General features: G+C 37.1%; 5 protein-coding genes and 3 long non-coding RNA genes across 15 annotated transcripts; 4 read left to right on the plus strand and 4 right to left on the minus strand.

Annotated features, from left to right (window-relative positions):
- On the plus strand, window positions 17061-32717 carry LOC106504972. The gene is made up of 3 exons (XR_001298981.2): window positions 17061-25976; window positions 29046-29442; window positions 32035-32717. It is a non-coding gene; the product is annotated as an uncharacterized LOC106504972 (long non-coding RNA).
- ISPD (isoprenoid synthase domain containing) lies at window positions 41119-332864 on the minus strand. 3 transcript variants are annotated; one of them, XM_021063407.1, is made up of 10 exons: window positions 332713-332864; window positions 319640-319916; window positions 299457-299606; window positions 252959-253063; window positions 247775-247820; window positions 198544-198641; window positions 168527-168604; window positions 167999-168091; window positions 149636-149767; window positions 41119-45773 (listed from the first exon to the last, which is right to left on the minus strand). In XM_021063407.1, exons 1-10 carry the CDS (start codon window positions 332721-332723, stop codon window positions 45669-45671), a joined length of 1095 nt encoding a protein of 364 aa, XP_020919066.1. In that variant the 5' UTR covers window positions 332724-332864; the 3' UTR covers window positions 41119-45668. The 3 variants fall into 3 exon arrangements, with proteins under 3 accessions (XP_020919066.1, XP_020919063.1, XP_020919064.1); XM_021063404.1 differs by lacking the exon at window positions 332713-332864 and adding an exon at window positions 332009-332563; XM_021063405.1 differs by lacking the exons at window positions 167999-168091; window positions 168527-168604; window positions 332713-332864 and adding an exon at window positions 332009-332567.
- On the plus strand, window positions 331608-405635 carry LOC106508298. 3 transcript variants are annotated; one of them, XR_002335841.1, is made up of 6 exons: window positions 331608-331868; window positions 346229-346333; window positions 347060-347112; window positions 354703-354850; window positions 404070-404349; window positions 405046-405635. It is a non-coding gene; the product is annotated as an uncharacterized LOC106508298 (long non-coding RNA). The 3 variants fall into 3 exon arrangements; XR_002335843.1 differs by lacking the exons at window positions 404070-404349; window positions 405046-405635 and adding an exon at window positions 360119-360178; XR_002335842.1 differs by lacking the exons at window positions 404070-404349; window positions 405046-405635 and having other exon boundaries at window positions 354703-357059.
- On the minus strand, window positions 365050-369611 carry SOSTDC1 (sclerostin domain containing 1). Its single transcript, XM_003482678.4, has 2 exons — window positions 368975-369611; window positions 365050-366426 (listed from the first exon to the last, which is right to left on the minus strand). The coding sequence occupies exons 1-2, from the start codon at window positions 369177-369179 to the stop codon at window positions 366011-366013; spliced, it is 621 nt and encodes a 206-aa protein (XP_003482726.1). The 5' UTR covers window positions 369180-369611; the 3' UTR covers window positions 365050-366010.
- On the minus strand, window positions 393334-411277 carry LOC102160245. The gene is made up of 3 exons (XR_001305060.2): window positions 409487-411277; window positions 396837-396993; window positions 393334-396322 (listed from the first exon to the last, which is right to left on the minus strand). It is a non-coding gene; the product is annotated as an uncharacterized LOC102160245 (long non-coding RNA).
- Window positions 433100-466444, plus strand: LRRC72 (leucine rich repeat containing 72). Its single transcript, XM_021063959.1, has 8 exons — window positions 433100-433179; window positions 435755-435824; window positions 450492-450573; window positions 452161-452271; window positions 459075-459164; window positions 460426-460578; window positions 465213-465240; window positions 466213-466444. Exons 1-8 carry the CDS (start codon window positions 433100-433102, stop codon window positions 466376-466378), a joined length of 780 nt encoding a protein of 259 aa, XP_020919618.1. The 3' UTR covers window positions 466379-466444.
- On the minus strand, window positions 472364-509168 carry ANKMY2 (ankyrin repeat and MYND domain containing 2). Of its 2 annotated transcripts, none has more exons than NM_001243401.1 (10): window positions 508897-509168; window positions 501552-501616; window positions 496111-496249; window positions 493290-493388; window positions 487405-487565; window positions 482539-482753; window positions 481628-481763; window positions 476711-476839; window positions 474928-475057; window positions 472364-473505 (listed from the first exon to the last, which is right to left on the minus strand). In NM_001243401.1, exons 1-10 carry the CDS (start codon window positions 508961-508963, stop codon window positions 473321-473323), a joined length of 1326 nt encoding a protein of 441 aa, NP_001230330.1. In that variant the 5' UTR covers window positions 508964-509168; the 3' UTR covers window positions 472364-473320. The 2 variants fall into 2 exon arrangements, with proteins under 2 accessions (NP_001230330.1, XP_013846638.1); XM_013991184.2 differs by lacking the exon at window positions 508897-509168 and adding an exon at window positions 508576-508711 and having other exon boundaries at window positions 472372-473505.
- BZW2 (basic leucine zipper and W2 domains 2) lies at window positions 509519-569132 on the plus strand. Of its 3 annotated transcripts, none has more exon segments than NM_001245007.1 (12): window positions 509551-509674; window positions 527514-527578; window positions 536975-537151; window positions 542830-542933; window positions 545213-545278; window positions 549415-549550; window positions 552716-552825; window positions 557218-557388; window positions 559094-559240; window positions 560531-560669; window positions 567857-567979; window positions 568667-569128. In NM_001245007.1, coding segments are annotated over 11 exon segments (1260 nt in total). In that variant the 5' UTR covers window positions 509551-509674; window positions 527514-527520; the 3' UTR covers window positions 568696-569128.

The following is a 576716-nucleotide window of genomic DNA, read 5'->3' on the forward strand; positions in this document are numbered from 1 at the left end:
AAAGACTATGACCAAATAAAGGCTAAATCTGAGAGTGATGGAACATGTGGAAACAGGGATAAAAGAGACTAAAAGTTCAGAAGATGCTACATCTCCCTACCTGGCATACAAACACAGGGCAAAAATGCTTTGTTTCATCTAAGCATGATGCTTAATTTGAATTTGTTCAAATTAATACTTATTAGATATTATTGTGTTAAGTGTCAATTGTGTCTTTTCTTGGAAATACATTGATTTAGTATATGGTTTTCAGTACATTTAGGGTAAAGTTGTTATTCCTAAAAAATATTATTTTGAGAAAAGTGAGCTGTTATGTTGAAAACTGGTCAACTGAACAGCCATAACGTGAAGTAAATCTGTATCTTCAGGTTCAAAAACCACCTAACTGTAATCTAGATTCCTCACATATTTTCATAATAGTATACTAAAACCAGTATTTCCAATGTATGCCACCAGTAGGCCCTTAAAATTCTCGATATCCCTGTGGTGTATAATTTCCCCATAAAAATTCAAGGGAAAAGAAAAAAGGATGTTGCAATGTGGATACTGCAGGTTCATTTTCTGATCAAGTAATCTGCATAACAATTGTTACGGGTTGAATTATGTTCCTTCAAAGTACATGTTGAAGTCCTAACTCCTAGTAGCTCAGGATGTTGGCTTATTTGGAAATAGGGTCTTTGCAGATATAGTCAAGTTAAGATCAAGTCAGTAGGATCCTCATAAAAAGAGAAATTTGCATACAGTCAGACACCAGGTGAAGATAAAGGCATAACACCATGTACAGATAAAGGCTGAGGCCAAGATGAGGTATCTATAAGCCAAGAAACACCAAAGATTGCCAGAAAACCACCAGAATCTAGGAGAGAGGCATGGAACAGACTGTATTGTATAGCCAATTCTTTCAATAACTTGAACTTGGATTTATAGCCTCCAGATCTGAGACAAAAAATTTCTGTTGTTCAAGCCACCTAGTATTTAGTATTTTGCTATGGCCCTAGAAAATGACTACAACTCTTGGTGTAAGAAAACTATTTGCTTCTTGGTGTGTGGGGAGCTAAAATTGATATGACATAAAAAGTTATTTTAAAAGTTACTTCTTTTATGTCATGGAATTTCAAGGTTGTTCTTGAACAACAGTAACCTCAAATATTGAATTCCTTGGAGTTTCCATCACGGCACAGCAGAAACAAATCCAACTAGGAACCATGAAGTTGCAGGTTCGATCCCTGGCCTCGCTCAGTGGATTGAGGATCTGGCATTGCCATGAGCTGTGGTGTAGGTTGCAGGCGTGGCTCAGATCTGGCATTGCTGAGGCTATGGTATAGGCCAGCAGTTGTAGCCCTGATTAGACCCCTAGCCTGGGAACCTCCATATGCTGAGGGTGCAGCCCTAAAAATACAAAATATATATGTATATATTGAATTCCAGGTGTCTGTCCTATACTGGAGCTTCCCAGTTTAACCATGCCCATGCCTCTCCAGGAGAATATGGTTTAATTATCTCCCCATCAACGAGAGATCAAGCTCAGGTTCCTATAGCAAGTGTGATCAGTGGTTGAAGTTGTATCTCTTCTTTCACTTTCAGTGACTAACTCCAAAGGGGAGTCTGAGATGGCACTGAAATATAACAGATATGTAGCAGTAACTCTTCACTATCAACACAGTATCCATGTTTTTACTCTTTCCTTTATCAGAGACAATAGGGGGAGGCAGTGTACCCAGCTAAAATATATTTCTCAGCATCACTTGCTGAAAGGATGGGCAATAAGATAAGCATATTTCATAAACAAGATGTAATTAGTTGGATGAGATCTCTGGAAAAGTTTATTGAACTGACAAATGTCTTTTCTTTTCTTCTTTCTCAAAACCTAGTTGTAAGGTTTTAAAGTCCAGTGGCCATTTGGGGACCATAAATGGAAGGCTAAGAAATTCATCCAGAATCCTTGACTCTCTTATGCTATTGAATGGCTATCAGTAAATGCCTATCTTTATACATTTTATTGATTGACAAAAATACAGCCATATGTGTTTAAATCACTCTAGTCAGCAGTCTGATACTGGTCCCCAAAGGTAATTCTAAATCTATATATAGTAGACATTTCCTTGGTTTCTACACTTCCAGGTAGCTTCATTTGAACTTTTCACACTTTACAATGGAGATTAGTACACTAACATTCTTCATTTTTGTCAATGAAATAAATGTTTCACCATGAGAACATACTACACATTTCAAGGAATATACGTCTAATGAAACCACAATTAATTATTACACATTATTAATGTTTTAAAAATTGATTAAATATTTTAAATTTGAGGTTTATTCTTATTTTATCTGGCAGCTACTTCAGAAACAAAGAAAATACCCCGCCCCCACCAAAACCCTGTGAATTACTTTAACCTTTTTAAATTAATAAGAATGAGAAATCATTTTTCAACTGCCACAGAACTGGTAAGACCTAATTGTTTGATGTGAGTTTAATAAATTTTGTGGGTGGCTAAAATATATGAAGGTAGCAATAGTTATTCACTGAGATCTCTCCAAATAGCTTCAGTAGCAGAGGAGTGGAAAAAGTAGAAATTTAAAAAAGGAAAAACTTGAAGAACTCTTTATTCTTTTGGTAACTCTTTTTTATAACCCAAAGAATGTCTACAGCATAATTCTAAGAAGAGTGTAGACAGTTGTAACATGGAAAACACTTTTAAAAATATACTACAGAAACACTTATCTGGTGACCTACTGGGTAGGTCTGTTTTATTCATGTCCTATGGTTAAGAGAATGAATTGAAATCAATCTTTGAATTAAAGAAATTAGAGGAAAAAGGATGCTGTCATCTGAATTCCTTCTAAATTGAGGCCACAGCACTGCCTAAGATTAAGCTTATATACTCTATCATATTATGAAGTTAAAATGTGAGGAAAGAAAGAAAGAGAGGAAGGAAGAAAAGAGGGAGGGAGGAAGGGAGGAAGGAAGGCTGAAGGAAGGAAGGAGGGAAGTTTTTAGGAGAATTTTCTATGTTTGCCTACTTAAAAGAGCTTACTAAAGAATTTTCATCATCAGTTTCCCCCTTAAAATTGTACTATTTCACTTAAGAAGTCTTAGCTCTGTTCAAGTACTTGGCATTGTTTCTTTAAGGGTGTCACCTTCCATGTGAAAAACAAAACAAAACTAACACACAAAAAAAACCAAGTTGCCCATGATGACCAGTACCTGAGATGCTTCAGACAGTTTAGTTTTTCTTCTTGTCTACAACTAGGCTCAGCAAAACTTTTAGTGAAGGGCACAATTTAAAATATTTTAAATTGATTACCATTCCAGAAAAGTCAGCCACCGAAACCTTCTAGGATAGGTCTTCCCAGGCTTGTAAGTCACTCATTGACAATCTTAAGCAGCAACAGACTTCACTGAGGAAACAGACTACAGTTCTTAGCCAAAGGAACGAAGTCACAAGTGGCTCTAGCATTCTCATCTTTCTTTCCTCCCAGGTGTCGACTTTCACTTTAGGACTTCTGATTCTGTTACTATTGTAAGTGTTTCTTCTTCCCTTTCAGTCAACATTCTCTTATCTTTTTTATTTTAAAGGCTATTATCCTTCCAAGTCCTACCTCTGAATGATGACATTTTTTAGCTCTTTGACACCGTGATACTTCAGTGTAATATCTCAAATGCATATGGCCTCTTAGAATATAATAAGACTTCATTATTTCTGATGAGGTAGGTCAGGTAGGGAGAATCATAAATATAATTTTGGACACTGAGGATTAGAACAGCTATTTGTAACTCAACCAGGATCATATATATATTAGATGACTGAGCCAAGACTAGCAGCCTGCCTTCAGCTTCCTTGTCCAGTTCTTCATTCACTCTGCTGTGCTTCTACACCCTCTTTGGAAATGGGTGCTTTACCCCTTCAAAGAGGAAGGTGATTAAAGTGACTCGTGAGAGAGAGAGAATTCTCTTACAGTCAGACCTGCCTCCGTATTGAATTATTAACACTGGTGAAATTTTGAGAGGTTACTAAGGTACAGGAAAATGTCAGTTTGAAATAAGCAATTTACATTACGTTACTCTTGACAATTAGGTCATTTACCAAAACCATGATATTCAATGCCATTCATTGCAAATCTAACACAAAGCCATTCTTAAAGGCTGAACAACTGATAAATGTTTCCACAGGTATCCTTTGCCTGAATTATGTGGGTAGCTTAGGGATTTTTATGGATCTAGGTACAGAATGTCATAACAATGTCTGCTTGGATCAGAGGGCTTTTGCTTCCAGATTTATAGGACATTTGGCTTGTATTCTTTATTCCTCTATCTCATCAGTTATTTCTAAGGAGACCTATACTGCCACAGTCTTGGAAAATGGTCTTCGGGGTTAGCGAAGCATGAAGATTGGTGGCAAAAATCCAGTTTTTCTCTTCTATTCTTCCAATTCCTACTTAATTTTAGCTCCATCTGCAGCCATGAGAATCAGCCTAGCACACTACAAAAATAAGGTTAAGTAAGCACATCCAGAGCCTAAAGAAATTAAAACAAACTTTGTAGATAAGGGTATAAGTAGCTGCAAACTTAAAAACCATGTATATCTGTATTTTCTCTTGATTATTTTTCTGTTTTTCTTAGCCATCTAATAAAGATGAGACATTCTGAGTTTATTCATTGGAGAAAAAATGATAAAACTTCTCTCACATTAATAAGTAATGTGCTAAATCAATTATCCATTCAAGAAGTACTTATTGAGAGCTTATTCTGAGAGACTATGGTAAGTACTGGGGATGTAATATGAACCAGGCAAGTATGGTCTTGCCTTCATGAAGCTTACGGTCTGATGGAAATGTACAAAAGTAAAATTAAAAATTAAACATAAAAGCTACAACAGTGAAAATATAGAATTCTATGAGAAAATTTAGACTAAATATTCCCATGGGCATATCTAAGATTAAATGCAATCCACTGTATAACTGATTTAACTCAATTCAAATAGTTTGAGTTATATGGAAATCAAAATAAATAAGGGTGATATAAGAATAGCCCTGAGCTTGTTATAACAGAGAAAATGTAGATCATTCTTAAACTTGAACCCATTAATAATTTCTATATTATATTAATTGAAATGCAGTGTCTTATAATACTATGTGATGTCATCTAAGTATAAAGAGATTATTTTGAACATTAGAATAAAATAAAAAGACATGCTCTCTTATGCTAATAATTTTTTGTAACAGTAGGACTATCCTCCATGGTTTATGTCTTAAATTGGGTGCACTTACAGGTTTAATTCCCTGAGAAAATAAAACCACCAAAATCCATGAATATGTTAGGGGATGGGCAATTACCGCTAATGTTTTTCTATATTAAAAGTATTAAAATTACATTATACTATAAAGTAGTCAGTGCTTTAGTATGGTCACAAATATATATAACATTTTAAAATTGCTTACCTAAATTCATTGCTAAGAAGATATGAATAATAGCCTGATCCTGATTTTGTTTTATTTTGTTTTTTAGACCCTCTCCCATTATATATAAGTCTCTGGGCCAGGGATCGAATCTGCATCTCCCCAGCAACCCGAGCTGGTGCAGTCGGATCCTTAACCCCCAGCACGAATTCCTGATCCTGTTTTTAATAATCAAAAAATAATAATGAACTTGAGCACATTTCAAATTACTTTTCATAACTCACCACATTTACATAGTGTTTCTATGAGGAATAGCCAAGAAACCTTGGTAAGATTCTATACTGATTTTATAATGTCATTCCATGGAAGGAAATTTTGTGGTAGAACACTTAAACTTCCACTCCAAAAATCTTAGCTCTGAGTTGATGTCTTGAAAAACACTATCACCACCAACCAAACTGAATGGACAGGAACATTTGTTTCTATTTATGGGTATGTACTGCTCTCATATTGTTTAGAAACTACTTTCCACAAGAACTCTATTCCTTACATCAAGACAGCCCAACTGGGACAGGTGATAATAGATGCCAAAGATTAGCCAGCTGGATTTTGAAGGTTTATCATAATTTGAAGTACCTTTAAATTTTAGGGAGTTCCCACTGTGGCTGGGCAGAAACGAATCTGGTCAGTATCCATGAGGACATAGGTTTGACCCCTGGCCTGGCTCAGTGGGCTAAGGATCTAGCATTACCATGAATTGTGGTATAGGTCACAAACTTGGTTTGGATTTGGCGTTGCTGTGGCTATGGCGTACGCCAGCAGACGTAGCTCGGATTTGACCCCTAGCCTAGGAACCACCATATACTGTGGGGGCAGCCCTAAAAAAACAAACAAACAAAAATCCTTTAACTTTTAGTAGTAGGTATAAGACTGTTGAATTTTAGTCTTGAGTTAGGTCAGACATATTGAGGTCAATTTAATAAAGAAATACCTTATTGAAGACTTATTCTTCCTTGTCTTTCTAACACAATGCATATCCACTTGATCAATGATGCAAATTTAACTACAAGGTATCCATGGAACTGACAGGGATCACAGTCTTCCAAGCCACAGACTCTGAGTAAATATTTGCCAACACAGAATGATATCAGTCCAAAATAAATATTTTCTAATTTCTCCATCTAGACATGTCTCCTAAAAGGCTACCAATTCCAACAGTTTCCGTATCTACAGCTATAGCCAAACCTATTTTAAAGCAGATAATACAAAACACACACACAATTTTTTTAATGTTCATAATTCCTAAGAGAGTAGTTGTCAACTGTCCAGAGAATATGTCTTTGTGGGCCAAACCACAGAGAAATATTCTTATCTAGTGTATATTTATTTTACTATTTGCCATATCAGAAATATAATCCAAATTTCCCTTTCTTCATAAAATGTTAATATATGTGTTGTAATCTGAAGCTGGAAATATCTGTCATAACCAGTGTTTTAAAAGAATAGCAAAATAAAAAATTTCATATTATATCCAGATATTTTGACTTAATACATTTTTAAAACTTCTACATTTATATAACAAGCCTCAAATAACATTTAAATTATGTATAATATTCAAAAATAGAAATATATTCTTATTCTTTATGTTTCAAGAGAAAATAATTCTTGAATTAATACACTTTCTGTTAGTATTTTAATTTTGTATATGTATATAGTACATACTTGAAAAAGATTTTGAATTTATTGAAAGAACAAATTAAGTATATAATTGTATACATATATCTAGCCACATTAGCATAATGTTCTAATATTCTAAACATTCATATATATGGTCGAATTTAAAACCCCTTTTCACTAATATTCTAAACATTCATATAGCCAGTCCAATATAAAACCCTTTTTCACTAATCCACTTAAAAATGCCACTTTCAAAATAATAAAATAGAAGTTTCCATTGTGGCTCAGCAGAAATGAGCCCAACTAGTATTTGTGAAGATGTAGATACAATCCCTGGCCTCACTCAGTGAGTTAAGGATCCTGTGTTGCCGTGCACTCTGGTGTAGGTTACAGATGAGGCTAGGATCCCCTGATGCTGTGACTGGTGTAGGCTGGAAGCTGCAGCTCCAATTGGACCCCTGTCCTGGGAACTTCCATATGCCACAGGTACAGCCCTAAAAAGCAAAAACAAACAAACAAACCCCTAAAAAAAAAGAAAAGACTCAATAAAATATATTCATGATTATTTTTAAAAAATCTTGCTTTCTATTTATTTTTTCTTTTTATGGCCACATCTGTGGTATATGAAAGTTCCCAGGCTAGGGGTCAAATCAGAGCTACAGCTGCCAGCCTACCCACAGCCACAGCAACAGCAACACTGGATCCCAGCTGCATCTATGCCAAAGCTTGCAGCAATGCATGGTCCTCAACCCACTGAGCAAGACCAGAGATTGAACCTACATCCCACTGAGCCACAATGGGAACTCCAGTCTTCTAATTTTTAAAATAACAATTTCTAATTAAAGTTTGATTTTTAAAAAAATTTGTAGCTTAAGGAATTTGAATGAACACACACATCTGCCTTCCCTTCCTGTGACACCCCATTAAAATGACAGTAAAACAATAACAAAAACAAACAACAACAATAAAGAGTACATTCCTAACAGTGAAAGGAATGGAAGGAGAATTTAACAAGAAGTAGATGAGGAGAATTGATTTTCTGGCAGTTGGACAGCCTATATATCCTAACATAACTTGCCCTCGTAGAAATTAAAAACACTGGATACAATGTATACAGTTAAATTTGGGGGTATGCTATAACGATGTAAGGATTATGTGAGGCAAAACTTTGTTTTTACCTGGAAGATATTGTTAAACCTAGGTAATCCTGAGCTACAGTTTCCAAGGTTTTGCAGATGATGGGAAACATGAAATAAACCCTTAGAGCCAAGAAAATATGGAACTCTTACAGATGGCTTTTCTACATTAACTGGAGCAGACATGGTGCCATAGTCTTGGTTCGTATATAGGCAAATGCTGTCTCTACAATCCCCTACTTACACACTCTTACCCCCTCCCCAACTTCCACCACAGCCTACATCTTTCTGGCCAATGGTGTGAAGAAAAACTGCCTTAATTGAAATGTGGTGCTGGCAGAGGAAAAAAAAAATTAACTCTCTTAAGAATTCATAAATACAAATAGTTTTGAATGAATTTTACAAATAAATGCTATATAACCTGGAATGCCTAAAGAATTTTGAGTCATGAGTTTATTTTGAAGTGGTCCAGGATTAACAGTAAGTATAGGCACTTATAGAAACAACCTCGCATCTTTTCTGAGGGACACCAGTCTTAAACTAAGGCCTTAAGGAAATACCAGATAAATTTCCAAGAATATGAACTCATACAAAAATCATCACATATATAGGAAATCAGGCACCATGAAGGAAAACTAGCAGAGTTAACAAAAGCAGAATCAGACAAAAAAGAAACAAACAAGGACAACAATTAAAAATTATTAATGAGGAGTTCCCGTCGTGGCACAGTGGTTAATGAATCCAACGAGGAACCATGAGGTTGCAGGTTCGATCCCTGGCCTTGCTCAGTGGGTTAAGGATCCAGTGTTGCCGTGAGCTGTGGTGTAGGTCGCAGACGAGGCTCGGATCCCACATTGCTGTGGCTGTGGCATAGGCTGGCAGCTACAGTTCTGATTAGACCCCTAGCCTGGGAACCTCCATATGCCACAGGAGCAGCCCTAGAAAAAGGCAAAAAGACAAAAAAAAAAAAAAAAATTAGTAATGAACATGGTACATAATAATCCAATTACATCAATAATCACTTTGAATTTTTAAATGCACCAATCAAAAAACAGAGATTTTCAGAATGGTTCTAAAAACAAGATCCAAAGTTTTAGAATCTAAATATCTAGGAATTCCATTAGTGGTTCAGTGTTAATGAAGCCAACTAGTATCCATGAGGACAAGGGTTCGATCCCTGGCCTCACTCAATGGGTTAAGGATCTGCTGTTGCCGTGAGCTGTGGTGTAGGCTGCAGATGTGGCTCGGATCCTGCATTGCTGTGGCTGTGGTGTAGGCTAGCAGCTACAGCTCCAATTCGACCCCTAGCCTGGGAATCTCCATATGCCATAGGTGCGGGCCTAAAAAGACGAAAAAAAAAAAAAAAAAAAAAGAAAGAAAAAGATCTAAAAACCATATGCTGTCTACAAATAAACCACTTTTAAGATAAAGACAGATATAGATGAAAACTAAGTTGAGAAAAGTATACCAGACTAACGCTAATCAAAAGAAAGCAAGAGTAACCATATTAATTTCAAGCAGAGCAGAACTCAATACCACCATCAATCAAAGGGATATGACTGACATCTCTAGACTTATTCATCCAACAACAAAGTACATATTCTTCTCAAGCTTATACAGAACATTCCCCAAGACAGACGACATTTGCGGCCATAAAATATACCTTAACAAATTTAAAAAGACAAAAATCATACAATGTGTGCTATTAGATCACAATGGGATTAAACTAGAAATCAATAACAGAAAAACATTTGGGAAAAATACTGTATCTGAGAAAAGCTAAAAATACATTGAGATTACACAAAACACTTCAAAGGAACACATACATGGGTCAAAGAAGAAATCTCAAGGGAAATTTTAAAACATTTTAAACAAAATGAAAATCCAACTTATCAAATTGTGTGGGGATGCAGAAAAGTAGTGGCTGGAGCAAAATTTATAGTATCAAATGTATACATTAAAAACGAAGAAATATCTAAAAATCAATCATCTAAGTTTCCAACTCAGGAGACTAGGGAGAAAAAAAGAATTAATCCAAAGCAAGCAGGAAAAAAAATAAGAAGAATTAGAGCAGAAGTCAAAAAAATTGAAAACAAGTCAATAGTTAGTAACAAAATAGTTGTTTCTTTAAAAAGATTAATAAATTTGATTAGCCTCTTTCCAGACTATAATAAAAAAAAGAGAGAACACATATTACTACTATCAGAAATGAAGGAGGAAGCATCACTACACATTCTACGGACATTAAAAGGATAATAGAGGAATACCAAGGACAGCCCTATGCCCACAAATTTGAAAATCTACATGAAATGGACCAATTCCTCGAAAGATACAATTTGCCAGGAAGATGTGGACTATCTCAATAGATTAATATCTATTAAAGATATTGAGTCAATAATTACTCATACTCAAAAACAGAAAGCAAGCACCTGGTCCAGATGAGTTCACTGGTAAATTCTACCACATATTTACGGAAGAAATTATAACAATTCTGTATTATCGCTCTCAGAAGATAAAACCAAAGGCAATACTTCCTAACTCATTTTATGAAGCTAGCACTACCTTAATTAAAAAAAAAAAAAGACATCATAAGAAAACCAGAGACAACTATTTCTCATGAACAAAACTGTAAAAAGCCTCAACAAAATATGAGCAATTTGGATCTAACAATGTATTAAAAGAATTATTCACCACAACCAAGTGGGATTTATCCCGGGTATGCAAGGCTGATTCACCATTTGAAAATCAGTTAATATAATCCATCGCATCCACAGACAAAAAAGAAAGATCATATCAGTAGATGTATACAAAGCATTTCACAAAATTTAACACCCATTTATGATTTAAAAAAAAAACCCTCAGTAAGCTAAGAATAAAGGGGGTGAACGTCTTCAACTTAATATCTATCAAAAAAAAATCCGTAGCTAATATCATACTTAATGGTGAGAAATTCAAAGCATTCCTACTAAGATCAGATGAGGATGTCCCCTTTTCAACACTGTACTTGAATTGCTAACTAAGACAAGGGAAAAAAAGATATAGATATTGAAAAAGAAGACATAAAACTGTCTTTGCATATGACATGTAAATAATCTGAAAGAAATGACAAAAAACTCCTGGGACTAATAAGCAATTATAGAAAAGTTGCAGGATACAAGGTTAGTATACAAGTCAGTCATTTTCACATACCAGCAATGAACAAGTGAAATCTAGAATTAAAAACACAATACCATTTACATTAGTACTGAAAAAATGTAATATTTGGGTACAAATCTACAAGAGATATACGGGATCTATGTGAGGAAAACTATAAAACTCCAGGAGTTCCTGTCATGGCTCAGGGGCAATGAACCGTACTAGTATCCACAAAGACGCGGGTTTGACTCCTGGCCTCGCTCAGTTGGTTAAGGATCTGGTATTGCTGGGGCTGTGGTGTAGGATGGCAGCTACAGCTCTGATTTGACCCCTAGCCTGGGAACCTCCATATGCTGCAGGTGCGGCCCTAAAAAGCAAAACAAAACAAAAAAACAGAAAACAAAACAACCAACCTATAAAACTCTGATGAATAACATCAAAGAATAATTAAAGGGAGAGATATTCCACCTCTGACTCAATATTATCAACACATCAGTTCTTTCCTACTTGATCTATAGATTCAATACATTCTTAATCAAAATACCAGCAAGTTATCTTGTAGATATCAACAGACTGATTCTAAAGTTTCTACGGAGAGACAGAAGACCCAGAACAGCCAACACAATGTTGAAGGAGAAGAACAAACTGGAGGACATCACTCAATTTTAAGACTTACTATGCAACTGTGGTATTCAAGACAGTGTGATATTGGTGAAAAAATACACAGATCAGTGGAGCAGACTGGAGAACCCATAAACAGAACCATACAAATCTCATCTTTGACAAGGAGCAGAGGTCATACAAAAAGGAAAGATAATCTCTTCAACAAATGCTGTAATGACTGGACACCTACATGCAAAAAAATAATCTCAACCCAGACTTTACGTCTTTAACAACAATTAAGTGAAAATGGATCCCATACTTAGATGTAAAATATACAACTATAAAATCCTAGATGATCACACAGGAGAACACTTATACGACCTTGGGTTAGCAATGACTTAAGATATAACATCAAAGGCACAATCTATGAAAGAAAGAATTGATAAAGTGGGCTTCATTAAAACTAAAAACTTCTGCTATATAAAAGACAATGTCAAGAGAAAAAGAAGGCGAATTACATAACGAGAGGAAATATTTGCAAAAGACATAGGTAGTAAAGGATTGTTATCCAAAAATATACAATAACTCTTTAAAACTTGACAATAAGGAAATAAATGACCTAAAAAAATGGACCAAAAATCTGAATAGACACCTCACTAAAGAAGGGATACAGATGTCAAATAAGCATATAGAAAGATGATCCATCTGTGCCATCAGGGAAATGAAAGTTAGCACAATAACGAAATTCCACTGCATATCTATTAAGTGCCCAGAATGGTCCGTATTCAAATCTGGAACACTGACAATACCAAATGCTGGCAAGGATGTGGAGCAATGGGAACTCTCACACCTTGATGGTGGGAATGAAAAATGGTACAGCCACTTTGCAAGACAGTTTGGCAGTTTCTTGCAAAACTAAACATATTCTTACTATGTGATCCACCAGTCACTCTGGATAGTTACTCCCAAAAGTTGAAAACTGATATCCACACAAATACCTGCACACATATATACCTAGCAGTTTATTCATAATTTCTAAAACTTGGAAGCAATCAAGATGATTTCAGTAGGTAAATGGATATATATACTTTGGTACATTGAGACAATGGATTATTACTCAGTAGTAAATAGAAATGAGTTATCAAACCATGAAAAGACTTGAAGGTATTTTCTCAGGTCAGTCTCCCAAAGCAATAGAAATTAGAGCAAAAATAAACCCATGGGACCTAATCAAACTGGTTTTCCTTTGCATAGCAAAGGAAACCAAGAAGAAAACAAAAAGACAACTTTCAAAATGGGAGAAAATAGTTCCAAATGATGCAACTGACAAGGGCTTAATCTCTAGAATATATAAACAACTTATACAACTTAACAGCAAAAAAAACAATCAATCAATGGAAAAATGGGCAAAAGACCTGAATAGACATTTCTTCAAGGAAGATATACAGATGGCCAGCAAACACATGAAAAAATGCTCAACATCGCTGATTATAAGAGAAATGCAAATCAAAACTACCATGAGATACCACCTCACACCAGTCAGAATAGCCATCATTAATAAATCCACAAATAACAAGTGCTGGAGGGGCTGTGGAGAAAAGGGAACCCTCCTGCACTGCTGGTGGGAATGTAAACTGGTACAGCCACTATGGAAAACAGTTTGGAGATACCTTAGAAATCTATACATAGAACTTCCATATGACCCCACAATCCCACTCTTGGGCATATATCCGGACAAAACTCTACTTAAAAGAGACACATGCACCCGCATGTTCATTACAGCCCTATTCACAATAGCCAGGACATGGAAACAACCCAAATGTCCATCGACAGATGATTGGATTCGGAAGAGGTGGTATATATACACAATGGAATACTACTCAGCCATAAAAAAGAATGACATAATGCCATTTGCAGCAACAGGGATGGAACTAGAGACTCTCATCCTGAGTGAAATGAGCCAGAAAGACAAAGACAAATACCATATGATATCACTTATAACTGGAATCTAATATCCAGCACAAATGAACATCTCCTCAGAAAAGAAAATCATGGACTTGGAGAAGAGACTTGTGGCTGCCTGATGGGAGGGGGAGGGAGTGGGAGGGATCGGGAGCTTGGGGTTATCAGACACAATTTAGAATAGATTTACAAGGAGATCCTGCTGAGTAGCATTGAGAACTTTGTCTAGATCCTCATGTTGCAACAGGACAAAGGGTGGGGGAAAAAATGTAATTGTAATGTATACATGTAAGGATAACTTGATCCCCTTGCTGTACAGTGGGAAAATAAAATAAAATAAAATATTAAAAAAAAGACTTGAAGGAACCTTAAATGCATATTACTAAGTAAAATAAATCCATCTGAAATTATGTACAATATAAGTTCAATTCTATTGCATTCTGGAAAAATGAAATTATGGAAACATAAAAACATCAGTGGTTGCCATAGGCTGGGGCAGGGGGAAGGATGAATAAATATAGCACAGAGGATTTTTAGAGGACTGAAAATATTCTGTATGGTAGCATAATGGCACATATCACTATACATTCCTCCAAACCCATAGAATGTACAAAACCAAGAGTGAACCAGAATGTAAACTATAGACTTGGGGTCATTATGATTATAATATGTTAATGTAGATTCATCAGCTATAACAACTATACAAGTCTGATGAGGGATGATGTTGATAATGGGGAGGCGATGCGTGTATGTGGCCAGAGATATAGGAGAAATCTCCAAAACTTCCCCTCAATTTTGCTGTGAACCTAAACTTTTCTTTTAAAAAAGTTTTTTTCTTTCAAGATCAGGCTTAAGAAAATAAATGTTTTATATTAAAAATAAAAACAAGTAGTAGAACACAAAATTAAAACAGAAGTATCTGCCTCTTTGGAGCAGAACCGTGGGTAAAAACACACGTGGGTTAGAGAACTGCTATTTTTCATTATAAGCCCTCCTGTACTAGGTGATCTTCTTCCTAATAAAATGAACCACTCTCATCTAATTGATAAATGGATAAACAACACAACACCAATATAAAATGACTATTGCACAGAACTTTCATCATTCATTTAACTAGTGGCGATCCAGCCTTATTTTACATCCTCCCTGTGACACTATTTTTACTTCTGTGGCAATATGTGCTATCCCATATCATGAGGTATAATTATATCTATTCTCTTTTGCATAAAGAGAGACTTAAAAAATCCCAGAGCTGAGCTTTAGGAAGTTTCTTCAACAGCTTATAAAGTATTTTCTAATCATCACTCTAAGTGAGCTGAGTGGCATGTCAATCACAGAAAAACAGAAAGAGGCAACTGAGAGTCTCTGGGATCATTCAAGCTAATTTATAGCCAGAGTACATCTGGAATTTAAAGATCCCTCAGAACTGCCCAGATGGCAGCTCAGCTCTCTGATAAGTGGTGCCCCTTAACTGGAACACACCCAAAGACAGACAGCAATGCTCCAGGTCTGAGATTCACTCAATGAACCTGCCAGTGACCCAGGACCAGGGAGCAGGACTCACCTCTGAGTTAGTCCCATTCTGCCCCTCATTAACCTTGTACCAAGCTCCCCTGATTTTTGTTGTTGCTGTTATTGTTGTTGGTTTAACAGAATTTACAAATGAAGAAAATCTTGGAGGACAAATATTTCCCCCTTTCTTCATGTAGGATCAGGGATGACAAACCATAAACTTGTCCCCTGCTGAGGTGGCTGATGCCTCAATAGGTGGTTTCCCATCTATGCTATTAAAAGGACATGGTTCTAGATGCGTCAAAGAGAATGTATCAACTCATTACGGACCAAGTGTATTCTCTTCCTCCTACAGTTAAAAGAAGAAAAAGCAAAGTTCCAATCTTGTCTTCCTACTGCTAGTTGTAATTCAGTATTCCCTCCAATTTTCTTTCCAAGAGATTCCTCCCAATACATAGCAACCCAGGAACATGGAAACCCCAAACCACACCTTTCTAAAACTATCTCATCTTGGCAACAACTGTACAATACAGTAGGATATTGTACCAAAGAGATAACTGATATCCCAGTTTTTATTTTTTTATGTCTTGTTTACTAACTCACACATGTTCGCATGTCCTGTCTTTACTATACAGTCTCTAAAGCTTTATCAGGACTGAATGAATCTTGCATTTCATATAATCCTCAAAGCTATGCAAAAAAGAGAAGATAAAATAATTTCACAGACTAGGTTCCCAAAAAGAATGGGTCAGTAAGAAATCATTGCCAATCTCATCATGAAATTGGTGTACTAGTTCGTAGTACTTAATATACATTAGCACAATATAATCACTGTGATGATATAATAACCACAAACACATCAGAATCATGTTTCACCTCATTGGACTTGCAGATGCTTCCCATTCTCATGCAGAAAGCACATTTTCAAAGAGCAGTTTACCTAAACCTGAATCATGAATAGTACACCTTCACCTTCATATTCAAAGACATGATTAGGTTCAAGAAATGTGTATTTCCTCCAAATCTCTAAGACATTTTAAAGAGCCTGCATGTATGGAGGGCAGGGGTTCAACTGCACACATGCACAGATGAAGTCAATATGCCCACAAACACACGTCATGAACACTGGCCTTTGTGCTATTCCTCCAACGCACCACATGTCCCATTGGCTTAGAGTTCTTCACTCTGACTCTTCTGCCTGCCATGCTCTCCTGGAGGCTGCAACATGGTTTGCTCCTGCCTCAACTCTATGCTTTGTTCAAATAACGCTCTTCTTAATAGTATGTCCCCAGATCACCAAATTCCAAATTATAGCTCCTCCATCTCCGCACACTATACCCTTCATCCCTGTTTTATTTTTTCCAAAGCACTAATACCTTACATTGTATCAATAACTAATTTATTTTGTTCTCTAACACCAGTATGCCTGGCACATCAAGATATTCAAAAAGGAGTTCATGTTGTGGTTCAGCAGTTTAAGAACCCAACTAGTATCCATGAGGATTTGGGTTAGATCCCTGGGCTCGCTCAGTGAGTTAAGGATCTGGTGTTGCTTCAAGCCGCAGTGAAGACCACAGATGTGGCTCATATCTGGCCTTGCTGTGGCTGTGGGGTAGGCTGGCAGCTGCAGCTCTGATTTGACCTCTAGCCCAGGAACTTCCATATGCACCAAGTGTTATTCCTTTAAAAAGAAAAAAAAAAAAAAAGAGAGAGAGAGAGACTCGAAAAAGCATTTTTTGAATGCTTGAATGAATCTGAAGACGATGCAAATGATATCAACCTGATAAACTTTTATGTCAGTTTTCTACTATAAACATGCATTTGTTTACACTTCAATAAAAATATGTTCTTTCCAATATCCAAATTTTTTCCCCCTCAGAAGGTTTACTGGCTTCCCCCATTTTCAACTGCTAATGATACTTCTAGTCTGTTTTCATCCAGTGTTTATTTGACATTTCCTAGTTCATGGAGGACGACGTCAACAAAGAGGGGTTTTCCAAGCAAAAAAAAAAGTCTCACAAAGAAAAAAAAAATCTTGGTACAGCGAAGAAGAGATATGCTGCAGGAAATCATGTAAACAAAGTGAAAAATATCTAGGAATTTTAGGCAAGTGGTCCCCCCCGGAAGGAGAGAGAAATCAGAATGCCCAAAGGAATCCCTTGCTCCCCTTGCTCAGATGACATGTCTCTGTAAGGAGTCCATCCCATCTGCCTCCACTCAGAGGACAGTCATTTGGCCACATGGCTACTTTCCTGAGCAATTGTCCAGAAAATGTGTCCTGCGATGTCTACAGGGTAGGTATGATTTCAGAAGATGGATCTGCCCCATGATTTCTTGCCTGGACTTGGCTGGGACTTCTTACCATCTATTTTAATTTTTTTCAGTCTAGCATCTTATGAGTCTTGAATAATAAGAGCATTTCAGATGTCTCTAGTAGCTGAGATCAAGACTTAGACAAAAGACTTCTAAGACTGAGATATAAATAGCGATGAGTTCAGGATGACATCATGTTATATGCACACCAGAAGTGACCACAAATAACCTACAATAACCTTTAAAATTAGTTTTTTCCTGACTTCATAAAACAATATTTTATTTGGCAGGCATATATTGGCAAGCTCTTTCAAAAGCTCTATTTGTTTTCTGTATCCAGGAAGACACAACCAGTGTTTTCACATAGGTTTCCTTCTCTGCTGTGGTTTTGCCATTTTCTGCTTCTTTATGAGTGGCTGCTGCAGAATATTTTTCTTTGAGACATTTATTAAGAGTAGCAAGGATATGAATGAAAAACCATCCTTATAACAATACAGGGTGGGTTTCTGCTTCTATATGTAATGGTGACCAAATCCAAAGGACAGAAGTCAAATGTATCAACAGTGATACAGTTGCTTTGTTCTGAGGTTCTATAATAACATGCAGCTGGATAAAAAATATATTGAAGTACATTGAAGGGAATCAGTCCATGTGTCCTTCAATGTGTTAATTAAAGCCAAGATTAGAAAGAGAATATTACAACATAACATAGCTTTTAAAAAGGTATGACATTATCCAAGCCCAACTGAGATATAACAGAGAACAGGAAAACAGTTTCAAAGTTACCTCATAGGTATGCCAACTGTTCTAGTTTCTAAAAACATTCCTATTTTGAGATATTTTTCCTAAATATTTTTAATATATAAAATCCCTCTGAATCTAATTTTGCATCACTCGAGTTTTGAAATTAATTCACATCACACAGGTTTTTAAACTACTATTTCCTAGAAGACAAAGATGGGTATGTGCAAATCCTTTCAGATATAATAAAAGCAAAATTTACATTTCCCAAATAAACAGCATTTGTAGAATAAGTCACTAGATTTCATTTTCTTCTTTTGGTTCCTATTAATCTTTTCTCTCACACAGGCCAAAGAGGAAGGTTCCAATAATTAACCTTGTGCTGTTGACCTAACCAAAATTAACTGGCTATGCAACAATTTAGTTGTCCATATGAAAACAGGAAGACAGATTTCCCCAAGCAACCCTTATTCACCATGAGAAAAACAGCTGGTGCTCTGTCTTTCCGTATAAGCCTGTGGGGCATGGATAAAAGGATGTATATTTCTGATATCCTCTCTTGTAAATGGGTGGTTTTTTTCAGTGGAAGTATGCCAACATTCAGTTCCTGAGAAGCAGGGGCCCAAAAAAGTCTGGTCAAAATATTTAGAATTATATCTTCATGAGAGGAGGTCTGTGAAAATGAACAAAGTTTCCCCACTAGTGTTACATGAATAATCACTACAAAATAATAGTGGAAACCTACACCTTTTCCTCCTACGAAAGGAGGGAAAGATTAATAAGAAACATTGCCCTCCAACAACAAAAATCAAAGTTTTAGAACCAGACTTCTTTGTGTCCTGTTTTCCAGTAGTTCTGCTACATTTCCCACAGTACACTGCTGGGATTTTTTATTTTTTATTTTCGCTACGCATGCTCACACATCTGTTGCACATGTGTGATCAACCGACTAGATTTTGGAGCCAAATGTCCTGTTAAATGGACAGAGTGGGCAGAGCATTCCTTTGAGAGTTAGATTCTGCCTCTGGTGGATTGCCTCCAAATGCAATGGTGTAATAAAGAAAAGAAATCTGCTCATTTGAATTGCATTGAAATGAACTGTGTCCTCTCCTAAAATACCATATGGTAATGATCCCTGGAGGTATGGCACATAACACCTAGGTCTGGCAGACTCCATTGGAAGGCTGTAAACGTCCCTGTACAGCCAGACGGTGAAAGGCAAGATAGTTGACAAGAAGCATGTGGGGTGAAAAAAGAATCCTATCTGATATTCCTCAATCAGTTCGAAATGAAAGAAAAGAGATTGAACAAAGAAATCCTAGCAAGTTGTCTTGGAGAAATCCTCCTTCTCCCATTAAAAAGCAGTTCTTGGATCTCACCTCCAGTAAAGTGAAACCGTATGGAAAGAAAGCTGTTTCACCTGAGCAGTAGCCAGAGTTTCTTTGCAGCAAATTATCTCAATAAGGCTCAAGTGTATGTCTGCAAAGCAAAATGCAGTCTTCACAATCAAACCTCCAGCAGAGCTGAGAGCAGATGGACCACGTAACTGGAGACACTCAGGGTCGTGCCTCTGCTTTGGCTCCGTCTCTCAGTGAACCTGATCCTACCTCAGGTAGCAGCTAGTGACCTGCACGCCACTCTGTGAAGCCTCTCAAGGGACACACACATAGATGCACACACACCACACACCAGTCCTTTTTAGTGGGGAGAAATTCAGGAAACTCTAGTGGTGAGGTACTGATATGCTATATGCCAAACAATAGAAAACAATAGCATATTTTATCCTCTGCAGCAGTTAAGGTACGGCTATAGAAATTCGAGTACAGTATTTAACTACAATAAAACCCCAACAGCCATTGGTAGTTGTAAAATTTTTCCCATATCATCAGTTCAATTCTGGTCATTCATCTTTCTTGAAAACAAAATTTCCATCAAATATATTTCTAGAAATAATACAGGAAGTTACCTCAAGCCAGCAAGTTATTCCTACCTGAATCTTTCGCTTTTCTAATAATTTCATCATAATGGTGTATGTCTGCTAATGGGTAAAAGAATTCCTAAAACTTTCATTTCTTTTCAATTTTCACTTTTCTTTTCCTAGAGGCTTTGACATCTAAAGAAAAGTCCATCCATATACCCAAATTTAAACAATGGATTCATATACTTATTCTTAACTTTCCTGAACATTTAAGTTTTATTTTTCATGTAAAATATGACTTAGTGTTTTGTTTTCCACAATTCCACTGTAATAATTTTGAGAAAGCTCACTGGTGATTAGTTATAAAACATAGACATTGTGTAATGAGATAGCAGCTCACACATATGGGGTGGTTTTATTTCCTACTACTAAATAAGTTAGCAGCAGGAAATTAGTTAATAGTCACTCATTTAATCTTGAAGATAATCTAGTAAACTAGGTATTATATTCTTCCTATATTTTACAGGTGAGGAAACTGAAATTTATCAGGATTTCATAACCTCTAAGGTCAAAAGTAGGCAATTTACCAAGATGTAGCCCCATCTTGTGTTTCTACAGCAGTGTTCTTAAATGGCCATTTCACTATAATGTTAGAAGGGCTTTTGGTTTGGTTTGGTTTTTGAAATCCAGACTGTGGAACTGTAATCTCAAACATGTCTTCTCTCCATTCTAAGACCATCAAAGGGAAAATTTATTTAACTCAATAATCTCATAGTATTTTTTTTTAAGAAACCATCATGTAACCAAATATTTTTCTTCTCCAAATCTGAATTTTTCCCATGACTAAAGTATTAATCCACTGTCTCTAAATTCTGCCTCTGATAAACATTATCTAAAAAGTTTTAACTTTTTTCCTTAATCTTTTCTTTCATAAGAAAAAACAATGTTCTTTAATTGTACCACAGAAGTCATTTTCCCCTACTTTCTAAACCAAAATACTTTGCCGAAAGTAGAGACCTCTGAGTAAAAATACACAGATTTGATTTTTAAACTATTTTGAAAAAAACTAAGTGTTTAATTGAAGTCTTCCTATCTATAAGGTCTTTTCCTTTCCTTGATTCATTTTTACTTGAGGACAAACATGAATATTGGCATCACAAACAATGGCTCTCGGAAATCATGTAGCAGACAGCTGACATTTCCAACGATATCCGTATTTCAGAATAATCCTCATAATATCAACACAGATGTTTCTTTTTTTCATTAACTGTAATATCTTCAAATTTGATACTGAAACACCAAATAAATGTCAGACCTTCTTTGTTGTTGATAAAGACATTGGATTCTGAAGCAGTACTCACATTCATATCTTACAACCCTGTTTATTGTTTCAACAGAGGAGTTCTGAGCACAAAGTGTGTGGGAAGAATATTTATCTTATTTTTACAGATCAGAAAGCTGATGCATAGAGATTAAGTTATATTTATAAGGTCAATGAAAATATCAACATAACTGTGATGAGCCAAATATGCATTCCACAAAAGTCTAAAAATAAAGTGGATTTTCAAGTGATATGCAACTAGCATTTTCAGACACTCTGTAAAATTAAAGAATTCATATACTCATGCCTTTCATTTCAGCTTTAATTTAGTTTCTCAACATTATGTTTCACAGGAAATTCCCAGCACAGTTTTACATTTGACCTAAAAGCATAAAGTCCAAAGGAGTTTGGACACATCCACATATATGTGGGGTTTTATTTACAGAATGTATTTCTATAAAAGTCTCAGTATCATTTGTGTTAAGTAATGTAAAAGTACTACATTGGGTTTTAAATGGGGAAAGACCGAAGAAATACAAATTCTCACACTTTTCATCTCAGTTCTAACAGCAACTCTCTGGCCATTTGAATAATGCTACTAATTGTCCTGTATGTAAATTTGGGTGTAGCTGTATTTCATCTTGGATGTTTGATGTCTTTCTTATAATCATTTAGATTCATAATGATTCCCATAGGGAATTGATTTGTTCTTGTGAGGACTCATCAATAATCTCTCTCTTGCTGCATTTAATTAAAATCACTAAGCTATGTTTTAGTAAAGACAAATGGCAGTCTCTACCTATTAGCATCTCCAAGAATTTAAGTAAACTCCTGATCAGACGTGAAATCTGATATGACTCTTAAAAATACTTTCTGAAATTTCACATCTGAATTAAGAAATTAATGAAAGAGAGGGAGAGGAGGAGTGAAAGGGAAAGAGAGGGAGGGGAGAAGGGGAGATAGAAAGAGAGAGAGAGAAGCAAATAAACCCAAAATAAGGATTTTGCAGACTAGCCTCAGACGGCTGCCTCAGATACGTTTTAGTCCAACTGCTATTTCTCCAGTTAGCGTACAATGTGCTGTGTGTGAAAACACTCATATATAAACAGGAATTTGAGCTCTGCAACACTTCTGCTTACTTTCTCTTCTTCTCCTCTCCCCTCCCTTCCCTATGTCCTTTTACTTCCTAATCTCCCAAATCAAATGCTAAATCAGGAGCAATAGCCTACAATTAGCCTTTTCAATTAAAATGTAGAGTTCAAAGTTGACTCCAAAGTGAGTAATTGCTTTTGAAAACCACAACCGGCAGGCAGCTGCCAGATTATTACAACAGTTTATTTAACCTCAAAACATCTGATCAATTTTATTATCTCAGCAGAAGAGAGATATCCTGGAGAGTAGGGTTTAAAATATACTACTCATCTTAGATGTCTGAGAGAAGATAAAAATTCCTCAGTGCTATAAATATCCCTTTGCCATCACCTTGCTGAGAAAACAAACTCCTATCACACTTGCTTCATTTGAAAGTTAACAGAAACTAAGAAACTAAAGGCAAAAGCATCATCATGATATGAGCTAGGGCAGAAATGTGGGGAAGGGAGCCAGGAACAGACAATTTACAAAATTACAAGGTTTAAAAACATTCAAACATCCGGCTCATGATGTTTGGGATTTTTAATCATCCAGAAAGGAGACTCAGAGAAGGCTGCCAACCTCACCAAAACAAAGACTATCACGTTTCCAGAGTCCTGATTTGGCTGCCTCCACACTGCTGCTCTTATTTATTTATTTTTTTATTTTTTATTTTTTTAAATCTGCTCTGTGGCTCAAGGGATAAAAAGGATGGAAATCTTCATGTTATACAAATGGCCTGGGGAGCCTTCAGAGCTCCTGGCTCCACCCAGCAAGGCCAGGGCACAGAACACACAGAACCCTCCAGCCTCCACTTCTGGGGATCCCTCCCACCCCCTCTTCCTGACCTTCCTGTTCCCCATCTTGCCAGGCTGTCCCTACACCCTTGGATTTCATCTTGCCACTGCTTCTGCAAGCTTCCTGAAACCTACCACACTGAACAGGCTGTGCCCATCATTTTACCTTCTCTTCCAGATTCGTTGTGAAGATTCAGTGGCTATTATATGTACAGTGCTTAGAGACAACTCCCCACCCCTCGCCCCCTGTGGTGCACAGGAAGTGCTATATAAGTGTTAGCCTTTTGTTTTTATAATTCACTCAGGATGTAGTCTTTACTTCTCTTTGGCTCTGGACTTGGCCTCTGGGACAGTTCTACCTGCTCCCAGGCCCACCTTCCAGCACTTAGAACATCTCTTCAGAGGCAGAGTTCAAACACCTAGTTTATACCGAGGCTGTTTTGGTGTCCTTACTTAAGGGTCATGTTATAAGAAGGCTTTGGTACAATCATATATCTCTCACTGAATTTCCAGCAATTTAACCACCTTAAAAAATGACTCCGAATTATAGTTACTTCCAAAATATACCACCATTCCCAGCCACAGGGATCCTAATTCCCATTCGAGGAATATTACTATTGCACCTTTTCTGCCCATTCTAGCAACTGTCCACTTGAAAGAAAAACAACATTCAAAGAACAAGTCAATTTAGGAAATGTTCATGGGAAAGAAACCACTCATTTCTACAAAACGAGCCTTCAGTATCCGAAAAATCATGAATCTAAATACTTATTGTGTTTTATAGTCTGATGATTGTTTTTTATATCTATTTCCCAATCCCATTTCACTTTTCCTTCTAGAACCATGCAATATTATTTGATAGCCTTACATTCCTAGGAATTCTTGTATAAGAATGTTTTGTGTATATTTTAATGTAAAGTGCATTGATTTATAACCTAATAATTCATAAAGGTTATTGATTTATAAAAATGTGACTCATTCTATTTATTAGTTTTAATCATTCAATCCAGTGTTTTCATAAAATATTCATGTGATTTTTTTGTACATCTAGTTTGTTACTAGTCATTACTGCAGAGAACCAAAGTGCGTACCCATAATATTTTTACCTAACCACTAAATGCATGCCATTAATTAACAACAAAAATATTAACATTCAATCTCATATTTGATCAAACTGATTTAAAGTCACAGTGATTCTGCTAACTCACTGAAGGAATTTTTTCTCCCTCCAATCTTAAGAGTTTTCCACCTGAATTATCTGAACAAATGATCTCTCTTTCGCTTTCTGGTAAAGATACATTCAGAGAAATTAGTATTTTTTGTTTGTTTGTTTTGAAATCTGATTGTCAGCAATCAACACATGAGACACAGAGCAATATCAAACAAAATATCTTAAAAGCCTTGTGGAAATAGGCCATAAGTAAAAAGTAAATAATTAGCCAGCCATGTTTTCATCATCTATACAACGTTTTAACCACAAAAATGTAGGAAATGCACAAGATCCCAAAGATGTTATTCAAATTCCTGCACTGCAGCACTATTTGATATAATATAAAACCAGAAACAACTTAAATGCCTATCACTAAGGAAACTAGAGTCTAAATAAAATATGAGATTTTAAGCAACTATAAAAAACGAAGTAATTCTATAAGTACTGACACAGGAACATCTTAAAAATCCATTGTCAGTGAAAAAAGCAGCCCACAGAAGAGTATTTCATGAATCCATTTTGTTTAAAAAAAGCAAAAAAAAATTACACATATATAATAATGAGTATATAAAAGACTGCATGTGCTATCAAATATGTGTGAAGGTTCAAATTGCATGGAGGGACAGCAAAATCTCTTGAAGGAAAAAAATTTTCCTTTGAATTTTTGTCCTTCAGTATCAGTATTTACCTATTTTGGGTGGTTTGCACATATGTATTAATTTTATACTAAGCTTTTCTAAATATAAATAAAATAAAAACATAAAAAATAAGCCTTGCTTTTGAGGGAGACTGGAGCTTGGTTTTATTCACAAATGGAGGAACGGAGGAGCTGATCCAGTGACAGCACCATTCAGGCAAGCTGAAGCAGATGGAAGAAACCAAAGAGCGGATCAGGAAGCCACCCCACCCCAAATCACTTATTCGAAGGCAATGCAAAATCAAAATACCTTAGCCATTTCCACATTGACACATCGCTTGCAAAGACGCCGGTTTTTTTCCTTTTTCTTTTTTAATTGCAACGGAGAAAAAAAAATTCTCAATTTAAATAGAAGTAAAAATTTTCAGTGAACTAGAGAAGTTAGGGAAAATTTATTTTGTAGCCAGAGATGCTAACAGTAAGGTAAGTAAAAATAAAATCTACTAGAAATGCTTTTCAAATAGTTAAGATGCTAAGAAATTAAAATATATTTGAAATAATATACATGTGACTCTTTCTCCTTGATGAAGATTACATAAATTCCAGTTTAAAATATATTTTTATCAATAAAAGCTAATATCCTCTCAGTTTTTTCATAAATATTTTACCTCTGAACTTGTACTTTTGAACTTTTGATGTTTTAATGGTCAGTGCTTCAAAATAGACTGTAATATTTTTAAACTTTTTTCTCCAAGTAGTCAAACATAAGAAGTCCAATCCAAACAGAACTTAGAGATTTATGCCAAAATTTGATATTTCAAATTATTTACAGAAAATGGGAAAACATAAAAAATAATTTTAATGGAAAGATGAAAAAAGTAAATGCAGAACCATCTGTACTAGAGTGAGTGTGCTTTTATCTCTGAAAAATATTCATGTTTAATTTTCCTAAGGCAGACAGCCAGTTTTTTTTTTAATTTAAGAATGAAACATTTGATTTTGATACTAGGTAATCAAACCAGTTATCCAGTGAAATAGTTTATCATAAGTATCTGGGAAAGCTATAACAGAAAGTGGCAGAATACCAGGTAAATACGGAATTATATCCAAGGCAAATGAAATAATAACAACAGACCTAACAAAATTTGGTGAAATATATTCCACGTAAAACCAAGATGTTTTACATTGATAGCCACAAATAATTGATCTGGATTCTATTTCCACCAATAGTTTTAAATTCTGAATTCTTAACATATACAAATAAAAGTATTAATGTTACATACTATATGACACTAATTTTTTTTAAAAAAATCTTTGCTTATCAAAATATTCTAAAAGATCTTAAGGAGAAAAACATTTAAAAGAGTATGAAATAAATTCTAGGTATTTGTACTTGAATCTTGCATTCCTAATAGTTTAGCAGAAGCAAGGCAGCAACTAAAAGGAAATATTTATGATGTTATACTCCCTCTAGTGGGCATTTTTAAAATGGAACGTTCAGCAACCTCCCTATACAGTTCACTGCATTCTGAGCTTCAGTATTCTCTGGATCACAATGGGAAGGGCCTGTGTACACTGCTTGCTCAATTGTTCCTGTGATACAGGAATATCTCTCAGAGGCAGCCAGATCATGTTTGCTAGAAGTTTCACTCCCTCAAGAAAGCTACAATTTCTATCTTGGGATAACTGTTGTTATCAAGTTCTGCTTTTATCAATGCAAATTCTATTCTTTGTATCATGCCTTTTTGGACTTCTTGAAGAAATTGCTGAGAGTTCACTCCCTTTTCCATTTGGCCCCTCCTTAAATATATTTAGAAAGTATCCTAAGAGTAGCCACATGAACAGGTGAAAAACAACAGCATTAAGAAGCCATGTTAAAAAAAAAAAAATACATTGTTCCAGGCAGGGGTACCAAAATAAAAATGCACTATTAAAAATCGATGAAATTGCAAATACAAAATCATTGCTTTATTTGCTATTATATAATACTATTGCTCATTATAGTCAAAACTGAGTGTTGTACCTAACAGCAAGGACTTTAAGGAAACAAACATGCCCAATAAATGCTTGTTAATTTGAATTTTTAAAAATGTTTCTTTCACTTTATAGGGAACTACAAAATTAATTTCTATGGGGTGGAAGATCTAGTGCAACTGATTATTTCTGCCAGCCCACAGTAGTAGAGGAACCCTGTGTGAAGCCTAAAAGACCTCGAGGGTCTTAATGCCCTGAGAGAGAAGCAAAAATATCTTAACAAAGTAGCAAAACTTAGACTCAGTCAAGGGACAAGGAGTACCTATCTTACATAGACTCAAATTCACTCTTTCTGATTTAAAAGACTTCATATTGTAAATCAGCTAAAATGGAAAAAATAAAAATCATTTAAAATAAAAAGAAACAAAAGACTTAGTACTGAAATCCTCACTGTTTTGTGATATGCCCCTTGAGCAGGAAAGTCCTTCCTGCCCCCTTTGCGCTGGCACAGAACCTACAACTGAGTGGATGCTTAAGCCATGCTCACTGTTGGTGAAGATGAAGTCCAAGGCTTAATGCTTGGGCTCATCAACATTTACTAATTTACATTTACACCCTATGATGGATTAACTTTCGTTTCATATTATCTGCTGCTGATAGACATGTTTTGGTGGTAAGAGGACTTTAGGAAAGGTGTGAAGATGAGGGCAGGTCTTGGGGTGTGAGGAGAACCTTGGTAGACAGCACTACCACCAGTGTAAGGATGGAAGAGACATATAAAGGAAGAGGCAGGAATACTGAGGATACATACTTATCTAGCCTGGATGCACTATCCCATGGAAAAGAAAGTTTGGCCTTTTTCAGAAGCAAAGTGCCTCCTACCCTAGAGAATTACAGGACTTTTTCGTATGATAGTAATTTTGATTGTATGTACCCCAAGTCTTGAAGGAAAGCATGACTTTATAAGATCATTATCCAGTGGGCTGAGGGGGCAGGTGTGAGGCAAAGGAGAGGTATGGGCATAGGGAGAACTTGGTAGGAGTGGACTCCTTCGAAGATGAGATTGTTGGGCACACACTGATGTCTGCACAGGTGAACAACAGTAGAAGCACACCATGCAATCCGAGGCAACAGTTCTCACAGCCTGGACTTGGATGTCACCTACTTCATGTGCCTACAATCTTCACATAACAGTTTCCGTGGTGGAACCAAAGGCCTCCCTGATTTGAATTACTAGCGATGCTGCCTGATAAGCAACATATTTAACAAGATGCCCAGATAATTTTCTGTATAGATACGAAAGTGTAAGAATCTTAGCATCAGGGACTAAAATAGCTTCTTCACGGGTTCTTGTAAGGGGAAGCTAGGTTCTAAAATATGAACTACCTTGGGGGAAATTATGCATAAACCTTTAGGTATTCCTTAGAAATTGCCTTTTGAAGACTAACATGCCATCTCCTGATTCAGTTTCCCTTCTGTGTGGGAAAGAAATTTGTTTTTTTTGAATAAGAACTAGATGACATAGTTGTCTACCATTTAGAGGCCATATTGAAATAGATATTTACCTTTAAATTCTAGGACCATCTTGAGCTTGGAGAAAATACACTCTGAGAAGCCCAGGATAAAACGGAGAACCAGCCAAAGAAACAACAAAATATCCTTCTGTTGGTTAAGCCAGAAAAAAATGCCAATAAATTGAAAAGCTGGATTTACTCATTTGCCCATATATTGAGCAGCTACTATATATGTGTTATATTTAACGATGTGAATGCCAAGATGATGAGTGAAATTAGTCTGATTCTAACTAATGAGAGTTTGTTAAAGTTCCAGAAATTAGCATCATGAACACAATGTGAGAAAGTCTTCAGTATTTTCAGGCTGATACTTTACAACCTAGTAAGAATTCTAATCAAGCGAAAGAAAACCACGACGAACATGACGTGCAACTAAAGAGAGGAGTCTTTTTTATCCAGAGGTGATAATAGAAAGTAAACATGACATTTTCCTTCAGGAATTGTTTATTTAACTATTCATTTAAAGTTCATGGCTCCTTCACCTACATAGCTGATGTTATTAATTTTAAAATGTACTAAGGTTGATATCCCCAACCTTCTCCTTGTAAATCTGGCATATGATTCTGCAGAGTAGTCTACTCCGAGATCTCCTTAATGAATATGTGGTTATGAGGGTGAGGATATCTTTGGAGGGGGGCATTATTCTGCCAATCACATCTGGAGAGAATAGTCAAAACATGATAACTATTAACCATATAAAAGGCACCTCATTAATTCGAGATGCAAAATGCAAATCAAAAAAGTACTGGAGCATGAAATACCTATGTTCATTAGATGGAAACTAGGTTAGGAAGGTTGGGCAACACTGGCTTAGTAATAGTATTCACTGTTTAGGAGGTAGGTGGATGGGGTGGAGAAGGCAAATATATTTATATGGGAGCCTGAATTTTAGCCTAACAACTAAAATGAACATGAAAATAAATAACTTTATTTCCTGATCCAAGAATTGGTGTTTTAAGGAAAATGAAACCTTTAAAATTTGTCAGTCCATATTTAGGAAAGATATTCCTTTACCTTAAACATGACACCATTTGAAGTACACTTATTACACCAGTGAGACCTTGTGCCAAATCACAGAGAAAGCAATTTTATACCTTTTGTCTGGGTTGTTTCTTTCATTCTTTTGATGGTTATTGATCCATCTTTCTTCATTTTCTCCTTCTACTAGACTACGAATTTCTCAGACAGGCATCGCAAATGAATGCCAGTGGTCATAAAGGCCAATGCCTACAGAAGCCAGGCAATAAAGAGAAGGAGGCAGAGTAAGATACATTAAGGAAGAGTGGGGTTTATGGAAAATTAGAGCATGCACCCCATCTAAAAAAAGTACTCACTCCTCAGGTTAAGATCATTTGATTTGCAAGAAAAAGAACCCCAGTTGCTACAGAGCTGCATTTTTTTATAATGAAATTTCCCAACTTTCAAACATAGGCAATGATTTCATATTTTAATACAAATATGAAAAAATTTATCTGTGAGTTAAAAGCTTCCTGTGTGTAGACTCTGGCCTATTTTCGAGTCCTTATAAAGCTGAGTGCTGAAAGAATGGTACTCAACATAAAAGGAAAACCTAAGACTGTTCTCACTTGCTTGTGAAAGAAAATACTTGTGTATCGAGTAGAGGACTGGATGACCTTGTGTTAAATTAGGACACTATTTTCAAACATTTCTCCATTTCATTTTTATGATTTTTATAGGAATCATAAAGGCCTTTAAATAAACTCCCTTTACTACCAGTCAAGCCTTTCAAAAAAAAAATTGATGTGAGACGGGTGGGAGGAAATATCTGGTTTGTGATTGTCATCATAAGATCATTCAGGTCATTGCTGAGAGCCTGACCATCATGAAATCTTTGTGATAATCAGATGCTGAAAGCCCTGTTTGAAAAGTCAATACCGGTAAAATAAATAAGCCTATTTCACAACTTCTGTGACAAACGAAAGCCTGCAAAACACACACACACACACACACACACACACACACGAAACACGAGATACATATGTATGTATGCAGGTAGAGAGATGGATACAGATTTGTTATCCTGCTGACCTCATCTCACTGCCTATGCGAGGTCCAAACAAGAAAGCAACTTTGACCACCAGGTGGAGCTTGGCTTCCATTAAAGCAGCAGATATGTAAGAAAGGTTTCAAGAGCTTGTGTCAACTCTTGGCACACCTTAGGAAAAGCTTGAAGTAAAAGGTAAATTAGAGTAGAACCAGACTACAAATAGGTGGACTAAGATAATGGGCCGGAATCACAGATCGGATTCTGTGGATTTAGGTAGAGAGTAACTGAAGAGTGTGGGTCAGAAATGCAGAATGACAAGGACTTTATGTAGCTTATGAAGGGAAAGGAAATCTGGGAGGCCTGTTCAGTGTTCAGCCTGCCTAAATTCTTTTATCCTTGTTATCAATATCTAATAGTCTAGATTTAAAGAAAATCGAGGTGGATAAAGCATGCTCTCTACTCTTAAGTTGTCTAATGGTAAGATTCATTAAGTTCTATAATAGTGGGACTGGAGGTCCCATCGTGGCTCAGTGGAAATGAGTCTTACTAGCATCCATGAGGATGCAACTTTGATCCTTGGCCTTGCTCAGTGGGTTAAGGATCTGGCATTGCCATGAGCTGTGGTGTAGGTCACAGACACGGCTTGGATCCAGAGTTACTGTGGCTCTGGTGTAGGCTGGCGGTTGTAGCTCCCATTTGACCCCTAGCCTGGGAACTTCCATATGCCACAGATGCGGCCCTAAAAAATAGTGGGACGGTATGACACGAGCATAGATGTAGAAGAAATAAATGTGCGTAAAAAGTTATATTAATAGAGCACATCACGCAGCAACAGTATGCCATAATGCAAAAGAATACAGTGTGATCAAGAAATGGTACACAGGGGGTTGGGGGGGGTGCTTTTCTCCCCTCTCCCAGTAACCCTGGGAGCTATCTGCTTTCCTTTAATAAAAATTTTGCTTGCTTTCTGCCTGTGTGTTCACAGAGTTCATTCTTCGACTGCCGTGAACAAGAACCCCAGATTCTGGTACCATCTTTCTGGCATCATCTTTTTGGAGGCTCGTCTGGGATCTGATCCAATATATCTGCGCTCACAAGGTTTAACAGAAGTCAAATGAAACACTGAGACATCAGTTACTAGATAGAAACTAAAGAATGTGTGTGATTCTCTGCTACATCTCCAGCAGCAGATTCATGAGATGTTGTATCCAGCTCCAGCTTTTGGAACTGCCCTCTGGGACTGGTTGACCTCCTCTTCCTGGTGAAAATATTTCCTTACCATAGCCATCATTGTGATCGTGATCCTTTTATTTGGACCCTGCATAGTTAATTGTATTTCTTGTTTCATTACATCCCAATTGGAAGCTATCAACCTTCAAATGGTGATGGAACGGGTACCCAATGTAATGTATCATAGCCCACTTGACTGTCCCTGGAGTGGAGGCCTAACTGCTTTTTCCCAGCAGGAAGCAGTCAGAGCGGTCATCGCCCCTTCTCCCCTGCAGTTAGTCTCCAAGTCTAGAGGGGGGATTGAGACAGAATATTAATTCAGGTAGTCAGTGTAGGAGCATGGGCTTATGCATTCTTCGATATGGCCATTGATTAACATTCGTGGCTTAAGGGCTCCAGGGAGTAACATCCCCACAGGCCTTGTTTATAATAGGGAGTGTACCTATGCCCACATGGACATTAATCCCTAATCCCCTCTGGTCAAAGAAACATGAGACTTACAGGACATTTCCACCCCTAGGGCCCTACTGGACAAGGACTGATATGGGTAATTGAACAAGGCCAATAGGAGAAGACCACATCTCTCTAGACCCCACGTTGGTACACCCCCCCCCAACTTTAAGGAATAAAATCCCTGATAGGACAATAGAGAAGGGGGGGGTGCTCTTCTCCCCTCTCCCAGTAACCCTGGGAGCTATCTCTGCTTTCCTATAATAAAAACTTTGCTTGCTTGCTTAAAAAAAAAAAAAAGAAAGAAAGAAAGAAAAAAGAAATGGTAAGTGGTTTGCTGGCATGTGTGGCATAAAAGGTGTGAGTGGCTTATAACGATGAGGGCATAAACCATAGTGATGGCAGGAGAATTAAAGAGCAAAGCCTGGATTTAATGGATAGTTCAGAGACAGGCAGTTGCATAGGGAACAAGTTCAAGTCAAACAATCCAAAGCTCCAAAAGAAGAGCAGCATGGACACGATATCAACTTGGGGAACAGGTCAAACTTTGGGGAAAAAGTATAATTTCAATTTTAGGTCTAACTAAATATTTAAGATATCCGGAGTTCCCATGTGGCTCAGCAGGTTATGAACCAGACATACTGTTTGCAAGGATTCAGTTTCCATCTCTGGCCTCACTCAGTGGATTAAGGATTCAGCCTTGCTGCAGCTGTGGTATAGGCTGGCAGTTACAGCTCCGATTCAACCCCTAGCTCAGGAACTTCCATATGCCACAGGTGCAGGCCTAAAAAGAAAAAAAAGATATCCATGTGTACAAATGTTCAGTAGGCAATTGAAGCTCATGTCATAGTCATTGGGTAGGGTCAGGATTTAGGAGAGACCAGAAAACTGTTCTGAAATGAGTGATATGTGTCATCAGCATTCAATATTTAATCTACAGAAGCCTGGGCTACTTGTATAATTTGTTTTTGTTTTGCTCTTTGGGCTTTTTTCTCCTCCTTGTATTTGATGCTAAGCTTTACAGTTCTTTGCCACAGGGGTTTTGGAAGAGAGAAAAGCAGGAAGAGCCTAGAATTGTAGGTGCTGCTGGTTCTGGTGCAAAACCAAACTCCCTTAGATCTGCTAGTGATCCCTGAGTAAGGGAAGGGCCTCTGAGGCGAGGAGAGAAAAAGAGTGTGACCTGGAGATCTGCATAAGGGGACGATGAGACTCAAGAATACAGGGACCTGGGGCATGTTGCTGGCCTTGTAGGGACAGTGGGGATGGACTGGCAAGGACTAAAAGAACAGTTCTGATGCTTCCTGAGACCAAGAGTCTGTACATGTCCCTGATGCAAGAGGAACCTGAAGAATTCACCAGAGATTGACTTTTATTCCAGCCCCATGGGATTGGGGCTTGAATTCAGGGAAGAGTTTTTTTTTTTTTTTTTTTTTTTTTTTTAACAAAAAAGGTATTTTTGAACATATGAATTTATAAATTGAGATTCTAATCCATTACATATGCTTCATTGGAGTCTTAGTTATCATTTGACTTATATAGTCCCTCTTGCTAAGCATGGCTGGAAATTTGTCAACAATTCATATCCCAACAGATGAAAACTTAACTAAAGGATTGTTGATACTGCTACTAGACAGAAATTAAATTTTATACCTGAAAGGCAATTTAGCAAATTAAAGTTCCATTAAATGAAAGCTGGAGTTAACCAGAGAGCTAAAAATGAATGCTTGGTCTTTTTTTTTTTTTTTTTTTTTTTTTTTTTTTTTTTTTTTTTTGTCTTTGTCTTTTTGCTATTTCTTGGGCTGCTCCCATGGCATATGGAGAGGTTCCCAGGCTAGGGGTTGAATAGGAGCTGCAGCCACCAGCCTACGCCAGAGCCACAGCAACGCGGGATCCGAGCTGCGTCTGCAACCCACACCACAGCTCACGGCAACGCCGGATCGTTAACCCACTGAGCAAGGCCAAGGATCAAAGTTGCATCCTCATGGTTCCTAGTCGGATTCGTTAACCACTGCACCATGACAGGAACTCCTGAATGCTTGCTCTTAAGGAGGTTACATCTTAAGAGTGGTCAGAGATGTGTAAAGGAAACATTTCAACACACAATGTAATCAGAAAGTGAACATGTGATGTGACTATCAAGCAGGAGGATACTTTGGGGAAAGAATTTACTAGAAGCCTCAGTGAAATCCTGAGCCCGTAACAAGATAGAGGATTCACTACCTCAAATGCCCAAAGGTTCTCTCCTCTGAACAACATCATTATCTCAATGATACCATTTACTTCACTTTTACCATATCACCTTCCACTGTCATAATTTTCTTTCTTTCTTTCTTTCTTTTTTTTTTTTTTTTTTTTTTTTTGGTCTTTTTAGGGCTGCATTCATGGCATATGGAAGTTCCTACATTAGGGGCTGAATTAGCGCTACAGGTGTAGGCCTACACAACAGCCACAGCAACATGGGATCCAAGCTGCATCTGTGACCTACAATGCAGCTTGTGGCAATGCCAGATCCTTAACCCACTGAGCAAAGCCAGGGATCAACCCGTATCCTCATGGATACTAGTCAGGTCCTTAATCCACTAAGCCATGACGGGAACTCCCTCTATTGTCATAATTTTCATTTACTTTTCTCAACTTTTACAAAGTTTCAAGGAATCCCACCTTATTGCTTTGTAGAATCTGCTTTTATCTCTTTGTAAGATTTCCACAGGGCCCAGAAGTCTTGAACATAAGAAATGCTCAATAATTAGTGGTCAAGATTTGGTTGGCTATGCAGTTCACATCTGCTGTTAATGAATAACTCTGCCATTTGGCCAGAGGCCATAGAAGAATGAGAATCAAAACAAAAGCTGGAACACAACTGATTAAGTAGATTCTAAATATTTATCACCGTATCTATTATTGATCATTTTTTATTGTTATTTAGGATAACTTTTAGATCCTATTGATGAGAAGCTGTGTAGGGGGAATTAAGAAATACAGGATTGTGGTACTGACGGTGCCACTTTCAAGCTATGTGATCTCTGAGTCTTCACTGGGCCTCTGTGAGCCTCAGGCTCTTCTATAAAATATGGAAAACTGAGTTCTCAAGAGAGTTACATCAGATATGAAAAATTTATTTGGCAAAGAGTAAAACACAACTTAATGGCAATTATTATTGAATTACTTGTTACTCTCCAAGATACTTTTACCACAATAGAGATCGCAAAAGATTTAATAAAGGAAAAAGGCAGTCTTTCTTTTACATACTTTGCCCATACTTGTGTTACCTTGTAAAACTGTCATCTTTAATTTATTCAAATCTCATAAAATATTCCTCCCAGGTAAATATATTTTTGAAAAAAGCAATCTTTTTTAGAGTGTTATAAGTTGACCATAGCTAAGACTAAAAAATCCAGGTTTGGGGGAATGTATCATGTTCATACTGTTTTGTGTTTAACAGCAAGTTCAATATGCACATTCCTCTTGTCTAGTTTTAATAGGAGAACTAAGCCAAGTCCCTTGGATGGGGAAAGAGTAGAGGGTAAGCACTGCTTTCTCTCTGGACCAGGAGTAGTTGGCCCCAAACATCCAGGAATCTCAGTGCTTCTGACAGCAAGCCCAGTGGAGAGAGGCCTACTTACTTCTGCTTCTCTTGGTGGTAGCATATATCCCTGTGGCAACAAAAATAAGATCTCAGTTTCCAGGAAAGTCAAACCTCTACCTCCTGGAGCTGCATGCATCTGAGATCAAGCTGAGTGAGCTGGAAGAGCATTTAAGACTGATAACCTGGGAGTTCCAACTGTGGCTCAGCAGAAATGAACCTGACTAGCATCCATGAGGATGCAGGTCCAATCCCTAGCCTTGCTCAGTGGGTTAAGGATCCTGCGCTGCTGTGAACTGTGGTGTAGGTCACAGACGTGGCACAGACCTTGTGTTGTTGCAGCTGTGGTATAGGCTGTAGCTCCGATTTGACCCCTGGCCTGAGAACCTCCATATGCTACAGGTGCAGCCCTAAAAAGATCCCCCCACTTCAAAAAAAAGAATGATACCGTGAATGCAAGGATAGTTCCTGTTATGGGTCTGCTGTGGGACACACAGGAAGTTACCCCATAGAGTAGCTTTCTCATGAAGGTAATAACTGCATGGTGGCAAGAGGAAAAATAAAGGGTAAAAGAAAATAAGGTGTTTATTCTATAACATGCATGAAATTTCTGGGGAAGACACTTCAGGTAGGTGAGTTTCTGACAGAAGCCATGGATGCGAACTATTGCATTTGGAATGGATAAGCAATGAGATCCTGCTGTATAGCACAGGGAATTATATCTAATCACCTGTGATGGAACATGATGGAGGGTAATGTGAAAAATATATATATATAAATGTATAACTGAGTCACTTTGCTGTATAGCAGAAATTTATGGAACATTGCAAATCAACTACAATAAAAAAAATTTTAAAAAAAGGAACCATGTGGGTTCCTGTTTTAATTTAGATTAAGTTTGGATTTAGAAAAAACAAGAGTATAAAATCATTTTTACATCTCAGGCTAGTGAGGCCACAAATATTAAAGTTAAACAATCATTAAAAAATTGTGTTGAATCTGCATTGTTGAGTATTTTTAATTATGTATAATTATGAATAAATACGTATTAACTCTGCATAAATATTTACAACACACTTTATCTACTTTCCCAATTTAAGATAAACTTTGCTAAATCTGTAATACCTAATCCCTAAAGTTCTTCTTGTACATGCTGACATAACATAAGCCTACCACAGCAATTGTTTTAGAAAACTCTTTCAAGAAAATGTTGACATGAAAATATGTATATTTGTGTAGATGTTTCTCTTTATCTACAATCGCATTCCCTCTTTCTCTCTCTACACACAAAAAAAATAAATGAGAAGAAATTAATAAACATATAATAATGGAAGAATTAATTTTTTTTTCCTTAAAAGCAAGATTTACATTAAGTTTTAACTCTGGTTCAAAAAAACTAAAAAGACTACAATTTTCAGTTCAGAGAGAGTTGCAAGAATCCGAGTGAGTATCAAAAAACTAGTGAAAAATTCTCCAAACTATAAAACTGTCCTTTACTGTATTCACATATTTATACAGATGTGTAAAGAATCACCAACCCTTTCTTAATTATAAGGGTAAATAACTGACATTATTTATATATATGTGTATGTATATATATGTGTGCTAAGAGGATATAAAACAGTGGCTTCAGAGTTGAAAGTTTATTTGATATTAAGCAAGAGTTAAAAGTTATTACAACAAAAACAAAGTTCCATTTAGGCAACATATAGGTTTGGGAAGGAGTAATGTTATGCATAACTCCATGATTAGCCCAAATCTTTTAATATCCTTTAAGGTTCCCAAACCAGAGCCAAGAATATTTGGTCTATAGTTGCTTCTTGATGCTATCTTATTATAGCATATTGCACTTAATCTTAAATTCCTGGTTTATGGTAGAATTTACAGATATTCCCACTGGGATCCTAAAACTCTTAATTTGTTTACATATTTTGGCTTTTTTCCAGATTTATGAGAACAGTAACTGATCCAAGAAACAGGCGGAAATGTCTTTGAATAGCATTCTTTTACTATCAGGTCATACACATCTCCATTCAGTAAAGCAGGCCACTGAATTCCTGAACTGGGTAGTTCAATAATACATTTTTAAAACTCAGGTGGGATTAAAGAGAATGATTTTCTATTCAAACAAGAAAAGAAAAAGGAACTATGAACTTAACAGGGTCTTAAAAACACACACACAGGATGGAAAAGAAATTCCTCTAAACTATTGAAAAAAATTAGTAACACACAGATTTTATCATCTACTTCCTCCTCCTCAAAGGGATGTTTTGTTATCCACTTAGACTGAAGAGCTTGCTTTCATTTAAATTAAGGGCTCAGATTTAAAGAATAGGAAAGAAAAAAAAAAAAGAAAGAAAAAGCTGACATACCAACAAACCAACTGATTTCAATAGCCCATTTTTAATGAGGTAGAACAAAGAACAAAATGGATGGCTCCAAAATGGCAAAGCTCCAGAAACCTCATTCAGTTAATCTACTAGATGCTTTGCCAAGCCTTATCCAAATAACCCAATTATTACAGTCTACAGACTAGTGGAAATTCTTACAAAATTGGCCTCAATGTGGAATCTCATGTCTCCACTCAGGTCAAAAAGATCACTAGGATTGCCTTGTGGAAGCTTTTGCCTCTGGCTTAACTGCAATTTCACGAAAAGGAAAATGAGGGAATGCATCCAGGTAAAATTCTGGATGGAGATTTAAATCAGATTTTTTAAAACCTCAGGTAAGGAACCGTAATCAAATTCCCTGAAAAAGTTCCCAAAGTAGAACCAGAAGTTCTGGATTTCCAAACTCAGTTTGGTGTGTAGTGTGCTGGGTGATCATGAACACATAAACTCTGCATCTGTCTTTTTGCAACAGTCATTTAAAAAGGTTGATACAGACCAACGTCACAGAGACCCTACAAGGATTAATTGAGGTTAAACTGGAAAAAGAATGTGCATTAGACAAGCCAGGCTTCCTCCATACTGCTAAATAGGCCCAGATGATTTAACAATTGTTCAGATTATGTAGTAGTGTCCTCACTAAGTACAGAGTAATTTGCATAATGCATTTCATCTGTAAAGACTATTAAAAAACACCCAATTACTTTTTTTGGGGGGGCCACACCCATGGCATATGAAATTTCCCAGGCCAGGGATCTGCTCAGGTCAAGCTCACCATACTGGCACCATTCACCTCCAAATTTTCCCATCAAGCAAACACCTTGAACCTATGTGCTGAGGAGAGTCTCGTGAAAAGAAAAGTCTTCCTAATTCCTCATGCTTGGGCATTTCTGTGTATCTTCCTTTATCTTGTAAAGATGGTAAATAGATTTCAACTTCTCTTTCCAGGTCCTGTTGTGTTCCTGAGGCACAAATGTCTGCCTGCAACTCCAGTTCATCAACAAATATTTTCTTCCACTTTTCAACTTACACTTTTGCCTATCCAAGTATGTTTGATCATTCATTGCCTGAGGAAATCCCAACAAGTTTAGCGCTCACAAAGATGGTAGTGATAATAACTGTATGTGATTATCAGCCTTTGCAGGTTTTACCGGCACATGCAGATCTAAAATATGTTTGTTGGGAGTGGCAACAGGCAATGGAAAGGAGGAGTACAGAAACACTGAAAGGTCTTGGGCTTTACCCATTTTCTTTTTCTTGCTATTAAAGGCAAAAATAGAAAGATTCTTTTCTTGCTATTAAAGGAAAAAAGTTGAGAGGAAAAGAGACCTTAAAATAGTATGTTTTACAATATTATATAGAAATTATGCTTAGGAATATAATCTCCAAAGTGAAATAACCAAATTTGAATCTCGTTTCTCCCCTCACTGCTCGGGTGAGCACATTACTTAAAGATATTCAAAAGGTATGTGCCTTGGTTTCTTCATCTTTTAAATGGATATTGGTTCACTACTTAGCACATAAAGTTATCATGAAGGAAAAAAGTTAGGTACATGCAAAAGCACTGAGAACAGTTTCTGGAACACAGTAATTATTCAATAAATGTTGGCCATTATCTATTATTTTAACTGCCCATATTTTAATTCAGCATCATTTCAGGTCCAAGAAATTTAACTTTGAAATCTTTTCAAAAACATTCAAGTCTATTTTTCTCCTTTAGTAACTCCTGAATAGGGAAGGAGGCATCCATAATACTTGGGGATCATTGTTCTAACCAACATTTCTCCTTATGAACAGTCTGCTTTAGCAAAATGTGTGTCTCCAGGTAGATCCTAGACTTGTGAGAGGAAATGTACCACACACTACCACAGATCCTCGCTTTCCAACATATGTTCATTAAAAAGATTCAAAACTCAGTGCTGGGGGGGGGATAAAAGCCAATGAGTATTTATTGAGCTCACCTGTCTGCTTGAGGCCTTGCTGATTCTCAGTTCGGCTTCTTCTTCTGTACATTGACTTGCTAGAGATCAGCCGTCCAGAAGCAGCAGGCCAGGCTGAGGGTGTGCATCTTATGGTGGTGGCAGAAGTGTGAGACAGCAAGCAGCAACATGCAGGGTCTCTTAAATCTAGTCTCAGTGGTGCAGTGGCACTTCTGACACAATCCATTGGTCAAAGCAGGTTACATGATGAATCCTAAAGTCAAGAAGCAGACATATTCCTCCTGTGGAAGCTAAGTTAAAGGGAAGAGTGTTTGTAAAGAGTAATTCAGCCCACCACAGCCATGAAGATGCTATTAACTGGTTACAATATTCTTTTTCATTGTGCCTAAGTATAGCTTTTATATCCTTAGCAGCCAAAGTAATTGCTGGGAAACATGCTACATGTGAGGGAAAGAAAAAAAAAATCCAGTTGAGATATCTGGTTTTGCAATTTTTTAATATATTTTACAGAATAATATATCTGAATCTCAAATTCTACTTTTCTATAATGTAAAACATTGTTGTTTTGACTTTCATTTATTCAATTGAGGCTGAGTCAGTTTGAAAAATATGTATGTATACACTACACATCAATGAAAATTATCATTTGATTTTTAAACTATCAAAAATTTAGTTATCAATTACTTTTGTAAAGAACATTCAACAGTAGTTCATTACTTTCTATTTAAGATCCATACATTTTTACAGTTTTGAAACTAAAAATATATAAGAACATATATAAATGTTACAATGTCAAACACCAACTACACAGCCACTTCTAGTCCACTTATTTTAAACTACATTATTAAATCCTAAAACCATATGCATTTTTTATTTATACTACTTTTGAATTAAAATTTTAAAATAACTTCAATCTTTCTTTTCCCAAAGGGCTTTCTTAACACTTTGATTAAACTGTTATGATTTATGCTTCCTTGATGTAATTAATTTCAACATTATGTTGAAATGTGAAACAGATTTTTTTATAGAAGTAAAACTTAGAGATTCAATATAAGAAGATGTAATATTGAAACCTGATTTTTATAAAATACATTTTTTATATAAATAAAGTAAAATCTGATAGTTACAATTACAGGTGACCCTTGACATTGCAGGAGTTAGGAGTGTTGACTCTCCAAGCAATCAAAGATCTGTGCATAATTTACAGCTGGCCCTTCATTATCCATGATTCCTCCCTATCTGCAGATTCAACTAATAGAGGATCATGTAGTACTGTAATATTTACTACTGAAAAAAACCCTGCATGTAAGTGAACCAGTGCAATTCACACCTGTGTTGTTCAAGGGTCAACTGTGCAATAAACTAGCACAGGAACTACCCCGTTTTCCTGGGAAACCAATGCAACATGCTTGAACTGACTACAGTAAGAATGGCTCTGGGTAGAATATAGGGGTCTGACTTTTATCTGTAGATGAGTATACTTGCAACAAGTCATCTCTCAACTTGAACATTTTTATGGAAAAAAAAAAAAAAACAACAAACCTACCTCTTACTAATAGAAGGCATTGATCAAACCCAAGGATCACACTGTGTGAACTTCCTAAAAAGGCTAACTTTAAATTGCATTTAATTAGGTAGCATATTTTAGAAAGAAAACATTCTTCCCACAAAATTTTCTCAAGTAAAATCCAACTTCAGCAACCCTGAGGTATAATTACTATTATTTTTAAAGGAATTTTGAAAAATAGAGTGAAAATGGATAGTTCTCATGAAACTAATTAAATTTCCAGAAATGGAGACACAAGTGTAAGTGTGAAGTTGCCTTTTGATCTCTTCACAAATAACAAAAACTAATTTATCTTTCTCTCTTGACCAATAATTTTCATTCGCTTCATCCTTAGGTGCAATTTCTGTATAATGGAAATCTGGCTGGAAAGCTGAAAGCTTTCCTCTGGTCACTGGACTGGCCTGTCCCTCTTTGTTCATTTAAAGTCTCTGGCTCATTTCCCATGACCTCTCTGCCAGATGTTCTTTGCCCACAACCACTACTATATAGGAAAATGAGCTTAAAACGTATACACCCAGTACCCTAAGGTTAAGCCCTGCGTTTTGCTACTAGGCAGACACATGTCTTTGGAGAAAGTAGTGAAGATCCCTGAGCCTCAATTTGCATTTAAACACTAAAGCATATGAGATTTCTTTGAATTATTTGCAATGCTGTGAATACCTTTGTAAATGATAAAAAAAAAATCAAATGCTATGATAAGGATAATGATTTCAGACACAACTTAATAAACCTTAAGTTAAATCTCATAACATTAAACTTTTACAACTGCTTAGAGTAAAGGCATATTAACTTCTCTAAGACGTACTTTTGTTTGGTTTAATGTTCCATTATATATATATACATATATATATATATATATATATATATTTTTTTTTTTTTGCCTTTTTAGGGCAGCACACACTGCATATGGAGGTTCCCAGGCTAGGGGTCTAATCAGAGCTGTTGCTGCTGGCCTATGCCCAGAGCCACAGCAATGCCAGATCTGAGCCGCATCTGTGACCTACACCATAGCTCACAGAAATGCTGGATCCTTAACCCACTGAGTGAGACCAGGGATCGAACCTGCACCTCATGGTTCCTAGTTGGATTCGTTTCCACTGCATCACAATGGGAACTCCAACGTTCCATTATTGAGTTGAAATCTAAGGTAACTCAGCAAGCACTCAGTACAGTGATTTTGCTTCTGCCATAGGTATGTCCAGTTTTCCACCACATACCTAGAGACACTCACTTTCTCTTTAAAACCTTGGTAACTTTTCCCCTTTTGGCTTTATGAGCTCTTTCAAATCCTTAAAACATTTTCACCTTATTAGGTCAACAGGTGCACCTTTCACAAGGCAGCCAACAAGCCTTAACAAGGACAGAGACATTCCAACACAAATCCACACATTGCCTATGTATTTTCATCCTGAAGATTTTTTTTTTTTCTTTTTGCCTTTTCTAGGGCCGCTCCCGTGGCATATGGAAGTTCCCAGACCAGGGGTCTAATCAGAGCTGTAGCCACCGGCCTACGCCAGAGCCACAGCAATGCGGGATCTGAGCTGTATCTGCAAACTACTCCACAGCTCACGGCAATGCTGAATCCTTAACCCACTGAGCAAGGCCAGGGATCGAACCCTCAACCTCATGCTTCCTAGTCGGATTCGTTAACCACTGCGCCACGACGGGAACTCCCTGATGATTTTTAATTAAATGATTTATTTTATATTTAACATCCCCAGAGAGAGGAAAAAAGGAGCAAGCACAGGAATTTAGAATTAATGCTATGCTATATTCGAACATTTCATTTATGGTTTTCTGGTTTTTTTTTTTTTTTTTTTTTTTTTTGCTTTTAAGGCTGTACCTGCAGCATACGAAAGTTTCCAGGCTAGGGGTCAAATTGGAGCTACGGCTGCTGGCCTATGACATAGCCACAACAATGTGGGTTGAGTGTCTGTGACTTCCACCACAGCTCACAGCAATGCTGGATCCTTAATCCACTGAACAAGGCCGGAGATCGAACCCACATCTTAATGGATACTAATTTGGTTCTTTACCATTGAGCCACAACAGGAACTCCCATTCAAACATTTCATTTATGAGAACAATTTGCAATAATTATTCCATTATTATATTCTACTATTATTTAAATGTAAAATATAAACTCTACTACTTCTATAGATATTTAAGAAATACAGGGAAAATCATATAACATGTTAAGAAAAGAGTGAACAGGGTAGATATTTCATAGTCTATCTTTAACTCAAAACATTTCATGTAAATTTTATGAAATGTGGAGGCTAAGCCCTGGCATAATCTAAGCTAATGTGTTTTTATAAAATAAATGTATAGAGAGAATGAAAGGCATCTCTAATGACTGGATTCACAGAATTGTAAAAGATACGGTACAGGAAAAATCATCAATATTTACAGTGTATATACCAGCAGAAATTTGAAAGAACTTGACTTTAAAAGGTGGCAGTTATCAGAATCAAAAGAACAGTTTAATTATTTGATGTGTGATGGACTCTCTGCTTTTTAGAAGACTAGCTTGAGACTGACCAAGATAACTTCATTTTTAAGCAGCTTTCCAGTCTTCTGTGAAGTTATTCAGAAAAATCAGAAGCCTCTTAAAATAATAAGTCAATATTATAGTTCATAACCCAAGAAAATCATACAATTTTTAAAATCTTTTTTAGGGCTGCACCTGAGGCATATGGAGGTTCCTAGGCTAGGGGCTGAATCGGAGCTACAGCTGCTGGCCTACACCACAGCCACAGCAACTCAGGAACCGAGCTGTGTCTGTGACCTACACCACAGCTCATGGAAACACCGGATCCCCAACTCACTGAGCAAGGCAAGGGATAGAACCTGAGTCTTCATGGATACTAGTCAAATTTGTTTCCACTGAGCCACAATGGGAACTCTGAAAATCATACAATTTTAAAGCATTAGGAAAGCAGAAGGGGATTCCATCTTGTTAGGAATCTAAAGTAATGTGAGGCTAATGGTGAAGATACTAAAATCAAAGTTCACTGCTAATCTCCACTTTTTTTTAAGGTGTGAAAAATTAGAATGTAATTCAAAATAACCCACGGAGAGAGGAAAATATTAGAATTAAGAATAACCATTAATCTTATATATTGATCTCATTATATCATGATTTACTAATTATCAGAGACATAATAGTTGATATTTTCTAAATCCTCATTCTTTGAAGAACTTTTTTTTTTTTTATCTTTCATGCTGTATGAAAAGCTTCCTTATTTGAAGCTACTATTTTCCATTTATCTGTTCTTTTCTGGTTCAGGAAATTTGTATTTGACATGCATAAAAAATTTTTTTATTTCACCTAAGCATCACATCCTACAAATTATAAAAGACAATGTAAACATTCCACCACATACAATACACAGAGAAGCACAAAGGAGATACTTAGGCAAATGTTTCTAAGAACCCAGTAGGTAATTTTCTCCATATTCTTTATGCTATCAGTAGCTGACCAGTTAGTCCAGAATTTCTTTCTTTGATTAAGGCAGCAATAATGGTGGCACCTTGCCTTAAACTTTCCTTTAGCTTCTGCTCATCCTGAAAGAAAAGACAAAACAATAATTATAGTAGAAGCAAAGATATCAACACATTAATAAAGAGCTACTTTTCTTTGAAAAATATTTCTTGAAAAAAACTTTCTCCTCAGCTTTATAGAAATATAATTGACTCATAACATTGTATAAATTTAAGGTGTTCAATGTGATGATGTGCTATACATATAAACAGAAAAATTATTACTCAAATAAGGTTAGTTATCACATCCATCACCTCATGTAGTTACATTTTTTGGAAGGTGAGAACATTTAAGATCTACTCTCTCAGCAACTTTCAAGTATACAATACAGTATTGTTAACTATACTCACCCTTCATTGCATCCCCACAACTTATTTATCTGATAACTAGAAGTTTGTGTCCTTTGACAAACATCACCCCATTAGCTCCACTTCTTACCCTCTGGCAATCAGCAATCATAGACTCTCTGTTTCTGGGAGTTCGAAAAGCCTCTTTTTAAGGTCTGTAGTTCTCTGGACTCAGCATTGTAGAGAACTCAGACCATAGTCACTGACAAGGACTTGGTGTTCCATATAAAGGAGAAATGCTTTTGCAAGCTCTTTTATTATAGGAAAAAAAATATCTGCTGAAGGTACCAAGAAAAACACTGATGCAATTTCAAATGCTAAAAATATGAAACAAAACGTTATTTCCCTTAATCCAATATTTGACCAACTTTGGCTCGTCAGTGAAGTGTGACTATTTCTTTGATGATGCAAGCCCTTCCTTCATCTTCTTCTGAGTGTTCAACAACAGACTCTGTTATAAACTGTGAATATGGGTGTGAAGGGAAAAAACACCTGCTTGTTGTTTCTGAAGCAAAAAATCAGGCAGATTTATGAAACGAGTTATCTCACAAGTTGCCAAAACGTGGTTTTTGCCTTTGAAACCATATTGCCTATGAAATTGTTTCTAATTATTTAAGTTTCTTGAAGGTAAGAGGGGATGGTAATATGAAGGGAAAATGAAAGTGGAAACAGAGCTAATATCTTAAGGTTCTTGGGTTATATTTGTTTTTGCTGTTGTTGGCCACACCCATGGCATGTGGAAGTTCCCAGGTCAGGGATGGAACCTGTGCCACAGCAGTAATCAGAGTCAAAGCAGTGACAATGCCTGATCCTTAACCCACTGAGCCACCAGGGAACTTCAGTCCTTGGGTTATGAATTGTGCTATGTTCAAAAAGGAAACCGGTAACCAATTTCTTTACTTTGGCATCATCCTTAATGCCAAGGATGCAAAATATCCCAGCATGCAATGTATCACTAGGACCTAGTGTTTCTACTTCTCAAACCCACACACTCCACTCAAACTGCCACCGCCAGCAGAGTACCTCTGGCCTTGAATTACTGCAACAATCTCATAGTCTCTCCAAGGTCTGCCCTCTTCTACTATTTCTCACACAGCAGTGAAAATACTTATTTTAAATAATAAAATTCTGATTACATCATTATCCTGCCTAAAATTTTTCAAGACTTTTAAACTTCAGGATCAAGTCTGAACCCCCTCCCTGGTAGTGAAGAGTCATCTATCCTTCCAGCCTCTTCTTGTCATTCCCTTAAAATCACTCAGTTCTCCAAGTTGTGTAGACCTGTTTGAGATTGCCTAAACAAGCCATTTTTCAAGTTTTCATCCCTCCACACCAGCCAATCTCTTTACCAGAAAAGCTGTCCCACTCCCTTCCCAGCCTAGCTGGCCCTAGTTACTCTTTGAGGTTCAAACCAGCTATCAGGGACTTGAAATCTTTGAGAGTAACTGCCAATCTCCAGCCCAATGTAAGTGAGGTGACTTTCATAGCTGTGAATTCCCCAGCACACAAAATGCTAATAGTCTTTTTAGCTGATCATCTATTCCACCAGATGATGAGTTTCTTAATGTAAAGAATATCTTATCTTTGAACATTTAGCTCAATGCTTAATAAAAGGTGGCATTCCATAAATTATACCAAATTCAAAACAAAGGAGGCTCTATGACAGATTTATATTCATCCTTTTAGTTTGATTCATTTGTCAACAATGACCACTATTTGGTTACTATGTTTAATCCTATTTACATATTTAGCCAGAAGTCTGACAACAATATAAAGAAGATTATTACCTTATTGATGCCTTACCACTACCAATACAGCTCCATGAGCCTGGACTTGGGTTTCTCATCTATGAAGATGGTACTAAGAGATCACCTCTGCTTAAGCTACACTTTCCCATCAGTTTTCCTGACTGTGTCCTATGGGGGTAGAGCTGGAGAAGATGCACAGGGGCTAAATGAGGGCTACTTTGCTTCTTGCAAGTGAGTTTTAATGGCATTTCAATAATGGATTTCAAATGCTATACTGGTTTCCAGATGATCAAATCACATTAACAAATCATTTTAAAGCCAAATATGTTTGAGCTTAAAATGTGATTCACTTATATGGGAGTAGATATCATTCATGACATGCCATTCATAAATACAGAAATAAATATTTAAAAACAGAACAAAATACAAACCAACTATATGTATTGGTCACTTTTACTGATTAATTAATCATAATGTTGCAGGGCATGCTACACATCCACTCCCAAGTCTCGTTAAGCTGAGATATACAACAGATGATAATAATTAAGGTTTCCCATTCCAAAATAAACAGGAAAAGGCTATCTGTGCAGCCTCTTCGAAACCAGTTTACACTTATAATGAAAGCAGCATAGTAACAAAGAAATAAAGAGGAAAATCTGTTTTTAAGATCCTAGGGCTAGGAAAATCACATTTCTCTATCTTGGAATAAATGTTCCATGTTTATTTTGATAGTTCCATAACATACACATTTTTAGTTAATGAAGAATTTAAGAATGTTCTTTTAAAGATTACTTTAGAAATTTTTTATATGCAACATTTGCAAAGATTAGAATTCAGTGAGAAAAACCTACGTCATTCCACTAAATATGTTTTCCCTCTCTGCCTAAGCTCATTTTATCTTTGAAAAATATGGAATTTTAAGAACTGATTTAACCAAGACAGTGAGACATACATATACTAACTCATCTCAAAATTCCCTATCTCTATAAAAGTATTGATAACAAATAAAACAAAAGTAAACAAGCAAGCATTTCCTGCTGACAGGAGATATGCAAAGTGTTTTTAACCCCTGAAGAAGGTAGGCAGTGGAGGGGCATTATAGGTGGCTATCTTATTATCACTCATGAATATTTATTTATGTATATGCATGCATTCCTTTGTGTGCTCCAATTATTACATTAAAAATAATTAATTTTCAAACTAAGTGAGCAAGTTCAAGATGAACACTGAAAAATCACATTGCACTCTTGATATGTTACGATGAAATGGTATTTAGCCCTGAGGCCAAAGGCAGTATTAGAGACTGTAAAGTGAGGTCAAAAACATTCTAACTGAAGCAAGAGAGAAAAATAGTGAATTATTTCCATAATCATCTTATAGCTTGTAATACATTACTATTCCATTTCCCTTTTCCTTGTCTACTGACATACCCTACCACCATCACCAAGAAACCTTTTAGAAACATTTATAAAACTGTATATGGGTTCTAGCAACAGCCATGTCATCTGGGAATATTTACTCTATTAAACAGACAAAAAAATTTTTAAATGTCAACCCCATTCTAGAAAAACCAATGTGATGGAATACATAGAAATATGTACAAGACTAGACTGTAGGTAATATTAGTATAGTAGGGCATAAGAATGAGGGAATTCAGAGTGGGGTACAATCATATTAAAGGAGCAATGATTCCTCAGGAAGATTGGACCAAATAATGAAAGAAGAGGAAAATACTGGAGGGTCCAGGATGGCTAAGAACTATCTTGGGACAAGAAATGACTGGTTCTTAGAGTGTCATAATATTGTGCTATGTTAGACCTTATAAAAGTATTATAAGAAAAGTGGGTACCCAAATTTTCACAATAAGACATAAAGAAAAAAGTATTCAAATTAAATTTGTCAGCGGTTTATTTGCTATCTGTAATTGTTGCAACATTCATCTCTAGGCTTTAGGTTTAACTGGATTTATACTCACCAGTCATAAAGAACATACACTGTAAAAACAGCACAACGATGTTTACATACCCACACATAAAAATTGAAAACATTCATTCATTTAAAAGAAAAACAGGATATTTAATCAGATATGTTAAAGTCTGCATTCTGGTTTAAATATAAATTATTGTCATTAGCAGTAATTACTTATTGTTCTGCTCAATAACAATGTAAAACTTTTGAAAAAAATACAGATTGCAAACTCTATCCCCATATACCTTCTAGCTGGAAAATACAACATTCACTCTTTTTCTTGGTTACTTACTGTATTAAAAACTAAGAATTAGTCATAAAGAAAAAAGGATATAGGATAGTCAGGTTTCTTAAATCACTGGGAGGGAAAATATCAAAATGTTAACAAGAGTTATTTTTGGATGATGGATTTATGGATATTTTAATTTCATCTTTGTTGTCTAATAATTTCATAATTTTCATAATAAACACTACAAATCTTATAAAAATAATTTATCTTAAAATTTAGTTTCGAGACTATTTAAATTAAGGGAACTAAGTTTGATTTGTTATCAAATAAAATCAATAATTCAGAATATTGTCTAAATTTCCAGAAAACATTCCATCAAAATCTTCAAAATCTGGAGTTCTCATCATGGCGCAGTGAAAAGGAATCCGACTAGGAACCATGAGGTTGCAGGTGCGATCCCTGGCCTCGCTCAGTGGGTTAAGGATCCGGCGTTGCCGTGAGCTGTGGTGTAGGTCACAGACGTGGCTCGGATCTGGCATTGTTGTGGCTATGGCATAGGCCAGCAGTTGTAGCTCCGATTGGAGCCCTAGCCTGGGAACCTCCATATGCTGTGGGTGTGGCCCTAAAAGGATAAAAAAGAGACAAAAAAAAAAAAAATCTTCAAAATCTGTATAAAGAAAATACTTTTGTTGGAATATTACCATTTTCAATAAAAGGTTTCCAAAAGAATATGAATAATTCACAAAGTTTTAGCTTTCTGCTGATTTAGAGATTAAGAACAATATTGGAGAATTCAAGCTAAAAAGTAACAAAAAATGTTTATTTATTTATTTCCATGGCCACAACTTCAGTACATGTAAATTCCAAGGCCAGGGATTAAATCTGAGCTGCAGTTGTGACCTTAGTCCACTGTGCCACAGTGGGAACTCCTTAATTTTATTTAGCATGTTTGTTTGTTGTTTGTTTGGCTATGTCCATGGCATACAAAGTTCCTGAGGCAGGGCACAAACTCATGCCACAGCAGTGACCTGAACCACGGCAACAACAATACTAGATCCTTAACTGTTAGGCCACCAGAGAAGTCCCTTCAGCATGTTAACAACTGCTCACAAAGATCCTAAACAATTTCTTATAGTCAGATTTTTCAAATTATTAGGAGTAATAAACAAAATACCAATATAAAACTGCTATTTTTAATTTTTTATATCCTCAAACTGAACTATTTAGGATTAGAAATCACAGTGGGTTTTAACCAGAAACTTGTCATATTTAGTGATTTCTCTATCACCTTGTAATTTCAAGATCAGGATGAAACAGGCTCTGGTTAGATGAAAGATGCACAAAAATTCTAATTATCATTATCTTTTAAAAATAGAAGGTAATTGTAAATTTACTCTAGAGTAATTAAATCTCATCTATCTTTCTCTCTCAAGGGACTTTTAAGGCTTTGACAAGCCCTTTGAAAACAGGAGAAAATGGACTTATTTTCACGGAAGACAGGGAATGAAGGTAGCACCTCCATAATTCATAATGGCTCTTTTTTTCCTCACTCCCTACCATTCACATCACAATTTGGCTAAGTAAAGCCTGCAATTCCAAAAGTAAATGACAAAGTAGTAGCAGCTTGCACATGTACAAGTGGTCAATTTTCTGTAATACCATATCTTCAAAAATCCTTACTTACCAACTGACCTCTTCAACTTTCTCAAAGGACAGCTTTTGGCAAAACTATACCCAGTGTACATAAACTTAAGCTTTTCAAAGGTATGTTTTAAAACATTACAGGAGTTCCCGTCGTGGCGAAGTGGTTAACGAATCCGACTAGGAACCAAGAGATTGCGGGTTCGGTCCCTGCCCTTGCTCAGTGGGTTAAGGATCCGGCGTTGCCGTGAGCTGTGGTGTAGATTGCAGACGCGACTCGGATCCCGCGTTGCTGTGGCTCTGGTGTAGGCCAGTGGCTACAGCTCCGATTCAACCCCTAGCCTGGGAACCTCCATATGCCGTGGGAGCAGCCCAAAGAAATAGCAAAAAGACAAAAATAAATAAATAAATAAATAAAATAAAACATTACACCCAGTACCACACTGTCTTGATGACTGTGGCTTTGTAATATTGCCTGAAGTCTGAGAGAGTGATGCCTCCTGCTTGGTTTTTATTCCTCAGAATTGCTTTGGTGATTCTGGGTCTTTTTGTGGTTCCATGTAAATTTTTGGATTGTTTGTTCTAGTTCTGTGAAAAGTGTCATGGGTAATTTGATAGGGATTGCATTGAATCTGTAGATTGCTTTGGGTAGGATGGCCATTTTTATAATATTAATTTTTCCAACCCAGGAACATGGAATATCTTTCCATTTCTTTACATCTTCTTTGATTTCTTTGATTAAAGTTTTATAGTTCTTGGCATATAAGTCCTTTACCTCCTTGGTCAGGTATATTCCCAGGTATTTGATTTTTTGGGGTGCAATTTTAAAAGCTATTGTATATTTGTATTCCTTTTCTAATATTTCATTGTTAGTATACAGAAATGTGACTGATTTCTGCATGCTAATCTTATAGCCTGCTACTGTGCTGAATTTGTTGATCAGTTCAAGTAGTTTTTGGGTTGAGTCCTTAGGGTTTTCTATAAATAGTATCATGTCATCTGCATACAGTGACAGTTTTTCCTCTTTTCTTCCTATTTGGATGCCTCTGGGTCACTACGCTGTACAGCAGGAAAAAAATTGTATTGGTGAAATAACTATTAAAAAAATAAAACAAAATTAGTTTACTGAAAAAAAAAATTACACCCTATCGTTGTACTACAGAGATATCAGTACTTGAATTAAAGAGGTATAAACAAATTTATGGTATGCTGTTAGAATCAGTTTATATGGATTTTGTAGAATACTGTTTCAAAGAATAGCAGGAAAAGTTATGACATCCTTGTTCTCCAAATCTTTAAAGACAAACTAAAAGGAAACCTTTTATTTTTTTTTTTTTTTTTTTTTTTTTTTTTTTTTTTTTTTGTCTTTTGTCTTTTGTTGTTGTTGTTGCTATTTCTTGGGCCGCTCCCGCGGCATATGGAGGTTCCCAGGCTAGGGGTCTAATCGGAGCTGTAGCCACCAGCCTACGCCAGAGCCACAGCAACGCGGGATCCGAGCCGCGTCTGCAACCTACACCACAGCTCACGGCAACGCTGGATCGTTAACCCACTGAGCAAGGGCAGGGACCGAACCTGCAACCTCATGGTTCCTAGTCGGATTCGTTAACCACTGCGCCACGACGGGAACTCCGGAAACCTTTTAGAGTTTAATCTTCCATGCACATCATTTCTAAAGAACATAATGTACTCTGTTAAAGGAAAAGCTATAAATTTTAAAAATATGTACATATGTATATTTAGACTCTTGATATCTCAAGAGATTAGACAGATCTTTTTGAAGGGTAAACTTAACTGTCTCAGCAAATTCCATACCTAAAGCCTAATTCCATTTCCAAGAATTAAAAACTATCCTAAAATCTAAATTGCTTATATTTTGATATTCATATCTTTCTGCCATTTATCCTTGCTCTGGTGAACTCATGCAAAAACTATCTAAATGACACAAAATCTCACTCTAAAGAAATAAAGTCTATATATGTATATGTATATATCTATATATGTATATCTACATATCTATCCATACATACCACATATAATATATGAACATCATAAGTTGTAGACTTTATAAATCTTTTATGTTTGGTTACATTTATAAAATAATTAATATGTCAAAAAAAATGAGAGGCTAAAATTTCCTTTCTGTATACTGTTTGCTGATAGGGAAAAAAATAAATCTGATGGTAATGCACTGTCCCCTAGTGGAGATAAAAATAAATGTTTAGCGTGTTCAAATTTCTAGAACTGCAGGAAAAAAGCAGTCACCTGCTAATAGTTTGAGAAAAACAAAACAGTCCTCCTCTCCAAATGAAACGTGTTTGCTCTTACTCCTTTGAGTGAAACAAATGTCTCCAAAAAAACTTAGTAACAAAATACTTAGAAAAAGCCCTTGGGTTTACTTATGATCATCACATGGCACTTTTCGTCTCCTTTATTTTCCAAGGCTGTCTGCTATACTGCTATCTCTTCTCCAGTAAAAATCATTTCCCAATATTTGTCTTTCTAATTTACAACAATTTTCAAAGACCTGGCTGTGATGACTTCCTCTTATGAAATAATGTAAATTACTAGTGTGCAGTAAAATAGATGATCATAATTCACCTCACGATCTCGTATTTTTATTAGGTGTGCATATGTTTAGATCGTATTTTCTTAGCTAAATTGTAGACAGTATAAGACAACTCTCCCAAATTAAATACTAAAATCAAATAAAGTACAATTCTTACAGTAGGTATTCAATGAGCTAACCAGATTAATTTGCTAATTAATTCTATAAAGGTCTGGCTTCGTATATGACTATTAAGACATCTCTGAAACATCAAAGTTTTTAGATAAAGAATACATCATTATGGAAATAACACTAACAATAAAAATAAGAAAAAACTTATATCTGTACTTGGAAACTAGAAAGGTGTCAAAAATTAAAAATTTATGCTACATGATTTCCCTCCTATGAAAGAAAGCCTGGGGAGTTCCCTTTGAGGCTCAGTGGTTAATGAATCTGACTAGGATCCATGAAGATGCAGGTTCAATCTCTGGCCTTGCTCAGTGTGTTAAGACTGTGTTGCTGTGAGCTGTGATGTAGGTCGCAGATGCAGTTTGGATCCTGCATTGGTATGGCTGTGGCTGTAGCTCTGATTCAAACCCTAGACTGAGAACTTCCATATGCCATGGGTGGGGCTCTAAAAAGACAAAAAAAAAAGCAAAGAAAGAAAGCCTGGTCTCAGAGGTAAGTGACAGTGATAAATTTACATTAGTTACACAAGTTAGGGGATAAAGGCAGACATTGAGGCAGGCATTCTTTTATTGGAGGTGACTGCATAAGTAGAAAATCTACATACTTTGTGTTGGTAAGCAACAGGTACCGTTTCCACAATGGGTGAGAACTATAAAAGTGAACAGAAAGATTATTCAGAAGAGTATCTTCTTGATTGAATTCCCATCATGGCTCAGAGGGTAATGAACCTGACTGGCATCCCTGGGGACTTAGGTTTGATCCTTGGCCTCACTCAGTGTGTTAAGGATCCGATGTTACCACGAACTGTAACATAGGTTGCAGACCTCGAATCCCATGTTGCTGGCTGTGGTGTAGGCTCCAACTGGACCCCTAGCCTGGGAACCTTAACATGCCACAGGTGCAGCCCTAAAAAGACAAAAAAAAAAAAAAGAGTATCTTCTTGAGTGAATGGCCTGTCTATTAGTAGAAAAATGTATTGATACTTTCTCTTACAACATAAAGACTGGTTAAATTTTTTGCATGAAATTTTGATTTAAAATTTTAATGACAAACTTAAATCAAAGAGAGAGAACTAAAGTGGGCCAATTCAAACCTAAGGTAGCAATGTGTGTATGTATGTTGGGGGTGGGAGGGAAACTGTTGTTGAAATAGTTTTGAGCAGTTAAAGAAGAAAAAGATGCCTGGCCAATGACTATTACACTCTTGAATATTGGTTAAATGGATGAGTAGTTGGTATTCAAAGTTTTAATCTCAAAGTTCCACAGAAAAATATTTGCCACTGTACCTCGATTTCCTTCCAAGAAGGTTCTGAACTGCAACCTACAAAAAAGAGTTATATCCTGACCAGAAAGATGTCAGTTTTTATCAGTCTTAACAGAATACTAGCCTGCAAACCTCCTTCCTACAATGGAGAACAGAGTTCTTTTGCATGGAGAGGGTCACATGGCAGGAGATGGCCTATAGAGCTTTTTCCCAATAAGAAGGTAGATTAAAAACTGACAGGTATGAGTAACAATTTTCTAGGTGGAAAGAACTTTCTAAAATCATTAAAATTAGCTACATTTCTCTGAAATGATGCTGCTAAGTGAAAACAATATTCAAGAAGATACCTCAACCACAGAAGTGGGAACAAAGTAGGAATAATTTTACATCACTAGAGATTTCATGTAAGATATTAAATTAGTGCATTTCAATTAAATATCTCATTGGAAGTTGTTATACAACCTACTTTTTCTATATAAAATTAACAGATAACTGGAAGACAGACTTGAAAATGTCTAGAACTCAGAAAAAAATAAAGGAATAAAATAATGAGAAGAGAGTCTAGTATTAGACGACTAGATTATATAAGGGAAATCTGGGGAGAAAACATAGTAGATAATACAGAAGTTATTATAAATATGCAGAAGAAAATTCCCTGACTTGAAGAAAGATTAGGGTTTGCAGATAAACAAGCATAATGTGGTGCCTTGCAAAAGTAGTGAAAGACTCCTCAAAAGAAACCATTTTAACCATATGCAGATGATACCTTCAGATTTAAAGATAAAAACTCAACAGGCTCCATCAGGAAATATAGATTCATTTCAATAGATAAGAATGGCTGATGTGTAACTTCTCTGCAACACGAAACACCTCAAGAAAATGGAATCTAAAGAAAGTTTTGTTACCTCAGAATCCTAACTGCAGGAAGAACAAAAAAGGAGACATTGTGGGATATGCGAGCGCTCTTAAAGCATATTCATTAGTGGAGCCTTTCTTCAAAAAAAAAAAAAAAAAAAAAAAGAAAAAAACAAAACAAAACAGGAGTATTTAAAAACTTAACCTATCTAATAATGAAATAAATGAAGGGAAGAAAAAGGACTACATCCCTTTCAATGGCTATATTTCAGAATTACCTGACACCAAGCTGTAAGTTAAACACTAAGATATGAGTACACCAATTTTTTTTTTTCCTTTCATGGAATACATAGTTAGGCAAGTCAGACAAACACATAAACACATCAGTTCATTCACATAACAAGTTATGAAGAAAACAACAAAGCAGGTTAATATCAAAATGAATCCAGCATTAGAATTTCCAGGCACAAAATATTTTAAAACTGTGTAAAAAAGAATCCAAGTAAACAAATATGGAATCACAAAAATGAGAAAAGCCTCTAAAATAAGAACAGATTTGAAGAAATAGAACTTTTATAAATAAATAAACATTACAAATTTAACTAAAAAATCCCAAAGGATGGATCAAACAATAACTTAAACACAGCTGACAAGAGAATTATTAAAAATAAAGACAGAGTTGAAGAAATTACTCAGAATTCCTATTAGAGAAGAAATGAACAATATAATGGGAAATTAGGAGTTCCTGTCTTGGTGCAGTGGAAACGAATCCGACTAAGAACCATGAGGTTGTGGGTTCGATCCCTGGCCTTGCTCAGTGGGTTAAGAATCCAGCGTTGCTGTGAGCTGTGGTGTAGGTTGTAGACATGGCTCGGATTTGGCATTGCTGTGGCTCTGGCATAGGCCAGCAGCAACAGCTCTGTTTCGACCACTAGCCTGGGAACCTCCATATGCCGTGGGTGTGGCCCTAAAAAGACAAAAAGACAAAAAAAAAATGGGAAATTAAGGTATATGGCAGACATGATAAGAATATCTAATATATAGTTAATCAGAATCCCAGAAAAGGAGGATAGAGACAATGGGGAAAAATAATAAGGAAGTTATTGCTTTAAAAATATCCAGAATTAATGGAATATAGCAATTCATTCACACTGTAAACCCAATAAATTCCAAAGTGGACAAAAAGAAAACTCAACAAGTAGATAAATTTTAGGGAAACCATGGAACACTAAATATAAAAAGATGACTAAAGCAACTAGAGAGAACAGACCAACAGAGGAGTGACAGTTAGGTTGACAACAGTTTTTCTCATAGTAACAATGGTAGCAGTAACACAATGACACTTGCAAAGTGCTAAAAAAAAAAACTTCGTCCAAAAAAACCTATCAACCTATCATGCTTATACATCCCACCCCACAAACACTATCAAAAATGAAACAGAATATGGGTTCCCTCAGATTTAAAAAAAAAAAAAGCATAAAATTTTACTCTTAAAAATACTGTGGCACTAAATAATGTACCTCAGATAGAAGAGTAATTTCAGAAGGAAGATCTACAGGATCTACTAATCAGAAAGCTATAAGATATGGAAAATAAAGACGTAGCTTTAAGTAAGTAAATAAATCTAAAGAAAAAAAGTGTCTCAAGAAAAAATAAAGGTACATTTAATTATAGATAGTCACTATTAACTTCCTTCTAAGCACTGCTTTTGAAGCATCCCATAGATTTTGAATGGTTGTGTTTTCACCATCATTTATCTCAAGGTATTTTTCAATTTTGCTTTTGATTTCCTAGTTGACTTAAAAGAACAAAATAATAGAGCTCCCCTTGTGGCTCAGCAGAAATGAATCTGACAAGTATCCATAAGGATGCAGGTTCCATCCCTCACTCAGTGGGTTAACAATCTGGCATTGCTGTGAGCTGTAGTGTAGGTTACAGACACAGCTCAGATCTGACACTGCCGTGGCTGTGGTGTAGGCCAGCAGATGCAGCTCCAATTCAATCCCTAGCCCAGGAACTTTCATATGCTGCAGGTATGGTGCTTAAAAAAGCAAAAAAAAAAAAAAAAAAAAAAAAAAAAATCAAAATTTTTTAAAAATTAAAGAACAAAATAAAAATACTGGATAAGAACAGTAGCATAAATAGTGGAAGGCAAGGTGCTAGGTCTCTTTGTGTTATTTCTCTTGATTTTGGCCCACATACAAGGATTTGGAGGTGTGGTGGTGTTCCATCTGGGAAGTCTGCAGCAGTGCCAATCCAGTGGCCATGTAGGGATGGAGGTAGGTGGTCTGGTGTTTTACAAATTTATTAAAGCAAAAGTACATTTAGAGAGAGAGAGAATGAGCATGAGCTCAAGTGCACACATGGGTAAAGAAAGGGCCCGATTTACTTTACAATTGTTTTTATATCCCCACCCTTATGTGCATGGGGAACAGATTACACAGAGGCTGGGTGAGGAATGGCCAACACTCCTTCCCAAGTAGGAAGTGAGCAGCCCAGGCTGCTCAAGGTGGGGGAAGCGGCATTACAATGAGACATGGCCAGAAGCTTTTGGGTTTAATCTCCTTGAAGGGGTATTGAAGCCTGTAACACTAGTACGACTATAAAGGCAACTTAAAACCATCAACAGAGAGAACAAGCCTTCTTTAATTATAAAAACACTAAGAAGTGTGTAAAAATAGTGAAAAGTGTTCACATGTAACTAGCATGACTATGGAGAAATAAAATTATGCTTGAAGTGACAATATTCTGGAAGAGAAAAACACAAAAAGGAAGAGAATCAATCTTCAGCACTTGGGCAGTAAAGGGAAAAGAAGGAAGAGGGGAGAAATCTAGGATCATTAAGTACAAAAGAGAATTAAAATGTTACCCCAATATAACTCCTTCCTCCATCATTAAATTAAAGAAATTAACAAAAGAACCTGGATTTCACTACATTAATAGGAGCAGGCAGCAGTGAATTAGGTTATCTTGTAAAGGAGTCATAGCCCACCAATGAAGAGGAGGGAACTTAAAGATATCTATACAAAGTTATCACACAAAAGAAGGATAGATTCGACCTCCTCAATTAATGAACAACCCACCATGAAAGAAAGAAAGAAAAAAAAAAGATGAAGCAGAAGACTATAACACTCATAACTGAATAGAATGTTTGCAGAGTATCAACCAGGATGGGAGAAGGGGTAATTTATAAATAAGTAACAACAAAATTGAAGAGGATGGCAATGAAAATAATCTAATTAACATTGGAGAATACTATTTTGATTCTACACTTTAAGACAAAGTACTGTTTACAACTGTTGTTCTCTAATTAGTAAATTTGTTTTACCAGAAGTATGAGTTAGTAATTCTAACATTGCTTATGTGTATTCCAGGAATGAAAAAAAGAAGTAAATATACTGCTGATAATAAAAGCCAGATGCCTCACTGGTGGAGAAAGTGGTTATATATAAGGAAAGGGAGAGGGAGAAATATCCCATGCAACTCCATTGCAGTTGGACTGGAAATGGAGGTGTCCGGGTGAACTCACGGTTTATTTTAGATAAACTACACATTACATACAAACATACACATATAAATATAGAAATAAGTATACAAAAAATATACATTTCCCAGCAATGCCTGCTGAAAGGGTTTACAAATAATGACGCTCCAGGAGCAATGAGCACCATCAATGCCCAGACCATGGTTTCTAAATACTATTATGTAATAGAAGAAATATGGGTTCCTTAAAGAAATTGCTGGTTCCAAAGCTGGGAGAGGAAACACGAGAAGCCTAAAACATCTTTTGGTACCAAAGAGTAAGGAGATGCTCAAAATCTGCTAAGGACATTTTGAAATGCAATAGAGGGTAACATGAAGGCCTACTAATGACCAAATTTGGCACAACTGGAGCAACAAAATAAAAAATTATTCAGCAAAATCCATAAAATAAAACTAATATTCACGAGTCTGTGAGAAGAAGGGAGTGAGAGAGGGAAGGATGAAGGAAAGAAGGGAGGAAGGGACAGATTAGATAGATGATACAGTACCAAAAAACTCTTCATAATTTTAGACTTCTAATTATGAATTTGGAAAAAATGATGAAATTTTTTTAAAAAGTCATTTGACAATACCAACACAAAATTTTTTTGAGAAAGAATCAATAATGCATACTAAAATTAGCATGAAAAACTACTATAAAAATGAGGATATTTACAAAGTCTCATGGTATCACACCATAATATGCGTATAAAGTACAGAGGAAAAAACAACAAATTTTCAGTGGAGAAACCTGGCAAATCCTACCTTAACTAATTGACCATAATTAATATCAACTGTAGTGAGAGATGTAGACATCATTTGACCCTGATACAATGCACTGAAAAGAAGAAAACATTACTTCTATTATGTTCTCACAAAAACTGAATAGCCTGAATTTATTCATGAGAAAACATCACATAAACATAAATTAAGAGGCATTAAACTATGTAAGAGGCCAATATTTATCAGAAGTGCAAGGTCATGAAAGACAAAAATTAACGTTTCAGATTAAAAAGAGATTAACAATGAAATGTAATGTGTTCCAGGACTGAAACCTGAACTAGAAAAAAAGAATAAAAATGGGAAAATGGACAAAATGTATTATTAAGATTAATTTTCTCATTTTGCCATTGTGGTGATGTAAGATATTTATGTTAGGTATTCTGGGTCAAGGATACACAGGAATTCTTTGTACTATTTTTGAAACTTTTGGTAAGCCTGAAATTATTTCAGACAAAAAGTTAAAGAAAAGGCTAATGAAAAACAAAAGTCTTAAACAGTTAAGAAAAATACATAAGAAAAGTAGGATAGACATAAAGCAAAAAATAAGGTAAAAGTAACTGTTCTAAATATTTTTTTCTTTTTTTTTTTTCTTTTTGTCTTTTGAGGGCTGTACCCACAGCATATGGAGGGTCCCAGACTAGGGGTCTAAAAGGAGCCACAGCTGCCAGCCTACGTCAGATCCACAGCAACACCAGATCCAAGCCGTAGCTCATGGCAACGCCAGATCCTTAACCCACTGAGCGAAACCAGGGATTGAACCTGCAACCTCATGGTTCCTAGTCGGATTCGTTTCCTCTGCACCACAACAGGAACTCCATTTTTCTAATTTGAATAAATATAAATGACTAAGCTCATGGGTGAAACATAAAGACTGTCAGCTTGGATTAAAAACTAAACATAGCTATATACTCTTTATCACAGCCACACATAAAAGACAAGAACATAAAAGGCCGATAGTCAAGTGACTGAAAAAGATACACCAGAGAGGCACTAACCAGAAGAATACACCAGTGGTTCACTGTATTCAACATATTCATAGAAAAATGAAGACTCTAAGACAAAAAGCAGTCTTACAAGTAGAGTGTCACTACAAAAGTTATAAAAAAGTTTCCTTCAACAGAAGAAGGTTTTGGTTATTGGGGGAAATTACAAACTCCATTTTAGATAAATCTGAGATAGGAGGGAAACATCCAAGACAAAATATCAAATAGGCAGTTTTAGGTGTCAGCACAGGACACAGAAATCAGTGTGTTTTAAATGACAGATATTTAAAACCATATGAGTGGCTGAGAATTCTTAGGGATCATACAGGATAGCGCTCTAAGAATCTGCAGCATTTAGGGAGCTAAGAGCAATAAAGAAGCCAGCAAGGAGTTTGAGAGGGAGCAGACATACTCTGTAGGAAGAAATCAGGAGTGCGCTCTTACGGAACCTGAGACTAAAGGGTCAAAAAGAGGAAAATAGCACCTAGTCGTCCACCAATATTTACAAATTGCTACAAAAAAAAAAATCAGTTATACAGAGATAAGGACAGATAATGGTTTTAGTAAATTAGGAAACAGAGCAATGCTTTAATAATTATTCTGCAAAGGTAAAGCTTTTAAAAAATATGTAAAGTATATCATAAAACTCTGGAATGTGAAGAGGGTTGAAAGTCATACTGAATTGCTTATTTCACACAAAGCCAAGCCAATATATATTAAATCACTGATTTTAAGTTAACAAGAAACTTAAAAAGTTAATATGCATATAAAAACTCAAAAAACAATCAATAGTAATTTGAAATAGGATATCACCTTATAAAATCACAAGGTGAAAAAAAGTAAAACAAAACCAAAAACCCTGTGAGGTAAATTCCATTACTTAGAAACTTAAAACCAAGAGAGGTTGAACACTATATCCAAAGTCACATAGATAATGACTGAAAAAAAAGGAAGACTTGAGATGACAATCAGAATCCACAGAGTCCAACCACTTAACAAAAACTTTAGGGATAATCTTATCCAAGAAAACAAGCTTCTAAGTGACTAAAGTTTAGACCCATTAATTTTTTGCTCAGTTTGATAACATATTCAAAACAGAATCTCTCTTGAAATTGTTAAATGACAGCAGCAGTTAATTGACTGAGTGGTCTAATACACAGTATAGTACACATATCTTTTCCCCGAAACAGCAAAAATAAATAGACCAAAAAAACCAAATTAATTTGTTTTACGATGTGAATCCAAACTGATGAGAGAGTTAAATCTCTTAGGTCAATAATAATATAAATTCTAACTTGTACATTGGGACACTCATTCCTGAATTTGTAGTATTCAGACAAAAGGTAGAAGCAGCATTTTTCAGTGAATTTTGATGGAAGAATGAAAAAAGGAGTTCTGTAAAACAGATGTAGGGGACCTAACACCAATATTTATTGAGTCAAATGTCACTTTCTCTTATAGTTTATGTTGTCACACGTATACATTGCAAAGGTAAGGAGGAAGCCTTGTCAATTTCAGGAAGTGTCATGCCATAAGATGGTAAGTCATAGGGAACAACATACACCAGAGTCGAGTTGCTAAAGCAAAGGCAAAAATAAAAATTTAAACCAAAACATACATTGATTCGACTGTCATGGTTGGTTGGGTTTGGCATGATCCCTGGCAGGATCTGTTTTATATTGAGACATGATGAACATTTGCTTTCTCTGCCGACATGTTTTCACTGAGGTGTAGAACATAGAAAAGACTAAGCAACATTTTAATTATTTCTCCAGCATTGTAATAAACTGAAAAAGGTCTGGGGAGAACACAAATAAGCAGCGCATTAGAAATCTCCTGTGGTACCCTGGAAATCTTACAAAGGAAGCACTAACGTGTTTTCCATTCACCCAGCCTAAGGCATAATTCTCCAGTTTCCTGCATATACTAATTTCATAAAGAATAATTTAAGTGTTATATAGAACACACACAATCAAAAGGAAGAGAAAATCTACAAAATCTTTCTTCCTTTTAATTGTTTATTCATTCTGATTGGGATTGGAAGGCCTTTAAAAGACAAATAAGTGCCTGATGGCTATAAATAATTAAAATACTAGCAGAAAGGAGTAATAATTACAAGAAAGAAAATGTCTGTCTGGATTACACACATGCCCAATGAAAAGAGCAAGAGGCACTGCTGAATAATGAACACTAAATCATGAAAGCAAAAATGATTAATAATCTTTATAGGAATATATTAAAAGACTTTTGAATATAAATGTGAGTACAATGACAGGAAGTTCTTTTGAGAAATTGTATACATCATTCTTAGGAGAAATATAGTCCTCTCATAGAAGGAGATGTTTATTTCTATGACTTGATAAATGAAAGGAAAACTTGTACTAAAAAATCTAGCCTGCTCAGCTTTGTTTGGTTTGGATTCAAGCATTCTACTTGGAAATAAGCTCCCATCACGGCCGGACAAAAACAAAACAAAAATAAAAACATGTAAAGATTACCTAAGACTGTAGCTTACAATGGCATTCTTCTGGGTACTATATTTCTCCTTTTTAAAAATAAGTCTTAGGAATATCAAGAAATGAAAGCTTCAGAAGGTTTTTCTGTTGTGGAAAAAGCCTTGGTCTTTGTTCTTCATAATCTCAATAATCAATTCTGAAAGGACATCCTGATTTACAATCATTATTTTCATTCTGAGGTAACAATTTCTTGTACCTTTACAATTTCCTGTGTAGCATATTACCCTTTTGCTTTTGACTAGTTATACACTGTTTAGAAGGAATAAAGTGGATATTTTATGAGGGAAATAAAACATATTTGTCTAATCAAAGATTAAAAAATGTCATTTTTGATAGACATTTATTTTCAAGCATTTTTAAAAATCTGAAGTATAGTGATTTACAATGTTGTGTTTATTTCAGGTATACAGCAAAGTGGTTCAGTTACACAGACAAACATTCACACAGTGTGTGTGTGTGTGTGTGTGTATATATATGTATGTATGTTCTTTGTCAGATTCTTTTCCATTGTTACCATAAAATATTGAATATAGTTCTACATAGTTGGAATAATGGAATATAGTTGCATTATTATTGAAAAATATTGAAGATAGTTCTATATGTATGTGGTAGGTCCTTGTTGTTTAACTGTTTTATATATAGTAGTGTGTATATGTTAATCCCAAACTCCAAATTTATCTCTCCCCCCAATGAGCTACAGTTTAGACCTATGATTTTCAGAGAACAAATAGTGCAGAGCTTTCAATATCTCGTAACACTAATCTGGTTGCTTATAATAGGATTATGACTCCAAAAAAGAGATTTATGGGAAAATTATAAATATAATTGATTAATGCTACATTTTAATATGTTCCATTTTTCTTTTTAGGGCCATACCAATGGCATATGGAAGTTCCCAGGCTAGGGGTCAAATCAGAGCTGCAGCTGCCAGCCTACACCACAGCCACAGCAATGTCAGATCCGAGCCATTTCTGCAAACTACACCACAGTTCATGGCGATGCGGGATACTTAACCCACTGAGTAGAGCCAGGGATTGAACCCCCATCCTCATGGATACTAGTTGGATTCATTACTGCTAAGCCACAAGAACTCCCACTATGCTTCATTTAAACAGTTTAAGAAATGACACTAAGCTTTTCAGTATTCTTCTGCCCTTCTGAACAAAATGATTGTTATTTCCTGAAATTTGTTATGCTGAAAATTCCTAGGGTGTATAAAACAAGCAAAAAATTAGCTTAAGTTATATTAGAGAAATATTGAATATAAATGACTATAAGGGACCCAAATTTCAGAGAAGTCCAAGGCAAACTAATATTAGACACATGAAGACCTATCTTGTTTGTCAAGAAAGAAGATTCAGAATCCTCAGTAAATCAGAACTCTGTCCATTAACATCCACCTCACCCACAAGAGGCCAAGAATATTTTTTTAAATAACTCTTTAACCCCAAGCTCCCAATCCATAAGAGATGCAAACTATTGCTTTTGGAATGGATTAGCAATGAGATCCTGCTATGTAGCACGGAGAACTATGTCTAGTCACTTATGATGGAGCATGATAATGGGAGAAAAAAGAATGTATACATGTATGCGTAATTGAGTCACCATGCTGTAGAAAAAAAAATTGTATTGGGGAAATAACAATAAAAAATTTTTAAAAATAAGTCTTTAATAGGTCTTAGCAGAGCATCACCTAACATGCTAGGCTTACCAGTGGGTATCATGTGAGGATAATGACGAACTCTAAAATATGGACTGTATGCCAAGCTGTACGGTGCTTAAGAGGCACAGGAAGAAGTCATCATGCCATGTTCAACTGTGAAAATCCACAGATTGGGGATTTAAAGGGAACTTTGAACTTGTAGGGTTTATGCTGCTTTACTTACAATCTCACTACATTTTAGAAATGCAGCTTGACAAATTGAAGGGCAAATATGTAGAGGCTTACCCCAATACCAAAAAAATGACAAAATAGCATTTTCATTAAATTAAAAAAAAAATTTTGTGAGGAAATGTGACCCAGTCAAGAAACGCTCATCCTGATTTTAAACTGCCTCATCACCTCTTTTTAAGAGCCACTGAGAAACTGAATATGTGAGAGGGTATTTCAAATATAATCTCTTGGGAGTTCCCATTGTAGCTCAGCAGGTTAAGGACCCAACATAGTTTCCATTAGGATGTGGGTTCATCCCTGGCCTTGCACAGTGGGTTAAGGATCTGGGGTTGCCACAAGCTGCAGCGTAGGATCCAGTGTTGCTGTGGCTGTGGCACAAGCCTGCAGCCGCAGGTCTGATTCCACCCCTGGCCCAGGAACTTCCATATGCCACAGGTGTGGCCAGGGGAAAAAAAAAAAATATATATATATATATATATATATATATTTTAAATATATATATATACACATACATACATACATACAATCTCTTATTTTCATTGCGGGAGAGGGAGAAGAAGCCATAAAAGAAAAAGTAGTTTCCTTTTTAAAAACTGAAACAAAAACATGATCTTTTAAAATTGTGAATAAACATAAAACAGAATTTTTTGATACTTTAAATGTAGTAACTATTAAACTTCTTTTTTTTTCTAGTAGTAAGACAATACCAAGCATAGCCTCTGCCATTTACTTTGAGGCAATTTATGTAATGTACAATACATCTGAAAATAGCTCATTTCTTTAATGTAATCCAACAGAATAATTTAGAACCTCATAAAAAACAAACTCAATGAATCAACTAGAGAGGAATCACCACAGATTTGAAGATCAGTTGGAAAGATAATGGCCAGGACAGGATGAACTTTCAAGAAAAGGATTCCAAGTACTGAGAATCATTATTGTGGACTCTTCAGACCATCATTCCCAGTACCACCACCACGCCAAAATACTGTTATAAATTCTAAGTACATGTTTAATGAAGAATCAATCATTTTGTAATTTTATGAAGTAGGTTTTCTAATGGATGATGACTTAAGAACACAGCAGAAGAACAAAACTTCAGTTTTCAAAAGAATTTAAGAAATCACTGAGAAGCTAGGTCAAGATGGTAACCTGAGGGCACATGTCCCTGCCTCCCTTTAAATCCCTGCAAACGTGTATTGGTAGTGATTAAATGCACTCTGGAAGGACACATGAGCACACACAAATACGTATATGATGATGCTGGAAAACTGAGAAGAATGCTGTGATGGGACTAGAAATTTTAGAGCATTCTGAGAAATATGAAAACTTATACAAAGTTAACCAATAAAAATCAACACAATTCATGAATACAGTGCATGAATTTTTAATTAAATTACTTTTAAATAAATCTGAGACAGGACCTTGAAGTTATGCCCAGAAATCAACTGATAAAGCTCAATTCAGTCCCATCTCTTTAACAACTAAGTAAATTAGAATATAAAGTGGATTTTTTTTTTATTTACAGGATGGTTAAGGTTTACCAGTTACTCAGCTGAGAACACTAAGTATCATCTCAATATAAAATATTAAATTATCATGTGATAAAACTATGTAAAAATGAATTCAGACACCATTCTATTTCTTCTGACACTATTTTCTTTGATTTTACAAAATAATGATGAATGAGTGAATAAAACTGGTAGCTTAGAGATATTAGTCTATAACAGATGAGGATAACACCTTTTGAACAAACACTGAATGAAATCATAGCTGAAAAGCTAAAATTATTTGCTTCTAATGGCATCTAATTTTTATTCTTCAAACTGATCAGTATAACAAGTTGTTATGGTGAGGAAAAAGATGAATAAAAGAGAAGAAAGGAAAAGAGTTACAAGGGTAACACTGAGTAATCCATTGACATTGAGAAATAATTATTTTTACTTCATGACTAAACTCCTAATACACAAACTATTTTTAGTCTTAGAGTATACTTACAAACAAGAACCACTAGTATATACTGCTTTAATTATTGTAGCTAAGCCTTAAGAATGAAAGCATAAAAATAAAAGATTCAAACTTTTAGCAACCCATCTAATTTTAATTAGCACTACCAAATCCATCGATTTTTAGGGGAAAAAAAGATGTCAATCCTTCTGGCCACATCACACATTATCCTTCCCTGTAATTATGCTCCTCCTTTAATCTAACACCATTAGCCTATTTTCAGCCCTCTGGATGCATTCTCTTCTGTCACGAGTCCTTCTGACACATTGTTTCCTCTCTCTAGAATACTGTCCCCTCCATCTTTACTTTCCCTCAGATCTCTGCTCAGGAAGTCAAGTTGCTTTTCCTTTTCATTCCTCTTCCTCAATAGTCTTTGTTAGCATCCCTGCCTAGGTCAAATCCATCCATCTTCAGCTTTCATTCTGTCTCTTCTTTTCAGCTCTTGTCTCTGTTCCAAGTTTATATGTTTTTGTGTAATTCTCTCTTGGGCTGAAGTTCCAATGTATGACACCAGACAAGACATAACCTTGTCTGTCTGTGCTCAGCATCTCATCCACAGAAGATGCCAATACATACTTGTATGGAGAAGTATATATTTTTAACATAAAATGTGTAAAAGATGAAATTGAGTTTTTTGGCACTATGTGTTGATGAATTTCTGCAATTCTTTCAGAATGCAGCTTTTTTTTTTTCTTGTTTTAAATCTACCTTTCATCTACGTACCACCCCCCCTTTTTTAAGGGTTGCACCTGTGGCATAAGGAGGTTCCCAGGCTAGGGGTTGAATCAGAGCTGTAGCTGCTGCCCTGTGCCACAGCCACAGCAACGCAGGATCTGAGCCACATCTGCCATCTACACCACAGCTCATGGCAATGCCAGATGCTTAATCCACTAAACAAGGCCAGGTATTGAACCTGCATCCTTATGGATGCTGGGCAGATTCATTTCCACTGAGCCACTCTGGGAACTCCCCCCTTTTTTCCTTAATATCTAATTCTAATGACCAGGAAGGATGTTCCTGACTGAGGGATCCAACCATTCTGGTATTCGGACATATCACTATTTCAACTCTCAGAATCCATTCTTTCCTGGCTAACTACCAAGCTTCATATAAGACATGCGTGAAAAATAAAAATACATGCAAGTAACTATTGAACTTTAAAAAAATATTTTTCCACATTCTATCTCAGATCATTTCAGATTCTACCCTTAGCACACCTGCTATACCCCTCAGGAAATCAGTTGTCCTGATCAAATTCTTGATAGGAGTTAAGTGCAATAAAAATGTAATAGTAAAGTCACCACAATGTTGAAAATAATAGATATATTTTTGTCCACTGGAAACAGATAATAAGTTGTTTTGAAAACAAAATAGTTCATTATTTATGTTTCTTTAATGGTGTATATTGGATATTTTCCAATCGAAAGAGGAAGAAGAGAGAAAAGGGTCCCTTTTAAATAAAGTCTCCAAGAGTTCCCATTGTGGCTCAGCAGGTTAAGAACTTGACTAGTATCCATAAAGATACGGTTCAATCACTCAGTGGGTTAAGGATCCCGCCTCGCTGAAAGCTGCGGTGTAGGTCGCAGGTGCAGCTCAGATCCTGATCAGATCTGGCGTTGCTGTGGCTGTGGTATAGGCCTGAAGGAGGAGCTCTGATTCGGCTCCTGGCCTGGGACCTTCCATATGCTACAGCTGAGGGGAAGGGAAGGGAAAAGAGAAAAGAAAGGAGAAAGGGAAGGGAGAAAAGAAAGGAGGAGGGGAGGGAAGGGAAGGGAAGAAAGCCTCCAGAGTATCTTCAGTTACATCTCAAAAGGTCATCGCAAGCTGTATGACTTGCTGGGAATGCTATCCCAAATAAAACTGGGTTTCTGAAGTGAGGAAGGAGGACATCGGCACCAAGCAAACTCTGTCTTTCATGTTTTATTTAATCCTCGCAACAGAAATGTCAATAAAAAGAAAAACTCCATGAGTATAAATCCATCCACAGCCCATTCCTAAATTGAGGAATGGATTTCCAAAGGGCGAGCACCACTTCCTAACACTGAGCCCAGCCCTAGTCCATCAAGTTGCAAGAACTGGGAAGTTCTCTGGAAACTTCTTTCTCCCTTTTGTACACTGCTGAGGAGGACATTAATGTAGAGCAGATAAGTAACACACCTCTATGTCCTATTTTTTTGTTTTAATTAGGTGCAAACTGAATAACAACAGGAAGCTGTTCCTAGGAGCTTGGGACTTAAGGTGAAGAGGTTTTCTATTTTCAGAATGGAGTATATTTCTGTTCTCTTTTTAGTTCATCTTAGTGGATTTTCAGTAAAAAGCCATATGTATTTACCTATTTAGCCCTTATACTCTATAAATCTTTTTCCCAGGATACGATTCTGCCTTCTATTTGTTCCCAGGACTACTTTTTATAACATGACACAGTCATCACCATCTTACCTCCATTTACACAATTTCTAAATATTTATTGCGTATAAATACAGTGCTACATAGAAAACCATGAGGTACGTAGAAATGCATTAACAGGTAGTTCCTGTCATGAAAAGGTTTATGATCTCTAAAGATTTTTATGGTGAAACATTTACCAATAAGTTAAAGAACAATACAAAAGTTAAAATCTTAATATTCTCTGATAATGCTTCAAAGGTGGCTTAGAAACAGCAGAAAATCAAGGAGACTGAAGTGTCCCATTTTGTTCCTAAGAAAAGATTTCCTCTGGTTTCATTTGTTTAATATAAAAAGGAATCCACTCCATATTTAACTAGTTTTGCAAAATATATTTTAGTGATAGAGATAATCTTTTAAAAACAAAGATAATAATAGAGATGAGGATATATATGGTTGCAAGTAAGATACAGGTAATGACATAAACTCATTGGAAAAATTGTCCCTTACAACAGTCACCTAAACCTTCCAGGACCTGAGCTAGAGAATTCCCCAGAACCTCAGAAAGGAGAATGCTGTGAAGACACTGGGGGCCTAAAATACCTGCCATATTCTGTGAAGACACCATCTAGACCAACAAAGGCAACAGAAGACCCCAGGTAACATGACTTGACTATATTAGTCATACAAGTTTGAAACCAAGGTCAAAAATTTAGATCATATAGTCAGGATTCACCCATGAAGATGCCTCATGAAGACATTTGTACAACAAAAATACTATTTTAAAAAGAGTCATCTGGAGGGAGAATGATCAATGAAGGATTGGAGCAGCATTTCTCAAACTAGCCATTACTGTCACATTGGGCTGAATAATTGTGGGGGGCGGGGGCTGTCTTGTGCTTTGTACAATGTGTATCATCATCCATGGCCTCTGCTCACTGCCCATAGGATCAAACCCATAGGATGTAACAACTCAAAATGACTTCAGATATTGTCAAATGTCCCATAGAGGCGGGGACAAAACTGCTTCTGCTTGACATAGAGTAATTATTTTCATATATAAAGTGAGAGCCCTTGGCTAAAGTGATGAAGAGATGATGTATACAGGTCTTATATACATAATGAAGAAAGCATATACAGAATTCCCTTACTGAACCAGGTTTCTAGTCAAAAATAGGAAATTAGAGAAAGAGGCTTGTATTTTAAAGAGGTGACAGACGTGTGGAAAAAGGGAAGCTGGGTGGATGATCTCTTCATATGAAACCCAAGTCTACAGGGAATAATAATTATAAAAATACTTCCTGAAGTTTTAACAGAGAGATAAAAATAAATGATACAGAAATGGTCAGAAAATACAGACCATCCAGTTATTCCTAAACTTGTTTTAGAAAATTATGATTGAATTGCAACTAGATCACATACAAATTTATCCCTTGTCAAAATAATAGAAAGGTTCTTAAGAGGATGCACAAAATTAAATCTAGCCATAAAGCCAAGGTATATGAGAAGTCCCATATTTGACTACTGTATCAAACTTTTCTGAAAAGGAAAGAATGATTTTATAGTACCATCCTTACTCCTCTGTTTTGAAGTCTATATTTTTATATTTCATTTCCTTAAAAGTGGAACACGCTATTTAAAAAAAGTCAATAAATACCACTAGTTGTCCTTGACCTAGATCTCAAAATCCTTTTGTTTCAATTTACCTAAGTAAAGATGAAGAATTTTATGCCTTTTGTTGATCAAGTTTTTATCATTATTGTAAGGTGCTCTTGGAAATATTCATGACAAAACAGCAAATTGGTAAATGGATGGGTTAAGCAGGCATAGTCTCAAATGCACAGCCAGGAGGTTTTAACAAATCTAAACCAGTTCAGTGTTGAGCAGAAAGTTAACATATACCTCTGTGAAGACCCCTGTTTAACTGGTCCTTGAATATTTTGTCGTTAAGTAAGACTTTATTATATCAACTATATATTGAGCTTCATGCCTTGTAATTATGTTATTTGTGAAAGTTCTTTCCACTTATTTGGAATTTTGCTTCCTCAGCTGGCAGCAATTATGGATTCAAAGACCACCAGAAATAATTCTTCAGCCCCTTTTGGGATCCATAAGCTTGTTATGAACTCTTGAGCAATCGTATAGGAACATTATACTTTGATAATAAACAAGGCCAGAGGGAAGGTTATTCTTTTCCATTAAAAAAAAAAATTCTTGTTCACAAGTGATTCAAAAACCAAAAGAGAAATTATAACTCTACCAACATATGCAACTTTACCTGAAATTGGAGCCACCCTCCACAGGATTTTGAACTTTGAAAGTAACAACTTCTTGCTCAGTCAGTACATTCATCTAACAAAGCAATTTCCATATAAGCAACCACAAACATTTCTGGCTTCAGTTGTTAATCTCCCATGAAAAACTATTTCCATACTATTTTTAACTCGTATATGGTAATGATTATCTGTTTATCTCTGAAGCATGAAAACTCTTACAGTGCCCTTTATAATGTATTTATGCACCATTTTCCTTTCCATGTCTTTGACAGATGGAAGTATTCACATCTTCTTCCCAGAACAAAGTTGAGAAGCACATTGCTTTCTTTTTGATTGACTCCTTTTTCATCCCCCAAATTCTCACACTACTGAACCTACTTCTCAATAGTTTTTCAATTTTACCTTATCTAAAAATGCCATTGTGTGATACTTGTAGCCAATTAGTATGGAAGGGTATATGGCAAATGAAATTCATAATTCACTTTGACCACATATGTATAAAATTAAGTATTAAATATTTTACCTTAAGTTAGAAATTAATATTTTTAAAGTTTAGGAAATCCTTTCAAGATAAATATAGATCTGAACTAAGATTTCTTGCACGCCTTTTACCAAGTGTTTTGAATTAACATAATCACTTAATAACAGTATGATATGAATTTTATCTTCACAGATGAGAAAAATTAAGTATCTCATGCAAGTTTATAGATCAAATAAGCAATCATTCTGAATATTAAATCCAGTTTGAGAAGAATTTCAAAAATAATTTTGTTTCTATGATTCTATGCTCTATCCTTTTTGAAGCTCAAGAAGGACTCAATTACCAGTATGACTGACTTCAAACACATAGATTCTTAAAGAGTTACAATACTAGCAATTGCTAATCAACACATGGTCTTTACTCTTAAGGAACTCAGAGTTGCAGACACTTATTTATATGACATCTTTGAGAGCTGTCTTTATTATATCAAATACATGGCACATCAGTTCTGCACATAAAAGATTTCATAGAAGAATATAGCTAGCCAATGTTTATTAAAGTAGAGTGAGAGGAGGGTAGTGGAGTATATGTACGATAACTTATACATAAAATATAATGATAGTAAAATATTATTAATGTATGTAAAATATATATAATGGCAATTGTCATTTATAAATATTATGTGACAATATATGATATAAACATATCATATGTACATATTTATACACAATATATCTTCTCATTATCCTCCCCTCACTCCACCTCAGTAAACAGTGGGTACTTTCTTTTTTTTTTTTTTTTTGTCTTTTTGCTATGTCTTTGGGCCGCTCCCGCGGCATATGGAGGTTTCCAGGCTAGGGCTCCAATCGGAGCTGTAGCCACCGGCCTACGCCAAAGCCACAGCAACGTGGGATCCGAGCCGCGTCTGCAACCTACACCACAGGTCACGGCAACGCCGGATCGTTAACCCACTGAGCAAGACGCAGGGACCGAACCCGCAACCTCATGGTTCCTAGTTGGATTCGTTAACCACTGCGCCATGACGGGAACTCCAGTGGGTACTTTCTTTCATGAAACCTTCTCTGTAAATTGCTTACGTTCCATATACTTGATACATACACACATACATTACACATAAATATATGTATCATATACATTATATAGCGTATGTGTGTGTATATATATATATACACCTTATTTTAAATTTTGAATATAGATAACAATATATAAAAGTATTTCCTATGTATGAGAGCTCTGTGCTCTATAGTTTGGACCAAGTTTGAATTCACTAAGATAATTTCACAAAACACTGTATTATAGAAAACAAGATTAAGATACTATTCTAGAAAGGAGAACTAAGATTCAACTCTAGTGATCTGTACTGTACCTTTTTCATGCGGTTACCCACAGGAAAAGAGTAGAAAGGTTGGATGAAAAGGCACTTTTGCTCTTTATTAAATATACTTCCATATTTTAAAAATTGTTTTACAAATAGTTTGGGCTCATGTATTAACTAATTTTTTAATGATAACAATATCAAACTTATGTAACATTTAAAATTAAATACCCAAAGGAGAGATGAAATTTAGAAATAGCTATTAAACCATCTCCTTTTATTAATTACGATTAAGACTACATAATATTTAAAATTTTAATCTCCTATTCCAACAGGAGATTTAATTTTCTCTTTAACTGATACTGTATCTGAGTTCTTTACTAGAATATCAATTGTTTTTATGTTTCTGCTTTTTTTCTAGAAGCATTTCATACATTAAAACAACTTGGAATAGACCTAATGAATAATCCTAAACCAAATTTAAAGATAACTATGACCTTTGCTTTTTCATTACCATTTTATATGCAGTATACAAACAATGCATGATAAACTGCACACTGCGTGCTTGCAATTATAATCTTGCACAAAATATGAGCACTGAGTGCTAATTAAACTAGTAATGATTTATTAAAACTTTAGGAAAATATCCTGTAGAAAAAAATATTTCACAACATAAGCTTTATTTATTTTTGAAGTGACAAAAAAAGATAGCAAATTTCAACCAACAATAAAACAAACATACTATAAAAATGAGCAAAGTTAATAGAACATACACTAAGTCAATTATTCATTTATATCTGACATATTTCTATAAGTGAACTGCTTATGGATGAAAATATGTGCAAACAAGATCCTCATTCTGAGAGAGTATTTGCTATTCACTTACTTTCAACAATAATCTTTCAGATAAAGCAAACTATATTTGTTTGCTAAAATATCTAAAATTTCTCAAGAAAAGGATTGGCTATGCCAGGGTAGAAGTGGCAAAGGTACCTTGGGGGGAGTGGAAAAGTTAAAACTATCCTTGAGTACAGCCTCAGAAATACAACAACAACAACAAAAAATTTGAGGTACCTTCAAAAACTGTTAATCAAGAATGATTTAGAATCATTCAAGGGAGTTTAAGAGCTCAACAGAAGGTATCCAAATAATACTGCAAGTCTGCATTTATCTGTATTAACCTGTGTTTCATGTTTTATCTTACATTAATGAGGTGTATAAGCTCATTATAACTGCAATCTTACACAAGCTCCAAATCATAAACACAAGGAAAAAATGTAATTGGATGACCCTAATATATTTTTATAGTTACAAAAGGGTCTATATGTTATGAAATCATTTATAAAAAACAGTTTTCCTTAAAATTATGTTGTACATGAACAGTAGAGAGTATGAATCATTAGTTAAAGTATCTATTAAATATTTCCTCTCCTTATGAGTATCTCGCTTCATATGAGAAAGCCATAAGGCAATTAATTAAGCAAGAATCAGTGTGCAGTATTGGAAAGAATATGAAGAAAGAAGAACTGACATTTTAGTTGAAGATCTGTGATGTAAAAATACTCTGACCATCAGTATCTCAATTAGCTTCCCCAGTTCTCATTTTCTCTTCATCTGCAAAAGAGAGATAGCAAAACCCAACATGTCCACTTCTAAACCTTCCCTATCCACATCAGAATTTTTCTAAAGTTTAAACAGAAGTTTTAAGAAAGTCCTGCTCAAATACACTTTATGAAGTTAACTCTCATATATATTTTACCACTGATTTTCTTTCTACTGCAGAAAAAAGTTAAATCAAAATGCTACTTTAATCCTGAAGTTTTTTCTGAGCAAATATTAATACTAAAGTAATTTAACATATAAATGTAATACCAAAATCGGGTGCTTTTCCTTTCTCTCTGCACCTAGACTAAACATGCCTTCAGATCCATAGTGTCTAGCATATGGTAGGCACTTAACAAAATTGATCCATAAAGGAAGTCAGGAATGCAAATTGTATTTCTGATGTTACCCAGAATGAAATTTGCTATATTGCTTAAGAGTTACTATAACTTAAATATTCCCAATTTAGATATTGGCATAATTTTCTATTTTGGAATTCCAGGACTAGTTGCTTTGTTTTTCCAAAGAAAAATTGCTACAAAATACAGAGAAGTGCCATGGCCAACAGATTCATAGTCTGGTCAGACATACTTCCCACAGACATAATTAACTTTAAGATTACTTTAAGACATTTATCCATCATTAAAATTATTTGATAAAAAAGTAGGAGTTCCCATTAGGGTTCAGTGGGTTAAGAACCCGACTAGTTCCCGTCATGGCTCAGCAGTAATGAACCCAACTCATATTCATTACAACGTGGGTTCAATCCTTGGCCTCGTTCAGTGGGTTAAAGATCAGGCAGCTGTGTGTAGATCGCAGACACAGCTGGGATCTGGAGTTGCCATGGCTGTGGCATAGGCCAGCAGCTACCCCTAGCCTGGGAACTTCCATATGTCACACTGTGGCCCTAAAAAGATAAAAAAATAAAATAAATAAAATGTCTGAGATATACATTAAAAAAAAAAAAGGACCTGATTAGTGATGAGAATGTGGGTGTGGCTTTGATCCCTGGCCTCACTGAGTAGGTTAAGGATTCAGCGTTGCCATGCTCTGCCATATAGGCTCATAGATGAAGCTCGGAACAGGCATTGCTGGGGCTGTGCCCGGCAGCTGCAGTGGATTTAAGCCCTATCCTGGGAACTTCCATATGCTTCAGGTGTGGCCCTAAAAAGAAAAAAAAAAGTCATGTAGAATTATTGCTCTCAATAAATTATACCCAAAGGAATACTACACAGGCTAGAAAGAATGAAAATGTATATACCCTATTTACATTACTATTTTACTATTATGTGATTGGTTTTTAAGAAGTATTATTTTGTTTCCTTTATTCATATAAACTAACATGCAGAAACAAAAAAAAACTATCAAGTTGATTGCCTCAGTTGAAGAAATAGGGTGGAAGAAGTCCTTCTCTGGCCCACCTTCAATTCACAAAAGCCCCAGGGGAGATCTGTCAAATATCCCTGCAGAGTATAGTTTAAAAACCACAACCTTATATAAGACTTTTTATCTCTGTCTTGTAGGAACACCCTTTTCTTCTTCTTTTTTTTTACATGGCCACACCTGGGACATATGGAAAGTTTCCAGGCCTGGAACTGAATCTGAGCCACAGCTGCGACCTATGCCACAGCTGCAGCAATGCTGGATCCTTAATCCACTGCACTACAGCAGGAATTCCAGGAACCACTTTTCTATTTCATAGGGAAACATTCATGAGATGCAAATATCTACCAGAATTTCCTATGTATAGGTTTCAATAATTTAGGACACATTTATTATAATTTTTTTTTAATTTGGAGGTCACTAGCTGCTAAGAGATGTTCATTTATTTTTTTCTTTTTTTAAGGAAAACTTTTATTATAGTTGATTTATAATGTTCTGTCATTTTCTGCTGTACAGCAAAGTGGCCCAGTTATACATATATATGTACATTATTTTCCTCATAATACTTTCCAGCATGTTCCATCACAAGTGATTGGATATAGTTCCCTGTGCTATACAGCAGGATCTCATGCTTACCCATTCCACATGCAACAATTTGCATCTAATAACTCCAAACTCCCAATCCATCGCACTCACTTCCCCTCCCTCTTGGCAACCACAAGTCTGTTCTCTATGTCCAGGAGTTTGTTTCTGTTCTATAGATAGGTTCAGTTATTCCATATGTTAGATTCCACATATAAGTGATATCATATGGTATTTGTCTTTCTCTTTTAGACTCTTAGTATGAGAATATCCAGTTCCATCCATCTTGCCACAAATGGCATTATTTTGTTCTTTTTTATGGCTTAATTTCCAAAATATATGAACAATTTATACAAATCAACAGCAAAAAAACAAACCCAATTGAAAAATGTGCATAAGACCAAAATAGACATTTCTCCAGAGAAAAATATAGATGGCCAATAGGCATATGAAAAAATGCTCAACATCACTAATTATCAGAGAAATACAAATCAAAATTAAAGTGAGGTATCACCTCACACCTGTCAAAATGGCTATCATTAATAAGTCAAATAACACAGGGATGCCCACTCTCACCACTGCTCTTCAACATAGTTTTAGAAGTCTTAGCCACAGCAATTAGACAAACAAAAGAAATAAAAGGCATCCATATAGGAAGAGAAGAGATCAAACTGTCACTGTATGCAGATGACATGATACTATACCTAGAAAACCCTAAGGACTCAACCCCAAAACTCCTTGAACTGATTAATAAATTCAGCAAAGTAGCAGGATATAAGATTAACATTCAGAAGTCAGTTGCATTTCTGTATACCAGCAATGAAACATTAGAAAAGGAATACAAAAATACAATACCTTTTAAAATTGTACCTCACAAAATCAAATACCTCGGAATACACCTGACCAAGGAGGTGAAGGACCTATATGCCGAGAACTATAAAACTTTAATCAAAGAAATCAAAGAAGATGTAAAGAAATGGAAAGATATTCCATGTTCCTGGATTGGGAAAATCAATATTGTAAAAATGGCCATACTACCCAAAGCAATCTACAGATTCAATGCAATCCCTATCAAATTACCCATGACATTTTTCACAGAACTAGAACAAACAATCCAAACATTTATATGGAACAACAAAAGACCCAGAATCGCCAAAGCAATCCTGAGAAACAAAAACCAAGCAGGAGGCATCACTCTCCCAGACTTCAAGAAATACTACAAAGCCACAGTCATCAAAACAGTGTGGTACTGGTACCAAAACAGACAGACAGACCAATGGAACAGAATAGAGAATCTGGAAATAAACCCTGACACCTATGGTCAATTAATCTTTGACAAGGGAAGCAAGAACATAAAATGGGAAAAAGAAAGTCTATTCAGCAAGCATTGCTGGGAAACCTGGACAGCAGCATGCAAAGCAATGAAACTAGAACACACCCTCACACCATGCACAAAAATAAACTCCAAATGGCTGAAAGACTTAAATATAAGACAGGACACCATCAAACTCCTAGAAAAGAACATAGGCAGAACACTCTCTGACATCAACATCATGAATATTTTCTCAGGTCAGTCTCCCAAAGCAATAGAAATTAGAGCAAAAATAAACCCATGGGACCTCATCAAACTGAAAAACTTTTGCACAGCAAAGGAAACCAAAAAGAAAACAAAAAGACAACTTACAGAATGGGAGAAAATAGTTTCAAATGATGCAACTGACAAGGGCTTAATCTCTAGAATATATAAACAACTTATACAACTTAACAGCAAAAAAAACAATCAATCAATGGAAAAATGGGCAAAAGACCTGAATAGACATTTCTCCAAAGAAGATATACAGATGGCCAACAAACACATGAGAAAATGCTCAACATCGCTGATGATAAGAGAAATGCAAATCAAAACTACCATGAGTTATCACCTCACACCAGTCAGAATGGCCATCATTAATAAGTCCACAAATAACAAGTGCTGGTGGGGCTGTGGAGAAAAGGGAACCCTCCTGCACTGCTGGTGGGAATGTAAACTGGTACAGCCACTATGGAGAACAGTTTGGCGATACCTTAGAAATCTATACATAGAACTTCCGTATGACCCCGCAATCCCACTCTTGGGCATCTATCCGGACAAAACTCTACTGAAAAGAGACACGTGCACCCGCATGTTCATTGCAGCACTATTCACAATAGCCAGGACATGGAAACAACCCAAATGTCCATCGACAGATGATTGGATTCGGAAGATGTGGTATATGTACACAATGGAATACTACTCAGCCATAAAAAAGAATGACATAATGCCATTTGCAGCAACATGGATGGAACTAGAGAATCTCATCCTGAGTGAAATGAGCCAGAAAGACAAAGACAAATACCATATGATATCACTTATAACTGGAATCTAATATCCAGCACAAATGAACATCTCCTCAGAAAAGAAAATCATGGACTTGGAGAAGAGACTTGTGGCTGCCTGATGGGAGGGGGAGGGAGTGGGAGGGATCGGGAGCTTGGGCTTATCAGACACAACTTAGAATAGATTTACAAGGAGATCCTGCTGAATAGCATTGAGAACTATGTCTAGATACTCATGTTGCAACAGAAGAAAGGGTGGGGGAAAAACTGTAATTGTAATGTATACATGTAAGGATAACCTGACCCCCTTGCTGTACAGTGGGAAAATAAAAAAAAAAAAAGAAAGCGATTAACATATGTTTGTTAAATGAATAAATGAAAGCTCTACCTAGCACAAAAAAAAAAATAATAAGTCAAATAACAAATGCTGGAGAGGATGAGGAGAAAAGGGAACTCTCCTCCATTGCTGGAAATGTAAATTGGTATAACCACTATGGAAAACAGTATGGAGGTACCTCATAAAACTAAACAGAGAACTACAATATGATCCAGCAATCCCACTCCTGGTCATATATCCAGACAAAATTTGCATTGGAAAAGATACATGCACCTGTATGCTCACTGAAGCACTATTCCCAATAGCCAAGACATGGAAATAACCTAAATGTCCATCAACAGATGAATAGATTAAGAAGATGTGGTACATATACACAATGGAATACTACTTAGCCATCCATTTTTTAAAAAAACAATTTTTGAGTACCTAGTATGACTTATGCACTAAAGACAGGTCTGAGATACCTCACAAGAAAATGGAGCCAAAGCACAACATTTTGGACATTAATGCCTAAAGTTGGCTGATGGATCTAAGGCTCGTAAACTTTGTTTAGCTGATCCTCCCCACTTGGTCAACATGCTGTTTCCTGCATCTTCCTACTTCCATGTCAGTTGAGATCTTAAACCAGGGGTCAGCAAACTATGGCCCTCAAGTCAAGGCTACCTCCTGTTTTGCAATTGATGTACCACTGGAACATGGCCATTTATCCATTTGCTGTTTGTTTACGGCTGTTTTTGAGCTACAGCAGCATTAAGTACCCACAAAACCCCGTTATCTTCCTTCATCTTTTGTAAGAAAAATAAAACTATTTTATAACAATTTATAAAGAGTAAAATATTTTGATAGTAGGCTTTAATCTTAAAATTTCTTAAATATTTAATCAGGACTTGACATCTGAATTTTATGCAAAATAGTAAGGAGCAACTTTCCTATATTTTGTTCTCTAACTTATGTAAATGAGATAAGAAAATAAACCCTAAAGGAGCTAACAGCTGTACAGAACTTTTGATTTAGTTTTCCACAAAGACTAACAAGTCTAAAATATTAAACACAAGAGATTTCAGTGAGCTATATAAATATGAATATTAAAACATTTCATTTTAAAGGGCAAACCAGAAAAGCATTATATATATTCTACCTTTCACTATAATTCTTATCCTTCACAGGATAGTAATTATTAGTGTTGGGAAGATTATTTATTTTCTACATTTGAAAATACCTCATAAGAAAAGCTCCCATGAAGCATTTGTACAAGTGAAATAGACAAGCCTGAATCTTCCACTGAGGACAAAGTATGCATGTACTCATCTCCCAAGTTCAATATAAATTAAATACAGGACCACACTTAAAATGGAAAAGTTTTTAATGTCAAGAATAATGTCCTATAGACTGTATGGGCAGAGAAAGACTTAATACATTGAAATATGAAAAGTTCAGATATACATGCTGATAAAACTGTTGAATTTTGAGTTAGTCTTTGATAAAAAACAGTTCCAGGCATTCCCGTCATGGTTCAGTGGTTAACGAATATGACTAGGAACCATGAGGTTGTGGGTTCAGTCCCTGGTCTAGCTCAGTGGGTTAAGGATCCAGCATTGCCATGAGCTGTGGTTAGGTTGCAGATGCGGCTCAGATCCCGCATTGCTGTGGCTCTGGTGTAGGCTGGCAGCTACGGCTCCAATTAGACTGGGAACTTCCATATGCCACGGGAGCAGCCCCAGAAAAGGCAAAAAGACAAAAAAAAAAAAAAAAGTTTCAAAATATTCTAATTTAAGAAAAGCAAAATCTGTGAGAAGAGTTTTCCTAGTTTTGTATTCACACACTAATATTTTACATTTCTTTGGTTACCTTCCTAGCTTACTCAAAATGCAACATCTATGTTATAAATACATAATAAATCTCCTCTTGAGAACAATGTATAATTCAAAATCCTATCCTGTTAAATTCTAATGAGATTTTAAGCACTTTTGATTTTAGCACATTAATGCACTCTAAAATAACCAGAGAAAAAATAATGAATCTCAACCCTAGCTCACCTATAACTTAGTTTCTTCATGTTCAAACAAGGATCATAATAAGATTTCACCAAGACTTAAAGATGAATAATAAATGCCTGAAATACACCAAGAAAAAAATGGTAGTCAATATTTGTAACTAGGTAGGCTTGGCAGTTTTATAAAATATTCCTTATTTTATAAGTGGCTGAGTTAATGAGTACGAAGTACTCAAACTAGTGTGTGGTACAGAGCAGGCAGTATGCAAAGTTTGAATCTGATCATTACCATCACTATCACCCCATTTTAGAAATTTAACAACACAAATACAACCAACCCATCTATAGACAATTTTCTTCTCTGGGAATGAAGCACTTGAAAGTAAAAGTGATTGAAATGTTGGGCATTTAGAAGGTGAAAATTACCACAATTCAGGAAAGATTTTTTTCTTAAGACACCCAGGGAATTAAAAACCCTTAAGCAACAATTTTGAGACTGAAATCTGTAAAAATACAAGGCCAAGAAATTGTAGCAGAGAAACTTATGTACATGTATGAGGTGCATTTAAGACAGGGGTAAGTAAGATGGTAAGTATTTGTCTACAGAAACAAGTTCATGGCTACCTGAAGTACACATAAGCTTACTGGATATGCAACATAGAACACTGAACACAATTCCGGTTGAAGTAATATGAATGAAATCTATCTCCCTCTGATGGAGAATGACTAGACATGGTTTCTATAGGCACATGCAAAGTGCTAACATCCCTATCACTGCTCTCTTTTAATAGCAGCACAACACAGTGCCGATGGTATGGGTAATGGAATCAGGAGATGTGGTGAGGTATTTTAGCTGTGGGATGCAAAGAGATTTTAGAAAGGACAAAGTAGAGGGATGACCTAGGGAACTATTCCAGCTCCTGACAAGAGGCATACGGCACTTGCATTACAGTGGTCACAGTAAGAATGAGTCAACAAAATGGGAAATGCCACAGCTATAGAAGAATTAGAAGTACTACGGCATAGAGAGTAATCAGAAGTGGCTCTTGGATTCAGGTAACAAGAAGAACAGCATCTTGCTTAATTTAACAAATAGGAGTGTCAGGAGAATACAATGGTTCAGATTCCTTATCTATAAAAGTGGAACACAAATTAATACTACTTTATGGAAATATCATGACAATTAAGAGATAAAGCATGAACACTAAGCACTACAGCATACAAAATCAGGCTTTCAACCCACAGATCAATATTGTCTAAATGGGACTGATGGCTCTTGGAAACATGACTATGGTTACATGTTACTATGGTAATAGTTGCAATCAAGGGGAAACAAACTCATGTAGCTGATTTATAGTCTCATGTAGCATATGAAATTTACACACAATTTTTTCAATAAATGTCCCAGGATTAAATTACCATACAATTGTACACATTGAGGAGAGCTTTTGAACCTTATCTAAATTTTCTACAAAACTAGGCTTGTCTGATTTTGGTCTCAAATACGGTTCTGTCAAATTATTACTATGTATTCAAAATAAATGACAGCATGCACAATTTTTACTAGAATTATCACTTTGAAAATCAGCTAATTAGAATCAAATGGGGCAAAGTAATAATAGGACATAAAAGCAATAATAATAAAAAAAATAAAGTTATGAAATTAAAGATACTAAGAATTCTCAGGACTTCCTTTAGTGGCACAGCAGAAACGAATCTGACTAGTGTCCATGAGGATGTGGGTTTGATCTCTGGCCTCGCTGACTGACTTGGGGATCTGGTGTTGCCATAAGCTGTGGTGTAGTTTGCAGATGCAGCTTGGATCTGGTGTTGCTGTGGCTGTGATGTAGGCCAGCGGTCACAGCTCCAATTCTACCCTTAGCTGAGAACTTCTATATGCTGCGGGTGAGGCCCTAAAAAGCCAAACAAACAAACAAATAAATAAAGGTACCAAGAATTCTCTCTAAAAACCCTCAGAAACATCATAAACCTCTGTGGTTATCTACCTGTCAAATGAAAAAAGAAAATAAAGGAATTAGTTGGGAATTTTACTGAGTATGAAGGTATGGGATCTCCTTCCCTATGCCTAAGCCATAAGTTCCTGAGGTCTCTGTTTCCACATGTGTACGTTTCTGTGCAAAGACATTTTTTTTTCCAAATAATGCTACTTGATATATATAGTATGTTCTGTGATCAAAGGGTGTCATGGTCAACTAAGAGTTAGAAATAATGAAACTTCTTTACTCCCTGACTACTGCCTGTGACTACAAATTGTGAATATCTGTGAGTGGAATACAGTAACATCATTTTGCAAATAAATTTGATCATGCAGTAATCCATTTCTTGGGGGAGGAGGGTGGAGAAAATAATACCTGGAAATCTATGCCTCATGTTATTTCACATTAGTTTCCAATATAGTATGTCATTTGAGCTTCACAATAGCCAGAGAAGAAGGCAGAGCAGATAAGGATCCAATTAATAATAAAGAAATTTAAATCCAAAGGTAATGTAAGCAGCTAAGAGTTGGGTTTAACTTTAGATGTTTTCAATCTCAATCTATCAATGTAGTTTTATTAAATGAGAAAATTTCTGATTTTAAGGAGACTATCACTCACAAGTCTGAGAAACAAATGGCTCTTCCAAATCTGATATTCTGTTTTACTCTATAAAACAGCCACAGTACAGATGATTTGTTGTCTAACTTTGAAACACTTAAGCTACTTGGAAATATGCTTTGTAAGTTAAGCTTAAATGTGGAGGCACTCAAAGTTATTAAATCATGTGCCAGTTATTAAATCATGTTTCACATCCCAGAAACTTTCTGTGATACCTAGATTCAAAATTCTCCAGGTAGAGTCTAGAAGTTCACTTGTTAGGTGGATAGAAGACAGAGGAAGGCAAAATGAAGTCTTTCAAAGTAACATGTCTGAAAGGACAACTGGCTTCTACTTCCTCAATGACAACCTTCATGAGAGTTTCATCAAAATTCATGAGAAACTATTAACTGCACATTTTCCTTAAGAATCAAAATGGGGAGTTCCCGTGGTGACTCAGAGGTAATGAACCCGACTAGTATCCATGAATATGCAGGTTCAATCCCTGGCCTCGCTCAGTGGGTTAAGGATCCCATGTTGCTGTCAGCTGTGGTGTACGTCACAGACACTGCTTGTATCCCATGTCGCTATGGCTGTGGCTTAGGCCAGCAGCTATAGAACCCCCAGCCTGGGAACGTCCATAAGCCATGGGTGTGGCCCTAAACAAACAAACAAACAGAAAGTCAAAATGTATTTTGCATCATGCCTCACTTTAAATTTTAAAAATGTATACAGTCATTCATTCAATACCAGTCCCAACACCAAAAAAAAAAAAAGTCCTCCTGGGAAATCTCATTAATGCTTTCTCGGCAACCCCCCCCCCAACAATTCATATTTTGTTTAAGCACATATCCTACACACACAGACACACACACTTACTTTGAATTTCAGAAACTTCAAGAATTTACAAAGGGTAGGGTATATATCTCCACAAAGATCATAACCTATAGAACATAATTCCCTGGATTTGAGATACTTTATTATACTCTTTGAGATCTAATTAATCTGAGGCTGGCATATTTATAATCTTGTTTTCATATTTAAAAACATATATTCCCCTTTTAGACTCCTTAAATTATATTAATTACTTCATTTTGGTTTGATTAAAATTGTTGCTTCATCTGTAAGGATTAAAAAATATTTAGAGTACGCTATACTTTTATTTAAAATTATACATTCTACACAAGATTGTGATTTAAAGTGAGATTAAATTCTAATAATTTTGACATTCCATTCTGTAATTCCTTGTGTCACTGATATATTTTGTTTCAAACCTCTTTTAACAGTAATCTATCAATTATCCTTACTATTAAATGTTTACGTATTAGTTGTCTCTTTGCTGCCATAACAAATTAGCACAAATACAGTGGCTTAAAACTATACAAATTTACCATCTTATAGGTCTCTTAGAAGACTGACAAAGGTGTCACTGTGCTAAAGGCTTTAGCATAGAATCCACTTCCTTTGCCTTTTACAGCTCTCGAGTTTTGTTCACATTCTTGGGCTTGTGGCCCCTTCCATCTTCAAAGCCAGACATGGCTGGTCAAGTCTTTTTCTCACTTCCTATCACTCTGATACTTCTGCCTCCTTCTTCCACTTTTAAGGACACTTGTGATTACAGTGGCCCTGCTCATATTATCCAGGATAATCTCCCTATTTTAAGATCAGCTGTTTAGTAACCGTACTTACATTTGTTACCTTAATTCACCTTTCCCACGTCAGGTGACATAGTTACAAGTTCCAGGAATTAGGACCAGGACATTTTGGGAAGGAGTAACTACTCTGCTTACTGGAGTTGGCCACAAACTCATACTTTATATGCTGTCCATCAGTATCTGTTTATCATTACAGGCATTTCTATTTAAAGACATCTTCAAATAACAACAAAATAGTAAATGATTTATAGAAAACTGAAGATAAAAGCCATAAGCAACCAAATGAAATCTTGAGCATAACTTAGCTTTTACAGATGTTCATGGAACTCAATGAACAAATTTGAAATTATGAAATTAGGGTGATCTCACAAGTGTCACACCCATCTTCTCTCAGAGAAGGAGCTCCCTGGCTCCTGGAAAAGCATTTGCCCGACTTACACTACATGCTTCTTGTCTGTTTCCTTTATAAACTCCCAAGGATTCATCTTTTAAATTAAAACTTCTATCACTAGCCTGATATAAATGCATGTGGTTACAACAGCCACTTTACCTCCCTAATCACACACACTCACATTCTTCTGTGCATGACCCTACCAAGGACAGTTTCTTTTTAATGAATTTTATTACATTTATAGGTGTATAACAATCACCACAACCAAATTTTACAGCATTTCCATCCCAAACTCTCAGTGCATCCCCCCAAACCCCTCAACCTGTCTCTTGGAAACCACACGTTTTTCAAACTCTGTGAGTCAGTATCTGTTCCGCAAAGAAGTTCATTGTGTCCTTTTTTTAGATTCCACATATAAGTTATAGCATGTGATGCTGGTGTCTCATTTTCTGACTGACTTTACTTAGAATGATAATTCTTAGGTCCATCCATGTTGCTGCAAAGGCTGTCATTTCTTTCCTTTTAATGGCTGAGTGATATCCCATGTGTATATGTACTATGCCTTCTTTATCACTCCTCTGTTGATGGACATTTAGGTTGTTTCCATGTCTTGGCTACTGCATGTAGTGCTGCAATGAATATTGTGGTACATGTGTCTTTTCGAGTCATGGTTTTCTCTGGATAGACGCCCAGGAGTGGGATTGCTGGATCAAATGGTAGTTCTATTTTTAGTTTTCTGAGGAATCTCCATACTGCTTTCCACACTGGTTGCACCAATTTACATTCCCACCAACAGTGTAATAGGGTTCCTTTTTCTCCACACCCTCTCCAGCACTTATTGTTTGTAGACTTTTGGATGATAGCCATTCTGGCTGGTGTAAAGTGGTACCTCATAGAGGTTTTGATTTGCATTTCTCTAATAATCAGTGATGTTTAATATCTTTTCATGTGTGTTTTTTTTGTTGTTTTGTTTTTTACCAAGGACAGTTTTTATATCACTGATGTCATTTACACAGTAGTGTCTTAATTATCTGTGTTCAAAAATTGATCAAGTAAAGGTACCTCACTCTGAAGAAAAATAAATATGAATTTTTCCTACCTAAATTAAGTTATACTCTAAGCTCTTTGATGGTTGTAACATGTTTTTCTTATTTTAGTGTATTTCACAATTCTAGTACATAGTACAGATCCAAAAAATAATTTTGATCAAAGAATAAATGAAGGCATTTGAACATGTATCTTAATGCTTCCACCATTTTTGTCCTTACTTGCCTAAGAAAATCTCCTATTACTTTCATTATACCAATTTTTCTGTGGTTAAAATCCAACATTCAGTCATAATTTATAAATATTTATTGAGTGCCAACTATGTGTCAGGCCTGTCACACTCTATTATTATAGTGGCAATTGAGTTCCTATCCTCATTCCCAAAATTTGTGGTCCTTCCAATTTTTAAATCTTAGTACATCTAATGTTGATATCTCTTCTATGAAGCATTTCTCAGTCACCTCAAGCAGAAATTATGTCTCTTCTAGTTCTCAATATTGTCTATTCCACTTTACATTTATACAGTCTCATACAGAAATTAATTATGTGGCACATCTCATCTCCCCCAGTGCAACTTCTTTTATAGCCCCTTGTAAGTTTTTTTACACAACAGTTGGATGTAACATATTTTTTCTTTCTTTTTTTTTTTTTTTTTTTTTTTTTTGTCTTTTGTCTTTTGCTATTGTTGTTGCTATTTCTTGGGCCGCTCCCGCGGCATATGGAGGTTCCCAGGCTAGGGGTTGAAACAGAGCTGTAGCCACCAGCCTACGCCAGAGCCACAGCAACGCGGGATCCGAGCCGCGTCTGCAACCTACACCACAGCTCACGGCAACGCCGGATCGTTAACCCACTGAGCAAGGGCAGGGACCGAACCCGCAACCTCATGGTTCCTAGTCGGATTCGTTAACCACTGCGCCATGACGGGAACTCCATTTTTTTTTTTTTCTTTTTTTTTTGTCTTTTGTCTTTTGCTATTGTTGTTGCTATTTCTTGGGCCGAGATGTAACATATTTTTTCTTTTAAAAACATAACCTCCACAAAAACTTAGGATGTTTTCTACTCTGAAACTGTAATTCTCATTTTCATTTAATGTGATTCTTTTTCTCAACAGTGAAATAGTTATCAATCTTCGCCAAAAGAAAATATTTAGAGTGTGATTATGAAGAAAAACTATGCATTGTGGGTAAATACAGAGTACTTATTAATCTCCAGACAGATAATATTCATTTTAGTCATCCTTGTATCCTAACGAAGTTATGATACACAAAGTTCTCCTCTAAGGACTGGCCATCACAAGCTGTCCTTCTTAATGATGCCTTTGCAATGAATGACATTTGGAGTCATGGTTCTACTACTAAAAGATTCATCCCATTACAACTTACATTACAAGGGAAGTGAAACAGGCGGTATAAGATATACAGCTGTATATAGAATTCACAATAAACTACAAGTTGAGTTCCCTTGTTGTGCAGCAGGTTAAGAATCTGGAATTGTCACTGCAATGGTTTGTGTCGCTGCTGTGGCTTGGGTTGGATCTCTGGTCTGGGAACTTCCACAAGGTGAAGTATGGCCTAAGTAAGTAAATAAATAAACTGCAAGATATATACTTCATATCCAAATTTGTATGTTTTGCTGTAAAGCATATAGGGATCTTTTCTGTAATATTTTATGGTGTGAATACAACAACACAAAAATTCTGCATGTGCATGAAAAGAAGGAGTGGCCCTTTGTAGAATATGTTTGAGTCTAAGAACTTAAACTAGATGACAATAGATGTGCAGCCCAGATTAACCAGACAGCGCCCAAGAGAACCGGGCTAGTTGGCAAGAGAACTAAGACTTATCTGGAAATAACTGTCAGCTCTGGCTTGTAACCCTTTCTAGTAAGTAACACCTCAGGAAAGGGTCCTGAGGCAGACCTTTGGAGTAGGGTCAGATTTTTTTTTTTAAATTTTCTTGCCAAATGATATTTTGTAAATGCTCTTCAAAATCTTCTTAAATAAACAAGCCTGCCAAACACAATAAAAACTAATTGATATGCTACAGTAAAATAAGTGGATAAGCAATAAACTATAGGCAAAACATTCTACTTCGTGCATTGGAGGAAACAATTTCAATGGTAACAAAAATAAAATGCTGTCTCAAAAGTTTTTGAAACATTTAATGTACCTTTTAGGCTTGGTATCCAGAAAAATGAATACTGTGTGTTAAGGATCAGTAAAGCCTCAAATTTACTTTTAAAATTAGCTATTTCCAAGTTAGAAAATTTCTTCCATTTTATACTTAATCTGCAGAAACAAAACTTTAACCTCTGAGCAGCCTCTCTAGTCCACAAGCAGCATTTTGTGAGTCACTATAACTGTGGTATCAGTATGTAGTAAGCAAAGGCAAATCGATAGCAGACTCAAGTCACAATTTCATACATTTGTAATGAAACCAGGATTTAGAAGAACAAAGATGGAATTAAAAATCATTAGGTCCACACATGGCTTGTTTTACCAAGTCACCAAGAACCAAGTCATCAGTGATGTGGATGGAACTGAGTTGAGTCACATTCACCTGAAATGAATCCCAGGAATCTCTCTTTTTAAATGCTTTCCAGATAAGCCCTGAGTAGCCGGGTTTGGCTCCTCCTGGTCGAGGACACAGAGAATGTCAAGGATTTAAATGCCAAAGAGGTGGAGACATTTGCACTCTATTCTGCCACAGCAGAATAGACTCTCATAGACTGGCTCTCCATGCTGTGGCAGAATAGAGTGCAAATGAGAGCCAGTCTATGAGAGTCTTGCAGGATGCAAGATGTACAACAGCACGCTGCAGGAAAGGCACTGCAAACATACACATGTCCTCTTCATGGCACTGCAGTGATCTCTCATTAGTAAGCAATACTGCATCGATGTACAGGTGGGCATGTCAGTAGTGAGAAAATCAAGGCCCTAATCTTACATCCTCCATTTCTTCAAAATTTAGCCCACAAACATAACAATATTATTTTCAAACATAATGTGTGCTATCCCTATACACTAAAATAGTTCCTTAGGTTACTGGCAAATTCAGGCATAAAAATTGCAGTTAAGTTCTACTTTTTTTTTTTTTTTTTTTTGCCTTTTTAGGGCCAGACCCACGGCATACGGCAGTTCCCAGGCTAGAGGTCAAATCAGAGCTACAACTGCCAGCCTTCACCACAGCCATAGCAATGCAGGATCTGAGCCTCATCTGCGACCTACACTATACTTCACAGCAACACCAATCCCCAACCCACTAAGCAAGGCCAGGGATCGAACCCTCAGCCTCATGGATACCAGTCAGACTCGTTAACCACTGAGCCACGACGGGAACTCCCTAAGCACACCTATGTAATCATTTAGCCTTCTAAACCAAAAAATCAAGTATTAATAGCAGCTAATTTTATCTCATTGGATAATTCTACCTACAATAATGCTGGTACTCTCTATTTGACAGAGTCAGAGCATGGTGCACCCTAATTATGTAAAATCTTTTATACTTGAATATTTTAACAAAATGATTTAACAAAATCAAAATGATTTGTTAATGACAGAAATATCAAAAACCCTGTACTACATAATTTCAATGGAGTATTTAGAGGATTATTTAATACTTTTATTTCCCTTCAATTTACGGATAATCAACTTCCTTTTTACTTTAAAATTTTTTTAATTTATTTTAACTATTAAAACAAAAACCCCTCTGTTTTATTAAGGAGAATATTGTTAAGATTAATAGAATGGCTATTCAGTGGAGGATGTTGAAGTAATTCTGGTGACAAATCACCATTGTTGAGGATGCTAAGTGTCAGGATTAAACCTGCACAAATCCCTTGGCACATTTTGAAAGCACAAACCATGGCTTTTTAATGACTTTTCATCTCGTATTAGAAATCTGGTATTAAAAAGGAAGTGCATTCGATTTTGCCATCTTTGAATTAAGAGAACAATGACACTACAAAAGAAAAAAAAAAAACTGAGTGAGTTAAGACCGTCAGTCAGCAACATTTCTTGAGTATCACATGCTGGAAGAAAATACCTAGAGACCTATCTTCCAAACACTAATAAAAAATAATCAACAAATAATTGCTTTTTCAAAATTCTGCTAAAGACACCTTGCAAGATTCACAGGATGGTACAATAAAGAAATGTAAATGAGGTGGATGTTGTGTCTCCTAACACCTGGATGAGTCAAATAAGTAAATCATATATTTATTTTGATTCCTAACAAATACAAAACAAAAGAGCTTCAAAAACAGAAATCACTGCGTGAAATCATCAACTTGCCAAAACTCAGCTTGGGAGCACTCAATTTTCGTTTTCTTTGCTTGATAGTCTAGACACAATTCTTATAGATTTTGAAATACTATGTAAAAATTCATAAACTATATAAATTTTACACATTTTAATGTATACACACACATACAATACACATGATAGTGGACACGGGAAAAATAACCACTATCTTGACCTTTAAATGTTTGATTTTTATTTGTATAAAACTAGTATTACTAACTCAATAAAGATCTTATTATACATAATATATATATTATAAGCTTTCTTCAAAATATATGCATAAATATTGATGGGGTTTATTTTTTAAGTTAAATTTTTTTTAAATTTCTAACTAATGTATGCTTCCTAGAAAGTTCAACGTATTTTTCAGAAAGAAATAAAACCAATGTTGTATGTTCTCCAGTATAAATTTGACTCTGCACATTATGGTGTGCTTTTGATTGCCTAAATTATCAAAATAATTGACATTTTTTATTTTATGTATTTAGAAATTCAGCTTTTAGGGCAAGCTACTGCTGGTAGCTTGTCTTTTATTTATGCTCAGCTTTAAGTAAAACTTACAATACAAATGTAGGTTAATCATAGGATAAAAATTGAAGATGTATTAGCCTATCAGAAAGATTTGTTGCCAATTTCTTTTCATAATCTCTTTATACATAAATCACCTATGAAGCATTTAAACTACTATTCATAACATCAGTATAAGTCAATGGTCAGCAGAGTATAATTAATGAATCAAATCTGGCTTCATGGCGTATTTTTGGTCAATCCTTAAGCTGACAATGACTTTTATATTTTTAAAGGGTTAAAAATAAGGGGGAAAAAAGAATATATGGCAGAGACTCTATATGACCTGTGAAATCTAAATTGTTTGCAGTCTGCTCCTTTACAGTAAAAGTTTGCTGAATACTAGTTTAAATAATTTCCTATCATTTTTAGTCAACTTTTAGGATTTATTTACTGTATAAAGGAAAGCACGCTGCAGGTAAATAGAGGCATAGATATAAATATCAAGTAAGTCAAGTAAGTCGTATTTTTTAAACATTTTTCACACAAGGAACCTAATCCATTCAATTTATCACAGATAGCAGGGAGGATTCATACAAACTGCCTCCTATTAACTTAGTTGTCTCCAGAATGGCCTCATATCATTGAAATTATGATGAACATTTTACAGAGGAGGGACTTGAACCTCTGGAAGACTGTGATTTTGCTTTATTGTGTTTAACATGTAGTAATTAACATTTTTACTTTAAGTAACATCACCGCCCTCTAATTCTGAACTTTCCAACTTCCTCCACTTGATAAACACAAGACAGAGGTGAGAAGCAACTTCTGGAATTAAATATCAAGCATAAGGAATTTCTCCTAGTGTTGCATTTTAATTCATTTATTAAAATAATGCCAATTTTATGGGTGTTTTATGTAGCAGAGTGCAGACATTTAACCACTCAACTCATAATTATAAACTAGCACTGAGACAATTGCATCTGGAAAGGCTTTCATTGAGTAAATAGTTTGAAATTTAATGTTATGTGCATTGCAAGTGATTTATTACATTCAAGTAGGCCAACAACAAGCGGCAGTAAATAACTTCATGGGGGTAGTGGCCTGCCTCCCTCTGCTTGTAAAGGGGTGTGCCCAAACCAAATAAAAACAGAGCTCAAGGTTTTTCTTTCCAGGAGTTTAATATAAACAAATTTACTGTGTACTGGTTAAATACTATAGCCTTGATTCCCCGCATGAATTATATAGCGAATGCGAAGGAATGCTTATAAAGAGTATATCATGTCTAAATAACTTAGAGTAACAAGATTAAACCTTTGTCATATGATCATAAGTGTCAAAACACATGCCTGAGCATTAAATATATAAATAATCACTGATAAATTAATTTCTTAGACGAATCACATTAGAACTAAAGATTACATATAAAATTCTTTTGTTCTTGAGACTTTATAACTTATGAAAGTGTTTTCAATGTAGTTTTTTAATATTCTTATTAATATTAATATTTTACCAGTGAGTCTTATGTTTAATTTTTCAAAATAATGTTATTGTACTTGAATACTAATGCACTACTGCTCTGTGTCCCTTGTTCTATTTATCTCTTTTACCAAACCATGGGCCCGCTATTGCTATCACACATAGTCCACATATAGAAATTGATCTCTCATTTCAATGGTACAAAAATTCCTGCAAGTTATACATTCCTTCATCATCCAACCAGGGGATGAGTGGACTTACCTCAATGAACAAACTACAGACCAGTTCAGATATTGCTGAATTTAATGTAGTGAGTCACAAGACAAGCTGCTTAGTAAGTATGTACAGGAGAAACATAATGATACACTGAGGGAAATTACAATTTAATAAAACAAAACAAAGCAGAAATGGGTTTTGTTAACCTCAAACAAACCCCTTTGTTTAACCTCAGTTCGTTTGAAAGCCAATACTCTCTAGAATATGGTAGGGATATAAGGGGAAGTCAAGGGGCAGGGCTTTAATAAATAAGTATGATTATGTTCCATATAGATAGTGTATAAATTTTTTTTTTTTTTTTTTTTTGGCTGCACCCTTGGCATATGGAAGTTTCTGGGCTAGGGATTGAACCCCATGCCACAGCAGCGACCAAAGCTACTGCTGTAACAATGCCAGATCCTTAACCAGCTGTACCACAGGAGAACTCCCCTATATAAGTTTCTTTTTCATCTCTTTTTTTTATTTAAGGGCCACACCCGCAGCTTATAGAGATTCCCAGGCTAGGGGATGAATCAGAGCTAAGGCTGCTGGCCTACGCCACAGCAATGCAGGATCCAAGCTACATCTGCGACCTTCACCACAGCTTATGGCAATGCTGGATCCTTAACCCACTCAGTGAGGCCAGGGATTGAACCCGAAACCTCATGGCTATTAGTTGGATTCATTTCTGCTGTGCCACAACGGGAAGTCTCCCCGCATAAATTTCGTAAAGAGTAAACTGTTGTTTGTTAATTAACTAAGCAAACACAAGTGAAGCTAAACCCAGTAGTAAATTCTGAGTTACTGAGAAGCAAAAAAGTAATCACTACATAATTATGCTTTCTGTAAGAGTGTTTCAGTTAGTTTATTGGAACTGTAGCCAAGGTTCAGAATTAAAAATAGTTCTAGGGTCAACACTCATTCTCATTTTATCTCACTTTATCTCCGTAACTGTCACTACTCCAAGTTAGACAAGCTTTTGGCCAGTTTTGTGCACACTTGTACTCTGCAGCCAATTTCTCTGTCTGGACAGACATTAGCAGCTTTTTCAAAGAACTGTGCCAAAAGTTTAACATCCTTTCTTCTGGCTTGCATGGGGAAAGGGAAGAAAACCTAGATATGCTCCTAGTCTTGAATCAAGTGGCAGAATCTTGACCACACACAGAATCCTCCCTCTGGAGATCTCTGTAACTTCACTTGATTCTTCCATCCCCAACCCCTCCTTCCAGATGCTGGGATTTTACTGATGGCATCTTAGAAGATCACAGAAGAACTAAAAGACACAGCATGACTTAGGAATGAATGTGTAAAATGGAAAGTCTATATCTAAGAAAATTCCATACCATGTCACATGAAATATTTTCATTGACAACAAAAGATGGAAACTTTATGGGCAAAAAAATCCAGTCTTCATTTCAAATAGTTCTAACAGTGTGTTTTTTTAAAACTTTTTTTTTTTTTTTTTGGATCCCAGAACCATAAGAATCTAATGAGAGCTATGGATCTTATTGTAGGAAAATGCTTGCATCGACAGACACAGAATTTTCTATATAATTTTAAAGAGCTCATGGATCACCTGAAATAAGGTCAACAATCCCAATTTAAGAAACTCTGATCTAATTCAATCCTTTATTTTATAAATAGCACAATAAAGCTCCAAAGAACTAATGCTTTTTGCCTAACACAACCCAGCAAGTTAGCAGAAAAGACATACAAGTTTTTCTACTCCAAATCTAATGCCCTGAAGAGACTCTTAAGTCTTTTGATAACAAAGACTTCAAAGCAAATCAGAGGAAGCTTCTGAAAAAAGAAAAAACACTTCTAGGGTTTTTTTGAAGCATGGGGAAATCTTTGGGAGCACAAATCCTCCTCTCTTTTCCCTAAGGAGCCAATAAGTAAATTTCTAAGTTTATGTTTTTCACTTGGAATGAAGAGACAGAAGCAAGCAGCTAGATTTAAAGTATCTGGAAGGACATCTAAGAGTTGGGAAAAGGTTCTCATATGGAAAAAATATGATTCTGCAACAAGTCTGTATTCATTAAGACAAATCCAAGTCATCCTGAACATTACTGTAATCATGTTAATAAATGGATATTGATTAAATTTATAAAACAAAACATGTTTCAGCACCTGCTTCTAGCTGCTCCCTCTTGCCCAATGTGTTCTCTAGTTATCACAACCTCCACCTTTACTGACTGCAGCCTGAAACCTGAGCCACCCTAGGCTTCTCCCTCTCCCTTGGCATCTCATTCTTTAAGACCCATCATCAGTTCCACCCCTCAGTGGGTGTCCCGTGAATCCACCTTCTGCTTTCCTCTCCATCATTTCTAGAAATCTCAAGCTCTAGTCACCTCTTGCCATGCTTTGCTCTCTTTCTATACCCATTTCTTTCAAATTCACCCACCAAATTGCTTTGAAAGGGATCTTTCTATAAAGCAAATCTAACCACATTACTCTCTCTGGCTTGACCTTCTTAACTAGCTACCTGTTACCTATAACCTTTCTCTAAAAATTTTTATTGGGTTTCTAAGTATTTTCAAAATGTTTTATGATAATCACTTTTTCATTTGGCATAGTTTGTGATAAAGAAGAATGCTTATTTTAGGTTATCAAAGACTATATATAAGATTGTGTGTTACATATAAAAATTATATTTATAAAGATATAAAGTTACCTATGCAGTCTTTCAACTCATTTATATGTAAAAAAGAAAAAGCTCTTGTTCTTTCACTGAAAAAGGATGGATGCTATTTGTATTGCTGTATATAATAGGAAAAAATGTTTAGAACATATTGAATATTAAAACATAGACTGGACTTTCTTGTATTACATAATGAAAACAGATAATAGCTTATACCCTAAAATTCAGTTTTCATAATATGAGCTTAATAAATCTGCTGGCTTATTTTTTTATGATGTGTCTTATGATTAAAAGAAAAAACATTCTACAATATCACTTGTAAAGACTTCTCCACAGTGACATAAATCCCAGGAATACACTCACCTACTCCATGGGTTTTAGAATCACCAGATGGGTTATGCTGACTTAACAGTACGGCATCCAAGAAGACTCTGCCACATCTTTGCACCTTCACTCTATTTACATCAAACCAGTGTGGAGTTCCTCAGGCCCCATGCCCTTGAATGTCATTTTATCTTCCTAGAGCGTTCCTCTGATTCCACTTCCACTTTTTTTTTTTTTTTTTTTGTCCTTTGTCGTTGTTGTTGTTGCTATTTCTTGGGCCGCTCCCGCGGCATATGGAGGTTCCCAGGCAAGGGGTCCAATCGGAGCTGTAGCCACCGGCCTACGCCAGAGCCACAGCAACGCGGGATCCGAGCCGCATCTGCAATCTACACCACAGCTCACGGCAACGCCGGATCGTTAACCCACTGAGCAAGGGCAGGGACCGAACCCGCAACCTCATGGTTCCTAGTCGGATTCGTTAACCACTGCGCCACGACGGGAACTCCTGATTCCACTTTTTGAAATGTAAACATTTCTATTCATTCTTTACACCATAGAGTAGGAATCATCTCTTCTTGGAAACCTTCTCAAACTTTTTCCTTCTGCCATCCCTCTGTTTCATGTATTAGACACTATTGTCACCGTCTACACTTCCCTTCTGAACAATTAATCTCTACAGAATAGGAAATGCAGTACCAAGCGTAGTGTGGGACAATACACATTTATGAACAAACTTATAAATTAAATGTAGTTAATTTAGAAAAATAACTAAACCAATTAGAAAACAGAACAGCTACAAGTGAAAACTTCCTAAGGATAACAAGGCTTTTTTTTTTTTTTCAATCTTACGCTATACTGTTACTTTCTCCTTTAAGTATTTTTTCGGAAGGGGAGAGGAGATCTAAAACCTATGAACTTCAAGTATTGTGACTGAATCTACAATGGTAGAGAGTAATCTGGCACAAGATTAATGTGACAGTTCACAAATTTTATTTTTCAAAAATGTCTTAATGACTAGAATGATGCTCTGAAAACTACATTTCTCCCTATACATTAACTGAACTGTGTCAGTTATTGCTGGCTGTCCACTGAAGACTGTCTCTCCCCTCCTCAAAGTAAAGTGTGCCTGAGAGATGGCTGCAGGCAGAGAACTACTTCCTAGCTCACTTTGCTACATTTATGGCTAAGTGACTAATCCCTCATTGCCAATGGAGGGCAAGCAAGAATGATGCGAGCAATGTCTTTGACGTGTGTAAGAGGAAATATCTAGCCTGAGGTTATGTTCTCATCACTTCTATGGCAGCCAATGGCTTTGGAAGCTGGGCATCAACAGAGGTGTTAACAGACCTGGACAATCTATCTGGACTGTTACTCAAGAGAGAAATAAGCTGCTATCCTGTTTGAGCCACTGAATTTTGGGATCTGTTAGAGCAGTCTACAAAACTGCAAGTCTTTGTCTATTTCTACATCCACTATATGTATTTATCCAGTTTAAATGAATCCTCAAAGCAGACCTAGCAAACTTTAATATTTACAATGAGAAACTCATCTTCTAAAGTAAAGCGCTTTTGGATAGTAGATTTTATAAAATCTGACGTGAAAAAGTTAACTTTGTATCTACATTCAGGAGTTATTCGCTGACAAAAATAAACCGACCTTTATGCATAACAATAAAGTTTCCTGTTATAGGGTCCTATAAAAAAGGAAATGCAAAAATACTAAAAGAGAACCATCTGGGGCAAATTCCAAAAGGCTGATGTTTTCCAAAAATGGTTAACATTACACATTTCTAAAGTTTGACTATAGCTCTTGAATCATTATATAAAACTAAGAAGACTCCCAGTTTCTCTTGTTACATGTAGCATATTTAATTAGTGATGGAATCCTAGCTCCATGGAATACAGGATTGTGAACTTAAATGCAAGGTAGAATTATAATTTAAAATCTAGTTTCTGCTAATTTTCAAGTTGACTTCATTCTGGCTTGTCTCAATCATACATATTTCATTATTTATTACAGAAATGAACCCTGTGGCAACGTTTCTCTTCAATTTTTATTGCCAAAAGGCATTCATGAAAAAAAATAGATCTATTAATAAAAATTAATTTCCTGTGGGAAAGTATTCAAAGTGGGAGTTTTGTGGTATTACAAAAAAAATGGATAAGAGATAAATACTTTTTGAATACTTTTTTTCTAGCATTCAAATTCAATACAAAGTTACAACTGACAGGTGTATAACATCACTTCTGGTATTATTTTCATGACTTAAAATAACCTGGCCTCCTTTCGTAAAGCAGACTTTTGCCTTCTCAGGTATGCTATCAATACCACCAACCTGAGGCTTCAACACTAGTTGTCCTGGCATTGGCAGGATTCCACGAAAGTGCAAACACATGAAATCTTATAATTTCTTACAAGAAATAAGCAGCCCCTGGCCAGAGTCACCAGGAAGAAAAGACAGAATCCAAATTAACAAAATAAGAAATAAAAAAGGAGAAATCTCAGTGCATACTGACGAAATACAAAAGACTGTAAGAGAATACTAGGAACCACTATTAGCCAACAAACTTGACAACCTAGAGGAAATGGACAACTTTTTAAAGACAAACAGCCCATCAAAAGTGAATCAAGAAGAAAGAGATCATTTGAACAGACCAATAACTAGAAAAGAAATTCAATATGTAATAATAAAAATAATAACTCCCTACAAACAAAAGTCCTGGACCAGATGGCTTCACAGGTGAATTCTGCCCAACATACAAAAAACTTACACCCATCCTTTTTAAACTTTTCCGAAAGACTGAAGAAGGAACATTTCCAGAGACATTCTATGAAGCCACTATCATCCCAATACCAAAACCAGGCAAAAGTACCACCAAAAAAGAAAATTATAGGCCAGTATCAGGATGATAGGCCAATATTTTTGATGAATATAGACGCAAAAATTCTTGACAAAATTTTAGCTAACCAAATCCAACAACACATAAAAAAGATCATACACCACAACCAAGTGGGATTCATCCCAAGTTCAAAGGATGATTCAACATACACAAATCAGTCAAAGTCATATACCACATTAACAAAAGAAAAGCCAAAAACCACATGATCATCTCCACAGATGTAGAAAAAAACATTGGCAAAATCCAACATCCATTCATGATAAAAACTCTTTACTAAAGTGGGTATAGAGCAAACATAACATAATAAAAGCCATTTATGACAAACCCACAGCCAGTATAATACTCATCAGAGAAAAGCTGAATGCCTTCCCCACTAAAACCTGGAACAGGACAAGGAGGCCCACTCTCACCCCTTTTATTCAACATAGTATTGGAAGTACTAGCCACATCAATCAGAGAAATAAAGGGTATCCAAATTGGAAGATAAGAGGTAAAACTGCCACTCTATGCAGATGACGATACCACATATAGAAAACCCTACTAGCATACAAAAACTGCTCAATCTGATCAATTCAGCAAAGTAGCAGGATACAAGCTTAACATTCAGATATTGGTTGCATTTCTATGAACTAACAATGAAATATTAGAAAAGGAATATAATAAAGTAATACCTTTTAAAATTGCACCCAATTGCATAGGTGGAATATTCACTGGGAAGGAAGGGTTTGGGGGTCCATATTCCCTAATTTTCATTCCAGATCCAACTTCCCAAAGGGAGAAGGGCTTTTTGTCCCTATTTAGCTTTGGTTGGGAGTGTCATGGCATTGGTGCATGATGGATACTTCTTATCTGTATGGCTCATTTTATTGTCCTTTTATTGGCATGTTTTGACGAAAGCAATCCCATGATGCTATATTTTCCTCATGTTATAAATGAAGACATTTATATTCAAAGAGGGTGATTTTCCAAAAGGCACAAAAGTTTAGAGTTACGTTGTTTATTTTGTGGTGCCTCACTTAATACATTTATGCACATTATCTCATTCAACCATTAGAACAGTCCTGTGATTGAATTTTTTTATTCTCAAATAAGGTAACGGATTATACAGAGAAATTAAGTCAGTCATCAGAGGATGTTAGCCAGGATTTGAATTCAAATCTGTCAGGCTTAAAAGCTACTCTTAATCCCTCCTATCCTCAGGAAATTACAGAGTAGGCATCAAAATTTATCTTCCGTATTTTCCTAGTAGGAAATCATTCAACTGACCAGCTATTCCTAGTGATGGGACGTTTGCCTTAATTTGGGGTTAAAAGTGTTATCAGAACCACTATTACACTTTAGACCTCCTTCTTCAAAATTACTTTAAAAAACTGTATACTTCTTTACTTTTGCAGAGATTATTAAATCTTGATGTTTTAGTGACTACCAAATGTACAGTACATTTCAAAGTTAGCCTTATTAAAAGTAATTTTCTATAACAGTGCTGGAATTTTATTTATAAGACACATAGCAGAATCCAAAAAAAACCTAACATACCACAGACTCTGGAAGTTACCTTTCTTTAGAGTATTTTAAATAGAGTATATTTAAATTTGTCTTAGGATCTGAACCCAGCTACTTGATTTTTGACATCTGTGAAAAGCGCCACATTTCTAAAATATGGTCAGCCTTCATCAGTTCCAGAAACTAGTTCAATGCCATAAACATCTTCCTGCCATTGAAGAGCAACATAACACTATGCTATAGCATCAATCTACATATGGGACTACCACACACGAGAAGAAATTATCAATTAACAAACTTCCTCTGCCTACTTCTCAGATGGAAGCCACATGTAAAAGTAAAAATAAAAAATAGCATTTTTCCGGAGTTCCTGTCGTGGCGCAGTGGTTAACAAATCCGACTAGGAACCATGAGGCTGTGGGTTCAATCCCTGGCCTTGCTCAGTGGGTTAAGGATCCGGCATTGCTGTGAGCTGTGGTGTAGGTTGCAGACATGGCTCAGATCCCCAGATCCTGCGTTGCTGTGGCTCTGGCATAGGCCGGTGGCTACAGCTCCGATTGGACCCCTAGCCTGGGAACCTCCATATGCTGCAGGAGCAGCCAAAGAAATGGCAAAGAGACCAAAAAAAAAAGCATTTCCTTAGAAAATACTTAGAATGAAGTTTTGAAAATGCCTTAATTGCTTTCTCCACCCCTTATGGTTAGACTGCTATAGGAATCATCAGTGCCCAAAGATGCACAGCTCGTGTTGGGAAGCCTGGTCAGGTACAGCTGCTGTAAAGGTGCTGCCACGTGTCTCACAAGAGTCTCCTAGACACTGAGGGTTTAGACTCAGTCTCTCTTCATCCTATAAAATCTTCAGGTTGAACAAAGCCAAGAGGTTCTAGCTATTTTAGCCTTACTCAGTTCCTTTATTTTAAAATTGCCAAAATTCCACATTAAGTTTTCCTTAAAGTACGGAATTCCCCTAATTACATTCTTTCTAAACATGAACATTTTATGGCTCCCCTTCATTCACCACCTCTTAAATCTTCTATCATCCTGTTTGTACACAAAGTTAAACTGTGTTTCTATCCTACAAGCTTTGTTAATTACACCAGTTTTGCCTGTTTTCATTGGTACACTCTTAGAAGATGTAACTGATAAGTATTTCTCTACTTAAATGGTTCTTATTAATAGCACTGGAGTAGACAGATGGATGAATGTCCTGACCACATTGTTACAGACTAAACGATTTTTAACAAACCATAAAGAAAGGAGACCTATAACTTCCATTAGTTATCAGTTGGTTAAAAACACACTAGCTTCTCAAGAGCCTCCAGCATTTCCTTACTATCTACTATGCCAAGTTTGAACTCTTTGGACTACTTTCCAGGACTTTCACCGCATAGCCTTGCTGGGTATCTACCGTCCTTTGATGGGAACCCAAAACCCCTCTGCTATAGGTATCAGGCTTTTTTCCATCTCTTCATCTTTGCCAAAACCCTTCTATTTCCTTATTTCAATAAAAATACAATCCTAAAATGGTTTGTCATCTCTTCAAAGAAAGCTCTCCAAACTATTTTCATCACCAACTTCTCTACATCTGTAGAAAATTTGTTAGGCCATAACACAAACTGGCATTTATTTAGGTGCTGCTTCCTAGCTGATTGTTTTGAGTCAATGCAGAGTGTCACCTAATTTATAAATTTTAAAGCACAAGAAATATGTCTCAAACTTTTTTGGACTTTTCCTAATAGGTGCTGCTTATACAGAAGGTGATCAATATGTACAGATAAACTAAGAGATTAAAATACTCTTGCCCAGGTTGTCTAAGATGGGCTATCCAGCTTGGAATAAAGGCCCAAGGTCCAAGTTGTTTACACACCTCAATATAAAGTCAAGGACAAGAATACTTACATGTCACTGACTTCTTTGATTTCCTTGACTACCCAGTGCATACCTTGCCTCAAGAATCTTCCTTCTGCTTAAATATTTCTCCACCATCTATTTATCCAGTTAAAGTCTATATCTCCTTAAACACCACATTCTTAGAGAAGCTCTCCTGGTTTCTCATCTCATTTTATTTATTCAACAACCACTTTCCTTGGAAAACTGTACCCTGACAGAAGCATAGGTTGCATTGCATGATTCCCAATATACATCCAATGCACTGTATAAATAAGCAAAATATTACTCAACATGTGTTTCCTTTCCTCTTGTTATGTATGATTTATCTGTAGTTAAGATTCCATTAAGTGGAGCTCCCATCATGGCTCAGCGGAAGCGAATCTGACTAGTATCCCTGAGGACATGGGTTCAATCCCTGGCCTCTCGCGGTGGGGTAAGGATCCAGTGTTGCTGTGAGCTGTTGGGTAAGTTGCAGATGCAGCTTGGATCTGGCATTGCGTGGCATAGGCCAGTGGCTACAGCTCCGATGCAACCCCTAGTCTGGAAACTTCCTTCCATATGCCATGGGTGTGGACCTAAAAAGACCAGGAAAAAAAAAAAAAAAAGATCCCATAATGTTTTCTTATTTCTTGCTGTGCTCTGAGCACCATACAAAAATTTGAGGTGCAGAAACATATAAATTACATTATTTACATAAAGAAAGAGACAAGGTCAGGCAAAACAACACACACATGGGTTCACAGCCGCTTTGTGTGAACTGGCTAAGCAGAGGACTGGTGGTAATTTCCAACTTAGTTACCAATACTTGGTTACCAATAAATATTTATTACAAATTGATTCATTTTAAACAATATTTCTAACCAATTGTAAAATTGTTTAAAATTAAGTGTACAGAGAGAAAATACCTCATGATGGAATTGAAAAGGTTAATCTGGAAATCCTTCTTTGGACACAAACTATCACTAATAGTAGTATACTAATAGGCACTAAACACTGGAATAGATTTCCATGACTGAGAATATAGTCAATTAATAGGCATTAATATTTTCATACCTGACATCAGTCTCATTAAACCTGCATAAGGACATTGTGGTTCGGTGGAAACAAATCTGACTAGCATCCATGAGGATGCATGTTTAATCCCTGGCCTCACTCAGTGGGTTAAGGACCCAGTATTGACATAAGCTGTGGTGTAGGTCACAGAAGCAGCTCGAATCTGGTATTGCTGTGGCTGTGGGTAGGCCAGCAGCTGTAGCTCAGATTCAACCCCTAGCCTGGGAACCCCATGTGCTGTGGGTGCGGCCCTAAAAAGACAAAAAAAAAATTTAAATAAATCAAAAAAATGCATAAGTTCGAATCCAAACCAATACAAGTAATTAAGAATGAAGTAAAACACACACACACAAATCACTTTTGTAGCACTGAAATGAGACTGACAATGACAATCTCCCTGAAGTGACAAGACACTTGCTATTAAAACAAGAGTTCTAACTCCATTTAGTAAGAAAAAGTAGGGTGTTTATCTAAAAAATTCCTAAAAAAACTCCCTTGAAGTCTGTACAAATAAATTCTCTTGTTCAAGTTAGACTGAAGTCTAATGTTAATGAGTACACGCTAAAGGAAAAACAAACAAACAAAAAAAAAAAACGTATACTATGTGGCTTTATTTATACAACTGTTAATGAGAGTAAAGTTCCTCAGCAAACAGGTAATGATAACTATTCAAGCAGTTATAATTAGATTTGGCTGACAGGACCTGGCAGAGCAATGGTCCCTAAGGGGGCTTCTCAAATAAAATTACAACCCCACAAAATTAAGAACTTACACTCAATGCCAATATATACGGGATGCAGGACTTAAGAAACTGAAACCCAAATCCCAGAAACATGACTTTCTGTATCCCTTAGCTGACAGAATTAAACCATCGCAACTGTCTTACACAAATTAAAAAAAAAAAAAGACCATGAAAATTATATATTATTTCCACTTTAATACTTGGTTTATATCTTCCCTAATGTATACAAGGCCAGACATCATTTAAATGGATAAGAATACTACTGAAACATATTAAAAGTTATACATACTACATTAACAAAAATATATATAAAGGACAGACTAGTGGTTGCCAAGGGGGAGGGGGAGGGAGTGGGATGGACTGGGAATCTGAGGTTAACAGATGCAAACTATCGCACTTGGAATGGAAAAGCAATGAGATCTTGCTGTATAGCACTAGGAACTATATCTAGTCACTTGTGATGGAGCATGATGGAGGATAATGTGAGAAAAATAATGTATATATATATACATGTATGTGTGTATGGGACTGGGTCAATTTGCCATACAGCAGAAAATTGGCAAAACACTGTAAACCAAATATACTGGAAAAAATAAAAATCATTTAAATATATATAAATATATATATATATTTATATATATAGGACAGGAAATCACAAGGTAAAAAAATTCAACTCATTCTTATTTGAAAACATAAAAATTTTTGAAAGCTAAAACAATCTTCAGCTGTACATCTGTCTAACTTCACATTTTGTCTAATAGTTTCATAATTAAACACTGCTAGCCATACTCTAAAATTGAGAGTCAGAAAGGTGAATTACACCTAAATGGGCGATTTCTTATAAACTCGTAATGGACTGCTTGCTTCATCATTTTACAACATGTTAAATATTTGTAGGGGACCCATCTTACTTAGACAACAAGAATGTAGGCAGTTTAAGGACAAAATACAAAGGCTTTAAAATTCAAGAAAGAAAAACAAACTAAATGACATTTAATGTCCAGCTAACTCACAATGTGTGAACCAATTGCCTAAGAATAAGTAGTCTTGAGCTAGAGATCTTTCTGCCTCATGTAGCATCACCACCTCACCAGTGCCTCTTAAAGATTACATCAGGAAAGGAAACCACCAAGTTCATGTGCTTCTCCTGCACAACTGGCCAAAATGAGGTCATTTTCAACAACAGTCCTTTTGTCTACTTAGAAAAAGGAAAACAACTCTCCTTAGATTCATTAAAATGAGAAGGATAGTCCTGGGGGAAAACAAAGGCAAACACAAATGCTAATATTAAATTATAAGCAAGTAATTTAGAGTTTCACAGTAGACAGGATGATATACTGATTTTAACAAGCTCTACATTTCTGTGACCAATGGCTAGCATTTCGAATTAGTTCGTATATTAAAGGGAATTTTCAGGTCTTAAATAAATTAAAATATGCTATTACAACCAAATAAAATATTGAAGTGTAAATAATAAGCCTCCCACAAGGTAGGATGTGATTACCTCTGTTAATTTATGGAACTGATTCTTTGTCTTACCTCTTTGACAGTGCTATCTGCCTGTATTCCCCCATTGCCTTTGAAGGGCAGAGCACTGACAATTAAAGCTATACATAATTAAATAGCAAGTAATAAGAAATGGACATTCAGAGAAGAGACATTAGAAAATTTTTACTTAAAAATGTTTTTCTTTAATAATAGATCTTTAGCTGAAAGGCTTTATTTTATTTTATTCTTTTTATTGTCTTTTTAGGGCTGCATCCATGGCATATGGAAGTTCCCAGGCTAGAAGTCAAATTGGACCTGTAGCTGCTGGCCTACATCACAGCCACAGCAACATGGGCTCAGAGCCACATCTGTGATCTACACCACAGCTCATGGTAACACCGTATCCTTAACCTACTGAGTGAGGCCAGGCTTCAATCCTTCGTCCTCATGAATATTCATCAGGTTTGTTACTGCTGAGCCAGGATAGGAACTCCAAAAGGCATTATTTTAAGATGTTACTCTACCATGTATCAGGAGGCACCTGTACAGCATCAGCAATGTTTAAAATGTTACTACACCTTCCATGTAACTCAGCACTGACCACCTAGACCATTATGATTAAAAATCGAATTCATATTAAAGTTTAAACAATGAGGTATAAATTTTGTGTATTTTCATGTTACTAGTCCCTTTTGTATAATTTTGCTTAAAGTGTATCATTGATTTTTAACTTCAAACTCCCCCCCACACTCACTAATTGAGGCTAATCAAAAAGCACTTTCGAAGAAAAGTTGCACCAAAGAAAGGAGAATTTTCCACTAGGAATGGTGCTTTCTATCAGTTGTTCTGCATATTTTTCCTTGCCAAGGTATTTAAGGCCAGAGACACATTCTTAACAGGTCCACCTGCTCATTGTCATCCTTCTGGCACCAACTGTCTTAATAAACATGGTATAAACATTTTCAAATAGTTTAATAATTAAGGTGAACTGTGTTAAAAATAGGACTAGGGTTTTCTTCCTTTCCTACTGAAAATGCCAATAGAGAAGATACTATCCTCACTTCCCTCCCCACACTGGCAGAAGATGCCTGTTCTCCCACCTCTCACACCCTCTTAATGTGTAACTAGAAGACTCTTTCCCAATTCTTCTCCCACCATAAAGAAGCCAGTAGAGAATCTGGGGAGTTTCCTCTCTGTAATCATGCAAGGAGGAGTGGTCAGAGGAGACACTAAGAGGCTTGCTGCACACACTTCTGGAACTAGGGCTGTAGCGAGAGAGGAAAGTGTGTTTACCAGACAGCTGCAGAGGTAGGCACCATCCTCAGAGTGGGAACAGTGAGAAGTAGTGTGGTATAAGGATTGGATGGTCAGGGACAAAAAGGGCAAGAGGACAGGTATGTCCCAGAATCTAAAAGGATAATTGTTCTTGTAGTGACAGCTCTGTTGCCCAAGAGCATTAAAAAGATGGCATCTGGATATATGGATCATTTCCATGTCAGGTGGAAATGGGAGTGTGCTAATATGTGAGTGGGGAGTAAACACATTCTGATAATGTAGACAAATGAAGACCCTTTAACAGCTTTTCTTTTAGGAGTTACATATGAGCAGTTGTACGTGTTTTGAACTGTGGTGCTCATACTTATCCTGTGTGGCCTTCACCTAGATTGAGAACAGGTGTGCAGGTTGTGGATAAAGGATGTTTAATCTACCAGTCTCAAGCCCAGGAATACCGAAGTAGAACATAAGGGCTCCTGCAATAAGTAAAGACCTTTTAACAAACAGCAATTTAATTATCAAGCAGTCATCAGTATACCTATCATACAATAGGAATGCTTTTCTCCCTAAGAAACTATCTCCTAACATAAAACTCATGATACCAGTGAATACAACATGGATGTACTTTTTTTTTGTTTGTTTGTTTGTTTTTTTTGTCTTTTTAGGGTCACACCCATGACATATGGAGATTCCCAAGCTAGGGGTCTAATTGGAGCTACAGCTGCTGGCCTACGCCACAGCCAGAGCAATGCCAAATCTGCACTGTGTCTATAACGTACACCACAGCTCACAGCAATGCCAGATCCTTAACCCACTGAGAGAGGCAAGGGATCGAACCTGCAACCTCATAGTTCCTAGTTCTATTTGTTTCTGCTGTGCCATGAAGGGAATTATGGATGTACTTTTTTTAAGCTGGAGAAATCTATAATCCTCTCTATTTCTGTCAATATAGTCTTAATTATGGAATCAATATGTTAAATTTTAAACTAATTTAGATACATATTCTTTAGAGGTTAATTTGGTAAATGTACTTCTCCAATGATTCTCAACCTAATGCATAAAAGAATCCCCTGGGAAGTTTACTGAGCCCTGAGTCCTATCCCAGGTCAATTCAATTAAAAACTCAAGGGCTAGAGCCCAAACACAGATATAGCTAAGTTGTCCCAGGTGATTTTTATGCAGGCTAGTAGTAAAGTCACTGGTCTAGTCCCATTTCTAGCCCTTTGGAGAAAAATATTAACTGGTGTTCTAAGAAAAAGTTTCTCATCATCGTATGTTTGAGACTTAAACCTAGATCATTACAGTTAACTGAGGTCTGAAGCATTCTTTTAATGATAGAGAACAAAATAAGTATGTCTACTCTTACCACTCCATTGAATATAGTTGAGCAAGTCCTGGTCAACATTATCAGAAAAAAGATGAAAAAAGATATGAAACAGCACGAGGGAAGATTTAGACTATTACTATCTGAAGATACATGATCTCATTACGAAACTCAACAAATAAACTCCTAAAACTAATCAGAAAGTTCAGCACAATGACCAAATAAAAGATTAATTTATAAGAATCAATGGCACCCCTCTAATTTAGCAATAAACATGTAGCGAATATGATAAACTGAGACCCTAAGAAAAACTGCTCAGTATACAGTATTCAAAGGCATCAAGAAGAACAGAATAAATGAAGAGATAGTCCATGTTACTGGATGAGATCCCTTAATACTGTTTGTTTGTTTTTGTCTTTTTGCCATTTCTTGGGCCGAACCCGTGGCATATGGAGGTTCCCAGGCTAGGAGTTGAATCAGAGCTGTAGCCACCGGCCTACGCCACAGCCACAGCAACGCAGGATTCGAGCTGCATCTGCAACCTACACCACAGCTCACGGCAACGCCGGATCCTTAACCCACTGAGCAAGGCCAGGGATCGAACCTGCAACCTCATGGTTCCCAGTCAGATTCGTTAACCACTGAGCCACAGCGGGAACTCCAAGATCCCTTAATACTGTTAACATTGCCATACTCACCAAGTTAAACTATGTAGTTAAGGAAATCTCAATAAAAATTCCAGCTACATTTCTTTAATACTCATTATTAGCTAGCATTGAAACAAATAGCTCACTCCATTCAAAAACTGGAAAAAAGTCAACTCCTAAAAAGAAACAATGTAAAAATTGGACTCCTGTTACACTAAAGTTTCTAAATGTGGAAAGTCAATCAATGAGTTAATAGAAGATAAAGGTAATGCAATCTCGTATGTTATTTATATACGAAGAAAGATGTTCAAAAAAAATTTTTAAACAGAAAAGAAAAAAAGGCTATGTATATATTTTATGTTTCACAAAACCACAGGGGCAGAGAATAGTAGATGAGGAATTGCCAGGGACTGGGGGGCGAGGGAGGAGAATAATTGCAAAGGGGTATGAGAACACTTGTTGTGGTGATGGAAATGTTTGATACCTTAATTTTTTTTTTTTTTTTAGCTTTTTAGGGCCATACCGAAGCATATGGAAGTTCCCAGGCTAGAGGTCTAATTGGAGTTACAGCTGCCAACCTACACCATAAGCACAGCAATGCTGGACCTGAGCTGCATCTGCAACCTACGCCATAGCTCATGGCAATGCCAAATCCTTAATCCACTGAGCGAGGCCAGGGATCAAACCCAGGTTTTCATGGATACTAGTCAGGTTCATTAACCACTGAGCCATGACAGAAACTCCTTGATATCTTGATTTTGATAGTAATTACAGAACTATATACACTTAGCAAAACTCAATAAACTACACTTTAAAACAAAGAATTTTATTTTGTGTCAATTGAACCTCAATAAATTAACCAACTTACCCTCTAAACCACAATTTACAAGGCTGAAAATTGACTAACATCATATAAATATTAAAAATTGATATTCAAAGGATAGCATGAAAAACATTAGCATTTAGAAAATGCAAATCAAAACTACCATGAGATACCACCTCACAGCAGTCAGAATGGCCATCATTCATGAGTCCACAAATAACAAATGCTGGAGGGGGTGTGCAGAAAAGGGAACCCTTGTGAACTCTTGGTGGGAATGTAAGCTGATACAACCACTACGGAGAACAGTATGGAGGTATCTTAGAAAACTATACATAGAACTAACTTAAGACCTGGCAACCCCACTCTTGGGCATATATCCAGACAAAACTTTCCTTAAAAAAGACATATGCATCCACATGTTCATTGCAGCTCTATTCACAATAGCCAAGACACGGAATCAACCCAAATGTCCATCAACAGATGATTGGATTAGGAAAAAGTGGTATACATACACAATGGAATACTACTCAGCCATAGAAAAGAACAAAGTAATGCCATTTGCAGCAACATGGATGGAACTAGAGACTCTCATACAGAGTGAAGTCAAAAAGAGAAAGACAAATACCACATTATACCACTTATATCTGGAATCTAATACAGGGCACAAATGAACCTTTCCACAGAAAAGAAAATCATGGACTTGGAGAAGAGACTTGTGGTTGCCGAGGGGGAGGGAGTGGGATGGATCGGGAGCATGGGGTTTAAAAAAAAATAATAAAGACAATGGGTAGGCTGAATATACAACTATCTCCCTAATGGTGAAATTTTAATCTGCTTTGGATTTTTTATGTGAATTACAGTCTAAATAAAGGAGTCAAAAATACAGCTTTGAAAAAAAAAACTTTTCTAATGTAAGACACTCCATAAAGGAAAAAAAATGATAAATTTGGATTTCACAAAAATCAGTATTTATTCTGTGAAAGTCATCATTATGAGATAAAAAGACACATTATAAAAGAGGATAAAAATTGTTAATTATTTATCAGATAAAAGACTCTTCTAAAGTACATATTAAAAACTCTGAAGACACATTAATAGGCCATTAAAAAATAGGCAGGATTTGAACAGATGATTCACAGCAAAAAGCTAGATGGATAGCAAATAAGGACACAAAAAGATGTTCATTGGTAATTAGAGAAATTAAAGCCAGATGAGATACCATTACACATCTATTAGAATAGATAAAATTTTAAAAATTCATAATACCAGGTACTAATGTTGATGTGAAGTAAGTGAAAATTAGACATTTCTGGTGATAATGCAAAATGATAGCAGCTACTCTGAAAAAGAATTTAGGAATCTCCTTATAAAGTTAAATGTATACTTTCCATATGACCCAGCAATCACAGTTCCAAGTATTTACTCTTTAAAAATGAAAACTTTTGGTCACATAAAAACCTGTACAGGAAAATTTATACCAGCATTATAATCACCTAAATCTTGAAACAAACTAAATATACCCTTCAGGCTCAAATATAGGTACATCCACCACAAAAGACCTCTACTCAACAATAAGAAGTTTCTGTGATATATGCAGAAACACAGGGTAATCTCAACAGCATTATTTCAAGTGAAAAAAAGTGAGACTCCAAGGACACATATTGTTGGATCCCATTCATACTACTATTGTTGAGAAGCCAAACCAAAGAAGAAATCAGTTATTGCTAGGCATTAGAGGTCAAAGAGAAAATGACTAAAAAATGAAGAGTGAGGTAATTTTTTCAAGGTAAGGGAACTGTTTTGTACCGTTTGTACTGGTTGTTACTGGACATCCTCTTTAAAACTAATAAAACTGTACAAGATAGACAGATTTAGATGACAGATATTGAAAATTTCAAAACAAAAAGTGCTAAACATAAGTATCCAAAAAGGGATCAAGTATATAATATGTTTTATTTGGGTCAGATTCATTAATTCACTTTTTTTTTAATTTTATAATGATTTTTATCTTTTCCATTATAGCTGGTCTACAGTGTTCCATCAATTTTCTACTGTACAGCAAGGTGAAGACCTGAATAGACATTTCTCCAAAGATATACAGATGGCCAACAAGCACATGAAAAAATGCTGAAGATCACTGATTATTAGAGAAATGCAAATCAAAACTACTATGAGGTACCAACCTCACACCAGTCCAGAATGGCTATCATTAATAAGTCCACAAATAACAAATGCTAGAGAGAGTGTGGAGAAAAGCGAACCCTCCTGCACTGCTGGTGGGAATGTAAACTGGTCCAACTACTATGGAAAATAGTATGGAGCTACATTAATTACTTTAAAAATAAAGTGGTGATAGAATACTTTCCATTCACGAAGCCTCTGTGTAACACACCAAATCATAATTCTATGAAGCAGTTACAATTAAGGTTGTGGAGGTCCAATGATTAGTTAGGTCTAGAAATAATCCCTTGAAGAGTAGTTCTCTATAAATGAGAGAAATGGATATAATAACTCAAAATAACGCATATATTTCTATCAAAGATTATTCAACACTAAAAAGTTCAAAAGCAAATTATTTAAAAACCAGTGAAAACATACACTCCTTGAACACAAAACATCATCCTGCTGTATAGCACTGGGAAGTATATATCAGGTCACTTATGATGGAGCATGATGGAGGATAATGTGAGAAAAAGAACGTACATATGAATGTGTGACTGGGTCTCTTTTCTGTACTGTAGAAAATCGACACTATAAACCAGCTAAAATGGAAAAAAATCATTTAAAAATAAAAAATAAAGCAAATAAATTTCTTTTTCACAGAATCATCTATCTTTCTTTTTAAAACAAAACTAGAGTAGGAGCTAAGTAGCAACAGCAAATACATGATAATTTTATAAAACTGGACCTCTTCTTATATGGGCCAACATAATAAGGGCTATTTTTCTTTGAATTGTTGTGGACCTACTAAAACAACTGTCGTTTTCCAAGCACTGCAAGTACTAAGTAAATTTTGTTTTATCTTTCTGTACACCTAATGCACCAACTTCTTTCATCAATTCAGGAAAGAGAAGTTCAACGAAGTGTAAATAGCAGAGGAACGATTAACAGAGGTTTCTTAAGCTGTTGCTCAGGGTAAGAAATAAAAAGAGACAAATGGCAAGTTTTACTGGAACTTCCTCAAGACATTTGAGTGTTTTTAAAGGCAATTCTGAGATCTTCACCTTGGCTGCTGATGAATCAGTCTGGCTGCTGAATTTAGCCACAGAGTACTCACTTTGGAAGGTTTTGACACCTATCAAAGTAGGACGTATTGCAGGAGAGTAACAGATGGAAGCGACATACACAAAGAGTAATATGGCATTTGCAATGATTTCTGGCAGCTGGCATCTGAGGATGGGTAAGGATATTTAGGAAGGAGCCCAAGATGGGTTATTAGTGATTCCAAAACCATGTGAAGTACAGCTTTTGAGCATGACATCTAAAGGTTCATACTTAGGTCTGTAATGCTTTAGAATTTAAAATAAAGAATTCATAGAACACGAAGATTAACAAAACCATTCATGCATATGCACACAATCTTACATGAATTACTGGGAACTCGTGGGACAAACCATTTTGCTTTCGTTTTAAGGAAAATTGCAGCATATTTATAATTATCAAAAACCTTTTCTTCTCTGAACTAAAAATACATTGTTGTACCTCTCAAAATACTTTTTTTTCTTTTTATGGCTGCACCTGTGGCATATGGAAGTTTCCAAGCTATGGGTGGAATCGGAGCTACAGCTGCCAGCCTAGCCCACAGCAATAGTAATGCCAGATTTGAGCCTCATCTGTGACCTATGCTGCAGCTGGTGGCAATACGGGATCCTTAACCCACTGAACAAGGCCAGGAAATCAAACCGACGTCCTCACAGAGACTATGTCGGGTTCTTAACCCTCTGAGACACAAAAGAAAATACTCTCAAAGTACTTTTAAATTTCCTTCCTAAATACAGTATTATATATTCATTTGAAGGGGGAATATCAGTGACTGATTTTTACATAATTACATCGACCTCAGGATATCACTAACACTATATGACATAATAAAATCATTCAGTGAACATATATAACCTGAATAGATACATAAATCTATCGAGAGATAATTTGCTACTGCTAAAATGTCTACATAAGCATTTTTAATGATAAAGTTACTATACTACTACTACTAATATCTAATGTTTATTTTGCATTTACTGTGTTACTATAGCTGTGTATAGACCATCAGTTGCATTGCATGACTTAGGTATCAAACCCTCCATAAATATGGTTCAGTCTCCATTTATGACAATGGTTACAAAGATATGGAATAGGAATTATAACCATAGTGTGTTTACTTCCCTAAAGGATATATAACCTTGAAAAGGAATGTAACTTTGCTGACACCTTGATTTTAGGACTTCTCACTTTAGGACCTGTAAGATAATAAACCGTGTTGTTTTACATCGCTAGGTTTTGTGTGTGTATGTGTGTGTGTGTGTGTGTGCATTTTTAATTACTCAAATAAATTTATCACATCTGTAGTTGTATAATGATCATAACAATCCAATTTCACAGGATTTCCATCCCACAGCCCAAGCACTTCCCCCCACCCTCCAAACTGTCTCCTCCAGAGACCATAAGTTTTTCAATGTCTGTGAGTCAGCATCTGATTTGCAAAGAAGTTCAGTCTGTCCTTTTTTCAGATTCAGTGAAAGCATTTGATGTTGGTGTCTCATTGTATGGCTGACTTCACTTAGCATGATAATTTCTAGGTCCATCCATGTTGCTAAAAATGCTGGTATTTCGTTCTTTTTAATGGCTGAGTAATATTCCACTGTGTATATGTACCACATCCTCTGGATCCACTCCTCTGTCGATGGACATCTAGGTTGTTTCCATGTCTTGGCTATTGAAGATAGTGCTGCAGTGAACATTGGAGTACATGTGTCTTTGCGACTCGTGGTTTTCTCTGGATAGATGCCCAGGAGTAGGATTGCTAGATCAAATGGTAGTTCTATCTTTAGTGTTCTGAGGAATCTCCATACTGCTTTCCACAGTGGCTGCACCAATTTACAATCCCACCAACAATGTACTAGGGTTCCTTTTTCTCCACACCCTCTCCAGCACTTATTGTTCATAGATTTTTGGATGATAGCCATTCTGCCTGGTGTAAAGTGGTACCTCATAGAGGTTTTGATTTGCATTTCCCTAATGATGAGCGATGTTGAACATATTTTCATGTGTTTTTTGGCCATCTGTATGTCTTCTTTGGAGAACTGTTTAGATCTTCTGCCCATTTTTTGATGGGGTTGTTTGTGTTTTTGGTATGGAGCTGCAGAAGGTGTTTATAAATTTTGGAGATTAATCCCTTGTCAGTCGATTCACTTGCAAATATTTTCTCCCATTCTGTGGGTTGTCTTTTCGTTTTTTTTTGTTGTTGTTGTTTTTTTTTTTTTTTTTTAGGGTTTGCTTTGCTGTGCAGAAACTTTGAAGTTTAATTAAGTCCCATTTGTTTATTTTTGTTTTTATTGTCATTACTCTAATAAGAGGTGGATCTGAGAAGATGTTGCTGTCATTTATGTCAGAGAGGGTTTGGCCTACGTTTTCCTCTAAGAGTTTTATAGTGTCTGGTCTTATATCTAGGTCTTTAATCCATTTGGAGTTGATTTTTGTGTATGGTGTTAGGGAGTATTCTAATTTCATTCTTTTCCATGTGGCTGTCCAGTTTTCCCAGCGCCACTTATTGAACAAGCTGTCCTTTCTCCATTGTATATTCTTGCTTCCTTTGTCATAGATTAGTTGGCTGTAGGTGTGTGGGTTTAATTCTGGGCTTTCTATCCTGTTCCACTGATCTATATTTCTGTCTTTGTACCAGTACCATATGGTTTTGATGATTGTTGCTTTGTAGTATAGTCTGAAGTCCGGGATCCTGATTCCTCCAGCTCCATTTTTCTTTTTCAGGATGTCTTCGGCTATTTTAGGTCTTTTGTGCTTCCAAACAAACTTTAAAATATTTTGTTTGAGTTCTGTGAAAAATGTCCTTGGTAATTTGATAGGGATTGCATTGAATCTATAGATTGCCTTAGGTGGTATAGTCATTTTGATAATATTAACTCTTCCAATCCACGAGCATGGTATATCTTTCCATCTATTTGTGTCATCTTTGATTTCTTTCATCACTGTCTTACAATTTTCAGAGTACAGACCTTTTGTCTCTTTAGGTAGGTTTACTCCTAGGTATTTTATTCTTTTGGATGCGATGGTAAATGGGATTGCTTCCCTAATTTCTCTTTCTTATCTTTCAGTGTTAGTGTACAGAAATGCCGCCGATTTCTGTGTATTAATTTTGTATCCTGCAACTTTGCCAAATTCATGGATGAGCGCTAATAGTTTTCTGCTAGAGTCTTTAGGATTCTTTATGTATAGTATAATGTCATCTGCAAATAGCGACAGTTTTCCTTCTTCCTTTCCAAGTTAGATTCCTTTTATTTCTTTTACTTCTCTGATTGCCATAGCTAGGACTTCCAAAACTATGTTGAAGAGTAGTGGTGAGAGCAGGCATCCTTGTCTTGTTCCTGATCTCAGCAGGAATTCTTTCAGCTTTTCACCATTGAGCATCACGTTAGCTGTGGGTTTGTCATATACAGCCTTTATGTTGATGTAGGTTCCCTCTATGCAAGTCACTAGGTTTTAAGCCACTAGTAATTACATTAGCAATAGGAAACTAATAGATTATGCCTTACATTTGTGTGGTAACATCCATAGCTGTTTGAACAAGTCTTTTTGTCACTAGGTTTTAAGCCACTAGTAATTACATTAGCAATAAGAAACTAATAGATTATGCCTTACATTTGTGTGGTAACATCCATAGCTGTTTGAACAAGTCTTTTTTTTTAAAAAAGAATTTATGTTAATTTACATCAGAATTTTCCATAGAATGACCACCAACAGTAGCCTACCCATTACATTTTGATAGATTACATTCATTGAATATATTTATATGAAGAAAGCTATACTTTCTGAACATCAGCAATAAAATCACAAGATCATAAATCAAATGAAAGATTTTTTGTTTTTTAAGCAAATATGTAAGCCAGAGAAGTATATAAATTTTGTCAAAATGAAATATTATAATAATAATTTGATAAGTATGTTACACCATATAGACTATAGGTCTTCAATCCATGCTGCACATTAGAATCACCTGAGATTTCCAGAAGTAAACTCCATTTCCTGACCCTGAGAGATTCTGATTTAACTGATTTGGGGTGGGACCCAGACACTAGTATTTCTTAAAAGGCCTGCAAGGGATTTTAATATTCAGTTGGCAGGGCTGGGAATTAGCAATATAATTTTTTATACACTTAATAACAAAATTTTGTTGAGAGAGGCAAAATGTCCATAGCTTTAAGAAGGCAACAAATATATCATATAGGATTGTATCTGTTGTGTGCTCTCTACTATACTGGAGGATGATATATTTCGTATATGACGATAATGGCAAATTTATTAATCTAGCCATAGGTGGTTGCCTAAATTCTCTAATCCTATTAGGTGCTTATGTGAATAACCATTATGTTATTCACTGGTTGAGGTATATGAGAGTTATTTTAAAGAAAAAAGAATATTTAAATGTAAGACATTCTTAAAAAAAATGAATACTGTAGACCTTAAAATACTTAAAATAATTTAAAATATATTAATATACATATATACATAATCAACGTCCATTAAAATGTTTTAATAAAAAATTAGATCTTATACTTTTATACTAAGAAACATTTAGAAATGCTATATAGACTAAATATTAGCAAATCAAAGAGCACTATCCTTCAACATATATAATTTCTTAAATCAGATCATTCTGTTTATAGTAAATAACTTAAGAGTTTTTTAATCTATTCCATATACAATCCATACAGAGACATGAAAACTATATAATTAATCTCTAATGAGCAATAGAACTAGTGTAATATTGATTATCATCAGTATTTATTTCTCAATCTGTAAAGCTAATGTTCAAATGCCAGAAAGGATGGTAAACATAATTTACCACTGAACAATAAATAAAAACTACATATGTAATCCATACATGGCATTGGTTTCATAAAATATCTCTTGACATCTAGCTGAAATACATTATTTCAGATTCTTCTTTAACTGGTCAACTAATTGCTATTAGGCAACCTTAATACGGATAACAGGAGAAATACTTTCTCCTGGAAAAATTACAATAATGATTGTATGCCTGAAATAATTTTAATTAGTATTAAAAAGTTTAAGATTTTTAAAGTTTATGTAATATGAAAAGGTTTACTAGGAATTTAAGGGGAGATGGGGAGCTGAGATAAACAAGCCACAGCAAAATTCGTTTAAACAGAAAATGATTTATGAATTACAAAATTATAGATTATTGCTGTGGTTTATAAACATGATTTCAATAACATCCTAATAAATCAGCCCACTGGGAACAAAACCCCTCTGTTACAGTGTTAAACAGATAAAGTATCTCATAAATTAACCAACAAAAACCCCAGTGTTAATCAAAATAAACTGAAGATAGTTAGGACTATAGAGCATCTCTGGCATTTGGCTCTTTTTTTTTTTTTTTTTTTTTTTTTTTTTTTTTTAGGACTACACCTGCAGCATATGAAAGTTCCCAGGCTAGGGGGTTGAATCGGAGCAGTAGCTGCCTGCCTATGCCATGGCCATAGCAATGCAGGGTCCAAGCCGCATCCGTGACCTACACCACAGCTCACAGCAATGCCAGATCCTTAACCTACTGAGCAAAGACAGGGATCGAACCCACATCCTCATGGATACTACTTGGGTTCGTAACCCACTGAGCATTCTGGTCATTTTAACAAGAGGAAATTGATGGTCAAATAATTCTATTTATTATTTTTCTAGCAAAGTTCATTATTAGTGAAGCATCAGTGTGGCTAAACTCTATCTGAATGATAAGGTATCTACCCCATATGTAGCCACCAACAAATGGTGGAGTAAGATCAGAAAGCAACTATAAAATGCCAGAAACAGGATCAATAAAAAGCAATCCCAAGTCACCATGGGGTCCAAAGCACATTGATATCATTTTCCTAGACAGAAAGAGGAGATTTCCAGGTTTGGGAAGGGAACAAGTTCTTGCTAGCCCCCATTTCTTCCTTCTGAAATACTCCCCCTCATCCTGATTCCCCAATGGGCACAGTGCTGAATATATCTATCAGACAAGATAAAAGCAACATTTTTAATATTATCATTTTAAGCTAATTTTTAAATAATTTTTCTCATGTACAAAAAATTGGAAATGAAGAATTTAAGTAAAAGAAAGCTCTTCTTTCATAATTTTCACTTTTCAGAAAAGATTTTAGAGTAACACCTGAGAGGGTATGTTATAGTCAATAAAAAGAAAACCTCTCTTTTTTCAATTTCTTGATAGCCAAGTTAACAAAATATCAAATAACTTTAATTTGTATCATCAAATATTATTCAGCAATGTAGAGATTAAGGGACAAAGATAAGGTTTTCTTTCCTCAGGTATTACCCTCATCATGCTACCTAGCTTGCTACTTTAGGGCCATTGCGCATTTGGACCATATGATCTCCATTCTGTTCTATTCGTATGTGTCGAATTAGTCATGGTCCACTGAAAACACACACTCAGTCACTAAGCAAATTTATAGGGGATTTTCTGTTCCTAAAACTCATGATAATATTTCTGGGTTATGGCTCAATAAGCGCATTCATAGTTTTTGTTTGGTTTAGACAAAGTTTATTAACATTTTAATAATCCATGCTACAACAGAAAAAAAAACATATGAAATAGAGCATTTTCCTAAATCCTCTTCACACCTAACTCCTGTAATTAATTTTTAAACTATTCTAGATATTTCATTTTTCTGTTAACATTAAAAGATCTAAAGTAACTCATTAAACAAAGAGCAAATATCAACAATGTTCAGCTCAATTACAATGATCATGAAGGAAATATGGATATATATGATATCAGAAAAACACAAGGCTCCATATAAGAAGTAAGACTGTGAGTTGGTATATACATATATCATCTAGCAGTTTGGAGGGCATATAGAGTGGAGAGAAATCAAGTAATTCCTTGAGAACTGGGGAGGTAATGAAGAAGCTACCTGGACTGATGAAAGGCTGGAGAGCCAAATCTTTTTTGTAGAAGCAAAACTGGGAAAATCATTAGGAAGAATCTGGACATTTGTATATTTAAAGCAGATGCTTGTATTAGAGATTAGTAAGCATCTATAAAAGTTGGGAAATGCAAATACCCAGGATGAGCACTTCAGGCTGCAATGTGACCCAGCTTGTGATCTCAGATAAACGAGGAGCTACATCAATGTGAGGAGGAGATGCATGATTTTGGACGAAGTCCTTATTTCCATCTTTAAGTAATCTTTACAGCCAGGAAGGTGAGAACAAATGTGTGGTGTAAGGCAAAGATATGACAAGGCAGGGGAGTGCTGTAAAACAGATTAGCATCAAAGTATATGTTCGACATAGATATTAGTATGGCTTCAAAACCATATTCACTTACTGAAATGGTTATTGTATATCTATGTGTATATAATACACTCAAACATCATTGTAGTTGTTAATTTATAGGCACAGATGTCAGACTGACTTGAGATTCTATTATGGGTCTGCCTCTGATGGCAGCATGACCATAGCCCATTTATAGAAACTCTCAGAGCCTCAGTTTCATTAGCTGTGGTGATAACCCTTTGATAGGGTCACTGTAAGCTTAACATTAGATAATGAACCTAGAGAACTAAGTTCAGGGTAACAGTGAACACTGCAATCCCTCAGTAAGGAACATTATTTGTCATCTCCATTACCCAACTTCTCAAAAACAGTATAATCTATATTAAGTTGAATTTACTTCTATGCACATTTCAAAAGAAGTGTCTCATTTTACAAAGATAATCTAAAAATTATTACAATTGGAGTTCCCGTCGTGGTGCAGTGGTTAACAAATCCGACTAGGAACCATGAGGTTGTGGGTTCGATCCCTGCCCTTGCTCAGTGGGTTAAATATCCGGTGTTGCCGTGAGCTGTGGTGTAGGTTGCAGACGCGGCTCGGATCCCGCGTTGCTGTGGCTCTGGCATAGGCTGGCAGCTACAGCTCCGATTCGACCCCTAGCCTGGGAACCTCCATATGCCTCGGGAGCGGCCCAAGAAATAGCAAAAAGACAAAAAAAATATATATATATATAATTACAATTGTGTCATTTTTTTTCAGTCCATATATATTTTATAAATAACAATATATATGATGTCATTTGGTTGACAAGTTCCTTAATAAGTTCTAAGCATTGTTATTTCAAGACTTCTAGCCATAATAATCAAAAAGAGAAGAAAAATAGAAAAAGAAAGGAAACAGAGAAAAGGGACAATTTAAAATGACTGAATGACTACCATGCAAATATCTAGAGTGCTGCAACATCACTCAGCATCTCCTAGCCTCTGATGGACAGACACACAGGAACAACCTTATGTGGATTTCGACGACTGCAATTTCTTCTCTTTGGCTGACATAGGTCATTAGGATCAGAGCAAATCTCAGCAAGAATGTGACTGAGATCATCTCACTAGTCACCAGTATATTAGCAAGTGAAGATATCCCTTCATGGTAAATAAAACTACCACAAAGGCAAAAGCCCGAGGACTTGAAGAACACAGTTAGAGACAGAAAAGCCATTTTGTCATGTCTAGATCTCATTTAATATTCAGAGATAAAAAGAACACAAGAAAAATAATGTACATTCATTCCTACCCAGACAATAATATTGTCTGGAAAATTGTGGCTGCATATTTATCATCTGGCAACTGGGAAACATTAGCAATCAAGCAGCTAGATGTTTGAGCAACAGCTACCACATACCCACATGCATGGAAAATCTGAATCAGCAACCAAGCCAGAAGCATACGTCCTGCCAAAGAATGAATATTCATAGCGTTGCCAGCACCACACAGGTTGAATTAAACACAAATGCAAACAACTATTACAATTTCACATTGATATTCTGCCTGACAGTAACATCAAAGATCAAAATATAGCATGATATAGAATAATTCATCAAGAGTGTGTATAAAGTGAGTGTGAGGAAATAAAACAGAGACTAGCAGTAATCACAGAAGAATGACTTTTCTGAGTGGGAAAGAATACTGTAAAGGAATGGAATACAGATCACATGGGGAATCCCAAGCTGAAGTACACAAAGCAAATAGGTTCTGGAAATGCTTTACAAAGATGTAATTGCTTTGGCTTTCAAATCTGAATATACTGATTTTCATCTTTTTCTCAAAATGCATTTATCACTACTCTAAAACCATTCAATATAAGTATCAGTAGAGGGACTCTACTGATTTTTCATACAGTAATTCTTTGATTCGCCATAGTCTTTCAACATCAAATTTAAAAGTTCCAACTGAAAACTAGACTTTCAAACATGAGGCTAAAATGAAAGTTCATCCAAACATATAAATGTCAAGTCGGCTTGCAGCACATAAACCAGATGTTTCCCTGCAAGCATAAGCATATACCCTCACAAGGGTTTGTTTTCATTGTTCCCACTGTTTCATTTCAAGGTGTCCAAGCAAGGTCAGGCTGGAAAGCTATTGTTAATCATTGACTTAGAAGACACCTCTAACTTGGAAATACTGCTTCAAATAATATATGATGCAGAGAAATTAGGATTTGAATCTCTTGTAAGCATCGGAAACAAGTACAGCACAGTTTGGATCACTGTGTTACAAATTGAACCAAGTAACTATAATTAAACAATATGCATTCCTCAATAGATTTATTCCATTTGGCTTCCCCTGGATAATCAACAATAAAAAGAAATCTTCCAAAAACACAAGTCTGATCATGCTATTCCTCTAGTCACAAACTTTCATAAGGCCTCCCTTGTCTTCAGAAACAGCAATTTTTAGTGTGGCTTTGGGGGCCAACTTCAGTCTGGCAACCTCACAGCATACAGCAGAGGTTTTTCTAACATTTCCAAGAACAAGGAGGACTCGATTCAATTTCAGAATTGCTTAGAGACCATATACCACCCAGCATGATTATAGAACTTTGAGTACTTATCAGTTAAATAATACACAATAGTGCATTTAGTAATGCCTTTATCAATTACAATCTCTCTATTTGAAAATAATATGTATAATTATTATCGGTACAAAATTCTGAGAGCAAAATTGGTTTGAAGACCTTTGTAGTGGCTTTATACCTCATGGTTGAAGAACAACACTTAAGGTAGAAAGAGTAAAACTAGGAGATCCCTGGACACCATTGCAGCTCCAACACCTAGCACAATGCTTCCAGGAGGCCGTGATCATACTTAAGTGCTAAAAGAATGACCTGCTTAAGACCATGGTTCTAGGTACAGTTACCAAGCTTTGGGGCTCTGCATTAGTTGCTTCCTCTAGGGCACTGGCTCACCTGAGTACCCACAGGTTTTTCCTCAGCAACTTCAAGCCTCTGCTTCAATTCCACCTCCTTAATGAGGCAACCTCCATGCGGGATGCTCAAGGTGCCCTTACTTATTCCACTTCATTTTCTTTTCCATAACACTTACCACTTTCAACCACTCTCTAAATTACTGTAGAATTTTTTCTGTATTGTTATTTTTTTATGATTTTTTAAAATTTTTATTATATATTTTTCTTTCACTCACTAGTGCAAGCTCCACATGTGCAGAGATTTTCTGCAATTTGTTCACATTCTAAAACAATGCCTGGCATAGAGACTTGGTAAAAAATGATTATCTCTGGATAAATCATGCCTTGTAGTTGATTCTGATCCTTCATCTGTTAAAAGAGATAGAGATAAATTTTCTCCTACTCAATTGACAAAGCAGTTTTAGGATCAAGTGAATGTGACCCAATCATTGTCCTGAAATACACGTACACTCATAATTCTTCCACACAGACTGTGGACCCTGCAGGTGAAGAGGTGAGAGAAGGGAAGTTTCCCCTCTCGCCTGAAGGCCTACAGTTTGCAGATGATAATTCACCTCCTCAGTCACATACAGCTCAGTTCATGAAACTGATTCTACTCATTTCATTGACAGAACTGATAATTATAACAAAGATAGGCTGTATATTTTAATTACAAATTATAAGTCATTGTGCTTCAACTTGGAATTTTTTTTTTTAACCTAAAATGCCTTTCGTTTCCCAACTGAGCTGTGCAAGACCTTCTACAATCCTCAGTATGATGGTTAATTTTGTGTACCACCTTGGCTAACGTGCCTAGTTGTTTGGCCAACACTAGTCTAGACACAGCTGTGAAGGCATTTTTCAGATATGATTAATGTTTGCCATCAATTTTGATGTTAAGCAGAGCAGATTATCCTCTATAATGTGGGTGAATCTCATCTGATCAGCTGAAGGCCTTAAGAGCAATGACTTAGGTTTTGCAAAGTAGGAATTCTATCTCAGAATTGAGACCTAAAATCCTGCCTGAACTTCCAGTCTGCCTGCCTGCCCTATAGTTTTCAGATGCACCAATTCCCACAAACAAGTGGAAGGCCCTCTCTCTCTCTCTCTCTCTCTCTCTCTCTCTCTCTCTCTCTCTCTATATATATATATATATATATATATATAGATGTATTCTATCATTCTAGAATATACGTAGAATATAAAGGATACAGAATATATAGCTATATAGAATATATATAGGTATATAATATATTCTATTATTCATATATATATATTATATAATATCTATATTCTATATATTCTACTGGTTCTGTTTCTCCGGATAATCGTAACTAATAGCATTCTGGAAACAAAGTTTTAGAAATAATGCTAGTAACAAACCTTCTTAGGGAGGCAAAGGCAACAGGCACAATTTATTAAGTTATTGCTTGTGAAAACTAGCTTAATTAATGAATTTAATTCACAGATTTTAAGTGTGGTAAGCTGCAACAAATACAACTGTATATGCACTATCCACATCAATATGCAGAGCATTTCCATCACCCCTATTCCCTTTTCCACGGTTCTGATTTCTATTACTATAGACTAGTTTTGCCTGCTATAGAATTTCATATACAAGAATTCATGTAGGTCTTTTGAAAATGGTTTCTAGTGCTTAACAATGTATTTGAGATTCAACCATGTTGTATGAATCTACAGATTTAGTTTTTAAGTATTATAGGCTTCTGATCACCTTGAATTTTTGCACTAGGTGAAAAGTGGAGGTTGAAGTTCAATGCTGTCTTAACTCTAATTGTTCTAGAACAACTTGAAAAGATTTTTCTTTCCTTATCAAATCACTGCTGCATCTGTAAAAATTTACTATTTACTGGTGGGTCTATTTTTACTATATATTTGTGTACCTATTTTTTAGACTCTAAATTTTGTTCAATTCCACTTTTTTACACCAATTTCACATAGTTTTAATTTTGCAATCTTACAAGACTGACATCAGTTGGGATGAGTCATCCAATTTTACGACTTTAAAAAATAATTAGAGCTATTCTAGGCTTTTGCATTTCCATATAAATTTGAGAATGTTTGACATTTTCAAAAATAAATGCCTGTGGCTATTTTTATTGGGGTTGCATTGAGTTAAAGCTCAATTGGTAGAAAACTATCATCTTGTCAATCCAGGAACAAGATATGTAACTCATTTATTTAGGTGTTATTTAATTTCTCTCAATAATATGTTGTAGTATTAGTACAGAAATCTTTAATATTTTTCTAAATTTACATTCATAAGTCTTATGTTTTATCATGCTACTCTGATAACTTAATTTTAACTTTATTTTCCAAGTATTTTTGCTAGAATATGAAAGTAAAATTTTTTCTTTATTGACCTTGTATTACAAAAAGCAGTATTCCTCTAAAGTTAGTTTAAAAAAAAAAAAAAAAGGGGAGTTCCCGTCGTGGTGCAGTGGTTAACGAATCTGACTAGGAACCATGAGGTTGAGGGTTCGATCCCTGGCCTTGCTCAGTGGGTTTACCAACCGGCATTGCCGTGAGCTGTAGTGTAGGTTGCAGCCGTGGCTTGGATCCCGCGTTGCTGTGGCTCTGGCGTAGGCCAGTGGCTACAGCTCCGAATGGACCCCTAGCCTGGGAACTTCCACATGCCTCGGGAGCACCCAAGAAATAGCAAAAAAAAAAAAAAAAAAAAAAAAAAAAAAAAAAAAAAAAAAAAAACGAAAAAAAACAAAAATAAATAAAGTTAGTTAACTATAGGATTTTTTCATAAAATCCCTATAAAAACTTGAGGGATTAATTTTCTACATAGCACAATACACAAAAAGTTGCTTTACATCTAAAGTAAATTTGCTTCAGTAAACAACTTTACATTTACATGGAGTTCCCGTCGTGGTTCAGTGGTTGATGAATCTGACTAGGAACCATGAGGTTTCCGGTTCGATCCCTGGCCATGCTCAGTGGGTTAAGGATCTGGCATTGCCATGAGCTGTGGTGCAGGCCGCAGATGCGGCTCAGATCTGGCATTGCTGTGGCTCTGGCATAGGCTGGCAGCTGCAACTCCGATTAGACCCCTAGCCTGGGAACCTCCATATGCCGCGAGAGCGGCCCTCGAAAAGGCAAAAAGACAAAAAATTAAAAAAAATAAACAACTCTACATTTACAATGTGTGGTACACTAAAGCTCTCAACCACACTCTCCCCAGATTAAAAAAATATAAACTTCATGATGGCAATTCTATATTTTAAATTGCTGCTCCTAAGCTCAGGAATAAATGGAATAAACATTTTAGTATAAATGCCATAGATATAAAACATGTTAAATATCCATCTTTTTATTTTTTAAGTCTTTGTAAGTCAGTGAACTAGCACTGCTTTTGCAGAGGCAGGACACAAAGACCTCAAGGCATAGTTCCTTGGGGTGTGTATCCTGTTGGTGTGAACAGGGTTAGCATTTAGCATTTTCTTCTTCATTTCTGAAAAATTCTCTCCCCCAACCCTCTTTTGGAATTTAGAACTCTCCCAACCTCTTCACTGCCAACACCAACTTCCTCTTCCTTCAACCAAAGAGCAGTGAATCTGCTGTTTTATACATTGTGGCTGAGGGCTTTCAATAAAACCTCCATGTATCAATGGTAATAATTTACCAAGGGAAGGCAATTTAGGCCTTACTGATAGAACTGAACACCTGTTCACCCATGTTTTAAAAAATCATTAGCAAGCAGATGAAGAGCTAGACTGATAGAGGGGGTGGACAGAGTTCTATATCACATCAGGGTTTTTTTCCCTGGAAGAAACCTAATTTAGACCTTTTAGGCTATGCTGTAAAGCAGAGAGAAGTGTGAACCTGGGTCTTATCATCCAGATATGACGCTACTGTCCTGAAATACAGAACTTGGGGTCTTCTCTAGGTGGATGTGACAGGGCACTAGTCTCTCTGGCTCCCTCTGGAACACAGAGGACATCTCTTCAAAGACCTCTCCTGCTCTGCCCCCAGAGAGAGATTTTACATACACACACGTTAGTTGGTGATGATTTCCCAAGTCTCAAGCTCCCTTACCAAAGCCTGTCCACATTCCTTTTGCCTGTTAGCCTTTCCCTAAGTTTGATTACAAGGCTTCTAACAGTAGCATCACGTGGAGCTACCATCCCTCTGTCAACAGACAAAGAAATGTTGCAGAAAAAAATCTATAGTAAATTTTCCTCTACCCAGAATAAGCTAGGTAACAAAGAAACTAATTTTGGATTTATTTCTTCTAAGTTTTATTTTGCTGCAGCTTTTATAAGTTGTGTGGGTGCACTCGTGCTCACATTTTGATCATTTCAATCTCAGGACACCTTGACTCTCCCCCTTAAGGTCAAGACAAAAACAGTACTGCAGACGAGATGACCAGATTGAACAACAGTCAGCAGCCTGACATACCTTAGTGCTCAGAAACTAGTGCAAACATGAAAACCTGCTCTCTGAGAGTTCAAAACCTTTTGTGTTTGGTTTTCTTTCCTTTGGGGGGGACGGGGGGGCAGGTCTTAGCACACCTAAAGAATATGACATCTTTCAGGGATATTGTTGGAGATGGCATTTGGCAATCAGTGGAGTGAGAAACTGAAATAGAAACTTCTGTAGTTTGCAACATCTCCCTGGATCATCCTGATGGGTTCTTGCACCACTATTATTACCCCACCCCCACAAAGACTCAAGAAGGCAAATTAAAAAAAAAATTTTTAAAGGCATGGAAAACACTGTTTACAAAGTTCTTTATAATATACAATTAGGTGCCCAACCCAAAACAAAGTAAGCTACATGATGATCCCTGGAAGCAAAAATAGATAAGCAGATAATTAAGGTGAGCGCTATTACAAAAACAGTGTTATGGCTTCATAGTACTCTCTGGAATGTTTCCCACCAAGCCAATTCTGGCAGTGAAACACAGACCAAGTGTCTAAGCATGATTCCTTTTGGAACCAAATATTTCCACATAGATTTCGCTTTTTTAATAGGGTCAATTTTAAATTGACTTAAGCGTTTACTCAGCTTCTCTGCAAACTTAAACACTGTTTTTTCTAATACAGTTCCACCTGCAGCTGATCAAGATAGCCGGGGCCAGGAAACTATCTAAGAGCTTGATGGTGCTATGGTCAGTGTCAGATCCAACTGCACAGAGATGCACATGTCCCAGAGAACAGAGGCCTCAGCCTCTCATATTTGAAACGATGCGGAACAAGTCCTGGGAAGTCCTTAGCTTCCTTCTGCCCAGAAATTAGGTCTGAGAAAGTGCAGTCATACCTGAAGTGGTCAAACAACTGGAGTATTCCCATCACCTTTGGAGCCAGGCTGTGGTCTCCTCCATAAAAACCCTCTTCCTTCCAATGGGACTTTTTCTCAGCCAATGTCTTCAGGGTCTACTCTCCAAGCCCCCTCCCACCTCTTCATGTCCATTCTTGCCACTCCACAGAACAGACCATTTGCCTCAGCTGCACTGCTTGCTCTTCACTCCTCTGTAAAAACTGTAGACAAATGCTGGTTCTGGATTTCCAGGCACAATCAGGTCAGGATTCCTTCAGTAACTCTGCTCCTCACCCCCTAGTCAAGGAAAGACCCTGCCAACCTCCAGGGCCAGCAGCATCACCTCTCCCAATAGTCAAGGAGATAAAGCTGGATCCTAAAGTAATCTGACAAACACAAATTACTAAATCAAAACTCTGCTACCTGTTAGTAACATAACATAGCTGTCCTTTTTTTCTTTCTTTTTTAATTTAAGAAGCTCTTCTACAAAAGCCTTACTGAGCATGTGAAAAGTGCAGTGTATGTGACGCACACTACAGGTGTACCTGTATACTACAGATGCTCAGCCACTTACTAGCTGATGGTATAGGCAGTTACTTAAGTTTTGGGGCCTGGAATTTCTCACCAGTATCCAGTGAACTGTTAACACCCACAACACAAGAGTATTCTGAAGTTTCAAGAAGACTGTATATGAAAGTGCCTAGTGCTTATATGTGTCTTTTTCCCACACTAACTGGAAAATTTTAACAAATACCCTAAATTTACCAGGTTCACTCACCTGGGAACGGGCAAAAGAAAAAGTAAGAATATGTGGCAAGAGTGAGTGGGATTATTTGAAGCTGAGATACGAAGGCTGTTAATTTATCAAAGAGAACCCAGTGCTGTTTTCCAAATAAGGTGGCTGACTGCATTTCAAAGGTACAGCATCTCAAACCTTAGTGTCTGCAAAGAATTCCAGAACTAATTCATCAATGAGAGCCATCTTTACCAATCAAGGGAGATCTGCTCCTAACACAACTAGCTTTCCGCTCACAGCAAACTAGCCATCACTCTTGAGTTTCACTTCCCCCAAATAGCAGAGATAGTGAACACCTAGATTACCCAGAGCTTTCCTGCTATTTCCACAGTAACATGTTTCCTCATAGCCTAATGTGTATCTTTTTATTTATTTTATTCTTTAATGCTTTTTTTTTGTCTTTTTTTTTAGGGCTGCACCTATGGAGGGTCCCAGGCTAGGGGTCCAATTGGAGCTGTAGCCACTGGCCTAGGCCACAGCCACACCAGATCTGAGCTGCATCTGCAACCCACACCACAGCTGACAGCAGTGCCAGGTCCTTAACCCACTGAGCAAGGCCAGGGATTGAACCTGCGTCTTCATGGATATTAGATTTGTTCCCACCGAGCCTCAATATATATACTCTTTGTACATATTTTTTAAATACACAAAGATATGCCAGCCCTGTGGATTACTCAAATGCTGACAACCGTGTGTTAGTGATACACAACAGCACTTAGTTCACTTGTCAATGTAGCTCAGAAAAACCCCTTAAAAAAAAAAAAAAAAAAGGCAAAAACTAACCAAACCCACATCAAATAGAGTAAGGTAAACATGATAAATGTGACACACCTACATCATGAATACACCATTGTAAATCTGAAGAAAGCTCTCAGGTCCAAAAAGGAAAACCAAGTTACGAAATCAAATCACACACCTGAGAAGAACAGATGCCACTGTTAGGGGAGAGGATGGGGACCAGGTTGGTGGGGGTGTGGTGGTAGGAGGCCTTTCACTGGGTACTACTGTATAAGACACAAGCTTAACAACCGTGTGAATTCACTTCCTCTCTAAAAAAGTAAATTTTGAAAGGAAACACATTTGTAACTCTTAACATCATCTCATAGGCAAAAAAAACTAAAGTTTTAATGCAGGAGAGTGTATCTCCTTCATTCCTTTAAATGTCAAGTTAATAATTATTTTATACTGGAAAATTAAGTTTTTTTAAAATTTTGTATAATGTAAAATCATGAGAATTGTAGAACTCTTGGTATGGACTCTACCCAAATTTCTGCATAAGAGATGACAAAACTCTAGCTTGACTTCTAGCAGCATTAAGGCTGTGACCCCAGGATGACCCACCCCCACCCCCCAAAACAACCACATGCCAGTAAAATTTACTATTTGCTCCAGTAATATCAGTGGATAGGCCCCTGATCTCCCTTCAGAGCATTTACTATAAAGGACTTAGAATTGTGATTCTTTCCTCTGTCCCTTTAAGATGTGTATGTGTATTCCCTACAAGTCAAAAGAGTCTCTCTCAAGAATCTGAAAGCTATCCCCTTTGTAATGTAATCATCAGGAAGTAGGGCTTTGGTCCCCCAGACTCGGTGGTAGGACAGACTCCTAACATCAACAATTGTCAGCTAACAGACATAGATACAGCATTTATTGTGAGCTACCTTCTGTAATTTTCCACCTTGGCTGCTCTTGGCCCTCCTTCCCTCCTTCATTCTCCCTTACAAGGCCCAGTCACCTACACACAAATTGGAATGTAGCTACTATTCCTCCTACTATTCGTTCAGTCAGTAGCTACTGAGCAAAATCTGTTTTTATAGCTTTAAGTAGTATTTGTTTTGTTTTGTTTTGTTTTTGTCTGTGACAGTAGAGCCTTTGAAATCTATGAAGAGGAGTTCCTGTTGTAGTTCAGCAGGTAAAGACCCCAACACAGTGTCCGTGAGAATGTGAAGATCCAAGTTTAATCCATGGTCTCACTCAGCGGGTTAAGGATCTGGCGTTGCTGTGAGCTTCTGGATAAGTCACAGATGCGGCTCGCGCATGGTGTTGCCATGGCTGCGGTGTAGGCCAGCAGCCATAGCTCTGATTAGAAGCCTAGGAACTTCCACATGCCGTAGGTGCAGCTTTAAATAGAAAAGAAAGAAATGTGTAAAGAACATGTCCAAAGAACCTGATTTTAAAATCTGGTTTAGCAACATAGCACAAAATTGTCCCAATGAAATGGATTAGAATATAAGAACTAAAATATTTTTTGATGCCCTTAAGTCTTCTAACAATTCTATAAACACACACAGACGACACACCATTTAGTAGGAATTTAAGTTTCAACTCTGTAGAATAAGCCAAAAGAAACAGAGAAAATGTTAATTCTGTAAATGCAAACTAAAGATATTTTTATTACCATTAAAATAGAATTTGCCTGAATTACATTTCCACATAGAACTTGTATGTTTCCTGAGTATAAACTCAAAGCATAATTTTTAATTTCAAGAATGAATTTTCCCTTAATGAAGTATTTTTTCACTGACTACAGAATTCATTAAGGCAGATTCATTAATTTTGTTTCTGTGTTCCAGATTTTGTTAATTTCATGGACCCAAGCAATCAGACATTGCATTCCAATTTATTCCAACACCATCACCATAAAATTTGTAAACTTCTAAAATAAAAACTTTTCCTTCTGTGGATATTACTACTTTTCCACAAATAAAGGAATTTCTATGACCTCAGGTGAGTTCTTATGCAAGAAGCAAACTACCTACATTTTAATACTTACTAAGTAGCATATTCCTGATCATTATGGTGACTCAAATTAATGCTTAAGCATAACTATAAACTGTTAAATATTACAGTTATTGGAAAGTATTCTCTCGTACTAGAAAATGGACATGTTAATAACCTACAAACCTCAAACCTACATGGTATAAAAATATTTTTTTGACCTCAAAAGCGGTATTTAATCACAGGAATAGATACATTTACAACATGCATCTAGAAATACTATAAACATGAACTGCATTAAATATTTTCTGCTTGACATTCACATTACAAATTCAAAACACTTACGAGTTCAAGAACAATTAGAGGCATAAAGATTCAACTAATAATGTAAGTTGATGCTTAATTTGATTTCTAGACACCTTATCAAGCTGCAGCTACTTTATCACATCTTAAGATGTTTTATAAATCCATTAAAATTTTTCTGCAAAAATTTTGCAGAAAGTAAAATCACAAGTCTTTTTCCAAAGTGTAAATAAAATGTCCATTTATTATATTATTAAGTATAATACTGTGAAAGATCAATAATTAGCATGTCATCAATTCCCTTACGCAATAAAGGCAGATACCTAACAATGACTGTTTACATGGTAATATAGAGAAAAAGGCTTGCAAAAAACTGAAACAGAAACCTCTAGAGCTATCAAAAGCTATTACTGCTTTAGAGTTCACCAGAAAAACCACAATTGCTGAACTCTTCCAATTCAAGAAGGAGTTTTTAATTTTTTATTTTATATTTTTCTAAACATTCCCCTCTTAATATTTGAGCTTTATCTAAGAATGAAAATAACCTTAACATATAAATACATTAAAAAACCAAATTCCTTGTAAGGTAAAGGAATTAAAAGAGTAACTAGAGATCCTGTAAACTGAAAGGAGATCAGAGGAACACACACATCAATTTGTATATTCTATTTAATAAAACATAGCATTTCAAGTTTGTTTTTAAGTTGAAATAAAATGTTATTACTATGTTGATTATATATGCAAAACGTTTGTAAGTTCTTAAATTTAAAAAATGGTCTGTAGATTCTCAAGGTTTCTACATAAATAATCGTATTATTTGCAAATAGTAATAAGGTTGGCTTCTTACTTTCCAGTCCTTTAAACCTTTTCTTTGTTTTGGCTCACAGTGCTAGTTAGGACTTAGAGAACAAAGCTGAACAAAAATGATGACTGTGGCTCTCTTCTTTTCATGCTCTTAATTTTAAAGGCAATGTTCCCAATATATGCTAAGTTTGAAGTTTTGGGTATATCCCTTATAAAGTTAAGGAATTTTACTTCTATTCTCGGTTTGCTAAGAATTTATCATGACCTAATGATGACCTTTATCACAGATCTTTCTCCAACCCTGAGATATTTTTCTTCTTTAATTTGAATACATGGCAAATTATTATAGTGGACTTTTTAAGAATAAATTATCTCTGAATCTCTGGGATAAGGCAATTGGCACTCACATTTTTTAATGAAACTGGCCTACAATTTGGAATATATTATAATTTTTCCCTCTATAAATTCAACTTATAACTATGTGGTTTAACACTTTCTGTTAATAGTTTACACATTTTTAGGAATGCAATAGTTAAAGCATTAACAGAAACCATCAGAGAAGCATAGAACAATCAGCCCTTTATATCCATAGATGCCAAACGTTGGATACAGAAGACCAACTGTACCATGCCATTTTATTTGTGCAAAAAAAGACTTTTTATTTTTAATGATTTTTATTTTTCCATTATATTTGGTTTACAGTGTTATGTCAATACGCCATTTTATATGAGGGACTTGCACACCCACGGATTTTAGTATCTAGGGGTGGTCCAAGAAACAGTCTACAGATATGGAGAGATGACTACTTTAAATAAGAAAGGTAAAGATACCACTCAAATTTTTATGTTCTGACCACTTGCAAGCATATGTTCATTTTTGCACATTACATATTAGTATATCAACATTTAGTTATTAAGGGCCTACTTTGTACTTTTACCATTCCATATACTAGAAAGAAATCAGTAAACCACGAAGCAAACTAATTGGCTTATCAGTTTGGAAATTTTAATCACAAATGTCAGAAACAAAATAGATTTAACAATAACTGAAAAACCCAAGATCATGGCTTTGGGAATTATAGGGCCCCATATGCCAAGGGGAATAGTCATTTTCTCTCATCTGTCTCTTCTCCACTCCACTCATGTACCCAATAACTTGGGTTTTTATGCTTATGTGGTTTTCTAAATAGTATCAAACATAATCACTAGCTGCTACATGTCTATATTCCATTAGTTTAGTAAACTCAGGGGAAAGAAGATGTCTATATTCCAATATTTTTACCGAAAGTCTTGGCCCTCGATTTCATTACACTTGTACTTTCTGATTCAATTACTGTGGATGCTCGTTGTATTAACTAGGCCTCTTTAATATGCCTACCTGTGGAGCCAGGTTAGCTTACCACAAATTCATGAATGAGTATAAGGACAGGGTGTACTCCCAAAAGAAAACTGTAGTACCATGCCCCATGGCATGGGGGACAGATGCTGAACAGACCTAAGTTATAAGTGACTCTTTATGTTACAGAGTAAATGTTTTTGAAATCCTAATGCCAGTGTGATGGTATTAGGAGATGAAGCCTCTGGAAGATAAAATATTATTTTCAAAATTAAGGTAACTGCAAATTTTAAGATGAAATCAAAATTCACAGTTCTCTGTTAAATAACTGTAACAAGTGTCTATTTCCTAGTTCATTAAAAATTATCAATCTATTTACTTAAGTAACAATTTTGTAATTTTGCTAACACTGCAGTCTACATTTTCATTTTTAAAATAGCATTTTAATAAATTTGGCATTTTGGTGAAAAATTTTCTGTTCCCTATTTAAGATTTTCATTAAGTATTAGAAAAACACATGACATCTGAATTGAAGCAAAGGTAAATCTCAATCAAATTAATACCTAAATAACTATAAGCCAACTGAAACTGACCGAGAAGGCTAGAAGCTAGCAGTGATTTAGCTACCAGATCTAAGTTAGACTTTGTATACTTGATGAGACATTACAGAATTCTAAAATTTTCATTTGTGTTTAGCACTGAGAGTTAGATAAAATGTCATGGAGAGGGAAATTCTTTCATACACCCTGTTAAAGTTACAGAAGCTATAACAGTAGAAGCAAATTTCATAATTTCTCAAACTTTTCTGAGGTTTTTTAAAAAATCCTAATTTGGTAAGCTTTTTGGCTTTTTATGGATCATTTTTCTTTACTGTACATTTTTGTTAGGACATTCACTATTCTCAATGGCCTAGCCAAGAGAGCTCTCTCCTGTATTACCACAGCACACATGCTTTCTGTGAAGTCCTAACGATACACTAGCTGAAAAGATCTGTAATCTCAAGTGCAAAATAGAGGATTTTAGAAAGTACAGCCTTCAGAGAACCAGCCATGCTGGCAACAGAAGGCAAAATAGCTATTTTCCATTACTTATTTTCATGAATTAACCACAAGGGCCACGTTTGCTATTGCTTAGCTAACCTCTGGAAAACACATGTGTGGAAGAAAGTAAGCAAGCTTTAAAAAGCTGAAGTCAAGGATTTTTAATATCCAATTAACCTGATAAAGCCTCTCCCTGAGGGCGAGGGTCCCATCTCAGCCATCATTTGACTTCCTCAAGATGCCTTCCTTGCCCATACTTAAAAAAAAAAATAAAATAAAAAATAAAAAAACAAAAACCCACAAAACTGGTCTTTCTTCCAATGCCTTATTTCTTCCTGATATAGGATTTCAGCATGATATAGTGATTAGAAACATACAAAATATAAACAATGACCAAAGCATAACAATCATGAATAGTGTCTTTGCAAAACATCTGTTTTTTCTGTCCATTAAAATTGAGATTCTAAGTTATTGTAGATATGTTTATTAAACCAACTCATTTCCTAATAGCATTATATATAATTGCCATTATGCATGCAGTAAGAGGAAGTTGAAGCTTAATTAAAATATATTTCCTTACAAGTTGTCAAAGGTGAGTAATGAGATAGATGGAAAACTAATAAACTACACTGTTTTCTATACGCAAATCTTTATGCCAAACATTACTCATATTTCCCTGACTCTCAATGGAGAAGGTCCCTCTATATTTCCACTACGATCATAATCAGAAATTTTGATAGGATTCTCAGACAATAAACACATGTTCTAACTATACAAACTATTATCTTTTCTAAATCCTGATGGTTTAGGACAAAAAATAAGCAATTCACATACAATCAACTCTCTTTCCTAGAACACGGTCCTTACATAGTCCCTGATTTGGGAAATGTTAATTTTCATCTAAATGGCATGCAATATGTAATAGTCAAAAGGCCCCAAATATTTCTAAGTATTCAGATTTCCTGCTATTGGCTTAGAATGCTAATCTTAATTATTCTGACTTCACAGTTCTTCTATCTAGTTTCACTTCCCTCCCTGCTTGATGTTCTCCAGCATGCACATCATGTTCACTCCTTGATTCAGTTACACGCTGCAATTTTAGAGTTCTTTGTACAGCTGCTTCTGAAGTTTGGATCATTATTGTTCCATAAAATGAAAATAAACAGAGAAAGCTATCTCCCTCCCTCCATGTTCTTTAAGGAAACTACATAAAACTGCTGTGAGCAGTATGTATACAATACATTTTATTTCAAAGGGCTGAAATAATGCCACATACATTAGAAAACTCTCCATTTTCCAGGGAACAATTATTCACTTTGTTCTTTCAGTCTATTTGTCATGCATACTTTCATTTCTATTTCATTAGTCAAAATACCAAATATTGGACAATGACTGAAATTAAATCCTACTTTCAACTTTTCATTGACATCAGTGACAGGGCAGGAGTTTTACTGGGGTAATAGTTTCTAGGAAATCAGACAACTCCTAATGTTAAGTTTACAATGTTTTCTACAGGTCCACAAACACTTATTCCCTGAAGATTACCAATAAGATTCCAGTTGTCAGATGCATTGGCTTCTTTTTATTTCTAGTTCTATTTACTATGGCAATTCTGTTTTCTGGAAACTATTTTTTAAGCCTCTAAGAGTTATATGCTCCTACCAGAGGAGGATGTCAATTACATCAAATGCAACACCATTTTATAGCAATTATCTTATAATACTAGCTTTACTAACCAGAATTGAAATGATATGGCCTATCTATAAATATATGCTCCCTAATTTATTTGATATGGATCTGATTTAAATCAAGCTCTTTAAAAACAACTGTAAAGATAACATACAAATAAGTTTCCATTTTGTTGGGTCTCCACCTCCCTTCAAAATCATCTCTAGCTACTCTATTCGCACATTAGGAAAAAAATTGTGTGTGTAATATGTATTTGTGTACGTATGTATACATATATATAAAATCTGTTTGTATGTTTTTCACATTTAAACGTTCTGGGCCCTATTCATGGTACAAACTCCTTATCTGGAGTGGATAATGAGAAATATATTTTTATCCTACAATATTAGCACCCAGGTATTGCTGATGGGCAGCATCTGATATGGTTCCTGATGGGCTCAACCTATTTGTATTTATGCCCTGTGTTATCACCTTCCGTTTGTGTGGGTGAAACCTAGTAATTTGCTTCACAATCTACTTGTATTCATGCCCTATGTTACCATCTTCCCTGTGTGTGGGTGAAACCTAGTGATTTGCTTCTGATGAACAGAATGCAATAAAAGTAACAGGATGTCACTTGATGATTACATTACAGAAGAAGGTGTCCTCTGTCTTGGTTATCTCTCTTGCTTGCTCTGATATTGTGAGATGCTCTATGGACAGGCCCTTGTGAGGAGGGATAAAGGCATGCCTCCTACCATGAGCTTGTGAAGAACTGAGACCTCAGTACAATGTCCCAGAGAACCTGAATCCTTCCAACTCCTAGCAAAGTGAGCTTGGAAGCAAATCATTTCTCAAGTGGAGCTTTGAGATGACTATAGCTTTGAGAAAGGCCCAGAACCAGAGATCCACAGAGACCTTGAGAAAAAATATGTAGTTTTAAGCAACTATGTTTCAGGGTAATTTGTTGTACAATAACAGCTAGCTAATACATTGTTCAAAGGATTTAGTTCATTAAGAATTTTCCATTGCCATTTTCATTTTTGGCATTGCTTCTTTAATTCAAAAAAAAATTAAGGGGAGTTCTATAGGAGAAGTTTGTATCCAATAATCTATTTTATTTAGATAGGTCTAAGTATAATATTTTTATTACCACTCTAGTAAGTCTGACAAGTAAGCTAAGCAAAGTCCCTGAAAATAGTTTGTTTTTCAAACTTCCACAATTTTGAAGAGATATCTTTTATAACTCTTTATATTTTATCAAAGAATGACTGAATCTAAATAATAAAAGCCAAAAAAATTTGCAAGTGATAAATATTTAGTCTCATAAACATTCCCACATCAAAAAGTCTGATTACTGTGAAAAAGGTATTATGGGTTTCTGTAAACAGATTTGGTGTTGTATGTTTGGTGTCCATGCCATGTGATTTGATGCCATAGAAAGTATTGCGAGTTTAGTAAATAATTCACAGTTAAATTCCAAGTAATTGCTCCCTGCAGGAAATAGAGTTTTAAGTCTAATTTCCCAAAGATTTTCAATTTAAAAAAAAAGATTTGTGTTCTGCTACCTGATAGCTTGCAACTATTTGTTCTCCAAGTGAAAAGAGCCTTCACACACTTGAAGGCTGACTCATATCTAGAGAACACAGAGCCAATGGGGAGCATTTGAGAGAGAAAGAGAGGTGTCATTCGCATACTACGAATTCAGGTCTTCTGGCACAAAGTTATCTGAAAGCAGTTGGACCTGTTCATACAGTTCTTAATGCTTCATTTTGAATTTACCTCAAGTAACTACAAGGTGATTCACTGTCAAGAATGTTTTCTGGATGTCCTTTACAATACACACAACACCTTCCAAACCCAGACAACAGAGAAAGGCCATAGTATTTAACTCACCACTAAAGAGATCTGGCTCATACTTTGGACAGAAGATCAACTTACACAGCTTTATCTAATTTAGTTTTGCTGCTGAACAACTTCATTTTACCATTTCACATCCTATTTTGGAGGTTTATAAAAGGATTCCCATAAATCTTTTAGAAATAATTATTTTTACAAAAACCAAAAAAAAAAAAAATACATAACTGCCTTGGCAATTTTTTCCTTTTTTAACATGCCTTCCAGAGCTTCAGTTGTAGGAAGAGAAGGAACAGTGGCATTCAGGAGCAGAGAAAAGGTAGTAGGGCTCTCTGCTTTGGCCTCTGATCTCTCCAAGACGTGTTTTGTGTAGCTCTGCTTGCTATAGTTCTCTCAGTTGGCCCCATCTTATGAAAATCCTAAGACATATATTGCTTTCAAAAGTCCTGTGTCCCACTGCATCAAACCCAGTGCAAAAAGAGTTCAAAGAAGAAAGGAGACATAAGATAACGAATAGACTAAAATGGCAGAGACACCCTGCCATGCTAACATGTAACATTTTCTTTAACCTTCTCTGATGGATGTTAATCCCCACCCCATCTAGAGACTGAACCTTTATGCTCCTCCCTGAAAATCATATGCTGAGATCCTAACCCCTATGTGATACTATAAGGAAGTGGGAGTAAGTTGGTAAGTCACAAGTTTAAGTCACAGGTTGTTGTATAAGTCACAGTTGGTGAGTAAGTCACAAGTGTGGAATCCTCAATCAAAAGGATTAGGACTCTTATTAAAAAAGACCCCAGAGAGGCCTCAGCCACCTCCATGCCATAAGAGGATGTGGTAAGTAATGATGCTCTACAACCAGGAAGAGGGTTTTCCCCAGAACTCAAACGTACTGGTACCCTGATCTCTGACTTTCAGCCTCCAGAATTATAAGACATATTTCTGTTGTTTATCAGCCATCCACTCTATGGCATTCTGCTATAGCAGCAGAGCACACTAAGAAGACATCACACTTACCCTTACTGTTTTCTACCTTATTAAGGTGCCTGACCAAAAAGAGAACATTTCCCAGTCTGAACTATGTTAACTTAAAAAATATGCACAAAGGCTGAGAGTTACATTTCATCTGGGGCAAAATGAGGACTATAGCTCAGAAGGCAGCATTTCACATAGCTGTGGAACACCGCTCTAAAGAGGCAGAGGGAAATGTCAGCATATATGTGATTTTGATGAAGGGGGAGGCACGTGCAACCAAGCAAACACTTTGCAGAAGGTTGCTGCTGTCTCGTGAAAGTTACTGCTAGTCACGAGGAGCAGATGTCACCATGAAGGATTTTAGTGCTTTTCCAGATACGAGGAGATGCAAGAACAGGCTCATACAATCTATCCTGAAAATATCTAACTATATGAAGACCTGTTCTGCTAGTTTTCCCAGAGCACAGAGTGCCTCACTCCTGATCTTCACCCTGAGCTCTTTTCAGGGAGTGTTGAGGGTCTGCAGAAGCAATGGCTCATGATTCAATCCAAGTAGAGGCAGATACCAAGTATCAAACTCCAGTTCATAACTAGAATGAAATATATTAATGATAATGAATAATTTCTCAACAAAATAAAGGGAATTATGGTCACAGAGGGAAGGGGAAGAAAACAGAGGCCCAGTTCCGGAATTCCTCTGTGTCAGACTGAGAGACTGTCAATGATAGCACCTGACACAGTCTTTGCACCTCTGGTCTCCACTTTCTCATCTGAGAAAGGTTTTGATATAGAAGCTCCGACTTTTGCATTTTACAAATGGAGCCTCTGAGGCCTAGAAAACGTATATCCATTCTCTAAGGTCATAAAGCTAGTTTTTCAATTAGAGGGGAAGACACTAATTCAGTGTAAGAAATAATCAGTTACAATAGTTTTAGGAAACTCTTTAGTCATGAACCTGTATGTACATCTCTAAAGTCCTAAGCATAAATGCACAGATTAAATATAAAACTGCTACTGATAAACTTTACAGACCTTGCAAATTTTGCTGTCAGAAAAGTTCATGTGCAAAATTGTATTTAAAAATGTATACTTGCTGCTGACACCATATGTAAAGCCTAGACACAGGCAAATCACAAGCCACTGAATGTAAGCACAACATGTTAGTGGTGCTGTTTGATTTCCTTTCAACCTCAGACAAGATTCTATGACATAGATGGGGCTGATACTGCAAAGTGACTCAAGCAATGCCTTCTCTACTATAGCTCAGGCTTCATTACTATGCCACAGAAACTATAGAGCAGAAAAACAAAACAAAAAAACCCTACATTTTCCCCAGATTCTGCTGCATCTAAATTCTATGGATTCTATTATGCACATGTACGAGACTTAGAAAGTGGTAGTGAGCAGCTTAGCTTGGTGTTAGAAACAAAGAGATTAGATCTAGAGAAGACACTTTTCATTTGCAGGAACAGCTATGGTAGAGTTTCTACCTATGGTTCCCTAGCAAGTATGTACCCAGAATCAGTGATGAGAGGCATTTTTCTTAGCACTGTCAATGGCACTGTTCCTGCCTGGATAGTATCCAATCCTGTTCGGTGACTCTTGAGAAATTCAATAAAGCTACAGAATGCCCTAAAATAAATCTGTCCTTTAAGCAATGATACGATTTTTGTTTATAACTAAGAACCTTTATTAATATAATTTGTCTTTAATGAACAAAAAGACATGATCTCAGAGTCACCTGAGAAATTTTTCAAATGGCCATTCTTCACTCCTTTACCAAATTTAACCAACATTCTATTATACCACCTACTATACAAGAGCCTCCACTGATGTGACCATCTCACACAAATTAAAATGGGTTAGCAGTGATTCCAATAAGCCAATGTAATGAAGAACCATTGACCTACATCAGTCATTTAAATCTGGCTCACATTAGACTTTCACCAGAGTTTGAGCTTGTGAAACATATAGAGCTCCAGGCGTAACCCTGATCTATTGAAACAGAATCACTGAGATACAGACTAGGAATCTACATATGTATTAAATTCCTCAAGTGACTACACTATTGTCAGCTGGGGACTTTTCCAAGACCCAGTGTTTAAAAGCTAATGACATCAAAAAATCAATCATTCATCAGTGGAGCCTAATGCAAGTTAATTAAAACAACTTTAATTTATTTCTTTTGTTAAGAATACCAGTAGATTATTCAAGCAAGGGAAAACTACAAATACTAGATCTGGACTTCAGGAAAATACCTAATTAGATATATCTCATATTATCTTTGTGAAGAAGGTGGATATGTAAAGGTGAATGTAAAAATCAGTAGGGTGAATAATTCAATAGTGCAATGCCTATACAAAAAAGATACTAATCAAAGGAATAATATCCTTTTACCCTTGAACTTTTCCCTTTGAAATGGTTAGTACAGTTAAACTTTTATTAGAGTGACAATCTAGTTTAATTTGTTTTTCATGCTTCACATCCCTTATCAGTTTGCTGGGGACTCTGATTCACAACATTTTCATGAGGGACCTAAGCTGAAAGAATGTCCACAATTTGGAAAACTTTTGGTGGGATTGGGTAAATCATATTCAGAGCAAGTTCTATATTGGCCTAAAGATTAACTGTTTTTCACATCTTAACACTTCTGTCACCAAGTGTTTTATTTTTCCCACACAAAACAGTCCTGACACTCCCTACTTGCCTAGAGTTAGCACAGACCACACCCCCCCAGGTTAAGGACTCAGCCCCACCGGGCTGACTTGAAATTTAGATGCCATCTGTACTTCTGGCCAACGGACTACAGATCAGGGGTTCCTACAATTTCTTTCTTGGGCTTAGTAATTTGCTAGTATGGCCCACAAAATTCAGGGAAATGGTTTACTATCAGAATTTTAACAAATGTTCTTTTAAAATGTACACTTGCAAATATTTGCCTTAAAGAATAAAGTCATCATAAAAAGATTTGACTTCAACAAATTAAGACTGTAAACTCTAAGATATTGGCTTGAATAGTTCATGCCAGAAATACTAAGTCCCTATATAGTCACTGCTATATTATCAAATACAGATTTTCAAATAATTAAAACATGCTCCCCAAATACATAGCTTTTATATCATGGACCTCAATGATGGTTTGTATAACAAAGTTGGATTAACAGGATGAAGAACAGTGTTTTATGCATAGAATTATTTAAAGCAATACTTTAAAAGGGACTAAGATCCTTTATGTGGACTAAACTATAAAACCTGGTTTTAATTATTTATAGTTATGCTTGTACAGTTATTTTAAAAGAAGGAGAGGACCTAATTTAAATTTATTCAACATACTGTAAAGGCAAACTTTATGCTGCATTTCTAATCTACAGCATAATTTTCAAAACTTTCCTGACTTATTTACAGCTTGAGGGACTTAGCAATGGATGATAATTTCCAAAAACTTTATACTCTGGTCAAATATTTTTATATTTATATATGTGTACTTTATAAATATATATATGCATACATATACAGTCAAGCCTATCACTTGATCTATAACTCTTAAGTTTAAGCTACCCACAAAGAGCTCATTTTCAATTATTAATTTTTGAGGTCACTAGAATATTTTAAAGTCAGTTTGGGGGAAAAAAAGTTAATTAGTGCATTACTACTATGATATAGCTAATAAATTAGCATATTCAATAATTTAGCAAATAATATGATCAGAAAAATTACATACATATAAAGCATATCTAGAGTTAAGTAAAATATCTGTTAAAGTTTGGAGTTCCCATAGTGGCTCGGCAGTAATGAACCCGCCTAGGATCCATGAGGATGTGGGTCAATTCCTGGCGTTGATCAGTGGGTTAAGGATCCAATGTTACCATGAGCTGTAGTGTAGGTTGCAGACATGGCTGGGATCCAGCTTTGCTGTGGCTATGGCCTAGGCTGGCAGCTGCAGCTCCAATTAGACCCATAGCCTGGGAACTTCCATATGCCATGGTGCAGCCATTAAAAAAAAAAAAAAAAAAAAAAAAAAAAAAAAAAAAAAAAAAAACTGTTGAAGTTTCTTATTTAGTAGAGAAAATATGGAGAAATTGTTGAGATATTATAAAATTAGATGTATTTGTCAGTGACTAAATTATTAAATTATCAGTGATTGTAGAACATTTATAGATACTAAGTAAGGAATCAATCCTTAGCTTTTTCCAAATAAATTTTTTTACCTAAAGGTATATACAAAATACAAACATCTAATTTGTAAATTATATAAAGAAACTATATCAATTAATCATGTTATAGTCCAGCTCAAAAGACAATAAAAGACTGAAACACTGGAATAAAACTAATCAGTTTAAATTTGCCAAACACAGAAAGTCCTATACATGTGTGTAAAAGAACTCTATACATAAACAGAGGTTTAAAAGCATCATGTGCGTTTTTTTTTTAAAGGCTGACATAATTCTATTTTACTATAAACACCACATACATCAACACTGTGAAAGTGCAGCCAAAAAATCGAAACAATCTACATTATCAGAAATATCATATACATAACAAAGGACGTTTTAAGCCAGAAAGAACTTGTGTATAACACATATACAAAAGTCAACTCGTTACATTCTTTTTTTCCAAGGAGAGGTTATCAAGTAACTAGAAACCTACCCAATGACTTATGAAAAATGGTTTAAAAATCTAGAATATTTCACCGATCAGAGACTTAAAAAGATAGATGATAACTACTTATGAAACACCTAACGGTTCTCAAAAAGATGAATCAGATTTAGGAAACAAAGTCCAGTGTATGAATACCGCAAAAAGCTCTATCTCACAGCACCATGGGAATCACAAACCAATACTCTTCACTTAACAGTGAACAGAAGCTCCACCTTACATCTTCTTATCCTTGGTGTGTGCAGCATCAAGTAAGCACTTGATGTTAGTACTGATTTAACTAAATGGAAAAATTAGCACTCAAGTACAGAAAGACTCTGTAGAGAGAGAGTTATTTCTTTACTTACAATATATTTGTGAGGAGTGTTTCCCAAAGTTTATATTAGGGAACATTAGTCCCACAAGTTGTCTATGTTTAAAGATATACAGTATAAAATGGAAAATGGCAGAGCCTTTGTCCCCACTTTGGAGATATAAAGTGTTCATCAGTATATTAAGGATTTGTGAGAAGCCCACATTAAAGAAGTCAATTTAACTCTATTTACTGCTGCTTCACCAATTTTTTAACCATGTCCCCCCGCCCCACCCTTTTTAATGGCCATGCCTGTGACATATGGACTTCCCAGGCCAGGGACTGAATCTGAGCAGCAGCTGTGGCAATGCTGGATCCTTTAATCCACTGTGCCAGATCGGGGATTGAACCAGCGCTTCCATAGCAAACTGAGCTGCTGCAGTCCAATTCTTAACTCACTGTGCAGGAACTCCCACCATATGCCATATCCAAAAAAGGTCTCAGGATCTTTTGTAAACGCTCCTTAAGGTGAAATTATGCACTGGACAGGGTGTTGGGCTAGTAAGAGTCAACTCTCAACTGTCTCTTTAAGGACAAAAGTAAATTCTGCATTTAAAACATTTTCACATATTTGAAACACCTTCATTATATATTTTTATAAAAGACAAGCAATATTCAAGTAAGCTATCTTTGCATCCTAGAGCGATGAGAGACATCTTGAAGGCATTTCAGGACTATCTTTCCCCCATTTTGGGTAACTCAGCTTGCTTAGCAAGTCCAAGTTTGTTCAAAATAGCAGTGAGATAACAAGCAGTGGGCTGCAAAGGCCTCTCCTTTTCAACAAGGCTACTTTTCCAAACAGGGAGCCTTCGCATGTGCAGAGTCTCATAGATACTCACTGTACTCCATTTCATCTATGTGTACAGCACATCAAATGTGATAAAATAAATCATTTTTATGTAAATATAAACTCCGCAAGTTCACCAAATTTAGCAAATAAAAACACAGGTGTCCAGTTATATTTGAAATTCAGAATAACAATAAAGAATTTTTAGGGCAAATTTGATCCATGTAATATTTGGGACATACTTATGGTAAAAATATTTGATGTCTCAAATTCAATGCTATATTTCATCTGGCAACCAGATCCTCCACTGGAATGTCAGTTATAGACTCTTGAGCTTAGTCTAAACCATAGGACAAAAGAGTTCCAGAACTGTGTGTGCTCTACCATTCCACGGCTTTTGAGGTTTTCCTGAATGAACTCTATTTTATACCTGCAGAGCATGGCATTAGTATTGTGCCTCCACGTCTCCTTCACATGCACAAGAGAAAGAACTGGTTTCCTCTCCCCACCACAATAATCTAGAGTTCAACCAAAGACAATCTTTCCAAGAGGCAAAATTCCTGAAGACACAAACCTGGGTTTTTACTCTTACTCTGCCAGTTAAATGTCCTTGGGAAAGTATATGCTTCTCTTTAGGTCTTACGCTGACTTCAGGAACCCCTCTAGCACTAATATTTTACAATTCTATGATCCTAAGTGAACTAAACTTTGCCTTGTCCTTGATGACCAACCAGAAGTCATGCTTATGTATTTCGAAAACGACTCCAAAGTTAAAGAAAACACAGGAAGTGACTAAAAGATGACCCTTATATTTAATTAAAATCCATTTGTTTCAAGAGAAAAGTTACTACCTTCAGGCTAAAAATGCACCTAAATATTCATAAACGATAGCTGCTATTCACCAACCTTGTAACTAAATACCTATCATTCCCTGGACAGTCAGTACCAAAACACTTTTATTCCAGACCATTAAATAAAAGCCATTGGCTACTTTACTTCTTTGACTTCTGTGTGGCACACTTCTGTGTGGCACATCTCTAAGACTCCATAAAGCATTCTGCAAGTTCAATGAAAGGAATCTACGCACAAAAGGCAAATCCATCTTCTCTAATAGAACCTCCAAATAGTTTGATTTAAATAGCATTTCTCTGCAAAAAGAATCTATAACACTAATTCATTTTGACTTCAGCTTAAGCAACCTGCTACTAAAAGACAGTGACAGAGTTTTTCTCTAGTTAAATACCAGGCCCTCTTATAATCAGAATGCCAGTCACTGCTTTCAAATGATTAAAATCTTGATTACCAACATCTTTAGTAGAGAATAAAACAAATAAGCAACTTCAAATTATACAAACGGCTAAAAGCTGTGACTTTAGGCTTGACAGTTAAATACAAAAACCCAGGTAAATTTGAAATCTACATTTCAAATTCCAAATTTGAGACATACTTTATTATTTATCTAAAATTCAAATTTAACTGGGAATTCTCTATTTTTTATCTGCATATCTGGCAATTCTATGGGGGCTAGTATGAAATATTTGCCAATTTTCATCTTTTTTCCCCTCATCAAAACATGTTTTAATTTTTAATTTTCCCTTAAAGTCAAGAATTTCTATCTACTGAAGAATATGAATATATAATTTTTAACCCAAATTTTTATTAATATTTCTTTGCTTTTAACAAACTCAGATTCCCACCACTAAAACTAGTCTACAGAATATAATATCTGAAAAGGCTAATATTTTACCTACCTGTGGGTAATATATGAGAAGGCCATATAATAAAATATTTCTTTTTTTCACTTCCTTGGCAAATTCTCTAATGGGCATTAGGTTTTCCATTGTCTGACCAAATGGTACCGATTTATAATCAAGAAAATGTACCTGCAACATAATGTAAAAGGTAACAATTAGAATACCATTCCATTCACTTTCTCTTGAAGGAAAAAAAAAATACAATACTGAAATTATTTTTATCAATTTGTGTTAATTTCTAGTTAATCTTTTCACACCATAAATACTTAATAAAATGAATACTCCTTTATAAACACAGATGCAGTAAATACTCATTGAGAACACAATGCTGAAGATATAAAACGTTAATATTCCATTTAAATTTGTCAAATGTTTAAAGAATATATTATTTCATACATTCATTCAACTTACTTCCTAATTTCTAATTTAAAACTAGGCTAGAGAGAAATAAATTATGTTAAGAAATTAAACTAGCAATAAAATTTAAGGGACAGTTAATCCAAGGACATAATTTTTTACAAGAACCCCTTTTAAAGTAGATTTGCCTTTATTATTAGTGTTAAATTATTGGTATAATAATGTTTGTAATATTTTATCTCTTTAATACTGCAATAAATAATTCCATTTTGCAAAAAAACATACAAATAACTGTAAATCTAACAAATAATAATATCTTAAAGTAAATCCAGAAGAATTTTTTAAATATAATTTTTTTAGAGTATTAGTGTTTTCCTTAAAATTATACAAATAACTATTTTTAAACATTATTTTCACTTAAACTTTAAGGTCTCAGGGTGATCTGTCCTCTTTTTCCCAAATTGTTGAGGTTTTACAGTAATGATTGCCTTTTATGGGTCATCAAAGACCTAAATCACAACAGCCTCAAAATAAACTATTTAAAATGCAAATACACATATCCAATGAACACTCAGAAATATGTGCATTCTGTATCAATATAAATTTTAAAAAACGCAATTATCATTTGTTCAATTGTGTAATAACTAGAAGCATTTTAAAATATACTTCACCTCGGAGTTCCTGTCGTGGCTCAGTGGTTAAAAAATATGACTAGGAACCATGAGGTTGCGGGTTCGATCCCTGGCCTTGCTCAGTGAGTTAGGGATCCAGCGTTGCCGTGAGCTATGGTGTAGGTTGCAGACACAGCTCGGATCCCGTGTTGCTGTGGCTCTGGTGTAGGCCAGTGGCTACAGCTCCGATTCGACCCCTAGCCCGGGAACCTCCATATGCCACGGGAGCGGCCCAAGAAATGGCAAAAAGACAAAAACAAAATAAAATAATATACTTCACCTAAAACTCTTATACTAATCCCTTCCCTTCCTCTCCCTTCATTCATGTGGAAATATGCTCTTTAGAATATATACCACAGAATACCTTAATATGTTTTTTCTGTAAAACAAGGGAATGAGGGTTTTTTTCACCCATCATGTTGCATTTTGCTTTACTAGGGAAAATTACTTATATAACATCCTTTCTAAAGGTATTATGAGATGATGTGCAATGTTTATTAATTTTGTAGATATTCAATAACTATTTTGGGGGAACTTTTCATTAAGTACAGTTGGTTGAAGACATACACATACAGCTGCTTCCTCTTAAAATCTAGGACGACATTAAAGACTTTTCTCCCCTAAAATGTTCAATCCATAAAGAAACCAAAAGAAGATGAAAAGCAAAGCAAAACAAAACAAAACAAAAAACAATCTGGAAGATGAAAAGGAAAGAAAGGTTTCATTCAGGTTTTTCTATCTGAATAGCTGAAGAAAAGCCAATGTAACCCTGCAAGCTTGGGCTCAACCTTCCCTAGCTCTGTTTCCCTGAAAACTTGACAATGTGACATTTCAGTTTTTTTTTTCTTTTTTTAAACCAGGCAGCATTACTTAACAGTAAAAGTAACTTCTGAATAGTGAACCACAACCAGGCTCAAAAAACTGTGAATGAACTACTTGCCTTTAAGGTAGTTCAACCTACAGCCAGGGGTTCTCCTAGCTGGGACCTGAAAGCTAATAACTATCAGCTGTTACAAATGATGTCCGTTCCTATTTGTAGCTTAAGCCCTTCTAAAAGGATGTGTCATGTACCACCTTCTATGATCTTCCCTCACCCTTAAGAAGCCAAACCAGGGGGAGAAGCGGGGGCGGGGGGACAGAGCTCCTATACTAATGTGAAATTATGAGCTCAAGAGCTAAAGCAGAAGGACATGTCCATCTCTGTCCTGCCTTTGTTCCTGCCCTGTAGTCTTTCACAAAGTTGAGAAAACTAGTGCTAAGGAGGCTTCTTCTAGTCTTACGACTGAAATATCTAGCCGAAACTAAAACTGCTGATGGTGGGGTTACCAACAAAAAGCAGGCTAATTCTCCAAACTTGAGGCAATTTTGGAAACTGCAATCATGGTATGGCTCTGAAGCCTGGAAACTGGTGAAGGGTAAGAGTTTTCACTAGATATTTATGCATGGACTGGTAAGATAAAGGCATATCTTGCAAAAACTATCAAAAATGAAGGCTATTGCAATATAACATGGTACAGTAGGGTTTAAGACAAAATGCCATTAATACGGATAAAGAAAACTATATATAGTAAAAAAGAAAACTTATAATAACAATAACCTTATCACTAAAAACATAGATTTGAATACACAAAGCAAAAAATGACTGCATTCCAAGAAAACAATATCCAAATCCATCAACACAGAAAAATGTTTCACTGCACTTCACTTAGAAACTAACGTATCAAATTTTTTTTTAATGTCAAAGGCTTCTGCTTCAGTGCAGCAGCTGATCGAGGGTGTTCCTCTTTCCAACTACAATCTTAAAAGGTTACCTATATTCCTGTTTTTCTGGCTGTTTCTATCCAGGAAAACTTGCATATGAGCTGATGCCATGCCACATTAAATAGCTCTAACTCCCTATTTACTGGTCACACAGCTTTTTTTTTTTTTTTTTTTTTTTTTTTCTTACAGAAATAGGTGTTGCAGCAAAAATATCTAGGTTGAAATGAAGAACATGGTACAATAGTTTTCAAAAGTTTTCACCAAGTCATAAGATTCTAAACTGGGACTAGAAGACCTTCACTACTGCTATAGGTCTGCAAGATTCAATACACCTTAGCTCCTTTAAAAGAAAAAATGTTAATGGCACTTAAATCAGTAGGCTAGTGCTGTTCACCACAGATTCCATAAATTAAGGAAAGAGAGCATAAAAATGAGTTCTAGGTAAAGTATTTACACACCTACAAACTACCTATGTACCCCATCCCTGACCTAAAACAAATACGGGTTTATTTATTCAGAATCAGCTCAGAATTACAATCTGGGGTCTGTAACTATGGTGAGCCATGTGCAAGTTCCTCCACAGCAAGGGAAGAAGGCGGCTTTAGAAGGGAAAAGGAAGTTGGGGGTGGGAGGGTGTGGTAAACAAAGAGTCCTTGGCTTAGTGGCTTTCCATTCCCTAAGTCCATTGCCAGGAAAGAAAAGGAGTGTTTGTTCTACTTATTGGACTCGACTGTAATCACAGGGCATGGGATCTCCCCCTTTTGGTCTCCCAGTTCTTTTTAAAAGAAGTTAATATTTATCAATTTTTGCACCACTAAACCAAGTACTTAAATTATAAGGAAACTTTGAGACATCAAGTAGTAGAACACAGGAGAGTAACACAGACCCTTTTCTGAATACACAGTATTGCTGAACATTATGCTAGTTGACATAAGCAAGTTTTAAAGAAACAGATATGGACATTCACCTTATGAAATATATTATCATGTTGACAAAATCTAAGCATGAAGAAATAGGATGAATCTCAACATTCTCTTTAACCACATGGCAAAGCCTGATGACATCATGAAAATCAGAAAATAATCTCCAGCAGATGTACTTACTTCCTAATACGCATAACATAAAATTTAAGCATATACATAACACTGCTACTCATTCTGAATTTTAAAATATACCAACTACTTACAAGTTCAAGGAAAACATTCAGTTAGTACAATGCAATCAGTTTTAATTCTAAAAACAAAGCAGGTTTATACAACTATAGCAGAAGTTTGCAAAATGGTCATGATAACTCCAGAAATGTAAATGTTTCTGCCTTAATAAAACAAACGTACAGTTTGGACAGGCTTGCATCCATTGAAATGTAGCAAAATATTTCATCTGGGTTGAGTTCTACACATTTGCTTATAGCTACATCAAGTAGATATTCTTTAGTCTCTTTTTGTACCATTCACTAATTTGCTACACGTAAATTGCAGTAAAAATAATATTCTCCAGTTAGGATGCCACTTCTGAATGTTCTTTTCCATGCACACACAAAGAAGGTTAGCTTCCCACCCGCCAAAAAAAGAATGTAGTTTCATTTGTTTTGAAGGTAAAAAATTTACTCCTATAAACTAGTACACAGCTTAAATATTTAACATGTGGGGAGCTTCATAGCTTTGTGGGTGGGCGAGGTTTCTGGCACTCAGAGTTTGGAAAAGATTTCTCTGTGCCTCAAGTCCTCTACATTCAGTTCTACACATGCTTTATATTTGTCTTAGTAACCATTTAATATATACCTGGTCCCAGATGAACTCCAATTAATTTTTTTATGTTTTAAAATGTGATTTTTCACTTGTCTTTGAGGACAGGTACATTAAAGGGCAATCGTTAAGATCACATCCAATGTTCTTTAAAACATCAGTAATGTCCCGTAATATCACATTTAACACTTCTGTCTCATTCCTGAGTCCATGTTCACAGGAAGGACTGAAAAGGGAGACAGGATTTGTGGTAGAAGGGAAAAGAAACCTTTTGTTTATTTGACTAAAAAGAAAGTCAATTTGTGAAGCTTAAGTATATACCCAAGCAATGTATTGCTTAATGCCCACCAAAGTGGAAAGAAGGATGGTCAAAATCAAAGTCCTGGTAATTATTAAATAATTGAGTAATAAAGAACTAGTAGATAGATCAGAGTTTCTTTGAATCCACACATTTGATACTGGAAAATTACCAACATATGTGTACAGAAAAGTATATTGTATGAATGAGGCCCAACATCTTCAAAACATCACTTTGTAAAAGAAATTCAAGGGAAATCTAATAATTAATGAAACTGGCCAATATTAATCAGATCAAAGTAAGAGTTTATCTTAAGGATTAAAATAAAACCAAAATCTTTAGAAAAACATTCATCTCACTTTAACTACTTATGAATTCTGCGGACTCTATTAATAAAAAATTAATTTAATGAATTGTACTTTGAAAAAGAAAAAACAAGCTTTTAAATATTCAATCACTTCACTTTAGATCAAGTTTAAATCTATGCCATCATGAAATTCAACTAACAATTCTGATGAATAGAAACTAATTAAGCTGTAAGCTATCATAGACACTCAGAGCAAATACCTAACAGTAATTTTTAAATCTTACACTACCAGCAAAGCTAGTAGGTTGGGAACTAAGAGCACGCAACAAAATAAAATAGCACTTTGCATTAAAATATTAACCATACAAAAGATTTAAATGTTTCTATTGATACAAAGAATTAAAAAGTGAGTTTTGGAGTTCCCGTCATGGCACAGTTCTTAACAAATCCGACTAGGAACCATGAGGTTTCGGGTTCGACCCCTGGCCTTGCTCAGTGGGTTAAGGATCCGGCGTTGCCGTGAGCTGGGGTGTAGGTCGCAGACACGGCTTGGATCCCGCATTGCTGTGGCTCTAGCATAAGCTGGCAGCTACAGATCCAATTCGACTCCTAGCCTGGGAACCTCCATATGCTGCGGGAGCGGCCCAAGAAATGGCAAAAAGACAAAAAAAAAAAAAAAGTTTTATAGAAGTAAAAATGTTATATTTGTGTACACTTTTTTCAGATCCTTATTGAAAAGATCAAAGAAGTAGTGGGATGAGAATTACATATTTCAAACAGTCAATAGAAAAACCTAGTATTACTTTAAAACATGTACAAGTAATCATAAAATCAACATATTTTCAGATTATTTCACACAACTGATTCTCCTATGAGGACATAATTCTGCCATTTTTGTATTATGCCGCAATTACCTGAAGCATTGCATACAACTACAATTAACTTATTCACCATCTGTATCATCTGTAACAAATTTTAGAACCAAAAGTTAAAAGCAATCCCAATATAAAGCAATGATTAATTTAGCTATATTATTTGAAACATTTAACACTATATTTACGTATTTTTATGTTCGAGAAAACTGAGAAATTGTCAGAGAAAATAAACCACTGAAGAAATTACAAAAAGTATGTGATTCTTCACTGAGTTTAGTACATAATTTTTATATATTTTAGTGACTTGTCAAAATTTCATTTTACATGGTAAAATTTATTACTGTCTAAGCAACAGTTATTAAAGTTGCCTGCAGTCCATTAAGATCAGCAATTTCTGATTTTTTTAAAAAGTACGTATTTTTGGAGTTCACAAATAAAGACACTGTACGCATTTAAGCAAACAACTATGAAGCCCATTATAGTACTCTGAATTTCTAAGAATAATTGATTCTGTTTTTAATGTACTAATATTTGTCTTTTTTTTTCTTTTTTTGGCTGCTCCTGCAGCACATGGAAATTCCCAGACTGGGGTGCAAATCGGAGCAGCAGCTATGGCCTACACTACAGCCATCGCAACAGTGGATCCAAGCCACATCTGCAACCTATGCCACAGCTGATCCTAAACCCATTAAGTGAGACCAGGGATTGAACCTGCATCCTCACAGAGACAACATTAGGTTCTTAACACACTGAGACACAATGGGAACTCCTATGTACCTATACTTATAAGTGAAAATGTCAAAGCAAGTTCAAGTTAATAAACATTTCTGAATGCCTACACACACAGCGTTGGGAAAGGGAAAATGACTCAGCACAGGGAGTATCAATGAAGGATTCCAAAAGGAAATACTGTCACTCAAACTTTAAAAATAGCAAGAGTCAATCAAAGAAGATCTAGAAAAGTGATGTCTCAGGTAGCAAAACTCACCAGAGTAAACACAGATGTGTCAAGTAATATGGTGCATGTGCAGAACGAGAGTAGTTCAGTATCACTAGAGGGTAAACTGCTCAGGGAAGAAAGGAGAATAAGGATGATGAAATCAAGGAAGAGCCAAACCAGCCCAAACCTTTATGATCTGACTGAGCTTGGTCCAGGAGGGGATAAGGAGCCTCTGGATGGTTTAAATAATGTTGGGGTTCAGGGCAGCCCACCCTAAAATAACCACTTTAACACACTGATTATTTTTAACTAAAGTTACTTGAGAAGCAGTGGTTACAAGAAGGATACTCTAAGCCTCCACTATGTCTCCTCAAAGCAGGAAATAATTTCCCATGTGGAACCTACTCTCTCCATACCAGGAAGTAAGGAGACATCCTTATGGCCTGAGATAGGGAATTCAGGGCCACGGAGTCTATATATCAAACTCTGCTGAATTTCTTCAGTACTTAGTACCCAAGCCTAAGTTTCTTTGTCTTATCAGTTCTCTTCACCAATTTGTTGTTTCTTTGTCTAAAGGGTATATAAACAGCCTGCTTTGATCACTCTTGGGTATCATATCTGTGAGAACCTTGTACCTAAAAAACTAGGTTTTTTTCCTATTAATCTGCCTTGTGTCAATTTATTAGACTAGCCTAAAGAACCAGGAGGGGCGAGGGGAATTTTTCCCTTCCTGACCATGAGAAGAGTGTTGTAGGTTTGTGGTTAGAAAAACCTGTCATGGTGGCTACGATAAGGTCAAAAGTGAAAACAAAAGACTGTTAAGAGGGACAGTTCCTGAGGGAAGAAGATGAATTTCAGTTTTTTAAACTATTAAGTTTAAAAGTGCATTAGCACTTGAACATTCCTGTCAAAACAGAATAATGGCATTAGATGTAAAAACAGAGGAATTGGTACATGAGTTAATACTTTAAATCATGAAATTTGAAGACCCAGAGAGTATACGTCTATTAAAGAATGTCTAACAGATGATTCTTTAATAAAGGTAGTAAGAAAATGTGGCAAAGAGATCATTTCAGATTGAAAATTTAAGCCAAAGTTCAAGAAACTAGGGCCCCGGGGGTCAATGCAGCTTCCCGCCTATTTTCTGTGAGTCAAATTTTGCTGCCATAGCCACACTGGTGCTTTGACATCTCGTCTATGCTGCCTATACACTACAGCCGCGGAGTGGAATAGGGCAGCCAAGACCCATGAAGTCTAAAGTATTATCTGGCCCTTTATGAGAAAAATTTCCCAACCCTTAACATAAAAATTTATCTCAGATCCAGGCAAAGAAAATGGCCTGAATTATCTCTTATAAAATGAGAGCATTCTACTAAATGATTTTTTAAATCCTTTTCTTCTTTAACAATCAGCTGTTACTTGAAAAGGATAAGTATTGATATCCCTTGAGAATGTCATGTGGTAAAGCGAAATGAGCACAATGCTTATTCTTGAACTGAGGATAACAGCAACAATGACAATCAACCCAGGACTGCTCTGAGGATTAAATGGGATCATTTTTTTTTTTAAATAAAAAGAAAAGGAGAGTGACCCATTATTTCAAACATTCAATAAGTCTGTTACAACCAACATTAACATAATTATACTAATAATATGCATTAGCAGGCCACATTTGGGGTGGGAGGTTCTGAGAATTGTAAATGTAGTGAGAGTTCCATTTCTTACAAATGGGAAGAATAACACAAGATCAATGGATTCTCACTGGTTGAGCAAAAGCCCTAGAACTCAGTTATTACAGTAAACACATTAAATGCTAAGAAAAAAAATTTATTGTACTTTCTCAAAAGTTCTAGAAATTGAGTATAATACTCAGAATACTAAGAGACAAGCACGCTTAACAGTCTTGTCATTCCCAACTAAGAATTGTCCATCACCAACACTAGCATTATCTTGGCAACACTTGTTGCATTCCACCTTAGCAGGTACCAGTGAATAACGTATCCCAGCATTTGGGATAAGCTTCAAAATCCTATAAAATAAAACCTGCGGTGCTTGTGAAATTGAATCACACTATACTTTTCAAAAGTGTCACACATAAAGTTATTGCAAGTAGGGTTCAAGCCAAAGCATGTTTGAATCAAGAAGCTTTTGCATTAATTCCATCACCTTTCCATTCTTTCAATAAAATAACAGTTAAGGCTTCCAGAGAACTACCAAAGTAATCTATTTTTAGGTATAGATTTTTACCCTAAGGGAATAGAGCTTAAGGCCTAGAATATTCTTACCATCTTCCTGTCTGCTAATGATTCAAACCACAGTCAAGATTTTGTTTTATTGTTTCTAGTTTCTCTCTGAATGTAAAACATTAATTCAGGGAAAGTTTCATTAAAAACATTCTATGTGTTACTCTTTCCAAAGAGAAAGGATATTACACTTACTCTTCATAGAGCTGGACACCACTCAGTCCTGCAAATTTCAGCTTTCTCCTTTATACCTAAGATCAACGCTGATCTTCTATTCCAGGCTAAACTGCTCCTTTCTCAAACAGACCTAATGTAAGTTCTTACCTTGGAGTAGTGGGTAAGAAGGGACCATGATCAGGGTCCTGTAAACTCCGGGCCACTAGATCACTTTCCAGGCTGACTCTGGTCATTTAATTAAGCTCATGCTAATATGAATCATCATTCAATAAAGCAAAAATAGGTAAATAAACTTATTTCCTTAATTGAAGATAAAATAATCTGGAAAATTAGCATATATGGACATATTCTTCTGAAGTATAATGTAGTCTTTTTAAAAATCACATTATTAAATGAGCTACATGTATGTAAAAATACCTGGCACACAGATGTTCAATAAATGTTACATGAATTAATATTAAGCATGTAATTAGTTAATGAAGAGACTAGAGTAAGTCCCTGTCAAGTGCTAACTAGACAGCACCTAAAGTAAGTTTAAAAGGAATAGTTAAGAAATAGCACTGGGCTGGAGGGGCTGTGGAGAAAAGGGAACCCTCCTGCACTGCTGGTGGGAATGTAAACTGGTACAGCCACTATGGAGAACAGTTTGGAGATACCTTAGAAATCTATACATAGAACTTCCATATGATCCCGCAATCCCACTCTTGGGCATCTACCTGGACAAAGCTCTACTTAAAAGAGACACATGCACCCGCATGTTCATTGCAGCACTATTCACAATAGCCAGGACATGGAAACAACCCAAATGTCCATCGACAGATGATTGGATTCGGAAGATGTGGTATATATACACAATGGAATACTACTCAGCCATAAAAAAGGATGACATCATGCCATTTGCAGCAACATGGATGGAACTAGAGACTCTCATCCTGAGTGAAATGAGCCAGAAAGACAAAGACAAATACCATATGATATCACTTATAACTGGAATCTAATATCCAGCACAAATGAACATCTCCTCAGAAGAGAAAATCATGGACTTGGAGAAGAGACTTGTGGTTGCCTGATGGGAGGGGGAGGGAGTGGGAGGGATCGGGAGCTTGGGCTTATCAGACACAACCTAGAATAGATTTATAAGGAGATCCTGCTGAATAGCATTGAGAACTATGTCTAGATACTCATGTTGCAACAGAAGAAATGGTGGGGGAAAAACTGTAATTGTAATGTATACATGTAAGGATAACCTGATCCCCTTGCTGTACAGTGGGAAAATAAAAAAAAAATTAAAAAAAAAATTAAAAAAAAATTAAAAAAAAAAGAAATAGCACTGGTGTGAGTTTTAATGATTAATAAATTATTTTTTAGAGAGTAGGGCCTGGGCTAAACTTGGAAAAATAGATTCCTTGGGAGAGAGGAGAAAATCTCGCAGCTCTTGTTACAGAGAGAGAAAAAAAGAGGGACACAGGCAAAAAGGAAAAAACTGGACTTAATAAAAACCAAATTATGAAAAGAAAATAAGGGACAAATACAAAAGAAACCACCAATTGAAAAAAATCCCATGAGTCTTGCGATGAAGATTAAAATACAGAAGGTATTAAAAACTGCTCAGAAAAGGAATATTATACCTGTTTCATACTCGACATGACTATAATAATCTGAATTGCTTACTGTATACAAAAGACATCCATGGTGGATCATACAAAGGTAAAAAGATGTCACAAGATGTTGCAGTATAGATAATATTTTTGGGAAAGAGAAGCTACTAAGATACAATCAAGGGCATCCTTCGCTTACACATAAAGATTCTAAGCTAAAGTTCAGAGACATGAAATAACTTGGCCAGGCTAATAGACACCTGTTATCTGCATTCCTAGTACTTGTACCTTAAACCCCATTGCAGGTTCACATCCTTACCACACCAAAGATCTCCTTAAAGTCACAGCCAATTCTTTCTATTCAACACCTCCTTTACAAGAATATAATTTATTTTTCTCTAAGAAGTAAAATCCTTCTTGATATTATAATCAAAGTCAGGCCTGGCATGTTTATATTAACATATGTATTAGTTAATTTATAATTAATGACAAGTATAACATGTAATTTAAAAATAATAAATGGTATTGAAAATGTATTTGGTCCCATCTTTGTAAAGAAATAGCATAACATAATTAAGCTACATGCTATTTCCATCATTTAAAATAGAATCCAGTGCACAAACAAATCTCATAAGAAGAATCCCAGGCATATTTTTTTTAAAATGGAATTACCAAACCAATTGCTTATTTCCTTTTCTAGGGCAAAAATTAATAAGCCACCTAACAAAGGAGGTTGGTTTCATTTATTTTGCCTCCTGAGCATTTCATGTTAAATGTTATAAACTGATTTACTAGGACAGCATAGGCAAATAAATTCACAAACAACTTTGCCCATCTGATCACGTTCAGTAAACTACTTAAAGTAAGAAATTAAATAGTGATTCCAAACCCTGTGCTTAATCGAGAAAAAAAATTATTCAGAAAATGAGAAAAAGGCCTCTGGAATTCATTTTCTGTGAAAATAAGTAACCTCTATTCAGACTTGGAGAAGAGACTTGTGGCTGCCTGATGGGAGGGGGAGGGAGTGGGAGGGATCGGGAGCTTGGGCTTATCAGACACAACTTAGAATAGATTTACAAGGAGATCCTGCTGAATAGCATTGAGAACTTTGTCTAGATACTCATGTTGCAACAGAAGAAAGGGTGGGGGAAAAAATGTAATTGTAATGTATACATGTAAGGATAACCTGACCCCCTTTCTGTACAGTGGGAAAATAAAAAAAATATATTAAAAAAAAAAATAAAGACTACCAGAAAGTATGTCCTGCGAGAATCAGTTCCTTACTCATCACCAGTTACATGTCCATCACAATTAATCTTAAGGAATTTCTACATCCTTAACACAAACTCTTCAGCAACCATTTAGCTGTAAGCAAATACCTCCCAAAACTTGAAAAAAAAAAAAAAAGTCAATTCTTTCTATTTAACACCTCCCATAAGAATGACTTCATCATTCCTCAACTTTGTGTTAGATAGGAATCCCCTCTTGACTGAAATTGCAAAAAGGCTCTAAAGGCATTTTAAACCAGTATTTATTTAGATTTTATTATTGATTTAGACAGGAAATATCTGAGACCTACTGTATAAGAAGAAAACAAATGAAAACATATGTAGAATTTGTGGAAGTGATCGCATTTCTGCCACTAAAGCTGTATACAAAGATAAAAGAGAAAACTTTAATGTACCCTAAGTCATGACATTATAAAAATTTAATATGGAATAAACTTATAATTTTCTATAAGGGAAAAATTAAGGTATCCCTAAGGCTACAGTAACAGCATGGTTGAGACTGGAGTAGAAAAGGGAGTTGGACTTACTCCCTAGTCCATTCACTGGCTATTAAATTCACACACACACACACACACACACACACTATCCATTAAAAAAAATACATAAACTAGACACCAAAGACATAGAGTTGACCCTTGAACAATGTGGGGGCTAAGGACACCAACACTTTGTGCAGTTGAAAATTCACTTATAACTAATAGCCTCAGAGTACGTCATTTCTCCTCCATCCCGCAGTTCCTCTGCTCCCACAGGCTCTCTAGGATTGTGTAGTAACGTAGTATTTACTATCGAGAAAAATCTGCCTCTAGGCGGACCCTACAGTCCAAACCTGCTTTGATCAAGGGTAAACTGTAAAGAGTAAAGCCAATATGAAGGCAGTAAGAATTTACCAAACCTTCCTTGTTTTTTAAGAAATTGTGCCTTAACACGTCTTCTTCCTACAGTAATAAGGTTAACAGAATGACATATACAGAACAAGGAGTTAAGTAAAAGGTGAAAAATACATATTCTGGGTTCTGGTAAGGGATTTAACAGGATCACAGATTTTTTAACTTATATTCAATAAAGGCTCAGTACCCTGTGAAGTTAAAGAAAGAAACCATTAGACTTAAAAGAAGTAATCAATATGTGTTTCCAACTGTCATTTGTTCTTTATTAGGAAAAAATATTAAACACATATATGTATGTATATGTATATTTTTAATATTTTTCCGTATTATTTAACACATTCATGAGAGCATAAAAGTAACAAGTGTATATGATAAACTGCACATTGGATTGATTCTGTTCCTGGCTCTGCTATTGGTGAGCCGTGAAAGCTTCTGGAAACAATTTATCTCTGTGACAGTTTCCCCAGATGTGAAAGTATCAAGTGTCAATGAATAGCGGTTTTCTATTTTTTTATTTGCTGACATGTTCAAATAGTAAACATTTTGAAGTATTTTAAAGATCATATATTTTGATCTGTTATGTCAATAAACCACTTCCCGGTAACTAGAACTAAATTAGGCACTTGCGAAGGTTTATTTATGTTTCTCAAAGCATTAAAATTCCATTGGGAATTTGTTTTTTGCTAAAGTAAATTCATGAAAAGATTCCTATCTTCTTAAAGCACCAATAAAATTACTGTCTACACTGTCAGAGGAAATTAAAGCTTTAGAGTAATTATCCAGGTAATTACCATAAAATAATTTTGCTATGGAAAGTGATAAACTATTTTATCAAGTAAAATTAAAAGAGTTCGCTTAAGTTCTCAATTTCGAACCTCTATTTAAATTTGTGGCCGACTGCTTTCTGCTTTTAAAAACTAAACATATTTTGGTGCTTATTGTTTCAGTGTATTAGCTATGATCACTGAGTAAATAAGAATATACTTGGGAGTTCCCATTGTGGCGCAGTGGTTAACGAACCCGACTAGGAACCATGAGGTTGAGGGTTCGGTCCCTGCCCTTGCTCAGTGGGTTAACGATCCGGCGTTGCCGTGAGCTGTGGTGTAGGTTGGAGCCGCGGCTCAGATCCAGCGTTGCTGTGGCTCTGGCGTAGGCTGGTGCCTACAGCTCCGATTCGACCCCTAGCCTGGGAACCTCCATACACCGCAAGAGCAGCCCAAGAAAATGGCAAAAAAAAAAAAAAAAAAAAAAAAAAAAAAGAATATACTGTTCACTGTCTCATTTGATAGTAGTACTGAAGGATATTTTGTGGAAATCAGGCCAGATCCAAATAAATTAGAGTCTCTATTTTATTTTTTGGACCTAGAAGGTATATTTTGATAGTTTTACAATTGGTTTTATGTAATCTTGGATGGAAAATGGTTATGTTAGTTTTATCTGCTCAAACTCTCCTCTCCATTGCTGGGGAAAAAATACCTCTGTCAACATTAATTTCTAAGCAAAGACTCAGCCTACAATTCAGACTCTTAGCACTTTTGTGTCTTGTACAATTTAAGTAAAAGCCTATATGTTTTTGGGAGTGATTTTTATATCTGAAATTTTACGAATTGACTTTTTAACATTTAAAATAATTGCTTTTTCTAAATATTGATCGCTACTTAAGTAATGACCGAAAACATGTAAGAGGGATAGAACACAGAGCTAAACATGTCCCATATTGATAGCTATTGTATCAGATGATTCCAAAAAGGGCTTTCAGATGACTGTCTTGACAGCTGAAATCTGAAATAGGTGCTAGCAGTACTATACTCACACCCCTGGTAACCACAAGGAAGAGAGGCTAACAAAAAAACCTCAGTCAACTCAGGATAAAATCTTTGCTCCTCAGTAAGTTATGCGATAGATTAAATAGCAACAGAAATCACATCTGAAATGACCCTTACAGATAATTCCTACACAATTTTATGAAAGAAAGCATTGACTTTAGTAAGGTTTTTTTCTTATTCAAAGACATAGAAAGGGGTCTAAATTTTTTCATGTCAACCAGTTTTTAATTTAAGAAAGAGGTTTTTGGTTTTTTTTTTTTCTTTCAAATACAGGGTAGGCAAGTACAAGGTATGCTTGATGTCTGAGTATGTATTCCCAAAGGCTCACAGTTAAAAGACCACATAGGATAACAAATATCTTAAGGCACACAGATGGACTGAGAAACACAAAACTTATAAAGTGACCCCACCCAACTATCTCTGCCCACTTTAATGCTAATACCTATTTTACCATCAGTCAGTCTCCCACTGATTGCAGAAACATGGAAAATTCTGATAGTTCAATATAACTACTGTTAAATTAAATTATACCTTCCAGAACAAAGGATTTTTAAAGTTGATCAAATTAACACTGGTAAACTCCTTAAATCATACTCAACATCATCAACAATTAAGAAGCTGGCAAAATCAGACTACTTAAAATACATAAAAAGGATGTAAGAATAATGACCAAGCAGATGATCTAAAAGGATATTTTGAATGAAGTAGTAATAGATAATCCTTTTTACAAAACTAAAAATATTCAAAAGTATTTTTGCAAAATGACTATTTGAAATGAAGCATGCCACAACATTCTCTTGTAACTATCTGCAAGATTATTCAAAAAAGTTTATTTTGCAAACATAACATTTTTAAAATAGAAGATAAAATTATTTAAAAAAATATCTTAGTTCTTTTCAAATAAAATCTCAATTATGTGTCTTACTCTTCATGGTAAAATTATGTTCCTTTCTTAACATGGATCTTTAAGCAGTAGCCTCTCCCCACCAGGCTATCTTCAATAACAAAGACCTCCTACATTAAATATTTCCTAATCCATTTTGCTTTCATAAAAGCCAGGGAGAAGTTATTTTTGAACAACCAAGACACCTGCAGAACCAGAACTAAAATCTAATCATCCTAAATACCTAGAACTCAGCACCATTAACTGTCTACTCCTTTAGTACTTAGCTCCCTTTAAGGGATAAATATTCCAGATGAGGTTACAAGTCACATGTACCTTTTCAAGGACTATTGATGACAGCTAACAAGGAATTCCGTAGTATTTTTCTATGTCTAGATGAAAATATAAAACATAATGTGGGCTGAATCAATAGTATAGGCCTGACATCAATTTTTAGCACTGAGAACATGATCTGAAGTATTTGTCAAACAAATGTCCCAGTGAAACTGACCTTTAGTCCCATTCCTTCTGAGTATTTCTCCTTGTAGAGTAAAACATGACAACACTGCAAGTGACAACTTAATTAGATATCCTCTTAGTTGAAAAAATCCTCACAAACACCTAGCCAAATACAATTTTGCTTTGCATCTTGCTGATTCTTACATATGAAGTGAAAATGAAAGTTGATAAACTTTAGCATAGGAAAAAGGGCCACTGCACTTCATCTCAGCCAAGACAAAACAGGCCTTTAAACATTTACAATACATGCATTCAACAACTGTTGTTTCGCATAATCCCCAAATAAAAATGGAGATACTTTTCTTTGACACTGATGCCACTTTCAATGGATTTTCTGATGAATAAAAATTTACCTGTTGAACAAACTCTTCTTTGACCATTCTTCTCAGAATTTAAAAATGCTTAACAAAAGCCTTACTTAAAAAAAAAAATCCCCCATGGTAGAATCCTTTTTGTCTTGGTTTAATCTTCCAGCAAAGTAACTCAGATGGAAGTGAAGTAGAGAAAACATAGCCTCTCAGCTGACTGCCATAGATAATATATAATATCTTTTTAATTATATAGCTAGGTACACACATATACATATATGTTTGCATATGTATTCATTACACTTAATATGTATATATGTCTATGTATTTTTACCACTAATGTGAAAATTGCGTTCCCAGATATCTAGACTCAAATTTAAGTTTTTTATTTTACAATTAATATGATTGTCCCACAAAACTCTGTATTTGGTGACTATTTGAATGGTTATGTCAAATTTTAAGTCACAGGGAAACTGAAACTTTTGGGGGTAAAGTAGCATTACGTAAAGTAGCATCAGAAGGAAAAGATATTGAGCAATTACAGATTACAGAACAATTCAAAATCCAGAGATGGGGGCTCCCATTGTGGCTCAATGGAAACTAATCCAACTAGTATCCATGAGGATGTGGGTTCGATCCCTGGCGTCACTCAGTGGGTCAGGGATCCGTCACTGCCATGAGCTGCGGTGCAGGTCGCAGATGTGGCTCAAATCCCATGGTGCTGTGGCTGTGGTGTAGGCCGGCAGCTGCAGCTGTGATTTGACCCCTACCCTGCGAACTACCATATGCCGCAGAAGCAGCCCTAAAAAGAAAAAAAGAAAAACTTCAGAGACAATTTATGTGATTCTCAATCCAAAAAGGCAGCATTCTTTGCCTTTCCAGTGATTTGTTGCATCCAAAAGATCCAGATTCTAAATATATTCTATTGAAATATTCCTATTAAGTTTACTAATAACCTTAACATCATCACACAGAGTCTATCCATGCAATGAGAAAATAATGGGTTAACAAATATTAATTATAGAGTTACAATTCTTCAGCTTGTTTTTTTGTTTGTTTTAATGGCTGTATTCACAGCATGTGAAAGTTTCCAGGCCAGGGACTGAATCTGAAACACAGCTGCAACTTACACCTCAGTTGTTGCAACACCAAATACTTTAACCCACTATACCTGGCCAGGGACTGAGCTTGCATCCCCACAGCAACCTAAGCCACTGCAGCTGGATTTTTAACCTACTGTACCACGGCGAACTCCAACTCTCCAGTTTAAAGTAAACATTTTACAGTTTTTAAAGTATGTTGATTTATAGTATACAGACTTATACAATACTATTCTCAAACTGGTTCTAGTAGACATTTCCTTCCTAACTAGAGGATTGTCCATCTTTTCCCTTAGTTTGACTCAGAATACTAGGTAGCCTACCCACCCCCAAAAATCTGACATTTACTGGAATACACAAATTGGAATTGTACAGAAGTCAACAGAAAATTAAATTCAAATATTTATGGAAGTAATACAGAGGACTGACGTTGAGATACAAGAGTGACAATAAAATACAAGAAATAGGTTTTAAAATGCTGTGTGCATATGGCTTTGATGAAGAGAGGTAGAGGAAAAAGGTAGAAAAGTTGAATTCCAAGGACAAAGCCCAAGTTTGAACAAATTCACTTACTGAAATAACAACAACAGGATATAAAATGGAAAGATTACTTTCTTCAAGCATATTCAGTAATTTATGGGTTTCTTCAAAATCAGAGGTCATAACCTGAAAGATTATAAAAATAAAGTGAAAAGACATACATAAATGACTTAAGAGTTAATTCAAGGATAGAAATGGAGAGCTTTTACATAAACATTCAAATACCTATCAAGCTTAATTTTAAACTGTCAAAATATTTTAAAGGACACCCATGAAATTAGAGCTATTAAAATTTAAATTGTTTGTTAATTCAAAATTTCCTATCTGCTTTATATCAAAAAATTGAAAACATTATCTAAATAAATATCACCTTCTTCTCGTTATGGGAATTATTAGAAAATATTTCCCTACTACGAAAGATAAAAAATAACATTTCCAAAAACATACTGTATAACACAACTAACCTATCAAAATTTTACTGTCAAATATTTGAGAATCGAGGAAACTAAGTACTCTTCCACATTATATTTATACAAATCCTCAATGCATTCAATCACTTACATTCACACAAACAAAACTGTAGCATTGCTCTAAGAGGATTTGCTGAAGATCTTTTCCAGATGTGACTTTCTTCATATGCTAGGAGAAAAAATTAGAGGGAAAAAGAGTTTATAAACTAGACAGAAAGACCAAACATAAACAACTTTATGAGCACAAAATTTCTATAGGTACACAAGGCCAAGGACCATGTATAAAATAATAATTCAGAGTGAAGTTCACAGGGCTACCAAGAAGAAAAAATTAGTCCATAAATAATTAAAATTATTGTAGCAAAGAAGGATATAATAAATTGTTTTATATAAGAAAAAATATCTTGAGAACAGGCTCAAGATATCCATGAATGGGTAAATGGTCTGACTTTTCTTACATGGGAATAGGGAAATACTTTGCTTTTTATTACACAAAAATGTATTGTAGAGAATATTGGAATAAAATTTAAAAGTTGATTAGACAAGGCTTGTTAAAGGACTCTGCAAGCATATGAAATACTACAGTTACAAGGAATAGATTTAATTAAGCATGGAATGACTAGAAACAGGGGGAAAAAAGAGATGATCATAATTGGCCTTCTTCTGAAGGTTCAGATCAACATGCAGAGTAGCAAGATCCTCAGCTCACCCTTCCCATGAACACACCAAAACCACAATACTTAGAAATATTATCTCTGAGAAGGCCTTGTAGAACAGCAGCACAGACTTTCTATAGATAAGGATATTAAGAAAAGGACACATCAAGACATGTAGGACAGGCAGAGAAGCAGAGATGCAGTCTAGTCAGAACTCCCACCTCAAGTGCAGCAATCTGTAAGGAGGAGATGTATCACGACCATGAAGATTCCCCCTGAGGGGAATCTGAGCCCTACATTGGCCTCCCCAGCCTGGGGGACCTACACCAGAAAGGTGAGCCCTCTAATATCTGGCTTTGAAAGCCAACAGGGCATACACATGGGGAGAGCCAAAGGTCTATTGGAAGTTGAGATTCTGCTCTTGAAATGCCATGCACAAACTCACTCATCCAGAAGCCCAACACAGAGGTAGTACTTTCAAAAGAGCCTTGGTACAAGAAGGAGATTCAGGAGTTGCCTTCGTGGCTCAGCGGTTAGTGATCCTGACTAGGATCCATGAGGATGCAGGTTGGATCCCTGGACTCAATCAGTGGGCTAAGGATCTGGCATTGTCGTGAGTTGTGATGGTCTCAGAACCCGTGTTGCTATGGCTGTGGTGCAGGCCAGCATCAGCAGCTCCAATTTTATCGCTAGCCTGGGAACTTCCATATGCTGTGGGTGTGGTGCTAAAAAGCTAATAAATAAATATAAAAAGAAGGAGATTTAATGATGAATTTTAGGGCATGTGCTGGAGGGATAGAAATCTGGTGGAATCTTCTCCAGAGAAAGCAGCACTGGCAGGCATCTCCCCCCCGCTCCTTCCACCTTGACAGGTACCATTTCTCTCAATTTTCATCAGCCTAGCTAACACCTTGTACCTTGCCCCAGTATTCCCTTCAGAAACAGCCCTGCCCAACCCACCCAATTCACCCAACATGACAGGGTTTTCCAAAGCAGCTCCTGCCTGACTCCACCCTATGGTTAGCCTGAGCACCAGCACCCCTGCTCTGAGGGGCCAGCCCCACACACAAACACACCTACAGCAGTTGTGAACAGACTTATGAGCCAGCCAGGTCAAGGACCAGCATACACTTTCTACCTGTCTGCAACAACTGTGACCCAATCACAAGGAGGGCTCATGTACCCCAAATAGGGGGTACTCCTAGAGCACCTGGCTCTGGTGACCAGCCAGGAGAGAATTACCACGAGGCCCCATAGGATACCATTTATATAAAGCCACTCTCAAAACCAGGCTATATAGCTGATATACCTCATACACAGAAAAACAAGGAAATAAAAGAGTATCTTCCAAGTGAAAGAAGGGAAAACTTAAAAAAAAAAAAGAAACATTTATTAAATGAAGAGTTTGAATTAATAGTCATCAATATGCTTAATGAATGGGGATAAAAACAGATGGACTCAGTGAGAATTTAAAAATCAAATATAGAAAAGAGACAGAGCTAAAGAATAAAATAATTGTAATGAAAAATACACGAGGGGATCAATAGCAGATGAGAAGATGCAGAAGAACAGATTACTAATGAGGATGATATGGTACAACAAATCACTCAAAACAGCAAAAAAAGGTAAGAATTAAAAAATTGAGAATTAAAAAAAAAATTGACTGCTTATACAATATCAAGTATACTAATATTTGCATTATAAAGGTCCCAGAAGGAAGAGAGAAAAAGAGAGAGAAGGACAAAAAAAACCTATTTGAAAAAATAATGGCTGGGGAGTTCTCGTTCATGGCACAGCGGAAACGAATCGGACTAGGAACCATGAGGTTGCAGGTTTGATCCCTGGCCTTGCTCAGTGGGTTAAGGATCCAGCGTTGCCATGAGCTGTGGTGTAAGTCACAGATGCAGCCTGGATCTGGCGTTGCTGCGGCTCTGGCGTAGCCTGGCGGCTATAGCTCCAATTAGACCCCTAGCCTGGGAACCTCCATATGCTGCAGGTGCAGCCCTAAAAAAAAGGACAAAAACACAAAAAAAAAGAAAGAAAAAAGAATGGCTAAAAATGTTCCAAACCTGGATAAAGAAAGAGACATCTAAGTTCCAGAAGCATATTGTGTCTGAAACAAGATGACAAAGAAACCCATACCAAGATACCCTATAATTAAAATGCAAAAATTTAAAGACAAAGAAAATGAAAAGCAGCAAGAAAAAAACAAGTTACATACAAGGGAAACTCCATAAGATTATCTGAAATTTTCCAGCAGAAATTTTATAGGCCAGAAGGACTAGCAAGAAATAAAGTAAGAAAGGAGAAAATTTACAACCAAGAATACTCTACCTAGCAAGATTATCATTCAGAATTGAAAGACAGTTTCCCAGAAACAAAACTAAAGTAGTTCATCACCTCTAAAATGGTCTTACAAGAAATGTTGAAGGGAATTATTTAAACAGAAAAGATCATACCTAGAGACCAGACATTTATAAAGAAAAACTAACTGGTAAAGGCAAACATATAGTAAAAGTAGATCGAACACCTATATAGCTAGTATAAAGATTAAAAGACAAAAGTAGTAAAATCATCTGTGTCTAAAATATTTCGGCGACATACAAAATAAAAAGATAAAAAATATGGCATCAAAAACAAAACATGTGGAAGAGTACTTTTAGAATGCATTTGAACTTAAGCCACCATCAAGTTAAAATAGACTATTAAATACGTAGTTTGTTATGTATGAACCTTATGGTAACCACAAATCAAAAACCTCTAACAGAAACCACAAAAATTAAGAGAAAGGAATCCAAACATTACACTAAAGAATGTCATCAAATCAGAAGGGGAAAGAACAAGAGAAGAAGAAAGGGATAAAAAACTACAAAACCAACCAGAAAACAACAGTATCTACAAACATTAATTCAAACAAAAAGCACTAAATGCTACTATCCAAAGACATAGGCAGCCTTTTGACCAAAAAGGCACATGAAAGAGCTCAACATTTTTAATTATTAGAGAAATTCAAATCAAAACTACAATGAGGGGAGTTCCCATTGCAGCACAGCAGAAACGAATCTGACCAGGAACCATGAGGTTGCAGGTTCGATCCTTGGCCTTGCTCAGTGGGTTAAGGATCTGGCATTCCTGTAAGCTGTGGTGTAGGTCCCAGATGAGGCTCAGATCCCGTGTTGCTGTGGTTGTGGCATAGGCCTGGTGGCTGTAGCTCCAATTTGATGCCTAGCCTAGGAACCTCCACATGCTGCAAGTGCGGCTGTAAAAAGTGAAAACAAACAAACAAACAAAAATCTACAATGAGGAACCACTTTGCAATATTAAAAATAGCCATCATAGAAAAAAATCTGCAAATGAAAAATGCTGGAGAGGGTGTAGAGAAAAGGGAACCCCACAAACTGCTGGTAGGAATGTAAGCTGATACAGCCACTACCAAGAAAACGGTATGGAAGTTCCTTAAAAAACTAAAAATAGAGCTACCATGTGATCTTGCAATCCCACTCCTGGGCGTATCTGGAGGAAAACAATAATTTGAAAAGATACATCCAACCCAATGTATACACTGATATGGTGTACATATATGTGTGTGTATACATGTGCATATGTGTATACACACACACATGCACACACAATGGAACATTACTCAGCCATAAAAACGAATAGTCTTTTCATTTGTGGCAACATGGATGGACCTAGAAATTATTGCACTAAGTGAACTAAGTCAAACAGAGAAAGACAAACATCATATGAGATCACTCGTGTGCAATCTCAGAAAATGGCACAAATGAACTTATTTATAAAACAGAAGCAAAATATTAGCAACCTGAATTCTATAACACATTAAAAGGATCACATATCATAATCAACTGAGATTAATTCCAGGGATACAAGTTTAATTCAATATTCACAAACCAATCAACATGATATAACACACTCATAAAATGAGGAATAAAAATCAGATGATTGCCTCAACAGATCCAGAAAAAGCTTTTGACAAAAGTTAACATTCATTTATGATAAAATTTCTCAAAAAAGTATAGCAGGAATATATCTTAACATAAAAATGGACATTTATGACAAACTCACAGCTAACATCATACTCAATGCTGAAAAGCTGACAAGGACAAGGATGCAAAACACTTTTATACAATGTAGTATGGAAAGTCCTAGCCATAGCAATCATCTCAAGATAAGAGCTAAAAAGCACTAAAACTGGAAGGGAAAAAATAAAATGGTCACTATTTGCAGTTGCCATGATACTACATATAGAAAACCCTAAAAACTCCACCAAAAACCTATTAGAATAAATGAATTGAGTAAAATTATAGAATACAACCTCAAAATATAGAAATCTGTTTTATTTCCATACACTATCAGAAAGTGAAATTAAGAAGGCAATTCTATTTATAATTGCATCAAAAAAACCCTAGTAATAAATGTAACCAAGGAGGTTAAATATGTGTACTCTGAAAACTAGGAAACATTGATGAAAGAAATTAAGATGACATCATTGCATGTAAAGATATTGTGTTCATGGATTGGAAGAAAAATTGTTAAAATGATGATACCACCCAAGGCAATCTACAGATTTAATTTGATCCCTGTCAAAATACCAATGGTGTTTATCTTAGAACTAGTACAAATAATTCTAAAATAGCTATGAAATAATAAAAGGCCCCAAATAGCCAAAGCAATCTTGAAAAAAAAAAAAAAAGAACAAAGCTGGAGGTATCACACTCATACTATGAAGCTATAGTAATCAAAACTGTATACTACTGACACAAAAACAGACATATAGATCAATGCAACAGAGTAGTGAGCCTAAAATAAACCCATACTTATCTAGTTAATTCATTTATGTCAAAGAAACCAACAACACATAGCGGAGGAAAAACAGTCTCCTCAATAGACAGTGTTGAGAGAACTGAGCAACTATATGCAAAAGAAGGAAACTGAACCACTTTCTTATACCACATATAAAAATAAACTCAAAATGGATTGAATACTTAAATGTAAAACCAGAAACCATAAAACTCCTAGAAGAAAACACAGGCAGAACACTCTGACATAAGTAATAGCAATTTTTTGGAATCAGTCTCCTAGGTCAAAGGAAACAAAAGCAAAAATAAATAAGACAGTTAAATTGGCAAGCTTTTGCATAGTAAAGGAAACCATCAACAAAATGAAAAGACCAACTCTTAAATGAGAGAAAATATTTACATATGATATGACCATAAAGAGTCATATGCAAAATATATAAACAACTCATACAACTGAGTATCAAAAAAAAAATTAAAAAATAGACAGAAGTCCTGAACAGACATTTCTCCAAAGACGACATAGAGATGTTCAGCGAGCACATAAAAAGATAGTATCACTAATCATCAGAGAAATGCAAATCAAAACTACCATGAGATATCACCAGATACTTGTCAGATTGGCTATCATTAAAAAGACCACAAATAAATATTGGCAAGAATGTGGAGAAAAGGGAACCCTAGTGTCCTGCTGGTAGGAACATAAACTGCTGCAGCCACTAGGGAAAACAGTATGGAGCTTCCTCAAAAAATGAAAAATGTAACTATTGTAGTAACTAGCAATTCCACTCCTGGGTATTTATCCAAAGAAAATGAAAACACTAATTCAAAAATATATAAGCACCCTTATGTTTATTGTAGCAGCCAAGATATGGAAGCAACCTATGTGTCTATCAATAGATGAATGAATAAAGAAGATGTGGGGTGTGCATGTACATGTATCTTATGAATACAAAATATACACACAATGGAAATACACTCAGCTATTTAAAAAAAGAATGAACTCTTTTCCTTTGCAAAAACATGCATGGACCTAGAGGGTATTATGTTAAATGAAGTAAATCAAAGAAATTCATTTATGTGCGGAATCTAAAAAACAGAACAAATGAACAAAACAAAACAGAAACAGACTGGTGAGAACAAGGTAATGATTATCAAAGGGGTTGGGAGTGGGAATAGGGTGATGGGCAAAATAGGTGAAGAACATTTAGTAGTACAGACTTCCAGCTGTAAAAGTTAAGATTCCAATTCCAGTGGCTCAGGTTGCTATGGAGGTGAAGGTTGATCCCCAGCCCAACACAGTGAGTTAAAGGTACAGGAATTGCCACAGCTGTGACTTGGATTCAATCCCTGGCCTGGAGATTCCATACGCCACAAGTGTAGCCATGAAAATTAAAAAAACAAACTCATGGAATTTAATATGCAAAAAAGGGAATCTAGTCAAAAATATTGTGGTAATCTTGTATGGGGACAGATGGTTACTAAGCTTATCTTGGTGAGCAATTCATAAGGAATATACATGTCAAATCTCAATGCTGTACACCTAAAACTACTATCAACTATACTTCAATTAAAAAATAAAAACAAAAATTATAATATAGAGAAATAAGGCGAATTAGGGCCATGGTAATAAAAAAGATCATTACCAGAGGTAGTCCCAGACTAGACATAGAATAGCACATATACTACAAAAGCTTTCCTCATAAAATTTTTATTCCATATAAATTGAATATTCTAATTAATCTCTATTTTTTCTATTACAGCTATATGAACAAGAAACCACTAAACAAGGGATGTGTTATAATGATATCTTTGTTATTGCAACTACATAAAAAATAACATTTCCATGGTTAATACTGGCACTGCATTTAGAAAGCTTCACAATCCTAATTCTGGAATACAATGCTTGTTCCATAGTAAAACATGAGCCTCTGTACCTCAAAGAACATTCCCTCTTCAGTAGAATTCAGCTTAATTATACTTAATTGTGCCAGAATACCTGAGAAAAAGAAGTGAATATTTTGAGGTCTTAGCTATGCTATAGAAATTACTTGGCTCATAAATTTAGAGAACATTATTTTGGTTTCAAGTTCTTAAGTACAAATTTCAAAGAGCACATTATTAAAAAAAATGACTTTCATAGTCATCAACCACATATTGATAGTAAAATAAAGAGGAAATCAGTTTCCATTGTGCAACACGGAGTTTGTTCAAGGAGTCACATCTTCTAGATATTACAGGAAGCTTTTCTCAGGGATTTCTCACATATCTAAACAGTTTTAAAGCCATGAGTAGCTAATTTACTCTAGATGGGCTTTTCATGGATGTTCACGTGGCAGGCAAACTTGCAAAGATGAACATCTCCCTTCTTGGAGCAGATCTGCTTATGCTCCAGAGAGTAAAGACATCTCTCTCCATAGAGCATCTCTGCGTGGCATTCTAGAGTAATAAAAACAATGTCTCTCTTGTTCTGTAAGAGGAGGATGGGCTGGTTTTGCCAGCAGTCCCTGTATAAGGCCAGGACTTCCTAATATCAAGATTCTTCTTCAACGAGCTCCACGCCCCAGCAACACCCAGCCATAATTGCATTTCTTGGTGCTGCACTGTTACTCTCCTTACCACTTCTGTTGTAACAAATTGTCTTTTCCCTGACACTGGAATTTCATGTCTTTTGCCAATATTTACAATATTGGCATGTGTGTTTGCATACAAGGTGGCTATAATCCTCAGATCCTGCTTTGTTTCTGACTCAACAGATATGAACTAAGGCAACCACATCATCAGATCTTAAACAAACATGAATGAATTTTGAACCCCCCCGAAAAAAGACTTACTATGAAATTCTTCTAGATGGATATAAGTAAGCCTAAGATGAGAACTTGAGAGACATTCCAGTTTATCTTTTTCAAGTATTAAAATTGATAAAATTATTAAGGACAAGGTATGGAAACTTGGAGGATAGAAACATCTTTTAAATCACTAGCAAATGCCTGACAAATAAGTTTTAAAAACTTACCAGTTTTATTTTTAATGTTTCAAGAACAAAAGCAATGTTTTTGTTCTTGAAACTATGCAAGTTTCTTTAAAAAGGTTAAAAAAAAATCCAAAAATACCCCTACCTAGAAATAACTACCCTGAACATCAGATAAATATCATTTCTATAATCCTCTATTAATACTACATGCAGTAAACTGGCAGAACAAAAAGATAGCAGGACAAAAGTTAATAAACTTCGCTAAAATAGAATGACATGCATATCATTTTTAAATTATTTAAAGTTAGCAAAAAAATTTAAATATAATAAAACTAAAGACACTGCTAAACTTCAGATAATTCTTCACCCTCAAAGAGCTTTTCCTAAACATTATCATGGACAATATTAACACACATCATTTCTAAGACAGTATTAATTGATTTCCTTCTACAAAAGAGAATGAAATAGCACCTTTTTTTTTTTTGTCTTTTTGCTATTTCTTGGGCCACTCCCACAGCATATGGAGGTTCCCAGGTTAGGGGTCTAATCGGAGCTGTAGCCACCAGCCTACACCAGAGCCACAGCAACACGGGATCCGAACCGCGTCTGCAACCTACACCACAGCTCACGGCAATGCCGGATCCTTAACCCACTGAGCAAGGCCAGGGATCAAACCCACAACCTCATGGTTCCTAGTCGGATTCGTTAACCACTGAGCTGTAACGGAAACTCCTGAAACAGCACATTTTAAATCTTCTACCACAAACCAGTTCTGGTCAATTGCATTTGTACCCTGATGAGGTTTATTAGACTCAAAGCCTGTGCTATAGTCATAATTCACACAATTTAGACATGTCTACACTCAAGAAAACTGTTATAAACTTATAAATGGAGAGATTTTGTTTAAATTAATTCACTTCTCTAGTTGATGAACTTTGGATGCAGATAGTTTTTTTGTTTTTTTTTTTTTTTGGACCAAACCTGCAGTATATGGAAGTTCCCCAGCTAGGGGTCAAATTGGAACTTCAGCTGCAGGCCTAACCCCAGCCACAGCAACACCAAATCTGAGCTGCATTTGTGACCTACACCACACCTTGCAACAATGCCAGATTCTTATCCTGCTGAGAGAGGCCAGAGATCAAACCTGCATGCTCATGGAGACTACATCAGGTTCTTAACCCACTGAGTCACAATGGGAAGGAAATCCAGGCTGGGGGTTTGTTTGTTTTAAACAAAAATCTTACCATTTTTAAATTCCTTGAGTTTTTTATACTGGAAGAATAGCTTAGCTGGGAACAAAAGTTCAGTTCCACACTTTCTTTCTCTCACAGATTTGCAGTCACTGTACCACCAACTTCAAACACTATTTCAAAGCATTGTCCTCATACTTTTTAAAGTTGTGTCTCATTTACTCCCTCTACATTCACCATTTTATTGGGTAGATGTCAACATCAAGTTGCTCTACCAGGAACTAGTCATAGAAGTCCCATATGAATTATTTTCCTATTGTCTAACTAAATGACTATTTGGCTGCTGATAATACTCTTCGATTCTACTTTCATTCCCTCCAATGTTTATAGGCAATGCTTCATTGTATATATTTGGATGATGAGTATTGTGGAGATGCAAGAGGTCAGGCAGAGTATCTTTTCTCTAAGCTTTGTTTTTTTTGCTCCTAGGTGCCTACCTGAAGAATTCTTTAAGAGGAAGTTCAAAATCCTAACTAGAATCAGACTATATTTAATTACGAATTGCTATTCCTCAATTTTTCCTGCAAATATGCCCTTTATGTCTTACAGAACCAATTTTTCAACTCAAGAAAATATTCTTCTAACTTCCATAATAACTTCTTGATTTGTCTACTTGACCTGTCAACATTATCCATGTTGGATGCCTTCATCATAATTCACATCTATTCTCTTTTAGTTATCATTTAATTTGTACTTGTAATACATTGTGATTATCTCAAGTTTCTATGATAATTACCTGACCTTTGCTAAGTATTTCTAAAATAGTGTGCTCTAATTGTTTCCACAGTTGTCAGTCACTATTAATCTCTTGCAATGCCATCTTCTGAATTTTCAACTTTCTTGAACTTAGATTTTTATTGGGTTATTCTACAGAACCAAAAGGTGTGAAAATATTTTGAGGGATAGGAAGACTCTTGAGGTTTCTTGAAGATTTTTATGATCAGATTTGTGTGTGCTGTGATTATTTTTAGTATACATTGTCAAGCTTACTAAGTATTATTTTTACCAGCTGAAAAGTTAAAAATGGTAAGCACTGACAGTTTCTCTGACTCTTCCTGAGGTACTGATGATAATTAAGGGACTTTCTCTGACTTTTCACTGACCTTTATTTTTTCATCCCCTTTAAAAAATACAAAAACCAAACTACATTTTTTTTCCATCTTGAAATTGAGACTTTTAAAGTAATTGTTTCCAGTGAAGTTTAATTCTTTTATTTGGTCATACTGCTTTTCTCCAAAACAGAAAACAAAGAATAATTTCCATGCTTAAGTAAAGAAACTTAGATATTACCTAAATATAGATGAGGAGACTTTGACACCTTTAATAAACAAAGAACTTCTTACATGATGCTATTAGGTTGTTTATGAAAAAGTTCTATGGCATCATTTTATGCTGTCATTCCCAATGTTTCCACACTCAAACACAACAAATGGAACAACCTCCTGGCTAGAATTCCTTGTTCTATAAATATTTTGGTTCAAGGAACATTTAAACAAAATTTAAAACAAACTTCCAATGTGTGTAGTAAAAATTTAAAAGTATATGTTAAAAAAAACCCACCATGAAATACTTTCCTTACGCCATAAAAAAATAAGAATTTAGAAGATATTTACTACCAAATAAATGAAAACATCTGCATATTCAAAATGCTATTTAAAGTAGGGATATTAAGAAGGCAGACGGGTTGCCAAAAAATATTTTTCCTTTCAAGAGGAGTTAAGGCTTAACTAAAGCTGAAAATCTTTAATTCAAGTCTCACAAGTCAGAGGTTCAAAAATGTGTTTCTGAAAAGCCAAGCTGCTTTTTACAGAACATGTGGGCTGGATCATCTCTGAATCCATCTATTTCTCACCTTCCTGCCATTCAAAATGACACTAACGTCCATATGAACAAGGGAGTCAGAGAGATGCACTTTCTACTCTGTAGATGACACATTAACAATTCAAAATCTTTAGGTTGCCAAAGGGCAGGGAAGTGGGGAGATGTTGGTCCAAGGGTACAAAGTTTCTGTTAGGCAAGATGAGTAAGTTTTGAGAATTTAATACATGGCATCACAGCTATTATTAATATTATACTATATAACTAAAATTTATTATAAGTAAATCTTGTGTTCTCTCTGCAAAAAAAAAAAAAAAGTCTATGTATTGCGATGGACCTATTACCTTGATTGTGGTGATCATTTTAAAGTGTATGTCAAAACATCAAATTGTATACATTAAATATACACAACTTTCGTCAATTATACCTCAAAGCTGATTCAGGAGTATTTCCTTACCGCACATCCAGAATTTTGAAGAGAATCATATGTAGCTAAAACTGCTACCGACAGAAGAAAGTCTAGATCAAGAGTTCATCAGTCACTGTCCTTATCAATGGAGTTGTCTGAGGCCTATGGGTGCTGTGTCTGGATCTTTGATCAGAAGAAAACAGCCCACAGCTTCTCTGTCTTCCTTTTCAGTGACCTTCACCTGTCTACTCTTTCATGAAGTATCTACTTTTTTCAAATTCTGAGTTGCCAGTTAAAATTTAGGTCATGGTTATTTTTAGACTTCTGTGGCGTTTTCTCCATCTAGTACTGAGCATTTACTCTATTATTATTTTCCATTTTTTAGAATCAAGTCTAAAGCTCTTTTTGTAGGTGAGGGCATAACCTCTGAAGCCAAAATCCCTGGGGGTTTGAGGCTAGTTCTTTGACAAATTTGCTGTACCACTTCGGGCAAATTACTTAAGCCCTGTAGTTCAGTTCACTTATCAGTAAAAAGAATACTTCACAATTGAGGGATTAGCTAAATTAGTATGTGAGAGTTAAATCCTTTTTTAGGACTTCTCACCTATTGGCTGGTTTCCTGGGAAGCTTCAGAGCAAAGAGCTACAGTTTTAAGACAATGAATGTCCATAGAGTTTTTGAGGTGGTAAAGCAATCAGCTTACCTCGCCATGCTATATGAACTATGGACACCCAACCATGAACACTAAGTGGATGGATCACACCAGTGGCTCTCTACTTCCTAAGGTGCCACAATAAGACGCAGAACAAGGACTTCCTGGGGCTTTGGCTTTTGGAACATGTGAGTTGAATTCATACTGACAGCCTGGATTTTAGGACAACAAAGGGTCAAGTCCAAGCTAAAAGGAGCACAGTCTCCTCAAGGCTTGCCCAGGAGGTGGTGCTACTGAAGGAAAGGAAAAACTAAATTCTTCATGGGGATGTCTGCTGCTCATGACTAGCAGTAACCTCCATGAGACTAACAATAGCCTCCTGCAGAAATGTGTGCTTGCTTGGGTGGACCTTCCCCTTCACCAAAACCCTGTGTATACTGATCTTCCCCACTGCCTCTTTGGAGTGGTTTCTCAGAGCTATCTTAAATGCTTCCTACCAGGCTATAATCCTTATTTTGGCCCAAATAAAACTTAACTGGGGGGAAGGGGGAATCAAGATGGCAGAGGAGTAAGACATGTTGCTCACCTTCTCCCACAAACACATCAAAAAAAAAAAAAACAAAACAAAAAAAAAAACCTACAAAAATTGTAGAACAATTTCCACAGAACCTCTACTGAATGCTGGCAGAAGACCCTAAACCTCCAAAAAGGGCAAGAAACCCTCTATGTAACTGTGTAGAATGAAAGGAAAAAAAGTTAGAAGCAGGGGGGAAAAAAAAGGAATCAGAATGGCGCCAGCACTCCTGAGAGGGAGCTGTGAAAGAGGGAAGGAACCCATACCCTGGGAATCCACCTAACTGACAGGGAGATCAACCGAGACAAATGATAATGAAAACACAACCACCTGTATTGTTCATAACAATACAGGTCTTCCTCAAAAAAAGAAGAAAAAAAATCAAATAAATAACTTAAACTACCACCTAAAAGAATGAGAAAAAAAGCAAATAAAACCTAAAGTCAGAAGAAAGAAGGAAATCATAAAGATCAGAGAGGAAATCAATAAAATAGAGATTTAAAAAACAACATAAAAAATCAATAAAACCAAGAGCTGGTTCTTTGAAAGGGTAAACAAAATTGACAAATCTCTGTCCAGACTTATCAAGAATAGGAGAGAAAGCATGCAAACAAAATAAGAAATGAAAAAGGAGAAATCTCAGTGGATACTGCAGACATACAGAAAACTGTAAGGGAATACTAGGAACAATTATATGCCAACAAATTTGACCACTTATATAGTCTGCCAAAACTGAATCAAGAAGAAATAGATCAACTGAACAGATCAATCACTAGAAATGAAATTCAATATGTAATAAAAACACAGATAGCTTCACAGGCGAATTCTACCAAACATACAAGGAAGAACCAAAACCAAAGATACTACCAAAAAAGAAAATTAAAGGCCGATTATGTTTGATGAAAATAGTCACAAAAATTCTCAACAAAATTTTAGCCAACCAAATCCAACAACAAATAAAAGAAGTCATACACCACAACCAAGAGGGATTCATCCCAAGTTCACAAGGATGGTTCAACATACGTGAATCAATGTCATACACTACATATACAAAAGAAAAGTCAAAAATCATACAACCACCTCAAGAGATGCAGAAAAAGCATCTGAAAAATTCCAACATCCATTCATGATAAAAACTCTTACCAAAGTGGGTTTAGAGGTAACATACCTTAACATAGTAAAAGCCATTTATGACAAACCCACATTTATGACAAAGCCGATAAAATACTCAACAGAGAAAAGCTGAATGCCTTCCTACTGAAATCTGGAACAACACAAGGATGCCCACTCTCACCACTTTTATTCAACATAGTATTGCTAGCCAAAGCAATCGAACAAACAAAAGAAATAAAAGGTATCCAAATTGGAAGATTAAGAGGTAAAATTGTTACTCTCTGCAGGTGATATGATACTATATATAGAAAACCCTAAGGACTCAACACAAAATCGATCTACTCAAACTGATCAATGAATCCAGCAAAGTAGCAGGATACAAAACTAACATTCAGAAATTTGTGGCATTTCTGTATACTAACAATGAAATATTAGAAAATGAATATAAAAGTACCTTGCAAAACTGCTCCCCCCAAAACTAAATACCTAGGAATAAACCTAAGGAGGTGAAAGATTTAAATGCTGAAAACTATAAAATGTTAATCAAGGAAATTAAAGAGGATTCAAAGAAGTATAAAGATATTCCTTGCTCCTGTATTGGAAGAATTAATATTGTTAAAATGGCCATACTACCCAAAGTAATCTACAGATTCAATCCCTATTAAATCACCCATGACATTTTTCACAAAACTAGAACACATAATTCAAAAACTTATATGGAACTATAAAGACCCAGAATTGCCAAAACAATCCTGAGGAAAAATACCAAATAGGAGGCATAACTCTCCCAGACATCAGACAATATTACAAAGCTACAGTAATCAAGACACTGTGGTACTGGTACAAAAACAGACACATAGACTAACGGAAGAGAATAAAGAACTCAGAAACAAACCCAGACACCTATGGTCAATTAACCTTCAACAAAGGAGGCAAGATGATAAAATGAGACTAAGTCTCATCAGCAAGTGGTGCTGGCAAAACTGGACAGCTGCATGTAAATGAATGAAACTGGAACACATACTCACATGATGCACAAAAATAAACTCAAACTGGATTAAAGACTTAAAGGCAAGACAAGACACCATAAAACTCCTAGAAGAGAACAAAGGCAAAATATTCTCCAACATCAACCATACAAATGTTTTTTTAGGTCTCTCAAGGCAATATAAATAAAAACAAAAAGAAAACAATGGGACCTAATCAAACTTGCAAGCTTTTGCACAGCAAAGGAAAACATTAAAAAGAGCAAAAAGACAACCTATAAAGTAGGAGAAATCAGTTTCAAATGATGCAAACAAGAAGGGCTTAATGGGGAACATATACCAACAACTCAAACAACAGCAAAAAAAAAAAATAAAAATAAACTAATTGAAAAACGAACAGAAGATTTTAATAGATAGTTCTCCAAAGACATATGGATGACCAATGGGCACATGAAAAAATGCTCAACATCACTAATTATCAGAGAAATGCAAATCAAAACTACAATGATGTACCACCTTACACCCATCAGAAGAGCTATCATTATTAAGTCTACAAATAAATGCTGGAGAGGGTGTGGACAAAAGGGATCCCTACTACACTGCCGGTAAGAATGTAAATTGCTACAGCCACTATGGAAAACGGTACGGAAGTATCTTGGAAAACTAAATATAGAACTACCATATGATTCAGCAATTCCACTCCTGGACATATATCCAGACAAAACTTTCATTTAAAAAGATACACGCACCCCTATGTTTATTGCAGCACTATTCACAATAGCCAAGACATGGAAACAACCTCAATGTCCATTGACAGATGAATGGATTAAGATGATGTGGTACCTATACACAATGGAGTACTACTCAGCCATAAAAAGGACACAATAATGCCATTTTCACCAACATGGACAGAACCAGAGATTCTCATACTAAGTGAAGTAAGTCAGAAAGAGAAAGATAAATGCCATGTGATATCACTTATTTGTGGAATCTAAAATATGGCACAAATGAACCTATCCATGGAACAGAAACAAACTCATGGACATAGAGAACATATTTCTGGTTGCCAAGAGAGAGAGGGAGAGGGAGGGAGTGGGATAGACTAGGAGTTTGGGGTTAGCAAACACCAACTATTGCATTTGGAGTGGGTAAGCAGTGAGGTCCCTGCTCTAATAGCACAGGGAACTATATCCAATCACTTGCGGATAGAACATGATGGAAGATAATTATGTGAAAAATAATGTATATATACATATAACTGGGTCACTTTGCTGTACAGAAGAAATTGACAGAACATTGTAAATAAACCATAATAAAAAATTTAAATATTTCCTTTGAAGGCCAGTCATTTTTCTGAGGCAGAACAATAAGGACTGTGGAATGGAAAATACAGGCCCTAATCTTTACAAACCTGAGCACTATCACACAGAATTCAAGGCTCCCATTTCAACAGAGTATACATCCAAAGCTATGAGAGTGTATAAACAAAAAGCAAAGATAACAAGTACACATCTGCTCAAGTTCGTCTTTCCACCGAGTTTTACTACAGAATGTTACACTATATATAACAGATAATTTTGTAGTAAATGAGAATTGACTGGCATTAGCTCACATAAATCATGTCATGCAGGCATAATCTGTAAATATTATGCATTTTTTAAATGACAAAGGAGGATATGTTAAAAAAAGGCACATGCAGTAATACAACCCCTATGTTTCTTCTTGGCAAGCTGAGAATCAGCTGACATAAACAAATATTATGTTTAATTAATTTAAAATTAATTAAAAATTTTAAAAGTCATAAAGAATAGGGTATCCTATTCATCAGATTAGGATAGAGTTTCTATTCATTCAACTAATAAGCATTTATTGACAGCTATGAGGCAGACACAATGAGAGCATAGCAATAACTAGACAGTTTCCGTTCTCTTGGAGATCGTGGTGGAAAGGCAAAATAGAGTTTAGATGTGTTTCTCCAATTTCAATATGCCTAAGAATCCCTGGGAATCTTGTACAAAATTCAGGTTTTTATTCCATTAGATATGAAGTGGTATCTACGAATCTCCATTTCTAACAGCTATCAGGTGATATTGCTGTAACTACTCTACAGATCACATTTTGAAGCAGCAAATGGTTAAACTGAAAGTCCTGTCTGGAGTTCCCGTGGTGGCGCAGTGGTTAACGAATCCGACTAGGAACCATGAGGTTGCGGGTTCGATCCCTGCCCTATGCTCAGTGGGTTAACGATCCGGCGTTGCTGTGAGCTGTGGTGTAGGTTGCAGACGCGGCTTGGATCCCGCGTTGCTGTGGCTCCTGGCGTAGGCCGGTGGCTACAGCTCCGATTCAACCCCTAGCCTGGGAACCTCCATATGCCGCGGGAGCGGCCCAAGAAATAGCAACAATAACAACAACAACAACAAAAAGACAAAAGACAAAAAAAAAAAAAAAAAAAGTCCTGTCTCATTTTCAATAGATGTATTTCCTGAAGAATGTGCCTCCATCTAGCAATCAGAAAGTAACTTTAACCTTGACTCAAGTGAAGCTGTTGCCTTTCTGTATCACTTAAATAAGTTACCTATATATTTTTTTTTTAAATCAGTATGGTTAATGTAAATGATTAAAATTAAAGAATTCATTACTTCAAATGGATTTTCCCTCAAATTCTTCCCAAATTCATAGCATAATCTAATTTACACTCACAAAACTTTTTTTTAACCATTTTTATTGAAGCATAATTTACAATTGTTATGTTAGTTTAAAGTGTACAGCAAAGTGATTCAGATACATATATATGAATATACACACATATACACATATCCGTTCTTTTTCAGATTCTTTTCCATTACAGGTTATTATAAAATATCAACTATAATTTCCTGGGCTACACAGTAGGTCCTGACTGTTTATTTTATAAATAGTAGTGTGGGTGGGGAAGTACTACTGGAACCTAGTAGGTAAAGCAGAGGGATGTTATTAAATATGCTATACTGCACGCACAGGCCAACCTCCAGAATGAAGAATTATTGATACCAAAATGTCAGTAACATAACAATTGAGAAATCCTGGGTTAGATGGAGAGTTTTGGTTTTTGGTCTTCAGTGTTTATTCATAAATCAATAACAAACACCAAAATCAGGAATATTCTAACTTAAAGGCTTTAGTTGAGCCACTTCTTAACGTGAGATGTGCCAAATTGCATTTTATCAAATATTTCATTATACTTTTTAAATGATATCATAGCACCAATATGACCAGTATGTTCAAAAGAGGAGGTATATTTTCAAAACACTCTTAGCTCAAACTCTGCCTGCCACCAAGTTTTTAGCAATGTCTCTAATTTTCAATTAAACAGAAAATAAAAACTAAAATAAAAACTTCAATAAGCTATGAGTAACTTAGTGAAGAGTTCTTTCGTATATACCATAAATGAACAATGCATCAGATTAACTTTTAAGGAATGTTTAATACCACCTTAATACTTGCACAGTCCAAATACTGCCAATATAATTGCTCAGATCTTACAAAGTATTTTTATTAATCTATTTTCCTGAGTGAAAAACATAATTACTACGTGTATAAGATAGATTTCCATCTCATGCAACTGTCCATTATGAGTTACATAATAGTCATCTATTGAATACATCCTGTTTAGCCTGTAGTCCCAAAATGTTTTACAACAATTAAGGATAAATTACGTTTTTAGCAAAAACAACCAACACATGTTCATGTAACTTTTCTGAGAAGTGTGTGCCCCATTATACACCTCAGGATATTTTAAAAGCAGTATGTTTTTAGATTATACAGAAAGGGAGAGTCATACTCTGATACAGAATCTTATTACTGATTCTAAAGAATAAACCCTAAAATGTTGTTTATGGACATATTTCTTCACCCCACTACAATTCCCCCTCAGCACAGTTCATTTGTCCGTCACTGTCTCTTGACTCCTTTCCTGAGAGAAGTCTACTGGCCACCAACTTTATCACTGTCGCTAACTCCAATTCATCTCATCAACATCTGCTATTTGCTTTTCTCTTCTCCCTTGTTACAAAAAGAGTTTTCTTCTGGTTGGGAAATCAATTATAACTTCTTGGGCGTACTTTGTGTTCTAAATTCTTCTCAACTGTTCATATGATTGATGGATGCCCAGCAGCTACCTCTTTATCTCCAGAAACATATTTGGCTGATGTCCAGGTGGGGAGATATTCCAGAAGTTTGCTTGTTCATCATCCTACCACCATCAACCACAACTATGTATCTGCCCCCACCCCACCCCCCATATATACAGCACTGTGTAAAGGATCAGTGATAAAAGAGATGGTGAAAGAGATGGGTTTGAGAATAAATAACAACAAAAAGTAGTATATCCAGAATGACATAACGCTTGGTAGGTAGTTTAAGAAGTCCAAAAACCAGATAAAGAGGATCAACTTCATGGAAAGAGTAATATTAAATCAAGTATTAAACAAAACATTAAACTGAAAAGTACCAACTGTGAAAGATCTCAAATAACTGGCCAAGCGTATAGGCTGACTGACATGCAGTGAACAGCCATTGACAGTATTCAGAGAAAGAGAGATTTTTAGCCTAAGCGGACAAATACTTTACTTACAGGCTTCAAAAATAAGTTCTCAGATACAAAGATGGCATGGATAACTTTCTGACCATTTATTCAAAGGGGTATATTTGGTTCAGTTTCCCTAAAACAACAAAAACCTTGGGGCTCTTATTTACTTAAAGCCACCAGAACAACAGAATCATCTACTTTTTGGTGTTAAGTGTAGTCATACTACATGCAAATAGGTACAATGCTTCACCAAGCTCATTATGGGAAATATTAATAAGTACATAATATTTTTAAATATTTTTTCTGTATTCAGAACCAAAAAAATCAATAAAGTGAAAGGAAATCAGTGAACAAGCTTTAAAACCTTACCTCAATTTAAATAGCATAAGGAAATTAGCATACACATATTCATCAAAATCAACTGTTAAAGGTTGGATGCTATAACCTGTATGCCAAAGAACAATTTCAACTTTTTTTTTTTTAAATCTTTTTAGGGCTACACCCACAGCATATGGAGGTTCCCAGGCTAGGGGTCAAATCGGAGCTGTAGACGCTGGCCTATACCACAGCCACAGCAATATGGGATCTGAGCCACATCTGTAACCTACACCACAGCTCATGACAATGCCGAATCCTTTACCCAAAGAGTGAGGCCAGGGATCAAGCCTGCATTCTCTTGAATGCTAGTCAGGCTCCTTTCTGCTGAGCCATAATGGAAATTCCACAATTTTAACTTTTTTTTAAGAATTTTCCTTCTCAATATTTACCGGGTATGTAAAAATCAATTAATTTCCAAAATTAAAAGAGAAGATCTGATTTTTACAAATATATGCCCCATGATACATGTTAGCTATTCTTTTGGTTTGTCTTCAACTTAGCATTACGTGACTAAAACTTATGTGCAATGACCTCATTCTTAAATGGATAAGGATTATCGTTTTTACAAATTAACCATCTGGTTCCCATAGTAAGAGTAGTATTTTGACATGTCCCCATGTCTCAAAAATACACACAGAAACAAAAGGTGAAGATATGTTCAGTATATAAAGAAAAAGCAGAGAAAGTGGCATTTAGGGAAGATGTCACTTATACCCTCGTTAGTAACCACATCCTAAAACTTTGACAACTTATAATTGTAAACTGTTAATTTTATTAAATACAGCATGAACATAATTAATACCATCCCGAGCAACTAGGTGGTCCAGTAATTTCTGGACTTTTCTACCTCTGGAAAATTGATGAGGAAATCTGGCTGACATCCCAAACAAACTAAATGGATTTCACTGGACAGTCTTCAGCTAATTTCTGTAGTCTCATATATACACCAAAGCCACATACTCTTAACTGAATTAATCATGTTGCAATTGTTCAGTAAGAGGCCCAAGAAACAGTGTTCAGCATTATTTCACTGTTATTACACTGTACTGTACACTGATCAGCTTTAAAAATGAAAAATCCTGTATTTTAAATATTTTTAAATGGTTATGTGTCAAAATACACATAAAATAAACCTATGCTGAGATGGCTGAATTTGTTCTGCTTCTTTGATTTTTTTTACTTCATTTGCTATTTTTGATGTGCTGAACTAACATGCCGTACACTGAATTGATAGGGAGGTCTATAAAAAAGGTACAGATCCATACGCTGGACAAAACCTTGAGGGCATAAGGAAAAATAAACTAGGTACCAGAGACAGCCTCAACAAAACCAAGGCATGCCTTTCAACCAAGAAAACAAATGATTTTCAGTTATATCCTGCTTGTCATTTGTGGTTACATAAAACAATAATTAAATTATGCGCTCCAGGAAACAGGAAGGGGTGGATAAGCAAAACACAAGAAAAATCCCCTATAGCCCCTGTTTGTTCAGATTATAGATCAGCATTCTTTAGGAGCTTCATTCCTTTTATTTTATTTAGGAATGAAAACTGGATTGAAGACACTTGCGATTTAAGGGTTACTGTGATATACAAAAACATTAAATACTTCCTGCCTTCTTTTGTAGAATTTTACTTTTAAGCGGCAGCAGCCCAATGTAATCTTTTTATATATGTAAATGGGATCGTGGCATTTTCAGCTAAAGTCTTCTAACATTTCATTTCGCCTCTAGGACAAAATGTAAGTAATAGTAGTGGTCACAGTAGTAGGGAAGGTGGCAGTAGTCCCAGTACACCTAACACAGCCTACGAGGCTACATTTCTACGCTCACCTCCCACCAGTCCACCTCCTCTCTAGGCCTAAACGTCTGATTTCAGCCCCCTTGCATGAAGTTCTGTGCCTTTCCTTCACACACAGGTCCTTCTGTATTTCTGATTTTATAGCTAACTCCTGATTCCCAGTTTAGCCTTAAATAAATGCCACATCTGCCAAGAGATTCTCACTTACTGCCTTCTACTCCCAACTGAAATCATTTTGAGGACTCTTTTACATAAACTCAGTTTACTTTCTCCTTAGAATCATTATCCCAATCTGTAATTAAACTTTTCTTTTACATTATATATTTTATATATTTGTTTACTGCTTCATCATCAACTGCGTAGCATGCTCCTTGAAGACAGGGAATCATACTTGCTTAGTTCATCTGCTGAAATCTAGTGACTAAATCTTGATAGCCATTTAATATTTGGTAAATACACTAGTGAATTAAGGAACTAATCAAAGACTGACCTTCCCCCTTAGAGATCCCTTACTGTTCTCAGCACAGTATATAACATTAGCTATTTTTCAACATTTGTTGAGAGTTGGGAACCAAAGGAAGAGGTCTCTTCCATCACTGTCTATGACCCTGATGCATCTTCTGGAGACCTGTCTCAAAGTAGGTGGGTTCTGTCAAGTATTTCAATCTCCTTAAAGGAATCAAAGTAGGAATCTAACAAGCCTAATAATGAAGTTTTGAGGTTTTTTTTTTTTTTTTCTTTTTACGGCCACAGCTGCAGCATATGGAAGTTCCCAGGCTAGGGGGTCAAATTAGAGTTGCCAGTTTACACCACAGCCATAGCCACACCAGATCCAAGCTGCATCTGAGACCTACATGGCAGCTTGTGGCAACGCAGGATCCTTAACCCACAGAGAGAGGTCATGGATCGAACCTGCATTCCAACAGAGAGTAGTTGGGTTCTTCACCTGCTGAGCCAGGAACTCCTGAAATTTAAGTATGAGTGAAATGTGCACATGTATGGAGGGTGGGAGAAATCTCCTCTACCCAATTAACTCATTTCACTTTTTTGCAGCCTCTTCCATTTATTTGGTGTGCATTATTAAAGATATACAGTTCACCACTAAGGTATGTCCCAAATCTAGCACAGATAATTATAAGAAGCATGCTCAACTTCTTCCTTCAGTTTCATCAGGAAACATTCTTTTTACACCAGTAAAACAATTCTCCCATTGTTTGTTGAGCAGCTCCACACCCACATGGATCTGCCCTACAGGTGCCTTGATTTCAATAGCGTTGACTTCAACCTTTTCATGTGTTTTCAAAATGAAACAAAAGCTCTAAGAGGTTAAAAAAAAATTAGAATATGTGGAATTTTGCATTTGTCTCTAAGTTATGGGCTGAAAAATGCTGCAAGATAAACATGCCCTTATAAAAGGAGAGAAAAATGATAGAAAACTAGGTAATTCCTTTCCCAAAGCAACTTCTGACAAGCCTTCTTTCAAACTCGAAATTCTTTTATCTCACCTTTTACTTAGAAAAATATTCAGTAGCAGAAGTCATAATGAATCAAATTAACGCCTACATTCAATGAGTTATATAATCTTAGGCAAATTATCAAGCCATAAGGTTTCCCTATTTCTATTTATAAAATAAGAGGGAAAGTCACAGGTTTATTTTAAAGGATTAAGGTACATAACACTGTTTCTGGAACATAGACGGCACTCCCTAATTGTTAGTGTTGTGTATGAGAGAAAACATTCTGTCAAACCCTTGGATGGTTTAATAGTTTTCAGGCAGATTTAGCAATGAACGCCATCTCCTTTGAAGGTCAATCAAGATGGTCTGACTCAGTTAACAGGACATACAAAGTTCAGCTTTACAAGTTCTACCTTCAGGGAGGCTCATTTCTTCTAAAATTCACCTTATATTCAGTATGTCTCTTCAGACTATACAACAGGTTACCTAGGGTTATACTATGAACTGATTGACATAAAATTCTAAACAAATTGGTCATTAATTCTTTCTGTGGCTGGAATCTGAAAATTTAATAGGCTGGTTTATATTGAATAAAATTACATTTAATTCAGGAGATTATATGCATTCCTTGGTGAGAGTACATCCTCAGGCTGCTGGTTTTCGCCAGTTACCTCTCCTTGTCCATTGTTGATTCCAAGACTATTCAGAATGTTCTGTTCAACTCTGGTATTTTTCAGGCACTTCCACTTATTTGACTATAATTATACTATAGTCCAGATGGAATTATAGTTTGCATGGATGATGATCTCAATGAACAAATTTCAGGTGCAATAGAGCAAATTTCTAATATTCAGAGAAGACTCAGGTCTATACACAGTACTGCCTCACACACCATAGGAAACTCAGATGCCATGTTAAAGGGCATTTTCTTTTTTTCAACTCAGTAATAAATTTTGAGATAGCAACAGTTTGTGATAAGGAAACTCTAAAACACACCCATCAACGATACTCATGCTTCCCAGTATTCAAAACCTTGTATAATTCCCTCCTCTTGAGTGTGGGTTAGACACACTCACTTTGCTTCAAATGAATGGAACATGAAAGAAGTGATGGGATATCACTTCTTAGATTGAATACTGTGCCTTCAACCCTGCATGCCTTGTGGTAAGGCAGCCCTATGGAGAAACCCACATGGCAACAACCACGGACGTTTGGGAGCAGAATCCACTTCTCCATCAAGTCTTCAGGTGAGACTGCAGCCTCAGCCTATATAGGACAGCTTGAGTCTAATCAAATAGAAGACCTTGACCCAAGGGTACCTGGCTAAACTGTGCCTAGATTCCTAACCCACAGAAAGATTGAGAGAGTAAGTATTTGTTACTTAAGGTCACTAATTTGGGAGTAACCTGTTATGCAGCAAGCATAGCACAATACATAATACAATGTTCAACTTAGTAATAACAGGTCATGATTATTTATCCATTTATTTCTTAATTCAGCATTCAATACATGTTCCCCTTTTATCAAGACCACACCATGCTTTGGAAAGACCTCACATGGGGCTGTATGGTATCCTGCGTAACACAAGAGAGAGGTACATCAACCAGGCTTCAGGGAAAAAAATAAGCAGGAAAAGCTCCCTGGGGAAAATGACATGGGGGAAGGGGGTGGGAAGTAAGAAAGTCCTATCACATTTGATAAACTGCAAACTCTTGGCCTGAAGACTGCAGTTAGAGAAAGTAGGGCTTTTTGGGTACCAGGTAAAAGGACAGATTTTGGAGTCGTATGAATGCAAGTTCATCTCCATGTCTCGGTTTTTCTCTTTCACAGCAATGCTAACAAAAACAGTTTAAACCTCCCCTCTGTGCCTCAAGTTCATTCATCTGGAAAATGATGATAATAACATTTCAAAAGATTAAGAGCATTTGCTATGGTACCTTGCACAAATTAAGTGCTGAAAAAGACTGGCAATTATTACTGCTCTCTTTTATTTTTACTAGTAGTATCAGTAATGCAAGAGATCTTATAACACATGGCAAGCAATTTTTATCTTAATTTATAAGTGATGGAAAGCTAACAAACAGATCTGATGGGAAATAACATTGTAAGATAAACTATTTAGAACAATCATTCTAACAGCCACATAAAGTACAGATGTGAAAGGGATAAGATTGCAGGCTGGAGGTCAGTTAACAGACTGTTGCAAAAATCCAGACAAAAGTCAAGGTACTTAGATAGTGGCAGTTGTAATGAAGAGAAAAGTATACATTGGAATAATAATGAGAGGTAGAGTTCAAATGTTTTGCAACTTGATTTGTTCTTGGAGTGCAATAGAAAATGAGTCAAACCTTATGTGAGGTTTAGGGAACTAGGTAAATGACATATTTTCATAGACTGAAATCCTAGCAGATGGGAAAGGACTGGCTGGAATAAGAATTTGTGAATGTGATGTATCATTGACATTTAAAGGACTTCTGACGGAATTTACAGATCTGAAATGCATGATAGTGAATAATTAAACACAGGGCTAGAGAGTATTTTGTGTCCCTAGCAAATAAAATATATGAAGCCATCAGCATGTTTTTTAAAGAAGTCCACCCACCTATGTACAAAAATCTAAAAATCCTCAAAAAAGTCTTGAATCCTGCAAAAGAAACTTTTTAGAATAAAAGGCCAAAAATGAAAAAGGATGGTCAGAAAAACAAGATGTTACAGAATCCACTGGATGAGATTCCTTCTAGAAAGAAAAGTATGAGACAAGAGCCAAGCAGTGCAATGAATCAAGTAAAGGCTGATAAACGTCTTGTGAATTTCCCACAAGGAGGTCACTGAGGACCTCACTGAGAGCCGTTCCTGTGGAAAGCTGGAGCTTAAGTCAGAATGCAGTGGACTGAGAAATGAGAAGATGTTATTCTAAAGAACTTCGGCTATAAGGTAACCTTGAGTTTAGGACTGCTTTTTTGCTCCTGTTTTAATGGAAGGAACATGTCCCTGTTGAAATGTTGACTAAAGTGCAGGAAGGTAAGGAGAAATAGCTCAGTAGAGGAAATAATAAGCTGACTACAGATGCAGGATTCTTTCTAAAGGTTAGTGCCAGGGAAGACAGGGATACTCCCATGTGGGAGTATAAACTCTGAAGTCAAAGACAAGACCATATCTAAGAGCAGAGGTAAAACTGGTAAGTTTAGATGAGTGGTTCTCAACTGGAGCATGACTTTGCCCCCCCCCCCCAACCCAGGAAACGTTTAGCAATGTCTGGAGACATTTTGTTTGCTACAACTAGGGGTTATAAAATTGTCACCTAGTGGGTAGAAGACAGGGATGCTAAATGGTGTACTAGGCACAAGACAGTCCCTCACAACATTTAGTCCACAACGCCAGTAGTGCCAAGATTAAGAAACCCCAGTTAGACATTTAAGGAGTGTGGAAAAGGTTTAAAATATCCACTGAGGAGAATGGGAAGCTGACTATGGCAAACAAACATATGCTTATTTTAAAATATTCAGTGCCCACTGGGAATGAAGACCAATATTTTTTAATGCCAATAACCCATACTGTTGCATAATTTTCTCCAGAAGTATTAAGACTAAAAAGAGGCTCAGAGAAGTGAAAAGGTGAACTGATAACATGAATAAGGTTTTACCTATGGGTTCAACAGAAGGACAAGGGAATTGAAGACATGGGTACAAGTTCCAGGATCCACTGAAGTGATGGATCATGAAATCTAAGGAAAGAATAGTGTGAAACAAAAAGCTAAAAGAAAGAGAAGACAGGAAAAAGAGTTTTCTATAAAATTTAAATATGTGCAGTCTGAGTAATTTAGTGAAAGATAAAATACTGTGGTCAGAAGTTAAGAAATAGCCTCAGATTTTTCAGTAACGTTAAGATGATGGCAATATCCAAACTGAGACCAATGGGTAGGAAGATGAAATGGACTAAAAACAATGGTCACTAGAAATAAGAAGAATAGGATCTGAGAAGCTAGGGAAGTGGAAAAAAAGCCATACAATACCAGTTATAGAGCATTATGTGCACCCCTAAATTCCACATAGTTTCATTATGTAAAACATGAACAAACAGAAACTGTTCCTAAAACACAGTAAGGAGACCAGCAGGGGGAGGTCTCACACCCTGTGACTATAGCAGAGCCCAGTGGGAAGTAGAAACACCTCTCCTCAGCCAATGGAAAGCCATGGGCTATCTATTGACTCTAGCCCTCCCATTTCCTTTTCCCTTCTATAAAAGAGCTCTTCCCTTGCTGTGGGGGGACCTGCCAGTGGCAAACCATGGTTGGAGACCCCAAATTTCAATTCTCTGCGAATTCTGAATAAACCTATCTTTGCTGAAGAAATATCTGGTAGTCTATTTGTTTTAGATCAAGAATCACTAAACATATACAGGAAAAGTAGCAATAAAAATAAATTTAACAAAAAAGTCTCTTTGTAGGATCTAATATTAGGAAGATCAAGGATTTAGTTGCACAGGATCCAACAGTTCAGTGCTCAGCAATAGTACAGAACCAACTCTCCAAACTTAAGGTCAGCGTTCCCATTATGGCGCAGCGGAAACGAATCCGACTAGTAACAATGAGGTTGCAGGTTTAATTCCTGGCCAAGCTCAGGGGTTAAGGATCCAGGGTTGCTGTGAGCTGTGGTATAGAGGTCGCAGACACAGCTGGGATCTCACGTTGCTGTAGCTCTGACTTGACACCTAGCTTGGAAACCTCCATATGTCACGTGTGCAGCCGTAAAAGAGCAAAAATAAATAAATAAATAAATAAACAAACCTATGGTTGATGGCCAAAGTTCCAGTAACATTCTTTCAGAGTCCAGTCTTAGTACCTTCTACACTGAATGGATAAAGCATGAATGAAATTTTCCAAGAGCAGAAGACTACTGTTCAGGCAAAATGCCGATCAGGCAATAGGAAACTATCTACACTAAAATATCCTACAGCAGTGAAATTAGAGCATAGAACTTAGGAACAGTTACTTAACAGGTGGATTTGAGAAAGAAAGCAAGGAGCGAGGTGCTAAAATTTCTGACAATCGAGGAGTAATACCCAGGAAGTCTAGAATAAAAGCAACATGGAAAGGTAGACTATAGTATAACCTTTACACCCAAGAGACAGCTGATTTCTGATCAGCTTTGGATTGCTTCCCCAAATGCTACAGGTAGAATTTAGCACTGATGCCCATGAAAACCACCTCTGGGAAAACGTTAAAAAAAATGAGGTTCCAGGAGTTCCCGTCGCGGCGCAGTGGTTACCGAAACTGACTAGGAACCATGAGGTTGCGGGTTCGATCCCTGCCCTTGCTCAGTGGGTTAAGGATCCGGCGTTGCTGTGAGCTGTGGTGTAGATTGCAGACACGGCTTGGATCCCACGTTGCTGTGGCTCTGGCGTAGGTTAGCAGCTACAGCTCCAATTGGACCGCTAGCCTGGGAGTCTCCATATGCCACGGGAGCAGCCCTTGAAATGGCAAAAAGACAAAAAAAAAAAAAAAAAAAAAAAAAAAAAGGAGGTTCCAGAACTTATCTCAGAGAAGATTCACTAAATGCTTACACTCTAGGAATCTATATATTTAATAGCTCATGTATCTAACACAGGACTGAAGTGTGGGAACTAGCAGTATCTACTACTTAGCTGTTACACCTCCATCTCAACTCATCAAGTTTATTACAGTCCCCATTCACTGAAAACTTATGGTACGGCAGATGCTTTTCCATGCATATTCAATACATTTGTTAATTTCAACTTTCCAAACAACTTTTCAATGCAGAGGTTATAAACATTTTCAATTTAAGATAAGGAAATGAGGCGATAAAGCAGACATCTGAGCACCGGCATCTGACATCAGAGCCTGCTCTTTACTAACTGTGTGATTGTGATAAAACTAGCATACTAAAATAAACTTTTCCCTTCTGCTTCTAACTAGAAGTATATCATGTATGTTGTCAAAAAGTCATCACAGGTTGATCACAAACCCAGGCAGTTGCACATTTTGATGAAAACATAATAAAATCAGTTTGGCAAGCAAAACATTTCAAAACACTGAACTATCACACAAATAATGAATGTTCTTAGGGGTTAAGTAGTAAATAATTTCTATATACCTCCTCTTACTACAACTTCTTCCATTTCCTGAGTGAGCCCTAGTAGTAAATATGAAGTTAGCTTGGACATCGATCAGTTCATAAAGGGGGGGAGGGGCAAGAAACATACACTCTCCTCTTCAGTGTCACATTTATCCTGTCTTTCTCTTTTTTATCCTCTTATTAATCTATTTCTTCATATATTCAAAAAACTTTAATAAGCATCAACCACGTGCTGGGCACTGTGGCTCTTAAGTGTCTACCTCACACAGGGGACCATATGCACCAGATGAGCCTTTCTCAAGAAGTCACACTGACGCTGAATTTTTTAAAGGAGAAATAGAACTCAGAGGATGAATGTGGGGAGGAAATTCAGAAGAGGAATGAAGAAGGGGAAGAGATTGTATTTCAAGCCAAAAGTATTAGCAAAACAAAGGACTTCATTAAGGCAAAATAAAAAAACTAGATTTAAAGAATTTTTATACCTTCTCAGGAAAGCTATCTTTAAACTATCAAAATCTGTGGCAATCTAATACAATTTATCCAACTGGATCTTTGAATACTTACATTTAATTCATTTTTTAGCATTTCTTCAAGACGATGACCTACATGTTCTTCATCTTCTTTTGTGTCCATAACTACACAAATCTGCTGTGAAATTCTTTCTGAGATAAAAAGAAAAAAAAAATTTAAGTTTCAAACATCATATAGAACAAAGCCCGAGTAGGCATAAATCTCTACTTATACGCTGTTCGCAACTATTGAAGAAGAAGAAGAAGGTTTCTGTTTTGGGTCAAGTGGAGTGACTTGGACTACACACTGACAGGTCCGTGACTCACTGACCATCCGAGTCTGGAAAGCCCCGTGTTTTATAGGTGGGTAACCAGAACATTATGTGAGCAATAGAAATAAGAGATCTTAGGATCTTCAGATACATTTGATAGGGAATAACTGGAGATGACAGGTCTTTGACTCAAGAATTCAATCTTTCCATATTTATAAGGCACCTCCAGGAATCTGACAGAAGCCCATCTCCCAGGCAGATCTGCTTGTTAGGCCATAAGAGGTCTCTTGTGTACAGCTCACTGTGCCCCGTGGTGCCCTAGCTACCATGTACTGCATTTTCCTTGGCATTCCTTTAGGTCCAGTCAATTCAGTACAGTTAAACTGCTCCCTAACTATTACCACAAAAAGTGAAAATAGCCAAAAAGAGATTTTCTTCTAATTTGGAAGTCTTGAGAAGATAAAATTTAAAATCTCAAGCTATGTGACACAATGATATTCACTTTTGTAAACCCTGGATGCACTCTCCCAGAACATGTGCAGTCCTCCTTTACAGAGAACAGATCTGAAATACTAAGAAATGCTGGCAATTAAGACAACATTTGATGGTATTATGTCATGGATTTTTTTTTTAAAACCTAATTTTAAATAGGAGTCCCAAAGCAAAAGATTATTTAATTTTTGATCCAACTGTTCCTTACACTGGCAACTCCATATAACAGGGTCTCTTTAAATACTGTTCTGGCAACAATTAATGATTCTGCCAAACAAAGCTGAGGAGGACCAATCCATTAAAATAATTTCACAAATTAATGGTATTCCTATTCCTACCTACCTCCCACTTATCAAGAATATTTTACGTTCCAAGAGACATATTTTATATCAATGCCAATTCTCATGATGACCCCGCAAACAGTATTATTGTGAATCTATGTAAGAGGGTCAGGAAACTTGATTTCAGAGAAATAAAGTAACTTGGCTAAGGTCACAGGGTTGTGAGTAGAAGAAGAATTCAAATCCAAAAAAAATTAGGCTTACAAAAACACAGCTATTCTCTGGTACTAAAATGGAAAGAAAAAGACATTGGACATGAATTGAACATCAAGCATTTTCATATCGAAGTCCTAATGCTTCATAGTCATTACCCCATTTAATGCCTCAAAATAAGTATGTAGTATTAGACAAGTTTTGTAATTCCTGTTTTTACTCACAAGGTACTTAAATCTAGGTCTTTCCAAGCTTGTGCCTTTGCTATTATGCTGTATACCTTATAATAATTTCTGTAAAACAATGTGACACATTCTTCACTCTTATATATCCTACCAATTCAAGAAAACTAATATAAGCATAGTAATTCAAGTGTTCTGAGATGACACTTTGAATCTGGACACAAATCTGCTATAATTTTTATATTATCTTAAAATCATTTCATCTTTTTTAGGACTTTGTTCACTCATCACTAAGGTTCCTAACAACTTGAAAATGTCTATAATTTTAAGTTACATGATTCCAATAAAATTAAACTATTGCTGTATACCTGAAACAAACACATCATTATAAATCAATTATACTCAAAAAAAAATTTTTAATTGGGTTAAATATAACTAAGAACAAATGAATGGTTCAGACAGTAAGTGCTATGGAACATCATTGTGACTAGAAAATTGGATGCCAAGATTAGAGAAATCTGTGTATTAAAAATGATTGAAGACCTCACTCTTGAAAGGTAAGTTTTGCTTAGGAGCAGAGGCATGGACCTTTGAGAGTAATTAAGAGGAAAAAAAAAAAACTGTAATGTATTGAGGTAGAAAGAGTATAAGCACAAAATTATTGTGACAAGAAACAAGGTTAGTACTGAAAAAAACAATGAATGCTTTAGCAGTGAATTGTGAACAGGAATACTCAGTGAAGCCAGTACATGAGGATCCCACGCTGTCTTGAATACTGAAGCATCCTGAGAGCTTTAGATCAGAAGGTTAACAATCATAATAGATGGAGCTTTTGCCAACAAATTTAATCCCAATGCATGTATTGTTTTCTCTCAAGTATTTGTAAAAATTTGTTTTCGTAATGTCCCAGCAAAAATCCAATTATATTTCCAAATGTTTCTCACAAGCACAGCAAAAACATTATAAGAAAAATTTTTATGTAAATACAAATAATTTAATACATACACAATTACAATGACAGCATCACAATAATTCTGCTTAATTTAAAAATACATAAAAATATTTTTAAACATTATATTTAGACTTTCCTTCCTTGTGTCACCATGTATCCTTTATAGAATTCCAAGTTCTGTCAAACGTAAATCAATAAATTAAAACTGACATTATCATCCTCCTCCAATAATGAAGTAAGTTGGCCCTTGACCAGTATGGGTTTGAACTGTGTGGGGTTCACTTACACATAGATTTTTAAAATAGGAAATAGTACAGTACTACACAACCCCCAGTTGGTTGAACTCACAGATAGGGAAGGCTGACTATAAATTATATGTCTTTTTTCAATTTTGTGGAGGGTCAGTGCCTCTAACACCTGTGTTGCCAAAAGGCTAACTTTATAAATAAAGTGAATTAACTCAAAATGTTATTTGGCATTAATTTTATGCCATATGTGAGCTATTCTCAAATAGAAAGTTTTTGTTTGGTAATCTTTACATTACCACGTAAATTTTATTAAAAATTTTCACAGGAGTTCCCGTCGTGGCGCAGTGGTTAACGAATCCGACTAGGAACCATGAGGTTGCGGGTTCGGTCCCTGCCCTTGCTCAGTGGGTTAACGATCCGGCGTTGCCGTGAGCTGTGGTGTAGGTTGCAGACGCGGCTCGGATCCCGCGTTGCTGTGGCTCTGGCGTAGGCCGGTGGCTACAGCTCTGATTCGACCCCTAGCCTGGGAACCTCCATATGCCGCGGGAGCGGCCCAAGAAATAGCAAAAAGCCAAAAAAAAAAAAAAAAAAAAAAAAAAAATTTTCACAAAAGCACCTGCATTTAAGATAAAAAAATGACATCTTTAAATCAGCAAGCCTTCCAATTATGAACATATTACTCCATCAAGCTCTCCGTTTTCTCATTGTTTTATAGCCTCCAATAGAGTCCTTTTGCAGTTTTTGTTAGATTTATTTCTAAAAAAGTTGATCTATTGTAAATGATATTTTTTAGTTTCATTTCTGCTGGTTAACATACAAAAATATATTAAGATTTTTATACAGTCCTCATAGTAACTTTTCTAAACTACTTATTAATTCTAAGGATAAGTTCTAAGACTACAGAGATGCTCTTCTTTCATTTCTAATAATAATTACTTGAGTTTTCACTATTTTTCATGATCACTTTTGCCAAGGTTATATCCATTTCGTTAACATTTTAAAAAGACAGTCTTGTCAATTCTCTTTTATGGCTGTTTTATAACTCAGGAATATTTATTTTCTTCAATATCTTCTTTCTACTATTACTTTAGATTTAGTTCACTGTTCTTTTCTAATTTCTTAAAAAGGTGCTTAAATTGTGGACTTCCTGCTTTTTCTCTATTCTAATACAGTCGACACTTCACCAACAGAGGTTTCAACTTTGAGGCTATACATACACATGAATTTTTTTCAGTAAATATATGCTACAGTACTACATGATCCATGACTGGTTAAATCTGCAGAAAAGAAGCCCAACTGTAAAGTTATCCACCAATTTCCCACTGTGGGGAGGGCTGCCACTCCAATCCATGTGTTGTTCAAGAGTCAACACTTAAGGCTCTAAATTTTCCTCTAATAATATTTCTATCTACATATCAACTGTGCTATTTTCATTCAGTTTACATTATTTCATTTTCAATTTAAAAGATTTCATTCAGTTTTTCTCACTTCATTTTCCATTGTGATTTCTCAACTGATTTGTGGGTTATTTAAAATTTTATTGTTTTTATTAGACTACTATGTTGTGCCACAAATTTCCATAAACTTAGCAGTGTAAAACATCCACTGACTTGTTCACAACTCTATAAATCAGGTAAGAAAGTGAGTGCACCCGAGCATGCAAGAGGGCTTGCAAGGCATACACATACAGAAATGATAAAGCAAACGAGGTAAAATGTAAATGACTGGTGAATTGATGAGCTAAGTAAAAGAGAGATCAAAGTTATACACATTATTCTTGCATATTTTCAGTTTGAAAGTGTATCAAAATTCAAAAATATCAATCACCTCAAAAACAAGATACAATTTTAAAAAATACACACACACACACATAAACAGAAGGAGACTTTAAAATTCATATCTCGGAGTTCCTGTCATGGCTCAGTGGTTAGCGAATCCGACTAGGAACACTGAGGTTGCAGGTTCGATCCCTGGCCTCACTCAGTGGGTTAAGGATCCAGCGTTGCCCTGAGCTGTGGTGTAGGTCACAGACGCAGCTTGGATCCTGCACTGCTGTAGCTGTGGCATAGGCTGGCAGCTATAGCTCCGATTAGACCCCTAGCCTGGGAACATCCATATTCTGTGGGAGTGGCCCTAGAAAAGGCAAAAAAGACAAAAAATAAATATAAAAAAAATAAAAATTTCATCTCTCTAAAATTCTAATTATGTGAAGTGATGGATGTGTTACTTAACTTTATTGTGATAATCATTTCACAATATATATGCGTATCCTTAAATTGCACAACTTAAGCTTACACAATGTTTTATGTCGATTATATCTCAAAGCTGGATAAATTCATCTCTCTATTCATTAAAGATCAACTGAGCAAAACATAAGGACTAGATTCAAGAAAATGTAACATAATGATAAATGAATCTTTTATCATGTTGGTTTCTATATTATTTGCTGACCTCTTGTAATTCCCAATTATTTGTATTCTATACAGAGGTCTGTGCCAGACTGGAGACTTTTTTATAGGGTCTACAAGTCCATATCAATATTACTTTCTACTAACAATGATAAATTTTCTATCTAGGTATAATCATTTAAAATCTAAAATAGGTTCAACTAGTTCACAACTGTGGCTGCACTTAAGAATCAACCCTTGGTATCTCTTTAACTTTTACTATTTTTTAAATGCATATGTTTTCAACTCAAGTTTCTCACTTGTATTTTCTCAACTCCAGAAATGATACTTTGGTTTAGCCAGATTGAAAATTTCTCCTTACTCACTGCACTGATTTTCTACAATGTGAGGTTTATAAAGGGCTTCTCAATATAAAAAATATACATATTACCTAATATAGCTAGTAAATGCCCATAAAATAGTGTAAATCTTTTTCACTATACTACACTTGGGGATAATTTTGCAGTTTTTTTCTAATTTCCATATTGTGGCAATTGGAGGATGATAAGTTTAGTAGAAAAAATGTGTTGGATTACTCATGTCCCTTTGATATTTCAGGTTTGAAACTATTAGAAATTCAGGAGACGAGGCAAGATGGTGGAAGAATAGGGGGACAAGTTCGCCCTCTCCCACAAACACAACAAAAAAACACATCTACGCATAAAACGACTCACACAGAACAACAACTGAATGCTGGCAGAAGAGCTTAAACCTCCAAAAACGGCAAGAATCTCTTGACATAACTGGGTAAAACAAGAGAAAAGAGGAGAGAGAGAGAGAAGGGCAATCAGGACAGGATTGGCACTCCCTAGAGGGAACTGTGAAGGAGAAAGGGAACCCACACCCTGGAAAGTCACCTAACCAACAGAAAGATCAATAGAGACTTTTTTCCAGACTCCGAGAAAAGTACAGCAGCAAGTCTGAGATATAAAAAGCAGAGTGAGAGCCGCACAGATCATCTGAACCACTGGCACAGACACCAAAAACCGAGACACTCGGGTGGGGTTTGGGCACTAAGACCTAGGCCCTGGAGTTTAGTACCTGGGAGTAGGCTGGGGTTGGTGGTGTGAAGACAGCCTGAGGGATTAGGAAGTAGTGCGCTGTGGGTAAAGGGAGCAATAGGCTAAGGCCTGGGGAGTGAAAAGCCACAACAGAGGGAACCCAGGAGAAGGTCTGGACCCACAGGAGAGACAAGGTGCCAGTGTTGGGGAGGGAAGAGGAGAAGGGGTAGCCACCATAGAATACTCCTTGTGCCCCAGCATGCGTGCTTGCCCACCAGCAAGCAGAGAGCAGAGCTTCCCAGAGCATCTCCCCTCCCCTACCCCGCACATGCCTGGCCAGAAGCCACCTGCCATCCCAGCAGACTGGCCTCACCAACCTCAGGAAACCATCCACCACTGCAGCTTTCCCCAGCCCAGCCTGCCTACACACAGGAAGCGCCCCACTCCTAGGGAGCAAGCCACCCAGCACCCATCACCCTCGGGAAGAGTTCTGTGGCCCAGGAGTGCCAGGACAAGCACTGCCCAGCCACAGGAATTACACCTATACCTCTGAGCACCTGCCAGTTCCGCCCACACTTGGCAAGTGCTCCTTTGCCTTGGAGCAAGCTGGTTAGCCCCGCCCACCCTGGGGAAGCGCTACACTCCTACAGAGCAAGCCTCCCAGCACTGACAGCCCTTAGGAAGAACTCGGTGGCTGAGAAGCACCAGGGTAAGCCCTTCCCAGCCTACACTGCAGCACACACCTTCCAGTCCCGCCAGCCCTCGAGAAGTACTCCTTTGCCTCAGAGCCAGCCCCCGAGGCCGGCCCACCCTTGGGAAGTGCTGCACTTCCACAGAGAAAGCCACCCAGCACCGTCCGCCCTTGGAAAGAGCTCCACGGCCCAGGAGCACCAGGGAAAGCCCTGCCTGGCCATGGAAAGTGCGCCTCCACCACGAAAAAGAAAAACACTAGCAAGATGAAGAAGCTCAGAAACCATTCCCAGTTAAAGCAACAGGACAACTACCTAAAGCAGTCCACAATGAAACAGATCTCTGCAATCTGACAGAATTGGAGTTCAAAAGGGAGAGAGTGAAAATACTGAAGGAATTAAGAGAGAATACGAACAGTAATGCAGACTCCCTCAGAAAGGAATTTGAAAATATAAGGAGAAGCCAAGAAAAACTAGAAAATTCATTTGCAGAGATACAAATGGAGCTAAAGGCAGTAAAAACCAGAATGAATAATGCAAATGAATGAATAAGTGACATGGAAGGTAGAATAATGGAAATCACCCAAACAGGACAGCAGACAGAAAACCAAATGAAAAAACATGAAAGCAATATAATATAAGAGACCTACAGGATAATATAAAGCAGGCCAATCTATGCATAATAGGAATTCCAAAAGGAGAAGAAAGAGCAAAGGGGATTGAAAATATATTTGAAGAAATTATCACTGGAAACTTTCCAAATCTAAAGGATACTGATTTCCAGATACAGGAAGCACAGAGGGCCTCAAACAAGTTGAACCCAAAAAGACCCACAGCAAGACATATTATAATAAAAATGGCAAAAGTTAATGATAAAGAGAGGATCCTAAAGGCAGCAAGAGAAAAGCAAAGTGTCACTTACAAGGGAACTCCCAATAAGGCTATCAGCTGATTTCTCTAGAAGCTCTACCGGCCAGGAGGGAATAGCAAGAGATATTCAAAGCACAGAAAGGAAAAAATATGCAACCTACAATACTCTATCCAGCAAGAATATCATTTAAAATAGAAGGGGAAATAAATAATTTCTGCAACAAACAAAAGCTAAAAGAATATAGCAATACAAAACCCATTCTAAAAGTAATACTGAAAGGGCTTCTCCAAATTAAAAAAAAAAAAAAAAAAAAAAAGGAAGATCTAGGATGGAGGAAACCACGATCAGAAAGCAGTCACTTAAATAAGCCAACATACAGATCTAATCATGAAGATGTTTAAAATAAAATACAATTTAAAAACAAGACATCAAAATCATAAAACGTGGGCAAGGGAAGTAAGGAAATGAATAGATTCTTTTTTCTTTTTTTAAATTTTACTATGGTAATGAAGTGTTTGAACCTACAGGACTATAGGCTAAAACACACAATAATAAGAAGGGGTTAACAAACTTAAAAAACAGGGCAAGCACAAATCAAAACCAAACCTTATATTCACAGAAAATGAAAAGTACTCAAGCAGAAAATAATTGGAGACGATCCAACCAAAAAAAGAAAGAATGGAGAACCATAGAATCAACTGGAAAATGATGAGGTTTAAAATGGCAGTTAATAAACATCTATCAATTATTACCTTAAATGTCAATGGACTGAATGCTCCAATCAAAAGACACAGAGTGACAGATTCGATAAAAAAGCAAAAACCTTCAATCTGGAGTTCCCGTCGTGGCGCAGTGGTTAACGAATCCGACTAGGAACCATGAGGTTGCGGGTTCGGTTCCTGCCCTTGCTCAGTGGGTTAACGATCCGGCGTTGCCGTGAGCTGTGGTGTAGGTTGCAGACGCGGCTCGGATCCCGCGTTGCTGTGGCTCTGGTGTAGGCCGGTGGCTACAGCTCTGAATGGACCCCTAGCCTGGGAACCTCCATATGCCACGGGAGTGGCCCAAGAAATAGCAACAACAACAACAACAACAACAACAACAAAAAAAAAAACATTCAATCTGCTGCCTACAAGAAACTCACCTTAGGACAAAGAACACACATATACTGAAAGTGAGGGGATGGGAAAAGATATTTCATGCCAATGGACAAGACAAGAAAGCAGGAGTAGCAATGCTCATATCAGACAAAATAGACTTTAAAATGAAAAAAAAGAAAGACAAAGAAGGACACTATTTAATGGTTAAAGGATCCATTCAAGAAGAGGATATTACAACTGTTAACATATATGCCCCAAATATAGGAACACCCAGATACATACCACAAATATTAACAGACATAAAGGGAGAAATTGATGGGAATACAATCATAGTAGTAGACATTAGCACCCCACTCACATCACTGGACAGATCCTCTAGACAGAAAACCAAAAAAACAACAGAGATCCTAAAGGAAACAATAGAAAAGTTAGACTTAATTGACATCTTCAGGACACTACATCCAAAAAAAATCAGAATACACATTCTTCTCAAGTGCACATGGAACATTCTCAAGAATTGACCACATATGGGGGCACAAAGCTAACCTCAACAAATTTAAGAATATAGAAATTATTTCAAGTATCTTCTCTAACCACAATGGCATGAAACTAGAAATAAACCACAGGAAAAGAAATGAGAAAAAACCTACTACATGGAGACTTAAAAACATGCTACTATAAAACCAATGGGTCAATGAGGAAGTCAAGAAAGAAATTAAAAAATACCTCAAGACAAATGATATATGAAGACACAACCTCTCAAAATCTATGGGATGCCACAAAAGCAGTGCTCAGAGGGAAATTCATAACAATACAGGCCTTCCTCAAAAAAGATCTCAAATTTTAACCCACCACCTAAATGAATTAGAAAAAGAAGAATAAACAAAAGCTAAAGTCAGTAGAAGGAATGAAATCATAAAGATCAAAGAGGAAATCATTAAAACAGAGATTCAAAAAACAATTGAAGAAATCAATAAAACCAAGAGGTGGTTCTTTGAAAAGGTAAACAAAATTGACAAAGCTCTGGCTAGACTCACTGAGAAGAGGAGAGAAAAAACCCAAATAAAAGAAGAAATGAAAAAGGAGAAATCACAACGGATACTGCAGAAATACAAAAGATCATGCGAGAATACTATGAACAATTATATGCCAAAAAATCTGACAATCTGGAAGAAAGGGACAACTTTCTAGAGTCTTACAGCCTGCCAAAACTGAACCAAGAAGAAATAGAGCAACTGAACAGAACAATCACTAGATTTGAAACTGAATACATCATAAAAACACTCCCTACAAATAAAAGTCCAAGACCGGATGGCTTCACAGGTGAATCCTACCAAACATACAAAGAGGAACATATACCTATCCTCCTTAAACTTTTCCAAAAGGTTGAAGAAGAAGGAACACTACCAAAGACATTCTATGAGGCCACCATCACCCTCATTCCAAAACCAGACAGAGATACCATCAAAACTGAAAACTATAGGCCAATATCTTTGATGAATATAGACGCATAAATTCTCAACAAAATTTTAGCCAACCAGATTGAACAACATATCAAAAAGATCATACACTATGACCAAGTGGGATTCATCCCAGGTCCACAAGGATGGTTCAATATACCCAAATCAATCAACGTCATACACCACATTAACAAAAGAAAAGTCAAAAACCACATGACCATCTCAATAGATGCAGAAAGAGCATTTGACAAAGTCCAACATTCATTTGCAATAAAACCTTTCATCAAAGTGGGTATAGAGGGAACATTTCTTAACATAATCAAAGCCATTTATGACAAACCCACAACAAATATAATACTCAAGGGAGAAAAATTGAAAGCCTTCCCACTAACATGTGGAACAAGATAGGGATGCCCATTCTTACCACTGCTATTCAACAGAGTATTGGCAGTCTCAGCCAGAGCAATCAGACAAACAAAAAAAAATAAAAGGCATCCAAATAGGAAGAGAAGAGATAAAACTGTCACTGTATGCAGATGACATGATACTATTTATAAAATCTTAAGGACTCAACCCAAAAACTACCTGAACTAATCAAAAAATTCAGCAAAGTAGCAGGAAATAAGATTAACATTCAGAAATCAGTCACATTCCTGTATACTACCAATGAAATATTAGAAAAGGAATGCAGAAATACAATACCCTTTAAAATTGCACCACAAAAACTCAAATACCTGGGAATATACCTGAACAAGGAGGTAAAGGATTTATATGTCAAGAACTATAAAAACATTAATCAAGGAAATTAAAGAAGATGTAAAGAAATGGAAAGATATTCCATGTTCCTGGATTGGAAAAATTAATATTGTAAAAATGGCCATACCACCCAAAGCAATCCACAGATACAATGCAATCACTATCAAATGACCCAAGACATTTTTCACATAACTAGAGCAAACAATCCAAAAATTTATATGGAACCACAAAAGACCCAGAATTGCCAAAGCAATCCTGAGGAACAAAACCAAGCAGGAGGCACAACTCTTCCAGACTTCAAGCAATATTACAAAGACACAGTCATCAAAACAGTGTGGTACTGGTACCAAAACAGACATACTGACCAAGGGAACAGAATAGAGAACCCAGAAATAAACCCTGACACCTATGGTCAATTAATCTTTGACAAAGGAGGCAAAAGCATAAAATTGGAAAAAGACAGTTTTTTCAGCAAGAATTGCTGGGAAACGTGGACAGCTGCATGCAAATCAATGAAATGAGAACACACCCTCACACCATGCATGAAAATAAACTCAAAATGGCTGAAAGACTTAAATGTAAGACAAGACACCATCAAACTCCTGCAAGAGAACATAGGTAAAACCTTCTCTGACATCAACCTCATGAGTATTTTGTCACAAAGCAACAGAAATAAAAGCAAAAATAAATCAATGGGACCTAATAAAACTGACAAACTTTTGCACAGCAAAGGAAACCAAAAAGAAAACACAAAGCAACTTACAGACTGGGAGAAAACAGCTTCAATGATGCAACTGACAGATTAATCTCTAGAATATACAAGCAACTTATACAACAGCAAAAAATCCAACAACCCAATTGAAGAACAGGCAAAGGACCTGAATAGACATTTCTCCAAGGAAGATATACAGATGGCCAACAAGCACATGAAAAAATGTTCAACATCCATGATTATTAGAGAAATGCAAATCAAAACTACCACGAGATACCACCTCACGCCAGTCAGAATGGCCATTACTAATAAGTCCACAAATAACAAATGCTGGAGGGGTGGTGGAGAAAAGGGGATCCACCTTTTTCGTATACACAATGGAATACTACTCAGCCACAAAAAAGAACAAAATAATGCCATTTGCAGCAACATGGATGGAAATAGAGACTCTCATACTGAGTGAAATGTCAGAAAGAGAAAGACAAATACCAAATGATATCACTTATATCTGGAAATCTAATATAAGGCACAAATGAACCTTTCCACAGAAAAGAAAATCATGGACTTGGAGAATAGACTTGTGGTTGCCCAGGGGGAGGGAGAGGGAATAGAAGGGATTGGGAGCTTAGGGTGAATGGATGCAAACTATTGCTCATGGAATGGATTTACAATGAGATTCTGCTATGTAGCACTGAGAACTATGTCTAGAAACTTACAACACAGCACAACAATGGGACAAAAAATTATGTATACATGTATGTGTAACTGGGTCCCCATGCTGTATAGTGGGGGAAAAAAGTGTGTTGGGGGAAATAACAATAAAAAAAGAAATGAAAAAAAAAAAAAAAAAAACTCAATCCCACCCAACTCCTACTCTGATGTGCCTGGCTCACAAGAGTTTACAATTTAGCCATTTCTTACCGAATATTGTAAAGGCAATACTCTAAGAAAAAAAAAAGTTAACATCTATTTATCAGTTAAGGTATATGGCACTTCTTGGCTGTCCAATATTTGTGACACTATTGAGGCAAATGCAAATTTTTCAAAATTTTATATGAATTTTATATGTAAAAAGATTGCAAAAGCAGTCTATTTGTACTTTGACAGCATTTTATATGTATGAAATGAGAAGAGACTAACCATTTCTATACAAAGCCAAATTTTCTGTAAGTAGTTTATAAATGTATCTAAAAGAAAGAGAGAATACATGGGAATAATAAGATACTACAAGAGGATTAATGAGGATTTGAGTTAAAATGTGTAAAGTTATGTAGCCTGCCTGATATAAGTAAATCTCTAATATATTCACAAAATAAGTGGTTATGGTCATACACATTCAGTAAGATTCCTTTTACCTAATCAAAATATGACCCATCCCTAATGTCAAAAGGTGTCCTGTGGTCCTAATATTTCAGCATCTGTTAAACAATCCATACCAACTTTGTCCCACTTCTTTCTATTTCAAGGTTTCATCAAATATGCTGTAGTTTTTTGCAGTAATGGAGTACATGTCTTCAATGATCAAAGATCCCAGGTTTTCAACACTGAATTCCTTTAAAGTTAAAATGTATACCTTCTACTGCTAATCATTCATGTCTAAGTTTGTCCACTAGACCTAGGCTGAAGCATCTTATGTGATTTCTGTTCATGATTCTACAAACATACACTGACAGTCTTTGTGTGTGTGTGTGTTTGTCTTTTTCCAGGGCCACATCCATGGCATATGGAAGTTTCCAGGCTAGGGGTCTAATTGGAGCTGTAGCCGCCAGCCTATGCCAGAGCCACAGCAATGCCAGATACAAACCACATCTGTGACCTACACCTCAGCTCACAGCAATGCCAGATCCTTAACCCACTGAGGGAGGCCAGGGATCGAACCTGCAACCTCATGGTTCCTAGTCAGATTCATTAACCACTGAGCCACGACAGGAACTCCCACTGACAGTCTTAACTGAGAATGCTGATATACTAAAATCTTCATCAAAAAGATTGGTTGGATGGTGAACACATTGAGATTTGGGTAGAGTTGTGTGCCTGGAGAGGTCATGGAGGCTCTGTGCCCCTCCCCTATACCTGTCTTAGGCACTTTTTCCATTGGATGTTCATCCATATCCTTTATCATAACACTTAATAAACTGTTACATATTTTTGAACTATGAAAAAGACGACAGCAACAGTAGCAAAAAAAGTTTCTGCATGATAAAAAGCCTTCTCTTGACAAGGAACAACCCGAATATCCTACCCATGTGAAGCCTGTTTTGCACTTGGAGCATGAGGGCAGTGAGTGCCACAACAGATTTCTGAGATGACTGTTCCTAGCCCCACAAGCTTCCCAGGCTCTGCCAACTTGAAATTAAAATGCTTTAAGAGTTCCCGCTGTGGCACAGTGGAAACAAATCTGGCTAGGAATCATGAGGTTGTGGGTTCCATCCCTGGCTTCGCTCAGTGGGTTAAGGACCTGGTGTTGCCATGAGCTGTGGTGTAGGTTGCAGATGTGGTTTGGATCTGATGTTGCTGTAGCTGTGGTGCAGGCTGGCAGTTGTAGCTCTAATTGGGAACCTTAGTATGTCGCAAGTGTGGCCCTAAAAAGCAATAAATAGAAAAAATAAAAAATAAATAAAACGCTTAAAAGTGAAGGAAATGTGTCCTCCCACACTGACACCCTATTCATACTTCTGTGACTAAGGGAGGGAAATCAGCTGTCTCATGGATGCTTCTGCAAAATCTAAACTTTTCTCCTTTTAATTCTAAATTCTTGAATTCATTCCAAAGCCAGTTCTGGTATTGGAGACAAGATGGCAGAGTAGAAGGACCTTGAGCTCACCTCCTCTCGTGAGCACACTAAAATCACAATGAAACACACAACTATCAATAAAAGATATAGGAACCTACCAATAAAGAATATTCTACATCCAACGATATACAGAACAAACCATGACACAGGAGGAGGGGCACACTTGCAATATAATCAAATCCTATAACACCTAAATTGGATACCCACAAATTGGATAATAATTTTGGAGAAGTTCTCCCACAGGAGAGCCTAGCAATCCATATCAGGAGTCTAGTATCAGGAGGGAGAGCTCCCAGGGAGCCTTTTACAGGAGTTCCACAGGATTGGGAGAAAGACTACACTCTTGGAAGGCACACACAGACCTCATACATACTGAGACACAGGTAAAAGCAGTGACTTCATAGGGGCCTGGGTCAGACCTATCTGATGGTAGTGGAGTGTCTTCTGGAGAGGTGAAGGGTGACTATGGCTCTCTCTGGGGTCATAAAGCCTGGTGGTAGAACTATCAGGGAGTATTCGTCTATGTGAACTCTTGCTAGAGGCAGAAGTTTTGCTGGGGTAATTAGCACCAAGACCAGCTCCACCCAATAGCCTATAGGCTCCAGTTCTGGGACACCTTGGGCCAAACAAACAACACGAGGGCAGGAACATAGCCCCACCCATCAGCAGACAGGCTGACTAGAGATTTCCTGAGCCCACAGCCACACCTATACATGCCCTTTGACAAAGCCTTGCCCATAAGAAGGCCAAGATCTGTCCAACCATCAGTTGGAAGGCACTAGCCCTTTCCATTTGGAAGCCTATGCAAGCCTCTAGACATGTCTCACCTACCAGGGGTACAACAGAGGCAAGAAAAATATGATCCTGCAGCCTGTGAACTGAGTCCACAAACACAGGTCAGAACCTACCCTGGGATAAGATGGGGGTGTACTCCTGGGACACATAGTACTTCCCCTACAGAGGGCCACTTCTCCACAATCAAGAAATATAACAAATATACTAAATACATAAAAATTCAAATAGAAATTTAAACAAAATACAATGGCAAAAGAGTATGTTCCAGATAAAAGAATAAAGTAAAACCCCAGAAAAACAGCTAAGTGAAGTAGACATAGGCAATCTACCCAAGAAAGAGTTCATAGTAATGATTATAAAGATGACCCAAGAACGTGAGAAAAGAACAGGTGCATACAGAGGAAGAATTAATAAAACGTTTTAAACAAATAGTTAAAAATGGAGTAGAGGGAGTAGAAGAATATGATAACTGAAAAAATAAAAAACAAACAAAACACCAAAAGAGAAAGAATCAATAGAAAAATAAATGAGGCAGAAGAATGTATCGGGGGCTAGAAAGCAGAGTGGTGGGAAACACTGCCACAGAACAAAATAAAAAAGAATGAAAAAAATGAGGACAGTTTAAAAGACTTCTGGGACAACATCAAATGTATCAACATTCACATTAATAGAAATCCTAGAAGGAGAAAAACAAGAGGAAGTGCTTGAGAAAATATTTGAAGAGATAATAGGAGAAACCTTCCCTAACATGCAAAAGGAAAGTCCAGAAGTGCAGACTGCACACAAGGTTAATCCAAGGAGGAACATGCTGTAACATATAGTAACAAAATGTACAAAAATTAAAGCGAAAATATTAAAAGGAACAAGGAAAATGCAACAAATAACATACAAAAGAATCCCCATAAGGATATCAGCTGATTTTGCAGCATAAACACTGCAGGCCAGAAGGGAGCGGCAGAATATATTTAAAACAATGAAAGGGAAAAATCTACAACTAAGAATACCCCACCCAGCAAGTCTCTTGTTCATAGTTGATGGAGAAATAAAATGCTTGACAGACAAGCAAAAGCTAAAAGAATTCAGCAGCACCAAACCAACTTCACGACAATGCTAAAGAACTTCTCTAAATGGAAAAGAAAAAGTCACAACTAGAAAAAAGAAAAGTATGAAATGGGAAAGCTTATCAGTAAAGAAAAACATACAGTAAAAGTAGGAAACCATCTACACATAAGTATCAAAACCAGTAAGTGTCATAGGAAGAGAGCACAAGCAAAGGATATTTAAAATGCATTCAAAATTAAGAGATCAGCAACTTAAAACAATCGTGTGAATATATGGATTGCTATACCAAAACCTCATGGTAATCTCAAACTGAAAAATTTTCAAAGATACATGTGCCAAAGAAAAAGCAATCCAAATTCAACAGAATAAGAGTCATGAAATCTTAAGGGAACAAAAGGGGAAAACAAACAAAACAGACAAAACAGACTTTAAAATAAAGACTGCTACAAGAGACAAGAACAACACTACATAATGATCAAGGGATCAATACAAGAAGTTATAATAATTGTAAATATATATATTCACCCAACATAGAAGTACCTCAATACATAAGGCAAATGTTAACAGACATAAAAGGAGAAGTCAGAGTCAACAGTAACACAGTAATAATGGGTGACTTTAATACCCCACTTATATCAATCAGTGAACAGATCATCCAGACAAAAAAATCAATAAGGAAACTCAAGTCAACACATTAGACCAGATGAATGTAATTGATATTTATAGAACATTCCATCAGAAAGCAGCAGAAATACACTCTTCTCAGAGCACATGGAACACTCTCCAGAATAGATCACATTCTGGGCCACAAGGCAAGCCTCAATAATTTTACCAAAAAGATGTCTGCAAAGACTATACTTGTGTCATGCATATATAAAACCAAAATTGGAAATAATTTAACTGTAGAAAATATGGCTTAAAGAAACTGAACCTCCTCAATCCCACAGTCATTCTAGTATCCCCTAACTCACAAAGGAATAAGTGCAGAACATTTAAAATTCAGTTTTCATGAAGCACAAAAACAATTCCAAATGTAATATGATCAATCCTTATTATTTCTCAACCCAAAGTATTATTTAAAAACTTCCCCCTTGAGGTTAATGATGAAATAAAAAGAAAAACAGACGACTTTAGAATTCTTAATCTGCAGTTCTAACTGTTACTAAGTACTTAGAAATTTTTAGAGGTTAAAATAAGAACAATAGCACTGCAGAAAACCATAAAATCATTGTACTTCCTAGAATCATAAAAACTCTAACACAAGAATCTACTCTTTGTTCTCTCCCCAAAAAAAGACCTAAGGATAAATTACAAAAACACTGGAATTAACTTTAAACCATATCTGACCAATCAACTTGATGACTAATATTTTTCTCTGAGTTTCAGTTTTCCAACTATGTTGCAAGACATGTTTCCTTGAAAACTCCATCTTGTCCTTCTTTACTTTATCCCATCTTCTTGTCTTACTTTATCCCATCTTCCTTCTTGGAAAAACAGTCACAGTGCTGGTAAATGACTTAAGCTTAAGAGCAAAGACCTAAAGGCATAAATGACTTATGTGCCTAGAGGTCAGAGTAAGAGCTTAACCCTTTACCACCTAAGTGGCTTTCTAAACAAACCCTGTATCATCCACCCATAGCCACTCCTCACTTAATCTCACAATAAAAGCAGTGTGGTTTCTTGAGGCAGTGCTCTTGGTCCCTGAGATCTGGAGTTCCCCGGCGCTCTTGGTCCCTGAGACCTTGAGTCCCGTGCTCTTGGTCCCTGAGACCTTGAGTCCCCCGGCTCCCACCTTTACTTAAGATAAATGTCTCTGTGTATTGTTTTATGTTAACTGTTTTTCCTTAAGTTCCACAGCACCCGTTCTTCCCCATCCTGCTGAGCTGGCCCCGGCACAACTACTACCTTTTTTTAAAAGCTTTTAAAAAACATTTCTAAAAGGCACCTGTGGCACATAAAATATCTTGATATCTAAATTAGTAGAGTACACCCCCCCAAAAAAATCCTTTTGAACATGTGCTCTGATTTACAATGAATAGCTCTTCATTTATATGTCACAACTAAGTGTCAGACATCTCAAAGTGACAAAAGAAAATTCCAAATGGAACATAACTTGAAATCTACAAGTTAGTATTAAAAGCTATAAGTATTAATCAGATCAAAACTTTCAGTCAATATGTCACCCCATATGTGACACCTTCTAAATGGTCAAAAATATGTCAGTAATATGTTATTAAACATCAAAAATATTGTGCAACTTGATCTTACTTTACTTACTGCAATGATTAATTTTCTATGCCAATTTTACTGGGCCACAGAGCATCTAGATATTTAGCTAAACATAATTTGTGTGTTTATCATTGTATTTTTAGATGAATTTAACATGTCTATCTGCAGAAGCAGTAAAGCAGATTGATCTCCCTAATGTGTGTGGGCCTCCTCCCATCAGTTGAATGTGTGAATAGACCAAAAGGTTGACCTTCTCCAGAGTAAGAGATGATTCTTCTGCATAATGGCTCTTCCTGGTTCTATAGCAATCTGCTCCTCTTTGGACTAAACTGGGACATTGACTTTGTAGATTTTGGCCTTACCTGTCTTCATTGTCTATAATTATGCGAACCAATTCCTTGTTGTGTGTGTGTATCCCAATTACTGTGTTTCTCTGGAGAACCCTATCTAAAGTACTGGAAAATAAGCATTATAAGCACTCTTCAACAGATAACTCGTAATTCTAAAGTCCTCACCACGGGATTCCCACCTCCTCTCATATGATCACCCATAACCCCTTGTGCCTCACACCTTTTTCTTCAGCCACCAAATCATACCACCTACAATTCCCTGGACACATGAGCTCTATATTAATGTTCACGTTCCCCCAGCTTGCACAGTCCCATTACATTTGTCTAATTCTCCAATAAGGTCTACATGAATTATCATCTGCAGTAATAACTACAGGCAAATGTTTCAGATGAATTTTGGTGGGAGGTGAGGATGAGATGAGTAGAAAAGAACAGGGAGTAACAATTACCAGGGAGACTTTTGAAACTGCAATACTCTCCCATCTCCTAACACCCAATTCTGATAAAGATCTCACTCTCTCAAACACAAAAAAGGCACATACCTAGGATTCTCCTACCAGGTATAAATCACTGCATTGTTGATCTGTTATTGGGGAGAGTACCCACAGCGTACTTTCAGAATAGGAAAGAAATCTACATGTACTGTGATCCTAATAAGTCTATTGGGAAAGATGTTCAGGTACTACACACCAACGGAGACATGTCAGTACTTTATAGCCAGCAATCATTCCAGTGGTCAGTGCATTCATTGTGAGTGTTCAGTACTCATGCCATACTATAAGCACTTCAAATATTTCTTTTTACTATGGTCCACACTTTTATACATTATTTCACTTTGTCATCAGAACAACTGAGAATTATTCTCTCCATTTTATAGATAAGTAAAGTTATGAATCCAGTAAGTTGCCCAAGGTGACAGTGGCGTGAAATTGTGAACTCAAATCTATGTGAAATTAACATCAAAAATGATTTTTTTTTGAGGAGTTCCCATTGTGGCGCAGCAGAAACGAATCTGACTAGGAGCCATGAGGTTGCAGGTTTGATCCCTGGCGTAGCTCAGTGGGTAAAGGATCTGGTGTTGCTGTGAGCTGTGGTGTAAATCACAGATGCGGCTTGGATCTGGCATTGCTGTGGCTCTGGCGTAGGCTGGCAGCAACAGTTCCAATTAGACCCCTAGCTTGGGAACCTCCATATGCCACGGGTGCATCCCTAAAAGGACAAAAGAAAAAAAAATTATTCTCCCACACTATCCTGTGTTTTTATTAGTTTTTATGTTGGATTATATTATCTACTTGTCTTTCTCTCCACAAAAATCGCAAACTAAACCCCTTTAAAACTTTCCAACACCATCCCCAGATTTTAGGACAGGACACCAATAAGAAAGTACTGAACACTAATTAGTTTCCAGGTTTGGTGCCAGAACCATGACTAAGACACACTGTGGCAGTCTGAGCTGTGTCCTCCTCAAAAATGTCTATGTTGGAGTTCTAGGCACCAGTCCCTCAAAATGTGGCTATCTTTGGAGACAGAGATTGCAAGAAACAATCAAGTTAAAATGAAGACCATTAGGGTGGCTCTAATCCAGCATGACTGGTGTCTTTATAGAAGGAAGAAATTTGCACCCTGTGAAAACACAAGGAGAGGACAGCCATCCACAAGCAGAGAAGCCTCAGAAAAATCCAACCCTGAGAGAGGACAAGATAGCGGAGGAGTAGGGGGACACACTCGCCCTCTCCCACAAACACAACAAAAAAAGCACATCTACAGAATAAATGACTCGCACAGAACAGCAACCAATCGCTGGCAGAGGAACCTAAACTCCAATAACGGCAAGAAGTTCGTGACATTACTGGGCAGAACGGGAGAAAAGAGGAGAGTGAGAGAAGGTGAATCCGAGCAGGACGGGCACTCCCGAAAGGGAACTGCGGAGGAGAAAGGGATCCCGCACCCTGGAAAGTCACCTACCGGGGGGAAAGATCAAACGAACCGGAGGAATCTCCAGATGCAGAGAAGAGTGTAGCAGTAAGTTGGAGTACGGAAGAGCCGATCAAGAACTGAACGGACCATCTGAACTACGGGCACAGTCACCAAAAATTGAGACGCCTGGGTGGGGGCTGGGCACTGAGTCCTCGGCTCCAGAGGTTAGTCTCCGGGAAAGGGCCGGGGGAACGCCTGGGTGGGGGCTGGGCACAGAGACCTTGCCTCCGAAGGTTATTCCCCGAGAAAGGGCCAGGGGACGCTTGGGTGGGGGCTGGGCACCGAGACCTCGGCTCCAGAGGTTAGACACCGAGAATGGGCTGGGGGGGCGGGGCAGAGCGGAAACTGCTTGGGAGGTCTAGAAACCATTTGACAGGGCAGAGACTGCCTGGAGACTAGAAAACAAAGCTGTTGCGGAGGAAGGGAGCAATACTCTAGGGGCAGGGAAGTGGAAAGCCACATTAGAGGGAACCTGGGAGAAGAGCCTGGTCTGCGCCCATGCTGGGGAGGGGAGAGAAGAAGGGGTGGGTCCCCATAGAATACCCCCCACGCCACAGCAAGCTTACAGGCCCACTAGCTAGCTGAAAGCTGTGCTTCCCAGTGCATCCCCTCCCCCCACCACCACCCCCTAAGCTCTCGCCGAACCTGGGGCTGCCTGCCATCCAGGAGGGCTGGCTTCAACAATTGCCTGAAGCCTACCACTGCAGGGGCTGTCCCTGCGCAGGCCTGCTTGCCTTTTGGAGGGGCTACACTTCTGCAGAGCAGCACCAAACACCACCAGCCCCCAAGAAAAGGCCTGCAGCCCAGAAAAGCTAGAACAAGCATAGCCAGGCAGTGAATAGATCTGCCTAATTCTCGGACGGTTTTTCTAAGTCGGCTGCCCCAGGGAGGAGCCTCTTGGATTTCCAGCGGCCCTGCTACCCACCCAAGCCCCCAGGGGGTGCCAAGCTCTAGAGGATCAGCTGCATAGGACTGCCAGCTCCAGGCAGGACCCCTTGCAGCCCAGAAAAGCTGCAACAAGCCTGGCCGAGTGAGGAAAAGATCTCAGACAGTCTTTCTGAGTCGGGCTGCCCTGGGGAGGAGCCTCTTGGGTCTCCAACGGCCCTGCTACCCGCCCAAGCCCCCAGGGGCTGCCCCACTCCCGTGAAATAGCTGCTCAGCACCACCAGCCCCCTGGAGGACCCCCTGAAGCCCAGAAAAGCTGCAACAAGCTTGGCCAGACTGTGAAAAGATCCACCTGCATTCTCAGGCCGTCCTTCTGAGTTGGGCTGCCCTAGGGAAGAGCCTCTTAGGTTCTCAGAGATCCAGATAGCTGCTCCAGCCCCCAGGGGGTGCTGCACTCCTGAGGAGCAGCTGCCCAACACCGCCAACCCCCTGCAAGAACCCCACAGCCTAAAAACACCAGAGCAAGCTCTGCATGACCAAGTGAAATCTGCTACCATCGTGGTGTGGACCTCCCAGTCCTGTCTGCCCTCAGGAAGTCCTCCTTTGCTTCAAAGAAACACTGTTAGCCCCATCAACACCCCAGAAAAGCCACACTGCCTCAAAAAAGATTGACCAACAACGCCAGCCCTCAGGAAATATTCCACGGCAGTGACAAGGCAAACACTGCCTGATCACGGAGAGTACAACTCCCTCAGGAGAAAGGAAACAACAAGCAAGATGAAGAAGCTGAGAAACCACCCCCAGTCAAACCAACAGGAGAACTCACCTAAAACAGTCAACAATGAAACAGATCTCTGCAGTCAGACAGACCTGGACTTCAAAAGAGAAATAGTGAAAATACTGAAGGAATTAAGAGAAGATATGAACAGTAATGCAGATACCCTCAGAAAGGAACTAGAAAATATAAGGAGGAGCCAAGAAAAACTAGAACATTCATTTGCAGAGATGCAAACTGAACTAAGGGCAGTAAAAACCAGAATGAATAATGCAGAAGAACGAAGCAGTGATATGGAAGATAGAATAATGGAAATCACTCAATCCGGTCAACAGACTGAAAACCGAATCAAAAAACTGGAAAGCAATATAAGAGACCTATGGGATAATATAAAGCGGGCCAATCTACGCATAATAGGAATTCCAGAAGGAGTAGAAAAAGATAAGGGGATGGAAAATATATTTGAAGAAATTATCGATGGAAACTTCCCAAATCTAAAGGATACTGGGTTCAAGATACAAGAAGCACAGAGGGCCCCAAACAAACTGAACCCAAACAGACCCACACCAAGACACATCATAATAAAAATGGCAAAAGTTAGTGATAGAGAGAGGATCCTAAAGGCAGCAAGAGAAAAACAGAATGTTACCTACAAGGGAACCCCCATAAGAATATCAGCTGATTTCTCGACAGAAACACTACAGGCCAGGAGGGAATGGCAAGAGATATTTAAAGTGCTCAAAGGAAAAAATATGCAACCTAGAATACTCTATCCAGCAAGAATATCATTTAAAATAGAAGGGGAAATAAAAATTTTTCCCAACAAACAAAAACTTAAAGAATACAGCAACACAAAACCCAGGTTAAAGGAAATATTGAAAGGGCATCTCTAAACCAAAAGAAAGGAAGGAAAGGGAAGAAAAAAGAAAAGAAAAAAAAAAAAAGAAGAGGAAGAACTAGGACTGAGGAAACCGCAATCAGAGAGCAGTCACTCAAATAAGCCAACATACAGATTTAATCATGAACACGCTTCAAACAAAATAAAATTAAAAAGAAAAAAATAAAGAAGAGTCATCAAAACCATAAAATGTGGGCAAGGGATGTTAGGAGGTAAATAACCCTTTTTGTTTGTTTGTTTGGATGTTTCTCTTCTTAATTTTAATATAGTAATGAAGTGTTTGAACTTACAGGACCATCAGGCTAAAACACACAATTATGGGAAGGGGTTAGCATACTTAAAAAACAGGGCAACCACAAGCCAAAACCAAATATTGCATTTGCAAAAAATGAAAAAAAAAATACACTCAAGCAGATAATTACAGGAGACCATCCAACCAAAAAAAAAAAAAAAAAAAGGGAAGGAAGAATGGAGAACCATAGAATCAACTGGAACACGAGGTTCAAATGGCAATAAATAATCATCTATCAATTATCACCTTAAATGTCAATGGACTGAATGCCCCAATCAAAAGACACAGAGTGGCTGAGTGGATAAAAAGGCAAAAACCTTCAATATGCTGCCTACAAGAAACTCACCTTAGGACAAAAGATACATATAGATTGAAAGTGAAAGGGTGGGGAAAAATATTTCACACCAATAGACATGACAGAAAAGCAGGAGTCGCAACACTCATATCAGACAAAATAGACTTTAAAACAAAAGACATAAAGAAAGACAAAGAAGGACACTACTTAATGATTAAGGGATTCATCCAAGGAGAGGATGTTACTATCGTCAACATAGATGCCCCAAATATAGGAGCACCCAGATACATACAACAAATATTAACAGACATAAAGGGAGATATTGATGAGAATACAATCATAGTAGGAGACCTTAATACCCCCCTCACATCAATGGACAGATCCTCTAGACAGAAAACCAATAAAGCAACAGAGATCCTAAAGGAAACAATAGAAAAGTTAGACTTAATTGATATCTTCAGGACACTACATCCAAAAAAAGCAGAATACACATTCTTCTCAAATGCTCATGGAACATTCTCAAGAATCGACCACATATTGGGACACAAAGCGAATCTCAATAAATTTAGGAGCATAGAAATTATCTCAAGTATCTTCTCTGACCACAATGCCATGAAATTAGAAATCAACCATGGGAAAAGGAAAGAGAAAAAACCTACTCCATGGAGACTCAACAACATGCTACTAAAAAACCAATGGGTCAATGAGGAAATCAAGAAGGAAATTAAAAACTACCTTGAAACAAATGACAATGAAGACACAACCTCTCAAAATCTATGGGATGCTGCGAAAGCAGTGCTCAGAGGGAAATTTATAGCAATCCAGGCCTTTCTCAAAAAAGAAGAAAGATCCCAAATTGACAACTTAACCCTCCACCTAAATGAATTAGAAAAAGAAGAACAAAAAAGTCCTAAAGTCAGCAGAAGGAAGGAAATTATAAAGATCAAAGAAGAAATCAATAAAATAGAGACTCAAAAAACAATAGAGAACATTAATAAAACCAAGAGCTGGTTCTTTGAAAAGGTGAACAAAATTGACAAACCCCTGGCCAGACTCACTAAAAAGAGGAGAGAAAGAACCCAAATAAACAAAATTATAAATGAAAAAGGAGAAATCACAAAGGATACAGCAGAAATACAAAAAACCGTAAGAGAATACTATGAACAACTATACAGCAACAAGTTTGACAATCTGGAAGAAATGGACAATTTTCTAGAATCTTACAGCCTGCCAAAACTGAATCAAGTAGAAACAGACCAACTGAACAGACCGATCACTAGAAATGAAATTGAAGAGGTCATAAAATCACTCCCTACAAATAAAAGTCCAGGACCAGATGGCTTCACAGGTGAATTTTATCAAACATATAAAGAGGAATTGGTGCCCATCCTCCTTAAATTCTTTCAAAAGGTTGAAGAAGAAGGAACACTACCAAAGACATTCTATGAGGCCACCATCACCCTCATTCCAAAACCAGACAGAGATACCACCAAAAAAGAAAACTATCGCCCAATATCATTGATGAATATAGATGCAAAAATTCTCAACAAAATCTTAGTCAACCGAATCCAACAACATACCAAAAAAATTATACACCATGACCAGGTTGGGTTCATCCCAGGTTCACAAGGATGGTTCAACATACGCAAATCAATCAGCATCATACACCACATTAACAAAAAAAAAGTCAAAAATCATATGATCATCTCAATAGACGCAGAAAAAGCATTTGACAAAGTTTAACATCCATTCATGATCAAGACCCTCGCCAAAGTGGGTATAGAGGGAACATTCCGGAATATAATCAAAGCCATTTATGATAAACACACAGCAAATATAATCCTCAATGGGGAAAAACTGAAAGCCTTCTCACTCAAATCTGGAACAAGACAGGGATGCCCACTCTCACCACTGCTCTTCAACATAGTTTTGGAAGTCCTAGCCACAGCAATTAGACAAACAAAAGAAATAAAAGGCATCCATATAGGAAGAGGAGAGATAAAACTGTCACTGTATGCAGATGACATGATACTATACAAAGAAAATGCTAAGGACTCAACCCCAAAACTACTTGAACTGATTAATAAATTCAGCAAAGTAGCAGGCTGTAAGATTAATATTCAGAAGTCAGTTGCATTTCTGTATACCAGCAATGAAATATTAGAAAAGGAATACAAAAATACGATATCTTTTAAAATTGCACCTCACAAAATCAAATACCTTGGAATACACCTGACCAAGGAGGTGAAAGTCTTATATGCTGAGAACTATAAAACTTTAATCAAAGAAATCAAAGAAGATGTAAAGAAATGGAAAGATATTCCATGTTCCTGGATTGGAAAAATCAATATTGTAAAAATGGCCATACTACCCTGAGCAATCTACAGATTCAATGCAATCCCTATCAAATCACCCAGGACATTTTTCACAGAACTAGAACAAACAATCCAAACATTTATATGGAACCACAAAAGACCCAGAATCACCAAAGCAATCCTGAGAAACAAAAACCAAGCAGGAGGCATAACTCTCCCAGACTTCAAGAAATACTACAAAGCCACAGTCATCAAAACAGTGTGGTACTGGTATCAAAACAGACAGACAGACCAATGGAACAGAATAGAGAATCCGGAAATAAACCCTGACACCTATGGTCAATTAATCTTTGACAAAGGAGGCAAGAACATAAAATGGGAAAAAGAAAGTCTTTTCAGCAAGCATTGCTGGGAAACCTGGACAGCTGCATGCAAAGCAATGAAACTAGAACATACCCTCACACCATGCACAAAAATAAACTCCAAATGGCTGAAAGACTTATATATACAACAGGACACCATCAAACTCCTAGAAGAAAACATAGGCAAAACACTCTCTGACATCAACATCATGAATATTTTCTCAGGTCAGTCTCCCAAAGCAATAGAAATTAGAGCAAAAATAAACCCATGGGACCTCATCAAACTGAAAAGCTTTTGCACAGCAAAGGAAACCCAAAAGAAAACAAAAAGACAACTTACAGAATGGGAGAAAATAGTTTCAAATGATGCAACTGACAAGGGCTTAATCTCTAGAATATATAAACAACTTACACAACCCAACAGCAAAAAAACCAATCAATCAATGGAAAAATGGGCAAAAGACCTGAATAGACATTTCTCCAAAGAAGATATACAGATGGCCAACAAACACATGAAAAAATGCTCAACATCGCTGATGATAAGAGAAATGCAAATCAAAACTACCATGAGATACCACCTCACACCCGTCAGAATGGCCATCATTAATAAATCCACAAATAACAAGTGCTGGAGGGGCTGTGGAGAAAAGGGAACCCTCCTGCACTGCTGGTGGGAATGTAAACTGGTACAGCCACTATGGAGAACAGTTTGGAGATACCTTAGAAATCTATACACAGAACTTCCATATGGCCCCGCAATCCCACTCTTGGGCATCTATCTGGACAAAACTCTCCTTAAAAGAGACACATGCACTCGCATGTTCATTGCAGCACTATTCACAATAGCCAGGACATGGAAACAATCCAAATGTCCATCGACAGATGATTGGATTCGGAAGATGTGGTATATATACACAATGGAATACTACTCAGCCATAAAAAAGGATGACATCATGCCATTTGCAGCAACATGGATGGAACTAGAGAATCTCATACTGAGTGAAATGAGCCAGAAAGACAAAGACAAATACCATATGATATCACTTATAACTGGAATCTAATATCCAGTACAAATGAACATCTCCTCAGAAAAGAAAATCATGGACTTGGAGAAGAGACTTGTGGCTGCCTGATGGGAGGGGGAGGGAGTGGGAGGGATCAGGAGCTTGGGGTTATCAGACACAACTTAGAATAGATTTACAAGGAGATCCTGCTGAATAGCATTGAGAACTTTGTCTAGATACTCATGTTGCAACAGAAGAAAGGGTGAGGGAAAAATGTAATTGTAATGTATATATGTAAGGATAACTTGACCCCCTTGCTGTACAGTGGGAAAATTTTAAAAATTATTAAAAAAAAAAGAAAAATCCAACCTTGCCAAAAGAATGACCTCAGATTTTTCACCTCCGAATCATGAGAAAATAAATTTCTGTTGTTTAGTGACCGCCCCCCCCCTCCCCCAGCCCTGGTACTTTGATATTATAGCAGCCCTAGAAAACTAATACACTCATTCTCTGTCTTAAATTATTAGCATAGCTGAATTATTAGCATAGTTGAATAAAAGACTATATCTCACATTTCGTTTTCCTGAACAGGATGTAAAACAAATTTTCTAAGTGTGAATATGAGGAAGTAACTAGAAGTCTAGAAAGAGAGATTGTATCAGGATAATCTAATTTTAGAGAAAGGAATTAAAAATGCAACAATTTTGTTTGAAGACAAGTAACCTTAAATATAAAAACAATCTTTACTACCAAAAAGCCAGGCTAAAATATTTATCTTAAATCTGTGTTTTCTAGAATAAAAATTAAAATGCAAAATCAGCATTTAAAAATACAAAGACAAATACCATATGATATCACTTATAACTGGAATCTAATATCCAGCACAAATGAACATCTCCTCAGAAAAGAAAATCATGGACTTGGAGAAGAGACTTGTGGCTGCCTGATGGGAGGGGGAGGGAGTGGGAGGGATCGGGAGCTTGGGCTTATCAGACACAACCTACAATAGATTTACAAGGAGATCCTGCTGAATAGCATTGAGAACTTTGTCTAGATACTCATGTTGCAACAGAAGAAAGGGTGGGGGAAAAACTGTAATTGCAATGTATACATGTAAGGATAACCTGACCCCCTTGCTATACAGTGGGAAAATAAAAAAAAAAAATAAAAATACTTTCAGTATAATTTAACTTCAAATTTTGTCTTAATATTTAAGAATCTTACTTTAATAGGTACACACACATTATTTTCTCCCTACTTCCATTTGAGAATATACACAGGCATTTCCTAGTTTCCACATAGAAGGAAGAGGAAAACATTGAACTACATACATGAAGACAATCTATGATTAATAGGAATTTTTTGAACCCAACTAGTATCCATGAGGATGTGGGTTTGATTCTTGGCCTTGCTCAGTAGCTTAAGGATCCAGTGTTGCTGCTGGCAGCTGCAGCACTGATCAGACCTGTAGCCAGGGAACTTCCATATACTTCAAGTGTGGCTCTTTTAAAAAAAAAAAAAAAAAAGTGTGAGAAATTTTTAGAGGGAAACATCTGATTTGTGGTATTTTTACCATACAGGTGTTAAAAGTTATGTATTTAAAACATAACAAAAAGGAATTCTTGAAAGATAGCAATGACACCAAAGGAGCAGTTTTTTATTTCTAAGAATCCACATATAAAAACAGAATTGGATAGTAAAGCCAAAATCCAATGGACAACATTTTCAGTAAACTTAGGTGTAGAGTTATCATCCTAGCCTTCACAATTTAGCCTAATGAAAATGAACCATCAACAATGATACAGAACCTGATGGGAGTTCCCATCATGACTCAGTGGTAACAATCCCCAATAGGATCCATGAGGATGCTACTTTGATCCCTGGCCTCACTCAATGGGTTAAGAATCCAGCATTGCTATGAACTGTGCTGTAGGTTGCAGAAACAGCTCGGATCCCATATTGCTGCGGCTCTGGTGTAGGCCAGCAGCTGCAGCTTGATTTGCTCCCTAGACTGGGAATTTCCGTATGTTGCAGTGCGGCCCTAAAAAGTGAAAAATAAAATAAAAAACTATGATACAGGACGTGAAATATTGGATTCTATGTAGGAAAACATAGAGGGAATTAATATAACAAAGTGTCTAACAGACTGGGTTACAGAAGAAACTTAAAGATAGCCAATAGTCACTTAACATTAGAGTAGGCAAATTTAAGAACAGCCTAATTGAAGGAGTTTTACCCACGGAAAAAAAACTGGAGTTAGTAAAAGAACTCAGGTCTAAATGAATGGTGTACATACACCAAAACTGGGACACCAGAGACCCCTTGCAGCATAGAGTCCAACTAAAAGAGAAACAGAGTAGAATCAAAATTACACAGGACAGAAACAAAGTCAAAAGAAAGAGAAGATCCACATGAAAATGTAAGAGCAGAACACAGCCAGAAAAATGTTATAATTATGCTTCCCTATTTGTACACACCACACGAAAGCGACAAAGAGCTATCATTAAAACTGCTTCCTCTTAAAATTCAAGAAAATTAACTTCACATCCTAATGAATAATGGAAAATTATGAAAGCCAAACCCTACACAAAATTATTCGAAGAAAAAAGATAAGGAGCAAAAAAAACACCTCTAAAAACACCTCTTATTGTAAGAAAAAAGATAAGGAGCAAAATAACACCTCTAAAAATAATGAGGGCATACCAGAAAGATGTGCCTATCAAACCCATCAAAACTGTAATCTATTTCTAGGAGTTCCCATCACAGCACAGTGATTAACAAATCCGACTAGGAACCATGAGGTTGTGGGTTCGGTCCCTGCTCTTGCTCAGTGGGTTAACGATCCAGCATTGCCGTGAACTGTGGTGTAGGTTGCAGACACGGCTGGGATCCCGCATTGCTGTGGCTCTGGTGTAGGCCGGCAGCTGCAGCTCCGATTCGACCTCTAGCCTGGGAACCTCCATATGCCGCGGAAGCGGCCCAAGAAATGGCAAAAAGACAAAAAAAAAAAAAAAAAAAAAAAAAAAGAAAAAGAAAAACTGTAATCTATTTCTACACAAGCTAAAAACCAGTGAACTGAGGAAACAAAACATGAGAGAACCATATAATTCAGAATCAGGAAAACTCAAAGTAGGTGGCAGAACTCAAAGAATTCAAAAGAAAAGAAAAAAGTACCTAAGAAATGAAGACTATACCAGAAACTACACAAATATAAAACAGAGGAGTTCCCGTCGTGGCGCAGTGGTTAACGAATCCGACTAGGAACCATGAGGTCGCGGGTTCGGTCCCTGCCCTTGCTCAGTGGGTTAACGATCCAGCGTTGCCGTGAGCTGTGGTGTAGGTTGCAGACGCGGCTCGGATCCCACGTTACTGTGGCCCTGGCGTAGCCCGGTGGCTACAGCTCCGATTGGACCCCTAGCCTGGGAACCTCCATATGCCGCGGGAGCGGCCCAAAGAAATAGCAAAAAGACAAAAAAAAAAATTAAAAAAAATAAAAAAATATATATATATATATAAAAAACAGAGATAATACTTTAAGAGAAAAATATAAAAATAAAAATTTTATTTAAAAAATGAAGAAAAATAAACATTCCATATAAAGTGAAAAATATTAAAGTTAGGTAAATATGATCCAACATAAACATAATAAAAATCTATGAAGAAAGTACATCACTAAAAATTATACACACAAATATATCACATATCAATACCTGTAAACATTTACCAATAAAACTCAATACCAAGACATCTTCTAGAAAAATTACTAGACTTAAAAAAATCATACTTTTCATCACCTAGACAAAAAGAACAGAAACACATAAGGGAATAAAATGAAATAATCTTAAGATTTATATAAGGAAAGCATAGAGGAACATATTTAAGTTATTCCAGGTAAAGTGTATCAGGCGAGGATTTTATATTGAGCAAAACCAACTTCCACAAAGAAAGCACATGCAGTTATCAACATGAAGTAAATGATTTTCCCAGGAATCCTTCCTAAGAAATGTACTGAAACTCACAACTTCAGATCTCCAAAGTCTAGAGAGACCTGAACAGAAATACTGATGAATAGTGTAAAACATAGTTACTGGCACTAAGTAAGACCTAAAGTTAATAGAGTACAGCATATAAAAGCTATTCAATCTGAAAACATATAGTGCAAACAAAAAACAGGGTAGAAAGGAAATGTGAAAACCCTTTATGGAAATAACGATGATTAATAGCACTAATATTGGTACTTTGAGACCTAGGGTGTGCACTGTTGAATAAAACAATGAATCATTAGGAGATATTCTGTTATTCCCTGTAGCTTTGAGAACCAAGATTCTCAATGTGCTAGAAATAATACTTAGTACTGAAGTGGAAGTATCAGTATGAACCTACTAAGTATTTCTTCTTTATGTAAACACACACAAAATAATTGGTAACTTTAATGGATGAGAGAGAATCAATTCACTCACTTGAAAACTGATAAAGGCAAATAATCAAGCATTTGTCATGTAAACTGAATCTCTGGGTAAGTCAACAGTAGATGAGAAAGGTTTATTCACAAAAATACTTCAACTAGGAGTTCTCACATTGTGGCTCAGCGGTTAAAGAATCCAACTAGCATCTGTGAGGACGCAGGTTCAATTCCTGGCCTCGCTCAGTGGGTTAAGGATCCAGCATTGCCATGAGCTGTGGTGTAGGTCACAGACACGGCTTGGATCCCGTGTGGCTGTGGCATGAGCCAGTGGCTACATCTCTGATTGGACCCTGGCCTGGGAACCTCCATATGTCATGGGTGTGGCCCTAAAATATAAAAAGAAATACTTCAACCAATATCTGAAAACTAATTAATAGAATTAAATTACATATGATGATTTTGCACCCCCAATACGCATTAAGTAACAATGGCTGTTCTCATCACAAAATAAATCATCATCAGACAATAAGTGTGTCCTAATAAAATCACACCACCTATAGTCTCGGCAAAAAAGAAAATTCGATTTTACTTCTAGATCCAAATACTTTGCATAGGATAGAAAAACATACAGAACTATATCATGCATACATATGCACACATCAAAACTCAGAAAAGAAGAAAATTTCAGGTTAAATAGCAAAAGACACAATGTAAGCAAAATAGAGGGATAGGGAACCTATCAGTTGAGATTTAAATGTCATTTAAAAAAAGTATCACAACCAAACCATAGTGTCTAGGGATGCACATCTGAGTGATAAAATTTAGAAGAAACATGAGGGAAGATTGCTATAAAATCAGATAGCCACTATAATTGTGTAAAATTTAGGAAAAGGCTTCAACCATGGGTGGCAACTGTTCTATGACTTGTGTGATGCTATGCAGATACATGCATTTTTCTTTAAATCACAAATTTCTCTGGCTTACATTTTTTTATCTGTGGTTTATTTGACAATCACAAGTTTTACAAAATAGAAAATATTACCTGAAAGGACACTAGTCTTTCCATCCAAACTTCTATTCATTCAGAATATGTATTTATATAAAATCAAGGGACAAAATGAGGACTTCAGTACAGCACATAAGGATACATACTATTAAGACAATAGATAAACTTTTTAAAACATAACTTAAAACTGTCAATAACACGAAAAAATAAGAGCAATAGTATTTTTATTTATAAAGCTCTAAACTTTAAAAGCCAAACCAGTATTAGAGTCCTTTAAGTTCTAATGAATCAATGTAATCACTAATAAGTAGTATTAAGATATTAACATTGCTTAAAGCAAAAAGCAATTGTAGAATAGTAACTGAGCCAAATCATTGGATTATTTCTCAATGAATAATGTATGATTACCATAATCATTCTGTTTTAAAAGCAGCATACATTAAACTTGCTTAGGAAGCTGGCAAAATCGCTGACCTTTTTATAAATGATGATACAAATACCTCCCCTGGGATCACACAGCTAGTAAACCGAGGAGACAGGATTCAAACCAGGCAAGCTGGTCCAGGGTCAAAGCCCTCAGCCACTCCACATGCTGACAGAACCTATCAACAAAATAGGCAATTTCCCAATTCAGCATCTTACCCAGGAGTTTCCCCACCTTTTTATTTGAAGCAATACACGCTGAATGGCAGTCTCACAGGTTCATGGAGGAAACCAGGTTCTCCAGTTTCTGGAATACCCTTTTCTCTCCCAAATTTTAAATTTTAATGAAAACAAAATATAAGAGAAAATGATACCACACTGGAGAGAACATGAAACCTTTTTTCATTACTTTTAATGAAGCAACTGACAAACATTCCATACTTAATTGCCGTATTTCACTGGTTCAAACTTCCATTTTCCTCTAAATATTATCTCCAAAGTAGGGATGGCGTCACAGAACTGCTGCCGTCAGAGCCCTATGAAGACAGACTTCACCTATCTCCATCAGCATACAGTAAAACTACCTTTTTGTGTTACACACAAAAGGTGGTCATTACCATAATCTTAACATTACATATCTGTGTAATCACCACCGCAGTCAAGATACACAGCAGCTCAATCCCTCAGACTATCTCTTTGCGCTTACCCCTCTCGACTTCCATAACCCAGGCAACCTCTGATCTATTCCTTGTTACTGCAACTCTAAGAATTTCATATCAGTGTAATCATTCAAAACATCGCCTTCCGAGACCAGCTTCTATCACAATTCCACTGAGATTAAGTTATTTTGTGTAAGGATCACTCATTGTCATTGAAGTTGCATTTCACTGTAGAGATGTACCAGTTTACCAATTCATCCACTGAAGGATATTTAGATCATTCCATACTTCTGTTGATTATGAATAAAACTGCTACAAACATGTTAATACACAGTTTCCTATGTGAAAGTAAGTTTTTCTTTCTTTAGGGTAAATGCATCGGAATAAGATGCTGGATTATATAGTAAATGGATGTTTCTCTCTAGGAGAACTGCCAAACAGCACTCCAGTGTGGCTGCACCATTTGGCGTTACTGCCAGCAACTGTATAACATTTCCAGTTGTGTCTTTTCTTGTAGTCTCATGATAGGTTTGTGCGTTCTTAATCTTTATAGAGAACCAGCTTTTTCTTTCACCTTTGTTTTCAACTTCATTAATTTCTGGCCCTCTATTTCTATTTACCTAACATGGAAAGAGATGACTGACTGAAGATCTTCCTTCACTCATAAGCATTTAAATGCTATCAAAGTTCCCACTAGGAGTTCCCGTCGTGGCGCAGTGGTTAATGAATCCGACTAGGAACCATGAGGTTGCGGGTTCGGTCCCTGCCCTTGCTCAGTGGGTTAACGATCCGGTGTTGCCGTGAGCTGTGGTGTAGGTTGAAGACGTGGCTCAGATCCCGCGTTGCTGTGGCTGTGGTATAGGCTGGCAGCTGCAGCTCCGATTAGACCCCTAGCCTGGGAACCTCCATATGCCACGGGAGCGGCCCAAGAAATAGCAAAAAGACAAAAAAAAAAAAAAGAAAAGAAAAAGAAAACATACTTTGCATGCTTTCAATTCCTTCAAATTTTCTAATATTTGTTTTATTACTCAGGACACCTTCTGTCTTGGAGACTGTTCCAGGTGCACTTGAAATGAATGTTTATTCTTCTATAGTTTGGTGGCATATTCTGTATAAATTAGATCAAGTTAGTTGGTGGTGATGATTCAGGTCTCCTATATCCTTAATGATTTTCTGTCTATTTATTCTAGCAAATACTCAAATACTGCGTTTTCTAACTATTGATTTGTCTATTTTTTTTCCCCTTCATTTTGGTACCTTCACACTATATTTTGAAGCTCTGTGGTTAGGTGGATACACATTTAGAATGTGTCTTTCTGGTTAATTGATCTTTTTATGTAAATTATTTTATTAATTTGTATTAATACAGCTACTCCAGCTTTTTTTTTTTTTTTTCTTTTCTTTTTAAGGCCACACCTACAGCCCATGGAAGTTCCCAGGCTAGGAATAAATTGGAGCTGCAGCTGCTGACCTAGGCCACAGCCACACCAAACTTCAGCTGCATCTGAAACCTACCCCACAGCTTACATCAATGCCAGATCCTTAATCCACTGAGCAAGGCCAGGAATCCAAACCCCATCTTCACGGACAATACGTCAGGTTCTTAACCTGTTAAGCCAAACGGGAACTCCTCCAGTTTTCTTCTGCTTAGTAAATTCAAGGTATGTTTTTACTTTCATTTACCTGTAACATACCTCTTAATCATTATAGCCAAAGTGAACTCTTATAGGCCACATATAATTGGATTATGTTTTAATACCCATCCTGAATTCCTTTTAATTAGTGTGCTGAAAATATTTACATTTAATATAATTACTGATATATTTGAATTTGGGTCATTTTATATTTTTCATAAAAATAGTTTTCCCTATGTTTAATATTCCTGTTTCTCTCCTGATTTATACTCTTTTTAATATTCAATTTTATCTCCATGTTTCTGATCAAATCTTTTTGCATAATTTTTATTTGGCCATATCCATAGCATATGGAAATTCCCTGGCCAGGGACTGAATGTGAGCCACAGCTGCAGCAACACCAGATCTTTAACCCACTGTGCCACATTGGGAACTGCTATATAACTTTTTAAGTGGTTGCTCTAGAGATTTCAGTATTCATATTTGACTTCTCAGGGTCAACATAAAATGAAGGCTTTTATCACAGCAAGTAAGATGAAGAAACCAAACCATGATATTTTAAGTCCCTTTACCCTACCATTTTTATGTTGCAGTTTTCTCTAACATCATACTGTCTCATACACAGAAAAACTCATGAGAAAATATTGCCTTTGCTTTCAACCTATAAATAATTTTAAAATGTAGAGAGAATTATGCGACTCCATTCTATTAGAATCCTGTTGATCTCCCTTAATTTTTGATGTTACAAGACTCATTCTGGCATCATTTCCTTTGTCTTAAGGGCTTGTTGAAATACTCTTTTAGAGTACATCTGTTAGCAACCATATTTGTTTTCCTTTACTTGATGTTGTTTTTCCTTTACCTTTTCCTAAAGGATTTTTTTAACTGGATATAGAATACTGAGTTATTATTTATTTTTAACCACTTCAAAAATCTTGTTCTATTTTCTTCTGGTTCCCATGTATTCTAATGAGAAACTTTTAGTCATTCAAATTATTGTTCCTTTATAAACAATACAATACTTAAGATTTTTTTCTTATTTTTTCAGCATTTTTCTTTTTTTTTTTTTGTCTTTTTTGTTGTTGTTGTTGTTGTTATTGTTGTTGTTGTTGCTATCTCTTGGGCCGCTTCCACGGCATATGGAGGTTCCCAGGCTAGGGGTTGAATCGGAGCTGTAGCCACCGGCCTACGCCAGAGCCACAGCAACGCGGGATCCGAGCCGCATCTGCAACCTACACCACAGCTCACAGCAACGCTGGATCGTTAACCCACTGAGCAAGGCCAGGGACCAAACCCGCGACCTCATGGTTCCTAGTCGGATTCGTTAACCACTGTGCCACGACGGGAACTCCAGCATTTTTCTTATAAAGTGGCTGGGTATGGATTTCTTTGAAGTTATATTGAAGTTACATGAGCATCTTAAGTCTGTATATTTATGTCATTAAATTTAGGACATTTTAGTCATAATTTCTTCAACTATGTCTTTTTCTGTAGTGAAGTTTTTCCTCTCCTTCTAGGATTCAAGTGGCCTGCTATATTCCCACAAATGCTAAGCACTATTAAATTTTCCCCAATTTCTTTTCATCCTATAGTTCAGAACAAAAAACTTCCAAAGATTTAGCTTCAGTTTCAGTGGCATTATCTCTGCCAGCTCTATTCTGTTATTAAGTCCATCAAGTTATTTTGGTCATCTTATTATCTTCAGTTTTAAGATTTCTATTTGGCATTTCTTTGTATTTTTTATGCTTTTCCTGAGCCTTCATCTTTCAAGAGGATTACCCCTTATTGTTGCACCGTTGCACCATTTTTATAATTAGCACTTAAAAGTAATTTTCAGGAGTTTTCTGGTGGCTCAGCAGGTTAAGGATCTAAGGATCCAGTTTTGTCACTGCTGTGGCTCTGAGGTGCATTGTGGGGAAGCACCTATCATGCCTGTGTTGTTGTTAGGGTTAAAACAACATGACGAAATGCCAGAGCTCTGGATAGTACTGTGGCGAGTTCAGCACTTCCACATGTCATGGGAACGTCTGCATGCCATGGGAGTGGCCAAAAAAAAGTACTTCAGAAAATTCTAACACTTGAGCCATTTCATCTATATTGATTGTCCTTTCCCATATGAGTTTGGATTTTCCTCTTTGTATGTTAACTAATCTTAGATCATACCCTTTGAGTTACATGCTCTCTCACTGAAATCTCTCCCTGCACAATCTATTCCTTGAGTGTCTCCCTTTTTCAGCACTCCTACCAGAAAGTTGGGACCTTATTTATACCACTTTGCACATTTCCCATGACTGTACCTGTGTCCAAAGCTAAGCAGAAACCAAAAAAGGCAACAGTGCTCACCCCACTTCTTATAGCTAAGCAACTCTTATCAAAGAGGATGTTCGCTTCTCTCAAAATTTTAGGCTTCTTTGGGTCCCCACTGTCCATATCACTACTGCCTGATTACTTGGGAATTAAAGCACAAGAGATGGAGAGGAAAAAGGGGAGATACTTTCACACTCTGAACATTAGGAAACTCCTTTTCTGCTCCTCTGATCAAAACTAGGGAGTTTTCTTGGAGCTCTGTCAACTTCAATGCCCATTTCTAGATTTTTGGTCTGTACTAAATCCAGGTTAGAACATACCAGAGTGTGACATCATTCACCGCCAGTTAGGTAGTATATGAGACTCAGATCTTATTCATTAATCTACCTCTAATATTTACTTGAATTCTCAAATAGCTGTTCTATGCATCTGCCCAGGTTTTATAGCTTCATTCAGAGAGAGAAACAAGGTGGAACATTCTTGCTCCATTTTATTCATAACCAGAACCCTACTGATAACTTTTTACATATGAACAAGATTTTTATGAACAATAAAAATCTATACTAAATAAGAGCTTATTAATATTTTTATAAGCTTCTAAGAGAAAATAAAACAGAACATTGTAGTTTAATTGGCAGAATTTTTCTTAAATGTTATAAAAATACTGCTTCTAACAAGCAACAGTACCTTACAATCAACAAAACTTGGTAGAAAAGAAGTGCCTGGTCACACACCTCCCTAGTCACATAACAAGACTAGTTGTGGTTAACAGCTGCTAATCTAACTGAATGACAACACTGTGCGTCTTATACCAAAAGAGCAGAGTCATCTAAACCTTTAAATTTCAAAAGCCAAGTCAAACTGTCTTATTTGCATACTTAATCGGGCAAAGAGTTAAGAACAGTCTCCAAGAGAACCCTCAATCAGACACTTAGAGACTTCAAAATTAACATAAAAACCTGAGCTGATTTACCAAGTCACAATGTACTAAAGACGACACTTTTCAATGACAAAAGCAATTAAGCAGTTATTGAAGCCCCTAAGGATATAAAATAGAATAATTCAGAAGGTCCAGTATCCCTTTGTGAGGACCTTCCAACCCTATAGCTATATACTATTAGCTCCAAGTGGAAGAAGGAAAGCCAGGAAGGATTTTACAACAGAGAAGGTTCACCTGCCTCTGCTTATTTCTTTGCTCTCCATGAGTTCATAGTAGCATAGAACATTATCAGATTCCTAACCATCTACCCTGGAGAATGCATCAAAGGACTCCTAGCATGACATCCCAAATGCCAAAATGCCAAAATTTTCAAAGTATCACTACTTCATCTCTTGAACACTTTCAAAATTCTCTCAAGTTTCAGTCAAGTTTTGTTTTTTTTGTTTGTTTGTTTGTTTTGTGTGTGTCTTTTTGCCATTTCTTGGGCTGCTCCCGTGGCATACAGAGGTTCCCAGGCTAGGGGTCTAATTGGATCTATAGCTGCCAGCCTACATCAGAGCCACAGCACGGCAGGATCCAAGCCGCATCTGCGACCTACACCACACCTCACGGCAACGCCAGATCCTTAACCCACTGAGCAAGGGCAGGGATCAAACCCAAAACCTCATGGTTGCTAGTCAGATTCGTTAACCACTGCGCCACGACGGGAACTCCTCAATCAAGTTTTAAGTAAAATAGAATTTAAGAGTTTTCAATCCCCCAGTTTAAAGTGCTTTGCAACTTAAAACTTAGCCACCTCTGGACAAGATACATGATTAAACAAAATATACTCACACATAATGTGTTTTCCTAAGTGTTTAATTCCAGTGTTATTCTAACTGAAGTCCTATATAGGAGACATAATGTATGAATATGAAAGTTTACCAATGAGGCCAAAAATGTTAATATACTCGTCTTTTAAAGAATTTCTCTTCCCGGAATTTCCGTGGTGGCACAGCAGAAATGAATCTGACTAGCATGCATGGGAATGCGGGTTCGATCCCTGGCCTCTCTCAGTGGGTTAAGGATTCAGCATTGCTGTGAGCCATGTTGTAGGTCAGACACTGCTTGGACCTGGTGCTGCCATGGCTGTGGTGTAGACTGGCAACTGCAGCTCCAATTTGATGCCTAGCCGGGGAACTTCCATATGCCACATGTGCAAACATAAAAAGAAAAAAAATAATCCTCCTGTCCTTGATGATTGGAACTCTTGGCATGCATAAAGTATACAGTCTTCCTTGAAGGGTTAGAAAACAGATGCAATTTGTAAACTTCATGTAACTTTACAAAACAGTACCATGTAAAATCTCTAACATGCATAGCTTCCTACTGTAGGACAAATCCACTGACACACTAACGAGGAACAAGGAACACCTAGACATATACCACCATCAATTAATCTTTTGTCTTTTTAAGGCCACATCCTCAGCATATGAAAGTTCCCAGGCTAGGGGTCTAATCGAAGCTGTAGCTCCCGGCCAACACCACAGCAATGTGGGATCCGAGCTGCATCTGTGACCTACACCACAGCTCACGGCAACGCCAGATCCTTAATCCACTAAATGAGGCCAGGGATTGAACCTGCAACCTCATGGTTCCTGGTCACATTCATTTCCGCTGTGCCACAACAGGAACTCTGTATCAATTAATCTTGAGTAGGGACTCAGTGCTCTGAATGGTGTTTCTATTTTACCAAAAAAAAAAAAAAAAAAAAAAAAAAAAACTGTCAAACACAATGGTACAGAGAGAAATAAACCTGAATACTAGGTTTGTTCTACAAGCAAGTAGGCAAAAAGTACAGAAGTCCATCTTCAGTTTTCTTAGAAACATTTAACACCATGAACCTCCATCAGGTCTCATTAACTATATTGACCTCTTGAGCCAAAACTTCAGTGTGCATAAGTAAAGAAGAAACAGCTGTACCAAATCCAGATAAAGTCCTTTCCAAAAGCTGTCAAGCCCGAATCCATTCAAAGTGAGGGCAGTTATTTTCTATTCCTCTGTTTAGCTCATTGAATTAAAAGTCAATCTTAGAGTCTTATTTTCTATCTCGCATGAAAGATTTTCACATAGCATTAAACAGAATCACCACTGTTCAGCACTGAAATCCCAGTCTCAGTTTCATCTATAGAAAAATACCTTAGGCTTCTCTCAACACCTTGATGGAGGAAGCGCTCAGAATGGGAAGGGACAGCAGGCAGACAAACAAGGAAAAGTAGTTAACAAGCCCTACTACAAGACAACTGGATAATAAGGACAGCAAACAGAGTCCTGCAAAAGAAACTATACATACCCACATTAAAAGGTCAAAGTGGTCTTCTGAATGTTAGCTTTACTATTGATTATGTTTCAATTTTAGGACAACAGTACATGGGTAGAATTTAAGATTTGTATCAGATCTTAGCAACATTTTTAAATGAGTCACTGAATACAGAATGAAGTTTCCTATTTAACAACTAGAAGTAAGGAGCAGACATGTGACATCTTGTCTCTTGCACATGTTTTTAACTTGTAAAGATATTACTGTTTCCCAAGTAAATGATGCAGGTTGGTTTTTTGTTTTGTTTTTTGCTTTTCAAAGTATATATTCTTTCTTAGTTAAGAGAAATAAATATGAAGGAAATGAAATCTTCTAAGGCTAGTTACTCATCAGGATACTCACAAAACGTACTGTATTATTGCTACAGCATAAACGTCACGTTTGCAGTTTTTGTTGTGTTGGGTTTTTTTCCCCTACCTACATCAGAGTTAAGTATATAACTGGCTGGCTTTTATCTGCTATCAAGTCTTATGTAGCTATTTGCTTAATACCTCATTGTGACCTTAGAAGTTTTTAAACGTGACAGATTTACTTGCCTATGCTTCAATTAGCATTTTCCTAATGACAAATTAAAGAGTTCATACACTTGAACAAAAAAGTGAACTAGACTTTCTCTAATCTTGACCCAATATTTAACTTCCCAATTTACTTTTTTTTCAACAATAAGATTCCAAAGAAACCAAACTTCTATTAAATCAAATTGTAGCCCTCCTGTTCTTACTAATTAAAGCTTGACGCAAATATTCTTACAGATTCGTGTAAGATACAGTCACAGCACTATTTTCAAGAGAGTGAAGAACAAAAAGTACATTGTTTACAAAGAAGTCATGGTATTAATGTGAAAATTTGGAAAATGAAGTATCATCAAAAGCCAGGCACATCAACAATTACAGTTTCTATGTAAAATTTTAGCTGTCACTTTGCATTGTCCAAAAAGCATGGTTAATAATACAAATGGTGTCATCACTGGCTGTTTAGCAAGAAAACCCTGATGAGGACACACCACAGATATAAAGCATAGTCCAGTTACAGATGAAGAAAACCAATTTAAAGTTTCTCATCTTTCCAATTTGATTGAAAAGATTAAAAAATATTTTGCACTTAAAAATGCCACAACTTTGAATCACTAAAAAACGTAGGCATTAATTTCTTCACATGCATAACACACATTGTTAACACAATCATCCTCATTCTCAGTAACAATGAATCAGTCTTATTCACATGTTATTTGATTTTATACCTTTCAATCAAAATCAATTTAGAAGTATATTCATCAGAGTTCCCATCATGGCTCAGTGGTTAACAAACTCAACTAGCATCCGTGAGGAAGCAGGTTCGATCCCTCGCCTCGCAGAGTGGGTTAAGAATCTGGCATTGCCACCCGCATGTTCACTGCAGCACTATTCACAATAGCCAAGACATGGAAACAACCCAAATGTCCATCAACAGATGATTGGATTCAGAAGATGTGATATATATACACAATGGAATACTACTCAGCCATGAAAAAGAATGACATAATGCCATTTGCAGCAACATGGATGGAACTAGAGACTCTCATACTGAGTGAAATGAGTCAGAAAGACAGACAAATACCCTATGATGTCACTTATAACTAGAATCTAACATACAGCACAAATGAACCTTTCCACAGAAAAGAAAATCATGGACTTGCAGAATAGACTTGTGGCTGCCCGGGGGGAGAGGGAGGGAGTGGGAGGGATCGGGAGCTTGGGGTTATTGGATACAACTTGGAATGGATTTACAAGGAGATCCTGCTGAGTCGCATCGAGAACTTTGTCTAGATACCTATATTGCAACATAATAAAGGGTGGGAGGAAAAAAATGTACACATTTAAGAGTAACTTGGTCCCCATGCTGTACAGCAGAAAAAAATTAAGAAAAAAAAAAAAAAAAGAATCTGGCATTGCCATGAGCTGTGGTGTAGGTCAGAGATGCGGCTCAGATCCTGTGTTGCTATGGCTCTGGCGTAGGCTGGCAGCCACAGCTCCAATTTGACCCTTAGCCTGGCAATCTCCATATGCCGCTGGTGCAGCCCTCAAAGACAAAAAGAAAGTATATTCAGCTAATTTTGATGTATAAGCACAAAAGGATCAACTGTTTGCCTACCGGTATAATTTCTTTAAAAACTCTATGAAACATAAAACACACATATGGGAATTTACAGCTTGACTGTTCCTAAATACTTGACATTGAAAGACATCACCTGTATCACTTATACTGAAAATAAAAATCTATTTTCAGAATAAACACTAAATTTCTAAACCAGTAGGTACTGTATTTCTAAGAAATCAAGGTCAATTAATTTCCTTTAAAATAAATACTTTGCAAATGGAAAACAAATGAATAGGAAAAGACAATTTTTGTATGAACATTAATACTAGTTAAATATTAAACAGTTAAAATGAAATCATTTTCAATTTTACCTATTTAAACCATCATGAGGCTTTTTTTTTTTTTAACAGCACTAGCTTTCTTGGGTTTGTACAATCATAACCAGAAAAGTAAAATCGTAACCACTTTAAAAACACTCTAGCCACAAAATTAAATATATCAAAAGATCTGATGAAGGATGATGGTAGAAAATAAGTGCAATTTTTATTTAGAAACTCTTTAGGGGCTCTTCATCTTAGAAATTTTTATAATAATGATCCTTCTGCCATGATATGCTCAGCATATTAAATCAAGTGTGGGGTGAAACTGTTTGCATAGCATAGGTAAAAGTATGTTACTACTGGCATCTGCTACCACTCTAATGGTTTGGATAGGTCTGAACACTCAGAACAGCATTTGGTGGGCTCCAACAGCCAGCTTGGGCGACAGACCTACAATACCACTTTGTTACAAACTTATCAGCCCAGTATCTTGATGTACCAATTAATCATGCTACTACCTTGCAAAGTTTATATTTTAAATTTCATATACAGAATTCAAAAAGGGTTAAACATTAAAGAACAATGACCAAATCCAATTCTCTACTTCAGAAAAAGGAATATTAAGAATGCTTTGTTTCATGCAACAGTATATGGATGATTCCCCATACCTTTTTCAATGCTGTGTGAAAAACTTTGTAAAAGAAATCTCAGAGTACATCTCTATAAACATGTTTCCTATCATTCAACAGTTCACTATAAATGGAAACCCACGTAAATATATTGACGGCAAAATAAAGCTTAAATATAAAACTTATCTAACAACATAAAATAGAAGTCAGATCTTGAGACTTGATATAAACCACAATTTGAGGATTGTAGTATTAATAACTCGCCTGATGTTAGCTGCATCAAAATTCCCATACTAAAGATATGATTTGAACATAAATTAAGAAGGACCAAAATATGCATGCTGTTTCAGTGACAAATAAATCTGGGAGTACAAAATGCTCTTACAAGACATGACATTTATGCTAACAATGTTTTATAGAGTCTGGAAAACACTAAGTATATTCTGATGTAACTATTTTCTTGCTTAATTTGTCAACCAGTGAAAACTGGTATTTAAGTTTAAAAAGCGGCTCAAAAAAAATTAAAAAAAAAAAACTTAGAGAATACTAAGCATTTATATCAGAGTGAAAAATAATGTCCAACCTAAAAGAGGGAAAAATGGTCATGATTAGGTTAACATATGCTAAACTACTAGGGGAAAAAAAAAAGGGTAAGAGTGCCCATTGTGGCTCAGTGGTTAACGAATCTGAATAGGGACCATGAGGTTGCGGGTTCAATCCCTGGCCTTGCTCAGTGGGTTAAAGATCCAAAAAAAAAGAAGAAAGAAAGAAAAAAAGAAAAAGAAACTCAACAGTACTCAAAACTTTTTTTTTTAATATTCTGATTTTGAATTTTAATTTTACTCTTTGTCATCATGTCTAAAAACTTGCCATTTCACTGTTTTTCCCACTTTCTCTAGAATACTGTGCTTGGCATAGCCCTAGGAGATAATGTCTACCATCTCAATTGTGTGATCATTCTTTATAAGGCCAGCTGAAGATACAGTTTTAACCCAACAGAACCTGAATGGGCGGGCCAAATTTTATAAACCATTTGCTGTATCCACCAAAGAGAGATACTGAATCCAATATCCACTTTAATAGTCAGTGTAACTACGTGATTCAAGAGGGTGAAGTGGCAGAATGTACATGGGAGAGCTAAGGAGAACAGAGAACTGGGATTAAGTTGTGGCTCTTACTCTTACTGTGTGACCTAGAAGAAAGTACTTCGTCTCTCCAAGCCTCAGTTTTCCCACCTGCAAAAGTGGGAGCAATAGTATCTACATTAATATAAAGAACAAATTAAGTAACATACAAAGCTCCTAGCAGGAGTGTCAGGTGCTCCAAGTCCTGGTTTTAAACCTTGACCAAAGCACATACACACCAATATTCTCTTATTTCTCTTTTTAAAAAAAAGATAAGAAATGTATATACACTGAGCTCAATATGTATCTGATGAAAACAGGTAAGAGTGGAAGGGCCACCTATTCCTATAATATAAGGGCCTTAGATTCTGAAGAAAAAATACATAGCTATACCCTTTAACTTAGTAATAAATTTGGTTTAACTCAATGTTAGGATAGACAAGAGTAGACATTCTTCCCACTTTCCATGAATAAAAATCTAAGAGATAGTCACACCAAGTTAGTCAATGCTGAGCTCTAAAAAAGTTCTTAAACATTTTTAAAAATTGTTTTCAGGGAGTTCCCATTGTGTCGCAGCAGAAACGAATCCAACTAGGAACCATGAGGTTACAGGTTCCATCTCTGGCCTCACTCAGTGGGTTGAGGATCCGGCATTGCCGTGAGCTGTGGTGCAGGTTGCAGATTCGGCTGGGATCCTGCATTGCTACAGCTGTGGTGTAAGCTGGTGGCTATACCTCCAATTTGACCCCTAGCCTAGGATCCTCTATATGCCACGGGTGCAGCCCTAGGAAAACAAAAAAAATAATAATAAAATAAAATATGGTATACAGCAGTCTCTTTTTAAAAATCTAAGTTTTCTTTTTCCTATGTTTACAAGTATTTCTACTTTTAAGCTCCAAAGATAGGATTAGTGCAAGTCATAAAGGCAGAAAAAAATCTCAAGTGAACTGACAAGCATTTGCAGGTGACAGAATATAGTAAGACTTTTAGCTCTAAATGCAATTAAGATTAGAAAGAAATGGACAAAAAAAAAACTAAAGAGCACCCTAGAACAATGCTTCCAGAAATTAATATATGAAGTAATGAATCAATGCTTTTGTTAAAATGCAGATTCTGACTTAATATGGTGGTCCCAGACATTCCTTGCTGAATAAAGTTCTCAGGTAATCACAACACTGCTGATCTAGAAACCCAAACCAAGAGCAAGAAGGCCCCACAGCAGGGGTCCTCAAAGGGTAGAGCAACATCATACTATCTTGGCAAGTTATTAGAAATGCAAATCTTAAAGAATGTGAGGAGGTGGTTTTCCAAACCAGCTGTTTACACCCAGTTCAGCAGATTTACTTCCCCGAGAATAAATGTTGAATCCTTAAGTACTTGAAAGTAGCATACTAGAACATACCTAAACAAGAACAACAATTTCTCTCAGAAAACAATTTCTAAAACTCAACCACTGAAAATATACTTAAAACATAGACTTTCATACAAGTAGCCTATTTTTTTTTTTCCCATGTCCACCACATGAGGATGTTTCCCAGACAGAGACTGAACCTGCACCACAGCAGGGACAATGCCAGATCCTTAACCCAGTAGGCCACCAGAGAACTCCAAAGAAGCCTACTCTTGATTATATATAGGCAAATTATTAAAATGTATAGAATCCTCAGCTGAACTATTTACTAACTCTTCACAAAACAAATCATTTCCATTTTACCTAGGTAATAGAGATATGATGTTTTAAAGAAACCAAACTGAGTTTTTTATTTCCTTGTGTTGAGAGTATAACCAACTACATCATAGTTTAGGCAACTTCTCCAGAGTAATGTTTATACATTGCCTGGCTCATATGTAAATCTATGTCAACATTTTGATTTATGGCTATAGATGATCTGTTTACATACACAAATGTACAGATGCAGAAATCACAGTACATTAATGGTTTGAAACAAAATATTCTTGAAAAAGGACAAAAACATAAGGATAAACTGCAAACATAGCATGTCATGAACAGAGAAAAGATTTCAGTTTTCTGACTGTGAAGCCAATTGATTGTCAAATAGGCTTTCCTAAAAATTAAAAAAAAAAAAAAAGTTGATGCATTCACAATTCCCATTCAGTATATTTTTCAACTTCAAAGTCTGAATTTACTGAATTTTTTATTCGGTATATGAGTACACTCTTCTGTCCTTAACCTGTTTTTGAAGGAGTCAGTTATTAACAGATTGCAAAGTACCACCCTTGCTTGGGAATGGCCCCCTCTGATTTTGGACTAGCACTATACATATCTAACAGTAGTGCTCTCAAGAGATTTCACGGTCACAGCAAGGAGCAGGGGGGAAGGTAAGGCGGGGAAAGTGCTTCTGGGATTCACTAAGCAGAGGCCAGGCAACCTCTATAAGGCACAAAACAGTACCTTGAACAAAAAATTATCTGACCTAAAAGGCCAACAGTGGTGAGGTTAAAAAAATATATGATTTAGGGAGTTCCCACTGTGGCTCAGTGGAAACAAATCTGACTACATCCATGAGGACGCAGGTTCAATCCCTGGCCTCACTCAGGTTAAGGATCTGGCATTGCCATGAGCTGTGGTATAGGTGGCATACGTGTCTTGGATCCAGCATTGCTGTAGATGTAGTGTAGGCCAGCAGCTACAGCACCCATTCAACCCCTAGTATGGGAACCTACATAGGCCGAGGGTACCACCCTAAAAAGAAAAAAAAAAAAAAAAACCAACTTAAACTGTGCAAGTTGCAAAAATACAGAGAGAATATCCCTTGTGCATCATTACATTACTAGCAGCGTCAAGTAAATAAATATTTGTTGATTATGAAATACATTTCTTTGCAGTTCACCTAGAGTTGGAGGTGAAAAAGAATGAGAAAGAGGTTATTAAATATGCAGTTATCTAAACTTACAACATCAGTCATTGGCAGAACCAGAAGGCATTAAAAATCATTCAGCCGGAGTTCCTGTCGTGGTGCAGTGGTTAACGAATCCGACTAGGAATCATGAGGTTGCGGGTTCGATCCCTGCCCTTGCTCAGTGGGTTAACGATCCGGCGTTGCTGTGAGCTGTGGTGTAGGTTGCAGATGCGGCTCGGATCCCGCGTTGCTGTGGCTCTGGCGTAGGCCGGTGGCTCCAGCTCCGATTCAACCCCTAGCCTGGGAACCTCCATATGCCGCGGGAGCGGCCCAAGAAATAGCAACAATAACAACAACAACAACAACAAAAAAGACAAAAAAAAAAAAAAAAAAAAAAAAAAGACAAAAAAAAAAAATCATTCAGCCCAATTTCTCCCTTTCAAAAAAAGTTTTTCTCATACAAAAGATATGGTCTAATGTATGAATCTGGCAGTGTTGGAAGTAGGTAGACAGTTTTCTTAATAAAATGAAATACATCTTTCTAAATTAAAATATCAGTTTTCACTTCTAAGAGTGTCAATGTCACATACTTTTCTCAAATTAATAACTATTTCCTTTATAAAAAAATCAAAGCTAATGTAACATAAATCACCTTAAGTGAATTCAAAGCAGGAAACAAAATAAATGTAATTATTTTTCAAAAAAACAAATCACAGAACTCCATGGCCCACAGCATTCATACTTCTGAGAATTCTGGGATTTAAAATGTCATGAGAAATTCCAAACTGGCTTACATTTTTGAAACACACGAATCAACAATCATAAGGCCAAACATACCCTTAATAATGGATTCAGCTGCATACAGGTCTCGTTTGTAGGTCACCTAGAGGACAGATAAACTTAATTAGACTTAACAGAGTAGGAAAGAATGTGAAAGCAATAAAATTATACCCCCAAGGAAATTCTTGATTTTTGGACAAAGTATAAACACATAATACTGACATTTTTAAAATTGTCATCAGTAAATTCAGAATAAACATATATTCTCTTTCTGTAAATGGTTGAAGATTTGATTTTAAATCTTTAAGTAAATTGAGATATTATATGGCAGTGGTTACCCAAGTCTTCTTACTACAAGTATAATGTTAAAGAAAACATGGTAGCATTTAAATATTACAATTATTGTTCAATAGTAAGGTTTTATGTTGGAGGGAAAGAAAGAAGAAAAACTTTTTTTAAAAAAATCACCAAACTTCACTTTCAGTTGAAATGAGGTAACTCTCAAAGATCAGTTCACTCAATCTGAATTCAGTTTATCTGAATATAGATAAGGTTGACCTTGTTAGGTTTTTATCAATATATGACTGATAGAGCCTGGAGGTAACCACCATGTATCTAAGAATAACCATGGCCTTTCCTTAGGAACATACAGCCTCCTGGCAATTTTAACCTATTCCTTGTAATGCAACCTGCCATGGTCCTATGGCAGATAGTTCCCAGACCACACCCAGTGAGCTCAAATGCAGAGCATGTCAGATGCACTGCACTGCAGAAAAATTCGTCCTACATCACAGAATTCAATACATCATTAAGTACATGAGGTCTTAGGTGCTTATCATTCAAGTGCCTAAATCCTTATGATCCAAATGGTCTAAAAACCCATTTTGAGAAATTAATACCAAATTAATACTTATCCATGTCTATGATTTGGACTTTTTTTTCCTCCAGATTATCTCCTAACTAAAGTTGTATAGCAAGTTTGTTCAACTAAGTGGCACAGGACATTTCTGTCCAAAAAAGATTTCCCTACTATGCCTAAATCATGGCAGGTAAATCCTAGTCCAAAACTATACCTGACAATCTGTAATTAATGTGGTAGATAACTTGTAGACAGATGGAAAGATCTTCAAGCATTCAACCAATCTATTAATATCAAATGTGACAGTTTACATTATCTCTCAACAAGCACATGCCAACCAAAGCTAGCACCATAGTTACTGATCCAAAATGCAATTCTAGGAGTTCCCATCATGGCTCTGCAGTAATGAACACGACTAGTACCCATGAGCATGCAGGTTCAATCCTGGCCTTATGCAGTGGATTAAGGATCCAGCGTTGCTGTGAGCTGTGACAGAGGTCGAAGATGCAGCTGGAACACCGAGGTACTCTGGCTGAGATCTAGGCCGGCAGCTCCAGATCAAATTTGACCCCTATCCTGGGAACTTCCATATGCTGAAAGTTTGGCCCTAAAAATCAAAAGAAAAGAAAAAAAAAAGAAAGAAATGTAGTTACAAAGTTTCAGACTATGCATTTTACCTAATTAGAATGTATCAATTTCATTCCCTCATTCAATAAATATTTATCCAATAACTATGTTGTAGGTCCTGTGCTAAGCACTGAAACATGGTAATGAAAACAGTGAGCAAAAACTCAATCTGTAGAGACAAAACTTTAGTGGATAATTTTTTTATATAAAAATCAAATAAAATATTTGTTTCCTTGAAAACCCAAAGTTAACTAGATATCTGAAATCAGGACTCACTATTTGCAATTTCAATGAGAAAGGCCTTTTTTATTCTAGTAATTGTCTGCTGTGTAAGGTAAACTCAAAACAAATTAACAGGAAGACGCCTAAATACCATAGTTGATCTTTTATTTCCTCATCCTTTGAGGGATAAACTGCATTCCAAATTTAAAGAGTAACTGTGAAATGATTTTATTCTATTTTTCAAATAAATATCTTAGCAATGAGTTTTTAAATAAAAGAAAACTTGGTCTCAAACATTAAAATCATTTTTCAAGCATATGTGCGAGACAACATTTTTGCATTATCATCAGTCTGATGAGTAAAATACATATATTACCTAAATGTCCTTTCTATACTAATAATAATTATATAATTAAGAAAGATGTCTAAATTTCATTTTTTGTCTGCATTTTCTTGTTGACTGTGGTTATGTACCATACACAGATTAAAGATTTTTTTAATGATTTTTATTTTTTCCATTTCTATAATTGGTTTACACTGTTCTGTCAGTTTCTAGTGGCATTTTCATCTGGCATTGCCATGGCTTTGGCGTAGGCCAGTGGCTACAGCTCAAGTTCAAGTTCAACCCTAGCCTGGAAAACTCCATATGCCAAGGGCGCAGCGCTTTAAAAAAAAAAAAAAAAAAAAAAAAAAAAAGACAGGAAAAAAAAAAATTGTCCTACATGGGCCACAAGAAATTTCTAGTCATTCTTCCCATGAATGTGGGGGTGAGCTCTCTGGCTTTGTGAAGGGTAGGAGAAGGTGACCTGGATCCATATTGCAGAATCCTCCCTTGCCTTTTTGTTTTATGGTAGCAAAAATGTCTCTTAAAATGTGCTCTTCACTGTGTCAGATTTTGGCATCATGTTCCAGGGACTCAGCCTGCTACCTGCGTCCAATACCAGTTTTAGCCTAATTGTACAAAATCTTCATATCTTGAGTTGTAAATAGATGCAGCATTGTTGGAAATAGTATTAAATTAGAACAATTAGATTTCATTGCTTTGGTCGAAACAGCCATTGTAATACTTCTGATTTATAAAAAAATAAGTCCATAAAATTAAGTCAAAAGCTTATAAAGACAATCCATACAATATCATCAAAAAGCTAAATAGGGCTAAATTAACAGCCAGGAAATAGCAAAAGTATTTTTAAAAGGTGGAGGATAATGACACAGGAGGCAGAAAGAGGAAATGGTAACCTGAAGCAACTGCAACATTTGCATTCAAAGTAACATCACCTCAATTACAAAAAAAAAATATGATGCCTTAAAAAGATCTTTTAAGTACCATGTGAACAACTTTTTGCCCAATGCATTGCATTACATGCTGTTTTCGAATCCAAGATTCTGGCACGGCACATTATTATTATTCAAACATCAGTAGGGCTTCTTTACTCCCATCCCATTTGGCAAGTAATTCAAAGAAGATGATCCCTCTGGGCCTAACAGCATGTCTTCCCCCCCCCCTACCCCCGCATGTGTATTAGCTCCTATGGCTGACATAGCAAAGTAGCACAAACTGGGTGGCTTAACACAGCAATGTATCTTCTCAAGGACCTGGAGGCTGTGATCCAGTTATCGGCAGAGCCACTGCCCACGCTGAAGGCTTTAGAGAAGAATCCTTCCCCCTTCTTCCTAGTTTCCTGGAGCTGCCAGGAATCCTTGAACTCTCCTTTGCCCGTAGATCCATCACTGCAATTTGCATCTCTATCACCACTGGTGTTCTCTACCCACCTTGTCTGCATCCTTTCTCCTGTTCTTATAGACTGGATTTAGGGTCTACTCTATATCGATATGATCTCATTTTAACTTGATTATATCTGCAAAGACTCTTTTCAAATAAGGTCATATTCACAAGTGCCAGGGGCTAGGATTGGAATTTATCTTGGGGGTGCAGGGAGAAATTCAACCCACAACAGCATGTGTGAAATGACTCAGGAGGGGAATGAAGAGAAGCACTCATAAAGGCCAGATATAGCTCAACTCAGTGCACTGACATTTGTCACCCATAAACGGGAAGCAGAGCAAGGATGTAAGGACTAAAACTGTGATACTGTGATGCTGGTGGAAGCAGTAAGCTTGAGACTTCACTCAAAAAAAATACTGAAATACATTTATAAAGATGGAGTGAAAAATTCCAAGAGCAGTGTGCTGTTTTCCTTTAACCTGCAGACCCACGGGTCCTATGCTAATCTGAAGGAGCTCAGAATGCCCACAGGAAGTGGATAATCAGCCTAAAACATTCACAAGGAAGCCAGAGAATGTTGACATGATGGTCGCAATAAAATATCTTTTTACTTTTTTCTTTTTTCACAACACCTGCAAATTAGGTCTAACAGGGTTCTATAGAGATATGGGTCAGGATCTTTAACAAAACACCTAAGTGGTATTTACCAAAATCTTCCCCAATAGTACGTATATCACCATCTAAGCCGTATATAGAAAAAGGTAAAATGAATAAAATGTTTGCCTGCTTGGTTTATGACATTTGGATACTCTAAAAAGAGCAATAATACTGCATTAATCTTCTCCACTAGGCAATAACCCAGGCATGTTACTATTTTGTTACATATTTAGAACTATCTGAATATGTATGAGATAATCTTAGGAGGCAGCAAGGCCCATTTCATGACAGTATAAAATATCTCATCAACATGTAGGGCTTTTTGTTTGCTTGGATGTCATTGAGGAAACATGCTTTGGGATTCATATCATCTCAGGATTAGGATGAATCTTTCCTAACCAGATTGAGATGGAAGCTTTATAAAGACTTCATTCAACATTTCAATATTATGATATGACCCTGCAATTCTGTTTCAGAATATGCTGTTAAATGAAACAGGAAAATCATGCCATAAAATACCCCTGCCTCAACAAGGACTTGTACTACAATAGTGCTACAACCACTCCGTTCCTCCACAAGAAAGAAGTTTGCCATTACAAAAGTCAATCCTTACCACTGGATAGAGCAGAATCCTTCTTGGGGGCAGTGGGTGGGTCTTGCCACCAACAACAGGGGGTCCAAACTGGGGCAGGCACGTGTTTCAACCCAGTTAAGTTGGAACTACCACCCCAGGGCTAGGGAGGAAACGGTGCTACTGTGGGAAGCAGAGTTGCACTCTCCATCCAGTTGGGGGTAAGGCAACAAAGTAAAAGATTATAGACAAAGAACACACACAGAAGTTGTGAATAAAACAATCTCATTGGCTAAAATGGAATCGTTTCAATCAATTACCCCAATGTAAATTTTCTTAGAAGTATGGAGAGAAATGATATCATACTTTGTTGGCTCAGAAAATTCAGTGAGACTTTTTATGCCTTTAATGTATGCACACACATATACACCTCTTTTCCTAGAAATACTGTTTCAAAAGGAAACCAGATATTTTTATGCTACTTCTGTATTTTCTAAAGCTCATAGAAACTGTCTGTACTTGCAGAGTATATCTTTAGGAATAACACATAAACACAGAGCCAAATATCAACTTCATTACCTTCCAGAGGTCAGGAGATCCTTCCACAAGTTTGGCTTTGATATGACAGTATTTTAGAGCCAAATGCAAACACTCAGTTCCAAATTCCAAGTCATGGTCACTGCACTGGGTAGGAAGAAAAAATAATGAACAAGTTAAAATTTTGAATAAAACTAATTTTTAATTTCATAATCAATTGTATAAAGAAAAGCACCTAAAGAATTCACAAACTCTTTAATTAGCTACTGATTAGTCAAGTAACAGATTCATTTTTCTCATGCCCTAAAAGCCAAATAAAAGATAGAAATGTTGCAACATCACAGTGTTTAACTTCCTCAATAGTTTCAGGTGTCAGGTAAACATAATACTTTACTTCCTTTGCTCAAAAGCTACATTTCCAAACATGTTTCTAAACTGCCTGAGGATTACCATATCCAAACTTGATTTAACAAATATAGGTATCCAGAAAATTCCAAATCCCTTATCTCATATTTATATCAAACTATTTGCAGGTCACAGCTTTCTCAGTAGCTGATATTTTAAATATCAACATATCCTTTTTAGAGAATATGTTTGGATTCTGAACCTGGAAACATTTCAGTCTATCATGAGCAAAAATATAAAAGCCTGACTGCTTTAGTAAAATATAAGTAACACGTTTTAGCATTTTAAGCAGAATCATCAAAATGACCAACTTAATCGATTGAATAATACTAAGTAGCTATCATGCCAGTGGTTTAAGTTATCACCATACATGGTTAAATGCGACATGTTTTGTGTCCTCAAGGAACTCAAGTCTAAAAGGGGAGGCTGATCTATAGTAAATATTTTGCAAAAGAATGTGACAGACACGGCATTCGAAGATGAACAGGAGATAAAATACTTAATTCTAAGAGTCCCCATCATGGCACACCGGAAATGACTCCGACTAGGAACCATGAGGCTGTGGGTTCAATCCCTGGCCTCGCTTAGTGGGTTGAGGATCCGGTGTTGCTGTGAGCTGTGGTGTAGGTCGCAGACATGGCTTGGATCTGGCATTGCTGTGACTGTGACTTAGGCCAGCAGCTACAGCTCCAATTAGTCCCCTAGCCTGGGAACCTCCATATGCCGTGGGTGCAGCCCTAAAAAGACAAAAGACAAAAGTAAATAAGTAAATAAATGAATAAATACTTAATTCTACATGAAGGTATCAGGGAAAGCTTATCAGAGGAAATGGTCTCTGATTTCACTCCAACGACTAAATAAAATTCAGCAAAGGAACAACTTTCAGGCAAAAAGTGCCAAAGACACAAACACCGCAGATTCTGCTACGTTTGCAATTACAGAGAGCATATCCATCTAAGACAGACTGCAGGAAGGCCACAAATAGAAATATTACATTTAGCACCCTTTGCCAATCCACTTATCACACTGGAGATTGCAAAACTCAGAATTTTAATGATTTGTGGAGTTTAATACAGTATTGAGACAGAATATTAACCTAAGTAGTCAGTGTAGGACCATGGGTTTTGATGCATTCTTTAATATGGCCATTGATTAACATTTGTGGCTTAAGGGCTCCAGGGAGTAACATCCCCACAGGCCTTGTTTACTATAGGGAGTGTACCTACACCCAGATGGACATTAATCTCTAACCCCCTGTGACTCAGTTTACAGGAAGAAAAGGGCAAAGAAACTATGAGACTTATGGGACATTCCCACCCCTAAGACCCTATTGGACAAGGACTGATATAGGTAACTGAACAAGGCCAATGGGAGAAAACCACATCTTTCTGGACCCCACATCTGTAAACCCCTCCATCTTTAAGGAATACAAATCCCTATAGGACAATAAAGAAGGGGGCTCTTCTCCCCCTCCCAGAAGCCCTGGGAGCTACTTGCTTTCCTTTAATAAAGACTTGGCTTGCTTGCTGCCTATACATTCACGTGCAGAGTTCATTCTTTGACTGCTGTGAACAAGAACCCGGATTCCCACATCAGTATCATCAGCAGTTACCTCCCAATAAAGTTGCAGTAAACTTCTACATTCTACTGCCAATATCTGCAGTGCCATCATAGTAGTATGTGAGGGAGACACATGGTTAAATTCAAAACATGATTAGCAATAACCTTTTTCCTGACTCCTTCTGGAGGCAAGATAATTGAACACATCCATGAATAGGTTTAGAAGCACTCAGGAACACTTCGGTTGCTTCTAAGTTTTGGTGACTACGAAAAATGTTCGTATAAATATTCAAATACAGGTTTTTGTATGGACCCAAGTTTTCAGCTCATTTCAGTAAGTATAAAGAAATGCAACTGCTGGATCTAAGAGTATGTTTAGTTTTGTAAGAAACTGTCAGACTGTCTTCTCAAATGGATATACCATTTTGCATTATCACCAGCAATGAATGGGAGTTCCTGTTACCCCCATCTAATTTGCCTTTTCATAATGACATGTGACATGAAAAATCTTTTCATATGCTTATTCCACACCTGTATAACTTTATTGAGGTGTCTTTTAGCCTTTTATTGAGTTGTTTTCTTAGAGTTTTAAGAGTTCTTTGGATATTTTGAGTAAGAGCCCTTTGTCACATGTCTTTTGCAAATACATACTTGCAATTTGTGTCTTGTCTTCTCATTCTCTTCAAAGTGTCTTTTGCAAAGAAATTTTTAATTTTAATGAAGTTCAGTTTATCAGTTCTTTCATAGATCATGCCTTTCATCTAAAAAGTTGTCACCATACCCAAGGTCATTTAGATTTTCTCCTATGTTATCTCTAGACTCATTTTTGCATGTTGATTTCCAATTATTCCAACATCATTTATTCAAAAAACTATCTTTGCTCCATTCTACTGTCTCTGTCAAAGATCAGTTAATTATACTGACATGGGTCCATTTCTGGACTTGCTATTCTTATTACTACATCTTTACATCAAGTCTTAAAGTAGTGTCTGTCTTCCAACTTTGTTCCTCAGAATTGCATTTGCAGTACTGGGTATTTTGCTTCACCATACAAACTTTAAAGAAAGTATATCAAAATCTATTTTAAAAAAATAAAAAGAAAAACTTGCTGGCTTTTTTTGGAACTGCATTGAGTATGTAAATCAAATTGGGAAGAAATTTATCTTGATAATATTGAGTCTCCCTATCTATGAACATAGAATCTTTATTTCGTTCTTTTTAAAATTTTGTTCAGTTTAATAGTTTTCATTATATAGGCCCTATACATATTTTGATTTATAAGTACTTAATTTGAGGCACTAATGTAAAGTGTATGTTTGTAATTTTAACTTCTACCTATTCATTGCTAGTATACAGAACACAAATGACATGTGCATATTAACTCTGAATCCTACAACCTTTCTATAATCACTTACTTCTAGGAGGTCTTTTGTCACCTCTTCCAGATTTTCTACATAGACAATGATGTCATCTGCAAAGAATTTTATTATGTCCTTATGAATCTGAGCACTTATTCCTTTTATTTACTAGGAATTCCAGTATGATGTTCAAGACAAATGGTGAGGGGAAGTATCTTTTCCTTGTTCCTGATCTTTAGTGGGAAAGCTGCTAGTTTTTCACTGTTAAGTATGCTGTTAGCTGTATATTTTTCATAGATAATGTTTATCAAGTTGAAAAAGCTCCTATTCCTAGTTTGCCAAGTTATCAATCATGAATGGGTGCAGGATTTCACCACTTTTTCTGCATCTGTTGAAATGATCACCTGATTTTTCTTCTTTATCCCATTGATGTTTTGTAAAGTTGAACCAGCCATGAATACCTGGGATAAATCCCACTTGATTATATAGTTTACAACTCTTTACATACATTGTTTGATTCTATTTAATTTTGAGAATTCTTACATTTATATTCATCAAATATTGGTATGTATTTCTTTCCATATAATGTCTTGGTCTGGTTTTGGTTTGGCTAACATTAGAATGAATTTGGAAATCCTTCTTCTGCTTGTATCTTCTAAAAGAAAAGTTAGAGTATTGCTGTATTTTCTTCCTTAATTGTTGGAATCCTCAAGTGAACCCATGTTGACTTCATGCTGTTTTGGTAAATTATTAACTGTTAATTCAGTTTCTGTAATAGATGTAGGCCTATGCAGGTTGTCTACTCCTATGAGTGTTCACGGATTGTGTCTTTCAAGGCATTGGTTCATTTCCTCTAGATTATCAAACTTCAGGGCACAGAACTGTTCGTAATATTCCTTTATTATCCTATACATGTCCTCTGGTTCTATAAAGATGTCCCCTACTTCATTTTTGATATTAGTAATTTGTATCTTTTCTTATGTGGCTTATTGATTTTATGAACCAGCTTAAAGTTTTATCTGATTTTGTGTGATCTTCTGTTTTGCATTTCATTGATTCTGCTTCATTTTTTTTAATTCTTCTACTTATTCTGGAATTTGATGTAATTTCTTAACATATTAGATTATCGATGAAATATAATATATACACTCAGTGCTATGTATTTCTCTGTAAGTATCTATTTTGCTGCATTTCAAAATTTTGCTAAGTTAAATTTTGTGTTTAGTTCAAAATTATATATCTATATATATAGATATAGGCCACAGCTGTGGCACACAGAAGTTCCCAGGCTAGGGGTTGAATCAGAGCTACAGATGACAGCCTATGCCATAGCCACATCAGATCCCAGCTGTGTCTGTGACCTATACCACAGCTCAGAGCAAAGCCAGATCCTTTAACCCACTGATTGAAGCCAGGTAATTAAACTCATATCCTCATAGGTACTAGTTGGGTTTTTAATCCACTGAGCCACAATGGGAATTCCCAAAGTATTTTTTAAATTCCTCTTGAAATTTATTTGTGCTTAGAAGTATATCATTTAATCTCTAAGAATTTAAAATTTTCCATCTATTCTCTTGTCATTTATTTCTAGTTTAATTCCATTGTGGTCTGAGAGCAGACACCATATGATTTCTACTATTTTAAATGTATTAAGGTGCATTTTATGACCCAGTATGTAATCTTGATTAACATTTCATGACAACTTGGAAAGGATGTATACTCTAGTATTACTGGATGAAATAGTGGATAGATGTCTATTATATCCAGCTGATTGATAGTACTGAGTTCAATTATGTCCTTACTGATTTGCTTGTTGCCTGTTGGATTTTTCCATTTCAAAGAAAGAGGTATAAAATTCTCCAACTATAATAGAGGATTCATCCATTTCTACCCACAGTTCTACCAGGCTTATCCCATGTATTTGTTAGGCACATTTTGTAGTAAGACTTTTTCCATATTCTTGGAGAATTGAATCCTGTATCTCTAAGTAAATCCTTCTTTATTCCTTGGTATCTTTACTCTCTGTGAAATCTGCTCTATTTCATGTTTGTTTACTTTTTTTTGTTAAAGTATAGGAGACTTAACAATATTCCCTAAATTTCTGTGGACAATATAGTGATTCACAATTTTTAATCAATTATTATAAAAGACTGTCTATACTCCCTGTGCTGTACAAAATATCCTCGTAGCTTATACATTTTGTACATAATTGTTTGTACCTCTTATTCATCTATTACTGTACCTTGTCCCTCTCTTTTCCTCTCCCCACTGGTAACCACTGGTTTGTTCTCTTTATCTGGGCATCTGTTTCTTTTTATTTTACGATTTTTCAAATTCCATAATAAGTAATATCATACAGTATTTGTCTTTCTGTGACTTACTTCATTAGAGTAATAGCCTCTAAGTCCATCCATATTGTTGCAAATGGCAAAATTTCATTTTTTATGACAGCATTCTATTGTGTTATGTATGCATACACGTATCTTCTACTAATTAAAATTTTTATTTAGCTAATAAAGAAGTCATAAAGATGAGAGAATAAATAATTTGAATAAAAACCAGAAAGCAATAAAAAGATCAAGAAACTAATAGCTGATTTTTTTAAGTTAAACAAAATTGATAAACCTTTAGCCAGATTCATCTAGCAGGGGAAAAAAGGCAAGAAGGTCCAAATCAGTAAAATCAAAAATGAAAAAGGAGAAGTTATAATTTATACCATGGAAACAAAAGATCATAAGGGGTTACTACAAAGTGGACAGCATAGAAGAAATGGACAAGTTCCTACAACCACCCGAGGCTGAGCCAGGAAGAAACATAAAATATGAACAGATCAATTACCAGTCAAGAAACTGAATAAATAATTTAAAAAACTTCCCAAAAGTCCAGGACCAGATGGCTTAACAAATGAATTCTACTAAACATTTAGAGAAGACTTAACACCTATCCTTCTGAAACTATTTCAAAAAATTGCAAAGGAAGGAATGCTTCTGAACTCATTCTATGAGGCCACCATCACCCTGATACCATAAAAAAGTTTCACACACACACACACACAAAAAAATTTACAGGCCAATATCACTGATGAACATAGATGAAAAAATTCTCAAGAAAATATTATCAGACAGAATCCAACAATACACTGAAATGGTCATATATCATGATTAAGTGAGATTTATCCCAGGGATGTGAGTATTGTGCAACAGTCACCAAAAAAAAAAAAAAAAAAAAATCTAACAGCATGATATACCATGTTAACAAACTGACAGTATGACCATCTCATCTGATCACAGATGCAGAAAAGGCTTTTGATAAAATTCAATATTCATTTATGATAAAAAAAAAAACTCTCCAGAATATAAGTATAGAGGGAATATACCCCAGCATAACAAGGGCCGTATATGATAAGCCCACAGCTAACATCATCCTCAACAAAAAGCTGAACACATGTCCTCTAAGATCTCAAACAAGACAAGGATGCCCACTCTTACCACTTCTATTCAACATAGTATTGGAAATCCTAGGCACAGTAATCAGAGAAGAAATAAAAAGGAATCCAAATTGGAAATGATGTACAACTGTCACTGTTTGCAGATCACAGATTATAGAAAATCTGAAAGATGCCACTGAAAAACTGAAAGAGCTCATTAAATAATTCAGTAAAGTTACAGAATACAAAGAGAATATACAGAATCTGTTCCATTTCTGTATACTAACAATGAACTATCAGGAAGACATTTAGGCAACAATCACATTATTATATTAAAAAAATAAAAATACCTAGATATAAATCTACCTGAGGAGGTAAAGAACCTGTACCCCAAAAACTTTAAAACACTGTTGAAAGGAATTCAAGACAACAGAAACATATGACAAGATATACCATGTACGTGGATTGGAAGAATTTAATATTGTTAAAATGATCATAGTACCCAAGGTGATCTAAAGATTCAATGCAACCCCTATCCAAACACCAAGGCGTTTTTCACAGTAAATAATTTTAAAACTTGTAAGGAAACAGAGAAGACCCCAAAGAGTCAAAACAATCTTGAAAAACAGAGTTGGAGCTATCATGCTCTCTGACCTCAGACTACACTACTAAACTGTAGTAATACCAACAGCATTGTACTAGCATGAAATCACACACACAGTTCAACGGAACGAAGAACCCAGATATAAACCCATGCACTTGTGGTCAATTAATCTACAACAAGGTAGACAAAAACATAAAACGGGGAAGAGACATTTTCTTCACTAAGTGGTGCGGGGAAAACTAGACAGCTATACGTAAATGAGTGAAACTAGAACATTTTCTCACACCATATTCAGAAATAAACTCAAAATAGATTAAAGCCCTAAATATGAGACCAGAAGCCATAAAACTCCTACAAGAAACTGTAAGAACAGTCTTTGACAAAACAAATAAGATTTAGTTAAACTTAACAGCTTTTGAACAGCAAAGGAAGCCATCAACAGAACAAAAACACAACCTCTTGAATGGGAGAAAACATTTTCAAGCGGCGTGATTAATAAGGGATTAATATCCAGAACACATAAAATTACTTTATTTAAAAATGAACTGAAGAGTTGAGTGGACATTTTGCCAAAAATGACATATTGATGGCCAACAAGCACATGAAAGAATCCTAATAATGCTAATCATCAGAGAAACGCAAATCAAAACCACAATAAAGTATCACCTCACACTTGTCAGAATGGTTATCATCAAAAAGACCACAAATAACAAACGTTGGCAAGTATGTGGAGAAAAGAGAACCCTTGTGCAATGCTGGTGAGAACCTAAATTGGTACAGCCACTGCAGGGAACAATATGGAGGATTTTCAAAAAACTAAAAATAAAACAACCATATGATCCAGCAATTCCATTTCTGGGTATATATATCAAGAAAATTAAAACACTAATTTGAAAAGATACATGCACCCCAATGTTTACAGAACCACTATTTACAAAAGCCAAGATATGGAAGCAACCTAACATTTCATCAATAGATAGATAGACAAAAAAGTGCATGTGTGCGTGTGCATGTGTGTAATCCCCCCACTATTAATCTGAGCCTATTTCAAGTAGATTTATTGTAGATAACATACAGTTTGGCCTTGTTTTTTGACCTAGTCTGCAATCTCTGCCTTTAAATTGGTCTTTTTGATTCTTGACATGTAAAAGCATTCTTATAGTTGGAATAGTATCAACAATATTTTTAAACTGTTTTCTATTGTGGACCTTGTTCTTTTTGTCCTTTTTCTGCCCTTTGTGGTTTGAATTAAGCATTTTATATGATTTCCTTTTTCTCCTTTCTTAATGTTTTGGTTAAGCTTTTTTTTTTTTTTTTTTTTTTTTTTTTTTTTTTTTTTTTTTAGGGACAGTCCAAGAATCTGCAATTACATTTACTACTTATTGACATGTACTCCAATTTCCTCCCTTCTCTCCCTTATACCATTGCTGAACATTCATTTCACTTATATATATGTGTGTATATACATATATACATACACAAGCATATATATATATATATACATTGATTTTATTTTGAACCTGTTATCTTTTCAATTCAGAAGAAAAATAAACGTTTTTGTCTTCACTTATTCTCCAATGGTCTTGCTTTCTTTATGTAGATCCAAATTTCTGACCCATCTATTTTCTCTTCACTGAAGCATTTCTTTTAACATTATTGAAAGGCAGGTGTGTGGCAACAAATTCCTTTGATGTCTGTCTTAGAGTTTTACATTATTCCTTCACTTTTGGATGATAATTCTAAAATAGTACAGAATTCTAAGTTGGTACTTTTTTCTCTTAATGCTTTATATCTTGCATTCCACCCCCTTCTTGCTTGCATAATTTTGCGAAGTTACATGTAGTTCTTATCTTTGTGCCTTGATAGGTAAGGTGTTATCCTCCTTCTTTCGGGTTTTTCAAGATTTCTCTTTAATTTTCTACAGTTTAAATATCATATGCCTAAGTGTAGTTTATTTAGCCTTTATTGTTCTTGATGCTCTGAATATTCTTGTATCCTGATTTGGTTCCTGACATTACTTTGGGAAAAATTTTCTGTCACAGCTTCAAATATTCTTTGTCTTTCTTCTCCTTCTAGTAGTCCCACTATATGTCTATTACAATTTTTGTAGTTGTTCTTAGATATTCTATTTTTTCTAGTCTTTTCTTTGCTTTTCAGTTTTGGAAGTTTCTATTATGACATCTTCAAGTTTAGAGTTTTATTTCTCCTCAGCTGTGTCCAGTCTGCTAATGACACAAAAGGTATTCTTCATTTCTGTTAGTGCTTTGATCCACAGCATTTTATCCTTAGACTTTCTATCTCTTTACAATGTACCTCTGCTCTTGCATACTATCTCATTTAACTGTAAGAGCCCTTAGTATATTAATGCTAATGTTAAATGTGGGAATTACCTAATTCCCACATTTCTGCCATTTTTGGTTCTGGTTATGATGCTTGCTCTTTTCAGACTGCTTTTTGCCTTATATTATGCTTAGCAGTTTTTTCTTGATAGCCAGTTATGATGCACTGGGTAAAAGGAACTGCAGTAAATAGGCCTTTAGTAATGTGGTGTTAAGATTAGGCAGCAGTGAAGCATTCCTTAGTCCTATGATTGAGTCACAGTCATTTAATGAGCCTGTGGGGCAGACAGCTGGAATGAGCTTAGGTTGAATATGTTAGATTCTGGAAAAAGTTTAGTTTCTGATAAATTAGGTTCTCTGGAGGCCCAACTTTTTAAGAACAAAATGCTCTGGCGTCCTTCAAAATGGTTACTTTTCCCCTCCCTCTTGCCAGAGGCATGAAGAGTTTTTTTCTCGTATATTCACTATGAGAAACTGGCTGAGTCAGAAATAAAACTGACAAGTTAAGGGAGAGGCTCCCCTATGCCTGGATGGACACCCCTGGAGTTTTTTTTACTTTAACTTGTCCCCACTGTGTCTCCCTCCAGTAATTCATCATCTGTAGTTTAGGTTTTCTTGCACTGGCACTGGTTCCTATAGGAGTTTCCATTTATGCATTTTTGTTCCAGTAGGTTGTGATTCTCTGTATTTGCCTATTTTTCCAATTTTGAGGATAGCAGTCTACACTGTAACCTCACTTCTCTAATGGATTTAAGAAATTTTTTCAATTTTTCAGTTTGTTTAGCTTTTCCCTTGTTGTTAGGACAGAATGACCATTTCTAAACTCCTTGCATGCCTGGGAAAGCACAAGTTTCCCACGCAAGAGACAATGCTCCACAAAATTGGGAGTAAAATGTGCAAAGGAAAGACATAGGATGCAGAAAGAATGATGTCCCAAAAGGAGAAGAACAGAAGAATTAGTAGGAAAGTAGTGACGAACAGTCTCAAGATGATGGCTATGCAGGAGAAAGAATGGGGAAACAGGGAAGAACAGATTGTGGTTCTTCGGGATGGATATCTAAGAGTGGAGAACAAATTCATAGCCATACAGGAATGAGTGGAATCTCTTTGAAGGCCTCAGGAAAAACCATTTGCCTCTGGGAAGAAAAGACCAGGGGACAGAGTTGACATGAAGCATTGATTTTTACCTGCACTATGTGTACACTGTCCTATCACTTCTTGGTAAATTAACTTCATATAATATTCATGTAGTATAGTATAATAGGCAATATATTCTATTTCCAACAAATATATGCTTACAAGAGTTTAAGATTTTGTTTGCAAACATACATGTTTAATAACTTTCAACAAATCAATCTGATGTTCTGGTTATAATTAAGTTGCAGAGCATTTAAATTCTAGGCACTCAAACCTGAAAATAATCTGTACTACTGTATTATAAAATAGTAAATCTGGCTAACATTATGATAAATGTGGGATATCAATCCTTATACAGTCACCTTGTTCTTATTCTTACTTTTTTTCTAACAGTAAATTTAAAGCAATTTGCAAACTGTGCATTAAAATTCATAACAAGTCCTTAGATGGGTTTGATTAATGATAGTATATGTGAATATGTGAAGAGTGAGTTTGATGAACTATTGTCAAGTAATGAAGAGGATGGACTTTGGAGTCAGATGGAGTTGGGTCCTTCTACATAACCAGTTATCTGACTAGGGAGAAGACATTTAACCAGCCTGTCTCTCAAGCTTATTCTACTTTCAGAAATGGAGAATAAGATTTATAAAAAAAAAAAAAAAAGTTAATAGCCATGTGAAATGTCTGGCATATGTCTAGTTTAAGATAATTCCTTGATTAAGTCTAGGTCAATGGTTATAATAAAGTTAGTTAATCACACTAATTGGGGTTTAAGAAGTAGCCAGATGCAATTTAGTAAGGGCTAATGTTGGCATAGAAGTCTATTTTCTCTGTAGTGATACTGGGGGTAGTGCTGACAATGTCTACAACATTATACTTTCCTTTATACCTCGTTTCCATGAAGAAAAATGGAAAAAGATTATCAAGTGAAATTGGAAGTATATAGAAAAAAATAACACAAGTTCAATATATAACATTCTCAGAGTTCCCATCATGGCACAGTCGAAGTGAATCCAACTAGGAACCGTGAGGTACGATTCCTGGCCTCACTCAATAGGTTAAGGATCCGGCGTTGTCCTGAACTGTGGTGTAGGTCACAGACGCAGCTTGGATCCAGCATTGCTGTGGCTGTGGCGTAGGCTGGCAGCAATTGCTCTGATTAATTAGACCCCTAGCCTGGGACCCTTCATATGCCAAGGGTGTGGTCCTGAAAGGACAAAAGACAAAAATATATTTTTTTATAATTTATATATTATATTTTATAATTTATATACACTATATGTTTTATAATATATTTTATAATTTATTTTTATATACATATAAAATATTCTCAATTGCAATAATTAGTCATGAATATTCTCTTCCCAAATTGATTTGTTCTGTACATTACACACAGCTGAAGATTTTGTTCTGTGTACATTGTTTCTGTCTTTTCTATGTGGTAGTTAGATGACTAATGTCAGAAAAAGTCAAGAGTCTGCACTATACCTCCCATGCTATTCAGTCTCCATAGACCATCACCCTACTGTTAACCTCCTTCCCTGCCCTCTGCCCTGGACCATCCTCTGTTATGTTATCATGTTATGTTCCCTACTACGTTCTTTGCCTCCTCGATATGAAGGATTACCATCTGCTCACCAGCATTCTCAAGTGATTTCTGCTGCTTTTCCCAACTCTTACTTCAGGTCTGAAGGCAGAATTATTAGCACTCCAGATCCCTTCTGCTCTTCCTCCATGCAAAACCCTCTGCCTTCCCAAAACATATGCCATCCAGACCATCTTCCAACCTTCACAATACTATTGTCTCTCATGCTTCACAGGCCCTACAGTTTCAGGCACATGGGATCAGTCTTCTTACTCCAATTACTGACATTATTTCTGGCTGAATCCAAGGTCCAAGTGCACCAACATTTAATACTCTACCACTTTCATGGACATTTAACTTCACTTAAACAACTAACTCCTATTGTTGAGAAGTTGATTTCTACCTTTACGTGTAACTTCTCTAACTTTTCATTCCATAATCCAATCTGCCTGGAAACTGCATCCATCATTTCTTTTACTCACCTTCCAGATTGAAGGTGCCCTTTTCTCTGAATGGGGCATCCAACCCTGTAAAACCTCCATTTGCTTTTTTTTTTTTTTTTTTTTTTTTTTTTTTTTGTCTTTTTGCCTTTTCTAGGGTCTCTCCTGCGGCATATGGAGGTTCCCAGGCTAGGGATCCAATCAGAGCTGCAGCCACCAGCCTACACCACAGCCACAGCAACACGGGATCTGAGCCGTGTCTGCAACCTACACCACAGCTCACAGCAACGACGGATCCTTAACCCACTGAGCAAGGCCGGGGTTCGAATCCACAACCTCATGGTTCCTAATCGGATTCGTTAACCACTGAGCCACGACAGAAACTCCTCCATTTGCTCTTGATGAGGACATGTTCATTTTCTTAGATTGCCCTTCATCTACCAAGAGACTACGGTTGAAGGCTTGAAGAACTTTATTATTAGTACCCCAATTGCCTTGATCTCTTGTACATCCATAGGTTTCCTTTTTAAAGTCCAACTACAAAATCATGCAATCTATTTTCTGGATTTTTAGTCCATTCTTTCCAGTTATGAACATGCATAGTTTGAAGAACCAAATATCCCTACCAGATTTGTAATGAAAAAGTTGACCTCACTCCTTTCATCCTATAACTGTCTTCCCCAGAGGCAATCATTTTCCCTTCTCCCAACTCTCATACTCATTTGCATGTGTAACAGTCAACTACTGTTGAGTAACAAATGCATAATCTCAATGGTATGCAGCAATAAACTTATTTCTCACACACACTCAACTCTGGGATGGCTGAGATGACTATGCTTTAAGCTGCAGAACCGCAGGTTGGCCATGGCAGTTTTGAGCCATCGGTTGCACTCTGCAGGCCACACTGGAGGGGCAGCACTAGGGTATCACCCCTTTCTTATGGCAAGAGAAGCACCAAAAGGGCAAGCCCAACTGCATGGACACATTTACTAGTCTGCCTATATCACATCTCCTAAAATCCCAAAGCAAATTAGGAGGCCAAATCCAGAATCATGGAGCAGAAATTAGGCCAGATCCAGAACCAAGGCCTCACCAGGAGGCCACAGCAATGTGCAGAGGTAGAACACGGCCAGAGGACTGAGCAATCGGGACTGAGTAATTTACCTATCTTACCACCTCTTTAAATAACACACTTGTAACACAGCCTCTTTTTTTCCTGAGTTGGCTATCACATAGGCAAGAATTTTGTCTTCTCTCCTTCCACTCTCACCGTAATGCACAGTAACACTTCCCATTCCCCACCCTGCAATATCATAATTTTCATTAAATCAATATTGAATGTTTCCATTGTTAACTACAAAACATTACTCATAGCTAAGTTATATAATTCCTTTCCTGCACAAATTTTGATTTTTCACTTCTTTTGTTTCTAGTGTTTAATTTTCTGTATACTGATGACTCATTCAAGAGCAAATAGCTATTTATCTAGATCTCTTCTCAAGATATTGAGACACATAGGCATTGTACTAACTTAACATTCCTCAAGTCATCCTGGGAGTCTTCTGACCTTTTTCCACATGGACTGGTTGTCCCCTGACAGTCTCATGCAGCTATCATCCTGAAAACTCCTTATACTGTGATCCTAGAGATATTCGTCATCTTTCTCCTGTCATGGATCCCCAGTATTCTATACAACCTTTTTTTTGTGGAACACCCCCTCTAATAGCTTTCTGAGAAAGGGAGTGTAAAAACTAAGTTTTCCTTTCCTCAATTTTTTCGTTTTGCAAAGTTTTCTTAATGAATATTGGCTTTATTTGATTGGACTTCTAGTTTTCTTTTCATTCCTGTATTTCATCTTTTTGTCTTTTGTGGAAAAGTTCCTGAGGTTTATTCTTAATTATTTCTTTCTTTATGCTCCACTTTTATTTTTTGAGCATTCTGATTTTATTTCATGTTTGCAATGAACTTTTATCTTTGTAATAATATTAACTTTTTTCAAGTTCTCCTTTCTCTTCATATTTGCTGCTTCCTATTATCCTTTTCTGTTTGCTTTGGTCTCGATATTCCACAATAACTGCATTCTTCACTTGGGATGGTAAACTGTCAGCTTACATTTAAGAGTGGAAGATTCAAAAGCTGTTAAGCAAAGAGTACCTGGGTGGGGTTTGTGAACAGTGAGCTTCACTATAGGGCAATAAGCTTGAGATACTGAGATACTCCCATAATCCTCAAATAAAATACCTCCAATTTCCACCCAGGAGAGAAAGCCAGGCCACTAGGATATTGGCTGTTGAGTGGGAAAGAGGCCGTGGGCTTTCCCAATTGGGCAGGCAGTACACTCATGATCTGCTGGTCACTATTCTGGGCAAGTCATTCATTCACTCAATGGCATTCAATATTTCCTCCAGACATAAGGAGCCCTTAGCGCATCTGCCTCTGTGCAGGGCGTGGGTCAAGGGGTGGAGAAGGTGATTTAGGTATCAGACTACTTCTTAAATATGTTCCAGCAAAGCCTACTTATTTTGCCCCCCTTCATTCAGTTCTAGGGGTATCTGGTGCTACCAGGTTCTGAACTTCTAGGGAATTCTACTATAGTCAATTTTCCTCATTTATTGGCTTTCCAGTTATTATTTGTTTGCCATCACACCTCTGATTCTCCTTATTCTTGTGGGTTCATGTTGTATTTAATCCCTTGCTAAGAAGCTTTAATGAGGTTTGAGTAGTGAACAAAATTAGATACACATTCATTTGGTTATCTTTACCCACAAACAGGAATATGTGCATTCTAACTAGGTAAGTTAATTCCAAATTGTCATCTATAAAAGTGGCTTTAATTTATACTCCCATAAACAGGGAATGAACATGTAGGAGAGTTGTCAACATGAAGTGAATATATAGGACTCAGAGGAATTGGAAAAACCTCTGAAAATAGCATTTTGTGTATAATACATTTATTTTTCTAGGAAGGCCTTCTACAAGGGTCAGATCTTCTATAACACAAAAAAAGTGAGGAATCATTGTTTTATAATAATCAAGTAATGGTCCATGGGAACAAATAATCTGATTATATATCTGTTTTTCCAGCTTTAACATCATTCATAGCATTGTTTCTGCAAAGCAGCCTGGGAAGTTTGCCCAACAAAGAAGATACACATTAGAGAAAAACTAAATCAAAGGCATGCATGCACAGGTTTCTCAAGTTATAGAGCATATTCAGAATGTTTCAAGTAGAAACAAAATAGACTATCGCACAATGAGGTAAACAATGAACACCTGCATTCAGTTTATCATCTGAAAATCAAACTTGAAGCATTTTGCATACATTTACATTGTTTGAATTATGCAATGTATTTCAGAATTGCAGGAGTTATCCAAGAAGCTTTGTTCTTACAATATATCCAATCATTTTATGAGTAAATAAACAACTTCAGACCTAAGTCCCTATGAGGCTGATAATATAGATGCAACCCTCAGTCTTCAGCAAACAAAGTACAAACGACCTGGCTAGGGACAAGCTTTCTTTACATACAAATTTTTAGATGAGTTTACACAGAATTACATTCACAAAAGGCTTTCCAACACTTAGCAATTACAAAAACTTAGTTTATTCACAATTTTACCAGTCCTACCCAATCAAAATCCACTATGAACTTCTAGGCAAACACCATCCATATGCATCAGTTATACACTGCCTAGAAGATACTTCTTTCTGCATTCAGATAATTAGGGGGGGAAATGAATTTCACTGACAATTCTGTAACTGTTTTTAGTCATTTCTATTGACCCTCACAATTGAATATTGTCAAGCACTATCAGAAACAAAGGTTCACTGGAATACTGTACTCCTCTCATGCTTCTTTGAAAAAGTAAGCTAATCAATCCATTGTTGGCGAATGAAATTAAGAAATTAAGATACTGTTCAGAAACACAATGAGTAGACCTAACACACTTGCATTATCTAGCCTCAGTGTAAACAACTAAGGGAAAAACTGAAACCCTGTATCAATACCCAACCCCAAAGATAAGGCAGCTTTAAAACCATGCAGAGAGAGCTGTTACAAGGCTGCTTTGTTATCTCATCCAGAGATAATGAGGGTGAAATAAATCCAGAAAATAGAATAGGAAAGGAAAGGCCCAGAGCCAGAACATATTTCAGTAGCAACAGGCTTGTCAGTATTATTAACTAGGTTAGAAGATGTGAGAAAAAAAGATCTATTGGTTAGATTAATGGCATCTGGTTAATTCAAGTTACCTGTAGGACATCTAGTAGAAATGCTCATGACAAGTTATAAATACATGCCCAACACTTAGGAGAGAAATATGAAAAAGAATGATCAGAAAACTTGGGGAATATATCTGTCCACATGCTTAGTACATATGTAGGGAAAATTTGCCAAGCAACACTTAGAAGAATCAATAAGGTTGGGAGGGAAAATCATACAAGAAAACATTAAGACAAGGAGGTCACAATTAAAGCAGTACATTCAGAGACTGGGGGAACTGAAGAAAAGAACCAATGATTCAATAAGATCAGCTCTACTTTTTTTTTTTTTTTCATTGACACAAGTTGCCCAAAATTTAACCCATGTCACTACAACACTTAAGACTGTAACAATCTGCTTTAAACACCAATCATTATCTGCAGTCCTTTATTGATCCAAACATAGTTTTAAAAGTACCCCACCTTCAACACCAACAGCTTGCCCAGTAGTAGCCTCTTGCTGGGCCGCTCCTTGCACAAATTTTAGTACCTTCTGCCTTCTCCGAATTTGGATCTCACACGACAAATATTTCAAAATATTTCTTCAGAGTCTCACTTTACAATCTAATTACCTCAGCATCAACTCTTGACTTAAACTTTATAAAACTCCATTTCTAGCTTTTCTATGAAACTCTGTGGTTCCTAAAAACTCTTCTCTACAGCCTAGCCTACGTCCTTCAATCACAAAAAGTCCTAACTACAAGAGCAGGAATTAGATTTACCTCAACTGTAGGACACTGAGACTAATACCAACCCCCCCAAAATCTGTTCAGCAATCAAATAGAGCAATGGACTGATATGTTCAACAACACAGACTGCTTTCACAATCATTATGCTTTACCCTAAGAATCCAGACAGTAAAGGGCTATGATTCCATTTATATGATATTCTAGAAAATCAAACACTACAGAAAGAAGCAGCAGATCAATGGTGACTAGCAACCATATGGGGATGGGGAAAGGGAACTGACCGCCAATTTGGCCATGTGATTTGCCTTATCCAGTAGAAGAAGGCAGAAACGACAAGTGCCAGTGAAAAATCTAGGTTTTAAGAAATCCTCTGTGTGTTTCCACCCTTTTACAGCTCTACCATCTCCATGAGACAAACAAGCCTGAATAGACTGCTTGTCAAAGAAAGATGAAGGAATGGAGCAGAGCTGTCTAGCCTATATATGACCACTCTGCAAAGAAGAGCTGCCCCAAAGCACAGTACCTGCATGCACGAACACACACCTGGTGACCAGAGACTGGCCTAAGGCCTGCATGGCCCTCCCTCACCATCAGAGAGCTAGGCTATGCTCCCTGGGAAGGATGAAACCATAGTTCCTCACTGGTCTGTAGCTGTGCTATTTACTAAGATTGTAGGGGACAGTAGGAAGTTAGCCAGGAACATCAACATCACACTAATTCCTCCTTGGTACCGAGAATAGGGATCACTTCTTTTGTTGATAACAACGATAGAACACATGAGTGAAAACACAGCTCTCTAGGTAGGTCACATTTCTGTTCCTTTTCTGCACAATCTATGGACTCCACCATAGACCAGCAGGGCATGCCAAGAGCAAATACCAACTCATATGTCATTATACCTAACTCTGTGCACCAGCCTCCAATGTCCTTAGACTTTTGTGTTCAATGAACTACACTGGCTCTTGCCACCCCCAATGAAGATGGAGGCAAATATATGTTGTACCACTATTAACAAGGCCTAGAAACAAAGTACACTCTTCTATACACAATCATTATCTCATTATCCTTATGTAATCCATCCATAATTTAACTAAGTTATAAAAGGCACTAAGAATTCTAATTGCATCTTTTTCATTTTTATCACAACAGTTTAAGTGCCTGAAACAATGTGAGGTTTTCTATCTTTGCCTGAATACATCTGCTTCTATTCCCATGATTAGGACATCAATGAAATATGCCACGCCCCCCCTTTTTTTTTTGCAAGAAAATACTTAATCTCTAGTCCCTGCCCGGGAAACATCAACTTTTATTCTCCTATCATCTCTCTCCCTCTCCAACCCTACTCCATAGATTCTGCTGATTCATCTATTAGTGGGGACCTATCCCCAGAGCAGACAATCCATCAGATGTTCGATGGCCTATGATCTGGGTGACTTGGCTGATGGAGGTTCGGTCTGCCAGAAACTTGAACTAGAATAGGACAGAGTTTGCCAGTTGGGAAAGGAAAGCAAACCTACCAACAGTATGCACTCCTCTTGCAGAATTTGCCAGTTGGGAAAGGAAAGCAAACCTACCAACAGTATGCACTCCTCTTGCAGCTGAGGTGGTAATGGCAACACTGAAGTTAGAGCAAAACAAATCACAAATTTAGGAGATGAGAAGGAAAAAATGGATTAATCGTAAAAAACCAAAACCCCTAGAATCAACTCAGGTCCCAGTGATCAACCAATTATCTTTTCCCAGTAACTTACAAGTTTCTCTTGCAATACTTTGAGCCTCTCTTCCTTGCAAATTCAAGAGCTATCGGAGAAGTTCCAGGACCAGTACAAGTTCTCCATAGAGGAAATTATCTCGAAATTCTTCAGCATGAGTGTGTAGCTAACAGCATCGCTGATGACTCTATAAATATCATAATTTTCCAAAAATCTTCTCCAAACCAAAATTAAAAATTTAAGACTGACTAAATTTGGCAAGAGTGCTACCTGGGTACCCCTTTCACAACATCCTTCAGTCTTCAGAGTCTGGACTCATCAGTATCAACACTGACACACCCTTCTACCATGCACTGGATGTTCAAAAAACTCCATTTTTAACTCTGAAGCAAATCTGTGTAATGGAATACATCAACCATACATACAATGTCAACAGGAACGGTACTCCTTTTTTAACTATGTTATGGTAATGTATCATGAAGTTGGCAACATAATAACTAAATGATAGTCTGCCCAAAAACTACCATGAAAAATTTAGCCTTAATGCTCAAAAATTTTAGTGTAGTAACACCCTTTCAAAAGATTTGGATGTGTTTTGAGAACAATTGGAAATAAAAAGAAATTTAAATGGTAGCATGAAGGATAAAACATAGGCCTCATACTCAACCCCAGCTCTCGGTCCTCTGAAAGAGCTGCATTACCTCTCTGTAATAATTATTTCCGGAGTGTTGACATTTATTCTCTGCTAGTCAATGTAAGCAAAAGCACATTCTCTTTCCCAAAGGATTATCATGATATTCAACAGACCTCCAACCAACACAGGCCTAAGTGAAGTAAGAAAATAAATAACAGGAAAAGAAACAGCTCTGATTAGTTTTCATTGTGAAAATATCAAGATTAAGAAACATATGTAGATATTATAGAAGGAAAACCTTTTTAAAATGGGGATATCATGGAATAAGATAGAGCATCTGTCCTACAAAGCCTGTCACAAAGGTACTATTTATCTAGAGAATCTCATACTAGAAGATTTGATAGCCATCAAGTCTATTATAAGCTAAAATTACCTTTATTTGTATGCACTGGGACCACAAAAAAAAAGCTGATGCAATTGTCCTGAAAAAAGTGATTAATCTACGTTAAATACGTTTAATGAGTTCTGCATGTGTTATGTTTTGAGGTTGAGAGAGCCAAAAAATACTTAAATAATCCTTGCCAAATTGTGGAGTTTAAGTTGTGATTTTTTTCCCCAGAAAATATAATGTTTATGAAAGATCTCAACGTGATTACACTGAAAACTAGAAGCTATCTCTTGATCACTCAAATGCACAGCAGCAAGAGAGAATAAACTTCCTCCTTACTGTAACTCCAAAGGACTAATTTGGAAACAATTTTATCTAGTGTCTAAAAACCACCAAATCACAAAAATTCCATCACATTTGCCCCACCTGGGACCATTTCTAGCTTTCTTGTTGCAAAGGCAAAGATAACTACAAGTGTGAAATGATGTCGTTCCAAATTAGAATAAAGATCAGCACCTAGAATAAGACATTTCAATTCACTTATACTGTATTTTAATTGTTCCCATTTCTCCTAGGTGAATGAAAATATTCTGTAGCATTCTTTCAATCATCACCTAAAAGAAAGAGCAGTTCCTTTACTTTTTCCATTCCCAAGAGTGGGGAGTTGTCCAGTTCACTCTCCAGGTCAAACTGTTTATGTTTAAATAGATCTCACACTTGGCAAAAAACTAGGGAAGGTGGTCAGCACTCAAGGATATCAAGAAATAAGCACCCTATACACTTTTGTTCAGAGTGCATCTTCTTTTTGTTTTGTTTTTTTGTTTTTTGGCCATCCCATGGCACATGGCCCAGGACCAGGAATCAGATCAGTTTGGAGCCACAGTTGTGACCTAAGCTGCAGCTGTGGCAACTCTGGACCCTTGACCCACTGTGCCAGGCTGGGGATGGAACCTGTATCCCAGTGCTCCAAGACTCCACTGATCCCATTGCACCACAGCAGCAACTCCCAGAGCACATCTTGTACAAACAGAAAAATGGTAATTCCAAGGGAAAAGCCATTAAAGAGATGCATAACATCTCCCCTGGGGTAAACTATTTTTCCTTTCAGACATTCAATTTACCAAAAATGTTCTTAAGTTATATGGTGGTTTTCAGTTTATTAAGCAAACACATCTATTAGCATGTATATTCATATCAGTATGTATTCATCAACATCTACCCACCATCTATTAACATAGGAACTAAACAGGGCTGCTCCTGGGTTCAGTAATAAAGGTTCAATGTGTAACACACTCACTCTCCTTGCTTTGCTCAGAAGTGAAAATTTGTCACACCTGACCCAGGTGTGTCCTGTATCATTGACTTGCAACAAAATGCTAGGCCATATTCAATACTACACACTGTGCCGAAGGCTAAGAAACCACAGAGTTAGTCTTTTCTTGCAGCTCTCCATAAATTTCAGATTAAAGAGTCTTCTTGGTTTAACTTCTCATTTCATCTAGTATTTCTGAAAGCCATACGTATTTCACCTTAAAGGAAGATCATATTAGTGACCGAAACATCCACTCACCGTAGAATCTTGAGTGAGAAAAAAGTAAGCTCAATTTGTCCAGTATATTTTTAGAGGGTTTTATTCTTAGTGGTTCCTCCACCAGTTGTTTACTCCTTGGTATTATTTTATTCCATCACCTAACAGATGGGAGAACACCGCCTCAATTTTAAACTGAAGAATTTATGTATTATGGATGTTTCATTGTGCAAAATGTTGATTAAACACAGAACAAAGCAGTAGACTTCACTCAAAAGACTAGTCTTCCTTCAATTTTGCTGTAAATTATAAACAATACAAGCCCTATAGTTAAATCCTATTTTGCAAATGAATTCCTAAGTTGTTGCTTTGTATATTAAGAACCACAGATAAGTAACTCTACCTATAGTTGTCCAAATGGAATACTTTCTACCGTGTTTTGTTGTTGTTGGGGTCACATTTAACACGATAGCCTGCCAACCACTGAACAACACAGCACATACTTCAGGCCACAGGAGGTAAAGTGAATTCTTTACCAATGGCTTCTTGACAGCTTCTATAGAAGACCTGGAATTAAACCACTGAAACAATTAAAATATTACAAACCCACTACAGCAAACTTTGTAAAACTCAGAGTCCCATCATAGTACAGCTACAGCTGCTGGCCTACACCACAGCCACAGCAATGCGGGATCCAAGCCATGTCTGCAACCTACACTACAGGGCATGGCAACACCAGATCCTTAACCCACTGAGCAAAGCCAGAGATCGAACCCGAGTCTTCATGGATACTAGCTGGGGTTCACTGCTGCTGAGCATGATAGGAACTTCCATGAATTTATTATTTTATCAATTTATTTCTAGAATTTCTAAATGTACCTGATAAAAATAGAAATTTTTAATGAAAAAGTAGTATATTTTCAAAATATATTCCAGAGATATCCAACAGATTCTTACCAAAAAATTTAGTGTAAATCATGGCTCTGGAAACCACATACTATTACCATCTGGATTATCTGAGAATAGTTTATCTGCAGCCATTTTTAACTCAAGACTGCTTTTAGGGTAGTCATGCCTTCCACTGTCCTTAGATTATGTACAAATAGTATTGATTAACAGAGAAAATGAACTTAAATTATAAACTATTAAATGATATACATGTAGAAAATTAACTCCCTAGTGGTACTGCTTCATCCTGTGCCCAATCTTTTCTTCTCTGCTGTGAACCACCAAGAAACAGTATCATCAATCCTACACACACACACACACACAAAGCCAGAGATTCTCTGGTCAGATTAAGCTTTCAACTAAGTATCTTCATAAGGAATCTCTTTAGTTACTAAGAACAAAGTCCCAAATTAAATGCAGTTCTCATTAGGTTGCAGCAACAGAAGATAAAAAGGCGAAGTCCCTAGAAACCATGATGTCAACCTCAAGTACAAGAAATACTGCATTCAACTCTGTGGGATTTTCAGATCAGATCAGACCAACAAACGATCTTGCTTGTTTTGAAAGTTTTCAATAGCATTCCCTGAATTTACCCATCTAGAGGAGGTAAAGCTAAGTCACCAAGGATCAGAAGCTGAAAATAACTTTCATTTTCCCCAGCTTTCTTCCTTGTAATAATAAATTCCATGGAACTGTATCATCCGAAAGATCACAATAAAATGCACTCAGCTATCTCTCTCTTTCACACACACACACACACACACACACACACACACACACACACACACCAATCAACAAATCCCATATGTCAGGAATTGTGCTAAGCATTAAGGACCAAATCTTTCTTTTCTTAAAAGTTCTATAGCACAAATAGCTCTTTTTTAAAATCAAACACCTCATTACTATCTACAGTATTTTTATGATACAGCTTAGCAAAAAAAGTAGATTTCTAATCCCCAGAAGAATATTTAAAATAAGGTTGCCTTTACTTGCCACTACTCCTCACTTATCTCTCCTTTATCTTTAATTAAAATGCAAGCTAAAATAAATAGATAAAATTGACTACAAATCCATCAGTTTCTTGTGCAGAATTACACTATTTTCTCAGTGTTACTGGCTGTGATCTACAGCAAGAGTTCCTTATGCAATTATGTTTGGGACATGCTAGCATTGGCAAACTTCAGAAACTTCATTTCAGAGACTTTAGTTTACTAACAGGCACTGTAAATATTCAAATGGTGGGTATCATGTCTAGCATTTCCCAAATATATTTTCAAAACTTAAGAGCAATGTCCCATGGAACACAACTTGGAAAATTAGGTTTTAACCCTTCCTAGTTCAGCTTTTCCACAGAATATGCTCCATCTCTCCCTCCCTCTTTAAGTGTCTACCCCGTTTTTATCCTTTTGTCTGTGTTTCTCTTTATTTCTTCTCTAACTCCACCTTTAGCTGCTCTGCATCTGTTTCTCTTTCTCATCTCTTAGTTTCCCTCTCTTCCTTTCTCACATACACACCTTTTTCTAAATTCTAACTATTGGTATCATGCCAACCATGATATCTCTATATCAATAATGAGCCCATATTTAATAAGTGAGCCTTTGATTACACATCTTAAGAACTTATTCTGAACCTACTAGTTCAATGTAGGCATCTGCTTTGTATTAGTCACTGATGTTATTGTTTCCAGAAACATCTCAAGTAAAAGCTTAAACACTTTAGCTATTTCATCACATAGAGCATTAACCCACTAAATCTATCTAATGTGGAAATTATCTACTAGTATATAGAGAGAAAATATGCCTGATCTGTTAATCTTGCATGTCTACTTAACCATAATTAAAACATCAAAGGAGACAAACATTTTAGAAAGTGGTATTTCCAATTTAAAGAACAAGACATTTAGAAAATGTTTATTTGGTACTAAAATATAATTTTAAATAATTAACATAATAGATGTAACATGTAAATAGTATATAGTCAAGGATCAACTTTTGTATATTTGGTTCTTAAGTATTTGACATTGATACTCAACTTAGGAATAACAGACTTATAAAAAGCACATGAAAGTCAAGCAGTATTACTTGTTGAAGGAACTCAGCAAAGAGCCAAGTTTTCAAAAATTTTATTTAATAAGAGAAATAAAATTGGCAGATATTATGAAAATAAACCTTTTAAGAACTATGAAAATTAAACAAAGTTATGTCCTAGAGTTTGAATTTTCCCTGTTTTGCCATACACTCTTCTGAGGAAAATGGCCTTGAAAACCAATTACCTACAACTGCAATGACAACCAGAAGCCTGGAAGTAATTGAGTAAGGGAAAGCAAAGTTGGAGTTTCTAAAAATCCCAATTCTCAGGTAACTGCCATTATTTGACCTGTCTAGAAGTTCCCTGAGAAAGCCCAGATTCTAAGATCTGTCTTTACTTGACCTGAGATGGAGCTTTCCAGCACAGTGTTTCCCTGGGAGCATCAGCTTTAAAACTATCAGTGCTATTTACCACTGCAGCTGCCCAACATGGTGTTAACAAATAAGCTAACCAATACAATTAATAGGAAAACTAAATGGCTTTTATTATGTTAAGATACGTTCCCCCATGCCTACTTTGGTAGGAGTTTTTATCATGAACGTATATTGAATTTTGATGTCCACTGGGGAACTTGAAAAGCTCCAACCTATACCTAGGAATCTAGAAAAGGCCACCTATACACATGGGGCTGTGCACTTAATAAGCAAAGACTCTACACTCTCACTTCTGGCTGATCTTTTGCATCTTTATAAGCTGATGAGAGGACTAACTGCTTTTCTGAGCATAGAAAGCATTCCCCCACAGAGAAAGCTTCTAGACAAAGCTGAAACATTGTTAGTTTCAGATATTTGAGGAAATTTCTAACCACTACCTAACTGCTACAAGCTAACTTAATATACTTCAAATGGCTACATATGACAAAAACTACAAATATTAGAGAATTAGTTCAGGACAGTCATTGAAGAGTAGAAAAAAACATAATATTTAAAACATAAATGCTAGGGGAATTGGTCCCAATTTTCTTAAGTTTCCATGTTACTAAAAATAACCAGTTCCACAAAAAATAACAGATGCAAAGAAACTGGAAGATAATTACTGAATAATAATTTAAGAGAAAACTGTCCTAAAGCAGCCTAGACCTTGGGCTTAGTAAAGGAAGACTTAAATAAGATTTTCAAAATAAATTCAACAATTAAAAAACTAAATGTAAAACTATCATATAATCCAGTGATCCCACTCCTGGCTATATATCCAGAGAAATCTATAATTCAAAAAGATACATGCATGCCAATGTTCACTACAGCACTATTTACAATAGCCACACCATGGAAACAACCTAAACATCCAACAATAGAGGGATGGATAAAGACTATATGGTACATATATACATATATAGACTATTACTCAGCCATAACAAAAAACAAAATGCTGTCATGTGTATCAGGATGGATGGGTCTAGAGTTAAGACGAAGTGAAGTAATTCAGAAAAAGACAAATAATCATATGATATCACTTCTATGTGGAATATACTACAAAAGGATACAGAAGAACTTATTTATAAACTAGAAACAAACTCAGACTTCCAAAATCACACTTAAGGTTACCATAGGGGAAACAGTTGGGGAGTGGCAGGAGAAATTAGGAGGATGGAAATAACATATACACACTACTATATATAAATCATAATTAACAAGGACTTACTGTATAACACAGAGAAATGGACTTAACTGTCTATAACCGGGAGTTCCCGTCTTGGCTCAGTGGTTAACAAATCTGACTAGGAACCATGAGGTTGTGGGTTCGATCCCTGTCCTTGCTCAGTGGGTTAAGGATCCAGTGTTGCCGTGAGCTGTGGTGTAGGTCGCAGATGCAGCTTGGATCCCACATTGCTGTATCTGGCATAGGACAGCGGCTACAGCTCTGATTAGACCCCTAGCCTGGGAACCTCCATATGCTCAGGGTGCGGCCCTAAAAGGACAAAAGACATAAAAAAATAAATAAAATGGTCTATAACCTATATGGGGAAAAAAAATGGATATATGTATGTATGTAACTGACTCATTTTGCTGTACACCTCAAACTAATACAACACTGAAAGTCAACTATACTCCACTAAAATTAAAAATAAAAAATACAATAAACTGAAGTAAACCGTGTCTAAAGAACTAAAGTATAAGAAATTTGCCTAATCTGTTAGATGATATTAATCAAGTAGAAATTACTATTAAGAACCAGACAGAAATTCTGGAATTGAAAAGTATAACAGAAATGAAAAATTCACTATATAGACACAACAGTATGGTTGAGCAGTCAGAAGAAACAATTGGCACATTGAAGACAGATCTTATATGTTGGTATGCATGATAATGTCCCACCTAGGAGGAAAGGAGAGAAAGGGGCAAAAAGACTGTGAAGAAGTAATGGCTGAGTAACTCTTAAGTTTGATAAAAATGTTTTTCTAAACATTTAAGATTAACTCCAAATAAAATAAAAAGCAAGAAAGAACATATCTCGATACATGAGTGCTGAACTGTCAAAAACCCAAGACAAGAATTTTGGAAGTAACAACAGTGAAGTAACTTATACACAAGACTCACTAGTAAGATTTACAATTTCTTAATGGAAACCATGGAGCCAGAAGGCAGTGGGAAAACATATTCCAAGCCCTGAAAGACTGTCAACCAAGAATTCTATATCCAATGAAATAATCCTTCAAGACATGGAAGCAACCTAAGTGACCATCAACAGAAGACTGGATAAAGAAGATGGGATACATGTATACAATGGATTATTACTCAGTTGTAAGAAAGAATGAAATAATGCCATCTGCAGCAACATGGATGGAGCTAGAAATTATCATACTAAGTCAGACAGAAAGTCAGACAGAAAAAGACAAATATCACCTGAGATCACAAATATGTAGAATCTAATTTTAAAAAATGGTACCTAAGAACTTACAAAACAGACACAGACTCAAAGATTTTGAAAACCCAGTTATAGTTACCAAAGGGGAAATGTGAGTGAGAAATAAATTAGGAGGTTGGCATTGACATATACACACTAGTATTTATAAAATAGTTAAGTATCAAGGACCTACTATATAGCACAAGGAAATCTATAAAGTACTATGTAATAACCTATATGGGAAAATCTGAAAAGGAACGGATGTGTATGTGTAAACTGTTTCACTTTGCTATACATCTGACACTAATATAACTAATCAACTCTTTGCCAACAAATTAAAAAAAAATCCTTCAATAATGAGGAAGAAATTATGACATTCTCAGGTAAGCAAAAAGTGATAGGATTTATAGACAGTATGGTCTATAAAAAAATACCAAAGTGGAGTTCCCACTGTGACTCAGCAGAAACGAACCCAACTAATATCCACAAGGATTCAATCCCTCACCCCACTCAGTGGGTTAAGGATCTGGTGCTGCCATGAGCTATGGTGTAGGTTGCAAATGCAGCTTGGATCCCGCATTGCTGTGGCTGTGGCATAGGCCTGCAGCTGTGGCTCCAATTCTACCCCTAACCTGGGAACTTCATGTGCCATGAGGACAGCCCTAAAAAGGAAAAATAAATAAATAAAAAATTAGTGCTTGTAGTAAGATGCTACACCAAGATGAGATATACCAAAGATACTGAACTTCAACTAAAAAAATATACCTATATCCATCATTTATTCCAAATTTTTAATTTTTATAAGGTTTTTTTGTTTTTTTAACTCAGTAGCTATTATATGCCAGGTGCTGGGCTCAGCATTCACAGTAACTCGGTGAACAAGACTACAACTTACAGGGGGATAAAGCTAACAGACAAGTAAACCAGACCAATAACATAATTACAGACTAAAATAAGTACTATTAAGGAAAATTTTAGAAGGGAATTATAAAAGTAGGAGGAAGTATAGGTAAGAATGTTTTATAAGGAATGACATTTAAGCTGTTCTCTACGGGGTGAAATTAAACCAGAGCATAGGGAAAAGCTTGTGCTAGCTGAGAAAATAGTATCTGGCTAGTCAGACTTACAACGCTGCTAAAACCACAAGAATGTTACAGATTCAAGCACCCATTTTCTTCATGCCAGAAAGTTCATGTTAAGAAGGAAAAAAAAAAAAGATATTAAAAATAAAATAGGGAGTTCCTATCATGGTTTAGTGGTAACAAACCCAACTAGTATCCATGAGGAAGCAGGTTTGCACCCTGGCCTTGCTCAGTAGGTTAAGGACCCCGTCATGAGCTGTGGTGTAGGTTGCAGACACCGGTTGGATCCAGCTTTGCTGTGGCAGTGGCATAGGCCAGAAGCTACAGCTCTGCTATGACCCCTAGCCTGGGAACTTCCCTATGCCACAGACGTGGCCTTAAAGAGACCAAAAAAAAAGGGGGGGGGTGAAATAGCAGAAATAAACCCAGTATCTGTTGACTACTCAAGAATGAAATATTGGTCATAATTTTTTCATTTCCCTATAGAATTTGACACACACACACTTGCCATCATCTCATAAATGACAAGCCTATTTGCTTACTGCACTAATGCCAGGATTAGTCACATGGCTTACTTTTTGTCCAACAAAATAAAAGTGGCAATGTGTTAATTCCATGCCTATACCTTATGAAGAATCACATTTCTACTCCATCTCTTGTAATTTCTACCATTGTTATGAAATCTTCCAACATTAGTTGCAGCCCTTAAAGCCTGGGCTCCAGGAGAAGCATACATAGGGCAAACTGGAAGCACAGCTTTCCGCAGGGAGCCAGCAAGGAGCTATAATAAGACAAGCCATAATGAGAGCCACCCAGTCAAGTCAACTTTTACCAACCAACCCCAGCCAAACCTGCAGACCAAGTAAGCAAGAATGACTGTTGTTGCATGCCATAGAGTTTGGGGAATATTTGTACATAGTAACAGCTAATAGAGACTTGTAACATCAGGCACTGTACCAGGAACTTCACAGGTGTTAGTGCAAACTTCCCACTGATCCTTTGTAATAGGTACTCCTTTTAGCTACACCTATTTTATCAATAAGGAAACAAACTGACAGGCTGAATAACTGCTTACAATCACACCATTAGTAAGTTTAAGAACTAAGAACCAAACTCAACTGGTCAGATTTTTAAAGTCAAGTGGCTCTTCATTACTGTAATTATATCCCTTATCCTAAGTTGGCTTCAGTTTGCTAACAACAGCATCAGTTTAACAATAGCATCAGTTAGTATATCCTTGTCTTTTTTCTTTACTTTTTTTTCTTTTTTTTTTTTGTCTTTTTGCCTTTTCTAGGGCCACCCCCGCGGCATATGGAGGTTCCCAGGCTAGGGGTCTAATTGGAGCTGCAGCCGCCGGCCTATGCCAGAGCCACAGCAACACAGGATCCGAGCTGTGTCTGCAACCCACGCCACAGCTCTCAGCAACGCCGGATCCTTAACCCACTGGGCAAGGCCAGGGATCGAATCTGCAACCTCATGGTTCCTAGTCGGATTCATTAACCACTGCGCCATGACCGGAACTCCTCTTTACATTTTTAAGTGTGAAAAAATTATAAAAAATAAACTTCAAACTGGAATTGGTGTTTCCAAATTTATTTTTGTCATTCTTGACACCTTAGGATCTACTTTACCTGGACGCATACTAATGAGAGTGCTACCAAGCTTCAATACCATTTTAAATGATTACAGTGTTTCATCTTCTAGAAAGTAGAAGCCAACAGGTCCACCAGGAGTATTTACTATTTACCATTTAAATTAGTTTCTAAGAAAATATTTTAATTAAATTCAGTTTTTACAAAAATACTTAACTGAAAATAATACATTATTGACAGATGACATCATAAGTTCACAATTTGATACACAGCATCCTCTTGGAAAAGAACATATGATGGCAAGAATATTCCTTTTAGGAGTAAACTCAATTTAGTAAACTCCTTCATCTGAAGTAAGAAAGCCATGGTAAGTATAAGAAGTCAAACTTAAAATGTAGCCCTCAACGTACAGTTCAATTTTTTGATGTAGTAGTACAAGGCTTTATACACCACCAGGACATGATGATCTTTAATACGGTTGAAAACAAAAGGCACTTACACTTTCCACAATTTATCAGAATTAGGTACAAAGTAGACTAGCCTACTTCTAGGGACAGGAAGTCTGGCTTCTCAATACTCTTCATTCCATTTAATAGTTTGTGGTAGGGAACACAAAGACTACACAAAATGGACTGTCATTAGCCCCAAGAGGCTGTGGACATATTTTTTTTCAACTTACACAGAAACTTGAGATTGTTTTAAGGGCAAGGAAAAAAAGTCTGACCAAAGCATCTTAAAATTTTTAGTTTTTCTCGAGTTCCCATTGCGGCTCAGCAGAAATCAATCAGGCTAGCATCCATGAGAACGCAGATTCAATCCCTGGCCTCACGCAGTGGGTTAAGGATCCGGCATTGCCATGAGCTGTGGTATAGGTTGTAGGCGCCGCTTGGATCTGGCGTTTCTGCAGGTGTGCTGTAGACTGGCTGGCAGCTGCAGCTCCAATTCAACCCCTAGCCTGGGAACCTCCATGTGCCATGTGTGTGGCCCTAAAAAGGCAAAAAATAAAAATAAAATTTTTAGTTTTTCTTAGAAATGGAGGATATATGCCTTCCTTATAGTTTTATTATTCTAAATACTATAATAGGCAAGATAAGGGTATGTTCCCAAGAAAGGAGTTTAGTGTCATTAAATGCTTCAGTTTTAATACAATGTTCCCCAACCCCCCCCCCACTACACTACAGCCATTAGAAAATAATGTAGTCATCCTCTTTTTAACATATACTCATTCCTCTATGGCATGTATATCAAAAACATTCAATATTAGAACTAAATCTCAAAGTTAAAAAGATAAACACAGATAAAGACAAATGACATACTAATGAAAATGCACTGTTTAATATATTCACAACTAACCAGCTAAAGAAATAATATCTAGTCTTTTTATCCTGGGTTACCAAAGCTTATTAAAAGGTATTTGCCCAAGTAATTATAGATTTTATGGCCAAATTTTATCAGAACATATTAGCATATACATGTCATTGTAAGACTCAGTTTCAGGAAACATAATGGGTATTATCATCAGGCTGTTACTTTTATTTTGGTGTTACCATTTAATAGACCCTTATTGACCTTTTTAAGTGTCCTCGACTTCACTACCAAATGGACCTATCACATTCCAGTTACTCTGCCCTCCAAAAAGTACTTAGAGAGCTAGTTGCCCTTTCTGTGTGAAAGAAAAACTTGATGTTAATTTAACAAAACAAGTATCAGGTCAAATAGCACATTTTAAATCAGTGTCAAGGGACCCAATAGCCTTGAAGATACATACACTCCTCCACAGTCGATTCCACTCTCTAAACAATTCCAACTCACACAGCAGTCAGCAACAGCCAAAAACACCTGCTCAAACTCGAAGTTTCAACTTAGCAAGCACCCAAATGAGAGCTGTCAAAGCAAAGGACAAGCAGCTCTATATCATGTAATAAGGATTTACTACCTGTTCGATGAATACATTCTAGCGTCCAATTGCTATGTAGAAATTGTTTTAAAGGAAGAAGTTTATCATTGAATAGAAATGTGATTTAATATTTTAGTTATGTAAGCTAAGGGTCAATTATTATTGGAGTTTTATATATAAAAGCCATTATTTTTTGCTATTGAAAGAAACTTTTTCCTTCTAACTTAAGCCTGAAATCTCTTTCAAAGCAACTCTTCCTTCTCTAATACAGTGTAAAATATCCTTGCTGATTCATCTGAAAAATGTGTTTTGTCTAACTTGTCATATGTTGAACCCCATCTTTCCATCAGCTCAATCTGCTTGGCTTGCTTTAATATCTCATTTCCATTCATGTTCATGGCACCAACCAAACGACCATTAGATGGTCCTTTCAAACTCTACTCATCTCAACATATCCCGTCCATGCTCATTGGCAAAGTATAATTTGAACACACACAATTCCAGGGGAAAATATTCTAGGTTGCTTCTAAATCTCAGTATTAGAAGAAACTTAAAGACATTACTTTTATAGAATTAAGTAAGTTTTTACATGTTAGCACTTTACAAGAGACTGAACAAACTGAAACAATGGATTTACAATAATGTGTAGCTTCCTTTACTTGCTATTTCTAGTTATTTCCTTCTCAACAACCCAGCAAAGATATTACCCCCTTTTATGGTCAAAAATATCAAGACTCCAAAGTATAGAAAATTACTCAACATACAAGTAACAAAAACTAAAACTTAAGACCTGTGCAATTCCACACTTTTTATTCTTACATGATGATTGCAATGGATTGAAGTCCCAACTTCCTTGTGGGAAGCGGGTGTTTGTTCTCCCTGCCTAAATGTACAGGCTGGACTTTAACTGTTCTGACCTATAGGGTACTACAGAAGTTATGGTGTGCAAGATCTGGACACGGGCTGGAATAAGACTGGCAGCTTCTACTCTGATCTTCTGGAACCCAGGCTATCTTCAAATTCATTGTTCCATTCTTTAGTTCACTGTTGATCAGAGCCAACAGTTTCAGTGTGTTTTGGTTTTGTTTTTTAAGTCAAGGATATATTTCAGTTCTCAGATTTCCATTTGATTTCTTACCCTTTCCATATTTTGTCCTGAAATTCTTTATCAATCATCAATTATATCAACCTTGTTTATCAATCCATGTCTTATAGATTCTTCAATGTATTTGTCATAGTTTTAAAGTCTTATATTGCTTTTTCCAACCTCTGGACCTTTTTCTATTGAGGTTTCCTTAACATGTCGCACATTTTTAGTATTTAATAATTTTGAAATACATCATCTATACTCTTCTAGAATACTGACGAAAAGCCAGAGGTGTTTCCCAACACCCTTTAACACAGCAAGACTCCACCTCCTAATCCGGTCCTTCCTGTGGGTGAGTAGCTCATCCTCCACCAGGCTTCCAGTTGATGTTATCCCCTGGGGTTCTTGGACTGCTGCCCCAGACATGCAGATATCGAGGATCAGCAACAGCTTGAGGAGATGTTATATGTGGGTTTCCAGTTTCCCTCTTCTGTGGATCCCCACATTCCAGAGTATCTCCCTCAATGGCCAAATTCCCTGGCTTCTCAGGACAAAAAAAAATAGCTCTCTGCCTTGCCACTACAGGGACTGAGAAGTGATCTCAGGGAAAAAACACTTCACGCATGGTTCAATGTTTTGTCAGGACTTGTAAACTACACAAGAGCCTGAGCAGGAAAGAGTTAAGGCATGCTATAATTATTGCACATAGTGAATAACACTAAGAATGAATACAACAGAACTCTAAAAAACATACTAAGTCTGAAGGAAAACACCTACGGAAGGAATAAACTCAGAAAGGGGGCGTCTATCCAAGGCTGAGATTTGGATCACACTGGATCAAGTATGGCTGTGGCCCACTGTACAGTGGAGAAGTTTAGCAGCTTGACTTGAGCCAAAGACTGTAAACTGGTCAGCAAGCCAAGGCTGCAACTTAGAAACCATGATGAGGACTGGCAAGCCGGAAGCCCCTCTGGATGGCCAGCAGCCTCAGACTGATGAGCAAGGAACGGTGTACAGGGACTGACAAGCCCAAAGCCTCCTGCTAGAGTGCCAAGAAACCAAGGGTGGCACACACAGAACTGCAGTCCAGGACCATGAACAGGAAATCCTCCAACAGTATGTCAGCAGGCACCATCTGGCAGACAGAGAATGGCAGGCCAGAACTCGCATCACAACTCTCTGTAGAGTAAATGGCACCAAGGGCCACACACACATGCCCACGGCAGCTGCTGGGGTGGAAGCACACCAGATTCAGGATGCAAAAACCCTTCCGCCCACAGTGTCTCTTCAGCGCCCTCCACTGATGAAGCTTAAAATTCCTCAGCCAAGCAAAGATTTCCATGGGATCCAGCAACACTGATGACAGGATTCAGAGCTGAGCGGTGCACTATGTAAATAAATGTCAGTCTTACCTAGTATGATTTTCTGCTTTGCTTTCCAATTTTTACCCACTTTTGGTCCCTCCTCATTGCCCTCATACAAATACATACATGTATTTCTCTATTCACCTTTCTCTATTCATGTCTCAGTCGCTCTCAACAGAGATAAGATTCTGGAGTTTTTAATTTTTATCCATTGGAAGATTGGCTATTCAAGCAATTCTGTCATTACTAAGAGCCAAACTCCCCGGGAAATGACTGGGCACAGAGTCCAGAGAATACCCTACACTATTTTGTTTCAGACTATCTACCATGAGGTTTATGAAGTGTATTGGCCAGCATGGCAATCATAGTGCTCATAAGTTTCACTCCAAATAAACTCTTGTCCAAAATATTCTCAGTAAAAAAAGCGGATTTCCACTAGTTCTAAAAGAAATTGAATTTATTCAAAAACATATGAAAATAACTCCTTTAAGGCCCAGATAATGCTAAACTACATCTCAAGCTTGTTTTGAAATATCAAACCCTTTCCCAAGATACTAACGCCCACAGATAACAGTGGCCATTAAAAACACTGACATCAACTTTGAAATTATGTGTAGGGAAGAGATTAGATTTTTATTTGTTAGAAGTCCACGATACTTCAGAACATGTTCAAGGGCATGTAGTTTGAAAGGTTGGACCCCACTCAACTATTTCAGATATAACTATTCTCTATAACAAAGTTGGTTCCTAAATATGCCAGATTTAATATTAGCATATAGTTAATAATCTTTTTATGTCACTATGATTTTTCAGTGTTCTAGGCAACAGCCCAATAAAACAAAACCCTCCCGGAACCACTTAAAAGAAAAATTTTCCTACTGGTTCCTTTGGCAATACTTTGTGAAACACCCAAAAAGAAAGCTGTATTACAAACCTCCAACAACTTTGGCATAAAATACCTTGGAAAATTATTTTATAAGAGACATGTGTATCTTCTAAAAATGGTTAAGAAAATAATTTAACAATGACATTAACAGTAAAAGCTGTTTGTGTAAGATATAAGTGGACACAGTATGGACAAAACTCCAGCTGAATTAGATCCATCAGTCTTGGGAGTAAGGGATTATAGGAAATAGACTTCAGGTTTTGTGTTCCTGGAAAAAACATGGGAGCAGAAAGGTAGGTTGAAGGATAAGAAAAGGCATCACTGATGAGTCCGCCTCACCAGATAAGCTCATCCTGCCAACGATGGGCAGGAAGCACAAGAAAGTCATGGAGGCATATATGTAGCTACTGCCTCAACTGGTTTCCAGCCCATTGTCTGACTGATGGTGAACTAGGGCTAGTAATCATCAATAGTTCCAATAGACAAGCTAGATGGAGTGAGATGGTGAGGAAAGGGTGGAACCTACCAGGCGTCTTTGGGTCTTTTGGTCACTCCATCTGATAGAAAAAGACCTTAGAAAAAAACGGCTCCTTCTTCATTTCAGCCTTAATTAAATTCAGCCAGAGTTAATTAAAACTCATTAATTCTTGTGGCCTGTCTAACCAAGAAAAATAATTCCCAATTTAGCCAAATTAACACAGCAACACCCACCACAGGTAGGTATAAATCAGATACCCCCACAACAGCATATAATTCAGAGATGAACAGAAAAGAATCATTAATTCATCCACCTAAAAAAATTAGTTTGTGAATTCAATTTTAAAATTTATATTCCTTCATGATAAAATACATGCTTAAAATATTTCACCATAGTTCTTCCCTCATTCTACAATTTTTCTGAAAAAAAAAAAAAGCCTCAGATAGGAATTTAAGCTCTTAAATTTTCCTAGGAAACTTTTTGGCCATCAACTGATAACAACCAGGGAATAGCTTAATATATATACTACACAAATCAACATCATAAGCCCAAACCACTAAATGAGGTAAGATTTCATTATCTGACTCTGGATTAACCCACACCTAGCAAGTGAACCAAAGTTTTTCATTTTGAACCTTACTTCTTTCCCCTAAATAAGAGCATCTCTTTGCTAGTAGACAGGACAGTCTATGATGTGATCATGGAATTCCTTGGTCATCTGCAGCTCTGTCATTTTTGGAAGAGGATGAGTTAGGATTGACTGTATGCCAGTGTCTGTCAGGTTTTTTTCACATACAAAGCCTGGAATTTGACTACTAGTTATGTACCATTGTTCAGTGTCTAATTTCTCAAGCCTCCTTATGAATCCTGCCCTCTCCCAACTGTGGTCTACAAGTCAGTACCTACTGTGAGGTGCAGAGTACTGCAGTGAAAGATCAAGAAGAGAAAATAGTGCATTTCTCAGTTCATTTCCATTTGAAAAAGCAGCTTCTCCTGCCAAATTCTGTAACAAACAGATCAGGATTTTAGAGATATAACAAAAAGCCATTGACAGCTCCAGGAGGCCCTTTTGCCTACTGCTTATAATAGTAACTATTTCCATTGTATGCCTCTTCCCACACATTGTGTTCCCTGCCTTTAACTTTCTTACCAGAAAAAGACATACAAGAGATTTCCAGCCATCTCCAGACTAGCAATTTTTTCCCTGGGATCTGATTTTTCCATTACAATGCCATGAATTTAGGACAAACCACAGGAAGAAAGTAACAACCCTATTACTTTTGCTATCCTCTCTCCAGTCTAATTCCATGTCCTCTATTTGCCTGATCTTTTGTTGTTCTTGCACACACTTGTGATTGGACTTCATCCACACTGCATTTTTAAAAAAATCACCTAATGCAGGTAAACACAGATGTCCATAGCTTTCTTAATACAGTTCCTAAGGGAACAAACGTGAACCAGAGTAAGAGCATGGGAGGAAAACAAACAAACAAACAAACAAAAAAAAAATACCCTCTGTAGGGTTTCTACATTACATCCAGTTTTCTACTCCATGGTACGTACATAAGGAAAATAAACTTAGCTTCTGTTTAAGAGCATTCCATTATTTTATACTATAAAAAGTCCTCACAATTTTCAGACTTCTGACAATAATATGTATTAAACATCTACTAGGAGTTCCCATTGTGGTACAGCAGAAACGAATCCAACTAGAATCCATGAGGCTGCAGGTTCGATCCCTGGCCTTGCTCAATGGGTTAAGGATCAAGTGTTGCCATGAGCTGTGGTGTAGGCCACAGATTTGGCTTGGATCTGGAGTGACTGTGGTATGGGCCAGCAGCTACCGCTTCAATTCAACCCCGAACCTGGGAACCTCCATATGCTGCAAGAGCAGCACTAAAATGCACATCTAAACAAAACAAACAAACAAAAAATTCTACTAGATTTGAGGCATTAGGCTAAACAATGAAGAAAGAAGAAAAGATTCAGAGTAAAATACAGTCAGTATTTTACTGTAAAAAGTGTATTATTATTCCAAATAGCCCAAGCTATCCTTAAAAAATTGGAGGTATCACATTTCCTGATATCAATACTTACTACAAAACTACAGTAATCAAATCGGTGTGGTATTGGAATAAAGACAGACTTATAGACCAGTGGAACAGAATAGAGACCAGAAATAAACGCCTACATTTTTGGTCAAATGATTTGGTGCAAAAACTATATTCAAAGGGGAAATGACAGTCTTTTCAACAAATGATGCTGGGAAAAGAGGATATCCACATGTAAAAAAATGTAGCTATGCTCTTACCTTACACCATATACAAAAACGAACTCAAAATGCAACAGAGGCGGCCTTTCTGTTTGAGTATATGGGAGAGCAAGCGAGCTAGTGAGTGAGTGCAAGCATGTGTGAGTGCGAAAAAAAAAAAAAAATGCAACAAAGGCAGTTCCCATTGTTGCTCAGTGGTTTAAAAAACCGCCTAGTATCCATGAGGATGCAGGTTCGACCCCTGGCCTTTCTCAGTGGGTCAAAGATCCAGCATTGCCTTGAGCTGCAGTGTGTGTTGCAGACATGACTCAGATCTGAGTTTGCTGTGGCTGTAGTGTAGGTTGGCAGCTGCAGCTCTGATTTGACTCCTAGCCTGGGAGGATCCACATGCCGCAGGTGCAGCCCTGAAAAGAAAAAAAAATGAAACAAATGTTTACGCACAAAAACTAAAATTGTAACACCATTAGAAAATACTCTTTAGAAGAAAATTCTCTTTAGAAGAACCTTAGGGGAAAACATCATGATGTTGGCTTTTGCAGTGATTTCTTGGATATGACACCAAAAACATACACAAAATTCAATAGATGAATTAGACCATATCAAAACCAAAAGTTATACAGAATACACTACCAACAAAGTGAAAAGGCAATCCACACAGAGAAAATATTTGAAAATCCTATTTGATAGTGTTATTATCCAGAATATAAACTCCTGCAACTCAGAAACACAATCCAATTTTTGAAATGAGCGAAGGAATTCAATAGACATGTCTCCAGAAATATATAAATGACTAATTTTTTTAGAGATGGCCTCTTCCCAAAGATAAAACTTTTTGATTTAAAAAATATGCCAATATGATGATATCAATACAACTGATAACATTTCAACTTTAATGGTTATTGATTTATCAAGGATTTGTCATATTCTTTGTGCCAATCTTGACATGCTATAATTTTTCTGGAAGTTTAATAATAGTCATCAAGTTCCAGTCCAATATGGCAGCATAAGAAGAGCCAGAACTCAGCTCCTCACATGGACACAATGAATCTACACCTTACACACAGAGCCATTCCTTCTCAAGAACAGAGGGTTGACTGAACAGCTTCTGTACAACAAACAATAGAGGGAGAGAGGAGACAGTATCAGTACCAACTCCAACCACCAATGTAGCAACATGCAGTGAGGAGGGACATCATGGAAGAGCCTGAGCTAAGACTTGCCCACCATAGGGCACCATGGAGAATAAACAGTGGCTTTAACGACATCTATAGGACATGAAGGAAATCTAATTACCAACCATAATCCACTAGGGATAGGTCTAGTGGGGAAGAGCTGAAACTCTATCACATTTCTTGATTCCAAAGTACAATACCATGTTCAGTACTCAGGATTGTGTGATAGTGGGATAAAGTCAGAGATACTGACTAACCATAGAACATAGAGCTTAGAGATAACCCCACGTAACAATGCGCCACTGATCTCCACCAAGGGTTCTGAGAGTAATAATAGGGAAAAGACAGTCTCTTTGCCAACTGGTGCTAGGGAAACTGGACATCTAGACACAAATTAACTAAAATGGACCCCTATATCATACACATGATTAAACTGCAACTCAAGTTTTAAATCTAAGACCTGAAACTATAAAACTCCTAGAACAGAGGAGAAAGTTTCCTGATAGTGTTTTTGCAATGATTTCTTGGATATAGTACCAAAAATCTAAGAAACAAAAGTAAATACAGACACATTGGATGGCATGAGACTAAAAATCTTCTGCAAAGGGAAATAATCAGCAGAATTAAAGAGCAGAATTAATTAAAGAATGGGAGAATATATTTGCTAAACTATGTATCTGATAAAGGGTCTTATACTTTAAATATGATTGCTAACATATGATAATCCTCTATTAGTTTCAGGTACATAACAATTCTGTATTTGTATACAGTGCAAAATTATCCCATTAAATCTAGTTAACATATGTCACCTTACATAGTTACAAAATTTTTTCCTGTGATGAGAAATTTAAACCTGAGGTCAATATTCAAAATCTGAAACATCAGCTTAAAAGCAAGCAACCAAATTTACAAATGGACAAAATAGTTATTCACTCATTTCTCCAAAGATGACATATAGATGGCCAATAGGTATCTGAAAAGAAGCTCAACATCATCAATCAACAGGAGATCATAAAAATCATCTCATTATAATTAGGACTGATATTATCTAATGGAGAAAAAGTGAAGAGTTGGCAAGGTTATGGAGAAATCAGAACCTTTCTACACTGTTGGGGGGGGAATGTAAAATGGTATGTAATGTCCACTAAGGAAAACTGAATGGAAGGTCCTCAAATAACAAAAGAGTGGGGGGAAAAGGCTGTTCTTCTAGCCCCATTCCCCTTTAAAATACCTCCAAACTTATAGTTATACAAAGAAATTTTATCAGAATTTCACTATATTTCTTATAACAATTCGTTCAGAAAGTCAAATGACTCACTTCATTTTATAATACAGCAATGCTACAGAAATCAAGTCAAGACAGCACAAGAAATGAAAAAGGATAATTTCACTCAACACAAAGGAAAAAAATCCCAATATCAGGTAATTGAATCCAATACTATGTATATATTATCCTCCATCATGTTCCATCAAAAGTGATTATAGGAGTTCCCGTCGTGGCGCAGTGGTTAACGAATCCGACTAGGAACCATGAGGTTGCGGGTTCGGTCCCTGCCCTTGCTCAGTGGGTTAACGATCCGGCGTTGGCGTTGCCGTGAGCTGTGGTGTAGGTTGCAGACGCGGCTCGGATCCCGAGTTGCTGTGGCTCTGGCATAGGCTGGCAGCTACAGCTCCGATTCGACCCCTAGCCTGGGAAACTCCATATGCCGCGGGAGCGGCCCAAGAAATAGCAAAAAGACAAAAAAAAAAAAAAAAAAAAAAAAAAAGTGATTATAGTTCCCTGTGCTATACAGCAAGAGCTCATGGCTTATCCACTCCAAATGCTATAGTTTGCATCTACTCACCCCCAACTCCCACTCCTACTTCCTCTCCCTCCCCCTTGGCCACAAGTCTGTTCTCCATGTTTGTGAGTTTGTTTCTTTTCTGTAGATAAGTTCATCTGTGTCATAAATTAGATTCCAGATACAAGTGATTTCACATGGTATTTGTCTTTCTCTTCCTGACTTACTTAGTCTGAGAGTCTCTAGTTCCATCCATGTTGCTGCAAATGGCATTTTGTTCTTTTTTGTGGCTAAGTATATGTATAAGTGGGTCACTTTACTGTACAACAGAAATTGACAGAACACTGTAAATCAACCATAATAAAAAATTTTAAATAAAAACCCAATAGCATAAACATTATAGCAATTAGTGTTTATGTTATCAAAGATGGTTCAGTGTAACTGTGCCTTTCATGTTAATTCATCACATTAGACAAAAAAAAAAAAAAAATCACATGATGCTGCTGGATAGAGAAAATCAAAATTTTTTAAAAAAGGGTTAGTACTTGTGATTTTGTTAAAAAAAATTAGCCAATAGTTAAAGATCAGTTCAAAGGCTTTCTATCAAAATACCTTCAGCAAACAGACTCAAGTTAGATATAGTCCCTTTAAAGACAAACCTACTCTACTTCTTTGCTCTTCTCCAACAGGATACCAAAGATCCCAGCCTGGTGCTATCTCCTCTGTGTATGACTGAGCCTCTATGACCTTAGTTACAACTGCCCAATATCTGCTCAACTCAGGAAATGGTGAATACTTTACTTTCTACAGGAGTTTCACAAAGCAATGTTACACCCTTGATAAATATCACAAGGCCACATTTCAGGCCCACAGTAATGAGTGAGCCACTCAGTGGATTTATAAATTTTACCTAATATTCCAGTTTTCTATAAATGCCTTGAAAATAGGTATTTTTCCCTTGGGATAATTTTGTATATTTTTAGGCTAAGTATAAAAATTCAAGAATAAAAGTATTTACTCTTTCAAATCTTTTCTTTCCTGAAGCCTAGTTACCTCCCTCCCCTCCCTACAAGTTTCAGCTGATCATTTGTAGCCCTTATAACTGAAAATAAAAGGCTGACCACAAACTCCTTATCTTCCCACCGCATCTACTAATGTATACCTGTACCCACAAATTGTCTTCCCTGCTGTCCCTGTCATCCTGTATAGATAGTATGAACTATCCATACACCATATCCCATGCCCTCTCGATACAGAATCAGCCTCTTCCTCTCTACTAAATTATTCCTTCAGCATATCAACACACTATTATGTCATTCACCTGAATATAAACTTCATTAAAACCCCCTTCAACCACCCCATTTTTCTGCTCAATGTGCATAGAAGCTCCTCTAAATAGTGGTCCTCCTATTCTGTAGTCAATCAATTCCAACCAGGTTCCCATACCCTACTCCCCAAATAAACACCACAAAAGAAAGCCGTGAAAGCTCATCATCAGTTCTCAATTTTTTTTTTTTTTAAAGACCACTACACAGCATTTAGTAATTGCTCAAACATTCTTAAGTCCTTTTCTTCACTAGGATTCTGGGATATGACCTTCTTACTCTGTGGCCACTCCTCTTCTGAATAATACCCTTCCCCAAGATATCTAGGTCCTAATTTCCAGAATCTGAGTATGTTAATGTATATGACAAAGGGACTTCAAAGGTAACAGATTTTGAGATGGGAAGATTATCCTGGGTTATCTAGGTGGGCATGATGTAAATCACTAGGATTCTTCTAAGAGGGAGGCTAGACAATGACATTGAAACCAAGAGTTTGGCATGGTTTGAAGGATAGGCCAGGAGCCAAGGAATGCAGGTGGCCTCTAAAAACTGGCAAAGTCAAGGAAATAGTCTCCCCGTCGATGAAGGAACATAGCCCTGACATCTTGATTTTGGATTCCTGACACCTAGAATTTTATTTTATTTTTTTTTTAGTTCCATAAATTTGTAGCAATTTGCTACAGCAATAATAGGAAACTAATACATCTTCCCACACTCAATATATGCACCAGGGTTCAGTTTTTGTACATCTTATTTTCTCTATATCTATCTTTGTTTTTAGTCAGTTAACTCCAAGGCATTAAATATCTGTAGGACAACAGTTTTCAAGTGCCTATCTTTACCTGGACCTTTCTACAGAATTATAGTTTCATATGTTCAACTATTTCCTTAACATTTTTGACATTCTGTCCAAAAGAAATCTCAAATTTAGTTCATCAGTACCAAACTTCATCTGGTCACATAAAACCCATCTCTTTCTCTAGCATTTCCCGTCTCAATAAAGAGCAACCGTATTTTAGTTATTCAGAAAAAATCCTTGGACCCATGATTCTTCCCATTCTGATATCCCCATGTATGACCAATTGGCTTATTCTCATTTTACCTTTAAATATATTCAGAACACCAACACTTCACACCAAATATGCCATTATCAAAATTGCCTTAACTGTCGCTATAGCTTACTTCTTCCCTTATTTTCTGTAAGGCACCATCCCAAGTGACAGGGTGACCCCAAAGAAGTGGGATTCCATACAATACCATACAGTCTTCCCATTTCATTCAGGGTAAAAATCTAAAGCCCATACCATTGCCTTTACGGCCCTCTAAGACATCAGACCCCAGTCCTCTCCAACCACATCTTTTACTCCTCTCTTCATCCCCACCCCATGATGCCACTCTTCTCTAGCCTGGATCAACCTTATATTCTCTGTCACGTACCTAAAATAATGTTCTCCCAGTTACCTGCATGACTCATCCCCTCACTTATTTCCCAATTTAGCTTAAATTTTACCTGTTCACAGAGTACTTCTAACCACTCTATAAAAACAACTTCCCACTCCTGGAACTCTGTCCTATTTTAGTGTATTTTATATTTGAATTACATTATTGTATTTTATAATTATATATTTGACTCTATTCATTATAATCAAAACACATATGCATAAATCATATAGACCAGACAGAACTATTTTACACATATTCCTTTTACATGCCTTTATGATCAAAAGTAATTTTGTTAAAAACTTTTATTCAAAACATCCAAAAATGCTTTAAGTGAGAATTCCTTATCTGAACCAAATAGTTATTTTTTGGTGACTATGTTCTCAATTCTCCCAAGAATGCAAAAGAGGAGAATTTATCACATAGAATAGATGCTTAGGGTGGTGGTTCCCAAAATTCATTGTCATTTGGGATCACGTGGGAAGCTTGTTTGTTAAAACAGAAATAGGTGGGCCTGATTCCCAGAGTATTAATTAAGTAGGTCTGAGGTGGAGTCCCAGAATTTGCATTTTAACAAGTTCCAAAACATGTTTATGCTGCTGATCTGGGAACCATAGTTTGAGAACTAGTGTCTCAGTGCATTAGGGTTTAAAACACTGTTGAAACATGCATTCTAATGGGACAATGATAAGATAGTATTAAATTTTATCAAATAGACCTACAATTTATTCACTTAATGTAAATGTTATATAAAGATGAACAAATTCATTAATCTTAAAAAATATTAGAAATATTAGGCAGATGTGTAGCTCAGCAGTATTTAGGCTCTAAGATTTCTCAATGGAACATTCAGAGGTTTTTTCATAGCATAGCATTTAATTACTGACCAAATACAGGTAAATTTCTGTATAACAAATTTTAACAATACAAACAATGGCCAATTATTCATACCAGTAAAACTGGTTCTAATTTATGTTCTCTATATTTAAAAGAGTTAACTGATAGTAATTGATATCAATCCATCATGTGATTAACTACTTTCTATATGAATGCAGTAGTTTATTAAAATGTCACTATTTATGTTAATATTAACATTGTCTTATATTCTTAAGGTTCCTATCTCTATTTACTGATTGTCTAACATCAGCCAAGCACTGTCTTAGCTGTTTTAAGTGATCACATTTCATGGGCAAGTTTGACACGCATAAGACCTGATATTTAATAACTGTTTACAATCAGTAAATACAAATGAATGGCAGTAAAATTTATAGGTACAATAATGTTTCCAAGACAAGGAAACAAAGACAATCCAGTGTAATCTAAACAAGAATGATTTGGTATTTTGAAATCACTCATCTTTAAAATTTTAACAAACTGTCTATACAGCTGTGCACAGTATTTATCACAGCAAGGCTGACATTTCTATACTTCAAAAGACCTGCTCACCAGGTGGGCCCTCGGCCAGCATCTGGGAACTGGGTTCTTGGGAGTGTTTCCAGTCAACAGTTAACTGATAAGACTGGCTCACTGTGCCTAGATGGTTTATATGCTGAACACCTGCTCTCCTCCAGGCAACCTGAAATTTATGTGAAAGGCAGAGGGTATCTACATGACCAACCCAACACCTTAGACATCAGGCCTCTTTTTTTGTTTTTTTTTTGGTCTTTTTGCCTTTTCCAGGGCCGTTTCCCACAGCATATGGAGGTTCCCAGGCTAGGGGTCTAATTGGAGCTGTAGCCACCGGCCTACACCACAGCAACATAAGATCTGAGCCGCATCTGCAACCTACTCCACAGCTCACCAGCGATGCCGGATCCTTAACCCACTGAGCAAGGCCAGGGATCGAACCCACAACCTCATGGTTCCTAGTCAGATTCGTTAATCACCGCACCACGATAGGAACTCCCATCAGGCCTCTTATAGGCTACCCTGGGGAGAAACATCACACCCACATTGCTGCCTTTTCATTAGTACAAAGGTGTGCTTTTTGTGAGAACTTTCAAGGGACAGGGCATAAAGAAGATTATGCATGGATTCCTCTGCCTGTGTCTTTCTCTTAAGATCCACAGTAACATATCCTGACTACTTCCCTCCCATCAATTTGAGCCTTCAGTTAAACTATATACAGACTTCCATGAGTTCTAGCCAATCTCCAAGTGTAGGGCTGTCTTGGCAACTCCCAGCACAACAGTTTTTTCAAGAAGCCAAGATTCTTACCTGCCGATATGCTTCATAGATCACATCGAACAGAAAGGCCTGTGGCATTTCACTTGCCCTGTGTCTGGCACGTTCCAGTGAGTAGTCTAAGCAGCCCTCTGTCGAAGGACTAATGACAGTAGATACAAGAGGTCTGATTGCTCCTGAAGCCTGAAGGACAAAGACACAGATAACATATTTATTTCACCTAGAAAATGTTTTAAAGTCAAATTTTCAACTCTGCATCTTTGTTTTTGAAACAGATCTTACACCTTCAACAAGCTACCATAATATTTAAACGAGTCTTAATTGGGTTTATAAATTATTTTGAAACTAAAACCAATCTCATATCACTACAGTTCCACATAGTAAGAAGTAGTAATGAATTTATTATGGGTTCAAAATACTTTTCATCACAGGCCACTGGAATCAAATACTTTTTAAGAAGGATGCTAAGATACAACTGGGTATTCCCTGAAGATGGGAGGAAAAAGAGACACTACTGTCAAAAGAACTGCAAAGGATTACATGAATATTTACTCATTAGTGTGCCTTCAAATATTTTATTTACACATTAGATAATTAAGGCAACATATCCTGTAAGATCCTCAAAATGAGATTCAACCACCACCCAAAACAATGAATTTATGTCTTGCTCCACTTCCAGTAAAAATCAGCTCCCTTCCAATATAACCTCAGAGCAACACTCCCTGAAGCAAAATATCCATTGATTTCAGTTGCTCTGATGAAAGCTATTTCATTAATAGACATATCTAAAAAGACACCTTATCTAATAGATTTTCCCTTCCCCTTAGAAGGGTTTCATTGTAATACAGTCTTGAAAGTAATTAGCAGACAGCTGCCTCAGTGAAAACAGCCTAAAATAAAATTCCTAGGGTAGGCAGTTAACCCAGATGTCTTATATTGACTGTAACATGTCCCATCTTCCATGTTATTGCTACATGGAGATTGTAGCACATAACATTAATGACTAAAAACAAATGTGGTCTCAAGGAGACCAACATCTGAGTAAGATAGTCCACAAACTAGTTTACAAAAGCCGAGAGACTGGCTGAAAATCAAAGCTCCTGTGTGAGCCAAGTAGACAGTGTACAAATTGTGTCACCATTTCCAATGACTCGAGCAGAAATCCAAAGCCTAGGCATAAAAGCAAAAGTGAAAAGCAACTGGGGTGACAGGGAGGGAGTCATATCCAAGTAGGTGAAAGTCAGGTAAAGAGCAAGCCTAGCGCCTATCAGAGGAGGTAGAGGACAGGAAAGGAGCACATATGCACACACGTACACCGTGCTTAAGGAAAAAATACATTTCTTTTGCAACTACTTATAGTTAATTCTGTGCCAGACCATGACATAAAAATTTTAAAGAACATGAGACATACATAATGTCAGCATGAGGAACTGTGCAGACTCTTCCCACTACAACAACTGTAACCAGAGAAAAACATTTTTAAAAGTCAACCATTTAAAACTTTGAAAACTGTCCTAAGGGCATTCAGCACATTAATGCTTAAGAGTATCTTCTAGATCTTGGAACGAATAGTCTGTGGTTCTGGAAGCAAGATCTGTTCCTTCCTTCATTCCACAACACCCAGTTCAATGTGACTAAAATTTTATTCAGAGCAAGTAAGGGCAAAAAATTGAGGCTCCCTCTCCCCAGATCCTAGTGGGAGGGGCAGAGTGCCGACATTTCCCATCCCATGCAGCTCCATGTCACAAAAACTAAATTACAGGCAAATATGGCCAAGAGGCTGGAGACTCCTTTCTTCCACATAGCATCCCACCCATTGCATGGAAAACCTACCCCAGGCATGCTAGGCAGAAATACTGGGGCCCTGATCACCCTTGACCCAAGTCACACATAGGACAGAGGTTCTTTGCCAGGAGAAGCAAAAAAAAAAAAAAAAAATCAGTCTAATTTCTCCATGTAGCACTCTGCTCACCAAGCAGTGGTGTCACACAGAAGCATGCCCACGCACAGATCCAAAGTAGTGGCATGGTGATTTTTCAAAGGGAGAGAGGCTCTCAGAACAGAGAGCTACCAAACCCTTCCCAAGGAAACTTCCTTTATTGCAAGTCAGTGCGAGCAAGTTTAAGGATAAACACTACCTCCAAGAAATGGGTATCATCATGGTAAGCAATGAAGAGGAAGATGATAGCTACATGAGAACAGAAAGCTAAATCATAAGCAAGCAAGTTTACCAGAGACAACCAGGGCAATAGACAACTAACAAGAACAGCGCTTAAACCTAACAATCAAAGCAAACTTCACATACTGGCTTCACAAACTACCCCTGCCACCAGATCAGAATTTAATTGGATCAGACTTGTAGGGTACTTGATATAGTTGGTATCGTCCCCCCAAAAAGAGCCATTAGGAGGCAATGAATAGAGCTTATCAATTGGGTGTCAGAGGCAGACGGTGTAACAGTATAACAAAGATCAGGGAAACAGAGAAAGAGAAAACTTCTAAAACCACTGTCACTCCATGGTGACTATATAGATGTCTATAACTATATCTTCTGTGAATTGATTTCAGAGGCTTTGTGCTATAGAAGAAAGAGAGTGACTTTGCTGTTTTAGTAAGAAAGTAAGCTCAGGAAGGTCAGGGAAGAGAGAGAATCAGTATCTGGAACTGACAAAATATATTATTTACTATATGCATTTTTTCAACAGAAACAAACAAACAAACAAAAAAGGCTTGCATCCTAACAGGAAGGTGTGATCTCTACAAAGAATAAAGCAGGCAAAAGATTACATGTGAGAGGGCCCAGATGTCACAGTTAGCAGATAATTGTAATCCCTGATTTGAAGTCTTATGTTCTAAGAACAAAAGAATATCATGTGTAAAGAAGGAAAGTATGATGACAATTAGTATTATCAATATTAAGACATAGATATTCTTAAAAACTCAAAAGAAATTTTGCAGTTGAGAAATAACTAAAATGAAAGATTCCCTAGAGGGCTTCAATAATGAATCTAAACTGGAGAATGAGTTTAAAGTTAGATCAATAAATTATACAAAGAAAAATGAACAGTCAAAAAAAAAAACGTAGGACATCACTGCACACATTTTAAAGTACGAGTATCAGAAGGAGAGGCAAGGCAAGAAAGGAGCAGAGTAGCTCCCATTGTGGTATAATGGGTTAAGGATGTAGTGTTACCATGCTGCAACTGCAGCACAGGCCTCAGCTATGCCTTCGACTTGATCCTTAGCCTGGATACTTTCATACGCTCCAAGTGCAGCCAAAAAAAAAAAAAAAAAGATAGAAAAAGAAAAAATATTGAAAGAAATTACAGCTGAAAATTTCTCAAGGAAAAACGTTAATCTGAACACCCAAGGAGCTGAATAAATTCAAAGCAGAATACACCCAAAGAAATTTGTATCTAGACACATCTCAGAGAAAATGTCAAAGTAACAAAAAATCTTGAAAGCAGGCAGAGGAATGTTTTATCCCTAACAAGAGAACACCAGTAAGATTAACAATTAATTCCAATCAGAAACAATGGAAGCCACAAGATAAGTGAGTGATATAATGACAGCTAAAAATACAACTGTTAAAGTCCAGCAAAATGACCATTTCAAAAATCAAAGAAAAATATTCAGAACAAACACCATTCTTTGCTAGCCAATTCTTCCTACAAACACTAAAAATCTTCAAGCTGAAAAAAACAGCAACTCCAGACATTAATTCAAATTCACATGAAAAAACAGTAACTATTTTTAAAAACAGTATTAAATATATATTTTTCCTTTCTTAGGTTAAGAGGTTTAAAAAAATGTATAAAAAAAATATCGGTTAAGTGATCAACCTATAATACTGGAATTATATTTGACAAAGATGGCATCAAGAAAAAGATATGAGTAAAGCAGTATTAAGGAAGGAAATGATAGATGGTAACTTCAATCTATAGTTACAAATGAAAACTAAAAATAGCAATCAAGAAGGTTAATATGATAGATCTTACATATAGCTCATCTTTCTTCTCAGGTTCTATAAATGGTTTAAGGTAAAGTGATAGTAACAATGGATTGTTACATTTCTTACATGCATTTCTAACATACATGAACCCAACACTAATAGCACAAAAAGGGAGTAGAGGGAATAGAGCTATTTAAAAGTAACATTTTTATATCTCACTCAATTATAGCACAAATCTGAATTATGTTTTATGTATAATATAAGCCCTAGAGCAACCACTAAATTCAAGTGAAAAAATAATTTCAATGGAAAATAATCAATGCAAAAGAAAGCAGTAATGAGATCAACAAAAACAGAAAATAAACTAGCCAAGGTCAATCCTACTATATCAACATTAATTTTAAGTGGATTTAACAATCCAAAATCACACTGTCAAACTGGATTAAATACCCAACTATGTGTTGTTGACCAGAGACACAAATTTCAGACTCAAAGATCCAAATACATTGAATACAGAAGGGTGAAAAAATATGCCAACCGCAACTGTAAGAAAACTGGAGTATATGTTTTATTAGAAAAAGCCCCATGGGAGTTCCCGTCGTGGCGCAGTGGTTAACGAATCTGACTAGGAACCATGAGGTTGCAGGTTCGGTCCCCGCCCTTGCTCAGCGGGTTAATGATCCGGCGTTGCCATGAGCTGTGGTGTATAGGTTGCAGATGCGGCTCGGATCCCGCATTGCTGTGGCTCTGGCGTAGGCTGGAGACTACAGCTCTCGATTAAACCCCTAACCTGGGAACATCCATATGCCGTGGGAGCGGCCCAAGAAATAGCAAAAAGAAAAAAAAAAAAAAAAAAAGAAAAAGCCCCAAAGTTTTAGTAGAGATACAGCCCTTTTGTAATAAAGGTCAGTTCAACAAGAAATGAACTTTATGAACCTATTCATCTAACAGACCCTTAAAATACATGAAGCAAAAACTGGTAGGCTTTAATGGAGAAATAATCCAACAGGTGGTGACATCAACACTCACTTTCAATAATGAGTGGAACTAGGCAGATAACCATGTAAATAAGACTTGAAAAGCACTATAAACCCACTAAAACTACCATATCTATTGAATACTTCACCATCAAAAGACTAGTTCACCTCAAGTACATGGATAACTCTTCAGATCCAACCATACACTAGGCCATAAAACAATAAATTTTGAAGGATTAAAGTCATACCAAGCATGTTCTTTGATAGTAAATTAGCCAACAGTGTGGCAGCCACTACCTTATCATGACAGAGGTTCTTCAAAAAGTGAGAACTACAATATGATCCAGTGATTCTACTTGTGGTTATTCATCCGAAGCAAACAAAAACTCAAAAGGCACCCACCTCTCTGCTCATCTCAGCATTATTTACAATATCCAAGACATATAAACCTAAGTATCTACCATGAATGAAAGGATAAAGAAAACATAGAATATATAAAATGTAATAGTATTCAGCCATAAAAGGAATGTAATTCTGCTATGTCAAAGCCATGTGTAGATCTCAAGGGCATTATGCTATTATGTGATACGAGTCAGGAAAAAAATGCCTTATGATCTTACATGAAATCTAAAAAAATAAAAAATCTCAGAGTGAAAGGGTTGATGGGACCAGCAAAATGGATAAGGGAAATCAAAAAGAACAAGCTTCTAGTTATGAGTAAGTCGTAGGGATGTAATATACAGCATGGAGACTATAGCTAATAATACATTGCAATTTTTAAGTTGTAGAAAGAATAGATCTTAAGTCTCTTCACAAGAAAATCTGTATGTAGCTTAACAGATGTTAACATACTATGGCAATTTGTCAATGAATACAAATGATGAAACACGGTTGTACACTGATTCCAATACATTGTATATCGCAATGTTTTGTTTTTCATGTGTTTTTGGTTTTTTCCCTTTGGGGCCACCCCATGGCATATGGACTTCCCAGGCCAGGGATCCGATCTGAGCCACAGTTGTGATTCATGCTGCATCTGAGGCAATGCTGGATCCTTTAACCCACACTGCCAGGCCAGGAATTGAACCAGGCATCCTAGCACTGTAGAGACACTGCCGACCCTACTGCACCACAGCGGGAACTCCTCAAGAAATGTTTTAAAGAAACTACCAAAAAAAAAAAGTGTGGGGATTAAGAAGGTGGAAAGTTAACACTGCTATAATGAGGCAAAGAAAAAAATCACTATGGAAATAATACTTTCGGATGAGTAATATACACAATTGACAAGGACTTAAAAGACAACAAAGCTAAAACAGTCCTAACATATTGATTGTATGAAAAAGCATTGTCAAATCAAAAATCTGAGCTTCCACCTTAAGACACTGGAAAAAGAAAAAGACTGAAGCTAACACAAGCCTAAGGAATAAACATAAAAGTAGAAAACAGAATAGGGGAAAAGCAAAACCAAGCATTGGTTCTTTTGAAAAGACTGAACAATAATGGGGGGGGGGGACTGGAATTCATAGTAACATGAGGAGTAAAAGTGGCACATTTTTACTAACCTTTTAGAAATAATGAGTAAGAAAACTATGAGCAAGTATATTTTAACAAATTAGTCAATAGCTGAAATTACAATTATCTAGAAAGATACAACCCAAACTGACCCAAAGATGGAAAACAGGAATACGTATAACAATATTAGGAATATTTAAATGTTCCACAAAGAAAAGTCCAGGCCCAGATGACTTCATTGGTTAAGGACAATAAAACTTTTAAATACAAGTTCTACACAGTATTCTGAAAAATAGGAAGGAACATTCCCCAACTCATTCTATAAGACCAGTTATTACCAAAACCAGAGACATTACGAAAAACAAACTTCAGATCAATATTCCTGAGAAATACAAATGCAAAAATCTCCAAAATATTAGCAAGCCAGGATTCCCATTGTAGCTCAGCAGTTTACAAACCCAACTAGTATCCATGAGGGTGTGGGTTCTATCTCTGGCCTCACTCAGTTGTTTAAAGATCCAGCATTGCCGTGAGCAGTGGTATAAGTCATAGACCCAACTCGGATCTGGTGTTGCTGTGGCCATGACACAGGCCAGCAGCTCTAGCTCCGATTAGACTGCTAGCCTGGGAACTTTCATATGCCACTGTAACAGTCCCCAAAAGACAAAAAATTAACAAGCCAAATTTGGTAACATTTAGGTAGTAATGTGCATCATGACCAAGTACAATTTATTCCAAGCAAAATTACAACAGCAACAACAACAAAAATCCTGTGTAGCATGCCATAAGAAAGGAAAAACATATGAACATCAATAGGCTCAGAAAAAGTACCTGACAAAATCCAGCACTTTATGAAAAAAGCATGTAAAAAACAGAAGAGAACTTGCTCGATCTAATAAAGAGCATATGCACAAAAATTCACAGCTGACGTACCTAATAGTCAGACTATTTCCCTTCAACATCAAGAATAGAACAAGGATGTACATGTTGCTACCTTTAATAAATATACTGGAAGTTCCAGTCAGAGCAGTTATGTAATAAAATCTAATAAAGGCATCCAACAAAAGTCAAACAAGCTTCACTTTCAGATGTTATGATCTTACATATAGAAAATCCTAATGAATCCATTAAACTATTAGAATAAAAAAGTTCAGCAAGAATGCAGAGGACAATATATAAAAGTTAACTGTATTTCTATATATGATCTATGAACAAAAAGTTCATAGTATCTTCAAAAAGAATACTTAGAAGTATATTTAATAAAAGTGCAATATATTTAATTAGATATATTTAGTAAATGCAAATCATTCTAAGAACTGTAAAAAATTTCCTAGCTCCTATCTCTGGCATCCACTCCTTCTCAGGTAGGTTTTTACTGCAACAGTCTTTGGTCCTGCCTCAGTTTTTATTATTTTACTGAATTGTCGCCCTTAGAGTCCAGGTATTTTGTGACATCTTCCATCATTAAATCAGTCCTCCATTGATCACACATCTTCTAGCTAGCACTTTTTTAAAACAATTCTTTTAAAGAACTGTCCGTACTACTTCATCTTTAATTTATCTCTCCTCCCACGCTCTCTATAATCTACATTTATTAGGACTTTATTCTCATTCTTCCACAAAATATATTTACCAAGGTCACAATGACCCTCCAATATTGCTAAACCCAATGACTAGCTCTATCTTCTTGAGGACATTTGTTCACTTGGTTTTCAGAAACCATTATCACCAATCAAATCCTCTCATCTTCCCATACTTTAAATCCTATGTCCTTATATCCTCCTAAATGGAAATGAGTTCCAGATCTCTCATTTCCTTAGCTACATTCATATTCATTCCATATATGACTTCCTAAAGTCCTATAGCTTCAAACACTATAGGAGAACTTCCAAATCTATCCATCCAGTCTAGAATATTCCCTGTACTTCTGGACTTGTACATCCAAACACCTATTTAACACCTCCATTCAGATCAAAATACACATCTATAACATACTGATTTCAAAGTTTGGGCTTCACCCATGCCACACACACACCAAAATTGTTCTTCATAGACTTCTCGATCTACATAAATGTCTACTCTATTCTTTGTCATTCTTACCAAAAACCTTGAAGGTCATTGACTTTTCCCCCTCTTATTTCATATCCAACCCATCAGCAAAGTATCAGCTTCAATGTATCCCAAAAGTGTCCCATTTCATTGTTTCTACTGCAATAATCTGAATCCCAGGTACCCATGTTCACTTTCAAACCCCAAACAAATCAAAAGCCCTAAGACATTAGTAGCTTGGGCTACAATAAAAAATGCTTCTTCATCACAAAGTAGTATTTATAATCTTAAAAAGGAATTCTTAAAAGGGAGCTCATAAGTTACAAAACTTATAGCATGTTCTTAGTGAAGCATTAGTTTCCAGAATAAATAACACATCAGTATTTAAAAACTAGAAATAGGGGCAAAAGATTTACATGGACAAGTCAATGAGAACACTAAAGGCCATATAAATCAAGAAATACCCAACCTGTTAACAAGATACCAATTTAAAGCACAAAGTGAAAGTACTTTCCACTAACTAGATTAGAAAAAAAGTTCAGTCTGGAGTTCCTGTTGTGGGGCAGTGGTTAACAAATCTGACTAGGAACCATAAGTTTGTGGGTTCAATCCCTGGCCTTGCTCAGTGGGTTAAGGATCCAGCATTGCCTTGAGCTGTGGTGTAGATCACAGATGCAGCTCAGATCCCGCATTTCTGTGGCTGTGCTGTAGGCTCTTGGCTACAGCTCCCGTTGGACCCCTAACCTGGGAACCTCCATATGCCACGAGTGCAGCCCTAGAAAAGACCAAAAAAAAAAAAAAAGTTAAGTCTAACAGTATCAAATGATGGTGAGAATATGGGGCAACAATATACTACTGTTGAGTATAAATGGATACAAATCTTGAAACTAATTTAGCCTCATCTGGTAAAGCTGGTAATATGCATACATCTTGATTCCAGAGAAATCCTTGCACAAGTGTACTAGAAGACATGAGTTCATGCTAGCAATTTTGCATTAGCAAAAACTAAAAAGAAATTTCTACCAACTGCAAACAGATAAATTGTAATATCAAAAGCAACGATCATGAATGCATTATAGCCACACAGGTTCTCGTGAATGTATTTCCTCAAAGATACTGTGCAAAAATATGCTGTCAAAATATATGCAGAATAGTTAATAACCACATGATCATATTAATTATACCTCAAAAAGTATAAAAAACAATCATAAAACCTAACAAATATGTTCTTTAGGAACCTGCTACAAAACTGAAAAAAAAAAAAAAAAAGGCAACAAAACAACAAAGTTAAAGGTAATGTTTATCCATCTGGGAAAAGTAAGTAAGATCAGGCCAAGTACACAGTTTCAGAGCGACTAGTAATGTTCTATTTATTGTACGAGGTGGCAGGTCTGGAAGTGTTCAAAGTTCTCTGCATATTTCCAGTATTTTTAAAAAGAGGATTTCTAAGATGTATATTTATTGACTCTCATTCTGATTATTGAAAACTAACGCAAGAGCAGAGATCATTCATAATGGCAATGTCACTGTAGTAGGATTGGTATACTGTAGAAACTTCTAGGTTCTTCTCTGTGGAAAAGATCAGTTGATACAGGGCATGAATGAACCTTTCCACAGAAAAGAAATCCATGGACTTGGAGAACAGACTTGTGGTTGCCAAGGGGGAGGAGGAGAGAGTGGGATGGACTGGGAATCTGGGGTTAATAGATGACAATTATTGCATTTGGAGTGAATAAGCAATAAGAACTTTCTGTATAGCACTGGGAATTTTATCTAGTCACTTGTGATGGAGCATGATGGAGAATAATGTGAAAAAAAGAATATATATACATATATGTGTGTGTAAGAGAGAGACCGGGTCACTTTGCTGTACAGTAGAAAATTGACAGAACATTGTAAACCAACTATAATGGAAAAAATCAAAATCATTTAAAAAAAAGAAAACATCAGTTGGAAAGTAGCATAACAAAGACAACTGATGTTCTTCTTCAGTCTCCAAAGTCTCCCTCAATAAAATACCCATGAAAATGGTCACAAATCAAAAGAACTCTTCTATCCACATACGGACAAAGTCAAGTACCTCTGAAGTCAAGTTATCAAAATACTTGTTTCCGTGGGAATCAGCCTAAGAAGCTCTGAATGGAAATTGAACAGCTCAGCACCACAGTGATGACTTGCCTCTCAGGCTAATCTATCAAATATTGCCACATTACAATGCATGGAAATCATCATAGATATAATCACAGAATATGGAATAATGAACCACACCCCTGTTTTCTTTTAAAAGCAAAATTGAACAATACTTTTCACCCACCCACACAGCAGGTACTAACATGCATTCCTCCTCAGGCATCTGCATTCAAGCTAATTTTGACAATGCACAACAGAAACCCCTTGACTATATAATTACGATTTCATTTAGCAGAGTAGTCTTTATTCAGCAACTGCTTCATGTTTACAGAATAACATCTTCAAAGCTAATCATTACCAATTATGAGATTTTGACTATCTCACATTTTTATAGCAGAATACTTCCAATCTCCTTTTATGAGGAAAGAATCTAGAATTTATTCAGCATACAAATACAGGTTTAGAAAAACCTGTTCAAATTATTGTTTCACTATAAAGCATCCCTAAACTTGAATTGCAGCAAATATGAGTAAGGAGCCTCCACTGTATACTAAAATTTAATTTCAGAGAATTAGAGAAATGCCATTTACCTGAAACCTAACATGATCAGAAATATGCTTAGATTACATAATAAACTTTAATGCCTTGATATACCTTTCCAACTTCATTTTAAGGTAAATCACTGAATAGACATATGGGGCCATAAATTATACAGATATAGTTTCAGGTCATTGAGCAAAAGAGCTTTTCACACAGCACCTTCCCTAGCATCAGAAACTGATCAAATTTCACCTCATTCCATGGCAGTCTAGGACTAAGTAGTTCAGCATCCTCCCTGAACATTTAAATGTTAGCCAACATCTCCCAGTAAATCATTACAGCTCACTGCTTCCTCACAGAACCCCTTGCTTCTTTACATGTAGGACTTAAATTAATGACAAGGTTTTTTAGTAGATAAAGGATCCGTTGGCCCAGGAGAGCTTACTACCCGATCCCCACCAAAGACTAAACTCATCGTCAGTGGAGATCACCACGGTCATGGCCAGCCAGAGAAACAATACAAGTCATTATTAACCATGGTCAATTCTACCTTTTTTATGCCAAATTTCCAAATACAGAGTTAAATATCTTCTAAGTGATTTTTTTTCATCTCTATTTTAAAACAATCCAGAATACATTGTATATTGTTATAAAAGTAGGTAAAGTATATTCTTCTTGATGCACACATATTAACTTCAACAATTTCCAAAGTGTTTGTTATTAATCCTAAATCATGCAACACAGGTGTAAGAGATCACACATATACACCCCATGTCAACGTTTCTCATTATACAAATCTGTTTCTCTTCTTTGAATGAATGGGTAGTGTCAATAATTAACACTACCCATCCTACAGCACATGGGATAGCCCCCATAACAAAGAATTGTCTTATCTAAATTATCTATCATGCCAATGATGAGAAAAGCTGTGCCAACTTAATACTCAAGTAGAGCAAAAAGTCAATGTCTGGAGCTTGCTTTCACATGCAAATCACCTGTTTTACATACTGGAAAAATCAAATATCTGAGGGAAGTATAGAAGACCTTGTTTTATGAGGCAAAAATAAAGATATACCATGAACCCGTGTAGAAAAGGGTCCAGGCAGTCATAAGTCTTAGGTATATACTATTTCCATTTAAAAAAAATATGCACAGATACGGCAAGTAAAAAAAGCCAGTGCCTAAATCCCAATTTCAGAGAAAATTGAAAGCAGGAGCAGGGAGGGCAGGATCTGGGGAGAAGAGATAAGGCCTACCGCTAAGAAAAATAAAAATTAAAAGCACACAAAATAGATATATTTCATTTCCTCATGGCTCAAAGACTATACTGTCAGGCAGCTCCAGACAGTCCAGGTTCCTGAACATTTTAGTAACTTCTAATTCCCTCTGCATTTCCACTGGCTTCAATAGGCTTCATCATCTCAGCCTCCTCATTACTGTAGGTCTCAAACCATTTTCAGTTCCCTCAAACTCTTTTAGTCAACCTACCAAACCAGGGAGACCAACATCTTTGTAGAATTCAAGTCTTTTATTCCCTGCTGAAAAATCATCGGCTCTTTCCTAATATTCATGAAAGTCAAGGAAAGAGATCAGAGAGGATTAAGAAATTCAGACCTGCACATTATTCCAGAGACACTGAAAAATGCCAATTTTAGTGGTTCCATTCAGTTGGAAGTTCAACACAGAAGGTCTATAATTCAGAAGCAAGAAGCCTGAGAATGAGAGATTTGGGACCACATGTCAGAGGTAGTTATAATAGGTGCATGCAAATGTGCTGTACTCAGTGAAGTAATAGTCTTAAAAAGTTACTTATTATATAATTTAATGTATGCAGTATTCTGGAAAGAGACAAATTTAGGAACAGAACACATCACTGGTTGACAGGGTTGAGAAGGACAAGAGCCTAAATACCAAGGGGCCACAGGAGAAAATTCTCTCAAGTGTAAGCAGAGTTCTATGTTGGCAAGTACAAGAATCTCCACAGGTATAAACATTCAGATGGTAAATTCCCCAAAATTGAGTTTTACTATACATAGTATATTTATATTCATCTATATAAGTAGATTTTAGAAGTATTAAATATTGAGGGCATGATTGAGATTGCTCAAAATTGCTTTGTTCAAAGTTAAAGAAACCTTATAGGATGGAAAAGGCATGTCAAGACAGGGTGGTCAAAAAAAAAAAAAAGGGGGGGGGGGAATAAAGTCATAGAGGCAAAGGTGGGGGCGAGATCTCCAAGGAAGAGCCAGTTAACACTACCAAAGTTAAAACCTTGTGTACACCCTGATGTACTCTGTAACAACTCAATTCTAATGCCAACCATCTGGAATTAGCATAAAGCCACACAGTTCATGACCCAACTACCGTTACCTCAGATACCACACAGAAGTAGGGTCCCCCCAGACTACCAACGCTTCTGACCCAACAACCACAAATTCAAGAGGTATTCACAACCTCTATCCAAGGTCAGTAATTCACTAGAACTATTTATAGAACTCAGGTAAATGATTATGATTACTTACACCAAAAAATACCCATCAGACTAGCTAAATGAAGAGACACACAGGGTTAGATCTTAGAGAACACAGCTTATTTGTGGGGCCCTTTCTCTATGGCATCAGGGAGCAAGCACCATGTTCTCATCACACCACTGCTCACCAACCAAGTAGCTCCTCACTGAGCTTCAATGTTCAGAGTTTTTACTGGGATTTCATTTCCTAAGCATGATTAATTAATCATTGACTAGGGGAGTTCCCACTGTGGCTCAGTGGAAAAGAATCTGACCAGTATCCATGAGGATGTGGGTCTGATCCCTGACCCTGCTCAGTGAGTTAAGGATCTGATGTTGCCATGAGCTGTGGTGTAGGTTGCAGACCCAGCTTGATTTAGCATGGCTATAGCTGTGGCATAGGCCAGCAGCTCTAGCTCTGATTCTACCCCTAGCCTGGGAACCTCTATATGCCCTGGGTGCAGCCCTAAAAAATTTTTTTAAAAATTAATCACTGCCCATGTGACCTTCAGTCTCCAGCACCATTCCTCTCATCTTGGAGGTCCAACTGGTTCAAAGCCCTGTTGGTCTTTTTTGGTAACCAGTCCCTATCCTGAGTCATCTCCTCTCACTAGTCTAAACTCAAATGAAATCCCCAGGGCTCAGGAAAAACAAAGATGCTTCTTCTAGTTGAGAAATTCCAAGGACTTATTCTCCCCACAAAGATCCAAGGATAAAAGCCAAATTCCTTATTATACAGAAGACTCAAAATCCATTTAATTGGTAATTGGAAAGTTACAGGTGATTTTGAAAAGAATAGCAAGGACAAAGAGGTCAGACTGCTATGCGCTGAGGACTAAATTGTAGGAGAAAAAGCAGAAGCAATAAAAATGACTTTTTACTGTAAGAAGTTGTTTAGGGAGGAGAGGATACAATGTTATTAAAGATGAAAAACAGAGGGCTCAGCAAAGAAATATATGCAAGCAACTAAGTAAATGTCTTCCCTTAGGAGCAAATCTTTAAGAGATTGCTGTACTGATAGCACTGAATTAAAAATAAGACTATCACTGGAAGTTCTTAGACTGTATTTAATAGTTTATTACTCCTAAAAATGATTCTCCCCACATTTTTTTATTTTTCAATGTTCCAACCTGTTTTACTTTTTCCAACATAGCCTTTATAACCATGTCCTTATTACAACATCTCTTGACTTACAATTACACAGAAATATACAAATACTTCCTAATTGTAGAGGACTCCTATTTTTGGCAATTGGCAGACCACGTACCTTGGGAAATGTATTATAATTTTAAAATCATTAAGAATTTATAAACATCTTTTTTAAAGTATAACAGTTAAACTGCTCTTTAAAAAAATTAAGTGAGAACTATGTCTAGATACTTCTATCGCAACAGAACAAAAGCTGGGGGAAAAAATGTATACATGTAAGTGTAACTTGGTCCCCATGCTGTACAGTGGAAAAAAAATAAATTAAAAAAAAAATAAAAAATAAGGTATGACTCATGAAAATACCTTACAACTAACAGGATAGCCAGAAACCAAGGAAGTAAGATGGCAGAGATGCTTTAGGTTAACAAGAGGGTTCAGTTCTAATAAATGATAAAAAAAAAAGAGGAATTAGATCTTGTCACTGTTTGTGATTAGTTAGAACTATACTATAGTCCTCAAAGATCCTTAAGAAGCTATGTACTCTTTTAAAGAGCAGACTACAAGAAATGGCCCTCAGTGAGGGAAAACAATAAGGAAGATTGTCCCGGCTTGGGATCTGGTGGAGGCAGTAGCCTTCCCTGAGAAGTCCTAAAGATCGTCTACACTTTCTGTTTGTTTCAAGTGTGGTTTAAAACCACCATAGATCTACAAAAACTTAACTTTAAGAATTGACAAAGCTGGAGTTCCCATCGTGGCGCAGTGGTTAACGAATCTGACTAGGAACCATGAGGTTGCAGGTTCGATCCCTGCCCTTGCTCAGTGGGTTAACGATCCGGCATTGCCATGAGCTGTGGTGTAGGTTGCAGACGCGGCTCGGATCCCGCGTTGCTGTGGCTCCGGCATAGGCTGGCAGCTACATCTCCGATTGGACCCCTAGCCTGGGAACCTCCATATGCCGCAGGAGCGGCCCAAAGAAATAGCAAAAAGACAAAAAAAAAAAAAAAAAAAAGCATTGACAAAGCTGCTACAAGTTGGTAAAGCCCTTGGAATCCCTAGCAGAAGGAACACAAATCCATGTATCAGAAACATACCTTCAACTCATGCCCATAAGATTCATGTTGGTTGAATCCTGCCAAACTTAATGTATTCTCAAAGTACTGGGGAAAAAAATAGCTGTACACTTAAGGAAGGAAACAAATCATCATGAGCAAAAATGAACAGAATTAAAGAGTTGCAGAACTATTAGCTACACTGTATAAAACATGTTTAAATATTAAAAGACAAACTAGAAAAGCAAAATAGAAAAAGGAATCCAGTCACACTTCAAGAGAACTAAACAGAACTCCTGGAATGGTAATTATTATAATTCTAATAGTCCTTAAACAGGAGATTCGAGATAAGGAATGAATACAATAGACAAGTGAAATTACCTAGGAGGCAGCCCACAAGAATGAACAAACAGAAAACAAAGTTTATATGATAAACTTTATCCTGTCTTGATGTCTACAGATGCACAAGGAGAAGGGAGAGGAAAAAAATGTCTCTTGGTAAATGGGCAAGGTCAATAATCAATATGATAGTTGCTCAGAATTTTCTAGAATGGATTTTTAAAAATCGTAAGATTCATAAAGGAAAGTAAATCCAAAGCAAGGGAAAAAAAGATTCACATCCTGACATACCAGAGACACTGCACAGTACCTGAAAAGTACTTATATACCACCAGACAGAAAATGCAGATTGCTTTCAATGGATACAATCAGACTGGTTAGCAGACCTCTCAAAAAGGTGTATTAAAAGCAAGACAATGCCATAATGTATTCTCAAAGTACTGGGGGAAAAAATAGCTGTATACTTAAAATTTTATACCCTGACCAACTATCAAAAGTAAAAGTATTAAGCAATAAAAATAAAAAAATAAATTTAAAAAGTGAAAGAAATGATTAACTGCTGCTCTGCTTAAGTTATCTTGGCTCTATAGAACTTAAGAATGGAGCATATATGGGGGGGCAGGGAGAACTGGGGTCCTGGAAACAATTTTTCCCCTCTAGGGAGAAAACCTAATGTCAGCCTTAATTTGGGCCATCTTAGTCCCTTCAAGTAGTACAATACCATCAGTAATTTGGATTTTTTAATCAAAATGTAAAGTAACTTAAAATATTAGTTATCATAAGCCTCAGGAGCCTGTAAGAGTGTGTAATTTCTTCGGGAAATCATTTTTCTTCAAGGGACATTTGGGTATGGCTTGAAAATGATGAGCTAGGAAAACAGGACCATCAGTTAAAAGTCTATGAAACAAAATTTAGGAGTACAAAGGAGAGTGATTCTAAGGAAACCATGGCCAACAGCTGTGAAGGGGCAGTAAGCAAAATCTTCACTTTTTTGGGATAGAACTTGATTCAAATTAGTCTTCTGCAATTTGACCTGAAATTAAAAAGATGTCAATACTTTCCACCAATTCAAGAATTTCAACTACTGGACTAGTCTAAATCTCCATTAATTGCATTATTGTTTTTATGAGTATTTAGAATAGTATAGAATAACTGCCAGAAAGTTGTGCCTGGATTTCCTGAGGCTATTGAATCACTAGCCTAAACATTCGAAGGAAATTAGAATAACCAAAGTAAGTGTCCCCAGTTGAAAAGTATTATTTAGAGCACAACCTTCCTGATTAGCAGAAGCCAGCTTTTTATTGCCCTTAAGCTTTTTTATGACTCTCATAAATTACCAATAACTGATGTGGGGTGGTTGGGGAGCTTGGGGTTAACAGATACAAACTATTGCCTTTGGAATGGATTAGCAATGAGATCCTGCTGTGTAGCACTGGGAACTATGTCTAGTCACTTATGATGGAGCATGATAATGTGTGAAAATAGAATGTGCACATATATGTGTAATTGGGTCACTATGCTGTACTCTAGGGAAAAAAATGTATTGGGGAAATAACTATTTTTAAAAAATTAATAAAAAAAAGAAATAAAATCATTCTTGTCTAAAAACTTTCAAATTGCCCAGTGAAGGTTTAACTGGTACCCTCATCCCATGGGGAACAGAAACAGTTTTGTCTATTGGTGAATTCAACATTTTTTTATTCCATTTTACTTCTCTGGATTGTAACATCTATCTGGTTTTCTCATTAACGAGGACAGTAAAATCTTTAACACGTTTCTTATAGTTGTATCAAACTAATTACTTTACACTGTGTCAAACTAGTTACTTCACTTTTGAAAGTTTCTCCTTAACACCATCAAAAACAAGGGAGCATTTCCTTAAGATACCAAATCTCTGTTTTCTTAAATTAGTCATAAAGACTTTGCTTTAAAGAACTTCTTAATGTAATCAGAAAGTCTCACAGAATTAAAATATAATTTGTTTTATTTAGAGTGCATTATGAAATTGAATCTTACAAATTATATTCTGATTAACTTTATTAGTCTAAAAGCAATTCTTACAAATCTGCAATTTAAAAAACCAACTAACTACTATGCATATGGCTTATTACTCACCTATGAAATCATATTCCCAAAATACTAACTGGAGCAAAACTAATCTTTCAACTTTCTGACATACTTCCAAGAAAATCACTTTATAAACAATCTTAGAAATTCACTGAATACTCAAAAAATTTGAAAGTTCTATTTTCAGTGAGTTTAAGCAAAACTTTTCCAAAAGGTAACAAAGGCAAAGAGCCACATATTTATTTTTAATGTAGTATGCATTAGAATTTCTAACTCTCTGCCCAAATTAGTCTTCCCTAGGAACTTTCAAACTTGTCAAGTTCCACCTAAATTCTTTTAAGTCATAAATCCTTTGTTCTTTTATTTCTCCCCCTTACCCTTGTAACTGACCATATAACCTCTACTACAATCAAGGAACCTGGAGAAGAGGAAGAGATCACAGCAAAATCCAAGAGCCTGAGAAAGTTTTGTGGTCACTAATGTTCATGAACCACAATTTTCCCTCGCCAAAATACACTTACAAGTTATACTAAAAGAGAAGAGAAAGGTTTCATTTTACCTGTGGAATTCTTAGAGAGGTTTTTTTTTTTTTTTTTTTTTTTTTTTTTGTCTTTTTGCCTTTTCTAGTGCTGTTCCTGCGGCATATGGAGGTTCCTAGGCTAGAGGTCTAATCGGAGCTGTAGCCACGGACCTACGCCAGAGCCACAGCAACGCGGGATCCGAGCCATGTCTGCGACCTATACCACAGCTCACGGCAACGCCAGATCCTTAACCCACTGAGCAAGGCCAGGGATCGAACCCTCAACCTCATGGTTCCTAGTCGGATTTGTTAACCACTGCGCCACAATGGGAACTCCAGAGAGGTCTACATTTAAAAGAAATTCATGTTGTAGAACGATGAAGTTAGGGGCAATTTCCTGACAGTGAAAATCCAAATGCACACAGATAACTAAATATAATCAAATTCCCAGCTGATTATTTCTAACTTTCTGGTCACCCACATGGCTAGGAAGGCTTAAATGACTCCTTCCATTGGTCTACAATCTTTGCAAGAAGATATTAGCCCAGATGCTGTAATTATTCTTAAAATAATACCATTTTGGTACTTTGCACTTTACTATGTAGTTATCTACAGTTTCTTACCCTAAAAACCTTAAGAGTTATCATCTATATTTTTAGAAAATGGCTCAAAAAGCTGAGAAAGTTGAACATAAACTAATGACTGGAGTAAAATAATTGCATCCAAGTCTGTCCAATTCCAGTCTATTTCTATTATACCATAACAAATCTGGGCCATCAATTTTCACTGAAATTTACATTGCCAACTTAAGTTCAGTATCTATTACATTATTTACAGGATGTTACCTGGTAATTTAAAAAAATAAACAAAGATGGTGTAAAGATTACAATAGGCCTTTTGCTATCCTGTGTTTATTCTGGTGAAATACAAGTGACCATAGAATCTGTCCTCCTAAGATTATTCATTTTAAAGGGTCAGAAAATCTTGCCTGGTTGTTTGTGCTAGAAAATAAACTTCTGAAAAAATTTTAAATTGAGTGAAATGAGCTAGGTTTTTTAAAGATCATATAGCTCCTAAAGTTTTATAAGATCTCTTTAGCATCTTTAGATAATAGGAATGAAACATGAAATTAAATATGCAGCTAATGTCCATCCATTCATCCACATTCTAGTGACCTTCACATTCTTCTCAAAATAGCTCATACTACATTATGATAAATGACCACGTAGCAAAAGAAATCCCAGAACAGGCTCACCATCTGTAACATAAACTTCCTAGAACAAACTAGCATAATGTTTTTAGGTCATAATGCCCATTCCAATTAACTTGGTATTTAAATATAATTCCATCAAAATCTAGCAAATCAATATTTACTATGGTGTTTTCCCCTTTTATCCATTTTTAGAAGTATTTGACTACTTACCCCATACTCCTTAGCAGCTGTCACAACTTGAAAGAGGACATCTTCCTCAACGAATGGTCTCACAGCATCGTGGATGATCACTACCTCTGGCTTAGAGAGTCTAGAGTTGGGCTGATCCTCTGCCAGTGCTTTCAGTCCATTGAAAATAGACCTATGGCGGGTCACTCCAGCTTCAACAAGTGAGATGCGTTTATGCTGGTACCTCTGAATGATACCTTTCATTGCTTCCATGTTCTCTCCAGTTACTGCCACAACAATATCCTTTATCCAACATACTCTAGAAGGAAAGTATGCATACATCTTTGTCAATTCATTCTTACACAGCTACAGTTAACCTAGTAACAGAAAATTGAATTGCCAGCAAAAACTAATCTATCTTCATAGGGAGATTAAAAACTGCAAGTTAATAACTAAGTCAATTGTATGCGTTTTTATCAGGTCTAGTAAAGGGGCTGATGAACAACCTGAATTTCTCATACTATAGAGAGAAACACAGATAAGTAGTATTTTTCAGTACATAGTGTGAAAATACATACAGTGTGAAATATAGTTACCAGATTTCTTAAATTGAATATTCCAATCAAGTTTATCAGCAGATTGGAAGAAAATTAAAGAATATGCTTTTAAATTGATTTTTTTCCCAAATATTTCTCTCAATTGCTAAAAACAATGCAAAGCACTTTTGATTTCCGAAAGTTCTCTCTCAGCAACTCATCTGGATAACAGATTTAAACTTCACCTACATCAAGGTGAAATATTTCAGCTTAAATAGGGAAATGAAGTTTATATAAATCAGGCTCAAATAAAATAGAAAACTCAATTTAATGAAACATAAAAGGATCCTTGTGTTAAGTCAGATACAAAACAGTTTTTTCTGTTGTAGAACATTTTCTTGAACACCTACTGACTTACATCCACAGCAATGACTGGAGGAGGCCGCACTGAAGTGTGGCAGACGTCTTCTGAACACTAGTCCTAACAGATGCTAACATCGCTGCAGACTCCAAAGTTCCACAGCTGACAGGCCCGAGCCAGGAAAACTGCCTCTGGGCCATTACAGCAACTGTGATTAGAGATCACTTTAAAGTCTAATTCAAAATGGAGGGAGTTCCCTTTCTGGCTAAGCAGTTAGCAAACCTGACTAGGATCAATGAAGATGAGGGTTCAATCCCTGGCCTCACCCTGTGGGTGAAGGATCTGGCATTGCTGGTGAGCTGTGGTGTAGGTCGAAGATGCAGCTTGGATCCCACGTTGCAGTGTCTCTGGCGTAGGCCGGCGGCTACAGCTCCAATTAGACCCCTAGCCTGGGAACCTCCACATGCCTCAGGGGCGAATCTAGAAAAGACTGAAAGACGAAAAACAAACAAACAAAAAAGAATCCGGTGTTGCCATGAGCAGTGGTATAGGTTGAAGACACAGCTCGGATCCAAGAGTTGCTGTGGCTGTGGTGTAGTGCAACAGCTATAGCTCTGATTCGACCCCTAACCTAGGAACTTCCATATGCTGAAGGTACAGCCAGAAGAAGAAAATGGAATTCTTGGCCTGTGAGATCCTACATGTTCATGCTAGACAGTACAAAGTCATGAACATCTTTTTAAAGAGAGGGAAGAGGAATGTGAATGAAAATTACTGACTAATGAAATTAACCCTATTGATAAATAAAAACTTCGATTTGCTTTACTCAACCATCTCCAACCTTCTGCTATTGAACAAACCCTTCCTATAACTAAAACTGCATTCTACCTGTGATGACAATACTACACTGATGAACAAAACCAAGAACTACTTCACAGGTACATATTTAAAGTCCATTCCTTTAATACTTTTTGAGCACTGAATAAATAATCATATCTGAGTATACAATGGAAATAGTCACTGCTTTCATAGAGCTTACAGATCAAAGAAACACCACCAACAATTACAAGTTGCAACCTAGTGCTGTGAAGGAGAGGTTCAGGCTCCAGGATTGCATGCAAACAGCTAGTATCTGACCAGCAGAGAGAGGGCCAAGAGGATGCTCCCTAAAGAAGCAGAATTTGCAGGTGCTGAGAGGCAGGAAAAGAGGCAAAGGGGTTTGGAGGCAGAGTGAGAGGGATGATATAAGTAGAGGCCATGGCAAGACCCCAAGGAGCTAGAAGGAAATGGAAATCTGGGAGCAGGGAGAAAAGCCCATCAAGAGGCCGGAGGCCCAGGCAGGCACTGGGCTGGGTTAGGCCATGTTCAGGGTTTTATTCTTTAATTCTGAACATAATAGGAATCCATAGGAAAGATTTATGCAGGACATTTACCTTTAAATAATTAATGCTCAAAGTTCTAGGTATTGTTCCATGACTTAATGGTCCTGTGGTAAGCAGAATCACCCCCCAAATGATGCCCATCTCCAAACTCCCAAAACATGTGACTAACCTTACAAGCAACTTTGCATATGTAATTAAGGATCTTGAGTTACAGAGATCATCCTGGACTATCTGGCTAGGTCTAATATAATCACAAGATTCCTCAACGGTGAAAGAAAGAAGAGTCAAGGGAGAAGATATGATAACAGAAGTCATTATGGTACAGGACAGCAAGTGGAAAGGACAGGGAGTTTGAGGTTGGTAGAGGCTAACTATTACATGTGGAATGAATGAGCAATGAGGGCCTACTGCATAGCACAAGGGACTATATCCAAACTCTTGTAACAGAACATGATGGAAGATGGCATGAGAAAAAGAATGATCTATCTGTATGACTAGGTCAATACTATACACAGAAATGAGCACAACACTGTAAATCAGCTATACCTTAATAAAAAATTTTATTTAAAAAAGAAAGGCACAAGAGTCAAGGGAGAAGATATGATAACAGACATGTGGTCATTATGACACAGGACGGGAAGTTCGAGAACCTTGTAGACTAAATGAATTGCCATCTGGCAAATCAATGGATTGTCCCTAGAGCCTCCAAAAGGGACATGGCACTGCTGACCCTGGTTTTAGACTGGAAAACACTTTGAACCTTGGACTGCTGACTTCCAAAAGTTTAAGCTAAATCTAGTTATGTTGCTGTAAGCCACTTAGTTCATGGAAATTCTTATAGGAGTGATAACAACCACAAATTTCAGAGCACAGACTTTACTCAGTCTGCCAGAGAATAGATTGCATACAGAAAGGATGCAGATAGGCCAGTTAGGAGGCTGCTTAAGTCTGGGCAAAACAATGTTAATAATGTAGCTACCAGATGGAGCTTGTAGATGGGAGATTTAAGAGATAATCATCTTCCTGAGTTATAGGTTATAATCCTCCTGAGTCAGCAAGAAAGACTGGCAAAATAATTTATCACAGTTATCATCAATTAAGCACTTATTAAGTCTTAAGCATTAGTCATACCCTAACTCATGTAATCCTTATACTCTATACTATTCCATATGGGAAACAGCAAAAAGGCCTAATATACAAATACATTATAGTTAATTTTCCTGTAATACCATCTGATACCAGAAAATGCTTTAAAAATGTTTTTTACCGTTTTTTCATCAAAATACAACATTCTATCTTCCAGAATGTAGGATCCATGATAGAAAGGATCAGTATCAGTTTTGCCCATTGCTTTACATTAATACCTAGTAGATACTTGATAATTATGTTTTGTTAACGCATGATTTTAGTCTACCTCATCTATCAGCAACTAACATAGCTTAGTTTCAAGGATTCTGAAAGACAAAAAAAAAAAAAAAGATATTTGGAGTTCCCATCGTGGCACAGTGGTTAACGAATCCGACTAGGAACCATGAGGTTGCGGGTTCAGTCCCTGCCCTTGCTCAGTGGGTTAACGATCCGGCGTTGCCGTGAGCTGTGGTGTAGGTTGCAGACGCGGCTCGGATCCCACGTTGCTGCGGCTCTGGTGTAGACCGGCAGCTACAGCTCCGATTCGACCCCTAGCCTGGGAACCTCCATATGCCGCAGGAGCGGCCAAAGAAATAGCAAAAAGACAAAAAAAAAAAAAAAAAAAAAAAAAAAAAAAAAAAAAAAAGGATTCTGAAAACACAGAAAGCTCTCATTAACCTGGAGAGAAAATGAAAATTAATGAAAATGCCTTTCCTATACAATGTGGTTTACAGATTGTTTTGCTTCAAGGAGTTTGACTCAACTGATTCCTAGATCCTAATAAGGTTCCAAGAAGAACTGAGATTTCTATTATTATTACTATTTATTATTATTGTCAGATACCTGGGGGAATTTTCATCACAAAGCAATGCAACAATATTCATGGAATACCAGACAAGAAAATACGTAGTCATCTGTGCAGGCAATAAGGATTCCAGAGTAAGACTAAGAGTGTGTTGTTCTTTGTTCTGTAGCTCATCCATCCCCAACTCCCATCATTGCAAATTTAACAGCTGCTGGAACTTTCATTATTCTGACATGGTTCAGAATTTATACAGTGCTAAAAAAGCCCTTAAGACAGTTCCTCAGAGACCCCTACATGTGGGGCTGTCCAAAGTTTTGTCTCCACTGGCATAGCTGTGACCCAAGCAGTCATTTCTCCATTTTTGCACTAGCCTCTTAGCTGGTTTCCTTCTTCTCATTGAATCTCAACACAATCCACTCTTACAACTTCTAGATGACTTGTCTCAGGTGTCAACCTGACGCCGTTCCCTGCTGGCTCTGGAGCAGGACCCTTCAAGACCTGACCTCATCCTACTTCTCCCTGCACCACGTGGCCTCTGCCATGAGCCTCTGACTCTGCCCACCACATTCTCCCATCCTATCTTTGCTTCTGCTGCTTTCTCTGCCTTACAACATTATCCACCATCTTTCATCATTCCCCCACCCCCTCCTGGCAAAGTCCTTCTTGTTCTTCAGCTATCAATGCAGGTATGGCCTCCTCCAGGAAAACTTCCTGGACTCTAATCCTGAGTGCGGGCACCCCTGCTCTCAGCCCCCAGGTCCTCTTATCACCAGGGAGTCTTACAAAGCATCAAACTGTACTGTTCCATTTTCCATCTCCCTCTCTAGGCTGCCAACTCACAGAAAGCAAAGACTATAGTCCAGGGCTTGGCACATGTTAAGCTTTAGTAAAATGAGCAGTAAGAACAGCAACTAAGATTCATTAGTTCCTAACCCTAACCCTTACTAAGAGTCATGCACTGTATGGAGTATTTGTCTGTAATAGTCACTTAATAGTCACATCAGCTCTGCAAGAAGTCACTATTATCTCCATTTCAGATGATACACAGGCAGTTCCTTGTCCATGACTACACAGCTAGAAAACGAAGGGACCTGGCCAAACCCCAGTCTGACTTTGGAGCTCACACTGTAAACTTCTGTAAACACACTAACACTGTCTGAGAGGTCATAAAATCCAAATTACATTTGGATCATCTTGTCTCCAGCAGCTCATTGCTACTGAATATTTCTCATAATTTAAGCAAAAATAGATACTCCTTCATCCATGTGCTTAGTCATTCAACGAACATCAAGTAAGCTGGACATTATTGTATCACACAGGTGACACAATAACAAAAACCAATAAAATTCTTGACCTCACAGATCATTTCTCAAGAAACATCTGTTCAGTCAATCAATGCATAGATAAAGTAGCTTAAACAATTGGGACTAAAAGCTGCTTTTGAGGCTATAGAAAAGCTTCCAGTAATCAAATGCATTTCAGTTTATCAATAGAACATCAGTAGCCTTTTTAAAAAACAGGTCAGAAGAACAAGTTCAACTAAATCAGTATATACGATTTGTCTGTAAGGCAAGAGCTTAACCTGTACCCTGAACTACTCACTTTTTACTTTCCATAGTCTATTTCATAAGAAAAATAGGTTAAAGGCAACTTTTAAAAACAAAAAATTTTTTGATCAAGAATTACATGAACTTCAGTATTAAAACACAAAGAGGGAGAAAGAGGATAGTGCTTGACCATAGTCATTCAAACATCTATTTGAGTGAGACTCCTGAAGATAAATCCCAAATTTACTGAAATTCCTTAAAATAGCTATGATTATCTATGTTCCATCAAAAAGAAAGCAGTCCAAGTAGATGGAAATTACAGACAGATACAGGCCTTAGACATTTCAAACAATTCTGTGAGGCTCTAAATAGAAAAATACTTTGAACGAGTGTTCCTCAAACTGAAGATTTCATGACCCATTACAGTATTATCACATCAAGTGCTTAAGTTTTGACAAACAGTTTTGAATAGAAACTAATAAAATTTAGATGTGTATCTAGTAAAGATACATTGTTTTCATGAAATTCTCTTTCAAATACATTGTGTGTGTGTTTAAGTATGCGTTACTGAATCATGAGAAAAATGTAGTTCTTATATCTGGTCACAATAAAGGTGTTCAGAAAACTGATTTAGACCACTCTTACAAGAAAAAGGGTTTGTTATGCTATTATGCTCAGCAACCAAGCATACTTCCAACACTTGCAAGCCTTTTTAAGTACTGTTTGTATTTGAGAGGATTTATTCACATTCTTTTCCAGTTATAGAATTAAAAGCCTTTTACAGTATTAAAACTTAATAATGTAGAATCATGGACTGAGAAAAGCCTTAAGTACCTCACACAGTGCCTAGTGAACAAATATTTGCTGAATAAATGGATCTGGTCGACCTCCTTAGCCAAAAACAAGTCCACACAGAACCTCCTGTAGCTGGATTTTATCAAGTTCTGAGTATTTCCTTCCTAGCACATTCCATACGCAAATACAAACCTAACCTCAACCTCCATCACACCTACAGATTTTAATTTTTTATATTGGTGTATAATTGATTTACAACCTTGTGTTTCAGGTGTACAGCAAAGTGATTCTGTTACACATATATCCATTCTTTTTCAGATTCTTTTCCCAAATGTTATATTGAGTAGATTTCCCTGTGCTATACAGTAGGCCCCTCTTGATTACCTATTTTATGGTAATATATATATGTTTATCCCCATCTATTTATTCCTCCCTCCTCTTTCCCCTTTGGTAACCCTGTTTGTTTTCTATGTCTATGAGTCTGTTTTGAAAATATGCTCATTTGTACCTTTTTCAGATCCCACTTATTTACTATGAGAATCTCTACGTCTATCCATGTTGCTGCAAATGGCATTATTTCATGTTTTTTATGGCTGAGTAATATTCCATTCTATATATGTACCACATCTTTACCCATTCCTTGGTCCATGGACATTTAGATTGCTTCTATGTCTTGACTATTGTAAAAAGTGCTGCGATGAACATAATGGGTGCATGTACTTTTAGAATTACCATTTTTTTCAATATCTATGCCCATAAGTAGGATTGCTGGCTCATATCCTAAATGTTTTATAAGGAACCTCCATTCTGTTCTCCATAGTGGTTGTACTAATTACATTCCTACCAACAGTGTCAACAGCTATAGATACTGTGAAGAATTTTGTGTATTTAAAGACAATGTATTTGCACTAATGTATATTTTTAAAACAATTATTAAAGGTATATTTTACTCAGTTTAAGATCAGTTGAAAATCAAAAATTTAAACAAATGCTTTTAAAAAAACAAATGGAAAAATCAGGCCCTGTTAACCTGCTTTTAAATGCTCTTACCCAGGCTGCAGAGTTTGGCCCCATGGGACACTGGCAGCCATGGCTCATTGCCATGAGTCGTCATGGAAATTAAGCCTCTGGATCATACTGTGGCCATAATTTAATAGATTCCTCCTTCTCCATACCTACCCTGATATTTGAGAAAATACTGAACTGGTGTAAAGGGGCTGGCTCCTGATTGCCTTAACAATGCAATTCTCTTCATTATGACCCCTGAAAGCTTCCAGTGGTCCAGTCTAAACCACAGTCCTGGTCTTATCTCTGTCTTGCAGGACCCTCCAGGGGGAGCCAATGGGAATTTAAACCCCAGTCATCTGACCTATACAAAACACAATCCTACCGTATTTCTTCTGTAATATGGGCCCCTTCCTTCCCTTGACTCAGACTTAGCACTTTTCATAGAGCAGCCAGACAAGACAAAGTCAAATGCATCTCTCTGAGCAATCACTCAAAAGCATCTGAGATTCATTTTCTCTTTCTGAATCCCTAATACAATTGAGGACTAAAAAAATGCCAATTCCTATATTCTCACTATTTCCCCTGTCTGCCCTATTCCATTCCTACCTTCAGCTTAATTCAAACAATCAATACTGCTCATTTGGATTAACACCTATGATTTGTATTTTCTTGTTCAATTTTTTTTTTTTTTTTTTTTTTTGTCTTTTTGTTGTTATTGTTGCTATTTCTTTGGGCCACTCCCCCGGCATATGGAGGTTCCCAGGCTAGGGGTCCAATCGGAGCTGTAGCCACTGGCCTACGCCAGAGCCACAGCAACGCGGGATCCGAGCCGCATCTGCAACCTACACCACAGCTCACGGCAACGCCGGATTGCTAACCCACTGAGCAAGGGCAGGGACCAAACCCGCAACCTCATGGTTCCTAGTCGGATTCGTTAACCACTGCGCCACAATGGGAACTCCCAATTTTTAAAGTATATAAAAAAATACAAGAAAACATTCAAAACATCAAGTCAGAAATTAATATGTTGAACACCATGAAGTCTTTAATGTTTAATAAAAATGGACTTTCATTGATTTTCCAAGTGATAAAGCAAACTTGTCAAAATTCAGGGGTTCCAGAACATGCAGATTGACAAAGTAGCTTTTCCCTTTCATCTAGATCTATCAGACTCAAGAAAACTCACATTAACTAAAAAGGCACTGTAACATGAATCTAATTGTCCATACAATAATATACAATGACATATATTATCACAAGTTCTGGAATGCTTTTTGTATCAATGCTACAGCACATTTTCTTTCTATAGAAGACTTATGTCAGAAGCCAATTTCTAAGTTTTTCATGAGCACAGACCCTTATCAAGGAACATCTTAAACAGTGTCCTTGAGAACTCAAGATGCTGCATGATCTATAGAGAGATTCTGTGTCAGACCTTGTTCAACTTTATTTTGTCCAAGAAATTTCCACCTAGGTCACCACCACCATGAATCTGAGTAAGCATGGCCCAAGTTTTCCTCTCTAGCTTGCTTTCACGGTAGTTGTCATTTTCTTCTATTAAACTATCCCAGGTTAGTCACCTCTCCTAATGACATGTTCCTTAAATATCTTAAACCAGAAATTAGATCACTAGCAAGTAATTTACTTATTTCAGACCTGGGAATCCATTTTTTTAAACAGTAAAATTTAGGTGTCAGTTGATCAACTGTGAGCAGATTTTACAGCTTAACTGTCAGAGCTTTATGCCCTTGCTAATTATACCACTGCCATATGATTTCTTAGAACAATGTTTCCTTTTAGAAACTTCAGGTCATACATAATTATGTGAGGGATTAGTACCCTTGATCTCAGTTCCCTGTTAACCAAATGAGAAAAATCAAAGTTCTCCTCAAGACATAATCTGAGGTTCAATTTACATTTTAATTCCCCTCTAAAAGGTCACAATGAAACTTTACAACTCCTGGAAGCATTTTTCATCAACTTCTAAAAGACCTGTTCATAGTACAACTTAGAATTTAGTTAAATTTAATCCTTTTACTATAATGCTTAGAATGCACAGATCTGGAGTTCCCATTATGGCACAGTGGAAAGGAACCATGAGGTTGCGGGTTCGCCTCCTAGCCTTGCTCAGTGGGTTAAGGATCCAACATTGCTGTGAGCTGTGGTGTAGGCCAGCGACTGTAGGTCTGATTTGACCCCTAGCCCGGGAACCTCCATGTTCCATGAGTGCAGCCCTAAAAAAAAAAAAAAAAAAAGGCACAGATCTGTACAAGCTGCATCACCTCAATATAGTATGTGAGCATGTTAAGTACATCCCTACTTCTCACACATAAAGGCTAATTTTTATATATCCACATATAACCAGTTGTCTTCGCAAGTGTAGGCAGTTGCTCCATCTACCCCATGTTCAGAATAAACATGTACTTTTATTAACGCCTGCACCTTTCTAAGCTTCTATGGCTTAAATCAACTTGCTTCCTTCACAGCTGTTCTACAGGAAGGCTTATGTTTCTGCTTCCTTGGGCCTGTTAAACCTGGTTGGAATAAAGATGATAGCGGAGTGGTGCCCAGAATTTTGATGGTCTCTTCATATCTGTTGCACTTCCTTTTGCTTGCATGTTTGCCTTGTGTGGTTATACACTTTTTACTTGGTTTGGCCACATAAGTGAGGGAATGGAGGTTAACAGTTTAAATGGCATCATTTAACTAAAAGCCAAACTGCTCGTGTTCCTTTATATTTCTCTATCCCAGTTTTGAGCCAGACTTCTAAGCCCTCACTGGTTCATTCTGTATTGGTTCAAAATTCCCAAAGACAACAACTTGCCTCTTTCATCTTTCACAGTGAAATGACCTAGGTCTTTTAGCATTGTGTTTTATGAATACTATCAGCAGTCTACAGAGCTCATTTTTTACCAGAAGAGGATTGGCTTTCCTTTAGCAAATGGCGAAGGAGCACCCACACATACACCCCTGAAATGCAAGGTTTCTAAGAATTTCCTGAGACATATCCTAAAATAATCATACTCCTTAAGTTCATCAAGCATTCTAATAAAGAATGACTAAAGTATTTTGAAAAACAGGTTTGGGGTTTTGTTTTGTTTTGTTTTGTTTTTGTCTTTTTGCCTTTTTCTAGGGCCACACCTGAGGCATATGGAGGTTCCCAGGCTAGGGGCTGAATCGGAGCTGTAGCCACCAGCCTATGCCAAAGCCACAGCAATGCCAGGTCCGAGCCGCTGTCTGCTACCTACACTACAGCTCACAGCAATGCTGGATCCTTAACCCACTGAGCAAGGCCAAGGATCGAACCCGAAATCTCATGGTTCCTAGTCGGATTCGTTAACCACTGAGCCAGGATGGGCACTGATCAAAAAGGTTTTGATTCCTTACAAATGTTATTTGGATTTTATCACTGTGCCATCAAGTCAAAATAGCAAACACGTGTTCATCTATTTTTCCCATAAAACCCTTCTAGAACATTTTACTTTAAAAGGTTTAATATTAACCTATCTTCCGCTACCTCTTAAGTTGGGAGGGAAAAAATACAATTTTTTTCAAATTTTTTCATAGGAAAATTTAACTGTCAAAGTATACTCCCTTACATCTATCTACTTAGTGGACAAAGATCCTGCTAGCCCAGCTCTATTGTGTCTCACTGTAGCTATGTTGTCACAATGTCTATGACAGTGGAATACTGTAGGAGCAGCAATCAACTACTCAAGAAAATCAAAGACCATGAAGTGAAAGATGTACCTGTAACTGTTTTAATGTCTATACGAGTTTCAGGTTTAACCACCAGTCTGATCTCACTAATCAAAGTGATTATGGCTCTGTACATCTTCATTTTATAAATAATATTCACAAAATAAAATAACCACGTGCAAAGCAACTGGGCCCTTTGACTTCTGGGTTGTGTGAAAGCGTGTGGAGATGGGGGGGGTAACTCTTTTCTGTATTAACATAACTACTGTCCTTTAGAACCTCATTAGCTGGGCCTTCATTACAGCCTAATACGAACGGTTCACTTTAATCCGAGGCTCAACATAAAAGGTCAACAACTCCACAGTGGCTTCAAAAAACACTGTATCAGACCTTTGAAATCACCTTGCTTCCCATCTCTCCAGCCTTATGCTCCTCCACATTACAAGAAGCCTTAAACAAGGTAGAACAACATATCTTCCTTTTTCCCCTCCTTTGCACCTCACTACCGCTCCCCTAGACCTTAACTCATTCCCTTTCCCTCCATTATGCCAACTAATCCGTTTTCTAACAAGATAATGCATGCATTGGCCTTGATTTCAGAAACTTTTTCCACCGCTGAGCAAGTTGAGACTAAATATTCAGTTAATGTTTGTGAATAATTGACAAAATGATTAAAGACCCATGGAACTAATTTGCAGGTTAAAAAAAAAAAAAAACAACTCTGAACTCACGCCTGCGCAGAGAGAGAGCGCGCGACGAGGGTGAAGAATGTGAAAGACTAGGAAAGAGTGAGAATAAGAAACAGGCAGACAGGAGACACGGAAACTCCGACAGCTTCTCATTAGACCGCACTGGGGCCACAGTTAGAAATCAATGGCCTTGCGCTTCAAGGGCGGACAGCTAGGGCAGTTAAGGGACCCGCGGGGCAGCCCCAAGCCAGTACCCCTCTCTTAAAGGGGAAGCGTCCTTTCTGGGAAGGGCTTTAAGAAATGGAGCTCCAGCGGCTGGAGGTACGCCCCACAGTTCGTAAGAGTGGGCGCCGGCGCCAGCGCCAGCGCAGCCACAAGAAGCAGGTGTCTCGGCTGCTCTGGGCCGGGGGGGAGGGGAGCGGCGGGCGGGGGACCGCGGGGCGCGCCTGGCACCGCATTACCTCTCCAGGGCCTGCAGGGTGTAGCTGATGAGTGGCCTCTCCAGGATGGGGCAGAACTGCTTCGGGGTGGGGACGCCCATCCTCTCTCCGCTCCCCCCTGCCGGCAACACAGCCGCCACAGCCAACGCAAAGCACCCGGCTTCCGCCTCGGCCTCGCTCAGCGAGGAGGCCCAGGCCGCCTGGTCAGCGCCGCACAAGCTGCGCAGGCGAGGCCCCGGCTCCGCGGGCCCGGAGTCGCTAAGCCGCCCTGACTGCATGGCGGCAGGCAGCGCGGCAGACCCCGCTCGCCCTGGGGTGGCTTGGGCCCTCGGCCGGGGTCGCGGGCGGTGGAGGGAGGGCCGTAGAGCAGAGCGCGCAGATAGACAGCGCCAGCCGGAGCCGTGCGGGCTGGCGGTTGTACGTCCCCGGAGGGCGATACCGCCGCGAGTCTCCCCTCTCCACGCGTCTCCGGTCTCTGCCCCAGCCCAGCGCCCCCGGGAGGGTTATATTTCCCCCGCTCTTGGTTTCTTCTGCAGCAGGCCTAGCAGTCGCCACAGGTGGTAGTGTCAGCCCTCCTTATATACCTAAGGATCTCCTGAAACCTAACAGCTGTGCACAGGCAGTGGCGGTCAGGACTACCTCCCATTCCTTTCCTCTTGAAGAGATTTGAAAGAGATTTGGGTGCAAGTCACTGGATAGGACTGAAAGATGTTCATCTCAATTACCTGACCTTCATTTAGCTCGAAAGGCTTCCCGGTTCCACCTCAGGTGAAGATAAGTGGATGGGCAAATGTTATTGTGAAAAATCCGAGAGCCCAAACTGCTGATTCCCAAATTTGTCGGCACCTTAGGGAGCTCAAAAAATGCTGACGCCTATATCCCACCCTCATAGACTGGGGTTTAATTGATCTGGTGTGTGGCCTGAGCTTTGGAATGATTTTAAAGATTCCCCAGGTGCTTCTAATGTGCAGGCACTTTTTTTTCTTGGAACCAAGGAGCCAAAGCAATAATACTAATTGCTGAGCAGTGAGCACACATTATCTCATTTAATCTCCAGGGGAACCCAACTATTACTATATCCCTTTTACAGAGGGCAGAACACAAGGTTGGGTAACTTGTGTTAAGATTGCACACCTAATGGCCTTTACACAAAGTACAGGCGGAGTTGAAGAATTCCAGGCCTGAAGCCTATCATGCCCTTTTTTTAGAGCTGTCCTTGCTGGCACCATTTACCATGAAAAGGTTCTGATGTATTTGGCTGTCAGAGTAGATTGTGTTCTGGAATGTAAACTCCTTGAGAGCAGGGTCCTTAATTTTTGGTTTGTGTTGTGTCCCCAGCTCCTGTAATATAAGGGAAGCTTAAAAGTATTTCTTGAATAAGCTGCTGATTGAATAAATGAATGACAATTGAAGTACATGTAATTAAATATTTCCTAATTTATCAGTCTTCACCCATCAATAATACAAGATTCATAAAAAGGAATATTTAAGCACTGACAATATTATCAGGTTATAATATTCCAATTCAGTATTTTTAGCCATTTTCCCAGTTTAAAATAAAGCATACAAGATTAAGATTTAAATATTTTGCTCTTCTTTCTATTTAATCATTTTATTAAAGGCACTATCAGTTTAATTTTTGTTACTTTTATTACAATTAATGTTTAGCGGTTTTCTACTTGTAGTATGTCAGATCACTCTTAGCGGAAAAGTAGGCATACACTTGACTTTTAGCACCAGCACCACACCTGTGTCTAGCCTACACTATGCATTCAGTTAATATATGTTTACTAATTGAGTGAATAAATGAGTTTGTAGAAGCAGAAAAGCAAATCAAGTAATTGTCTCTCTTAATACTGATCTTTCAACCTTGCTTTTTAATCTAATGGTGGAGTTAAACTGATTTTCTTAGTCTTGAGCAAAAATAGCATAGTAATAAAGGTCTTGTTATATTAATATCTATATAATCATTAATATAATAAATGTTTAAATTTTAGCCAAAATCTAATTTTATTGATTTAGTTCTATTCTTAGAGCAAATATATTAAGTTGGCTCTGTTCACTATGAACCCATAGATCATACATACTCTATGTTAACAGTTTTTAACAGATAGCCTTGTATTCAAAAAAAAGGACACACTATTTATATATCGTAGTATGAGAAGCAGGTTTTTTTCCTGTATCTTGTTGTATACATATAAATTAGTTCCTTATTATGCATACTTTGGCTAAAGGATGAAATTTCCATGTTACTTTATACTGAAGGGAAGTAAAATATGCTGCCCCAAAATATTCCACTTGGGCATACTATTTTAAAGTTGCTTAAGAAATAGCAGGTGCAAGAAGGACATTCTGACCCTCTTTTGTACCCCTGAAAGCAAGAAATAAACCTCCCACGTGAAAAATACCTTCCCTGTACCAGTAGCAAGACATCCTTATCACAAGAGATAAAGAAATCAGGGCAGAGAAGACCATATGAACAAACCTTGTTACTTCACTAATTAGCTACCTGAAGCCCAAGCTTTTTTGATTTGTCAGTTCTCAACAAATGTATTTTTTTCTCAGTCTAAAAGGTTTATAAAAGTTGCTTTGGTCACCTCTTAGAGACCCGTATCTATGAGATTCCTATACATACGAAATTAAACTTAGTTTTCTCCTGTTAATCTGTCTTAGGTCATTTTAATTTTCTGAGGAGCCAAGCAACCTAGGATAGAATAAGGAACAAGTTTTCCTCCCCTACAATACCAAGTTATAGCAGCCACATTACGAGAATATCTTCTCAGGAACAGGCATTTGTATAAGCAGTCAGCCCTCCTTACCCAGAGGTTCTGCAAACAACAGAACCCCTGGATATGGGGGTTCAAATTCAACCAACTGATCAAATTCCATGGTTGGTTGAATCTGCAGAAGCTAAACCTGTGAATACAGAGAGCGCGTTTTACTCCCACCATTTTATACAGGGGATGTGAGTATCACAGATTGGGTGTGGGGGAGGGGAGAGTCCTGGAACCAGTACCCCATGGACACTGAGGGATGCATGTACATACCTTGGAAAGTGAGATCCTCTGTGACACATAAGTAATAATTAGTAACCAACTGAAGAGTTTAGAGAAACTAAACCTCAACTATGTTATAATGCAAAGCATGCAAAGGGGAGAAGTTCCTAGACTGGTTTTTGGTCTGGGCTTCTGTGGAGGTAAAATAACAGCCTCCCAAAGACAACCATATCCTAACCCCTGAAACCTGTGCACAGGTTACCTGGTATTATAAAAGGATGCAGCTGTGAATAAGTTAAAGTTCTTGCTATGGCGAGAGTGTTATGGATTATTCAGGTGGGCCCAATGTAAAAACAAGGGTCCTCATAAGATGTAGGTCAGAACTAGAGAAAAAAGTATGAAGATGGAAGAAGGGTGTGGAAGTGATACAGGGCTATAAGCTAAGCAATTGTGGAAGTTTCTAGAAGTTGGATAAAATGAGGAATTGGATTTTTCTCCTAGAGATTCTGGAAGAACTTAGTCCTGCCATCCCATTTTGATACTTAGGACATCCAGAGCACTAAGATAATAAACCTGTATTATTTTAAGCCATGAAATTTGAGGCAATTTGTTACAACAAAAATAAGAAACTAATATAGCTTCATGCTCAGGAAGAGCTTCAAATATATAGTTGGCTATATCCTCCAAACGAAGTTATATGTAGTTTTAAATCCAGCTATTGTTGAACAAAGAAGGAAAACACTGTTCATTTTATCTATGTTCCATGACTAGTCCCTCAGCACACTCGTTTTTAAAATAAACCCTTTAATTATCTTGAGATTAACAAGATGCATTCTATTGTATTGTGAATATTTAAAGCATAGCTTTATGATAAATATACACCACAAGTTTATAACCTCACCTTGGCTTGTCTTTACTTTTTAATGCATGTAAGAATATCCATTAAATGGTAGTACTCTTTGTATCTGAAAGGCCTAAAACCCCCTTTTTTTGTTTGTTTCTACATGTCAGTGTATCCTAGAAGATTTATTTGGGGATTTTACCAAAACTATTACTATTATTGGAGAAATTTAGATCAAATTGGTTCATTTTTCTAGTGTTAATTCAAATATAATTAGCACTGCCAGTCAGTCCTCTCCTCCCCAACCACACTTACTGTTTTAATAGCATTTCTGGAGGTCAGTGGGGTGTTGCTCACAAATGCTAATGAACAGCCTAATGGTTTACCCTTTAACTCTACTGAAGTCAGAGCCAAACAAAATAAATTATGTTTCGAACAAGGGCCAGTCCCAGCATTTCCTTCAGCCTATGAATTCTAATTCCTGTTTTGCCATTGTGTATCTTATGTAAATGAGGAGACAGTCTATTAACCTCTGACCTTTAACTCATTTTTATACATAAGAAAGGTGATGCTCTGAACTGAGGTCTTTCTGTGGATAATTCAAACTAAACACTACATGGCAACAAGATTATTATCTTTTAACTTTCTCAGAATTTCTTACAATATAAATTATCAACTGTCCTCCTTGTTTTTCCTGTGTAATTAAAAAGGGAAACGGTGGTGAATATTTAGCATTAGGTCTGAACAATAAGTTTGATTTCATTAATTCTACCAAAGTTTAACTTTTTGTAAGAATCACTTGGGGACCACTGTTCATATATATTGTAGTTCTTACATAGTTTATATAATATAATCATTTACATACTATATTTTATATAATAATCTTAGAAAACATATTACCATCACTTTCCATCAGAAAGTTTGATCAGTAACTCTGATCAGTAACTCTGGAGTAGGCCCCTAAATCTGCATCTTTAGGGTTCCTTAGGTGATCTTAATTAGGTGTGGATCAGACTTAAGTAAACACTGAATTAAAAAAGGATCACACCTCAGTTCCCTTTACATTCAGTGCATTTAATTTCAAGACCTAAAGCAAAATGCATGTAATATATTAAACATGCCATAGAAAAATTGCATAAGAAAGCCATTAAAATGACTATTTCATTTCCTTGTTAATTTATAAGGAGGGAAACACAAGAGGAAAATGCTTAAGTGCCAAGAAGAAAAATATAAAAATGGTAGAGACTTGGAGGATCGAATTATCCCTCCATGGTATTTCTACAGACCTGTTGTTGAAAAACACATTACCAAAAGCTACGTCTTGTTCACAGCAGAATTGAAATTGTTTCCTGTAACTGTGCTCTGCGCATGGAACTCAAGGGCGAGATTCAATTGAAGTATGACACATACATCCAGAAACTAAGACAGGGAAATGACCTCCATGCATAAGAAATGTGGGAGAGGTGATATCTTTGATAGGTTTGTTTAGGAAACAAATGACTAGTCTGGAACTAATGGTAGCCAGTTTTTGTAATCTGTGGAAGAGAAGAACATACAGAAACATCAATAAAGAGCAACAGCTAGAAAAGGAAGATTTGCCATTTCTGCAGGGGAGGATCTTGGCAGCAGTTATTCCTATATATTTTAACTACAGCTCATTACTAAACCAAAGATTTAAAGAAGGAAAAAAATCCTAGGCTTTAAGAAGAAAATGCTCCCAGGGAATTCACTCATATCTGTTTACCAAGGAATAAGAAAAAAAAAAAAAAGAATGTATATGTGTACATGTATAACTGAATCACTTTGCAGCAGAAATTATCACAACATTGTAAATCAACTATACCTCAATAAAACTTTTTAAACATTTTTATAAATAGAAAAAAAGAACGTGGACATTTGAATGTGTCATTATTGCCGTAGCCACCACCACTCTCTCTGGTCAAGCACAGGATAAATATAGGATGTGAATTGTCAAACAGATTCTGAACATGGGACATTGTTGCTTTATACTGCCTTACCCAAGAAAGTACAAGTCTTGATCTTAAACAGATCAAAAGGGGCCATAGTATGGTAGGATACTGAAAGGCAAAGAGATGACATGGATGAAGGGAAAGAGAGATGACAGACACTGATGATACTGTCTCAGTGGTATATTCAAAGGATATGAAGATATAAACAAGTTTTTAAATTTTGTTTAGGAAAAAAACAAGGGCTTCACTACTTTTTAGCATGGGGCCAAAAAAGATAGATACAAGAAGAGTACACAGGATTTTGGACAGATGCTGTAAGATTAATTAGGGGAACAATAAACTAACTGGTTTGGACAGGAAACACTTAGTGCTGATGGAAAGACAGTGTTTCATGGAGAAGTAAATTGTGGTATATTGTAAAGAAGATGAAATGAAGTCACTGTGCTGTTTATGCTGCATGTGAAGAGAAATAAGTTAAATAGAAATTGAGCACTTCCATTTGTGACCATGGCTGCCACTAACCGGCGTCACTAAAATGTAAGTGAAAGAATGAATGCATAAATTGAAAAATGTGCAATGTGCCAATGAATTTAAACCTAAATTTAAGACCAGTTTACACTGAGTCTTCAGAAAAAATTAGAGTGCTTAAAACTATTCCCAAAAGAAAAAAGTTGTTTTGATTTTAAGCAGCACTGACTCTCCTCACCCTAAGTCCTATTTCTTCTACTTCTCCCATCATTATTCCTTAAAAGAACTCCAGACCTTGACAAAAAATTTGAATGAAAAAAGAAAAAAATAATTTCTCTTTTGTCAAATCTTTTCTTAACCATCATTTTCTCTTAACTTCATAAAAAAATCAAGGATTATTAACTGCTATAGTACAAAAAAAAAAGCACAAAACTAACCAACACTTTTGGGCAAAATTTCAAATTTTGTTATGTTTCTCTTTGACCATCCTGGCCTCTTGTCTTTTGGTCCTTTTTCCCTTCTCCCTGCTATCCCCTAAACTGGGAGTCTCACTATCAGCTCTGCTGACTGGAAGTTCTTCTGTGGCTTTCACCTATGGACTTACCCCTGCCAATCCTGACCAGGACAGGTAGCTCCATCCTGTGAGAAGGCTGTATCTTGAATTTGTCTCTGGTGTAGAACTGCCTTATTATTCATAGGGATTACCCACCTCCTAGTACCCTTCTTCCTATACTCTACTCCCATTGACCCAGGTCTTAGTATTGGTTCTTGCTTAGAATTCCATATCTCTCTGGCATAAAGTAGAACAGAATCCCAATTGGACTGGCTAGGCTTGAGTCACCAGAGCCCTGATCTCCACTTAATTGGCTGGATAACTTCTTTGAGAGGATTAATCACATAAAAGTAGATGTCACCACTTAACTGGTTTTAAATGTCATTTCTGTGAATGATGATGCCTGGGTCTCACCGGGATATTCTAGAACCTGGCCGTGAATTACTTCTCATGCCCACTGGCTGCTGCTGCTAAGACCTAGGACTGTCTACGTTATGACACTATGGCTCTCCTGGCTTTCAAAGTGATGAAAATACGACCATCCCTTTTATCCTGGAAAAAACAGTTGTTTCAGACATTTCCATTTTATTAAATACCAGAATCATAATCCAAAGGCAGGATATTCTAACCCTGAAAATTCCTAAGGCCTAGAAATAATAGCAAGAAGTCACCTTACACATGAGTCCAGTGAGAGTCTAACCTTAAAAACAATCGACTTACTATGCCTTATTTTTGAATGAGTGGTCAAAGATAAGTGTGCTATATAATTGCCAAATCAGACAAAGGTCTAGAGAACAAGAACTGTATTTTTTACAACTTTTCTCAGTCGTCTACTGCTATGTAACAAACCATTCCAAAACTTAGTATCTTAAAATAACACCCTTTTATTGCTCACAATTCTATAGATCAGAAATTTGGGCAGGGCTAAATGAAGACAGCTCATCTGTCTTTCATTTGGGGTTGACCAGGGGATTGACCTGGAGCTGAAGAAGGATCTGAGATGGACTCATTCATAGATCTGGGGCCTTGGTGCTAGCTTTCGGCAGAGCATCTCAATCCTTATCCAACCGGATAACCTGGCCTTCTTTATATCCTGTATGGATTCCAAAAGAGCTGAAGTATATTCTACCATGCCTCTTAATTTCTGTACCCACAATTGGCACAGCGCTTCTTCTGACTCATCATATTGGTTAAAAGAAGTCACTAGTCTGGCCCACACTCAAAAGGAGGGAAAATGGTTCCACAACTTAATGCAAAGAATGTCATATACTCATAGGGAATGGAGGAATGATTAATGGCCATCTTTGCAGACAATCTTGTGCAGACACCAGTCACCCATTTTTGGAGATTTATATGTCTTTAGATCAGAACAACATCCACTCAAAATATACAGAGTCCATAGATTCCTGGGAATAGCAGGGCAGAGGATTCAAGGGGTTATTCCCAGAAGAGTAAGAGGTCAAAGAAATGCAAGGTGATTTGTTTGGCCCTATCTGCTCATTTGGATCATCTATTTCTACAGGTTATTTACTAGAAACTCTTAGTAACTATCCAAACCCTCTTTTTTGCCATCATAAATGCCAAAACTAGGGTTGAAATATTAGCAAAGTGAGTATACATCTAAGAAGTATTTCTGTTACTGAGGCCTGTAGTGTTATACATATGCCAAGTGATAGGGAAAAAACTGATTTCCAAGACGTGACAATCTTTTAGTCTGACTTGTAAGCAAAAGCTTCCTCCAAATTATGCTGTGTAGATTAGCACTTCATTAGAGACCAAAGTAGTGGTGGTGAGAGTTCTTCATTATTTATATTTGCATTCAATTTTTTAATTGCAATCATAAGTATAAAATTCATTTAACTTTAATTGGAGTTAAATCTCTTTCACATGATGTTCTTAATTTAAAATTCAACAAAACTGAAAATATGAGGAAATATTTTCAATAACAGAGATGACAAACACAATTCCTTTGGAAGTTTGTAAACAATTTCAAAAGTGGCTTCTATGACCCCCAAACTGAATATTGTAAACTCTGAATATTTCAATTTGTTGTGGCCTTTTATCCTATTAAAGAGCCATGTCTACAAAATGATATGGGCCTTTTCTTCAACCTCAGTTATAGACTCCAGCCAACTAAGAATTTCTGAACATTAAACCTGAACTAACTTGGAAAAGGAGCCAAAGGGCCCAATATCAACTGGAGATGCACAAACTTGTTTCAACCAAATGACTACCTGGCCATCAGTTTTTGACACACAACCTGCTGTGGTAACACTAGTGGAGACAAAATGTTTCTGGCCTGATTTCATTCATGTGATATGGGATCCTTTTCCACAACCTCATTTGTCCGAATTAGACCTCTCTCTTGAAATCACGTATGCCACATTTGAGCTGTCATTGCTTCCTCATATCTTGGGACTGTAACTGAATGAAGAGTCCTATGTTTTTGGAGTCTTCTCTCCAGTTCCAGGCTACCTGAAGAGCATAAGTAAATGTGTGTCAGGCCAGAAAACAGAGGAAGAAACTGCCAACAGATGGAGAAAATCAGTTGGAGTGGGGAAGGGAAGGGAACTTTGACTTTTGCCATTGCCTAGTATATTCCAGCTTGATTCCACTGCAAGTGGAAGCAAAGAGAGCCCACATAGTGATAACAGCACTAAGGCAAAAGTGCTTTGTCCTGATACGCTGGAGATTTGGCAGGTAAAAAGCAAGTCCAGGTCCTCCTTGGCACATAACCTATATTACTAGTTCTCAGCTGGGCTGTACATCAAAATCATCTGTAGAGTTTTAACAGTTACAAATGCTGAATTATTGTCTGAGGTGAGAGCATGAAGTGCTTATTCTAATGAGCACCTGTCTTGCTAGTCACTCAACTAAACCATATACAAAGGTGGAAACCTGGCCCAGTTTAACAACCTGTAACTGATGAGGATGAACAGAAGACCTTATTGCATAATAGGGTTGAACACTGAATCAAGGAATAGAACTGCTTTCACTCTATGGTGATACAGGCTTGTTGAATAATCACTGTTAATTGTGTGTATTACATGTCAGGCACAGCATATATGCATATATCAATAATTCTTTCAGGTCTTCTGTGAGACAAAGGTTATCATTGGTCCCTTTTTACAGATGTGGAACCTGTAATTAGTGACTTGCCAAAGGGAGGAATGGGCTGTGATGCCAGATCTGTCCAAACAATACTGGCCTCCAAAGGAGAGGACAGTGTTTCCAATTTGTTTTCAGTATTCTTCAGAGTGAGGCCCAGCTCTTTAATGCCTATCTTGACAAAATATCATAAAAAGTTATTCTTCAGGAAACAATAAACAATATCCTCTATAGCAAACTTTCCTGGATGAAATTGAGATGAACTAAGTGAAGAAGGCACTAAAAAATGTAATATGCCTTAAGAATTAAAATGTCTTCTTCTCTTGAATGATGGCTCTTGTATCATCATCCTATAATACAAATTAAATATTTTTCTTCAAATATTACTACCTCCTCATTCTGCTACATGACTTCAACATTTTCTATTATTTCAAGTTTTTCATTTCAAAAATTTTCTGACCAAAATTTTCCATTTCAAAAATGTTCTGACCACCACAATTCTTCTTGAATAGAAGGGTAATATGAGTAAATAAATTGAGGAATTCCCATCCTGGCTCAGTGGTTAACAAACCTGGACTAGTATCCATGAGGATGAGAGCTCCATCCCTGGCCTTGATCCGTGGGGTGTGGGTGGCAGATGCAGCTTGGATCCCAAGTTGCTTTGGCTGTGGCATAGGCCGGCAGCTGTAGCTCTGACTTGACGCCTAGCCTAGGAACCTCCATATGCTGCGGGTGTGGCCCTAAAAAGCAAAAGACAAAAAACAAATAAATAAACTGAAACTGAGTCCCCTATTGATGATGAAATATTTACCCCCAACTCCATAGTAACTTAATTTTTAATGGTCTTTGTTGTTGAACTTTGGAAAGCTTTTAAAAAGTCTTACATATGTTCAATTGATTTTCAAAGATCCCTTGTATAACACAGAGACATTATTACCTCTTACAAATGAAAACAATATTTTCATTTCCCCAATAACTTGTCCTAGCTTAATACTCAGGGACCAAGGCCATGATGTTGCAAAATTTCAGGACACCATGCCCAGAAAATATACTGTAAACTTGGTTTTTTGAAGTTTGGTAGTGCAATAATACAGATAAAAACTTTCGTTTATTATTCCACTGCTTGTTATTATCTAATTTTAGAAGGCTGTCCAGATATGTGAGTACATTAGGTTTGAGATTTTTAAAAAATGATTATACATGCCTAAATCACATGTTTTACATCCTTCAAAGAAAAGATGAATTAAAATTTGCCAATTTTTTCCTAGTGAAAACTCTTCATTGAGCAAACACTTAAAAAATCAAATAATTTCAATGCTATCGTAAACTTGAAGTGGAAAATGTTTTTTTTTTGAAGGAGTTTGTATAAATTATAAGTAATTAAAATGGAGGTCAACTAAAGAGTTTATTGTAGGAGAGAGAGTGATCTCTTCATGAATGAAAGCTAAATGTTTTTCTAAAATGGTGTAGTTCTTGTGACAGCACCTATTATATTAATAGCTAGCTGGGAATTGAAATAAAATGTTACTAAATTTCAGAAGCTTGCCTTTTAATTGGGTTTCACGTGATTGTTAATGAATGAAATAAAATCTAATTATTTCTCCCTTTTTTTTTGTTCAAAGATGTCTTGCTTATAATCATTAGCATTCAAACTTTTTGATCATCAGGTTTTCAAACAGATGGAAAGTACAACCTAGAAACAAACTGGCAGAAGTGAGTATGAAAAACTCTCTAGTATGACAGAGACACTCATGATCGGAATATGAATATCAGGGTTGTTTAGGTTGCTAATTATTTAGTTTAGCAGACACCCAGAACTCAAAGCAAGCACCACCTCCCCTGTACACCCAACCCAAATTGGTCATCTCCCTTTTAATACTTATTCAGAATCCATTGTCTACAATAACACTGAATCTCCAAAGAAGGGTATGTATACCCTCAACAGTGTGAAAGATAATCCATTAGGATACAGAAAATAAATATTAAAGCTTCTATTTGTATTTGTTTTTTATTTCAGCCTTTTTAAAATTTAATTTTTGTGACTCTTGTAATGTATTAATATTAGTATATATTTACACTATTTAAAATTTTTTTTGGAGTTCCCGTCATGGTGTAGTGGAAACGAATCCAACTAGGAACCATGAGGTTGCAGGTTCCATCCCTGGCCTTGCTCAGTGGCCTTGCAGTGAGCTGTGGTGTAGGTCGCAGATGCAGCTCAGTTCTGGCATTGCTGTGGCCATGGTGTAGGTCGGCACCTATAGCTCCGATTAGACCCTTAACCTGGGAACCTCCATATGCAGTGGGTGTGGCCCTAAAAAAAAAATTTAAATGCATATTGCTAGTGCATACTCAGAATCTTTTCAGTGATAAAAATTCATGTCCAACAAAGTTTAAAGCTAATGTCCTATTGTTCTGTATTTATTTTAACACTTAAGTAATGACTGAATCTTCCTGGACCCCTGCTATCTTTATGATCTTAGCTGTTATCAAATTCTTCTATGTGCAAAATAGAACTAACAATGATACATTGCAGTGGATGTGGTTATGATTGATTATTTTTGTGAGAAGAGTTTTGTAAGAGATAAAGTGCTCTTCAATTGTGTGTGAATACTTTGAGAGCAAACAATAGTTCATATTCCTTGGACTTTTCACAGTGGCTGGCAAAAAGATTATGGTCAATAAATATATGAATAAATGAATGTATATATGAGTGTGTACATATATATATCACATTAACCTTCTTATGGGAAAGAGCAAGATGTGATAGAAAACAAGTAATTATACATCATATATGAGAAGAAGCAAGTTAAATCTTGCTCTATTCTCTGGCTCTGTTATTTTTGGAAAAAGTCATTCATTTTTGCTGAGCTCAGTTTTTTTCCACTAGAAATTAGGCATGATGTTATTTTCCCTCCCTACCTCGCAGGATTGTTTTGAGAATAAAATTTATGTGAATTATATATGTGAAGGTTTTTTGTGAACTCTAAAGAAATTCTCTGTTAACACTGGTGATTATTTCTTGTGTGTCTTTCATTTCCTGCTAAATTGCACTTGATTGGAAGGGAAAGTTACCCCCTACCTTATGCTTTTATTGCATTCCTATCTGTGTCTAGCACAATGCTTTACCCACAATAAATTATTTCTTTAAAATAAAAGTTTTTGAAGGAAGGCAACCTTCTGTTTTCAAACCAGCCATGCTTTCTGAGCAAAAAGGTGTTGGTATTTGAGGGGTTCCAGCCAGTACCAACCTGTGTCCCCCTAAGCACTTTTTATCAGTAAAAAGGCAATGCATGTACTGGAGAAATGCTTGATTTATGTCTTTCTAGACAATCAACCTGCCACCCACAGAAATGTTGGAAGTTTGGCAGTTAATCAGCAAGGCAATTTTTGTGCTCTACTCACCATTGATGATCTTTTGAGTTTGTTCCACAATGGTGTTGCTTAGTCATTTTGTCCCATAATGAGAGCTCTATGAATAAGGACATTGTATCTCCACAGCAACTCTGGTGTTAGAACAGTGCCTGGTATATCCTGGGTGCTCAAAAAATACTTCTTGGATGAATGAATTGAGCTCATGGAAATAATATGTCCACTCAATTAAAATTTCTAAATATTTACCCAACATTTGATTTGATTTAATTCAGTAAAAGTTTCCCCCAATTTCCATCTTTATAGAAAAGATTGAAAAAACTAGAGCTTGTGCTAAATTCTTTTCCAGTGTTTTAAGCTTCTCCATATTCAAATTATATTGCAGTTTCTCTGCTGCATTTGTTTGTATGCATATTTGTTTTAAATGTGTATAAATAATTGGCACCATTTTGATTAAAACCAAGTCCTATATAGCTCCTATTTTTTCTGAGGACCATAATTTCATGTTTGAAGGAAAAAAAAAATAACCACTCAGTTTGAACAAAATACATCCATTCTCAATGTTATGTCTTTCTTTGGGCTAATTACACTTTTTTTTTAACAAATATATAACCCAAGAAATTATTTTATGCACAAACCAGAGGTTTCAGAATAAATTTTTAAATTTAACCATTCAAGCTTTCATTATATTTCTTTCAGAAAATGAATCCTGAATTTGAAGATTAGAAAATAATCTCATTTTAAGCACTATTTAAATATATTTTCCCTAAGACTCAAAATTTAAATGGACTTTTTCTCACTCTTTTATATAGCACTTTTCTAAAGCAGTTGAATCTTATCTTACAAAGTTTATAGTGTGAGAATACTGAGGGCCCAGTTGCTCAGTTGACCAATTAAGTTTCTTTCTCTTTTCTCACCCTACCCAACTGCCGGCAGGCAATTAATGAGGAATGACCTGGTCAAAAGACAAGAAGAGGACTTTGAGGAGAGGCAAAGTCCTGGATAAAGAAAACTACAGGGAGTTCCCATCATCACTCAGAGGTAACAAACCCAATTGGTATCCATAAGGGTATGGGTTCATTCCCTGGCCTTGATCAGTAGGTTAAGGATCCAGCGTTGCAGTGAGCTATGGTGTAGGTTGCAGATGTGGCTTGGATCTTGAGTTGCAATGGTAGTGGTATAGTCTAGCAACTGCAGCTCTGATTCGACTCCTAGCCTGAAACCCTACATAAGCCTCAGATTTGGCCTGAAAGGCAAGAAGGAAAGAAAGAAAGAAAGAAAGAGAGAGAGAGAGAGAGAGATAGACAGACAGACAGACAGACAGACAGGAAGGAAGGAAGGGAGGGAGGAAGGAAAAAGAAAAGAAAACTAGATAATTAAAACCTGGATAGTCAAGTGTTGACTTAAAATAGCTCTTTTCAAAAGGGCCTTCAAAATGCTGCCTCTTTACTAAACTGGAGAATTCAATTTGTCAAAATGAGTTGATTCTCATGCAGATGATGTAATCTGACAGCTGCCAACATGTAGGCATCTGCTTACCAAGCAAATAAATTTGGTAGCGCAGAGTAAGTGAAGATGAATCTTTTTCTAATCAATGAGGATTACGTTTCTTAGAGGTTGTTTAGCCTGTTACACATTAACAGCGTGTTTTAAACACATTTTGTGTTTTTAAAATTGTTATACTTAAAAAAATGGATTTTTCTGCTAGCACATTATAGGAAAAAGTGAAGATGAAAGCTCAGTTATTGACTAATGTTTATATCCTAGGATGCCAAGGATATTTCATAAGCAAACTGACATAATTCAACTTCCTTTGGATGGTGAGTAAATTGGGCTGAAGTAGAATTTAATTTAGAGTTTGATCTATAAATATTCATTTACTATAATACAGTGGGGCTCTTTTTTAAAAAAAGTAGTAGTTCTACTCTCATTATTAAATACATGCAACAAATTTCTGAGATGCCTAAGAATATAGCCAAGGGGAAAAATTGTTTTTGAAGATGGAAAAAAAAAAAGATTCATGCAATATTTGGATCTCAGCTAGCAAAAATTAATTAATTAATAGATCTAAATTGTATCTGTCCGTAATGAAGCCAAAGTACCAGTTCCCGGATGTTCTTAATGCCACAGATCCCATTATAATTCCTCAAATGCTAATGATACCTCCTTTGGGATAGGGGAATTATAAAAGAGAACAAATGCTGGTAGAATGGGGGAGTACAACCACAGGCATTTTGGGCAGAATATTTAAAATATTTATAGATCTTAAAGAAAAAATATCCAAGGAGCAGCGCATAATTGTACATTACCAAAAAATCAAAATGATCAACTGACCAGCCTAAAACGTCCTCCACAAGAGATGGGGCACCTTCTTTTCAAGTAGGATACCTGCAATACAGGAAGGCAGAGGACAGTTCTGAATAGCCAACAGCTCTGCATATGTTGACTGTGATTGTCAAACAAGGGGTCATTTTTTTCAGGGTGTTTTCCCCATTGGAGATACTTGGTTAATGTTTGCTATGCTCTCTTCATTTTTTTCATTGCACCTTTTGCCTTTTATCTATTTCTTTTTTAATTATTTGTCTCCCACTCTAAACTGTAAACTCCCCATGGTTATTTTTCTTAGAGAGATAAATTTTTATCAAATTATAATATCAATGTAGGAAGGTACACATCTCAGTGTAGTGGTCAATGAATTTTCACAAATCAAATACAACTGTATGACAAGTAGCCAAATTAAGAAGCATAAGACTAGCAACACCCCAGAAGACTCCTGATACTATGTTCTAAGTTGTTACACTTCAAAGGTAAACATTTCCTGACTTCTAAAAATTGCGATTTCTTATGTCTGTTCTTGGACTTAATATAGATAGAATTATACAGTAGGCACTATTGTGTGCCTGGCTTCTTTTGTCCAACATAACGTTTATGGTATTCATAGTGTTGTGTATAGTTGTAGATCATCCTAATTGCTCAGCGGCATTGCTTTTGTGAAGATGCTACAATTTATCCATTCTATTGCTGATTTGCATGTGTATAATTTCCAGTTGAAACTATCCCAAGTAATGCTGCTCTAAATATACATTCAACAAAGTATGTATCTTTGGTAAACATGTATATATTTTATTGTATAAATACACCATAGTATAATTCTTGTGTCATAGGGTGTACATATGTTCAGTTTCAGTAGCATAGCAGACAGTTGTACAAAGTGTTTAAGCCAATTTCCACTTTTATCATCATCAGTGTGTGAGTGAGGAATCATATCTGATTTGTTTACCATTTTATCTCCTGTGCCTGTCACAGTGCTTAGCCATAAGTAGGCACTCAAGAAGTTTTGGCTGAATAAATTAAATTGATATATGTTAGAAGCATCTGAATGACTAGTAACATTTCATTGATCTTTTCAAGTTTATAAGAAGCCAAAACGGGTTTCTGGTCCACTTCACAATTTTACCCTAAGCTATTCCAAGATAATCAGTCCCTGAAAATAAAAGACTGCTTCACTGGATGTTGTTTTCTGGGAAAAATGGCTGACTCAATGGAATAAACAGTATCAATTTGACAACATAATAGAGCATGCATATGTTAGCAGAGGAAGACTTTTAGTTTCAACTTTCCCAACTCCTATTTATACAGTTAAGGACATAGAGGCCCAAAGAAATCATATTAGGTACGCTTAGGGTAAGAAAGGATTCACAAGCGTACATATTTTTTGCTTTCTGTAGAACTCTGTGGTGAATGATTATTTTATTTGTGTAAAATAATATGTTTTGCCAAGAACACACTGAAATTTTTATTTTATTCGTAAAACTCATATTTTAATTGTGACCACCCCTTAAAACACTTTTTCTTTTTATTACTTATAGGACAAAATCCTTTTGTCATTATGTAAAATTGCTTAGAGTTTACCTTTGTGATGAGATTCACACTCTTTTTCACATGGTCCGATCAGAATCTATGCTGAAGTTCAGTGGTTTTTTTTGGATGGACTCTGTTCATTTCTTTTTACCAAATTCATCTAACAAAATCATGTGGAAGAATAATAAGGCTTTAAATCATTCATCTAAAGAATAAGTACTTTATAGTGAATACAATGAATATTGAAAGAAATTCAATTTACCATTTAATATGTTTCTACCCCAAAATTGCTGATATTCTGAGGAGGTTGAGTCACTGCAGTGTTCCAAGTTTTGGGACATAGGCTAGATTTGGATGAAAGTATGTGTAGTAGATTCTACTAAACGGCTTCAAATATTTACCCCTTTTTGAGTATCAGCACCCTTTGACATGTGACTTTGCAGTTCCTTCTAATAAAAAAATACTGGATGCTTCCCCACCCTTTGGCTTTAAATTCAGTTATATGACTTTCCCTGGAATTTGGAATGTTTGGGGGCCTGAGTGACAAAAGGCTGGAAAAACACCAAAGTATTTAGGCTTTCTTTCTTGAGACTCTCCTAGGATCACAAGATACCCTAGCAAGCAGGCCAATTCCCTTAGGAAGCTGAGAGACACTGAAATAAACCCCAACTGCCCCAGCTGAGCCTAGCCTGGGTTGGTTAATGCCAGTTGACCTCCAGATGCATAAATGAGCCCAGATGAAATCAACTAGGATCATCCAAACCCCACCTAGATCAATTGATTCCCCAGAAAACCCTTAGATGTGTGATCTAAATAAGTGCTTACTCATTATTATCTGTTATTAAAATGTTGTTGTGGTTGTAATACACTGGTATTGAAGGTACAAATGGATACAAATATCATCAGGTAAGTGTGGGTAGATGATAACCATGTTTACCAGACGATGATAGAAGGGGCAGGTGCCACAGCAAGGGCAACTTGTCAGTAGATAAGAGGCTGTTTCAGGAGTTCCCATCGTGGCTCAGTGGTTAAGGAATCTGACTGGGAACCAAGAGGTTGCAGATTCGATCCCTGGCCTTGCCCAGTGGATTAAGGATCTGGCGTTGCCGTGAGCTGTGGTGTAGGTTGCAGATGCAGCTCGGATCCCACATTGCTGTGGCTCTGGCATAGGCCTGTGGCTACAGCTCCAATTGGACCCCTAACCTGGGAACTTCCATGTGCCACGGGAGTGGCCCAAGAAAATGGCAAGAAGACAAAAAAAGAAAAGAGGCTGTTTCAATTTTAGGTAGAGAAAGTCTTTAAAGAAGGACTGCAATTCAGCAAATAAAAAGCTAGAAGTCACACTCTGTCCCAATAAAAAATGAACAGCTAAACAAACTGAAAGATCAACAACTCTGCTCACATCAGTCAAAGAAATGAGGTCACAGGACAAACCACGAGTGCCCAAATGACTTTTATAATGTCTTGTAGTTCACATATGAGGTTAGGAATCCTTCTTTGGAATCCTTTCTATTCACTGAATCTTATTACTAACACTTTTTATGTTTTGTTTTGTCTTTCCAGTAATATGCTAGATCTTGCCTAAGAGTATACTACTTACCTTAGACCATTGCTATGGCTTATTAAGTTTCAGGTCTCAGCTGTAGTAGGAAAAGACAACTTTTCAAAAAATAAAAAATTGTAGGAAGTAACACTAAAATGAAGGTCTGTTTTATGCTCTCTCAAGTTTTCATAAAGTTAAAAGTATGTGTCGATATTGATACCCTTTTGGATATGGCTTGAAAATAATTTTTACTATGAACATCCTTAAAAGAAATTTAAGACCAAGTAGGAAGGAATAAAACAATTAAAACTGCCTGTCTCAACTAACCCTATTTTGATGTAAAAAACCATATCAAAGAGAGCACACATCAATTAGATTTGCACAAAAAACATACTGTTTCTTCCATGTTGTCAAGATTTTTCTCTTGTTAGACAATGGTCCTTTGTGTCAAGGGCAGAATGTATACAGTCACTAGTCCTCTCTTTGAGCTTCAGAGGCACTGATTTCACCTCACTAAAGGACTGAGTTACAGTATCATGAAATATAGTAGAGAACTGAGAGTGTGACATTGAGTTGAAATAATGAGCTTGAAAAAAGTCAGAAAAAAAAAAAAAAAAAAAAGGAAACATTAGGGAAAACACCATCCACATGAAATAGACTTTCAATAAATCCCTGAGGAATGCTGGGTCCAATCTTTGTATTGAATTGCCTCTTCCAGCAAACCTCACCCACACTTCTCATTTTCCTACTAATTACTTCACAACTGTCTATTAGCACTCATCTACTACAGCAGGATCCCAGGCAGCTGGAAATCAAGGACTGTGCAAGGCCCACCAAGGCTGGTGGGGCTGCAGCCATGGCTCCTTGCTATGGCTTAGAGACATGTCTCATGGTGGAAAGAAAAAGAGGCAGCACTTCTGACCATCTAGATATCTAAGGGTTTTAGCAGCCTCTGCTTGTCTCATAGCAATATTTAATCCCAACTCCCTTACCCACAAAAGGAATTCTCTGGTTTGCAAAAACAAGATGAATTCTTTTTCATAAAGACGATACCAACTTATTATGTAAGAACTACAGGGGATGGTACAAAACATGGTTTACCTCTCCAAGAAAGTTCAGCCTAATTGAAAAAAAAAAAAAAAGATGTACATAAAACCTAGAGCAATTAACTGGTCAGTTATATGGCTCAGATTTAAAAAGGCAATAGATTAGACTGGCTTCCAGTAATAATACCATTTCTATTCTCATTCCAAAGGTGTTTGATTGTTAATCCAAGCTTTATATGCTGCTATTATAATAGAAACAGCTTACTCATCAGAGTTGCTTTAACTAGTATGTGACAGTAGTTTCATCTATGAAAAGCAAGCACAAAACAGGAGAGAAAAGGGAATAATAGCCAACTACTATTTTAAAATTACTGAATCATGCTGTTTCAAGCACAAAATAATAAAAGTTTTTTCACCTACAGAAGTGAATATTCTAATGTTTCTAGTGTCTTCCTTTTCTAATATTAAAAAAAAGACACAAATGGAAGTTAATATCCATATTAAATGCTGGCATTAATTAGGAATACAATGTTTCTTTTTTCTCTTTGGGTTTTTTGTTTCTTTGTTTTGTTTTGGTTGCACCTGTGGCATGTGTAAGTTTCTGGGTCAGGGACTGAATTTAAGCCACTGCTTTGACCTCCACCTCAGCTGTGGCAATGTCTGCTTCTTAACCCCCTGTGCCACTGTGGGAACTCCCAGGAATATAATGTTTCTAATGGATATGAGGCAAATTTGCCAAGTATATTAATGACATCCTGGTATAAGAAAGTTTCAGCGCTTTTTCATATCAGTAAACTATGTTGAAAGAATCTTTAGCAACAGAACCTCTATACTTCTTCTAAATATCTTCTTGTGAGGCCAAAGATAAAATATACTTCCAGATACAGCAGGCATGTTTCCCTGGAATTTTGCCACTGCTTTTTAGAATGGTGTTAAATACTTTATTTCCATTTATGTTATTGTCATCTGGATTCCCCTGTATTAAACCATCTTTACATGGAGAAAAATACATATATAACAAATAAGTAAATAAGAAAAAGATTGTGATTTTGAAGGCCATTGTACTTTGTAGCACACAATTACTAACAACAGAGCTTTTAAAAGGCACTGATATAGGATTGAGAAATGTGTAAGAAATGCTTAGGAGTATACGTTAAATAAGCAGTATAGAATTTTGTGTTTTCCAAAATTATATGACATTTATTATTTTCAGAGAATATAGTCAAGTCCACTTGCTCGTGTCTTTCTTCTTTTGTATTATTATTTCTTAGGCTTCAATGATCCATTGGACTACAGGAAGAAAATCTGTATTCATTTTTTTTTTTTTTTTTTTTTTTTTTTTTAGTTTAGAGACGCACCTGTGGCATATGGAAGTTGCCTGGCTAGGGGCTGAATCGGAGCTGCAGCTGCCCTCTACACCACAGCCACAGCAATGCAGGATGCGAGCCACATCTTCGACTTACACTAAAGCTCACGGCAATGCCTGATCCTTTAACCCCCTGAGTGAGGCCAGAGATCAAACCCATGTCCTCATGGATACCAGCTGGGCTCCTAACCCACTGGGCCACAGTGGGAACTTTCTGTATTCAGTTTTATCTCATTTTACTCTATTTCTGTTTTTAAATATGTTTTATAATGTATATAACAGATCAATATGATTATATATAATTTATAGGTAAATAAATAAATACGTTTTGGAGAAAAGTTCCCCAAATTCTTTTTTCTTGTGGAAATATGTTCAAAAAAATATAGGAATGACTTTTGTAAACCATCAGTTAATATAAATTATAAAAAGAAAAAACAGAAGAAAACAATATTCTGAACATTTAGGATTGGATTGACGTACTGTATCGAAATTATGAAAAAGTAGGAATGAAGTAAAAGCAAACCTCTCTGTTCCTTTTGTTGAAAGAATGAACGAGAGGGCGTGCCCTAGAGTGACGTAGTAGTAAAGTAAGCAAACACAATAGCAGTCAGGATAAAGCAAGGGACAAAAGGAGGATAACTGTGTGAAAATATTTCCAACAGTAAGTTCTGTGTCACGCAAATATATGAAATAAATGAGAAGTGACAACATAACCAAGAAAAGTAAAGGTAGGGTGATTCGAAGGGAATGAAGGAGTTCCCATCATGGCTCAAGGAAATGAATCTGACTTGTATCCATGAGGATGGAGGTTTGATCCCTGGCCTTGCTCAGTAGGTTAAGGATCCGGCATTGCCATGAGTTGCGGTTTAGGTCAGAGAGGTGACTGGGATCTAGTGTTGCATGGCTATGGTGTAGGCTAGCTGCTGTAGGTCCGTTTCGACCCCTAGCCTGGGAACCTCCATAGGCTGTGGGTGTGGCTCTAAAATGGTAATAAAGGGAGGGGGGGATGGAAAAAGACATTGAAACAGTGAGAGAGAGAGAGAGACTTCCTCTTTCAAAACTACCAGAATGCCAGAGCTTTATTTTTATTGAAAATTGAATAAGATCAGTCCAGAATACCTTCCAAAGATGCACTTGCCTTCTACTTTGCATTCCCCTTCCTTGCTGATTCTTCCTTCTTTCCTCTGCTTCTCTCTGACCCACTCATTGTCTACTTTCTTGACCAAGAACTTGGAGAAGACGAAGTTCTTCCCTAAGCCTCCATTCTTCTCTTTTCAACTAGCTGGTCTCAACTTAAGAAATAAAATAATACCAATAACAATAGCAGTAACAGCTGACGCTATGCACTTGTACATTCAGGAATTTTTCTAAGGTAAGGATAATTATCCCCATTTTACAGATGAGAAATTGAGGCATATATTGCTCAAAGTAGTCTGCTAGTAAGGACAAGACCAGAATTCAAAACCATGTATTCTGGCTCCAATACCTGTAGTCGTGACTGCTCTGTGACACTATCTAACAAAATGCCAAATAAAATAAATAGAATTTTGGATGGATTTCCCATCTAATCTTTTCTTTGTATTTTCATTTCTAGGATCCCAACATTCTAGAACTTCTGTTTGGACCAAGTAATTTACCATGAGCGGATTCATCCTAACATATGGCTATTCAAGTGTAAGAGAGTGTAATAAGAGGAACAGGGACATATTCCAGTTACAGATGTGATTTCTATGTATTCAGAGGTAGGTGAAAAAGAAATTGCGAAGTTGGCAGTGCTTCTTATCCTTTGTACATCTAAAGGCTGAGCTCAGTCGGCAGTGTAACCACCAAGCACAGCCTGGCACAGCTGTTCATTCTTTCTCATCGTCTTTTATCTATGTAGTGCTTTCCCCTTAATGTGAGTCTTTGAAACTCTGAGAGCCAAGTGCTTCATTTCCCATCATTCCACACCTATGCCAAGTTTCTAAATTGGCTTTGATGTGCATTTTAAATGTCTTGGCATCCTGCTGTCATCATTCCCTGGATCTGTCCCACTCTATGAAGCTGTGGTATGATTATCACTGTCCCAAGTGAAGAGACCAGCTGCCTATGGAATCATGATGATGTTTTGCTGCACCTTTTTGTAGTTCCTGCGTTACTGATGACTGCTGGGGAGCACAATGTGAGTGGGTAAGAGTTACATGTGTTGAAATCATGTAGGGCTATGTAGCTACCTGAGCTACTTTCCTTCAATCTTGGCGTTTTAATTCTAAAGTTTCATTTTCATTATGGGTTGTAATGGCTGCCAAGCTTAAACACTGCCATCTTCAAATGCTTTCTTTTCTCAGGCTGAGGAATAAGCTTAGCATTGTACATAGATTTATATTCTAGATAATGCCTTTTGGTGAGAATTACCATATTTGGTGAGTAGCTCTCAGTGTGTAATAGATTTGTGAAATAGATGGTTTCTTTTTCCAATTAATATAGCATTTAAAGTTTTAATGGCTTTCATGAAAAAATCCCAAATAGAAACTGATTTGTAGCTAATCATTCACCTCTGACTACATGTTCAATGACATGATTGTGTTTTTCTTGATGTTGTTATTTTTTTTCTTTTTTGGCTGCACCTTGGCATATGGAGTTGCTGGTCTAGGAGTCAGATCTAAGACACAGCTGCAACCCAAGCCACAGCTGCTGCAATGCTGGATTCTTAACTCATTGTTCTGGGCCAGGGATTGAACCTGAGACCCAGCACTCCCAAGAAATTACTGATCCCATTGTGCCACAGCAGGAACTCTGACATGAATGTTATTAAAACACATGACAGCAGTAAAAGCAAAAATGAACACCCAATTGCTATCCCCCACTCCACCCATAAAATGCAATTAGTGAAAACTTCTCAAAGAAATAGGAGTCTATTGTAAACACGTCCCTGTTTTACCTGTGCTAATGAGATATTGCTCAAAAAATGTGATCTCAGTTTTTGTGCATTTCTGGCTTTAATAGTTGGATTAATCTCTTGAGGTACATGATATCTGACCTTAAGGTACAGAATCCAAAACTCTTAGAATCTCTCCCAAATGTCTCTTTGAGATTCTTTCCCAGCATGAAAAGGGAAGATTAATACTAGAAGAGATCTTGGATCTTAATCCTTACATCTGAATATCTACACTTTAAATGAAAAAAGAGGAGTTCCCATAGTGGCTTAGCAGGAACAAATCTGTCTAGCATCTATGAGGATGCAGATTTGATCCCTGGCCTCGTGCTCAGTGGGTTAAGGATCCGTTGTTGCCCTGATCTGTGGTGTAGGTCACAGATGCGTCTTGGATTTCACATTGCTGTACTGTGGTGTAGGCCTGCGGCTACAGCTCTGATTCTACTCCTAGCCTGGGAAACTCCATATGCTGCAGATGCAGCCCTAAAAAGACAAAGAAAAGAAAAGAAAAGAAAAAAAAAAAGAAAGATTCTATAATAATTCAGTGCCTACTGAGTGCAATATACTGATCTACTGTTCCAGGTTTTGTAGAGGAAATCCTGCCAGGCAGGTATGTTTGACATTGAATATCCATCTTCACTCTGCCCTCTGCCCCAAGGCTGACATGTACAGATTACATCCACCAGCTTCTAAGCCCATGGCCTCCAATGGAATGAACTAGTGAGGAGCCTGGGCAGAAGATTGATCAGAAGGATGAAGTAGAAAGGAGGGTGACAAGGGTATTATTCCTCTGGACCCCTGGCTTTGCAAGGTCCTCTGACAGACTGCTCAGCAGTGACAATAACCCACTCTCCTCTCACTGTGTGCTCTCACCTTCTGGCTCCAATAAGCTCATCCTTCCCTCTTTTTTAAGACCATGTGTTTGTGACAGCTTTGCTGTTGCTGGGCTGGCCTCCTGCACTATGCCCTGTGCATTCCTGATTCCCCAGTCAGACTTTTATAATTAGTCCCCTTATAAATAAATCCTTATTAACTTATTCTGTGTGCATTGTCTGTTTCCTTTTGGGATGCTGACTGATACAGAGATGTCAACACAGATCTCAGGAAGTTTACAGTTGAGCGGAATTTCCCAAGGCCATTCAGAAGTGGCACATTTAGGACTGGAATTAAGTTCTCCTAATTCTAAACTGAGAGATTATTTAAACACTCTATAAGGCTCATAGACCAGCTTAAACTGACCTAACAATGAGGCAGCTCTGTCTACTTTATCAAGCACAGGATTATTATTATTATTATTATTTTCCTTTTGAAGGCCTCCCCCACAGCATGTGGAGGTTCCCAGGCTAGAAGTCGAATCAGAGCTGTAGCCACTGGCCTACACCACAGCAGCAACATCAGATCCAAGCTATGCAACCTACACTACAGCTCACGGCAACACCAGATCCTTAATCCATTGAGCGAGGCTAGGGGTCAAACCTGCATCCCCATGGAGGCTAGTAAGATTCATGTCCACTGAGCCACGACAAGAACTCCCTCGAGTACAGGAATTTTAAAGTCTACTGCTACTACTTATAAGTTGGGAAAATTCATATAAAATATTTAGATTTTCAGTAGAGTTTTATTACTCCAAGAGAGAGAAGATGTAAAATTGCCCTTTTTTATGGTTTTTGTTTTTGCTTTAATTGTCCTTTTCCCTTGCCTTACTCCCAACTTATTGGTCTGGTAGGCAGTAAGGTTGCAAACCTTATCTTAAAGTGTTTTCTCTTCCAGAGATGTTTGTACTTGAAAGGAATCAAAATTGTTGACGTTAGAAAGTTAATGAACTATCAGCAGTTAGGGAAGAGCTGGAGAGAGGATTTGTTTGTTTTGCTTGTTTGTTTGTTGTTTTTACCAGGGAAAAGAGCAGCAGACCTTCTGATAGCCTGGAAATTATGCAGTGTTTGAAGGTTCCTATTTTGGGCAGCAGTCCTGAGTGATTGTGGCTTTTCAGAACTCATTCCAATGCTATGCTATGGTGTTGATTGTGTGTCCTTACAAGCCTTTTCTCCCTGTCATCAGCATGTTCCAGCCTTTTATTTCAGCTCCACCTCCAGCTGCTCTGGTATTGTGGTCATCTTCCACTTGAACATGCTTATCATTATCTCTGGTAATAAAAGAGATAATGAAACCCAACAGCAAGTTCTTATAACCCAGAAGGTTCAGGAACCACACCTGTTTAGTTTAATCCTACTACTGAATCATAAATACTTCAACTCCAAAAGAACACAATGATTAAAAAAAAAAAAAAAAAAAAAAAAGATCCTTATTCCAGCTCCAACATCTGCTGAAGGCATTCTCTTGGATTTTCCCCCTCATTATATGAATTAAGCAATGAGGATAAAATATACATTTACACAAATACAATGCAAGTCTTTAAAGAAATTATTACTCTCAAATGAACCAACCTAATTTATGTAATATCAGCATGATTTGCATGATATAGCAATCAACTGGTGTAATCCATAAAAACCTCCCTCTTTTTGGAGATTGCTTTGCTGGGACTTTACCATACATTGCAAAGCAGATCATGCCATCACTGCCGGCCCCTTCCCAGAGCAAACTGATTACAATGCCATTATTTCAGAAGTATGCAATTATTTTAAAATAGCTATATAATACTGGATTTTGTTTATTACTTCTTTAAAGTGTCAAACCATGTCATAATCTAAATGCAAAATGTTTCTTAATTAGTATGCAAAGTGGATAAAATTAGTCAACTCTTAGGAAAGATAGTGTCAACAGGCAAAATGGCAACTCTTTATTAGAGTAATAAATGAATTTGGCAATTTTTGTCTTTGGTTTGCAATAAGAAAATTTGTGGCAAGAAAGAGTTGTTCTTATTGTTGAACTCTTTAAGCTTGAGGAGGTAAAACAATCAAAAAGAAATTATTTTATAACCATAAACCACATATGAAAAGTAAGAGAGGAAACAAGGCGAACAAATACAGAGAAAGTTCCAGTTAGTTAAAAAAAAAAAAGCTGTCAACTATTTAACATAAAATATAGTGCTAATTAAAGATTGGAATAGATTCTTACAAGTCCTGATTATTGGGCTGCTGGGTTCAGTGTTGTAGGCTAAGAATGCCAAATTTATGTTAACACCTCAATAAATAAAAGAACTCAAATGATCATCTTGTGAAAATTCACCGAAACTGTAACATAAAACATTCTTAAATTTGTGTGAATTTAATGGCAGTAAGTTTCCAAAAAATTTATTCCTACTGAAAAGAGTGATGCCTATATTTTTAAATTTTATTTTAAATTTAAAAAAATTAATTACTATTTTTTTTATGACTTCACCTGTGGCACATGGAAATTCCTAGGCTAGGGACTGAATCCTAGCCATAGCTACAGCAACACCTGATCCTTTAATGCACTTGGGGATTGAACCTGAGCCTCCGCAGTGAGCTGATGCTGCTGGATTCCTAACCGACTGTGCCACAGCGGGAAATCCTGACATCTATATTTTAAGTTTTCTTTAAGCATATCAAACTCTTCATCAGTTTTATGTATTTATTTATTTATTTATTTGTCTTTTTGCTATTTCTTGGGCCGCTCCCGCAGCATATGGAGGTTCCCAGGCTAGGGGTCTAATCGGAGCTGTAGCCATCAGCCTATGCCAGAGCCACAGCAACGCAGGATCCGAGCCGCGTCTGTGACCTACACCTCAGCTCACGGCAACGCCAGATCGTTAACCCACTGAGCAAGGGCAGAGATCGACCCGCAACCTCATGGTTCCTAGTCGGATTCGTTAACCACTGCGCCACGACGGGAACTCCTTATGTATTTATTTTTAAGCTGGTGTTCCTTCAGTGTCTTCTTTTTTTTTAAGTTTTATTGAAGTATAGTTAATTTAAAAGACTGTAATAATTTGTCATCAGTTTTAATGACAATGAACTTTCACTGACTATGTCTATATCACTGATAATATCACTAAATTAGACATTCTGTCTCAGATTCATGCATCTACTTCTACCACGGGAAAGAAAATGAGATAATAATGTAAGGTAACCTTTGGTTTGCAGTTACTAAAAAAAATTTATTTTTTCCTTTTTAGGACTGCAACAGCAGCACACGGAAGTTCCCAGGCCAAGGATCAAATTGGAGTTAGAGCTGCCGGCCTGAGCCACAACCACAGCCATTCCAGATGTGAGCCATGTCTGCAACCAACACCACTGCCCAGGGCAACGCAGTGAGCGAGGCCAGGGATGGAACCTGCATCCTCATGGTTCCTAGCTGGGATTGTTAACCACTGAGCCACAAAGAGAACTCCTAAAAGAAAATATTTAAGTTCCTTTGTAAATCTCCAAACTGTTTCAGTATTCGTTTGTAGCAAAAAATAAATCCATGCAGATGATACACTATCACTTAGCCGAATTTGCACTGGAAATAATTATGCAATCAGCTTGTCATTAATTCATTTAAATCAATTCTTGAGACTGGATCTTCCCATTGAGATTTCTACAGTAGTTGATACCCTGCAGCTCCTTGAGACAATTTGCAAAATATGCAGGCAAAGGCACCCAATGGGATGTTAACTATGGAGTCAGAAATGATGGACAGACGAACTGAATTTAAAAAGATATTGACAAGGAGAAAGTCTTTGGGAATATTTATACTAGTAGCTCTCTCTTTGTGGAAGTAACAAAGATTTCTAATGACCAAATATATACTGTTTACAAGCCTAGACTAATATCAATTCAACACAAAGCTATATTTTAATAGGTTCAATTGGAGTTCCCATCATGGCTCAGTAGAAATGAATCTGGACACAGGTTCCATTCCTGGCCTTGCTCAGTGGATTAAGAATACGGCATTGCTGTGAGCTGAGGTGTGGGTCGAGGATGTGACTCGGATCCATTGTTGCTGTGGCTGTGGTGTAGGCCAGCCGCTACAGCTCCGATTTGACCCCTAGCCTGGGAACCTCCATATGCCACAGTTGCAGCCCTAAAAAGACACACACACAAAAAGAAATAGGTTCAATTAAACCAAAATGGAGTCATCACCATGTCCTTGAGGAAAAGAAACACTCTAACAAGAGAATATGCTGTAGCACTGCGGATCCAAAGTCATTTTCCCACTGAACTTCTTTCGAATGTCTATAAGGAAGGATTTCATCAAAGATTTGCCATGCATTTTATTTTCATTACAACCATGTGACTGTAGAAAGCATGTAAGTGCTGAATTTGCAGTAGGCAGTGAATTGCCACTTTAGTGCTAAAAAACATTTTTTTTTAGAGTTAAGTCTAATCCAAACCATAATTTTGTTCCAAATATAATGAATGAGATTTTGATACCTAAATTTCACGGTGATTGCAATTTATATATTTCAACACACTAAATTTATTTATTTATTTATTGTCTTTTTAGGGCCGCACCCATGGCACATGGAGGTTCCCAGGCGAGAGTTCCAACTGGAGCTGTAGCCACCAGCCTACGCCAGAGCCACAGCAATTCCAGATCCGAGCAACGTCTGCAACCTACACCACAGCTCATGGTGACACCAGATCCTTAACCCACTGACACATGCAATCCTTAACCCACTGAGCGAGGCTAGGGATCCAACCCACAACCTCATGCTGCCTAGTCCAATTCATTTCCACTGCGCCAAAACGGGAACTCTACAACACACTAAATTTAAACTTTCAAAGACTTTAATCAGTAATGTGAAAGTTTCTTGGTTTTGCTTTGGCTAAATACTATTCTTTCCTCTCACAACTGCCTAGTATAATCTACCAAATATCTATGAAAGTAAATATCATGCTAAATAAATAGATTGGGTTACATAATTTTTAAAAAATCATTGCAAGTAGCATATAGGCTGAATGATACAGGAAGATCTCCTGGCAAAACCTTACTAATTTGTAATAAGGCAGGAATGGAATAAGATTCAATCTTTTTAAATTAAAAAAACATACTGTAGGACTTCCCTTGTGGCCTAGCATGTTAAGGATCCATCAATGCTGTGACTTGGGTCACTTCTGTGACACGGATTTAATCCCTGGCCTGGGAACTTTTGCATGCCATGTTAGCAGTCAAAAAACAAAACACACCCTAATTTTCATTATTTTTTGAACAATGCATAATTAAATAAACATGGTGAACAGATTATTGCCCGTTGGTGGTTATTTTGTGACTAGCATAAATGAATAAATATAAATGATTTGTATTCAAAGTATTAATTTTTTTGCAAATAGATATTTCTGAAGGCTCTATGTCCATGTTTAGCTTACATGTAGTACATTATATGGATTTTTTCATTTGTGTACGTGCTATTAATTTTTCATTCTTGTTACAGATATAAACATCTATCTCTATATATCTAATATCAATATAAATATCTATCTATCAAATTATCTGCTATCTATCAAACCACTTAGAAAAAGCCCTTTATCCATATTGGTCAAAATAAATTTGATAAATAAAATTTTTATGGCTAAATATTATGCATGTAAGCTAGAAGTCAGACTTGGCCAAAATGATCATCATCATTTTGAAATGATAGTTACTAAGGCAAAAATACAATTATGCAGAGTTTATTTTTATTTTTTTAGTTTTTTTGCTTTTTAGGGCTGCACACGCAGCATATGGATGTTCCCAGGCTAGGGGTCAAATCAGGGCTGTCGATGCTGGCCTGTGCCACAGCCATAACAACTCGGGATCTGAGCCATGTCTGCAACCTACACCGCAGCTCATGGCAACGCCAGATCCTAACCCACTGAGTGAGGCCAGGGATCAAACCCACAACCTCATGGTTCCTAGGTGGATTCGATTTCCCGTGCCACGAGGAAACTCCTGCAGAGTTTAATGGATTAAAAAATGTGAGTCAACTGGAAAAAAAACAGAAACTGAAATATAACCAGTAATTGAGATGCAAGTGCTTTTTAGAAATTTAAAATAACTACAAAGTTGCTCTATTTGTATCCTATGTCTTTCTTATTGATTGCTGACCTTCTCTTGTCATTTGATGTTAAATACTATTCAATGAATGCATCACATGAAATATGGCCTGAAATGAATCAGTAAGTTTAGTATGACCATGAGAAATGGATCCAACTCTTGACTTAGCACAGATGAGAAATCTTATGTATAATGTTCTTTTATTCCATTTCATTTTTTCTAGTACATTCACTTACTAAACATTATTAACAAATTAATGATGATTTTAGGGTTTTATCACCAAAACCTTTGTTTCAATGCTTTATTAGTAAAAGGAAAAACGTAGTCTTAATTGTGAAGCCATTGTCAGGTCAACTCCTTTTTATGCCTCAAACCTTAGGACACACTAATTTTTACTATTATATCTAGGGCCTACTATAGAAGGTGCTGTTGTGCTGAGAAGGAATACATAGCTAAAGTGTCTTAAGTTTTCTGCTATGTTAAATGTCCCATATTGAGCAATAATGAACAAGTAAAATAGATAAATGAAATAATATATTTTTGGTATATTCAACCTATAATTATTATGAATGTTCTTTCTATTGACATAATGATATTGTATAAATAGTTTAGGATGCAGTTAGAGTAGAAAATAAATCAATAGTGGACTATAAATTATTATTTTATTTTATTTATTATTGTAAAGTTGAGAGAAGTTTTCTTGTGTTTATGTGTGTTGAGACTCTTCTAGCTCTCAAAGGGAGGGAACAACATTAAAGTCTTTATTTTGCTTACTATGTTTTGTGTAATATACATGTGACTTTTGGACTGTAAGTACAAAAAGAGTAATCTACTACAAAAAAGCACTAAGGACTCTTTCATACTCAAGATTCAAAAAAAGGAAAACCTGCAGTTCCCATCATGGCGCAGAGGATACAAATCCAGCTAGGAACCATGAGGTTGTGGGTTCCAACCCTGGTCTTGCTCAGTGGGTTAAGGGTTCAGCATTGCCATGAGCTGTGGTGTAGGTCGCAGACATGGCTTAGATCTGGCGTTGCTGTGGCTGTGGCGTAAGCTGGCAGCTGTAGCTCCAACTAGACCCCTAGCCTGGGAACCTCCACATACCACAGGTGTGGCACCAGAAAAGACAAAAGACAAAAAAAAAAAAAAAATCTTATCGACACCTAACCAAACCTCTTTGGTTTTCTTCTCTTGGAATGCTAGGCTCAATCATTGATTGAATTAACACATCAGCCATTTAATTGTATAATCTTGTTCAAGAATGATTAAAGTTGGGTAATATAAGGACATATCAAAACTTGAAAATATTGAAAGGCCAGTTTTTGTTTTCTTTGTTGTTCTATTTTTTGGTTTGGGGGCCATGCTACAGTATTCAAAGTTTCCCAACATATGGTAGTGATTTCTTCACAATTCCTTTCTCAAACATAGCTGTACATGAGAATCACCTGGAAAACTTTTGAAACTGCTGATAACTGAGTTCCATCTTCAGAAACTATGGTGTAGATTGGATGGTAGCCTAGGCATTCGATTTTATAATGTATCTCCCCCTGTTGATTATAATGAGCAGCACACTGGGCATCCTCGTGTATATATAAATATGATTTTCTTTTCTTTTCTTTTCTTTTGGTCTTTTTTTTAGGACTGCACCCAATGGCATAGGCAAGTTCCCAGGCTAGGGGTTGAATCAGAGCCTCAGCTGCTGACCTACACCACAGCCGCAGAAACGCCAGATCTGAGCTGCATCTGTGACCTACACCACAGCTCAGGGCAATGCTGAATCCTTAACCCACCAAGCAAAGCCAGGGATCGAACCTATGTCCTCATGGATACTAGTCAGGTTCCTTACAGCTGAGTCACATTGGGAACTCCTAAATATGATATTCTTTTTACAAATCACTGCTGGTTTGCCACCCAACTTTTTCACCTCGTTTACTGAAATAAACGGCCTCCCTTTCTCTTTCTTTCCTACTGTGGAATTTTCTATCAAAACTTGAATGTGCCTTATTAAAAAAAGCAATTACTCTGGTACATTTATTCTGTAATTTCTGTAAACATGAACCTTTTTATACATGTTAGAGACAAGGACAATAACTTTTTGAAGTGTTTATTTTGGTTAAAAGAAACTGATGGAATTGAAGGTCAAGTCAACTTCTCATTGCACAGATTGAACAAGAAAGCATTACATATTTCATCTTTACAACACATCTGATTGATTTTAAAAGATTCATATTGTTGATAAAACATATATGCAATAAGGAGACTAAAATATTTATTTTACATATCTACAGCATGTATTGTCATATTTCTAGATCAACCACAAATAATACAAGAAAATATTTAGGTACATGAAAAAGCTTCAAAACATAAAAAATTAACATTTAGAAAAAAATCACACGTGAAAGCTCATTAAATAATAACATTGACAAATAAATAGTTAATCAGCTTTACTTATTAGCTGCTGCCATGCATTTCTGGCATTCCATTCCAAGCGAGGGTCAGCATGCAGGGTATAATTTCATACTATGAGACTGTAAAAAGCTACAGGGCTTATTTTTGAAGTGAAATGTCACAAGGTCTTTCACTCTTTCAAAGGGAGATCATTCTTGGCTGCTAAATTGTTCCCATGAAGATCATCAAAAAAGCACCTTTAACTTTTCGATTTTGAAGAAGTTTTGTTGGGTAGGTGGGGGAAAATGGTTTGGGAAATGGAGGGTAACAGAGAAGCCCTTTTCTGTTTTGACAAGTAAAGATTCAGTGATGTGTATAGTATCACCAGTCTTTCAAGAACCATGAGGAATTAAGTACTGCAGGATGCGTGGAATTTAAATGCAAATCACACTCATGGAAATGCACACATCCTGAAAAACTTGAAAAGGAAAAGCTATTCCCAAAGAAGTTCCTGATACTTAGGACAGCTTGCTGGGTTTGATCAAAGCAGAAAGCATATATTTCCAAGTAAGAAAATAGCAGTGCCAGGCTTGAGTCTTCCAAGCAATCAAATCTGTAAAGCAGATGGTTACTAGTCAGTCCAGTTTAGAGAGTCTGAATTCTAACTCATGCTGTGCTTGCTGGATTTGCTGGATCTTTTCCGCTCTCTGTGATGTGGGGCTGGCTTGGCAGGTGACATGCTCTCGAAGTTATGACTGGACTCATTGTGCTGCCGTGTGTATCTCTTGCACTTGCAGGCGGTGACCACTGTGATTTTGTAGGTGCGCGTGCTGCCATCTTGGCACTGCAGCTGGATTCTCTGGGTGCGCGTTTTGTCATTGACACACCTCCACTCCTGGGAGCTCCTTCTGCTCCAGTACTTTGTTCCATAGCCTCCTCCGATCCAGTTGGGGAGCACTGGTAGGGGCAAGCACTCACCAGCACATACCAGCTCCTTTAGAGGACTGATGCTGGTGCACTGGCCATCAGAGATGTATTTGGTGGAACGCAGTTCTCGGCAACCTACTTGAACTCGAGCTGCAGGAAAGAAAAAAATGTGCATCAGACGCAAAAAAAAAAAATGGACAGGTTTTTGTTTTGTTTTTTTTTTTAGATAACCTGCAATGACAAAAATCATGTCCAAATGATGGCAAATTGCCAGATAGGATGTGAACACTTATTGTATTTCCACGTGCATGGTGGTAAAGAAAGATCTCACGAAAATTATCAGCTTACGTGGCTGTAGATTTTTTGGAATAAGATAAACTGGGCCTGTTTGTTTGTTTGTTTGTTTTTTCATCTATAACATTAGCTAATTGTTTAGTGGAGTATTTGAAAAAATTCCACTTTCTTAGTCTTACTCCTCAATAAGGATTAAACAGCTGTTATTTTTATGCATAAATACTCATTACACATAAATATTACATATTCTTTAATGAGCTAAGAAGGTGTATACTATAATGTTCTCTTACTCACTGGTCATATCAGTTGATGTCTGCAAGTGCTTTTAATTACGTTTAAAAAAATCTATTGAGAAAATGTGGAAAGTATTTAAACATTGTGTACAATGCAACCCCTAATATTTTGTTTCAGTTATAAAATTCAGCTGCAGAGAAGCATGCATACCTATGTGTACAACGTCTGATATTTCATATATCAAACTTAATAACTACATTTTAAACATAAATTCCCAAGTTATCTTTTAAAAATACAAATATTAAAATGTTTGAAATGCAAAATGTCACTATAGCTCAACATTTAAAGAATATAAAAGCCCCTAAATCAGGAACGTATGGTTGCCATAACAACTTGGCTACATTTCCATGAATTTTATGGCAGAAAAATGCCTGCCTAACATGTCTGATTTACAACTGTGAAAGGAATCACGGTGTTCGTTTCCTGATTCTTGGTCATGGCAAACTTTTTGTTTAGTCATTTGAATTTGATAAGTATGTTCTCTAATTGGCTGTTTCTTGTTACATGCCTGATGTAATTAAAGCAAAAATGAATCTTGAAATTTTTTAGTTTTCCTTTCCATTCCTTTGTTATCTAAACTTGAGGAAAATTGCCTGTAACAAGTTTGAAAAAAAAAATCAGCCTTGTTAATGAGAAAAAATATATATATTTGCAGTATAGACTGCTGAAATTAAAAAAATAGAAATTAGAAGGGACACTGAAGTTGTCTTCCACAGTATACTGAAAGCTAATAGGAAATACCAAATTAGGAGTTTTACTTCATCTTGGTGCCATAGTAATTATAAGGTGAGATATATAGTCTAAAGGGATGTGATAGTTCTGAAAAAAATATACATATACATACATCTGTGCAAATAGATTGTGAGATTAAAATTAAAGTGTAAACTAGCTGTCCATTCAGCATGCTCTGGTTGGTTGATTCTGCTGCCTTCCTGCAGTTCACCTTCCTGCAGCTGCCTTAGGAATGCACCTGGAAACAGCCAGAGATGATTTTGACCTGTCTAGCTTTTTGTTCCTGTGTATATAGAGATTCGGCATTTTTGCAGTGACAGTTTATTGACAATGAATACCTACCACATTGCTCAGTAATCTAATAATAATCAGATAGTTCCTGTCTTTATGAAAGCAAGCATCTTCATGAAAGTTAAAACATCTTGGTTTTCTTAGAAAGTCATTAACAGTCATATTCACTTTGACTTTTTAGAAGTCAAAACCCCTTTTTGCACCTGAACGGAATTGAGGAGGAGCAACAGATTTGTGTAAGATTTCCTGTGCACTATTTCTCTGAGTCTCTTAAAACCTGGTGAACTCTTCTAAAGGAAAGGAGTAAAGAAAAACTTAGAGGAAGAAATTTGAATCCTTCTAGCTTGTGGTTAGTGTGTCAATTAAGCAAAGAGAAAAGAAGAAAAATACTTTCTCTACAAGGTATTATTGTACTGTCACTATTTTAAGCCTCTAAAGTTATGAAAGTCTCCCTGGTCTTTCACAAAAATATACAATTACCTAAATTTTGATCTAGTTAATAAGGAATTATTTCAGAAAAAATAAGCTTCTCCTACATTTTTAGCTTCATCTCTCTTTCTCAATGATCATCAAAACTTCAACTATTTCACTAGACATATTTTAGAAATAGATGTGAGCAACATTTTTTCCTCCCAGAAAGTGCCTTCTTTTTTCCCCCTTGTAATTTCCCATACATGCCTTGTTTAGTTAGCTTTATATACATTACAGAATTGCACAGGTCCTGAAGTAAACAGAAAACATCCTGAATGTAAACTATCTAGAACAACACTTTTTTGTAACAATTTTTTAAAAACTTCTCATTTTGCATGATTTTAAGGAAGCGACAGTTTAATTTCTTGGAAACATTTTTTTGGGGGGATGTTTGAAAACTTAAGTCTGTGCCTACATAATCAAATCACTGTTTCAGTGAAGTTAACTTTGTAGGGAAGAATGCCAATCTACACAAGCAGCAGATTACTCCCAGATTGTTTAGCTAACAAAACATATATGGTTCAGGTTAGTTAGCAGTGAAACAATTCTACAGGAATGTGAGCTAAGGCTACCAAATAAGAAAAAAACCCAATCCATGCAAGTAAAATGCACTTACTGTTCCGATCCAGTCCAGTGTTACTGAAATGCCTGCCTCCATTTCTGGCTTGATTCATCGTGCTGTTGCTGCTGGTGTGTGCTGGAACAGGTTTAACCACATGTGAATAAAGGATTTCTGTGGCATCATTTTTAAAAGCCAAACAGCTTTTCATGAGGATGCATGCAAGGGGAATGAGATAGAAATGAATGGCAGGAGGAAGCATGGTGAGTAGAGGATTTGCTTGGCTGGAGAGCTGGTTAATTCCTTTCCCTCTGCTTCTGCACTGTAACTGTGAAATTCCTCCTCAAGGTTCCCTTTATATATCCACTGAGGTTTGGCGTTCATTCAGGTGTAAAGTTGTGTAGAGCTTCAGAGTGAAAACACAGAGAAGGGGTGGGATCCCTACATGACCCTGCAAAAGAATTTTACCAATGGAAGAGAAGACTACAGAAAAGGAGGAGCTTGGTATACAAATTGCCTGAAATTTCAGGGTTGGACTTCATTACTCGTCTGTGAGCTGAAGCAGCCAGGCACATTCTATAGCAGCTACAGACTCTCTCTGTCTCTGTCTCTGTCTCTGTTTCTCTCTCTCTCTCTGCTGTTTCTTTTCCTAAATCTAGTTTACATTTGGGTTTAATTTAAATGAAAATATGCTGCTGTTCATTTGAAGAAATTTACATTCCCACAGTCGTTCTAAATTTGGGGTAGGGAGGGGGTTTATCTGCGGATAACAGGAGGAACTCAGGGATTTAAATGTTGTAGGACTTGCATGAAGCACTTTATTAGTTAAACATATCTTGTTTCTCAAGATGCAAGCCACCTTTTTTTTTTTTTTTTTTTTTTTTTAAAGTATAAGTCACAGAGCTAAAACTCTGCCCCCTGGACACACTTAAATAATGCAGCTTTGATCTGCATAAACTGCTGTGCTGCTAGGTAACTTATTGCCAGGGGTTCTCTGCAGAGAATAATGAGCATAGCTCTGTCTGCATTAAAGTAGCTAACATCAATTTTCGTCTTTAAAATATGACATAAGCATTACATTCATAGCATCATTTTACATGAAAGAAAACCATTTCTGACAGATTATTGTTTGGCAAATTCAAAATAATTTTTGCAAGGTTTTCATTTGCTGCAGAACACATGTTCTACCTGTATTTACTAAACATTTTGTTCCTTACTTCCTTTGGCTCTGCTACTCACCTAAGAAACATGGTAGTTTTCAGAACTTCTTTATCCATACATACTGCAGTTGCTCTCTTAATTACTAACCAGGCTGCTGATCTCTATCCTTAAAACAATTGTAACATTCCACCTGATTGGTGGGGCATTTTGATTGGAACAAAAATTTTGAATCTCTTCAATTTTAAATCCATTTTTGCCCTTTGTGTGGCTATTAAACTGACCTGATTAACTTTGACCGATTGTAAGCTATTCATATGTATCCATCCGTCTGGCTGGCTGTCATCTATCAATCTATCATCTGTGTTTTTCCACAGTGCATGGCACTATTGGCATTCTGGAATAGATAATTCTTTGTTTTGGGGGGCTGTTCTGTGAGTTTAGCCGCATATCTGCCTTCTACCCACTAGATGCCAGTAACACCCCCAGTATAATCAAAAATGTCTCCAGACATTGCTAAATGTCCCCTGAAGCTAAAGTCACCCCAGTTGAGAACTACTTATTATCTATCCATTTTTCCATCTCACTGTAAAAACAAAGAACTAAGAACAAAAGACTAACTAATAATACTAAGAAATTATTGTTCTTCTTTGGGAGAAAAATGTTATTGTGGTTTTTTTGTTTTATTTATTTATTTATTTATTTATTTTCATTTTGACCACGCCCATGGCATGTAAGAGCTCCTGGGTCAGGGACTGAACCCAAGCCACAGCAGTGACCTGAGCCCTAGCAGTGACAATGCCAGATCCTTAACTAATAGGCCACCAGGGATCTCTGGTACTGTGGTTTTGTTTAAAAACAACAACTGGGAGTTCCCTGGTGGTCTAGTGGTTAGGATTGGGTACTTTCACCACTGCAGACTAGGTTCAAGCTCTAGCCTGGAAACAGATCCCACATCAAGCTGCTGCATGCCACAGCCAAAGATATAAAAAATAAATAAATAAAATAAAAAATAAAACTTCACCTACTTCTCTTTTAAAGGTGTATACTGAAATAGTTCTAGATAAAATAATATGATGCCTGAAATGAACTCTCAAAATAACATAGGAGGGGAGTAGTTAGGGGTGTGAGTGGGGATAGTATGATTGTTGTTTGGGCTGGATTCTGGATATTCTATTCTGTTTACTTTGTGTATATTCAAAATTCCACATAATCAAAATTTTAAAAACTAAATTCTCAAAGGTCAATTTAGTGTTTACTGCCAATCAGATCCCTATCTTAAGATTTCATGTAGTCATTTAGTCTAACATCCTTCTTGGAAAATAACATATTTTATTCTGTGCACATGGAGATTACACACCAGGCATCCTTCAGAAACACTATTTAGAATTCCTTACCCTGCTTATCATGGGACTTGATATTAATTACGTGAAGTATGTTAATATTAACCACCATCTGATAGACCAAATTCCTGAAGGAAGTAAGAGGGTCAGAATATCTAATCTATTCCCCCTTACTATTTTCTTGTCAGGAGAAAGAGATACTTTAATTTGCAGTTAAGTGTTAGGTTGGGCTAATCTAATTGACCAAATCAACTCATAATTATTAAATCTGCTCTGAACCTAGTATTCTATAGGCTCAGCCTTAAGATATCACCTGAGGAACGGAGACTGTGTTTGTTGTATGTGGACAGGAAAGTCAGTTCTTAGATGTGATTTCTATGATTAGGTTACCAAAGTACTGTGACTTCCTGTCATGCTTGCCTGCTCTAGCTGTCTCACTTCTTGCTTCAACGGAAGCCAATTACCATGATATCTCTCCTATGGAGAGGACCACGCAGCATAGAACTGATGTCTCTTACCAACAAAGAACAGAGGCCCTCCCCCGGCCAAAAGACCCAAGAGGACCTGAATTCTATCAACAACACATAAGTGAGTTTGAAGGCAAATCTCCCCACAGCCAGTCCTTCAGATGAGGCTGCTGCCCTGGCTTAAGCCTCAACTGCAATCTTGTAAGAAACTCTAAGTCAGAGGCACTCACAGGAACTGTGACATAATAAAAGTTTTGACTAAGTTGGGAAAATTTGTTACATAGCCATATGTGATTAACACAGTATTATTGGCTTTAAAAAGTGAAGACATATGGAGTTCCCATTGTGGCATAGCCAAAATGAATCTGACTAGTATCCATGAGGATGTGGGTTCCATCCCTGGCCTTACTCAGTGGGTCAGAAATCTGGTGTTGCCCTGAGCTATGATGTAGTTCATAGACGAGGCTCGGATCCCATGTCGCCAGGGGGCTGTGGTGTAGGCCGGCAGCTGTAGTTCTGATTCTACTCCTAGCCTGGAAACTTTCATATGCTGAGGGTGTGGCCCTAAAAAAAAAAAAAAGGAAGAATATATAGTAATTAAGCCATTCATTTTGCAAAGAATGCTAGGGCCCTGAAAGCATCAGATGAGGAATCATTAAATACAGTGACTGAACAACTCTTATTCTTTTGAGCAAGCTTTGAAACTTATTTTTCAGTCCTCAGCCAAGTCATCAATGCGGTGCCATTATTAATAATTAAAGAATGATACAGGACTTCCTACTACTGGTCTGATATGCAAAAACTTCAAAGTAATTTAATATTCTAAATAATATGATTTATCATGTGACTCCTGGCACAGGAGTCAGCAAATTTGAATTTGAATTTCATTTCTACCATTTACAATCTGTATAAACTTGGATATATTTCATGAAACTATCTAAGTCAGTTCCTTCAACTGTACAATATGACCAAGCTCATCTACCTCACAGAGAATAAGAAAATATTAAAGTAGCTAGCACAAAACCTGGCCCATAAGAAACATAGAAAGAGTGGTCATGGAATATGCATCTAAGACTGCTGTTTCTCGTTAGAATCTTTAAATTTAAAAATGACTTTGAAAAAATTACAAGTCTCGAATAAATGCAATTATCCTATTTAAGATGGGAAGCAAAAAGTTATGAGAAGGGGAGTTCCTATTGTGGCTCAGTGGAAATGAATCCGACTAGTATCTATGAGTATGTGGGTTCAATCCCTGGCCTTGCGCAGTGGGTTAAGGATCTGCTGTTTCTGTGAACTGTGGTGTAGGTTGCAGACGTGGCTCGGATCCTGCATTGCTGTGGCTGTGGTGTAGACTGGCAACTGTTACTCCGATTTGCCCGCTAGCCTGGGAACTTCCATATGTGGCAGGTGTGGCCCTAAAAAGCAAAAAAAAAAAAAAAAGAAAAAAAAAGTTATGAGAAGGGAAATTGTTTAGCTTTATTGAATATGAAATAATACATAAATGTTATTTCATTAAGAAAAATAATTAGCCTGACATTGATCTTTGACAGAAGAATCAGAATAAATTCTTGATTCTTTACTGATTGCAGTGATGAGCTCTATATGGTCCTCTATGGATTTAAACTATTTTCAGTGGTGTTCCAGGTCATAATACAGAACTTGTTAACTGGGAAAGTAACCATCATGATTTTAGAAGAAAATAAAAACTACTTGCAGAATCTTCATGCATAAAAATCCTTAAAAAGAGGATGGGCTAACATACCACATGTATTTCATATCGACATGTGTTGAGACAAGAGTTTTTTTTAGATGCTGTAGTCCAGGGACTGCAGAGCTGAATGAGGTATGGAATTTTTCCCTCCTTTTCCTAAAAGCTCCTGTTTAGAATTCCACTAAAGGGGTCCCTTTAACCCAATGTTACTGTACCATTTCTTCCTCCTTTATGGACTTTCTTAGTTGTCTCTGCATTTTTATTGTTTTTTTTGTATTCTTTTTTCCATTATAGTTTATCATAGAACACTGAATATAGTTCTCTGGGCTACACAGTATGCTTTTGGTTTTATTTGTAGAATATATATTCCTTTTGTTATAAGCTGTCTCAACAGAGATAATACTTATTTAGGTAATGCTGCTTATAATCCAGTGTAAACTGTTATAAAACCCAAATGGAAATCCCAAATCTGTTGGCTATATTTCTAGATGGAATGTCTCAGTCATGCCACTGCTGACATTTTCAGCTGGATAATTCTTTGTTGTGAGCTGTCCTCTACGATGCAGGATGTTTAGCAGCATGGCTGGGTTCTACCCACTAGAACCTACAGCACCTCTCTCGCCCCATCCAAAAGACCTCCAGACATCACCAGATTATCTGTGGTGTACAAAATCTGCTAGATTATAAAGTACTGGTCTAGACAAATTCTCCGGTAAATTTCCTAAAAATGCCAGCAAGCTGCTGTTAAGGAAAACCTCTCAGGCCTGCTCTAGGGAGCAAGTTAGAACAGTAGGGATAAGGCTCCCTTCTGATTGTACAGACTAGGGAGAGTGGTAAGTATCCTTTTTACTGGCATTTGCTACCTTATTTAGTAGGAATTGTTGTCCTTACTCTGTGCTTTTAGTCCACTCAAGTCCCTAACCTCAATTTGACCAAGGGTGGCAGCATATTAAATATCCTGCCCCCAATGGTGGGTAGGAGCTAGAATTAGTTTTGTTCCACAAGCCCGATAGTTAAAACCTTGTTTTATCTGGTTTTACTTTTGTTAGATATGCAAATTCTGGGCCTGCCCTCAGGCCAGAATCAGAATTCCTTGCAGTAGAACCCAGAAACCTTGTTTTAAAGAGCTCTCCAAGCAATTCTTATGTGTGCTGAAGTTTGAGACACACTCTTCTAGAAATGCATATGCCCTCTTGACTGTGGCCTGTCCTCATAATCTCCATCAGAGTCACCTCATATATTTTAACTGGGCTTCTACTTCAGATTCTTCCAGTTTGCATGATCAGATGCAAACCCTGCCCTAAAGCTCAGCCCAACTGGCCCAAACCCAACCCCATATCCTTTTCCTGTATTTACTTATCCCCAAGGGCTCTGTGTTCTCCGTGTCCCCCAGTGACTGTTTAATGCTTTGTCCCACAGAGATGGTCACAACAATTACCACCTACAGTGATACCACTGCTCACTAGAAATTTTGGCAGCCATATCTGATTCTCTCAGGTATGAATGTTAACCTAGATTTAGGCAAAATACTTCAGTCACTGTTGGTTTGGATTGCTGTCTACCAGTGTCTGGAGTATCACACAGCCAAGTCAGGCTCCTAGCCCTGGCAACATGCAGTCTGGCTGCACTCTTTCCAGAGGAGTCTCATATTTAAGTACCAATGGGTTCCATGGCCATGTCCATGTTGATTATGACATAACATCATCAGTAGAGACTTAACAGTTGACAGGTCCCTGAGATGTCAGAAAACTGGAGAACAGAGAGAATTTAGCAGAGCATTTGGCTCAACAACACCATAGTGTTTTCTGGGAAATAAAATTGTTACAGGAATTTCTAATTTTAATTCTGATACTTTTAATGAAGTTATCAGCTTCTAAGTTAGTACAGATGGTGGCTGTGGTGTAGATGGTCCCACAGTAACAACATAGCTGAAGTGAAGGGAATGCGATTCAGAATATGGGAAACAAGTTTTATTTATTTATTTATTTTTTGTCTTTTTTGCCATTTCTTGGGCCACTCCCGCGGCATGTGGGGGTTCCCAGGTTAGGAGTCCAATCAGAGCTGTAGCCACTGGCCTATGCCACAGCCACAGCAACGCAGGAATCCGAGCCACATCTGTAACCTACACCACAGCTCACGGCAATGCCAGATCCCTAACCCACCGAACAAGGCCAGGGATTGAACCCGAAACCTCATCGTTCCTAGTCGGATTTGTTAACCACTGAGCCACAACGGGAGCTCCATGGGAAACAAGTTTAATCACATCTATTGGAAAGGGAGATTGGAGCAGATCATTGACTATAATCCTACTTTGTAGTTTTAGAGGTTTAGACATTATCTGGTAGACAATGGAAAGCCATTGAAGGTGTGTGTGGGTGTGTGTGTGTGTGTGTGTATTTTTATTTTCACAAAATGAAAACACTGTGTAATTTATGTCTAGGTAAAGCGGTAGAACATTTCCAGTATCCAGAATTTCCCTCCCTGTCCTATCCTTTTAACCAATTTCTTCCTCCTCCCTAAAAATGTAAACTACTTTTCTGACTTCTGACACCAGTTATTAGCTTTACTGGTTTGAGAATTTGATTTAGAAATGACTTTTTACGTTGCTGCAGACTATTGCATTGCATGGACATCTACAGTATATTTATCCAGTCTAGACTGAACTGATTCCAGCCTTTAGCTGTTATGGATAATGCTTCTATAAACTTTATTGTACCTATTTTTCAATGTATATAGGCATATATTTTTGTTGGATATACATCTTGTTGCAAAATAGATGAGATATAGGATGTGTATATGCTCAGCTTTAGTAGGTAATATCAAGGAGTTTTCCATGTGATTTTATTAAATACAACTTCTACCAGTCCTGACAAATGTTAAACAGAGAAAGCACAAGATCCATATGATGTTTCAGGAGAATGAATCTAGCTGCCGTCTGTAGGGATGGTTTAGGTGTGGTTATACTCAACATAGGAAGGGAAAGCATAAGATCCTGAACTTGAAAGAAAGAGAAAAGGCTAGGACAGAGATTAGAGATACTAAAGAGGTAGGTTAGAAATGAAGTCAAAGTTTTAAAGCTGGATTATGGGGAGACTGAAGTGTCAGGAGAACCAGGGTTGGCAGAGTTCAGAGTTTAATAATAAGTTTGAATGAGGTTAGGGTGCTGATGGGAACCCAGAAGTGTCTAGCAGATACGTAGAATCAGGGCTCAAGGAACCTGTGCATTGACTGGCACCTAGGTATTTCACTACAATGCTTTCCTATAATATTATCACAATAAACTTGGTTTAGAAACCCATTGTCATATAACACTGTCAAATACCGTCAAATACTGTCAAATAGCATTTTCATTTCTGTGTGTACTGTCTGTCACCTAATTATGCCACAAGGTTTTTTGTTTTTGTTTTGCCACACCTGCAGCATGTAGAAGTTCCCAGACCAGAGATCAACCTGTACTGTGGGACTCTCTACACCATAGCTGTGCCAGCACTGGATCCGTAAGGGAATTTCCAAGATTTTTAAAGTTTAACTCCCTCCTTTAGTAGCTCCTTAATAGGATGAAGTGTTGTGTAGATGTATTTATGTTACCACCCTCCCAAGTCAGTCCCCAACAAGGATCCTTCTGCCCAATGTCATTTGAGCCAAGAGAACAAGACAGAATTTGGTTCGAAAGCCAAGTGCTTTTTTTTTTTTTTTCTTTTTTTCTTTTTAGGGCCGCACCTGCGGCACATGGAGGCTCCCAGGCTAGGAGTTGAATTGGGGCTCCAGCTGCTAGCATACACCATACACAGCACTGGATCCAAGCTGAGTCTACAACTTATACCACAGCTCACAGAAAAGCCAGATCCTTAACCCACTGAGCAAGGCCAGGGATCGAACCCGCATCCTCATGGATACTAGTCCGCTTCCTTAATCTCTGAGCCACAGCGGGAACTCTGGAAAGTTTTAATCTTTGATCAGAGAATGGAGCTGCAGGAGATCCTGATCTAGAGCAAGCACTGGTCCCACCTGCTGTGGGCGGAACTACTCTAAAGGTTCTCATAATCAGAGAGCAGGGGGCAGAGTTCTAGCAGGTGAGATGCAGCTGTGGTGCTCGGCTGCTGACTGGTCCGGACGCTGGGCGGGGCTCAGCGTCTCTGCACGTGCTCGCCGCCATCTTGAATTGGAGCGTCACCCTCAGGCTTGTGCTGAAGTGTGGGCTGCAGCTTTTCGTTGTGGAAATTCTGGTTTGCAGGGCCGTGTGTGAGGCCTCTGCCTACAGCATTCTACCAGCCAGTGGAACCAGACTAAGCACAAAGGAAAAGAAAAAAGGTTAGACTTTATTATTATCCAGATTCTAGCTTTAGGCCGCTGACTTAATTCAAGGCTTTATCATTATTTTCCTAAATTGGTGTTTTCACAGTTTCTTAACAGATCTATTGGCTTCTGTTCTCATTACCTTAAAATGTACTCTCCACAGTGAGATTCAGAATTATCTTTAAAAAAGGAAATCTAGGAATTCCCGTCATGGCTCAGAGGTTAACGAACCTGACTAGTATCCATGAGGATGAGGGTTTGATCCCTGGCTTCGCTTAGTGGGTTAAGGATCCGGCGTTTCTGTGAGCTGTTGTGTAGGTCCAGACACAGCCTCGATCCCGTGTGGCTGTGGCTGTGGCTGTGTCTGGCAGCTACAGTTCCGATTCGACCTCTAACCAGGGAAATTCCATATGCTGCAGGTTCAGCCCTAAAAGCCAAAAAAAAAAAAAAAAAAAAAAAAAGGGCGCCGTTTGTTCCTTTTACTTGCAGTACAAACACCTCCATAAGCCAGCTACCCTCATTTCTTACCACTCTCTTACTTAACTTTTATGCTTTGGTAGTAGTTTCTCATGCTCATCATTCGATTGGCTTCTTCCCATGCCTTTCTTGCCTGTAAATATTATTTTTACAATTCAAAACTCTACAGCTTTTTTTTTGAACATACAGACTTAATGAGAAACAAGGAAAAGGACAATCCGGGCAAAGGAAACTTTTCTGAACATGCAGGAGATGGACCTCTGAGAATTATGTGTACTACACTTTATTTATTTATTTTTTTCAGTGATTTTTTTTTTTGTTTGTTTGTTTCTTTTACACTTTAAAATAATATAAAGGGGAGTTCCCGTCGTGGCGCAGTGGTTAAGGAATCCGACTAGGAACCATGAGGTTGTGGGTTCGATCCCTGCCCTTGCTCAGTGGGTTAACGATCCGGCGTTGCCGTGAGCTGTGGTGTAGGTTGCAGACGCGGCTCGGATCATGCGTTGCTGTGGCTCTGGCGTAGGCCAGAGGCTACAGCTCCGATTCGACCCCTAGCATGGGAACCTCCATATGCTGCGGGAGCGGCCCAAGAAATAGCAAAAAAGCCTAAAATAAAATAAAGACATTTATTTTAATTTCAGTAAAATCGTGTGATTGACATTTTTGGCCCTAACATATAGAAAAACACATTTAAGATCAGTAAAATAATTTAAAATGTAATATATGAAGCATTAAAATTATAGAACAATGTATAAATACAGATTTTCAGCATGCAATATTTATGTAATTTATGAAGCTTGAAAGACTACTGCTTTCAATTTTCAAATTTTCTGAATATGTATCCTTCTAATACTCTCATGCCATTAACAAGAAATTAACATGATTACTTAACACTTATACACATTTTAAAATGTATTGAACAAGTACAAAAATTATTGTATTGTGGAAAAGATTCATCAGATTTCTATCCTTTAAAAATTAGGGCTATAAAATTGTGAGAATAATATATGCATGTTGTAAAAAAATGTCAATAATTTGTTAAGTAGAAGGATAAAATCCACCTTTCCAATCCTTTTTTTTTTTTTTTTTTGTCTTTTTGCCACTTCTTGGGCAGCTCCTGCGGCATATGGAGGTTCCCAGGCTAGGGATCTAATCAGAGCTGTAGCTGCCAGCCACAGCCACAGCCACAGCAACGCAGGATCCGAGCCGCGTCTGCGACCTACACCACAGCTCACGGCAACGCCGGATCGTTAGCCCACTGAGCAAGGGCAGGGACCGAACCCGCAACCTCATGGTTGCTAGTCGGATTCCTTAACCACTGCGCCACGATGGGAACTCCCCCATCCCTTTTTTAATCCTGTTCTTTGGAGATAATAACACTTAGGAGTTTCTTGTGATGTTTTCCCACATCTTCTACATTTATAAGCACATTTAAGCATAGGTGGCTGTGTGTATATGTACAGGTATATATATATATTTTTTTTTTCACATGGACTGGCTCATGATATACATATGATTTCTCAAATTACATTTTGTAGTTAATGACCTTTCCTATATTTTTCTGTCTCAGAATGTACAAAGTTACCTCATTCTTTTTAATCCTTGCATTGCTTGGATGTATGGATTTGATACAAAGTACTCATTCAGCTCTCTGTTAATGAACATTTAGGTGGTTTTTAGATTTGCTCCTGTATAATTGTGGCAAGCTATTTGTTTTGCATAATTATCATTTTTATCCCCATGTCTTTCCCTTTTCCTTCATCCAGGTTGTTGAGGTGGGAGTAGAATTGGGCATGGAAGAGTGAGGTTGGGTATGTGTGCTTCACGAAAGACCAGAAGCCAAGCCTTACTCTCTAAATGTCCCAGACAGGTGGCTAGGCTTCAGAAAGTCACTCTAACTGCATTCAGTAAATGTTTCTATAGGATGAGTAATTCCAGCGTCTTTGTGCCTAAAGGAAGCATGAAGACTAGATGTGAAGAGCTCAGTAGTGACCCGGGGCAATGACTGCTAATGAACAGAGCCTGGAGGAACCTCACCAGTTTCTTGGCCATGTGGAGGAAGCCTTGACAAGTTCTTATTAGGGGGAAAAGGAAGGAATAAAAGGAAAATGAGGGGGAAGCTTCTATATTAAATTGATTTAAGGAGTTTCTCTTGTGGCTCAGCAAGTTAAGAACCTGGTATAGTGTCTGTGAGGATTCAGGTTCCATCTCTGGCTTCGCTTAGTGGGTTAAGGATCTGGAGTTGCTGGCAAGCTGCTTGGATCCGGCAGTTGTCATGGTTGTTGTGTAGGCTGGCAGCTGCAGCTCTGATTTGACCCCTAGCTGGGAACTTCCTTGTGCTGTAGGTGCTGCCCTAAAAAGGGAATAAATAAATAAATAAATAGATTAAAGAATCTAATGAGGAGTTTGCATCGTGGCTCAGTGGTTAACATGTCCGACCAGGAACAATGAGGTTGCAGGTTCAATCTGTGGCCTCCTTCAGTGGGTTAAGGATCCTGTGCTGCTCTGAGCTGTGGTGTAGGTCACAGATGTGGCTCGGATCCCGTGTTGCTGGGGCTCTGGCGTAGGCTGGTGGCTACAGCTCCGATTAGACCCCAAACCCAGGAACCTCCGTGTGCCTTGGGTGGGGATCTAGAAAAAAGGAAAAAAAAAAAAAAATATATATATATATATACACACACATATATATAATGAAATAACAATATGTATTTTCTTTGAATATCTAAGGTTCTAGACCAGGACTCAGGCCATTTTCATAAACATTTAGCTATATCTTGATATATTTAAAGTTGCACATTATTACAGAGGATTTTTATCCATAGAACACAATTCTTTTTCATTGATTAAAAGAAAAAAATTCCTATTTGAATTAATGTTCTTTTATTTTGACATCGTTAATGTGGAATTTTGTGATATCCACTTGTTGTTTCATAATATAATTCCAACAAAAATAAACCATGCCTTTATTATAGTCTTGAGTTGTTAAGGATTTATTATATCATTTTAATGTCATACTAACATCAAACATAATTTATAACACATAATATGAAGAGACAAAACTTAATAGTTTATTTTGAAGAGGAAAAAATATTTCTTTTTGGAAAAGCTATGCTTGTACTTAGGCCATTCAATTTTTGTTTGCCTTTGCTTTTACCTTTAATTGGTACTTTTGCAATCTTTATTGAAGTCTTTAGCCTGGTTTAAGGTTGGCAAAAGATTAAGTCAATTAAAAACCTCATGGAAACAATTTAACTATTATTCTCTAATTAAGAAGCATTGATTAAAATTGCTTTTAAAAGGAAAGACGGAAAAGATCCTTAAAGTGTCTTATGGCTTAGAATTTTATTATGTCAACTAACAGTTTACATTGTCTTGAGGCCTAATTCTCTAGCATGTTTATATAGCAGTTGGGGGCTGTTGGCCCAACAATGCATGGGGAGGCGAGGCTCCTCTGACAAACAGCCAAAGAAGAACTTGAAAGAGACTAGGGGAAGTCCACTCCTGCCAGGACATTGCAAGCCGTTTAGTGACCGTCTCAATGTCTGCTGGTTTTGTTGCCATACTTGGTAGTCCTGGGAATCTGGCTAGTCTCAGAAGTTGAGCAAAACAAAGTACAACTGTGCACAGCCACGCCCCAGGGTGACTGTCTCCAAATACCATACAAGTCCCAGGCTGAAGCACTTGAAAGGCTTGTATCTCTGCAGATCAAATCTTCATAAGACTGAGCCTTTAAAGACAACCCTTAAGCACATAAATGTTGTCATTTACAGCGCAGTTTCAGCGCTATTTTACCTTCCCAATTATAAAGGTGGCTAATGCACATGATAATTACAGTTCCTTAAAATTTATTCACTCTTGAGCAGATCAGCTCAGAAATGTTGGCACAGTTTCAGGGTTCCTTAACAACTGCTTGCCAAGCCACTCTTTGATCCAGTGAAATCATCATATGATTCAAAACAAGGCCTACAGCCTTTTAAGAATGCACATCTTAAATCCTCATCTTCATCGCCCAACCTTCTCATGTGTAACCTAAAAACTGATTTTTCCTTATCAATGCCAGGAAATAAGTTTTTTTTCCCCTGTGGGATTTATAATATGCTTTCTTTGTTCCCCTTCATTTATTTACTGTAAGTAACATTTATCTACTGCTTTATGTATGAGAGATTGTGTGCCTTACCCTGAAGTTATAGCACTAAGTTACCTCCTCTAATCTCACTGCATATAAGGTAGAGGCAGTCAGTTAAACAGATAATTACCATAAAGGGCTATACCTCAGGGCAGAGTAGAATAGGAGAATAGATGTTGTACTCAAAGCCACTGATGGAAGTGAAAATATTTCCAGTGGAGGTAATCCTGAGTAGAGCATTAAAGAAAAATAAAAGTAGGCAGGTGATGAAAGCAAGTGGGTGGGGATATTCCAGGTAGAAGAAATAGTATATGCAGAAACATCTGGCAGCAAGAAGAAGCATGGCAATTTTTTTTTTTTTTTTTTTTTTTTTTTTTTTACTTTTTATGGCCGCACCTGTGGCACATGGAAGTTCCCAGCCTACTCCATAGCAACACCAGATCCAAGCTGCATCTTTGACCTATACCGAAGCTTGCAGCAACACCAGATGTTTAACCCACTGAGTGAGGCCAGAGATTGAACCCATATCCTCATGGACACTATGTCGGTTTCTTAACCCACAGAGCCACAATGGGAATTCCTAGCATGGCAAATTTTAGAAACTAAAATTGTTTTGCTTGATTGTGAAATACCTCCCATGGAGTAGCCAGAAAAGAGATGGAAGAAATAAGCATGGCAAGAACTTGGATAACTTTTTTTTGCCCTCCTAAGGAGTTTTGACTTTATACCAAAGTCAATGTGGACTTTCTTAGAAGAATTGTGAGCATGACAGTGACATGATGAGTTCAGGGTTTTAGATTGATAACTCTGAGGGAGTGTAGAAGAAAGTTAGATTCAGAAACATTTAGCATTTAGTGAGCACATCTCAGGTCAAATTATGGAGGACTAAGGAGAGGAACTGGTCTTGAGAACAGTGCTGGGAAAAAGGATTGAACCATCACTCCTGTGGGTCAGGACCATCATAAAAGAAGAAAAACTAGGGAGGAAAAACCAAAAAGGAGAGGGAAGGAAAAAATAAGGGGAAACTGAAGGCTGGAGAGAAGAGAGGGAAAATGTAGAGGTCATTTGGAAGCTACACTTGGTGCTTAAGTCCTAGCTCTGCAGTCTGGGTTCAAAGAGCAGCAGAGAGGACAGTGTATTTTCTTTTAATAGGATTCAAATTATTTTCTTTCTTGAAAAAAACAAAAACGCTTTATCGAGGTATGATTGACATACAAAAAGCTGTACATATGTAATGTATACAGCTTGATGAGTTTGAAGCGCATACCCATGAAACCATTACCACAATCAAGGCCATCAACTAACTAATCCATCACTTCTAAAATTTCCTCCTGCTTCCTTTTTAAAAAAGTTTTGGGAAGATTTTTTTCTTTTCCGCCTTGATATCCAAACAACTAACATCAATTGCTCAGGCTAATATGGCCTGTTCTAAAAACAAAGAAATTCATGATGTTTCTTTAAATATTCCATTATTATAAACTGAATACCATATCCTATTGATTTGGTCAAGAACTCTTTAGTGGCTCTCTTTTTATCACATGTATTTCAAATTTACAAGTGATGTCACCTGCTCTTCGCTCAAATTATATCCAGAGTCCAGTCACTTCTCACCATCTCAGCTATGACAACCTTGACCCAACCTACCATATTCTCTAACCTGGACAATTACTAAGCCTACTCAATCCTTCTAGCAGCCTGTAACATCATTCCTTTGCTGCTAGCTTTCTAGTGGTTTTCTGTCACCTTATAATCTGTAAACAGTGAATGATCTGGCCCCTTGCTACCTATCTGCCCCCATCTCCTATTTCCCCCTATCCTCTCTCTGATTAAGCTGCATTGAGCGACTTTTTCTTTGAAATGTACTATATGTCTCAGGGTGTCTGCATTATTGATATCCCTCTGCCTGGAACATTTCTCCCCAAAATATCCTTTCCTCAGAAGTTACCTGGGAGTTCCCACTGTGGCATAATGGGTTAAGAATCTGACTGCAGCAGCTCAGGTCACCATGGAGGCACCAGTTTTGATCCCTGTCCCCATGCAGTGGGTTCAAGGATCTGGGGTTGCCACAGCTGTGCTACTGGTCACAGCTGTGGTTCAGATTCAGTTTCTGCCTTGGGAACTTCCATATATTGCAGGTATGGCCAAAAAAGGGGGGAAAAAAAAGTCTCCGTAACTGGAAGGTTTTCATAATCACCTTAAGTTGAAGTAGCACTCATCACTATTTATAATTTGCCTTGCTTGTTTTTTTTTTTTTTTTTTTTTTTTTTTTTTTTGTCTTCCCACCCTTGCACCAAGATGTCAACTCCCGGGGAGGAGGGACTTATTTTATTCACCGTTAGCTCCCACATGCCTAGGATGTATGTATGGCAAAGTTGGTGCCCGATATTTCTTGACTAAATTGATAAACCAACGAATCATCCCTGAAGAGAACTTCTTTTTCTTTACGTGCCCCAACAAGACCATTATTATTTATGGTAGAAGACTGAGTCCCTTCTCTTTACAGATAGGTATTCCAACATTGCCAGAATCCTAGAGGATAAACATCTTTAGCATGGAAATGAAAGTGATAGTTACTCAGCACTGGTTTTGGCTAAAGTTTAGTAAACTGAACCAGAACTTAACAACTTTTCAGGATTCTCAAGTAATCAGAATGGGCCAAAGTTCTGTTCCAGTCAAACTGATAATTTTTCAAAGGAAATAACATCTTTGTAATAGGACAACTAGGAGATATTTAAGGAAAAAGTAAACTAAAATATCATCCTTATATACCAAGAGATAACCACAGTTATCTTGTAGGTACATCAGTGATAATTTTATTGATAGGATATTGAATTGACAGATTGATTGGGAAGAGCATTTAACTGAAATCTTTACAATATTTCCTCTTTATGCAATATTTTTGTCCATGTATTCCATTTACTTTCATCCTTTAGTCAAGTTTTGTAGTTTCTTTATATCTCTCCACACATTTCTTATGTTTAATCACAGGTATTTATATTTTAGACTGTTCCTGAAATGAGATTTTCTCATATCAAATTTTCTAAATATGTATTGAAAAACCATAGAATTTATAATTCATCATATAACTGACTGCAGTACTAGTATAGTTTAATTTTCTCAGTATTTCCTGGTAATCCTGTCAGCTTCCAACAATGATAACTTTGTCCCTTTTCAATTTTATATTTTTGTCCCCAAAATATATTTTTATTTATTCTCCTGGTTAAGACTTTCCACCAGTCTTAATTTATATCAGTAATAATGGGCAATCTTGTACTGTTCCTGACTTAAGTAGGAATGAATGTAATATTTTATCTTTAACTCTGGGTATTTCTAGTTGTGTTTCAAATAGACACTTTTTAATTGTCTCTAGTTCCTTGATAATTTAAGTACACTGAAGCAAAGACTTTTTTGCATAAATATTTGTATTTTCTATTATTTCCTAAAATGGATCCATGACGCCAAATTGTTTCCAGAGCTTTATGTACACACTTATCTTTGGTGTATAAGTCCCTCTCTTATCAGGGTTTAGTATTGCAGCTGTGGCCATACTGGATCCTTTAACTCACTGCTCTGGGCTGAGGATCAAACCCACAAATTGCAGTGACCCAAGCCGCTGCAGTTGGATTCTTAACCTACTGTGCTGTGGTAGGAACTCCTTTGCATGTTTTTAAATACGGAGGAATCAACACTCCCTAGTTACTCTACTACCTTTGCTAAATGAGATTGCAGTGGAGCTTCTTCTTCTTCTTTTTTTTTTTTTTTTTTTTTTTTTTTTGTATTTTTTGCTGCACAGGCAGTATGTGGGGATTCCTGGGCCAGGGATTGAATCTACACTGCACAGCAGCAACCATAGCCACAGCAATGAGAATGCAGGAGCCTCAACCTTCTAGGCCATCAGAGAACTCCCTGGAGCTTCTTATTTATTCCTTCAAGTGGATATTTTGAGTTATCTCAGAACACTTTTAGGGATAGAGTCACCCAGCATATAGAGGGTAGCCAATAGGATCATGTGTCTTTGAACTGACTCTTTCTATTAATCTGCTTTCCTCCTTTTGTCATTCATTCCTCCTGTTTGAGATCACATTCCCAAATAAACTACTCACACATGGATCTTTATCTTAGATTCTGCTTAGGCTAAGTCATATATGCTTTTTACATACAAGTTTTGTCTGTCATTGTGTGGGCATGGGCTATGTATGACAACATATATACTTCAGGTCTTTTGTTTGTTTGTTTCTATTTTTTCATGCCTCTAAAAGGTTTCCCTATCACCAGGGTAAGATAAAATGTATTTATGTACATTTTAGTTCTTCATGATTTATTTTCTCATTTTCTTTATTATATAAAGGTTATTTGGTAAGTGAAAAACACATAATTTACATTTATCTTTTATAACATAATCAGCCACCTTTTTCAAATATCAAGTGCTTAATATTTCAAAGTGTGTTTTGCTTTCTAAATTTATTTTTCTATAAATTTAGTGATGCTTGGCTAATGTTGCCTGCATGTTTATAGTATCATAGTAGATCTTTGGTTATGTATATCTTTTAAACATAGCTAATAAGGCTATTCAAAGATGAAAAAAAAAGTTTATTTGTGTAAGGCAGTGAACTTTTTTTATTTGTCCCAAATAATTTTATTCATTTATTTATTTTTCTTTTTTTTTCTTTTCCCAAATAATTTTAAAACAAATGCATTTTAAAATAAGGTTGACTCAACAACTAATCTTTTCTCACTGATTTTTGTTCCTTAACATTTCAAAGTTTCAAGAGAAAGAGTAACAAGAGAGACTAATCTTCCTATTCCTACTCTTTTTCACACAAAATTATGATTTAGCTAACCAAAGATACATATATGTAAATATCTGCAGTGGAGGAGCAGATGCATTATGTCAAGATGCTTTTTCTTGGTTTCTGAGCTGGACTCAGCTGCTGGTGACACTCCACATAGAGGCTTCTCACAGTAGAGTAAACAGCCGATCTCTAGCTTTGCCATAAGTTTTAAATATTTGGGGTTTATATCCTCCTTCCAGAAGGACTTGGATCAACAATCTAATTGTTTCCATTTATGGACACTTTTAAGAACATGAAATTATCCAGAATTTTTTAAAAACAAACCTAACTCTTAGCAAGGGCATAGCCACATGAGGGTGGGCTATAAGAAACAGCACCCTGATAGTCATGAATGATATCATTGCCTTAATGTTCTGAGTGTCTCAAAAAAACAAAACAAAACAATAAAAAAGCAAACTGTTCCCCCACAATCAAGTACTAACTATTTATGTGTACAGGAGGCTATTTTTGGTCTTCAGATTTGTGTCATTGAGCTTTTAATCTATTCCTATGATAGGACTACAACAGATTACTGAGACTTTTCAACTATGTTTTAATACCTGACAGAGCAAATCCTTTCTCTTATTCTTCTTTTGCAAAAATGTATTGGCTCTTCTTGTTTGCTTATTCTTCTAATGGAACTTTAAAATCCCTTTGTTGAGTTCTCCCCAATATGTGGCAGACATGGAGATTCACCACCAAGAACCCCTTCAAGGAAGGGCTTGTTGCCCACCTGGGAGGACTACATAGGTACCTTCCAGCTGTCAGCTCTTTCAAGGTCTCACCCTTCCACAGGCTCCTTCCATCAGGTGGCTGGAAGAAATGGAATAAAAAGATTAGTCATTTCATCTGGCCTACGATGACTCCAGGGGCCAACAACTCCCAGTTGGTTAGCTGAGGCTTTGTTGCATCTACATCTTGGTCCTCTTCTTCTGTTTATAATGCTGTTAGTTATTATGAGGTGGGCCAACGTCTTCATCAAAATGGTCATAGCAACTTACTCATAGAGTCATTTATCCTAATAAATACTCATTGAGCTATTCTGCTACTTTCCCCTCCTTTTCTCATATTGTCACTTCCCAAAGAAGTTTTTTACTATAAATTCCATATCATCCTTTTTCTCTGGAGAACTCAAACCGCAACACATTTAATTGGAATAGTGCCAAACTTGTCAATTAAGTGTGAAAAACTGACTTTCTTTCAACATTCAGTTTTTCCGTTTAGGAGCAGGAGATGTCTAAATTTATTCAAGTCTCATATATTTCTTAGCAAACCTCTCTTTCTCTAGGGTTTACAGATTTCCTTTTAAGGTTTTTCATGATTCTCTAATATTTGTGGCTATTATTGATTTCTGTATTAAATAAACCTCTTTCATTATATCTTCTATATGATCTATAATGTTATAGATTTATTTACAAATAATGTTATAAATGTTATAAAATATTTTAAAGTGTTCTCAGTTGGACTTCTTTGGGGTTTGTTTGTTTGTTTAATTTATTTTTGGCCATGCCCACGGCATGTTGAAATTCCCAGGCCAGGGATAGAACACACACCATAGCAGCGACTCGAGCTGCTGCAGTGTCAACACCAAATGCTTAACTCACTACACTATAACTCCATTAGAAAACATTTTAAAATTAAAGCTTTGCTGAATTAACTTATGAAGTATATTTATTTACAACATTGTCTATATTTTAATCCCGTCAAGCTTCCTCTTTTCCTCCATTGTGATTTTTTTTACATGGCTGAATGAAATTATAACCATGTTATATAGAAAAGACTTCATTATGATTTTCTACATTTTAAGAATAATCTCAATAGTGATAGCATCTATTGAGTGCCTCTAATATAGTAGGCATTGGCTCAGGAATGATCAGGTGATATTACCTACAATCTTGGCAGACACCCTACAAGGATATGTTGTAACATTTGCTTTTCAAAGAATACATGTAATTTACCCATTAGCCTTCTTGCAAGTTATTGAACCAGGAGTCAATCCTAGGACAGTTTAATCCTAAAGTAAAAAAAAAAAAAAAAAAAAAAAAAAAATCAAGATTTTTCCCACAGGCAATAAAATCACACCAAGCCTTCTTAAGTTCATTTTTACTTTTGTCATATACAAATATTTAAGAAGCATAAACAATATATTTCAACTTCATGATGCACATATATAAATCCCATGACTGATTTGTGAATGAATATTTTTTATATAGCATTCAAATGTAAAGAGGCATATGAACTAAGACATTCAATTTCACCTTTATCTTTTTTTTTTTTTTTTTTTTGTCTTTTGTCTTTTGTTGTTGTTGTTGTTGCTATTTCTTGGGCCGCTCCCGCGGCATGTGGAGGTTCCCAGGCTAGGGGTTGAATCGGAGCTGTAGCCACCAGCCTACACCAGAGGCACAGCAACGCAGGATCCGAGCCGCGTCTGCAACCTACACCACAGCTCACGGCAACGCTGGATCGTTAACCCACTGAGCAAGGGCAGGGACTGAACCCGCAACCTCATGGTTCCTAGTCGGATTCGTTAACCACTGCGCCACGACGGGAACTCCTCACCTTTATCTTACTCCCTTCCAAATATTTGACCATCTCCAAAGGAAACTACCATTAGCAATTTTTGATATATATTTACAAACATTTTCTATTTATATATTCACATGCACACACATACACTCAAATGATTTTACATATGTGTATACCAAGCTAATATATATAAATTTATTTTTTGTTTATACTTTATTCATTACTTTGCAATCTGCTTTTTCTTACTTAACAATGACTTTAGGTCTTTGCATGTCGGTATAGAAAATCAGCTTTACTCTCTTTAAGCTCTTCAGGACCACCTGACTAGCACTCAACCCTCTCTGAAAGGCCAGAGCTGATTAGGCAAGGACTCGCTACCTGAGGAAAATTGGAGCTCCAAAACCAAGGAGAGAATTGAGGCAAATTATTTGGAAGATCTTTAAATATCTATAACATATGTACATACACATAGATACATACATATGTGTGGTGTGTATATTATATATATATGCAAAATATTCCCATCTTCCATTAATTTAGTTCACTGTACACTTAACAGGTTCTTACCATTTTTTTTTTTTTGTCACCAAAAATATTCTATCTTGGGCACTGCATTATTTAGAATAAAGATTTGGCTCTATGTACTATAAATCCAAAATCATAGTGACTTGTATAAGATAGATTTTTATTCTTTTGCTCTTAATAACATAATCTGTATTGTATATAAGACTTCTACTCATATCTCATTTGTCCTTAAAATCTAGTCAAAAGGCCACAGCCAGCCACTCTTGAAGAGTGTCTGGGAAATTTAATCTGGGCCACCATGTGCCTAGCTGATTATTTTTTTGCTAAGGATGAAGGGGAGTCGGTAGTAGAGTCAATAACCTCATGATTCAGATTAGAATAGCACCTAAACCACCACTTTTCCAGGGAAGCTTCTTACTTTTGTTTTCTTTAAATGCTTAATGTAATCCCTTTTGAAAAACTTCTTAAACTTGAATTGAAAATGCTAGTAACCCAAAACAGCAAATCTACTTTCATGAAGTTTCTTGACTTAAATCTATTAGCTATTATGAAGTGGTTCAGCATCTTCATTAGAATCATCAGAGTAATTTACAGAGTCATTCATCCTAACAAATGTTTATTGAGCAATAAGTTCCTACATCAGTCTTGAAAAACACACCCAAAGTCAAGTAACAGAGACAGTCCCCAGCGTTTATCTATATCGTATAATTTCATCCAAATCATCTGGATTAATAAATATTAGTGAAGAAATAGAAGACAATTTAAGAGATCCCATTGCAGCTCAATGGTAACGAACCCAACTAGGATCCATGAAGACACGGGTTCGATCCCTGGCCTCACTCAGTGGGTTAAGAATCCAGTGTTGCCGTAAGCTGTAGTATAGGTCGCAGATGTGGCTTGGATCCCACATTGCTGTAGTAGCTGTGGTGTAGGCCAGCAGCTACAGCTTGGATTCTACCCCTAGCCTGTGAACTTCCATATGCCGTGGATGTGGCCCTAAAAAAAAACCAAAAAACAAACAAAATGAACTTCATTAATACAGGATACCCAGTTGAGAACTCTCAATCCAGTTATTTGAAAAGAGGCTTTTTTTTTTTTACTTTGTTATGCATTTTTTATTATTTGCTTAGGAATATTATTGAATTATGCTTGATTTTATTTTAGTATTGTGACATGACATGAAAATTTATGATTTTCTTTGTTTTATTAGAGTATAGTTTGTTTATGGTGTTGTGTCAATTTCTGCTGTAAAGCATGGTGACCCAGTCATACATGTATGTACATTCTTTTTCTCATACTATCTTCCATCATGTTCTACCCCAAGAGACTGAGTGTAGTTCCCTGTGCTGTACAGTAAGATCTCATTGCTTATCTCTTATAAATATAATAACCCCCAAATCCCAGTCCATCCTTCTCCCCTCCCCTCACCCCCAGCATCCACAAGTCTGCTCTCTAAGTCTGTGATCTGTTTCTGTTTTGTAGATATGATCATTTGTACTGTATTTTAGATTCCACATTAAGTGATAACATATGGTACTTGTCTTTCTCTTTCTGACTCACTTTATGTAGTATGAGAGTCTCTAGTTCCAACCATGTTGCTGCAAATGGCATTATTTTGTCCTTTTTTATGGCTGAGTAGTATTCCATTGTATATGTGTACCATATCTTCTCAATCCATTCATCTGTTGATGGACATTTAGGTTGTTTCTGTGTCTTGGCTATTGTGAATAGTGTTGCAGTGAACATAGAGATATGTGTATCTTTTTGAATTGTATTTTTGTCCGGATATATGCCCAGGAGTGGGATTGCTGGATCATACGGTGGTTCTATATTTAGTTTTCTGAGGAACCTCTACACTGTATTCCATAGTGGTTATACCAATTTACATTCCCACCAACAATGAGAGTTCCTTTTTCTCCACACCCTGAATAGAGGCATTTCTTGATACTAGTTTGGCATATCTGTATATTGAGGGTGTATCTTGATGACAAGTCACAAGAGAAGATCCCTGGGAACTGAGTGACATAGTACTGTATCTCAATCAAACTGACTTTGTAGTTAACACAGATTCCTTAAGCTCTTGACAATTTTTCTATTATAGACTTTTTTTTTTAGTTCTGGATTATGACAGTGCAACATAATATGTAAATGACTTTTGCCCTTAGGCTCTTGGTGCCTAACAGGACAAAGATGGATTTATATACTCCTTTCTTTTGCTTAGACTCCTGTAGCCTATATGTATTTTTCTTTAAATAGATGGAATTTCTGACACTAGTGTTTACTTTCTTAGAAAAGAATATTCAGATAGTAAAGTATTGCATTTCTGGGTTATGAGTAAAATCTTCCAGGAGTTCTCTTGTGGCACAGCAGGTTAAGAATCCGGCTTTGTCACTTCAGCATTCTGGTTGCAGCTGTGGCACAGGCTCCATCGCTGGCCTAGGAATATCCACATGCTGGGGTGCAGTGAAATTCCTTCCCCCAAAATAAAATAAAATAAAATAAAATAAAATAAAATAAAGTAAAATAAAATCTTCCAAAGAATACCCTAACTAGATTATACTAAATATAAATATTTGTTCAAAATACATGTCCATCCCAGTTGCTTATCACCCATTTGCAGGTAACATTTACTGACCCATGAGCACAGCACTGTGGGAGCCCCACAATGTGTGGCAGTTCAGGGAAGCTCAAAATAAAAGTGTTAATGTCTACTATGGAGTACTGGGATGGTGGCGGGACACCGACAGCTCTGAGAGGCCACACTTTCCCATTTGAACCAGTACACAAAGAAAAGAAGTTTCCATTGTGAGTTAGCAGGTTAAGAACCCGACATAGTGTCCATGAGGATGCAGGTTTGATCCTTGGCCTCACTCTGTGGGTTAAGGATCTGGTGTTGCCACAAGCTGTGGCATAGGCTGGCAGCTGCAGATCTATTGAACCCCTGGCCCTGGAACTTCCATATGCTGTAAGTGTGGCATAAAAAGAAACAAAAAAATGAAAAACACAAAGGCAATGTCATTCGAAGAAACATGAACAACCAAGGAATTCTATTATGATTCTCCTACTCCTGTTATTCCTCTGTAATAACAACCTCTTACACTGAAAATGATGACATAGAAGACAAGGGAAAGTTAGGGCAACCATATCTTCTTTTTTCAGTTCTTCCCTACCCATCAGCATGGCAAAGGTAGAGAGTGTTGATAGAATGTCCATGTATCAAGAAAACAGTTGTGATATTTTTGTGTAGTATTTCTACTCCTCTGGTAAGAAAAAAATACATATGCATATACATATGCAAAAATTACATAAGCTATATACATGAATTGTGATTTCACTAATTTTGCATATAAATGAAATGGTTTTATATTTGCATTTAAGACTGACATTGTCCAATACCAAGATGAGTGGTAAAATTTTTGCTAGTTTTTTTAATGTTAGCTTTTTCTTTACTTAGAACAATGTGAAATAATTAAAAAATGCCATGGCAAGTTGAGAAAGAGACTGCAGAAAAAAGGAAAGAGCTTTATATTTTAGTGTCTTTAATGGAAATTTTCTTACTTTTTGAAAAAGTGGCCCCATTTTTTCATTTTACACTGGACTCTACAATTTATGTAGCTCCTGGGTAAGCTCCTATGAATATATCCCTTAGCAGCCTCTATAATATGATTTCAGCAAGTCCTTCTTAAGTCACTTCCAAGTCTGAGTCTCTGTCCCTCTGACCTCAAGAATCTAAAAGTCACCTAGTCTCCTTTAAAAAAATCCTTTTTTGTTTAATCTAGCTGGGTGGGTTCTATTCTTTACAGCCAAGCATAATGACTGATAATAATGATAAATAATGATAATAACTAAACTTCTTACTCTGTGGCTAGGATATGTTCTCATAATAGTGAGATAGATATTATCCAGATGAGAAAAATCTAGAATTAAAAATCAAGTAAATTGTCTGAGTTCACCAGCTCATCCAGGGGCCAGGATTCAAACCTGAGTGTCTGATTCCAATCCTGTGTGGAGCCACATTATTGCTATTTATTGCCACTTGTCCTTTTTAAAATTTTTTGATCCCTATGGCAAGAATTTGACTAAGTTCTAAATAGGCACTGTGCGACCTAAACAAATAGCCATTGTTACAATCTGAGACACTAAACGTTTGAATCATCCTGTTGCTGAAAACATAATTCTTAGGGAAGATCCAATAAACTGTCTTTTCTGAGAACCATGTTGGTGATGATCAAGAATGTTCAATGGCCTTTATGTCTCTGGGATTCATTGTGTCTGGGTTTTATTTCCCCAGATTTTACAAGATTTTACCAGCATAGGATTACACTGGTTAGTAAAGGCAGAGAAAGTGAGGTATTTGGTTGACTTTAAATACAAACATTCACCTCTTTTTCTGTTTATCAGAGGTGTTAAAGTAGCCTTCTCAGCAAGTTGTTTTCATGCTGTGTGTGCTACTGTTGCTCTGACTGATGTTCACGCAGACATTCTACCAGGATGCAAAATTTTGCAATTACAACAGATTCTTGGAGGGTTCTGCACAAATAGAGAAAGAACAAAAAATGTTGAGATTGATGGAATTTGGGAACTCAGACAGTATCTACCTGTATGTACAAAGTTCATCATTTTGCCATGAGTTCTGCAGAGGGTGAAAATTAAATCACACTAATTTAGGACACGTATGTTTCAGTTTTTAGATAATGTTTCCAATTTTTCCTGATACAAGGTAACAGAGACATGGTGCTTTAAAAAAAAAGTATGTAACTTAGTGTAAAAAAAAAAAAAAAAGTAACATGTAATGTGGGCTAAACTGTGCAAGTTAAAACACTACAAACCACAAAGGTGAGGATCATAGGACAAATATTTCTTTACCATCTATGGGTGGGATGGTGTCTTTATGATTTATTCTAAAATAACAAAACAATCTGAAACAATGAAGTGTTTCTTTGTACCTCATGAATATATATGAATTCAGTTCATGATAGAACAAGCCATAGACTGTGTCTGCCAAGCAGCCAAAAGGGGATGATTGATTGTTTTATGCAGAACCTTGCACACTAAAGGTACTTGAAATCTGTGGTTGACAAAATGGGAAACATTGCCAAAAATGAATGTAACTCTTAAATAGTGTCACAATATTTATTCTGATGACCAGAAGTACTTGAGAACTAAAAATCACAAACTTTCCAAACCTACTACTGATAAGCGTATATAAACTATGTTTCTATTACTTCTTTAAATAAAAACTCTCATTACCTTTAAAGTCCATATATACAAATTAATTTGATTAGCTTTAGTTGCTCATTTTATACTTACTGGAGTTTACTGTTTTATGAGAAAATACATATTTTTCACCATAAGTGAATATAAGCAAGTGATTTATTTTATTCACAGTCAAATAAGGAAAATGTCCCTTCCTGAATTGTATAATTTTTTATTTTCTTAGAACCTAAAATTATATCTTCATATAATTAAGTGATCATTCATTAGAGCAAAGTCATTTTTCAAATTTATCGCCTCGAAATTATTTTGGGGGAAAGAGATTGCTATACTTGTTTTTATCCTTAACATGTTGTCTTAATTTAGATTCCCCCAAATGTGGATTCCAAGGCATGGAATTAGATGTATCTGAAGGGTGATCGTAGGAAGCCTAGTGAAGGAGCAAGGAGAAAGAGAAAGGAAGGAGAGGCTGGTACAGGTGTACATTACTGAGGCTGCTGTTGCAGGGAACTGCAACTGGATACTGCAGTGACCTGTGAGAAACATACAGAATGTTCACTCTCCACTGGAAAGACAGGTGCCACGTGCTGACCCACAGTACCATTCTCCATTGGTTGAGGGTTACTCCTAGGACATTAACTCTCTCATTGCTGGGCTCATGTGAACAGGCTGAAGATGCTCCCATGGCTTCGCATAAAGCTCTGAGATGGAAAAGTGGAGACCCTCCTGCCTAGAGATGCCAAGAAAATACAAGATACCCAGTTAAATTAGGACTTCAGATGAATCAGTGAAACTTCTAAAATTGTAAATACTACATGATATGCACTTACACTAAAAAATTATTCCTTATTTATTTGAAATTCAAATGTAACTAGGCATCATATATTCTTTTTTTCCTCTTCTAAACCTGGCAACCCTACCAAATCTGGCAAAGTGCTTGTAGTGGGACTGCTGTTGGCATGAGCCTGAACTTGCCGAGAACAGTCTTCCTCTGCTGCAGCTAAACTCAGAGGTGGGCTGAGGACAGGTGAAGCAGGGCACTAAAAGTGTTGGCTCCATCTACCTAACTTCACCAAACAGAACACCACATACACTCATCCTGTGTGTCTTCATTTTTCTAATCAATACAGGTGTGTTTTTTTGGCTACAAATAGGTCTCTACTTAACTTGGTCATGACTAATATTTTACTTGATTCTGTGTAGCACCAGTTTGCTTAAACAAAATTATACAACTGATTACTTACCTCTTAAGTCTTCTCAAGTCCTCTTAGGTTTGCTCATGCTACTTTCTTGTCACATTGTGGTCACAGATGCTACAGTAAATGTTAGTCCAGGCCCTCTGAGAAGCAGACGACAAGATAGGACTGACTATGCAAAAGACTTACTAGGGGCAGCAAACACCTGTGAGGGAAATATGAGGAGAAATGGGGGGAAGGGGTTCTGGTTAGGCTATGGTGCAGGTCTGACCACAGTGAATGAGAGAGGCAAGGAAAAAGGATAGATAGAAAAGTCTTAGACTGAAATGCCATTATAATTGATCTAGGCAGGGTCACTGAACAGTCACCCTTCAGAGGAGTCCTGTGTCCTCCAGAAGCAGGACTATGTAGTGACTCTGGCATACTCAGTCACCAACCAGGAACAGCTCCTGGGAAGTATGACCTTGGTGTAGACAGTGATGGATATCAGAGCACAGTACCTGGTTCCCTTGTCACTTGCGCTTGTTGCTATCATGAAGCTCATTTTCATAGGAAGTTGCACAGTTTCACAGGGAGAGGTGCAAGACACACCTGCTAAACATGTACTCATTAACTGACTGAGTACCCCATTTAATATTTTTGAAAAATACTTAACATTCATATTCATGGAATTAAAGTAATTTTTATATCTGATTTGTAGAGATATTTTAGGGCAGTGAAAATTTGTAGCATTTTTTTTCTAATCAAAGTTACTTAGGCATCAGCTTATTTATCAGCTCCTTAGGGTTGTCTTATGGTAAACTGGCAAGATATAGTAATAGTAGCTACTTGTTAAGGCTATTGTGAGGATTTTATGAAGATTACTCAAATAGAACTCTTAACATAATGCTGCCACATGGTAAAAGTTCAATTAATATTAGCTGTTGGTGAATGTGTTTATTAAAAACCAATGTAGGGAGTTTCCACTGTGGCTTGGGGGTTAAGACCCGACTAGTGTCCATGAGGATGCAGATTTGATCCCTGGCCCCACTCAGTGGGTTAAGGATCCAGCATTGCTGTGAGCTGTGGTGTAGGTTGCAGACATGGCTCAGATCCTGAATTATTATAGCTGTGGTGTATAGCTGTGGTGTAGACTGGCAACTGTAGCTCCACTTTGACCTCTAGCCTGAGAACTTCCATATTCCACAGATGTGGCCCTAAAAAACAAACAAAACAAAACAAATCAAAAACAAAAACCCATGTAGCATGGGAAAATGTGACATATATCCATGTAAAATCACTTATATTTTACATTAGTCATAGCTCCACACTCCAGCACAACATCTCCCTTCTCAGTGCTGAAGAAACTGAGAAGATATGGAAGGTAACGACTGTGTTAACAAATCTTATGGGAATCATTTCACAGTATATAGGTGTATCAAATCATCGCATTTCATACGTTAATAGTACACAATGTCAGCTATATCTTAAAGCCAGAAAAAAATTTTAAAAAACTGAGAGGACTGAGTCACAAGGATTTATTCTTCTACTTGTTACAAGTGACGGACGGATGACTGCAGTTTTGGATATACAACCCTAAATTTACCAACTTTATTTGCCCTATCATCTGCTGCCTAATAAATCACCACTAAAACTCATTGACTTAAAACAATATCTGAGCATTTGTTACATCTCAAGTTTCTGTTGGTCAGTAACTCAAGAAAAGGTCTTATGTGCAGTTCTTAGTTGTAGTTTCTCATTTACTTGTAGTCAGATATTGGCTGGTCCTGCAATCATCTAAAGGTTTGACTGGGTTTAGAGGATCCATTTACAAGGTGGCTTTCATTGGACTGGCAAGATGGTGCTGGCTGTTGGTTGGAGCCCTCAGATCCTCTCTACAGTGCTGTCCGAGTGTCCTCACAGCATGGTGCTGGCTTCCTCCAGAGACGGAGGTGAAAGCTGACATGCTTACATAACCTTGCAGCACGTCATCCCTTCCACACAACTGCTCACACAGGGCTAGCACACAAGGGTATAAATACTGGAGACAAGGATTATTGGGAACCATCTTGGAGCTAAGATGTGTACTAACATTTCCTGCAGAATATCTGTGTCCAGGACTTTTTCTAGTACTTTCATAAGACGGCTTCTAGTACTGGGAGAATACAGACAAGAATCTTTCACCAGAGCTAAATAAGCCTTGACTTTCCATTTGTTGACACAGGCAAATGCAACCTGACTACTGTGTTCTACCCTTTTAAGAAAGGCCTAAAGCAAAGATATAAGAGGGCAGTTTTCAAGCAGAATTCACTCCAAAGTCACATTTGTTTTGGCCTAATGAGTGCATATAATAAACATGCAATGCAGTGACTTTAAAGAAGCAATTTTGGAGTTCCTGTCGTGGTGCAGTGGTTAACGAATCCGACTAGGAACCATGAGGTTGTGGGTTCGATCCCTGCCCTTGCTCAGTGGGTTAACGATCCGGCGTTGCTGTGAGCTGTGGTGTAGGTTGCAGACGCGGCTCGGATCCCGAGTTGCTGTGGCTCTGGCATAGGCTGGCAGCTACAGCTCCGATTAGACCCCTAGCCTGGGAGCCTCCATATGCCGCGGGAGCGGCCCAAGAAATAGCAAAAAGACAAAAAAATAAATAAATAAAAAATAAAAAAAAATAAAGAAGCATTTTTCTCTACTTTGTCACCACTTCCTACACTCTCCAATCATAAAGTTACATATTATTTGCTAGACCCCCAAAAGGCCCCAGCAATCCCTACCTTTTTCAAGGAATGTAAATTTTAAGTGTAGAGAAAAAAGAGCCAAGGGGGAAAGAGGAAAAAAGACAAAGAATTCCTGAAGCAAGTTCATTCAGCTCTCTTCCTGCAGAGGATATTGTAAAGAAAGATTTAACATAGGCAAGAGAACTGTGCTCTTGAGAGTGAAGACTGTTCAATACTAAAGTAAGGAAATGGAAACTCCTTCTCTGGAGGTCTTTAGAAAGAGGAAAGATTCTAATCTGTCTGGAAGAATTTAGGTGTGGTTTTTCTTGGGGGTAAATAGTTGGTTTATATAACAAAGTTTCTTGTATGATTTTTTGACCCCCTTCTATGACTTTTTAAAAGTTATTCCCCCCTCCTCCTCCCCGCCCCCAAAAGCCCCTTAGGTACTGAGTATGTCATGACTCTATCACGAAGCTCAGGAATTCCTTCTTCTGGGAAATGGGAGACCACCCAGGCGTGCAATGATAGGCCGCCACCTAAAATCCACATATCTGGCTTGCTGTAAAATTATCATTCACTCTTCCATTTGTAGAATTATTTTCAAAGTCTAGTCATTAGCACTATTCATTGAAAAAAATTATTTTGTCTCCTTTTTTTCCAAAGAACATTCCCCATGTCAAAATATTCTGATTTTTAGTATATCCAATAATATATGCATATCTTTAAAGCGCTACACTTAACTAAAGAACAAAGTAGTCTGTAATTTACGCTGTATCCAAGCCTCAACATTTTCAATGTGTGTGTTCTCATGTGAAGAAATCCAATGCTTCCAACATACTCTTTGAATGTTATGTTTTCTTTTCTAAACAAACAATGTGATGATCAATTTCAACCTTATGCCCAGCCTTCTATACAAGTGTGTTTCCCATTAAAGTTCATCATAACTTTTCCAAATGTGTTTCTCAAACAAATCAAGATTCTTTTATCCCTATATAGCTAAATAGTCTTGATTTAATTTGAGAGAAACTTCACCTATCAGAGGTCAACAGAAATTGTAGATGAGTGCCACTGTTAAAAATTTCATTGCACTAATGAAAAGATATAATATACATCATCTGTTGTACCCCAAATTTAGAAATGTCTTAACTCTTTTTTCCCCTGTGTTCACTTAGTGAGGTTTTATAACTTTATTGAAGTATCCTTGACAAAATGGTATTTAAAGTATACATGGTAATGATTCGATATATTTGGAAGGATTAATTAACACATCAAATTAATTAACATCCATTACCTCATGTACTTAGCTTTTCTTTTTCTGTGAGAACGTTTAAGTTCTTCTGTCTTAAGTTTCAGTTATGTAATATGTAAAACAATGTTATCAACTCTAGTCACCATGTTGCATATTGTGTCCTTAGACTTTGTCTCAGAGCTGAGAATCTGTACCTTTTACCAGCCTCTCCCTATTTTCCCTACCCCTCATCCCCTGGTCACTACTTTTCTACTTTCTGTTTCTATTAACTTGACTTTATTTTTAGATTCCACATATAAATGATACTATGCAATATTTGTCTTTGTCTGGCTTATGTCTGAGCATAGGATTTAACATAATGCTCTCAAGGTCAATCCCAAATGTCGTAAATGGCAGGATTTCCTTCTTTCTCATGGCTGAATAATATTCTATTCTCTCTCCCCCTCTTTCTCTCTCTCTCTATTTTTCTCATCTGTTGACAAACAGGTTGTTTTCATGTCTTGCCTGTTGTGAATAATATTGCAATGAATATGGTAGTGCAGACATCCTTTGATATTCTGTTTTCATTTTTTTTTTTTGGATATATCTAGAAGTAAGATTACTGGATCGTAGTTCTACTTTTAATTTTTTGAGGAAAATCTATACTGTTTCCACTGTGGCTGCATCAATTTACATTCCCCAACAATGCACAAAGTTTCCCCTTTCTCCACATCCTCACCAACACTTGCTATCTCTTGTCTTTTTGATGATAGCCATTCTAACAGGTGTATGGTGAAATCTCACCATGGTTTGGATTTGCTTTCCCCTGATGATTAGTGATTAAGCACCTTCTCAAGTACCTGCTTGCTATCTCTATATCTTCCTTGGAAAATTGCCCATTTTTAAATAGAATTTTGGGGGCTATTTTTGCTGTGTGAATTCTTTAAAACTTTTTGCATACTAACCCCGTATCAGGTATATGACATACAAACATCTCCCTTTCCATGGGTTACCTTTTCATTTTGTTGGTGGTTTCCTTTGTTGTGCAGAAACTTTTTAGTTTGATATAGTCCTACTTATTTATTTTAGTGACTCAGTTTTTAAAGTCCAAGTCCTTTTTTCTTTTTAAATTGTGAAAAACATTTCAAATTTACAGCAAAGTTAAAAGAATTTTATGGTGAACATCCACATATCCATTAGTTTTTACTATAACCTTACTACTAGTCTTATCATATCCAGGCCCACCTTGATAAACATGAAACAATATCATTCTCTACTTCCTACAGCCTGACACACAGGTCATATTAAGGATTTCTCCTGTCATCTGTGTATCCCCATGACACAAGAAGTTTTTTTAAGTTTTATATATATTTTTTGAAGTATAGTGATAGCAGATTAAAAATAATAATGACTACAATGGATTAAGACAAGCAAAAATTCATGAATTCATAATAAAACTTGAAGAAAAATTCATTGGTCATCCTTGCAGGTCTCTGGTACCAGTCTACTGCTCTGAATCTGAATCAATAAATTGAAAAAATAATGCATTTGCTGTGTTTTCCAACAAACTGTATTTCTGGGTAACTAAATCATCAATAAGAAAAAGTTATTTATAGAAGAATTACTGCTAATACATGCACTGATACTGGAAGAAAAGTCACCATTTTGCAACCCCTCAGTGAAATAAGGGAACTAAAATAATGCCAAGTAGTATTAAAACCTTTAGGTGAAATGTGGAGAGGGAGTATTACAATGGGATAATCTGGCTGACAACTTCTGAATTTATTGATCAATCTTAGCATCACCAACAGTAGGCAAGAGGACATCATGGGTCCCTGAAAGGTGTAATAAAGAGTACACAATGTCATCTATAAAAGTATTCCTGCCTTAAAAAAAATGTGCTGGAGTCTAAGTCAAGCCTCTGAATAGCTCTACCTCCCAGTTACAGGAAAATTCAGGAGGTAGAAGAATGAAATTCACAAGATCCACAGTACCATGAGGAGGCAAGTAAATAAATGCAAAAAAACGGAATATTATACAGGACTGATGACCTTTATTCAACTAAAGGATATTAAAATGAAGGAGAGTAGTAAATAGAAGTAGATTAGAGAGACTTAAGAAACACATTAACCTAATAATCATTATGGCTCTTGCTTCGATCCTAATTGAAATAAATTAATTGTAAAAACACATTTTTAAGACAGTTGAATAAGTTTGAATATGGAGTGAATAATACATGAAATTAGGCAGTTATTAAAATAATTTAGTTGCTTCAGATGCTTGTGGTTATGTTTAAAGAGTCCTATATCTTACGGTAACAGACCAAAGGTGAAGTGATATTTGGGATTTGATTTAAAATACTCTAAAAAATTATGAACAGATAAATAAAACAAGATTAACAAGATATTTTCTCTACACATAACATATATTTGCATTTTTTATTAAAAGAAGTTAAAGAATAGAAAAAAAATGTCATCAAGAGTGTTAATGATAAAGGAATGCACATGAGGGAGAAAGAATATGGTTATCCAGGGTTCATGAGCTTTAAAATAGCTCTTATACTTTTAAAAATTGTATCAATAAATAGAATATGTTGAAAAATTATATTGAGATCATATTGTATGTGGAGATGTGTGTGTGGTAGCTCTTCAGTAACACATTAAGAATTTAATTTTGTATTTTGTAATGTGGACCCAGTAAGGAATTTTATGTTGAACAGTAATTAACCTTATTTTGAAAAAAATAAGTCATCTTTAAATTTTTTTGCATTTAGGAGTTACTGTTGTGGCTCAGTGGTAATGAACCTTACTAGTATTCATGAGGATGCGGGTTCAATCCCAGGCCCTGCTTAGTGGGTTAAGGATCCAGTGTAAGGAGCTGTGAGCTGTGGTGTAGGTCACTTGGATCTCACATTGCTGTGGCTGTGGTGTAGGCCAGCAGTTGCAGCTCAGATTGGACCCCTAGCCTGGGAAGTTCCGTATGCCATAGATGCAGCCCTGAAAAGAAAAAAAAAAAATTTTTTTTTGCATTTAACCAATATGCAGTCACTTGAGCATAACTTTTACAAAGCTTCTTTATTTATTTAAAAAACATACAATAGTCTTATAATGGTGAAAAGTTGTTTTTAAACCATTTCTCACCTCCTAAGATTCTGAGATGTTTTGTATTCTCTCCCTCCCACCCATCACCATTACTTTGAGACTTTCCTTTTAATGTGTGTGTGTGTGTATTTTGGGGACAGACGGGACGGAGAAACAAGCAGTCCCAGGGCATCAAAGGGTGAGAAACACAGGCTGAATGAGTGTGAGAGCCACCACCAACCTCTCCTACCTGAAACCTTGCCATTTCCCCCACTACAAGATATAGCAATGAAGCATCAAGAAAATCATGCCCAGACAGATTTCTGGCAGAGTGTGCCTTCAGCTGAAACAGAGAGAGAAGAAGGAGATGGTCTATTGGATCCAAAGCAAGAAGATCAAGGAGAGGAAATAATGAAAACTCTCAATTGGGGTTTGCAAGACTTCAAGTTCAAAGAGCATTCAGTCACCCTGTCAGCCTCCTTAGGCAAGCAGGAGCTTTACCTAAACATGGATGGCTCAAGTGACTCATTCCGTGGGAACGCTAAACAGAGCTTCTTTGGGTAAGTCACTGAAAGGAGGCCTGGAGAGATTTGGCAGCAGCTTCAGGCTTCACAGGGAATCTTGTGGAGGCGGCTGAGAAATGAGGTCACATAGTTAAGGAAAAACCTCTTGACAGAGGCAAGGATTTGAGATTAGAAAACAGACACAAGTGGCAAGAAAGGGTGGTAGTGATGAAAGGGAATAAATGGATAGGGAATAGAATAAGCACACCCAATGTGCTGATCTGGTCTTGGGAGTCACAATGACAGGCTGGGGACCTAAAAAATGCAGAAGGCAAGAAGAAAATGAGAAAAAAAATATGAGTGAAAGGGGTTTGAGGGGAGAAAGGACAAATGAGCTAGCATGAAAGTGGATACTGAATCATCCTACAGAGATCTTTTATACATCTTTAAGGTATATTTACAACACATTTACCTCAACATACCATGGAAGGATGATATTGAGGTAGAATATCATGGTGAACTCAAGTTACCTCTCTTTAACATGTGCTATTTTTATGAAGCATTCAACTGTTTGGATTTTTTTTCTCATAAATAATATTATTTGCCTAAACAAATTGTAGTATAGCCCTTCTATTGTTCAAGTAGAATAAATATAGAAGAACTTTTGCTAGAAGTTTGTTTTTATTTCTTGCTTATGTGTTGGTTTCTTTTTCAAAATGTGTCACATACCACCTGCTATTTCTTCCCTCCCAGGCTCACCATGCATTCTGAAGGTGACTGCCCCAGCAAAGGAGATGGGTCTCTCCAGCCTAGTTGTGTCATTGTCTGTGCCATTTCATACTACCCTCTTTGCTCCTCCCCAATTCCATTCCAGTGTCTTCCAATCTTTGGCACTTTAGGATTTACCTCTCTGCTCTTGCCCTCAACAATATGACTCTCTTTACCTGGCTTTGACTTTTAAATATTTGCTAGCCTAGAGTTAGCTTTTTATGCTCTGGCTAGGGCAGAAGAGATAGGAAGAAGCTGGCATAAATAATACAGTCCTGGCTGTCTTCAAGTGTGTCTAAGCCCAACTTGGATGAATATCAAGAATAACATTTATAGTAGGTGATTCCTTGTTGATTTCCTTGCAAAACTAGGCCTTAGTCTCCTCTCTGTCCTGCTTTCAGTTACCTCACTTTCCTCCCTTCACCTGACCCATCACTAATGTTTAAAACAGTGATTCTCCTCTAGAATATATAAACAACTTAAACAACCCAACAGCAAAAAAGCCAATCAATCAATGGAAAAATGGGCAAGAGACCTGAATAGACATTTCTCCAAAGAAGATATACAGATGGCCAACAAACACATGAAAAAATGCTCAACATCGCTGATTATAAGAGAAATGCAAATCAAAACTACCATGAGATACCACCTCACACCAGTCAGAATGGCCATCATTCATAAATCCACAAATAACAAGTGCTGGAGGGGCTGTGGAGAAAAGGGAACCCTCCTGCACTGCTGGTGGGAATGTAAACTGGTACAGCCACTATGGAGAACAGTTTGGAGATACCTTAGAAATCTATACATAGAACTTCCATATGGCCCCGCAATCCCACTCTTGGGCATCTATCCGGACAAAACTCTACTTAAAAGAGACACATGCACCCGCATGTTCATTGCAGCCCTATTCACAATAGCCAGGACATGGAAACAACCCAAATGTCCATCGACAGATGATTGGATTCGGAAGAGGTGGTATATATACACAATGGACTACTACTCAGCCATAAAAAAGAATGACATAATGCCATTTGCAGCAACATGGATGGAACTAGAGAATCTCATCCTGAGTGAAATGAGCCAGAAAGACAAAGACAAATACCATATGATATCACTTATAACTGGAATCTAATATCCAGCACAAATGAACATCTCCTCAGAAAAGAAAATCATGGACTTGGAGAAGAGACTTGTGGCTGCCTGATGGGAGGGGGAGGGAGTGGGAGGGATCGGGAGCTTGGGCTTATCAGACACAACTTAGAATAGATTTATAAGGAGATCCTGCTGAATAGCATTGAGAACTTTGTCTAGATACTCATGTTGCAGCAGAACAAAGGGTGGGGGAAAAATGTAATTGTAATGTATACATGTAAGGATAACCTGACCCCCTTGCTGTACAGTGGGAAAATAAAAAAATTATAAAAAAAAAAAAAAGTAAAACAGTGATTCTCAACTTCAATTGCATGTTAGAGTCAATGAGGGGATTTTAACAAATTACTGATGCCAAGGTTCTAGTCTGCCTGATTCCATTGCTGTCAGCATGGAGTGCTGCCTGGGCTCTAGGATCTTGCAGATCTCCTCATGTAATTTTATCATATAACCAATGTCAAAACAAAAACAAAAACTAACAGAGAAAAAAGCCCAACACTACCCTAGAAACATACCCCAGAGTTCTGGTTATTTAACTGATACTCTAGTCTGACCCATCCCTGTTTATTTAAATTGGGGAAGAAAGGGGGTTGGATATATGATCATGAGAATGTCACTTACTAATAAAGTAATAATGCTGAAAATGATAGAGCTAATCTAAATGTATCAATATGCACTTGAACACTGTACATTATCTTAGCCCACTAAACTAAATTATCATGTTATCTAGACTGAATGCAAGCAAGATGTTCATATTGCACTTGGTGCAGTGTGGAGTATAGGAACCAGAAATGTGTCGTATTAATAACCGAAGGTCAAAGCCAGATGCAATTCAAGAGGGTTACACAGTGTCTGAAGAGAAGGCGTCAAGCACTGAATAGAAAAGGAACCAGAAATGCATCCATGGAATGTGGGACCAATAATTAGGAAAAGGAAAACAGAAAAGACAAAAAGAGAGATTTACTAGTTGAAACTTGTTAATTCCAGTGGAAGAAATATTTTACAAAGGTTGTTCGATGTCAACCAACTTGTGTTGTGCAAGTATAATTTGGCACCTGATGGCTCACAGGTCCTAATATGAAATTCTTCACTTTGTTTTCCTTTAAACATATATCAGTCAATAGAGGCTGAGCTATGCTGCAGTAACAAGTAATGCCTCCCCTACAAGATATCAGAGGATCAACACCTCAAAATATCTCTGTCACACACCATGTCCATTGGGAGGAGGTAGCAGTCATTCAGGAGCCCAGATTGACTAAGCAGCCACCATCTCAAGGGTTGCCATCCTCACATCAGAGCAAAAGAAATGTCCTGGAGGATATTACACTGGCATTTAAACACTCCCATTCAGAAGTGACCTAAATTATTTCTATTTACACTCACTGGTAATAACTAGTCACCTGGCATCACTCCCTCAGAACAGGTCAAGGAAGTGTAATCTAGGCACATGCTAGGAGGTGGGGAGGATCAGAAATACTACAAGCAGATCAAATGGTACCACATCTCATGGAGAGTTGACTTTTTCTTGTTTTTTCATGGAAACAGATATGGATAAAGATATATCATGTTAAGTAACTTCACTGTACTCACTAAAATGTAATTTTGATGAGGGTAAGAAATTTTGTCTTTTATTTTTTCTGATATGTCCCTAGGGCCTAATACATTTCCTATAACATTAGAAAGTATAAACAAATTTTGGGTAAATGAAACTCTTGAGAAAAGTAGAAACAGGCAGAAAGCTCTTAATGTTATCATTTATCAGAATGACTATGGCTAACTTGCTATTAATTATTTCAAAAATCACCAAGTAAGACATTTCCATAGTCAAATGATTCACCAAGTATATTGAAATGATACTGTCACCACTTTATCAAATATTAAGAAAACTTATCCCAGTTAACATCAAGTATAAATCCTGCCATAGATTATGCCCATCATCACATATTTAACCACACAAAGTCAAGTCAGTCTTTGAAAATTTTTTTTAAAGTAAAGGCTCAGCGGGTTAAGGATCTGGTGTCTACTGCTGTGGGTCTGGTTACAGCTGTGGCACAGGTTTGATCCCTGGCTCAGGAAATTCTGCATGCTGTGGGCATGGCTGAAAAAAAAAAAAAAAAAAGGAGGATAAAGAAGATGGCCTTGCCCTCTGAGATATTGATCTCAATAAGTAGAATAACGTTTCCCACTCCTGCACCTTCATGGGAAGTGCTAATCATTTCTTTTGATCTGGATTTTCCCTAAATTAATCTATAAATTTAGTGCAAGGCCGTCAAAATTCCAATTGGACTTTTTCCTCCCTAAGATTATTTTCATTTTAATTTCATCAAGTTTCTACCTCCTATAAGTCACCAGATCTCACCCAAAATGTCTTTGACATTTGCTAATAGCCAGGTTGTTTCAGAAAAATGCTCTGAACTTTGTGACCTTTGTATTAAAGGCAGCTGCCCTTAGGAGCCAGGCTGATTCTGAATCCAGGTTCTGGTTGGCTGGGGACAGGATCTGACTATTTTGCGCTCTGAGTCCAGCAAGGAAAATCCAATGTTACTTGATTGATGACAAGTAACATCATATAGTGAATGGTACAAAAATAGGAGCCATCAGGACAGGAGGGGTTTGAGTCTCCTGGCTTACCCAGATGGCTCTGTATTCTGGATGTTGGTATTTTCTCATTGTCAGAAAGAAAATGTGGCCTCTCAAATGGAATGACACAAATTTCAAAGGCAGCAGACTGGTAGATTAACCATGGCAGCTCACCCCCTCAGGTCAAGAGCTTAGTCTCGTGCCTGTGTTCACCTCTAACATCAGCTGCCTTGCTAGAAGATGATAAAGGTTCCTGAGCTTCTCCCTAAGGGAGATAAACAGAATGTAGGTCAGGATGTTCTGAACAGACCATTTAAGACTGAGGGCTGTTTAACCCCCAGTAGAAGCTCCAAAATGGATTTCTGAGTCCCTTACACCTCTTTGAGCTTTTCCTTCTAGTGACATTCCCTTCATGGACCTAAGTTCCGTCCAGCATTTACCTGGGCTGGTAGGCAAGGAGTGCCTCTTAACCCTGAAAAGATAAGGGACCCAGGTGAGCACACCTGGCCCAGGTATGCCCAACATCACCCTGGAATTGGTCTGAGCAGCTGACCTCCTTGCATGGAGCAGAGACATGGGGGCCCCTAGGCTCTGCCTGTGGGATCCACCCCATGCCCTGGGTAGCATGAACCTACTGGATGTTTCTCTCTCTCACCCGACCTGTTTGACCTTCCCTTTCTGCCCTGTGTTGACTTACCTCCATCCCCTGAGGTTCCTCTTCTCTATCCCAAATCCTGCTCTCCTCTCACATTCCAGATTCATATCCCACGTCTGCTTTCCCAGACTGACGCTGTGAATAATTTGCCTGGAATCTTTCCAGTCCTGCTTGAGGCATTTATAGTTTATATAAACACTCTCTTTATAATCTGTAGACGGCCCTGACTCAGTTTTTACAGCAAACATCGTGTGATAAACTAAACATCTTTCCTCACCGGTAAATGTGACTCTATTGCATCATTCTTTTACAGCTGTTTAATTTCAGGACAGATGATCCATAAATCCTTTCCCCTCTATGCTTATTCCCTAGTTTTCTCCCATTAAAGATAATAACACAGTCACGTATTTTTTTCCCCCAGATCAGAACACACTAGGGAGTATAAGGGCAGGGGAGCCAGGCTGTAGGAGGTGGGTCCTGCCTGACCCTCTTACTACTCTGTGACCCTGTGTCAGTTTCTTAACTCTTTGCCCAGTCTTCTCATCCATAAATTGAGCCTGTTTTGGACATCTTACAGGTAATACAGCAACATAAAAAGTTTATTGCCAGTCTTAAGTTGCCATCAGTGGCGATAGTGATGAAATTATGGTAGAGACTCATCTGAAGTACCATGACATGAACTCTTAAAATGCAACTTTTTATTTTAAATTCATTTCTGGCAAAACGGGATGAGGTTCTTATTTTTTATATTTCCATTTGATAAGTATCACTATATAGTTTAAAAGTTAAAACATCATGTGAAATGGCTATTCTCTGTTTTTGTAAAGAGATACTGCTGATAGGATGGGTGAATAGTTATATATGTATTTTTTTAATTTATGAAAACCACATTTATTAGCTGTATTACTTTAGCAACAATGCACATGCACTATCACATCTTTCTGTTCTGACAACTCCCATTTTTTTCCAGTGAGTGGATAAATCTCATAGCTGCTGCTTCTTTTTTTTTTTTTTTTTTTTTACTTTGTACATAGCTATTGCCATATCAACTTGCTTCTTTAAATAGACTGCTATACAAATTGCATCTGAGCCAAATTTTAACCCTTGTTGGAACAGGCTGTTGCTAGATAAGCAGTTGATCTCAGGGTGTGACGAAGGGCACGGATGTCGGGGCCTGAGCTGGGTGAAGAATGGATCCATGCATGGAGCCGGCCCATTCTGAGGATTCAGAGCCTCAGCTCATTGCCAGAGTAGCTCCATGGAATGGCAGGTGGGTGCATATCAGAGTTCAAGCTAGGTGCAAAGCATGTCCTTGTGGAAGGAGGCAGCCCAGTGGGTGGTATCAGAGTTCCAGCAGGGGAAGGAGGGCGTCTACAGGGGAGTACAGCAGACAGGTGTGGACAGTCAGCCTTCTGGATGAGTCAGGGGAGAGTATACCCAGCAGGGTAACCTGGACAGCAAAGTGGATCTTGATTGTAATACTGCTTCCCTTGCCAGCATTTAGGAGGACTTGTGATGTCATTCTGGTCAAGGATACATGAAGGAAAGCATTCAGGAAAAGAAAGTTTCCAGAAAAGGTTTCCACTCTTGGAAAGTGACAATGGAAGTTAGCTCCTTTTATTCCTCTCTATAGTGGCATGTCAAAATATGAAACCTGGAACTGCCCACTGCTGTCCTGTGATGGATAGAGGAAGGCAACCTGAAAAAAAAAAAAAAAACTGACATAGAGGAGTGTAGGATTTAAAACTAACAAAGTTCTGGAGCTCTGGCCCTAACCAATTCTGTATGGAACCCAGAATTGCTCTTCCTTTGGACCTCTCCTTGTTAGGGAGATAAGACATTTCTTTACTGTTTAAACAAGTAGAGCCTAGTGTCTTGATATTATAACAACAACAAAAAAAAATCCTGGAGTTCCTGTCGTGGCTCAGCAGAAACAAATCTGACTAGGAACCATGCAGTTGTGGGTTTGATCTCTGGCCTTGCTCAGTGGGTTAAGGATCTGGCTTTGCTGTGAATTGCATAGGCCGCAGACGTGGCTCGGATCTGTCCTTGCTGTGGCTCTGGTGTAAGCCAGCAGCAACAGCTCTGATTAGACCCCTAGCCTAGGAACCTCCATATGCCACGGGTGTGGCCCTCAAAAGACAAAGGACAAAAAAAAAAATCCTAACTTAGAATCATACCTTCCCCTGGAAGTTAGCACCTATCACTGCTACTGAGTCTGCTTATGGATCTGTGCACAACAAATTATATTCTGGGTTATTGGAAGCAACAACCATGATCATTTGTAGATAAACAATACAAGATCCAGAGCTTAGAAGCTGCCCTGGGAAAAAGGCACAACCAGACTGTAAGGTTTTCCAATGTGTCTCTCTTATGTGGAACTCCAGACAAGAGCCTCAGGGTCATTCCACTGGTTAAATGAAGCTTCATGAGTGTTCTTAATTAATACAAAGTGTGAACTTGTTATGTTACCATAGCTACCCACAGTTTAGGTGTGATCCATATCTAAGTAACAAAGTTAATTTAAGAAATGGTTTATTCAAATAAGAATAGTATATAAAAAAAAATGAGAGGGAACAAAATAGCTGTAGGGTGAGAAATTAAGCTATGGAAGCTAGAATTTCTTAGCAAAGAAACTGTCAAGTTTACCAGCCTAATAATGTTCTTGGTAAATTTTCTTGTCAAGGGACTTCCGACAGACAATTCTTAAACTCTTAGAGAAAACAGAACCAAAAAATACCAAGAGATCATTGTCAAAGAACAGAATAATTTTGATAGGAGAAATCATTTGCAGCATGGGCCACACCAAGATAAACAGTTGTGGGAGTGCACTCATAATACCTTGAGTCATTAATTGGTAAATGACGAAGATCGGAAATAAGGGATTTTCTTCACCCAAAAGACATCCTAGTTACTAAAGCTCTGATACAAAATATAACAAAAGTCAACAAAAGGAAACTGAAAAGGAATGTATGTAATCATGCCGACGACAGGATGCATGACATTTTTCACCAGATAACATTACAATAGGTAGATGGATTAACTAACTCTACAATCTTAGAAAATATAGAAAAGATTATCTAAAATAATGTCATACAAAGGGCTTAGTTGACTTCCTTTTTCAAATGGTATTCACACTTTAGTGACAGTATTTTAAAGGTTTATTAGTAAAGATAGGAATGCAGTAAAATATTTTCAGACCACCTACATTTAGCATACATTAAATTACACAGTGCATTCATTTTAGTAAATGCTCTTTTTAAAACATTCATTCCAGTTACTGACAGAAACTGCAAATAGGGTTATGATATTTAATTAATTCACAAAATGCAGCTGTACTTCTAACTCTTGGCAGCTGTCTAATAATTTTAATATAAATAATTTAAAAGATAAGTTATTTTAAATTTTCTTATTAGTTCTTAATTAGGGGGAGGGATGGGGCAGGGAAATCAATAGACACAAGCTCTGGGCAAGCACTGTAGTGAATATTAGAGACAGTGTGGGCAAGATGTTGACCCAAGAAATGACATGTATATGTGAAAATAGCGTGATATTATGAGGTATACCATCAAGACAGTATTACCACATCAATTAACTTGGTCACACTCTTGATTTAAAGTAGAAAAATCTAATGCAAAACAGCTTTAACCCAAAGGGTCGTATGCTGACTTGCATAACCAAACTGCGGTGGAAGCTGGTATGGAGCTCTCTAGAATCAAGGACTCACATGCCATTAGACTTGAACTTCTCTTGCTCTGTATGTTAGTTTTATTTTCTTCTATTGTAGATCCACTTTCCATATAGAAAGAAACATTGCTGATGGCAATTTCTAAGTGCATATGCTAATAGCTTAATGATAGTGAAAAGGTTCTAGAGAAGGATTCTGATTGGCTGGCTTATGTGATTTACCAATTGTGGCTAGAGTGGTGAGCTCTGGATAAGCTTAGATCTGTACCTTGAGACCAAAAACTGTGAACATGGAGGTGGGTCATGCAGACTCAATTCTAACACTCTGACTCTTTAATCAAACCTCTCATTATATGAATAAGGTAGAAAAATGAATATCCAATAGTAATACATGTAAGATAAATTCTAATTAGCACTAATTAGAAAAGGGGTAAAAATAGCCTTAGAAAAATCATCAGGTTATAACAAACTGTTATGTTAACCTGTTGTAACAACAACCTCCCAACCTGAATGGGAGAAAATATTGCAAACCACATAATTGACAAGGGTCTGGTATACAGGCTATATAACAGATACAACTCAACAACCAAAAAATAAAACAATTAAACAATGGGCAAAGATCTTAAATAGACGTTTCTCCAAGGAAGATTATATAAGTGGCCAGGAAGCAGAGGAAAATATGCTCAACATCATTAGTCATTAGAGAAATGCAAATTGAAATCATAATGAGTGTTGTTGAGGGGTAGAGAAATCCAAATCCATATGTTGCTGCTAGAGGTGAAATGGTGCAGCTACTGTAGAAAACATTGGGTGACTCCTCACGAAGTTAGTTTGGACCATAGGAAGGAACAAACCAGTGGCTTTAAGAGGCAGGCTTTTAGCAAAATGAGGGTGGGGGTACCTTGGTTTCCACACCAGGGTCTGATTGGAGTGTTTGACTAATTCTGTGGGCTGGCAGGCAACTGAAATCTGCTGCTTAGGAATAAGCAGCAGTTGTACTTGGTCTGTTTGCTAAGGAGGATTGCTTGTCTAGGGGACCTTATCAGTGGGAGCTGAGTAGGGAAGGGAATGTGCAGTTAGGTCATTTGGGGTCCTCCCAGTTTCAGATATTTGAGATCTTATCCCGCATAGCTTTATCACAAGGAACGGACTCCTCCTTTCCCCTTAGTTCCAACTTGGGAGGAATTATTCTGCTTATCCTCTCTTGGATCTCCTTAATACCAGGAGTTTAGAGAACTATGATTATCATCCTTTCCGGGCCACAGGATTGGGAAGGAAGCAGTACCCTCAACGAAGGACATCTTTTTTCAAAAGATGAGGATGATTAAATAAATGATAACGTGTCCCTTCCCTCTGATTCTCTCCCTCCTGTCTCTTGCAGCTTTTTCTTTTTTACCTTTTTACTTCTCTTCACCCTCTGTCTCTTCTCCTCCTCTCTGCACCTTCTTCCTCTTTTTATTCCTTTTCTCCTCCTTCTCCTCCTTTTCTCCTGTTCTCTTTCACTTGGTCACTTATTCTCTCACCTGTTTTTAATAGTCCATGCTTGCAGGAGCCACTCATGGCCATCATTTACAAAAGTGGTAGGAATCTGATAGCTCTCAGCTTGATTTCTGCTTCTTATGTATTTGTCATCTCTCTAGGTAAAAGACAAAGTATTGGGTAGAGCCTGAATTTAGCTGTTAGTCTGCCTTTCCTATCCAAACTTATGGAAAATTTCCAAGCTTGATGGAAAATATACTTTAATTGTGAAAATAAATTTTTCCTTTTTTATAATCTAAAGTGAATTCATGAAAAAAAAATTATTTTCTGGAATTCCCTTATGGCACAGCAAGTTAAGCATCTGGCATAGTGGCCCAGGTCACTGATGTGGCATGGGTTGTATCCCTGGCCCAGGAAATTCCACATACTGCAAGTGTGGCCAAAGAAAACACGAAAAAACCCAAAACAAATCAAAAAACCTCTCAATGCCTTTATACTTTCTATAAAAAAATTTATTCTGAAATTCTTTCCAATATAGAGTCTAAGTAAAATGATTATTGAACTTTTCTATTTGCTTTGTGTGAAAAATGGTGATAATGGAAGTATCATTAGTAAAAACCTAGCAGCTGAATAAAGGCCATAAAGAGTACATAGTTAATATGGTCAGTAAGACCATTTGAAATTATGTACAGAAGTTATTGAAACACTTCAGGCAATAAGCAAATAATAGTAATATTTTTAATGATCTACTGCAATGCCAGCCAATATCAAGTAGAACCAACTTCAGTTAAAGTATTTTTAAAGCTGTGGGTACTCATGTGATTTGCTTCCTAAATTCTTTTCCTTGGAGAATGTCATATTCCTGTGCTCCAGTCCCTGGCACAGTGTGTGGTCAATATCAATGCCTGACTGACTGAATGAATGCATAAATGAAGGGTGTCAGGTCACCTAAAGTAGCTTACTCATGCAGTGAGGACACTTTAAATGGCTTGATAGGCCAGGTGTGACCACACACCATAACTCAGGCTTCCTGGAGCTTGTTTGGAAGTCTTTCTTGGCCACTGTAGCATGTAGATAAGAGCAACAAAGAATCTGTCTCCAAGAATCCTGCATGTCAGTGCTAACACTGATCTTCTGCAAAATGAACCCAGGTCAAAAAGAAAGATGACTTCCAAGATGACTCCTTGCTGTGAAATTTTGTTTTCTTTTTTGGCCACACTGCTGCCTGGCCAAGGGATCAGATACAAGCCACAGCTGTGACGTAAGCTACAACTGTGCAACACTGGATCCTTAACTCACTGTGCCAGGCTGGGGATTTAACCTGCATCCCAGCACTCCCAAGATGCCACTGATTTCATTACACCACAGTGGGAACTCCCTAAAATTTTAAAACTATGAGAACTTGAGAAGAAATCCCAGTAGTGTCTGATGATTAAGTTAGAAGAGTCTCAGAGAAATCTATATGTTAATAGAGGGGAAACAACTCCAAGACACTATTTCACATTTGACAAAATAATAGTACTTTGCACTGTCCCATTGTATTGTATAGCATATTTGAGAAAGTTTTCATTTAAGAAAATGAGAAAAATATTTATTGATTTGGTAATAGTATTCATTCTGGCAAACAGTGTTTGTTTGTTTATTGGCTGTGCCCCTGGCATGTGGAAGTTTTCAGGCAAGGGATCAAACCCACACTACAGCTGTAACCAGAGCCATGGCAGTGATAATGCTGGATCCTTAACCCACTGAGCCATGAAGGAACTCCAAATGGTGTTTTTTAAAAAGTCGGTTCTCAATTTAGATTAAGTTGTAGTTTAATAAAAAAAGTTATCCTCCAACTAAATTATTGTCTATTATGAAAGTTAAATTTATTTTTACATTTAATCATGTGGTTGCATGTAAATAACATTCCAAGGGTAAATCTGTATTTCCAGATTTAGATATTAATCTGAAAATTTTCAGGATGGAAATTTTGTCAAATTTTTACTACATGTGGTAACAGACAAAAATTCTTTTAAGGTTGAGTTTGGTCAAAGAAATGTATCTTTTAGGCTTCTGAATATTTTAAATTTATATATAATATACACATTATATATAATACATAATGGTATAATTACCTATTTCTACATGGCAAATTACCTCAGAACTTAACAGCTTAACAAACTCATTATCTCTATTTCTGAGTGTCAGGAATCTGGGTGTGCCTTCAGTGTGTGACTCTTCCCAAGCTGACTCACAGGACCATTGCAGCCTTCAGGTCCACCCTAGCTGTTGGCCAGAGACATCAATGCTTTTACATATGAGCCTCCCTGTAGGTCAGCTCACAATGTGGCATTTGGTTTACATCAGAGTGGGCCAGAGAACGAGAGAAAGTGCCCCAGACAGAAGCAACAATTTTTTTGTAACCCACTCTCAGAGTGGTAGGTCATCCTTTTGCCATATTCTCTTCATTAGAAGTGAATCCATAAGTCCAGTCCACTTGCAAGGGGAGAGGAGTAATTACACAAGGATGTGAAAATCAGTAGGGATCACTAGGGGCACCGTAGACTTTGCCTGCTGCGCGCGCGTGTGTGTGTGCACATGCATGTGTATTCATGTATATAAATATACACACGTGCATGTGTGTATGCATAAAGTACATATATATGTATACATACATACACATTTATATATCAAGAGAATTTGTGCTTGAAATACCTGATCATTATATGTGTTATAAAACACAGTATTCTTACTAGCATTAACAAGGTTTCTCTGCCAGCTTAAGATAAACTTCTATCAATAACTCATCAAGTCTAAACTGAGCAAAGTAAGGCAATGTTAATTACAGTATCACACAATGAAGTCCTATATATAATGGAAATTAATATTTCTGACTTGTAAGAATTTTCCACTCAGTACCATCCCTAATTTCAGACAAGGGTCTTCTGTCCTAGGCTCCATGATTTAGTGGGCTCTGCTCAGTTCTTCCTTTGAACTGTCCCCTACCACTCCCACCCACTATACTATGGGACAAATGGATGGAACCACCTGGAGTTCTTGCCCCCTCATCTTTTTCACACTCTATACCTAGGACCCTGATGGATATGTGACTCCCTAGGCACAAGGGATAATTGAGGGGGAGCTATTTGGGGGGATGGACAAAGTTTAGCCATGGAGCTATTGGGAGAACTATTGAAGTAAATTCAGTTTGGGCATTGAAAATTACATTATTTGGTTAAGCTGCTGTTCTATCTAGAGGTTTGTAGCTTTCCTAAACATTAAAGTAAGTTTCCAAACCTGAGCCACTTCCTGTACCTATACAGGAGGTATTTAGAGGATTGTGTGTGAATTTTGAGAGAAAACAGGTATGTAAAGATGAAGTGGAAATGGCTACTTTCCTGAGGGCTTAAGAAATACTACTTGTGGGCAGTGTTCCTACAAAACCCCAATAACCAAGCATGCCATGGGCTGAGGAGAGACTGTTGTTTTCCATTTTGGCTCAGAACCAACCATCATCTGATAACTCAAAAAACACAACACTTAGAAGATCATTGAGAGCATGGATTATGGAGGTCAGCAAAGGGGTACTTTAGGAGATAGAGATATGAAGTTTCTTTAGTCCGAAGGGCAATAGGCATTGCCAGGGAGAGGAGGACAAAGTAAGCTTTACAGGATATATAAGATGACATAAGGCAACTCATTGATGACTTCAAGAAATATCTGGAAAACTTCACAGATTTAGCTTGTAAAGCTTAAGTCACTGGCATTTTCATATTAAAAATTAAGCAATTAATATGAAACAACAAGTCATAGAATAAATGCAAATGACCAGTGAGAATTTTTTTTTTCCTGGTCTTTTTAGGGGTAGCGTCTCTGGCATATGGAAGTTCACAGGCTAGGGGTAGAATCAGAAGTGTAGCCACTGGCCCATGCCACAGCCACAGCAATGCCAGATCCAGTTTGCATCTGTGACCTATACCACAGCTCATGGTAATGCCAGATTGTTTACCCCACTAAGTGAGGCCAGGGATTGAACCCTCAGCCTCATGGATACTGTCTGGTTCATTACTGCTGAGCCATGACAGGATCTTTGACCAATGAGCATTTGAAAAGACATAATTTCACTAAATAAACACAAATGAAAACATGGAAATAAAATTTGTCTCTAATTAGATTGGAAAAATTCAACAAGTTGATAGCAGCCTACAGAGAAAGAGGTCCTCTTTTGATGATTCATTAATACCATCAAGGAATTTAACCTGCTGGAGTACTAACCCAGAAGCACAAAAGCATTTATTACAGTGTTGTTTATATAGCAAAAAACAAACAAACAAAAAACTGGACAACGTAGATGTTCATCAATAAAGTAATGAGTAAATAAGCCATAAAATACATTCCAGTGGAACATTATGCAACAACTCATTTCATTAGCTGATTTTAAAAGATGGAGGTTAATGCAATGGTAAGGAGAAATATAAAAGATGAAAAACACATTACAAGGATGCATTACGTTTAAAAAAAAAAAAAAGAACAAAACAAAACAAAAAACCCTATACAAGCAGAAGAAAAAGTTAGCCAGCCAGAGTTTTATAGGTGTTGGCAGAAAATATGAGATTTTGGGGCCAGAGACTAAGGACAGTTTATTATTCACAGTAACAGCATAGACAAGAGTTTTAATATTTGCACCAGTTCCTTTTGCCACAATTCCTACTCCATATGATATGGCCAGATACAGTGGGTTGTGTTATAGGAAAGGAGCCTTGAGTTTAAGGAAGCCAAATCTTTTATATTGTGTAGTAAGCTTGTCTGACCTGATCTATATTACAAGTGAGGGAGATATCCTTATTATGCTGCACAGTAACAAAAGAACAAAACACCCTCCCTTCATTCTGGGGGTAGGCAATATCTCCAACTTCCAAGGCTGTTTACATATATACCTTATGATGCTTAAAAATATCACAAATATCCTTTATGATGCTTTAAAATGTGGCCCTGAACAAAGGCAGCTGGTGTCTTTTCTCATAAGTTGTGAAGAAACATGAAAGACACATGGAGAATTCCATGAGAGACACATGAAAGACACATGGAGAATTCCCACATTCTGTTGTTATTTTCATTTTGGAAAATTTGGAAACAAACAAAACTCTGTAGCTGTCAATTGAAATGGTATGTTCTTTTACCTAAAAGTATGACAGTTAAAATATTGATGTTCTGGTCATCATATAACATAAAAAGATAAATCTTTTTATGTGTGATTTGATTGTGGCTGATCTATTGCTCATTCTTTGCTCATTCTACACAGTAGAAATGGGTGATAATGATTATTTTATTTAGTAATTTTTTTACTCACTTAGAAAAATAACATGCAGACCAGAATTATTGAAGACAAAATTAGAAAGAGAATTTTTAAAATTATGTAACATTAATGACAGCCATTGCATGCATTTTTTTTCTTGTACCTTTTTCACTACAAAATTATTCTTAAAAAACCATTACATGTCAACATCTCAAGAAGAATCTTCTACTGTGAACAATACATACTACCAATCTGGGAGAGTGTAATTAAATAATAGATTTTTTTAGCTAAACTTCCAGCTTCTTCATTTTACCATTGCAGAAACTGAGGCCCAGAGACGTTAAGTGACTTGAAGGTGGCCAACAACTAGTTAATGTCAGAGCTGAGACTAAATCCCACATGCCCTGACTTGGAGTCCAGGGCCCTTTCTTCTTATCCAAATCCATATACATGATATGATAGAGCTTTCAAACTGGGGTATGCATACCCCTGGAGGCAATGGCAGCATGCCAGAGAGGTAAAGCCACAGGATAAACACAGGGTGTCTTACTTCAATGTAAATATTACTCCAAGATTTGAGGGGAGTTAGGGGGAACTACTTTATTTTTATATTAAAACAAGATTGATTATAAAGGAGAATGTACATTTTTACATGAATCTTTTAAATTTCAGGCTGAATACCTCAGGCTATAATCCCACCACATGGAGGTAAAAATTCTCTCTGCTCACGCTGCTAGGGACACTTCTTTTATAAACCACCAATGTGAGGATGACTAGGAAGAAATTTTTATCCAGGAAGTGCCTTCACTACCCCCATCTTCCACATCCCATTATTTAAAATATTTTAAATTAAAATATAGTTGATTTACAATGTTTCTTCATCTCCATTGTACTGCACACATTCTATTTTAAATTTGCATTCTTTTAGTCCTTGTGATCAGTTAAATTGTAAATTTTTCTTGAAGAAGGAACACATGAAGATTTTAGAATATATTAGTTTCTTGGTTACTTTCCTAAGAGCAGAGCTGTTCTTTTTAAAATTTATTTTCTTCTTAGACTCTACCAGAAAACTGTTAGAGCTTATCCACGAATTTGGCAAAGTTGCAGGATACAAAATCAATACACAGAAATTGATAGCGTTTCTATATACTAACAATGAAAAAGCAGAAAAGGAAATTAGAGAAGCAATCCCGTTTACCATCGCATCCAAAAGAATAAAATACCTAGGAGTAAACCTACCTAAAGAAACAAAAGACCTGTACTCTGAAAACTACAAGCCACTGATGAAAGAAATCAAAGATGACACAAATAGATGGAAAGATATACCATGCTTGTGGATTGGAAGAGTTAATATTATCAAAATGACTATACCACCTAAGGCAATCTACAGATTCAATGCAATCCCTATCAAATTACCAAGGACATTTTTCACAGAACTCGAACAAAATATTTTAAAGTTTGTTTGGAAGCACAAAAGACCCAGAATGGCCAAAGACATCCTGAAAAAGAAAAACGGAGCTGGAGGAATCAGGCTCCCAGACTTCAGACTATACTACAAAGCAATAGTCATCAAATCTGCATGGTACTGGCACAAAGACAGACATATAGATCAGTGGAACAGGATAGAAAGCCCAGAATTCAACCCATGCACTTACAGCCAACTAATCTATGACAAAGGAAGCAAGACTATACAATGGAGAAAGGACAGCTTGTTCAATAAGTGGCGCTGGGAAAACTGGACAGCCACATGGAAAAGAATGAAATGAGAACACTCCCTAACACCATACACAAAAATAAACTCCAAATGGATTAAAGGCCTAGATATAAGACCAGACACTATAAAACTCCTAGAGGAAAACATAGGCCAAACACTCTCTGACATAAGCGACAGCAACATCTTCTCAGATCCACCTATCAGAGTATTGACAATAAAAAGAAAAATAAACAAATGGGACCTACTCAAACTTCAAAGTTTCTGCACAGCAAAGGAAACCCTAAACAACACAAAAAGACAACCCACAGAATGGGAGAAAATCTTTGCAAGTGAATTGACTGACAAGGGATTAATCTCCAAAATTTATAAACACCTCTTACCTCTCAATACCAAACAAACAAACAACCCCATCCAAAAATGGGCAGAAGATCTAAACAGACAGTTCTCCAAAGACATACAGATGGCCGAGAAACACATGAAAGGATGTTCACTGTCACTCATTATTAGAGAAATACAAATCAAAACCATGATGTGGTACCACCTTACACCAGCCAGAATGGCCATCATCCAAAAGTCTACAAACAATAAGTGCTGGAGAGGGTGTGGAGAAAAAGGAACCCTAGTACACTGTTGGTGGGATTGTAAATTGGCACAACCACTGTGGAAAGCAGTATGGAGATTCCTCAGAAAACTAAAGATAGAACTACCATTTGATCTAGCAGTCCCACTCCTGGGCATCTATCCAGAGAAAACCACGACTCGCAAAGACACATGTACTCCAATGTTCACTGCAGCACTATCTTCAATAGCCAAGACATGGAAACAACCTAAATGTCCATCAACTGAGGAGTGGATCAAGAAATTGTGGTACATATACACGAAGGAATATTACTCAGCCATTAAAAGGAATGAAATACTGGCATTTTTAGCAACATGGATGGACCTAGAAACTATCATGCTAAGTGAAGTCAGCCATACAATGAGACACCAACATCAAATGCTTTCACTGACATGTGGACTCTGAAAAAAGGACAGACGGAACTTCCTTGCAGAGCAGATGCTGACTCACAGACATTGAAAAACTTATGGTCTCCGGAGAAGACAGTTTAGGGGGTGGGGGGAAGTGCTTGGGCTGTGGGATGGAAATCCTGTGAAATCAGATTGTTATGATCATTATAAAAAAAAATAAAATAAAAAAATAAAATGTATTTTCTTCTTAACTCAGTTATAAGGTAAAAATATTTTTTAGGAGTTCCTGTCGTGGCGCAGTGGTTAACGAATCCGACTAGGAACCATGAGGTTGCAGGTTCGATCCCTGCCCTTGCTCAGTGGGTTAACGATCTGGCGTTGCCATGAGCTGTGGTGTAGGTTGCAGACGCGGCTCGGATCTCGCAGTGCTGTGGCTCTGGCGTAGGCTGGCAGCTACAGCTCCGATTCAACCCCTAGCCTGGGAACCTCCATATGCCTCCGGAGTGGCCCAAAGAGATAACAAAAAGCCAAAAAAAAGAAAAAAAAATTAAATAAATCATGAATAAAATCTTTAATTTTGATTTTAGTAGAAATTAAAGTTTACTTCTGTAAGTTGCTCTCTGAATGTTTTTGCATATGGTCCTAAAACTTACATTTGTGTAATGTACAAAATTGACCAAGTAGCATGCATTTCCATTTTTCTACATGGCATTTTTTTTTTTTTTTTTGCTTTTTAGGGCTGCACCTGTGATATATGGAGATTCCCAGGCTAGGGGTCTAATTGGAGTTACAATTGCTGGCCTACACCACAGCCACAGCAACGTAGAATCTGAGCCACGTCTTCGAACTATACCAAAGCTCACAGCAACGCCAGATCCTTAACCCACTGAGCAAAGCCAAGGATCAAACCTGCAAGCTCATCTTCCTAGTTGGATTCGTTTCCACTGCGCCAGGATGGGAACTTCCATTTTTCTGTGTAGCATATTCATGAATGATTTCTGAAATGCTGTAAAACATTTTAACGGCAAAAATGGGAGACGAGAGACTAGTAAATTATTTCATACGTTTTCTCAGTGGGTCATTCCTCTCATTTTTTTTTTTAATTCTGGGATAAAAACTATTTAAACAACAGTTCTCAGATGATTACTTGCTCCACAATATCTAGAAAGACAATTACCCACCTACCCCAAAAACCTCAGATACTTTTTAGAAGTAGTAAAAATTGTCTGTTTGATTTCTTCACTGAGACAATTTTTTAAATGCTGTATTCCAAATACCAGCACTTTAAAATACAATTATCTTGATCCATTTCAAAAAATTACATTTAATTTCTAGATTTCAAGTTCAAGTGTGGAACCAAAAAACCAACTCATTCAATTGAATCAACATTTATTGAAAGCAGTGCATTAGGTCCTGGCAGAGTATAGAATCCTGGCCCCAAAGTTTCCCAAGCTAGAAGAGAACCAAATTCATATAAATAAGATCATAAGATAGTCTATGCTAGATGTTCTAATAGAACTTGGAGAGGCATCAATTTAAAAATATATTATGCATACATATATTTATTATGTATATCTTTTTTTCAAGATTGGAAGAGATTGGCCAAATAGTGGCTCAATTTAGCAAAATAAATCTTCTTTTAACCTACATTTTATTTATTTTATTTTCTAATTTTAAATGATTTTTATTTTTTTCCATTATAGCTGGTTTACAGTGTTCTGTCAATTTTCTACTATATAGCAAGGTAACCCAGTCACACATACATATATAGATTCTTTTTTCTCACATTATCATGCTCCATCTTAAGTGACTAGATATAGTTCCCAGTGCTATACAGCAGGATCTCATAAGCAAAATGAATCTTAATGCAATATTGTTTTTTAGAAAATCGTAATTAATGCAAAACGTACATATTGAACAAAATGTCAAAATTACAAATAAAGACAAGGATCAGCAGCATGGATTTTTTTTTTTTTTTCCTTTTGCCTTAAGCTCAGCTAGGACTCTCCCACAAGGCAGTTTTTCACCCCTACCCTCCACATGGGGCCAGTGGTGACCAGACACATCTAATTTTCAGAAATCTAATTTTTGTCAAATCAATAAAATTATTATTACTGGATGACGGCATTTGGGGCCGTCTGACTCACTCATGATTCTGGCGTAGCGGATCACCCTCTCGACATCCACCGCACGTAGTGCCCCGCGCAGGAAAAACGCTCTTGTCTCCGAGGTACGACGCGGTGGGTGCTGCAGGCCACAGTGAAAACGTCACAGAAGTCAGGATTTGGCTTTTAAGGATTTGTGGTAACTGCTGGTAACAGTCAGAACAATGAGCTGCGTTGCCAGACTAGGTTCATCATAGGTGCTTCTGCGTGCCCCGCTGTTCTGATGACCTGGGACCCCAACCATCTGCCATGTGCTGTTCAACGCACGACGAACCTAGGGAAGGTGGCAGAAGCCCCACTGGAAATCAGTAGTAGGGTAAGTCGTACCCCCTTGCCCAGACCACGGAGCCTTACACGGTCTGCAAAATGCCCCAGTCTGCTGGAGGCCACCCGTGGGGTCCCTGGCAGAGAGATGGAGCAATGGCTGACCCCAGGCAAGCCCTCCACTATGGCTAGAGGCCTGTAGTCTCCTGGGAGGGGTTTGGGGACTGCAGCTGATCCACACTAATTAATTTATGTTGACCTTTTCTCTCATCATATCTCCTGCACATATAATTATGTCAGTTGAGAGATTAGGTAATAAGACCATAAATTTGTAGTCTTGACTCTCCAACAGATATAACCCTGAAATGTTGTTCCCCTAAAGCACAAACTGACACACTGAGGACCAGATGTTGAGGACAGTTAAGATAATGGCTAAAAGAAAAAAAATGGAAAAAAGTGGAAAAAAATGTCAGAAATTTTGTTGGGCCACTTAGGACCTAGCAAGGCATTCTGCAGTTCTCACACTTGTCTAGAGAGGCTTAAAGCTATAATGATTAATCAAGGCTGGGGTTTCTGTAATGAATTGACAGCTATTCACTTAAGTCCTAACTTGCGGTAGATTTCAGGTATAGGAATTTATCTATCATTACAGTGTACATCGTCAAAGTGAAGATATTTTCTTCTCTAGGTTTTAATGCAGACTTTATTCTTCTAGGATTTAGTAATCCTGCAATTTTCTTTTTTCTTTCTTTTTTTTTTTTTTTTTCTGTCTTTTTGCCATTTCTTGGGCTGCTCCCATGGCATATGGAGGTTCCCAGGCTAGGGGTCTAATTGGAGCTGTAACCTCTGGCCTGTGCCAGAGCCACGGCAATGCGGGATCCGAGCTGTGTCTGCAACCCACACCACAGCTCTCGGCAATGCCGGATCCTTAACCCACTGAGCAAGGCCAGGGATCGAACCCGCTACCTTATAGGTCCTCGTTGGATTCGTTAACCACTGAGCCACAACGGGAACTCCTAGTCCTGCAATTTTCAAACATTGTGTTCTGTTTTATCTAGATCCCAAGGTATTGGCAGTGGAAAAAAACTGCTTTTGTTCTTTCTATCCTGGAACAGTCTACAACCTAGTTCTATGTTGGATTTTTATTTTTCTATTTTGTCAGTCATTTAATTTGAAATCTTACTTATCCCTCTCATCAGGTTACTGATACTGCTCCCCAAGCTGAATATCTTTTCTGAGTTGTATCCTCTACCACCCCATGCATCACAGCAGATTTAAATTCTGCCTTCTTGAAATCTGCCCTCTCAACTCCACTGTCGTTTTGTTTCTTCTCCTAACGATAACAATCCCTCCTCTTTCTTCTTACCCACCTTGTTTCTCTCCTTTCCTTTCTCCCTTCCTTCCTCCCTCCTTCCCTCTCTCTCTTTCTCCCTTTCCCTCCCTCCCTCCCTCCCTCCCTTCCTTCCTTCCTTCCTCCCTTCCTTTCTTTCTTTTCTTTTTCTTTCTTTGTCTTTTTAGGGCTGCACCCATGCATATGGAGATTCAAATCAGAGCTGTAGCTGCTGACCTATGCCATAGCCACAGCAAGGCCAGATCCGAGCCTCTGGATCCTTAACCCACTGAGCGAGGCCAGGGATCCAACCTGGATCCTCGTTGATGCTGGTCAGATTCATTTTCACTGAGCCATGATGGGAACTCCTCCTTCTCTTTCTAATGTAGACATTTCACAGTGCTCTTACCTGGGTCCCACTCTCTCCTTGTGCTGGCTGACTGGCCAGGCTGTACATGCCTGACATCTCTGGTGAGAGCGGCTCTCCCACCTGCAGCTTTCTGGTGGACCCCTTGACCTGTGTGTTCCACCACTACCTCAATTTCAGCATTTCACAGCTGCATTCATTTTCCCTTCTAGTCACCTTTCTCATCATCATGTTATCATATTATCATCATCACCTGTGACTTCCCTTGCCTTTATTCTCTGCCTCCAGTTACTTGTCAGTTCCCATAAGTTCCCTCTGTACATCCCTTGTCATATCTGTTCACTGCTCCTTCTCATTTGCTGCTATCCTGGAGCAGGATCATCAGCTTTTGACTTGATTTTCCCAGAGACAACTTTGTTTCCTGTCTGCTGTTCTGCACCCCAGGCCATCATATATGGTGCTGCTAGAGTTATCTTCCTGAAGTCTAGCTTTGTCACATCTTTTCTACACTTTAAAAATCCTGTAATATTTCTCTATTACCCCAGAATCGAGTCCAATGATGAATTAGTCAATAGTTATTAAACTCATTCTTTTACAGTCTAATAAAGCAAGTGCACTAAAAGAGGAAGAAAAAATAATTTTAAAGTAACTTGATGTTGGTTATTGCTTAAAAGCATTGATGTATTTGTCATGGGAAAGATCAGAACTTTGTTGGACTTTCTTACACAGATTTTTATCATGCAGTTAGTATATATACATACTTCCTATATATGTACATAGATCATATTAAATTAAATTGCAGATTACATAAAATATGTGATTTTAAGTTAGAGTTCTTAGGGCCTACAGAAGTTTTGTTTCAGCACTAGGTGCAGGCTTCTGACCCTAAATTTCAAAGTTAGCATAAACAATATGGCCCTATTCCACCTTTTAAAATGTTTTCAAGGTTGCCTTCTACATGCCTTTCATAGCAGCCAAATTCTTTATGGCCCTAATGCCTTTTGCTTTCTTCCCCCACTTGTTCTCCTTTGTGTGCTTACTCCTCTCTGACTAAAATGCACACACATCAATATCTGTGTCTAATTTTCTTCATCATTTCAGGCCCAGCCCAATTGTCAATCCTCCCCTAAAATTGTCTCAGAGTTCCCAGGGCTGACGGTATTTCTTCTTCTTCTGCACTTACCAGAGCATATTTCTTTTTTTTTTTTCATAGTCCTTAACATTTGCAAGCTTCTTTTGCAGCATTGTATGTCCTTTCTTCTCATTAAAAGTCTGTGCAGAGAGTAGGCACCTTACCTGGTTCATTGCTACAGTTACTACCAAGTCATAGACGAAACTAGTCACAGCCTGGACTAAGACTAAGTAGTTTGTGGTTCAATACACACAATAATCTGTTTGAACCTACTACTTTAAATATGTTTGTGTTAAGGTATGCCGTTGTGTGTAGCTACTGTGAAAACTAGTATGGCAGTTCCTTAAAGAATTAAGCATAGAATTACCATGTGACCCAACAGATTCACTTCTGAGTATGTACTCCAATGAAGTGAAAGCAAGGGCTCAGATATTTGTACACCCACCTTCATAACAGCTTTGTTCACAAAAGCCGAAAAGTGGAAGCAACTCAAGTGTCCATTGATGGTAAAATGGAAAAACAAAATGTGTGTGTACACACACACACACACACACACACACACATGCAGTGGAATATTATTCTGCCTTAAAAAGGAGGAAAATCCTGAGATACACTACCACATAAATGAATCTTGAAGACATTATGCTAAGTGAAATAAGCCAGTCACAAAAAAAAAAAAACCCTGCATGATTCTATTTATATGAGGTGCTTAGATTTATAGAGATGGAAAGTAGAAGGGTGGTTGTCAGGAGCTAGGGAGAAGGGGGAAGTGGGGATTTAGTGTTTAATGGTACAAAATTTCATTTGAGGAAGATGAAAGACTTCTGAAAATGAATGGTGGTGATGATGGCCACCCAATGATGTGAACATACTTAATGCCATAGGACTGTGCAGTTAAAACAGTAAATTCTGTATTATGTATGTTTTACCACAAGAAAAAAATAGTTCGGGGAAGGAATTCTTGCGCTTCTTCAGATGAAAGGAATATGCTGCTAGTAAAGTTGTTTGTTGATTGGGAACTGGAACTGCTCCACCACAGATTCACTGAAACTTGAAACTTCTTGGCACATTTTCGAGTTCTTTGTCACTTTGACACTTTCTTGTTACCAGATTCATATGAGGTTTTTGGTTGGAAGGAAACACGCCATGATAAAAAGCAGCATGAATGAATAATTAATTATGTCAATGATTTACATATTATGATGAGGATTTCAATTTCCCTTTCATCTTTTTATTTTCAAAATTTTACTTAAATCTTAGAATATTCATTCCATGACTAAAATGTTCAAAATGTGTATTAACTTCTGATTGCTAAGTTAATATGTTCTTATCAAAAAGTACTCAAACATTAAAAAATGAATTGCTTAGAAAGTGACAGTCCCCTATGATCTCGAGTGATAACTATTGTTAACAGTTTGGAGTGTGTGCATTTTGTGTGCACATGAATGTTATTGACAACAAAAATATTATTACACTTACACACTTTATCCTGCCAATGGCGTTTTTACTTAAAAATATATTTTGAACATCCTTATAGGTCTAGATATCCATCTTGCTATATTTCTAAACTGCTTCACAGTATTCTATTATGAAGTTACATCTCATTTTAACCTGTATTCCAATTAATGGGGCATATTTCACAACCACAGACAATGTATATGTGAGATGAGCAATGATATTCACATTTTGTGTGTGTGTATGTACCGGTGTATTTCTGAGAGGTAGATGTGGAATTATGAGATCAAATTAAAAACATGTTTGTAATTTTACTAGATATCTGCAAAATTTTAATTCTACTTTGACCTGTCTTTCACATCCCAAACACTCTGGCAAAATTGAGATTAACTGTATATAGGAGAAGCTGATTGTTTAGATGTTTAAGTTAAAATATCCAGATGTGGATGCCTAAGCTTGATCCAGTAGGTTTTTCCAAGCCCTAGATTCAGCTTGCTTATCAGGGTCACAGAATGCCCTAATGGAAATGCCTACACCTGAGCCAATAAATTCTCCAGGCCCCAAGATTCTGCTTGTGTAACAGGGTAACAAAGGAAGTTTGGAATATCAGTTAACAGCTGTTCTCCATCCCTGGGATATCTGTCTTACTCACGTCTTTAGATATTTGTTTACCCCATTAAATCTAACTCTTCTTAAAGTCCTCTGCTAAATAACCAAACTGTTGTCAAAATTTCATAAATCACTTACTGACATTGCACCCTCACCACCCACAACAAATCCCAGCTGAAATGTGGCGACTGTTTTGACTCTGGTAATTACAATGTTAGTCAGATTCCAGAAGTGCAATGACTTTTCTGCTTTTGTTGTGTCTTGTTAGCTTTACCCCTTCATTGACAAATTATAAATGGGCTTTAAAATTTCCACATCATCTTAGACCATGGGACCTATAAATGTTATTTTGTAACTTAGTGAAAGACTTGAAGAAGTAATAGCAAAGCACTTAAGTAGCTGTTGCTCGATTTGTATTTTCAGAACAAAACCTATGGGAATAAAAATTGCTTATTTGCCACTAAAAATCCCCATAGTGCAAGTAAGTTAGTACCTCTTAAAAAATGAAGACACTGTTTCTTTGTAGAGAAAAGAAATGACATTTATTCACTCATGCATTCATTCATCTGAAATTTATTGAGAACTCACAGGGTGAAACTCTATGATAACGTACCTTATATTCTTACTTCCTTTCCAACCTTGTCTTCTGAAAATGTGGAAAACCTACCAAATATCCATTCTTTGTGTTGAAAGAAATATTTAAAGACTAAATTACTCTTCCTCATGGAGAATTGAAAACTTGTTTTTGGTGTATATGTACACTTATACATTTTAAAATCTTGATTAAAAATTATTTACACAACTGTGCCCAGGATTAAGAATAATGAAATTCAACCACAAATGATTAAGTTATGTATAATTGTAGTACTGGAATTTATCAGTTTAGAGTTGTTGCCACCATATTCACCTTTCTTTTGATCTTCTTGTAGACATTATTGTTATTGACGGCAAATGCCTCAGTATTTTTGCTCAGTGGAATGTGGCTTGACAGATTAATTATATGTTATCAGGCAGTTGAAGATCAACTTAAGATATGTGGCCACAAGAGGGATGCTGATGTCTTTGAGCTGTTTCTTTCTCAAAAGTAAGTGTACTTTATGTAAGAAGTAGAAGAGCGTCATGTTATGTTTCATAGATTCAGATGTTCTTTTCTGATCTTTTCTCCCTCTGTGGATAGGTAAGTAGCATATTCTAATTAGTTTAGATGCTTTTTGGTATCCATAGTCTCTATGGAAGAGGCAGGATATTGAAATGGATAAAAACAAAGATTACAGAGTCCGGCTAAATTTGCATTTCAGCTCTCTCTCTTCTAGTCTGGTGATCTTGGACACGTCAAAAACCTCATTTCTAGGGCTATCAGGTTTAGCCATTAAAAATTTAGACCATCCAGTTACATGTGAATTTCAGGGAAACAAATGAGATAATATTTTTTAGTATAAGTATATCCTACAATGCATTGGGACATTTGTAATTCACACGTAGCTGTGTTTCCTGGATTTTATCTGGCAAACCTATTTTACCTGTGTATAACAATACTACCTGCTTCACAGGACGGTTGTGAAGATTAGATGAGTTGGTAGAAAGTAGGGAAGGGCCTGGTACACAGAAAGCACTCAGTTAGCTTTGGTACAGTTAATATGATTATCATTATTGGATAATAATGACATTATACCACTATACTATACCTCTAACCCCTGTTAGATATAACCTCTAGCTTTATAGTAATTTTACTGGTAAGTAGGAAGAACTCTCCCTTATATAACAACTTCCTTTGATTCCACTCCAGCTCCCCAAGGTGACAGATGGCATAGTGGGCTCTTCTTCTAGAGAACCCACGTGGAAGAGGAAGTAGGGTTGGTTTGGAAGCTGACACAGTTTTTCTAGCCAACAAGTGACCCTCGTACAGCCAGTTAGCATTTTCCTGACAATGACCCTATTCCTACTCTTCTTTTCCCCTTCGTACTTTTTAATCTCTGTGAGTTATATGTATTATTTCTAAATAGATTTAAGATATATTCTACTCATATATAATATTTGTAACTCAGCTACTTTTTAAAGACAATATCCTACTTTATAAATGAAGTTAATCACTTTATCTCTGGTGATCTAAGAACATCCTTTATTAATAAACATACCTATTTTGTTATGTATTTTTAGTTTATTGGTGGAGTGAATAATATTTATCTTTGTAATAGTCCTGGATCTCTTCCTAGTATGGGAATAAATAGCTGACAAAGAAATGTTTAAAAATTTTTAAACATACGTATTTAGGATGGAACAAGCATGGTAGGTAATTCTGACAAACTTAAGGTCAGGCTTTGAATCTTTCTGTAGATCAGTTAGCTTTATGAAAACAATAAATATTTTTTGTCATCAAAAGCTTACATCTCTAAGCCTTTCATGATTTTAACAATGGCATGTGATTGATCACTAGGATAAGCAGATAACAATAAGAAAAACTTTAAAGCACTAGAAAAATTAGAAATATTGATCTGACGGTGGATAATTGGTGATCTCGGCTAAAGGACATTTTATATCCTAAGAATACCAAGTTATCATTTAATCCATCTGGGTACAAAAAAAAATGTTTCACAGTCCAGATGCCAATAAACTGGGTAAACTGGGTTATTTGCCTAAGTCTCTGTTGCCCTTGAGGAAAAGAAAGCATCTTATCAGTCTCTCCTTGAGAAATCATAGTGCACGTATACTGCAACAACAGAGTTGACATATTATCGTCAGCACGAATCATTGTCATCATTAATAGAAGTTCCTGTCACTGTCTTCCATTGGCTTAACCATAAAATTAATAGTCCATTATTGATTGAGGACAGTTTTCTATGCAGAGTCAACTCTTCTGACTTGAGTAAAAGTCTCCTTAAAAGTGAATCACTGTATTACATCATCCAGTAGCTGAAAATTCATCATCAGTACTACTAGTATGAGAAAATTAATAACAGTGATTTGACATAATTGATATTTTAAAGCATTAATGTATTAATGTAGCTTTTCTGGGAATCATTGGAAAAATAATCTAAGTGGGGCTTGAGTTTCTCTGCAACCATGTAATGATTGCCTTATTTTTCATGGGAAAAGATGAAGCTAACATACTGTTATTATTGCCAAATGCATTCATTTAAGTGTGTCAGGCTTCAGTGCTCCTTCCTAGAGATCGGCTACACATCTGCACTAAAAGAGGAGAATGCGCCATGTGTGTAAGTCTATTAGAAGGTTCTTTGAAAGAACCTGGAATGTTTTGTTTTGCCAGTGAATTGCTCAAAGACTTAAGGTGTGTATCAAAAGGACAAGGTGACGAAAAAAATAAAAATCATTTTCAAAAAGACTCCGGAAAAAAAAAAAAAAGACAAGGTGGTATGCTTGAAAAGACTTCTGTTTAGGATAATTTGAGGATTAAAAAAAGAAGAAAAAAGAGTGAAAAAGATAAAAAAAAAAAACCACCTTCAAATCCAAGAAAGTGGAAATGAGAAGGAATGAGAGAGAGGGGAGGGACAGAACTTTTTCACAGAATGAGAGCTAATACATGTAAAAAGTATGAGAGCATTAGAAAAATAATCCTAAATTTACTGATTCAGATAACAATTATTAATTGAGGCTAAAGCCACTGAATAAATAGCTGTAAGGGACCACTAATCTGTTCTGTACAGAGTGATTGTTGCCAGAGAGAAGAGGGTTTTCGGGGAGCAAGAAATAGTGAATGGGATCAAGAAGTACAAACTACTAGTTGTAAAATAAACAAGTTTTGGGGATATAGTGTACAGTATGAGGAATACTGCCAATAATACTGTATTAACTTGGTATGATGACAGTAACTAGATTTCCTGTTGTTGTCATTTTGCAGTATACACATGTCAAATCACTATGTTGTACACATGAGACTGATAGATGTCAAATATATTTTATTAAAAAAATTTGTTGGCAAGTTCCCATTGTGGCTCAGTGGGCTGTGAACCCAACTAGCATCCTCGGATCCTGCTTTGCTGTGTTTGTGGCGTAGGGAAGCAGCTACAGCTCTGATTTGACCCCTATCCTGGGAACTTCCATGTGCTGCAGATGTGGCCCTTAAAAAAAAAAAAAATGCTGTTGGAGAACAAGTTATACATGTGGTCTGATATTACCAGATATTATCTTTCAATATCAAAATTTATACTTTCACATTGAAGAGAATTGTTGGATACTGCCTTAACCAAATGCCTGAACTTAGCTTCATCAAGAGTGGGACAAAATGACATCATTCTGCCTCCTGATGTGATGCAGTAATTACCATCTTTGTAATTGAAAAATGATCTACCTTGAATTTAATCACGAGAAAGCAATCAGACAAATCAAGAATGTGAGACAGTCTATCAGACAACTGTCATGGGCTCTTGAAAAAGTCAATGTTAAAGGGAAAAAAAAGAAAGAATGTGACTTTTAAATTTAAGACGACTAATGGGTTATGCCAACTGAAAATGCAATGAATGAATGTTGATGGGATTCTGGGTTTAAACAAAGGGAAAAACATCTATAAAAGAAATGTTGGGGCAGCAAGAACAATTTGAATGTGACTAGTATATTAGATGACATTGTTGAATTAGATCTTAATTTTCTTGGGTGTGATAATGGTGTTGTGGTTATGCAGGAGAACGTCCTCATTTGAGGGATGTACATGCTGAAGTATTTACCAGTGGGAGCCTTACAATAAGTCTGCAACTTATTTCGAATGATTTACCGAGACAATTATCAACCAACAAATTGATAAGAGAGTGAGCATAGGTGTAGCAAAATATTAAAAATAGTAAGGGCATTCATTGTACTATTCCTTCAACTTTTCTGAGGTTTGAAACTTTCCAATATAAAAAGTTTGCAAGAAAGCTTTCTTTTATTTAGAAATGTCATTTCATGATTTTAAAAATGTTTTCATAAACATTAAAAAAAATAGTCCCTCAATGTCCCAAGGTTAAATATAATTATGAAAGGAGGTTGCTACAAATGAATTAATGTATATTAATTAACAGTATTTTTAAAGTGTTTTAGAAATGTACCTTGCACACACGGTGTGCTCTGTGAGTGTTTGATAGATAGAGATGTATACGTATATATACCTGGCCCGGGCTCACAATTTCTGTCCTGAAAAATAAATGAGATCAGAACACTCCAGCCTACAGCCATCAAAAGGCCAATGATCTGCAGAGGCTGTGACCTCTTTGCCAACAGTTCCCCCTCTACATCCTAGGTCTGCCCCTTCACTGAGTGAGCTGCAGCAGCAACAACACTCAGGGCCACTTGGCTGTCTGGAATCCTGCACACTTCCAGAAGGATGGGTAACATTTTTGACCCCATGTTTAATAAGCAACAAAAGGAGAGTAAAACACTTTATCCAAGCTCTGTCTCTTGGATTCTTGCAAATTCCACATCTTAAATCTACTTAGCTAAGACCTAGACAATCCAGGCAGGGTTGAACCCTGCCAGCACTGGTGAAGCAGAAGCCAGTGGTGTTTCCCACATTTCCTTGTAAGTCCGGTGTCTTCTGCACTTACTTTAGTTCCTCTGCCTTCCTTTCAGTGAAATCTTTTAAAATTTGGGAGGGTCACAATAAATTCAGTTATATTGAGGTATAAATTTCTACTAAATGTAATAAAATTCTCTCCAAAACTTTTAGCGTTTGCTTTATCTGGCTGACAAAATCTTAACCCAGGTGAGTGATGTTTTTAAGATGGACTTTAGGAAGTTAGTATGTTAAGTGTACCAATAATTTTGAAAGGACAGAGAATAGTCATTTCCAGTTCCTTGAGAGTCATATAAGCTGCCTTACCCATAAATGAACTAATTGTTGCTAATGTTCACTTTTTTATTTTCCTTTCCAGGGAACTGACAGAAGTCATTGATCTTTCTAGGTTTAAAAAATTAAAATACTTATGGCTGCATCATAACAAGGTAGTATGATATTTCATCTTTACATGGCTCTATAATTAAATTATTATCTTAATTTCATGTTTTTAATAAAACTAATCCTTAAATATATTACAATTTTATAACCCTAATTTTAATTTAGATAAGAAACTATATATATATATATTTACATACAAACTGGCATATTGAATAGCATGATTTGTGAAATGATATCAGACTGGAACTTCACTTTGTCTCCCATGTACTTTTAAAACTGCTTAGTGGGGGCTATTTCTTCCCAGGTTCCTGGAAGAAACTTGGGGGCAGTCTCTTGACTTATCTCTCTTATGTAGTTCAAATCTTACAGTCCTTTTTGAGTATAGTCATAGTCTCTGTTCAGAAATGAAAATGTGGAGATGAATATGTTAACTCATAAATGAGACTCCCTTCCACCTCCCATCCCTTGTCTAGCTAGGGTTGATTGCAGATGGCTACCTGCTTTCTTTATTAGTGAGGGGCTGTGGTTGGTGGTTTTCCTTCCCTCTCCCCAGTACCTCTGTCTTCTCAGGTTGGTATGAAATGGGGAGTATGGAGGCAGAGGAAAGGAGAGGGGAAAAACAAAGTTCTTACTTGATTTGCATCTTCTCTTATTAACATGATTAAAGTTTTTTTTTTTTTTTTTTCTCTCTTAATGGGTTATTCAGAACCTCCCCTGCTAGGCTTCTCCAACTCTCATGGCTCTTTGCTGGCTACTCCTGATTTCCCCTCTTGTATCTTGGTAGCTCTTACAGCTGAGCATCTTCTGGCCCTGACAAACTGCCCACTGGGGTAGGCTTCTTTGTAAAGTGTCCTAGATCAACATTCCTCCAATGGTCTGCATACATTTCCCAGAACTCGCAACACCTTTGTCCTGCTGTCAGAGGGATTCATTACCTCCCAGTTGTCACCCAAGCTGATATAGCTTCTTCAGGAAGTGCCAGACACTAAGCCACCATGTCCCCAACCGCAGGGAATGATTCTCAAGGTCACTGACTGGCCCTCGAAGTTTCTCTTAGAGGCTGAGCTTTATTTGGCAGGGCCCTCCCACTGCCTTCTCTGTAGTGGGGGCCTGAGTGGTACTTCAAGCTCCCTCCAAATCAAAGAGTAGGAATGAACTAAAATTCAAGACAAAACAACCATTATGCTTAGTCGTGTTAAACTTTCTAAAATTTGACTTTCCAACAGCTTGCATTTGATTTATTATAAATTGATGATCCAGTCTTAGCACTTTGAATTTAATCTTTCAAACACCAGCTGATTAAAAAATGATAATTTGATTATTCCAGCAGTAGCCTGCTCATCCAGCAATAGTCCAGATTCACAGCATTGAATACTTAAGCAGCCATGTTTATGAAAGTATTTCAGTATTACATTGCATTTTCCATCTTTATTTTTAACTAAGTAAGTAGAAAATATAAAATGTAAGTTATTCTAGTATTAAGTGCAAGCATGAGTTTCATAAGCTTGAAATAATTTCTAGGAGAACAAACACAAATACCTTTGAGGCCCAGGCAGCTAACAACTGAAGTGCAAAGTGCACTCACTACTTAAGGGCACACAAGTTCAAAACTCTTTTAAACACTCTGCCAAAAATTATCCTGGGTCACAGTGTGTGACCTCTGATTAGAAAAAGATGTAACTCCTTAAGCATGGGAAAAGTTTTTCATGTCTGTTCCGTGGGGTGTTCATTGTTCAATTTTGAAGGAAAGAACATGTACAAATGTTGGCAATTAGGGATTTTGTAATATTTTTTGGCTTTCTTGTGGACACTGTCCCACCTTCAGCCAGTCATTGAATTTTCACACAAGCGACTCAACGGATATATTATGTACTTAGGAAGGAATTGCATACACTGTTAACAACTGTACTTTTGCTTTTGAAGGGGGATTGATGGGGAAAGGGTGCTACAGAGAGCTAAATTCTGTTCCTGAGTTTGGTTATTTATATTCAACAAATTATATTATTTCCAAAATAACCATCACTTAACTTTGTTCTTTAAAAATAGACTTATTTAGTCCATATAATCCTTATTTCAAATAATATAATATTTGAAATAAGTTTTACTTGGTCATGGGATGAATGAATAAGCTAATGTGAGTTTTTCTATTGATCAGTAATTTACTGATTGCCAAGATGCCTGAGTATTCACACTCCTTGAAAAATTAAAAATCTCATTCAGGATACAAGATGCTGATGGACGTGTTAGCTATAATAGTACTTCATCAAAATTCATATGTAAAATTTTGATTATTAGTTTTCTTTAAAAATCTAGATTACATTAGGTTGGCCAATAAGAACTTACTGTGCTAGTATAGAAATGGTATGGAAAAACATGGTGAAAAACATCAATGTTGACAGAGGAATGTAAATATTTAGAATTATAATGCAAATGTGATGGTACCTGCTTCAGTGATAGAATTAGGAAGGACAGAGAGAGAGGCTGTGCTCCCAGTGAGGGCATTATGGTTGCAAAATGCCTGGAATGGAATGAGAGAAAGCAGTGGTTTGGGGAAACAATGAATGAATGTAGTTTGGAGCCTCATATGCTAAAAGGGTGCACACTTCTCCCCATTTTTACCTAGTGGATAATAAAACTGAGCTTCTGGTCTGACCCTGAACCATCATATTAAATGGGTCCAAGTTGTTTCTAAGGACTTGCAATGCCCCAGCTTTCCCAGGTTTGTTCAGGCATCCCTGCTTCCTCCATGAAGCTCTCCGAAGTATGTATTGGGTACATACTCACTGGTTTTACAGTTCCTCTCTTTCTATGTCATCTTTGGAAGGCAGCTGCTCTTATGTGCAAATTAACTGATCTTGTAAAGACACCCTGACTGGTCTTATTTTCTAGTAAGCCTGACTAAGGGAACTTTAGCTCACAGTTCATCTTTTTCAGCTTTTCTAAGCTGGGTCTGCTCAGATGACTTATCTAAGTGATTTGTATTTTATTCTACAGTTTCAAATGGTCTATATAGATTCAATCTATTTGTATTTTGTCCCATTGCCTCAGAATGTTTCTTACAAATATTTAATAATAAGCTTATAATATTAGCGCCACAATTATCGTATTTCTAGAACTAGCAGTACTTTGGTTGTTTCATTTGTCGCAGATTACTGTGGCACAGATAAGAAAAGCTGTATATAATGTATAATGTCTCATTGAGCAATTGTCCAAAATGGATTCTGAACTTCTGACATGTAGCAAAAACTGATCAGTTGACAAATTTTACAAGCTAAATTTAAATAAAAATAACTCTTCTGGCAAAGTCATTGTTTATAAACTTTATCATCTACAAAATAATCAAGATACTTATTTATAATAATGTTTTTCCACACTAAAATGAGCAAAGTCACTTTAAGATAAAGATTGTGAGTTCACTCTTATATGTCATAAAGGTGTTATTTTTTCCTATCTCCCAGACTTGCAGCATATGTTGAGAATCTGGTAAATAGCACAAATTTATATATTTTAGAAAGAAATAGTGATGTGCAAAATTAGCAAATCACAATTTTAAAATTGAAATAATTATTTTTAATGTATAGTTTTATATATTTGTAAAAAAACTCTTTGAATAACATTACTTTTTGCCAGGTAGCTTTGCAACATGCAAATATTAGTTGGTTCCTTCAGTCATGTTTGCATACATGTAATCTATTTGTTTGTTTATACATACCATACGTTGTTTCAAAAAATGATTTAGAGCAGCACAACCCCCATGCTAGCGCATAGGAGCAATTAAAGAATAAAATGAACAAACATGCATTCCATATAATTTTGGGCTCTTACATGTTTCTGTTACCTCAGGGTGATATTAATTATATCTCTTATGTCAACTTTGTTGAGAGAATTTTATTTTTCCAGATATTTAAAATCTTTTCAAGAAAGTAAGTCAACATAAATAACCTAAATAAAACTTCAGGAGTTCCCGTCGTGGCTCAGTGGTTAACGAATCTGACTAGCATCCATGAGGATGCGGGTTCCATCCCTGGCTTTACTCAGTGGGTTAAGGATCCAGTGTTGCTGTGAGCTGTGGTGTAGGTTGTAGACGTGGCTTGGATCCTGCATTGCTATGCTGTGATATAGGCCAGCAGCTAGAGCTCTGATTTGACCCCTAGCTTGGGAACCTCCATATGCCGCGAGTGCAGCCCCAAAAAGAAACAAAACAAAACAAAACAAAACTTCAATGCTTGTATCTAGTTGTGATTTTAAATGATTTAGCCAAGAAAGGTAAAATGTTTTGTTTTTTTTTTTTTGGAAAAAAAATAAGAATTTCAAGAACATGGGATAGAGGGGAAAACATGAAAATGAAAGTCTGCTTTCTATAGAAGTAATTATTTCTGAATATTTTTAAAGTGTAGATTTTGTTCCAGGTATTACACATAAATTTTTTAAATTTTTTATTGAAATACAGATTTAACAATGTTGATATCGTAAAATAAAATACAATGTTAGTTTCAGGAGTACAGTAAGTACATACATCCATTCTTTTTCAAATTCCTTTCCCATTTAGGTTATACAGAATATTGAGTAGAGTTCCCTGTGCTAAACAGTAGGCCTTTATTGGTTATTTATTTTACACTGAGTAGTATGTATACATTAATCCCAATCTAATTTATCCCTCTCTCTACCTCCCCTTTGGTAACCAAAATTTCTTTTCTATCTCTGTATGTCTATTTCTGTTTTGTAAATAAGTTCATTTGTATCCCTTTTTTTAATATTCCACACAAGCAATATCATATGATATTTGTCTTTGTCTGGCATAGATAATTCACATAGTGTGATAATTTCTAGGTCCATCCATGTTATTGCAAATGACATTATTTCATTCTTTTTATGGCTGCGTAATATTCCATTGTGTATATATATCACATCTTTACCCATTCATGTGTTGATGGACACTTAGGTTGCTAAATTAATGTACAAAGGAATGCACTATTTTTACTTATTGGAGAAGAACATCGTAAAAATTAACTTAAAAATCCTAAAAGTATATTGAAATTTTTTTTCTCCTTTTATAATTAAGTGTATATTGTTAAAATCGTTCCCAACTAATACTTAGAGTTTTATATAAGTTTAGGGGATATTGTGATTTCAATACTCAAACATTCAATAATATACTTTCAAATAACACCTAACTATAGAATTTTTCAATATTTTATCATGTCCTTTCATCTATGGTCTATCTAGATGTCTTTGCCCCCAGGTGTTTCAACCTTGGTACTACTGACCTTTTGAACTGAGTAATTCTTAGTTGTGGGAGCTGTCCTGTGCATTTGGGGATGTAGGGGATAGTACCTACAAGGCTCCAAACCTCTCTGACCCCATTACCTGCCTTTTCTCCCAGCTCACTCTGCCCACAGCATCAGGCAGCCTGTTATCTCTGGCCTTATGCTCTGGCTAGTCCCCAAGTGCTCCTCCTACAGATATTCTAGTGGCCTACTTCCTTCCCTTCACTAAGAATCTATTTGGGAGTTCCTGTTGTGGCTCAACAGTAACATACACAACTAGTATCCATGAGGATGTAGGTTTGATCCCTGGCCTCGTTAAGTGTGGTTAAGGATTTAGCATTGCCGCGAGCTGTGGTGTAGGTTCTGCCGTGGCTTAGTTCTGGCGTTGCTGTGGCCGTGGGGTAGACTGGCAGCTACATCTCCCATTTGACCCCTAGCCTGGGAACGTCCATATGCTGCAGGTATGTCCCTAAAAAGCAAAAAAAAAAAAAAAGAGAGAGAGAGGGAGAATTTGTTTAAATATTACTTCCTCTGTCAGGCGTACCCTGAATGTCCTTATAAAATATAACATCATCTCCCTGCTAGCACTCCCAATCTCCATGCTTTGTCTTTTCCCACAGCACTTATAATTTATTTATTGTATTTATTGTTTGTTTACTCTCTCCCCACTAGGAAAAAAACATGGATTTTTGTCTGTTTTGTTCACAGCTATAACCCCTGAATTTAGCACTGTGCTGGCACATAATAGCTGCGGTCTCCTTCTCTGCCACCATGAGATTTAACATTAAAACGTCTCCACTTCTTTGCCCTACTAGTTCTTGAATTGAAGTTCAGAGTGCATGCATCAGAGAACACCTTCCCTAATGGGGAGTAGGTTCTGATTCCCACCAAAGCTCATTAGATGAGGAATTCCTTGAATTGTGTGTGTGTGTGGGGGGGGGGGGGAATTCAATGCTAGGAAGCTAAAGAGTAATGACTAGTGTGTCCTGTTTTTCATTAGAAAATGTTTAAAAAGATGAGAATTAAAAGAATAGCACCAGAATCTACATATATAATTCCTGGTAGAATCTGGAGCAGAATAAATATTTAATAAGTGGATGTTGAATGGAGAGCTCAGGTACAGTTATAATCCTGTCGCTAATCAGATGATAATATTTAGCAAATCACAAAATCTGTCTAGAGTTCTGTTTCTTCTTATGTAATATACGAGGAATTTATTCTTCATAACTACTTTAAGGGCTCTCAGGATAAAGAAAGGCAGTGGCATATGTGAAGTATTGAACAAAGAAAATCACACATAGTAAGCACAGAATGAATATTAATAACCTACTCTTTTTAAAAAATTGTTTTGACAGCTGCATGTCTTATAATCATTCAAGGAATTAGCTAATTCTAAAAGTTAGCAATATTTCCCCACACCGTTCTCTTAGTTTTTCAGTCCTCATATGCAACAACTTTCAATTCTTTTAAGTAAGCTTTTGTTATTTTATCAGTGTCTCAAAGTCACATGCTGGTTTTGGTGCTAGTTGATTTTTCACTTTTATGCAAGAGCTATTCAGTTTCCACAAAGAAGAGAACTTAATTCTTTCTCTTTCCTGCCCCCACTTCCATACTTTCCACACCCACACGTACTTTCCATTTCCCATTCCCTGATATAGCTATATTGTTATTTTGGTTGAATCATATTCACTGGTTACATTGTTATGATAATTTGTGTTCTCCAGAATTAAGCCATGTATTAAGATCTCTTTATTTTTCCTTTATTTTATTTCCTCTACTTTCCTGAATTTTGTACTTGTGTGATTCCATAAGTACCTTTTTGTTATGGGCTGAATTCCCCCAAATTCATATGTTGAAGCCTTAGCCCCTAATACCTCAGAATGGGATAAGGCCTTGACAGAGGCAGTGACCTTAAAAGGGAGTCATTAGGGTGGGCTCTAATTCAATATGACAGGTGTCTTCATAGGAGGAGGAGATTAGGATATGGAGAGAGATGGGGGGAGAAATAGACGTGCACATACAGAAAGAAAACCATGTGAAGATGCCAGAAGATGGCTATGTACAAGCCAAGGAGACAGGCCTCAAAGTCTTGCCAACACCTTGATCTTGGACTTCTACCCCAGAGCTCTGAGGAAGTAAATTTCTCTTGTTTAAGCCACCCAGTCTGTGGTATTTGTTATGCAGTCCTAGCAAACTAATACACTCTTTGTTGGTTACTATTACTTATTCAACCCAAACTCTCTGCCAATTGACCAAATCAATTCAAGGTATTCATTCAGTTATTTTCTTCTTCTTGAAAAAATCTGAGCAGAACCTTCCAACTTGTTCCACTTTGGACTTCCTGCCCTGTGTACCTGTGTGCAGAGTTTTAACCATCCTTCATCACCATCCTGGTCATTCCCTTTGCTCTCTATTGTATTTTAATGCCTCATCTATTAAATTGTGTGTCTTTCATTTTTCTGAACTACATTCTCCAGTGGCTTCCTGAAAAGTGGTTCCATGCGGTGATTTTTTTAAAATATTGTACAAAAAAATAATAAAATAAAATATTGTACATGCCTGCAATTGTGTTTGTTCAGTGCTCATATTTTTTTTAATTTATTTATTTTTTTGTCTTTTCCAGGGCCATGCTCATGGCATATGGAGGTTCCCAGGCTAGGGGTCTAATCAGAGCTGTAGCTGCTGGCCTGTGCCAGAGCCACAGCAATGCAGGATCTGAGCCATGTCTGCGACCTACACCACAGCTCACGACAATGCCGGATCCCTAACCCACTGAGCAAGGCCAGGGATTGAACCCGAAACCTCATGGTTCCTAGTTGGATTCGTTAACCACTGAGCCACTACGAGAACTCCTCAGTGCTCATATTTGGATCAAGATTTTGGCTCATTTGCTGACAGAATCCTAGGTTAGAGATGAGGCGTCACTCCACTGTCCTCTAGGTTTCAGGGTAGCTATTGAGGAGTGTGAAGCCATTCTAAGTACTGATTCCTGATCCTTGAATACGGCTTCTGTATGTATGCATGTTTTCTGTCTGGAGGGCAATGTTCTGACATTTCCCAGTGATGTGCCTTGATATGGGTCTGTTTTCATCTCTTCTGCTGAGTTTAGGGAAATTTCAATCTAGAAACTCATGTTTTTCAGTTTGGGGAATTTTTCTTGAAGTATATTGCTGGTTTCCTTCTCTTCTATGTTCACTGTTCTTTCTGGGACTCCTATGCTAATGTTGAACTACTGAACTAGTCTTCTAATAGTCTTTTATTTTCTCTTTCTTTTTCTTTCTTTCTTTCTTCTTCTTTTTTTCTTTTTGTCTTTTAGGGCCACACTGGTGGAATATGGAGGTTCCCAGGCCAGGGGTCAAATCAGGGCTGTAGCCACCGGCCTATCCCACAGCCACAGCCACAGCCACACCAGATTTGAGCCATATCTGTGACCTACACCACTGCTCATGGCAACTTCAGATCCTTAACTGACTGAGCAAGGCTAGGGGATTGAACCCCCATCCTCATGGATGCTAGTCGGGTTCGTTAACTGCTGAACCATGACGGGAACTCCTCTTTTTTTTCTCTGATCATTTCTTCAACATTCGCTTCCAAGTCTCCTATTACATTTTAATATCTGCTTTCATGTTTTTAATTTCTGAGGGCTATTTTACCCCTCTAAATGTTGTTATTATATTACCTTTCTATATAATAAGATTATGTTATAAAGACCTGGCTGCCAGCATTCTGAGAGCCAAGCTGGGGAAATAGGACTGGGAACTCTCAACATACCATATACAGACATTTCCTAAACCTTCCAATAATCAGTGGGAACCTCTGGATTTACCTCTGTCTAGTGTCTGCTTGTCCAGGACTCTGTCTTTTATCCAATAGTAGGAGAGGTCCAGTTGCCATGTGGTTATACTGGGAACATTCTTGAGAAATAGAATTGCTTCTTAGAAAGTTTTCAGTAATGCTCATTTAATCACCTCCTCTTTACCTTCTCTTCCAGTCACTGAGTCTTTTTAGAATAGTGTGGTATAAATATTAGGTTGTTTTCTGGTTTAGAATTTGGCTTTCTTATTTATTAATTCTATTACCACTAGACTGTGTGGTTTTCAGCTTTTGAAACTGTATTGTTATGGTCTAATTTTCTGTTTTCCCTGTCCTTATGAATGTACATCTTTTAAAAAATATTTTATTGCATTTTAGATGAATTTTTCGATGGAAAAAAATTAGATATGTGTTTACAATCTAAACCTTTAACCGGAAGTCATTTTCCTCACCTACACAATCTCATGTGTATAATTCTGAAGTTTCCTTCCCAGTCTAGAGTTCTGTGGTCTTGTTTCACAATAATAGAAAAATTTTGAAGTCATTCTTTATATTCATGGCATTATTTCAATGTAGTGAACATAGTCCCTAAAGCTGATTTTATAAGCTGGTATTTTAGGAAATTATTATGGAACATAAGTTGAAGGATACTCAGAAGTCTTCTCACAATGCAGTGTATATTCAAATTGACCTGAAAGTCAACAATTAGAGACTCATTGATCACAATCCCCTAATATCCCTGAGATGGCAATCTTGAGGCCTATCAACGATATAATAGTTTACCTCTATGAATCTGCAGAAGAGACCCTAGAGTACGTTGAAAGGGCATGAACTGGGATGTTCAGGGGTAATAGGATGCCAGAAGGAGAAAAAGGAATGCTGAAAGGCAAGGTGGAAGAAGCCAAGAGCAAGTACTCTTACTTGTATATGATGTTACTTAGCACCAGTGTTGGGTAGTTGTTTTAGTTTGGATTGATTGGCAGTCATATGCATCTGTCTAGGTTCTTCAGGAAGGTCATTGATAAAATATAAGGAAAACTTCCTAAGGGGTGGAGACATGATAGAGCAGTGCCTGCAGGATGCAAAGTTAGCTTGAGATAGGGCAGCCAGGTTGGAGCAATTTTTGAAAGAAACCCAGATCACTTGAGAGATCAAGATTAGATCAGGTGGGTGGGGCAAGTCAAGCCAGTGACTCAAGCTGGGTCTGGGAATAAGCTTGACTGACAACTCAGCTTCATACCTTGGGTGATAATAAACCTCAGTTGTTCCAACAAGGACTCTGGAGACTGAACCAAACTCAATATATACACACAGTGCATGCATATATATATATATATTTATTTATTTATTTATTCCAGAAAACATTAGTATTTTGCCATATATATGTATATTTAGGGATTATTATACTTCTTTTTTTCCATTTCATGCCAAATTATTTCAGTTTATTTTAAATATTTTTGTTATTGCTGAAATACTAGAGAAAAATTAATTTCTGGAATACATATTATGATATGATGTACTATGTGCCAGCTTTTGATTTGAGAGTCAGGCTTGGTTTGGATCCTTGCTCTGTCACCTTGAGAAAATTGTTTAGCTTCTCTGAGCCTTAGTTTCCTCCTAGGTAAGTAAGGGATAAAGCAAATAACATGAACTATTGTAAGGATCATATCAGATAATGCTGGTGAAAACATCGAGCTTACTGCCGAGCTCATAATAAGCTTTTAATAAATATGACTCTATCCTTGTCTCTAAATTATCAGTTCTCAACTAGGAGTGACTTTGCAGCCCCTCCTCCACCTCACACATACGAAGGGAATATTTGGCAATGTCTGGAGACCATTTTGATTTTCACAACTGGGGTGTGTGTGCTATTGGGATCTAGTGAAAAAGGACTAGGGATGCTGTCAAACATACTACAATCCACAAGCCAGCTCCTCCCTCAATCCCAACAAAGAATTATCTGGCCCAAAAGGTCAGTAGTTATGGAGGCTGAGAAATCCTGCTTTAAAAGAATGCCTCCTTAATTTTAAATTCACTCTGGCATAAATTTTTCCCCTTTAATACTTCAGTGGTTACCTGCAAGTGCTTTACCCTAAATGTAAGTGCTCTCAGCTCTATAAAAAATAATAATGGTTAAATAGTATATAATAATAGCTAGTATTTATTGAGCACTTGCTATATGCCAAGCCTTGAGCTAAGATATATGATTTGCGAAACGTCACATTCACTATAAATCCTATGTCAGTCTTTAGAATAAATAGTGTAGATTTTTCTAAATGGATAATTATAATAACATTTTAACAGTGGTTTGAGTGTCAGCACAATCAGCATGTCTTCCAATTCCCATGCCTACATCTTGAATCCAACAACTTGTCACACTGCAATGTCTATTAAGTCCTGTGAATCCTACCCTGGAATAACTCTCAATTCCCTCTACTTATATCTTCTCCCACTGTTATTACTCTACTCTGGGACCCAGATAGTCTTCTGAATTAGCATAACACCCTTTTATTCATTTCCTGCCATTATACTTACTCTTTCTTCTACACCATATTCTTCTCTGCCATTTTCTGTCTGAAATAAAACTGGGCAATAACATTACTCTGCAGGAAATCTCTTAATAGCTCCCCAGGGTCCTCATAATCTGGTTTTATCTCTTTCCACTCCATTCTCCCCATTCATTTCACCTCAGCAAATAGTTCAGTCTTAAAATTCCAGTAATCATGTTCCAAAGATGTTAATGCTCTTGGGAAAATTACTGTTCTATAATCAAGATGAAATTGAGTTTATTAGTATTCTTATGTTAGTGTGTAATGCAAGAGAAATCAAAACCTCAAAGAATTAAGTAACATTCTGTTAATATGTGGTCAAGTAGGCAACTGAAGAAAAATAAAAGAGAAAACTGGTGACTGGTGTTCTTTCTAGGCTGATGTTAGGTGTGGCTGTCATTAGATCAGGGAGTGGTGAGGAGAAGGACAGAGGATGGGAGTTGCTGTCAGAAGGCCAGCAAGAAGAGGAGAAAGGGGTAGGAAGCCAACTGGGAGCCAACCCTCACTGTGCTGAATGGTCCCTCCTACCTGGGGAAATACAGCTCCTCTCACAGCTAAGCAAAAGCTGAGGTGGAATTACTGCTGGTTCTCCTGTACCAGTGCTCACATAATTTGGTATAGATGAATCTGTGAAATAATAAGATGAGCAGGAGTTCCCCTTGTGGCACAGTGGTTAACAAATCCGACTAGGAACCATGAGGTTGCGGGTTCGATCCCTGCCCTTGCTCAGTGGGTTAACGATCTGGTGTTGCCGTGAGCTGAGGTGTAGGTCACAGACGCAGCTCGGATCCTGCGTTGCTGTGGCTCTGGCATAGGCCGGTGGCTACAGCTCTGATTAGACCCCTAGCCTGGGAACCTCCATATGCCGCGGGAGCGGCCCAAGAAATAGCAAAAAGACAAAAAAAAGACAAAAAATAATAATAATAATAATAAGATGAGCAGCACATGTGCTTTTTTTGTTTGTTTGTTTGTTTGTTTTGCTTTTTAGGGCTGCACCCTCGTCATATGGAGGTTCCCAGGCTAGGAGTCGAATTGGAACTACAGCTGCCAGCCTACACCACAGCAACACAGGATCCAAGCTGCGTCTGTGACCTACGCCATAGCTCACAGCCACACTGGATCCTTAACCCACTGAGTGAGGCCAGGGATTGAACCTGCCACCTCATGGTTCCTAATTGGATTTGTTTCCTCTGTGCCACAACAGGAACTCCCCACATGAGCCTTTATAGCTTCATAATTTGTGACTGTCACAAATATGAGAAAAAAATTAAAGAAAATTCATTTTAAAAAAACCTATTTTCAAACTTTGGATGCAAATCTAAAATAGCTTTCCTGAGATAGGAGGAGATATGAATAAAATTTCCAGCAAATCCTTGGGGCACAGTCTTTAAGGCATTAGCCTGCTGTGGCCCCCTTTGCCTGGCAAAGCAATAAAGCTAACTTTTCTCCTTAAAAAATTTTTTTTTCCAAAAAATCCTCGCTAAATCAGATCGGTTGGCACCTAAGTGAATCAGTCCAGCAAAGGTCAAAACAGTCCTATTTAACTGAGGACATCAGTTTCTTTGAGAAAATTTAATAAACGTGTGAAGCTAATTTACAATCATGAGCATGTATTTTTGTATATGTAAATTAGTAAGCACTTGGTCAATAAGTATTTCATGAGATTCTGCTTCCTGCTAGATCCTGTATTAAAGCAGTAAAATTAGCATTTTTTTACACTTAACAAGTGCTGCTTTAAGAACATACCTGCCCCATCCTATGACTTGACCTTGTCTTATCCTCATAACTCAAAAAATTCTGTCAAATTTAATGGGATTCTTCTTACAGGGAACAGAAACATTTCTGACTTCAGTTTAGAGGTAAATACTCCTACTGTGTACACAATTCTTAATGGGGAATTTTCAAGAAGTGACTTTGACTATTTCTAATTCATACACACTGAATTTCTGATTTAATCTTAAAAGTCAGATGCAACTTCAAAATGTTTTTAGGGAATGGGGAAGTGGGCAGGGTAAGATACTAAAGAAATATGGTTTCTTTCCTTAAGGAAGACTCAAAGCTAGTGATCAACTAATTAATTGCTCAAGTCAAAGGAAATGGTGGAATGTGGTCAAGAAAATGGAGGTTCCTGTGCATGGAGGTTGTCAGGAAAGGCTTTATTTTAAAAAATGAGCTGTGAAATGATAGAATTATGTATGCTGTGCCTTGTTCTCCTTGGGGATGGTGGCTAGTTGAGGTGTTAGCACTGGGTCTGACCTCAGTGTATATTCAGATTACAGTCTTCTGCTAAATTGAGATCTGATGACCTAAAGGACAATGATCCTGAGAAGGGGAAATGGTTCATAGACTGGGACATAAAGAAAGAGAAAGAAAGAGAATTAGATCATCTTTCAGGAGATCTACTTAAAGTGCTGGAGCAGGAGGAAGTTCAGAGAAACAAAAAGTGGGTCAAATCAGAGTGAGAACACAGCAGTAAGATGCAAAGAGATCAAAGAATGGTCTCAACAAATCTCTGGAGCAATGGAAGCTTCCTGTGGCAGCCTGCTCGGGCATGGTCTGATAGGCCTTGCTGGCCTAGGGCAGATCCTTGAGAATAATCAGAAATGTACCAGGAAGAACAGTCATGCAGGCAAAGAGAAATCATGACTCATACACAGATGCAGAAACGGCTCAGCATTATCTGAGGAGAGAGCCTTTGGCACATAATAGGCATTTAATAACATGTGATGGTGAATTAGTGGGTATACGGAGCCAGAGCCAATGAGAACATATGGAGCAGAACTGTAGGAAATGTTGTTAGAGTAAAAGGGCTAGGCCAGATTACAGAGGCTTTGAAAACCATGCAAGAGAGTTTGGTGGAGATGTGGTAAGAAAGGTTTGTATTAAGTTAGCTAAAAACGCCCCTTTTATCACACATGTCCTCGTAGACAATCCAAATAAACACAGAGCCCAGACCAAAGGTCACAAGCAATTAATAGTAACAGCAAACGCTGAACTTCTATGGTTCTAATTAAATTTATATATGTATATGTAATTATGTATAATTATTGTAGAAAGGTTATTTTTCTCTAACTCTCACTTTCAGCTCCATGGAATAACATTTCTAACTAGAAACTATTGTTTGGCAGAACTATATCTAAACAACAATGCAATATTTGATATAGAAGGTAAGGTCTTAAATCTCTTTTGATTGAACTGATTTTCAATTCAATAGTAACTTTCAACTATGTTGTTGTTTAAGGCATGCAAAAATCTATTTTAACATTTCTGTTGAAAATATGTAATGGAATCTACTGTTTTTTAGTGTTATGTACATCTTATTCTAAGATGCGCTGGATTATGGTTTTAATTTAATATTGTCATGTGTCTTATTTAAGATATAAAATAATCTTTTTCTTAGCATAGAAATTTTGCCATTTTACTGCACAGTTGGACACCAACTAGATATTGTGGAAGCAAACTTAGTTTGGGAGCATTAATAAAAATAACAATTTTGTAAATCTTTTTTTTTTTTTTTTGGCTTTTTTGTCCTTTTAGGTCTGCACCCACAGCATATGGAGGTTCTCAGACTAGGGGTCCAATTGGAACTGTAGCTGCCAGCCTACGCCACAGCCACAACAACATGGGATCTGAGCCACGTCTGCGACCTACACCACAGCTCATGGCAATGCCAGATCCTTAACCCACCGAGAGAGGCCCAGGATTGAACGTGCATCCTCATGGATGCTGGTCGGGTTCGCTAACCACTGAGCCATCATAGGAACGCCTGTAAATAACCTTAAATGTTTTTACTGGCTATAATTTTTTCCAGTCAAATTTCTGTTGTACACTGAGTTAATTATACATATGCAACAATCTCTGACAATTTCAAGCTAGGTGTAAAAGTACATGATATACTATGATCATGAGATACAAAATATAGTACAAAATATTTTTCTTTGATATAATGTCATAGAATCAAAATATCATAAATTTGAGACCCACTCTGATTCCATGTTCCATGAAGAGAGGAAGTCTCGGTAATTCAGCTATGATGCAGGAGTTGCAAAAACACAACCCACTTTCATTTATATTCAAAAGTAGGAAAATGTGAAATTTAGAATCAATAAAATTATAGAAATACTTGGCTTCCTATTGTGTAAAGATAAATATTTAGTTGAGAAATTTGGGGTGAGATATTGCTTGAATAATTATTTCCTTGATTGGTATTATAAAATAAGCAATATTGGCAAAACAAACCAAAGCAAAGAAAGATAAGGAAAATAACCACTTCAAAATCAGACAAAATCATTGCTACAGAAAAATCAAAAACAAAAACAGTGGAAAGAAATTGAGTCTACACCCAAATCACAATCAATTTTTGCTTTTTAGGGTCACACCTGCAGCATATGGAATTTCCCAGGCTAGGGGTTGAATTGGAGCTACAGCTGTTGGCCTATGCCTCAGCTACGTGGGATCTGAGCCATATCTGCGACCTACACTGCAGCTCACGGCAATGCTGGATCCTTAACCCAGGATTCCTGAGTAAGACCAGGGATCGAACCAGTATCCTCATGAATACTAGTTGGGTTTATAACCCACTGAGCCACAGCAGGAACTCCCTGGTTGTGTTCTTAATAATAATTCATCATGTTATTGATAATTCTTCCTTTCACCAGATGTAATGTATTCTCTGCTTTTGTTTAGTTAGCATGTTTAATCAGCATCAGAATGTTTAAAACTATTAAACATATTTTGATTTGTTTTTTTTTTAGGTCTGCACTATTTGCCTTCATTGCATATACTCTTGCTACATCACAATGAGTTAACCAACATTGATGCAACAGTGAAGGAATTAAAGGGAATGCTAAATCTGAAGACTCTAAGTACTAATTTGCACTTTTAAACAAATAATGATAATATAGGACTTTTTTTTTAAGGCCCCACCCATGGCACTTTGAAATTCCCTGGCCAGGATCTTAATCTGAGCCACAGCTGTGACCTACACTGTAGCTGGAGCAACACAGGATCCTATAACCCAGTGTGCCAGGCTGGGGATAGAACCCATGCCTTCACAGTGACCTGAGCCACTACAATCAGATTTTTAACCCACTGTACCACAGCAGGAACTCCACACAGGACATATAAGAAAAAATTTTAAATTAGATCAATGTTTATAACTAGACAACCTAGGTGTTCCTGAAAACAAGACTAGATCTTATTGTTCTTAAAAATATGTTTCTGAAAGAACAACATATAGAAAAAAAAAAAACTGAAATGATATGCATGCCAAATGAAAATGATGAAAGTAACAAAAGAAGGGTTACATATTTAAATCTGTGTTTTTGATTTTACCTCAAAAGGAAGGTTTAGCACCTGTTACGCAATTTCATTTATGTGAAGTGTCCAGAATAGGCACATCTGTCAAGATAGCCACACCAAGAGGTAACTGCTTTTAAATAGATTAGTGTTTGCACAGGGCTGCAGCCATGGGGAGTGACAGCTAAAGAATAAGGGGTATGGAGTTTTGGGGGAACTGATTAAAATGTTCTAAAATTGAAGGTGGTGATGGTTGCACAATACTATAAATATACTAAAAACCATGAATTGTATACTTAAACTTGTTGAATCATGTAATATGTTAATTACATGAATAAAGCTTATACTCCCTTCTCCCCAAAAACAGCACTTAAAATTTTTTTTAATTGGAATACAGTTGATTTACAAAGTTGATTTATTACAGTTGATTTACAAAGTTGTGTTAGTTTCAGATGTACAGCAGAGTAAATCATTTATACCCATATATATATATCCATTCCTTTTCGGATTCTTTTCCCAAGAGCATGTTTTTATAAAGTAAGCTTTGGGTGAACAGCAAACCTCATTTATATATGTTGGATCACACCCAGTGAGGAACTGGCCTCAGTATTTGAAGAAAGTGTGAAATGGGTTGGAAAAGTAAATAATACCCAGTTTGTAATCTCATTAAGCTTATAGTATTAAAGGGCAAATAAATTAGTACACAATTGCAATTCAGGACAAATGGTTCTAGGTGGACCAAGGAAAAGACACTCAGAGCAGTGAGTGGGTTTTCAAATTTCAGAGTTTGAAGACTTCTTTATACAATGTCATAAAACAGGTTTTTTCCCGCTATTCATTTTCTATTCATGTCTCAGAATTGCCAGAGACAGTGTTTTGAATATGTGTAAACTGGTGTTGATGGTGGAGGTTCTGATCATATCAATATGTGGAGAGTTATTGAAGTTTTCAAATACTTTCAGTATTAATCAGTTATATCTATGGTGTTAAGGAGAAATGATTCAAGTGTTTATAGGTAGATTCTTTAACCTACTATTAAAGTTTTCGCAAGTTTATAGGTATTCAGTGCTTATTTTTTGAGATGTGAAAGATCTGTGAAAGACTCAGGAGGATTGGCCTGCATATTTGAATTATCTGGCCCTTCTGTGCTGAACAAATGCTTCTGTGATTAAAAGACTGGTCATGCTAGAGCCTGAACTCTTCATCTTCATTTTTCTGTAAAAATGGGCTAATAGCTACCTCTCAAAATTGCTTTAAATATTAAGCTAACTCTGTAAAACGTGATTTTTTTTTTTTTTGTCTTTTTGCCATTTCTTGGGCCGTTTCCGCTGCATATGGAGGTTCCCAGGCTAGGGGTCGAATCGGAGCTGTAGCCACCGGCCTACGCCAGAGCCACAGCAACGCAAGATCCGAGCCGCGTCTACAACCTACACCACAGCTCATGGCAACGCCTGATCGTTAACCCACTGAGCAAGGGCAGGGACCGAACCCGCAACCTCATGGTTCCTAGTCGGATTCGTTAACCACTGCGCCACGACGGGAACTCCTAAAACATGATTTTAAAAAGCATTTGTTGACATTAATGTTACTTTGAAGCAGCAACAACAAAAAATTGCTTTATTATGGATTATGTAAATTTGATAATGAATGAAGATGCACACAGTCCAGAAATTCTGCTCAGTGGTAAGCAGATCTTTTTTAAAATGACACTTTAAATATTAGTCATTATAATAACATGTTTGAATAGCTTTCATGTTGAGAAAATGCTTTATTTTATTCTCATTTAAATATTCATGGCAACCAATGATTTGATTAGAATTATTTGATTTTTTATGGTGGAAATGCAGGGGTTAGAGCTTTCACCAGACAACTAGGGAATGTTTCACCAGACTATTTAAGCTCATGCCTTATTTCTTTGGTTTATCATTCATTCACTCAATATTTATCATTTATTCATTCAATTAGTATTTGTCATCCATTCACTAAGTGACAGTCTATTAAACGAGGGCACCAAAGTAAACAAGACCCCATTTGGACCTTTCGGAGCTTACAGTTTGGTAACTCTCGGCTTACATATTTCTTAGAGAGCCGAAACGGTTTGATGCAAAAGGAATTGGACGATTTTGCTACATATAAGAACTCAATAATTTTAGCAAGCTTATTTTACAATGCAAGGTTTGGAGGTGAACAATCAAGGTAGCCCCATCACAGGCAACAGGGTTATGCCCTAAACAGAAGTACCTGGCCAGGGGTGAGTGAAGTCTGAAATTCAGCCTGTCAAGCATGTGTGTAGGCACAGAAATGTATCAGCCCTGAGGTGAGGTGCAGCGGTACCTCTTCTGGTTCTCTGAAATACTATTAGTCCAGCCTGGTAGTAGAAAGTCCATATCACTTCCTGTCACAACAGTTTTAAGTGATCTCTACTAAAATCACAGTGATGCGATTCAAGTTATATAACTATACATTGTTCCAATTTGTAGAATCTTGTAGAGGGATCATTTTTTGAAATGGGGAAATGCTGTGTCCTGTTACCCGCCCCCAAAAGTATTTTCTGAAAAATTTCGGTAGCAGATTGCTCATTGTGAACACTTACCGCATTTTTGGTTAAAGATATTACACATGCACATGCGCGCGCGCGCGCGCGCGCACACACACACACACACACACACACACACTAGAATTTACAAGCTACTAATTATAGTTGTGCAGTAATGTCCCAGGATTAAGTTTCTTTGAGCCTCGTTTGCAATCAGATTAGTCTCAGCTCATTAGCTAAAATGAGAAATCCATGTATTGTCAAGTGTTAAAAATTTTGCCTTTTCAAGTTGTAAAACTGTATAAAATGCTAAAATATTATTATTCCACTCCAATTACAAGTTCTTCAGAGGGTGGGAAAACAGCCTGGAGGGTAAACCTCTAAGCCATTTCAGCATTGCACCCTCCACTGGCATTTACAAGGAGAACTGCCAAGAGATTGCCCAGGAGACACTTGGCTGGGAGTTTCAGGGAGGCCTAAAACCTGCTGCAGAGTGTGAGGTCCTGGAAAATGGAATTCCTGACTTCCAGGCTGAGTCAGGAGGGCCACACCTTTTCTCTTCAGGCAGTCTACCTTTCCAAACCCTCCCTCTCCAGCTCCATTTTCCTCTTCCCTCTCCTCTTTCTTTCTTTTTTTTAATTACTCAATGAATTTATTACATTTGTAGTTGTACAATGATTTCCTTTCAATAAGAAGTAGCTTCACACATGTGACTCATGTAACTCAAGCTTATGTAGTAAAGTAGTAGAAACATTTTGATATTATTGAATAGATGTAAATTGCTTAGACTCAGAATCCCAAATTAAGATAAGCAAGACAGTGCTGGCGCCACAGAGGTGTACTCTATAAGTAGCCTAGAGGGAAGATGGATTAAATACTATTAACCTATTGAAAGTGAAAGTGTAAGCAACTTCACTTCATAGTTTCTAAAGGAATGTACCCATACATCATAGAAGTCTTTCAGAACTTTCAGACACAGGAAACCAGTATCATATCTTAGAAACTTTATTTATGGTAATTTTAGTAGCATCAACCCCAAACTCATAAATCCAACATGTTAAATGTTTAGTAGTATGGAAGGGGGAAAAAAGAGAGTTAAAAATAAGATTGCTTCCTCCTAAAATGTAAGAGCAAGAAAAAAAAAGTTAAAAATAATAAAAACAAAATGTCCTTAAAATTATTTAATTCTGTTTTTTTTTTAAGTTAATTTCCTTAGAGACTAGGCTTGATAGACCATTTTTCTGACTTGCTCTCACTTAGATTTTACTTTAAGAAGAGATGGACATTGAGCCACACTATACACATCAAGTTTTTAGTATTGTGACACCTTTTAAATAAGAAATATAATAGTAGTAAATCCAAATTTAGTGATTTCTTTAGCTGAAGCCAGAAGGTTTTTCCTTTTTTTTTTTTTTTTTGACTTTTTTTTGGTCTTTTTTTGGGGCCACACCCTTGGCATATGGAGGTTCCCAGGCTAGGGGTCTAATCGGAGCCACAGCTGCCTGCCTACGTCACAGCCACAGCAACGAAGGATCTGAGCCACGTCTGCAACCTATATCACAGCTCATGGTAATGCTGGGTCCTTAACCCACTGAGCAAGGCCAGGGATCGAACTGGAAACCTCATGGTTCCTAATCGGATTTGTTTCCACTGAGCCACAAAGGGAACTCCCCTAGAAGTTTTTAAATTTACATAAAGCAGTTATTTAAGCACTAGGAGGAAAAGCCAAGAAAAGGGATTAGATAGGACTGTTCTCAGAGGGAAAAGAGAATATGAAAGGTATCCCCAAAGTAAATGTAATTGAAAGATGTCGGTACATTTTCCATTAACATATGCAAAGACAGACTCTACTCCCAGCTGCTGTAATGTACAATATAGGGTTATGAAGTGTCAGATGTGATTCTTCAGACAGTAACCACAGAGCAGCCTTCTGCACTAAAGCATTTGTGAATTTTTCTCCCTCTTAAACTCTCATTAAAAACAATTTGTGTTTTGCTTTTATATCCTCAAGGCTGTCCCTTTTTCTTCTTTTTCTGGCTCAAACTGCAATGCACGATCCCTGTGGATCTTTTAAAATCTGTCCTTATTTCTGATTTAATATACATCCGTTCTATTCCCTGTCTGTAATTATAATTATTTACCACTTTTTAAATTCCTTCCCTTTTAAGATTAAAATTCAAACCAGTTTTGTCACTTTAGAAATCTTGAAAAATACCCATTTCACTTTTCTTCTCATTTCCACATTTCCAATACATACATATTTCCTTTCTTTTACATTTTTTTATTGCCCTTGGTTCTACATTTTCTTTTATGCCTTTCTTCTTGTAACATTTGTTTATTATGTACTAGGAGTCCTCCATTACCTGTGTTAAGTCCTTCTAAAGCTCATGTTTTCCACAGGAAAAGCTATATATAACAATTTTATTAGCCAGAAAAGTTTGTGTTTATACAGCAAATATCAAATGTCTTTATTACCTGCAGAAGAAACATTCAAATGATTAACCTCTTCAGGTTTTACCTCTTCGGTTGTCTTTCAAGCATGCCTCTCATTTTCTTCATGTTGCAAACTCTTCTTTATAAACATTAATCAGTTTTTTTCTGTGTTTACTTTCATGGTTTTATCAAATCTCTTTGGTTTTTGTTTGTTTGTTTTAAATAGTCAAATGCAACAGCAGTAATCCCAAATTTAAATGTACAGTAAATGAGCCTCATTTTGTTGAGTGATGTTGTTTGCACAATAGCTGGAACTCTTTCTGCTACTGCCATCTAGTGGTTCTCCTCACTAGATATATTTTCTAGAAGTTCCAAGTAGGCAGAATCCATTTGCTAAAGATAACCAGCTAGAAATCATAAGTTTTATTTCACATTGTGCTAACATAGACTTGTTTAACGTTATCTAAGAATAGGAAAAATACATTTTCCGTGGAAATAAAACACAACTTCTTGTTGAAGATTTTTCAAAATGTTCTTGCATGCTAATGCCTAAGGGATGTGATGTCAGAAGTGCCAGGAGCTCTTCCACATCTGCATGCCTCCCACCTCTAGCCACTGTATCGAGCATAGATCATCAGAGATCCTAGCACCTGTGCACAAGGAAATCCCGCAGACAAGATGCAAGATCCACATCTGGTCACCTCTGCTCCTGCTGAGGTCTGAAGCTGCTGCTGGCATTTACATGGCCTGGACTATGCATAGTGGTGTGAAGCCAAGGGAAAAAACTATACCAGAACAGGGTACCACCTCTCTGCCCACTCCACATGGGCACCAACGTGACCTTTGAGACTGCAAGGACGAAATAAATAATTTAATGAAGAGTAACATTGGGAGTTCCTGCTGTGGTGCAGCAGATTAAGGATCTGGCATTGCTATAGCTGGGGTGTAAGTTTACGGCTGCAGCTTGAAGTCAATTCCTGGCCTAGAAATTTCCATATCCTGTGAGTATAGCTAAAAAAGAGAAAAAAAAAAGAGTAATATCAAGACCCCTCTAGAGCTGATATTCAATTCTTCCTTTACTGATTAATTTATGGACGTGTGAAAAATTTTCTCATTTGTGGCAGGTTTGGGTCAATGATATGTGCTCAGCACTTAGCATAGGTCCTAGTAGATAGCAAGCACTCCCAAAATATTTGTTGAATGAATTAATCTAACAGATAGGAAAAGTAAGTCCTGATCTAAACAAGTAAGGGTATGTTGAGGTCATTGGTTTAGTCTATGAAGCAGAGCTTTACATATTCTTATATTTTATATTAGTCCTGTAATTTCCCATATTTTATCAAGTGATAAATGAAACTAATTGCAAAATCTGACATCTTAATTTGGATTCTTCCTTTTCAGGTCTCTACCAAAACCCTTTGTGCCAATACAACCTGTACCGTTTATATATAATCTACCACCTTCCAGGAGTAGAGTTGCTTGACCGAAATCGTAAGGACCCCTCTTCTTGCAGAGAAATATCTGAGAGGCAGTCTTGTAATTCAGCGGTTTAAAAATGCTAGAGATCTTGGAAAATACTTGTCTTTTTTTTTTTTTTTTTGTCTTTTGTTGTTGTTGTTGCTATTTCTTGGGCCGCTCCCGCGGCATATGGAGGTTCCCAGGCTAGGGGTTGAATCGGAGCTGTAGCCACCAGCCTACATCAGAGCCACAGCAATGCGGGATCCGAGCCGCGTCTGCAACCTACACTACAGCTCACGGCAACGCCGGATCGTTAACCCACTGAGCAAGGGCAGGGACCGAACCCGCGACCTCATGGTTCCTAGTCGGATTCGTTAACCACTGCGCCACGACGGGAACTCCCGGAAAATACTTGTCTTTGTACATGAAAGTTTTTCAGTTATTTACTTTTGAAATTTTTGATGTATGAAATTTGCTCTAGTTTAGGAACTCATGTCTGTTGACCACTTTATAGGAAAGGCTAAGTATGAAGAAGAATCTTCTGATTCTGGTGTTCACAGTGATGTGCTGAGTGCCAAATCACTGATTCCTGACACTTTTAATTTCTTATTTCAAAAATGATATTTAGATATTGCCAACCAAAAAAAAAAAATGAGACAATTGGACTAAATCTCTTAAGGCCTCTTTAAGTTCTAAAAGTTATATTCCTCTAAAACTCTGTAAATAAAAAAATATACTAAAACATATAATTAATAATTAACTTTGTGATACATCTTTAGGCATTGTAGATAATCTAGTATGTCTGATTTTATATAAGCCACAAAAAAATCAACCTCTGTGCATTATGTTTTTCATTTTATGAGGTCTATTTTTCACAGAAGCACTTTATTACCTATCTCCTTCCTTCCTACAGATCTGAACATTCTTAATAATTTATAACTGAGAAACTTCTTAATGAGGATGTATTAAAACCTTATGTTTATTCCTCTTCTTCCTCACAGCCTTGGAGAGAGGAAGGGGTGTAGCACAGTTTAATTTCAATCATCCACAATAATGTGTTAGACTATCTGGGATGCATTAGGATTGATCTGTGCCCTGTGACACGAGGGACATATATTGAGGACTTGTAAGATTACGGAAATAACTTAGTAGCCTTTTTACAAATTAATTTTGACAGGATGTTCACATACAACATAGTTCTGATAAATCCATTTTTGAAAGTAATTCTATTTTGAATCAGTCTGCATATTTATTTATACTGCTATGCAATAACATTACTTTTTGCATTTATCAGAAGTTACAGAAAAAGAAAGAAGATCAATGATTACAATTTTTAACCATAAAAAGGCTCATATTGTTCAGTCAATAGCATTCGGAGGAAAAGTAGACGCCTCATGGGATCCTAGATCACCATTTAAGCAAAAACCAGCCCAGAGAGTACCTTCAGGTATTTTTTTAAGAAGAAAAAAATGAAATTAAAACTCTGCAAATTTTGAGTAATTTGGCTATAATAGTAACTTCAATTTACAACATGCTAAGTACTTAAATAGTGAAATAATTATTTTCTCATTTTATTAGCCTAGAGTAAATGTGCAACTTTCATTTTCACTTGTGTATATTAAATAAGGTAATGTGAGAACAATGAGATAATACATTAAAGTCCTTACCCCAGTATCTAGCATCAGCGAATAAGCTACACTTGTTATTATTACCACTGACACTAGACAGTTTCACCAATTAAGGCTATAATGTTTTGATAATAAAGAAAGATATTAAGAAATAAAAAGATCATCTGCAATTCCTCCATTCAGAAATAAGCATTGTTATTTGGTTGTACTCTCATACATGGCGATCACAGGCAGTACAACTCGAATATCTTCAGTGATATTTCATTAGTTAGAATTTAATTTCTTGTGTGTTAACAGAACTCTAGCTACAGTGACTTAAACAAATAAGAGTTTTACTTTTCTTACACAACAAAGAGTATATGGAGTGTCCAAAGTTAGTGTAAGTTTCACTGATGTTTTTTCACTGTTCAAGACTGCTTCTCTCTTTCATTCTGTTCTTTTTTTTTTTTTTTTTGTCTTTTGTCTTTTTTAGGGCCACACCCAAAACATATGGAGGTTCCTGTGCTAGGGGTCTAATTGGAGCTACAGCTTTGGCCTCTGCCAGAGCCACAGCAACACCAGATCTGGATCTGAGCCATGTCTGCAACCTACACCACAGCTCATGACAATGCCAGATCTGTTACCCACTGAGCAAGGCTGGGGATCGAACCCACAACCTCATGGTTCCTAGTCGGATTCATTTCCGCTGTGCCAAGATGGGAAATCCTCCTCACTCTGCTATTCTTAATGTGCTTTATGGTTGTAAAATGACTCCTGTACCAATAGGTATCACATGTGGGGGTGGGAGGGAAATTAAAAATTGTACAAAACAAAAGCATTTTCCTCGTGACATTTTGCCAAAGAGACAACATACATTTGAAAAAGAACCAAATAGATTTTTTTTAGAAATGAAGGGAAAGTTTTTAAATTGGAAAATGATTTTGAAGAAATTACCCAGAATATAACCTAAAGAAAGAAGATATTAGCTGTTGAGACAAAGAGACATTTGGAAGTAATATTTACTTCCCATATGAATTTAGTAATCCTGAGGGAAAAAAATAGAGAAATTGGGCAGAAGGTATTTTTTTTTCTTTTTTGTCTTTTTAGGGCTGCACACATGGCATATGAAGTTTCCCAGGCTAGGGGTCCAATTGGAGCTGTAGCTGCTAGCCTATGCCACAGCCACAGCAACAGCAACACCAGATCCGAGTTGCATCTTCGACCTACATCACAGCTCGCAGCAATGCCAGATCCTTAATCCACTGAGTGAGGCCAGGGATCAAACCTGTGTTCTCATGGATGCTAGTCAGATTCATTTCTGCTGAGCCATGACAGGAACTCCAGAAGGTAATGTTGTAAGTGATAATGGCTGGGAACTTTCCAAATTTGATAAAAGATATAAATCTTAGATTCACCAGACAAAATTAATCTGAAGACATAAAAGCTATATTCAGATTTTCCCAGTTATTCCAGGATGCCTTCTAAACTGATTTTCAAGCCAGAATCCAGTCAAAGTTCACAATTACATCTGGTGTTATGGCTCTTCCATCTTTAAAATAGAGTCTCAAATTTTTTCCATGACTTTTTGAAGTGACTAGGCCGGTAATACTATAGAAGGCCTTAATTTGTATGATCGTTTCCACAAAGTATAATTCACAGTGTCCCTTTATCCCCTCTATGTCCCATAGCATAGAATTAATGTCTGCAGGACATGTTCTGGATGCAGAAGTCTGTAGTATACAGCAATGGTTCTCAAAGTGTGGCCCTAAATCATGAGCAGCAGCATTACTTAGTAATTTGCTATAAATGCAAATTTTTGCCCCAAATGACATTTACTAAATTAGTATCTCAGGGTGGGTGCCAGGGAGCTATGTTTTAATAATCCTTTCATAGGATTCTGATACATCTTCCCACTAGAGATTGACAGTGTAGTGGCAAGAACACAAGCTTTAGGATCAAATTCTCTTCAATTTGACACCAGCTCTGATTCTAGTTTTACAGTAACGTGTTGTGGGCCAAATCATTGATCCCATAAGTTTTATTTTGGACATGAATTTGCTTCAGCTTTTTGATTTTCAAAATGAGGGTAATATCTTCCTCTGGCTGTTAGGATCCTTAGTATGTAAACCGTGGCAACACCTCTTCTGACACATATCAAATGCATAAGTTGGGCTGTTCTGTCAGTCAGCAACTTTCTTGGATTTTCTTTTAATGCATGTAAAAGCTAAAGCTCAAACTGAATGTTACTGGGCTAATGGGGGTGAGCCATGCTGTGGTGGAAAAGGATCTCTGAATAGAAAATCTCCATTGTGAAAAATAGCTAATACATCCAGTGACAAGCAATATAAAGCCACTCACATCTGTTTTTCAAAGCTATTGTGTTTTTTAGGTGTGAAGAGGATAGCTGATTACTAACTTTAGTGCTTTACAGTGTTTTCATATCAAATCTGCAAAATTAAACTCAGGAAGAAAGGATAGGGAGAGTATTTCACTGCATTTGAAATTTTTCCTCTAAATTTATATTCTTAATTCATAGATATGTTGAAGTAAGCCCTCCCCCATATTGGCAGCATGCCCCCAATCAACTCCACACTTTCAATAAATGAAGCATTTATAATGAAACTAATAAAACCCACTATGTAAGTTTTTAAAATTTGTGCCTTATAGTTTTATAGTATCTATATTTTTTCCTACTGTGACATGCACATTTAGGACTTGAAATTCTTTACTGGAATGAACTATACTTGAAAATGCTTATAAGCCAATTGTAATGTCACCTTTTGATTTTATTATTCTTAACCCTAACTTAACAAATCAATTGTATTCCAAATTGCTTGAGAAGCAAGGACAACCTGGAGTTTCTTTGAATTCCAGGAATAAAAAGATACAATTGGAAGAAATGTTTGCAATGTATACAATAGGCAAAAATTAATGTCCACTGTCTCAAAGGACTCTTATATATCAGTCTGAAAACAGTGACAAAAGACATGGACATTTATAGAAGAAAAAAAATGTGCTAACAGTCAGCCTCACTGTGAGCAATAAATGCACATGAAAACAATGAGATACCATTTTCATCCAGCAGGTAGGCAAATGCTTAACACATTGGTGCAGGTGAGGGGAGAAAAGAGCACAACTCATACATTATGGGTAGGGGGACAAACTAGTTCAACTAGTTGAAAATCATATGGCATTATGATCAAACTAGTTCAACTAGTTGAAGATCATATGGCAATATGACAGTATCCACCCGTATATAAAATGTGCAACCCATTCAACACAACAATTAAATTTGAAATTGCTCTCCTACAGAAGTATTTGCACACACAAAGATATATGTATAAAGCTGCTAATTGAAACATTTTTTGTCATACAAAAAATGCTAGAAACAATCTAATGGTCATTTATAGAGTAAGTTATGGCACATTCCTACAATATGAACTGTTGGATTATAGAATCATTTCATGATATATTTTGAGTATAAATAATACATTGTGGAGTAATATAATGCAGAGTAATGACAAAATTAGAATTTTGCCAGGACCAAATATTTGTATCATTGTGAGTGCATTGGAGGCTGGAAGCATACATACAAAACTCTTCATAGTGATACTTCTGATAGGAGGAATTGGAAAGGTCAAAGAGAGATTTCACTTTTTACTCTTCTCTTATTTATACTGATCATAGGCAAAATGTGAGCTTTTTTGTACTTAAAAATTTACAAAAAGAAAGAGTCTGGGGTGATCAGAAAAGATGTGGGAGATGGGTCAGCCACTTGTGAAGGGAACGATGACACAAATCCCTCTCCTAAGGCAGAGGCTGTGTGCTCCTGACTGTGGGTTGGCAAGGGCTCAGACTGTGGGCTTTGGTGGCCCAACAGGTGCTGGTACATTCCATCACCAGCCTGGCACTGGGCCTTCTGGAGAGGAATAAACAAAGCAAAGACAGTCTCTAGAAGATAATATAAGAAATCCAAGCTTTGAGGACTAGCCTTTGAGCTCCAAAGCTAGGTTAGATGTAGATTCTTATGATCTGGGATTTGTTTATTCTATTTCTTTGAAGTTAATGCCAAGAATCCAAGTGGTTTAAGCTGCTCTAAATATTTTTTCCTCATTTGGGCTGTTAGTACATTTACAGATTCATGTGCCTATCTGGAAAAGAAAAAGGATCCATTTCTGCACATGAGACTTGGTATCTTAATTATAAAAATGCCCACTTGGACTCCTTTGGTAACCACATTGACTGAGCATTTTGTTCTCAGAGTTTTGAGATGTGTATTATATTATAAAGAATTTGTCTCCAAACCCAAGACAAACCTAAGACTCCTATATTTAGGAGAACATTTCAATTTGGGCTTAGGTATCAAGGCAATTTTGATGGATTGAAGTATTAATCTAAATGATTGCTGAAAATCAGAGAGCCTAGATTTTTTGTTTTAAGATGCTGAAAAATTCTAATTTTGAATTTTTTTTAGACTTCGCATTTGCAAATAACGTAGACAAGTAAGTGATTTTTAACTTTACTTTTATTATCAGATTATTTCATGTTTGTGTTAATTCCCTAAATTATTCCCATTTCCCAAAATGGATTTTAATGAGTCCTTAAAAAAATGACTAACTCTTCAATAGATGGGAAAAACTGATATGTCTTCCTGTGATAAGGCATTTTCCAGTTCTGGGTGTGGGCTGATGATCTTAAGTTACATATTCATATTTTTAATTTTTAGGTTTTTTAATGTTATTACTATAACCTAAAATAAATGAGGTTAGTTGAGGTGGAGAGAGAGATTAGACAAAAAATTAAAAAAGAAAAAGACAACATTTTAAAAGAAAGCGTAAAAAAAAAAAACTTAAGAATTATCTGATATTACAAATGAAGGTCTTTACTTCTTGCTCACTCTTCCCCTAAATGTGTTCAGTGAAAACAATTATTAACATTTTATATTCACTGGAATTTACATTTTCAAAAGAAATACTTCATAAAACTATGAAAAATACCTTAAGTTCATGAATACTGATGAATTTAAAAATCATCATTCTTTTAAAATTTTACACTTAGGAATTTTTTCTTTGGATTCAGTCTTAAAAGTATTATTTCCAAGAACTTTTATAAAATACAGAGAAAATATAATGTAGAAAAATAATAACTTTAAAAATATACATGATACTAATATGCATATGATAGCTATGAATATTTTAATCATTTCATTTAACAATGATCTGAAACATAAATGCATGAATGTGAGACCTAAACTGTAATAGCTGACCCCATATATGTTCATTATATTTTTAAAAATGTACAATATATACAGTAAAAACAGTGTTACTTATCCTGTAAGTCATTGTCAGTAGGGCCCAAAAGTTATATGTCAGTGGTATTACACTGAAAATAACAGAAAAATATGGCACTGATTCATTTAAATAAATGTTCACTAACTGATTTTTTTTTTTCTAACATAATTACCGTCTTTGCAGAACTGTGTTTGATGATCCAGAAGATGCTGTTTTTGTAAGGTCCATGAAGCGATCGGCAATGGCGATTACCTGTCTGAACTGGGACACAGTTCCAACACGAGAGGAAAAATATCTTGAAGAGAATGACAGAGGACCCACACAAATGCTCACAGTTACACTGAGATAACATTTGGGGTTTCTAGAAATCCTTGTAGTTTTCAGTTATATATTAAACATTTCTGTGATGAACACATTACGTATTTATTGTGATATTATTTGAAACACTTGAATGTAAAAAAAACCAATGAAAAATAATTTCTACATCTTAAGTTTCTGTTGAAATAAAACCTGTATATAGAAATGTATACAAATCATGTGTTTGTATATAAATGGAATCATAGAAGTTATATTATTTTTTTTCTGGCTTTTAGTTGACACTGTAAAATTTACCCATATTGCTGCAATAGCAGCTATTCTGTTGTTATTGCTATATAGTATTGCATTGTATGACTACACCAAAATTTATTTAGTCAGTCTAATGTTTCTCATTCTAAACTTTGGAGGCATTTTCCAGTTCTGGGTGTGGGCTTATGATCTGGGCTTGACCTGCCAGAAATGCTCTACTACAGAAAAGGAAAACCAGAAAAGCTTTCAGCAGTCTCCTCTTGCTGAGACACTAAACTGAACATGTAAGGTAACTCAAAACATATGGTGATATTTTCCAGCTAATCTAATGAGCTGGATCAAAACCTTATAGGAAAGCAGAGTGACATTTCCTCCTATCCAGTGGTGCCTAGACTCCATCACACTGTACCACAGGAACACTGTGCAGGTGGGGCTGAAATTCAAAACAGGCAAGAGATGAAAGCCCTAAAGGGAGCAGTCAACTGTCCCTGAGAATCTGTGACCTCCTTTGGCCTGTGGGTACCTCTGATTCTGTGCACAGCCAGCATCTGGAAAGTCAGGTGTGGTCCCTGGCAGAAGGTTGCATCTGATGAAAAGAAAAAGGGAGTTTGACATTGATGTAGATGTGTGGCTGATATTAAGGCAAAAAAATGGTGTGTGACTTCCAAGATTAGGTCATAGAAGGAATTAAGATACTCTCTTACTCTCTCCTTAGCACTTATCCTGCAGGAAACCAGCTGCTATGTCATGAGGACACTTAAACAGTCCTCTGGAAAGATCCATATGGTGAGGAATTGAGACCTACTTCCAGAAACAAGGAACTAGAGCCTCTGCCAACAACCAGGTGAGCTGCAAGCCATCCTCCAGGCCTAATTAACCATCTTGCAGGCAGATCTTCCAGATCCATTTTAAGCTTCAGATGACTGCAGCCCTAGCTAAAAGCTTCACAGCACCCCTGAGAAACCCCAAACCAGAACCATCCCATTAAGCTGATTCTCTTCCTGATCTAAAGAAACTGTATAAAATAATGCTTATTCTTGGCTCAAGCTGATAAATTTTGGGGGTAGTTTACTTCACAGTAATAGCTAAGTAATACAATAACCCAGTATTACCTGTGGTACTAGGATTATTTGTTGTAAGCAAAGATGCCTTTTGAAGCCTCTGGCAAGCTCTGAGAGGAGTCACAGCAGTCCTCAAGAGTCATATCATCAGTAGCAGAGAACTAGTCACTAGCCAAACAGCAATTCCAGGCATTTGTGTTCCCGCAACGTTTATATATTGAAATCTAATTTCCAATGTGATGGTACTTGTAGGTAAGGCCTTTGGGAGGTAATTGGGACACAAGAAGCAGAGCTTCATGGATGGGATTAGTGTGCTTATAAAGGGCCAGAGAGCTAGCTTGCCCTTTCTGCCACATTAGGACAAAGCAAGGTAACCCTCTGTAAACCAGGAAGATGACACTCACCAGGAACTTGACCATGCTGGTACCCAGATCTCGAAATTCCAGCCTCCAGAACTGAGAAATAAATGTTTGCTATTTAAAGCACCCTAATCTATGGTAATTTGTTTTAGCAGCTTGAACTAAGACACCTGGTCTTATTAGTCAGTGTTCTTCAGAGAAACAGAATTAATTGGGTATGTGCATATTTACAAAGAGAGCAGTTTATTTTAAGGAAACTGGCTCATGCCATTGTGGGGGCTGACAAGTTCAAAATCTGTAGGTCAGGCTGGTGCAAACTTGAAACTCAGGTAGGATTTGATGTTTCAGTTTTTAGCCAGAAATGTGCAGAGCAGGCATTTGTTTGCTGGAACTTATTTTTTGTCTGTAGTTGTTGTTTTCATGTTGCTGGCTTCTTTAGCCTCAATCTGTGATTATGAGGCAAAAAGAAAACCCAGAGGAAAACCCAAGTGTCACTGCCTGGATCCTGAGGGTCCTAGCCAATCCGCCTTCTTCTGTTTGTTTTACATACAATGTCTAGGGCTTTCAGTTTTACTCAGTAGGAGGAATAAGGAAAAGTACATCTTCTCCATCTTCCCAGAAGCAGAAGTGTTCAGATTTTCGTTCTCTGGCCACACCTGTGGCATATGGAAGTCCAGGCTAGGGGTCGAACTGGAGCTGCAGTTGCTGGCCTACGCCACAGCCACAGCAATGTGGGGTCCGAGCCACATCTCTGAACCTACACCACAGCTTGTGGCAACGCAGAATCCTTAATCCACTGAGCAAGTCCAGAGATAAATCTGCATCCTCCTGGACACTGGTCAGGTTCTTAACCTCTGAACCACAAAAGGAACTCCAGATTTTTTTTTTTTTTTAATGTAGCTGAATTTGTTTCCTTTTATGGATTCTGAGTATTACATTTAGCAAGGCCTTCATGCCAAAGTAATTAAAAATTCTTTCATGGTTTCTTCTGCAATTGAAAACTGCTTTTCATATTGAAATTTTATCCATTTGGAATCATCCTGGGATTAACTAGTCTTGTAAGAGTTTACGGATTAGCTAGCTACATTGCCCTGAATTGATTACATAGCTACCTGATTTATTCTAAAATTAAGATCACCACTTTAAAAGATGCCTTTATCGATTCATAAAACTAGAGAGTTCCCACTGTGGTGCAGTGGGTTGAGAATCTGACTGCAGCAGTTCAGGTAGCTGCGGAGGCATGGATTTGATCCCAGGCCTGGTGCAGTGGGTTTAAGGGTCTGGCATTGCCACAGCTGCAGCACAAGTCACAGCTGGGGCTTGGATTCAGTCTTTGGCCCTGGGAATTTTTATATGCCACAGGTATGGTCAAAAAAAAAAAAAAAAAAAACCTAGAACTTTGTCCTTAGAGGACATAGAAACTAGGCTACAGCCACTTTTTTTGGGGGGGGAGTTGGGGGGTACCTTTTTATCTGCCAAAGTAATTATTAGAAGGTAGGAGTTCCCTCTGTGGCATACAGGATTGGTGGTGTCTTGGGAATGCTGGGATGCACATTCAATCCCTGCCCTAGCACAGTGAACTAAGGGTCCTGTGTTGTTGCAGCCATGGCTCAGATCTGATCCCTGGGCAGCCAATAAAGAAAAAAAAAAAAAAAAAAAAAAAGGTAGAAGAAAAATCAGCTTTTTACAAAATTGCTTTTCCTCTATGTAAATCATGCTTTAATATTATCATGGTTTATATAAACATGAATATACAATTTCAAGCAAATATGAGTTTTTCCAAAATAAACACCAGTAAAGAGATGTAAAACCACCTTGAACTGGTAGTTTCTTTTCCAACCAAAGTGATAAGTATAATCTAATCCAAAACTTTAACTGCCGTTACACATTGCCAAAGAGCATATAAATCTCAAAAACTTAATGTATGTCTTCATTTTCCTTTTAGTTCTATTTGTATATATTTAACCTTTGTTATCTGAAAACAAATTGCATTTGCTTTGTAGTTGTCACAAGATGTGTTAATAATTCTTTGTATCTGATTTATAGAAAGCTGAGAAACTGCCTCAAATAACCAAACCACATAAACCCAGTGCAGACTGTGTCAGAGCCCAGTGGATGTGACATTATTCCTTCCCTCCCGCCATCTGCTCAGTAGCTGCATTCTTCTCCCAGGTACCTCCACATGTCAGTTCCAACAGCTCTGGAACTGTATCCCTGTAATTTACAATTGCCCCAAGGGAGAAACAAATAAAAAGTCCTTCCTCTTTGGCATCAGGAATGTAAAATCTCTGTTAAGTACTCTGGATTGGCCACGTTGTGGCTGTGGAAGCAGGTCACTTCTACTGTAAGACCAGGAGAATTGGAAGACATCAAGCTCCTGCTCAAGAGAGATTGGCTCCAGAAGCAAGGAAGGTGAGCTCCAGAGAAGATAAAAGCACTGCTAGAATATTTACTCTAATAATATTAAAATTCAAGCAAATTCATTTACACTATAGATGACTAAAAGCAGTCATCTTTTTAAGAGCCTAGGGATTATCCATCACATCCTATAAAATAATGGCCTGTCTTCAGAGTTCTATTATTATCTTATGTCTGTGGAGAAACTACTGTGACATATTAAGAGTGTACAACATAGTAGTCAAAACTGCAGACCTTGGGGAGTTCTTGCCTTGGCTCAGCGGTTAACAAATGTGACTAGCCATCTGTGAGGACACAGGTTCAATCCCTGGCCTTGCTCAGTGGGTTAAGGATCCAGCATTGCCATGAGCTGTGGTGTAGGTCGCAGACGTGGCTCAGATCCCACGTTGCTCTGGCTGTGGCAAAGGCCAGCAGCTACAGCTCTGATTCAACCTCTAGCCTGGGAACCTCCGTATACCGCAGATGCGGCCCTTAAAAGCAAAAAAAAAAAAAAAAACAAAACAAAAATGCAGACCTTGTTGAGTTCTGGCTCTGTACTTTTGAATAAGTTAGTTGACCTCTTTAGACTTTAAGCTCCTCATCTGTGCTATGGGGATAAAAATAAAGTTTAATTCATGAGTTGTGAATGTTAAACAAGGTAACTTCAGGGATATAGTAACATTCAGTGTTAGCTTACTATTACCTATTGAATCAAAAAGCAGAATCCAATTTTCCCAACCTACTGGCTAATTTAAAATTCTATTACGTCAGCCCTAAGTATAACACATATTGCAATATTAAGACTATTCTAATCCTTTAGGTCCTGTTTTTGAGAAAAGTTTCTTGGTGGCATATTCAAAGTAATACAACATGGTAAAAAAAAAAAAAAAAAAAAAGTGGGATAACCAGAATGACCACCTTGTTTCGATGGTGTTATAACGGAAGCATCTATTTGTGGTTATTTATGACAAAGGAATGGAGTACAATCAGAACCAACCTCTGACCACTCCTCTGAAACACAGCTGTGCAAATTTTGATATTGACATGGTTTATACCTGAAGCCCTCTTTGTCCAACTGGAAGGTTACAATTGCAGCTGTGTTAGAGTTTTGATTTATATTCATATTCATTTCAATGAAAGGAAAAATTACCTCTATGTTGCCACATCTCTTGATTTTCTTATTCCCTTCTACTTTTTTCATAGCTTTCCATGCTATCCAAAAACAGGGGCCATGATGATAACACACATCCAAAAAATTATTAAGAGTTCCCATCATGGTGCAGAATCTGACTAGGAACCTTGAGGTTGCTGGTTCGATCCCTGGCCTTGCTCAGTGGGTTAGAGATCTGGCATTGCTGTGAGCTGTGGTGTAGGCTGGCAGATGTAGCTCCGACTAGACCTCTAGCCTGGGAACCTCCATATGCCAAGGGTGCGGCCCTAAAAAAAAATAAATAATAATTAAAAATAATTAAAAATCAGAGAACTCAGATTAAAAAATATACTTGTGGTAGAAAGAGAGAGGCCTGGGAGGACTATTTTTTTGGTCAACGATAGATGTTTATCAGTGTATAGATGAGAAATCTGGATGAGTGAAGGGAGGCTTAACATGATTGACAAGTTCAGGTAATTCCCAGCCACTTAACCGTTAACAGTGAATTTCTCCCATGAAATCTTCCTAAAGCAGCACCGTGGATCTGGGTTTGCAGAAGATGTACATGTTGGGGCTGGGGGAAAAGTAAATGAGTGTGAGGAAGAGCAAATAAAGCAAGACAGAAGAATCTGCTCAGTGAAGCGGGTGAGAATTCTAGTCATTTTGATCTGCACCTGTAAATATTAAAATAATTATTACTCTGTTCTCTAATATTTGCTGTTTCCTAACATTGGTTAAGTTCCCTAAGAGTTCTCTAATATGTGCCACCCACTGACAGCAATAAATTATGAAACAAGATGTGAGTTGCTTGTATTATTAAGCACAATTTATTTTACAACCAACATAAGAAACTTTGAAACACAACACTATCTTCAAATCTCACAGTCTTTAGCTCTATTTAAATACTGTAGACACTAAAATATGTTGCCAGGACAGTCTACAAATGATAGCTATAAATCAGTTTGTGGACAGGAAGATAAAAGCCTTTGAAGTAGAAAATGGCACATGAATTAGTTTTGTAATTGTGGACACAGTATGTTTAGTCTTTGTTTAATCAACAATTTCACCAAACATCTTTTTTAATGCACATGCTGAAATAACTGTGGCTATGCCTTAGTTCTTCCTGGGGGATTTGACATTTCTCAAGGTACAGATATTGTAGATTAAACGTCACTGCAGGAACTATATGAAGTTCTGACTGCTCAGGATAAATTCTGTAGAAAATTACAATCAGCTGAACTATGCAAAGATCCATTAACATGTAGCTTTTCTTCATTTCATTGCATCTTAGTAAGAAGAACTTCACTATGTAAATGCTATTTATATGCATTTTATTTACATATAAGTTATGATTATTTTAACTATCCATCTTTATGGCTATAAAATTTTTCTTTCTTGAAAATCTCCTCTCTCCTACAACTTTTCTGCTTGCCGCTTTGTTCCCTAGAGCATATATTTCTTCTTTAAAAGAGGATTTATCTTCCTTTTAGAACAACTGCTGGGAAGCTTGCCTCAGAAAAGAAATAGAAATGTTTCTTCTATATTTTGAAAAACAATTTCTCCCTAGGAATATCTGTCAAATTATAAAATAGAAATCAATAGGAAATTAGGATATGGAAGACAGAGCTTTGCTGGAAAGCATCTAATCTATGAACTGTGGAATCCGGCAGCAGTGCCATGCAGGTGTGCAGGCAAGAAGGATGCGGTCACATGAGTTTTCCAGCTACCTGCCAGGACGAGGACCATCCGCCTGGCTCTTACTCCTCAGATACCTGCGGACCTACAGGAGCCTTCTGTAAGCCTTCCAGCCCAACATCACTCTGAAGCAGTTGTTTCTCCCCTTCTATAGCATCCTTAGGATTGCAATCCTCCTGGGAGATTCCTGTTTCCGCCTCTGGCTGCTCTTCATTAACACAATTCAAATTGACGTCAAGCTTGCCATCTGGCAAAAAGAAAAAAAAAAGTCATTTTGTCCCTACTATGTGCCATACACTCTTGTAAGTGCTGTATGTGTATTAAATTATTTAATCCTTCCAACAGCCACAAAGTAGATTATTATCTCTATTATTATTGTTTTACAAATAGGGAAACTGAAAGAGGAGTTTGGTAACTTGATCAAAGTTGCACAGCTAGTAAAACAACAGAACTGGCATTTGAACTCAGGCCTTGAAATCAGGATTGCTGACTGGCAAAATCTGCATTTGAACACAGTTTTGCTATGAATTAGCTTCATGTCCCTGGTTAGGTAACTGCCTATACAAGGCTGTCTACTTATCTATAAAGTTGGGGGGGATAATGAAGCCTGTCCTACTTGTGTGGAGAATAAAGATGTAGAATAGGGTGAAACATACTATGTTTAACAACCACGAGTTCCTGTTCTACTGACAATCCTCTCATACGGCTTCTTTAGTATATGACCAGCTGTTATCCACCTCCCTCAACACAGGATATAAGTGTGGTTCAGAAAGCCTGACTATTCACTTAACTATTTATTTATACAAATTTAATTCTGTATGACTTTATTTTTATAAAAATCATCCATTCCCACTAATAGTATTTTTCTATCAAATAGTAAAGGGGATATGGTCCCTTGAGGGGTGAAGATGGAAGTGCTTAATATCAGAATCATCTGGGCAACCTTTTCAAACAATCACTCTCCAGAGTGAGTAATATATATATCTACCGCTCCCCAGAGTGGGTGATATATCCTCTGGGGTGGGGTGTAGAAATGTGGGCGGTTCTTTTCTTCAATAAGTGAATCATGTCTGAAGCAATTCACTGTTTCTGATGAAAATGAACCATATACTTCATGAAGGAGGGAGAGGAAAAATAATATGGAACCACTGCCCTGACATTTGTAGGAAATTAATCTGTGCATTAGATCTATGTGAGTTAGTTATTTATAAATCTATTCTGTAATTTCACCTGCAGTTTTATTGTGAAAAAATTTAAAGACTTCCAATCTTAAAATCTTTGGGTAGCCATTTGAGGAAATTTAATTATTTCCTTATTCAGAGACCTTAAAGTCCTTTGTAAGCAAGATATACCTAACTACTTAACTCATTAAGAGTCAAATTGTTCCAGGGCAGTCTCATGAGGCAGAGGGTAGAATGTGGATTAAACGATGTTCCTCAGAATTTTATATCTTGTTTTCCAGTGATATCTAGGCTGACTACATTCTATAAATTATCCCAAGGACATGAAACAGGGATGCATTTGAGTATAAGTGTGATCCTTCTGTTGTCTAACCTCAGGTTTCCTTGGTTCCCTGGAAAGTCTCTGTTCCTGTGTGTCCTGTGTTAGCATCACTGATCCTTCCTCTCCACAATGACCAGCAGTATGAGCTCAGTTTTTATATACTTACTGTTCTCCTCTTCACTCTTTTCTTTGGCAGCCTCCAACTGTTGCTTTTCATAAATGTCCTTGAGATTCTTACAGATTTTCTTATGTGCAAACCAGTGTGTTTTCTGGCAGGTTTGATCACAATATATTACCTGAAGGCAATTGCAGATTTATTTTTAAGAGCTGTAATTGCATAATTTTCAATTATGTCATGAAACCAAGTACTGTGCTCTAAAAATGTTAAATTTTCATGATTTGAAAACCATGATGTGTGAATGTGTACTGATTTACATTTGTAATTTTAAGCTTACACTTTCTAACAATAGTGAATATGTAACACATGGTCTACCAAAGACTCTGATAAAAGATTTATTTGAGAGACTTCTATGTGTCAGAATTGATACAGTACAAAGACAAAAAAAAAGATACAATTGTTGTCCCAAAGGAAGCTAAGGGAGAAAGAGCATGATGGAGAGGCATGGAGAGAAGCAGATAGCTAACATCATGATTTCTATCCCAGTGTAGGATGTCACAGCAATGGGAACACAGAGGAAGCAATGACTCACTCTATATAGAGGTGAAGTGGGAAAGAAGCATTCCAAATGGATGGGAGATCTTGTGCAAAAATGCAGGAATAAGAAAGTGAATGATATGTTCAAGGACAGCAATAAATCTGTGTACACAGAGCTTAGATTTTTGCAACGTTATATGCCAAGCACTGTGCTAGGCCCTTATAATAGGTGGTTGTTACAGGCTGTATTATAGACCTTAATGCTTCACTCTTCCTGGCATCCATAAACCTTCTCATGTGCTTATGAATTTCTTTTTTACTGAAGGGGAGGAGAATTAATTTTAAATACGGTCATGCAACTTGTTTTGGCCAGAGGAATGAGCAGAATGGCAATTTTAAGGCTAGACCTCAAGAGGCCTCATGTTTCCACTTGCTTAATTACACCTCTGCCATCACCATGAGAACATGCTCAGCTAGCCTGCTGGTCCAAGGAAGATGAGAAACACATGGAACAGAAGTGCCCCAGCTAACCACTAACATGGGAGAAAAAAAAATAATTGTTTTTTTAGGTAATGAATTTTGGAATGTTTTTATATGTGGCAATAGTTAATCAATATATATGGTCTCATTTAATTCTCATAACTCTAGCCCCATTTCACACATAAGAAAACTGAAGTTCAGAGAAGTAAAGGAATTTCAGCTTTAAAACAATTAGAAATTAACATCATCTACAGGGTAAAGTGAATGTACAGACACACGCATGTGGGTAATATTTGCAAGTGAGAAGAACTCATTCAGATATGTCCTTTATAAAGGTGGTCCTGGCAGAAGTGGGGGGGTAGTCCAGAAAATTTAAAGATTATTGACAGTCAGAAGGGAGCCATAGATTTACAAGGGAGGAGGAGCTGATGAAGAGACAGCAGTTCAAGTCATCATCAGAAAATTTAAGACTGCTTATTTATAAACTGTTCCATTGCAGGCTCTTACATCTGTACCAGCCTTAGGCCCCTATGGATAATCTTTCTCTTATTTTCTTACAGTGATTCATTCATTCATTTGGTTGGCATAGAAGCTGGGCAGCCTCGGAATCTGTTAGAGGATATGGCACAGAACTACATTTATCCTGTAATTCCCTTCCAAAATTACTTTTAAATATTAGAAGTGGTACTTTATACCTAATTTACTAGAATTTATTAGAAAACTAATGTCAACTATTATATTTACAGATTAAAACTCAATTATCAACTTTGATGAAATCTAAATTAAGTGTCAATGAACTTAACTTCATTCTTACCATTTTGCACACTGAGCATCTTTTACTTGCTCCCTTTTCTCCACAGGTAGTGCAAAATTCAACATCCACAAAACCCACCTGACCAGTGATGGCCTGGGTAAGTACAGAGAATGCGGTGGGATCAGAACCCTAGAGTGGGTAAGAGAAGAAAAAAAAAACATGAAACCACCATCAAAAGACTACAGACATAACACTTTGAGAACAAGAGATAAAATTATTAAGGCTAGAGACTGCACAGACTTTACAACAAAATGAAAAATACCTTTTTGAGTATATACCATTTACTACACAAAGTACATGGCAGGTTAAATTATGGATCCAGATATTTAGAGAGAAAAAAATGGCCCTTGGAGTTCCCATCATGGCGCAGTGGTTAAAGAATCCGACTAAGAACCATGAGGTTGCAGGTTCGATCCCTGGCCTTAATCGGCAGATTAAGGATCCAGCATTGCCGTGAGCTGTAGTGTACCTTGCAGACGTGGCTCAGATCCTGCATTGCTGTGGCTCTGGCGTAGGCCGGTGGCTATAGCTCCGATTCGACCCCTAGCCTAGGAATCTCCTGCGGCCCAAGAAATGGCAAAATACTCTTTGTTTTTTTTTTTTTTTTTTTGTCTTTTTGCCATTTGAAAACAAAGACTATATACATAAATATATCCTAAGGGATAATTTACAGGGTACATCACAAATGTTTATCTTAATTTTTAAAAATTTAGTGCAATTTAAGTGTTTTAAGGACTTTATACATTTAAAGCTATTTGATGTAGGTCTGCAATTCTAAGAGTTAAAAATTATCACCTTTATCACTGTAATGTTCTGAGCTCTTAAAGAGACATACATTTGATTGCCTTAGGATATAAGAAAAACCAAAAATACAGAAATGATCATATCATTACTGAAAATCAGAATGGCTTGCTAAAAAGGTTTGTAAAATTTTTTTTACACTGAAAATTATATGGATAAATATCTGCCTGGGATAATGCTATTAAGACCTATTTGGAGTAATTACAGGGCATCACCTTATCTACTCACACAGTTCTGGTTTCTGAGTTTTTCAAATTTGTTTATTTACTCCCAACTAAAATTTTGGCCTTTTTCATAATTTTAGTTTTCATTTGTATTTGTTGTTTCTTCCTAGGAATACTTGTTTTAATATTATCTTATCGGGTATACTAGAGCTTTACAAATACCGTCTTAGAACACTGCTTTACACTGAACTCATTTTGAAATTACCTTGCTCCTCCTGAAAACAAATGATGACTGAGTTTCCCTTTATGTTTAAGGGCTAAGAGTTCTCTTTGAGAATGAGGATAGTATAGTGCTGAGAAAAAAATAGGTGGCATAAAGTCCAATACTAGATTTATGTTAATAATTTCATCAGGAATGAGTGTCCATGGCATCTATGCTCAAATAATGGCATGCACCAGATAACTTGTTAAAAATTCAGACCAATCCTACCACCCTGTACCTTCTAATTAGAATCTCTGAGGATGTCCATGTACCTGTATTATTACAGGTAATTCTGAAACATACCAAAAATTGGAGAATTATTGGTACTTAACATTACTTTACTTATTAATCTATGTAATTATTTTGCTTCAAAAGTATAGTATTTGATCAGACGACAGACTGGCCCACTGAGTATGATATATTCAAAAGATTTTACACACATTACATGTTCACGTTCAAATATTTTTTTCATAAAAGGTACTGAAATGTATTCAAAGTCTCCCCCCAAATGGTACTTTTGTAGGAGTCAGAAAATAATGACATTCTCAGATGTAACCAGAGGTAAAACTAAAGGATTCTTTTGCTAGAAGTATGGCTGTTAATGTGAACTAATGCTTCAGAAAAAAACTGATGGTACAGCAGAATAACCATATGGAATGTTTCCTATCACAGTTGAGTGACAAGAATTCCTTCTTGCTTTATACAGTCTTGTCATGTACTTTGTTAAATAAGCATCTGTTTAGGCACCAGAACTCTGCCGAGAGAAGATATTCAACCCCTCCAAAAACAGGATGCTTTATTCAATGTATCCTATAAAATCAGAGAAGTTAGCTAGGCTTGAGGAAGTCAAAACACTGTCAATTGATAAAGCAAACTATCTTTAACAGTATCATCTGTTAAAATGCTGAAACAGCATTTCTTAAATGTAGCCATGCCTCACACTTCTTGCTGAACTTTGTGACAGGCAGGAGCTAGGGTTCCATGGTAGGCAGAGGGAATCAAAACGTCTGCAGGAGGGCCTAGCCATCAGCATTGTCGGCAAGTGCCAGAGGAGATCCTCGTGGCAGCCAGTGGTGAGAACCACCATGCTGATGACAAAGTTACCACTGCTTCAGGGGCTTAGGAACTTGTACCATATCGAAATCTACTAGGCAATAAACAGTGGCCACCTGGGACACTCAGAGCCATAAGCCTTGCAGTAAAGGGCAAAATACATAACTCTTAAGGAATAAAGAGTTTGAAGAAAAATTTTTCTGAAATGCATTAAATAAATACTATCATATTTGTATTACTTAACTTTTATGGATGACTCAGATCACTAGGACAAACGTCAATCATTATATACCATATACTCTAACTACATTATTCTATGATACAGGGCTAAGATGGATTGTTGAGCCCTACACTGACCTGCTTTGACTTTTTTGAAAAGTACTCCAGACTGCTATTTTTAGTTTTTCTGTTTTCTCTCTTGAAGGTACAATGTCAGCTACATTTGTTTGTGCTGGAAATATCCCACAGCAGCCACTGTTAATTGCTTCTCTGATAGCCATTCCTCAAACTTCCTTACTAACAGAAATATAATTTTTTTCAAAGCAGCAGGGTTAAGACCAGCAAAAACTATTCATTTCCCCAATATACCCATTTTTCCAAAATACTCATTTCCACCTATGCCACCAAGAGTGTTCATGTGGCATCAATACTGGGTTTTAGGGAGAGCATATGCTTTCCAGCTGTAGACCCATTTCCTTGTCTTGCCTGCCTAGAATAGGAATGTGAACTTGAAGGAAGAGCATTAGATGCCTTGCAACTATGAGGTCATAAACATGTGTATGATAACCTATATGGCTAAAGGGTATTGGGTAGAAAAATGGGAAAGGGTTTGAATTCTCAATCCATTTTTGAGCTACTGTGCCAGATCTGGCCTTTCTACTTTGGGCTTATGGGAATATGTGGATAAATAAACCCTTATCTATTTAATTCATAGTTGGCTGGAGTTTGAGATCCACAGCCAAAACACATTCATAATTGATAAACCACCCTCATAATTTGCTAACTTTAATCTTCCAAAAGCTTAAACACCAAACAGCCAAGCATATTAAACAGCAAGGGTAAAGAATCTCTATGTGAAATCATGGCAAGCTCTCATGAATAAATCAATGCATGAACTTCATGAAATCGTCTTGTCTGCTTAGGCCTTTCTTCTCTCATGGTTCTAAGTGAAGGCAATGGATAAAGGAATTCCTGGAACCCATTTCTAGTTCTGGTTTTCAAGCTGGGAATGATATAAAAGCCCAGAGAAGGCAGAGAAGAACTGGTATTGCCAGAGGGAGGGAGGATGCCATGAATGGGAATAGTGTCAGGATCAGTTTCCTGCTTGATAGAAAAAGGCTGATCAAGGCTGTGACTGAAATGTATAAAAGCATGACTGGTAAACAAGATGAATGGAAACCTATTCAAAATAGGGAAGGCAGGGAGTGTCTTCCTTACTACTTAGAAAATATCTGCCAAAAGGGCAATAAGTAATTTAAAGAACAGATAATAAAGTTAAAATTTACTTCCCAGAACTGACAAATGTAACTAGATTTTTTTTTTTTTTAAATGTGTGGAACGCTTATAAAAACAGAGGCATTAGGTAGAATATAAGAACTTAGGACACGGAATTCTTGTTGTGGCTCAATGGTAACAAACCCAATTAGTATCCATGAGGACATAGGGTCAATCCCTGGCTCCGCTCAGTGGGTTAAGGATCTGGTGTTGCCATGAGCTGTGGTGTAAGTCGCAGACATGGCTAGGATCCTGCATTGCTGTGGCTGTGGTATAGGCCAGCAGCTGCAGCTGTGATTCGACCCCTAACCTGGGAACTTCTATATGCTGCAGGTGCAGCCCTAAAAAGAAGAAATTGGGACATATTTTGAGATTGTTTCAGCAGGACATACCATGAGACCTCCCAGGACCCATTCTCTCACATCCCCATTGACTGGAAACCAGGAACACAGACATTCAATTTTTATTTTCATCTAGTGCAGGACTTGGTACTGGTTTTCCATAAGCTACATGTGAACAAGTATGTATCTGTATTATACGTAGGATGTGTCCCCACCTTTATAGAGGTTTCATAGAGGTGTCAAAAATGTAAGTATTAGAGTTCCCATCGTGGCACAGCAGAAACAAATCCACAAATCTGACTAGAAACCATGAGGTTGCCGGTTTGATCCCTGGCCTTGCTCAGTGGGTTAAAGATCTGGTGTTGCTGTGAACTGTGGTGTAGGTCGCAGACATGGCTATGATCCTGTGTTGCTGTGGCTGTGGTGTAGGCTGGCAGCTGTAGCTCTGATTAGACCCCTAGCCTGGGAACCTCCATATGCTGTTGGTGCGGCCCTAAAAAGACAAAAAGGAAAAAAAAAAAAAAAAAAAAAAGAAAGTATCCACTATTACCCTCTATATTATGATATAAGGAAATACCATTTTTTCAACCAGGAGCTATATACATGGAAGAAAAGGACAGAGAGGGGAAATGGATAAACAGTAACAGTATTAACAGGCAAACCTATTTTCAGGTTTGTTCCTGAAAGTCTTCTAAAATAATTCTTTCTTTATTAAATAAGTACATAATGCTAATGAGGAAGGGCCTTTAATGTGGTAATCAGGCGTTACTGATGTAGTTAACTTAGTTAGAAAGAGCCTTACAATTTCAACAGGAGCAATGCTTCGCACCAGCTGCTGGAGGAGTGTAGCTTCACAGTAAGGAAATTTTCTGATACTTTCTCTAATGATCTTTTCTTGATATACTGGAAAGCCATCAGAAGCTCGGCCTTTTAACAAGCTGAAAGATATTTTTAAAAAGTAACTGGAGTTGAATTACTAAGCACTTCCTCCCAGCTGAACTCATGAACTTTTGTTAGTTTCTTCTTTGATGCTTTTCATTATCTCTTCACATCATGATAAAAGACTCCATCCAAACTACTGTTCTACTTACACATTAGGCTAAATCTTATCAGGTTTAGGGGCCCAGAGATGTATTTATAAAACATACTAAATACTGATATAAAACATACGAAAAACACTTATCAGATTAGCTAGTTACTTATTACCATGTCAGTTATTTGTACATAGACTGATAATTCTCATTGAGTCACACCCTTCTGACTTAGTTCTCTTTTCTCAGTAAAACTATAGGAGAATTTGACCCCCAGTGGCCAGAGAACAAGGGTGATACACAGCTTTCCCAGGCACAGAAAGGGAGATACATTGAGTGCTGTTATGAATCCAGAGCAGCAACCATAGCATAGCACACCTACCCTTAAATTGAGAGTTGGGCTATTTTCTAGCTGAGTGATCTTAAACATGTTATTTAACCTCTTCAAACCTTAGGCTCCTCACCTGTAAATGGAGCTAACAAAAGCACTGCTATAAAGAGTACAGAAAAGAATAATCAATCTAATTATAATAATGCCCCTTGTTTCTTGCAGATGAAATGTGATCAACAATAATAACTGCTAATAAAATGCTTATTTTTTAAAATCATAATGAGCTTCACATAATAAAACATTATCCATTTGAGTGTGTTTTACACATGACATGGTAAAAAAAACCAGTACCTTTTGATCAGGGTGTCCAGTTTATTCTCTCCGTCTTTTAAGAAGTTAATACATTTCTGAAAGATGCAGCTAATGTAATGCATTTTCATAGCCAGTACTTCATTCATGTCTCTCTGCTTCATACATTTCTCACAAATCAAATCCATCACCTTGTAGCATTTATTCAGAGCTGCTTCTTCTGCCAGCAGAGGATTCTCATTTACAAGCATAACAATCTAGAAGAAATCCCAGTGAGCTTAAAATTCCATAAGAGATTTTCCATGTACAAATTAGGTAGTCAGTTTTGATTACCCAATAAAGTCTTTCTTATGGTCACATATTTACCATGTTAATTCAAATTAAAATGCAAATTGCCATTGATCAAGTTTTAAGACTAATAAAGAAGGACCCTGACATCATGGACTCTCTTGAACTCTATATATCAAAGTTATCATGTGATCTGCTATCCAGCTAAGCCAAGGTATTAGTTGGCCACCTGGAATCATGGCTTCACTGTCTCTGTTAAAAGCACTTTCTCTAAAGATAAGCATGGCATATTTGCACATCCTTTATCCATAGAATCAAATCAGAGCAGTTACTACTCTTAGTTAACATTACTGAGTGCTAGGATATCATGGCTAGGAATACTATAGTTCTTATTCATTCTTGTTAATTATAAAGAAATGAGATTTTTAAAGACAGAAGTCTAAGATTAAAGGGTGTATTACTTACTGATTAATTACATTTTACTGTGGAAATTTTTCTAATATATTTCTAATCATCAGTGGGAACAGGTCAAAGAGGAAAGCAAAGTTTTAAAATGGGCTTATTAGAGTTATCCAGTCTAATGCATTATGAGTTCCACACTACCCATATGTGCACAGATTAAGCTCAAATTTAGTGTAATAGGGAGTATTTTTTTTTTAAACTGGCTGTGGTAGGCTTGCATAGGACAGCTATAAAAATCCATAGTGACCTAACAGTAATGTAAACACATGTGTAATGTGGGCACAATTGTATTCTCAGAGCAGAACATCATTCAGTATTTGCTAACATACATATTACAGCTAGACACTTATCTCAGGCAATATAAACATCAGAAAACAATGGGTAGCAGATTTCAGGAATTAGATCCTTTTCTTTAGACATGAAGAAAGATAATTTGTTAACATAAGTAAAACCTATGCCTAGCCTCCTACTTAAAATTTTACCATAAATTTAATGCTCTTGTTAAATTAAAATAAGATTTTTACTTATTTTTGACACTACTAAGTTGATATATTACCTAGTATTTTACTTAAAATATAGCACCCAATAATAAATTATTAGACTTCATGAAGAAGTATCAAAATTCTTATTGGTACTTTTGCTGACAACTTCCCCTAACATAATATGTATCAGAAATTAGTTGTGACTTAGTGGCAATGAACCCAACTAGTATCCATGAGGATATGGGTTTAATCCCTGGCCTCATTCAGTGGGTTAAGGATCTGGTGTTGCCAGGGAGCTGTGGTATGGGTCGCAGACATGGCTTGGATCCTGCATTGCTGTGGCTATGGTATAGGCTGGCAGCTCCCCTATCTTGGAACTTTCATATGCCACAAGTGCAGCCCTAAAAAGCAAAAAAAAGAAAAAAAGAAAAAAGAAAGAAAGAAATTAACTTGGGGCAGAGAAAACACATTAATTACCTGTTTATACTTCTGCTGTCAACCTCAATCATTTGAAGCTATTTGCTCAATATTCTGTATACAGCATTTATAATCAAAACATAGAATTTAAATTTACATGTGAGAATTCTTTTTAAAAATCCCAAATAGAACAGTTGTTTTGTTTAAGACATTAGACTTTATTTTATAATATATAGCAGTACACACAATGAAAAATGATAGATAACCACAGCTCAACCATGAGCTCACTGAAGCATTTACATAATTGCACACAAAATAATAATGTTTGAATTAGTTTCCTTCCTTTAATCTCTGCAGCATAATATTTATTATAAAGGGAATCATTATTAATTACTGAGGAGGAATAAATATATTCATGTAGGCGCAAAAGCCATTTTTATCTCATCTCCCAAAGAACAGCTAGTTTAGAATATCTTTATTCAGTGGCATTTTATATTCTTTTTATTTTTTAAATCACATTTTTGAAAAATTACTAATTTGACAATTCTGGGCTTAAAAATTATGTCAACAATCAAAAGACTTGCACACATCTGTTTCCCGATCAACTTAGAGACCCTGCTCAATGCTATTGTCATTTTTCCTTTGCCTGTTTTTCTCCACTCTAACATCTGTATTCTGGGCATCAGCACAATTCCCCAAGTCCCTGTTGAAAACAAACATCCTTATTGCTATAGCAGGCACTTGACCTCCACACAAATGTAGCTCTGCTAGGTACACAGCAGTAAAAAGGTGCACTGTTGGACTGAGGGTTGTATTGTGCTTATTTTAAAAAGCTCTTTGACTTAATAAGAGTCACTATTAGTTACTTTTTTATAATACACCCTTATGAAGACCCATGCCAGCTTGAAAAGGGTAAAGCAGTGAAAACGGACTACCAGAAAAGCAACTGGGCAGCTTTTATCTAAAGTGTGGATAAAAGAAGGGTTTTCAAGTAAATAGACTATACCTACAAAAAAACAAACTCTGATATGAAGAAAGGTACTCTTATCACAGAATTGGCTCTCTTAAAAGTCCAAGTACTCTAAAAAATATAACATAGGTGATTTTAGTTTATGTAACTTTATAATTTGTCTGTATAAATACACGCTCAGTCTAACTCAAAATAATGTGCCTTTAAAGATAATTGGAGGTACAATAATTCTTAGGATATATAACCCTAAGAGACTAGGTCCTGAGTAAACATCAACGATTACTCCGCAGACTTAATTATTGCAATAATTGAGATTACTGATATAAGACACAATGAAATACAAACATAAGGAAACATCTTCAAATCAATCAAACCCAGAACATCCTGTAATGCCCAGGCTGGAAGGGGAATGACAAGGGCCTTATAAAACCACACACATTCTTTACATTGAGAAATACTGTATCCCTAGGAAAAATCCTGTCTGCCCATCCCAGCCTGCCTCCCTCCTAAGAGGAAGAGTGCCATGGAGTAGGAGTCAGTCTTTGTAGGACTTCTCTCTGTCCTGTGCACACTGGAAGGGAAAGAAAGACTGAAAGAAAGGTTAAATTCTAAGTCCTATGTAATCTCCAATTAGACAGACAACTACTTCATGGCTGAATTTCTTTTTGCTCAATTAGGATCACAAATGTTGCCTCTAGTGTTCCTTTCAGAATTTTAAGTAAAACATTTGAGTTTTAAAAAAGAAGTACAGAATAGACTCCACTTGTCTTTCATGGGGAAAAGGACTAGTCTGTCATTTCTCTTTATGCTCCAGAAAATTAATTTGGGTGAAGGGCCACATGAAAGGTATTTTTTGCTGGTTTGTTTCCTGAGCTTCAAAGACTATATACAAAAGGCTGCATCAATAAAGTAATAAAATTATATACAATTTGGAACTAGTTAATTTATTTATTTTGTCTTTTTAGGGCCACATCCGAGTCATGTGGAGGTTCCCAGACTAGGGATCAAATTGAATCAGAGCCGTAGCCATCAACCTACAGCACAGCCACATCAACGTGGGATCCATGCCACATCTGCAACCTCCAGCTACAGTTCACCACAAGACCAGATCCTTAACCCACCGAGCAAGGCCAGGGATTGAACCTGAGACCTCATGGATACTAGTCGGGTTCATTAACCACTAAGCCATGACGGGAACTCCTGGAACTTTTATCTTTCAATGTGTTCGTTTTCAAAAGTTTCTTTATGAGAACTGTCCACTTATTTTAATGATAAGTAAATTCCACATTCTTCCTTTGTAACAGACCTCCAAGGAAATCTACTTCACTACATTATAACACTTTCTATTAAGGGAAAAACCTCAATTTTGACCAACATACTGTCTTGCTCACCAAACATCTCTGAATTACTATTAAATCTATTTATTATGAATAAAGACATTAAAGTCTGAAAAAGCACTCATGAAATTGTCTGTGATAAGTCATTGAAAAATTAAATTCATTCAGATCAATTAGAAAATCATTTCATAAATAAGCAAAAAGGTCATATATAAAATATGAAGAAAATATCAGTGAGAAAAGTTCAGAACAGCTCTTTAGGTTTCCCAGTTAAGCCATCTGAACTTTCAGGTTGGTCTACAAAGTTTGAAAAATCTGTGTGATTTGACTGTTTACTGGAAGAACTGCATTACTTAAGTGCAATAAATACCTACATGCATGACAAAAATGTGTTCATGATTACATTTCAGAAAATTTCCTGGAAGGATAATTATTGTAGCAGAGACTACTGGTGCCCCACCCAGAGACTACAGATCCTTTTTAACAGGCCTGTGCACTAGGTACCTGCTCCTGGGACGGATGGCTGCCCTGGCTCTAAGCTGCCTCCTTCCTCAGGGAATTTCCTTCATCCAAAGAGAGCCATCTTACTTGGTACTATCTGGGAGGCTGTCCTTCCCCTCTGGAGAAAGACTGGCGCCAATGACAGACTGACATATGAAAGCCAGGGTCCCTTGCCTTTCTAGAGGCGTCAGGATCCAGACCACCCTGTGAGAGGAGGTATGACATAGTCTCCAGCCAAACCCATCTCTGTCTGGCTTTTCCTCCTGCTCTAGTCTATGTCCTTCACTCTCTTCTAGGTTTCAAATGAGAGCTTTCCTTCACAAGCAAGCCCATCACAAGCTTTACATCTACAAAAGCCAACCCAAGACTCTTAGGATCTTATAGATGCAGAGCTGTTTAAATTATGATGCAATATTTAAATAAAAAGCAAATACAGTAAATACTACAGTACCTTGACAGGATGAAGATTTGTTGTGGTGATAATTTTATGCAGTGGGCCTGCCAGCTTTGGGGGCAGTTTCGGCTCTTTATCCAGACCCTGCGGCTTAGTGTAATACTCCAGTCTCTCTCGAGGAAAGAAATTGTTGATTATAGTCACACAATCATGCTGACCTTTTAAGAGGAAAATAGGAAATGCATTATTTAATTATTCAGAATAAGACATTGTATTATTCAGAATAATACATTTTATATTAATTATGCTGCTCTGTTTTTCCAAGTAAACATGCATCAACATCTTTAATTTTCAGGAAAGTACAGGAGGAGGAGAGGTAAAATGTTTTGGGGAACATCTCTAAGCATGCTTTGTAAAGTTGAGAAATAATCTCCTTTTAAAGACAGAGAATCCACAACACATATGAAGATTAGGTGGATAACAAAAAAAGTATTCAACTTAAAATCAACTCTGAATATTTAATAAAAGTTGCTGGTAATTTAAATGTCTCTTCTTCCAACCCTACATAAATGACATTTATTCTTCCCTAATCACATCTGGCTTCCTTTGTACAGAATTTAAATTGATTCTGTATAAAGTTTTTTTTTATCATTATTATAATTATTATTCATGTTAACCTATTCTCTCCTCCCCTTGAATTTGAGAAAAGCTTGGCTTTGTGAAATGAATTAGAGAAAAAGCTTTTGTTCCCATAAGCTGGAATCCACATTATAGCTTCTCCTAGATCCCTAAGATACCACTTATCTAAGCCATCTCTAGAGGTGAAAACAGTTCTAGGAAAGCAAATCCTTCCCTGGCCAAGTTAGTGGCCTGTGTTCCTGCTGCCTCTCCCTCCCTAGCCCTCTCTCCACTACTTCTCTGGAGCAAAAAAGCAGCCACTCTGGGCAGGGAGGGCACATTCGCAGGTGCAGGCTCTCCAGAGGACAGACTGCTTCTTCCTTTCTGCCTGCTCCGGGTGGCCTGCCTACTTGTGCATGGTCCTGGGAGCATCTGCTCAATCCTGCCAACAGCAGGTGACTTGCGGGGGGATTGTACTGTGGACCAGGTAGGTCCTTGAGGCTGGCCAAGGAATGGAATGGCTTCCCACTTGTGTCTCAGCAGAGGATGAAATACTACTGGTTTGTTGACTCTGGGCCCACAGGTATAGAGTCAATGGCACTTCCCTTCACGGGCTCCACAACCCCGTCAGCTGAGGAGATGCAGACCCAAAAGGATCCAGTCTTGAAAGATGTGCAATGCCGCCAGCAGAGGGCGTCTTCCGTGGGACTTGTACCAACAACATAAACTATAACAATACCACAGCCAAGCCATAACCACAGATACCAAAGAACACTTAAATTAAGCAGATCAATTACAATATGTAAACAGACTTTCATGAACCACAGAAAGATTCTGCTGTTAAAAATTAAGAGATAAAATGACGGAAGTAATCCTGGTTATTATTGAAAACTAAAATAGTAATGTAGAAAATGAAGTAGATGAAATATCTCTGAGAAAAACCTGCGTATAGAAATCATTATGGAAGAGATGAGAGAGCTGAAAAACAGATCCAAGAAAAAGAGAGAAATGCACAGAGAACTAAACAAAGGGTAAAAGAACTTGTCCGTGATTTAGAGGGAAATGTTAGTAGTGGTCACAGTGTGATTTTTTGGTATTTAATGCTATTCTTAAGTGCTGAAACACCAGTTTTTTTCTTCTTATTTTTTAAACTGGTAATCTCTAATACATCTATCTCGAGGAGAAGTCAAACAGTAACAGGACATTAAAAATCTGAAGTGCTCTGTTTAGAAAATGATCATCTCTACCTACACGATCTTCAAGAAGGGAGAAAAATGACAGTCAAGCAAATTTCCTACTGCAAGTGGGATATAAATAGGACAGCATCAAAAGTGCCAAAGATAACTGTGTGTGGAAGATTTACAATTGTACATGAAGAAACTGAAAAAGTTGAAGACAAATCGCACTGCTTTCTTAAAATATATCCAGCTTCAATAAAAACATACATACTCCTGTTTGGGAAAAGAAAAGAAAAAAATGCTCTAAATTAGCTCCTAAATATTAAAACAGACACAGGAAGATTTGAAGGTAAAGGGGTCAGAGGAAAACATGGACTTAGCTTGTATACATCATCTTATCAATCCCCAAGTATAATACTCAGAAAAAGCCTTGTTTGCAGTTGGAAATATTTGTACATAAAATACTGGATACATAATACTGACGGTGTCACAGGACTGGGGTTTCTTAAAATTACACCTTCAGGAGAAGGAAAAAATAGTATTACTTTACTTTTTCCCAAGATTAATGTTTCTCAATTTAGATAGTGCTTAGGTTCTTTTAGTATTTTTTTAACCAATGTGCTAATAATTTATATTAGAGTGAGATACATATATATTTAAAGTTTATCTTTATAAATATAAATTTTCATTTAATTTATATTTAAATTTTTATAATTGAAACTATTAAATATTTAGTTTTATAAGCTTTAATTTATGAATTCTGAATACATACAAATAAAACAGTACTATTAATACAGAAACTAAATGCTCGTATTGGGGGCTGGGTGGGGACAAGTGCATCATTTCCAGTATTACTATTACGGGACTCAAATCTTCCACACTTGGAGTTCCCGTCGTGGTTCAGTGGTTAACGAATCCGACTAGGAACCATGAGGTTGCGGGTTTGGTCCCTGCCCTTGCTTAGTGGGTTAACGATCCGGTGTTGCCCTGAGCTGTGGTGTAGGTTGCAGATGCGGCTCGGATCCCGCGTTGCTGTGGCTCTGGCATAGGCTGGTGGCTACAGCTCCGATTCGACCCCTAGCCTGGGAACCTCCATATGCCGTGGGAGCGGCCCAAAGAAATAGCAAAAAAAAAAAAAAGACAAAAAAAAAAAAATCTTCCACACTAAATGAGCTTACTAAGTCAGCTCCAGGCAGGATTAATGAGAACCGGACACATGGTAGTACAATTTTTTACTCTCAAGGATAAACAGAAATTGAAACACAGTTGCAGAAAGAGAAATGAAAAGCTGACCAAAAAAAAAAAAAAATAGATTACATTCTCACTTGTAAAACCTGAATTTAGAAAACTGTGCAATAGGTTCTATATATGACCTAGAGAGAAGACCAGTGGTAGAAGAATGGTGGAATTAGCCAGGATGTGACTCGTATTTCAGAGAAAAAGATAACCATGGTTATGATGAGTTTCAAACAGTGTACAACCTACATACCATCTGAGAAGGTCCTGTAACCCAAACATAAAGAACAGAGATCTCAAGATGGAGCAAGGAGAAAAGACGGTGGCGAACAACCGCCCTTGGTAGCGGAGATGGTTAATCTGAATGATGGAAGCAACATGACGGAGCAATTATACTGCTGATGGTGAGGACTGCTGAGGGAGAAAGAATACACCGTGGATGATACTCTAAGGATGTATTGGTACTAAAAACTCTAAACTCTCTCAGCAAAGTCCACCGCCAGTGGTCGTGGGGGAGGAGGAAAGGAAAGGCCTGTTGCCTGACAAGGCAAACACAGAGTATGTGGAGAAATAAGGGTTTCACTTTGTTGGGGTTGCTAAACCGGCAAATACAATACCTTAAGGATGGGGGCACAGGGTATAGTTTTGTTCTTGTTTCTAGGCAATATCTGAGAAATGAGTTTAATTGGAAGCTTTGTGAACAGGAGGGTATGCACTAGTAAACAGAAAAGCATTCTTTATCTTTTACCTACTGAGAGGGAATTCCATGCGAACTGTTAAGTGAAGAGAACAAGCTTTAAGGAGTATGTTTGTATGAACATATTTTTAAAAGACAACAAAAATCTTGCCTGTGTATGTATATATGTATACATACGGATCTGCTTGAGGGGAAAAAAAGGTGAAGAATGAGTTTTTAGTAAGACAAACTCTAAGACAAGTATCATGTTAACTGAAAGGGTACAATGTAATTTTCTATCTATGAAATTAGTCTAAATAGATTAAAATGGAATGAAAACTTTACCCTCATTTTAGGATACAATTGTGGAAACTCTACTTTAGATTTTTATTAACATAATAATATTAAGAAGAGAAAAAATATTAATTGTATTCATGGTTGAAAGGACAGACTCCTCCACTTCTAGCCCTGTGGTCTGGGGAAAGTTACTTAACCTCTATCTGAGCTCTATTTTATTACATTGTGGATATAATGAAAACTTGTAGATTAAATAGAACTTCAGATCATTTAATTTTTTGCCTTCTTTTTACAGCTCAGAAAACTGAGGATGTGGAAGGTGAAGGGGTTTGCCTATGATCTTGTAACTAATTAGGAGCAGACATGAACTAAAATGGGTCTCATGATCCAGTTTACCATTCTTTTCTCACTACACTGAACACTGTCAAAATTAGCTTAGAGGTGAGGTGGTGGCAACCAGGGAGTCTTGAACTGTGGGAGATAACTATTTCTCTTAAGTTTGCATGGCAAGGCTATACCTTTCTCAAATCCTCTTAAAATTGAGTTAAAATAAAACAAGAGGAGTTCCCATCGTGGCTCAGTGGAAACGAATCTGACTAGAAACCATGAGGTTGCGGGTTCAATCCCTGGCCTAGCTCATTGGGTTAAGGATCTGGCGTTGCCATGAGCTGTGGTGTAGGTCACAGATGCGGCTCAGATCTGGCATTGCTGTGGCTCTGGTGTAGGCCGCTGGCTACAGCTCCGATTAGACCCCTAGCTTGGGAAGCTCCATATGCCGCTGATGCAGCCCTAAAAAGCAAATAAATAAATAAATAAAAAATAAAATAAAACAAGAATATTTGTTCCCACAGAGCTGTCAGAAAGTGACTCCAGTAATTTTAAGAATATAAAAATAAAATTTAATACCATATACAGTCACTGTCCTCCATATCTAATTCCCATCTCAGCTTAAATGTCATTTCTCTCTTGAAATTCCCTTGGAATGGGAGGGAAGATCTCTCTTTGATGTATTTCTATGGAACCCCAAAGTCATCCATTAGAGTGTTATTTTTACACTGTCATCACCGCTGGCCTCTTAGTGCCATGAACGCACAAACACCCTCTGTCTTATCACCAAAGCTTGTAGAATGATGCTTGGTCTATAGGTTGTGAATGTTAAGAATCTATTTAATGAGTTATTAAGCTCCACAAAGCTACTTACCACATTCCCAATAAATTAGATGTATCTATCTCAGTTTTTCTATCAATAGACTCCTAATTGCCAACTCAGTGGGGCCAAAATACCAAACATCAAATACTATTCCCACTCTTTTCTAACTCCCCCATACAATGTCAAATAATAAGATTAACATACTAAAAAATGTTTGTGGTTGATGAGGATGATAATGAAGCAGCTGTATATTATCATTAATGCTGCTTCCTAATCAATGTTGTAATTATTATTAATAGCAGTAACTATGGCATTTATTGAGAGCAACATGTAAAGCTCTCTAGATCTGTTATCTCATTTAACCCTTTCAGTAACCATGTAGCCATCCTGCAATGAGGAAACTGAAGATCAGTATCATTAAATAACTTGCCTTTAAGTGGTACAGCCAGAATTTTAGCCCAGAATTGTTGACTCCACAGTTCCTGTTTTTAAACATTATTCTAAACTACTTCCACAGGGATGTAAAATATTCTCATTCAAGCATTTGAATGCAATAAAAATGGCCTCACCACTTTCTCTATCTCAGAGTGGAAATTCAAAATACCTTGTTCATATTCTTCAAAGTGTCATTAGGTGTTTCACTAAGTTGGACAAAACTGTAAACATTTGCTTAAAAAAAAAAAAAGACAGTATTTAAATTCTGAGAAACAAAGTGGTATTTTTCTCCATGGAGGAAATCTGGGGTAATCTGGGGTATAACCTCATGTAAAACTGCCATTAAACTCACCCACAAAGGCTGCCATCTGAGCTGCTGTTCTTCCTACAGAATTGACAACATCTGTCTCGGCACCAGCTTCCAACATTACCCATGTGATGTCTTTATTACCTAGAGTTAAAAAGAAACATTCATTAAAATTATGGAATGCACAATTCAAATATTCCCTTGTAAATAATCTGTACCCTTTTTTCCCCATTTAGTTTTAGGTTTCCATTTTATGGGTAAATTCCTTTTTTTCCAAAATTTAAATCATAACTATAGTAAAAAGTAAAGTGCTACAGGACTCACATAGAAATTAACCTTTTCTAGAAAATACATCAAGCAATAGGAAAATAGTACAGGATTATCACTTTTTTTTTTAACAATACAAAATTCGTTTTTCCAATGATAATACTTTGTATAAAGTCAAAACAAAAAAAATCAAAAAAACAAAGACAAGAGGCATTCCCGTCGTGGCTCAGCAGTAACAAACCCGACTAGTATCCATGAGGATGTGGGTTCAATCCCTGGCCTCACTCAGTGGGTTAAAGATCCGGCATTGCTGTGAGCTGTGCTGTAGGTTGCAGACGTGGTTTGGATCCTACATTGCTGTGGCTGTGGTACACTGGCAGCTTCAGCTCTGATTTGATGCCTAGCCTGGGAACTTCCATATGCCATGGGTGTGGCCCTAAAAAAAGACACCCCCCTCCAAAGACAAGAAATAAAATGAATAAAAGTTCCCCCTTAATATCTACTAACTTACCCCATCCCTCGCACCTACAGGCTCTGAAATAACTACTGATAGCTGAGGATCTATCTTTCTACACTTTGTTCTACATATCCATAGTTATTTTATTTGTACTCTTTTACTAATGGAATCATTACAGATAACTTATTGTTATAACCTATACTCACTGAACAGTACTTCCCATTAAATTTTGCAAGTTTGAACTAGGATATCCTCAGGAACAGTTCCTGGAAAACATATTGTAGGTTCAAAGATTATGCATATTTTAAATGCATTTTACCAGGCTGCTTTCCAAGAGGGTTGGGTAGATATGCACTCTCCAAACAGTGCATACAAGTTCCTGTGCCAATACTGGGCACCGTCACTCCTTCCTAACCTTTGCCAATATGATAAGTGAACAATTATCATTTGTCATTCTGATGTGCAGTTCTTTGATTATTGGTGAAAGTGCTTTAAGTTTATCAGTTGTATTCTGCTGTTCTCTGTTTAATTTTCTGTCTAATTTTCTACTATAGTATTTGTTGTTTTCTAGTTGACTTATAGTAACTCTTCATGTATCATGATATGACCCATTAAGAAATGTAATAACTATTTTCCTTAGTTTATTTGTATTTTAACTCTAGGTATGTTATTATATATAAATGGAACTGTTAAGATTTTATGTAATCAAATCTGACAATGTTGTCCTTTTTGAATTCTACCATTTTATATTATGCTTAGAAATGCTTTCCTATTCCAGGATTATAAAAATGAAGATTACTGGGAGTTCCCACTCTGGCTCAGTGGGTTATGACTCCAACTAGTAACCATGAGGATTTGGGTTTGATCCCTGGCCTCACTCAGCAGATGAAAGATCAGGCATTGCTGTAGGCTGCAGTATAGGTTGCAGGTGAGGCTCAGATACCATACTGCTGTGGCATAGGAGCAGCTGCAGCTCTAATTTGACCCGTAGCCTGGGAACTTCTATATGCTGTGGGTACAACCGTAAAAAGCAAAAAAAAAAATAAAATAAAATAAAATACAGATTACTGCTTTTACTGCATGATAATATTATATAATGTTTCCTCCCTTCCTTTCTTGCCACACCGGCAGCATGTGAAAGTTCCAGGGCGAGGAATTGAATCTGAGCTTCAGTTGTGACCTACACAGGATTCTTTAACTGGCAGCACCAGGCCAGGGATCGAACCGGCACCTCTGCAGTGACCCAAGCCACTGCAGTTAGATTCTTAACCCACTGCGCCACAGCAGGAATTCCAACATATTTATTTTCTTAACAAACTGTAACAAGAACAGATAATTCCACCTAATTTTATTCTGTCTTTTTTTTTTTTTTTTTTTTTTGCCATTTCTAGGTCCGCTCCCACGGCATATGGCGGTTCCCAGGCTAGGGGTCGAATCTGAGCTGTTGCTGCCAGCCTACGCCAGAGCCACAGCAACGCGGGATCCGAGCCGCGTCTGCGATCTACACCACAGCTCCCAGCAACGCCAGATCGTTAACCCACTGAGCAAGGGCAGGGATCGAACACGCAACCTCATGGTTCCTAGTCAGATTCGTTAACCACTGCGCCACGATGGGAACTCTCCACCTAATTTTAGATAATAGTTTCCAATTTTCTTTATTCATCAAATTATAAGCAACATGAATCAAGAGTATATTTCTAAGTGGATCATGATATTAAGCATGTAAATCAGTGGAAACAAGTAGCTTGATAACAGTTATTTTCTCAAGAGAACAAAGATTTAATATTACTTCAAAATATAAAAATATAGAGCATCAAAGGCACTTGTAAGAATAACAGATCTAGCTCCATGACTCTACACAAAATACACTGTCAATACAGAATTAAGTGATTTAAAAAAAACTAAGGAAATATCACCAAATTAACCATTTAACACATTTCATACAATGTAGCTTTTAGAACCAAATTCTACCATTTCTTTCCATAAGACATGATCTTAAAATTACTATAATAAAAAAGCATTTAATTTAAAAATATACATCATATATTTGTTGACAACGCCAGACCTTTAACCTGCTGTGCCAAACAGGAACTTTTATCTTTTAAAATTATTACTATATTATAATAAGTGCTAAAACTTCACCAGAAAGTGCAGCAAACATGAGGGCTGTGTATCCATGTTCATGTTGATGACAATTTACATCAGCTCCATGGCGTAAAAGTAATTTGCACATATCAAGTTTCCCTTTATAGGCAGCATGCATTAGAGGAGTCATTCCATTCTTTAATAGAAAGGAAATAAGTATTAGTTTTACTTATTTACCTTCCCCCCGCCTATGAACAATTTCTGCAATTAAATAAAAACATAAACCTGGATTAATAAAATCATCTTTGTAATCTGCATTTTTATACTCCCTTCCTCACTTGGATCTTCCATAAACTACTGAGAAAAAAAACATAGTTTTATTGCCAGAGGTTTTTCTACAGATTAGCAAACAAATTCAGAGAACTGGTCAACCTCACATGATTTGTAAAATGTCCAGAGCAAGGACCAAAACTCAAATTTCCCAGTGCTCTCAACTCTACTACACAAATTTATCTCCTAGGGAAACAAATGAACAAGCAGATACAAATGCACTGGGGTGGTGGGGGGGGGAGTATCAAAAAGAAAAAAATATCTAAGGAAAAACTTCAAAACAAATAAAATACTTATCAAGGGGAAAGTTGAATATGGTTTATCCGTAACATGGAATATTTTTATGATGTTACTGACTGAATTCGTTTGTATCTACTGATTTGAAGAAATTTCCAAGAATTACTGTCAATGAAAAAACAAGATGTGGAAAATATATGTTAGAGTGGTCTCATTTCTAAAATAAGGATCCCCAAATCATATATTTTTATCATATATATGATTTGGTCATATATATGATTGTATGAATATGGGGAAATGATTGGGAGTGTTTATCCCAGACTACACTGTTTAGTCTCCATATGTTTTTGTCCATATCCAATGAAACATCCAACCTTATATGCTGAGTACCTAATACTATATGGTGGATAAATAAATGTGCAGTTTCCCATAAACAAGCTTTCTCAGAACCCAGGATAGACTCTTAGTGCTGGAATTTCAAAGTTGTTTTGAACGAAAATCTCTCTAAAACATAAAATCTTTTTAGCAAATCTCAGAATGCTAATATAATTTGAATTGTTCTGGATGATTCTAGACTATTATTATGAATGCAGTCATCAATATTATTAGGAGGGTTGTTGATATGAGAATTATTGGGAGGCTAGGACCATTCAGGAGGCTGCATAAGAGGCAGCTTAGTAGGAGTAGTCAGTTTCTTGAGAACAGTAATGGGAAAATGATAAGGAGATGAAAACTCTGGTCATTTTAAAAATGTTGGATATGATGACCCTAAAAATAAATTTCTCTCCCATAATTCTTAAAGAATTCATCAATATTAGTCTACTAAGTTATAGTTGTATATCATTAAATACAGTAAGCATTCATTCAGCAAATATTTAATGAGTGCCTAAGATACATCAGACACAGGTCTATGCACTGTGAGTAGCAATGAACAAATCCCATGCCCTATAGTCTACCTCCCTGGCACTTAAATTTGAGTAGGGGTGACAAGGCAGATGATGATAATTAAGTGCTATAGGCAAATAACATTGAGTAAGGAGGAGAGGGAATGCCTGAACCTAAGAGGAGATCATTATTTTTAAGAGGACAGTCAAAGAAGTCCCTCTGAGCAGGTAGCCTGGAGGGAACAAAGGATGTAAATAACTAGAGAAAGAATGTTCCTATAAAAACAATGAGAGTGTAATACTCTTCTAAGGACAGAAGCATCATGTTCAAGTAATACCAAGGAGGCCAAATCTCCTCACTCACTGCTGCTCACTCACAAAATCTCCAGAAATCTTGTCTTCATCCTGGTGCTCCTAAAGTTTAAACATTAGGTATAGGAATGTGTCCAATGTTTTAACATCAAGTAGGATTGCCGATGCTTGTGAAAAGTTTCTGCAAGCTTATTCTTTTGAAAAGTTATAGAAGAGCAATTTTATCTTAATCTGCTAAAAAAGGTCTTAACCTCAATAGTTAAACTTTACCAAATGTATTATAGTATCTATTGAGATAAGATTTCTCTTTTATTCTGAAATATATAGTGAATTACACTGGAAGATTTTCTAAACCGAACCATCCTATTATTCTTGGAGAAACCTTACTTAGGTAAGTCTTATTACTCTTGATACACTATTAGATCAAGTTGCTAAATTTTGATTTTTTTATTTTTATTTTTGCTTTTTAGGGCCACACCTGCAGTATATGGAAGTTCCCAGGCTAGGGGTTGAATCAGAGCTACAGCTGCCAGCCTACACCACAGCCACAGCAATGCAGGATCCGAGGAGTGTCTGCGACCTACACCACAGCTCAGGGCAATGACAGATCCTTAACCCACTGAGCGATATCAGGGATTGAACCCACAATCTCATGAATCCTAGTCAGGTTCGTTAACCACTGAGCCACAAAGGGAACTCCAAGTTGCTAATATTTTATATAATGTTTTTGTATCTGTATTTACAAATTGAATTGAGCCCATGGTTTGCTTGGGCTTCTTCCTATTTTGGCATTAGCATTATGCTAACTATATCAAATGAAATGGGTATCTTCCTATCTTTTTTAAAATAATGGTACAATCTATGTAAAATGAGAATTAAATGATCTGTGAAGGTTTTGTAAAGCTTAATTCAGGTTTTGCAGCTTTAAAAGGTAGCTGGCATTTAAATAGATTTATATAAATCTTCCTTAATTATCCTAGTTTCCCTACTTCTATATGCAATAAATATATTCATTTTTGTTTTTCTACAAAATCACTACTTTCATATGGGTTTTCAAATGAATTGGCTTAAACAAAAAAGTTACAACAATTTCTCTTATAATTGAAGTTATGCTCTTAATTCCTTGGTGTTTATACATACTATTTTCGTGTTTATATTTTCCAAATTGTCTATAATTCTGGTCTTAAATTGATAACTTTTCTCTTTTCTTTTTAAACAGTTTTATTGACATAAAATTCACCCATTCAATGTTACAATTAAGTTTTAGTATTTTCAGAGATGTGCAGTCATTACCACAATCAGTTTCAGAATATTTTGGTCACACCCAAAAGAAACACCCTATCTGTTAGCAGTCACTCCCATTCTCCTCTCCCCTACCCTCTCACCCAGCGCCAGTGGGTAAGAGGGTACCCACTCAGTGTCTATGGACTTGCCCACTTTGGACATGTTCTATAAATGGAATCATTTATAGAATGGATGATTGGCTGCTTTTACTTGGCAGAATGTTTTTGATAGTCACCCATGTTGTAGCATGTGGCATGTACCAGGATTTCATTCCTTTTTGTGACTGAATAATATTCCGTTGCATAGATATACTATATTCTGTTTATCCATTTATCAGTTGATGGCTGTTTCCACCTTTGGGTATTATGAATAATGCTGCTATAAGCATTCATGTTCAAGCTTTTCTGTTGACATATGTTTTATTTTTCTTAGGTATATACTTAGGATTGCTGGGACATATGGTAACTCTATGTTTAATTATTTGAGGAACTAGCAACCTGTTTTGAAGAGCAGTTGCACCATTTTCCATTCCCAGCAGCAATGCATGATGGTTCTGATTTCTCCGTATCCTCAGCAATACTTGTTATTATCTATATTTTTATTATCAGCATCCTAGTGGGTGTAAAGTGGTCTCCCACTGTGGTTTTGATTTACAGTTCTTGGCAGCTTATTTTGAGCATTTTTCACATGCATATTGGTATTTGTATGTCTTCTTTGGAGCAATGTCTATTCAGAGCCTTTGCCCATTTTTAATAGGGTTATTTGTCTTTTTTATTATTGAGTTGTAGGAGTTCTTAATATGTTCTAGTTTCAAGGCCCTTATCAGATATGATCTGTAAAAGCATTCTGTGGGTTGTCTTTTTACTTTCTGGATGATGTGCTTTGAAGCACAAAAGGCTTTAATTTTCATTTTTCTTTATTTTTACTTCTGTGGTTTAAGCTTGATGGCTTTATAAAATTTTTATTTCCATTTTATTTTTATTAATTCATTTCTCTAATTTTTATATACTTTATTCTTTTTTTTTCTAATTTCATGAGTTGAAAGCTCAGAATAGCACAAAGTTTGAAAGCATAATAATAAATGCTGTAAAACTTACTCTGAATATCACTGGTCACATGACACAGCTTTTGATAAACAGTAGTTTTTAATAAATGTTTTCAGTTGTAAATAGGCAATTTCTACTTCTATTTCTTCTTTTATCTAAGAACTATTTAAAAATTTAAAAAAGCATTCAGATTATATGCTTTATTATTTAGATCACATTTTGTTTATTTTCAGTGTTATATTGCTTAACTTGTTTAAAATTAGCTAAAACTCTCCTTTATAAAATAGTATAATACATAGACACATTTTTATCACTGTTTCATGTAAAAAGGAATATACAGTGCATAGACCATTAGGTTATCCAAATTTTCTATCCCCTGAATACTTTTTTCTAATTAATCTATTGTTTTCTAAACGATGCTATTGTGGTCTTATAAATTTCTCCTTTGAATTCTACAGTTTTCTTTAAGGCTGGTATGTTCTTGGATTATTAATTTATAAGAAAGAGCCATCTTGGAGTTCCCATCGTGGCGCAGCGGAAACGAATCCGACTAGGAACCATGAGGTTGTGGGTTCGATCCCTGGCCTTGATTAGTGGGTTAAGGATCCAGCTTGCCATGAGCTGTGGTGTAGGTCACAGACATGGCTTGGATCTGGTGTTGCTGTGGCTCTGGCATAGGCCAGCCGGTGACTGTAGCTCCGATTAGACCCCTAGCCTGGCAACCTCCATATGTTACAGGTGCAACCCTAGAAAAGACCAAAAAAAAAAAAAGCCGTCTTTTTTTTTTCTTTAAACTTTGTCTGATACTAATTTTGCTACCCATGTGGGGGTAAAGGGTTAACAGAATACCTCCTTTTCCACAAGGGAAATTGAATTTCAGTTAACTTTCTAGTACTATAACTGTTCTGTATAACAGAATAGCTACTAGCTACCATGGCTGATGGCTGCCATACTGGACAGCTCAGAAGATAACCTACCACCATCTCAGAAAGTTATTTTGAATAGCAATTTTTCTAGAAAGTTGAATTGAGTTTCAGTTAACCTCCCCTAGAAGGAGAATTGCTGGATCAAAAGCATGCACACTTAAAAATGAGAAATATTTTAAAATTTTCTCTAGAATATAATGCCAATTTACACCTAATCCATTAGTATATATAAGTCCAATGGTTCCCACACTTCACAAGAAGTGATATGTTTTGATTTGTCACTTATTTGATTACTAGTAAAATTAAACATGCTTTCACATGCTTATTTGTCTTTTGCAATCTGTCTGCTGACATTTGGTTAAGAGTTTACTATAACCTGAGCACAAATGCTTAAAAAACCCTCATTATTATTATTGGATTTTATACATTATCCATTCTCATAGGAAGTCAAACACCTTATTAAACATTTTAAACTTTACCTCATCCAAACAGTTGACACGAACATTCTTGCTAGCTAACAGTGTTCCAGCTTCTTGGACAGTACCTTAAGAAAGAAAAGAAAGTAAATGCAAAGGTTATTTATCTTTGTAATAGACAAAAGTCTAACACCAAGGAAACAAACTTTAAATGGTTATCTGCAAAACTAAGATGAGTCAGGTTAGGTTGTTAAGAAATAAAGCATCAATCACATACTATTTATTCTACAGTGTAATTATCTGAAAGAATAGATTCACAGAGACTAAAATAGCTCCATCTTGCTTTCACTTCCACTGGCCTTAGAGTATATTAAATTGGCCACAGTTTCCTTTTGGCAGTAATACAATAACCACAAAGCAAAAGATTTTTAATACTGAAACAAATCATAAAGCGCATCTAATACAACCCACCATCTAAAGCTTAAACTGTGGTCAATGTAATAACAGGGGTTCAGAATACAGTTAGTATTTATATATCTTGTCACCACTAGGTCTTACAAATTGATGGCATTCTTATAATAGAATTCTTGGTTTGGAAATGCTGAGGTAAACATACCTTTAAAGACTGATACTACGTAAAAGTGCCCTATGGTCAGTATTTAGACTCTCCTACTGAAAGGCATTTGATTAACTCTCAAGGTCAGTCTCTGTAAATCTGTAAATATGCAACACTTGGGCCACAACTGTCAGGTTCTCTAGCCTTTTGTAAGGCATACCGACAGAAGCAAGCAGTTGCAGAACAAATGTTGCTATAATCATCACTAATAAGAGCCAGCCACATGTTCTGCCATAAAATTTCTGGTTTGACAGGGAAGAGAACAATGAGATTGCATGTTCTCAGGGAGAAAAGATGAGATAAACCTCTCCTCTAAAAATAGAATTGTCCTCCAACTAGGAGTTATTTCTTCTTTTTACATTTAGCATCATAGTTCAAAGATGTGCTATACTGCTAGTCTTCCTGAGTTAAAGGTGTAAAAAACAGAACCAAGCTTAGCTTGCTTCTTTCTACCAAACCTGCTTCTCAGGCCCACCATCTGAGTGTCCCTCACCAACACTGAGGGGAGACAGAGAAATGTCTCTAGATTGACAGAGAAATCGCTGGGCTGGAGAAATGCCAAGTGAGTGATCATCAGTAGTTCATTTGTCTGGCCCCACACTGCATCTGCGGGCACTAATATTACTAGCTGAAGAGCAAGCGTGAGCTAATAAGTCTTTAAGCATGCAGGCGAGATCTACAAAGAAGCTTAGCTACACCTGTGGCTTCTCATCAGAGACTCTCAAACATCTTTAGAAAGGAATGAACATAGAACAAACTCCTGCACCCCGAATTCACTTGAGGAAGATGCTTCAGCTGAACCCCATGACCCACTGAGGAATAAGTGATGTTATTTTCCATATGACCAGAAGATGTTTATGCAGTAAAGTGAGAATACTACAGGGATTATGATCATGCCAAAGTCTGTTACATGTTAGGAGAAGGATGGAGATTACAATCATAAACACTTGGCTCCCATTAGAGAACAGGTTGATAATTCTGCAAAATGTTTAGACCAGCGGCTAACAAGGTATGTTAAATCGTCCAGAAGGGGGGCAATTAAAAAAAAAGGGGGAGCATTCACTGACATACCATAGAACACCAGTTTTATGAAATGAAGGGACCATGATGAGAAAGTTTTTCTGAAAAGGTTTGGGCTTCTAGAGAATGAAAACAGATTTTGGAAAACAGATGAGCAAAATACCCCAAGAGGAAAAACTTGCCATGATTTCTCATTTGGTATTCCTAAATTAATGACATTAATAGGAAACTATAGAAGGTCCAGAAGAGTTCAGAAATGGGAAACACATGGTTTACCCAGAAAGACTTTTATCTTTTGTCGTTCCTTACTGTGCATGGTAGATTCTCAAATAGTATTTTGCAATTAAGTTTAAAAGATTAATTGCTTTATTCAGGAATGTATTAAATCTGATTTAACAAACTACTACTATGAGGATTTGCTGTACTATAAGGGGATGGGAAATAAGCCAATACTTACCTTCATCAGAGATAAAAATGAACAGAACTATCACTGGCTAAAATGATATTTAATGATTCGTTTCCCTTATGAGAAACTCTCCATGTTGCTCCAGAGAAGAAAAGGCAACCCAGTCTGCTCTGTTTGAGTGGGATTGATAATTTATCTGGATGGACCAGCATTTTAGCAGAGAAGAGATGATGTTAAGGTGATATTCTCAGTTACTGCTCTCTCTTGTACCACAACACTACAAAACTGAATAAATACTATAAAACCCTTGGTCTTCTCATCTATGATCCAGCGATAATAACACCCATCTCATAGAATTCTCGGGACTAAGGGCTTGTCCGGGTGTGGGGCACATAATACAACCTTAGTGCATGTTAGATGCTCTGTTATTTATACGTAGAGCAGCATAATATAATTCATTGTGACATTGCTATTATTTAGTTTGTCTCCAGTTTCTACTGAAAAGAAGATGTAACCCAAACAAACAAAAAGGGAGAAACAAACAAACATGATATTTCTGTTTCCAGCAATTCATCACACAGTCATGAGAGCTGGATATGTATGAGTTTCAGTCATTTAGTGGGACCCCCCCAAAAAGGTATGTTTTTAAAGAATCTATATCTAAGTTAATATTTTAAAACCTATTTGACGTGTTAGTTGCCATAATGTTAATAAAATCATGTATAAAATAATCAAAATATCTGAATTTTAAAATAACATGCATGCAGATTTAGTCATATAGTCATAATTTTTTTTTTAAGTAAAGACTTCTAATTGCAACATGTATTTGGAAATAGTGAATCTTTGAGGTGTTAAATTTCCAAATTCTTCTATTCTCATCTATTTTTAGATTTTATAACAAAATGACCTTAAGTTAGGACTATGAATCATTGCATAAGTATTTCTTATTATTCTTATTCTTAGTATCTAAAGAACAATCATTTTGTAAATGAAGACAATGAAGCTCACAGAGGTTGCAAAACTTGCCCAGTCGTATAGTTAATGCTAACTAAAAATACGAAGTAAAGTTTTTCTTTGAAGTCTATGCTAGAATAGATTATTAATGAACCTGAATCTTTCTATATTCAAAGGTACTAGAAATAACATTTTTAACAAGAAAGGATGTGAGAGCAGATCTTTTAATAGTCCCAAGTAGGAACCAACTGAAATGTCTGTCAGCATAACCAGATAAGCAAACAGTAGTATATCCATACACAGAAAATAAAAGAAGAAAATAAGGGACAAACTATTGGTACAGAATAGATGAACCTCAAAATCATGATGCCAAAAGTCATGCCAAAAAAAAAAAAAGAAGAATATTTACTGTATGCTTCCTCTTATGTAAAATTCTAGAATAGAGAAATCTAATCAATAGTGACAGAAAGCTATCAGTAGGTTGCTTGGAGACAGGGGTGAAGGGAGTGACAGGTAACAAAGGAGCGTGTAGAGCCTTTTGGGGGTGATGGAACTGTTCATTAATTTGGATGGGACTCATGGTTTCATAAATGTGTACCTATGTTGAAACTGATTTTTTTTTAAAGGGTACACTTTAAATAGGCATAATTTATCATACTTTAATTATACTCCAATAAAACCAAAAGAATAAACCTTATTGTCCAAATCTGCTTCATAGCTCCTTTTACACAAATAATGAAGGAGGGAAAAAAAAAGTAAGTACATTACTTTCTTGTTAAGTCAGCAACAGGGATCCTAGGGATTTCAAGTCCTGAACGAGATAATTAAAGACTTGTTTTATATCCTTAAAGGTTTGATTATTTTGAAATAGTGCTTCCTCAGTGTTTAATGAAAAAGATATCAGAACTTAGAAGAATGGCAGTTCCCATCGTGGCGCAGTGGTGAACGAATCCGACTAGGAACCATGAGGTTGCGGGTTCAGTCCCTGCCCTTGCTCAGTGGGTTGACTATCCGGCATTGCTGTGAGCTGTGGTGTAGGTTGCAGATGTGGCTCGGATCCCGCATTGCTGTGGCTCTGGCGTAGGCTGGCAGCTACAGCTCCGATTAGACCCCTAGCCTGGGAACCTCCATATGCCGCAGGAGCAGCCCAAGAAATGACAAAAAGACAAAAAGACAAAAAGAAAAAAAAAAATCCTTAGAAGGATGACTCAACCTAAGAGTAATATAAGCTAGTTAACTATGCTTCAGTGATTTCATTCCTCTTCTGAAATGTTGTGAAATGGATGCTGTCAATGACTGTGATTTAAACGGCTATGTAGGAATCAGCTTCTCAGTTTCATTTGGAACTTCTTCTTGGCATTTTAATAAACAATTTGTAGAATACCTAGCATGTGAATTCACTCAAAAGACACCAGCCACAACAGAACTCTCTGGACTGTAAGTCCCACTTACAATCTGCTAATTTTTTTTCTCTTTTTTTGGGGGGGTGGGGGGGCGCACTGGTGGCATACTGAGGTTCCCAGGCTAGGGGTCTAATCAGACCTGCAGCTGCCAGCTTACACCACAGCCACAGCCTCACCGATCCAAGCCGCGTATGCGACCTACACCACAGCTCAGGGCCAGGCCAGCTCCCTAACCCCCTGAAGGAGGCCAGGGATCGCTCTGCGCCAAGTGAGACACCACAACCTCATGTTTCCTAGTCAGATCCGTTTCTGCTGCGCCACAATGGGAACCCCACAATCTGCTTAACTTCTGAGGGCAGTGATGGGCAGGAGTGAGACACTCAAAAATGTGCTGTTATTTCAGATTGGCCAAGGTGACAGGTCACACTTGGCTGAAAATTTATTGTTAGTCCCAAGTACCAGTACTGACTAATGCAGTGCTTCTCAGAGCTGAGAACTGTACCAAAGGGAAAAAAAAATTAAGAATTCTATCCACATCCTTTAAAAAAAATTGCCCTTATGAACTCTTTATGAACTTCATTCACCTATAAACTAAAAATTATTTTACAAATTAAATGCATACAAAGCTACTAAATCAGTAACTTTACAATTAAAATTAATTTAACTTGACAGATAATGCTTTGCTGAAATTCAACTGCCTCTCAAAATGAATATGATACGGTATGAACTGCTGTGGTGCTGGCTTCATTTTTTTTTCATTTTTTATTTAGTTTGTGTTCAGGTCCAGCATATTTCTAGGACCTATGCGCCATATGATATCTCTGCTCTGCCACTTATTATCTGTGCTACATTGGGTAAGTTATTTCACTTCTCAGTTCCTCCATTTCTGGTCTATCGAGTAGAGACTGCAGCATTTACCATAGTAACAGCCAAGAGCTAAATAATATTTTAAATACTTTACACATACTAACTCATTTCATCCTTACAACAATGTTGTGAGGTGGGTACCATTTACACATGGAGAATCTAAAGCTCTGAAACAATAATTCACCCAAGGCCCCATCACCAGGAAATGACTGAGGTAGGATTCCAAATCACACCTGCATGGTTAACCACCACCCCATGCAGTCTCTCCTCATGTTGAAGCTTAAAAGCAATTCCTAGGTTATTAAGATTAAATGCATGGATACATGTAAAGTGCTAAGAATTATGCCAAGCCCATAATAATAGTCAGTAAAGGTCAGTTATGGTTTTTATTTTATCTTTCATTACTTTTCTCTAAGAGTATAGTGATGTCCCATGGAGCTTCACTTGACAAAAATGTATCACATACTGAGTTCCTCTCATTCCTTTTCTCATCAGCTTGGACCAATTGAATAGGTGAAACAGTGTTCATGCAACTTGATGCCTAATGTGGGGCCCCCAAAATCACAGTGCTAACCAGGCTAAATTCACAGTAATTCTTTTATTTCATCTTTAAAACAAACTGGTGGACACCTAGGAATATATCCAGCGACTCTCCTTTCAGAGAGTTGCCCCTTTCAGAGACCCACTTTATAAAATTGCTCACTTATTTGCACCTTTGAGAAAAGGTGATAACTCTGGACTGCTTAAAAACAGAATCTGCATCTCTGGTGGACTCTAAGTTAGTTGATCCTGTCTCCTTTTTCACCCAGCATTGTACCTGGCACATAGCTGAGACTCACAGGCTCGTTCAATTGAATCCCAGAGCCACCAAAGGCAAGGAGAAATTAACCAGAAACAGGCAGAACAGAAAGACTGCCATGCCAAATAGGTCAGCGAGAACCGTGCAGAACAAACAATTTGCACCAACTACAAGTCTCACAGTTCTAGGCAAAGAACACTTATCTTGGCAGTTACATAGCTGTGACTAACTTGAAGCAGTTGAGATCGGATGGGGTGGGCTCAGCTCATCAGCACCTGTTGAGTTCCAATCCGATTTTTCTCTTTTACGTTTACACTTTCCTTGTCAGTCTAAAGAATAAATTTGCCTTGCTCTCCAGATCTGAGCCATGCTACTTAGAAAGAAAGAACACTGGGAATTGGGAAGCTTTTATGTTGCAGAGACTGGCCTCTCTGCAGTTCTATGGCAAGCTCATTCTTGAGCTTCAAACAACTACATAAACAACGCCGGCAGTTCCCACACATCCGGATCCTCGCGCCAAGATGGTGCAGAAGCCACGTAGTCACGCTGTTGTCACCTTCCAGGTAACGGGATTTAGCAGGGAATTCTTCTGGGAAAATGTGGCTTCTGGCTCTTCTCCCTCAGGCCTAAGTCTCCCTCCTTAAGACCGGGAGCAACGGAAGTGGGACTCGCTTTGGGATGTTAAGGAAAGCGCGGAAGGGCGCGATTAGAGCCCGGAGTGGTAGCGACGCCTCTCCAACCATCCCGCCTTTCTGCGAGTTCCTGCAGCTGCTGGGGGCTTCTATAAGGAGGCCTTAATGCGGCAAATTACAGACCCCGTTTTGTGCCCTTATAAAGAACCGTTCTCCTCAGGAGCTCCCCCCACCCCCAAGCGGGGGCGGGGACAGCCTAGGGATCCAGATCTTTCGGCCTCCGGAAGTCGAAACGGCCCTATACCACCGGTCTAAGAACCTGAAACTTGAGGCCACTATCGCGGAGAAAGACTGCCGTCACAATCACCTTAGGAGTTTTAAGGAACTCACATTCTGAGGCCCCATTCCAGATCGCTCATTATCATCAAGGTGGAGCCTGGAAATGTGCACGGTTTCAAAAGCTGATTTAGAGGACCAGCGTCTGCACCCCCACTCTGGTCCCTGCAGCACTTCTCCCTCTCCACCCCTTCGCCCCTGCAACAGGCCCCAGATCAAAGGGAGAAGCGCTCTTTCTCGGTCGTAGGGTGCCAACCTCGCAAAACTGTAACCAAGGGTCAGCCGGGCCCGGGGCGCCACCCAGGCTCTACCACGCCCTTCTTCCCCTCCCGGGACAGGCAGGCAGCACCCCCGATCGCAGCCCAGCACTCATACCTTTTCCGATAACTTCCAGCAGCTCCTTTTCCTCCTGGGTCAGCTCGCCTTTCTTGATGTGAACCATTGCTTCCGCCAGCTTGACTGCTATTTTGTTTCTTTGGAAGTATTAAAAAGAAACGCTGTGTCTATATTAGGAACGCCAGCAGCAGCGTTAGGCAACTTGAGACTAGGACACTGAGTAGCCAACCGCGGAAGCATTCGAATTCTCTCCACCCTCCCGAGGGCTGGCGAGCAGCGGGCGAGCTCGGGCGAGCTGGGCGGGCGGTCTCCCCAGGCCCAGCGGTAGTCTCCGCCCCTCGTGCTTCATTGGTCCGGCCGAGAGGAGGAGCTGCAAGAGGCGGCAGCGAGACTCTCCCATTGGAACAGACAGGGAAGGAAAAACCAAATGGAGAAAATCAGAGGGGGAGAATCAAATACCTCTTACAGGTTTCCCGTTGACATCCTTTCCCATTCAGATATCTAGGGACACACAATATTTAAATTTTGTATATGGAACTTGCGTGTCAGGCAATTTCTGCTTGGGGGCATGCATCTCCCTGGCTCTCGCTACATAGTCCCTTTCATTTTCCCGGACGTGGAACGACCCGGACCGGGGGTGGGCTGGGAGGCGGGGCGGCGTGGGAGGCGGGGCTGCGCCGAGCTCCGTGTGTCGATGTCAATGTGTCTGTCCTTCACTCCTCCATTGTCTGCCGCCACCACTACCGCCGCTGCCACCGTCGCTGCCGGAGTTGCCGCAGCCCCCAGCCTCGCGCGTCGCCGCTACCTCCTCGGACAGGTGAGAAGCAATCCAGCTAGGTTAGGGGAGATCCGGGAAACCTTCGATAATCGGGGCTAGAGCCCCGCCGGGGGCTGCCCCCCGGCCGAAGGTGGCAGGGAGGAAGCATGTGCCTGCTGGAGCAGCTTCCTGCCTCTTGGTGAAGAAGCCTCTCCTCTGCCCCGTTACCATTACTTGTACCGCGTATCAGTGCCCCAGAGTGAAGACCCGGTACTCGGCACATTTGGCTGCCCCCGGAGAACGAGGGAGCGAACAGGGACTGGCCACGCGGTTGGAAGTGGCGGGTGCACATCGTCTCTTGCGTGGCACCGCCAGATGCAGGTCCCAGGGAAGCCAAGGTTGAGGCTCTGGGCTAGAGGTGGGGTGGAGAGGAGCGCTCCCCATTACGAGCGAGGTGAACGCCTGTGAGAATAGTCTCGAGAGAAGGTAGTTCTCTTTTGGCAACCTCCTTCCCCTTCCCCCCGCCCCCACTACTGTCATCTCCCCTGGCCTCTGTAGAAGCTGTAGAAGAGAGCCGGATCTGATCGCCCTATGGTGCCTGTTAAGGATGTTTGGAAGCAATTTACACTTGCACTAGTACTTCGTTTATGAGAGACAGCCTGTGAGGAGGGGGTAGGAAGGGCCTCTTCCCTCTGCTAGAGTTCCCGGTCTCTTTGTAACTCAGATCTTGAGATTTATGGAAATAGGGAGGGGAGGGAGAGGGGGCGGAGATTAAATTGGGGCTGCTGTCTATATATAGCCTTAGATTAGCCTCTTAATCCAATCTTCATTCAACAGTAATATGTAGCCTCAAGCTTCCACTATAGGTAGCTAGGGGATAAATACAAGTGTGCTTCCTTCTGTGGCTTGGAAACAGGACTTGCTAATATGAAGGCAGTCATTTCTCCAGGGTGTGCATCAGTAGCATATTTACAGCATCAGTGAGAACTTTAGAAATTAGTGTTTACTGTTGTTTCTGTACAGGCTAGTATTGATGTTTCTCCCAAGACCCATCTGCTTCAAAGAGAAATACTTGAATGATTATGTAGATTTTTTGTTGTTGTTGTTAAGCAGCCCCCTCACCACTCTCTCCCCACTGTGCCATATATGAAGTGAAATATGTTTTCCTCTGGCCTTATGCCTTCATTTCTTGGAAGCATTCACTAACACTTCTGAAATCCTCGAAGATGTTCATCATTACTTCCTGCCTTTAACAAAAAATGATTCCCTAATCCCAGATATTTTCTTGTCTGAGTCTTCATCTTTACAGGCTGGGGCTGATTTGAGCCAAACATCTCACATGAAAACGGTTGGAAATCATTCACCTCAATGTATAACAAAGAAACTTTTGTTTGGTGATGCTTTAATAATGATGTGACTGTTCAAACAAGTAGTAAGGCTTTTGAGTGACCCATCTTTTGTAACACTTAGCGTGCTGCTATTGCCACAATTAGAAGTGACTGAAAACATAGTATCCCGAAGAAGAAACCCACAAACCTAAGAAAATGCTTGCAGAGTAATCTTCCTTCACCATGTGATTTAACATCTTACAACGGATGTTACAGAATTGGGTGCTTCATTGCCAGTATTTCCATCTCTTGTGCCAAGCTGGGGCCATGGTTGCTTGAAGGTCACACCTGTTTGTCTCTCCGAGGTTGTTCTTTCCTCAAGGATAGCAACTTATTTATTTTCTTGGAGGTTTATGGCACCTGGTTGGTATTTAGTCCACTGGAATACATAACTTCAGTAAATCTAGAGTCAGTGACATTGAAAGACAAAAAGCTAACATCTACCTAGAAATGCAGATAGATAGTATGTGAAGTTTAAGTTTCCGGAAACAGATATGTAATGGATAGTGTTCATCAGATGGATTACATTAATCGTTTTGTACAATGTTAATATTTAATGTAGGGATAAGATTAGCTAATAAGCATACCTTAGACCAGATCAGGGAACTTTTTTGGTACCAGGAATGTATTCACATCAAAGAAGTTTTGTTGGTAATGAAATAGATACTACTACTTATTCAGTATTTAGTCTGTGACAATCTTCTACCAGTTGCATTGTATAGGATTAGTTTAATCATTGTTACAGCAACTCCAGAATTAGCCCATATTACCTCTCTTTCTGAAATAAGAGGACAGAAACAAAAAGAAGTTAATTTGCCCAGAGCCCCACAATTGGGAAGCATCAGAGCCAAAACTGGAACCTGGATCTGTCTCCCAACCCTTTTTCCTTTTCATTACTCTCTATGTGGCTGGCAGTAAGGGGAAAATTCTATATTCTTTAGCTAATAGATAATTCGTTCATCTTGTTTAGCATGTTGCTGTAGGTATGAAAGACACTCTCCTACCTCTTTCTCCAGTTTCTTCCCCATCCCCTAAAACCAGTGGTGTCTGTTTTTCTCATACCCTTCCTGAGAAATTTTACATGTTTATAGCTTATATGTGTATTTCCATTTAAAAAACAACAAAAACAAAACAGAAATGAAAGCCTACTAATACACTAACACTCTTTCACACTGTGTAATAGAATTTATATGATGCTTTGGTCTCTTCTGTTTTGTTTCTTTACCTTTTTAAAAATAATGACTTCTGAAATGTCTGGAATTCTTATATGTGTCCCCCTCATCTCTTTTTCTACCACTGCCACCCTAGACCTCTCCTGGCCTGCTGCAATGGATTCATTCAAGGCACTGCCAGTCCAGCAAACATTTAGCACCCATCTTCCACCCAAAGATGAAACATACTTGGGAAACATAGAGGTGTTCAACTTAAAACAGACCAATGGCTCTCCTCTCGCCACAGAATCAAGGCTCTGGTTTGGCCTGGGGTTCTCCAGCTCCTGGTTTCTCTCCATCAGCCCCAGAATACAGGACCAGGTTTGGTCTGGGAGACTCCAGATTCTGGCCCCAGCCTGCATTTCCAGTCAGCCAGCCCCTCCCACATTCTCTGCTCTAAGGTCACCACATTGCTGATTCCCTAACATGCCAGTAATTCCCACCCCTTTGTTCCTGCTTTTCTCTTCCTGGAATGACTCCCCTTCCCTCTTTACCCGAGTCTTTCTCTCCTTCCCAGATCTGATGCAGTGACACCTTTCAAGATACTTTTATGGTCCCCTCTCCCACCCCAACCAGGGAGGGCAATACAGACACTAGTAAACATGTTTGTTCACGTCCCTCCACAAAGGAGATAAGGAAAACCTTTCCTCAGGAGTTGCTGGTACACTTGCTGACATCCTCTTATTTTTTTCCCATCTTCTTCTGAGCCCTGGTTTCTACCACCTACACCCCTAAATTAACATCTTTGCTTCTTCTAGATCCTCATGAGAATAATCTAGATCAGGCACCTTTTTCATGACATTCTGGGTCAATTGTTCTTGATCTATTTGACCTCTTCTCCTTGTATACCAAATGCATTAGGACTGATTTATCTTGGCTTCTCCAGATTGTAACCCAGTGTCTCACACCTCGTGTATGCTCAGCACATGCTGAGTGGAATTCAGTTTGATCTCTAAGTTATTTTAGGTGGATTTGTTTCCCTACTTGACTAATCCTTCCTGGCAGTGTGAGGTGAGGTGGCACTAAGCGCACACAGTCATAACCAAGGACAGAAGGTCTTTAAATGTTTTCAGTCTCAAGCTTGAAGAGACTGCTTGGCATTCTGATGAATTCTATCAACCCAGGAAAAAATTGTTCATGTGCACATGTTACAAATTTTGCAAACCATTCCTGGATTCCTCCAGTAAAGCCCCCGACCTCCAACTCTGTGCTTTAAGAAAATGTTATTTCGTTTTTATTCTGGAGGAATAGCTCACGTTTGAGTATTATAACTTTGGGGGAGGAATGTTTTCCTTGACATTTGACTTTCTTTCCTTAGGTATGTTTTTTGACTAAATGGATATTTGATGATATCAAGGAATTTTGTTTTAGGTCTGAAGATAATATTGTGGTTATATTTTTAAAAGATCCCTTATCTTTTAGAGATATGTACTGATGTTTATTTAAGGAGAGAATGACATGACATCTAAGATTTGCTTCAATAAAATTTTGTGACAGTAGGGCGACAGGGTCTAAGTAAGAATATTAATGAGACGAAGTTGGCTGTGTTAAGGGTTGAAGGTGGCAACGAGTGCATTGACTTCGTGAGACTGTTCTCTCTGCCTTTGGATATATTTGAAATTTTCCATAATGAAGTTTTGAAAAGGTGAATTTGGGAGTATTACAGCCCCTAAGAATTGGTGGTGGTTAAGCAAGCGAGTGAGGAAGCGAGCAATATGGACACAATTCTCTTTCTCTGTACTTGGAGTTTAGCTTTTTGCAGTTAATTATCCACTTAATTGTTAAAATAGTTATACCTAATCTGCAAAAGACTGTCTTGTGAACAATACATTTCCCATAAACTTCACATCACATTTTAACTTCTCCACAGAATGAAAAGGTAGGTGGCATATCTCAGTGCTTGTGTCACAGACTTATGAATATCCCACTGATGGCTAATCTTCATCATTTTTGGAAGTGGGCAATGTAATTTGCAGACACGTCTGAACAAGGGGTGCAAATACATTTAATTAAACTGAGAAAATGGAGACATGAATGAAATGGAGATTCTGATTTTCTTCTGTGTCTCATAAACCATGTCAGAAGGCATTTATAGAAAAGGAACATTTTGATGCTGGTGGTGAGCAGAATCAGTGTAGTTAGGGTGAGCATCTCAATATAGGAAAATTAGGACCATACTCAGGTATGTCTGCGTGGTCCTTCCTCATGGCCTGATTAACTTAATGCTTATTTTGACACTTTCTGAATTTTTGAAACTTTGTAACTTGTGTTTCTTGATGTTTACATTTCTTTTATGATGTTTTGGACTTACTAAATGTTAATGTTTCCAGAGGCCAGCCTGGGATTTTTTTGGTATCATTTATAACATGTCTTCCCAGGGTTTTCAAAGAATATTTAATTAAGCTTCAGAGCCAAGCCTTCACAATTTCTAAGGACAGTATAGCCAATCCAGTACAACTGCCAGGTGATACTGAAACACACAGCTGTATGTATCCAAATTTGAGTTGTATATGTTTATATTAGCTATGTCACTATGGAATTTAAAACTTGAAAGAGGCTAGTGCCTCTTATCTCTGAGTATAATAAATCTGTTCCAATAATTAAAATACAATAAGTAAATAAAATGTGACATCACATATTTTAGACTAAATTAAAATTTATAAACCAGTATCTTCAGAAGAAAGCTATTTTTGCATCAGAAGGGGAAAGGTGGCATTCGCCTTCCCAATAAATGCATTTAAGCTGGAAAATTGGTGTGTTTAACTCTTGTTATTTGGTTAAAATCTATTGTGGGATTGTGTTCGAAGGACGTGGCAGACTAAGCGGCCCTAAAACTGCATTCACCAGGCTCAGAGTAAAATCTCTTCCTGGTCTGTTGATTGTGGAGTAAAGCAGTTCCATTAAGTAGCCTCTTATGACCTGGTAGGAAATGATTATGGATGAGCCCTGGGAGACAGCCAAGCACAGCAATCGCTCTGGGAATTAGAGTGGGAAAACCAAGGCTCCAGCCTCCACAATGAGATGTCTTTTCCAAGGCAATCTGTCTTGCTTTCACTCTCTTCATATATAAAACAGGGATACTAACCAAACTCACAGGGTGACTTTGAGGATCCTAGAGAATACCCTGTGAACTCTGCAGTGTTATGTACAAACTAACTGGTACTCTTTAGGGCCAATTCTACCTGTTTTTATGGTTGAGAAATAGATGAATAGCACAAGAAAGGGCCTAGTTAAGAAATTATTTTAAAGTAAAATTGTATAGACATTAGTATTTGCCACAAACCCATCATTCTACATTTTAGGAGGGGGATATTTTTAAAGAGACTTTCATAAAAGATGTGATTCTAGTAATTCTATCCCAGGATTAAGATCTTGGTGAGCATCTGTTGTTTCCAGAGACACCCAAATGATAAGATGTGCTATTTGTCCTCTAGAGGCTTACACTCTTCTCTAGGAGGCAGGCCAACTCCTGAAACTCTAGGGACTAAAGTAATTATCCCAAAGCCCCGCCCTGCTTCTTTGCTTCAGTCAACCCACAGGTTAGACCCCTTTGAGAACTGCCTTTGGCCAGTTCAAGTGGCCTTCTGGCTTCTCCCAGTCTTCCAGCTGTAATTGGAACAATGTTGTTACTTCTCTCTCCACCCACCGGGCTTCCTGCTCCTGGAATGCCTACCTCCACCCATTTCTGTGTATCAAATTTTATTCCAGTGCTTCCCAGCTCAAATGACCCCTCCTCCACACAGGCCTCTCCGGTCCCCAACCAGAGCAGTACAGTCACAAGTACTGGTTTCCAGAATGGGTGGAGGTCGGTGGGAGGGCTGGACAAAGATTTTGAACAGAGTCTGGAAGGACAGGAAAGCCAGAAAATGGAGAACTCGTCAGGAAGAACAACTCCCCAAGAAACGAACTCCATAAAGTATTATATTATAAATATTTATACAATAAATATTGGCCAACCATAGTAGAACTAGAAATTATTTCATTCACAGGCATGTTTTCTTCAAGTTTATGCCAATTTTTAAAAATCATAGACCTGATGGAGTGTATCTTAAATCACACTTGGTTTGTTCTTGCCCTCAAATAACTTATAAAATGTGGCACAGTGGAGTTTCTGGGTTAAGGATCCAGTGATGTCAGTGCTGTGGCTCTGGAAAGAGCTGTGTATGTGTTCGATCCCTGGCCTGGGAACTTCTGCTTGCCATAGGCATGGCCAAAATACAATAAGTAAATAAAATGTGACATCACATATTTTAGACTAAATTAAAATTTATAAACCAGTATCTTCAGAATTCATGGTAGTAGGAAAGTTAATAATGGACATTTAAAAAAAAGAAACAATGGAAGAGAAAATCATGTATTTACTAGGCTATTGTACCCTTGAATACAAAATAATTTGAAATTATCCAACACAACTAGAATAGTAATAGCCAATAGGATATAAAATGAGTAGGAAATTGTTTCTGAAATTTATTTCACAAATAAAATATGATCCATGGAACGTGTTTTTATCTATACAGCACCAGAACAGAATTTGAGGACCTTTTATTCTCTCAGTTTGACTTTTTTCCCAGTTGGACTGTTCTGATTTTTTTCCTACTTTGACTGATGAATGAAGTAAAGACAGTGCTGAAACAATTAAACCTGAGAGGTGCAACTCAGGGATTAAATAATCAGATTCATGTGAATCATTTTAATGCAGAATGGTGACTGTCGTTAGGAGTTTCCACAGCATTTTTCCTGTTTATTCGGGATAAAAACACATGATTTAGAATAATTTCTAAATTTTTAAAAATGTATAATTTACTGGTATCAGCAATATAACAAGAATACTTTTCATCCTTAGATCACTCTGGTGTCTGTATTAGAGCCCTGGGTCTCTTCAGCAAATATCTTTTGGGCTGTTAAATACCACTGGGAATGATTTGATCTGTTCTAAATTTGGCATGTGAAGAGTGCCAAAAAAATATTCTGATAGCTCTATTTGTAAACAATTTTAAAATAAAAGGTCTACGTAACCCTCTGAATGAACCATTCTTTTGGCAAGTGCCAAAAATTAAGTGCTTTCATTGTTCTTTCTTGATTTTTTTTTTTTATTTCAGGTGTATCCTTTGGTGTATTTTGTTTTGAACTCTTTAATTCTCTTAATTAAGGAAATAATAAATTAGAAAACAATAATAAACTGTGAAAGATGGAGAATTATGTTTCCTCTTCTTATGCTTCAACTTATTTTTATTTTAGATGAAGACTTTCAACAAAATAATGGTTAGTTGTACTGTTATTTTGAGGACTTCTAGACAGATCTCAAGAAAACCTTTGGGCAGAGCTGTGCAATAATTGGGAATATTAACCCTTAGCACTATGAAGAATCTATCACAGGCTCCTATTGGGTATGCAGTTTTGTAATATTCTAAGATCACCCTCTTTTCTTTTGCATATTTACACAAAAGACTTTAATGCTTTTCACACCAACCTCGACTTCCTGGATTTGTGATCATTTTGAAGAAAAAAAGAACATGACATATGTTTTTCTCCATATACAAAGTAATCGAATGGGGTTATTATAAACAGGAAGGAGAACCCGTGTTGATGGTACAGAGGAAACTGCTGGATGGAGGAAGGGGCTGTCACATTGGTGTGGAGGAGTGTAAAGATGGTGTTTATGTTAGCATTGAGCCTCTGCAGGAAACAAGTTGATAACTGGCTCTTGTAGTACCAGAAACCATGGAGCCATCAATTTCCTACTATTTACATGTCCCTAAGAGGCAGATCTCTGTTAAATCCTCTCACAAAAGATAAATGTTTTTTTCTTAATAGAACTCCATAGAGAACTATTTGGCAATTTGAAAGTAACATATGCTAATTCAATTCATCCAAGTGCTGGCCTAAACGTTAAAATTAATATTTATGTTTCACTCTAACTCAAACCATAAAATCTATGAGGCAAATAATGAAAAAGCTGCTGTTGAGAATTGTATAAATAGTTACTCAACACCTTCGGTTGGTTCTTTGAAGAAGTGCGTGCGGTGCTGCATGGAGACAGTTGATCGGTTCTGGCCCTGACTGCTCCCAGTTTGTGAGGGCTTGATTTTTTCTACTTTGACCTCTGCTGTATCACCAAGGTTGGAATGGAATGCATGACCTCAGGCAAGTGATGTGACATCTCAGAGCCTTATCTGAGTATGAGATGAGGGTCTAGGTTTAGTTCTTTGGTTTTCAAAGTGTTCCATGCCTCATAGATTCCAATTTATAAGTTAAAGTTAACCACCCCACACACACAACCCCACACATTTAATTGTTAAAACATTAATAAACACAACTGCAACTCATACATCATGTGATATACTTTAACATCTTGAAGACTATTCATTCTCGTTAACTCACTGCTAGATTTTTTTGTTCAGTGCTTAGGTCAAACTTCCACCTGCTAGAAAATGAGCACCAGGCATCTTGTCTGATTGGTGGTTCCCACTGCATCCCTATTGATCAGTATAAGATATATATTGGATAAAAGAATACAAATGAATGAATCTCTGTATGTTTAAGCCTTTTTATTTTTATTTTTTGCTCTTTAGGGCTGCATGTGTGGCATATGGAGGTTCCTAGGCTAGGGGTCGAATTGGAGCTACAGTTGCTGGCCTATGCCACAGCCACAGCAACGTGGGATCCAAGTCACATCTGCAACCACAATAGGAACTCCTGTTTAAGCCTTTTTTAAAAGTATACTTAAGAGTCTGTGATTCTGCCCCTGGTCTGTCTCTCTCTTTTAATTTGAGTTTGTGTAATCCACTCCTTTAAAATTGTATTAGAAGAGTTCCCATTGTGGCTCAGCAGTAACAAATCCAACTAGTATCCATGAGGATGTGGGTTTGATCCCTGGCCTCGCTGTGACGTAGGTTGCAGATGTGGCTCAGATCTGGCGTGGCTGTGGCGTAGGCTGGCAGCTACAGCTCCAATTTGACCCCTAGCCAGGGAACTTCCATATGCCACACCTGCAGCCTTAAAAAAGAAAAGAAAGAAAAGGAAAGAAAAAGAAAAAAAAGTCTAAAATTGTATCAGGGAATAGTCCCATATCATCAGTGTGCAGTGTCCCACAAAGCCCAGGCTAGGCTCTGGCATTTCTATCCAGTTCATGCTCTCTTCATTGTGAAATAGGCATGTGTATGGTAAGTAACTTTTTGTGTGTGTGCAACCCTTCAGATAAAGCTTCCTCTGCAAGACAGGCTTGGGCAGGTCCCCTTCTGGGAGGATGGGGGCAAGAGTGGCTTGGTTGAGAGAACTCACTAGTGGGAAAGCATTTGGACTCCTACCCACAACCACCTTTGAACTTCTTAAAGGTCCGTTACCATGTTTTTTAAGCAATTGCTCCAAAGCAAAATTCACCACTAGTTTCCAGTCCAGAGTGTAATACTTTTTTCTAGGAGATTTCTGTTTTCTTCTTCTTGATTAAAATGCTGAGAAGAGAGGAACAGACTTCAACCCCCCCTTGCCGTAATACCTTATCTTCTTATTTCCCATTTGTACTAATAAACATTCCCATCAGTTTTGTTTGATACCAAATAGCCTAAATCAACTGACTTGCTCTCTGCCGTTTGACACCACTTTCTGCTGATTTTTTTAACTTAATTTTTTTTAGAGAAGCTTTAGGTTCACATCAAAACTAAGAGAAGGGTACAGAGATTTCCCACGTGCCCTCTGCCCCCGTACATACACTGCCTTCCTCATCATTATCATCCCCCACCATAGCTACTAGTGATGCATTTGTTTTGTGTAAAATCGACATTATTGTTTGGCAAACAGAAAGAAGTCATTCAAGGAAATACCCTGCCTGGTAGCTGCTCTGATATGTTTAGACCTGTGCACACAATTTTCACTTCTTGAGAGCAAGGTCCATCTCTGGTTTTGCTTACTTTTGTTCCCTCATTAGTGCAGGGTTTTCTAGTCTTGGCGCTATGGATGTGTTGGACCAGAGAACCCTTTGTTGTAGGGGGCTCTCCTATCATTGTAGATTGTGCAGCAGTATCCCTGGCCTCTACCTTCGAGATCCCAGTAGTACCTGCCTCCTCACACATGGCATGAAAATCAAAAATGTCTCCAGACATTGCCAAATGCCCCTTGGGAGACAAAATTAACCCTGGTGTGAAACCACTTCTCTAGTACAAGGCACCCAGTTAGCACCCCTAAAATACTTGATAAATTATAAGTATATTTAGACCACAACTAGACATTTAGTCATTGGCTATTTTTCTATTTTATGCCACCATTTCCTCTAAATTTTCAGAATTTACAGCTTGAAATCCTGTAGATACTCAATTGTTATCATCATCCTGTTTTCTTGTAGATAAAAGTTCTGAGGGTCTTAACTTATCTAGGACAGAGGTTTTACACCATTTTTGCTGTTAAAATACCCTGAAACGTTTTGTTTGAGGGATGGATTTTCTAAAGCCAAACTCTGCTGTGATGTGTGTAGTCGAATGTATGTTTGTGTCTTTTCAGAGTGTTGAGACATAAGAATGACATCAGCGGGATTAGACCATCTGGGAAGTTGAGTGAGACTGGTCATTTGTTGGGGGGAGGGAAGGATCTTGGAGAAATTCCATCTGGGGAAAGTGGAAGGGCCCAGAGAAGGAAATGTGCTTGCCCTAGAGACTTTTTAGAGCTTGCATTGTTAACTGGATGGCATGAATTGATAGTAGAGTGAAAGTATTTAGGAGTTAATTTAGTCTTATTGAACGTTTTTGAAAATAACTTCATTGAGATGAAATAAGTGACGTTGTATAATTGCCTGAATGTATTTCAAAGACGAGGTTGTACATTGATACTTAAGATGTAATTTCTGGAATATTTCTATTTTTATTAAAAGGGAAGCAAAAACCTGGATTCAGAAATAAGAAATCTTAAGAGCTGGAATAATTTTGGAAAGGTTATAATGAAAAATTAATCGTTTTGTGTCTTAAGGAAGATTTTAGAGGAACATAATTAACTCTTAGTGTACTTCTTTTGACAACACAATTCCTTTGCGCTTTGATCACTCATCGCTCTTTCTTATAACATAGTTACTTAGTATAATTTCAGTTTCCACCATGAATATCCCTAGCTGGAAACTATAGTTGTAAAATTTTCAGGAGAGGACTATTATTTTAAGTTTTTTTTTTTTCTTTTTAGGGCCGCACCTGCAGCATATGGAAGTTCCCAGGCTAGGGTCGAATGAGAGCTACAGCTGCCAGCCAACACCACAGACACAGCGATACGGGATCCAAGCTAATCTGTGACCTACACCACAGCTCACAGCGACACTGGGTCCCCCCCCCCACTGAGCGAGGCCAGGGATTGGACCTGCATCTTTATGGATACTAGTCACATTCATTTCCTCTGAGCCATGACCGGAACTCCTGAGTTTTGTGCTTTTAAAGAAAGATATTTTTGTTCCTTTCCATCATTGATTATAATAATGAAGGGGATATGAATGTATAACAGTAATATTTTTGTATTAAAGAAAGAAATGTTTGAATTTATTTAGAACATTTTTTTTCTTTTTATAGGTAGGCATTTGTTATTGTAAATTTTTAATGTTTTCAATTATTATAAATACTAAAACTTACATAGAATTTGCTAGGAGATAGAGCAAAGCTTGTTGTAAAGGCTAGGTGATTTTGATTCCAGAATGGCTATTACAAAATCATAATAAGGGTATTGAACAAGCTAATGTTATTCTGGGCAACAAAATGGTATAGTGTTATTATAGACATACATCTAGTTTATTGCTTTAGCGTGTTCATAATTTAAAGTTTCCCCGAGCAATTTGAAATTTTTTTTTTCTTTTGAGAGAGTGATGCTATGATGTTATTAACCCAAGTGATCCCTGGATATGACAACTTCTTGTACAGAATTTTTTGATGTTTGTTCTTGTAGTTTCAGCTTTAATGGAAAGGAGAATAATTTATAATTCTGGACAATTTATAGTTCTTTTTGTGGTAAACTATTTTATCCATTTGCAATACAGAAAAAAGGGTAATTCTTGAAACTTTCTCCTAAGCACAGAGTGCTTGCTGAATGTTGCAATGAAGTGGCTCAATTGTATTTTGAGTTTTATGTGCTGGTGTTACTGTTTCTTTATGGTGTTATTGTATTGTATACTTTGGGCATAATACTGTTGCCCTATAATTTTTATTATTGTAGAATCAGAAGTCTTTTACTCCCCTATTGTCTTAAGTAATATTGACTGGACAGAGTTTCACTTTGAAGTTTGGTACTTTTTCTTTTCTTTTGTGCTCTAGACATGGGGTTTTGAAGTTTGGGCAAAATGTCTTGCAGAGCTACTTTATCTGAAAAATATTAATTTAAAAATGTTTATTCTTTGAATTTACTTTCACCTTTTAATCAAATATGTGAGTTGGGCCATAAGAGATGCTTTATAACTGGGTTGCTCAACATGATAGCCACTAGTCACGTTGCCTATTTCAATCATTTTAATTAATGAAAATTAAATAAAATTAAACATTTCGTTCCTCAGTCATTCTAGCCACGCTTCAAGGGCCCAGTAGCCCCATGTGTCTAGTAGCTACTGTATCAGACAGTGCAGAGATAGAACATTTTCATCATCATAGATCTGTTGGATACACCTCCCCAGAATAGATGTTAGCAAAACTGCAACCTGGGGGGCCATTTCTGATTCCCCATTTGTTTTTTTAAATAGAGTTTTAGTGGAATACAACCATGACCACTTATTTACATATTGTCTATGGCTGGTTTCAGGCTGTCATAGCAGAACTGAATAGTTGGAAGAGAGACCATGTGGCTCACAGAACCTAAAATATTTTCTATGTACCTCTTTATAGACAAAGATTGTAATCCCACTTTAGAGTCTATGTATTCATAAGGTAAAGCATGTTTTCTTATATCAAAGATGAACCAGACCAGAAGAACAGACAAGAGTAGGTAGGGTAGCAGGCCAAATCTCATGATTATTAGTTGAGAGTAGTCATCTGCTAATAGTATGGACAACTAGAAGGTAAGTCCTTGTCCATTAGATGGGACACTTTCCAAAATGGAACGCCAGACAAGACGATCTACTCAAAGTGGTCAGAGTAAGTGGCAGAATTAGCACAGAGTAGCCATGAGACCTCTAGATGCCGCTGGCCCTTGTCACCCTTGGGCGCAGAGTTTGGCTGGAGTAAGGGGTGGAATATGAGTAGAGCACAAAGGCAGAAGATTAATAAAGTGAGGTGAGGTGAAATTTTCTGATTTTATGTTAGATCTAAAAATCTTTGCATTAAACCTTTCAAGCTAGACTTAAATTGATTCAAAAATGTTTATTTCATTAAGAGAGTACCTGGTTTCTAATGTTTGATTGATTGGATCATTTCAGTATTTTTATGGTCTCCTTATAAAATATCCAAGAAATGTATTCTCTTAGATGACATGTAAAATATGGAAATGCATTTTCTTTGACCATTTTACATACAATTTTTTAAAAATACTGTTTTAAACCATTGGGTTTTTCCATTTGTCTCTGAGTGTTTTTTAATTTAGTTTTTTGAGTGGAAATCATCATGATGTTTGTTAGATGATTTCAATTTGTAAACTGTAATGCAGTCTAATAAAAGCAAGCTTTTTGCATTGGCTTGATAGAACTACCTTTCCTACTCTTCCTTCACTCCATTTCTTAGTCAAAGTGCCCTTGCTCTTCTTTGGCCAGGGCTTCAGTGAGTCCTTATAAAGGCTGACCCTCACTGGAGCAGATTATAACATAGCACCAGAGCTAAATTTAGAGGGAAGCCAAGCCTCTGCTCCAAATAGTAACAGCCAAAGGATAGAGACTTTGGGTGAACAGAATATCTTCACTTAGTCTTTCAATACCAGTAGGTGAGTCTCTGTGTTTGTTTTGATTTTTGCTGTTGGATACATCAAAATCTTTGCATACTTTTTTTTTAATGTTTGCATGTTCTTAAGTTATTTTCCATTTAGAATATATTGAGGTTGTGTAAAGTAATCCCACAAAACTGTGCTATGAAAAAACAAACTTTTGTGTTTAGAACTGAAGGAAGTATAAACAGAGCTAAAGAATTTTTTAAAAGTAATTCTCTCCTAGGTAGGATGTGTTTGGTTGTAATTCTCCATTTGCAAGAAAATAGAAACAAGGTGTAAAGGTAGAATTAATTAGGGAATTCTATATGTTTATATTCTAGACCCTAAAATAAGTCTTTCAGAGAGGGCCCACACTTTAACAATATTTTTAAATTCTAAAATAACATCTTTGACAAAAGGGTAATTCCTTCCTTTCATGTTCACCTAATAGAGAATTTTCAGGCTCTGTTTTGTTTGTTTGTTTGTTTGTTTTCAGTACACTCCCAGACTCTTTAATAGATATTTTTCTTTGCTAACCCAAGAAAACATTTTGTATAGCATTGGTTGTGTTTTAGGGAGGTTTTGAGACATTAAGGAGAACACACACACACACACACACACACACATCTATTTATTACTGGTTCTCCAATGAAATGTTTGCCAGTCTAGAATGAATCTGTTGGAAATGCCAACAGGAAACTTCCGAATGAAAGAGTTTTGCGGAGTTTCCGTTCGTGGCGCAGTGGTTAACGAATCCGACTAGGAACCATGAGGCTGCGGGTTCGGTCCCTGCCCTTGCTCAGTGGGTTAACGATCCGGTGTTGCCGTGAGCTGTGGTGTAGGTTGCAGACGCGGTTCGGATCCCGCGTTGCTGTGGCTCTGGCATAGGCCGGCGGCTATAGCTCCGATTCAACCCCTAGCCTGGGAACCTCCATATGCCGCAGGAGCGGCCCAAGAAATGGCAACAACAAAAAGACAAAAAAAAAAAAAAAAAAAAAAAAAAAGAAAGAGTTTTGCAGTGAATATAAATAATGCATTAGAAACTCTATTTCCAACATATATCAAATGAAATGAGATTTCATTGATTAAGGTTATTGCATTTGTAGCCATTCAGCAAGCAGCTGCTGCCCCATACACACAGAGCAATCAATTCCTTCTCTGCACTTGGTCTAGGTGTGTCCCTGCTGTCCTGCTGTTGTGTTACTTGTCACAGTGTACTGTAAATGTTTCTGTTTTATCTCTGCTGACCTCTGTGTTCCTTGAGGGCTTGGAATCTGGCTTAGTCACCTTTGTATCTCAAAGCAGGATGTAGTAAGTTCACTTTATAGGACTGATAAAAATTGTCTCTACTTCAAAGTTACTTTTGGCTTTGTTATTTCATAGTTTAAAATTGGTGATTAGTGGTTAACCAATCCGACTGGGAACTATGAGGTTTTGGGTTTGATCCCTGGCCTTGCTCAGTGGGTTAAGGATCCAGAGTTGCTGTGAGCTGTGGTGTAGGTTGGCGGCTCAGATCCCGAGTTGCTGTGGCTCTTGTGGCTCTGGCGTAGGCCGGCAGCCGTAGCTCTGATTGGACCCCTGGCCTGGGAACCTCCATATGCTGCGGGAGCGGCCCAAGAAATGGCAAAAAGACCAAAAAATAAAAATAAAAATGAAAATAAATAAAATGGTGATTAAGGAGTTCCCGTCGTGGTGCAGTGGTTGGCGAATCCGACTAGGAACCATGAGGTTGCGGGTTCGGTCCCTGCCCTTGCTCAGTGGGTTGACGATCCGGCGTTGCCGTGAGCTGTGGTGTAGGTTGCAAGCTCAGCTCGGATCCCGCGTTGCTGTGACTCTGGTGTAGGCTGTTGGCTACGGCTCCGATTGGACCCCTGGCCTGGGAACCTCCATGTGCCGCGGGGGCGGCCCAAGAAATAGCAAAAAAGACAAAAAAAAAAAAAATGGTGATTAAAGTTCTTGGTGAAGATAAAAGTTTCTTTTTTCATGGGGTAGAAAGAAAGTTTTGCCTCTTAAGTTGAATAATAATTTTTCTAGTCTTAAGAATTTATTAAAATTTTGAGATAGGGAGTTCCTGTCGTGGCGCAGTGGTTAACGAATCCGACTAGGAACCATGAGGTTGCGGGTTCGGTCCCTGCCCTTGCTCAGTGGGTTAACGATCCGGCGTTGCCGTGAGCTGTGGTGTAGGTTGCAGACGCGGCTCGGATCCCGCGTTGCTGTGGCTCTGGCGTAGGCCGGAGGCTACAGCTCCGATTCAACCCCTAGCCTGGGAACCTCCATATGCGCGGGAGCGGCCCAAGAAATAGCAAAAAAGACCAAAAAAAAAAATTTTTTTTTTGAGATAAATAATTTATTGGAATATTGCAAATTTTCTTACTTGTTTACTGATGAAAGTAATGGAGAAAATTCAGACATTTTCAAATCCCAATTTTAAAACTTTGAAAGATAAGTAATTTGCTTGATATTATCTTAATTGTTTGGTCTCCATAATTTAGACAATCTAGATATATTTTCAGATTATAATATTTATGCCAGCAAGATTATTCTTTGTTTGTAAAAAGTCTTTTATAGCAGGTTTTATACTTTTTTAAAAGATAATTTATGACATTTTAAATTGTGTGTTAAATCCAGTAGAAGAGTTTAAAATACCCAAATACTCATCCTCTGAGGCAAACAAACAAACGAAATACCTATTAACAGTTTCTATCGTTCTTAAATGCTCCTTGCATAGGAAGGCAAATATTATATGTACCCTCTTTTAACCAAAAAATTATGCTTTACACTCTTCTATTCAACTTGCTTTTTTCCAGTAATGATAAGCCTTGAACATCTTTCCATATTAATGCAGCAGCTTATTTGACAATTACCTACTAAATGCTTATTTATTAAATGCTTATTCTCAGTATTGTTTTAGGTACTAAAGGTACAGTATTGAGCAAAGCCTACAGAGTTCCCACCCACACGAAGGTTATACTGTCACAGTGGAAGCAGACCATGGTAAACAAATAATAATAACATGACAGGGTACTATGAGCTGTGAAGAGAAATAAAGCTAGGTAAGGAAGGGGAGAGAGAGAGAGAAGGAGCCTTATCGGTCAGAATGGTCTGGGAAGGCCTCTGAAAAGGAGAAGTTTAGGTGAGAGCAAATAGTAAAGGAATTGCTGGACCATAGATTATGCACACATAAATATTTATGAATATTCACCAAATGCTTCCCAAAAGTGTTGCATGGAGTTTATCCACTATGTCAAAGTTTATATCTCTAGTTATCTTCCTGTGTCTTTTTGTCGACACTAGATATTATTAAACTTGAAAAGTTTTGCTAGTTCAATAGTCACAATAATCTCATTTTTAAAAGTATATTCTGTATGGGTACAGTTGAACATATGCTAATTAGCTTTACATATTTACATGATTTGCTTATTTGACATACATAATCTTTATTTTCTTTGTTTTCAGAAATTTTATGAATAAGCATCAGAAGCCAGTGCTAACAGGCCAGCGGTTCAAAACTCGGAAAAGGGGTAGGTTGGGTTGTGTGTTTGTGTATGGCAGGGAGAGGGGAGTGTGTGTCCAAAGTTCTAATCCAAATATAAGATTGGAGAATGTGAGCTTTAATAATATGACATCCATTTCTTTTATTAGCAAAAGTGAGTTCATTCAGTAATAGCCCAGGGAATTTGCAATTTGAGATAATGTTAACTGTGGGGGGCGGGGCATAGGCAAATCAGAGAACTCGAAAGAGGAACTTGCTATTATAGAGAAAAGAGAAGTGTTGAGAGAAGCAGTAAATAATAACTTAAGAGTCCATGAGGAAGCAGGGAGGCCAAAGTATGGAGGCTTCTCATTGGTGGGGCTGGAACAGTCTGATTGGCTGGGATGTAAGGTGAAGAGAAGTTTTCTTCTTCCTACTGGATAGTAAAGTTATCTTATCAACACCTTTCTCAGATATAGACTTAAAATCTCTTCCTGTTGAAGTAATTGATGATACATGGCAGTGTGTAAGAGCTCCCCCTACAGGTGTTTCCAGACTCCAATTTTAGCTGCAGTTTCTTAAAAAATTGCAAAGAGAAGAATTAGGATTATCCTTGTTTCCACCTAACCTCACTAATTCCTGTCTTTTGAGCTCTGAACTTCTGCATTCAAGCCTCAGAACTGCCAGTCTCTTGGGTATTTGATTTTGGACAAGTCACATAACTTGTCTGTGTTTTGTGTCTTTATCTTCAAAATGAGGATAATTATATGTTCAGGTTGTGTTACTCTCATGTGAGGCTTTGAAGGCAATTGATAAACTTTACCATTTTAACACCAGCGTTTGCATTTGGTTTTTGCTTTATTTTGTGTTTTTAAGAAAATGTTCATAGCAAAGATAGTAAAACAAGAGAAGAGTAAATTGGGAAAGAAATATTGAAGGGTTTTAACATTTTCAGAATTTAGGAAGTCAAATTAAATTTACTGCCCTAAATATCTTTATTTTTTTATAATGATTTTTATTTTTTCCATTATGGCTGGTTTACAGTGTTCTTTCAATTTCCACTGTACAGCAAATTCACCCAGTCATATATATTTTCTTTTTCTGACATTATCCTCCATCATGTTCCATCATAAGTGACTGGATATGTACTATACAGCAGGATCTCATTGCTTATCCACTCCAAATGTAATAGTCTGCATCTATTAACCCCAGACTCCCAGTCCATCCCACTCCCTCCCCCCCCCTTGGCAACCACAAGTCTGTTCTCCAAGTCCGTGAATTTTTTTTTGTGGAAGGGTTCATCTGTGCCCTATATTAGATTCCAGGTATAAGTGATATCATATGGTATTTGTCTTTCTCTTTCTGACTTACTTCACTCAGGATGAGAGTCTGTAGTTCCATCCCTGTTGCTGCAAATGGCATCATTTTGTTCTTTTTATGGCTGAGTAGTATTCCATTGTGTATATATATATAACACATCTTCTTAATCCATTCATCAGTCAATAGACATTTAGGTTGTTTCCATGTCTTGGCTATTGTGAATAGTGCTGCAATGAACTAAATATCTTTAAAACTCAGGATATTTTCAAGTGTCTTTTATTGTGGGAAGAGTGGTGATAGATCCTGAGTTTGATAGTGGCTGCTAAAATTTCTATAGGTGGGTGACTTCTTTTCATGTTACGTTCATCTCATCATCCTTTCTGTGTAAAGAATTAAAACAGGTAGTGGCTCAGTGGTAATGAACCTAACTAGTATCCATGAGGATGTGGGTTTGATCCCTGGCCTCACTCGGTGGGTCATGGATCCAGTGTTGCTGTGGGCTGTGGTATAGGTTGCGGGCATGGCTTGGATCCCACATTGTTGTGGCTGTGGTGTAGGCCAGTGGCTGTAGCTCCAGTTCCACCCCTTAGCCTGGGAACTTACATATGTGTGGGTGCAGCCCTAAAAAGACAAAAAGAAAAAAAAAAAGAAGAAGAATTAAAACAATTTTTAAAACATTTAATCAGTTTTGTGTAATTATAGAGAAATCCGCGTAGATTTAAGAATAATTGAGCCAAAACTTGATAAGGATGCTTTTTTAAAATACGAAGCATGATATGAAATTATTTTGTTTTCTAATACTGAGGAGAGTGACTGAAAAATATTTAAGGAAGTATTATGTATAAAGATAAAGGATGATTGAATATCTTTCTGAAGGCCTCTGCTGATTACAAAGCAGAATGTCATGCATTGGTCGTGGAATGCTAAATTGTTTAATTGATAATCTTTATCATATGCCTTTGGCATTTCCAGCCTTGAGGCAGTGCCTGTAGCTGATGTTCTTTTGTAATGCTGTGTCAACATAAGTAGCAAGTGTAGTCATGTAGGAAGAAAAGAATTCTCAATACAATAGATTATTTGACTTAGAAGAGTAGGTAGCAGTGAGGTTAAATTTAACTATAAATGCTGCTTACCAGAAAGATTCACATTCCCACTAAAAAATGAAAATTAAAAAATATTTTAAAAACAAAAGTTATTTTGTACAGTATTTCTGTCTTGCTCTCTTCTTTTTTATTTTTATTTTTTGTATCTTTAACACATCCCCATAAGCTAAGTATGAGTATAGCCTGAACCACCTCCTGTTTAGTTTTCTTAGCAGTGTCCCCACTGCACAGTGGGGATTGAAATCTGGAAGCAGAGAGCAATACCAGGGGCTGCAATCAGTGTGCATTCCTTGTCTCATTGTTTAAAGCAATCCTGAAAAAATAAATGACGTCGATGATTTCCAAAGGACTTAATCGCAAACCCAGTTACAGTGAAGGTATTGTTGTGCCTGTAATGTGATAATAGTTAATGTATGCCTTACTGTGAGGTGAAGAAAGGTTTGCCACTGTCTGCCCACTGAAGGAACGTGTTAATCTGAGACCTGGATCTCCAGCTCACTCAGCTTTATTAGTGTGACGCTGATTCACGGTAGCTGAGCTCGAAAGCCAAGAGGGCCCAAGGAGGTATTGCGCAACAGCAGGCATGATTCAACGAGTAAACTGGCCCTTACAGTCAGTCTTCAGTTTTGAACCGGAAAGATTTCTTCTAAAGCTGAACTGGTTTACCTCTGATTCATTTGGTGGGCAAGATTGTGCCTGCGCGGCGCGATTGCTGTGGGAGTACTCAGAGAGCTACCCAGAAATATGTTCCATATCGTTTGTCAGTTGATCTTAGATTTATATAACTCTGGTCTGCTGGGGATTAAAGCAGCCCTTGAGCCATTTTGTGCCAAACTGCTGACTGGGGGACAAAAAATGGAGTCAACCTCATTTCCTGCTCTTCATGGTAGTGAATTGCCTCCTGACGATTCATCGAGCTTTGGCTTTTCTTTTTCTGTGACAATGGGGCTGACTTCATATAAATGGTTAGCAGTTTTGTAGAGCTGAGAAAAAAAACCTACTGAGGGTATTTCAAGGTCGTTTTGATAGGCTGTCTTCTGACGCTCGGTCCTCAGTTTAAAGCTATTTCCTAGTAAAGGTAATGCTCGTCCACGCCAAGTTAGTATAAAAATGTATTTCTTTTTGCTTCACATCAAAATTAAACATGGTAGGACATAGAACTTACCCTTTCTGAAGTATACGTATGTTGCTTATATTTCCTCAAAGAAATTGTTTTCTAGTGTGACTTGTGGGAGTCAGAAAGGGTGAATGCTTCTCCCCTGAGCCATTGTTATGCTTTGCTAGATGAAATATTTAATAATTGAACTGACCTCCTTGTAAATTTTGGAAAAAGTTGGATTAAAGTTAGTGAAAATAGGAGTTCCTGCTGTGGCACAGTGGATTAAGGATCTAGCATTGCTGCACCTGTGGCATAGATCAACGCTATCCTCAGATTTGGCTTTGTCCTAGGAACTTCCGTATTCTGTGAGTGCAGCCAAAAAAAAAAAAAAAAAAAAAAATAGTGGAAATAGGAGAGGAAAAAAAAAATACCAAATTTGGGGCATCCAGAGTGTCCACTTACTCAGGTTTCTCTCAGGCTTTAGATCTGTGCTGGCAGTTTTAAATCATTCTTAGATTTATAATAAGGAGTATTAGGAACTAATGAAGTAAATCTTTAAATGTGGAAATATATATGTAAGTAAACCTGTGTGTGTTTAGTTAGAAAACCCATAATAGTTCTTACTCATTTAATTTACTACACCTCAGTGACCTTCAGAAAGGGGTGTAGATTATGTTATTTGTCACTTAATTAACATGTTGGGGAAATGCTATATTAACCAGTTACCATCATTCTTAGTGAAAGTGATGTATTCAGGTAACTTACAGGCATATTTGAGTGTCAGAAATAGGACTGCTCTTCTATGTCATGTAAGGGTGATTATGACTGGCTCTTTAGTGTCACACTTGTGATTCACCAGCACAGTGTAAATTTGAGACTCTGTGTGCTTCCAACCTCAGGGGAGGTTTGACCTGCCAAATGGAAACTCAAGGAATCAATGGCATATTTTCATTAAGATTTTGTTGGTGTTTCTGCTTCATTGTCTTCAAGTGAAATATGAATCACATCCACTATTTGTTGTTTCTGATGAAAAAAATCTTTGTATAAAATACTGTCAATTTCCCCAAATGTCCATTAATGTTTTTGCCATTTTCTTCTACAGGAATTTTGTATTCCTGTAAATGGACACTTACTTTAGTAGGTGGGAGTTTTGCTTTTCAGGCTGCAAAAAAATCCTCCCAAGCCATTGTGACTTTAAGATTCTCAAGCTATATGTGATCATTTTGACCTAGTGTGTTATTACTCACTGTTGAAATACTGCTGGGTGTGATATGCTGTCTATCCCCCTTTACTCCCCCTTTCCATTAGCAAGTCTTTTGAAAAAGTATAACTGGATTATGAAGGTCTTTTTCCAGCAGGAGTTTTTAAGGGGTTTCTCAGATTCACAGCAAAGTCCTCTGCATGCATTCAAATCTTAGTCTGGATTTTACCTTATTGACCAGTCTATATTTTCCAGTGCCTTGAATTTATGATTTTCAAACCATCAAAGTCTATTCTGCTACCTGAGTCAACCTTCAAGCATGGGGGAGTGCCATTGTGTGGATGGCCTCAGTTGATTTTAGGAGCTGGTCACAGGACTTAATAAACACCTTTTGTTTGGTCTTTTTACTTATTGAATTTTTGTATTAAAGGAAAGGGAACTTTTTCTCAAGGCAGGAGAAGAATTACCCTTTGGCTAGACTCTGGGTAAGGAATGACGTTTCCTCTCCTTGCCAGTAAGTTTGTCCTGTGGGTCACAATGTCCCCTCCGTTGCCCCATGACCTATGCCTCTAGAGTGCCCATTTTCTCCCTCCCCTTCTACACAATAAGACACTAATTATGTTTTTTCTGCAGTCAATATTGCATGTTTTTGGCTGCGTTGTGTTTTGCTTTGGGGATCAAAAGGACTTTTATCTCTTGGTCATGACAATAGTGTTCAAGTTAATTGACATCTTTCTTCATGGTATCTTATGCTGCGTGACTCTGACTGGTACAGCAAATGACATTCTCCTTGGCTTCTGAGGCTTCATTCCATGTTAACCCCTTAGAACACATCCCTTCTATTAGCCCCAGTCTGTACAAACCAGGCAGGTGCTGTCTGGTTATTAAATATAGTTTTAAATTGCATGAAAGTTATGCACACCCATGGTTTAAACATTCAAACAGTTCTGCAAGTCATGTCATAACAACAGCAAGCTTCTTCGCCAGCTACTTTGACTCTTTCACTGCTGCGGCCAAATAACATTTCTATGTGGCTTATTTCCTGACTTTTCTGTTGGTGGTCTTCTAGATGCACAACTTGCTATGGGAGATGAGGATTTGGGCTTCTTTCACATCCCCACACACCCGCAAACCTCTATCCTCCTTGGTCCCTTCATTGCATCACAATTTTAGTTAGATTCCTATTTAGGGTTTATATTATTGGGATTTTGTACATGTTATTCAAGCTGGACTGAAATTTGTTTGATCTCTTTTTGTGAACACCGTATTTTCTTTGGAATGAATACCTTGGATAATAATTGATCTTTTTACTTATTTACTTTTTGCTTACTTTTCTGTGTGTTGAAACTAACACTAACCTTTCCCTATGCTACATAAATCCTTAATATAAGCACTTTAGGAATTTGAAGTGATAGTGAAGGAATTCTGACCATATATCACATCACATTGTATGGTTATATTGAAAAACCCTCTTCCAGTCGGTTAGCTGTCTAGGCTATCTGTCCAGCTGTTAACTTGAAATGCTCGAAATGTTGTCTGTCTCTTAGATTTTCTTCTCTTTTTCCTGAGATCTCATGACTTAATAAGGTAGTGAAATCATTAGTTATTCTCTCATTTTTGTGGAGTGTCTGTTTCAGTCACTTTTAAAAACAGTGTATGAAAAACATGGAGTTCCCGTCATGGCTCAATGGTAACAAACCTGACCAGTAACCATGATGACACTGGTTCGATCCCTGGCCTTGCTCTGTGGGTTAAGGATCTGGCATCGCGTGAGCTATGGTATAGGTTTCGGACTCAGCTCCGATCCTAAACTGCTGTGGCTGTGGTGTAGGCTGGCAGCTGCTGCTCCAATTCCACTCCTAGCCTGGGAACTTCCTTCCATATGCTGCACATGTGGCCCTCAAAAGCAAAAATAAAAAAATAAAAAATAAATAAAAAGAGTGTATGAGAAACATAATTTTTGAGGCCTTGACTGTCTCAAAATATATTTATTTGGTTCCTATGTTTGATTAATAGTTTAAACACTGGAATTCTAGTTTGAAAATTGTTTTCCCTAAGGATTTTAAAGGAGTGTCTTTTGGTTTCTGGTATTTCTGTTGGGCAATTCTGTTTCAGTCATCTGTTTTCTTGATAATTTATGTGTGGTGTGGGTGGTTTTTTTTTTTTGTCCCCCTGAAACTTCAGAGAGTCACTTTATTCCCAGTGTTCTGGGATTTCACCATCACAGCTGCACCTTGTGGTGGATCCATTTTCAATCCTTGTGCTGGGTCCCCAGACAGTCCTTTATTGGGAAACTCATGTCCTTCCATTCTGTAAAAGTTTCTTGAAATCTTTAAGTCATTTCCTTTCCTTTTTGAAAAAATTATCTTTTTGTTATTATTTGGACATTTGACTGATTTGCCCTTTTTTATCTTTTTGCTCTTATTTTGTAGGTCTTTGACTTTTCCCCCCTAGTTTCTTAGCTTCTCTTTCTACTCTTCAATTGAATTTTTTAACATTTTCTATCATGTTTTTCATTTTCAAGAACAATTTTTTTTTTTTTTTGGTCTTTTTGTCTTTTTAGGGCCATACCCACAGCATATGGAAGTTCCCAGGCTAGGGGTTGAAACGGAGCTGTAGTTGCCGGCCACAGCCACAGCCACAGCAATGCCAGGTCCAAGCCGCATCTGCAACCTACATCACAGCTCACAGCAACGCTGGATCCTTAACCCACTGAACGAGGCCAGGGATTGAACCCACAACCTCATGATTCCTAGTCGGATTTGTTTCCGCTGCACCACGACGGGAACTCCAGGAACAATTTTTTTATTCGTGAAATGTTTCTTTTTTCCTATAGCCTTCTCTCCCTTTACAATTGCAATATGACTTACCTGTCTAAAGATGTTTATGGAAGGATTTTTTTTGAAGTTTTGTGTTCATCCTATGGCGTTCTCTCTTTACATCCAGACTCATTCTCCTTAATGAGTGAAAAAGGTGACGTCCTTAGATCTTTTAGCTTAATCGAGTCATTTTTCTTATGCCTCATTTGTCCTCTTATTTGTCATTTTCAACTTTTTTCAGTAGCATATAATCCTCACTCTGTTCAAGGTCTGGCTCCAAACTGACCTTCCACAAGAAGTCTCTTTAGAGTCTGCTGAGGATAGGAAGCTATTTAATATCTCTATCCCTGAAACACTTCTGGGAATCTACAGAATCAAAACTGTTTTCATCATAATACTAAGCTATTACTTGCCCCTTTCACACATTCTCTCATGAGTTTACAGTGGTGTTTTTCAGAGGCTTCAGGATGTGTGATATTACACCAAATTGCATGTAGCACATTTGGGAATCCATCTGTCTGCCATAAAGCCAGACATTAAAGAGATTTGCAAAAATGTAAAACAATGCATCTCTTCTCGTTAACATTTTTAATCTAACATTTTAATTTTTTGTTTTAATCTCTATAAAGTTAAGTATCCATAGATATAACTTCCATAAGCAAAAAAGCTCTTCGGAATTTTCAGTACTTCGGAATTTTTCAGTAAGTCAGAGAAAGACAAATACAGTATGATTTCACTTATATGTGGAATATTAAAAACACACACACACAAAAACAAAAACTCATACATAACAGATAGATGGTTGCTGGAGGCAGAGGATGGCCCAATAGGGGAAGGTGGTTAGGAGATACAGACTTCCAGTTATCAAACAAGTCATGAAGATACAATGTACAGCATGATAACTATAGTTAATAATACTATATTGCGTATTTGAAAGTTGCTAAGAAAGATCTGAAAAGTTCTCATTACGACAAAAAAAAAATATAACTGTGGTGATGGAGCCTAACGAATTGTGATGGTCATTTTGCAATATATACAAATATCAAATTATTGTGTTATATACTTGAGACTGATGGAATGTTTTGTATCAATTATACCTCAGTAAGAAATTTAAAAAGAGATGTCTCTCTTTATCCCTTCCCTCCTCATCTTTATTTTGTTTGTGTATGTGTTCTCCCTTATTCTTAGGTGATTCTTTTATATCTTTGATGAAATAAAATTTTAAAGTTTTGATTGTTATACTTTATTTTTTAATCAGATAGTTAGGGTTAGTAGTTTACATTGGCCTGTCCTATGAGTGACACAAATGATTAGTCATCAATTTTTTTATGTTATTAGGTAGAGGTAACATATTTTTGCGGCCTCTTTATTTTTTTATTTTTTATTTTTTTTGTCTTTTGTCTTTCTTTTTTTTGTTGTTGTTGTTGTTGTCGCTGTTGCTATTTCTTGGGCCGCTCTCGCGGCACATGGAGGTTCCCAGGCTAGGGGTTGAATCGGAGCTGTAGCCACCGGCCTACACCAGAGCCACAGCAACGCGGGATCCGAGCCGCATCTGCAACCTACACCACAGCTCACGGCAACGCCGGATCGTTAACCCACTGAGCAAGGGCAGGGACCGAACCCGCAACCTCATGGTTCCTAGTCGGATTCGTTAACCACTGCGCCACGACGGGAACTCCTGAGGCCTCTTTAAACAGAAATAAGTCTCTTGAAGAAATGTGTAACATGGGCTTTCAGAACATAGAAAACTAGTAGAAAAACTTAATTACTCTTCAACTTTTAAATAAAGTTTACCATTTGGTCATGCTACCAAATAAAGAACAGGGAACAAAGGAAATGTATGGTTGCATTTGGGAATATGATGTGTTGGTAAAAGAATGACTATCTAATTTATTTATTTTAGATGAAAAAGAGAAATTCGAACCCACAGTCTTCAGGGATACACTCGTCCAGGGGCTTAATGAAGCTGGTGATGACCTTGAAGCTGTAGCCAAGTTTCTGGACTCCACAGGCTCAAGATTAGATTATCGTCGCTATGCAGACACACTCTTCGATATCCTGGTGGCTGGCAGTATGCTTGGTAAACCACATATTAGTGTCTTCTTGTCATATATGTGCTTTCCATTCTGTTGAAGTATTTTCTTATGAGATAGAATCTTTACACACTTACATCTATGATAGTTGATTTTAAAAAATTACAATGGGAGTCTCTCTGACCCTTACCTAAATTTGGAATGGTATTAACGTGGCTGTGACATGATTATTGATTAAGAGAAGCATAGAATTGAGGACCTTCATTGATATTCAGCACAAACTGGCCACTTGGTTTAGCTAAAGAAAAAAATTGCCAGTGTTTCATTAATTTTTCATTTCACTGTATGTAAGAAAATGTCTAAAAAATGTAGTTTAAATCTGGTTTTTAAAACATCCTTGTATCGTGCGTATATGGTTAAAGGGACTAAAGGTAGATGTTTGGATTTCTTAAGATAAGTTAAAGCAAAATAAAACTATGACACGTAGAGCAAAGGCATCAGGGAAGAAGGCTTCAGAATATTATTTAAATGGCATGGCATGTTGGTCTAAATGTTTACTAGGTATCACAGCCACCCATTTTTGGAGTTCCTTTGTGGCACCGCAGATTAAAGTTCTGGCATTCTTATTGCAGCAGCTCAGGTAGCTGCTATGGCCCCAGGTTCAATCCCTGGCTCAGGAATAACCACATGCCACAGGTACAGCCAAAAAAAAAAAAAAAAAAAAAAAAAATCCATTTCTAAATTAAAAAAAAAAAATTTTTAAAAATCACACATTTTCCCTCTCATAATTATTCTTAGAGAACTTGGTGTTCATAATTAGTTCCTATGGTAACCATTAATCACTAAAAGTGGTCAGACCCTCCAGGCCAGTGTTTTTCAACGGCCTAGGGGACATTTGCAAATATGTGCAAGTGTTTTGGTTGTTACAAAAACTTGGGAGTGGAAGCCAGGTATGCCACCTGCTTTATGCAAGGAACATTCAGCACAATAAAAAATTGCCCTGCCCAGCATGCTGTCAGCATTTTTCATTGAGAAACTCAGCTTAAGCCAACCTACTTTAAGATGGGTGTATGCATTCCTCCATTTTGAGGTAGGGCCACCCTTTAATTTCACCCTCTCAGCTCTTGTGTCTACATTGGTTCAGGGCGCCCTTTACTTCCAGGCACCCCTTTTAAAGTTTTTATATATTTTATTAAGGTATAGTTGATTTGCAATGTGCCAGTTTTCTGCTGTACAGCCTAGTGACTCAGTCACACATTATATATACAGTCTTTTTTTCATACTATTTTCCATCCCAGGATATCGGATATAGTTCCCTGTGCTATACAGTAGGACCTTATTGTTTATCTAGTCTAAATGTAATAGTTTGATCTGCTAACCCCAGACTCCCAGTTTATCCTGCTCCTACCTCTGCCCTCTTGACAGCCGCAAATCTGTTCTCTATGTCTGTGAGTCTGTTTCTATTTTGCAGATAGGTTCATTTGTGCTGTATTTTAGATTCCTCATGTAAGTGATATATGAAATTTGTCATTTTCTTTCTACCTTGCTTCACTTAGTATGATAATCTCTACTTGCATCCATGTTGTTGCACATGGCATTATTTGGTTCTTTTTAATGACTGTGTAGTATTCCATTTCATATATGAACCATATCTTCTTAATCTGCTCATCTGCTGATGGTTATTTAGTTTACTTCCATGTCTTGGCTATTGTGAATTGTGCTGCAATGAACACAGGGGTGCATTGTCTTTTTGAATTATGGTTTTGTCTGCATATATGCTGAGGAGTGAGATTGCTGGATCATGAGGTAATTCTATTTTTAGTCTTCTGAGGAACCTCCATGCTATTTTCCATAATGGTTGCACCAACTTATATTCCCACCAGAAGTATAGGAGGCTTCCTTTTTCTCTACACCCTCTCCAGCATTTGTTATTTGTAGATATTTTAATGATGGGCATTCCAACCAGTGTGAGGTGGTACCTCATTGTAGTTTTAATTTACATTTCTCTAATAATTAGTGATGTTGAGTATCTTTTCATGTGCTCACTGACCCTCTGTATGTCTTTGGAGAAATGTCTACTGATGTCTTCTGTCCGTTTTTCGATTGAGTGGTTTGTTTTTTTGTTGTTGAGTTATATGAGTTTATATATTTTGGATATTAAGTCCTTGTTGGTTGCATTGTTTGTAAGTATTTTCTCTCATTCTGTAGGTCATCTTTTGGTTTCGTTTCTTTTATTGTTATTTTTATTTTTTTTATGGTTTCCTTTTACCCATGACTTTTTTTTTTTTTTAAGCAGAATTGGAACAAATAAATTTAAATTAAATTTAATTTTTTTTCCAAAAATTTATATGGAACCATAAAAGGCCCAGAATTGCCAAAACAGTTCTAGGGGGAAAAAAGCAGGAGGTGTGATAACAGTCCTAGACTTTAAACAATACTGCAAAACTACAGTAATCAAAACATTGTCGTATTGGCACAAAAACAGATATATAGGTCAATGGAACAGAATAAAGAGCCCAGCAATAAATACAAATATCTGTGGTCAATTAATCTTTGACAAAGGAGGCAAGAATATAAAACGGAGGAAAGCAGTCTCTTTAGCAAGTGGTGTTGGGAAAGTTGGACAGCTCCATGTAAATCAATGAAATTAGAACACACCCTCACACCATGCACAAAAATAAACTCAAAATGGCTTAAAGACTTGAACATGACATGAAACCATAAAATTCCTAGAAGAAACATAGCAAAACATTCTCTGATGTGAGTTATACAAATGTTTTCTTGTGTCTCCCAAGGCAATAGAAATAAAAACAAAAATAAACAAATGGGACCTAGTGAAACTTACAAGCTTTTGCACAGCAAAGGAAATCCAGGCCCCCTTTTGATCTGAACTGCTTGCTTTCACTATATAGCAAGTTAATTTTGTTGTTACTGTGTATGAAAATCTCACATTACCACTGTAGATCATTCAAGTCCAAGTATAAAATCTGTCGATAGTGTGTTCATATCCCTATACCCAACAATAATTACTGTAAATATCTTGGTTAATTCTTTTCTAGAAAGTCCTTTACCTAAATACATACACTTTTGAGAACAGGATATTGTACAGGCATGACACTCTACCACTGTCATTATTTATTCAGCAGTATGTTGTTGCCTTGTATGAGTGTTACTTTAGGTGATTCTAAAAATAATTAAAACCATAATTAACAGTAAAGTTGAACCTTCCCTGATGTGATTATTGGCTTTTTAAATTTCCTTAATTATGAAATACTTCTATTGATGCCCTGGTACATTCTGTGTAAGAATGTTCTTCGGTCAGTTTTGGTTCTTGCCAAAGTCACACGTGACTTCATTAGTCAGTCCAAGGCACCCTTTTCTGTCCTCTCTATCTTCCTGGCAGTACTGTTGACTCTTTCATTGTTTTCGAAGTGTTTTACCTTCTTGCCTTACATGAAACCATTTAAGAGTTCCTGTTGTGGCTCAGCATGTTAAGGACCTGATGTTGTCTCTGAAGATGAGGGCTCAATCCCTCTGTTAGTGAGCTGAGGATTTGGCATTGCTGCAAGCTTCAGTGTAGGTCACAGAAGCGGCTCAGATCTGCTATTGCCATGGCTGTGGCATAGGACAGCAGCTGCAGCTCTGATTTGACCCTTAGCCTGGGAACTTCTATATGCTACAGGGCAGCCCTAAAAATAAAAATTAACAAAAACCCACAAACCATTTAGATTCCCTCCTAGCTTTCTGGATGCCACTTCTCACATATATAGGTTTCCATATGTATTACCTCCACGTGCGTTTTAAACTATCTGTATAGTCTGCGCTGATTATCTCAAGGATTCATTGACTATCTCTATAATAATGAGCAACACAGTTATAGCTGCAGCCTAGATTTCACAGCTTCATGCCACATCCATACACCCAAAAGAAGGGAGGGCAAGATGTTGGGTACAGTGTATGAGTGCAGGTGGTATAACCCTAGATGTCTTCTGAGGCCCCACCTATGATGTAAGGGGTAGTCAGCCAGGTGCATTCTTTTTATATAAACACTTTGTGAATTTTCCTCACACCCACAAAATAATCTAACCTTCTGTTGTTCTTGAAACAACAGTCATTGTGGTTTTTCAGTTATACACTTTGAAGAGTAGATACAAAAAATATTTTACTTTTCTTTTACTTCTACTTTGAGAAAAACAGTAGGGTCACCAAAATTTTTAGAAATGGCAATTCATACTTGGTTCCCCTATCAGGGAACAAAATTTTAAATGCCAGCTGTAGCAATGTTATTAATGTGTAATGAATGTTTTGTTTTCTAAGAAAATGCAATTTTTAAATCTTACCTCTTAAAAGACCATAGTTTCAAAAAATCAAGACTTTGCAGTTACGTAACCTCTACTGGATAGGAGTCATTAGGCCAGAATATTTAGAAGATTATCATCTTAATAAAATTTTGTTATAGGTGTTATATTCATTACAAAGGGCTAATTAAATTTTGTGCATAAATTAACTGCATAAGAATAGACTTCTAAAGGAGCTAACTTCTCTGAAAACTAATTTACTTATAAAACTGTATGGTGGACTCTGAAAAATAGTTGGTTCTGTATGTCCCATTTCATGCAAAGATTTGAAATCAGACTTAAATCAAGGCAGTTATACACTGAAATAAATAAAGTGGATGGTTCAAGTATATACTCTATAAATATTTGTTGGGTATATGATAAGTATTAATCTAATTTGGCTTGCTCAAACCTTCTACCCTAATTCTGATGAAGTAAAACCAGAAAACAAAAATACATAGAGTTCTGACTGTTCTCTTAATCAACCAATGTTTGTAATGGCCACCTTTGAAAGTACAAGAAAAGCTTTTGAATGAGGAAAGTTGAGTCATAGAAAAAAAGGCATCCTTTTGTTCTAATCTATTTACTCCATAATATTTTATAGGCCATGGAGAAAAAGATGAGGGAGAATAAGACATACTCTTTCCTAGCCACTGCAACCACTGGGGGATCAAATACAAATGACAAAGAGTCAGAGTGTATATTGGATGGCTGGGTTGGTAGAGGAGGAAGCAGTCGTAATGACTCTTGAAGTAGAAACCAGCTAGATCTACTGGAACAGCCAGGTCTGGGCAGTGCCAGTCTTGGTGAACTGGAGTCCAGCAAAATATCATCAAGCCTGACATGTGAACCATGCCCCGATGTGGGAAACATCAGGAACTGCATTGAATAATTGAATTAAATTCACTGAATAAGTATTATTGTTTAGCTTGCATGGTTAAACTTGGAAAGAACCAGACTTACAGTGATAGAATCTAGTGAACACAAGTATGCACAACAACAATTTCGTACACTATGGCAGGAGTAGAAAATTGAACAACCACTTTTGCATTATATTAGAAATGTAAACAAGTCATAGTAACATGAATGTATCTTTTATAAGTAAATTAGTTTTTAGAAAAGTGAGCTTCTTCAGGAGTCTATTCTGATGCAATTAATTTATGCAGGAGATTTAATTAGCCCTTTGTAATGAATATAACCACCTGAAACAAACTTTTATTAAGATGATAATTTAAAAATCGTGCATCTCTGCATACACATCATTCTATGAATGTTTCCATGACACCTTCTTTTATTGTTTTCCTTGATGTACAGGAAGTGATCTGCTCTGCAAAAATACTCTTCTGATTTCAGTATTCTCCTAATGGTCATTATCTTTCTCTTTTCAGCCCCTGGAGGAACACGCATAGATGATGGTGACAAGACCAAGATGACCAACCACTGTGTGTTTTCAGCAAATGAAGATCATGAAACCATCCGAAACTATGCTCAGGTAGAGCTTGTCACTAAGAGATTGTTGTGCTGGAAGGGAAACATCTGAACACAAGAAAACATTAGGAACAGGAGTTCCTGTCATGGTGCAGGGGAAATGAATCTGACTAGGAACCATGAGGTTGCAGGTTCGATCCCTGGCTTCACTCAGTGGTTTAAGGATCTGGCATTGCCATGAGCTGTGGTGTAGGTCACAGACATGGCTTGGATCCTGCTTTGCTGTGGCTGTGGCGTAAGCTGGCAGCTGTAGCTCTAATTGGACCCCTAGCCTAGGAATCTCCATATGTCACAGGTGCAGCCCTAAAAAGCAAAAAAAGAAAAACCCAAAAAACAACAAAAACAAGAAAAACCCAAAACAAATATGAGGTTCAGAAATTCTATAGGCCGCTTTTTAAATAGGAGTATTAGATAGGTCTTAAACATATGAAGAGATACTTAGCTGAATTCATAATAAGACAAAGATAGAGCTATGTTATTTTTTTGTTTGTTTGCTTTTACCTCTTACCTGAAAATAAAAAAGATGTACTTACACTTCACCTCTTCATTATATCTAAGTAGGATAGTTTCTTTTTACTTACAGTTTTGTTTTTCATGTAGAATACTTATATTTGAAAGACCTTTAACACATTGTTTCTGAGTTTATTATGTTATTGTATACTGATAGACTGGCAGGAAAACTGATCAGTGGGGTAGTCCGGTTGAGAGAGAAATGAAATAGAGAGATGGATTTGAGTGGAAATTAATTTTAGTTAGTTCTTTGAAGAGTGCTTTTGTAGCATAGTGGATTTTGCTTTCCTATGTAGACATTTACCTGTGGGGATTTGATTTATCATTCTGGGTTAAGGAGAATTCTTTTTCCTGGTAATAATCACAGTAAAGAGTATGTGAGTGCTAGTGCAAGTTAGAAATCAAATTTGTAGGATTTCAACACAGTTTATTCTTTTTCCTTATTGCACATTAGTTTGCTGTCTGAACCATTCTTCTTTCCTCTTAAAGGGCAATGGTATAGTTTTTACTCTTGGATTCCATCTTAATCACTAAGGGATAAACACAGAGTTTTAGATGAGCATATATATCATGTAGGTATAAGAGAAAGTTGTTGGATTCACAAACCATTTCCATATTTATTAAAATAACATTTGTCAAATCCTCATTTAAATAAGATTGCCTTAGTCTGTTCGGGCTGCCATAATAAAATACCACAGTCTGGGTGGCTTAAACAACAGAATTTTATGTTTTGCAATTTGGGAGGCTGAGCAGTCCAAGGTCAGGGTGCCCGCAGATTTAGATCCTGGTGAGAAATCTCTTCCTGGCTCTTACAAGGCCTCAGTGCTATCAGATTAGGGCCCTACCCTCATGACCTCATTTAACCACTTCCTGAAGTTCCACCTCCAACTACAGCCACCTTGGGGATTAGGGCTTTAGTGTATCAATTTAGAAGGAAAATAAACATTCAATCCACAGCAAACATCATGCCACTTAGAAAAGAGTCCAGAATTCCACTGATACAGATCCAAACCCTACTTGAGAATTCTAACTGGATTGTGGAGGGCCAGTAATCTACTGCTCATCTGCTGAAAACATGTGTGTGTCGTTCACCTGGGCAGAAGAAACATGATTCTCCCCTGAACTCTGATCTCCTCCCCATCCCATCTAGTATCTAAGTGATTATATCTGTAATCCGCTTCATTTCAGTTATTTTCAATCTCTGCCTTACAAAGCTTTAAAATTATCTTCATTTTATTTTCATCAGTTATGTCTGGTCTCTCACCTGTTATATTCTTGAATACATTGGTTTTATTCTACCTGTGAATTGTAATTTCTTTTCCCCCAGGTTGTAATAACTCCTTTGAAATGCTTGTAGTTCCCATATCACAGTCTGAACATGTTTAACTCTACATTTTTATTAGTGTACACCCATATGGAAATGAGGGTGAGTTTCTGCACCTCCTTCTGTTTCCTTTTAAAGTTGTTTATAGGGAGTTCCCATCATGGCTCAGTGGTAACAAACTCAACTAGTATCCATGAGGACATGGGTTCGATCTCTGTCCTTGCTCAGTGGGTTAAGGATCCAGCATTGCCAAGAGCTGTGGTGTAGGTTGCAGACATGGCTTGGATCTGGCATTGCTGTGTCTGCGGTGTAGGCTGGCTGCAACAGCTCTGATTCGACCCCTCACCTGGGAACTTCCATATGCCACAGGGTGTGGCCTTATAAAAACAAAAAAATGAAATAAAATAAGATTATTTACATAATATTGATTGGTTCTTATTTATGTTTAGGTCTTCAATAAGCTCATCAGGAGATACAAATATTTGGAAAAGGCATTTGAGGATGAAATGAAAAAGGTAAAAATTCAAATGTAATGCTTTATTTGCTTAAAATGATGAAATGAAGATGGACAAAAATTTTGCTTATGCAAGGATAGTCCAGAAGTACCATGGACACCATAAGCTTTTAATAAATGTTTGTTGAATGAAGAAATAAGTATGACAGATCATTAGCTTATAGCTGTAGGAAGAAATACATAATTAATCTAGAGCTTTTCCTTCATATTTAGTGTAAGGCTGCATGCTTTGTTCAAAGGGATAGTTTTATAGAATATGTAGTTAGTTAAAGCTTGTGAAAGAGTGTGGCATAGCAGCTAATACTCAGTAAAATTCTTTAATTTTAGAAGATGCTGTTTAGCAAAGGGGGTAGAAGCACTTCTTTGGGAATAGTGTCTGGGTGTAAATCTCAGTGGTTTTTCTCATCTACAAAATAGCTGCAATAAAGGTACTTAGTTTATGGTTGTTGTAGAAATAAATGAGATAAGCAATAAGGTATAGTAGCTGGCCTGTAATAAGTAGCCAAATAAACAATAGCACCTTATGAAAGAAGCTCTCTTGTGAGCAATTGCAACACACATGTTCCTTTTTTTTAATCTTTGAGGGCTGCACCCTCAGCATGTGGAGGTCAGAGGCTAGGGGTTGAATCAGAGCTGTAGCAACTGGCCTATACCACATCCATGGCAACACCAGATCTGAGCCACATCTGCAACCTCTACCACAGCTCACGGCAACACCAGATCCTTAACCCACTGGGCGAGGTCAGGGATCGAACCTGTGTCCTCATGGATACTAGTCAGATTCATTGCCACTGAGCCACAATGGAAACTCTGCAACTGTTCATTCTAACGTGAGGTGCTTCTGTATTTGTACATGTGACTGCTATGTATAATACATGATTAATATGATGTAATATATGATCATATTGCATATATCATGTATTATGTATAGCAGTCATCACATTAACTTGTTACAGATTTGTATGCTGCTTTGTCATCTCATATCCTTTGTTATATATGGAACCATTTTGGACAAAGGGAAGCAAGTAGTAAGCAGCAAGGTAAATGCTACAGAGTAACAAAGGAAGTAGCAAAGGAGATGACTTCATATATAACAAAGAATATTTTCACGGTAAAATAATGTTTATAAAAGTTACATCCTCTGTGAGTCAACTCACACTTACAGAAATCCTTCAGCATGGATACATATAACTATCTATATAAAGATGTTCATCATAGTAATGAGAAATAAAGGAAAATGTCCATGATAAATTGTTAAATGAAAAAGCAACCATTTGGTACTAGTGTGACCTTAGGCAAATTGCTTAATTTCTTTATGTCTCAATTTTTTTTTTTGGTTTGGAGTGAAGCATAAACACAGCATTGTAAAGCAACTATACTTAAAATGAAATAAAATGAAATGAGGCTCAAGGCTGTTTTAAGTATTAATGCACACAAACTATTCCAAAGACTATCTGCTCCAGTCAAAGGATTTAGCTATGATCAATGTATAATTCAGTAAAAACATGTCCCTATACACATAGTTATTTATTATATGTAGACATATATAAGTGCATTTAAAAATCTGGAAGGACACACATCTAAACAATAATGCTAATTCTAAGGAAGTAGGATTAATGAGATTATTCGCATTTTTATTTTGTTCTGTTAGTATGTATTACTTTTTTTTAATATGAAAACATTTAAATGGAAAAAAGTATGGTCCTTTATATTGCTAGGTGCTTAGAAAACAAGTACTTGATTAAAATAGAGGGGTAAATATAAAAAAAATGGTGGTAAAGCATTTAAATAAATATCTTATTGCTTTTTCTGATAATATCTCTCGTTTTTCTCTCTCAGTTTATTTGAACCTTGAAACCTTTCTATTTGATTCATTTGAATATGCTTTTAAGAATGATTAATTGTTCACAGTGCACCCAATTTTTAAAGAAAATTCTGTTACTAATATCGATTAGTATAGCTAAGCAATATGGGTAGTAATTTTAAGAAAATATATAACTTTTGCACCATTTTGTTATTATTGAGTTTTTTAATGAATATGAATATATTAACATGCTTAAACAAGTAGTTTTAATATTTTTATCTTGGCTATTTTTCATCATTTACTTGAATCTTATTGTTTATAAGAAGAAAAAAGATTGATAGAAAGTATCTTTGGTTTTGTCAGTTCTTAACCCCATTTCTGGTGCTCTCTGGAACCTTTTTTTTTTTTTTTTTCTTTTCTTTTCTAGGGCCGCGCCTGCGTGGCATATGGAGGTTCCCAGATTCCCAGACTAGGGGTCTACAACGTGGGGTCTGAGCTACATCTACGACCTACACCACAGCTCATAGAGATGCTGGAGCCTTAACCCACTGAGCGAGGCCGGGGGTCGAACCTGCAACCTCATGGTTCCTAGTCGGATTCATTAACCACAGAGCCAGGACAGGAACTCCTCTCTGGAGCTTTAACATTGCCTCCTTCCTTACTCCCACTTTTCTTGTGAACTTAGAAAGTGACTTTTTAAATCATTGAGACTTTAATAGGCATAAATTGGGAGGGAAACAAATTAGTTTGATTCTAGTTCTGGTGCTTACTCATCATATAAATATTTGGAGAGTCACATAACCTCTCTGTGATATAATAATCCTTTAACTGTTGGGGATGGCAAATTAATATTATTCTACCCACTGCACAGAGCTAATGGAATTTCATTGGCCCTAGAGCACTTAATAAGCCTATATTGTGCCAGTAACTTTTTGTTGGTGCAAAGTAATGAAAAAGGCAGCAGAGCCTCCAATAGTGATATTGGGCCCTGGAGAATCTCAATATCATGCCTAAGATTTATTGAAACAGAGAAAATAGCCATGGAATATAGTCAAAGCACTAGGTAGAAAAGGTTTAGGAAAGAGGAGGGCATTCTACAAACCCGGATACTCTTAGAATTCAAGAAGGGGAGTGGGGTATAACCCTGTTTGCTTTGGCTTCCTTTTAACCTTTCTGGGGTTGTTACCTTGTCAGTTTTCCTACTTTTGGGATAAGAGGATGGCAGCCTTGGAACCAGAAGGACCCAAACAACATTGTCACCCTCCTATTACAAAATTGTTATTTCTAGCTCACAGCAGAGGTCTTTTTCTCTCCTAGGAACTTTTCTTTATCTTACGTCTTCCATTATTTCATCACTAGGGCTGGTGGTAAAACTGTATGATCCAAGAAATACCTAGCTTAAATCTCATTGTTTTAAAAGAGGCATCAAGAAATTAGAAAACCCTGTTTTTACTCAGCAGTCTTGTTTTTTTTTTTTTTTTTTTTTTTTTTTTTTGTCTTTTTTGTTGTTGTTGTTGTTGTTGCTGTTGTTGCTATTTCTTGGGCCGCTCCTGCGGCATATGGAGATTCCCAGGCTAGGGGTTGAATCGGAGCTGTAGCCACTGGCCTACGCCAGAGCCACAGCAACACGGGATCCGAGCCGCGTCTGCAACCTACACCACAGCTCACGGCAACGCCGGATCGTTAACCCACTGAGCAAGGGCAGGGACCGAACCCGCAACCTCATGGTTCCTAGTCGGATTCGTTAACCACTGCACCACGACGGGAACTCCCCAGCAGTCTTGTTTTAAAGAGTGATTTTAAGGAGTTCATATGCTGTGAACTCAGAAAAAGTATATGCTGGATGTCAAACGTATTGACTCTGGTTTTTGTTTTGTTCTCTTGGTTTTTTGGTTATAATAAACCCAAAGAAAAAATGGGTAGTTCTGTTGCGGGAAGGGCAGAGGGAACGCGCAAAGAAGTGAAAAAAAGTATGAAAGGCAATGACATATTTCAGAGAACATTATGTAATATGCTTTGTCATATGTAAGTCAAATGTAAATTATTTATGTGCCCTATTTACACTACTCTCCAAATGTCTTTTTTCTTTCCCATGAATGTTACCTATAGCTGTGTTATAGATGAACTTGAAAGAAAGGAGCTATGCCTGATAAATTTCCTTTCTATAGCATCCAGATTGTAGTCGAACCTATGTGTGTTTCCAGTGAATAATAAGAGTGCTGCACATAATTTATCAGTTGTATGCTATCTCGCTGTGGATAGACATTCTGTTTATTATTTTCCTACTTTAGTCCTTTGCTTTATAGACATGGTTTCTTTTGTTTGACCCACAGCTTCTCCTCTTCCTTAAAGCCTTTTCCGAAACAGAGCAGACAAAGTTGGCAATGCTATCGGGGATTCTGCTGGGCAACGGCACCCTTCCTGCCACCATCCTCACCAGTCTTTTCACTGACAGCTTAGTCAAAGAAGGTATTTATGCTCATGTTTTCTTCCCTGTCAGATGTCAAAAGAAAAGCCAAAGAAAGGAAAATGTTAATATCTCTTCTTAGTGTCATCTACTACCTGCCCATCCTCCACGTAGGAGACAGTCTGTGTGTGTTCAAACAGTAAGGATCCTACATGTTTATTGTAGGAATTAGGAGACAAATATGCACACCTATACAGAGACAAATAAAGAGTAATAATAAACTAGAATTTTCAGTGTAACACTCAGTGCCTAAGTCAGATACCCTGACGTTAATCTGGTCCAAACCATTTCTCTCATTATAGTTGCCTTCTGGCATATTTTGTTGGGACAATGCTTCATTGTGAGGGACTCTTTTGTGCTTTGTGGGACATTTAACCTCTTTGCCCTCAGGCACAAAATGCCCGCCTAAAGCACCCGCCTCCATTGAGTAGCCGAAAATGCCCCTTCACATTCCCAGATGCACCCCAAACTGATGTCTGTTTCCCTGGTTCAGGCCATTCTTCTGAACTGTTTCCCCTCAGGATCTTCTGCTCAGACGTTCATTTAGATCATCTTTTTAAGATATTGATTATGTCCATTTTAGAAGTCCAAATGGCTGCCTCAGAGTTTTGCTTTGATTTTTAAGGCATTAAGCATGATGAGCATATGTACAATTAGTTGGTTATAGAATAAAATAAAAGTGGGCTTTTTTTTTTTCTAGTAGGAGGATAATGATATTCAAGTTATAATGCAACACAAAGAGTTATTTTTTTCTTAAAAATAAATTGAAAGAGCTTTTGTTTCTTCTCAGAATCTGGTTTTACTGCAACAAATGTGAAGTCCGAGCCTCATTCACGTCTGTACTAAAATGAATTACAGTTTTCTTGTAGCTGAGAAAAAGAGTACTAAATCGAGAGTCGAATGATAACATTTAGAGATTCTCTATAGTTTTCAGCTTAACATACCTCAGATTTATGGTAGTTCAGACTTTCTAATTGTTATTAATATGTTGTTAGTATTATAGCACTTTAAAGTATTTTCCTGAAGAGAATTCATGGTATTTCATGTTTTATTTATGGTATTAGCCATTTTATACTAGAAGAACAAGAGAAAATATAAACAGTAAATATTAATTACACCAGCTTATCCCTTGCACCTATAGCAGAAAATAATTGCCTTTCTGGTTGTATTAAAAACCTAAATGATGTATAAAACTTCTTTGAAATGTACTAAAAATTAAATTATTAGAAGAATAAATGGATAGACACATGATAAAGCAAATACAGCAAACTATTAACTGCTCTAGTACCTAGAGTGCATGGGTGTTTATTGTTCAATTTGTTCGGCTTTTCTGAATGTTTAAAAATTTTTATGATAAAATATAAAGGGAAATAGGAGAAGAGAAGAAAATTTACCTTTATTATAAGAGTGACATAGTGCCTGTGTCATATGGTTTTCCTTTATACTCCACCATCTTTAGAAATAAAGCATTAAACTTTTGCCTCTCAAATAGGAAGGCGTTTTGAAATTATGCCTTTTCCCCAACCTCCCACTCAACAAATGGTTAAGGGAGAATCATCCACTCAGTAGAATCTCAAGTACAAAGAAATTTCTCAAACCCTTCCACTAAGAGATACTTTTAATGCAAAATGATAGTTTTGAGCCTGGGTTTTAGATTCCTAATTTCAAGCATACTTTATTTACAATGCAGATTACATGTAAGATTTGTTATTTTTATTTAATTACATAAATTTATATTAAGTTTTATGTTGACTTCATGAACTAATGATATTCTTAAAAATTCAAGTTAGCAGTTGATAACATAAAATTCCCCAGCTCATAACACAGGTTTTATTGTCATAGAGGGGGAAGGGGGCTTAGTTTCCCTACTATTCAGAATAAAACCTTATATGTATATAAATTGGATTTGTTTACCTGCAAGTAACTGGAAGATAAGACTCAAATTGGTGTATAAAGACATTTATTTCTTATGTAACAATAAACGTAAAAGTAGAGCAGACTTTAGGGTGAACAGCAATTAGCATTCAGGACTCAACGTATTTTCCTCCATTATCAAAAAACATAAGCATCACTCCAACGATGGTTTCCTTAGTCTTTAAAAGAAGTCTTCTGGTCCAATTATGGCACATGCTTCTTCATTCAAGTTCAATGGAAGAGCACTTCTGATCTTAGGGTAATTTATTTTGCCTTCAGCTGATTGGCTGAAATCCGTCACATGATTAGCCCAGTAGTAGCTTTCAGGGGGGGTGCCATGGACAAAGGAGGTTAAGCTGAGATTGCCAAACTAACAATAGTGAGGCCTTCAATTCAGAAAAATCAGTTTAATATTTCAACTACTCAACTTTTCATTAAATAAATGCAACATTAACTTAGACATTTAGAGTGTTCACAGAAAAGCTGTCTCATAGTTATCTGATTATTTATATTTGGAAATAAATCCTACTATAAGTATTTGATTGAGTGGATCAGATCCACTCAAGTATGTGATTGAGTGGATTCCTGATTAATATTGTTATTTTTAAAATGTCTCTAAAAATACCCAGAAAAGATCTCAGCTTAAAACAGCACTGACATTTTTATAGCTTAGTTCATGAATATTTTAAAATGCTTTTTACAAAAAGTAAAACTGTAAAGTAAATGATGCATGTTCATCTCGAGCTTTATTTATTTATACCTGTCACTATTAATGTTCTTTCCCTGGTATCATTTATCAGCAAATTAGTTGACATGTTGACATTTCAGTTTTATGGCTCATGATTTATTTGTTGTGCCTCAGAATCACTGTTATAAATATAAAATACTGGTGAACCACAGGGTGAAATAGGGGCAAAACACTAGAGAACACTTGGCTTTGAATCTGTTTTTGACCAAGGTAAAGATAGTAGATAGATAGATAGATTTACAATTTTAACAGGTTGGAACTAGAGAGTTTAACTTGGAAAAATATTTAACTCCCCCCTCCACCTGTCTCATGAAAATGTTCTCTTTTGAGTAATGGATAGTACAGTGCCAGTGCCTAGAGAGCTTTCTGTTTTTCCTTTGTACCAAATCAAATCTTTGAGTAATTTACTCTTCTCAGTCTACTTAATAGGAAATGTTGACTTATGCATCATCACAAATGGTTTTTCTTATAAAATTTTTTTCTCTCCCTTTTTTTTTTTAAACAGGCATTGCAGCCTCATTTGCTGTCAAGCTTTTTAAAGCATGGATGGCAGAAAAAGATGCCAACTCTGTTACCTCCTCTTTGAGAAAAGCCAACTTAGACAAGAGGCTGCTTGTAAGTTTTGTCTGGACAAAGAGTTAAATGTTCATGCTTCTTCCGTGGCTCTGTCAATGCCTGCAATGTAATACACAACTGAAATGCCTGGGTCTGTGTTGAATTGGAACATGGTTCCTTTTATTTCTGTATTTTTGGCAGATAGAACCTAATTCCATTTTAATACATAAATGCAATGATAAAATTAAAGAGTCATAGGAAATACAGAGACTTTCAAATTTGGAAGTTTGTTGACATAAAGATAGCATTTATCAGAATTAACTCCTTTGCAGCTAATAACTATAGAAATTTGAAGTTTTAATATGAAATTTATTTTATTTTAAATCTGTTTTTTGTTTTTTGTTTTTTGTTTTTTTTTGTCTTTTGCCATTTTCTTGGGCCGCTCCTGCGGCATATGGAGGTTCCCAGGCTAGGGGTCAAATCAGAGCTGTAGCCGCTGGCCTACACCAGAGCCACAGCAACGCGAGATCCGCGCCGCGTCTGCAACCTACACCACAGCTCACGGCAACGCCAGATTGTTACCCCACTGAGCAAGGCCAGGGATCGAACCTGCAACCTCATGGTTCCTAGTCGGGTTTGTTAACCCCAGCGCCATGACGGGAACTCCTTAATATGAAATTTAAAGTCACATTTGTCCCACCTAATTAGACATTTATAATTACCTTGGGTCGTAGTTGAGTGACACTGATCTTATATATAGGTTAGTTTGTTAACAGAATAGAAGTTTAACAAGACTCCTTATCTATACCAAGATTCCTTGGTAATACTTAAGATATTTAAGAAAGTAAACAAGTAAATTGTAGTTAATTTGAAGCTCCCACTATCACAATTGCTTGATTATATTTTTTGCTTCTCTATCTTTATATTTTTCAAAGAAAATCAAGAAAAGTATTTGTCCCCATAATTTCTATCTGCTCCCTATAATTTCTTTCTGCTAGAAGCAACAGCTGTGCAGAAGACAGAGCTTTCTCCAAGTGAAATTCTTTTTACAATTTTAGGGCAAAGTCTGAAATTAAAAGACACCCCTACCATCTTCTCTTAATCTAGTTCCTTATCTGGTTTCTCTTCCAGTGTGTTCTACTGTGCTAGGGTATTGATCCATGGGATAATTCTAAATCTGACTCACTGTAAACTCTTGGATTTTCAATGATTTAAAATTGCTTTATCTCTTGAAGTTTACCTTAAAATATCCCTATTTGTGTCTCAGAAGTCTTTAGAATATGATAAAAATAAGTATGATTCTTATTAATTTCTGCCACTGATAAAAAGTTTCATTCAGCATATATTTAAATGCCTGCTCTGTGCCAGGCACAGTCCTAGAAGCTATGGCAGTTATTGAAGACAAGTCATTAGGTTGCTGATGTGGGTGGAAGTTCCTGTGAAGGAGCATATTCCTGTCCTTGATTCTGTGAGTTAGCTGTATCTTGGTAAGGCCCTGCTGAGATCTACATGCTGCTTTGTTCTGGGACTCAGGCTAAAGGAGAAGCTCCCATGTGCGCTATTCTAGCCTCATGGCAGAGGGCAGGAACATAGACTGATGTGAGCCCTTCTGGTGCTTTAAAAGCTCACTTTCTCTGGCCAAAAGAAGTCACTGAGAAGCCTGGCAGTGGGGTGGGAAGATTTAGTCCACGTACGGGCTAGTTCTCCAGCTGTGAAGGCAGGTGTAGCAAGGAGGGGCTTCATTTAAACAAGTGTTTAAAGGAGAGGGGTTGAATGATAGAAACAAAGATACAGTCTATTACAACTTAGCACAAGACTCATCTCATTTAACTGTTCTTACAGTTTCTTCGTCTATATATATAATTGAATATGAAAAGCATAGGTGGCAGTTTCTACCAGAAACGCTGTAATCTCTGTGAGGACACAGTGACCGTCCACACTAGACCGTGCCTGCCTGGTATTTGCTGACTCGCAAATGAATGAGGAAATAGGGTCATTCTATCATCACGGAGGAAATTTTTGTTTCATTAACACATATAACAAAATGTTCTCTGTGTTAGCACATTTTGGGGAAAAGTAGCGTATTCTCAAAGTTTAGCAATTACCTCCCTCTGTAATATAGAAGCAAGAAAAGTACATATCAACTCTGAGGATAGAGGAGATGGGAAACATCATTTCCCCATCCCTGGAACAGGGAACACTGATCAAGACATTGGCCAGAAACTTTTCTAGGAGCTGAAGATACTAAAGAAATCAAACAACAGACCCTTGCCTTTATGGACCTTACATTCTATTGCAGGACAGGCAGGAAGTGAAATAAACAATTAAATACATGGTGTAAGAAAAAGTGAAAAGTGCTCCGAGGAAAACACTTAGTAGGAAGCACCGAGGTGCATCCATTGCACTATGGGAAGTCCTCTCTGATAAGGTGACATTTGTGTCAGGGAGTGAGCTATCTGGGGAGCTCCAGCAAGAGGATGCCAGATAAAGGCAACAGCAAATGCAGAGGCTTTGAGGCTTGATGTGTCAGGTCAGCAAGAGAGAGGGTACCTGGCAAGAGCAAAAGTGTAGACGATCAGCTAAGACTCATAGTGGGTCCTATATCATCCAGGAACTTTAGCCTTTATTCTGAGTAAGATAGGAAATTTGGGGAGACTTCTCTGCAGCATGTGCATAGTGTGATTTGGGGTTTTGACAGAATCACTGCCTGTTGCATTGGGAGTAGATTCAGGAACAAAGGGCAGAAGCAGAGAGACTGTAACTTAGGGATAAGGTGATAGAAGTTTTGTACCTGGGTAGGATTTTTCTAACAAATGCAGACCACGTTCCAAGTTTGTAAATGTCATAATCTGATTTACACTGATTTTGCCTCAGTTTAACCTCAATAGTAATTTTCACTATATTATGTATCATTCATAAGGACTTTAGATATCATTCATAAATAAACCACCAATAACATGTTTGACATATTACTCTAAACATAATCTTTGATCAGACTTTGTAGTCACATTCTTCCTAAGTTGAATATTGAATGCTGACATGAGTAGCAGAGTAATTATTGCCTTTGGGGATTGCATAGCTATGTCCTTAAATATTTCCTGCTGCGTAATATGGGTCAAGCTGCTTAACCTTGTTAAGACAGTTTATTTTTCTATGAAAATTAATATATTACACAAGTATGAGTAATCTGCCCACCACATCTTGGTTCACAGAAGAAATCCAATATTGAATTAGTTCCCTGCCCCTCAAATTTGGAGGACCTCTTCAAAGCTAGAACAGATATTGGTGACAACATTTCACTCAGGTTTGAAATGTTTGCTTTAACACAAATGCGTGTTTGATAGCTGCTCCCACCAGCTCTGCTCTGACATTTTGAAACTCATGACTCATCAAGGCAAATTATGGATGATGATATAGAGACTATTGAAATTTGAGTCATGACATAGAAGCCATCTGGATCTGTTACTATACCTGGTGGCAAACTCATGACAGTTTTTTCTGCTGAGATTTTTATTGAAGCCACATAGCCATTGACCACACACATGCACACTCAAATCTAACCATCATAAAAGTTTGGATCTATTTTGTAGACTCTGCAGCAGTCTGAAAAATGTAAGAGCTTGAAAACTGCCTTACTTTCTTAGTTGGGTGTTGGAGTCACACAGAATTAGAACATGACTAAGTGTTGTTACTAAGACTCTGCCAAACTGTGTAAGGTGAAATGGAAATGAGGGAAAAATATGACAGCAGCTATAGTGTATTGCTCTTTTTAAAAATTTCCAGCAGAATTATGTAATGAATTGAAGAGTTGATAGGGCAGGTTTACATTAGATCTGGCCATGAACATAATTTAGAGCCACCATCATTAACAGATATAACAAAAATTCTCTTTAGCTCTTGAGCTAGTTTTTTAGAATAATAGCATTTTCTTAGAATGTGAATAGAGGTCCTTGAGATGATAATAGTCAGTGTTGTTTTCTAATATCTTGAATCATTTCAACATTACAAAAACTAGCCTTTGTCTGTTAACTCATAATTAAGGAAACAGTGATTAATGGTTTTTTTCCTGTGAGTTTAAAACAATCCATATGTTATTCAGAGTTATCATGCTATTTGTATTTAATTTAGCAAGTTTAGCTCTGTATTTATACATGCTAATACTTTGATTAAAGTTAAAAAAAAAAGGGGAATAACAGTTTCCAAATGAGGGAAAGTAGTTTATGTAAGTTGCTTAGCATTTTCTATTCTCTTTCTTTGTCAGATTGCCTAATTTTGGAAGGTGCTTAGCAAATGCTAAAAATGTAAGCCCAAGATTTATTCTTTTGAAAAACCAATCCTTTTTTTTCCAAATAGGCGATATTCTAAGTGCTACTTTAATATGAAAATTTTGTTCTTTATGCTTGCTGGAATTTGAATAGCTTGTTGTATAACAGTATCTCTTTTCTCTCTCAGGAACTCTTTCCAGTTAACAGGCAGAGTGTGGATCATTTTGCTAAATACTTCACTGACGCAGGTCTGAAGGAGCTTTCTGACTTCCTCAGAGTCCAGCAGTCCCTGGGCACCAGGAAGGAGCTGCAGAAGGAGCTCCAAGAGCGTCTTTCTCAGGAATGCCCCATCAAGGAGGTGGGGACCGTGGGCTCACATTGCCGTGAGCCCGTGCAGCACCTTTACCTTCCTTTAGGAGACCTTTCTTTGTCTATTATTGTGAATTTGATGCTCTTTTTATACCATTAGCTCAATTTCAAAGTATTGATTCAGAATCCTCCAGGAAGTTCCAGAAATTAATGGTTATTTCCACACAAGGGGCTGTCTACCAGGCTGCTGTGGTTGTCAAAATATTTCATCTGTCCAAGAGATTTACTATTCATTATCAGTATGTCCCATTTTATGGTGCTTTCCCCATTTATTGCAGATTACATAATATGGTATTAAGTACTGGGTTAATGTATGTAAGTCTTAATTTTAAGGCAAACAAAAGGGTTGATTTTATATTCATATTACAGGAAAAGACTAGTTGAACCAGTGGCCTGTTGGCTCCCACTCATAATAGCTGCATAATCCCATAATGTAAATTCCACATTTTTGCGTAGCTAAAGTCCATATGGCTGTGACTGTATCTTCTTCAAGTCATGCCTGAAGAAAACTTCCTATTTGAACTTTAAAAACTTCTACATCACAATTTAAAAATTGCATAAAGTGTCCTTTTCTTTTGCCATTTATTCCCAAGTCCCAAGCCCTCACTACCCTGCGTGCTCTCTGTCTTGCTGGGCACGTTATGGGATTTAAGCCTGGAGAATTGCAGACTGACATTGTCCAGCAGGTGGAGGTGTTGGTCCTAAGTCTCATGGCAATAAGGTCAGCGATATATTCAATAACATTTTTCTAAGCAAGTGAACATGATTTTCCATGGGGGAAAAGCAAACCAAATAACACTTCAGTACTTTTACATACAGAGATAGCACCTTTCTTTGCAGCTTTCCCCTGCCAGCTGGGGGACTGGAACATCCCAGTTCCTTGTCTTCTCAAAGGCTGTTTAACCCATTGCTGATCCTCTGCAACCCAGGCCAGTAGGAAAGAAAGCAATGCGTTTTCACCACCACCCCCCCAAAGGAAAAAAATAGTTGTTCTCCTCACAAAGTAGTACACTTGAATATATTATGGTTTTTAATCATTTGTGAGGCCCTCACCTCTTTGTAGTTTTATTTCAAAAGGAGAAAGATTTTTTTTCCCCAGTAAGTGGTATAAAATACATTGTTCAGCAGATTTTATACCATAGCATCAGATTTTAGGATACAAGTGCATATTTAAAAGTAATTCTGAAGAGGAAATAGCCTGCTGGGCTGCTGTTGCTGCGTTGATCTTTATTTACATGGGGCATGAGGACCAGCAAGAATGGTTATTAAAGAATGAATTATAGAGAAGGCCTTATATAAACCCAAGACATTTGTCATCAAGAGGTTTAGAGTTGAGGGTTGAAAGTAGAAATTCACAGCTCTGTTGCCTCCTTCAAACCCCACGAAGTCAAACTGGTTTAAATAATTCCTGCCCTGCTCCACTCAAAGGGGTTCCTGCCGATAAAAAGAATAAGCCCTCAGAAATGAAGATTATCTCCTATTTCCTATTAACCAGCAGCTCCTGGCCAGAGTTAAGCCTATTAATTTTGGAACTAAAAATAAATCTTTGAGAACAAATTGTGTTTTTCCTCCCTCTGGTAACTGGAGAGTATATGCCAGGAAGGGAGCAGAATATTTGTATCTGACCAGGCTCAGCGAGAGGGGAGCTCCCCAGCCGCCTGTTACTCTCTGACTCTTGTCTCCATGCAATGCAGGTGGTGCTCTACGTTAAAGAAGAAATGAAGAGGAATGATCTTCCGGAGACAGCGGTGATTGGACTCCTATGGACCTGTATCATGAACGCTGTGGAGTGGAACAAGAAGGAGGAACTTGTTGCCGAGCAGGCCCTCAAGCACCTGAAGGTACCTGACTGGGAGCAGTCTAAGCTGCAGGCCAACTGCAGCCCTTCACAGTGTGACAGATGGGTCCTGTCTGTAGTGTGCCCAGACTCAGGCCAAACATACTATTTCCTGATGTTTTTCATTTCAAACTTGCCACTCCCTAAAATGTTTCAGGTGTAAGAGCTTGTGAAATATCTAAGGGTCATTCTTAATAAAAGTAACACTCAGAAAATCCACAGAGGAGTCATATATTCAATAGTTCAAGAGAAATATGGTCTAACTATATTCTTCTTCTTCTCTTCTATGTGACAGAAATTCTCAGTGAGCATTTTTAAATAAACTTCAAGTTGATATTAGGATTTAGAGATGAGTGGTGAAAGAAGTCAGCTGATTGTATAAATTATTTAAATGTTTTTTGGGAGGGAGTGGTCGCCACACCTGTGGCACATGGAAGTTCCCAGGCCAGAGGTCAAACCCGCCCCACAGCTGTGACAATGCTGGATCCTTAACCTCCTGTGCCACAAGGGATCTTCCATAAATTGTATGTTTTTAGGTGGGGATACATATATTTTTGCTTTTATTGTCTGCTCCCTAGAAAATTGTGTTGAGACATGTAGAAGACCTAGAGCCTGCCTTCAGAGTTTACACTCAATTGGGAAGTGAAAGACTAGTATAAACTAGACAGGATGCAAATTGACAATAACTCCCCATGTTTAGAAGAACAGAGCAAGGAGTAGCCTATGCAGGTTCAGTTGATCATGGGAAGCTCAGAGGAGGAGGTAAGTGTTGAGGAGATCATAGAGAAAACAGGAGCTATACATCAGTCAGCAACTGAAAGCCAAGGTCATGTGGAATGAAGAGAATAATATGAAAAAACTCTAATCTAGTCAGAATTTAGTATTTAGTCTCTTTTAGGGAGTTGAGTGAAAAATCTGATAAGCTGCTAGGATATTAAAACAAAACTGGAGTTCCCGTTGTGGCTCAGTGGTAATGAAATATCCACGGGAACTCAGGTTCGATCCCTGGCCTTGCTCAGTGGGTTAAGGATCTGGCGTTGCCACGAGCTGTAGCATAGGCCAGCAGCTACAGCTCCGATTTGACTCCTAGCCTGGGAACTTCTGTATGCCACAGGTGCGACCCTAAAAAGACCCCCCCAAAAAAAATTCATTTTAATTGGACACCACATGATAATAAAGATCTTAAAAGTGAATTTTTCTGGGCAGATCTCCAGATTACTGTTGTGATTCAGTGGTGTCAGCTCTGCAACCTCCCACGAGAGTGTACGGTTTCACTCCCCACTTTCTCTTGCAGCAATACGCTCCACTCCTGGCTGTATTCAGCTCCCAAGGCCAGTCAGAGCTGATCCTCCTCCAGAAGGTTCAAGAATACTGTTATGACAACATCCATTTTATGAAAGCCTTTCAGAAGATCGTGGTTCTCTTTTATAAAGGTGTGTATGGATGCATGCTGTTCTGCCACTGTATGTCCCTCTGTTTTGTTGAAGCTCTTTGAGGACTAGACTAGGGGCTAAGGCAGAGAGAGACCTGGGTTCATGCTAATCTTTGCATGTTTTAGTGAGGCAGCCACATTAAGTAGAGAGAGAAGGTGCAAACACCATGGTCTTCAGAACCATCCTGGTTAGGCCCTGGGGACTTCTTATTGGTGGAAATTGCTAGAAGATTGGTGATGAACTTATAATTTTGGTGAGGAGGAATGGTGAAAAAGACTCTAGTTACAGTAAAATAAGATCTGTTTTTGAATTATAAGGATTAGCTCTAATAATAGTGATTCCCAAATGTTTTTGTGGAGTATGTTCAGACCTTTGCAGGTGCCATAAAGCTGACTTTAAAATTACTGAAGCAATTAGCTTCTTACTTTGTATTTTAGTTACTTGGCCCAGCCATTCTCCTGTTTTCCAAGGAAATGACTAGTTTTAGACTTTGACATTTACTGTGTTTTCATTGTATTTATAAGGATTAGGTTGCCATGACAACTGGCACTGCCAGTTTATTAAAAATGAATGCTATTAGGGTTTTGACTGATCTCACTCTCAGTACCTTTAGTGTATAAAAAATGATCCTGGACTATTTTTTGGCCTAGGTTTATGTAGTTTTATTAGGGTAGGGAAAGGAACGCTTAAGAAATGGTACATTTTAAACATTATGAAACATTTATTAGGAGTTACTACAATCTTAAATGGCATAAAACAGAAAAGAACTTAAATGTGAATTAGTACCAGCCAAATGTTCCTTTTCTTTTTCATGTGTTCTTAAATTTGTCTGTTTTGAATGACAGTTTTGGCATTTGGAATATAAAACCTTTACATTATTGATTAATCGCTGTTTTTTAAAATATTTAATAGCATTTCACAAAGAGTTTCAGTTGACTAGCCAGATTCCTTAGCTGCATACATCTTACCCCCAGGCGTTTGGGTGATACTTTGCTCTCCCGGCACTTGAGGTTATTTGGCACAATTTTTCTGTTAGTGGGAGAATGTGATGACTGCCAAGTCCCAACTGAAGTTCAATAGTAGGTGCTTTTCTCTGGCTCAATCTGAATTAGCCCCACTTGGATGTGGTTATGAAATAACTGTCTTTTTTGGGGATGTCTTTTTAGGGCCACACCTACAGCATATGGAAGTTCCCAGGCTAGGGGTCAAATCAAAGCTGCAGCTGCCAGCCTATACCACAGCCGAAGCAATGCCAGATCCAAGACACTTCTGCAAGCTATACAAAAGCTCCCAGCAATGCTGGGTCCTTAACCCACTGAGCAAGGCCAGGGATGAAACCCATACCCTTATGGATGCTAGTTGGGTTCGTTACCGCTGAGCCACAATGGGAACTCCTGTATAGCAGTGTCTTAAATTTAGGTGGCCCAGTAGAACCAAACCTGCAAGTCCTATTGCCCACACACCCATGGTACCCAGCAGACAAGAAAGAAAATCAGGGTCCCCTGAGGCAGCAGCCATTCTGGACACATTAGCTAGCTCCATTTTAAACGGGTAAAAAGGTCTGTGGGGGTAGATTTCACATTTTCTTCATAAGTGGTCAGTATTTTCCACTACAGAAAAGCAAACTGTTTATAAACTAGCAGCCTAAACACACAATTTCTTTATCATTTAATAGCCAACCAAACCAACTACTAGTGTCTCTCACCAAAATCTTTTTTTCTTTAAGTGAAACATAGTTGTTTGTGTCTCATCTGCAGCGACACCTCTTTTCACCTCTTGCTGTGAGCTGTGGTGTAGGTCACAGACGCGACTAGGATCTGACATTGCTGTGGCTGTGGCTTAGCCAGCAGCTACAGCTCTGATTAGACCCCTAGCCTGGGAACCTCCATATATGACAGGTGTGACCCTCAAAAAACAAACAAAAAAAACACCATAAAATCCTTCAAGTTTCTCATTTTAATCATTAATGAATATCAACATCCTTTTCCATTATACTTTTTATAACAACTCCTGACAGCTAGCAAAACTGGTTGCTTTATTTCCTATTCTTCAGCCCCAATCAATTAAGAAGCTGTAATTATAAAATAACCAAGAAGCGGGCACTGAGAAGTAAAAAGAAGAGGCATTAGCTATTCCTTAGTCCATTGGTTAAATTAGGTGATCAGCTTTTAAATAGAATGATTTAAGTTAGTGAGGACTTTGGCAAGTATGAGCAGGCCCAAGGGAACATAGGAAGGCAAGTATCAACATCAATTTTATTCTTGCTTAGTTATTTTTGGAAACAAAATCAGGAAACTTTTACAAATGGAAATCTAAACTACATCACTGAAAAGTTAAAAGTAAATGTCATTTTAGAGGTAACTTTATAATTTTCAACCCATTTGTACATACAGTCTGTTTTTCTGGAAAAAAATGATTGCATTTTTTCTCTTGAGAACTTGGAATCCCCAAGGAATGTTTGTTCCACATCACTGTTGGGAGAATTACTGTGTTACTTTCCTTTTTGAACATTAGTTTTCACTTTGACTTTATTTCATCCAACAAACACTTCTGTACTAAGAGCCGTATAGTTCATTTGTTTCAATGAGGATTTGGATGCTCTTGTGTATTTCCTTTGCCTCAGGAGGCTTGAGAAACAGCGTGTATTAAAGCTCTCTTTTCCTAGTGCTGTGTGCAAGTGGGCCACGTAAAGAGTTTGTTAAAACAAATTCCCCCAGGAATCTGATTCCGTGGGTCCAGCCTGGGCCCTCAAATTTGTGTTTTAAAACATCTCCAGGTCATGGTCCAGGACCACTAGTCTAAAAAGGGTATGAATGCCAGAACTGACAAATCCCATTAATTATAGTAACATGGTTAAGATTATACTTACCATTAATTCCATAGACATACACGTTATACAAATCAAATTGTGTCTTATTTGCTTCTTTTATGTAGTGGTGTGGATCCCTTTTATTTATTTAAGGAACATTTTGCTTTAAAGCAGCCTTCCAAAAATGGAAATGGAGGTCATCTCTCTTTTCCCTTTTTAATGTCTCTATTACAAAAACCCACCTTTCCCTTATTTCTAGAACTTGAGGATAACAGAAATTCATGTCCCCTTTGAAAACTTAATTACTTAAATGAATGTAATTTAGATATTTTGTATAAAATGGAATAAAAATGAATAAATAATGCTTTTAAGCAATAAAAGAAGAAAGTGGTGATTGGTCATTTAGTGAAGATTACTTTTTGTATTAAAATTTAGATTTTTAGCTGTATTTTTTATTTTATGGCCGTACTTGTAGCATATGGAAATTCTGGGGCCAGGCATTGAATCTGAGCCACAGAGGCAACCTATGCCACAACTGTGGCAACGCTGGATCCTTTAACTCTCTGCATTGTGCCATGCATCGAACCCGAGCCTCCATAGCCACCAAAGCCTCTGAAGTCAGATTCTTAACCCACTGCACCATAGCAGGAACTCTACAAGAATCTAGGTTTTTTGTGTTTTTAAAGTAGTAAGGAAAAATGGTAAATCCATCACTGCTTTTCAGATAGCACATTATTCACTTTCTAAAATAATTTTTCTTCCTTTCTTCCTAAAGCTAAGTCCAACATTCTCAGCATATAAGTCTGAAAAGTATAAAACTACCTTCTCAAGTACCCTTAGTATCTCTGTCATAGCTTTTATTGCTTGCAGATACTTCTTAGGTTAAATTCTGTTCCTCACACACATTTTTCTAAAAGAAGTATCTTATTCTCATTCTAAAAAAAAGATTAGTGGCCTTCTTACCTTATGGTCCCATCATTCTTAAAGTAAGTTATTTTTGACTTGTGTCCCTTTGTGACACCTCTAATAAAATATCCTGAATTTCGTTAGCTTCAAATGACCTAGTTTTCAACTTAAGTATTTAAATAACTAACATTACCTAAAGCTTTGCAATTCTCTGTCTACGTTTTAACCCATGTGAAAACCCAAGTTTTATTTTTTATTTTTTTATTTTTTGTCTTTTCTAGGGCTGCTTCCCATGGCATATGGAGGTTCCCAGGCTAGTGGCCTAATTGGAGCTACGCCAGAGCCACAGCAACTCGGGATCTGAGCCACGTCTGCAATCTACACCACAGCTCATGGCAACGCCGGATCCTTAACCCACTGAGCAAGGCCAGGGATTAAACCCACAACCTCATGGTTCCTAGTCGGATTCATTAACCACTGTTCCATGATGGGAACTCCGAAAACCCAAGTTTGAAATTGTAGTTTTTTTCTCATCATGTTAATCAATTTGTCCATTTTACTTTTATTGAATGCACACTAAATAATGAGTCTTGTGTTAAATGCTAGAAATGAGATGAACAAAATAGTCCCCGACTCCCTGAATTTCAGAATAAAATCAAGACTCACAATCACCATGTTATTGACTAAAATAAGGCTTATGTGGGTAGATGCTGATGAGAAGTAGAAGGATGAAACTAACTTGGACAAGGAAAAGGGAAGGCTCTCAAGGGACACAAGTATTTCACCAAAGATGAAGAAGTTGGCAAAATAGAAGGAGGAAAATGTATTGTAATTTGAGGGGCTCTGTAGAATGTCTTCCTTTCTTCCTGTACTGTTGCTGATCCTCCTGGGTCCTGGTTGGCATTTCTGGAAGATCCCAACACTTTGTCATCTTCAGTCTCTCAGTTTTAATGATCTCCTCTCCCTACTTTCCTTAGTGGAAAAAAAAAAGTTCTCTCCTTCATTTGTCAAAAGAGTTCCTTCCTTTTCAGTTTAGTTAGTTCATTTTGACTAAAGAAAAATTGAATTTCTTAAAACTTTTTGTTTGTTTTTGTTTTTTAGGTCTGCACCCACAGCAAATGGAAGTTCCCAGTCTAGGGGCTGAATCGGAGCTATAGCAGCTGGCCTACACCACAGTCACAATAATGGATCTGCATCTGGAGCTGTGTCTGTGACCTGCACCGCAGCTCATGGCAATGCCAGATCCTTAACCCACTGAGTGAGGCCAGCGATCGAACCTGCAACCTCATGGTTCCTAGTCGGATTCGTTTCCGCTGTGCCATGATGGGAACTCTAAATTTCTTAAAATTTTTGGTGTTCATGCTTTGCCTCAATGTTGCCCTATGTAGTTGCTTCAGTCCCTTCTTTATTATTTATGCCTCTAGCACTAGAAGTTTAGTTGTAGCAGGTATGTATTACCAAATTAGATTCTTCTAAGACCTCTGATCTGCACAGCTTGTCTGATTTTCAGCGGATAGTACATCCGATAATGTTACCTGTCATGTACTGTCTTGTTCACAAGCACAGTCACTGATGGGGATTCTAGTACTTGCATGGCCTCTTTCAGCCTCTGTGGGGCAATAAAACACAGGATTGAGCTCTTAACCTTCAAAAGGAAAACCTGAGACAAAGGGTATCGCTAAACTATACTCTTCTTCACCTTTCCAGCCTTTATGTTGTACCATAACATGATTTATTAAGGCAAGGAGGAAAAATAGAATTTCCCTTTGCATGTTTAACCCTATAGTTTGTCTTAGGACATTAACAATAGTAGCTATATAGTACATGCATATGATTTACAAACCCCAAAATATACATATGTTGGGTGTACATGCTCAAAATTGTCTTACTAATAGGGGAGCATGATCAACACAGTTTGGAAATTACTGGTCTAAATCACAGACATCTTAAAGATGTTATAAAAACAAACTATATAAAAGGGACTTGTAAATCCATTTTTGAACTAGTTAGTATTCCTGAAAAATTTCTGCAAAGCAGTCTTGCACAGTAACAAGTCACTTCCTCGGGCTGCTCTTTCATCGCTATGAAAACTGGGCTTTGATGGCAAGAGGTGGGAAAGTTCTTCCATCGTTGTGAGTGGAGAGTGTGGAGCTGCAAAACAGAAGAAACAAAGACTAGAAGCTAAGAGTAATTCTTTAGGGCTCCTAATTATAATTTCTTGTCTAGTCCTCATAAATGAATAAATCCAGACTTCCTTCTTCCTTTGCAAAATGTAGTGTATTTATTGATCACGTAAAAAAATAAAACTTTGTATTTTCTAAAATTAATCATGTGCACTTTTTAGTCAATTCAGTCTCTTCCATTGAGTCTGAACCAATTATTAATTTTTTAAAAAACAAGGTTTTTGTTATGAAAAGATCAGTGATGTTTTGAATGAAAATAGTATCAAGTCCTTTCTCTTGTTTTCATAAGTTAAAGTTTTTTAACTGCAAAAACATTATTAGAATGATTTATCAGCGTTTGCAATGGATTGAGCAGGCACTGGGGACAATAATAAATCCTTTTTATCTGTTTTCCATCTCATTTCCCACTCCGAAGCCCCCAAAGACAACTCCTTAGAACATTGGCAGAATATGTAGGCTATTGTTTTCATATTCCCCTCCCAGTTCTTAACATTAAATATCCTAAGTTAATGGTATTTTGAGGGTATGGAGGCATATTTATGGAATTTAGAGTTTTAGGTCATAGACAGTTAACATACATAACATTTCTTGTTTAAAAAAAAAAAAAAAAAACCTAGAGGAAGTCTACCTACCATGTCCCTGTTTTTCTCCTAATGGTGTACTAGGAAAACATTACTCAAGGGATTTAGATATGCTGTGGGAAATTAAGGACATTGGTGATAGAGTAAGTGTAAACCTTTGGATTATGTGTGTATTGGTCCCATGATACACCCAGGAAGCTCATCTTTATATTTGTTAATATTATTGCATCCTATCCACATTTTTTCAGTTGCCCTTTTTTTTTTTCTTCCTAAAAATAAATCCCCTTAAAAGACCAATCATTTGAGGTTGCTGCTTAATCAAGATGTGTTTGAAGTTGGCAGAACACAGAATGTTCTGAAATGCTGGAATTGCTGATTCATTGGCAAAATTACAGAATAACCCCGTTTCCTACCACCAAATTAGCACTGTAAGAGATTTTTCCTACCACCAAATTAGCACTGTAAGAGATTTCCCAGTTCTATCATCATTGCTAAAGTTTTGACTACCCTCACTACTAAAGTACCTAGGGCCCTGTATGGAAATGAGCTTGATTCTTGTCTTCTGTTAAGTGTCAGTATATGAGTTTCTATTATAACAGAATTTTAACATTTGAAATGATTGCTTTCTATTAAACTATATGGCATGAAGTTGCTTTAAAACATGACATTTATGTAGTCACTTACGAAATCTTTGATCTGAAATTGCAGCTGATGTGCTGAGTGAAGAAGCGATATTGAAATGGTACAAAGAAGCACATGTCGCCAAAGGCAAGAGTGTTTTTCTTGACCAGATGAAGAAATTCGTTGAATGGTTACAAAATGCAGAAGAAGGTATGATTCCATTTAATAACTTAGGTGGTAACTTAACATATCCTTTCTCACTGTATGTCTAAATAGCTCCCTCTTCCACAGACTTGCCTTGGTTTCCTAAAACTAAAATTCCTGAGGTGACTTCCATAGCAAACATTCTGCCCACATTTTAGCCTTGCTTTCTGAATCGAGGCAATGAAAATTTCTGCATAATAAACAAAGCAAAACATAACCTCTAAAATTGCCCCAATGGAGGACAAAGGAAGAAATTATCAGCCCACACACGGGAGGAAAACAATACACTTGGCCTAATGACACTTAGGGGATAATAGATTTTCTTTTAGCATTTTTGCCCATGACTGGTGTTTAAAATGGGAACACAAAGTGAAAGAACATTAATAGATGAGACTTCATCCAACTAAGCATGAAAAGTTTATTTTAGATGATCCAGAAAGCTATAAGTAGTTACAGTCTCCAGTAATTTTTATGTGCATGTTGCATTTTTAGAGAGGCAAAGCTTGTTTAAAAAGGAAAAGGAGCAAAAGTGTCCTGTCTGCCCTTGAGTGCAACTCTCTTATCTAGTAAATGGATGCCTAGGCAAAAATATCTTTTTTAGCAGGGGGTTGGGTAGAGGAGAAGCTCTTTCATGACCTTATTTAAAGGAGTCTCTGAAGAAACAACCTGACTTTTGTCTTTCTTCTCTCCTAGAATCTGAATCGGAAGGTGAAGAAAATTAGGTGGTTCTAGAAGCACAATACCTAGGTTGCCACACAACACTCTTACTGGGAATGCTGAACCATTTGAGAAGAGAAACTTGGCTTCTGTTTTCACAAAGGAGGAAAAAAAAATAGGCTAGGCTTCCCTTGTGCAAGAGGGAAATGGTTTTTGTTTTCGTTTTGTTTTTAAATGGAGCCCTGAGGCATCAGCTGTTTTACTTGGGACTCTACCTCTCACTCACTATCTGCTAACTTAAAGCCATTCAACTGGGAGTCCAGTAGGTATCTGAAATTAAATACTCCAGAGACTCCTCTTTTTTAGCTGTATTTTTCAGGTACTGTGTGGTGAACGCCCCACTGGTGTCTATTACAGGGCCACTTTGGTAGTTGTGTATCTGCTCGTGTATGTGATTTGACAAACCAGTTTTTTAAAATAAATGGCTTTTTAAAAATCTGGGCTTATATTTTCAGAGCTTATATTTATTTATTGTCCTGATTTTCTTAAACAGATGACATTTCAGTGTTAGGCTTTTTTTCCCCATCCACAATGCTGTATGGTTCTTGTTCATTCAGAACAACTCTGAATGAACAACTCTGTTCCTTTTATTATCATTAACTAATACATGTTACTTATCTTCACAGTGAAGTAGAAATCAATCCCAAAATACTGGCACATTAGCACTAATGCCATGAATTGATATTATTAATAATAATTATTCATGTGAAAATGTCATTTTCATTACACAGAAAATAATAAGGGCAGAGTAACTATAGCCAAGAATGATTAGAAGTCATAGCTTTTTGACCTCTTGAAGTGAACTAGCTTAGCCCTGGGTACTCATATATATTCTTTCCTGAAATTGTTCTACTGGCAAATTCTCTTTTATACTGGTTTTCCTTTCTAGTCTGCCCTGTCACAATTGCCCTTCTCTTATTTTATTATTATTTTTTTAATTTAAACTCATCAATGCCAATATAGTACACCTACCTGAAGGGGAGAGCCACATCTAAACAAAGGCAGATCTAGAATGCATTGCCTTTAGAGGATGGTCCCTTGGGAGAAAGGCAGGAAATCAAAGGGAAGTGTGTCTGATTTCTTCTAGCCCATCAATTCATGGCAAGCTTCTCTCATCTACCTCCCTTACCACCTATATAAAAATTAGAATTATGAAGTTAAATGGTAGTCACATCATCAAATACATGTTGAATGTGTTTATTTGAAATGGAAAAAAAAAAAAAAAGAATACTTTTCATTGAAAAACTTGGCAAACTCACTTGACAAATGCTGGCTCCCAATTAGGATAGGTGACAGGCATACTCCATAAATTAAATCTGCGTCTCTGATGTTTTGACAACTATAGTTAAAGATAAAACTATTGAAAATTACACTCAGTTTGCAACAAATATTTTGTCATATGAACTTTTTACATACAAACTCATATAATTTGTATTTAATTTTATGTCTTTTTGTCAAGGTTTCCTCTCCGTTTTAGGGGATCATGGGTAAAACGTGTGATGGGTACTGTGCTAGAGGATATTTGACGTTGCCCCACTATTTCCAAGGTGACCACACTGAGGCCTAGAAAGCAGAGGTGTCCAAGGTCCTAGAGCTAGTGACCAAAATGTAACTAAAAAAATCCCAGTTCTGAGCCCCACACCTGTGCTTTTTTTCCTATATTCTGCTGTCAAATTGAGGCAGAATATTAACTCAGGTAGTCAGTATAGGAACATGGGCTTTGATGCATTCTTTGACATGGCCATTGATTAACATTTGTGGCTTAAGGGCTCCAGGGAGTAACATCCCCACAGGCCTTGTTTATGATAGGGGGTGCACCTACGCCCGGATGGACATTAATCCCTAATCCCCCGTGACTCAGTTTACCAGAAGAAAAGGACAAAGAAACTATGAGACTTATGGACATTTCCATCCCTAAGACCCTATTGAACAAGAACCAATACGGGTAATTGAGCAAGGCCCATGGTAGAAAAAAAAAACATCTTTCTGGACCCCACCTTTAAGAGATAAAAGTCCCTATAGGACAACAGAGAAGGAGGCTCTTCTCCCCCTTCCCAGCAGCCCTGGGAGCTATTTGCTTTCCTTTAATAAAGACTTCACTTGCTTGTTGCCTGTGTGTTCACAGAGTTCATTCTTCGACTGCCATGAACAAGAACCCAGATTCTGGTATCATCTTTCCGGTATCAAAATTATGATGGGAATGTAAATTTCTACAGTTAAACCAAAAGTTTTTTAACTAGCACTTTATTACGTAAACATCTTAAAAATCGTTCTAATCTATAAACTGTAGAAATTACAGAATACTAAATCCCTAAGGTTTTCCAGCACGTAATGTTTTTCCTAACCTAGGCAGACTTAAGAGAGCGCTTTTAAGGTGAGCAAGCTTGAGGGAAGGAGAAGGAGAATGCTCATCAGCAAGATCTTAATAATGAATCCTCAAACCAAAGTGCTTTCTTTCTCTGAGACAAGTTTCTCTTTCTTGTATTAAAAATCAAGGGTGTCCTAATTATAAAAGTAATTATACTAGTTATCTATTGCTGCACAGCAGATTATCCCCAAGTTTAGCATCTGTAAACAATAACATTTACTCTAGCATAGTTTCTGTGGTCAAAATCCAGGAACAGCTTAGCTAGGTGGTTTCCAACCTCTCCTGGGGTTGCAATCAAGCTACTGAATGGGATTTCAGTCATCTGAAAGCTGTAGAATCTGCTTCCAAGCTGATGGTGGTTGTATGGTTGGGTCACTGGAGATGGCTGTTCTCTTCCTCTCTGTACATTCCCTGTTCAACCAGGCCACCTACACCTCACTCAATCTGACCTAACTTCCCTCCTAATCAGAGCCTAATCAGTAAATGCCTACTTAACCCCACCCCAGCTGGTGATTGTTCTAATCTTTAGATCAGAACTATCTCTACCAGGATAGTTTATTAATGGGGGGGTGCCCCTCTGCAGGTTTTCCTGGTAACCAAAGAGCCAACCTGATGTCAATTCCCTCTGTAGCTGGTAACCTCCTTCTCCCACCCCTGATAATAAAGATTGCTGCCATGTCTTGCCCCTGTGTCCTGCCTTCTTTCAGCCACACACAATGGAGTGTTACTCCAGGACCTTGCTTCAAACATGTAAGCTCCCCCATCTGTTAAAGCCTGGATGACTGTGTCACTGACTCCCCCTCTTTCTTGTATCATGAGCCAAGGCAAGTACAGGGCTTGTAGGCCTGTAAGGTGCACCCCAACAGTAGTGAGTGGTGGGCCTCAGTTCCTTGCTGGCTTTTAACAAGAGGCTTGACCTCAGGGTCCTCTACTTAGACTGCTTGAGTTTCCTGATGATGTAACATCTGGCCTCCCCCAGAATCAGTGGTCTGAGAGAAAGGCAGCCCTGGAAGGAAGCCATCTTTTTTTAAATTTAATTTTATTTATTTTTTTGGTTTTTAGGGCCACACTTGCAGCATATAGAAGTTCCCAGGCTAGGGGTCAAATCAGCCACAGCTGCTGGCCTACCCAGCTCACGGCAATGCCGGATCCCCTACCCACTGAGCGAGGCCAGGGATCAAACCCTCATTCTCATGTCTACTAGTTGGATTCATTTCCTCTGTGCCGCAACAGGAACTCCCAGAAGCCATCTTTAATATTTGAAGTGACCTAACATATCATCCCTTATGCCATGTTCTACTGGTCACATGGACCAACCCTGATACAGTGTAGACAGGGATTGTATGAGGCTTGAATACCACCAGGTGGGGAGAATTGTGGAGGCTGGCTACCGCAGTAGTACCTGTCTCTATACTAAAATAGTTCCTGGATATATTAAAACTAATGTTAAAATAATGAAAGCACTAAAAGACAAGGTAGGAAATATTTTTATAGCTGGCATAGGAAGAGTATGACACAAAAGCCAAAAAATCTGTTTGTGGCCGTAAGTTAACATTTTTTCTATATTGAAAGATAAGTACACGAATAATGAACACTAAATGTATGTGGGATCAGAACTTCAAAAGATTGTGAGAATGTATTTTCAATAAAAATAACAACAATAGAAATGAGCAAAATTGGAAAAATGTGAGTGAAGAGGCACTCAAAAGAATCAATGTGGAAAGCTGCTCAAACTTACTGTTAATTGGAAATGCATAAAACAGTGACATATTTTATTCTCTGGGTTAGAAAAAATTACTAAATCAATAATAGTATGGAAAAAACTAGGTTCTTTTGCAAATGGCCTTTAAAAGAGTTAAAATCTAACAAATATTGAGATTAAAATATGTATATTCTTTGAGCACTTCTAACCTAGAAACCATTCCGCAGGTGCACCCACAGGCATAAGTGCAATGTCCACTCTATCAGTAATAAATCTGGAATGAATTAAGATATTCTTAAAATGTTTATTCTAAAATGTCTATAAGAGGAGTTCCCTTGTGGTGCAGTGGGTTAAGGATCTGGTGTGGTGTCACTGCAGTAGCTCAGGGTTATGCATGCCATGGGCATGGCTAACAAAAAAAAATATGTGTATGAGAAGGGAACTAGTTAAATAAATTATGATAAATCCATATCAGCAAATTTGGTAGGCTCAAATTTGTTCAAATCATTAAAGAAAATACGAGTTTAAAATAATGTATTTCTCCATTAATAAAAACTATGTGTGTATGTAATATACCTTTATAATTACACAGAAAGTGAATAATATTCTTTAATAATTGTTATTCCTGCATAAGTCTTGGACAGGGCGGAGAAAATGAAAGCAGAAGGAGAATTTTCTCTTTTTTACTCTGTATACTTAGATTTCTTTAGAGAGAGCAAGCGATATCTTTTTAATTTAAAAAAATTAATACTTTTTTTTGGAAAATATAAATAAGCTTTCAGAAGAAAGTATATTGCATAGTATTCTGCCACAGAAATGAGGACTTCTGATGATTTTATATTTTTACAAATATGGTTTTCCTTAATTCTTTAGAAAATTAACTCCATTCTGTAATCACCTTTTTATCCTGCTCCTTATTATTAAGTAGTGTTTGATACCATTTTACCATATCATGATTTTAAAATATATAAATTGTCCTTGGTATGGATGGGACATAATTTAATTCTTTATGTTCGACATAAAGTATTTTATAAAGTTTTCTTTTAAAAACAACCATTTAAAAAATCGTTACATAAGTCTTTGTTCATCTTATGGTTGGGGAAAAAAATAGAATTTGGGTCAAGGGATTGGAATAATTTTAACACAATGTGGTCTTATTTTCTGAATTTGCATTTGTGCATTTACCTCCTTGGCAATCATTTCAATAAGAAATTTTAAAATTATCTGTTAACCTTTAAAAATAGGAAAGTTCAAACTTCTGGAATTCAGCAGATCCAATTTGTAAAATTGCAGAAGTGAGGGAAATGAAAATATTTCCTTGTCAAGCCAAGAAAACCAGCAGTCTGGAAACATGTCAGGTCCTGCATGGCTATAGAATTGGCTGTTTTGAGCCAACGTGGTATCACCAACTGAGTTGATTCATCTGACCTCACCTTCTCCCTGCTAATGGCAATTGTTTCTTTACACTCTACTCTGTTCTTTTGAAAAATGGTAGGCTGAGAGTTCCCTTCCTTTTTTTCCATAAGTAAAAGGGCCATGGCAGTAGAGAGGAAGTAAAACATTTCTTTCATGGAAAACAACTTTTTAGAGCGAATCTTTATATACCTAAAATCTCTCTTCCTTGGTTTGGTGTGGGTTTCAGCTATATATTGATGTATAACAAAGAAAAAATGTATAGTTTATGGATTGAATAGAAACTAAGCACACCTGTGTGATCTGAGCACAAATGAAGTGAATGTGAGCAGAGTCCCTGCCCCCAGCCTCGACCTCTACCTCCTTGAGGTAAACCATCCTGGGTTCTGACAGCACAGGCTCATTTTGCCTGTATTTGAAGTGGCTGCATGCAGCATTATTTTGCTAATGCCTTCAGCTTTACCTTGTTTTTCTGTCATTTTTTGTGTTTAGTTCTTTTCTGGTACGTGATTAAGTGGACACAGTCTACAAACAATAATACACCACCCTTTCAGCAAGAACATGAGCACATTATTTTTTTAATGAGTGAAAATGTTGCATGATTTTCTTTTGACACAGAATAATTATGAGGTGCGCATCTGCTCATCAGAGGTAGTTTTGGAACACACGTTTTTCCTCACAGCAGTCATTACAGAAAAAAAAAATGCCTTCTCTGAAGGAGTAGTCCCATTTTATAGGGGCAAAATAGGTTTTTAAATTAAATTATAGATTACCATGGCTTCAATTGAGTGTCCTTTGTGCCCACATTTTGCTTTTTTTCAATTTTTATTTTTTTGTCTTTTTAGGGCTGCACTGCTGCATATGGAGGTTCCCAGGCTAGGGGTCTAAACAGAGCTGTAGCCACTGGCCTACACCAGAGCCACAACAACACCAGATCCGGACCGCATCTGTGAACTACACCACAGCTCACTGCAATGCCGGATACTTAACTCACTGAGCAAGGCCAGGGATCGAACACGCAACTTATGGTTCCTAGTTGGATTCATTTCCCTTGTGCTACAACAGGAACTGTCCGCATTTTGCTTTTGCTGTGTAAGCAGAGGAGTGGAAAGATGAACTTGGAATTGGTTGGCTTGAGCTTGGAGGCCCCATTCTGTCATTAATTAACTGTTTAACTAATTAGCAAGTCACTAAATGCTTGGTATTTACTCTGCTTAATGGTAAAATATGGGCTTGGACAAGACTGGTCCTTAAACTGCGATGTCACTGTTCACAAAATCCCAAATTACAAGCAAAACTCTGTTTTCTTTAGATTCCCAGATTCTTCAGTCTGTGACCTAATTAGGCTGGATTGCTGGTTCTTAAATCTCAGCACGCATCAGGATCACCCAAAGGGCTTAGAATTGGTTGCAGACCACCCCTTCCCCCTCCCTCCACTGAGTTTCTAACTCAGTAGGTCGAGTCAATCTGAGGACAATGGATGATAACGGATCTTCCTGGTGTCAGGACCACAGGAGAACCACCCTGCCAGATGGTTACCAAGGTCCACTCCTGTGCTGACTTCTGCAGTCCATTAGGTCTTCAACAGAGGAGGTGAGTTGTATTTTGCTCATCTCTGTATCTTTCATCTCCATTCAGCACAGCTTGGCAGGAAGTGGGTCTTTTAGAAATGTTTAAAAGCATAAATGAGCAAATGTGCCTTAAGAACTCCTTTTTCAAGGGTTGATCATAAATTCATCCTAATGTGTTCCTATGCCTTCTTTCGAAAATCCAGCATTGGGACTATAGCCTGACTGCCACTTAGAATCTGATTCATGTACTAGGTGGAAATCCATCATTATAGATTGTGCTTTTCTTTGAAACTGAGCTAATAAAATGTGGAGCTATAATTTATAACACGATTTGACCCTATCCTTTATTTCCAAAAGAAGCAAAAATACTTTCTCACGAGAATTGTCTAGACTCAAAATAGTACATTGTGAATGTTGACCACACAATTTTGATCAACTATGAACCCCTCAGCCTACCCTCTCCATCCTAGAGCAGGTCTAAGAAAAGGAAACTACCACAGGTCTAAAGCACTAGTTTCCAAACTTTTATCATGCATCAGAATCATCTGGAGGGTGTGTTCATTACAGGTTGTTGACAATAATGCCAGAGTTTCTGACTCAGTACACCTGGGGTAAGACCTGAGGATTCGCATCTCTAACAAGTTCCTAAGTCATGCTGCTCCTGCTGGACCAGTGACCACACACTGAAAACAACTGGGCTAAAACCCAGTTGCCAGCTGGTTTCTAAACCCTTAGTAATAGGTATCTTGGAGCAACCTAGAATAGACCTTTATTTTAGACTAACTCAAAAACTATTGAATTTCTATAATTTCTTCCCTATGATCTCAGAGAGGCAGCAGTGGGTGATGGCTTGAATCGAGATCTAAATTCTCTGCTTAGGAATTGAACCTGCGCAGCCTGGAGGAAAACCACGAGTCTAGCCACTAGACCAGCTAGAGGTCTAGAAGCAGAATTGCCCTGATTTTTGCCCCC

The sequence above is a fragment of the Sus scrofa genome, chromosome 9 (genome assembly GCF_000003025.6).
Source record: "Sus scrofa isolate TJ Tabasco breed Duroc chromosome 9, Sscrofa11.1, whole genome shotgun sequence".
Taxonomy (NCBI): Eukaryota; Metazoa; Chordata; class Mammalia; order Artiodactyla; family Suidae; genus Sus; species Sus scrofa.

What these genes read in the sequence shown, in the direction of transcription:
- ISPD (XM_021063404.1), bottom strand. Translation starts at nt 332,265, where the DNA reads ATGCAGTCAGGGCGGCTTAGCGACTCCGGGCCCGCGGAGCCGGGGCCT. An exon ending in ACCCTGCAGGCCCTGGAGAG is followed by an intron (nt 319,917 to 332,008) that starts GTAATGCGGTGC and finishes CTTTCCTTCTAG; the next exon opens with AGTATGTTGGATAAAGGATA. An exon ending in ATCCTGTTGTTGTTATTTCA is followed by an intron (nt 149,768 to 167,998) that starts GTAAGTGAATTT and finishes ATTATGTTGCAG; the next exon opens with GTACATTTTCTTGATTATAA.
- SOSTDC1 (XM_003482678.4), bottom strand. Translation starts at nt 369,179, where the DNA reads ATGCTTCCTCCTGCCATTCATTTCTATCTCATTCCCCTTGCATGCATC. An exon ending in CACTGGACTGGATCGGAACA is followed by an intron (nt 366,427 to 368,974) that starts GTAAGTGCATTT and finishes TCTTTCCTGCAG; the next exon opens with CTCGAGTTCAAGTAGGTTGC.
- LRRC72 (XM_021063959.1), top strand. Translation starts at nt 433,100, where the DNA reads ATGTGTGTAAGTCTATTAGAAGGTTCTTTGAAAGAACCTGGAATGTTT. An exon ending in GCTAAATCTGAAGACTCTAA is followed by an intron (nt 452,272 to 459,074) that starts GTACTAATTTGC and finishes CTTCCTTTTCAG; the next exon opens with GTCTCTACCAAAACCCTTTG. An exon ending in TTTGCAAATAACGTAGACAA is followed by an intron (nt 465,241 to 466,212) that starts GTAAGTGATTTT and finishes CCGTCTTTGCAG; the next exon opens with AACTGTGTTTGATGATCCAG.
- ANKMY2 (NM_001243401.1), bottom strand. Translation starts at nt 508,963, where the DNA reads ATGGTTCACATCAAGAAAGGCGAGCTGACCCAGGAGGAAAAGGAGCTG. An exon ending in CATGTTTGCTGCACTTTCTG is followed by an intron (nt 493,389 to 496,110) that starts GTGAAGTTTTAG and finishes TTTTAACTCTAG; the next exon opens with GTAATAAAGACATCACATGG. An exon ending in CAAATCTTCATCCTGTCAAG is followed by an intron (nt 482,754 to 487,404) that starts GTACTGTAGTAT and finishes GATTTCTTCTAG; the next exon opens with ATTGTTATGCTTGTAAATGA.
- BZW2 (XM_021102037.1), top strand. Translation starts at nt 527,521, where the DNA reads ATGAATAAGCATCAGAAGCCAGTGCTAACAGGCCAGCGGTTCAAAACT. An exon ending in TGACAGCTTAGTCAAAGAAG is followed by an intron (nt 549,551 to 552,715) that starts GTATTTATGCTC and finishes TTTTTTAAACAG; the next exon opens with GCATTGCAGCCTCATTTGCT. An exon ending in AGGCCCTCAAGCACCTGAAG is followed by an intron (nt 559,241 to 560,530) that starts GTACCTGACTGG and finishes TTTCTCTTGCAG; the next exon opens with CAATACGCTCCACTCCTGGC.